We start from the raw sequence: 574,057 nt of genomic DNA on the forward strand, positions 1-574,057 counted from the left end.
TAAAGAGATTTGTAGGATAGGTTAAAGGTGGAGAAATGGAAAGGAAGTGAAGACTAACAATGGGTGAAGTCTTCTTTTGTGCAAGTTTCTAAAATTCTCTCTAAGATAATTTTTTTTCCCTGTGTTCTATATACATGAAAATAAAATCTTAGGAAAAAAAATAAACCTATTTTAAAACTAAGTTTTCTCTTACATATGTCCAGGCTTGTTTTGAGCATGAACCATAGTAATGGTTATGTTACTAATTGACATTTAAATGAATTGCTTTAAGGTTTATGAAATCCTAGTGATTAATTATTTGATTATTGATTATTGATCATTGATCATTATCTCCTTTGTTCCATACAACAATCTTATGAGGTGTCATTATCCCAATTTTACTGTGATTATATGTGCCAGGCACTATGTGGAGCACTTTGCAAATAATATTCTCATTTGGTTATTACAACAACCGTGAAAGGCTATCACACTATTATTATTGCTCCCATTTTACAAATGAGGAAATTGTGGCCTGCAGAAGTTGTGTCACATAGCCTGAATTTGCACTCAGGTCTAGCCTCTGTACCACCAAGTTATCCTTAGATGAGTAAATTGAGACGTAGAGAAGTTAGTTGCTTGTCAGAGCCAAAATTTGAACTCCTACTTTCTGATTCCAAATCAGAATTTGGAGTTTGACTACTCTGTTGAATATCTCTGAAGGAACAAACTGGGAATAAAAGTCAAGATAGTTCAGTGGATCAAGCACTGGTCTGAAGTCACAAAAACGCCTCTTCCTGAGTTCAAATACAGCCTCGGACACTTAAATGTGTGATCCTGAACAAGTCACTTCATCCTGTTTCCTCATCTGGAAAATGGGCTGGAGAAGGAAATGGCCAACCACTTCCATATCTTGGCCAAGAAAGCCCCGAATAAGGTCATGAAGAGTCAGATAAAACTGTAAGAACTGAAGGAAGTTGAGACCTAGATTGTGTTCTTGACTCTGGCTATTAGTAAGTTGTGTGCCTTTGGATATTATTCACTGCTCCCTAGAGATCTGTTTCCTCTTTTGTAGTAAGAGGCAATTAGGTCCATATAATCTCTAAAGTTCTTCTAATTCTAAAGTCTCTGACTTGATTACAGTTGGGTCCTGATTAGTGTGAACAGTGAATGATGAATCCCTAAAAGTGGTTGTTACTCGAATTCATCTTCACATTTGCATTGGACTGCAACCAATGACCACATTTTATATAATTATCATTTAAATAGTGTGACTTTAATGCATCTGACCACTTCACAGAAGTCATTATTTAAAAATGACTAGCTTTCCATTTAATTGGAGATCAGTGACCTTAGAAATTCTGATTAGTTGGGGCACTAATGATGCTAGAGTTTAACAAAGAAGGATATTATGCTTCCTGTATTATGACCAGAGATCATGTCAAAGATGTGATAATTCTATTTTTATTTTAGTGATTAAATAGCTACAAAGGGAGTGTGTGTGTAGGGAAGGTGTTTAGAAGGGTAATTATTCTAGTAAAAAAAAAAAACCTTTCCCCCTTTTTAACTTCTTTTTTGTTTGTTTATTTTGAGGATGATGGGTAAAGTTTTCATTGGTACAGTTAGAGGAGACTTCCTTCCTTAAGGGTTTATCCTGAGATTTGCAAGTACTTTTGAATCCAACTACTTTCTCTGTTCTGTTAAAAAAAAAAAAAAAGGTGATAGACACTGGACCATTGCTGTGAATGAGGATTGGGGGGACAAAAAGAAAAAAAAAGTCTTTTAAAAGGCACTACTTGCATGGCAGCTAGGTGGTGTAGTGGATAGAGCACCAGTCCTGAAATCAGAAGGACCTGAGTTTAAATTTGATCTCAGACCCTTGACACATCCTAGCTGTGTGACCCTGGGCAAGTCACTTAACCCCAATTGCCTCAGCAAACAAACAAATAAATAAAAGAATCAAAAAATGAATAAATGAATGAATGAATAAAAAAATAAAGGCACCACTTGCAGATCTGTGAACATAGAAGAGAACAAGCACTGGAAGTCTGCATATATGATGTTGGAAAAGATCTCTCCCTTTTCCATTTCTTTTTTCAAGCCCCCTCCAAGGAAGCCAGATTGATCTTGGACCAGCAGACATCACTTCATTTGGAGAGGAAAAAATTGTAAGGCATGGAACTCTTAGGCTTACCAGTGTCTTTCTTTGGTGGGGTTCAGTTAGAAAAGAACTTTTATCACCCCTCTCATCATTCTGAGGTGACTTGATTGGCAGAGGGTGGTTTTGGGTGCCATGCCCATGCTCAGGCACTCTTGTGTTCCCTGGTCAAGGACTTTCCAAACTACTTCCAGTGGAGCCCTGTTCAGAATTCCTTACACATTTGAATTGCTTTTGAACCTTTCCTTCCTCACCAACTCTTACTGCTCACATCCGTGTTTTAAAATTATGTTTGTAGCTGCACTCTTATCACATTATATTGATTATATCATATCACAGAATATAAATCTAGATATCTATATAGTTATGTAGCATATATGTCTAAATACGTATAGAGAGCTCTCTTTCTATATACATACATGTATGTGTACACACACATGTCCGTAAGAAGGACAGCAAATTGAATGTAGCTATAGACAGTCAGAAAGCCGGTTACCAGCCCCAGCGTTGCCGAGCGTTTCCTTGTGATATGTTCGTGTTGAAGCTCCAGGGAAATTGCCATGGTTTTGTAGCTTGCTCCCAAAGGGCGATGGTGAGATGTGAAAGAAATTTATTTACCCCCAACATGAAATGGACCTGGGGGGATTTCTAAAGAGTTTCAGAGATCATAGCTTATTTGAAGAGCTCTCTTCTTTCTTGGCTGGGTAGAGCTGGGGGCCTGACTCACAAAAGAGCTAAAAGACCCTGAGGGATAGGATATTTTGAAACAGAGCAACAATATACCCTGTGGTGGGGGGGAGTCCAACGGTAGGTAGTAGTAGCTCAATAAAGAATATTCCTAGCAATAGGTGGCAGCAACAGCCCAGTGGATACATATCTAGCGTCAGCTCTGTGGGGAATCAATATTTACAGCTTTAGGGGCAGTAGGGAACAGCTGCTCTAAGGAAGAGTGGAATAGCAATAAGACAGCACCTGAAGATCAGAAGTAGACTGGGCAGGAACATACCCTCTCCCAAGGGTGTCATAAAAATCTGAGGGAGATTTTGTTTCTTTCGTATAGGGAAGGGATAATTTCTGGTATTACTTTGGGGTTTTTTGGGTCACCTTAAATACTTTACTCTCTTTAAATTCATGGGGTGTGTGTGTGTGTGTGTGTGTGTGTGTGTTCAGATCTGGTACAAAGATTCATAGAGATTTGGAACTGAGGGATTTGAAAAATGTGGACACAAAAATATAATTTAGAAATATCAGAAGCAGTGAAGGGACCCTGGATTCTGTGGGAACCTGTGTGGGGTTTTCCTATGTAAACTAACCTAAGATTTCCAATACTATTTTAGGATTCTTCAAGATCTGGCCCTCTTACTCCCCGCCTCCTCCCTCCTGCACCCCTTACCTTTCTGGTTTTTGACAAAATGGCAGATGACCCTGAGATATTTATCAGCTAGAACATCCTCCAGCTATGACGCTATGGTCCTTTATGTACCTTAAGACTCTGCCCCATTCCATCTCCTCTTTTTTCTTGGCAATCCTAGCAGTTCCCAAGATTCAGCGATAAATCCAAGTCTGCATACAACCCCCATCTCTCTCCTGAATGATGGTAAACAAACATTTCTACCTTAATATGCATTTATTAAACTCTTTCTGTATGTCTTAAGCACCGTGGTAGGTGCTGGGAATGTGAAGACAAGAACAAAAAGTCTGAACCTGGGGAACTGATAGTACTTAGTGCCTCCCTAGAGTTGATGGTTAAAATATAAAATTCTCAGTGTGGAATTTAAAGTCACCTATAAGTGATCTCACGATCTTTCCACTCTTATTTACTGCCCTTCTTCCACCTTTCAATCAAACTGACTTTCTTGCTTCCACATCTCACCTCCACAGTTTTGCATGGGTGGTCCTCCATGTCTGGAACATACTGCTTTCTGACCTCCACATCTTTAGAAACCCTAGCTTCCTTCAAAATACACTATTCAGGTGCTGTTCTTTATACCTTTTCTCCTGTCTCTCTCTGTTCCTGTCTCTGTCTCTCTTCCTTTCTGTCTGTCTGTCTCTCAGTCTCTCTTTGTCTCGCTCTCTCTTTCCCCCTCCCTTTCTTTTTGTATCTCTTTGTCTCTCTGTCTTTCTATCTCTGTTTCTCTGTCTCTGTCTGTTTGTCTGTCTGTTTCTGTTTCTGTTTCTTTGTATGTCTATATCTGCCTTTGTCTGACTGTCGGTCTCTGTCTCTCTCTCACTCTCTCTGGCTCTCTCATACACACATGCACACCAATTACTTTGTATATGTCTCTATTTACCCTTAGGGCCCATGTGGCATCCCACTACTAGAAGTGAAGCTCTGTAAGATCCAGAGCAGCCACATAATAATGTATGAATTGAACAGGAACACATGTATGTCTTGTCTCCTCTGAGTCCCAGTTTTTTCATCTGTAAAATGAAGATGTTGGACTCTGAGGGTCCCTTCCCTAGTTCTCTTCCTTCCCTAAATCGATGACCTTGACATTCTATAAACCTGATTGTGAATTCACTAAGCACAGTGGCTGCGGATGGAGATTTTTTTTGGTCTCTTCCCACAGTTCCTTGCACACTGGCAGATCCAAAGCAGACACTCAAGAAATAGTTATTGATTGAATGAACTAATGAAAATAGGAAGAAATCCAAGGTCTTGTTTATGAAAACAAACAAACAAACAAAACAAGGCACAATCCCATGAGGCTTTTCATGGCTGTGTTTCCTCATTTTATTTTCTGCTTCATTTCCTTGAAGAAAAGGAAAGGAAACAGCCCCGAGAACAAGCCAACTCAATTTGGAGCCTGAGTTCTAGCCTCTGCCAACTTTGTGCTGACAGCAAGACAGCAGTAATGGATACCAGGTTTTGACCTGGACGCATCAGTGATCCATTTTTAAAGTCAGATGAGAGGAGCTCTCGTGCTACCTCTCAACTGCAGGGTCTCATAGACCCCTATCACTGTAAAAAGTGATATCGGGTACCTTGCTGACCCAGGAGACCAGCAGTTTAGCTCACCGTGGCCAAGAGAGTTGGTAACGCCGTGGAGTCTTGAGGAGAATTCAGCTTTGTAAGTGGGGCTCAGCTTGTGATTTCATTGATATAGAGAACTCCCAGATGGAGAGCTGTTTACTAGCCCAGTGCAGATGGGCATCTTGGTGAGCCCTAAAGGTTAATCATAAAGGTCACATGGCCAGTATATGCCCAATATAATATATTATATTTATTATATTATATCATATTACATTACATTATGTTATATTATGTTATATTATATTATATTATATTATATTATATTATATTATATTATATTATATTATATCATAAAGCCCTTGAACCAAATCCCCTAAGCCAGCTCTATAGTACAAATGCATAGAATGCTGAACTTGGAATCAGGAAAATCTGAGGTAAAATCTTATCTCTGAAAATAGTTATGTAACCTAGAGCGAGTCCCTTAAACTCTGTCTCAATGTCCTCATCTGTAAAATGGGGATGATAATAGTATTTATCTCAAGGGTTGCTATAAAGATAAAAGGAGATATTTGTAAGGCATTTTGAAAATCTTAAAGTGCTAGACAAATGCTATTATTGTCATGATTTTTATTATTACCATTAATTATCCATTATACCACACTGCCTTGGAGCCTTGTAAGCTCTGTAAATGTACCACCTGGCAGCTTTACCATCCCAGGAATTCTTAGAGGAACAGCAGCTCTCACTACCTTTAGCAATGCTGAGTGCATTTCTAAAAATGATCTTTTCGGTACCTCCTTGTGTCTCTCCCCCGCCCTGATCTGCATTGCTTGCCTCTTGATTATGGGGACCAAATCTTATTCATTTTTTACAGCCCTCACAGTACAGCCCAAAAGCCTTGCATGGGCAAGCAGTCAATGGATAGTGTATAGAAATCAGTTACCGAATCATAGAATTGGAGGCTTGGAGGCTGGAGGCTGGAGCCTGGAGGCTATTCCAACCCAACCCTGATCAGGAATCTTCTCAATTATATCAACAGTTGATCATCTCAATGTGCTTTGCAGACCTCCCAAAAGGAGAAGACCCCTCATTTTTAGGGCATTTTCCATTATGTTAAGCCAAAGTTAATGCCTTTTCACAATTTCCATCCAATTCTTCTAGACTATATTTGTCTTCGTCTGCTTTTCCCTCCTGAGTTATAACTAGGATGGGGCTAGCAGGGCTTTGTTCAAGGGCAAAAAAAATAGACAACTTAAAAAACAACTTAACCAAAACTCCATCTAGAGGCATACTTCCTCTTCTACTTTGCCCTAGCCATAGCTGCAGTCTCACCCAGGGCTTAAAACCTCTTCCTTCAATCATTTGCAAACTTGTAATATTTAGAGAATGTGCTGCTTCTTTTGTAACAGCTAAATGATCAGTTCTGCCTCATACACTTCTCTACCCTTTTCCCCAGAAGCAGTTTCAATAGCATCAACATTTTCTAGACCTCCACTCCATTCCCCTTTTTCCAATTCTCCCTCCCCCAATTTTTTTGAACTCTGCTTCTGCTATTTTAAATTCCTCCATATCCTTGGTAATTCCATTTAGTACCAACACTACTCATTATGCTTTGAATGATGATAGGTTATTATTCTTAAGTCATCTCAAGAAATAAAAAAAGCCAACCTTTAAGTTTATTGGGTAACAGACTCATTATAGCTTCAGAGAAACACTCTCCAGGGGGAAACTTTATTAACCTCAAAAATTCTCAGAATTCTAAAGAGCTACTTGAAAAACAAGAGGCCAAGTTTTTAGGATGGTTCTCCTCCAAAATGGGGTCAAGAGGATGGAGACATGGGATAATAAGGTCACTTTGCCTTTCCACACCAGCACAACCCAAACCAAGCAATTAATATTGTTTGCAAGCTCTGGTGGTTTCCCTGTTATTGGAAGGAAATGAGAGGATGATATGGTTTATCATGTAATGCAGTCCCAAAGCATTTATTAGCCATTTACTGAATATAAGGATGTACCACAGAATATGCAATGACAAAAGGAAGAGAAGTCGCTGTCCTTTGGGAGCTTAAATCCTGCAGTCCTTCCTGCATCACTGCTTGCCTTTTGGACATTTCCAATGAATGGCTTGTAAGAATCTCAAATCTAACACGTTTCCAAAAGAACACGTTATCTTTCTCCCCAAACACATCTTCCACTTTCTGAACTTCCCTGTTTCTGTGAAGGGGCCACCATACTTATAGTCACCCAAGTTTGTAATGTTCTACTTGGTAACCTAGTGCACGCTGGTATTGTTATTGTTTTGTTTTGTTTTGTTTTGTTTTTTTTTTTTCAAACAGAACTATGATATCAGGGCAGTGATGTTGTGACATGTAAGTGAATTGGATTGAAGTGAGGGAGGGCTGGGCAAGCTCACTTGCCTCACTTTCCCCTCCAGAGCCATCTGGGTCCAGTGGCAAGATATAGATCAGGATGTCAGGGATGGCCCTGGATACAATGGGAGACCTTGGTCTTTTTAAGCTAAGATCTCAGTTTGACTGTGGCAATACCCATTCAGTGATTAAGGCTGGGTAGCGATTGAGGAAAAGAAGCTCCTCTTTCACCTAATCTCCTCCTAACCCCCCCAAAACCCTCTAAATAAATAAAAATGGAAATGGGAGACCTTCGAAATTTCTGGCCAAAGCAGAAATGAGTGCAATTTACATTCAATCTGAGTCAATTGAAACCCAAACAACATTGGACCTGGAGTCAGATCTGAGTTCAAATCCAGCCTCAGACACTAATTGGTTGGGTCACCTGGCAAATCATTTAACTTTAATCTCCCTCAGTTGTCTTGAATTGGAGATAATATCAGCACCTACTTTCCAGAGTTTTCATGAGGACCTATAGAGATATTTTTAAAATGTTTAGCACAAAGCTTGGAACATTAATAGGTACTTAATTAATGCTTGTTCCCTTCCTCTCCCCATTCTTGGAGTCCAGGTTGCAACTACTAAGCTCAGTTTTGCTATGGATGGGGATAGGAGGAGATGTGCTGGGCGGGGGTGGGGGGGGGGGGGGGGGTGAGAAGACCTCTCAGTTTGCAGCAGACCAGAAGCAGATAGGAAGTAGTTGCTAGAGTTTGAATATTGAAGGCATCAAAGAATAAGAGAGAACAACATAGGAAAGAGAAGAATTGTCTGGTATGAACATAGAACAGACAAAAGGAAAAAACTCGATACTTCAGACACTTCCAAGAACATCACCGCATGGAAGAATCTCCTCACTTCTTCATTAGGAAAATAATTATGTGCATACCTCTCCAGCAACAAGGATGGCAACCACCATAGCGTGAGACTGGAAAGAGAGCTATGTTTGGAGTCAGAAAGTCCGGATTCAAACCCTCATTTTGCCACCTTACAAGGCTGACTTTGCATAAGTCAATGAACCTTTATTCTCCTGAGTTTTCCTATCCCCAGAATGAGGGTGTTGGTTTCGGTGACCTCAAAGATGCCATGATGTAGTGGATGGATCTGCAGAGCTTCCCTCAGTCAAAGAAGCTCATGATTAATGGCCAACCTTGCGGTAATGGACCTTTCCAAGCAGAGCTCAGTTCTTCCTCAGGCAACAGATGAGAATCCAGAACTAGATCCAGGTTGAATACTTTTTTGGGTTAATGGAACCTGCCAAGACTTGAATTCTATCGGCATAGTATTAAAAAAGGAACAAAACCTCCTTAATGAGAAGATGTCAGCAAAGAAACTTTAGGGAGAATATAAATAGAAATGTTATGATTAAGCTAGAGCAATACTAGAGTTGTTTATAACAGTCCAGATGCCATGGCCATGAACCATAGGAATAGAGCATTAAGGGAGATGGAACTTGGTTCCATATAAGAACTGATATTATAATATGGTGTCTTTCCATATAATAGGTATGTCATTCATTTATTCAATAAGTATTTATTAAATGTCTTCTACATGTCTGGCACTGGTATAAGATATAGATAGAAACATATCTAGAAAAGTAAATATAATATATTTACAAAGTAAATTCCAGGGTGCGAGTAGAGTCCTTCCAAGGGAGGAGTCATTTAAGTTGCAATTGAAAGAGAGGGGTTTTATAAAGGCGAGAGGAGGAAGGATCTCAGTCTAGACAGAGAGCAAAGCATGGAGACAGAAGATGGAAAGTTGTGGTGGGGAATATAAGCGGGCAAAAGTTGACATTTTAATGGATGAAATCAAACACAATTAATCAATACAAACAATTGGGTTTGCAAGCTTGTCTCATGGATTTTCTTCAGTCCTCCAGAGCCCTGATGAACACATTTCTGCATTTACATCTTTGCTAAGTAACCATAGTGAGACAGGAGGTTAAAGCCACTGATTTAAAGGAAGGTTTGATATTGGTAGACATCTTTACTCTTGCATATAATTTTGACTGCTTATCAAGAATCAGGAATGTAAATTTTTATTTAATAGGCAATGGGGAGCCATGGAAGGTTTTTTTTTTTTTTTTAGTATGGAAGTGACTTCTAACATTTCATAAGATTACTCAAGTAGTAGTTTGGAGAATTAATTGGAGAGATTATAGCCTGGGGGCATGAAAGAGTTATTAAATAGTCAAGGAGACATTTGTGCATAACTTCACCTCTAGAAAAAGAAAATCATTCAAGCTTATGCGACGCAACAAAGGAGCTTTTTGCTATAAATGTCTGTATCGTTATACCTCAAAATATACTTTCCATATTTACAATGGGTTTTCCAAAAAATGTTTATAGAAAAAATATGAGATGTTTGTATTTTTACCTTGGGTTGTTTAGCTTGAAACCAAAATGATTTCCCTGAGCCCTGGATTGTTTGTGAAAACTTTTCCTTTTTTACAATGAAGATGAAGTGAGGGAGTGTATTTTTTTTTCCACTGTGAAGAGCTGGAATTTATCATTTCCACAGCTGGGGCTGCTAAGCTCCTGCAGAAGGAGGGCTACTATCAGCCTACCAAGCTGTTAAGTGTGTTATGAAGCAGGTTTATATGGGATTTTTATTAGTTTTCTCCCCTGGGTAGGAAAGGCATGAAGCTATTGGAGAGAAACGGAATGTTTCATAGAGACAAATTGATGCATTTAAAGTATTTTATGAAATCTCAGCTTATTTGCTTGCCATTAGCTGAGAAATAAATCTCAGAGATCTGTATAAATCTGTTCCAATTGCACACTGCCCCCATCCCTTTACCCAGCATCCCAATCATGAGATGTGCCGTGACTGAGGGCACCTATAACCTTCATAAAAGGTCAAAACTTCAGAGAGACGGATTGCATCCCACAAGACTTCATGGCCTGTGGGAGCCGACACCTGCTGGTGATAAGGAACCCTCACTGTGCCTGTGAGGGGGTATCCCTCACCTGGGGCTGGAGAAATGTGGTCCAAACTGGGATGCAAGAAAGTGTGTAACCAGAGAAGATGCAGGCTGTTCCAGAACCCAGAGGTTTGGTGGAGTGCAAGGTGCTTTAGAAAACTGAGTCCAGAGCAGAGATTTCAAACCAGAGAAGTCCATACTTTATAGGAGATTGGATTTCTGTGGAGGCCCATCTTCATAAAACTACAGCAATCTCACAAGGGTTAGACTTCCACATGGAAACTAGAACTTTATCTTTTTCTTACCTCAACTGGTTTGTTCCTCTTTAAGAAGACTGGTGGATCCCATATCTTATTAGGAATGGACTTAATGAGGCTACCCAGCAGCTCAGAGCCCCCCAACTCATAGAATCCACCAGCCTTGACCTTCTTAGTAGCAAGAAGTACAGGGTGATACCTCCATGCCCACTTTTATGGGCTTTGTCTTGACCAGCACTTTTACTACACAAAGTAACTAGTGAGTAAAACCAAATTATGTGATTCATCCACATGTAACCCTGCAGCCAAAAGGACCAAGTGCGGGCTGTGGGGTCCCAAAGATCTTGTTTTAAAGTCATCACCAGTCCTGATCTGGACACTGGACTTGGATGGCTCTGGAGGGGAAAGTGAGGCAGGTGACCTTGCCCAGCCTTCCCTCCCTGAAATCCAGTTCATCTGCCACGGAGGCATCCTCAACCTGATGTCATGGTCCTATTTGAGAACGAGGGACAGACAACAACAGGTTTAAAGTATGCTCTCTGGTAAAGTCTACCTCGTGACTCTGGGCAAGTGCACAGTGCTGCTGGCAACTATGATCCTAAGTTACTGATCAGCTGTGGATCGGAATTATTTTTTTCCTTATCTTTTTTTATCTGAATTTTTTTCTCTTTTTCTTTTGTTCTGAATTCTATTTTTTCTTTTTTTCCTTTTTGATCTGAAATCTTTTTTTTTTTTTTTAATTAAAGCTTTTTGTTTTTTCAAAACATTTGCATGGACAATTCTTCAACATTAGTGCTTGCAATTCCCTCCCCACTTCCCCCATCCCATCCCCTAGATGGCAAGTAATCCAATATATGTTAAACATGGTAGAAATATATGTTAAATCCAATATAAGAATACATATTTATACAATTATCTTGCTGCACAAGAAAACTGATCTGAATTTTTGAAGAGAGTTTTTTACAGTGGGTGTTCCCTATACCACTTAAACATTAGATCTAGACCAAAAATGCAGGAAAATGACCAGTCACCCTCCCTGTCAGAGATGCTCTCAGGACCCCAAGTAATGTGGGGGAAGGGAAAGGAGGGATGGTTGGTTATCCTCTGAGAGAAAGACAACCTGTAACTAAAAATTCAGAATGTGAAGAACTGCTGTTCTGTCCCTGCTCTCTGCTTTTTGTTTGCTGGTCAAGATGAAGAAATGGTAACAATTGCAGTCCATATGAAAATCATGTGACTTGGCCTGAACCACATGCTGTTGTTGTTTTTGGTGAAGGGAGAGTAAATAACCATGTCTTCCACGGCCATCTGTGTCCCCAGCGGCTTCGTGTTATTAAATACAACAACTTGAACGGAGAGCACGCTTCCCTCCTGGGAGGCTCAGCTCTGTCCTGCCATTCCCACGTCAGAAAATGGCCCCGGAGTCAATTAGGTAAATCTAGGACTTCTGAAGCTGCTCTTCTACCTTTCTCCAATGACCCAGATCTGCTTCTCTTCCATGTAGGATACAAATCAGCCAGTGGAGACACATCTGGAGCGCAGGACCAGCCAAGGTCAATAAGCCTTGGACCCTGGCCACAGTCCTCAGGGAAGGCAGATGAAAGCCTTCAGGAGGGAGCAACTCCAACCCCCCCCCCCCCCCTCCACTCTGGGCTGCTTCTTTTCCTAATACTTGGCCCAAAAAAAATATCCTCTCCTCACATTGGGCCTCTGGGGCCTTTGCTGCTCCCTGTTTTGGACTCTCTGATCTTCTCTTAGAATCTCTTGTGGGAAATAAAAGTCATAGGAGCATAGACGAGGATGGGAGGGACTGTAGAATTCCAGAGGGGGGACATGGCTTGGTCCAGTTCATACGCAGAGGAAAAAGCAGACTGGCTTCCATTGTACCTCAACATTTCCTTGTAAGAGCAGGCATCTATTTAGTGCTTTATTGTTCACAAATATATTAATATTTAAATATTAAATTAAATAATTAGTAAATTAATTCTTATAGATTATGAAATATTAGATATGTTAATATTTAAATATATTATCTCTCTGTTCAGAAAATTATTCAGGAAACTTTAATATATACATAATATATATACATTATATATGGGGAGGAGGGATATATTCCTAAATGAAATTAATGTCTAGTTAAGTATTTGAAGCAGGATTTAAAACTGGGTCTTCTGGCCTCCATGTCTAGATGGCACAATAGATAGAACACTAGGTGTGGAGTTAATAAGAGCTGAGTTCAAATCATGATTCAGACACTTACTAGCTATGTGACATTTTCCTGGTCACCGTGCCAGGAAACTGAATCATTTCCATTAGAATTGTCTTAGGGAGTTTCTGAAGATCCCCTGGCAGGATGAGGTATCAAATGCCGAGGTCCTTTCTGGAACTAAACTTTCTGGAACAGGGTGCAAACAGAATCAAATTGGCTCAGAAGAAATGTGAGATGCACAAAGTTAGAGAAGCCCCCAGATGTTCACAAGGACTGAGTGGATCCGACCTGTAGCTGAGCATTCTGAGCTCGGATTGGTCTGATCGGCCCCAGTCGGACATATTGGAACTCGACATGATGATACCATTTTGGTCCTCTTCAGGAAGAACAACGACCAACCAACCATCTAGTACACACCGCCTCTACCCTGTCGAGACGTCTTAAAAGCCTCAATTCAGGAGGCCTTCTTAGTTCCCCAGACACTGGAGCCTTCTCTTCCAAGATTTATTGTTGTTCGCTTGTTTCAGTCATGTCCGACTGCCCCATTTGGGTTACATGCACCTAATTATTTATATGGGCTTCTTGAGCATAGGGGCCATTTTAATTTTGGTGGGAGGGCCAGTTGTCATTTTTTCTATCCTTAGCACTTAGCACAATGGCTAACAGATACTAAGTGCTCAATAAATTCTAACTGATCAATAGATTGACTGAGGATCAACGCAATGAATGATATCTCTATCTCCAAACAGAGCGGACGTTTGTATACTTTTTTTTTTAAGGTGGAAGAATGCTATGTTAACTCATTTGACTAAGGCAGAGGTATTGCAGAATTATCATCCTCATTTTACAGATGAGGAAACTGAGTCTCAGAACTGATCATCTTTCCCTTTAAAAACATTTTTCTCTCCCGATCTGGTTCCTTTGTTAATTCCATTAACAGCCTCTACCATTCTCTGGTCACTCAGGCTCAAAACCTTGGACTCATGTTTGGAACATCCTTCACCATGACTCCATGTTTCCTTCTAATCACTGCCTCCCAATGACACCTTTGAGAGTGCAAAGGCCCAAACGCATATTCCAGTTTCTTGTCACTTTGGATAAGCCGGTGCCTTAACCCGGCATTCACAGCATTCTGTACTGTGACCTCAGTTTCTCTCTTCAAACATTTCTCTGATTATTCCTCTTCCTACACTTTAAACTCTAGTCAACCTGTATTACTCAAATGAACTTTGCCTCGTCTCATCCCTGATTTTATTCCATCTAAATGAGTTAAAGGCTCTGTTAAAATGCTACTTTCTTCATAAAGTCTTCTGGTTTTTGTTCCAGATAAAAACACCTTTTTTATATTCTGTGTCCCCATAGAATAAGTATTTCTCCTATTGTGTTGGTCTTAGAGCCGAGTTAGTGGGTCACATGTTTCATCTCTCCACTGTTAGATTATTAGTTCTTTGGAGGTAGCAACTGGGTCATGTTCAGAAAATTAATCAGGAAACTTTAATATATACGTAGATATGTATATACATTATATATATATATAATATATATGTATATATACAATATATATGTGTATGTATATATACACTATACATAATATATATACAATATGTATATGTATATATAATATATATACAAAATATATAAACAATATATGTATATGTATCTCTACAAAATAGATACATACATATAAAATTTATTTATTTTTAACATTCATTAATATTCTTTGAATTCTACATTCTCTCTCTCCTTTTTGTCCTTCCCCCATCCATCAAGAAGGCAAGAAATGTGATCTCAATTGTACTTATGAAATAATGTAAAACATATTTCCATATTAGTCATGCTGCACAAGAAAAGACAAAAATTTTGAAAAAAGCGCATTTGATCTGCACGCAGACTCTCCCAGTTCTTTCTCTGGCTTTGGATAACAGTTTTCCATCTTAAGCCCTTTGAAATACTTCTGGTTCGTTGTATTGCAGAGAATAGCCAACTCTTTCCCAGCTGATCATCTTGCATTTTGCTGTTACTATGTATTCTCTTCTCCTGGTTCTTCTCACTTCCCTTTGTGTCAGTTTATGTAAATCTTCCCAGGTTTTTTTGCTCGTATTTCTTATTGTGTAATGGTATTACATCACGATCATATACCATAACTTGGTATTCCCCAATGGATGGGCATCCTCTCAATGTCCAATTCTTTGCTACCATAACGAGAACTGCTTTTGGTCTTTTTGTCCATATCGGTCCTTTTTGGGGTTTTTTTTTTTATCTCTTTTGGAGTCAGACCTAGAAATGACATTTCTGGGTCAAAGGATGTACACAATTTTTCAATAAACATTTATTAAGCACCTACTATGTGCAAGACAGCATGGTATAGTGGGCTAGAGAGCCGGTTTCAGAACTAGGAGTCTCTGAAACTCAATTCTTGCCTTGACACTGGCTTTGTGGCTTGGTCACTTGTAGTGTAGGTTCTAAGAGTACAAATGGTATAGGGGCTGCATTGATAGAAAAAGGTTCCTCCCCAGGGAAATTCTCCATATTGGTCTAGTCACAAGTGGAGTCTCTATTCTTGCCCAATGTATGAAGGGTTGGTTCTAGAGGCTGCAAAGATAGATAAAGTTCTGTAGGCCGGCCCTCAGGGAGCTTCTATCGACTATCAGTATTAAAAACACATATACAAATATAGTGCAGAGAGTGATCTCCAGTCCTCCTGATCTATATGTGGCAGCTGGACCCTGGGGGTTCTAGAAGACAAGGCGAGACTGGTGATATAGAACCATCCTTCTCAGTTGATGTCATGGTCGTCTTCAAGAACGAAAGACAAATGGAGTCCAAAGTAGGTAATTCCAAGTACAAAGAAATGGCTTCAAGAAATTGGAACCCCTTTCATCCGGAGGAAATATGGCACCTGAGCAGGAGAAAAAAATAAACATTTATTAAACACCTACTATGTGTCAGGCACTGAGCTAACTGATTTATAATCATTATTTCATTTGAACTTTCCAGCGGCCCCAGTTGGGGGGAAGGTATCATTCTTCTTATCCTCTTTTTATACTTGTGGAAACTGAGACAGAGATTAAATGATTGGTCCAAGGTCACACAGGTGTCTGAGGCAAGATTTGCACTCGTCTTCCTGATTCCAGGGCCAGCACTCTATCCACTATTGGGCTTAAGATTCAGGGGCAGTGCTTCTTGGAAGGATGAGGTGGGACAGGGATCCTCTTTGACTGTTCCTTCTCTTTCTATACACAAATTTGTTTGTTTACAAAACCTCCACCCCCATAGTAGCTGTCTTTTGGTTTGTAAGCATAAAACAAATAATGCATTCCCCAATAGTAATTAAAATTATAGCCCAGAAAGCAAAACCACAATTGCATTTCATAAAAATGTCAACCCTGAAGACTCTGGCGGGGAGGCGGGCGAGGGCGGGGAAGGCTGTTCGAGGGAGGAGATAGTGCTTTGAATGCACAAAAAATATACTAAAGCCCTTGAAAGCTCTCGAGTGACTGATGTTATTAGTTATTAGACTTGGGAGTGCTTTGGAGATATACAATAAGGCCGTGGCAAAGGAACAGGCAGGTGAGTAAATACCTGTATATGCTCCCAGAGGATTTGCTGCCCTGGTGAGAAGAGAGTCTTAGGACGGTCTTACTCTATTTTGAAGTTACGTGAAATGAGATGGAGCTTCAGCAGTTTTCTTATATAAAGAAGATAAAAGTAGAATAAGGAGCCCTTTCCATCCCATCTCATGTCTCCCTGGTTAGTATACCTGGGTAGATATATGAAAGAATACTGTCTCCATAATCAGAGAACCCGGGTTCAAATATCACTTCTGACACTCTTTGTGTTGACAAGTTGTTTTAATTTTCTGGGCTTCAGTTTACTCATCTGTAACCTTCAAGTTTCAAGCTGTAAAATGAGGGATTTAGACCAGGTTGCTTTGAAGGGCTTCTGGTGCTTATCACTTGGGTAGCATGGAGCAACTCATTGATCATTCCTGAGCCTCAGTTTCCTAATCTGTAAAAGGAGATATTGGCTTAAGTATCCTATGAGATCCATTCAATCATCTTAATCATCCCAGTCCTTTAGAGAGAATCAAGAAATCTTCAGACTGGAAAGCACTTTCATCAGCATGGTATTGGCTCTCTCCTCCCTCGGTTTAACAAAGGTAGCCACAGTTCTTTCTAACTATCAACATCCCTCTTAACAAGATAAGAGAGTGACTTAAAACTGAATTCAAAACAGAGAGGTATTCTCAGAGCTTGAGTTTAACTTGAGGTGGGTTTCCCTTTCAGAATGAGCTCTGTAGGTTGGGAATACAAACAGAAGGTAGGTGGAGGGGCAGCCACCTCCCCAAAGCCCTAAAAATTAGATCATGGAACCCCTGAGATGTGGAAGAAGTGAAGGATTCCAAGAGAAGGAGGTCATGAACTGGAGAGCCTGAGCATGGAGAACAGCCTGTGCTGGAGGAGCAGCAAGGAAGCCAGTTTGGTGAGTCTGTAGAGTGAACCAAGGGGATTGGAGGGGTCCATTAAACTACTTTCAAAAGCAGTTAATATTTAATTCTAGAGGAATTGGACCCGCTGAAGTTTACTAAATAGAGAAAGGGTATGGTCAGGTCTTTGCTTTAGGAAAATCACGTGGGAACCTCCAGAGTTCCTCCCAAGAAACCTATTGAGGTAGGAGATAAGTACAAAGGATACCTGCTGGAGGCTGTCCAGTGTCCAGAGGTTCCAGGCAGGTTTATTTACTGGTCAATGAAAATAAATGGGGATTCTGCAGATCCCTTGGTGAAAGGCAGATATTACTAGGTCCAGTGAAGTGTGCAAAAGTCATGATTTATAGTTAATGTGAAAGAATTCAAAGAGATTCTCTCATAGTCACGAGAGTTTGACAGAATAGTCTTTAAGGGACTCCAGCAATTAGAGGAAGTTTTGAGAGTTTTATACACTGAAAATTTGGGGCTGAGCAAGAAGGTTAACAGCCTACAAGGTTGTAAATTATAAAAAAGGATTAGAAAAGAGCTTTTGATTCCAATAAGGAGAAAGGATGACTTTTAGGGAGGTACCGTCAATCAGGCGAGATGGGGTTTTTTGTAAGGGGACAAATAAGGAGCAACCGATAAGAGCTTTTATGGTTCCACGTTGCTCAGCTGTACATGCTATTGTGAGCAGACCTTTGGCTCTGACCCATTTGCCGAGGGATCTGCAGGATCTATTTATTTTCATTGACCAGTAAATAAACCTGTTTATTCTTTGAGCCACATGAACTTGCAAGGGGGGGTGGGAAGTAAGTGATAACTTCCTAGTTAAGGTGAGATTATGAGTTTAGGGGAGCACAAAGTGCCAGAGAAGTGAATGAATTTGAGGGGAGGGAGCCTTTAACTCAAGGGCAGCTCTAGCTTTTCTCATTCTACCTTTTAGTAGAGTCATTTATCAGGTGTCTATTGCATGCCAGGTTACAGGTCTGTAAGGGCAATATTCACCAGGCCTGAAGAAGCAGCTTTTAATATCATTGAGAGGCGAGGAAGGGATTCAGGGGCAGTTCTTTTCCATTGCAATTCCCAGGAGACTTTGTTCTCTCTCATATTACAAGGGAATTTCTTTTTAAAGCACATGTAATGCATGTTCTACTAGCAAATGGCTGTGCAGGGGCTTTGTGTCAGAATTTGTGCTTGTATTTGAGCCAAGTCTATTAAGGCTCTGCAGAGCCCAGAGCCCTAACCTCTCACCCCTACCCCTCCACACACACAAACTCTGGGCAATGGCTGGAGGCAGGTAGTCCCACGAAGCACCGGAGGCTGCGTCCCAAAGGGGCTGGATGCTTGAGGAAATCTGAACTGACTTTACAGCTTGTTTGATTTCACAGTGTGCTATTCAGCCCTTCCCAAGGAGATGGCAGGATCATCTTTCAAATAAGGTCAGGCTATGAGCATTCTTCTGAGAGGGCGGCTCTTTCCCAAGTGTTCTCAGACAATTTATTCCAATGCCCTTAACCTTTTATTAATACCCTTCTCTTTTGACCCAAAGGATTCAAACCCAAACAAGAGGTTGGATGGGAGAGCCTCAAACGGGCCTTCCAGTACAGATAAGCAGTCTCCACAAAGAATATTCATTAAAGACAGTTAAGTGAACCCTCCTAAGAAGGTGATAGTGGGTCCCATTTCATTGTGCACGGAAAGACCTCTGGATTTGGAGTCAAAAGACTTGGCCCTCTATCTATTTGTTACTGAGGCAAGTCAATTGTTCTTTCGGGGTCACCCGGCTCTAACCGATGGCCATTTGCCCTGCCTAGTCCTCCGACTGGTTCCCTCCACGTACCTCAGAGCTCTAGAAACCCTCAGTTCTGTCTTTTCCTCTTGGATTATTAGCTCCTTCAGTGCAAGAACTTGCCTTGTTGGTTTTGTATTGACAGGACTTAATGTAGTTTCTAGTACCCACTAATCCCTTAATAAAACAGCTTTCTTTTCTCTCTCCCTTCCTCACTCTCCTTTCCTCCTTTCTCTTCCTCTTCTTCTTCTTCCTTCTTTTTCTCCCTCTCTCTTTTCTCTTTTTCTCTCTCCTCTCCCCTCCTTCTCTCCTTTCCTCCCTCTTCCTCTATCTCACATTTATTTATCCATCTGTCTATTTATCTATCAATCCATCCATCCATCCATCTTCATTTGTCTCTCTATCCATCTCCCATCTATCTACCCATTCTCTTTCTATTATATATGACGTGTGTATAAGTATATATCCATGTGTCCGTCCATCTTCATCTGTCTCTCTATCCATCTCCCATCTATCTACCCATTCTCTTTCTGTTTTATATGACATGTGTATGTGTATAAGTATATATATGTGGCCATCCATCTTCACCTGTCTCTATCCATCTCCCATCTTCATCTGTCTCTATTCATCTCCCATCTGTCTACCCATTCTCTTTCTGTTATATATGACGTGTGTATAAGTATATATCTATGTGTCCGTCCATCATCATCTGTCTCTCTATCCATCTTCCATCTATTTACTCATCACCTCTTTATTATGTAGGTGTATGTGGATATGTATATGTATATATGCATGTGTGTGCATATATAAGGACATCTATTTCAATCTACTTTTGCACTTTTGTTGATTGTTTCAGAAATGGAAGCTATGTGCTTTATATGGATTGTACACTGTGTTTTCCTGAATTTTATCCTCTCTTTCCTGTTGTCTTCATGTTTACATTGTAGTTGAGTGTTATTTGGTTAGAACTTCATGTGACCCTCCTTAAGTTCTGTGAATTCTCCATGTTCTATAATTCTTACAATTATTACTATTATATATCTTATATTATTTTATAGAATTATATAATCTATAAAATTATATAATATTATATATTATATGTAAAATGATATTTCCATTAAATTTCTACAAATATGAATATCGTCAGGATGGCCTGGTGGATAGAGACTCAGCCTTAGTGTCAATAAGTCTCGCTTCTCACATGGCTGGCTGTAGGAATTGGGATAAAGTGATTCAATTTCTGTGTCCCAGGCAGCTCTTTGAGACAATGGCTTCTGACTACATTGACGTTCATCTTACAATGCCTTTTTTTTTACACTGGGGATTCAGGGATATCAAGCCAGCAAATGAACTTTTCAGGTGTTTCCTACACTCATAAAGTTAGAGGCCTAAGAAAAGGTGGTCCAGATATTCCCCGGCCATTGGACATATATTTTGCCTGTAAACTTGGAGTCGGAAAGAATTGAGTTTCAATTCTGTCATCTATAGATGATGTGATCCTGACCAAATCACTTAACTGCTCTCTCAGGCTCAGTTTTCTCATCTGTGAAATGAGGGGGTATCTCAGTTCCTTTCCGTTCTAAATCTATGATCTAATTATGAATAATAGTGTTTCCAGGAATTTCTGTAATTTCCTTGGGAGATAGTTAATTAGGAACAGGAGGGATTCTTTTTCTGCCTGAGTTCCCAGAGTAGCAAACCTTGAGCATTCGTTGAAGGGATAGGGCAGGCAAGGACCACCTTACTTTAATGAGTTATTCTGGCAATCTGTGTGTTTAGCACTATTTTTTCTGCTGAGATATCTCTAAATCCATTGCCCTGGAGCAAAGCCCAGACTACTACACCCAAGTTATATAAGCAGCTCTTTGTTTTGAAGAAAGAACCACGCTTCTTGTTTCTGAACCAAACTTCTTACCTGGGTCAAGACTTCCTGGCAGGAAAACTTGTTCCAAGTTGTTCTCCCACTTCAGTTGTGATAAAGCATAGCGAATTATGAAGGTTACGCGTCCCAGATTATCTGGGACATTTCGGATTTTAAGAAATGAAAGCATACTTTTAATGAGGCTTCGGACAATTAATAGCCATCATCGTTATCGTGTCCTCATTTTTCTTACAGCTTTTTATTTTCAAATCATATGCTATAGATTGTTTTCCACATTCCCCCTTGCAAAGTCTTGTGTTTCAAATCTTATGTTTTAATAAACAGGAAATGTCACCATTTTTTTGGATCTCAATCTGAGATTTCTTGGTTTTGGAAACTATCAGTGTTTGTTTTTCTAGTTTAGTTAGAAAAGTAGAATTTATATTTTCCCCTTAAGAAGATGATTTGTGGGGCAGCCTGGTAGTGCAGTGGATAGAGCATCAGTCCTGAAGTCAGGAGGACTTGAGTTCAAATCTGTTCTTAATACTTAATACTTTCTACCTGTGTGGCCCTGGGCAAGTCACTTAACCCCAATTGCCTTAGCGGAAAAAAAAAAGAAAGAAAGAAAGAAAAAAAAAGATGATTTACAAATTTGTTATTATTATTGTCTAGAAGAGATTTCATTTGCATACAGACTGCCCAGTGGGAAGCCTCCCTTTTCTAGGGCTCTAACCACCAGGCAGTGCTGCCAGATTTCTTTTTTCTTCTCTTCAGTGAAGGGGACTCCTGGGACTGATCCAAAGCATGAAGTTATCACCTCAGAGCAGAGGTTTGGAGGAGGTAATGACTTACCTAATGGTTTTGTGCCAAATGTGCCAAATCCAGCACTGAACCCAGACTTTCTAAGCACTCTGCTAGGCTCCCTCACTAATAAATTGTGCCTCTAACTAACTCTGTTATGATTTTCATTTTCACAGATGGGGGTACTGAGGATGGGCAAGAGGTCCTTGGCACAGGGTCACCCTAGCCCTTACTATGTCACATTCATTCTCAACCTTAGGCCTTTGTTCCTATCATCCCTTCCCTCCTGGAATACTGCGTTCTCTCTTGCCGAAGGAAAAAAAAAATTAACTATTCAATTATTTAAAAATGACCTGCCAAAATGATTGCTCATGAAGCTCAGATCCCACAGCCTCTGGGAAGAGGTCGTGATCCCTCCAGATTATGATGGCTTTTGCCGCCTTTGATCTCCTATTGCACCTCTCAGCTAAAGCTCTCATTTAATTCTCAGCACCTATATTTGTAGCCAACTTCAATTCAACGCAGCAAACTTTTGTTAATCACCTTATCCAGTTCAGTCATGAAGCTAGACAGGGGTAGATAAAGGTAGAAAATGAAACCAGCCCTGTCCTCAGGGGGTTATGCTCTATTTAATGGAGAAACAAGCCTAGAAAAGATCAAGAAAGGAGAGTTCTGGGAAGGGTGTGTGTGTGGGGAGGGGATCAAGGCTGGGTAGAAGAGGAGATACCATGAATGAAGTCTGATAATCTGGAGCTGGGGCCATATATTTATTAGAGATCATCTAATTTAATACCTTCATTTTACATGTGAAAATACTCAGACCCAGAAAGGGTAAATATTCCACCCCGAATCCCAGTTAGTGAGAAACAAATCTGGGAGTCGGAGTCAGGACCCGTCTCTTCTTTCCATTCTCCTCTCTTGGTTTGAATCTCAGTTGTACCACATCCTAGCTGGGTGACCCTTGATGTCTGTTTCCCACTGTATGTAAAATGAACATAATACCCTCGCATCGGGTTCTTGTGAGGACCAAATAAAATATTGGAGGTCAGGTGCTCGGTGAGCCACTGAGGATTATGGAAATCAGCTCTCAGCTTGAGAGTGCTGTGAGACATATGCTGACATTAATATAAATATGTCCATCCTTTAAGTGAACATTCCCTCCGCTTGTGAAAGCCATACGCCCCAAATGCCTTCTCATCCTGGGCAGTTTTGGTCTCTTTACTTCCCTAAATTCTCCACATAGAAACTACCCAAGATGCTGGAGACCTTCCTCTGTTAAATACACACGAACATAAGCTAGAAATATAATGTGGGACACATGGATAGGATGAAAAAAAGCATTGGATTTGAAGTCCGAAGATTTCGCTAGCTCCTCGAGCTCTGGGTCCAAAATCGGTTGCCGCATTTATCCTGAGTTTTTGGTTGTTTTGATTCACATGACTGTCATGATCACATGCCTTCTCTTGATTCCACTCTACGTTGGTTCCTAAAGTACGTCCCAGCTTTCTCTGAGTTCCTCATGAGGGTTCTTAGGAGTTCTTTCTCTTTCCATATTGTCCTGTAAATCCTTGTCTATTTACTTACCGTATATCCCCCATTAGAAAGTAAGATCTATGAGAGAAGGACTGTTTTTGTTTGTCTTGGCTTATATCTGTACCCTCAGGATCATAGTAGAGCTTAATTTAATTATATATCATTTAATTAACTAATTATAATGTGGTTTAATTTGAGATTATAAATGTATGGCTATCCCATTGATCCAATACTATACACACATATGTAAATATATCTACACATATATGCATGTATGTATATATACATATATACATATGTATACACACCCATTGACTATACAGATGGGCCCAGAATTGAATAGGAAGAGGAGAAAAGAGCAAGTTGAATTGTTTTCGGGAAATCACAAAGCTCTGTTGCCGGATCTGGGTTTCATATGAAAGCAGAGGTTCATCTTCTCATTGATAACATAGCACCTTGCTGTATATTATGTTCCACAACACCCTTGCTTCTATAGGTGAACATCACACAGAGGCCACTGGGGAAGATGTGGTGAGTGTGAGTAGAGTACAACATACAATCAATGAAGGACTTCACAGAGGGTCAAGAGAAAAGGATGCCATCAAGGAATGAGGAAGAGGAAGAAGAGATGGCTTGGTCATAAGGCAAGAGTTGGGGAAGATCATAAAGGGAGAGCCAGGATGATCTCCCAGCATCCTTGTGATGTTGAGAGAAAGAAGGAAGGATTCTAGCACATTGAGTGGATGAATCATAGTGAAAACGGGAAAACAGACAAGAGTTGTATCAGATCAGCAAGGATGGCTGACCGGCAAACTATTTCCCATTTGATGAGATCACAGAGTCATTTGAGCATTCATTTTTGCAAAAGGCCTTGCTGATTTTCATCACTTTTCTTGGATATTAATATTATTATTATTATTATTAATCCCATTAATTACCTCAATGACCACAATTATGCATCTTTTTTTTGAGACAGAAATTTCATTCATTTATTTACCAAGCATTTTCTATTTAGTGCTATTTACCAGGCACATGGATTACGGTGGAACAACAACAACAAAATGAAGTAGAGTAAATCCTTAAGGAGCTTATGGGGTTATGGTCTGAACCTGTGATTTCAGGGGAGAAGGAGACACCATTCAAGTAAAGAGAATCTCCCTACCAGACCAGGCCAGATTCCTCCTCTGAAACCGAGTCTGAGTTTCTGGTGCCTTCAGAAGTTAAATAACTTGCCAGGATATCAAAGGTAGATTTGGATCCAGCTCTTCAGGCTTCAAGCTTGGCTCTAACGTGTTGATAGCCCTTTAAGGTTTGCTTATATTATCTCATGTTCATCAATAAGTAAAAACAAAGTAATTAGAAGGGGAGGGGATACTGGCAAATGGGCCCATCTGAAAAATGCAGACTTCTGTTTATCGCTGCCACCATCAACTGACCCAGAGTGAAATGAAGGGCCTGAACGCAAGAGGAGAACCTTGACATAAATGTTTAACGAGGATGGGATTGCTTTTCTAGGAAGAAGGTCATCTGGTGTGGCCACGTTGTACATTTTTCATAGGTCCCCAGGTTTGCTGTTACCAACCCGGGATTATGGGATGGCTCTTATCACTGGAGGGAGGCTAAGGCAGGATCTCTCACTGGCGGTCCAAATGGAGGTGGCTGGACCACACTGGGCAGCCGAGAGCCTGCACAGAGGCCGGAAACAACGATAATCTCTGTGTGGCTTTTTTTCTATCATTTATCTAAGTGGCTGCAGGGAGCCAGGTTTGGAGACAGGAAATATACAGAAAGTTGTGGATGATCCTGTAGGACCTGAAGCACGACATTTTGAAGTTCAAAGGCAACTCTAAAAGACCAAACTTGCAAAAATCAGAGCTTAGTTTTTGGATCGATTTTCTAAATTTAAATTGTTCTGCCTAAGATATTTTTTTCAGAAATAAAATGTGCATCTTGTGGGTTAGATAGGAATATTGGCTCTTGGGCTTGGAATCATAAGATCAGAGATTTAGATCCAGAAGGGACTTTCATTTTACAGGGGAGGAAACTGAGGACGACAGAAGTAAAATGACATATTAAGCTTGCACAGTTATTAAAAGCTCCTAGTGAGCTTTAACAATATGTTAAAGGAACTGAGACTTATGCTTTGCAAGATTAGCTATTTTTAAAAAATGGGGGTGGTGGTGGAGGCTGGCATGGGCTTACTGAGTTCTTAGGAAGGGTGATGAATCATAACAGAGATCTTGCCCTGAGGGTAGGGAGCAGAGAAGAGGTGACGGCTGGGGTACGGGGAATTTTAAGTCCAATAGTCAGTCAGTTAGAACTCCTTTGGTGTTTAATATATGTCAGATACTCTGCTAAGCACTAGGTATACAAAAAGGGATTAAGCACTAGGTATACAAAAAAGTGTTCTAAAGCAGTTTTTGTTCTCAAGGAGCTTAAGATCTAATGGGGAAGCAACATGAAGGTATATATGTATAAACTACATGTATAGAACTGGCACACAGTAGGTACTTAGTAAACATTTATGAAATGAGTGAATAAAGAGTAAGCTCAGAGAGAAAAGCTATGATTTAAGACTGGGAAGTGTTCTTGAAAAACTGAGATTTTAGTTGAAACTTGAAGGAAGCCAGGGGAGCCAGGAGGTGGAAATGAGGAGAGGGAGAATTGCAGGCCTGGGGGGACAGCCGGAAAACTGCCAGGAATTAGAAGTTGGGGGTTCATATGCAAGGAAATGAAAGGAGATCTATGTCACTGGATTGTAATAAGGAAGACACAGAGGGTATGAGCAAAGAACTGATGCTGAGGAAGGTCATCCAGGGGGAGGTGAGTTCTATGGGCAGCAGGATCAAGGAACAGGGAACAAGGATCTGAAATGAAAAGTGCAACAGGAGAATCCCATAAAGTTGGCATCCAGGGCCTTGTAATGAAGGCCAAACTACCTTTTCATGTCCTCAAGAGTCACCTCTCCTATCCTATCCACTGTCCCCTGTCCTCACTCCCAATTTAGGAGTTTCTCATGATTTTGTTTAGATTAAAAATTGCTGGGAAGGCAGTGATTCTTTCTGTTCAGTCATATCAGTCATATCTGACTTTCCACGACCCCATTTGGGGTTTTCTTGGCAAAGAAACTGGAGCAGTTTGTCATTTTCTTTTCCAGCTCACATTACAGATGAGGAAACTGAGGACAAGGAGAAAAAGGAGGAGGAGGAAAAGAAGAGAAAGAAAAGTAGGAAAAGGAGGAGGAGCAGGAAAAAAATGGAGAGAAATAAAGAGTGGGAATTTAGATGGTGTTTAGTCGAATATGCTCATTTTACAGATGAGAAAACTTAAGTGACTTCCCTAAGGTCACAGACAGTAAATGGACCATGCAAGAGTTGAACTCAAATTTTTTGAGTCCAAACTCAGCAAACTAAATTCTTTCCACTGCACCATATTTTGGTTACTAACTAGTGGTATAATCCTGGTGCGTCTTCAGATTCCTCATCTCTAAGATGGGGATAATAATAATAATAATAATAATAATAATAATAATATCTATCTAAGAACACTGTTGTGAAGAGCAATTGATGGAGAACTCCCTGGTGAGGAAAGTCCTTTCACCAGTGCAGACTGACAACCGAGCGGCAATTTAGTGTCTTATAGAGTCATCTAGGCAATGCTATCAAACTTCAAAAGAAACCAGTGCCATTAATCCATTTATAAGGATCACTGTGGACCACATATTGACTTGAAATGTCTTCTAAATTTTATTGAATATTTTCCAATTATGTTTAATCTGTCTTGGGCCATATTAGGGAGTATTTCTGCTACCCATAGCTACTGCATGTTAGTTTAGACTGCAGGGGTCCTCAAACTTTTTAAATAGGGGGCCAGTTCACTGTCCCTCAGACTGTTGGAGGGCTGGACTATAGTAAAAACAAAAACTTTGTTTTGTGGGCCTTTAAATAAAGAAACTTCACAGCCCTGGGTGAGGGGAATAAACGTCCTCAGCTGCCACATCTGGCCTGCAGGCCATAGTTTGAGGACCCCTGAGTATTGGGGGTTTTAGTGATCTTTCTAAGATGTGCTAGGAATAGAACTTGACTCCAGACCTTCCTGGTGCTTTTGACGCCTATTGATGGACCTCAGACACGGCCGTGTCTCACCGTACTCATCCAGGCTTGTCATTGTTTCTCTCCTCCCCTCTTCTGTTTCCAGGTCTGAGTACGGGAATCAAAGCAAATTATCTATAGATTCTGAAAAGACTTTATGACTCAGTTACCCTATGGAGCAACTCCCCAGAGCAAAATTCCCTTCACTGGACCCAACTTCCCTCTGTATGTTCTCTCCCCTTAATGAAACATAAGCACTTCATGGCATGAACTATGTCTCATTTGTATTTCTATGTCTAGTTGTTAGGAAAGTGCCTGACACACACTGTTTAACAAAAAATCCTTCTTTTATTCAATAGGCAGAGCTTTTTAAAATTAAAATTAAATTTAAAATTTAAATTAAAATTTTAAACTTAACTTAAACTTTTCTTTTTAGTTCCTAAGTGCTTAATAAATTCTTGCTCACTTTGCTATTTTTTAACAGATGTCTTAAAGTTGTCCTTTGGTGAGCTTAATTTTGTTCTCAAATAACAAGAAAAGTTTCTCCCTTACCTTTTCTCTCACTTCAAAAAGAAGAAAAACAAAACTCAAGTAAAAAACATACATAGCGAAGGAAAACAAATTTCTATATAGGCTGTTTAAAAAACATATGTTATGGAGTTGCTCGCTTTTTCAGGAAAGGAGGAGGGGAGGGAGGGAGGAATAGAATTTGGAACTCAAAACTTTAAAGAAAATGTCAAAAATTGTTTTCACATGTTTTTCCTCCAAAATCTGACCCTGATTGGACAGAAAATAGTTACAAAATCAGGGAAGCTCCTCTTTGCCCTTTGATTGGTTAGAAGGAGATTTCCTTTCATGAGAGTAAAATCTGGCAGGTTAGCCTTCCCACAGTGAATTCAGCTACTGGTTAGGTCTAATAGAAACCAGTTATGAATGAAAATGATCAGGGGAGTTTCTTTTACTTCTAATTGCTGTCTTTGCTCCCTCTTCAAAAATTCATGAGCTTTTTACTTAACCTTAGTGAGGAAAACGGTCAGAGCTTTGGATTGAGTATATCACCAAGCTACACAAGTTTGTTCTGCTTAGAGGGAGAGTGAACTACTTAGAGTGAAAGGTTTTAAGTTCCACTTCTACTGTGAGAAAGATTCCTTTGGCTCTGCAAAGTCAAAAAGATGGGGTTGGAGTGCAGGGAGAAGTCACATCATCTTGTGGTTCCTTGGAAGGGCTGCTCCAGAGGAGCTTTTCTTTCAGTAGCTAATTGTAATAATGACAGAGTTATCTCTTGAAGACCTAAAAAGCCATAAAGATCAACTTTATAACAAGTGGGTGCTTGTGGATTCTCCAAAGACCATCAAGTAGAAGAAATGACCACAATTCCATGCTGCCTAAATTGAACAGAGTTGTCACCTAGTGGCAACTCGCTGGAATAGCATGCACATCATCCCTAGGGTTGGGGGTTATCTTTCAACAAGCATTTATTATAATGCAGTTTCCACTGTATCTCAGGCACTGTTGGGGAGACAGAAAAGAGACAGACTTTCCCCATAGGGAGCTCACATTCCAAAGGGAGAAATTGCATTCAAATAACTATGAACATATTTAACAGCACGTATTTTGTTCCTTTTCCTCTTTCCTTCTCCCCTCCCCCAGGGTTCTCTAGCATCCTTCACTCTGCCATTGGTTTAATCCCCACAAATTGTATTCACCTAATTTTAGGTGTTTCCAACACTCCAATTTAAAAGTTAATCATTTAACAGATTATCTTTTAGAAAGGAATATTTACTTCAAAAGCATAACAAGAGCACAGACAACACCTGGGAGGAATAATCATCTTTACCCTATCTTGTTCTCTGGTGAGGGAGGGGAGGATTAGACTCCTAGTTTGATTCAGTTTTTATACAGCTTCATACCACCAAGTTGTGTGTCCTGAAACTGATTTCTCAGGGAATCCCTTCTGGGGACCATTGCTGGCAGCATCATCTGTCCTGGAACCCTGACTCCAAGGGCACCATGACCCGAGTTCCTGGGTCCAGGGATTCCACCATCTATGCATTAATCTGAAAAGGACAAAATAGACTAAAAGTGGTCTTCAGATTCTCAGGCCAGATGGCTGAAAGTGGGGGTAGGGGCAGGTGACCTTTCCTGCCACATCCAGCTTAATACATGATGCTTCTGCCACAGGTAACCAAGATGCAGATGGAAAGAGAGACCGTCCTAGCCCAGGGTCTTCTAAAGACCCAACTGTGCTGTTTCTGCAGACAATAGAAAGAGTCTGCTGACCTTCCATAAGGTAGAAGAACACAAAATGTCTTCTCGCAGAAGCAAGTCTTTGCTCCCATGTTAGGGGATCTGGGAATAGCTACAAGGTATATACAGGATGGATAGAAGGATATCTCAGAAGGAAGATCCTCGAATTAGAAAGGATGGGGCAACGTTTCTTAGAGAAGGTGAGATTTTAGTTGAGACTTCCAGGAAGTTAAGTATGCTATTTGAAACACTCCCTTTTTATATTCAGAGACAAAGTGGTTTTGCTTACTTGCTAACATTGGCAAACAGAGTTTACTGGAGAGCATAAGTTTATGAATTTGTAGGATTTAGGGCAAAAAGACCATTCTACTTAGTTTAATTCACCCGGATGTATGTGTGAAGGGAGTGGAACCAGTTGTTAAAGTTTTTATGGAAAAACATGCTACAAATCAAAGCTTGATTTATTGGGGTTTTTTTATTGTCTTGAATTAAAAACAGTGATGGAGAAAGGATGCAGGTTTGACTCAAAATGTGTTGAATTTACATTTCCCCCCTGAAAAACTGGTTGATAACATTCCCCAGCATGCCGCTGTGTTCGTGAGGGAGCCAATGGAGGAGTCCTGGTGGAGCTTACGTTTTTTGAGGGCATCAATATCATTAGGGTCACTCAGGTGAGACTGGTTGCTGGTCAACAAAGAACCCCCTCATTCTCCTTCCTCAGGAATATGGGGTCCCATTAAATATCTCCTTTTCCACTTTGAGTATCTTAAGGTTCAACAGATTCACTGTATGTTATTAATACTTAGACTGGGGAGAGGGCAAGGAAACCTTGGCTGGGCTCTCCCCTTCCTAGGGATGTTATCCTCATAGCTAAATATATCAAACGTGGTCAAATCCTTCCTGGAGGAGATGATTCCTATTTCTTTTATTATTAATTTCAATTTAGTTCTTTTTTTAGGTTTAATATCTCCTTTATAGGTCAGCTAGGAGGCACAGTAGATAGAGTGCCAGGCCTAGAGGCAGAAAGACTCGTCTTCCTAAGTTCAAATTCAATCTCAGACATTCATGAGCTTGTGTGACTCTGGGTAAATCACTTAACCTTGTTTGCCTCAGTTTCCTTATCTGACAAATGAGCTTCGGAAAAATGTCAAACCACTCCACTATTTCTGACAAGAAAACTTCAAATGGGGTCAAAGGGACTTGAACATGACTGAAACGACTGAATAGTAAACAAAAAAAATCTTTATTTCCAGATTTATCACTCCTCCCTTTTCTATAGCTTTTTCTTCTTTTAACATTTTTCATCGACTGCTTTCAGAAAAACTTGGGAAGACTTACGTGAACCAATACAAAGTGAAGCAAGCAGAACCAGGAGAACATTGTACATAGTAACAGCAATATCACAAAATGACCACCTGTGAATAACTTAGCTGTTCTCAGCAATGCAATGATCCAAGACAATTCTGAGGGACTTGAGATGAAAATTGCTGTTCACTTTCAGAGAAAAACTAATAGAGTCTAAATGCACATTGAAGCATACTTAAAAAACACCACTTCCCCATTTTTTCTTTTTTTTAATCCATGTTTTCTTTTACAACATGATTAATATGGAAACGACTTTTGCATTATTGCATATCCATAATCTATATTAAAGTGTTTGACTTTTCAGTGAGGGAGAAAAGGAGGGGAGGGAAGAGTGAATTTGAAATTCAAAATTTTTTTAAATGGATGTTAAAAGTTGTTTTTACATATTTTAAAAATATCTCTTTTGGAATTCATGCCTAGGAATGATATTGTTAGGTCAAAGGGTGTGCATGACTTTTATAGTTCTTTGAGTATAGTTTATATCTTTTGATCATTTATTATTTGGGTCACTATTTTTTTTTTAAAAACAAATTTGATTCAATTCTCCATTTGTTTAAGAAATGAGATTTTGTCAAAGAAATTTGCTTCAACAATTCTTTTTACAATTACTATTATTACTTTTTTATTATTATTACTTTTACAATTACTATTACTATTACAAATTATTTTCCCCCATTTATTCTATTTTCTCTTTCCTTTCACCCTTTCTTCAAAAGTGTTTTTTGTACTGACCACTTTCTCCCCAATATGCCCTCTCTTCTTTCACTCTCTCCCTTTCCTGTATTGTTTGCCCCTCCAAATATCCTGCAGGGTAAGATAAATTTCTATACTAATATTAAGTGTGTATGTTATTTCCTCTTTAAGCCAATCCCGATGAAAGGTTCACTCATCTCCCCCCCCACCCCCACCCCCCCGCCTTCACTCCACCTTTTCCTTTCCACTGCAGAAGTTTTTTCTTGCCTCTTTTATGGCAGATAATTTACATCATTCCACTTCTTTTTTTCCCTTTCTCCCAGTACATTCATATTTTACCCCTTAACTTTATTTTTCATAGCAATATGAACTTCATATTCAACTGATACCTGTGCTCTCTCTCTCTCACTCTCTATGTATTTGTGCCTTCTAATTGCCATAATAATGAGAAAATTTTAATGAGTTACAAGTATTATCCTTTAATATAGGAATGTAAACAGATAAACCTTATTAAGTCCCTTATGATATCCCTTTCCTGATTACCTCCTTAGACTTCTCCTGAGTCTTATATTTGAGAATCAAATTTTCTATTCTATTCTGGTCTTTTCATCATGAATACTTGAATATTTGATTGAATTTTCTTGATTGAATTAATTGAATGAATATTTCACTGAATTTTCACCTTTCCCCCCCAAAGAATTATAGTCAATTTTGCTGGGTAGGTGATTCTTGGTTGTAATCCTAGCTCTATTACTTTCTAGAATATCATATTCCAAGCCTTCTGGTCCTTTAATGTAGAAGCTGTTAAATCTTGTGGTATCCTGACTGTTTCCACTGTACTTGAATTGTTTCTTTCTGGATGCTTGCAATATTTTCTCCTTGGCCTGGGAGTCCTGGAATTTGATCATAATATTCCTGAGAGTTTTTGTTTTGGGATCTCTTTCAGGAGGTGATTGGTGTCTTCTTTCAATTTCTATTTTGTCTTCTGATTATAGAATATTAGGACAGCTTTCCTTGATAATTTCTTGAAAGATGATGTCCAGGCTCTTTTTTTAAATCATGACTTTCAGGTAGACCAATAATTTCAAAATTATTTCTTCTGGATCTATTTATCGGGTCAGTTATTTTTCACATTCCCATATTCACAAAAATATAAAAAATATTTTTTTATTCTTTTGATTTTGTTTTCTTGGACCTTGATTTCTCATAAAATCATTTGCTTCTATTTGCTCAATGAGCTTTTGGACCTCCTTTTCCATTTGGCCAAATTTGCTTTTAAGGCCTTCTTATTAGCTTTTTATATTTTCACCACTCTCAATACTTAATTTTTCCTCATTTCTCTTACTTGATTTTCATAATCCCTTTTGAGTTTGCCTAAGATAAATTCTCATTTTTCTATAGGTTTTAGATTTAAGAGCTTTGATTTTGTTATCTTCTTCCAAGTATGTGTTTTGATCTTCTTTGTCACCATAGTAACTTTCTATGGTCAAAATATTTTTCTGTTGTCTACTCATTTTCCTAACCTATTACTCAGCTTTTAACTCTTTGTTAAAGTTGGTCTCTGTTTCTAGGGTGGAAGGGTGCACTTTCCCAAGCTTCAGGGGTTATGTACAGCTGTTTTCAGAGATCCTTCTAGGAACCTGGCTACAAGCCCTCTTTTCTTCCCTGAAATTGCCCCACTCTAGCTGTAAGATCTAGTGTGCTAAAGCAACAGTCTTTTCTTAATGCTAGTAAAGAGACCTCCTGAAATCTGAGACCTTCAGAAGCTGCCATTTCCATCGCTGCCCATGCCCACTCCTGGTATGCTGGTTTCCCAAGGCCCCTTCACCCTACTGACAAACCTTTTTTTTTGATAACTTCCAAGTCATCTTTGGCGTCTATGGGCTGAAAGGTCTGGAAGCCACCAGTGCTGCCACAAATTCAGAGGCCCCTAGGCAAGTTCCTACTTTGTTGATCCTGGGGTTGGGGTTGCATGGGTGCAACCCATGGGACTCCATGTGCTGGACTTTCATCCAGGTGCCACAGACTTTCCTGCTGATTTCTAAGTTGTCTTCAACTGGAAAACTGTTCTACTGTTTTTTGTGTGTATGGACACTCCAAAATCTCTTTAGAATTATCATTCAAAGGAATCTGATGTGGTCTGAGGTAGAGCATGGGGAGTTCCCATCTTCACCCTATCATCTTGGCTCCATCTCCCAGATAATTTTTAAATAGCTGTCATCTCTGTGCTGTAAGTTTTAAGGTTCATACCATCACTGATAAAACGTTGGAAGGGACCTTTGACTCCACTGAGCTCAACCCTCTTTTTTTACAGATGGGGAAACTGAGGCACAGAGATTGTGACATGACCAGGTTCAAACAATTAGTAAATATCTAAGGCATGATTTGAATCCAGATCTTCCAAAGATCTTCCTGCTCTGCTTTATTATTTTCTTTTGTTGTTTACCTCAAGTTATTGTCACAGCATAGGTAGGTCTGTTACCTTCTCTAGGGCATCTATATAGGGTGGAAATTGATGTTCCACACATATTGAAAGAAGACTGTCTTCTCCCAGAACAATGTTCTCATGGTGTTCCTTTAATTGGGTCTGCTTTTCCTTTCAATCTTAAAGAGTTGGGGACAGAACCATCTCCCATCCTGCCCACATCTATACTCAATATCAGACTATTCTTCACATTGTCACTCTTCTTCCAAACAAACAAATCCTTTTTGCTTCAGGTGGGAAAACATCCCTAGTTTATGATTCTCTAATTCATCCAGAACAGTTGTTTACTCTCACAGATAAGTTTTCCTGAGAGCTGGAGAGATTCTCTGTCTGTCTGTCTCTCTGTATGTTTCTCTCTGTTTGTTGTTCTGACTGTCTCTGTCTCTCTGTCTCTGTCTCTGTCTCTTTGTCTGTCTGTCTGTCTCTCTCTCACACACACACACAGATCATTCTTCACTCCTCATTTCCTTTCCCCTCCACAGAGAGGAAAATGCTTCCATTGGGCAAGAGCACATAGACTCAAATTGAGCCTACGTACCTCAAATCCCTCATCTTAATTCTCTAGTTGTCAAATGTTGATTTGGATTCCCATTCTTTCCAATTTTGGGAGGGTCAATGAATAAAGATGAAATGAAAATCTCATAATGAAAAAGGAATACAGAGTACATATAACCTATGACAAGCTTCACTGACTTTTGGACAAGTGTATCTTCCAGATCATATTAAAAACCTATTAAGGTAGAAATTCTGAGAATACACAAAAAATATGATCCACTGCCCTTTAAATTATTATAGATTTTTCAAATGATATGTTAATTTGACCAAATTTACTTTATTAAAACTTCTACCAAGATTCAGAGTAGATCGGTGTGGGTAAGTAATGGGATAGAGGGAATATTTTATCATAAGAAGTCTTTGTCATAAAGTTAGTTATAAAACTCTGTCATGTAGATCAAAGATAATTGAATCCCAGGGTCACTGATGCCGTATATAAAAAGTTGTAGCCAAGATGGCAGCAAGGTTAGCTCCTTGAAATAGATAACCTTGATCAACCTGAAGATTATTAAATTAGAGTTTATTAAAAACAAACGATGTGGCCCAGTACCTCCCAGGTAAGCAGCTGCCACAGATATAGCCATGAAAAGCTTACAGCTATCCTATCATGCTGAGCCCCACAGACATGGATCTAATTACAGCTCTGTGGCCAGGAGAAGGTTATGGGGGAAGGAGGCTCTGAGGGGGGTGGAGGCAGTTAGGAGCAGAAAATCAATTCAAATTACTTTGATGACAGTGACTTAGAGCTTCCCTCCAGCCAGACAGACACACCATTGGTAACCATGCTCGCAGCCAGGACTGGGGCTGTGGGCAGTAAGATCTCCGAAGAGAGCGCAAAGTTACGGAAACAATCTGTGCTTTCTGTAGGGAGCAAAGACAAATCTCCCAAGAGGACCCCGGAAAATGCAACAGACAACCAGCTCAGTACCTCAGACCCCAGCCAGCTCCGGGCCCGGCGCTTGGCTCTACTACGTGAACTGGAAATGAACTGGTATTTGAAAATATGGGACTTGTCATCTGAGCACACTGTCGCCCACACGACTGGAATGCCTCATAGGTAAGATTCTTTTCATCTTTCCTGTTATTCTTCTTGGAAAGGCATTTTAAAGGAAAAAAAAACTTGAAAAGTACAACTCACTCAAATTGGTTGGTTTTCTTTGTTTCCCTATCATGATACCACCCTCTATCCGTTCTAATTTCTTTCTAGATGAGTGACACTTTAGAAAAGGCAAAACTGGGGGTGGGCTGGGGGAGCAGGAACTTGGAGAAACTGACAAATAGCAAAATCCCTCTTGTTTTCCTGCCATTCCTGGGGTGAAGGTGGGAGAAGATGTTCTATAGTTCTGTATCCCATTAAGATTTCACTTTATTAATAGCTGAAGAATTAAAGGCATTATATCTAGGGCAGGAAATGTTTAATTTAAATAAAACAAACAATCCTCTTTCATGTCACCTCCTTTCTTTATTTTGAGACTATAGAGAGGTAGTGGTGGAGGTGATGAGGAGGAAGATGACTTCTAAGGTTCCTCCTGGGTCTAATTCAATGATCCAGTAACAGAATCCATTTGGTTTCCTGTTGCTGATTTTTTGGTTGCATCCTTTTCACATCTGTAGTTCTTGAGTCTGAGCTGAGCAGCCAACTTGTAGAATGGGTGTCCTGTTGCTGATAATGTGGACAAAACATGAACTGTTGGTGTAGCCCTAACCTAGGACTGATTAAATTTCAGAACACATTCAGAAGTCAGGAGAGAAAGTCAAATTTTTTAGATCATAGGTACTGCAGAAAAAAAAATCCCTGCAGTATTCCTTTCAGCTCTTTTCCCAGGCTGGCTTCAAATAATTCAAGATGAGACTGGTTTCACAAATCCCAAGTGCCATTGGGGCAAAGCACATGAACGAAGCTTGGGAAATTCTGTCATTGAGATATATTTAGAAAATGAATTTGATGCTGCTTGACTTAGGAGCATAGAATTCTAAAATGAAGTCTGGAAGGGACTAAAAACATCTTCAGTATACAGAGGAGAAAAGTGAGGTTCACACACATGAAGTGACTTGTTCAAGGTCACACAGAGTCCCATATGGAGAGCTAGAAGGGACATCAGACTATCCAGCTCAATCCCTTCATTTTATACATGTGGAATCTAAGTTTAAGGACATTAAGAGACTTGCAAAAGATTAAACCCAGTACCTTTGTCTCCAGAGTCAGTATATCCCAGGAACATGTAATTGGAACTTGAAGGGTTTTTAGAGGTGATGGTCTGGTGGTCTGTATCCCTCATTTAATTCCCAGGAAATCTTCATAGGAGTATAGATAATGTTATGGAAATAATGACCTAGAAGAGTCATTGTTTTTTAAAATCACTTAGTGTTTTAGGAATTCTTGATTTGCTTGGTGTGTGTACTCCCCTCCTTAAGAATGACGATGGCAAGCCCCTTATGACTTAGGCAGTAGGGTTTAAGAAATATCATGGTCAGAAAAAATTACCACTTTGTGGCCAACTTATTTCTTAAAAGGTTTCAGAAAATTGATTAGAAATGAATCATTCCAATAAAATGAGTAGAACATCCTAACCTCTCTTTCAAAGAAGTAGCATAAGGAGTCCATGATGAAGATTTCCTCATTCAGCTGAAGCTCTATCATCAATTCTCTGTGGCAAAGCTGTCTGACACTTGAGGATGCTTCAGACAGTATTTCCAATACTGAGAAGACTAGATTCAACAAAGTATTTATTGAGCATTTACTTTGACAAGACACTGGGCTAGGAGCTGAGAATATGGAGAAAAGTGAAAAGTGTCATCAAATGGGTTATATTAAAGGTGGGGAGGGGATAAGGAAGGGGGAAGGAAATACTAGACATATATAAGTAGTTACCAAGTATGTGCAAAGAATACAAAGTTTCAGGTGAGGAAGGATACCAACAATGAGGGATCTCGGGAAGGAGCTCTTGAAGAATGTGGTGCTTAAGCTATCTTTTGAATAAAGCTAGGGACTCCATGAAGAGTACCTTCAAGTCATGAGATATATCATCTTAGGCAGAAGCAGGGAGGCAAAGAGAGAGAATTCTCTGCACAGACAACAGTTAGGAAGCTAACTGGGGAGAGAAGGGTGATATATGAATGAAAGTCACATGAAAAGGTGGGAACCAGAATATGAAGGGGTTAAGCTGAAGACTTTTATCATAAAGGTCATAGAGAGCTATCAAATATTTTGGAATGGGAGAAGAGCATCGTCATACCTGTGATTTGGCAGCTATGGAAAAGATGAATTGGAGATGGGAGAGACTGGAAGTAGTGAGATCAATTGGGAAACTATTACAAGATACTAAAGGAAGTTTATTTAGCAACTGAATGAAATCATTATTTAGTTGGAAACTTTAAAAAAAATCATCAAACTGTAGACTTTCACTGTCTCCTTACTAAAGCATTGGTGGAATGGCCTGATCTGGATTTCCTTCATCATTCAAAAAGACATATTTATGAAAATGAATGAGATAAAGCTTTTAGTGATTATGGAGTAGTTTCAAGACTTGTGATGGGCTAGAAGCAAAAATGACAGATAAGCAGAGAGGAAGCGATTCACCTGACTCTGGGGAGCTGACTTGAAGTTGGATGGTGCCATTCAGGGGCAGCTTCAGTGAGACTGCCATTGATGGGAACTGTACATTTAAGCCCCAATTCATAAATCTATTATGAATTAAGTCTCTGGAAAAGAAGTTAAATGGCAAAGGGAACTTCCAGTAATGGCTTCCTTACATAACATTTCCTTTTATTGACTATTGACCAGAGATGTGCCTTTTGGGGAATCCAACATCCACATGGCTAGACAATTGCTGACCCACAGGCCAAAATGTAGCCAATTTCTCTCTACATTTGCCTTTCCTAGCAGGTATCATCCTGAAAAATTGGAATGTTACCTAAGGAAGAAATTTTAAGAAGAAAAAATTTATATGGAGAGAAATTAATTTTAATGCTGTATCCTTTGATTATTAATAACAATTTATAATATTTCCTTCTCTGTAAAAAGACTGGCAAAGAGAGTGGCTCCTCCTTCCCAGCTAAAGAATGGGCATTCCAGTCTGTCCTAAGGCAAATGGGCAGAACTCTGCCCAATGAGAATCCTGATTTCTGTCTAAGGTGTAAACAGGATACAGTTTGGGTGAGGTCACTCCTCAGATGAAAGACTTTCTTTGTTCCCCTTCATTAGAGTTTAGGGCAATGTAGTTCATGAAGGAGAGAACTCAGTTTCTCAGATTACTAAAGGGAGCTTAAAATTCACGACCAGGCCATGTTTTTAGCTAATCTCTTCCATTCCCTTCAATAACATGGTAATTGAGAAGGATGGAGAGTTGTTAGCCTACTTCCCCATTAACTGTCCACAAGTCAGGATTAAATTTCATTTGCAATAAGGAATTCCCCATCAAAAGGAACACTTCTGTTTCCCTTCTTTGTCTTTGGTTATCTAGAGAAACCACTGATTATCGATTTAATGATTATTGACTATCCTAACTAATAAATTGATCAGTAACTCCCAGAAACTTTGTCTTTGAAGATTTTATTTGCAACAATTCATATTTCTGTATATTATATTTCTACTCATGCACCTCTCTGTCTCTATTCCTCTGCCTCCTGTCATCTTTTAAAAAATGTTTGTGTAATGAGAAGTCCAATTAATAGTGACCCAGGATCAATGGGATATATGTGAACATGTGGCTGGATTTTGATTTTTGATTTTTGACTGAACCTGTATTATCACTGGGCTAAGGAGCTCTTGGTGAGGAACTTTCAATGCCAATTCAGAGAGGTTTGGGGGAGAATTCACTCAAGTCTTTGTCTTTTCTCTGACATCTTGGCTCTGCCCCCCCCCCCCATGATAATTCAAATTGGTAACTTCTCTGTAACTTATAGTCTGATTGAGAGAGTTGCCTGGGGAGCAGGGCACTAAGAAATTAAGGGATTTGTTCAGATCTCCCAGCCAGCTCATCTCAAGGTTGAACCTTAAAAACTTCCAGACCTCTAGATCAATTCTCTATAAATTATGCCATCCTGGACATGTACACACACAGACACACACATACATTCATACAAAATACAAATATGGGGGTCTTTCCTTTAACAGCATGCTTCTGGTCAACACCTTGTCATTTCCTGGGTTTCCCCGGCTTTTGGTAAGAATAGTTCAGTAAGGTTAGATATTGGACATTATGGCAGCCTTCAAAGGGCTGTCATATGAAAGAAGGATCAATTTGATACTGCTGGATGCTGAGGGCCAAATTTGGAACCACCAATAAAAGCTCCAGAGACAAATTCTAGATATACACACTCTATCTATCTATTAATTTATCTATCCACACATACACATATCTGTTGCATGTCTCCTTTTTCTTTCTAAAAATTTCTTCCCTTAATAAGAAGGATCAAGTTCTGTAAAATCTAGAATAGTAGTTTTTAGTTCTCAAACTTTTATTCTCAATATCTTTATACTATGAAATATTATTAAGGATATATCCAAAGAGTTTTTTTCTCATGTTGTTATATTAGAAACAAAAACGAATTTTGAATTTGTAGACCTCTGAAAGGGTTTCATAAACTCCCAGGATTCCCTGGGCCACACTTTGAGAATCACTTATCTAGAATGAATGACTTCCAAAGCTCACCATGCTAGTCATCTTTGATTGCAATGATGTTGCCTGTATATTACTTAGTAGGGGAAGAACAGTTCATCTTGTCTACCTTACACTATACTACTTGAACACAGAGTTACTTCCTATTCATTTGGAACTAATTGCATTCATTAGGAAAATCCCTTCATTGCCCAGCTATGTCTTTATGCTGCTCAGAAAATGAGGGAAATTCTCTCTCTCTCTCTCTGTCTCTCTCTCTCTCTGTCTCTCTGTCTCTCTCTGTCTCTCTCTCTCTGTCTGTCTGTGTGTGTGTCTCTCTCTGTCTCTCTGTGTGTGTGTTTCTCTCTCTCTCTCTCTCTGTCTCTGTCTCTCTGTCTGTCTCTGTCTCTGTCTCTGTCTCTGTCTCTCTCTCTCTCTGTCTCTCTGTCTCTCAGCAGATAGGCTGAGCAGTGGGAAATAATCCTGGACTTAGAGTGAGGGTGTTGCTATTGTTTAATCACATCTGACACTTCATGATCCTTTGCCCACAGCACACCAAAACTGTTTATGGAGGTTTCTTGGCAAAGATTTTTATCCCTAGCGGATCATTGATTCACAGGCAAATAGGGGTTAAGTGACTTGCCTAAGATCACATACTTGGGAAGTTCCTGAGGCTGCATTTGAATCCAGCTTTTCCTTATGCTGAGCCCAGAACTCTATTCACTATGTCACCTAGCTGCCTCAAGAGTTAGGATGACCCGAGTTCAAATCCAATAACCTGAGTTCAAATCCAACCTTAATGGATAACCAGTAGAATGAGGTGTCTCAAGACTAGATCATATGAGCCTCAGATATTTATTAACTGTGTGACCTTGTGTGAGTTAATCTCTCTCAGCCTCAATTTCATCATCTGTAAAATGGAGATAATAATATTTAACCCTCAGGGCTGTTGTGAAATATAAGAAAGTTATATTTGTTAAGCCCTTTGCAAATCTTAGAACAATCTATCAAATGCTAGCCATCGTTACTACTATTATTAATAAGCTATTTGAGCCAACTAAAGTAAGACCAAAAGATTGAATTGGATGCTATGTCTATCTGTGACAAGATGGTCCAGTAGATGGTAGAAATATGGTCAGGAACATCTAGCATATAATTAGGAGGAAGGGAATTATAGGGGAGAAAAGAGTGGACAATGTTAAGCTACTGGGATTTGAATTCCTGCTTTTTTATTTAACAACATGCTTTTGGTCAGCACTCTGCTATTTCTTGGACTTCCTAGGTCTACAGGCTTTTGGTAAGAACAACTTGGTAAGATCACATGTAGGGCAATTATGGAAGCCTTCAAAGGACTATCATATATAAGAGGGATCGATCTAGTTCTGCTGGATACTGAGGGCCAAGTTTGTAACCATCAATGGAATCTCTAGAGACGATAGATAGATTTAAATTTAGATACAAAAGACCAAGAGTGGGAGGGGATTGGGAGGTTCCTGGTGGCTGGACAGCTCCATGTAGAGAGCTTAAAGGAATCTGAGATTCAACAAGTCCAAAACATGTGGATGGAAGCTATTAGGGCAAATAAAGCAACTAAATATACACTTTCTGACTCCGTGATTAATCATGTCCCAAGAAGATCATTGACAATAGGAAAAGCCCTCAAATATCCCCAAATGTTCGTTATCATATTTTGTTTTGGTAACAAAGAACTAGAAACAAATGGATCGGGGAATGGCTAAACAGATTGGGGGGGGGGGCATGAATGTAATGGAATATTCCACATCTGGAAGAAAAGACAAGCATGGGGAAGAAGCTTGGAAAGACCTACATACACTGAAGCAGATTCAAACAAACATAGCCTGAGGAGCATTACATACAGTGTTCGTGATGATATAAGCTGGAAAAATAAGCACCACAAAACCATAGAAAAGGTGAAATTTTAAAGGGCAAGCATAGGGTCTAAGCATAAATGGGAAAAAAACACCTCTCTCCACTTATCTGTGGTGGTCTGGTTAAGATGGAGGGGTAAGGTTCAAAGGCAAAGAACATGGCGTCAAATATTCTTATTTTTGATCTATTGATATTTTGCTAAATTTTCTTTTCTTCCCTCTCTTTTTTAAAAAAAGAATTTCTTTGTTATAAGCAATGATTCTCTGGGTGGGGAAGGGGAGTGCTAGGGTAAATCTATGCCATGTAGAAACAGAAGATCTCAATAAAATCCATTTAGAAACATTAAAAATGAGTGCACATTGAATTGAAGCAAATTAGGCAGGCAGAGAGCAGATGGCCACTTGTAGGCTATGCTGCAAAGGAGGATCGGGAGGAGGTCCTGGTTGGACTAGGCGGCCTCTAAGGTCCCATCCAAATATAGGAGGAAATTTCCCTCTCCGAATCGGTTTCATCATCTGTAAATGGTGAGTTGGGCCCAGGTGATTTCTTTGATCCCTTTCAGCTCCAGCATTCTGTGATTTGGTGTGGGTAGGGAGAGAGACACAGAGAGACACACACATACAGGGAAAGACAGAGAGAGACAAAGAGACAGAGATAGAGAGAAACAAAGAGACACAGAGAGACAGAGAGATAGAGAGAAACATACATACATTAGAGAGAGAGAGAGACAGAGGCAGAGATGGAGACTGAGAGACATAGAGAAACAGAGACACAGAGAGAGTCAGAGACAGAGAGAGACACCCACAGAGAGATACAGACAGAGAGATAGCGAGAGACAGGGACAGAGAGATAGTGAGAAAGAGAGACAGAAACAGAAAGAGAAACAGAGAGAGACAAAGACAGGAAGACACAGTGAGACAGAGAAATAGAGAGACAGACAGAGAGAAACAAAGAGACAGAGAGAACCAGAACCAGAGACAGAGAGAGATACAGAGAGACAGAAACAGAGATGGAGAGAGAGACAGAGAGAGAGAGAGAGAGAGAGAGAGAGAGAGAGAGAGAGAGAGGAAGACACAGTGAGACAGAAATAGACACAGAGAAAAATAAAGAGACAGATAGAAACAGAGACAAAGAGAGCCAGAAACAGACAGACAGACAGACACACACACACAGACAGAGACAGAGAGACAGAAACAGAGACAGACAGAGACAGAGAGACACAGAGAAACAATGACAGAGAGAGAGGGAGCAGAGACAGAAAGACAAAAACACAGAGAGACAGAGATAGAGACAGACAGACAGAAAGAGAAACAGAGAGACAGAGAAAGAGAAAAAGAGACAGAAACAGAGAGAGAGACAGAGAGAAAGAGAGAGAAACACAGAGAAAGAGACAGAGAGAGACACAGAGAGAAAGAGACAAAGACAGAGAGAGCAAGCAGAGAGAGAATTGGAAAAAAACAGGAGTGCTCCAGAAACCAAGTGCCCCCTCGGGAAGACTAAATTCAAATCTTTTACAGCAGATTAATTCCAGTTCATCTGCTCTGAGAGATTTGAGGATTATTTCAGGCCATGCTTCCGTAATATCCTGAATTTCTCATTAAGTCTGTTATTAGATGATTGAAAGAAGGTATTAGAAAGAGAGCTGGGTTATTATTGACAGGGCCTTGAAAGCCTGGTTAATTTCTAAGAAATCATACCTGGAAGCTCAATGGCCTGCTTGCTTGCCTGTTTAACATGGAGGACAGGATTCTCATTCAAACTCTTTCTGTCTCTCTGAATCTTGGCTACTCAATGAAACAGTTTGTTTACCTTATTTTTTTCTCCACCTGGGGACCAATTGTTTCACTGTGTGCCTTGCACATAGTAGGCCCTTAGTACCTGTTTATTTAACTGAGATGAGTTCATATCTCATAACCGAGTCCAGAAGTAACTCCAGAGCTCAACTAGTCTAATCTCATTTTACAAAAAAGGAACCTGAGACTTAGGGAGACTAAGAGACCTGCACATTTCCTTTGGTCTTTAGCTATCAAAAATCCTCAGGCTATTATTGTTACCTCTCCTAAAAGCAGGCCACTGTGGGGGAGGCAAAGGAACGTAAAGAAAGGGTATTTTGACTGTATTCTCTCATGGTCATACACCAGAGAATCATGGAACTGGAGTTGAAAGGGACTTTAGGTTCTAACCCAACCCCTTTCTTTTATAGGTTTATATATTGACACCAGGGATTTGCCCAAAATTACCCAAGTACTAAGCACCAAAGTCAGGCTCTCGGACTCCAGAGTCGAGCCCCTCTTTATTCTCTCCCCTTTCTGTTATGTTCAGTCCCAGAAAGCACATTTTAGGACAGAAGGTAACCAGTATGAGGAGGTACCTTCAGACCATGTTATAGGAGACTCAAGTGAAGGATTTGAGAACACTCTTCTTGGAGAGGAGAAAATTCAAGGGGACCAGACCCTGTTTTCAAGGATTTAAAGACATGAACCCCTGGGCCTGGATCCCAAAGAGGTCATAAAGGAGGGAAAGGGACCCACATGTGCAAAAATGTTTGTGGCCCTTTTTGCAGTGGCAAGAAACTGGAAATTGAGTGGATGCTCATCAGGTTGAAGAATGACTGAAAAGTTACGGAATAGTATTGTTCTGCAAGAAACGATCAGGGTGATTTCAGAGAGGTATGGAGAGACTTACATGAACTAATATTGAGTGTGAGTGAAATGAGCAGAATGAGGAGATCACTGTACACAGCAACAACAAGGTTATGTGATGATCAATTGTGATGGACTTAAATCCAAGACAATTCCAATAGATTTGGGATGAAAAATGCCATCTGCCTCCAGAGAGAGAACTATAGAGACTGAATGCAGATTAAAACATAGTATCATCACCTTTTTGTTTGTTAGCTTTTTTCTCATGGTTTTTCTCTTTTGTTCTGATTTTTCTTGCACAACACGACTAATATAGAAATATGTTTTAAATGATTGTAATGTATAACCTCTATCCGATTGCCTGCTGTCTAAAGGAGGGAGAAAAAAAATTGGAATTCAAAAGCTTACCTTTACATGAAATTGGAAAAATAAAATGCTATTGAGATAAAAATAAAGTGAAAGAGGATTTAACTTTATTCTCTCAAAGAAGACAGGTGAGGGATAAGTGGATCACCATGTCTACTTATGAGATACAGCCATTACTGGGGTAGGACACAAGGGCTATAAAAAGAAAAGATGACCTCTCTTGGTATGAACCTACAAAATAGAAGCAGCACATATTTTTCAGAGATAAGACTTGACTGACTCTTCTGCCTCCAAGACCCGCTCCAGAGTATTCTAAAATGCCACTCAATTGTCCCATGGTGCCCTGTTGTTGACTCACGATCGGTCTGTAATCAAAAAAGCTCTCCCAACTCCCATGTCTCTTTTGTCTTTATTTGTGACTTCCCCGATCTTTTCTCTTCTTTTTGATACATTACATCGGTCAGTACTTGTCTTAAATGAATGATGTTGTTGGTAGGAGCATTTCTCCAATCTATCAAGGTCATCAGCCATTTGATTCCTGGCACAATTTGAGAGGATTAGCACTAGCTCATTTGCCCAACTCAGAGTGACCTACAAATTGGATCAAATGGTTCTTTATTCACCGGTCCAGATCAATCAAGATATCGATAGAACTGATCCCAAGGTCAGATTTTGTGCCCCTCTGTCAAAGTTCCGCCATTTTGTTTCCTTGACCTGAATTCATCTTGGCTTGAGAAGGATACAGATTTTGACCAGGACCAAGGAGTCCTCCTCCACCCAGTAAAGGAGTCCTGCCTCTCCTAATGGGTCAGAGAGCAGGCAAGGGCCACTCCCTCACTGGGAGTTGTTGATTCTCCTAGGAAATTAGGAACCCAGATGACCATATCTGACTGGAGCCTGGGGGAGGTGAAGAGAGCTTTGTAAAGGAGCTTGGAGGTGGTTTTAGTCTTTTGGCTTAATTGAAAATTTCTAAGCAGGTAAGAGCTGGGAAGAAGTCAGGATTCCTAACTCTGGGTGGCTCAGGTCAGTGATTTGAACCCAAAACAAAAGGGGAGAGAACCTAATGAAGGAAATTTTTAGGAAAATAAGTCAATGAACTGAGGCATGGATATTAGGCTGGCAGTTTTAACCTTAATTTGAGGGTTGGACCTGAGTCCCAAAACAAAATGGATCTTTTTTTGTTTTTCTCTCTCTCCAAGGACTGAGAAAGTAGATCTGAAGTGAATTAGTCATTAAATATGCAAACATTTCTTAAGTACCCAATACTTCCAGACACTGTGCTTGGGTGTTGGCCATACAAGGTCAAAAATGACTGTCTTGGGTTCAAATCTCAGCTATGCTACTTATTAGCAAGGGGACATTTATCAAATAACTAAACTCTTTGGGCAATGATTTCTTTTTCTGAAAAAAAAAAAGTAAGCAGATGAACTAGATCAGAAGTATCCAACTAAAATAGAAATGGGAACCATTTCATTATACATAAGGATCCCTGCAGGCTGCATTTTGAATTAGAAAACTACATATTAACATTATCTATGTTCTTGTGCATTTTTATTTCTTTTGTTAAGTATTTCTCAATTACAGTAGCTGCCTGCAGTCTCATGTTTGAGGCTTCTGGTCTTGGAAGTACTTTGTGGTTCCAAATTGTGCCGATGAGTTGATGAGCTGCAAGAAAATTTAATTAGGCTTTGCTTTAGGGTGAGTTGAATAGGAAAGAACAGTGACCTCAAGGTCAGCGCTAGATGAGAAGTCAGTGAAAGGGATAGTGTCCAACAGGGACTGATTAATACTTTAGATGCGGGTCAAACTCACAGCATAATGTTGGCCCACAGGCGTCAGTGTCAGGGCTCAGGTGGCAGTGGGAGAAGGCAGACTAAGAAGGACTGGGACTCAGGCTGGGCAAACCAGCTGGCAGCAAATCAGGGGCAGGTTCCAGAGGAGGAGAGTCAGACAGCTGTGTTTTGGAGCCAGAGAATGTCAACGATTGGCAGAAGTAACTGTCTCCCTAGATAGCCCAGAGCTGATAGCAGAAGGGCAGGGGAAGCTGGGAATAAGCAGGGGACGATGGGTACCAGATGGATGCATCAGTGGGCAGTGTCTGGGTGCCCCAGAAGGCTGAAAGGAGGCAACAGGAAACCAGGCAGAGAGGAGAAACTGTTTGTTCCAGAAAGAGCTGGAGAATTGGTCATTGGAACTGTAGCCTGACACTTACCATGGGAACCGGCTCAAAACTGAAATGATCTGGATTCATATGACATTTACTTCCTGAAAGATCCTGGGCAAGTTACTGAATTTTGGGGGCCTTAGTTTCCCTGTGTATGGAATAAAGGGATGGACCACCCAGCCTCTGTGGTCCCTCTCATCTGTAACTCCACATATTATGATCTATGAATATAACTATCTCCTATTTCTCCCCTTAACTCTAGTTGTCTATTGGATATGTCAGATTAGATATCCCAGAGAGATCTCAAATTCATTGACTGAAACTAAAGTCCTTATCTTCTGAGCCCCCCTTGAGTCAGTCCCCCCCCCCCCATTCCTGATCCCTCCCTTTGTTTTTGCCTTGGTTTCCCAGGGTATACTCGGGATTCCCCACCCTTCCCCACTATCCTTGGAACAATAGGTTGAGGTCAAACTTTTCTAGTTTTTTTTTTTTTTTTTAATAACAGCTACATGTGGGATGGAACCAAAAGCCTTGTGGGAATAGGAGATTCCCTCTGTTCCCATCTTTTTGTTTGCATGGTCTGTCACTATCACAAAAGCAAAGTCTGGTATGATTCCCTGTTTCCTTCCTTGGGTCTCTAGACTATCATTCAGAGCGGATCTAGTCCAATCCCTTCTTTTTGCAGGTGAGGAGCCTCTTCTTGGCTGTTAAGTGGATAGTTGGGGTCTACTATGGTTTCAGGAAGTGACAGAAAACTCAAAATTTTTGAATAAATAAAGTCATACTGTTTTATTTCTTTAAAAAACATTGCATGTAAAATTTGCCTCCCCCAGTCTTGGGAGTAAGTCTTTTTATCTTCATTTTATAGACAAAGAAATGAAAGCTCAGCCAAAGTGCCAGTAACCAGAGGTGAGGCATCTGGGCCTGGAGTCAATAAAGCCTCAGTGTCAGATCTTCAGCGGCTCCTCACTGCTGTCTTAGCCTGGCATTTACAGCCCTGCAGCATCTAGAATCAACCTACTTTTCCATACTTATTCCAAGTCACTCCCATTCAAACACTCTGTGCTTTAAAGAAATTGAACTTAAGCACTTATTTAGCACAGTGTCTGGCATCCAGTAGGTGCTTAATAAATGTTTATTGATTGATTATTGCTCTCTCCTTTCTCTGAGTATTTGGTGAATGCTACTTCCCCCTCCCCACCCTCACCCCCATCATGGCCTAGCCTTCGAGGCCCATTCCAGGTGCCACTTGGGAAACTCTTCCTGGTCCTTTCCAGGTAAAAATGATGGCTCTCTCCTTCAACTTCTCCTGGTTCTCTGTAAGAGCTCTTCAATGTACATGACATATTAACACATTTATTGTAGTTATCAAGTACCTTCCTCATCTCTCTATTATCATTATTACTGACTTTTACCAGCAATATCTTCCTCATCATCATCATCACCACTAATTTCTATAAAGTTCTTGAAGGCTTACAAAGTGCTTTCTTTGTGTATTATCTCATTTGATCCCCACAACAACCATGGGGATAAATGTTTTATAATTATTTTAAAAGGAGGAACCTGAGACAGACAGAAGTGACATGTTTTGCTCAAGTTTATGCAACAGTGAGCTCAGATCTTCCTAACTCTGTGCCTTGTGGTCCCAATTAGCTGCAGATTTGGTTATACTCAATTACAGTGAGTCAGGGAACTGTGACATTTTCATTTCCAGCCCCTGGGTGTTTGTACCCAGTGGTTATTTATACTGGATAGAGAGTCATGCTGGGAGTTAGAAAGAACTGGATTCACATTCTACCTCTTGCATATACTCACTGTGAGACCCTACAGAGGTCATTTAGCTCCAGGATGGCAGAGGAAGTACCTGTTTGCTTTGGTAAAAGTTCCTTACAAGGAAATGAAATTGCAGAATGCTTCAATACACTTACTCACCTTCACACACACATCCCACACTCATGTATTCTCTCACTTACAATATGGGGAGAAATATGGAATCGTGAATAGAGAGTCCTGAGTTCAAGAGCTGCCTTTAATCCTTATGAGTACCCAGATCAGTCTCTTAGGTTCAGAGGTGTTGACCCCCACTGGTAGGGGGAGCGTTCTTCATCTTCCCTTTCTCTTGGTCACCCAAAACTTCTTACCTCAAAGTCTTTAAAGAAAAAAGTTCCTCCTTTATGGAGCATTTCACATGTGATTGGAGGACCGCTTCTCCATTGAGATATTAAGGGCATCCTTGATTGGTCGTGGATTGGACCAGATGGTCCCCAAGGTCCCTGCCAACTCTGAGATTCTGTGACACTGGGAAATATTTGTTCATTCACGTGGAATCAAATTGAAAGATGAGGTCTTAAGGTTAATAAGTTTTCTTCCTATCTATCTAATTATAATATATTATAATAATATAATAATATTATTATTAATAACTTAATAAATTAATAGATGGCAATCAGTGGATCAGTCCCTTGCTAGAAATCTAGGATCCCAATTCCCCCTTTGCTCCCTCCCTTTCATTTCCAGTGTATTCTCAGCTTTCCAGGGAGTCCTCATGTTCAAGCTTGAAATGAGTGCAACGCCAGAGTATAATGCTCCAAACATTTACATGCTTCTCATCACGTAGGAAGAACATATTTGTAACACAATCAGGCGATTATTTACTGCTTAAGGACTCATTAATGCATTTTTAGCTCCCTTGGATGTTATCTCAAACTGGTTCATGAATCACTAAAGGAAAATTATCTATTTAGATCTCAAAGGTCCCCTTCCATGGTGAGTGATCTCTCATCCTGGGAATGCTTGCTGAGGTCCCTAGGGAATACTAAAATATCTTCCCAGAGCCATTATTTCACCAGCATCACCATTCCCTCTATCAATGCAGATCACCACCCTACTATACTCTGGCAAGTTTTTGGGGACAAAATATATTCACCTCCCAGTGCCATCTTTTTGGCGATGAGACTCTCTGAACATTAGCCAGATTTACCCTTAGACAACATCTGTAATACCTATTTCCATTGGGTCTTTGCTCAACATCTTTAGTGTCTAGACTTAGGTCTAGACTTAGATAATTTGGGTTCTGTTGGAAACCTGAGGAGGATGTGTATGTACCTCTCCAGGCTGATGTCAAAGGCACTGGAGATTCTCCTCTTTAGCAGAGACTTTGAAAAGATGGTCAAACAATATGGCAGGATCAGGAAGCACCATTCCAAATGGGGAAGTCGCATCAAGCCAAATTAACAAGCATTAATTAAGTGCTGACTTAATAACAGCCAGGTCATCAGCCATTGCTGGGGTACTTCTAGGTTTGCTTAGAAGACAAACTTTTTAAAAAGTTTTTTTTCATTTTTCAAAACATATACATGGACAATTCTTCAATATTAGCTCTTGTAAAACCTTGTGTCCCAATTTTCTCCTCCTTTCCCCATGGCCTCCCCTAGATGGCAAGCAGTCCAATACATGTTAAACATGGTAAGCTGACAAGCTTTTAATAAGCATATATATGAAAAAGAAGAGTAAAAAGAGGAAGAAATAGAAGAAGAAAAGAAAGGACAAAAGCAAGAAGGAGGAGGAAGAGGAAGTAGAAAAGAAAAGAGGAAAAAGAAGAAAAGGAAGAGGAAAAAGAAGCAGAGAAAGAAGAGGAAGAAAAAATGAGGTGATAGGGACAGAGAGAGAGAGAGAGAGAGAGAGAGAGAGAGAGAATGAGAATATGAAGGAAATTTAGCAAAGATAAAAAAAAAAAAAATAGTTCAGTTCCACACATTCTTCTTCTGCCCAAATGTTCCCTGTCCAGACCCCAGGAGTGTTCCCAAGTTTTCACTTGCTGAGACTACTGGAAGAACATGTTCTTAAGTAGGTGGGAAGGGCATTGGATGACTTTTCTGTGCCTTTGTTCTCAATTACAGACAGAGAAATCATTTTGAGGGGCTGTGACATTACAAAAAAGCCAGGATTCTATGTGCAAAAAGTTAGTTATGGGCTTGAGTACTTTGAAAAATGAAGTTCTGACTTATTTGGAGTTTTCCAAAAATAATAGTCTGAAGGAAAAAAGGTCTTTTGTTGAGAAGTGATGACTGAAAACATATTTAATTCACTTCTTACTGGTCGTCCCATGGTCCTCGCTTTGGTAGGGCCAAGTTGGAACCCTGAAACTCCTCCCTGTTCTTGGCTGACGCTCTCCCTCTCCCCTCCCGAGCCTTTCAGGCTTGGCTCATTGTCTTGCCATTACCCTCCTGTCTGCTGTCTGGGTTCCTGGAGCTCAGCTAAACTTTGGGAAGAGAGCAGCCAGGAGGCCAGTGTCACAGACTTGAAAGTGGGTGGCGATGGGGCTCCGGGTGTGGAAAACGATACAGCCCTTCTATCATCGGCTCTGGACCTTCTCTCTGGCTGCGCCCCACGCCAAGAGCTCTCCCTCCTCTGCTCTGACCATTGACTTTGGCTTTCTGGAGGTATCAATAAAGTCCCTCTGAATTCACTTGTCTGCCCTCTGTTAGTTATTTTCTCTTTTCCTGTGTGTAGCTTGTTTGTACATTTGTATGTGATTTCCACCACTGGGGGCAAAGGCTTTTTACCTCTTTTTATATTTCCAGCAATTAGCCAGACACATAGTAGGTGCTTAATCAATGTTTATTGATCCATTGACATTGAAAGATATCAAAATGATGGACATTCTACATGAGTGGAGAACTGTATCCATAAAGTAGCCAAGGGCAAAGGGGGGGGGGGGCAGTCAAGAGTCAATAGACACAAGTACCTACTATGTGTGAGCATTGTGGGAAGTGCTGGGAATATTCAAAGAGGAAAAGACAGCTCCTCCCATTCAGGAGGGGGCATTGGTCCAAGATTCTAACTCTCCTGTTATTCCTGGAACTGGTTCTTGGACTTTCACCATCAGCCTTTCCTCTTTGTTAAGAAAGACCAACTGAGTCTGCTCCACATCCCCCCCCTCCCCCCCCCCACTCTTCCAGCTCACATCTAGCCCCACCCTTCCCATAGGGAAGACAACAGACATTAAATGACCTACAAGGGAGTAGGTTCATATGTTCAAAAACCCAAACTCCATATTGTTGGGCTCAATTCAATTCAGTTTAATCAGTTAAAATAGCATCAATTAAGAGCCTATGTTCAAAGCTTTGGATTTGATTCTGGGGATGGAAAAACAAAAATAAAATGGTCCACTCTCTCAAGAAAATTATACTGTATTAAAAATAATACTAGCTAGAACATGTATGGCACTCTGCAAATACTATTTCATTTTTACTCTCATAAAAGCCTAGCAAATGGGCACCTTTATTGCTCCCATTTTACAGCTGAGTAAAGTAAGGCAAACAGAATTAAATGAATTGCCCAATGTCACATAGCTGGTAAGTATCTGAAGCTAGATTTGAATTCAGGTCTTCCTTGAATTACTGTCCTGAGCCCTCAATACCATGCATTAGCCAACTGTTCTCTTTAGAATTGGTTGAACAATGAAGAGTTTAGAGGGAAAGTGAGATGTTAGCTGGGCATAGAGGGATGGGTAAGATACCAAAATGATGGAAAGTCACTGTATCCCAAAGTAGCCAGAGCCAAAGAGGGGTCAGTAGTTAATTAATATAAGCACCTACTATGGGTCAGGCACTATGGGAAGCACTGGGAATATCCAAAGAGGCAAAAGATAGTTCCTACCATCCAAGAGCTTACATTCTACTGAAGGAGAAAACACATAAACATATGTGGAGGTGAACTAGACCTTGGCAATGGATGGGACATGGGAACTGGCCCAGGATTGGTCAGGAGATTGAAGAGCAGAAGATGATTTTAAGATGTGAACATGGATGGCCAGAAGGATTAAGTGTTTAAGGTCAGGGAAGTGCAGAGATGGGTGGCTTTTATGGGAAAGATAATGAGTTTTCTTTTAGAAAAGCTGAACTTGATATACCTATGAATCATGTAGTTTAAACTGTCTAATGGGTATTTTTAACTGAAGCTTTAGAGGAAAGACTGGACCTGAAAATATTGCTCTTGGTGCCATCTTGTAGAGTTAATATCTGTGAGCTGAAGAAGGCAAAGAAAGAATGAGAGGGAAGGGAAGAGAGCCCAGGACAGATCCCATGAGGTACGCCCCTCCCCCTCAACCCCAGGGACATCAGAAAGCTTGAAAGTGATGAAAATCCAGGAGAGAAGTCTGAGAAGGAGCAGGCAGAGAAGTAGGAGGAGAACAAGGAGAGAGTAATGCCACAGAAACCCAGACACCAGAGGGAAATAGGAAGGGAGGATGGTCAACAGTGTTAAATGCTATTGGGAGGTCTAGAAAGGTAAGAATTGAGAAGAGGGTGTTGAGTTTGGTCATTCCAGTATGATACTGTTATCCAAAGATCAGGGTTCAAGTTCCACAGCTGAGCATTGTTAGCTATGAGTTTTTTGGTCAAATGCTTTTTCTGCATCTATTGAGATAATCACATGGTTTCTGTTAGTTTGCTTATTGATATAGTCAATTATGCTAATAGGTTACCTAATAGTGAATCAGCCCTGTATTCCTGGTAGAAATCCTTCTTGATCATGGTGTCTTATCCAGGGAATCTCTTTGCTACTATCATTGTTAGCTATGTGAGACTGAACAAATTAGCACATTTCTGTGCTAATTTCAAAATGGTGGCACCACATGTATTCTCTAACTCCCGAGGTGGTTGCGATGCCTGGATTAAATAATGCATGTGCTGTACAAGTTTAAAAACAATTCCATAGGTGCCAGTAATTATTATTGTTATTAGAATATTGGAAAAATCTAACAATATAAGATAGGACAGAAAGAAGACAAAAGAAAAATACAAAAACTGCCAGAAAAGTTCGGAAGATGGAAGGATTGGGGCTTCAGAGCTGGGTAGTCAGGGATGACTTAGAAGGATAAGTGAGATATGAACTAGATCTTGAAGGACTGATCAAGAGAAAGCATGAAGTAAATGGCACTGGAAGGGAGGGAAGAGCAATGGGGTGAACAACATGAATGAAAGCAATGAGGTAGAAACTGATATTTACAGAGTTTTAAAGTTGGTTAAAGTTTGCAAAGCACTTTGCATTCAGTGTCCCATTTGGGTCCAATGGTCCAAGGTAGAGATATTATTATCTCCATTTTACAAATGAGGAAACTGAGTCCAAAATCTTCAGTGACTCGCTGAGTGCCGGAGTTAGGATTTGAATCCAGTTCTTTCTAAAAGTTTCATCCTCTAGCCACCAAGCAGAACCAGTCTGATCAGAGTGAGGGATTTAAGCAAGAGGCACTCAATTAACAAGCACTTATTCAGCAATCTTCACATAAAAGGAGTCATGTCAGATGAAGTTAGAAATGGAGGTGGGATGACCAAGTAGGATTTATACCAGGAATGCAGGGTTGCATTCAATATTAGGAAAACTATTAGCATAATTGACTATATCAATAACCAACCTAACAGAAATCATATGAATATCTCAATAGAAACAGAAAAAGCATTTGATAAAATCCAACATCCACTTCTTTTAAAAACACTAGAGAGTAGAGGAATGAATGAACTTTTCCTTAAAAATAATCAGTAGCATCTATTTAAAACCAGCAGTAAGCATCATATATAATGGGGCTAAACTGGAACCATTCCCAATAAAATCAGGGGTGAAACAAGGTTGCCCACTATCACCATTCCTCTTCAGTATTGAAATGTAGATGGGACCAGATCATATAGATGGTCCTTGATGGGAGGAATTGCCTTTGATTTTCCACAACTACCTGCTAGAGATTTGCAGGTATTGGACAAAGTCAGCTTTGCCCCATCCTGCACCCAGACGCTTGTTTTTGAAAAAGTCAGAATGGGAAAGCTCAGTGATTTAGAAAAAGTCCACTGTGAAGTCACAAACACATGATGGGAATAGGAACTTTGGCCCTAAGCCTAGACCAATGTTGTTTTTTACCTAAATAGAAAGACATGAGAAAGAGCGCTGAGCTCTTTCCCCAGGGCCAAGACATAGTTGCTTTTGCTTCAGATCGACTCTGATTAGGTCTGCCAGGGTGTACGTGGGCTGGCCTCTGAAGCCTTGCCCAGGACCCAGAGGGTAAAGCTTGGGGGGGGATGTTCCCACAAGGTCTGCCAGGAGACCTCAGGGATTGGCGGTGGAGGCAGCCCTGGGTGCTGACGAGCACCTAATGGTCACAAGCTGGTCACAAAGAAGCCTGAGAGATAGTGGTCCCCCACAGTCTACAGCAGGTGCCCTCCCTCCGGCTGCAGGTCCAGGAGGATGCATCTCTACAAGCCAGCCTGTGCAGACATTCCCAGCCCCAAGCTGGGGCTGGCAAAATCCGGTGACTCAACTTTGAAGGGGAAGCGGCTTCCGGTGGGGCCCCCGGTGCGACCCCCGGCCTTGTGCCGGCCTGGCAAGGTCAGTGGAGTCTCCGAACGGAAACATCTGGAGAAGTTCTTGAGGGCCCACGGGCTCTCGCTACAGGAGACCGTGCGGGCAGAGACTGGCATGCCTTACAGGTACCTTCCTTAAGATACCAACCTGCTGCCCCAGAAAAAACCTGGGAACACTGTAAAAACTTGAAAAGGATAGGGGATGGAAATAGAGGGCTGCATTTGGGGGGAGAAGAGGTGGGTTCAAATTCTGCTTGCCTACTTGCTACTTGTGTGACCCCAGAGAACTCTGGGGCTCAGTTTTCTCATCTAAAGATACTCTTAAGCCCTATCAGTTCTGTCTAACATCCTATGATCTCCAAAGGGGGAGAGATTATGGGGAATGAGAATAAGCACTTATTAAGCTCCTTCTAAGCTCTTTACAAATACAATCTCATTTGATCCCAAAGTCAGATTTCCTACATTTTTCCAATTGTATGGCATTTTCTTTCTGTTTAGAGACAGAGTCGTATAAAAGGCTATTTAAAAATCATCTGGAGAAGTATCACAAGCTTTGTTTTGTTCTTTGAATTGAAAATAAAATAAATCTTAAAAAATAAACATAAAAAGCAACTGTGATTTTATCCAGGGTTGAGCCAAACTGGGGCCAGCTATGTTTGCACTTTATGTGTCTGCGGATGAGTTTTCAGACTTCTGCCCCTTCCTTAAGGCCACCTTGGATGTGAGAGGCATGTATTTGTGACTTGAGAAAAGTCTCTCCAGCCTCGGTTTCCTCATCTGTAAATTAAGATTGTTGGATTTTGGATTTGAAGTTAGATGTGCCTGCAATTCAGCTCAGAAACTTTGCATTGGGTGAGCGATTTCTGGGCACTCAGTTTCTTCATCCTTAAAATGAGGTGCTCTGACTCCATGACTGCCAGGTCCCCATAGGAGACGAGGTTTGGAAGTTGGAAGAGATTTTTGAGCTGATAGAGTCTAACCTGCTCATTTTACAGAAAAGGAAACTGAGTTCTGAGAGTCAAGGCCCTACCAAGAGGACATGGGTATTCATTCAGCAGCTGAACCAGAACTGAACTCTAAAGTTCTTTCCGGCATTTCACTGGTGTGACTTAAGCAACATCAGAAAGGGAGATTCAGGATTTGCTGGCACTGTAAGAGACCTCTCATGGCTTTGATGTTTTCTTTGAGGTTATCAGTCACATATCTAGGTTAATAGCTAATGGGGCTGCTCAGATATTGGACAAGCCCTCTTTGAAAGGACAGGAGATTTTATCATTGGAGCTCAAGATGAAGGAGAGTTCATTCTCTAACCTTTCAGGGCCATCATTTATCCTGTTAATGATTAAAGAGAGCAAGAACATTCTCTTTCAAGTGGGGCTGGGAGGGGGTCCTTTCCCCATTACCCTGAGCGGAACATTGTGTGCTGTGGTGGACCTGTTGTTCTTTCTAAGAGACTTGGTCCATTAAGACATCCTACAGCAGTCAGGATTACAGATCCAGGCAGGGCTGGCAGAAAAGGGCCTTCCTGATAATGAAATAATCAGTGTGAAGGAAAGAAAAGCCAAATGGACAAAGACTTGACTTTTCCAAATAGCCTTGGTCCTACGGCCCTGAGACTCAGACCCGTCTTTCTACCGTCCGGAGCATGATTATCAAATCTTTAACAAAAAATATCCAAAGATTTTATTTATTGTTTTTTTTTAAATATTTGCAGACCCACTTTGATTTAATCACTGCTGTGCTAATTCATCAGTGGCTAATTACAAAATTGCTAATTGATGAATTCCATTTTACCAGGTTGCTATGGTGCCTCTCAGGATGGAAAAGCATTTTACAAGCCCCTTGTGGATGGTAGAGACCGTTCAAGTTTGGGAAAGGCATTCACCCTTTCTGATCTGAAGGGAAACATTTACCAGATTGTAAGACTGTGGGTCTGCTGGAGCTGGGAGAGACCTTAAGGCCACGGAGACCATCACTCTGCTCCCCTCTCCTTCCCACCTGCATTGAATCCCCCAATTCCCTTTTCTCCAATGAAAATCCCTTTTCTTTTTTTTCTCCTTTATCTTCCTATCAAGTAGTGAATATATCTCATTGATCAGATTAAAAGGCAATGGGTCTTTTCTCCTTTCTCTCTTCCTTCCTCACTTTCTCTCCTTCCCCCACCCCCTTATTCTTTTTCCTTTCTTCCCTTTCCTCTTTCCTTTCCCCCTCCCTCTTTCTCCACATTCATTTTCCCTTAAGTTCAACTGAAGAATACATTGGAAAATACTACATTCATGGGAGGTTAGTTTTCTCTTTGGCCTCAACTTCTCCTAATTGCACAGGGATCCCATAGTTGCCTACTTCTAGTTCCCTGTTCTTACATTCAAAAATAAGGTATCCAACTTCTTTGACTATGGTAATATAGGAAAAAAGAGGTGAGAAGAATTTGGTTTTGGCAGCCCACCCAAAGGTGGGGTTCAAGTCAGTGGGGATATACTCACTCCTCCTCCTCGTTTAATTTCACCTGGAAAGTTGATGAAATTTGTAGGAGAGATAGAATCAATGGATATGGAATGGATGGGAGGTTAGAGGGTTTACTGTCCAGAAAAGCAAAACAGGCAGAAGGTGGTATAATAAGGGTTATTATAATAATACATATATAAATATAATAATATATATATATATATAAGTATATAATATAATAATAATGAGTCAGGAAAGTCTGAGTTCAACTTCAGTGTCAGACACATTTGATCACGAGCAGGTCATTCAATTGCTCTCAGCCTCAGTTTCCTCATCTGTCAAATGAGGCTGATAAGGACACCTACCTCATAGGGTTGTTGTGATGATCAAATGTGATCATGTATAAAGCACCTTTTAAACCCCAAAGCTCTATATAAATGCTATTTTTATGATACTAATTATCGAGACCTTGGCTTCCTGCCACTCATGGATAAAAAATGATCTTCTCTGGAGCCTGTCAGGAAGCTAAGAAGATGTTGCAGAGGATGAGTTTGAATTATTGGAAGTAAAATGGATTTAATTTAAATAATAAGCTTAAATTGATGAGAAGATTTGATTTAATCATCCTTGTCTACAAAAGGTATACTTTTGTTACTGTTCAATGTTATTATAGTCTTGTAAGTAAATTGAGTTATCATTTTTTGATATTTAACAAGGGGTTCACTATGAGGCCTTTGGCAGCAGTGCCAGAAAATTTAATGGGTCTTTGGGCTTAAAATCAAAAAGTCTGAGAAAGTATTCCAGTCTTGTCGTCCTGGTGGGGAAACCCCTGCTCTTTTTTGGGCCTTAGTTTTCTCATCTGTTAAATGGGGAGATTGGACTGGATGACCTCTAGTTACCAGCTCTTGAACTTTTGAATGTCTAGATCCATGATCATTTAATCAAAGATCAATAAGCAGTTAATCCATGGGGAAACACTTGGTATATGAAGGCAAAGATGAAATGGTCCTTGCCTTTAAGGAACTTCCATTTTATAGAAAGAGACATGTATAAAGAAGTACCTTGGATAGAGAACAGATGGGGGATTTCGTCAGTGGAGAAAGTTCCTTCCTCATGAGGTATTCCCCTTTCCAGTGAAGATCTGAATCTTCCCTATGACTTATAGACTCTGCAACTTCTTAATATTGACAGGTTAAATGACTGAATAAAAAAATTATATTATATAACTTGTATTTCCAGGTTATATAGTCAGCCTGTGGCTAAGCTAAGCCACTCCAAAGCCATCTCCATTCACTGTGCTTCCCATAGAAAACACATAGGAAATAGATGCAGCTCAGAAATTGGAGATCTCTCAAACCATCATGACTGCTTCTGAGACATCCATCTCAGAAGAGGTACTTACCTGCCTACGATTAGGAAAGAAGAGACAACGAGGCAGTCCTTCAAACCCCGTCCTGGGCTTGTCAAGGCAGGACATGTATTTTTGGCTACATGGAAGCTAGAGTGAGGGAAGAAATTCAGCCTCCTTTCCCCTACCCAACTTTGAGGAAGTATCTAAAGAGTCTCCTTGATCCCCAACCAGAAAGGAAAAAGGCAGTAAGTAAGGTTCCTTCTTTTTGTAGACCTAGTGAGTCATTGATTTCTTACATTTCATAGTCAATAAGGGGAATCTTCATCATCTCCCAGTATAACCTTCTCAAGTCACAAGGGGCTATATGCATTCCCCTCCCTCCTGAACCACCATGAAGTCATCACCTGGCACCAGGAATGGAAACTTAGAGCATGATCAGTCTCTAAATATGACAGAAGATGAGGGGAAGTTTCATCTCAGACTGAGGACATTCATGCATTCATTACTATCTCATACACTCTAGGGTGAAATATTCAAGTCATAATTACCCAAGGATATTCACAAATATCCAAAGAAGAGAGAAAAATGTTTTTCCTAATTTAAAGATAGGGAAACTGAGGCAAAACAAGAAAAGTTGCTTCCCAGGCTTGGTTCTAGATCTCTCAGTCTAATAGTCCCCTCCCAAGAAGGAGGCAAGCAGCTTGGATAAATGATGAGGCTTCTCCATTCTTAGTGGAAGGGGAAAATTATTCATTAGAAAACATGAGTAATCACCTTTCACACTTTGGAAGGAAGCTCTTGCCCTTGAAAGAAGAAGCAATGGAGTTTGAAAAAAGAGATTATTTCTGTTATGCTTTAAATGAGACACTTGCCTCCGGATGATTCTGAGAGATTGGTACTGTAAAAGTATCATCAACCCTTATTTTTACAAGTGAAAAAGCTGAGATTAAGAAAGGTTAAATCAAGAGGATGCTAAATTCATAGATTATAGTGAGAAGGATTATGTGCCTCCCTCTTCACTTCCTCACCCCCAACATTTCCCCCCAAGCATTTGACTAGAGGCAAAACAGACCTGAATGCAAAGACCCTTCTAGCTCTAACATTCTGTGCCAAGAATATGTCTTTTTATCCCATCATCCCATCACATCTGCATTATTTAAGAATCAAGTGTGAACAAGAGAAAGAAATTACAAAAAGAAAAAATTTCAACAGATTTTTCCAAATTGTATCCTAGAAGAAAATTCTGTATTCTTTCTTTGTATGCTTCTCAACTTCTGTCACTGGCCATCAAACTAGTGAATTCCCTTATTAAAACAGCTGGCATAGAGCTTGGTTTCCCCTAGCTCCCTTTTTGGATCATTTTTCTATCTGAGACTACAGTTACTCATTGCAGTTAAATAAACATTTAGTTATTTATATTGTATTTCATATTTTAAGTAGTATTTCATTTTCCCTCAGTTATATATTATTATATGTTTATTCTAAAATAAATTTCATTGTTGCTTTTTGTTTTTTGTCAATGTCACTTTAAAAATATATATTTTGTTTGTTTTACTAAATATTTCCCACTTATACGAAATATGTTAACATTAATTTAAACATTTTGAGTTCAAAATTCTCTTTTCATCTCACTTCTCCCTCCCATCTTGAGAGAGTTAGAAATATGATATTGTTCATAAGTGCAAAGCTATGTCATCATGGTTACTGGAGAAGTGCTCTTTCCTCCCTCTACACCCTGTATATTGCCATCCTAGAAATGAAGTCTACAACAATTACAAAAATCAGATAAACAAAAACAACCCATATTGTGAATGTAAATGACAATACTCTGAGTTTCCCATCTCTTCACTCAAGGGACTTGCATCTACTGGACATAATTATTCAACTAGATAAGCAAGTAAAAAACAAATGATTGAGAAAGGGCAGCTATAGACCACAGTGGATAGAGCACCAGCCTGAAATCAGTAGGATCTGAGTTCAAATAGGATTTCAGACACTTAATCCTAGTTGTGTGACTTTCTGATTGAGCAGAAAGAATGCAAATGATCAGGAAGAGCAGGAAAGACTTCCCATAGGTGGTAACTCAGGAGCTGGATCTTGAGCAATGCTTGGGACTCTAAGAGTTTAAAGTGATGTCTTGAGTGCATGTCAATCATGGGGGATGTACTGTACAAAGGCAAATTGGGTAGTAGATGAAATGAAAGATTCAGGGAGTTACAAAAGGGCCCTTGGAACTGAAATTTTGAATGTGTGAAAGGGTGTTATATGAAACAAGTCTAAAAAGGTAGGCTAGAGCAAGGTTGTAATGGACTTTAAATGTCAAGTTGAAGATTTTATGTTTTGTTCTAAAGACAATGAGATTGAGAGCCATGGAGATTCTTGAACAGAGGAGCATCATGGCTTTAAGCTGATAATGTTGGCAGCTATGGGGAGAATTGTTGTTTGTCCACACACACACACACACACACACATACACACGTATATGTATACATATATATATAATATGCACATATATATTTGGAAATGATGATGACCTCACCTGAATACAGTATGTCTAAGCTAGTATCACTCTGGAGAGAAATAAAATAAAAAGATAAAAATATCCTTGGTGATTCATAATTGCAAAGCCTGTTTGCCTCTTCCACTCTGAGACCTAACCATGGAGTTTTTCCCAATGAGACCTTGAACCTGATGAGGCAGCTTTGTCTCCCAAAAGGACTCAGTCTAGTGTGAGTGACTAAGGGCACTTTATGCTATGCTAGTATAGAATATATGGTTTCCATGGGGATTTAGTTTTATTTCCAGCTAAGACTAATCAGGGAAAAAATAAAGAACAAGAAAGCTCTAAATAAATACATGTTTGAATGGTTTTAAAAATTGTAAGGAAGTGAAGGACACTTTGATCCTAGAGTCAGTAGTGACAAAGTTTTGATCACTTTTTTTTGTGTGTGTGAAATATAGAACTTTAACTAGGGTGGGGTGAGTGGGCCTTTGCTCCAGTGTGCTTATTTTGCAGTGTGCTTTTCTAATGATAACTAAATGAAGAGGGCGCTTGCATTCTTTTGTGGCATTGTGATGACTTCCTGTCCCGTGTCCCCCATCTGCCCCTGACCTTTCCACCAGCAGCATCCTTACCTGTCCTGTAAGTCCTGGGTTTCTGCCTTTGCATTACAAGGCCAATTGTACCATCTAACCCCCTCAACCGAGGGTATCATTATTGTTACTCATCCTGGATAGAAAAAATTCCAAGTTACATCTCTGACTATGAAAAAGTAGCATTGAGTCCTTCCTAATTATCCAACGGCTTAGCAACAGTAGTACCCAGACAGGTTGTTAATTATATCTGAGAGACTTGAAGTTTATTCATAGAATCAGCAAGAAGTTAGGCGTTATCTAATGAATCCTGCTGCACCGTGCAGGATTTCCTTCCATAGAATGCTTGAGAGAAGCTCAGCTTGCCTTGATTTGAATACTTAGAATCACAGAGAGCTCACTTGCTCTAATTAATCAATTATCCTTCCTTCCATTACTCTAAGAGTTGCCTTACTCTAGCTTTAACGCATTAGCCTTGGCTCTGCCCTCTGGAAATAGCAGAATCTCTCCTTTTCCCTCAAGATAACTTTTTGTCTCTATTAACTGAACCGAAGAGGAAACACCCATGTTATAGAACTTGGAGTTAGAAGCGGACATTCATGTTCCGGCCGTGTGAGTGACCTGGGTGACTCAAGCACTCTCAGGCTCTCATCTGTGGAACAGGACGAGAAATCGAAGTTCTAGCTTACCTCAGATGGTTATTTGGAGGAAAATGTGAGCCATTGCCATCCTGTTTACATTCTCTGCTGTCACAGGAACAGAGAATCATGGATGGCTAAATGGTTTCTTCAAATCAGGGCAGTCCAGAATGACTTAAGAAAGGATGAGGAAGCCTGAGGTGCTTAGAGGTATGGGAAGAAGAAACTGGGTTCCTTGTGGACCAAAACAGCTTTCTGGAATTTGGCAGACTCTTTTAGAAAGATGCAAGTAGAAAGGCAAGAGGAAGCACAGAACTTTAAAGGTAATAGGATTTCCAGAAAACATCTGGCCCGGCCCCTTTATTCTACAAATGAAGAAGAGGAGGTCCAGATGTGATAGTATTTGCTCCTGGTCTGGGGGCTAGTTATTAACAGAGGCAGGACTAAAATTCAAGCCTGTTGCTTTCTAGCTCCATCATTTATAAGTTTGATTTCCCAGAATCACCTTCTGAGCACCAGGACGACCCCACCCTTTTCATGGTTCTGTGTGGACAGTAGCTATTGAGTGATTAAATAGGTGATGAAAAATCGTTGACCTTCAAGTCTCTTTCCGATGCAGCACACCACTTTAGAACTCCCACTCTTGTCCCAATCTAGCTTTTTGAACATTATTTTCTTTTTTTATTATCTTTTTTCTGGTTTTACATATATGTTAATTTTTTAATACACATTTCTTTATGAATCATGTTGGGACAGAAAAATCAGAACAAAAGGGAAAAACCATGAGAGGTCAAAAACAAGAAAAGGGAAAAAAAACATGAATGTGTTGATTTTCATTCAATCTCCAAAGTTCTCTCTCTGGATGCAGATGGCATTTTCTTTCTTTTCTTTCTTTCTTTCTTTCTTTCTTTCTTTCTTTCTTTCTTTCTTTCTTTCTTTCTTTCTTTCTTTCTTTCTTTCTTTCTTTCTTTCTTTCTTCCTTCCTTTCTTCCTTTCTTTTCTTTTCTTTCTTTCTTTTCTTTTCTTTTCTTTTTTTTTTTCTTTGCTGAGGCAATTGGGGTTAATTGATTTGCCCAAGGTCACACAGCTAGGAAGTGTTAAGTGTTTCAAGCCAGATTTGAACTCAGGTCCTCCTGATTTCAGGGCTGGTGCTCTATCCACTGTGTCACCTTGCTGCCCTGATGGCATTTTCTATCCATACTTTATTGGGATTGCAGTGGATCACTGAACCACTAAGAAGAACCAAATCTTTCAAAAAGTTGATCATCACACAATCTTACTGTTACCACATACAATGTATTCCTGGTTCTGCTTGTTTTGCTCTGCATCAGTTCCTATAAATCTATCCAGGTCTTTCTAAAATTAGATAGTTCATCATTTTTATAGAACAATAATGTTCCATTACCTTCATGTACCACAGCTTGTTCAGCCACTCCCCAAATGATGAGCATTTATTCATTTTCCAATTCTTTGCTATCACAAAAAGAGCAGCTACAGACCTTTTTGCACATGTGGGTCCTTTTCCCTCCTTTATGATTTCTCTGGGACACAGACCCAGTAATGGCCCTGAGGGTTGAACAATCCTGTCCAAGAGAAACCTATTTCAGCCAACAGAGTTCACTCTTCATCCTGAATTTCATGAATTCCATTCATAGGAATGGTTTTTTCCCTTTTCCCTTTGTCTAATTCAATAAATACTTATTATGTATCAGATCCTGCTTTAAAGTTTTAAAGCTCCTGCTTTAACAGTCCACATCTACACAAATACGTATGTACAAAATGCAGACAGAGTTTATTCAAAATAATTCTGGCAAGGGCTGGGTGGGCTTAGGGTTAGTGCTTATATGTATCTGGGGGAGGGACATCAGGAAGTGTAAGAGATTGGCTTGGGGTTAAGCCTTGAGAGGTTCCAAGAATCAGAAGCCATGAAGGAAAGTGTCCCAGAGATGGAGCACAGCCTATATAAAGGCACGGTGGTGGGAAATGCGTGAATAGGAAATCAGTCTGGAAAGACTGAGTGGAATCATGCTGTGGGATAGCAAAGAGAGGTTTTGTATTCTCTCCTAGAGGTCACACACACCCCCTGAAGCCTGAATAAATTCAGCCCCCCTCAGAGTCCAGCAAGAATCCTGCTTAAGTGGAAATCTCCTTCAATCACTGAATTACAGCCCTTGTAGTGACTCATCTACACTCCTCAGGCAGTGATTAATTGTGCCTTGTTTGATATTTTCAGTCCTGAAATCTCCCCACTCCAACAATGTATAGGCTCAGAGCTTTAGAAGTTGTCTTGTTCCGTCATTTCAGTCATGTTTAACTCTTTGTAATCCCGTTTGGCATTGTCTTGACAGAACCTGAGTAATTTTCCATTTCCTTTCCAGCTCATTTGACAGGTGAGGACACTGAGGCAAACAGGGTTAAGTGACTTACCTAGGGTCATACAGCTAGTGAGTGTCTGAGGTGAGATTTAAATTCAAGTTCTCCTGACTCCAAGTCTGTTGCTCTATCCACTGTGCCACCTGGCCACCCTCAGAAATCATTTAATCTACCCCAAATCTGACTCCCAAACTCCAGAAATTGTTCCACTACAACAAAGTGGCTCAATGGATAGTGTGCTGGCTCTGGAGCCAGGAAGAGCTGAATTCAAATATGATCTCAGAAACTTTCTGGCTGTGTGATCCTGGACAAGTCATTTTATTTCTACTTATCTTAATTCATTGGAAAAGAAAATAGAAAACCACTCGTATCTTTGACAAGAAAATCCCATGGAAAGTATGGTCTGTGTGTTATAAAGAGTTGGACATGATTGAATAACAACAGATTATTTCATACCTAACTTGTAAGCTCTGTATTGTCCACAACTGCATCTTATTCTCTCATGTAAATCATAATAAAAATATTAGACATGATTGAATAACAACAGATTATCTCATATGTATCTTGTAAACTCTGGATAGTCAGGGACTATATCTTATTCTCTTGTATAAATAATAATAATAACTTACACATAATATAATAACTGAGATGTAATATATGTATAATAATTTATAAACCTCCTTGCAAAGTCCCTTCCAGTTTTAAATCCTATGATCCTATTCTCTCGTAGAGGGTATGGAAAAGTCATGTGTTTTTAAGAAAGAAGAACCTTTGGTAGAGAGAGACTATGTGATAGCAGAGCAGCAGAAGGATGAGGGATGTCACAGTTCCAGGTTATCAACAGCAAACCATCTACCTTCTCAGGGCTTCAGTTCACACACTTAATAGGGGATTTCTTCCCATGCAGCTCAAAAAAAATAGGTCTGGAACACATTTATCCACATGCACATGTGCACCCCCCTCACACACACATTTTGGGGGCTAAACGTTTTCTTGGGTAGTAAAAATCTGGGATGAGAAGGTATCCAAGGAGTCTTCTGGCTCTATCATTGATGAGCCCACAAGTTCCCAGAAACCCCTTCACACGGCATCCAGGGGAGCCCAGTCTTTCTTCATGGAAAATAGTTCTTTAGTGATCTAATGGTGATGAAAAATCTGTGTCCTCAGGAAGGACAGGGCCTCCCAGGGCTATGGGTTATATTTTTCAACTTAAAAAAAAAAAGACTCCAGTGATTTATTTTAAACTTGGCCTAATTTCTGCCAGTCCCCAGCCCCGCGCTGATTGGTTCTGAACCCTCTGGCAGTATTTCTCCTTGCATCAACATAGCTTGAGAAATGTCAATGATACCAAAAAGACTCTGACTCCGAACTAACATGATTGTTGAAAGCTGAATAGGAGGGTGAGGAGCTCAAAGACTCAGACAAACAAGATTATTTAAAATGAACAAAGTTTATTTGTTTTCTATTAAAATAAAATTAAAAAAAACCCCCAAGATCTTGAAATAAACAAATTTTTACAATTGCAGGTCAGTTCCGGTTCCCTTTTGTTTTTAAAGATGTGGTGGCAGGAGGCAGCTGGGTGGTGCAGTGGACAGAGCACCTGCCTTAAAGTCAGGAAGACCTTAGTTCAAATCTGGTCTCAGACATTTAAGACTTCCTGGCTGTGTGACCCTGGGCAAGTCACTTAACCCAGTTGCCTCAGGGGAAAAAACAAAACAAAAGATGTAGTGGGAGGAATTGATGCTAGTTTAGATTGTTAACATTTTTTGTGGGGGGATCCTGGGGAAGCAAGCAGTCTTTTTGGGAGGTTTCTACATTTAGTGTTGACTTAGTATGTAAACAAAATAAACTGAAGTGCATAACACAGATCAACCTGTTTATGTTTTTTTTTTTTGAAGTATCACTGACATTTGGGTAATTCTTTTTTTTTTTCCCCATGAGGCAACTGGGGTTTTCCTAGCAAAGGTACTAGAGTGAGTGGTTTGCCTTTTTCCTTCTCCAGCCCACTTTACAGATAAGGAAACTGAGGTTAACAGGATTGAGTGACTTGCCCAGGGTCACACAGCTAGGGAAGTGTTAAGTGTCTGAGATTAGATTTGAACTCAGGTCCTCCTGACTTCAGGGCTGGTGCATTTGGGTAATTCTTTAGCTCATAAGCTCACACAACAGCTCTGTGAAGTAGGTTATGCTATTATCATTCTCATTTGAAAGATAAGGAAATGGGAGCTTAAGTAAGAAACCATACTGTGTACTGGGTGGTTCTAGGAGTGGGAATTAAGTTTTGCTGAAACCTAAGCTAGGAAACCCGGAGGCAGCTAGTTGGCAGAGTGCATAGAGTCCTGGACTTGGAATCAGAAAGGCCGATTCATGAGTTCAAATCTGGCATCAGACACATACTAGCTGTGTGACTCTAGGCAAGTCACTCAATCCTGTTAGCCTCAGTTTCCTTATCTGTAAAGTGGGCTAGAGAAGGAAACGGCAAACCACTCACTCCAGTGAGACCTTTGCCAGGAAAACCCCAAATGTATTTCTAGAGAGACAGAGTCCAGCCAATTAGAGGTGCCCGTAAGGTAAAAATCTTTCCATCCAAAGCAAAATTCCTGTTTCCATGTCGTGCCTGTTGGTGGCACTAGGATACATAAATTGACAAAGAAAGTCAAGTATTTTAATCCTCAAAATGGTGACAGCAAAAATCTTCATAAATTCATCCAGGAAATACTAATTGGGGCTTTGGAATGACTACAAGGCCTTTAAAGCAGGATAGACACATTTCTTTTGGTTTTGAGAAATTTTAAGTCTTTGCTGACATAACAGTCATGTCTCATCTGCAGTTTTTCTATCTATATTTGTTCTCATCTGTATTTTTCTTTTTGAGTTCTCAAGCCGGCCATTAATAGGCGTTGCTGATGTTTTCATGAAACCAATTCACCCCGAGCCTGGTCCAGATGTTGCACAATTGAGTGGGTTCTGAACCACAGTACAGAGTCTGGGAGGCAAGATGAGCCATTTGTCTGCTCCTGGACATACGTCTGTGCCTGTCTCTTGTGCTCTTATCTCAGACTAATGAACCTAATCTTAGAACTTAGATTTCTTTTATTTTCTTTGTAGAAGAATTTCTTTTTCTACCTTTCTCAAATTTAAAAGGAAACAACCTTTTGAAAGAAATATCTATATTCAAAAAAAAAACTCCTATCAGCTGTGTCTAAATTGATATCTACATCTGGATCTATATACACACACATATATATATACATATATATATATATATATATATATATATATATATATATATACATATATGCACAGGCACACATCTTTCTCTCTCTGCCTGTCTCTGTCTCTGTCTCTCTCTTCTCTCTCTCTCTGTCTCTGTCTCTCTCTTTGTCTCTCTGTCTCTCTCTCTGTGTCTCTCTCTCTGTCTCTCTCTGTCTCTGTCTCTCTCTGTCTCTCTCTCTCTCTCTCTCTCTCTCTCTCTCTCATATAAATTTAGAACTGGAAAGAATTTTGAAAGTGCTATCATCCAGTCCCTTCATTTTACAGAGGAAAAATGTGAAACCCAGAGATCCTAAAAGACTTTTTCAAGATATGATGATATCAAATAGCAGACTGAGTGATTTGACCCAGAGATTATAAATATCAGAGTTAGGAGTCAAGCTTAATCTGACTCCAAATCCTGTTCTTCCCTTGCCTCCAGCTGTTCCACTTGGCCTCCTTGAACCTTTATCACCTATGGCCGGGTGCTTTCAAGTTCATTCTCCTAAAGATGAAAGGATTATAGATTTTTAACCAGAAAGCACCATAGAAGCTTTTAGCTGGTCATGAGACTTAACAGAATCCTCTCTTTAGGTTACTTGAATTTTCATCAAGGAACAAAGGATTGAGTTCTCAATACCCAAAGAAAGCCAATCTTGCCATTTCTAATGGATAATTTCAGTTAGAAGATACTCTCTTTTTGCTGTGAAGACTCTTCTCAGCACTTCTCAACTCAGGGAAGGCATTTTCTCTAAGCATTCTTAGGAGGTTCTGAGCACTGGTGCCAATTCTGTGCAAAAGGAGGTGTCTCTTATGATAAGCAGGTGGAAAAGTGGGATGGGAGGGAAAGACATCTGTTTATCCATAGGTGATGGTTTCAGACTCTCTTTTCTGATCATTGGATCCAAAGTCCTTGTATGTTTTAGACACATCTGCCTGTATCTATATACTAGATTGGGATAAGGTGGATATTAGAAAACACTATTCATTCCTTTGCAGAGGTAGGTGTGTCACATTATATATAATGTATATGTAACATTATATATAATGTTATATTTTCCATTGTATTTAGTTTTGTGTAATTTTTCTTCTTCCTCTTTTTTTCTTCATTAAAAAAAACATAAAGGATGGCTCTCTGGGAGGGGGGACAGGAGAGGGATGCAGAAGCAAATCGGTGCAATATAAAGCAAAATATATCAATGACTATTTTTTAAATTAAAACTTTTTATTTACAAAGCATATGCATGGGTAATTTTTCTGACATTGACCCTTGCAGAACCTTTTGTTTCAAATTTTCCCCTCCCCCCCCCCCCCCCCACAGCTGGCAGATAGTCCAATACATGTTAAATATGTTGAAATACATGTTAGATCCAATATATGTATACATATTTATACAGCTATCTTGCTGCATAAGAAAAATCAGACAAAGAAGGAAGAAAAAGAAAAACTGAGAAAGAAAACAAAATGCAAGCAAATAACAGAGAGAGTGAGAATGCTATGTTGTGGTCCACACTCTGTTCCCATGGTTCTCTCTCTGGGTGTAAATGGCTCTCTTCATCACTGAACAAATGGGACTAGTTTGAATGTTTTCAGTGTTGAAGAGAGCCACATCCATCAGAGTTGATCCTTGTATAGTCTTGTTGCCATGTATAATGACTATTTTAAAAGATTTTTTTTGGTGGAATCCTGATAGATGCATTCAAATATTTGAAGGGTTGTTAAAGGGAAGGGACATCATATTTGTCCTGTTTGTTGCTATTTCTAGTTTTGATTACTATCAGTGGGAAATCTTTGTGTTACGTTGGAAAGAGTAGTGGAGGAAAATACTGTCTTCCTTTTCACTACTCTCCCACTGTGCAGATGTATCGGTTATCTCTAGCAGTAGTAGTGGAGGCCTTTTACTAGAGGTTTACTAGATTACTCTTGTGGTATATGATGTAGAAAGAATTGTTTTTTATATAATAGCTTTTTATTTTTCAAAATACATGCAGAAATAGTTTTCAACATTCACCCTTGTAAAACTTTGGTTCCATATTTTTCTCCCTCCCTCTCCCTTTGTCCCCCTTTCCTATAGCAAGTAATCCAATATAATTTAAACATGTGCTCTTCTTCTAAATCCATTTGCACATTTATCATGCTGCACAAGAAAAATCAGATGAAAAGGGGGAAAAACAAGAGAGAAAAAAGCAAGAAAGAAAAGAACAACAAAAAAAAATGAAAATATTGTGTTGTGATCCACATTCAGTCCCCATAACCCTCTCTATGGATATAGATGCTGCTCTCCATCACAAATAGCCTTAATCACCTCATTGTAAGAACCAATTCTAACACAGCTGATCATCACATAATCTTGCTGTGTACACTGATCTCCTGGTTCTGCTCATTTCACTCAGCATCAGTTCATGTATGTCTTTCCAGGCTTCTCTGAAATCATTCTGCTGATGGTTTCTTCTTGTTCTCTAAGAAATTCTATAACATTCATCTACCATAACTTATTTAGTCACTCTTTAATTGATGGGCATCCACTCAGTTTCCAGTTTCTTGCTACTACAAAGAGGGCTGCCACAAACATTTTTGCACATGAGGCTCCTTTCCCCTTTTTTATGATCTCTTTGGAATACAGGCTCAGTAGAGACACTGCTGGATCAAAGAGTGTGCACAGTTTGACATCCCTTTGGGAAAGGTTGTGGAAAGAATTTTTGATTAGGGATGGTTTGAGTAGGGAGACTTTGAGTTCTTTTTGAACTCCAAGATTTTTAAGATTTAACATGTTTACGATGTGGACCCTTAATTGACAGAAGAGAAAATATCTGAACTTTTGAAGGAATGGCAAGACAATCAAGAGCGACTACTCATTCATTCATAAACTATGACTATAAAAAAGGAGACACTATTTTCTTCCAGTGATAGAGGATCTTGGCATAAGAACTTTAGATTCAAGCAATGTGTCTAAGTGATTTGTAATTCATCATTAATTTTCTATTCATTATATTTCTATTCTATTTCTAATTAACTATCTATCTATACCTATACCACTATAACTACTTCCCATGATTCATTATTCTTTTTTTAAAAGAGTTTCAGTAATTCCTTATCCTCTAGAACACAATCCAAGGCAATGTTAATTAATTAATTAATTAAGTCAACACCCTCTAAAGGGACTTGCTATATGCTGAACCCATTTTCCTAAAAGTGTTGTATGATATATTACCTTTTAAAATGGGATAAATTCCAATAATCTTGAAAGGATTTTTGAGACTACTAGAGGATTCTTTTTTCGAGTGATCAAGGCCATCAAGACTGGAAATTATCATACTGATTATAGAGAAGTTTGTGGATTAAGATTCTTAGATATTCCTTTGCAGAAGTAGGGGATTCACTGTTATGTAATTAATATTGCATTTAATGTCCATGAATTGCTTTCGTTTTGTAGAAATTTTCCTTCTTTTTTAGTAAAGTATTTCTTGTTAGAAAGGATGGTTTGCTGAATGGGGGGACAAAAGACAGAAATGGGGAAATCTGGGTAATAGAAAAACAAAATATAGCAATAAATTTATTTTTAAAATAATTTGGGAGCTGTGGGGGGAGAGGATAGATGCCTTCAAGTATTTGGAAGATTGTCATATGGAAGAGATATTGAATTTGACCAGGAAGGGCTGGACCAGAAGCAATAGGTTGATTATAAGTATAGGTTTGATATAAGGAAAGGTTATTGATGCAGCTGGAGGAAGTGAAATAAAGTTGGATTCTATACCCTGATTAACTGTCAGCCTTATTCAAGCATTAGCACAAAGTCACACAAAATGGAATTTTACGCTTAGAGCAGTTGTTATGGCTCTTCCCTTACCTCAAATCACTTTGTATTTACTTAATTGTACACAAACTATTTTCTTCAGTAGAATGTAAACTCCTTGAAGGCAGGATTGCCATAATTTTGTCTTTCAATCCCCAGCAGACAAGATGTTATAGTAGACCTTTATTAACATCTGTAGAATTGAATTAAATTCAATCCTATAAGCAGCCCAAGCACTGTTCTGAGCTTTCCTCCCTGTTCTCCCCTATTATCACTCTGGAAGCCTTTTTAAGCCTGAGGGATTCTGGTGAATGAATGATCCCCTTTCATTCTCCTACTCTAGGAGGCTTTGCCATCTACCCAGATGTCTAAAATGTATTGGCCTATTTCAGGAAAGCTAAGAAAAACAGCAGCCTTAAATGCTACTTAATAGGATGGATTGATATATTATAATCAAGAACATTCATTAAATCCTCCTACAATGGGCTTTTTATTGGGTCATTAATTTCTTGGCCCCCCTTTTTTCTGCCCCAATAAATAGAATTCAACCAACTTTGAGCTTAGAAAAATTGCATAAGATGTAGCAATTATAAAAATCTCATTTTGTCCTGATTACAATGACATCTCCTGAGCTTACTCTCTGTACCTGTGAATAATTTCATAGAATCAGAGGATATTAGAGTGGGAAGGAGTTTTAGAGATGATGCAGTTTAATGAATGGGGAAACTGAGGCCCATAGAGGAAGGTGTTTTTGTTAAGTTCACAGATCTGATTACTGGTAGTGTGTACATCTATGTTCCCTTGCTCAAAGGACTTCAAGGGTTCCTCATTAACTCCAGGTCAAATATTAATTCCTTTTTTTGATATTTGGGCTTGTCATAGCTTGGGCTTTTGCTTTCTTTCCAATTTTTTTATGCCTTACCCCCTTCCGCACATTTTTTGGTTGTTATTTAGTTGTTTCATCTTCTTGGTAAATATTCTGCAGTTTTTGCCATTCCCTTCTCCAGCTCATTTTACAGATGAGAAAACTAAAGTAAACAAGGTTGAATGGCTGGCTTAGAATCACACAGCTAGTAAATATCTGAAGCTGAATTTGAACTCAGGAAGATGTGCTCCTTATTATTCCAAGTCCAGTGCTTTATCCAATGCAGCATCACCTAGCTGCCCCTTCTTCACAATGTATGAGCCAGCAATTCTAGGCTACTAGTAATTCCTTAAATCCAATGCTAGTTCCCATCTCCTTGCCTTTGCAGTGGATGTCCTCCATGCTAGCAGTTCTCTGTCCTCTCACTTCTGCTTCTCAGTTTCTTTGGCTTCCTTCTACTTAGTTGAAATCCTACTTTCAGCAGAAAATCTTGTTCTCCACTTTCCACTTCTCACTGAGATTATCTTCACATATACTATCTATCTATCTATCTATTTCTACTTCTGTTTTCTCTCTATATCTATCTATCCATCTGTCTGTCTGTCTATCTATCTACCTCTACCTCTGTTTTCTCTCTACATATGTCTATCTATCCATCTATCTGTCTGTCTGTCTATCTATCTCTACCTCTGTTTTCTCTCTACATCTATCTATCTATCCATCTATCTGTCCATCTATCTATCTCTGCCTCTGTTTTCTCTCTACATCTGTCTATCCATCTATCTGTCTGTCTGTCTATCTATCTACTGTCTATTATCTATCTCTAGATATTTACAGCTTGTTTCCTTTATTAAAATGGACACTCTTTGAAAGAAGGATCTACGGTTGGATTGTTTTTGCTTTCCTTTTCATCTAATTGTCTAATTCTATTTAATATAATTCTATCACTTGGTTAAATATTAAACATTTTTCTCATCTGGGTTTTTTGTCCTTTATCTGGACACAGCACTTTGGACTGTGCTTCTATCTTGGAGGTCGGTTGACTACCTCCAAACTATTATACAACCATCCATAGACTCAGCCACTCACGTGAACATACAGACATCCGCTGAGGAAAAGAGCTATTGTAGAGATGCTTCAAAGAGCTGTTAATTCCATGTGCACTTTCTGCCTGGAAATAACACTTGAAGTGTTACATAATTGAAGAAATTATCTCATCCACTCCAAATGCATTCACTCGGCTACATGAAACAGGCTTCTATTCAATGTCTTGCTACCTAATTCTAAGGCAGGGAGAGACTGGTTTTTTGACATAAGTATAGATTTCATGGGTCTAGTTAGGCAACTAGCACGCATCCTCCGAAGGGTATCACCACCGTATCTCATTTGTGTTCCATCCGTAACCTTTTCACTTCTTTTAGCGCCCAGACAATGTTAGATAAATGTCATTATTCCCCAGAGATGCGTTTATAGTAGCCCTCATCTTTATGAACAAATGATTGATCTTGAGCAGTTTGTCCACATCCATTATGGGTGATTGGTATCAGATTCTAAAAATGATGTTGGTCTGGGACTTTCTATTTCCCCCTTTTACATGGACTCTCTGCATTCAGTCCAGAAATACCCTCAATTCTTATTCCTAGGATGCCCCTGTACCAGACATGCTCATTTACCTCCGGCCCCATTTCCTATATGATCTACTTTTACCTCTGACCACTTATTTGGGCTATGCCCACTATTTTCTCTTATCCGAGTTTAGAATGAAGCTTCTTATCTCAAAACATCTTTTATCTTCCACATATATGGATTCCTTCTGGAGCTGAGGCTGAAAGGCACCATAAAAGCTGTAGCTGGAAGAGACTTCAAAGCCCGGCCCATGATTGAAGCCTGAATCTTCTCTACAGGATCTCATTAAGTGGCCATCCAGTTTCTGCATAAAGGCCTCCAGGGAGGAGGAATTCCTGCCTTCCAAAACCAGCCCATCCCATATTTGGCCAAATCTACTGAATTTTTAGGCAGTCCTCATTAGCCTCCTTCTCTTCCTCCTCCACCATCTTTTTCATTAGATCTATCATTTCATTGATGTGGGGAGCCTGGGTATTGGAAATCCTGTACTCAGCAGCCCCTCTGTATTTTATTATCTTAGAGAATTACCTGGGGGGCAATTTCTTCTTTGTGCTAAAACCATTCAGATTTCTTTCTTAGATTTCATGTGATTTTTTTTTTCACATCAAATATTCCCAGACATTCAAAATTGCTTATGAATTAACAAAACATCCAGCCTAACATTAGCTTTGGACACCTCTCTCATTTTGGAGCATTAAGCTCACAAAAATAAGCTTTGAAAAAATCAACCTTTAAAATGTTATCTCCGACCATGAATGGTATCTCAAAAATCTCAGCAGCCTCACTAGAGTAAACAAAGGTTTTAGCCATTTTTCTGGCAATTCCCATGGGGCAAATGGCGTCACTGTCCCTTGAGGAAATGGCGGAATTGACCCTCCCCTTATTCTGCTTGACAACCTGTTAATCTATGTTTTTCCTCTGATTTTTAACTGATCAATCACTTATTACTTACTGAGTGCCTATGATATGGAGGAGGTTGTGTATCTTACAAATGGGAGATCTGTTGCATCTTTCCTTCATCACCCAATACTTTTTCTTGTGTTCAGATGAGGCTCAAGTCAATACCCTGCCCTACCCTTAGTTTTAGAATCATGTCCTCCTTCCCAGTAGTTGTTGGTGAGGAACGTATTATTTATGATGTTGTTTGGATGAGCAGTTGTTCACCAACTAAAACCCAATTTACCATGAACCTTGCTATTAACTCCTTGAAGTCCACCAGCCTTACCCTCAGTCCCGTTGCCATACCCTCTGGACCCATTGGGCATTGCCTTCTGTTATTGTACCCTGAGGACTTTGGGATTTTGTTTAGTCTCTAAAGACCAGCCTGTCTTTCCATTCATCTCTGAAACTCAATCCTCTTATATGTGTTGTCTCTCCTAATTAGAATGTAAGCTCCTTGGTGCATGGACTATGTTGCTTTTAAATCTATATCCTCAGTGTTTGGGTCAGCATGTGGCACATGAGAAGCAATAAATGATTTCCCTTTCCATTACTTTTGAGAAAAAGCCAACAGGGTTTTGTGATCTAGTTTCCTTCAATGGGTGTAGGGAACCAAGATGAAAATGTCAGCTCCACTATTTTGGTTGTTGTGAAATCTGCAAAATGTCCTTCTCTTTGTGCCTCTACTTCCCTCATTTGTGAAATGGAGATAATAAAGCTACGTCTTCCTTCCTCACAGCAGAACTGTGGGAAGAGTCTTTGTAAAATAGCCCTATAAAAATGAGTCATTACCCCACAAGAACTTTTACAACTTATATTTTACTCCTTTTAATATTTATTTTCCACCCTAGTCTTACACCTTTAATGATTCTCAGGGAGGATTGGACACTTTTTTTGAAAAAAAATTTTTTATTAAAGCTTTTTATTTACAAAACATATGACTGGGTAATTTTTCAACATTGACCCTTGCAAAACCTTTTGTTCCAACTTTTTCCCTCCTTGCCCCCACCCTCTCCCCTAGATGGCAGGTACTCCAATACATGTTAAATGTGTTAAAATATATGTTACATCCAATATATGTATACATATTTACACAGTTATCTTGCTGCACAAGAAAAATCAGATCAAGAAGGGAAAAAACTGCAAGCAAATAAAAACAGAGAGAGTGAAGATGCTATGTGGTGGTCCACAGTCAGCTTCCATGGTCCTCTCTCTGGGTATAGATGGCTCTTTTCATCACTGAACATTGGAATGGATTGTACACTTTTAAGAGCTCCACAAAAGTGGGGTAATGCTTTCAGGAAGCAGGAGAATTATGGGTTATCCTAAAAGAAACCTGAAAGGGACCTTAGAGGCCATCAGCTCTAATTTCCTCATATTACAGATGTGGAAACTGAGTCACAGAGAGGTGAAGTGATTTGATTTGATTTGCCCAGGGTCACGTAGCTAGTGTCTGAAGCAGAATTTGGATCCAGATTTTCCTAACTCCAAGTGCAGTGCCCTATCCACTATTCTATGCTGATTTTAAGGGCAGAATAATGAAATAATTTAATAATTGCGTGTGTGTGTGTGTGTGTGTGTATGTGTGTGTGCGCGTGCGCGTGCAGGTGTGTACATCTATAATACAGGGCAAATGGGAAGAGGGAGAGAAGAATCATCTTTACCTGGAGATCACATGAGGGAAGACTTTCAGACTCACCTGTACTGAGTCTTGAAGAACCTTCTTTGGGACATAGTATATCCATGAATAGGTCTCCCATTTCACCCATATCTTTGGACTAACCCTGTGATTTCACTGATATAGGGAAAGGTAGCTCCCTCTCTCCATGCAGATCATTGACTCTTCTGTGTCTTGGAGTCTCAGAGAGTTGCTGAAAGCACCGAGAAATGAGAGAGTGGGCCACGGTCTCACAGGCCTGATGTATCAGAGGTGGGACTCGATCTCAGATCTTCCCAACACAGCACACTTTGTAGAATTGAGTGGATTGGATTAAGTGCCTGCTATGTGTGAGGTACTGACCCGAGTGCTGATGGACTGCCAAGAGTTAGAAGGGAAGAGAAGGTGTGTTGTATGAAAATAACTAGGAAGTAAATCAAGATGACGTGAACCCACTGGGGAGAATCCCAGGCATGAAGAGAGGAACATGAGGAAGGAGAGTCTGGCAGAGGCAGTTCTGTGTAGTGGAAAGGGGCAAAATCTGGATCTTGATGGATTCTCAGCTCTAGACCTAAGATCCTTGTTCTTCTGGATAGTAAGAAAACAAGCATTGGTTAAATGCTTGTTCTGGGCCAGGACAGGGCAAGGCAACAAGGAAAAAAGAAAAAGAAGTTCTGCCCTCAGTAGGCTTATATTCTAAGTAAATAGACCTGGAATTGGACATTGAAGGAAGGGCAACATTTGTAAAATGTACAAAGCTTTCTACCATGTCCCATTCCTAGTGGATTAAACAAGCAATCATGGCCATTTCTATAAAAAAGCTGGCCTTTAAAACCCTTGATACAATGCTATGTTTTCACTCACCCCATTTGAGCTTCTTTTTTCAGAAACAAGATCTACTGTGGATTGTTTGTGGTAAGTTTCTAACCTTAGAAACATCAGTCTAGAACTAGGTTTCTTAACCTATTTTAGGGAAGCCTTGAATTTGGATGAAAATTTCCTTATTTTTATTAACCTCTAACTGAAAATTATCATTTCTTTCCTTTAATTTTTTTTTAATTCTGAGAAGGGATCCATGGGATGCACCAGACTTCCAGAGTGGTCCCATGACATAACAATGTTAAAAACCCGCTACAAGGACATCTTTTGGAATGGTCCCTGTACATTTGATCCCTTACATTCGAGATGTTTAATACATTTTGTGTTTGCTGAGGGCTTTTGCAGAGAAGCATTGAATCCTGACCAACCAACTGTTTGCAAGTGTCTCCTCCCCTCATCCCCTAAGGAATCATAGGGTAGCAAGAGGGAAGAGGACAATTTATGCTCTTCATTTACAGCCAATTCTTATGTTATGCAATTTTCTAGCGCAGGGGGCATTAAAAGACCAAAATGTGCAATTCTGTAATAAAATACACTCCCCTGAAGGTAATATTTCATTTTCACACAATATTGGCTGCAATGAATAAACCACCAGAAAACTTGTCCAATAAATGCTCCTTTTCCTCCTGAGTACACAGGACTGAAGTTTCCTTTCCCCTATGTTCCTCAGAGAACCAAAGCATAATGGGAAAGACAATCACAGTCAGCTAGAGGGTGTCATGGTGGATAGAGCATTGGACCAGGAGTTAGGAAAGCTGATGTTGACTGGCTCAGGCATTTATTATTTGTGTGATCCAGACTAGTTACTTGACCATCCCTTCCTTAATTTTCTCATCTGTAAAATGGAGATAATAAAAGCACTGGTCTCATAGGATCATTTTGATGATCAAATGCGATAACATTTATGTAAAACATTTTGCAAACTTGAGGTGTGATACTAATGATGGTTATTATTATTATCTTTAAAGACACAATACTAAGTACTTAACAAATGCTTGTTGATGGACAACCACCGGGACCTCTTGTATTTATTCCTGTGACTCCCGTTTTATAATCACTACTCTTAAAACTAAGTTCATGAGCGTTCTTCATTTTGGATACTTCCTTCTCCTTTTTTTCCCCACATGTCACAAATCAATCCTTATCTCCACATCCACTCTAAAAAATTCACAAAGTCTCATCATTACCCATAACATCCTCAGGACAGAACATGCTAGTGTGCATCATGTGAGAAGGTTCCCTAATAAGCAATAATTTCACAAACTCTTTTCCAATTTATTTCAACTCTTCCAGGACAGAGTTTTGTGTTCATTGGCAAGATTCCCAGTACATACAATTTTTAAAAAATTCTAGATGTTTTTTCTTTTTAAATTGAGAAGGTTCACTGAGTGAGGGATGGGAAGAACATTTTATACCCATTAGATTTACACACAGACCTAGTAATTTTCATAGTATCTCTATTTATCAAGAGTTGTTATGAAATAACAACTAGAGCCAACATTCTCCAAGTTCTTTGGTGCAGATGGGCCAGTCAGCACAGGAGGACATGTTTTATAAGCAGTGTGCTGTTGTGTGACTCAAATGTGGGAGATTTACCAAGATTGAAGAATGGCCACTGTTTTGTGAGGGTAGCCAGCTAATAATGTCCACCAAGGTTTATAAAATCTTCAGGTCTCTAGTCTAGTGGCCACTGTTTTTGGGGGGTAGCCAGTTAAAGTTGATAGAATCTCCAAATCTCTACTCTAGGAGTTTAGATGTTAAGTATTCAGGGGAAGGAAAGAACCTATGTAGGTAAACTGAGTCAGTTGCCATGGAGCTCAGTTGCAGGACCAGTGGAAGTCACAGAACCATAGGATTTAGAGGTAGAAGGACTCTTAGAATCAATCTACTCTACCTCCCTCACTTTCCAGAACCCTGATATGGTGACTTGCCCAAAGTCACACCAATAGTGAGAAAAAGATATGGACTTCAAACCAAAGTTCTCCAAATCCAGTGCTCCCTTCATTGTATTCAAATACCGCCAGAAATTCTGTTTTTTTTTTGTTTTCAACTTGCAAAGTACCCCTAAAAACCCAAATGTCAAGCTTTAACTTATCTTATTTTTACTAAATTTAATCTTGAGACTGGGAGGGCTGAGCTGTGGTCCCTTATGAAGAGTTCCCTCATCATCAGCAACCTTTGGCACAAGAATCTTCACCCTGAATAGAAAGCCCAAGTTCTAGGGGCTCAGATCCTGGGTATCCTAACTACTAGTTCCTGTTATTAACCGCTTTGTCATCAAGGTGAATCAATCAACCAACCAACCAACCAACAACCATTTATGGGATGCACTGAATTAGCAGAAATTTCCAATGTACTTTTTACCATAGAATCTTAAGGATATGATGATAATGATGATGATGATAGTATTTATAATCATAATAATGATATTTATCATGACAATAACTGATATTTACAATGTGTCAAAGTTCATCCCATTTAAATCTTGCAATAGCCTTGTGAGGTAAGGATTACAAATATTATGATCTCCGTTTTACAGAGGAAGAAGCTGAAGATCAGGGAGATTAAGGGATCTATCCATGGTCACCCAGCTAAGGGAGGGTTTGAACTTAGGTTTTCCTGGCTCCAGGTCCAGCACTGTACTCATAAAATGAGTTCACATTTGTAGTAGCTGGTGTCTGGTATATAAGCTATAAGATGGAGGGAAAGTCTCTTAGTAATGGTGATTTGGAGAAGGCATCACAGAGCAAAGATGAGAGGAAGGAGGGTAAATTAAAGAGAAAATGTTACAAGATCAGTTTTAGAACCAAAAAGGCTCTCATAGACTTCTTAGTCTAACTTCCTGCATCTTATAGATGGGCCAGTAGAGGTGCAGAGGATCTGAGGGACTTCTCTGAGGTCCCACAGATAGCATGTGGCAGACCTCCTATTAGAATCCAGTTCCGTTGACTGAAACTCAGAATTTCCTTTTGCTACCCCAAGAGAATACAGATTTAGAACTGAATCCTTTGGACCTTGAGATTATTCAATCCAACCCCCTAATTGTATAGAAGATGAGGCTGAGATCTAGAGAAGTTGCTAACCGCCTAAGAATAAGTGTCAAAAGCAGGATCTGAACCTAAGGTTTCTGACTTTAAATCCTTCATCCTTTCTCCCAGACCTCTTTGTCTCTCTTTGTAATGAGGCAGAATTCCTGGCAGATTTTATCAGGAAATTTATACAAATCTCAGCCTAATTGGACCTCAAGAACTTAGATAACACCACAAGGAAGAAAAGCAACAAAGCGTGTTTTGGAGGTGAAGAGAAGGAGGTCAGATCTAGTCCATTCCTTTCCAGTTCCCCAGATTCCCAGACAAGTTTGGCTTTCTCTTTTGCCTCTTTCCTTTAGCTTCCTTCTAGCTTTCATTGCTTATTGTCTTGTGGAAATAAAAAAGAATAGAATTTTGGCTCATAGCAAGCCACCTGCAGGAGCTGCAGACAGACCTGGCTGTGTGGTTCAGGTCCTGGAGAAGGATTTCAGTAGGAGGAGCTCTGGAGCTGTTGTTGGGAACCAGGAGGAGAACTCGGCATTAGGACAGAAAGCGTTCTCAGGGATGAAACCTCTTGCAGTGGCAAGTGACCAGCCTTTGCCACCTGCCAAGAAAAAGGATCCTAATGCAGGTAAACTCCTGAAAATAACCAAGATCTCAGCAGGAAAATACAGGCCAAGAAATCTCAGAACAATTTGGGGGCTGGCCCTTTCAGCTTCCTGCAAGCACATTCTCTCTGATATGGACAGCAGATACATTGTACATTGATGGAGACTTCCTTTCTTGGTTTTTCTCTCTCCCTCTTCCCCACCTCTCTTTCTCTCCCTCCCTCCCTCCCTCCCTCTCTCTCTTTCTCTCTCTCTGTCTCTTTCTCTCTCTCTGTCTCTTTCTCTCTCTCTGTCTCTCTCTCTCTCTCTCTCCCTCCTCCCCTCCCTCCCTCCTTCCCCAAAGAACATGGAGATCCTATAGCTAGGGACCCCCGGATTTGGACATAGAGGAAATAAATGATGTAAACATCCACCACAGAGCAGGCAAGAAGGGACCTACACAGGCTTCTTTATTTCTCTTGTGCCTTCTGGCTTTGGCAGATGCTCGAGTTTCCAGTGGACGTTACCAGATGCTTTGTGTCGAAATAATCTTGCAAATCTTGAGTAGTCCTTATTAGTAATGTGGCATTTCACTGGTTGCTGTGGAACTGATAGATTTACTTGTGTATTTCTTATTTATTGAATTGAACTAAATAGAATTCAATGTATAATTAAATAATGTGTAAATTATGATATCAGAGAATTATCCGGTGAATCTGGTTGTTGTGTAAGAGAGAGGGATAGCTTATGGACAACCTATTTACAGGGATATCTTGGAGATATTTTGAATTTGGTTCTAGACAACTACAATAAAACAAATATCAAACTAAAATTGAGTCATATTGGGCATCCAGGTGGTATAGTAGATAGAGTTCTGAGACTAGGGACAGTAAAACCCTTTTCTTTTGTTGCAATAGGACCTCAAACACTTACTAGCTGTATAATTCTGGGAAAGTCACTTAACCTTGTTTGTCCCAGTTCCTCATCTGTAAAATGGGCTTCAGGAGGCAATGACAAATCATCCCAGTGTCTTTGCCAAGAAAACCCCAAATAAGGTCATGAAGAGCTGGGCTGCAACTGAGAAATGACTAAGCAACTGAAATGAATTTTTTGCTCCCCTGGTGCATTTAAAAGTTAAGCTTATATCATACTGTGGTCTATTTAGTAGAACAGTATTATATCTTTTAAAAGTACATCTTTTAATTTAAAATATTTTATTACTAAAAATGCTGACCATCATCTGCGCCTTCGGCCAGCTACAACCTTTTGTACTGATGGAGGGTCTTGCCTTGACATTGATGGCTGCTGACTGATCAGAGTGGTTGATGAAGGCTGTGGTGATGGTGGCCATTTTTTAAAACATGGCAATAAGGAAGTTTGCCACGTCAACCGACTCTTCCTTTTACCTGAAATCTGCCTGATTTCAATATTGTTGTGTCTCAGGGAACAGGAAAGTCCAAGGAGAGGGAGAGAGAGTAGAGCATCAGAACATACAAACATATCTCAATTGAGTTTGTAATTTTATATGGGCATGGTTTGTGGTGCCTGAAAACAATTCCAATGGTAACATCAAAGATCCCTAATCATAGATCATCATGATAGACAGAATGGAAAACTGAAATATTGTGAGAATTATCAAAATGTGACACAGACACATGATGTGAGCACATACTGTTGGAAAAATGGCACCCAGAGACATTCAAGAAACATGTCATAAAAATTCTTTTTTTTTTTAAATGCAGTATCTTCACAGCAAAATGAGATATGTTTGTACTCTATTGGTAGACACCTGATGTCCAAAGAAAGCCATCAGAATTATGGAAGACCATGAACAAATATCACATAGGGTGACAGATGTAAAGGAGTTGAAATCTCCATTGTTGGAAAGGACACACAGCCCAGAATTTGAGAATTAGAATGGACCTTAATTGCAATCTAGTTTAACCCATACCTCTCATGAGGTCCTAGGACTATTGAATTTTGGTTATCAGGCATTCTTCACCTTGTCAGAAAAAACCTGCAATAATAGCTGATGAGAATAATAGACTGATATAATAACACTTTGAGATTTGTAAAGCACCTTACAACTATCAGCTTATTTTATCATCGCAATAATCACAACAATCTTGGGAGTAGTTTGCGGTGTCCCTTGTTACAGATGAGGGATCTGAGGCTGTTTTTCTGTCCTTAGCACTATAGGTTAGGGAGCTGGAAGAGTCAAGAAGTGGTCGTTCTCAATGTACTTTGTTCACTTTTTTGAACAAGATTGCTGGACTGGAAAATGAAGGACATTGTAGATAAAGTTTATCCAGATTTCAGTTTAGTATTTTACACTCTCCCTTGCTAACCTTGTGAAAGAGATGGAGAGATGTGATCTACACAATCAGGTGTATTTGGAAGCAGTAGAATGGTTGGGGATCAGAGTAATTAGGAATAATATGATGTCTTTGTAGAAAAAGTTGTGGAGTGACTCAGAGCTTTTTTGCTTGGCTCCCTGGGGCAGGATCAGGAGCATAATGGAAGTTGCAAAGAGGGAAATTTAGCCTAATAGAAAGAATTTTTTTTTTTTTTTTAACAATTAGAGACATCTGTCTAGAAGTATGATAAATTGTCGGGGTGGGATGGGATATGTATCGAGGGGTGACGGCTTCCTCCTTCTTAGACATTTTCAAGCAAAGTTTGGATGATCAATTACTGGATAAGGCACAGTGAGGATCTTTGTTTACATATGTGTTGGACTAAATGTCTTTAGAGATATTTTCGAACTCTGAGATTCTCTACTTCTATTATTCTATGACTTCCACTTCACTGGGGATGAGGGGAAATAAAGTAGGATGGGAGTGGGAGTAGTGACAGGGAATTATTTATGATAGGAAATAAAATAGTTATAACTGTGAGGTTATTTTTTCCTCTCTGAGAATGATAACATGATAATTTATGGATTGACTTCCCGGTGATAGATCATAATTTAGTTTACATAAAGCTGATGAATTTCAATATATCTGACAGACATCTTGGGGGATAGAATAATAGGATTTACAGCTCTCAGGGACATTAGAGTTTGTTTAGTCCAACTTCTTATTTTATAGATGAAGAAACGGAGACTCTGAGAGTCAAATGCTGAGCTCCTGAAGTAGAAAAAGATTGAAGAAAGGTAGCAAAAGACTTGGATTTTGACCTAGTTAGACAATATAGGTTCAATAGGGAAGAGGTTGCATCTCTTAACAATTCTAAACTTGTGGCTCTTTTCAAGGCAATTCAAGATAATTCCAATAGACTTGGGATAGAAAGCGCCATCTATATCCAGAGAGAAAATTGTAGAGATTGAATGGGTATCAAAGCATAGTTTTTTCACCTTTGTGGCTATTTGTTTGCTTTTTTCTTTGGTATTTTTCCCCCTTTGATCTGATTTTTCTTGCACAGCATGATAAAAAATGGAAATATGTTTAGGAAAATTGCACGTTTAACCTATATTGAATTACTTGTGGTTTTGAGTAAGGAGGGAGAAAAATTTGGAATACAAGGTTTTGCAAAGGTAAATATTAAGAACTAACCTTGCATTAGAACATTGTTTTTTCCCCCTTTATTAAACTCTTTTGTTTTTCAAAACATATATGTGGACAATTCTTCAACATTAGCCCTTGATAAGCTTTGTGTTCCAATCCCCCCTTCTCCCACCACCTCCCCTATACAGTCCAATATATGTTAAACATGGTAGAAATATGTTAAATCCAATATATCCTTGCATATATTTGGAAAAATAGAATGCTATTAACAAAAACAATTGGAAGTTTGTTTCCCTTTTGAGGGACCTCCAAACTCCTGGGATCTATAAGCCTAGAATCTTGAGGAAAGTTGGGCTCACTTGAAAGAGAGAGTTTTGTTAGTTCTTTATAGGGTAATATAGATTACTGTTGGTCTTTTGTGAGTTTGCTGAATTTTTTGTGGAGTTCATGGGCGTAGACAGGTGGAAGCTGGAGTGTTCTGTGAGTAATGGTAATATGCGAGGAGACTGGAAAAATAAGAAGGGGCTAGTTTGGGAAGAGTTTTATGTGGCAGGCAGAGGAGCTAAATGAGAAGCTTTCCTTCTAGTTGAACCAGCCACCAGAGCCAGCTTTGTTCCGGTTCACTGCCCACCTTGGCATTAAATGGCTGGACCACTGACAGCAGTTTCATTTTCTTAGCTCTGATAGTGACATGAAGATATGAAGAGAGGGATAAAGTTCCCATTTTCTTCCCCAGGGCTAGAATTTAGAACTCTTTTAATTCCAGAGAAGATGAACCCCCTCCCATACTCGAACTCTCTCTGAAGCCCTCTAATTGACTGGAGAGCTTCCATCACACACAGCTTGGGAATCTATGAATATAGCAAAGAAGACCTTCTAGTTCCACTAAAGACCCCTTTTTTGCTGTAACTTGTACTGATTTGAGGAGACATAGAGTGCACTAAAATGGAAAAGGGTGGTGATAGTGGGGGGGATGATTTATCGGGCTTTTCAAGTAGAAGCCGACACAAATGGGGTTTGATTGAATAGCTTCATTCTTGCTTCAGATATTTTCATTTAAGAAGGTCCCTGAGGAAAAATGCTTGGTCCCTGGAGGCTGGAGCACTTCCCCAGAGTGGTCCCTCTTAAGAAGCTTCCTTTTATTCTTTTTCCAATATAGCAATGCCTCTATTCACAAATCCTCAGGGAAATAAGCTACTTTATAATCGTGTCGACTGTATTAAAAAATAAAGAGAGTCCTCATAAATCAAAGGAGCCAGGCTCAGAGACAATACTTCTGTGCATAACTATTATTTGTCAGTGGCCAGTTGAAAGTTAAAGAATCAACTCACCAGCCAAGCAAAAAACAGTCAGCCCCAGGCATGATGTGATGAAAGGGAATTTGTCCAGATTCTCTTTTTCTCCCCTATCAGTGACCATTTTGCTTGTACTTTTTATCCTCAAGGTCCTCTGGTTTTCTTCCTTCACCTTCTTTCTGCAGTCAAAATAGGTCACGCTACTTTCTCCATCTTTACTGACTGATCATATGATAATGGCCATCAATTTCCATGACTTTCCTCAACCAATGTTTGTATCCACATGAGTTGGCTTAGAAGAGTTTTTGTTTTCCCATTGTGAGATAAAATCAACAACATGTATTTCTTTTAAGGTGAACCATGGGAAAACTTTTTAAATTTAAAAACATTAAATGGGTAACTTCCAAGTAGAATGGGGGTATCCAGGTCCATTGGCTTCTTCACCACAAAAAGTGAGTTGAAAACCAATATAGATAGACATGGCTGCCAAGATCATATGCCTATATATGAGGAGCTTCTTGTAGACCCTGGGCCTTCTACACAATCACAGGTCTATTTAGTCTCATATTTTCCTTTCTCTTCCCTCTGTCCTGAGATTCCTAAATGTAAAGTTTCCAATTTCCACTGGGAGCAACTATTTTGTGTCATAACCTTTCTTACCTGCTAGATTTGGAGTCAGAAAGATCAGGGTACAGATTCTGCCTCTGACCTTTACTAGCTTTGAGATCCTAGGAAAATTTCAGTTTTTAAGTTTTTCTCCCATCTCAGTTTCCTGGGAATAAGAATACCACTAACATCTCAGAGGATTGTGGGAAACATCAAATGAGACAGATATGTATGTAAAAGCACTATATCAATTTCAGTTATTATTAATGATAATTGCTATTATTTTCATTTTAATTCTCATTCTAGAAATTTAGAGTTTTTCATTTCACTAAGTTCAAAGACTATAAGCATTCGTTATGGCAGCAGCTATTAAATACATCGTTCTTACATTTGTATCGCTCAATACCGGCATTGGCTGGGTGACTGTTATTGTTCTTATTATATGAGATCCCTAAATACATCCCTCTATCTCCTTTTATATCATTTCTACCCCTAGTAATGACATTTATGGCAAATAAGTGTAGTCGGGAAGATCCCGACACTAATGAGGACACGTGTTCAGTCTCTGTGTCAACTTTTGCTCTGTTTTTGCTCTCATTTGATTTTTTTCCTGTCCAGGTCTATGATTTAATTGGTGTGGGAAATTGAGTACAGAAAGCTCTTCCTCTGATGTAGGCTGTCACTTCACACATAAGGCAGAATCATAGGAAGCTGCCCAAAGCGAAGAGAAGTCCAGAGCCAAAAACAGAGGTCCACCAGTTTTTATACCCGGGACTGGGGGTAAATGCGGAGTAACTCACCAGGGTATCTCTGAGGGGAGGAAAGGAACTTTGGAAGAGGCTCCCTTGGGAGATGAGAATACCTTTAATGGCTTAGAGAACTGTATCTGGGATGCAGCAAGAAAACCAGCTTGGCTAAACCTCAGGTGCACATAGGGTAACGATATTCAGTAAGGCTGAGAAAGAAAGTTGGGGTTTGGCCCTGAATAGCTTTATAATCACTGAGTGAGGCAGTGATGTGAGCTGACCTGAGCTTAAGGGAAATCACCCTGCCAGCTTTGTAGTTAGGGATTGGAGTGGGGGAAGACTTCAGGCAGGGAGACTAATTCAGGGGAAGGGAAGGGGATAGATGGTTGCTGCAAGGGGGAGTAGAAGGAGGCATCTTACCGGGAAATGTTGCCATTGTCACCCTGTAAACTTCAGCATCCTGAGGAAAAGCTTTGGTTGCCCCAATTTAGTTTCTGCTGTGGTGTTATAGCCAGTATGTGTCAGGGGCTGAACTGAAACACTTATGATTTCCAGGCAGCCCTCTGTCTATATGACAGCACCTTACCTTTTTTTTTTTTTCTATAGAGTGAAATCATGTCTCCTAAATAAAATTACAGGTAGATGCAGGGAAAAAACCCTGATATAAAGCAATTTGTCATTTGAGGAGTGATGGGGCACATTGCCTGCCAGATAGATAAAAGGGCTCCACTGGACCCTGGAATTCAGTAGCCTTGTATAAATTCAATTGAGATTGATTACTGGGTACCGACCCCTGTCTCTACAGACCCCAAACCCTTCACGCCTCAGAGCTTCCTCAGATTTTTCTAAGTGGAGACTACAACACCGAGGCTAATGTCTGTTGGGATTTAGGATGGTCGCACCCGGTCCTGCTTTTAATCAGAAAAAATGACTTTGTTCAGTGGAGCTAGAGTGTGTGTGATGTGTGTGTGTATATATATATACACATGTATGCACAATGCACAAATACACAGACACAAAACATAGTAAAGCACATCATACAATGCCCTATGTAAAAACACGTATATATATATGTATATGTTATATATGGAACATATGCACGTATGTATATTATATATATGAAATATATGCATGTGTATTTATAGTTATTTTTCTTTTGAATCAGGACAATACTTGCATTTTCTGGTTTCTTGTAATGGAAATGCAAGGTACATAATGCCCTTCTCTGGGCTGTCATTGTGAGCTGAGAAAAACTTCCTCTTCTAGGCATTTAGAGCTTTAATAACTGGTGCCTCTATTGGGCTTTAAGGGAAATGATGTTGAAGGCAGGCTATTTTTTTTCCACCCAGATTGTTTTGTCCCATAGAGGGAAGCCTGAAAAACTGGTCAGCCCTGATAAGACTTGCTTTTGCTGCAATTTGCTTTCTCCCCATCTTTATTCAGGTCCTCTGCCTAATTCGATACCAGAGCTAAACACAAAACTCAGCAAAAGTACCAATAAAGGTAATTGTGGGAAGCTACTGCCTGGGACAAGCTTGAGCCTTCTAAGTGGGTGGTTAGTAGTAAGGGAAGCCCACTTTAAACACTTCTACTCAGTTGCAAATCCCTGAAATCATCCACTTTAAGTATCAAATTCTGTGAGCTTAGACCAAATAGGGGCTTTGTCCTTCCTCCTCCTCCTTCCTTCCTCTACCTCCTGCCCCTGCCCATCCTTAAGGATTACATATTACTGATCTAAGTGCCACTTTTGAAAAATAAATCATTGGTAAATGGGGGGCTGTTCAGAAGAAGCTGACTAGAATGATGAGGACCTGGAGATCGTGCTGAAATAGCGCTAACCCTGGTGGATGGTGTGGATTCAATGGGATTGGGAGTCACTCATTTAGCCATTCCAAGTGTATTTTCCTTCAGGAAGCTCTCACAGGTCTTGTGACGGTCACATAAGAACTTTGGGGAAAATCCAAATCATGGAATGGATATGAATTTATGAAGTAAAAACCTTCTTGACGATAGATTTGCTGTGAAAGATAAGAGAGAATATGGAGAAATTTGGATTTGGGAATGGAAGTAATGGGAAGCCTTAGTATGGTTAGAGTAAGGTTGCTGTCATTATCTGGACATTCAAGCTGAAGTGGAAAGCAAGACATGGACTTTATCGTATTATAGTGACTTAAAAGAATAAATATGGTCCTGAGGAGGTTTGCTTGTCTAGCAGTTCCAAATGGTTTCCTTCTGAATGTGTCCAATCCCTAAGTGAGTCTCTGTGGGATGAAACAGGAACCCATGGAAATCCAACCCTCAATTGGGACTGAGTCTTCAGGACTTTAGGATTCTGTGGGAAAATAGAACCTACTACAGAGAGGAAGAAGAGGAGCATTGATCACTTCTGGGCTATAATGAATCTCTTCTATATTATTTTCATTTTTATAGGTTCTGATGCATCCTCTAAACTTTATTAGGAATGAAATAAAAATTGTTCAGTACCTAACGAATGCATTTTTAAAAAAATTCTTGAGTTGTCACATGGCTATGGATACTTTAACCCACACCTGTGGCTAAAGGAATACAAAATATAGTGAGCATCTGCCACGACAAACTTTGAGTTCAGGTAATATGAGCCAAAAAGAACATATTTGTAAGCTTTTACTTGTATTGAAATAGTTTGTCACTTTAATAAGAAAATACAAAGTCCATATTGTTTTTCCAGATTGTGACTTTTGCCCCTTGACAATGGTCCTTGCAGCATCAAGACACACATGGTGATATGTTTCTCTTTGCAGTGTTTTTTCCTCTCTAAGATGTTTACTGTTCAGGAGTTGCTTTTTCTTCAATAGAAGATTAGATTTTCAAACCCTTGAACTTGGGCTTATATAAGGCCATCCTGAGATTGGTGCTACCCGAGAAATCCTCCATCTCTGATGAGAAAGCTAGAGGCTGGGTTCAAGGATGACAGTAGAAAGAAATTCCCTTTTCAGGACATTATGTGAACACATTTACCTTTGTTATATGTCTTCACTACAAAACAATCATTAATGGTTCCTGGTGTGGGGAGTCATGGTGAGGGAGAGGAAATCGCAGGCAGTCTGAAGTGAAATGACTATTCAAACCAGGGCACATGACAGAATTCTGGGAGATAGTTTAAGAAAAAAAGGCATGAAAGTCGCAGGTGCTTGGAAGATGGCAACCCAGGGCTGGATGAGGAGGCAGAGCCAGTTGTATAGTAGGGGCTTGGCAAAAAGTTGAACAAGTGCCCCTCTCCCAATCCAGGTCATCTCCTGTCTCTAGCCTATCTGTGAATTTCTACATTTTAATTAATTTTCTCAGGCTGTTCAAAAAAGCCCCATTCAGAGAAAAGATGGCACTCTTAGGACATCCATGCTAGAATTAAATGGAACTTGGGCCATCCAAAGAGGTTTTCATAATCCCAGGAATCTCTGAGTGTGATAGAAGATATAGTATTATATCTTCCCCACAAATGAAGAGCCCTCTCATGAGTCAACCTCTAATTAATTAAAAAGATAACTTGGTATTGTGGAAAGTTCACTGGATTTGGAGTCAACTGATAAGCATCCATTAAATGCCTACTATGTGCCATTATGCTACTGTTGTAGCACTGGCAATATAAAAAGGCAAAAACCTTCAAGGATCTCCAAGTGTAAAGAAAGATACAATATATAGAATGAGGTTGAATGTAGGAGTGTGTGTGAAGGTCCCCTTTGGAGATGATGAAGTTCAGAGGAGTCCAGAGGACTGTAGTGGGATGGGAAATGGAGAGATGGCTGTCCTGGGCACCCTCCTTAAATGGAGTATCTGGGGGAACTCCTTACTACCCATCCTCTCCAATTAGAGGGAGGATCCTGTTTCTTACCATTTTTTGTGACTGTGAGTAAGGTGGTAAAGTTCCACAAGACTGATTTTCCTCAGCGACAAAAGGAAATAGTTGGACTAGATAGAGTCCATGTCCTTTTTAATTCTAAGTGTACAATCTTCTATTCTTCTACACGTTGCAACAGAGGACTTTGAATTCACCTGGGCAGTAATTTTTCATCAAACTTAAGTACACGTCGACTATTTCTTCTTCTCAATCTCTCTCTTTTTTCTGGAAGACAACTATATCCATGTAAAGTTAAAAATAATGATGCCTTGAGAGACGAGAGAAAAGCATGTTCATTAAGGGCTCCCTCTGAGTCATTAGCAGCTTTGGCAAAGAATTCCAGTGTCTCAGAACAGGGGAGGGAGATACATTCATCTGTTGTATTTTAAGCATGTTAAGAGAGTATATGTTAATAAGGGGAAAAAGATTTGAGCCGTGTGGAGCAGAGTAGTGAAGCCCATGCTGCGCACAAGGCAGAGAAGTTCACTGTAATGTCAGCTGCCTTTGGCATCTGTGGGCTGGCCCTTGGCACTGGGATAGCAGCATTTGCTAATTAGCCAGCTTACCAAACCATTCATGGTTGACTTCATTGGCTGGATGAACTGAAGTTGTTTTATGATAAATCCCCTATGAAAAAACTAACTGGTTTTAATTAGCAAAAAGTCGGAAATATAGAATATGAATGCAGGTATTTAATTCTTAAGTTAATATCATAATGCATACTATGGATCAAATTAGATAATATTTATAAAATATTTAGTACGATGGCTATCACCTAGTGGGTGCTTATTCCTTTCCTCTTCCCCTATGAGCTGAAAAAGCATCACCTAATTGGAATCCTACCTGATTAATTTTAATTAACCCATTTAATTAATTTAATTAACATAGTAATATATAACATATATTATAACATATATATTCTATAAATATAAATAAATAATATAAATAAAAATAGTAATTTAATTAATTAGCCCATTTAATTAATAAACCTATTTAAAATCATTACTTTCACTGTGGTATGCAAGTTGTCCCTTACCCCACTCCAACCCCTAGAACATACACTTTATAAAAGTAGATAGAATTTTATTTCTGTATTTGCATCCCTAGTACCTAGCATAGCACCTGGTCCATAGATGGCAAAAAAATAAATATTCATTTATCAATTGAATTTTGTCTTTGTGTCTTCAGCTCCTGCATATTGAGTTTACTAGACACTTATTGAATTAATTGTTGAATCAGGGATTGCTATACTGAATTTAAAATTATTGTCCTAAGTAGGTTACACATAATATCAACCTTGTTAGCAAAAATTTCTCCCTTGATAATACATTAATATACTCTGACCTGAAGGAATTCAGAATGAATTAATTTCAAATGGCTGAAATTTTAATAGATGAGATTTTGGAAGAATTTACTGTAAGATCCATTAGCTTGCTAAACCACAAAAGATATGTGAGCTGTTTAAAATTTTATGCCACAAACTCAAGTTAATAATAATTAATAATCTTGTGATAAAACAGGCTAATTTTATTAGATCTGAGGAATGGGAGAATGTTTAAGATGATATTTAGGAAGAAATAAAAGCCTTCCAAGAAGAAAATCCTGTTTAAGCCATTGATGGCTTAGTCTGATCCTATCTCTTTCTTCACTTTGCTTCATTTATTAGTCCTCTTTTTCTCATAGAGTACCCCTTTTTCCTGGTTCCTCTCTACTTGCCTTCAAACACACAAGGGACCCCCTTCCCTCTCTGTATCTTATTAACTGTTCTATCTTTCTCCTTTCTGAAAATCTAAGAGCAGTTGTCTGCACTCACTGCTGCAATGTCCTCATCCTTCACTTAGTCATCTACAATTTCATATCCATCCTCACCATGTCTTTCTCCAAAATCTTGATGGCCTGTTTTCATTTGGGATCAGACTTGTGATGTCAGTAATATGGGAAAATTCCCAGAGAGGAAACATTAATTCGATTGTCCTTGTTCTAAACTTTGCCATCTTAGAAATTTGCTTTGGGGAACTATGCTAATTAAGATGTTAAATCAGGTACCCAGGATCCCCAAAACAAATGAGTCAAAGGCAGGATTTGAACCTTCCTGACTTCTAGATCAGCTCTTTTCCACTAAATTATACTGTCTCTCTTTGGCAATAACTCTTCATTGTCAAATCTAGCAGTATTTTTGAAGTTCTTTTTCTCCCTGACCTTTCTTGAACATCTTACTTATCCATCCATCCATCCATTCATCCATTCATCCAACAAGTGCCTATTTTGTGCCTGGTACTGGAAGCTTTCATTTTGTTGGGGGTGGGGGGAGCAATGTTTCTGCAAATGAAGGAAGGAAGTACTTAAGTGGAGCCTTGAAGGAAGCCTGGATTTCAAGTGACAAAAAGAGTTCAATGTTTTTCTAGGCATGACAAACTGTGTGCAAAGGCATAGATATGGAAGAGGGAGTGTCTTGTATTAGAACACAAGGGAGGTCTGGCTCTTGGTTCTCTTTCTAGCTACCTGGTGGTTCCCTCTTAGTTTCCTTCAATAATTTATTTTTCATTTTCTTTCCCAAAATAACAGAAGCTTGAGCTTTTCTTTAGACTCTGACCTTTGTTAAATCTTCCAACTTATGACTTCAAGCATTACTTCCATGTAGTTTTTCAAAGTCTCTTGGTTTTGGAAGCCGTATATGTAGCAAAATATCCCCCTTGAGGTTTCATTCTTCCTTCCTCACAACTATTAATTATATGAAGCTTGAGGTTCCACCAACTCCTTTAATTCTGAATGTTCAGAATTGAATTCATCTCCCTCTGTTCCAGAAAGGCACCTAGAGCACATAGTAGTTGCTTAATAAATGCTAGTTCTAATAAATCCAAAGACCCCAAATTCAGGGATAAGAGCTCACGACTTGACAAAAACTGCTGGGAAAATTGAAAATTGATGGCAAAAATGAGGAATAGATCAACATATTTTATACCATGTACCAAGATAAGGTCAAAATGGGTATATAAATTGGATATAAAGGGTGATAGCATAAGCAGATTAGAAGAGCAAAGAATAATTTACCTGTCAGATCTATGGAGTGGGGAAAATTTATGATCAACAAGAAATAGAGAACATTATGAAATGCAAAATGGATAGTTTTTATTACATTAAATTAAAAAGATTTTATACAAAGTCAATTTAAACAAGATTAGAAAGAAAGCAGAAAGCTGAAAAAATTTACAGCAAGTGTTTCTGATAAAGGCCTCATTTCTTAAATCCATAAAGAACTGAGTCAAATTTACAAGAATATGAGTCACTCCATTGTAAAATCAAGAGGTTGGAGCTCTAAGGTGCTCTGATAGTGTATGATTCTAAATAGTGATTCTGTTATTCAAAGTCCTCAGTTAAGTGAAACAATCAGAATTGAGTTAGAAGGAGGGCTTATCTCTTTTCTGTGACATAGCACCCATTGTGGATCAATCACATGAATCCAAAGCAATGGGGAAGGAGTGAATGAAGTTGTTTATTTTAGCCCCTACTAGTCTATTTTCTTCACCCAGGCTGGGAAAGGATAACGTCAATTACTCATTGATGTATATTTGGTCTATATTAGGATAAAGAATCAAATTTTAGGTTTTAAACCTGATTTCTAACATATACAAAATCAAGACTTTTGAATCAAGGGGGAAGAAAAGAAGCACATTCATAAAATGAATCACTCACTGATTGGAGATTGTCTTCAGGGCCCAATTATCACTTGATATTTTCAAGCAAATTATTACTTTCTGATTTGTTTGGTAATTAGGGGTGATGATTAATATGTTTCCCTTGCAACATAAATTATTTTTAGATGACTGGTCAATGCCGTGTGTTGTGATGCAGGGGACCAAGGTGGCTATTTCTTCTGGCTGCCATCCAAAGGTGCAGAGGCTTGATGTAACTGACTAAATTCTGAAATAATCATGGTACCCAACTTACTCACTACAGGCCCTAGCTCAGAGAAAAGAGGAGAAATCAAACCTGAGATTAAAAAAACATTCTTAAAGGATCTTTTAGCATTTTTGAGAGCTCTGTGGTGCCTTTGTCCATAAGTGTATGATGTCAGCTAAGGAAAATGCCGAATTCCCTTACTTGTGTTGGGAGACTTGGTCAGCTAAGCCATTATCTGGGTGTGTTCTGAAGTTGTGACATTTTTGTAGATTCTTACAGTTAGAACCATAGAGATTATGTAGTCCAACCCTCTCATTTTATAAACAAGAACAATGAGGCTCAGAAAGGTGAGTTTTTATTCAGGGTCATAGAGTAAGTGAGTACGTGAGTGCTAGAATGAACACTGGAGTCCACAATTTCTTCCATCCTTTTTCTGACTTTTTTCACTCTACTACAATGCTCCCTATTATTAATGAGTGGATCATGGTTCCTAGAGGCCTTTTTTGCTTTCAGCTTTCACAACCTGGTTCTTTCCCTCATATCCTTCATCTGGGATAGTGCTCACTTTGCCCTTTCCTCTGTATTCCATTCTAGGTCAACAGACTTTTTGATCCTGGGCAAAATTCTATCAAATAGACTTTGTCATTTGTAAAAACCCACTTTCTTTTTCAGAAGAGCTGCAAGCCCCAGGCTATAGCATCTTGGAAGACATATGTTCTTCCTGTGCAGGAAGCTGGTTTCCCCACTGAATCTCAGAATCACGGAATTTAAGATCTGGTGCCATTTAGTCCTGTCCAAGAAAGGAATGCTCACTCTAATATGCCCAACCAATGGTTGCATGGTCCCTGCCTAAAGACCTTCAAGGAAAGGGAAGTCACTAATTCTAGACAGCTTTTTCCTTTTAGACAGCTCAAATTGTAGGAGATTTCCTGAGATGAAACCTAAAATTGCTTCCTTGTGACTTCCATGAACAACTCATGATTCTGTCCTCTAGGGCCCAATGGAATCAACATGGTTATCCTTCCATGTGCCAGCTCTCCAAATACCTGAATATTCTCATCTTCAGGTTAAATATGCTTGATTTATCTATCTATTCATCCATCCATCCATCCATCTATCCATTCATTCATTTATCAATAAATCGATTTATTTGCTGAGGCAACTGGAGTTAAGTGACTTGTCCAGAGTCACACAGCTAGAAAGTGTTAAGTGTCTGAGGCCAGATTTGAACTCAGGTCTTCCCGACTTCATGGCTGGTGCTCTATCCACTGCACCACCTAGCTGCCCCTTGATTTATTTTTCCCTCAACAATATTTGATTTTATTTACCGATTACACATAAAGATAGTTTTCAACATTTATTTTTCTAAGACTTTGAGTTCCTCAAATTTCCTCCCTTTCTCCTTTATCTCTCTTCTCCTAAGACAGCAAGCCATCTGAAATAGGTTATATATCTATAATTATCTTAAATATATTTCCATATTTATCATGTTATGAAGAAAAATGAAAACAAAAGGAAAAAATCACAAAAAAAGCAAACAACAAAAAAGGTGAAAATAATATGCCTTGATCCACATTCATTCTCCATAGTTCTTTATCTGGATGTGGATGGCATTTCTATTGGAATTGTTTTAAATCACAACATTATAGAAGAACTAAGTCTATCGTAGTTGACCATCATACAGTCTTGATATTACTGTGTACAATGTTCTCCTAGTTTTGTTCACTTCACTCATATGCTTGATTTCTAAAAACAATCCTCACAAAACATGGGATCAAGGTTTTTTCCCAACTCTGGTTGCCTTTCTTTGGAAACTTTCCAGTTCATTAATGACTGAGAGTTGGATGCAATACTCCAAATGAGATACAACAAGGGCAGATACAGCAGAATTAGCACCATCCCATTCTGGAAGCCACAGCTTTACTAAGGTAGCCCAAGAAGAAGTTCCGAAGCTGCAAGAAGAATTAGACAGCAAAACTCTACTAGTGAGGGATCTCAACCTTGCTCTCTCAGAACTAGATAAATTGAACTGCAAAATAAATAAGAAAGAAGTTAAGGAGGTAAATGGAATTCCAATATAGCCCATGACTGAATTAGCCCCCTGGGGCTGCTATGTCACACTGATAACCCATATTGAGCTTATAGTCAATAGTATCAAAGGCTACAGAGGGATAGGGATGGATGAAGACTAAGAAAAGGTCATTGACATATGTAACCAGGGGCACAAGCCCACTTAGCAAAGACTCCTTATTGACGGGTATTGATCACTTGAGGTAGTAGATCTGTGGGAGGGATAGAGTTGGTAGGAGCTTGGGAAAGGAGTGATTTTTTTTAGGCCTTCTGATTTCCAGCTTTAAAAGGGAGAGAAGACATAAAGTTCTAAGTTCTTTTCAGGGAAAGGTATTAAAAGGAAAGCAAGACTCTGGGAAGAAGTTGACATGTAGAGGAGGAGTTATCTCCATCATGTCCCTGTTCTGTACCAGAAGAAGTTTTCCCTGGGGTGAGATTAGGGAATTTCTCTCTTGGTTGAATTGAGATATCTCTCCCAATAGAAAAGCTTATTCACTCTGTTTATCATCTGATATAGTCTCATGTGTATAATTTCTCTGATTTCCATTTGCTATTGGTTTAGATAAGTGAGTTTATTTGTTATTTACCATGTGTAGTTTTTCTGCAACTGGCATTTGGTAAGAAGGGAGTCAAGTCTCAGATACATAGCTTGGAACACTTCTCTATGAAAGGATATTGATCAGGAGTGAAGTTTGTATCTCAAACTATTTCCTCTAGGCTAATAATCTTTAAGGGGAAGATAAATACTCTGAGTAGAACATAGTGGCCCAGCCTTGTAGTGACAATGTTCTGCTCCCCCTAAGGCACGAGCAGTTTTCCTTGGAAAGGATCGATAGAGAAGACTAGAGATATTTTTTCATGATGTGACCCTTTGAGTTACATCTAGGCAGAACCATGTGTTTATTTTTGGGAAAAAAAAGTTTTGTTGTTGTATTTATTTGTCTTTCTAGTTTAAGACAGATATTTAATGCATTTTGATATTTTCAATGAAATTTCTTTTCCTTTTTTTTCCTCCTGGGTTTTATTAGCAAAGATATGAAAAAATAATTATTTTTCTCTTTTTTAAGTCTTATAATATCACTTTGATAAAGTTATTAACTGCTGGAGTTATGTCAATATTGTTGAGTCTGTAAGGTTCTCTAAGTAATCTGTCATATTATCATCAATCAAATAATAATAATAATATCAACTAGTATTTATTTAATGCCTTAAGGTTTGCAAAGACATCCTATGAATATTATTTTATTTTATCCTCACAACAACTCTGGGAGACAGGTACGATTATTATTTCATTGTATAGATAAGAAAGCAGACAGATAGCATTTGGGGATTTTGCCTAGAGTCACATATATCAAATGAGATAATGTGTACATGGACATCTTAAAGCTCTCTATAAATATCACTTAGTATGAATATATTTTTTATCATGAAGCTTTTGGTAGAGCAGGCTCACTTGGGCATTGAGGAGCATTGCATATTATTATACGATGAGGAATTCTAAAAAGCTTGGAGCTTATGGACTCTTGGGAAGTTGGACAACTTGCACCCATGTATCCCTGAAGGTCTTTTGAGTCAGATAGAGAAAGGAATAAAATTAATTGTTTTGGTGGAGAATGATAATATAGCAAAAAAAAAAAAAAAAAAAAAAAAAAAAGCCAAACACAGAGACATTTGGTAGCCCTAGTTCCCAGAGAGGAAAAAGCTTCATATTCCATTTATAAATCATGGCATCAAAAGTCCAATTCTCAGCCATGATGATTGTGAGTTTATTCTTTTTTTTTTTTTTTTGCTGAAGATGAGCTGGTCCAGTGTAATCACAACTAAGTCTTAACTAGGGCTAAGTGGCTAGGACTTTGCCCCAAGGTGACTAATATAAAAGGTGCTGAAATCACTTTAGGCTTTTTACCAAAATATACATCAGAACTTAGTACCAAATCGTCAAGAAAAAATTATAATTAATAGGCTCATACTTTCTCTCCCCATGAACTCTTATTGCCTACCTGGCTTGGCTATACCTTCTCTCTCATCTGCTCCTGTGTCCCCATCTTAAATCCCCCAAAGGCCTCCCTAGTATCAGACTCAAGGTCTCTTGGTTTTATTTATTATTTGATATTGTTGCTGACCCAGAAGGAAAAAAATGCTCCTTATCCCTTTAATCACAGTCACCTGCTCCCTAAGATGACAGACAAACTCATGTTCTATAATTAGTGTCTAGAAGAGGGCATTGGCTCTTCCTAGCATCTCCCTTTTCAGGGTCTGTATGTTAGTGACACTGAATTAGAAGGATGCAAAGGAACATTCTCAGAGAAAGTACAAAGATGCTCTTGGCTTTCTCCAGAAGTTCAATGGATAGAATGCTGGTCTTGGAAGCAGGAAGACTTGGCTCTTGTTATCTGTGTGACCCTGAGAAACTCATTTAATCTCTACTTGTCTCAGTTTCCTCAGCTATAAAATGGGAATAATAATAATGGTGCCAAATGGATATAAATCCATGTCATGTGGGTCAATTTTGGGTGGCCAAAGGGCAATGAAAAGATGTATGATTTTTACATATGGAATCCATATTATCAGTGATAGCTCGTGCTTGAAAAGCAATCTGCTGAAAAGCAAAGATGTCCATGACTCAAAAAGTAAGAAGGAAAATAGATCTCATCCAGTTGTGGTGCTGGTATCTCTGAACTGTTCAAGGGTCTCCTCTTTGAAGTCCTCCAGGGCTGGGCAAGCCATCTTTGATTAGATTGGGGAAAGAAACTGATAAGGAGCACTCGGGGTGCTCAGTAACTCATGCACAATTTCCTAGGTATGTATAGCTTAGATCCAGGAGGGAATATCCCCTCGCTTCCCTGAAAGCAGCTCATAGAACCATCTATCTATTAAATAAGGATGCCATTGATTGATTTATTCATTCATTCATTGATTCACTCCTTCATTCCTCCAGACTAAGTTTTAAATAAGTTCCCCAAGCTTTCACACTCTTCTCTATTTGCCACACATCTGTCATTTTAAAAAGAACACAAATAAGATGTTATTTAACAGATATTAGAGGCAGCAAAAATTGTCAGATAAAGTGCTGGACTTGGAAGTCAGGAAGATGGCCTCCAAGATCCCTTTGAACTTTAAATCTGTGACTTTCTGATTTTATCACACTAGAGAGTGGCTAAGGTCACACAGTTGGGGTCTGACCTGGATCAAACAGTAGTCTTCCCAACTTTAAGCTCAGCACTCTGTCCATGATGGAATACACACCCTCTGTCCAGAGAGAAAAGATCAGAAAATCAAAGCAAAGGGTACCCAAGCTTTTATTTCCTTGACTCTTAAAACACAGTCCCTGGGGACATAGTAAGTGCTTAATAAATGCTCTTTGCCTGGTTTTGTCTTTTAAAACCACCTTTTCCAAATCTCTGGAGTAAATGCATCCATTCAGGTACAGGGGTTTTATTTTGTTTTGTTTTCCTGGACTCCATGAGTCCAGTTTGAGTAATGGCATTTTATTAAACTAGGTTTTCTTTGTAATCCTATATATTTAATTTTATACATTTAAAATCATTTTTCTAAAAATGTATAAATACAGGCTGTCCAAAGGGTCTATAAAGTTAAAGCTTCCTGCATTAGAATGCATGCTCCTTGAGGGTAGGGAGTATTTTATTTGTGGCTTTGTATTCCCAGTTCCCAATATACTACCATAGTAGGAGCTCATAGAAGGATCCTCATAGTAGGATCAGGACTTCTTTAACTGGATTGTGTGAATTATGTGAGTAAACATGTGTGGAATTGAATTCAATTGAAGATAATATCTCCAGTCATCTTGATCTATATCTTACCACTGGACTCCGATGGCTCTAGAGGGGAAAGTGAGGCAGGTGACCTTGCTCAGCCCTCCCTCACTTCAATTCACTAACATGTCATGACGTCACCTCCCTGATGCCACAGTCTTCTTGGAGAAAACAAGTCATGACCCAACAAAGTCTTCTTTACTTTCCATTTTTAAGACTTTGAATATTCCCCATTCTTTCCTGCAAGAAAAGGAAACAGACTCATCTTTTCTTTCTTTTTTCTTCCAGGAATTTTTGAATTCTTGTATCTGGTTCGTAAATCTTGGCTATTTGTGTTTATTAATGACTTTGTAGAGTTGTTTTGCTGTTACTAATATAGGAAGGAAGAAAGCTGGCATTCAGAGCAAATGATCTTGCTTCCATGGAACAGTCAGTCCTGTTTTTAGCTCTGATTCCTGACTTAGTGATGATACACCATCAAACAGGTTTTCAGAAAGGCTCAAGCATTTTCTAGTTATGTGAAATTTAGAACTCAAGGCCAAGATATGAAAAATGTTATTTCCGGAACCACAAAATAGGACCTTAATAGTTGTTAGAGGTGAGGGTGGGAATAACAAGGGTGATCTTTTATATAGGACTTAGAAGAAAAAATGAGTTTGCCCCTCAGTGGCTAGAAGCAATTTATTATCCCCTGGTAATAATAAGCTCCTTGAACAATCCTGTCACTTGTGATTAATTCCGTGCACAATGATTAGAAAAGCATTTCTACTCTGGGGCAAATCAGGCTCTAGCAAATAGAGTGCCCATGGCTCATCCAAACAATCGACATTCATTTCAGAGCCAATGCCCCAGAGCTTGCCATAGCTGGGTAGACATTCACATTGGACACAAAGCTTAGGATGGCCACAATGGATTAAAAAGTGACTCAGATGAACAAATGCTTTGGAAAACTTTCATAAGGAAACGATTTTAATGACTTCCAAGATCTGAGAATGACAGTGACAAAGTTGTTAAAAAAAAACAACTCAAAATGGTCTCTTTGTCCATTTGAAATATAAATCATCTGTTTATTAATATCTAGAAATGCCCACCGATTTGCAATATAGTAACAAACTATGAGCAAAATCCATCTCATTTTAATATATTTTAGCCCACAAAGTCCAAAGCATCTGGGAATATAGGTTTTTAAAACTGACCCTGTACTCATAATCAATCATTCTGCATGCAATGGTAAAGTGCGTATTAGGTGCCAGGCATTGGGCTAGACACTAGCATCTAATTCCTCACCCTCCCTCAAGTCTCTATTGGTTAATATTTACTTTTCCTGTACCTATATGTGTGTGTGTGTTTTCTCTATTAACACAATACAAGCTCCCTTCAAGAAAAGGCTATATCTGGGGCAGCTAAGTGGTACAGTGGATAGAGCACCAACCCTGAAGTCAGGAGGACCTGAGTTCAAATCTGCCCTCAGACACTTAATATTTCCTAGCTGTGTGCTCTGGATAAGTCACTTAATCCCAATTGCTCAGAAAAAAATAAGACTATATCATGTTTTTCATCTTTGTTTTTCCAGGACTTATCCCAGGGTTCTATGATTTAGAATGAGGAGGACCTCAGAAGCAATCTACTCTGACCTGGTTAACATTTTACAGATGAGGAAACTGAAATCCAGAGAAATTTAAATAATGCCCAAGATCACCTAAGTAGCAATTAGCAGAGGTCAAATTTGAACTCAGGTCCTTTGTCTCTAGTCAGTATTATTACTGTTTACCAGATGAATATCCTCAAAGAATATCAAATAACCTCCTAGAGGGATGTGACTTTGCGTATACTGATTTTGTGCTTAAGACAAGATGTTAGGATTGTGCTTCCTTAGCCTAAAGGAATGCTGTCTTTGGAAGAGAAGTCATCTTTTCATTTGTTTTCTGTATTTTTTTTATCTTTGTAAACTGGAATGGAATTCTGGATCTGCAAATGAATAAAACACAAGGGGTATAGGAAACAGACAAAATGTTTTTGGAAATGGTGAGAAGTTGAGAGAACTCTTTCGATCAGGACTTCTTTAACTGGATTGTGTGAATTTAAGAGAAGAGTAATATTATTCAAAAAGATTGTTTTTCTTTGTAGTACTTTAATTTTGCGCCAATCTTTTATAAAAAACTTGTTCTAAGAAAGGATCCACGGCCTTCACCAGGGGTCCATGATTCAAAAAGGGTGAAACACCCTGCTTTAGACAAAGGTACCTTGAAGAGATCCACATTTCTCCTAAGTTTAAAGGGGAAGAGGTGGATTTCTTTGGAATTTCATTGGTTCAAGAATTACTTGATTTTATATAGCAATTCTGAGAAACAATTTCTGTGAAAATTACCTTCATGCCTTTGGTGTGAAAAATAAAACACATTCAGATCAATGTAGTTTTTTCCAGGGAATTGGTGATCTGAATCAAACCGATTCCCCAAAACATCCATCTTTTTTAAGACAAAGATTTGTAGGTCTCATTCCTGGCTGGGGACTTGACCCACTAAGTTTCTTTCTGATTCATTTTCTACTGACTGTGAACTTATAAAATATCTTGAAAGCCATCTACTGCAATCCTACAGATTTTACAGTTGAAAAATGAAGGCATAGTGAGGTTAATGACTTACCTGAGATCATCTAGTTAGTAATAGAATTGAAATCATGTCTTCTGTTTTCCAGTTGCTGTCTCCACTTTGTCTTTTTCCACACTCCCCGGCCTATTGTAAATTGACTTCCAATCTCCTCATTCAACTGAAATGGCTCTCTCCAGAGTTACCAATGATCTCCTTATTTCCAGATCTGATTAGTTTTTCTCAGTTACCTCCTGCATTTTGACTTTGTTGCTCATTCTGTGCCTGCTATTCTCTCCTTTCTGGCTCTTCTCTCTTGTATGGCACTCCTTCCTCTAGCAGCTATTGCAATATTTTGGGCATGAGGTAATAAGGGCTGGGGACCATGTCAGAGGAGAGAAGAAGCATACTGGAGAGATGCTGTAGGGGTAAAATTGACCTTGGCAATAAACTAGATTTAGTGGAATGAGAAATGGTAAGGAGCCCAGGACAATTCCAAGGTTGTGAGTCTGAGGGGCTGAGAGGATGGTTATCTTCCTCTCGGTTCTTCTGTTCTGGGTCCCGTTTTTGTCTCCCTCTATATTCTGTCTCTTGGTAACTCCAGAAGCTCCAATGAGTTAATATACATAAAGTGCTTTATGAACCTTAAAATGCTATACAAATAAATGTTAAACTTTGTTATAATTCATGGGTTGGACACACTATGGATGCTGACATCTAATTCATTTGGATAACAAGTAACCTCTCATGTCCACAGTTTCCTTATTTTACATTGGTAGTTATAATGTATATATAAAGTGCTTTATAAACCTTAAATGCTATATAAATAAATGTTAATCTTTGTTATAATTCATGGATTGGATACACTATGGATGCTGACATCTACTTCATTTAGATAACAAGTAACCTCTCATGGCCACAGTTTCCTTATCTTTACATGGGTATTTATAATAGTTGCTCTACAGTGAGCTCTCATGGTAGTCCTGAGGAACAACCGTTATAATCCTCCAACTACTATATTGATGTGACCCAGTGTTAGAATAATAAAGGATTCATAGAGTTAGAAAGAACCTCTCAACCTGCTCCTTTTATACATGAGAGATGGTACAGCCTGGAGACATGATGACTCACTCATAATCTCAGGGTCAGGAAGTGGCAGAAATGGGGTACAAAACCCAGATTCTCTCCCTCCACATTTCACACTCTTTCCACATTGGCACAATGCAGAAGCTCAGCATAAAACTAGTGTGATATACAAGCAATTTGGGGTTACTTGGGGATGCTCTTGGGCCATGTGGGACATTGTATATGTGTGGCAGTGGTGGTGGTTAATAATTTTATGTCTTTCCAGAGACCTTTGTAAAACAGGGCTCTAAAGACTAACCAAAAGTGAGAAAATAATTTGAATACGCTTTTGTCCTTTTGCCCTTTGTTGTTATGAATACAGGCTGTACTTTAACGGGCCCATGTGGCCAAAGATATTAAAAGAACTAAATATAGCTGCTATGTATTGCCAAAATACTCTGTAAGTAAATGTTAGAGTTCATTATTTTTTTTCTCACAAAAAATTTTAATATCATGGATAGCAAGTAGAAATGGGGATCCATATAAAAAAGAATCAAAAATGATTCATTTTGAAGAAGCTGCATGGTTGGTATGGCTTTGGGGAGGACTCTTGAATCAGTTAGTCATTCAACAAGCATTTTTTAAGGTTCTAGACACTGTGCTAATTACTACAAGTACAAATTAAATAAATGAGACAATCCCTACTGGAAAGAAGCTTACAGGCCTTCCTTAAAATATCTACAAGATTCCCTCATTTAGGATCAACTAATTGATCAAAAGAATTTACTTAGTTCTTATTATGTGCTAAACATCAGAGGTACAAAGAAAAATACTCCTTTTCCTCAAGGAGATAACATTCTATAAATGGAGAGAACAAGGATTTGATTGTTGTCCGTTGTATTTGAGGATCAAAATGACATCACTATATTGAGATCAAGCTTCATTGTGTCTGGCTGTGGCTGATCAGACCAACTGGAGCTCAAAAGATTCTAGCACAGGTCAGACACAAATAATTCAACAAATAGTTAAGTGTGTAACAAATGTATGACATATAGTAGATATATAACAAATTAAATACAAGTTTTATGGAGGGAGGAGGATGCTGCGGCTGGGGTAGAGGTTAAGAATGGGATTTAGAGAATTTGGCAGAGAGTAGACAGGTCTTTGTCTGGGCTCTCCCCAGCTTCCCTCAGATCAACAGCAGATCAAGCCTTTGAACTGGTTTTGGGGTGACAGAACCCACAAATATTTGGAGTGTAACAAATTTCCAGAAGATATTTTGGAAGAAATTCAGGCTCAATCAGGCAATGGGGACATAGGAGGGGAGGAGGTTGCAGGCCAGTGGAGGCGTGGAGCAGCACAATATAGTGCAGGTATAACCTGTAAACAAAAGGCTATTAAATAAAAAAAAAATTTAAAAAAGAATTTACAGGGATGGCAGTCTGAGTATGAGCATCTGTAGGTTTAGAGAGATGCTCATTTGTGTATTCAGAAAGGTCCTTCTGAACTGCACCATGCTTTGTGGAAAACTGGGTAATCAGATGCTGTTCTGGATCAACAAGAATGTCAGAGGTTAGGAAGGGCCTCCCATACAGAAGTTCAAAGGAGCTCAGCTTAATGTTCTCTTGAGATGCAATGCGGACTCTAAAACCCCTAATGGGAGACTCTTCACCCAATCTTCTGTCTCTATGCACAGGTTAGTCAGGATTCACTTGAACTCACAGTCTTGGCTGTAAAATCATGATGGTATTATTTACACCTCATTTCTATTGTGAAGAAATATTTTAAATAAACTCTAAATCTCTATGTAAAAAACAACAACAACAACACTATAGTGCAGGGAGAACCAGGTCCTCCACATTGGGGGAGACTATTGGGAGGCTTGTAGCCAAAATACAGCAGCATTGGATACTCTGCCCTGGTTCAGAAGCCAGTTAATCAGCAGACTTGCTGTGAGACCTCTAATGCAACTACAGAAGGCAAATAGTGAGCCCCTGAACCCCAGCATAATGTGGGACTTGATCACATCTACCCAGCCTGAAGGAAACCCACAGCACTTGCCCCAGAGGAGCATCAAGTTGCTGTCACCTGTGGGGGAAGCTTGGGGAAATCTTTTCTTTGCTCTATGAGCAGACTTCAATCTTTAAAAATGAGCCAAAAAGCAAAAAGAACTCTGACAATAGATAATTTTATGGAAACAGAGAAGAAGAGGACACTGAAGGCAAAACATCTCCAGATGAAAGCTCAAAGAGTGATATAAACTGGTCTCCATCTCACAAGCTTCTCTTGGAAGAATTAAAAAAAGCATATTGAAAGAAAATTAGAAGAAAAGTGGGGAAAGGAAAAGAGAGTTTTGGAAAAGGAAACTTAGAAGTCATCTGAAGAAAAACACTCTTTAAAGAATAGTTTTGACAAAATGGAAAATGAAATCAATTCCTTGAAAAACAGAATTTCTGAAATGGAAAAAAATCAAATGAACAAAAGAACTTATTTAAAAGTTCAATTACCCAAGTTTAAAAGTACATAAAAAAGCCAACTGAAGAAAATAATTCACTAAACATTAGAATTGAACAAATGGAAGCAAATAATTCAATGAGATATCAAGAATCAAACCAAACCAAAAGTAATAGAAGAAAATGTAAAATACCTCATTGGGGAAACAACTGACCTGGAAAACAGATCCAGGACAAACAATCTAAGAATTATCGGAGTCCCTGAAAATCACAATGATGAAAAGAGCCTACACAACATATTTCAAGCAATTATCGAGGAAAATTGCTCTGATGTTCTAGAACCAGAGAGGAAAATAGATATTAACAGAATCTACCAATCACCTCTTGAAAGAGATCCAAAAATGAAAACTCCAAGAAATATTCTAGCTAAATTCCAGAATTATTAGAGCAAGATGAAAATACCACAACTGGACAGAAAGAAACAATTCAAATATCAAGAAGCCACAATCAGGATTATCCAGGATTTAGCAGTTTCCACTTTAAAGGCTCAAAGGGCCTGGAATATGATAATCTGGAGCACAAAGGAACTTGGACTGCAGCCAAGAATCAACTATCCAGCAAAACTGAGCATTAACTGTCAGAGTAAAAGATGAAATGTTTTCAATATTTCAATGAAATAGGTGAATTTCATTTATTTTTGATGAAAAGATGAGAGCTGAACAGAAAATTTGATCTTCAAATACAGAATTCAAAAGAAGCATGAAAAAGATAAAAAGGGAAGAAAGAAGTATGTTTTTAAAAAGCTAAAATGCTTACATGCTTGTATGGAAAGATGACATGTTTAACTGTTGAGAACTGTATATTTTTAGAGATATACTTAGAAGGTATAGGGTAATTTGACTTTACTGTGATGATATAAAAAAGAAGATACAGGTGGAAAAGGGATTGTACTGGAATAAGAGGGAAGAAGAGGTAAAATAGGATAAATAACATCACATGAAGAGGCAAAAAGACCTATTACAGTTGAGGGAAAGAAGGGGATGCGCATTGTTAATCTCATCAAATTTGGCTCAAAGAGATAAAAAAGTAGAAATACAGAGTAAAGATAAAAGACTGGAGCAGAATCTATTGTGCTTCAGCTGAAGTAAAAAAAAAATCCTGATCTCAGATCAAGTAAAAGCAAAAATAGGTCTAATTAAAAGAGATAAGGAAGGAAACTAAATCTTGCTGAAGGGTACCAAAATAATGAAGTAATATCAATACTAAACATCTCTACATGGTATAGCATCCAAGTTCCCAGAGGAGAAATTAAGAGAAATGTAAAGAAGAAATAGACGCAAAACTATCTTAGTGGGGGAGTTTAAACCTTGCTCTATCAGAACTAAATAAATCAAACCACAAGATATATAAGAAAGAAATTAAGGAGGTAAGTAGAATTTTAGAAAAGTTAGCTAGTCCTTTGGATAGTCCTTTGGAGAAAATTGAATGGTGACAGAAAGGAATATACTTTTTTTCCAGTGGTACATGAAGCCTACATAAAAACTGACCAAGTATTAGTGCATAAAAAAATCTCAAACTCAAATGCAGAAAGGCAGAAATAGCAAATGCATCTTTTTCATATTACGATGAAATAAAAATTATATGTAATAAAGGGACAGGGAAAATAGACCAAATATTAGTTGGAAATTAAATGATCTAATCCTGAAGAATGAGTGGGCGAAATAACAAATCATAGAAACAATCGATAATTTCATCCAAGAAAATGACAAAGTGAGACATGCCAAAATTTGCTAAATTTACTAAATGCAGCCAAAGCAGTTCTTATATTTCTAGATACTTACTTGCATAAAATAGAGGGGGAAAAATCAATGAATTTGGCATGCAACTGAAAAAGAACAAATTACAAAATACCATATTTGATATTTGGCAAATAAAATGAGAGATCAATAAAATTGAAATTAAGAAAACTATTGTTCCAATGGTCTTGTGATAAAGAGAGCCATCTACATCCAGAGAGAGGACTGTGGGAACTGAGGGTGGATCACAACATAGCATTTTCACTTTTTGTTGTTGTTTGTTTGCTTTCCTCATTTTCCCCTTTTTGATCCGATTTTTCTTGTGCAGCATGACAAATGTGGAAATATGTATAGAAGAACTGCATATGCTTAACATATATTGAAGTACATGCTATCTAGGGAAGGGAGTGAGGAAAGGAAGGAAGGGAGAAAAATTTGGAACACAAAGTTTTGCAAGAGTGAATGTTGAAAATTATCTATGCATAATTTTGAAAATAAAAAAAGCTTTAATTAAAAAAGAATAGGATTTAGAATTAGGAGAGATTTTAGAATTCTACAACCTAGGATGCTAGAGATAAAAAGGATCAAAGAAATGTTGCAGACCAAACTACTTGAGGAAACTAAGGCCAATATAATAAAGTGATTTGACCAAGATCATAAGGCAGTAATAAAAGACAGAGCTAGGAATCAACCAGATCCTCTGACTCTAGAAGAGTGAATCACATATTCAACTATGTTCTAATTCATCATAGTGTTATTGTGGCCAGAAATAATGCCTTCAACCTTGACATTTTCATCCTTGCTCAAATGCCTGGACCATTGGTTCATCTTACATCTGGTGTGCAGAAGTAGAGGACTGGCTCCTTAGACTCTGTGGGATCCAATGATCTCTGTTTTGTCTGCCATCTCTGCTACATGATCCACTCCTCATTTTGTCACATAATAGTTGGACTCAGTCATATCTTGCCCTCCTGACTTCTCATATGTAAATCTATCATTTATTCCAGGGCCCCTCTGACATTTCCTGGTTTCTCATGTCTACATAACACCTCCTAAAAAGTTGATCAAACAGTCTAATTTGCTTAAAGGATTAGTCAAACAAATGTTTTTGTTAAATAAATTGGTCAATACGTCAATATGTCAAGGTTGGTTAATGGATATAATTCCCACAAAGACACAATTTTATATAAAAAATAATTATGTAGCACTAAACTCTAGTGTAGTCAGAACTATAATCCTAGTCACTGACTCAGACATATGCTGATGGAGAGGGAGTAAGCTCTGAAACATTCATTCAAGGATGAAACGACTCACCACTCAGTTTCCTACTGATGCTACATGTACTAGGCTGTAAGTACCGGTGACCTGGAAAAAACCATTGGTACCCTGAGGGGGCACAGATGGATTATGCTCACATGGTTTTCCTCCCAGGTAGAGTCCAAGAACATGAGCACAGAGGAAAACACTCCTGACATGATACAGCCACACTACTTTCTTGGTGCAAAGGTTTTTGTGCATCTCAAGGATGCAAGATCTGGAGCAGCCAACTTTTTTTTTAAGGTGACCAGCCCTGTCCATTTTCTCATCCTGTTGGATTACCTGGCTTTCCTTTTCTCCCTTACCTTGGAGCAAAAACCCTATCTGCTTTTCTTCCTTTGACTGTATATTCTGAATGTAATCATAGACTCAGTGAACTTGTCAAGACTTATAAAACCAAAAGGGATCTTTTTTATTTTAGTAAAAAAAGAAATAAAAATACCTCATAATACGAATCTAATATCTATAGTGAGAAAAGCAAGATGAAGTCATGTAGATAGGACATATAGGAAGTAATGCAGTGTATTGAAAGCTTTGTATTTTGCTTCAGGGAGACCTGCATTCAAATACTATGGGGCCATGTATCCCTTGAGTCTCAGTTTCTCCCAGTTGTAAAATGAGTATCATACTAATACTACCAATCGCACAAAATTGTTGAGGGATCAAAAGAGATTTTATATGTGAAGTGCTTTGCAAACCTTAAAACACAGTAGGAATGTCAGTTCTAATTAGCTGTTAATTAATAAGCATTTATTAAGGGCGGACTATGTTCCAGGAACAAGTACTAGGGATACAAGAAAGGACAAAGATAGTCCCTGTCCATAAAGAGCACACAATTTAATGGGAGAATCAAAAAGCAAACAAATATGGACAAATAAACTATAGGTAGGAGAAATAGGTAATTAATAGATAGATGACCCTGGAATTAAAAGGAATTTGGAAAGACTTCTTTTGGAAGTTGAAACTTTATTTGAGGTTTTAAGGAAGCTAGGAAATGGAGATGAGGAGGGAGAACTTTCCAAGGATGGAGTTCAGTCAGAAAAAAATGTCTGGAAGTGAGATGGAGTGTTTTTTTCAAAGAACAGCAAAAATACCAGTATTACTGGATCAAAGTGTGTTTGTGTGTGTGTTTGGGGGGAAAGGTTAGGAAGGGATCTGATGTCAAATAGAGGATTTTTGTAGTTGATCCTGAAGCTGATAGAAAGCAACTGGAATTAACAGAAAACAAGCTGGAAGTATTGCTTCCATACTTCTAACTGGAGCATGGAAATGACATGATCTGACATAGGTTTGAGAAAAATCACTTTGACAGATGAATGGAGGATGGAATGGAAAAGGAAAGGCTTGTCACAGGTAGACCCTCCCCCCTGGTAGTCTATTGTGTGAGGTGATGACAATTATGGGATGAGCTCTCCTTTAAATCTCCTTTAGAAAAATAGTACAAACTATCACAATCTCACTATGTCATTTGGCTAATAAGATGATCTTTCATGGGTTTTTCAAGACTCAGAAAAGATAGTATATGAAAGCACTTATGAAAAAATTACTCATAGGAAGTCTAATGCTAAAGTGCTTATATTCACAGACATCTATCTATAGAATTTCATAGAATAATAGAATTACACAGTTGGAGGAAGTCTTAGAAATTATCCAGTTCAACCATTAAGCTAAGCTTGTATCTTCTAAAATAATCCTAAAAATATCCATCTTTTGACTAGACACCCAATAATGGACAATTTACTATCCTTAAAGAAAGCTCATTCTATTTGGGGACAACTTATGTTATCTGAAATGAAATGAAATAATATTTATAAAATATTTTAACACAATACTTGACAGATAGTATTTAATTCAACAAATATTTATTAAGTGCTTACTATGTACCAGACAATGTACAGTCTTTTCCCACAAGGAAATTGCATTCCAGTGGGGAGAAGACATTTAACAAAAGGAAGCTGAAAAGGCCATGTGTGTTGCTTGGAGTTGAAACCAAACAGGGCAGTTTATGGAAAAATAGGATTATCTGGAAGCTTGTGATCCATCTGTAAAGGAAGGCTCTGGGAGGAATTTAGTGCTCTTACCACTCTCCCCCTACTCCCTGCAATCAGAAAAAAGAACAACTGAAGAATCTGGAAAGACATCCAAATCGAAAACTAAATCAATCAAAATGGTGATGAGAATACAGTAAAAAAATAATAAATAATATAAATATAATATAATTGTCAATTATATTATATATAAATATATAATCATAAATTAATATAAATTAAAAATAAAGTAAGCATTTAATACATGCTTATTTTCTCCCTCCCTCATATGGCCCCAACGAGGGATTCTGTTGTCTAAAGACCAGCTTAATTTAGCATGCAAATACCTCTTACCAGAAGGGTAGCTTCAGAGGATGCATTAGTTTTGAAATATGGTGATTAATTAAATCAGTTGCTGAAAAAACTCTTCAGTTCTATGTGTCTCCCTTCAACTTCTGCAGTGACAGTGATTCGATAGCATAAGAGTCAGAGCAGGCTAAAAATCAGAAAATCTGTTCATCACCTCGAAGCACCAATTTACCCATTGGTGCTCTTGACAAACAATCTTTATCCAGTGATCAATGATGGCCCATGCTTCTGGAGGAACGAAATAATGTTGGTTTTCAAAGTTTTGCCACATATAAAAGTGGAACAGTAGAAGTTTCCCCCCTATGGAAAAAATGGTTCCCAGGATTTTTTCAGAAAGACAAAAGGGGTGCAAGAGCTGGCTTCATCAAGCACCCAAAGGTCATTAGATCCACCATTCTGTGAGGTACTTGGCTCATCTTGGCCAGCACTGCTCATGCTGAGAACAATCTCCCCTTAAATGGAGAAGAGAGATTTATAAGCCAGCTTTCAAGCCCCACTGGTTAAGGCTTGAGAAAAATGTGGGTCATTTTTCAAATGGTTTTGTGTTGAATATCTTTAATTTGAATCACTGGCACATAGTTGTTTGTGCAATCTAAATGTGACAAATGAACAATATGTTTCTAGAGGAGATCTTGCATGAATGCTCAAGCTATGAACCTGCTTCTGACATCAATGAGGCTCTGGGAAAATGTCAGTACTATTTATTATAGTTGTATCACATAAGACCTTGGGTTAGGGGTAGAGAGGAATTCAATTAAGATTACTTAAATTTCAATAGCAATAAGAGGAAAGTAAACATAGACTGTGGTTTACATTTTACAAATCAAAAGATCAAGGAGCAGGAGTTCTAACTAGATATGCTGGTAGCAAAGGCAAGCAGAACCCTGCTAAGCTTGAATCTTCCCAGAATTATGGCGTGCCCAAGGCATGAAGCATGGCATTCAAGATAAACAATATGATGCTATAAAATGGCATATGCTTTTATTTGAATAGGTTTTATTTGCTCAAAATCATTTTAAGTGGTTCTATTTTAAAATTTTTTGATTGGATGCGGGGCAGGAAAATTATTTCTTATTCCAGATACATTTGGAGATATAAAATCCTAAACAGCAATTTGTTTTTCTACATGGCAACCATCTCTTATTAAATGTAGTTTCCTATTACTTCAGGTACCTTCTATTAAATTGGTAAGTAAAATTGCCTGCTGAGTTTAACAGTAAAGAAAAGGTATTTCCCCTCTTATCAGCTCCTTTCTGTCAAATAATCATAATCATAATAATATTATACTCATTTATTTGGTGTTTAAACTTTGCAAAACACCTTGTATAATTGTCCTCTTTAATTCTCAAAACATACCACAAGGTAGATATTATAAATATTATTATTCTTCCCATTTCATAGATGAGGAAGATGAGATTCAGAGAAGTTAAAATAGCTTACAGGAGAGAAGTCTCAAGATCTACTAAGTTTGGGGCAATATTTTTAATAGAACTATGAGGATCCTCATTTGGTTAGCCAATTCCAAATTCCATACCAATGATCACAAACATGTAAACACACACACACACACATACACACACACATACACACTATGCATTACAGTTATTCAATCCAATTCAGCAAATATTTATTAAATGCCTAGTGTAGCATATAGTATTAATATAATAATAGCATATAATAATAATAGTAGCATAATAAATATAATATATACCATGTAATATATAATGATATTATATGATATGACAGGATAGGATATAATATAATATGATATGATATGATATAGATATAGATGTAGATGTAGATATAGATATTATAGCAAGTGTTAGGACACAAAAATATCCCTGCTCTCCAGGAGCTTACATTGTCCTTGGAGGAATCCAACATGTGCTTCACCAGTAAATACAAAGTATATGCATGTAACTTTCTAAAAGAGATTGGTAAAAAAAAAAAAAGGTGGTAACAGTGAGATCCAGGAGGTTTCCAGAGACAGATATGAATTGCATTTGATTCTAAACTCATGATAATTTCTAAGGGATTCAAAAGGTCTAACTAATCAATCAATAAGTCTTTAACGAAAACCTACTATGTCATAGACAAAACATTCCTGCCCTCAGGGAGTTTGAATTTTATGAAAAGCTAAATATCTTTTTGAATCCAACAAGCAAGATGCTCACTAAGACTACTCACACTCATTACCACCCAGGGATTGCAAAATTCAATATTCTCCAGATTTTCTCTTTCTCCATCTGCTGCAAATTGTCACCTCAAGACACAGTTGTGACAATGACTTTTCCCTCAGTCATATTTCTTCTGCAAGATGTCTGGGTTGTTGTGACTGATTGTATGCTGAGAGGCAGTGTGATAAAATGTCAGATTTAGGATCAGAGTGAGCTGGATGGTTCAGTGGGTAGAATTCTGAGTTTGGAGTCAGGAAATACTGAATTTCAGGCCAGTTTCACATACTTACTAAGTGTATGAGCCTGGGAAAATCACTTCACCTATTTTTGCCTCAGTTTACTCAACTGTAAAATGGGGATAATAATAACATCTACCTCACAAGGTTGTTTTGAGGGTCAAAAAAATTATATTTGTTAAAAAAAAAAGCACATAACACAGCACATAATAGATGTTATCTAACTAAATGCTTATTCCTTTCTGGATCTGGATTTAAGTTCCAGTTCTGCTATTTCCTACCTATGTGACATCAGACAAGTCATTTCCCTTTATGGATTGGAAAATTAAAGAGGCTTGGGTAGTTAATCCCTTGCAGTTCAACAAGGCTATTTTATGCCATTGTTTTAGCATCAGGAGTTTAGAGCCTGGTGAATTTGCAGTTTACTTGGAATTCTTGCTGCAATCTCACTTCTGTCTTTGCTGCCTTCTGAATGGACACTTCCTTGCTCTGCTGCTGCTGCAGCAGCAGTTACACAGAAATGCAGTGTTTTCATGCGAGGAATAATAACTGGCCAAAGTCCAGGACCCTGGTGCTGTTTTGCCAGCACCCTCTTCTCCCGAGGCATTGGGAGCTGTCATTTAGCACCACCTGGTCCTCATGAAATGTGCTTCATCAAGACAAAGCTGTTGCTCAAAACGAGCTGTTGCTCAAAGCCTTGTCTTGTTGTTGGAGAAAACTGTTTGTGGATGGAGGCAGTGTGAGATTTATGGGATGCCAGATTTTTTAAAAGTGGAAGGTACCTTAGGGATGGACTAGTCTCATTTCCTCCGCCCTCATTTACAAGCCTCGGCTTGATTTGTTTAAGTCCCACAATTGGTCAGTGACAAATCCTGGACCAGGGGCTGAATTAGGAAGGAGGTGCTGGTGAGCTTCTTGTCTCCTGATGCTCAGTATTTCCATCCCACCCCAGGGCTCTGTGTTGATTCCAACACATCCAACCAACATTTATTAAATATTTACATGTTGCAAGATGCTAAGAATACAATGACAAAAAATTGTACCTTCAATTCCAAAGGACTGATACCAACCTTTTTTGTTTGTTTGTTTTGTTTTTAAAGAATATAACCCTTGATTAATCAACAAACACTCATTTTTTGCTAGGCACTTTGCTCCGGGCTGGGGATACAGATACAGTAAAGATCATTCCCGACTCACTTTGCACCACCAGATGAGACAAGGGCTAATACAGGATTCCCTAAATACTAGTAGAGATACAATAGCACCGAGACTTTTGGGACATCCTGAACAAGTATATAGAGAAGAAATATGAATAAAGAGAAGGTAGTTAAAGGGGGAGAGCTCCAGCAGTTGGAAGGAACTGAAAGGGTTTTTTAGCCTATAATGGGTTCATGAATCCCCAGAAAGCAGGCTGCTGAAACCTGTGCACCCCTTCACAGAATCATATTTTTAAATAACTGAAGGAAATACTGTTTTAGTTAATGAAAGCAAAGATGTAATTACTTCCTTCCCCACCTCCACTCCCATTCAACTTCACAGAGCTCTTGAAATCAGTCCAGGGATTCTAGAGGCCAGGTTAAGAATCTTTAATAACAGCAATATTATATGTTGATCAATTCTGATGGACGTGGCTCTTTTCAACAGTGAGGTGATTCAGAACAGTTCCAATGGTCTTGTGATGGAGAGAGCCATCTGCACCCCAGAGAAAGGATTGTGGGAACTGGATATGGATCACAACATCATATTTTCACTTTTGTGGTTGTTCTTTGCTTCCATTTTGTTTTCTTTCTCATTTTTTTTCTTTGTGATCTGATTTTTCTGGTGCAGCAGGATAATTGTAGAAATATGTATGGGAGAATTACACATGTTTAGCATATATTTGATTATTTACCTTCTAAGGGAGGGGTCAGGGACAGCTTTCCTCAACATCTCGTACTCATTGTAAACTAAAGCATCTTGACACTTTAGTGCCAAACTGTGATTTTTGTATTCATTTTCTGCTATCTGCCCTTGCTACTGCCTTCTGAATAAATGTTGCTAAAATCTACATTAGTTGGAAAGTTCTGTGTGTAGCAAGATTTTAAAAAGATAATTCCTCTTTTTCTCTACATTGATTTAGGTCCAGTCTTTGGAACAAACTAGGTAATTTTTAATGCACAAAAGAAAACAGAAGAAGTCAGAAAGAATCAGAGACAACTCATAAGAAATCTTTAAAAGTTACATGTTGAATTTATCATGTGTTTTAAAAGAAAAACAGACTATACGTAATAGAGATCTAAAGTGTCGTGTACACCCCTCTTTTTTTGGTCATTTTCTAAATATATATGCACACAGACATATATATGGAAATTTCCATTTCACTTGGTGTTTATTAAGTGCAAACTAGTAAAAGATATATTTTATATAACAAAAAATTGGGGTAAGGATATATTGAGATTTTAATTTTAAAGAATCTAGCAAGAATTATTTTCTAGCTAGCAGCGGTGAATGAGTAGGCAGTGGCTATAAAATGATAAGAGTTGTGGTCAACTGAGGTGGCAGCAATTTGAGGAAGGTTAACGTCACAGCGATTGCCAGCACTGATGGTTGTATGATTCTGTTGGGTTTGCCAAGTGTTTGCTATATATCTTGTCATTTAGTTCTTCTAAAGGATCTATGAGTCATGGAGAGCTCCCTATATCAATATAATCCTAATTTTCATTCCTATAAAAGAGATCTATGAGGCATACAATCATTATCATTCCTCATTTACACATGAGGAAATACATACATATATACACATACTTATGCATATATATAATGCATGAATAACTGTCTTTCAATATTGTTGGTTCTTTTTTTTAAAAATCCTATGTATTTTGTTTAAATATTTAAAAACATGACTCTGAAAAACGGTCCATTCTGCCTAACGGATCTATGGCACAAAACCAAAAGAATAAGGACCCCTGCCAAAGTGGTGATGAACTAGGTTCTTACATAAAATTATCTCTTTGAATTTGCTTATCAAGTCACATGTTCAAAAACTACAGTGAATTTTTTTTTCTGAAGACAAAGAACATATCTCCTGAGTTCAGGAAATTATTTTAAAGTAATATAGGAAGGAAAAAAGAGCTAGCTGCAGAAAAAAAAATGTATTGCTCTATTTTTTTTTTCAGATCTCATTTCCACGTGTTCTTTAAACATATATTTCTAGGTAGAGCTCCAAGAGGGAACTCTGCATTTCCATAAGCATGCATTTTGAGATTAGATCGTCTATGAAATTTAGGCCAGCTAGCTACATTTAATCCTGCCTTGGGAGATTTGTCAAGTATAGTAGCTCTAATTATTTCTTGAGTGACTGTCAACATGCCTGTTAGTCAAAGCTGGTTAAAGCTTTACAGCTGGTTTTTTAAATGGGATCTTTGGCAGAAGCTGCAAGGAAGAAGCCTGAGTTCTGAACCTCTCTCATATTCCTCTGACCTCTCCAAGTTCATTTAAAATGTCTTTTCCTCATCTGTGGATTATGGTAAAGCCATTTTATTAGGCCATAATGAGCAGTAGATTTGGAAGGAAGAGTGTTGTATTTTTTGCAATTGTATTCATCTAGTGCAATTCCTGCCAAGAATTTTGGCACTTAGTATGCACTTATTGTATACTTTTTAGCATATTTAAATTGTCAGCCTCTCCTCCAATAAAATATTTAGCTGATATTCTAGCGAATGAAGGTTTAGAAAATTACAGCTCATTTGGTCTTCAAAGGCAATCCTGAGAGATAAGTGATGACCAGTATTACCATTCCCTATTTTGCAGATCTGGGGACTGCTTGAAAAGTGTGCCCTAGCAATGAGTGATCTCTACTCAGTTCTGTTTCTCTGCCACGAGGCTTGATGCTAGCAAATGAGGGTCTGAAGATGGCACTTTCCTTCTGCCTCTTATCTTCAACTCATTTGCTGGGTGAGGAAGAATACTTGCTCAGTGCAGACTTGATCAACTAATGATTGGATTCCTTTATTGATATATTATTTGAGTGATTCAGGTTTTGTAGCTTGGAGAGAAGCACTGGGGTCATCTCTGTCACTGAAAGCAAAGTACAGTTAAAAGCAATGGGAATATGTCTAGTTTACTGTGACTTTTTCTTTGCTGCCTCAAAATCCAAAGTATTCTAGTTGTTTTCCCAGAATTATGCACATGGTTTAGAAACTCTCCCTCATTTGACACGTTTACACATACATGCACATATTATTTGCATATACATACATACATACAAAATCAACTGGAAAATCCAGATAATTGTAGAGGTTCCTTTAATAGGTTCAATTCAACACATATAACACACTAAAGTGACTACTCTACAGTTTAGGCACTGAATTAGGCCCCATGAATACAGAGACAAAAAGAAACTTACCTCCTTTGGGAGGGAGCAAGAAAACTATGTATAGAGGCATTAATCAGAGCTGCAATTTCCCCAAGATAGGGTAAAGAAATTCCTTCTTCCACTGCCCAGCTACCTTTAGTATATAAGAGTCTTAAAGCAGTTTTCAGCTTTAAAAGCTTTAAAGATTTGGGGGACACTATTTATGCAGAATACAAAATAATTTCAGGAAAGGATGAGGACAGATGATAATGGATTGGGAAAAAGGTTTTATTTTATACCAGAGGCTCTGGCTAACTTGCACATACAAGGGAAAAGGGGCTGGCAAGAATAAGTAAAGGATCAAAGCATTCCACTGAGAAAATCCAGCCTGTGCAAAACTGCAGAGCACAGGGATGGGGAAGGGACCAGCAAGGAGGCTCATTGTGAAAGGTCGATTTCTGAAGAGGAAAACTCATGGCCTGTTTCTGCCGTTCTGAATCACGATCGATTTCCAGCATCCATCTGCTCTTAATGTAGGCACACATGCATGATGGGCGGAAGACCCAAAAGACGCGTTTGCTCCCCAACGCCACTTGTTTTACAAGGTTCCCTGTACTTGTAGCAGCCTAACAAGACAGACTCATCAATTAGGTGCTTCCATTTTGTGTTCTGTAGCATAACAAATGTTAAATGACTTAAGGTTCCTTCCCAAGACGTTCTGTAATTAAACTCTAAGATAATGAGAATCAGAACGAATCGGAGGAACAAAGCTAACATGGTGAGGAGCCGCCAGGAAGAGAAACACCTCTTGTAGATAGAGGGAAAAGGCCTCTCCAAACGACAAGGTGATGGTTTTTATGATTATGAAGGCTGGGGGAGTCACATCTGGTACAAAAGCAACAATCTTAATCCAGGATTTAAGCAGTTGGACAGAGGCTGGAAACACATAGAAAATGCCATTAGCTCTGTCTCCCTTTCAATCGGGGATACTGACATGATTCGGTTTATGGAGTTTGTGGCACTTGTCATTTCCTGTGTAATCTTGGGAAATGGCTCTGCCTTTCCTCTGCAGTACTGTGGCTGAGCCAATGGTGTGGGTATTTGCCAATGTATTTATATGGCAGGTTCATCAGCTCCTGTTGATGGAGCTTTTCGATTCTTGGCTAAGACACCTGAGACTTGGTGCCTGATGGTCAATTGAAGCTAGAGATCTCAGGCACTTCCTACCTTTCCACCATTCAATGCTGGGTTTGGGAAGAAGATACGTGGCTGTTGATTGTTGTACTGGGCTAATTAGGAGAGGGACCTGATTCAGCTTACTTTCACCAAAGGTGATTGTCTACCCTTAGGGGGAAGCCCTTCTGTTTGATTTAGTTCAATCTGCATTTGTTGATCTTCTACTAAGTACTTGGCTAGGGATACAAAGACAAATACTGCCCTCAAGGAACTTAGAATCTAATGGGGAAGACAATACACAAAAGAAAATGTGTGAGTTATGAATGGCGTTTTCATTTTTCACAAAATAATCCAATTTCTCCTGTACATTCTTAGTCAAGTTCTGTGACTTGAGTGTACACGAAGGAGATTCACAGAATAATGGTGAAATGAATTAGTGTGGTAAAGCAGTGGATTCAGAGCCAATAGCTTGACTTTGAAAGCTAGATCTGTCATTTACTAGCTTTGTGACTTTGGAGAAGTGACTTTTGTCTTTCTGATCCTGTTTCCTTATCTATAATCTAAAGGGAAAATATTTGATGAGCCCTAATTCTTGTCAATTTGTGTCAGGAAGACCTGAGTTCAAATCTATCTTCAGATATTTACTAACTACATGATCTGAGTCAAGTCACTTAATTTGTTTGCCTCAGTTTCTTTAACTGTAAAATGGAAATAATCACAGTGCCTATCTTCCAGAGTTGTGATGATCAAGCAAACAATATTTGTAAAATACTTAGGCACATGGTAGGCAATATATAAATGCTTATTTCTTTTTCTCCTCTTTGTACGGCTTTACAAAAGTGGTGCCCAGTTCCTGGAGTGCACCACTCCTTCAGATCTCTTTCTTTGATTCCCTTGCTTCCATCAAAACTCTGCTTAAGCAACAGCTTCTACCTGTAGTCTTTCCTGATCTTTTCATGCTGGTGTCTGTCCATTCCTATATTTCCATATGCAAAAATGTTTATTTAGTACAGATATGTTTATGTCTTCCCAACACTGTGCTAGCTCCCAAGGGCAGAGTTTTTTCACTTTTTTCTTGTATCTTCAGTGCCTAGCACAGGACATGGTACCTAGTAAGTGATTGATTAAATTTCATCATTACTAATTATGTCTATTTCATTTTTGTTGAAGATAAGTCATTCTAGCTTTCAACATTTGGTTCATGACTCAGATGTGGCCCCTTGATCCTAGGGTATGGGCCAGCTGAGATTTTTAGCCAACTTTTTTATGGTGCTCATCAATGTCCATAATTTGTATGCTTCTCCACTAGCAGCAAAGGTACAATGGATCTCTTTCTGATAGAAAATCACCCTAAAGAGGAGGGGATCTAGTGCTGAATGTTACTAGGACAGACAGAGACAAAAGAGCTGCAGTTAGGTGGGACCAACCTCTGGAAAAAGATACTCCTAGTCTGATGGCTTGGCTGGAAGAATGGCGAACATCAGTTAAATCTCCTGGGGAACCATCAGCTTTGGGTGTGAAGATCCCAACTGTCTGAGATCTGTGGATTATTTAGGGAAGGTTCATCACTTCTGAATGGCAGGTCATTCAGTTGGGTTCCCTGTCCCTCTCAGCAGCTCTACTCCTGAAGCCAGGGCTAATTCTTGATTTAGAAAGCTTCTTCTGGCTTGAAACTTGACCACCTCAGTCTTCTGTTCACTGAATACTATGCCTCTTACCAGGTGATTATCTCTACTTTAAAGTGTCACAGCTGAACAGGGAGAAAAGAGAGAGAGGGAACCCCTCCCAACCAGGGAAAGAACAGTTTCTTTTCAATGGCTGGGTTCTTTTTCCATCATAGACTCTGTTCTCTACCGCTTGAGCTCATAGTCATCAGACCCGTCTCCTGTTTTGCCTTATTCCTTAGAGAGGAAAGAGTTGCCATTGGTATAACTCATCCTTAGGCCATTGCTAGCTACTCTGTAATGTCAGCAAATTTACCTGGAGAACTTCATGAACTTTGAAATTGTTTACAAAAGGGTAACAAAAATAGACCCTTCTTTGGGCCTCCTTTAAGATTTTCAACATCATTTTTCTCCTTTACTTTCTCATTACACTCAGTCACTGCATCAACTGGATTAATTTTGGGGAGGAAATGAAAGAAACAAGCATTTCTTGAGGGCCTACTATAATACCAGGCACTATGCTAATGTTTTACAGATCTTATCTCATTGATTCTCATAACAGTCTTGGATGGTTATGATCCCTGTTTTACAGCTGAGGTAACTGAGGCAGGCAAAAATTAAATCACTTGCCTAGGGTCACAGTTATTTCTTGACTCCGGGCTCACCCCTCTACCCATTAGACTTCCTAGCTGCTGTAGAAGGTCATTTATGAATCTCAATCAATTCCCCTTATCCCTAGAAAACTTCCCCATGCTACTTATATGGGTATATGTACAAGCATACACTGAAAAGTTTAGGCCATAACTCAAATTTTATATAAGCCAGATCTAGAGGAGAAAAGGTACAATTTACTTTCTGATAAATGTGCTATTTGATCTAAAGATGAGAAAGCTAAAAGGTACTCTAATAATCTTCAAGGAAATGAAAAGTCTAGATGGAGGCTGATGTCCAGCTGTTTTTCTTTTCTTTGAAGAACAGATAAAAGAGGGAACAGGATTAATTTGAATGAATAATTTCTGTAGCATATTTTGACTGGAAGGCACTTTGTCCTTCCATGTAACTCTGCCAAGATGGTTCTTCTGAAAATATCTCAGAGAGAGATGGGTTGGATGGCATTTTAAGGATGGACATTGGGGAAAGGGATAGGGCCATATGCTCCTTCTGAAGGCCTTTGCCAACAATACTGTATGCTGGCCCATCTTCCTGGTGGCCTGTTATTACCAGGACTTGGACACCAGTCAAGTTCCCCCTCTCAAAGGCAATATGGACGGAATACAGTCCATGTACCCCAAGTTACCTTTTTAACTACAAGACAGTAGATGTTCTTCCTTGTGCTATGTTTGCGGAGCTCAGCCATTTCTCATAAAAATCTGTTTGCAGTTTTATTCAGACTTACTCAGTAGACTCTACTTGAACTCGGTGGAAGGGTTTTGAAATATTTGCTATTTAGGCACAAAGATTTGTCATGGGAAATGTGACCTTTCATTTGGTTCTATTTTCTTAACTAATCCTTAAAGCAGATGGAATATGAGTTGCTAAGAGCTCAGGCAGATTGTGACATTGTTCCTATTCCAGTTAGAAAGTTAACCTTGTCTTGGATGATGTGATTCTCCACACCCAGCTTCTCATGGCTCTTCCCTTTCTCTCCTTGTTCTCCATCCCAAATTGACTTTTTAATCTAAATTGCTAAATATCTGAGTTATTTTTCCGTTAGGTTATGATCTCTATGATTCTGAAAGAAAATGAAGATTAATTATCAGGCTTCCTTCATTTATCAGGCTTCCTTCATTTTCACTCTTTTGGTGACATGTGTACCCTTCCTTCCCTCCATTTCTCTTTGCTTAGATTTATGGAAGGTACAACCCATTAGTAGGCGATGCCTTTTAGCTGCATGTCCTATATATCTTAGCAAGGCTATATATAGGTTGCTTCTCATGGTTCCAACAAACCACTTTCATTTTAATTCCTCAATCTAAAATCGCTGACACAGAACCATCCATTATCTATGAGGGTGGCTGTGAGCTAGACCATTATTTACAGTTAGGGACCATTAATGTTATTAGGTAAATGTGACTTGAAAACAGAAGCATCTCAGTATGGTCTATGAGGGATGAAGGGATGACAGTATTTTATAAAAATAAATTTGAGGTAATTAGATAAACTCATGGTGTTGGTTATAGAACCGTTGGAAGCCTTCAATCATTCAAATTTTAAAAGAAAAGACAAAATTTTAGCAGGGTATGTCTAACTCTCTAGAAAAAAGTTTTTGTGTTTGAAATTGAGCAATTGAGTAGTCTCTGTAGCGTGTAGTGATCACACTGGTAAAATTGAGTTGGCTAATGGGTTAAACTAGATTGAGGATAACCAACAAATCTCAAACCTGCCAGTGGGGTAGGGAATGTCTAGTCCAATCATGTGAAGACTCTTCTCCCATAGCCTCAGTGGAATGGGTGGATAAGAACATTTTGTTCCAATGGCTGTGAAACAGGGGCTATGTAGCCCTTAGGGTTTGGCAGGCATGGAAAATGCTGGGGTCACCCACTGTATCTTGGGTGATCACCAGTCATCTTGACTTTTTGTTTTGCCACTTGAGTCTGAAACAGAGAGTGAGTGTGCACTTCTTCCTCATTTAAACTTAACTCACAAGCAAGTCAAGACATTACCCCATAATATCATTCATCCTCTTTGAAAAAGAACCTCAAACAACAGCAGAAACAATGACATAAAGCTTCCCCTCCTTAATCCTTGAAGTCCTAAAACCAGGGTTTTACTTTAGCTTCCTTCTTTATTAATTAAGTGACACTGGACAAGCCGCTTAACCCTGTTAAACAGGATTAAGTCAGCCTGGATGTCTGTAAGATGGAGATGACATTTGCCCCATCTGACAAGGTTGTTGTGAAAATCAAATGGGAAAGTATATTCAGAAAACATTTAGCAAGTGATAAGATAACGATGTGAAAACACAACATAAAAAACAATATGATAACATTTGGAAAGAATTTTAAAAGAAATCTAAACCATTATCGCTTTTCTAACATAGAAACTATAAGAGGAAAATGACTTTTGGGAAATACATTTTCCCAAAGCCCATGCAGAGCACAGTAGGTGAAAATGAAGAACAAATTTAGATTGGGAAGTAGCATTTGTAACATAAAAATGATATCTGAATTTATATTCTGATTGGAGGGTAGCATTTACCTTTCCTATCCTATGGACCTGTTTTTGTTGTCCTTGTTGTTAGGTTTGATTGTTTTATTTCTCTACTGGTTTATAATCTTAGACGGATAAACTACCTTGGAGAAGGAAAGGAGAGAATTCATTTAACCTGAATTCACTGGAATTTTGAACAACTGAAGTTTAGAAAGTGTGCGGTGAATATGTGCTTTTATTCTGATCTCGATATTACCTAGCATGCTATTTTAAGCAAATGCCCCATTTCCTTTGCTTGGATATTGTGCCATTAAGTCAATGTGATTTCATCCATATGGGTATCCCATCCACCCCCTGTGAGTGAGAACATTCAAAAGGATCCTAACCTGGTACCATCGACTTGCTTCATTTTTCTTATAACTATATTCCAATATAATTAGTTTTCTTTGTGATTTTTTGCATTTTATTTTATCTAAAAACATTTTCTTCCTGAGGAGTTGCTAGGTTTTGCCAGATGATTAGAAGGGTTTATGATACAAAAAGGCTTAAAAACCCTCTTCAAACATTTAACACATAAAATTTAGCAGTTGTGTGACCAAAGACTCCATCACTCCCTGGTGAAATGGATATATAAAGTTTCCAGGGTGGCTTAGGCTTATCTGGGACAAGCTACATATAGTGGGGAGAATGTTGGATTAGGGAGATCTGAGTTTGACCTGCTTCTGATATTTTACATTTGTGAAAACATAGAAATAATCGTATTTTTTTGAATTTGTTTCCTTGCCCCCTACAGTGCCTATTATTATTTTTGTGTGTGAGGCAATTGGGGTTAAGTGATTTGCCTTCGGTCACATAATGTTAAGTGTCTGAGGCTGGATTTGAACTCAGATCCTCTTGACTTCAGTGCTAGTATGCTACCCATTGGCCCTTCAGTGCCTATTAATGTGTACATACTTAATAAGCAACACTTGCTTATTTGTTGTCCAAGGGCTAGTCACTTATCCTCTCAGCCTTAGTTTTGTCATCTGTAAAATTATAATATCATTCATCTCATTATGTGTGATCAGGCTCAAATAAGATAATAGGAGTGAAACACTGAAACTCTTACTGCAATAAATAAATGCTATTATTATTATTGTTGCTGCTGCTGCTATTATTTTTTTTAAGCATCATGCCATCACTTGCTTATTTTTTTTCTAACAGTTTGGTCAGATCTGCCAGATTTTTCACTCAAATGGCATTTGGGAACCCAGGGTCCCTCCTCATCAGAATGGATGATAAAATGAAAATGTCTTACCAACGTCAAATTAAAGAAAGCCTTTTTTTGCAACAATTGTATACTTATTTTTATTTTGAATGCAAAATCAATTGGTGATTTTCTAGTAATCTCACCACTCTTGCTGCTGATAGATTTCACTTTCCTATTCTCAACCAACCTAGATTCTTTATTTTTACTATTTTTAAAACAGAAAGCTAGGTTTTTGTCTGTCATGGCTGAAATGTCTTGTCTGGTTATCTCTTGGCAGAAAAGATCTTTAGAATTGTACACTGGAACATCTCCTGTTGGTAGCAGTTCAATCAGATCAGTCAGGATTTTCTTGCTAGCAAAGGTCAGTCTGACAACATTGAATAGAGGGACATGAGGGCTCATCTTGAATGTTATAACTTCCTGTATAAAAGACCAAAGGCATCTTTATTCATAGTAGGAAATTCCCACTGACATCAGTGAAAGATCATTGCTTGCCATAGTCAATCTCTTTTCTGCTTAGCTTTAGTCTGTGAGATGAAAACAGCAGCCAATCCAAATGAAGAACTTACCTTAGCTATTTGAGGACTGTGGCAAAGCTCCAAACAGTAGAATCTGCTAAAGAATCTCTGAGCCCAGGATTTTAAAAAAACTTCCTACTTGGGAGAGATGTAGTGTAAGTCACTGGATTTCTGTTCTCTTCCAACTTTCCCCAGAATACCCTGATTTGGTTGTGCTTTTCAAATATCCTTATGTCTTTGAAAACTGGGGGGCTCATTTTTTCTGGTTCTAATATTATTCCTTCTGTGGAACCCAAGTCTGCCTCAATGTAATTTCGATCCATTGGGAAACTGATCTGCTACCTTGGAATCCAATTCAATAGGTTGGTTTTGCTTCATGACATCCCATCTCAAAGCATTACAAATCAGCAAATCAATCTGTGAAAGAAATTTCACAAGAAGAATATCTAGGTGGAAGATTACAATTAAGTTTGTTTTGAGGGTCAAATGAACAGATTCTTAATCTTTCAATCCTCAGAGAAAACAGTTTTAATGACAAATAATAGCAATGACAACTCATGTTTCTAGGATGCTTTAAGGTTTGTAGTTATTATTCACGATGACCCTTTGATATAAGCTGGATAATAAGCTGCTATTCCCACTATACAAATGAAGAAACTGAGACTCAGAGAGCGATTTATTCATCCAAGGTCATGAAACTGGTGAATTATGGGCTGGGACTTGACTGGAGGTTCAGCATCTTGTCCCATCAACTATTTTGCCACCTCTCAAAGACAGATTCTAGATTCTCAACCCCCAATTACTGGCTGCTTTTCCTATTTGAAACAGTTAGGTCAAGTTTATGGATTTTCTTATAGGATTCCCATTCCAGTTCAAGGGTGTTGCTCTATTTCCCTACACAGACCATAAAAAGTTACTAATTAACATAAAAACAAAATCCCTTGAAAGTCAGAGGATTCGATTACGTAGATGGGCTGTTGAACTAGCTTCCTTGTCTCTAGTCATTCATCTCATTTATGGTTCTTAAAATGCAGGCCTGACCCTGATCCTCCCTTATTCAAGAAGCTTAAATAGCTCCCTATTGCCTCTAGAATCAATACAAAGTCTTTTGTTTAGCATTTAAAGTCTTTAGAAATTTGGCTCCAGCCTAGCCTTCCAGAAGGGCTATACTTTATTCTTTCTCACCCACTCTACGTTTTAGCCAAACTGGCCTGCTTTCAGTCACCCATCCACAACATTTCATTTTCACTTCCTTTGCCTCTGAACAATTCATTCTTCTTGCCCAGAATGTTCTCTTTTCTCATTTGGGCTTCTTGGAACCCCTATCTCCTTTCAAGGCTCAGCTGACTTGCCACTTTGTGGGCGAGATCTTGCCCCAGTCCACCAGCCCCCTTTTGAAATGGTTTTGTATGGATTTTGAATTTATCTTGTGATCACATGGCTTTTCTCAGTAAACTATAAAATCTACAAGGACAGGAACAATCTTATTTGGGTTTTTATATCCCTAGCATCTACAACAGAGCTTGATACATGGTTGATATTTAATAAATGTTTTTCGAATCGAAGAGAATTGGGGTGTAAGTAAGTTAAAGATGCCTTTGAATATAGTAAAAGGTTGCACAGCAAAATGTGGTATACATACATATCTAATATATGTAGATATAGGCATACACTATATCCATATGATTATGTGTTCAAACTCATCTAACTAGGCTAGAAAATATGAATATGCTTTGACTTGGATGGGAACCTACAAATACAAATCCCTGAGATCTTAATGAAGTAGTATATCCAATAAACATGAGATAATTGACTCTTAGCTACATTTTAATTCACAAAGACAGACATTTTCGAGAATTTATAGCAGCAACAAAATGTTGTCTGGAGATTTCTGAGGGTCCCCAAGACCTTTTGAGGAGATCCAACAGGTCAAAACTGTTTTCATAATACCAAGACTTTTAATCTAATGTGGTAAGTATTCAAAGATACGGCACGTATAAAAACTCTTTGGAGTCCTTGACAATTTTTTAAAGTGTTCAGGGCCCCAAAGTCTGAGAAGTGCAGCTGTATAGGATAATGCAAATGTGTGCATGTTGTCCCTTCCCCAAGAGAATGCAAATTGCTTGAGGGTAGGCTTGAATTTATTTTTAGTTTTGTATCCTTGGTGCTTACCATGGTACCAGGTACGTAGTCAACACTTAATAATTTCTGGTTGAATGACTGACCATCTCCTCAGCTATATCTTAAGCCTGAGGTTGGGATGGTAGCATTTGTTTCTCTATTTCCAATGCCTCGCAAAGTTCCTCATACATGCTTACACAAATGCTTATTGATAATGATGACTTTAAAATCTGGCTGCTGAACAAAGCAAACCCATGTGAGATGATCCAAAACACACTACACAGCAGGAACAGCATGGGAAAAACTAGTTCATAATACTCTTTAATACATATCTTGAAAATATAATTAAAGTAAGATATCAAAACAATAAACCTTAGTCACCCAAGGCTGAGGGATTTCTCATCGTGACTTTTCCTTAGCATTTTACATTCTGAAGAAGAGAGAGCTTAAATTGGAAGAGATCTATCAAGTTTCACATTTGGCCATTTTTATTTTTTAAGTAAATGGAAGAAAAAATACCCTAAAGAGATACCTCCAGGTGTCAGGGGACAAAGAAAGATACTTTTTTTTCTTTTTCTTTTCAAAATATATGCATAATTTTCAACATTCACCTTGCAGAACCAAATTTTTTCTCTCTCCTTTCTCCCCACTCCTTCCCTTAGAAACAAGTAATCCAATATATATTAAACATGTGCAATTTTCCTATACGGATTTCCACAATTATCCTGCTGCACAAGAAAAATATGATCACAAAGAAAAAAAATGAGAAAGAAAACAAAATACAAGCAAACAACAACAAAAAGATGAAAATACTATGTTGTGATCCACACTCAGTTCCCACAGGCCTCTCTCTGGGTGCAGATGGCCCTCTCCATCACAAGCCCATGGGAAGTGGCTTGATTCACCTCATTATTAAAGAGAGCCACATCCATCAGAATCGATCATCACATAATCTTGTTGTTGCTGTGTACAACAGTTGCTATCTTGGTTCTATTCATTTTGCTTAGCATCAGTTCTTGCAAATCTCTCTAGACCTAAGAAAGCTACTTCTGATGTATGAATTTTTCTTATTGTTTTACCCTAAATCTTCAATTCTATATAATCTTGTTATAACAAAAATGACAAAATATAAAGAAACAGCAAAGATCAATAATGGCTATTAGTTTTGGAATACTAATTCAATCTGCAGAAAACAATAAGCTCTCTGCATCCCAAACTCCTTTCTGAACTCGTTTTCCCCGTCTTGGCTCAAGGCAAAATTTTAAAACTTCAAGTAACCTGGATTTCATAGATGTGGGAACTTCTTTTGATGATGGAAATCTCTACTCCTTAATATATAGTCTTCATGACCTGCTCTGGCCCAAATATATCTCCCTGTGAAGTTACATTTGGATAGATGGTGCTAGTTCAAACTTAGCTTGATTTCTTCAAACAAGGGACATGCAACCTTACAATATATGTATCCAGAAGCTTCACAGTTTGGTCACACAAACTTTAGGAATACGGGGCCAGATTGAACCATGTGAAGACACTATAATAAGACTTTAATGGAGGGGAAAAGAACCTCAACCAATCAGAGACATCAATAGACACAAAATGTTTAACTTGACTAAAAGTCATTAAACATGTAAACATTTTACATTTATAGCCATTGAAAATGATAGTTGGAGCTCAATCAATCAAATCAACATGAATTTACAAGATACCTGCAGTGTTCTAAGTGTGCTATATACCAAGAATATAAGTATAAAACATATGCATTGATCGGTTGACTTATTTGATGTGATAGCAGAATAGAATTCTGAAGAGAAGGACCTGTATTGTGGATTGAAGTTCCAATTCTTATTAATGACTTGTCCTTAACTTTAGGTGTTGAGCCTGTGTCTAGGAAAAGGAGAAATTTGTATTAAAGATTCTTTCAGAATTTTCTCGTTGGAATGTTCTGTGTCCCCAGACAACCTGATATAGGACAAAGAAAGAGGAAGCAGTTTGGGGAGTGGGAAAAATGTTAGATTTGGAGTTGGGGACGTGGGTTTTAGGACTACCTCTATATTTCTATTAGTTCCGTGAACTTGAATGCATTAGCTTAACCCTAAATGAGTCTAGATGACTTCTAAGGTCTTCTGTGTTTCTGACTATGAGTCTAGAAAGAGGGATTAAAGTGGGAGTGGGGAGGCACAGTGCATTAGGTTCTCCTGATTTTCCTGAAATGATGTCACTAGTTTATGTCTGTGTTTATTTGCGTGGTTTGTTCAGAATGTTTAAGAGCATAAATACTCATCAAGCCCATTAAAATGAATCTTGAAAAAACCTTCATCTCACTCTAACAACTCCTCTTTTGCAAACAAATGTTAGTCTAAGAGAATAGTGCACCATCTGTACATTTGCATGCTATCCTTGACAATTTTTCAGATCAAGATTCCTATCCATTCTGAATTATATTTATGCTGTTTGGGTGTACCATGAAACGTTTCTTGGCTCCTGCTTGCATTGCCTTCCAATTGGATATACAGCATAAAATCCCTAGAGAAATGAGCAAAAGAATATGGTTCTTACTTTCCTTGTGGAGAATTTAATTGACCTAAGGGTCAACAAATAATTGAAAAAGTGTCATTTCTTAGTTCTAGGGATTTAAAAATAAAACCATGAAGTGAATTAGAGATATCTCCTGACAAGATTTTCTTAAAGGCTCCAAACCATAAAGATTTAGTCAATCAAAAGTTTTAGTCATCTTCCTGAATCCTTTATGACTCAGAGGAAGAATAAACTTTCTTCAATACTGAATTTAGAAATTGATTATGGAACAATTTTTACAAGGTTTTCTCAATGTCCTTGTCATGTGGGTGACCAGACACTTGAGATAAGTAAGAATATATAAAGAGAATGACTAATGTTCTAAAAGAATCTAGACATGTTATTGCTGAACCATTGACAGGGAAGAATCATTGGATTCTTGGAAGGGACTACAAGACTGGAGACTTGCAAATATTATATTGATTTTCAAAAGAAAAGAAAAAGCAAGTGAGTAGTTTGTAAGGTAAGGCCAGTTAGATCAGTAAACTTGACTTGGTTCCTTGCAAAATTATGGAATTCATTAATAATGGGATAGTTAGTGAATATTTAGAAAAGGAAGTAGTGATCACAATGGAACATCGTGGCTTTTTCAACAGTGGAACATGACAGACTAATTTTATTACTTGTTTTTGACGGATTACTAATCTGATAGATTATGAAAATGCTATGGTTATAGAGTCATTAGATTTTAGAAAGACATTTGACAACTTTTTATGATAAAGATGCATGCCTAAGTCTCTGGGACTTGTTTTCCTCATCTGTAAAATGAAACTATTGGAGAAGATATTCTATAAGGTGTCTTCCTGATCCAAATAACTTGGCCCAGGTAATAAAGCAAGCATTTATTAAGGATCTATTATGTCCTCAGTAAAGAATAGTCAAGATCCTCTTCAAAAAAGGACAGACAACCCTTTGAACCATTGTTTCATAAGGAGTCACAGCCATGCTTAATTCACTCCTGATTTAATTCACTCCCCAGATTTCTCCACCTATTTTCTTCACTTAAGTAGCCTTCCTCTTCCCCTGTTCCAGTTCCCCTATTAGAATATAAGCTTCTTGATGTAGGGACTATCTTGTTTGCTTGTATTTGTCAACTCAATGCTTATTTAGCACAAAGTACTTGGCACAAAGTAAGTGCTTAATAGGTCTTGGTTTGTTTCTCCCTCCCTCCCTCCCTCCCTCCCTTCCTTCCTTCCTTCCTTCCTTCCTTCCTTCCTTCCTTCCTCCCTCCCTCCCTCCCTTCCTTCCTTCCTTCCTTCCTTCCTTCCTTCCTTCCTTCCTTCCTTCTTTTCTTCCTTTCTTCCTTCCTCCCTCCCTCCCTCCCTTCCTTCCTTCCTTCCTTCTTTCTTTCCTTCCTTCCTTTCTTCCTTCGTTCCCTCCTTCCCTGCTCTTTCTTTTCTTTCTTTCTTTCTTTCTTTGTTGAAAGAGTTGGATCATATTGATGGTTGGAGAAAATAATTGTGATATTTTAATAACTGCCCTGTACACATTATCCTCTCTTTCTATGTAGCGTTTATAGCTACCTCCTCCATTTTTCATTCTTTCTTGGCAATGAACAAAAGGACTTTTTCTGTATTTTCCTTAAGGGAGAATAAATGACTTGTACACAGAAGACACTTAAAAATGATAAATGAACACATTAATGGACTAAGGAAGAGGAGAATCAGAGGTCAGAGGGATAGCCACTTCTGATCAAATTCCAACTTAAAGCCAGATTTTGCTGGGCTGATTTTTAAGTTTTCTTCTAACAGAATCATCTGAGAGAACAAAGACATTTAGGACAAGTATTTGCCATGTTTCTTTTGAAACCCAAGAAAGCTTCAGAACCGAAGGAGAAAAACCCTTCAAATCCTTTTGTGTAACAATTAAATCACACATAGCTGACAGCTGTTTTCACCAGTTTAATTAGCATGTGGCCTGTTAACATGAAGCAACTCAGCATGAAGTTTCTGAATGCCAACCACTCTCTGATTTCTCTATTCCAGAGACTTAGTGACTGTTCCATTTGCCCTGGGCAAGTTGAACAAGTTTGGGAAAAGCAGAAGAGTTCCGAGATTGCTACGGGTGTGTATTCTTGGGGTTTGGGGAGGCATTTGTTTCGTTCAGAGCAGGGTTGAGGAGTGTTTGTTTTTCTGCCAAGGACATTTGAATATTCATAACATCTTTCTCAGGTCATACAAAATTATCAACTTAAAAACTCAACCAATGGGAGGTTGTCGTGCTTAGCTTTCGGTTCATTATCACTTGTGGTTGTCTCTACAGGGCCAGATCAAATGATTTCCTGGATCTTATACAGTAGCTGCTAGATATTCTCCACCCCTAATCTAGAGAATTAGGAGAGATTCTCAATCTCAATGGTATCAATGAATAAATATTCCTCAAATACGTACTGTGTTCCAAGTATTATGCTAAGTGCTATCCATTTATATGCACTGTATGTGTACATATACATGTCTATATATAACATATATCTCTCAAAATCAAAATTAGAATGCAAGAAGTTACAGATATAAGGAGAGAGGGAGTAGCTATTCACTATGTGTGTGTGTATACTTGACAAATCCACTGGTGTTTAATTGTAAATAAAGGGCTTTCAAGATTTAAGCATCTTTCAAATCTCTTTATTTTAAGAGTACTTAACTCTTATCATGCTTTTTCTTGACTTTTTCTTTTTTATAAAGCTACAGTTGCCCACAAAGCTGAGATTGTGTGGTTTTTTTTAAGTAGTTGAGTCTCACCAGAGCTCCCTTGATGGTATTCCATCACTACGCCCACTCCTGCCTTCTTCTTCCAGCAGGAACAGGGGATCTCCACACTTAGCAGCCCTACAGGTCCTGAGTGATTGACTTTCCCTTGAGTCTCCTCAGAAAAATACAGGATAACACTCCACTCTTCTCATGCCCTTTTTAATTTTCTATTATTCTTTTTTTTCCTTCCATTTCTTTCTCCTGTCTGTGTTTACATTCTTTCCAGATACTCAAGTTGAATGAAAAAAATAAAGCTATTCAAAAGCTGTTCCTTCTATTTTTCTTTCCCTCAACATCTGTATTTATGTGTGTGTGTGTATTTGTGAAATGACATTCTCACAGTCTCCTCTTTTTTTTGAATCTGCTATTCTTATTTTCTTACTCTTGAGAATCAAAAATATGGGTTGATTTTTTTTGTCTTAAAGTGTTTACCCAGGAACACTAGAATCCTATCTCAGATACTTAATAGCTATGTAAGCCCGGGCAAGTCACATAAGCTCTTTCTGTCTCAGTTTTCTCATGTATTAGGGGGAAATAATAGTACCTGCCTCACAGCATTGTTGTGAAGATTAAAGAGTAAAGCAATTTGTTAATCTCAACATTAGAAGAGCCTTGAAGATTGAAGTTAAGGCAATCCATATGTGCATTTTTTTTAATCCATAAGGCAAAGAAAATGAAATACTTCAAAATAAAATTATACTAGCTGCTTCTAATTATGTTCAGTGTATTATAATATCGATTTTTAAAAATTCTCCTATCAACTAGAATAATGGGGACCATGGGCTTCCCAAAGCTTCCCCAAAGGGGCCAATGAAACCAAAATGCCCCAAATACTGGGCTCTAGATGAGCCCAGATGAGAAACCTGAAAGCAGATGTAAGCATTGATCCAGGGGGCTTCAGGATCCTGAAGCTAATTAGTGGAAAAGCAAGATTTGAATCTTGAGCTATTAATTCCGAGTTTAAAAGTGATCAGCAGTTGGTTTGACATATCATATTCATGACCCAAATAACTCCTTATTTGGTCAATTCAATCACAGACAAGGGACATGGAAGATCAGTTTGGTCATTAGGTGCTGCCTAAAACCAGCTTGAGTGAATATTTCATTTCTATTGAAAAGCTGTCCTGAATCTCTCCATACCTCCTACCAGAAGGCTTCTCCCTCTCTTCATCCAAGTCCTCCTCATTTTTCAGAGCTCCCTGCAAATCTTACCGCCTTCAAGAAGTCTTTCCCAATAACTACAGCCCACAGCTTTCTCTCTGCTCTGAATTCCTACAACACATTCCCTTCTTTAGTCATTTTGGCTCTTAATCACAAGCAATACCATGTTATCATTTGTCTTTTTGTGGGGGAGAGGAGAGGAGAGGATCTGGATTTGTAAAGTCTTGAATTCATGGATGGGGTCAACAGCGCCTGGCATGGAAAATCTCCCACAGAGATACAGATGGCAGCTCCATTACACCTTAGTTTTAGAGTTTCCGGTAGCACTGAGAAGTTAGCATGCTATAGTCACATGTGCTCACCGACATCTATCAGAGGCAGGATTTGAACCCAAGTCTTCTTGATTCTGAATTCAACCAGGTCTCTCTCACACTACACTGTCTCTCTGTGTCTCCTTTCCTTAACAGCTTGTAAAACTCCTGGAGGACAGGGATCGTCTAATATGAAACACCCAGCATATAATCATTCCATAAGTACCTGTTGAGTTGAAGTACATCAAATTACATTAATTTATTTTCGTTTAGCCAAGTCCAACTCTCTTTAGCCCCATTTGGGCTTTTCTTGGCAAGGAGACTGGAATGAATACTTTACCCTTTCCTTCTTCAGCTATTTTACAGATGAGGAAACTGAGGCAAGCAGGGTTAAGTGACTTGTCCAGGATCACACAGCTAGTGTGGAACTTCAATTGGCACTCTGGTCTTCCTGACTTCGGGTCTGGCATTCCATCCAATGTGCCACCTAGCTGCTCTCTCTCTCTCTCTCTCTCTCTCTCTCTCTCTCTCTCTCTCTCTCTCTCTCTCTAATTTACTTTTCCTTAACTTTAGGACCTGGATGTATTCCATGCACTGTGCCACCTAGCTGCTGTCTATATATAATTTACTTTTCCTTAACTTTAGGAAGTGTATAGAAACATCCCTAGACTTGGAAAAATAACGTGTAAGTAGTTTTGTTCCTTTGCAAAAACATCGAAGAAAGGGAACTGGCCACTGTCCCTCTCCTCCTCCTCCCCCCCCCCCCCCCCCCCAGTACCTGGCACCGTGACCCCGGCCCAGTGCTCATAGCGGTGACTTGCTGACAGCGTTCACTTGGGAACTGTTTTTGTGGTTTCCCAGGGCCGAGGCTGAGGACTCGCCCCGAGGATTCCCGTCGACCTAAGGGCCACCTGCTAAGGGTTAGCTTCCGCTGGCCAGGGCACAGCCAGGTCACCCTATACGGCCGTAGAGATTACCCAGCATCCCAGTAGTTCAGTACAGGAAGGGAGCTCACTCCACGCCACCCCGGCCATTTGAATAGGAGCCTTCGGCAAACAAGGAGTTTACCAGTCCTGACTCCCAGAACCTCCCATAGGAGCTTTTGGAAAACTTCAAAGTGACCGCTTTGCGGATAACGCGCAATGGTGAAACGAACCCCGAGCAAAGCCTGATCCCCCGGGGCGCGGGCCCTGCCTGTGGGTGAAGAATCCGTGCGCTAATTGCGGGCCACGTGCCCGCGGGCGGCAGGTGCCCCTTGAGCGCCCTCCGCCTCCACTTCCCCCCATTTCCCGTCGGTGGCGGGTGGCCGGAGTCTCCCCGCCCAGGATCGCTCCGGGCCGGGAGCTGCGGACAGTGCTTTGGCTCCCCTTCCCCTCACCCACAAAGGCAAAGGCCGGGTTTTCAGGCAGTCAGAAAAAGGCTGCAAAGCCACGCGGGTGGGGGCTGGGCGAGCTCCTCCGCTCTTCCTAGCGGGCGCTCCCAGGCTGGAAATGTGCGAGGCAGGGGCTTGAGCAGCTGCCGCAGCCGTATCGGCCAAGGGGGGCTCGTTCGCACACACACACACACACACACACACACACACACACACACACACTCATTCTCAATCTCTCCCCCCCCCACACACACACACACACACACACACACACACACACACGCACGCACCAATGGCTACGCCTGGGCTCGGGAGACTGGCTCGCCTGTGATTAGACGCGCCGGGTTCAGGGGCTGAGCCAGCCAGAGGCGCGTTCGGGGTCCGCGGGGCGTGCGAGCCATCCTGCGGTACGCGGCGGCTGCCCGCATTGCTTCGGAGCCGGCGAGGCAGCGAGGAGGCGCGCCGGCCCTCGGGCCGCCCAGCTCGCCCGCCACTGCACAGCTTCGAGCTTTCGGAAAGCCTCGGACCCAGCTGTCCAATCCAGCGAGGGCAATTCCCGGCCCTCCCCGCGTCCCAGCCCGGGGTGAACGAGTTCGGGGACGGGCTGTTTCCTTCCGTCCCTCGTCCTGCGCCAAGCCGAGACTCGTGGCGCCCGCACTTTGGGAGGCAGCTGGGAAAAGGGGAGCCCAAGCTGCCATTGAGAGCATCTCGAGAGAGGGAGGGAGGGAGGGAGGGAGGGAGGGAGGGCGAGAAGAAGGAGGGAGGGGAAAGAGGCAAACCTCGAATCGCTCAGCAGCCCGTGGCTGTTTTCTCCGATCCTAAGAAGGTTCCCGTGTGGACCCACACTCGGGCTGGGAACATCGCTTTATCGGGGGAGCGATGCAAGTCTCCATAGCATGTACAGAGCACAATCTGAAGAGTCGCAATGGTGAAGACAGACTTCTGAGCAAACAGAACCCCAGCGCCCCGAATGTAGTCAATGCGGCCCGGGCGAAATTCCGGACGGTCGCTATCATCGCTCGAAGTTTGGGAACGTTCACGCCTCAGCATCATATTTCTCTGAAAGAGTCAACTGCCAAGCAGACTGGCATGAAATATAGGTATGGCCGCAGCATTACTCGGTTCTGCTCTTTGCATGCATAGAATTAACGATGCAAAAGAGAAAGAAATAATACCCTGGTTTCCTTTTTTGAAAAAAAGAAGGGAAAGTGCTGACAGTTTTCTTTCTTTCTTTTTTAAAGACTAGAAGATTTTTAAAAGTAACGTCAGGATTTTTTTTTTTTAAGTGTGGCCTGTTTTTAATGTATTTTAAAGTGTCACAGACACCCAAGGAACCGTATAAATTCGAACACGCAGGAAATAACGGGACTGCTAGGACCCGGTGTTTAAATCAGAGTAGTTTTTCAACGGGAAAATATGTTTGTCCTATTTGGAGCTAGCATGAGGGGAATGAGAGATGCGGTAGTTACTATGACAATTGAACAGGATTTCTACTACCCAAAGTCGTTTCAGAGGTAGTTCTGTGGAGATGCTTATTTTTAGAAAACCTTAGGTAATAAATATTTTGCGTAGCTCTTCCAGAAGTTTTGTTAGGACAGTTTTATAAATCAAAGCAACTGTCCTTTAAAAAAAAAAAAAAAATCTGTACCACTGGGGATAAACCGTAGTGAAAGATGGGCAAAGCGCTAACCATGGTGCTGAAAACGATCAGGTTTCTTGAAGACCTTTAAAAACAAAAACATACACGAAGGCACTAACAAGACTGTTACTTCAGTATTATCCTGATGTTGCTCCTTAACAATAGATGATTTGATCTCCTAAGCATTTTATTACATAATTGTTTAACTTCTGTTCACTTGTTGGGGAGCTACTTTCTTCTTTTGACCCCTTCTGAACAATTTAATCAATATTTACTAAATATTTCCACTCTGTTTCTTTGATAGTGCACTTAAGGTTCTGAAAAAGCATACAGGGAGCAAAAGAAACTAGGAAAAAAACCTCTCTGTTTACTGTTTTCTCGGTACAAATGTATAAGTCGTGTGTTTGACCCTCACTTTTCAATTGAGCAGTCTCTCCTCTTACTAGCCTTGCTTTATGGTGAAAGGGATTTTTGATACAACCAAAATAATGAATGCAAACAGTCATGTCTTCTATGTGGTCTGTGAAAATGGAATCTGAAAACATTGTTATTCAACTTGCCCTTTAAAGAAGTTTCTTTGTGAAGAGTCCTTGAAACCTTAGGGTAAAGCAAACTGATCTTTAGAGGGTATGATTGATTGATTGATTGATTGAAGGCCTTATTTAAGGTCTCAGTTGAAGTTAACATGAATGTAATCTTTTCTAATTGCATATATAGCATGTACTAGACTAGCTCTAGGTAGCGATGTGAATGCCATTAACCATTGTGTCCATAACCTGCTGAAAATTAGACATGTGCCAAATCCCTGTCAATGGCAGTTCTATAAGTTATGTTGCAGTTATAAAACATTGAGATTTGCTGCTGTTGTGGCATAGATCCAGACTCCCTGCTTTATGAATGCAGCAAGGTACGTGTGGGACTGAAAACTGTTGGCACTAGGATGAAATGGCTAGTGAGATTTTCAATACCCTAAGCTTAAGGCAGGTATCTTAAACTTGCCCACGCATCTCCAATTTTATGAACGGGACCAAAGAGGATGATTTTTATTGACAGAAAATATATCTTCCTTCTTGTGAATGTTTCCTGGTTAATTGTGATTCGGTTTGTTGGGATCTGTTATTCTCTGGGGCTTCAATTGAGGTTTTATAAGTTCCATTGTCAATATATGATATTAGATTTGGTAGTAAATCTTTCTGTTTTCCCCACATTATATTATGCTTGCAAATTTGCTTGAAAAGCAATCATCAATTAATGCTAGAAAATTGCAACTCTTCCTTTTTCTGTCAGTTGGTCATCTGACAATTGATCCTTTGAGTCATTCATTGGTTATGTAGGCTCCCTGAAATGCCCTTCAGTATCACTATTATTCTTCCTTAGCAAGTACCATCCATGACCACTAACTCATGAGAGATAAGTTCAAATATATCCAAAAGGTCTACCTGGGATCATAGAACTCTGACTGGAAGGAGTCTCAGAGACCATCTTGTTTAACCCCTTTATTTTATAAGTAGAGGAAACCAAGACTCGGGGGTCACAATGCAGTTCAAAAGTGGCATTTGAACATATATCCTCTAACTCCAGAGCTGGCCCTCTTCCCTTCCACTACATCACATTGAAATTTGTCCTCTTCCTTTCACAAATTCTCCTCAAAAGCCATAGATTTAGGGCTGGAAGAGTGACTCATTTGCCACTAAAAGATCACAAGAGGGAGGTGATTATTTTGCAGTTTTATGAGGGATAGTGGAAAGGACACAGCTCATATTATCAATCACAGTTTGAAGAAGACAGATAAAAGAGAGATAGAATGAGAGAGAGAGAAAGAGACAGAGAGAGACAAAGACAGAGACAGAGAGGCAGACAAGAAGAGAGGGAGAGACAGAGATATAGAGAGACACAGAGACAGAAAAACAGTGTAAGAGAGAAATAAAGAGACAGAGACAGAGAGACAAAGAAAGAGAGTGACAGAAACAGAGAGAAGGGGAAGGGGGAGACAGGGGCACACCTCTGAGTCAAAATCCAGCATTCATTCCTAGCTTCTTCTTCAGTTGATTGGAACCAGATGCATTCTGAGTAATCTAAAAATCAATGATCTGAAGAGATATCTCTCAACACTTCTAGCTGAATAGGATAGGGACTTCCAGTGGGTAACAGAGTTGATGGGGACATGTCGGGGTCTCTGTGGCAGGGACATACATCTAATGCATTCTGTCTCAACTCTAGAAAGGATTTCCTTGTACAAGTTAGTATTCATGCCTGGATGGTAGGGTAAGGTAGAGATCCATATAGACGATGAGAATTTATCATTGCTTTTCTGGTTTCCCAGTCTTTCCACCAAAAATCCCATCCATAATCCTACGTGGAAGTAGTCTTGCCTTAATGCTAAAGCCTGCAGAAAGCATAATTTTCACTTAATAAATAATGTTCTCTACCTCTCTACTTATGGGTAAAGTAATGATTGAGTTGAAATAATTGTCATTATTTAATGACATCTATATCTTCTAAGATTCCTTGTCATCTTAGGTTAGAGAGGCGAAAAAGAGAAAGAAGAATGGTTTTGTAACAATGAGGAAACATGTAATTTCCATGCCTGGATTCAAATGAGTTTTTATTTCAAGGTTTTGTTTCAACTGTTTTGTCTTTAGTTTCAGATGTGTAATAATTATATTTGCATATATCTAACACTTTAAAGTGTGCAAAACACACTTTACAAATATTTCATTTGATGCTCACAGCAATCTTGTGAGGAAGGCATTATTATTTTCCTCATTTTGCAGATGAGGAAAATGAGGCAGTCAAAGGTTGGCATATTTGCTTAGGGTCACAGAACTGGTAGTTGCATGGAGGTTAGATTGGAACTCAAGTATTCCTGCCTTGAAACCCAGTACTCAATCATCAGTGCTACCTGGGTGCTTCCTGCATTGAACTTGGAACAGGGTTAATAGATTATGTGTCCACAGCTGGTTTACACTTCCAGGTTCTGCTTCTGCTTCCCCATCCCTCTGAAATTAAGGATTCATGCAGTATCTTGGTCGCCACCATCATATCTGGAGATGGTCACAATAAATATAATTATGTGGGAAGAACATGTATAATGCCCATCGACCTGTCTAATGCTGGAACTGTACTAAGGATGCTTTTAGGGAAGCTGGTAGCTGGTACAGTGGATAGAGCACTGGACTTGGAGTCAAGAAAACCTGAGTTTGAATCTAGTTTCAGAGATTTATTAATTCCGAGACCCTGAGTAATCATTTAACTTCCGTCTTGAGAAGGGTTGTTGTGAAAATGAAATGAGATAATATTTTTAAAGCACTTAGCACAATGTCTGGCACAGAGTAGGCACTTAATGAATGCTTCTTCCTTTCCTTTCTCCAATGAGCCTGAAAATGGTAAGGTCACATTCGAATACTTTTATGAAAATAGAAAAACTAATTGTTATCCATTTGTGTAATAGTCCTGACAATATTAAATAGGGATAGGGATACAACCTGAAATTTCATTGATATGTGGAACTCAATCTACCACTGCAGTTCATCTTCTTTTCTGAGACCTATAGTGTAAAAGAGATGCTGAGGATACTGAGCTGTGAAGTTCCTAGGGCCATAAAGTCAGTATACACACACACACACACACACACACACACACACACACACACGATAGAAAGGACTAAAACTCAAGTCTTCCTTGATTAAATGAGATATTTGTAAAAAACAAAATAGTGCAGTTATTAGCATATATTAGATACTATATAAATGTTAGTTGTTATTCCTGACTTCAAGGTCAGCTTTTATCTACTTCCATCCACACCAGAATTGTCAAACCCACAAATCCAGCTTGCATGTAGCCAGTAACTCTCCCTGTCTTTGGCCTGAACCAGATTACCAAATTTGGAAATATTTAACAAAATAAATAAAAATACAATGATAAATTTAATGTGTGATTTTGTAGGTCAACACCAGCTTGCATGGATCCTTACATATGATTTAGTGAAACAACTTCCGTTTGATATGAATACCACCCATGATTATTCCTTGAAATATTAAATATAATAGAAGACTTCTATTATAATACAAGACATAAATGTAATAGAAGAATACAGTTCAAATACTACCTTATATACTTATTAGTTTTGTGACTCTGGGCAATTCACTTGATCTCTTTTTAACTCAGTTTTCTCTTCTGTAAAGTAGTGATAATAATAGCACATATCTTTCAGGATTGTTGTGAAAATAAAATATGAGAATATTCCTTAATTTGTAATCTCTAGAAAGTTATATAAATGTTTATTGTTATTATTAATTATTATTATTATATAAAAGTAGAATAGATACTTGATCCAGGAGCATCTCTGTCCAAATTTCATTAAACAAGTTGAAAAGATAATAATAATGGTAATAATAATATATCAATTTTATTGTTAAATTAGAGGGTATCTCAGAAACCATTGAATCCAACCTATATCTGAGCAGATAGCCAGGGAAACATCTGGTACAGTGGCTTAAGAATCCAAGAACTTGCTTAAGAATCCAAGAACTCTTTAGTCCTTACTACTTAAGTGATCTTGGGCAATCAGGTCACTGAATCTCCTTGGTCTCCCCACTTGTAGGATGAAGTTGGATGAGATAAAATTGTTATAGATTCTGAGTTAGAATACTTGGGTTCAATTCTTTCCCAGTAGGAAGAGGGATTTCCCTACCCCATCAGTCCCCACTCTGGTCTATCCTCTGCTCTGCTACCAAAGTGATCTCCTAATGTCTGTCTCTGACCATGGCAACCCCCTATTCAATCAACTTCAGTGTTTCTCTTTTGACTCCAGAATTAAATATCAAATCCTCTACCTGGATTTTAAAACCATTTCTAACCTGACCCCATCCTATCTTTCCAGTTTTCTTATCACTTCCATTGTGATCCTCTTCATCTTCTTCCTCTCATAATTCTTCCCATTTCTTGATACAAAGAATTTTCACTCACTGCCCTCATGCCAGGAATGTTCTCCCTTCTTGTTTCCATTTCCTGACTTCCTTCACATCTCTGGTTAAAATCCCACTTTTTATAAGGAGCCTTTCCAAGTTCCTGTTATTGCTATTGCCTTCCCTGTGAAATGATTGCTAATTTATCCTATATATATCTTGTTTATGGATAGTGGGTTTTATGTTTTCTCTCTTTAGACTGTGTCCTTTTTAAGAGTAACTTAACAAAAACAGCTTACCTGTCTTATTATCCCCAGCACTTAGCACAGATTTGGGGACATAATAGATGCTTAATAAATGCTTTTATTTGCTTTGGGAGTTGATATTGGTGTGTGATATTAGGCAAGTCACTTAAACTTTTTTGGGCCTCAGTTTCCTTATCTATAACCAGATGACTCTTAAGCTTCCCCCACAGCCTTAACTCTGTGAAACAAACTTTTTACAATATTCATTATCAAATAGAATGCAGCTAGAAAGTTCAGCACTTGGGGATTCAATCTGAGAGTTGGAGCTTTCCAAATCTGATTATTAAAGTAGATTGAAGACAGAAGACCTGGAAGTCAAAGAGTATAAGGAACTAGGAGATTAAAGTCATGAAAAGGTGGGGGAGGCTGGAATGGGGAAGAAGACCAGGACTGTACTCATTGGGAAAGAAGTGACAGCAGTAAGGAACTGGACCTGATAGAGAATAGCATTTGCTGAGTGATTGTGGTGGTGGAGAGCCAAGACTACAATTACTCCTGCCCTTCTAGACAGATGGTAGAAGGAGTAGCCAGCTTTAGAGAAGATGCTGAGAGATGTATTATCTTTAGGAATGAGCTAGATTTCAGAAAGTATCAGTGAATGGAGGATTGCAATGGGATGAGATCTCAAGCAATCATAGGAAAATAGATCTAAAGTTAGAAGTAGAATCCATCTAGTTTGAGCTCCTCATTTTAGAGGCAAGGAAACTAGTGCATAGAGAAGTCAAGAGATTTGCTCATACTCATAAATATAGAGTAAGAAACAGAGGCAGAATTCTAACTGTGGTTCTCTGGCTCTTGAACAAGAAAAAAATCTTTCCAATTCACCATATTAGAGAAAAGTTCTTCTAGACCTTAGTGAAAAAGAGGGCCAAAGACCTCTCGGGTTAGGCCAGCATGGAATTTATTGTGAAGTTGGAGGAAGTTGGGTCATTTGGCTAAATCAGCCACCAAATAATCTCCTTCAGGAAACAGACCTGGATATCCTTTGTGGCATGGCTTTCTTTGTCAAGTATCCCATCAAGGAATGGAAAGAAAGGCCGTGTGTCTGTGTCTGTGTGTGTGTGTATGTGTGTGTGTGTGTGTGTGTGTGTGTGTGTGTGTGTGTGAGAGAGAGAGAGAGAGAGAGAGAGAGAGAGAGAGAGATTCTGGGCAGAGCAGGGAAAACGTGGTGGCCTGTAAGCTTATGAGTAGATCTTGGTTAAAAATCCTGAGTGGGAAATGGATCTCAGAGGTATTATTAATTTAACTGTTTTAACAACTTAAATTCCATGAAGGTAGAACCATTTTTAGAGTAAATAAACCCTATACTTGACCTTTACACAATCAAACCCAGTGCTGTCTCTGTGCCATAAAGCTCTCATATTATCTTTAAGATTATTAGTTTCATATGAAAATTCCAATTTCCAGGAAGATTAAAAAACACATATTACTAAAAGAAAATAATGTACATTTAAATCTGAGTGCCAGAAAAACTTATGTTTCTCTCTAATATTTAATTCAGGGAATTTTGTGCATGCTTAAAATAGAATGATTATTTTCTAAGAATTGTGGGTGTTTTTTGGTTTACTGTTAAAAAGTTGTCCCATTTTGTCTAGGGACAGTCAAAGCTCAGAACTGAGACTTTGGGTGTGATTCCATAAAGTCTTGATTATAAAAGGTGTCAGGATAAATGTGTCAGGCTGGTTGTTGGATAGCCTTACCTGATTATTTGGAAATATTAGGTTCTTATAATAGCTTCCCTATCTCTGTGTGTATATGTGTGTGTGTGTGTGTGTGTGTGTGTGTGTGTGTGTGATTAGACAAACTTTATAATGTGCCTAAACAGGCTATATCTGAATATATCTAGCTGGATATCATTTTAAAAATAGAAGTTCTTTACTATATTGATAATATGTATTTTTTAAAATCCTAAAGTGGAAAGGACTAAATATATATACATATATATGTAATACATACATATCTATGTAATATGAAATTTTAAGAAAAATTCTAAAATTAATAGCTTGGCTTTTGGAGGTAATATGAGGAATAGAAAGAATGATGAATTAGGAATCAGAAGATTCAAGATGAGAGGAGTACAGATTTGGAGCTGGAAAGGACCTTTGAGGTTAGTTAAGTCCAACTCTTCATTTTATAGTTGAGAAAAAAGACACCCTGAAAGCTTAATGGTTCCTCCAAAGTTACATGAGTAATAAGAGGCTAAGTCAGAATTTGAATCCAAGTATAATAGATGAGTGAGAACCTCTGAATCATAGTCTCTGCTAGTAATAATAATGTCTCTATGATCTTCTTCAAGCTACTATCGTATTTTAAGGTACTTTATAAATTGTAAAGGACTATGCAATTGTGATTTAGTATTAAATGTAAGAGACTCCCTGTACGTCCAATTTAGTTGAAAGGCAGATTTGGACTGATGCATACGTTTTATGGTTGACGACGTATAAGAGATATGCCTCGAAATCCTTGGGGATTTCTCTGAAGTATGAAATATTATTCTGAATCATCATCTTTGTATTTGATTCCAAAGACCTCTTTGTTTTCACGATGCTTCAGGGTACTACAATGTTTGATTTGTCAGGTCATGAGAAACCTTGGAGATTACGGTATCACATGCCTCCAGCCAGAAAGAACTTAGAGACTCTGGTTCAGCTTTCTCCTTTTACAGATGAGGACACTGAAGCTCAAGCAGGTTATTAAATGACTTGTTCAAAGTCTCAAAGATAGTAAAAGTCAAAGGCAGGATTTAAAGTCAGATCTCCTTCCTTTCACAGGTTCAGTCTATAGGGTATTGTAGAAATAGAAATGTGGTTTCAATTGATGATGATAACTCTGAGACATAGGAACCACCACTTTCCTCATTTTCAAAATGGGTACAAAAAGCTGACAGTACCTACCTCATGGGGTGCTATGAAGATCAACTTAACATATATATATGAATATATATATATATAGTAATATATACACATATGTGTATATGTGTACCACATAAGATATATGTATTATATGTACATGTGTGATATGTACATGTATACACACATATATAATAATTTTAAGGTACTAAGATGTAATGTGTATGCCATTCATTCTTTCTTATTCATTCATTTATTTGTGAGGCAATTGGAATTAAATGACTTTCCCAGGGTCACACAGCTTGTAAGTGTCTGAATCTGGATTTCTCCTGAGGACCTCCTTATTTTAGGGCCAATATTATATCCACTGCATCATATAACTGCCTCTATGTATGACATTTCCTCTTCCTCTTTCTTTTCTTTTTTCTTTCTCTTCCTTTCTCCTTTTCCTTCTTTCCTTTCTCTTGTTGTTGTTACTATTGTTGTTGCTGCTGCTGTTGTTGTACAAATGTTTCACATGATTTAAAGTGCTATAGAAATGCTAGATATTGATTTATTTGTTTTGTTTCTAGAACAAGGGAGACAGAAGCATAGAAAATGCATGTTCTCTTTAAGGGTCTTGTAATCTCATTGGAGGAAATGTCAGACAGTCACAAAAAGATAAATAATACAAGGTAGTATCTGCCAAATGCCAAATGAAATAATTATCAGGATTGGGTCAAGAGAGGATCAAGGTGCAGAAAGGCTTTGTGGGAAATGTAAAACGTGAGCTTGGCTTTGAGGTAGAAAAGGGGGGGTGTCAAAAAAGGGCAGCCATTGCATGCATTAGGTAAGAAAAGGCTCATCCTTGTAATGGTCATCTAGTATCTAGGGAATCAGGAATATAAAGGAATACAGTATCTATGTAGGAAGCTAGTGAAAAATAATATTATAATGATAAGTTTGAGACTAGAAAGTAGAAGGCCCTGAATATTAGACTAAAGACTTTTGAATTTTTATCCTACAGGCACTGAGAAAGCCATTGAATATATTAAAAGGGGATAGGCAGTTGGTGATGTGGAAAATGGGTTCAAAACAATGTTTTTATGAGTCTAATTCGATCTGAGTATGAAACCAACAGCGCAGTTTTGTAAGTGTCCAGAGGTATTCATTGTGCCTTCCCTGTTCTTTCAGGACCAAGCCTCCTCTCACTATGACCAGTTCCAGCTCTAGGGACATTTCACAGGATTCTTTTCAAAGCTCACATCTCATCCACAGTTCTGTGCCTCCCACGAATTTGGAGGCAGATTCTGAATTGAAGCCATTGAAAGAGATGATCGATTGTGTCAGCCCATTATGTAAAATGCACATGTGCCTGTGTGTGTGTGTGTGTGTGTGTGTGTGCAAAAGCAGGCCTCCTCATAATGAGGAAAAGTAGGAGGAAATAGGTGGGCTGGAGAGAAGAAGAACAGAAATGCTAGTTAGGTGGCTCTGTACCAAGCAAAAAAAAATTTTGATGCCCATCCAGATCAGAAAGCAGCTTGGATTATTAAAATGCCAAATTGATTTTTTAAAACGGCAATAATTCACATGCATATGAATCCTCCCTCTCCAGAACTCCCTCTTTCATTGTCTTCATGCCTTCAGACACTCATGAGTGTAATCTCCCCCTGGTATTATGAAGCTAAACGATGAAGCAAGAGAGATAATGGATCCTTCTGAACATTATTTGGTGATTTATTCTTGTATTGGTATTTCATTCATTCTTCTTTATTTATTCATTTCTTTATTTTTTCTTGGTCTTCTTATTGTTCTTGTTCTTATTTCTCCTTTCTTTTTCTTTTTGTTCTTGTTCTTGTTCTCCCCTTCCTTCTCCTTTTCCTCCTCCCTTTTCTCCTTTCCTTTCTCCTTCTTCTCCTCCTCTTCTTCCTCCCTCCCATTCCTCTTTCCTTCCCTCCTTCCTTCCTCCTAACTCTGCGATGCATCAGAGTCACAAGGCTGGCATCTATGTGATAGTGAGAAAATGGTAGGATGGGTGTCTTCCGGAAGTTGGTAGGCAACTGTCTTTCAGTTCCATTGCTTTGGAAGCATGTGATGGAAACCAGCCAAGAGATGCCAGCATGCATTTTTCCTTTGGTTGTAAACATTGGTTTGGTTGCTGTGGGTACAGGCAGTGAGCACTATTCATTCAGTGACCCCTCCTTAGCAAATACCTCTGTACTGTGGATGAGTCAGAGTGGCGGAGGTTGAAGCGGGGAGGAAGTGCTATGTGCTTTTAAATCTTACCCAAAGATTCTATACCATAAAAATGTTGAGAGGGAGGGGAGGGAGAATCCTGCACCAAATTAATCAGAAAAAAAAAACAATCCCCAAATTCCTCTTTCCTTAATATATACCAAGTAATATTATAATAGTTGCTAGCATCAGATATTGTTCATCTGCCTAAACCTGGTTTCCCGATCTTCCATGAGTCTTTTCTGGTCATGATTATTTTCATATAAAAGCTTCTGTAAGAATTCCTTCTTCATTTGCCTAAATGTTAGTTCTTCCCTTTTAGATCATCTTTGGTTTTTCCAGTACAGATCTTGTATATACCTAGATAGCTGCATGCTATCATAAGATTATAAATTTTTATTGGACAAGGGTGTTTTTTCTCCTTTTTTGTACCCCTAGCACTTAATATAGCTCCTGGCACATACTAAGTGCTTAATACTGTTGATATTCAATCATGTCTGCTTCTTCATTGACCCCGTTTGGAGTTTTCTTGGTAAATATATTAGCATGCTTTGAAATTTCTTTCTCCAGCTTATTTTATAGATGAGGAAACTGAGGCAAATAGAGTTAAGTGATATGCTTAGAGTCACACAGCTAGAAAGTGTCTGAGGTCGGATTTGTACTCGGGAAGATGAGTCTCCCTCTCTCCAAGCCCAACACTCTATCGTCTTTACCACCTAGTTATCCTTAAGTGCTTAATGAATGCTGCTTTGTAAAACTTTATATTATTAAATAGCAATTCATGTTTTCCTGTAAAGAATTTCAAATCTATTTAGATAAAAATCTGCTTGTGACAGACCAATGGGATCCTGAGAAGCAGGATTACTCAGAGAGTTATCAAGGAGTTACTTAGGTTAGAAAATGAAGACTGAATACATGGAGGGAGGTAGTATGGAGCAGTAGAAAGAGCCCAGATTTGGTATCAAAAGACTTGGCTTTGAATTCTAGCTTTGCCACTTGCTGCCTGTGTTCCATTAGGTGGGTTACTTAACTTGTCTAGAAGTCAGTTTTCTTATCTGTGAAATGAGAGAGTTGGAATAAATGATATCTGTAATGTCTATCTTTAAAGTTAGGATTTCCTCAATAAGGAAAGTCCAGGAATATATACCAAGAGAGTTCTCAGGCATGGCTCTTTCTTTGCCTGTCCTTATCCATCTATAGCTCTATAAGTTTTTTGCAACTGTTTTGGCGCTGGAGTGTGGGCTTTAGGAAATTTCAAAGAGCTATAGTTTCCATGAATAGGGTATGCATGGTCTCTCTCACTAAATGACCTCAAGGATCATGACTCTGGAGAGACCTAGGGAAAGTAATTTATAACTTAGGCTTGGCTCATGTTTCAGGTATCTCCAAACTGAAAATTGTTCGATATACAGGGTGGATCAGTTATGGGACAGCTATTTATTTCCTTTACTACAAAATAAAAGCCTATAATAACACAAAAGATTCTCTAAAATATGATAAACTAAACAAACTAAACTCTAACTCATATATTAAACTGGGAACTTGATTCTTAATATTAAAATATGGAGTATTTGGTGGGACAGTTAAATAGGCAGTTCATCTTCAGCTTGGCTCTGCTCTGTTCAAAGTCTCTCATAGTCTATGTCTCTTGAAAACAGACAGAGCTTGGGATTGTCTTCTTGTGCTCATTTTCTCTTCTGAGAAGTATGCCAACATGATAACCAATGCAACTGAAGGACCCAGGAACTCCTGAATTTCTTTTTTTTCTTTTTAAAGCTTTTTATTTCCAAAACATATGCTCAGACAAATTTTCAACATTGACCCTTGCCTAGCCTTGTGTTGAAAATTTTCCCCTCCTTCTCCAAACCCCTTCCCCTAGATGACAAGCAATCCAATATATGTTATGCATGTTAAAATATATGTTAAATCCAATATGTAAACATATTTATACAATTCTCTTGCTGCACAAGAAAAATCAGATCAAAAAGGAAAGAAAATGAGTAAGAAAAGAAAATGCAAGCAAACAACAATAAAAAAGTGAGAATGCTATGTTGTGATCCACATTCACTTCCCACAGTGCTCTCTTTGGGTGTAGATGGCTCTCTTCATCACAAGATCATTGGAACTGGCATTCCTTCATCTCATTGTTGGAAAGAGTCACATTCATCAGAATTGATCGTCGTATAATATTGATGATACTGTGTATAATGATCTCCAGGTTCTGCTCATTTTACTCATCATCAGTTCATGGCAGTCTCTCCAGCCTCTCTAAAATCCTCCTGCTGGTCATTTCTTACAGTACAATAATATTCCATAACATTCATATACCACAATTTATTCAGCCATTCTCCAATTGATGGGCATCCTCTCAGTTTCCAGTTTCCTGCCACTACAAAAAGGGCTGCCACAAATAATTTTGCACTTGTGGGTCCCTTTCCCTTCTTTAAGATCTCTTTGGGATATAAGCCCAGTAGAAACACTTCTGGATCAAAGGGTATCCACAGTTTGATAACTTTTTGAGCATAGGAACTCCTAAATTTCTGACAGTCACTCTCTCAAAGTTCATCTCTCATATTCACTATTTGGTCACCTCTGCTCAGAGAAAGAAAACTGAAGCAGAAGTGGTAGCCAGGTTTAGGCTTGCTCAGGCAGTACCATATAGAGCAGTTACTGTGGACAGGAGGGTTGGAGGAAGACCTAGAAACTGAGTTACACATTTAAAAAAAAAACTAAGAGAATGAGAGCAGTTTTCTTTTCAATCCAATGAGTGGGCACTCCTCTTATTTAAAAGAACAATTTCTTTTGGTGTATTTTCCTATCTGTGCTGATGTCGTGTGGACCGAGAGACAAGTAATTCCTTTCAGAATTGCCAAGTCCTTCACACTGAGCCAGCACGAATGATCCACTGGAAATTATCTAAGATTTAGCATATTAAGGGGCTTACTCTCCCTTATACTCTTCTGATCCTAGTTCAATATTTGGTATTCTCAGAAAATCAACTATTTGAAACATTTTCCCAATTCACTAAATTCAGGCAGTTCTCTGGGTACCTGGGAGTCTCAGACACTGTTTTTTCAAATACTGCTCCCAATGGTTTACAGTCTCAAGTTAATGTATGTTAGTTCTAAACTGGCCTATAGAGTCCTAAACCAGCCAGTCAGCACAGTTCTTATCCAAGTCTTAAATAAACAATATTTTGTCATAGTCCAAGCTTACCATAGCTGGTGGATCTGAAAATTATAATCGCTCTCAAATACAGATACAAAATTGTGTGAATTCAACAAACAAGACATTGTATCGAGTTTATCACAAGTTATTGTTTGCATTGTGCTTATACAGGCTGTCCCAAACTAAACAATTACCCCCAAGGTCCCAAATTAAAAACTGTAATGAGCAAAAGAAAGAAAAGAAAAAGGAAAAAACAAACCTCCTCTTAGAGGAAAATTAGCCCCAAATAAACTTGTAATGAATAGAGATTAGAGATGTGGAGTGGAATGAAAGTGGCCCTGTTGTGTTGGAGTGAGTAATCAATTGTCCTACTTTCCTTCCTTTGTATTCCCAGCACTTACCACAGAGCCTGGAACATAGTAAGTACATAATAAATGCTTGTTGATTTGAGGAGGTAAAAATTCCTCTGTTCCCTGTGGCACATAGGACATAGCCTACATTTCCCCAATGGACCCATAGTCAATGCAAAAGGCAATCAATCCCAATGGGGGTCTAATTGACATCTCTGCAGTGGTTCTTGTACCACATTGGGCATGTCAGACAGATAAAGATGGATTCAAAAACAAGCAAACAATCTCAGATGGGCTCTGAACACATATGGGACTCCCCCCCCCCCCAAATAATAATCCCACTAAGGTTAATCTGAATCATCTCCTTAGATCCTGGACAATGTACTCAAATATAACAACAGCTTCTGAACCCAGGGAGTCTGGAACACTGGCCCCCTTCCACTAAGGGGCTCCGGACTCATTCGCAAAGGAGCTGTAATTGAAATGATTCTCTTTAATGCATAATGTCTCTTCCTCTGTCCATTCAGGGGATATTAATTTTCATGTTAGGTCAGCTGGGAATAGGGCTTTTCCACTTCAGTTGTTGAAATTATTAGTGGGACTATGGAACTGGTAAAGAGAAAAAAGCAGCAGAGTTGGAAGAGACCTCTGAGAATATCTGAACTCTTACACTGACATTTTTTTTCCTGAGGCATCAACTGAGATAAGGAGATGTGCATATGGTGCAATGGTAGAAACTGAAACTAGGGATCAGGCTTCTTGACTCTCCCCTTTGGACTATACCACCATTCAATCAGTCAATCAACAAGCATCATGCGCCTCATTTTGAGCTAGATACTTTATTAGGTGATAAGGATACAAAGGCAAAAGGGAAATAGTTTCTGTCCTCAAGGAGCCTACATTCTATTGGGATAATAGCATATATATATACGTGCCACATAGAAAAAATAATTATATATAGATCAAATATAAGGAAATTGAACTTTTAATAGTTTCGGAGGAAGGATATTAGAATATGAAAGAATAAGAAAGGATTTGTGGAGAACAAAAGGCTTGAATTGCATCTTGAAGGAAGTAAGAGATTTTCTGAACTGGTGATGTGGGAAGTACATGGCAGATAAAAGTCAGAGCCTGGAGACGCAGCGTTGGAAAAATAGTAAGAAGGATGGTTTGGTTAGACTCCAAAATGGGGGAAGTAGGCACGTCTATACTTCAGATGCTAGAGGGTCTGCTTGGATTCAGGAAAATTTGAGTGTGAATTTTGCCTCATGGGAAATGTCTCTTCATCTCTCTTCAATTTCTTCATCTATAAAATGGGGACAATAATAGCAGCTATCTCCCAGGGTCATTGTAAGGATGAACTGAGATAATTTATGTAAAATATGTTGCACACCATAAATCACCATATAAGCCTGGGTATTAATATACCCAAACTTGCAACTCATGAAATGTGGATAATTTTGACCTGGATAATTTTTCCTCTTCAAATATGGTATTTGTTCCTCAAGTACCATTAGCTGACTTCCTCGTTGAGAGGAAAGAGCCTCTAGCCTAATTAGTATCTTGTTCTTTCTTTGTACCATACTTTCATTAGTGAGAACATGGAAGAATTCTCTCAATTGTCAGCCTTCTGTTTTGAAGAGCCTCTAACTTTGATGTAAATTAATTTCCAGCTCAAATATATTAAATCAAACCAAATTTTCCAAAGAGTCGTTGTCTTCAAAAAAATGTTTTTTTTTTAAACACACAGGTCATTGCAATTTAACAATGGGATTGTTAAATGCCTAATGCCTACTGAGCTCTCTATCTCTAGAAGACTGATGGAAAGTATATTTTTTTCCAGCCAGAAAATACCAAAGAATCATGAGACACCATTAAGGGTGTCCAGGGATTTTGGAGCATTGGGAGGGCCTCTTTCTTTTTTTTTCTATTGTAGTCTCTTTATCAAGCTAGGAAAAAATGATACTTCTCACCAGCCCCCCTGTTTATAGAAGGCAATAGTTAATTTGACTATGTAAATATTCATTTTTCCCCCATGCAGATCATGGTACATTCACAAAGGTCATTGAATGTTCTTAAAGGGTTAGAACTAAATCCTACTTTTATTTGTATTTTCCCCATTTCCTAGAATTGTACCTTATATTTTGTATTATATTATAAAAGTATAACAATATAAATGCTCAGGATCCTCATCTTAACTCACACTCACACTGATGAATCAGGACTCTTGAAGAAAGACTTCATCTTCTCTTCAGGGTTCTAGGAATACCCCTGAAGTGTCAGGGAGTGATTCACTGATGCTACAGGCTCAAGTCCCCATTCCAATGTATTCTCTCCAATGTTTATCATCACTGATTAGTGCCTCAAGTTTCACTTCACAATTAACCCCAATGAGTTGTTACAAAGAAATGTTTACTTTGAAGATATAGCAAGAACAGCATTTAATGAGGAAGGTCATACTTTCCCAATTATCACTTCAGTCACTGGGGAAAATGGTTTAATATTTAAATCGGTGTCTACAGAGCATTTACCCCACTATATTCACTTCCAAGTGTGGCAGAGCTGATGTATGATTAATCTGTTTCTTAGCTAGTCACTTTTCAGGGTTTTGGTTTCTATTTTTGCTTTTGTTTTTGTTTTGTTATTTGTTTTTGACTTTTTTTTTGTTTTGTTATCTGTTTTTGATTTTCTCCAAATCCCACCATGAAATCTTGATCTCAGACTTTGGGCACTTACCATTCTGAAACATACAAGTTTGCAGTCAGCTCCAATATCATTTCACCTAAAAGCAAAAAAAAAAATAGACACAACATAGAGAAAAGCAGCAGCAGAGCCATATACTCATGGCTCCATAGTGGTCCCAGGGATAGATAAAAGGACGAGGGTTCCTGCCTCACCACTAAAGGCTTAATAAAGTCATTGCAGGCAGGAAAGAGGAGGAAAGGAGGCTGTCTTGGAATGATTAGTGTCTTTTGAGTGCACCCCTGTTCCAGTTCAGCAGCTGGCCAAAGGTCTGTCTTTTCATCACATGTTTAGTGAACCAGGACCAATATCTGTACATGCTCCAAAGGTCTCATAAGGATCGCACCAGTCAGATATTCTAGACATGCTTAGAAAGATTGGAGTCATTGGCCTTTTTCTCCATTTCCAAAATCTTTGTTGAACTGAACATTCACAATTTTCCTGCTTTTTATTAGAGACCAAAAACTTGGTCTTTCAGGCTTGAAGCAATATATTGAAGTAAAATAATGGTCAATCTACTGCCCTTGAACAGGAATGTATTTTTCACAGAAATGTGGAAAAATCCTTATTCCTTGATTTTTGGTTACTCAGATTTGAAACTAAAATCGGTTTTTTTATAAGACCATGGACTTATTGACAATAGGGACCTTAGTAGTTATATAATCCAACTCCTTATTTTAGACAAGAGGAACTGAGACCCAGAAAACCTAAGCATCTTGTATAAAGTAGGAAGTAGCATGTGATATTGTACTAGAAGGAACATTTCAAGGTCATCACACCACCATAGTCCAAAAAGGCCTAGAGCAAGTGATTCTAGATCCTCAGACTCCAGACCTACCTCTGGTTCTATTGCATCATGCTTCCTTCTATTCAGCATGCTTTCATCTACACAGGATGCCTCAATCTACACAGCATCCTTCCTTCCAACATAAGAAATCTGAGCCCCAATCTGCTATACTTTGTAGTTTTGTGGTTGATCAAGTTCTCCAGTTTTTCTAGCCTTAGATTCCTCATTTGAAAAATGGGGAAAATAATGCTTGTAATATCCATTTCACATGATGGACTCAAAGGAAATAATGTCTATGAAGTGTTTTTTAGGGAAAAAAGTACTAAAAATATGAGCCAACATTGTTATTATAGTTAATAACAAAGACAAATTCATTCCACTAAGAAGAGCAGCAACAATATTAAAACATAGAGGACATCTAGTTCATTCTTCCTAAGAAATCTTTGTTCAAGGCCATCTTTTCTATGGCATGTACAGTTTTAAGGTCTCTGTAGTTCAGTAGCCTTCAACTTTTTTCTTTTTCTACACTATTGGTTTAAAAAGTTGAGTATATATCCTTAAATAGGTATGTTAATTTATTTACAAATTAAATTCATGACTTACTAAAGCCTTTCCTGACCCCCTTTAATGCCAGTATCTTCCCTCTATGGATTATTTCCAATTTACTCTGTATATATTTTGTTTGTGTGTTGTTGCTTGTAGATTATCTGTCTCATTAGACCGAGTTTTTTGAGGGCGGGGATTGTGTTTTCTCTCCTTTTTGTATCCTGAACGCTAAGTACAGCGTCTGGCACCTAGTAGGCACTTAAAACATTTTTATTGACCGATATACACAAAAATGAAAATTAGAATGAGTAAGCTAAAGATGAAATAAAATGTTTTTAAATATTCATTTTATTTTATTAAAGATCCCCAAATCATTTTTCTCCACATTGAATATGTTGTCATTAATAATACTTTCCAGGGAAAGATGGAACATTTTAAATAATCTTGGTCTAACACTTTATGATACTGAAATTAGAAGGTTCCAAAGTTCAGTTTATGTCCATCCTTCATCTCAGTGGTTGCAAACAAAATGAAGCACAGTAATTCTTGGGTTAAAATGAAAGAAATATCTTATTGATTGCATTTCCTAAAATCTGATGCTCCTTTCCCCATTCACCTACAAATTATATTAAGTTTTAAATTGGAATTTGGCTAGTAAATTTCTATATTACTAATGCCAATTAGTTGTTCATGCAAACAAGTCTGAAGGTATTATGTTTTGAATTTTTTTTTTTTTTTTACAAATTCTCAACCCACTGAGACTCTTTTTTGGGAGGCTGATTTTTTAAAAAGGTTAGAAAATTCTCTTTCTAATGGCTAAAGTGTGTTAGAGGGGATACATAAATCATTTTGGTCAACAAACAGTTTTCAATGTCCTGCTTGGTTTTTAAAGTTCTTGTGTTGGTTTTTTATTATCTCTCAAGGCAGAATATATATTCAGGATGAAGTTCATAATTAATGAGAGTGGATTGGAATCCATATTTCAGATAATCTCTTTGACAGTTTTGATTTTTTAAGGCTCATTTCTTGTCATATCTGATTAGATTGTCACTTTTTCACCTCATAAATGTGGAACCCAGATTAAGAAATCCTGCCTTCTCTAGTAATATTGATTAGGGTCTGAAATCCTATGGCAGACAAAAGAGCACAGAAAGGCAGATGGGCTCCCAAATACCTGATTTACATGATATAGCTTCTTCATTAGACCATCCCCAGTCCCTGCTCACCCACACCATTGTTCTTTTTTAAAGTTCTGGTGAATACCATGGCTAGGAAATTCTTTCTCTTGGCCAAATGCAAAACTATCTTTTAGAGAAGATTGAAATCCATATTCAAAAAATGATAATGGACTATAAATTGGCCTGGATCAACTCATTGTTGAAAAGAGTCGTTTCCATTACAGTAGACCATCACAAAATCTTGCTGTTGCTGTGTACAATGTGTTCTTGGTTCTACTCACCTCACTTAGCATTAGTTCATGTAAGTCTCTCCAGACCTCTCTAAAATCATTCTCCTGATTGTTTCCATAATATTCACATACCATAACTTGTTCAACCATTCCATTCTCCAACAGATGGGCATCCACTCAGTTTCCAGTTCCTTGCCAGTACAAAAAAAGGGCTGCTACAAACATTTTTGCACATGTGGGTCCTTTTCCCTTTTTATGATCTGTTTGTAAATCCCAAAACTTTATGCTATATCTTGGGTTTCTTCTCTTCTCCTTCGTGATGATGAGGAAAAGCTTGATTTTACTTTCCCTCTAGGCCAAGATTCATTGATAAGACTAAAGATGGTTTTCAAAAAAAATCATACTTTTCATTTGGAGTATTTTAAGGAAGCCCACATAGCTTAGTTGATGACACTTGAGGAAAGATGGAGGGGGAGGTAGGACAACAAAGGAAGGGTATTTAGGCAGCTCTTCATGCTCCTCACCAGGAGCAGGACTAATATCTTGAAATGGGAGTAGTCCACCAACCTCACATATCAGGGTTATGACTTGTACCTCAAAACTAGGATAGCCAACAGCACCCTTTACATTACTCCCAGGCTATTTTCCCATGGTTACACTATATATTCTTCATGTATCATGGCTGCTCAGGTATTACACAGATAGAGGTAAAATCCAAACTATGCTCTTATCCTGAGAGAAAAAGAGAGAACCCAGTAGCTAGGAGACTGCAACTTTCTAGTCAAATTCCAAGCATAAAAGATTATGGTATGGGAATGGGATTCTAAAAGAAATAGGACAGGACAAGGGGGAGACATGGCATGTTAGGGGAAGAAGCCATCTATCTAAAGTATAAACAGTTTACCAGACAAAGCAAGATTAGACATAAAAAGCAGATATTTTTCCAGACTACAATGGTCTCATGATTCTTTGTGGTCTTGAATGGTATTATTATCCTCAGCTTGCCCATTTCCAAAGGAAATCATTGTAGTTCTTCAGCCTCTCCTTAAAGCTTCCACTTTCTGACTCTTCTATGACTTTTATAATTCATCTTTGAACTCCAGAAAAGATGACCACATTTCTTTCAAGTCATGGAATCCACAGATTCTATTCTCCAGAAAGAGTTAAGACTTTGTTAAATAGAATCCTATGATTAATTCCTAGCTCTTCATTGCGCCATTTGCCTATTTTTCTCTTTCACTGCTTATATTCACTTTTTAAAAAATAACAGAATTCTTTTGGATACTTATTAGCCAATTTTAGAAAACATATGCTGGAAATATGTTTTTAAACTTTAATATATTCATTAGAATAATAGAGAATGACCCAGACTGATCATCTGTAACTCTGATGAGATCATCTGTTCCAAAGAAACTTTGCCCATCACCAAAAAAAGCCTTAAATTGGCTGAAGAGAAAAGAGTTTTTGATACCGAGTTTACAATGGTAATAAAATACTCTACTGAAAAGCTAATAGCTTGTGACACAATTTAATTGCCTTTGGTCATTCTTTCCTCCCCCCCTCCAACAGATTTAACAATTAATATGTCTAGAAATAATGCCATCTGACAAACATATTTTTTCCTATTAAAAAAGAGAGATTCTCCTTTTATTTTTTTTAATGTACTACCTTGCCAATTAAAGTCTTCCAGGAAAGTTCCTGGGAAGGAAGCCAGTCAGGGGTCCTCAAACTACAGCCTACGGGCCAGATTCGGCAGCTGAGGACATTTATCCCCCTCACCCAGGGATATGAAGTTTCTTTATTTAAAGGCCCATAAAACAAAGTTTTTATTTTTACTATAGTCTGGCCCTCCAACAGTCTGAGGGACAGTGAACTGGCCCCCTATTTAAAAAGTTTGAGGACCCCCTGCAGTATGGAACTGGGAATACAGAGTTTTTCTTAGTGAGTTTGCACCTACTCAAATATCCCAGAACTGGAAGGAATATCCAACCCAATGCATGTAAGATTAATAATCTTCAAGAGAGCAATCCAGTATTGGGTACTGATTTAACTTTCCTTGAAGACCTTCAGTGAATGGGGGTGAACATGGCATATCCCATTAACTCCAGGAGACAGGACATCCCACTTTGGTATAGCTTTCCTTTTTTAAATTAAATCTTTTGTTTTCAAAACATATGCATGGATAATTTTTCAACATTAACTTTTGCAAAACCTTGGGTTCCAATTTTCTTCCCAATTTCCTTCACTCCTTCCTTTAGATGGCAAGTAATTCAATATATGTTAAACATGGTAGAAATATGTTATATATGCATATATATTTATATAATTATCTTGCCACACAAGAAAAATCAAAACAAACAGGAAAAAATGAGAAAGAAAATAAAATGCATAGCTTTCCTTTTTAAGAACAATTTTTTCCCATTAAAACTGATTTGTCTCTTTGCTACTTCTTCCTATTTTTACTTACTTCTGTCCTTCTCGGTCCAACAGAACAAGCCCCAGCTTTTCACGAACTTGAGAACAGCTCTAATGTCACCCAGCCTTCTCTTCAGCAAATGAAAATAGTCAGGAACCAAAGGTTGTCATCTAGCTTATTAATGTCCTTTTTGAAAATACGGTACCAAGAACTGCAGACACTCTTCCAAATATGGTCTGGGCAGGGCAACATGTTGGGGATTTATCACCTCTCTAACACAGGAAGCTGTCATATCTCTTGAATGGATTTCTGTCTCTTCTCTGGATCATTCTTTATAACCATGAGTGTAGTTTACATTCTCTTCTTTTTTTCTATATTGTTTCATAACCCATATCCTCTGTATTAACTAGTAGTCATTTAACCTTTGTTTGCCTCAGTTTCTTCAACTGTAAAATGGGAATAATAATAGTACCTACCTTAAACTTTTTTTAGGATCTAATGAGTTCATATAAAGTTCTTAGCACAGCTGGCATATGGTAGATAAAATGTAAATGTTAGTATTGTTATTATAGTAGATATATATAGATATATATATATATATATATCACAATGTCTGGAAGATAGTAGGCACTTAATAAATGCTTATTGACTCATTATCTTTTTTAGTTGCTGTATAACACTGTGGATGCCTATAAAGTTTGTAGTTCATTAATCATCTTCCCTCACCTTCCACAAATGATTTTTTTTTCAAATTGCTATCTAAATACTTTTTCCCATCTTGTAATTACGAAGTTAATTTCTTAATTTCACATATAAGACTTTATACTTATACCTACTAAATTTCACTTGATAAGGTTCAGTCCACCTTTCTAGACTGCCAGGATCTTTTAAGTCCTGATTCTGGTGTGTAGTATGTTAGGAATTCCTCTAAGTTTTAGGTCATTTGAAAATTCAATACTCACCCATTTGGATCAATAGAGACCTTAGTTAAAAATAAATAAATAAATAAAGGTTTTATTTTTTTCTCCCCACTGCCACCCCCACCAAAGGTATATATAATTCCACTATTTCATTTCAACTAGTTTTGATACTTTTTGGATGATATTCCTAGGGTAATTTTTTAGAAATGAATCATGTAAATAAATTACATGACTAACAAACACCATTTTATCTTCTTTGGTTATTGAAGGAGATGATTGCTATCTTTACCTTTTATACATCTACATTGTTGTACCTAATAATCCTTATGGATTTTCATTTATCTAAAAGACTGGAACACCTTCAAGGACAATTAGCAGTCGGATTACAGAGGTTTCTTTTTTTTTTTTTTTACTCTCTGAAAACCTGCTCAATCCTTTTAAGTGAAAGGTACATTCAGGGACTATCATACCAGATTGGGGAGGTGGAAGAGTCAAGGAATCTCCAAATATTCAGATGTCCTTCCAAAGTCACTATGCATTTTAGGTACTTAGTCAAATTTTTCATATCCTTACTTGAGTAAGAAGCAGTTATGATCTGTAGTCTTGGGGGTGTAAATTGTCCCAAGAGTTCCAAAATGTTGATATCACATACTAATCAGAAAAGAAAGTATGAACCAAAATACTCTTGGTTGTCACCTAATATCTTCCAGGTACTTCAGTGAGAGATATCTTTTTTATGATGTATAAATGAAGACATTAATTATTTCTATCTTTTTACATTTATTTTTATCTCATAGTCATGTTTTTGGTCAGAACTTCATCTAGTACAAGGAAATATTATATATTTTTCTGTTCCATTTAGAAGAGTCATAAGTCTTTTAACTCTAGTTTCACCAGAAATCTGCTCAGTTTCATCTTTTACTTTTTTGTTTATCTTTCTATTAGACTTATCCAAAACTGATAGAGGGATATTAAAGTTTCTTGTTACTATTGTATTACTATTGATGTCTTCTTAAAGCTCAGATAATATTTCCTTTATAAATTTGGATGCTAAAGCATTAAAAGAATATAAATTTATTTCTGATATTGATATATTATCTATGATTCCTTTCAGTATAATAAAGTTCAATTTTAATTTTTTTTCATTTTTTCTGGGAAGTGATTTATTTGACTTATGGATAGAAGCTAATTAAACTTTTAGCGCCTATGTTATATTTAGATTTCCCCTAAATTTTATTTACAGACTTTTCCTAATTAGAAGAGTCTTCTCCTTAGTAAGAAAAGATGGGAGAAAACATTATTTTTCTTTTTTAATACTATATTTTTCTCCAATTATACATAAAATTATTTTAATATTTTTTTAAAGTTTAAAGTTTTGAATTTCAAATTCTATCCCTCCCTTCCTCTTCTTTCCACTCCCTGAGAAGGCAAATGATTTGGTATAGCTTATATGTGTGCATTCATGCAAGACATTTCTATATTGGTCATTTTGTGGAAGCAAACTCAAACAAAGAAATTGAAAAATGGTGGCATGTTTTGGTCCATATTCAGATTGTTTCTCTGGAAACAGATACATTTTTTTTTTCATCATGAGTCCTTTGGAATTATCTTAGATCATTTTACTGCCAAGAATAGTTAATTCTTTCACAATTGTTCAATATACAATGTTGTTATTACTTTGTACAATGTTCTTCTGGTTCTGCTCATTTTACTCTGTATCACTTGATTTAAGTCTTTACTGGTTTTTTTTTTAAATCATCTGCTTATTTTTTATAGCACAATAATATTCCATTATAACAATATGCTATAACTTTTTCAGCCATTCCCCAATTGATGAGCATCCCTTTAATTTAAAGAGCTGCTATGAATATTTTTATACAGATAGGTTCCCCTCCCATTTTTTAATCTCTTTCCAATACAGATCTGCTAGTGCGATTGCTGGATCAAAGGGTATGCACTGTTTTATAGCCCTTTCATCCCCTTTTATTTTTTTAATATTTGTTCTTGCTTTTTTGGAAAGCATATGATGACTGCTTTTTTGGATTCATTTGATGCATAGCATTTTTTCTAACCCCTCAGTTTTATTTTTATATGTCTTCATTTTAAAAATGTGCTTCTTATAAGCAAACAGACTTTTGTTTCCTTAGCTAATCTGTCACTTTTTCATTTTATTTATTTGTTCTATCCATTCACATTTAGTTATGTTAAGGTTTTATTTTCCTCTGTCTCTAAAATAGTATTTTTCCAACTTATGGTTTCCCCCTCTTCTGCTATCCACACAATATTATATTCCTTGAATTACTTCACTGAATTTTGAAAAAGTTGGCTCTGTTCCCACTGGCTCTCTTTCCCCTTCCACTGATGCTCTCTTTTCATTTGTTATTCTTTACCCTTTAACGTTCTATTTATTAATTCCTTTCTCTCTCCTGTTTTTATCTGGTTATATGTTTCTTTCCACTCAGTCAAACTGATTTCCTCTTCTTTTGTCCTTTAGTTTGTCTTGTTTATTAGTTTTTCATTTTTATTTATTTTTTTTGGTGAAGCAATTGGGATTAAGTGACATGCTCAGGATCATAATATACCTAGAAAATGTTAAGTGTCTGAGGCTGTATTTAAAATCAGGTCCTCCTGACTCCAGAGCTGGTGCTCTATCTACTGTCCCAATTAGCCTCTCTGTTTATAAGTTTTTTAAAGTTTATTTTAATATCTCTTAGAAAGTACTATTCATCTTCACTAATTTTCTAGAATTGCAATACTGTAGGGTGATTTAAACAAACCTCCAAACACAAAAGACAAAAAAGATCTCATATAAACCAAAACATTTGTAACAACACTTTTTGAGTGTGTACCTGGCCGTGAAAAACTGGAATCAAGGTGGATATCCATTACCTAGAGAATAGTTAAGTAGATTTAAGTACATTGAATGTTATTTTGATATAAGAAAGAAAATGAGAAATTCAGAGGCAAATGAGAAAACTTACATGAACTGGATTAGCATGAAACAGAGACAAGAAGACAATGTATATAATGATGACAGTAATATAAATAGAAAAACAATACATAGAACAGAACAAAGTACAAAGCCAAATGTGGACCTGAGAAGAAGTGAGAAAATGGATCTTTTTCTTCTTTTCAGAAAGGCAGGGGATATTGGATGTGGGGTATTGTGTATATGCTATCAGATTTGATAGATGGGCAGCTGGTTTTAAGAAACAATCTTTTTTTACAATGAAAGTCTTACTGGAGAGGGGTAGGGGTAGGGTATATAATATGTTATTGTTATATTAACAAAAGACATCAAAACAACCGAAAGATAATTAGGTGCCTCCAAAAAGTTGTCTTGCAAGTTTCTTTCCCTCCCGTCCCAGGATAGTGCTAAAATGAATGTAATCTACAGACTCAAGGCTTGGGTTCTAATACAATGAATACACAGATAATTCTCAATGTTGTTTTTTATGGGACAGACAGGAGCAAGATGATAAAGGAAGCCAGAAGTCAATGAACTCTCAAGGCCCAGGAGGCTTGTTATGCACAGGGCAGAAGGCTCAGCTGCTTGAGTCAAAAATGAAAAACAATTTTTGCCATGTGTGGCTCCAGTGCAGTGAAATTAATTCCTCATTTAAACAGTTTTACCTGGGGACTTGGCACTCATTCTAAAGCCAGCAATCACCTGTTTCAGTTCAATTTGCCTGTGTCCCTGTGTGTTCAGCACCTGCTAGAGTCTTTATCTTTTACTGTGTTTCCAAGAACTGAGTGGAAATGAGAAGATTTGGGGGAGAATTAATAGAAAACCATTGGGTAGCTAAAAAGCTCAAGCAGTAATTAAACTACCTGTTTAATTGCTTCTGAATTTCATGTCTATAATAAGAATGATATGGAAATGGAATCTGCTCATACTAGCAGAGGGATATGTGCTGAAAGGAGGGGGAGACATGCACACATTATGTGCCATAATGACAGGGCTTTGGGAAATTTCTACAGAACCAAGCTCTTGTGTCCAATTTAACCCATCCAAAGCACCAATTTTAGAAACTCTTTGTTAATCTTAATATATAGATATTATGGAGAAACTCTTCTCCAGCTGAATTATTTCAGTTGTATCACATCTTCAAAAAATAGCATTTCTCATAAATTGATAATATAGAAGCTTTTATATCTCACTTAGAAAGAAGTATATTAGAATTGTTCAATGAAATATTATTTTGGCCTGAATTTGAATATGTGAAAATTTAATACTTTCTCAGCTTGATTTAATCAAAGCACTTCTCTGTACTTTTGTTATTGTAGTTATTTTAGTCATGTTCAACTCTTCGTAACCCCATTTGGGCTTTTCTTGGCAAAGATACTAGAATCATTTGCCATTGGAATGGTTTACTGATGCTCTGAAAAAACCTACCCTTATGACACTTCTACTTACTTTCCTCCCACTAGTACCTTCCTTATAATCAATGAATCAATCAGCACATTTATTAATGACTATAATATGCCAGAGTCTGAGAATATAATTATGAAAGGCAGCTCATACTAGCCCCAAAGATGGCATGTACTGTAGAGAAGAAGTGAAAACAAACTGATACATTGTACACATGTAGAAACATATATCACAGTATGTAACAGTAGCCCACCATTTCTCAACTGAGAGTATGAAGATAGATTTTATCATCATTGCTCTGGAATAGAAATCGACCATTGAATTAATTTTAGTTCTAAGATCTCTTACAATTGTTTTCCTTTTGTTATCATTGTTGTTGAGTATGTTTTCTCAGTTTTGCACATTTTGTTTTGTGTTAGTTCATGTAAATATATTGAAATGTTTTTTTGATTTTCTCATATTTGTCATTTTCACGGAGTAATAATATCCCATCACTTTTACCCATTCCTTAAATAATGGGCAGCCATGTGTTTCTAGGATTTTTTTTTTGGTTCTCTGCTATAAATATTTTAGTTTCCTTAATGAGATGTTGCCCTGCTTAAGTGATTTGTGTAGTAGTGAGATCTATGAGTCAACAAGTACAAAGTTAGCCCCATTTCTAACATAGTTCCAAATTATTTTCCAGGATGGTTGGATAAATTCACATCTCCACTAGAATGGTATTAATGTGCCATGCTTCCCACAACCTGCTCAAGATTATCAACTAAACGCACTTTTGCAAAAAAAAAAAATAGATATCTCAAAATCATAGAATATTAAAATAGGAAGTAACATTAGAGTTTATCTAGTCAAACTATCTTATTTTAAAGGTGAAGGAATGAGGTCTATAGAGGGGAAAGGACTTAGCCCAAATGCCTAGCAGAATACCTAGAATATAGTATGTGCTTCATTAGTGCTTGTTGATTAATTGATTGATTGCCTAAAGTCACACAGCCTGATAGAGATAAAGTCACAATGAGAACAGGATTTTATGACTGCACTATCCCATGATGCTTTTGAGGACACTTGACCAGCCAAAGGATGAAGGATTATAGATTCCATCATTATGGTTTAATGATCACCTTCTTGAATCCTAAAGCATCAAACCAAACTCATTACATAAACTTGTAGGCAACTTTTATATAATAGAGGGGGGAAAGGGGGAGGAGGTAAAATAATGACTGAAGATCAAAATAGAATTCTAAAAAGATTTTCTGTGAATATGGGTGAATTGTAAAGAAGACAGAAGAGGAGTTTAGATTTCAAAATCTAGCTTTAATATAGAGACCTCTGGAAGAGACCTCTGAGGACATCTAGTTCAATCCATGCCTAAATAGAAATAACTTTATGATATCCTTGATCAATAGTTCAATAATAGGTACCGTAAAAGAACTTATTCCACTTCTGGATAGCTCTATTAGGAAAGTTTTCTTTTTTCTTTTGGTTTCCTGTGCATTTCAAAATGGATAACCAAGAAATATCACAAATTCAACAACAGCTCCCTGATTGATTCTTTTCTGAAAGCAATGTAGTCCAATTACCTCTAGTCTTTATCTATTGGATAGGTGTTGCCTCAAACAAATTTAGACCTGAAAAAAGAGTTTAACCAAAGTCTCTTACTGCATTCCGGATCATTACCAACCATCCTGATTTATGTCTTGCCATTGAACTTCCAGGACTTTGGAGGAGAGTGGGACTGAAGACTTTGCACAGCTCTGCCTCTCTTAAATACAATTTACTTGCCAAGTCAAGACATTACCCTTCTGAAATGATTGGTTTCCTTCTAGAATGAATGATGAACAATAGCATATTCAACATATCTAAAACTCATTGTTTTTGTTAGCTTTGTATTTATTCTGTATGTTATACATGTACTCATCTTTGTCATTAGATTTCCTTTTGCATTTCATTTTTTGTATTTGTCTTCCCAGTTCCTAGCAGCATATCTGGAACTTAATAAGTGCTTAACAAAAGCTCACTGAGTGATTAAGGAGGCTAAATCTTCTCTGCAACTCCTACTCTGGGGTTCTTTTCCCCACCTTGGTGACTCCCTCTCCAGAATAACCATTGGGAGTACTTCATCTCACTTTCAACTGAACTCTCACCAGCCTCTTCCTTCTCCTTGCTCACAATATTGTCTCTAAGTGCTTGCTCTTTGTTCTCTCTCTCCTCCCTCCCCCTCTCTAGCTCCTTTTTTCTGTGTTACCTTCCCTCCTTAGAATGTAAATTCCCTTCAGGGTAGAGATTGTTTTACATGCTACTCCCAGCACTTAACACAATTCCTGGCTTTTAAGAAATATTTAATAATTTGTATGTCTTCCCCAATTTCTGTCTTTTGTCTTTGTACTCCCAACACTTAGCATGGTGTCTGCCACACAATAGGTACTTAATTAAAACTTGTGGATTGATTGAAATGATTGTTTAAAACAGTTACTTTATAAATTCAAGATGGTACTTGAAATCATCACCATTGACTAAAGGAAAGAGAAATGGGCCAATTCATGAAACACCTTTATCCTTCACATCTTATCATTGACACTTGTTTGTTTGTTTATCTAAGAAGACATATGTTGATTATAGATTCTCAGGGGCCATAAACAAATGAAAGCATATTTAAACTTCATAAGAATGTTTGGGTTTCTTGGGTCTTGAATTTTAATCAAGAAATCATTGTATTCCTAGGAGAATGCTTTTTGATGACCACATCACTATTTTCTTTAATAATCATCCAACTTTCAGCACAGAAAAGGAAAATACAAGACTATGAAATAGTTCATTAATTTTCTTATTTTGCTGCTCTGTTGGTGATATTAGGTTAGTTTTCAATCTACATCTGCAATATAGTATCTAGTTATTTTAAGACAGAAATAGACTTTGAGATTCTTTGGGATGGGATTTGAAAAATAAGAAAAGGTTAGTTTTCAAAATGTGTAAATACCATCATTTCCTATACAATCTTACTTGCTGTTATTTGTTTTGTAAAAATACAACAATAAAATTATCCAAAGAATGGCAAGTACTTTACAAACATGATTTTATTTGTTCCTGAGACAACTCTCAAAGGATATTCACTAGAACCATCACCCCAAATTTTTAGTAGAGCATCTAGGCCTAGAAACTGTCCAGCCTATTTTTGGAAAATTTAAGCCTGACTTGGAAAGAAGATCTTGGTCTTCTTTGTCAATTCCAATATGAAAGACGCCTACCTTTTTTTTTAGATCCTAGCCTCCTGTGGACTTCACTGCCTTCCAGGATAGATATTTGACTGAAAATATACTTAGTCAAGATTTAGAAAGCTAACATTGGGAAGTCACATTTATGGGTGAGGTTTCATTTTAACTCATTAAAACACATAAAACATGAAAACAAACCAGCTGGTTGTGTTGATTACCGATACAAACCTCAAATAATACAAATCTCAAATGGTACCACAGAAGACTATGTGAGCTTCTTGAAGATTTCATAGGCACCTGAAGAAAGCAGCAGCCATCATTTTTATTTTTGGCAACTGAGGATATTAGAAGTACCCAGTAAGGAGTGCATATGTTTGTTTGCAGGTGCTGATAGATAAATTTACATCTTGCCCAAGGAAGTAATGTCAGTTACAGATTTGGAGGGTAATTTCCTTTTCTATACTCTAAACTCCCCAAGTTTGTGGGTTTTAAAAATAGCAGTTTTTACAGGTAACGTTGTCAGCATCTTAAGGCGGAGGTAAGATTGTAGCATCATGTAGTAGAAAGCCAGTCATAGAGTCAGAGAAACCTGACACTCAAATGCCATCTCTGACATGCTAGCTATGTGACCCTGGACAAGTCATTTAAATTCCCAGTGCCTCAGCCAACCCAAGATTATAGGTTGCAGAATAGCTGCTAATTTACATTGGTGTAAGGAGGTTTCTAATGAGAATTTCTTGCTCCATCTGGGCGATTTTTTAAAAAAGATGAAAGCATGGATTTTGATATATGGAGAAGAGAAAGCAAGTATACATGTATATTTAAGTACTACATCATCTAGAAAGTGCCTTTTTGTGATTTCGGTGGGTGCTAACACCTGGGATTTATCTTCAGAAGATTCCAAAATTTGAGTGATTTTTTTTTTTTACTCTTTCAGGATCAAACTCAGATCTTGTGTTAACCATGTTCTTACCAAGTTTCTCAGGTTCAAAGAGTTTCTTGTTTCCTTTTAGAGCTAAAAATCCCATTTGGATTTTCTGCTTTGGCTGTTACAAAACAATACTGGATTTTCAAACAGAGATGCTGCCTTAAAGTCTGAATTCTGTCCCCTACTTTCTGTATTATTTGGGCAAATCACAAATCCTCTCTAAATCTTGGCTTCCTTATCTTTTAAGAGGATTCTTTATTCAAGCAAGGAATCCACAATCATTTGTTAAAGCTGTGGATTAAATGAGATGACCACTGAGCTTCCTTCTCATTTCCAGGATCCTACATGAATTGTGCTTCGGGTGGCAAGGAGTGGTGGTGGCAGGAGAGAGTCAGCTCTCTACTCTCTTATACTTCATAAGCATTTTAGATAGCCTCAAATATGTGTCTTTAGAGTTCAGTTCCACAAACTATGCCTAAACTAAATTGAAAAGTTTGGTTATTTAGGGACTATAGTTTGTGACATATCACAAAACAATAACTTGTTGGGATTATTGATAAACAAGACATGTATAGTCAAATTAATTAACAAAATAAATATCCCAATATTTTCCAAAGCTCCACACAGAACTAATTTTAAGAACTCAACAAAATGACAATGATTTCCCTCAGCTCTTAGGGTTCTTTATGTTGTTCATTTCTATCTCTTGTCTTAATGTTATTACTAGCATTTCTAGAGCTATATCAAGTAATATCAGGGACTGTGAGCATCCTTGCTTTCTTTACTTCTGTATTCCTTGGGAAAACTCCTAATGTATCTCTATTACATATTATGTTTGCTTTCAGTTTTAGATGGGTACTTTTCATGACATTGAATCACCATTTGATGCATTTCTTTGTTAGGTTTTTGGCACAAAATGGGTATTGTATTTTGCTGGAGGGTTTTTATGCACCTATTGAGATACATTTCTTTATAACTAGTTCTATTTTTTTCAGAGAATGGATTTTAAATCTCTGTTCTGTTGTTTTGGTATTTCATATTTTTGAAGCCATGCTTCAAAAGATATCTCTCAACTGTCCCTTTCTGGGTATTTTATTGTTTAACCTTATAATTGTCTTCTTTCTTTCTTGTGGCATTTTAATTTGTTATTAATGCTATCCTCATTATCTAAATCATTTTATTTTTCTTATGTTTCTGTTGTGTGAGGGTGTTTGCAAAGCAAACAATCTACTCCTATCTATATTTTTGTGAGGGAATGATTTAAGTGTCTTTCTTTTATTGATTGACCAATTTTTTTTTCATTAAGGTTACACTTAGGTTTACAGGATACATCATCTTGGGTTGCATTTTGGTCTCATTTTCCTACAGGATACATTCCATTCCTTTCTGTACTTTTTGAGAGATACAGAATAGTCTTTCATTATTTGAATTTTCTTTCCTCTGTGCTTGAAGGTCTTTTTCCTGATTATCTTTAGAATTTCTTGTTTATTTTTGGAATTGTTAAATTTAACAACTATATGTCTTGGGGCTTCCCTCATGGGGTTATTATTCCTTTTTTCTGAAAAGTTTCTGTTGATCCTTTTGATTGGGACTTTGTGTTCTCTAGTCAATAATAGAGAATTGGGGAATTTTCTTATAATTTCTTGCATTGTGGTATTCAGTTTTGTTTTACTTGTCATATTCTTCTGGCAAATGTATTATTCTTAAGTTCTCCCTACATATCTTCTCTTTGATATCAATATGTTTTATTTGTGAAGAGAACATGTATGCTTTTGACATTATTACTTTCCTCCTACAAGATTGTCCCTTACTACTGCATTGGTGTCCAACCAGTTGTTCCTTTTAACTGATTTTGGAGAGACTCATCACTATGAATTCAAGGTTTTTTCTATTTCCCCCATATAGTCTACATTCATGATTCTTATTTCTTTTTTACTATTTCTGAACATCGGGTTGTATTTCCATGCTCTCTTGGGTATCCACAGGATCCTCTACTGTATCAGATATCAGTTCACTTCTCTTTTTCTTATGATATTTATCCAGAGATAAATGGACTCATTTGACTAAACTGATGGATATATCCCCTTTTATTATTAATATCTTCCATGATGATTCATCTGTTGGTACCCAACAGTAGAGTTTTTTCTTGATTTTTATTCCTCTTGAGATTTTGGTTAATTGAGTCTTTCCCTTATATCCCCTTATCACTCTCTTTTTGACTCCTTTCCCTTTGATGTCAATATCTTTGTGTTTCTAAGGGACTGGACTTCAAAGTTATCTTGGCCTTCTTTCATATTGGGGAATTCATTTTAAATTAGCTTTAGTCCCTGTCCCCAAGTGACTTTGAGGATGGGATGGAAGACAGAACTGGCTGCAATGGATACTGGTTCTTTTTCTGTTGGGCATGGTGAAGCCCCACAGACACAATTCTCTCTCTACCCATTTCTCTCTGTTCTTTAGTTCTATGATGAGTACCGCAGCAGTGTACAGACACTATTTCTTTACTTCCTGGGAAAGGGTGGGGTGGGTTGTACAAGAAGACTTGAACGAAAGGCAGAAAGTGAAATATAGTCTGCTTCAGTCTCTATTTAGACAACACCAATTCTTTCCTGGAGGCAGATAACACTTTTCTTCGTGAGATTTTGGATTGTCTTGGATCATTGTATTGCTGAGAATGTCTGTCATTCACAATTCTTCGATGTACAGTATTGCTGTTATTGTGTATAATATTCTTCTGATTTTGCTCACTTCACTTTGTATCAGTTCATGTAGATCTTTCAAGGTTTTCCTGAAATTAGCCTTCTTTGACATTTCATATAGCACAATAATATTTCATTACAATCATATACCACAACGTGTTCAGTCATTCTCCAATTTCATTTTATCAATTTCCAATTCTTAGGCACCACAAAAAGAACGGCTATAAACATTTGTGCACAAATAGGTCCTTTTCACTTTTTATTTTTGATCTCTTTGGGATAACCTAGCAATTATATTGGTGGATCAAAGGGTATGCACAGTTTTATAGCCCTTTGGATATAGCTCCAAATTTTTCTTCAGAATGGTAGGATCAGTTCACAACTCTACCAACAGTGCATTAATGTTCTTGTTTTCCCACATCTTCATCAACATTTATAATTTTCTGTCACATTAGTCAATTTAATAGATATGAGGTGATATCTCAAAGTTGTTTTGCCTTTCTCAGATCAGTAGCACTTTAGAGTATTTTTTCATATGTCTACAGATAACTTTAATATCTTTGTGTGAAAACTACTTATTCATGTCCTTTGACCATTTATCAAACGGGGTATTACAATTTGCATTCTCCTACACTTGATTCACTTGTTTTCTGCTTTCCTTCTAATTGAGGTTGCATTGGTTTTGTTTGTACAAACACTTTTAAATTTTATATGATCAAAATTATCCATTTTCCATTTCCATTATTTATATCTTATTTTGTTCTAAAATCTTCTTTTATCCATACATTTCACAAGTAAACTCTTTCATGCTCTTAATTTGCTTGTGGAATTACTCTTTTTGTGTAAATCATATCAATTTTTGTTTTTTTGCTGAGGCAATTGGGGGTAAGTGATTTGCCCAGGGTCACAAAGATCACACCCATTTTGATCTTATCTTATTACAGTGATATATGTAGGTTTACACCTCTTTCTACCATCCTGTTTTCTGGCTTTCCTAGTACAATGACATGCTAATGGTGTCATTTGGGAACTTTTTTTTTGTCATTTCCATGTTTGGTCTAGATGGGAAGAAAGAGATGGTATTGGATGGAAGAGAGACTGGAGCTTCCTATAGCAGATAGATATGAGACAAGGACTCAGTTCATGGTGTTGATGATAATAATGAAGAGAACAGACATATTATATGAAAATTGTCATTTCTTCTTTCCTGTTCCTTCTTTCTGTCACCTCAAGCTGATGCATGATTGTCTATGATAGGAAAGAGAGACTAGGATTGTAATTTCCTTGGTGTATGAAACTCTTAACCCTTTAGTGATAAAACTTGACACCCCCTTTGTAACTCCTTGTTGCCCAGGGCCTTGAGAAGAAAAGAGATTTTCCCCACAGCCAGTATTTGTCAGAACATTTATCATGTTCAGGACACGAATCCACATCTTTCTAGTGCTATCCACTATGCCACCTTTCTTCTTAACCTGTTTATGCTTTAGTTAATTCACCTTCATCATGTTGACAGTGTAATGTGGAAGGGGGGTTTTGAACATAAGGGGAGGGTCTGGAGTTCTGTGAAGTTTTTCCTGTTACCCATTCATAAACCATCAACTGCAGAAAGACTCCAAAGCACCCCCTCCCCTTATCCTATATTTTATTTATGCTTCTTCTTCTGTCTCTGTAATTTTAAAAATCTCCCTACGCTTTTCCACCTTTTGAAATGCATTAGTAGCTATGGGAACGTTGATGTGATTAAAATGGGCAGAGCTTAGTGACATCCACAATTGCAGTATAAAATCGGTTTATATTAAGGTTTGAAAAGTATATGCTATTGTTGTGTAACTCTAGGAGGCGGCCAGTTTGTGACAGCTATTAGGACCACATTTCTGTGGCGTGTTATGGCTGAGGGGAGAAATGGGGATTGAACTTTAACACAGAAAAGAGAAACCAGGCCAAATCTTTTATCTGGAAGGAGGCAGGTTCACTGAGGTTTTAAGCACAGCATGAAACATGAAATATAATGTCTTTCTAAAAGCACCTGAAAGGGGAAGACTTTTCAAATGCTAAAATCAGCCCAATTATCTCAAAGCAGTAGAGCTCAGGAGACATCCCTGAAAACGAAAAATACTCCGTCACAATGAAAAAAGTTCTATATTTTTGTACATCCAACCTCGATTGTCTGCGGAAGCATCATTTTGGGCAGAAATTTGTTTTCTGTATTTGAGGTCATTGTGGTCAGAAATTCACAACCACGTGAATGGTTGTGTCTAAGTGATGTGCTTGTTGACTAATTAGGTTCTGTTGAGATAGAGGATGGCCACTGGGCCTGTGATTTCATAGCTATAAGAACTCTCAGGTGAGGAAAAGCCCTTTGTGAATGCAGATTGGCATCTTTTCTGCAACTCATTAATCTTAGAGCAATGTCCAAGCACTGAGAGATTGTGTGACTTAGTCAGGGTCATGTGGTCAGTAAGATAGGACTTGAACGGAGCTCCTTCTGGCTCAGAAAGTCATTATGCCATTTTTTTGAGAGATATAAGCACCTAATATCCATTTGTCAATGGATTTCCATCCTGGACTACTCATGTGAAAGTGCTTAGAAAAGTATTTAGCCTTTTGCAGTCATAAAGCAATGGTATTATGAAGCCAATTGGATATCATAACTGAAGTAATGCCTTCTGGGCCCAGCTAATTCTGGTTTTGGTTTTTTTTTCTTGTTCCTAAAAAGAAAGTAAAAACATAAGGGACCATCACTTCAGGGTTAAGTAAAAATGCACTTGCCTACTCCAATGCTTCTTTTGTCTAATCTCTATTCTTTTCTTTTCTTTTTTTTATTGAAGCTTTTTATTTTTAAAACATATGCAGGCTTCTTAGCTGTGTGATTCTGGACAAGTCACTTAATTCCAATTGCCTCAGTAAAAAACAACAACAACAAAATTTGCAAGGATAATTTTCACTATTGACCCTTGCAAAACCTTGTGTTCCAATTTTTCCCCCTTCTCCCAACCCCCTTCCCTAGGTAATCCAATATATATTAAACATGGTAAAAATATATGTAAATCCAATATATGTATACATATTTATACAATTATCTTGTTGCAGAAGAAAAATCAGATCAAAAAGAAAAAATGAGAAATACAATAAAATGCAAGCAAACAACAATAAAAAGAGTGAAAATATTAGGTTGTGATCCACAGTCAGTTCCCACAGTCTTCTCCTTATCACAAGATCATTGGAACTGGCCTGAATCATCTCATTGTTAAAGAGAGCCATGTCCATCAGAATTGATCATTGTATAATATTAATGTTGTTGTGTACAATGATCTCCTGGTTCTGCTCATTCCATTTAGCATCAGTTCATATAAGTCTCTCCAGGCATCTCAGAAATCATCCTGCCGATCATTTCTTATAGAACAAGAATATTCTAATACATTCATCATGTACCATAACTTATTCAGCCATCGCCCAACTGATGGGCATCCATTCAGTTTCCACTACAAAGAGGGCTGCCACAAACATTTTTACACATGTGGGTCCCTTTCCCTCCTTTAAGATCTCTTCAGGATACAGACCCACTATAAACCCTGCTGGATCAAAGGATCTGCACAGTTTGATAACCCTTTGATCTACTCTTTTCTTTACCTAATCCTAGTTTGAGTCCGAATGCTCTCAGTCAATTCACTGTGAGTTTACTAGTCATTCTTAAAGGTCACCCAAGTTTGTTATGGGACATCAACAGCCAACACAGACCCCTCATTTTAGCACTTTTTAATTTTTGTGTATTTTTAATTAATGGGATGTTAACCACAACTATATGACATGATCTCTATTTTTGATCCCCAGAAATGGGAAACAAGTCATTGGGAGGAGATCTTAGCAGACCACATTCACTTTCCCCCTTCCTTTCTCTTGTGTCTTTGCTATATCCTTCATGGAAGTGACAGATTTCATGCTGGGAGGGGAGAGCTTAGACCATTTGTTCAATTTCTTTAAACTAAATGGTCTTTACCTTTTTTATGTCACAAACCCCTTTGGTGGCAGTCTAATAAATCCTACTAACTTCTCTTTAGAAGCATAATTTTAAATGAACAAAATATATAGAATAAAAAAAGAAACCAATTACATTGAAATAGTTTCTCTCTCTCTCTCTCTCTCTCTCTCTCTCTCTCTCTCTCTCTCTCTCTCTCTCCATATATATGTAATAAACAAGTTCATGGGTCCCTTGTTATGAATCCCTGTTCTAAAAGCTGGAAGAGTCTAGAAGGGCTGAATTATACAAGGCAGTCAAGCCAAGTCAGCAAGCCTTTATTTAGTACCTCCTACATGCCAGACTCTGCTAAGTGCTAGAGAGGTAGAGCAATAAGATGTGTCCTCTTGCAGGTAGGTGAGCCTGTTCCTTCTGGCTCTTTTGCTGTGCTCCTGTGTTCCCTTTCGGAGGTTTGGAATGAGCTGGCCAGTTTTGCTTTGTTCACAGTAGCTGCCCACACTGCCACCACTGTTCTCAGTGTGATCCATTCCGTGGCCTTTGGATTGAGCTGAATTTGGGGGCCTCTTTTTGTGTCTCTCCCACAATAACTTTTTTCAGGTCTGAAAGCTCACAAAAATAACACAATGACATGAAGAATGATAAAATAAAGTACAGAGTCATTCCAATGACTTTCTATCATTTTATTGATATTTTTTAGAGAGACTGTGCTTCATTTAAAGCAATCCTAAGAACTCAAAATCAAAAGTGTCTATTTCCCCCACATGAAAAAATGGACCACTCCAGTATCTTTGCCAATAAAACACTAGGGACAGGATGGTCTACGGGGTCTATGAAAAGTCAAACAATAGCAGAGAAACCAGCTAATCTAAGTTTTCTCATCCCAACTCCACCATTTCTTAATCATATCACCTTAGACAATTCAACTGAATGAATGAAAACACATTTCTAAAATGACAATCACATATATATATATATATATATATATATATATATATATATATATATATATTCATAGTGATTGACTAGTTAGGGAGACTCCTGATGTAAACAAGTAATTTGGCAGTTTGGGAAGTTCAGCTTAGACTGGGGAGACTTCAGCAGGGTTTACTAGGCCTTATTGAGTTAGTAGTATTTGGAAGATTGTTTTCATTCATTAAAGTAAATTAACATTTTAGCTTCAATCTCCTTATCTAAAATGTAAATAAGCTTCTCCCTGGTTTGCTCTGAGGAACAAATTAAATGCTGTAGATAAAAGTATTTCACAAAATGGACATAGAACCAGAAGATTTCAGTTCACACACCAGCTCTTTTACTTGACTGTTGTGACCTTTGGCTAGTTGTTTTGACTCCATTTTCTCATCTGCAAAATGAGGAGATTGGGTCTGATGATGTTTTAAGGTCCTTTCCACATTGAAATCGGTGATCCAATCATCTACAATTTTGTCTGGGGAAGAGCTATCTCCAAAACACTTTTGATACTTTTTAAAATCAGGGTGGTTGCCCTTTTCATCACTGTAGATTGCAACTTCTTTATGACTTACTAGATCTTTGAAAATTTCATGTGCTTAAAATTCATCATCCTGAAGCAAATATGATTATATTCTTCAAACTTTGCTTGCTTGTCTTCAGATAACAAAATGTAATCTGTTACCAGACCTGTACTTGAACCCTTTATTGCATGGATAGGACTTTTTAAAATTTGAATTCTGCTTGTAGGGTCTCTAAAGATCCAGAATCAATTCCATACCATCATGTGGCAATGTATTAAAGATTTAATGCAATTTTACTGGGATGTGATATCCAGTAGACACAAAGGACATTGTAAATGTAAGGGGCTGTTATTATCCATTGAAGTCAAATGCTGACCGTTCTCTCCAACTGTCCTTCCTGACATCATCCCTTTTATTTTTTGGTTTCTAGATAAAATAGAATTTTTCTTTATCTTCTGCTGGAATATTTACAGCCCTTTACAATTGACTCACCTTTTTAAAAAAAATCTCATTTTAAAATATCATTTTCTTTCACCAATTCTGTTCTAGACAAACTGACATGTTAGGCCTTTCTTTTACATGACATTCTGCTGTCCACTAATTTCAGAATAATAATTTTAGACCGGGAAGAGACCTTAGAAATTATCTAACTTCTTCATTTTTACTAAAATGGAAAAGACCTAGATATATTAAATACCTTAAGAAACACAGGTAAGAGATATAATTTGTATTTGACCCTAGTCCTTTTAAAAATTATACATGAAAAGTGTTTTTCTATATTAATCATATTCCAAAAAAGCAAAAAAAAAATAAAGCAAACAAAAAATTATACTTCAATTTGCTCTCAGAGTTCATCAGTTCTTTCTTGAGGTAGATAGCATTTTTTCATCATGAATCCTTTGGAATTGTCTTGGATCATTGTATCGATTAGAGTAGCAAGCCTTTCATATTATATCATTATAAGTATATATATGATAAGTATATGTTATATACTTATATATACATATCATTATCAAAGCATTGCTGGTGATGTGAATAATAATCTCTGAATTTTTCTCAGTTTACTTTAGAAAACTACCTTCCTCATCATTTCTTATAGTACTATAGTATTCCGTCGCAATCATATGCTATATCTTGTTCATCCATTCCTTAGTTGGATTCCCTCAATTTCCAATTCCTTGCCACCTCAAAAAAGAGTTGCTATGAATATTTTTCTTCACATATGTCTTTTTTCTTTTCTTTGATCTCTCTGGTGGTACATACCTTAGAGTGATTTTACTAGATCACAGGGATCAAAGGATATGTAGTTTTATAGCCCTTTGGGAATAGTTCCAGATTGTTCTCCAGAAGGGTTGAACCAGTTCATTACTCCACCAAGAGATCTTTAGTGTACTTCTTTCCCCTCATGCCCTCCAACATTTGTACTTTCTGATAAGCGTGAGGTTGTACCTCACAATTGTTTAAATTTACCTTTATTAATAGTGATTTAGAGAATTTTTTCTATGATTTGATAGCTTGTATTTCTTTCTGAAAACTGCTTGAACATAAACTTTGACCATTTGTCAGTTTGCAAATGGTTCTTATTTTATAAAATTGACTCAGTTCTCTCTCTATATATGAGGCCTTCATCAGAGAAATATGCAGTGTTTTTTTTTATATTGCTTTATTGTCTATGGTACCTTTTAGCAAAATGTAATTTCCCTGATTACCTCTGAAAAGGGGGCTTTAACCTTTGCCATGTTATGAATCCCTTTTGTGATCTGGTGAAGCCTATGGACTTATCAAAAAGTTTTAAAAATGTATAAATATATAAGATTAATAAGGAAATTAATTTTATTGAAATATATTTTTCTGTCTATGTAAAGGTATATATACTTATATATACATATACACAAAGAGTTACAGTACATATATACATACATATTTTATAGATAACACATGTTTATGGACCCCAAGTCAAGAACTTGTTTTAGTTCTTGAGAAGTATGTATAAATTAACTAATTAAAATATAATATCCTTTTTTCCCTATTCTTTCCTAACTTTGCCCAATTTTCAAAGTGTTACTTTGACCCAGTAATATCACTCAGGACTGTATCCCCAAAAGATCATTAAAAAAGTAAAAGGATCTACATGTACATTTTTTTTCCTAGCATCTTTTTGTGGTGGCAAAAGCTTGAAAATTGTGAAGAATGGGGAACAATTATAATAAATAATGTAATGGATACTGTAGTCCTAGAAGCAGTGATGAGCAGGATGATGTTAGAAAAACCTGGACTTACATGGATTGATGTGAAGTGAACTATGATTGCTTATTTTTTCTTAAAAATACAATGATCCAAGATAATCTGTAAGGACCATGATGACAAATGCTATTCATATCCAGAAAAAATAAGTGATGGCGTCTGAATGCAGATTAAAGCATACTGTTTTCCCTTTTTTTGTTTTTTTTTCCCTTTTGTTCTATTTCTTCTTTCACAACACGGCCAATATGGAAAAATGTTTTACATGATTGCTCATGTAGAGCCTGTATGAAATTGCTTACTGTCTTAGGGAAGAGAGAGTGAAGGGAAAAATTTGGAACTCAAAATTTTATTCAAAATAAAGGTTAAAATTTTATTTATATATAACTTGAAAAACTAAAATACTATTAAAATTTTCAAAAGGTTAAAAAAAAGAAAGGGAGGCACAAAGATTTTAAAAGCCCAGTTTCCCAAGGATTACCTCCTTTTGGGCTTGTGACAAAGAGAGCTCCTTTAATGCTTATTGTGAGATTGTTAGTTTTACCAAGACTAAAAACTAATTAGAAGTTGGGAGACAATAGATGGACTTCTAAGGGTGAAATATTTGCTGAGGGAAAAAAGTTGGATGTTTATGGACATAATCTCCATAAAAGGGAAAAGCTGTTTTACTTGATTGGAGAAGTCATTTTAAAATTGTATCGTATCCATCTGAGGAGAAAACACATTTTCCCTGTTTCCTCATGTGTTCCTCTTGCTAAATCACTGTTTCCATTTTATTACATTTAGGGCAATATGTAAAACTGTGGCAGATTTGGGGGGGGCTTCTGTACCTACTCACATTTTCTTCAGCTGAGGAAGTGCCCCCTCTTCTGGGATAAAAGCAAGAATTGCTGCCTCTCCCTACAGCCAGTTCTTCATTGTAGCCCTTACACACCTGGCCTCTTACATCAGTTAATTAGTCAGCCAATTAGCATTTATTAAGAGCCTCCCATGTGCTAATCATTGTGCTAAGTGCTAGGTATAAAAAGGAGCCGGGAAAGCGTTCCTGCTCTCTTTGGATTCTTACTCTAATGGTGGAAACAACTAGATACCAACAAGGTACGTAGAGAATGTATTGGAGATAATAAATGTTAAAAACACCCTAATATTTAGGGAAAATGGGAAAGGCTTCTGGAAAAGGTGAGATTTTAATTGGGGCCTGAAGAAAGTCATGAAAGCTGAGAGGTGGGGAGAGGGAATAAGATGTCTATGGGGAATCAAGGAAGTGATTGACAAGGACACTCTCTGGGTCTCTCTCTGGGTCTGTCTCTCTCTCTCTCTTTCTCTCTCTTCTCTCTCTGTCTTTCTCTGTCTCTCTTTCTATATCTATCTCTGTCTCTGTGTGTCTCTGGGTCTCTCTCTGTCTCTGGGTCTCTCTCTGTCTCTGGGTCTCTCTCTGTCTCTGGGTCTCTCTCTGGGTCTCTCTCTGGGACTCTCTCTGGGACTCTCTCTGGGACTCTCTCTGGGACTCTCTCTGGGACTGTCTCTGGGACTGTCTCTGGGACTGTCTCTGGGACTGTCTCTGGGACTGTCTCTGTCTCTGGGACTGTCTCTGTCTCTGGGACTCTCTCTGTCTCTGGGACTCTCTCTGTCTCTGGGACTCTCTCTGGGACTCTCTCTCTCACCTCTTTGTTGCTATTGCAGTCTTATCCTGACCCCATTTAGGGTTTTCTTAGCAGAGATGCTAGAGTGGTTTGCCTTGCTCTTCTCCAGTTCATTTTACATTTTACAAATATAGAAACTGAGGCAAACTGAGTTAACTGACTTTCTCAGGGTCACACACTTAATGTCTAAGGCTGGATTTAAACTTAAGAAGATGGGTCTCCAGGCCCAGCATTCTATCCACTGTGTTCCCAAGCTGTGTGTACACACGGTACATGCACACATATATCCATATATATGATATAATAATATAACATAACATTATGTTGTAATTAGATAATATGTCAACATACATTTATGATACATAATAATTATATGCATATGCACACACACATATATATACACACACATAGTACATATAAAAGAGTTGGTATTTTAGCTGCAGAGCGAGCACCTGTACTAATAGATTAGGAAAGGTAGTAGTTGTTGTTTTAAGCATAATTATATCCTATAATAAATGACATGGGGGAAGGGTGAAATTCTAAGAAATTAATAATACACGAACATGTGTATATATGACTGATTTGAAGATTTGCAAAGCATTGAACTTCATTGTTCCATCTTGTCCTTGCATTAATCCTTTGCAATAGGTGTTTTTATTTATGTTTTCAGTGACAAAAAAAGGATGAGAAAGAGATTAAAGGGTATGCTCAGGATCACATAGCCAGTAAGGGTTGAAGATGGATTTCTAACCCAACTCTGGTAGTCGTTATCAGGCTTGTGAAAATGATCTCATTCTTTTTTGGGAAAAATTGGAAAACGAATTGTGTGCCTTTATATAACAAACATTTATTGAGTATTCAGGCCCTGGGTGGGCCGGGCCAGGGGAGGGATCTTTGAGATCTGCCTGCCTGGCTGTAACTATTGCAGACTAGTTAAGGGAGGGAAGGTGTATACTCTGAAGCACCATAGCAGGGAGAATGTGAAGGGCTGGCTGTACAGAGAGCAAGTAGCTTGGTATTCCAAGGAGGTCAGTCATGCTCACTTCTGACTACCATCACTTAACAGAGAAAGTGTCATGTGACGCCATCAACCATTGAATCTCTTGGTGAGTGCCAGGTTAACTCTTTGTATAGCAGGACATTTTCAACTTACCATTCTCCGGTAGAAGGCGGATCAAGTTTTGCCTTTGTGATTTTACAGATAAGAAAATTGAGGTCCAAGGAGATGTACCTAAGGTCACATGATTGGGTAGTGATAAGAGTCAAAAATAAAAGTCAAGCCTTCTGATACTAATAGACTGAAAAATTTTTTGATAATATGGGAAGCTAGTTAGTGATGTGAATGGAGCAGTGACTTGGAGTTAGGAAGACTTGAGTTTAAATCTTGCTATGTAACTCATTCAAGGTCACTTAATACTAGCAGTATTCCCATCTGGAAAATGGAGATAATGATAGCACTTATTTCCCAGAACTATTGTGAGGATATAAATGAGAATATTTCTAAAGTATTCTACAAGCCTCAAAGCCCTATATAGGCATTAGCTAAGATGGAGATGGTGGAAGAGGAGGAAGAAGAAACAATAACAAAGTAGGGGTTCTTAACCTAGGTCTGTGAACTTTAAAAAAAAATTATCACTGAATTTCATGATATCTGTTTTCCTTTCCAACCTTATGTATAATATTTATTTATTATTTCTTTCTTTCTTTATTTGTTTTTATTTATATGATTTTGAAAAGGGTTCCAAAGGCTTTACTAGTAGACTGCCAAAGGGTCCTATATCATAAAGGTTAAAAATCTGTTATAGAGACATATTTAGATTTAATTACAGCTCCAAAGCCATATAGAAAAAATATTAACCTGATCTTTTTATCTCCCTTATCAAGGCCAGGAAACTCCTTTTCTTTTCTTTTTTTTTTAATCTTGTGATATAGTTTTCTTTCTTGCTTCTTAAATGTATTGACATTAAGCTTCAAAATAAAGAAAATGTTTTCACTGACCTTTGAGAAGACCATAAAGACCAGTGAATTTTGCTGTTATACCCTCTTGTATAGTTTCTCTCCCATGAGAACATAGGCTTATGAAAAATAATAGCAAAATTTATTAGGGAAAGCAAATGATCTAGAATATCAAGAGAAATGATGAAAAGACATAAGGATAAAGAAATAGCACTTCCAGGACTCAAAGTGTATTATAAAGCAACAGTTTAGGAAATTTCTCTCTTGTTTGATAAAGAATAGAGAAATAAATCCATGGGACAGACTAGATGAGGGAGATTAAAAACAGTAATATTTAATAACCTAATGTTTGATAAAGAAGAAATTATAAATTATCCAGGTGAAAACTCCTTGTTTGATTAAAAATAATTGTTAGGAAAACTGGAAAGCAATCTGGTGGAAATTAGTTTTAGACCAATATCTTGTACCACACTTCACAATAAATTCTAAATTGATATATTACCTTAATATGAAATATCACACTATAAAGAAATTAGGAAGCAGATACTTTTTAAATCTCAGCTATAGATAGGAGATATATTCTTAGTCAAACAAGAGAGGGAGGCAATTATAAAAGATCTAATAGATAACTTTGAGATCTTAAACTTTAAGCTTCTGCACAAACAACATTAATACATCTCGAATAAGAAAGATAGTGGTCAAATGGAGGGAAAATCCTGTATTAAATTTCTCTGGTAAGGGTTTGGTATCCAACACACATACACACACACACACTAAATGCCAAATTTTGTTCTCAATGTCAACTTTAGTATCAATATTATCACTCTCCATTGTTTTCTACCAATCCACTTACCTTCTTAGACTCAAACTGAAGATGAAAACAATGACAAGAATTATAAACAAATAGTGCTAGACAGCTCCCACACTGAGAGCCTTGAAAAATCTGTGTGTGGGGGGGCATTCCTCAATAGATAAATGGTTAAGGCACATAAACATGCAACTCTCAAAATACCTCCAACATATTCACAAATGTAGAAAAAAGTTACAGATGATTAGTAATAAATGAAATGTAAATCAATACAATACTGAGGTTTCATTTCACATTCTGCAAATTAGCAAAAATGACCAAAAAAGGCAACAACCAGGGTTGGAGGAATTGTGGATAAAAGGAATACTACTTACTGTGAGGCTTTGAAGAGATAATGGATAGAAAACACTTGAACTTGGTGGGTTATATAAGTGCTAGCTGATGTTATTTGTTAATGTTGTAATCCTTAACATGCTATAAAAGGAAGCATGTTATCATCCCTTCAAGTACAATATTCAGGAGCTGTTTTGTTTTTGTATGAGTACTTAGCACATTTCCATGTATACAGTAGCTACTCGATAAATGTTTGCTTATTGATAGGAGATAGTTTATAAATACTCTGAAAACAGAGGTTGTTTCATCTGTCTTTGTATTGCAAATACTTAGCAGGGTACCAGGTAGATTGTATGTTGCACAGCGACTGGCATCTAGTAGGTATTTTACAATTATTTTAATTAAGCTGATATAAGAGACACTAAAGAATCTTAATTATAGCAACTTATCACTGAATGAACTTTTAAACTTCTATGGCATTTTTATGTGGTTTTATTTTTCTTTTCACAACAGCCTTGTTTTAAAGATCCTTATTTCTATTTCATAAATGTGGGAACTCAGCTGTGAAGAATGACATCGGTAAGGTGATCATGGGGGTGGGAGCAGAATTCTGGTTTCCCATCTCCCCTGCCTCAATGGCTTTTCCTCCAGTCCTCATCTAAAACCTTACAAAATTGAAATCCTGTGCTACTCCACTAGGAGCTACTGCCAGAAACTTCATGAACACAATTCTACTTAGTCTGGAAGTCTTAGGAATGAGTCTTTTCAGGTGAGCTAGATACTCCCAACTTAAGAAACATAGCTACAGGATGAATTCAGGGATCAACAAAGGAACATTCACATATATATTAACATTAGGGACAGTGACAGTATAATTAGCATTTTGTCAGCACTTTTATTAGTGCCTTGCTATTTTCAAGCATTTATAACTGTTATACAATTTTGCTATGGCTGAAACTTGATTCACTAGTCTTGTCTCATCAAAATTTCTTTAGAAATAAAGATAACTTTTAATTGTAGTTGTGATGAGCAATGAAATATGTGTGTACCATGGGGGAGATTTATATATTTTTTCAATGTATGTGATGATAATTTTGGTGTACTTTTTTTTTTCAATCTGTGTCATCAAGTCTACTACTTTGTAGATAATTTTTTTAAATCATTCTCTACTATCTCACATCAAATACAAAGGAAATATAAAAGGAGAAGGAAACAAAGAAACATAAAAAGGTTATGGAATGTCTCATAGTGATCTTGAATCAATCAAAAAATATGCACTTATTAACCACCTACCATGCAAAGACAAAGAATGTAACAAGTTATTCTCTCAAGTTCACAATCTCGTAAAGAATTCTGAAAAATATGAATCGGAACATTTTTACAATATATCTTGTATGTACTTAATTATTTACATGTTGTAAAATGAAATGTTTCTTAAGTACAGGAACTGTTGGGTTTTGTTTTGTTTTGTTTTTTTCATTTTGTGTTATCCATAGTAGTTTGTGTAGTGCCTGGCATATTATACATAACTTTAAAATGCTTATTGGGTGGTTGTTGAAAATTATCTATGCATATGTTTTGAAAATTAGAAGCTTTAATAAAAATGTTTATGTGGTTAAATGAAAGCCAAATCTTGCTATCGGTGGAATTAACTTCATCATGCTGTATTGTTTTCTATCAGTCTATTCACCATCTTTGACTCAACTAAGAGTGAGAACAATGGTAAAGATTTTAAACAAATAGTGCTGGATAGTGAACACTGAGATCTTGTAGAATCTTCTTAAAATGTTTATTTCCACTAGATTATTGTCCAAATATTAAATAAATTAGGGAGTTGATGTTTGTGGGCACCTGATTATTTATGCATCCAAAGTGAAAGTTTTCCTTCTAGGATTGATCCAGAAGGTCAAAGAGAGCAGAAAAGAGGAGACCTCAAACACTCAGTGCCTCGTGGAAGCATTCTGGGACAATGGCAATGAGGATGGATATTATTCACATCAGCCTTTTTCTTCTACATTTTTGTATGTTTAATTCATGTCCAAGACATTTCTTCTGCATGTCTGTGGATTGGACAGCATATGGCAACTTTGGTTTCCTGTCACATGGCATATTAGCATTTAAGTAATCAACAAATATTCATGGGACACCTGTTTTATGTAAGGTATATTACTCAGAGCCATGTGGAAAATAGAATTTGAAGATGTAGTCATTTCAAAATCTAGTTGCAACATTACTGTTAAATTGGGATCAAAAATCAATTCTTTCCTTTGGCAATGACCAATGATAATTGCTTGTTGCTATTGACACAGTTGCTTGATGAGCTCGATGAATGTTTTCTTGATTGCTGAGACTCTGCATCATTTACTGATGCCATCATGTTTTCTCATTATCACATGCACCAGGAGAAGCAGATTGATGCAATGGAAAGAACTTAACCTTATAAGACCTGGGCTAAAATCTGCTATTCTGCTTGCTAGTGATGATACTATTCATCAACACGATACAATCTCTTTGAAACTCTATTTCCTCATCTTTAAAATGGGTATAAAATACTTGTAGTACCTACCTCACAAGGTTATTGTGAAGAGAATGCTTTGAAATTTTTTTCCAAGGCAATTGGGTTAAGTGACTCACCTGGAATTACACAGTGAGGAAGTGTTGAGTTCAAATATAGCCTCAGACACTTAGTATCCCAAATAGGCTTATGAGGATTTGGAAATGACTGAAAAATGATTTAACAATCCAAATATGACAATGACATTCATAATTCTTGAATTGATTGGAAAGTCTTTTGAAGACATGACGGGGAGCTTAGAACTTTATTATGAAAGGGGGGGGGGAATTAAAGGTTTTAATGACCTGAAATTGAGAAGATAGTCATTTCGATAAAAATGGATTTTTTCTTCATTTCTATCACATGTTTATTAAAATGTGCATGTACTTCCCAATTTGAATGTACTTAGGTAAAGTAAATCAATTATTCAAACAGCAAAGAAGAGATTGTTTTGGGGGGAGGGAGAGACTGTGATAGTTTTGTTTAGTCTTACATAGCCTACCATGGTACTAGGTACCAAAGAAGTACTTTAAAATGCTATATAAAATGTTTTTCTGAGCCCCAAACAATTTACGTGCAGGGGCACTTTGAGAGTGTGTCCTGTGCGTGAGTTGGGGTAGTCTTATGTAGTTTTCAGGAAGACTTTATAAAAGAGCAATCAAGAAGGATGAATCCAGGCAAGGCAGTGCTTTCCGCAATGTCACAGAAATAGCTAACCAAATAGGCTATTAAAAACAGAGGAGGTATTCAGAATCTATTTTAAAGTCAGCTTTATATAATCATCCCAATTTTGATTCCTTACACTCTTCTGAATACCTCTATCCTCTGACAGGACCATTGGTTTCGTGGAAATTCCATCACAGGAAGAGATAGAGGGATGTCCCACCTATTGCTATTAATGACTTCTGTTTTTAAAAATGATCATAGGTGAGACAGTATATTAAGGATAAATTAGTTCCATAGAAACAGGGTTGAATAGAGGAGTAGAATTGAAGTTATACTGACAGGGCATATTTATAATGCTTTCATAATAATCTTAAAATTAGTTTCATTTATTTAATTCAATATTTTTCAATTACATGTGAACAAAACTTAAGTCACTTAAAAAGTTGAGTTCCAGAATTTTTCCCTCTCCCCTGTCCCTACCCCTTCTTTGGGAGGACAAACATGAATTGATGCATTCATCAGTTCCCTTTCTAAAGAGGATAGCAATTTTTTTAAAATCATGAGTCGCTTAGAATTGTCTTGGGTAATTGTCTTGATCGGTGTCTAAGTCTTTCATGCTATTTCATGCAGATGATATATTATTGTTGTGCACCATGTTCTTCTAGTTTTGCTCACTTCACTTTACATTAATTAATATAATTCTTAGAATTTGCAGAAGCCATCATGCTTACCATTTCTTATAACACAATAGCATTCCATTGCAATCATATACCACAACTTTTCAGTTACTCCCCAATTGATGGGCATCCCCTGAAATTCCAATTCTTTGCCACCATAAAAAGCTGTTATAAATATTTTGCACAAATAGGTACTTTTCTCTTTTCTTTTATCGCTTTGGGATGTAGGTTTTACAGAGTCCAAGGGAATGCATAGTTTTATAGTCTTTTGATCATAGTTCCAAATAACTCTCCAGAATGGTCTGATCAGCTTACAACGCCACCAACAGTGCACCGATGCTCCAATTTTCCTACATCCCCTCAACATTTGCCATTTTTCTTTTTTGTTATGGGGACAAATCCATTTTAAATCAAGAAGGTCCAAATGGTTTAGCTCTATGATCATAGAAAATTGATTTTTTCAGTCCCTTTCCCAAGACCTATAATTTTGCCTAGAGCTGATTAAAGAGGAGTATTCCAAGTATTTAGTCAAAGAAGTGTCCACTGATGATTAATATTGCCAAGGATTGCTAAGCTAGCAATTCTGTAATCCCAGTAATTCTGTCCACATAGAAAGATATTATTGACCCAAAGTCAATAGGATGTATATTTTCCAGGAATGGTGATTATAGTACAATGAACCATCCAAACTTTCTCACTTGGCATTCCATGTGACTGATAGCTTGCAATATAACAATAACTAGTGCTTATAAAACTTCTTAAGGTTTATAAAGCTTGTTACTCAAACCGACTTTGTGAGGTAGTCAGTGAAGTAGCACTATCCCATTTTATCCAGGAAAAAGCTAAGTCACAGAAGTGATTTCAGAATTGAAACTCAAACCCAGGTTTCCTGACTCTAAGTCTAAAGCTCTTTTTATTATACTCCAAGGCTCAATATGCTGAGAATCATTTTAGTGTGCCTTTAAACTTCAGATTCAATTTATTTTACTAAGTATTAAGTGCATATTGTATGCAAGGCATTCTAGGTAGTATGGATAGCAGGAAGTGTCCTTTGGACAGGCAGTACTGCAAAATAATATGTTCTTTGAGTGATCTTGATACTGCTCTAGAACCATTGCTAAACTGGTATAAGTTTGACTGTTAATCTCTGCTAGTTATCCCTAGAGGACCAGGATACTAAATCATGAGTACGGTTGCTCTCTGATTGTTATTCTCTACTGGATATGGCTTGATCTTGAATAAGGGAATTCAATCTGATCTCTTGGAGAAGTGGACATATCCAAGGCTCATCCTTCAGAGAGTCATCAATCTGCCTCAAAATGGCATTCATTCATTTTTAAGAATTTTTTATATAACAAAGGTTTCATATGGCCATCGAGTGAGGGGATGGACAACAGAGGCCATCTTCATTTTTTAAAGGAAGAAACTGAGACCCAGGCTAGATTTACCCATGATTACATGAGTAATGGTAGAAGGGAACTTTGAATGGAGTTTGAATGGAGTGGGACTTTCAACCATCTTTGTGTCATGGAACCCTTTGACAGAGATTTTGGAGAAGTCTAGGGACCCCTTCTTAGAATTATGCTTTTAAGTAATCAAAGGAAATGGTAAAATTCAGTTATTTGTGCTCAATTCAAGTTCCAATCCAAGTTCATAGATGCCCTAATGCAGTGGTTCTCAAACTTTTGTTTTCAGTATCTTTGTCCTATTAAAAATTATTGAGGAGCTCTCCAAAGCGTTTTTGTCTATCTGGATTATATTTATAGACATTTACCATATTGGAAATAAAAACTATTTTTGAATCTGTAGACCTTCTAAAAGGGTTTCAGAGATCCCCAGGATTCTCTAGACCATACTTTGAGAACCACTGCCTAACATCTATCTATGTATTCCTTGGAGAATCCTTAGACTATCCTCACCCTGTTAAGATCGCCTACTCTAGAGCCACTGAACTTTCCACTGTAGATTGGAGGGTTTGCCTTTTTCAGGAGATTAATGAAAATCATAGGATGAAACCTTAATGAAATATTTTTATGCTTAAATATTATACTTCTCCATTAAAATGCATGGAATATAGATTAATTTAGGAGGTATGATGTAAAGGTGTTGAAAATAGTCAAATTGCTGCCAAGGACAGAATGAACTCAGATTATTTAACTGAAGGGAAGTATGTCTGACTGTTTCAATTCAAAATAATGCTGACTCTGCAGGATCTGTTTTCTGTTTGATGTACCTAGTAATTCTCCTTGGTATTTTTGATTATTGGATCATATCCCAATATTATTCTAGCCTGACATTTACATATTTACATGAAACTTGAGTAATGACAAAAAGAAGTAATGAAGAAGGTTTTGAATAAATGGCTCCATTTTTGGATAGTTTTTTTAATAGCATATGCAACATTTCTCAGCTTTTAGCAAATTATAGTCATGCATAAGTGAAGGAAAATTAAAAACCAAATGTCATATTTGGAATGCAACAAAAGGTGGAAAACTTGTGCTGCGTTTCTGTGCCCGATACCCAAGTTATTCCTACCCTAATTATATTGACCATTTTGTTACTTTCCTTTCAATAACTGTTTGGGGAATTAAGAGGCAGCCTTGGGCTAGAAATAAAAATTCCTGGCATTATAAAAATATGAAAAGATTGTTTGGGGGATCAATAGGAAGCAAATTCTTCATTCAGTTGAAATAATGTGAACCTAACATGCCATCCCAGCCTACAACTTTCCTGAAAGTGCTGTCCCACTATCTCCCAGTGATGATCTCCATAGCAACCTCACCTTCAGTGACACAGAAGAGACAGCTCTAATTCTGTGCTTTAGAATGACACATATCCCTAGCTGGATCAGTGAATTTGTTGAAAATATTTCTCTAAAGTTATTTTTAATGGATAAAAGATCAGTTCAGGGACTGAGGTCAATCAACAGATTAAACCAACAAGATGAGTGTATGGAAATGATTGTGTTCAATTCAAGTTATTCAGCATGTTCTCCAAGACATTTTGCTTTTTTGGTAGAATATAAGAAGAATTTGTATTTATTAATTATTCTTATTAATAATGCACTCTCATTATGTAATATAGTTTGAAGTCAATGAATCATAAAATTCATTAGCATAAGAGATCTGAGAAGTCTCAGTTGGCTTAATCTCCCATTTTATAGGCGAGAGTGCTAAAGAAGACCAGAAAGGGAAAATAACTTTACTAATTAATGGCAAAACCAGCAGTGGGACTCTCATCTTTAGGCTCCCATTCCTGTTCTTTCTGTACTCTGCCAAACTGCCCTTATTCTAAGATCATACGCAGATCTGTCTTATGAGAGATCTGACTGGTAAGGGAAGATCCATGAGCCCAGGCACTGACATTAATGCTTTCTGCTCATCCTCAAGAAAGTGTCTAGAAAGGTTGTTGTTCTTTAAAATGAAGATAGAAATCGCTGTCATGTCTACCTCACAAGATTCCTTTAAGGTGTGAGGTAATGTATGTAAACTGCTTTGATAACTTAAGGCTTCCTGTACATGTCATTTTTCATTATTTTATCTTAACATGGAAACTTGGAAAGATTAATCCCTTGAGAAGTCGTAGGGATAAGTCATAGGGCATAGGTTATGAGACCATCTAGTCCAAGCCTTTCACTTTGCACAGGTAGGAAACTCAAGTCAAAGGAGATTAAGATACTGGTTCAGTATCCCACAAGTAAGAAGCATCAGGGGATAATTTGAACCCAGATAGTTTTCCTCTTTATCTTGTACCAAATCCCCTCCTTCAGTCATATGACTAAGTAGTGTCAAGCCCGGGACTAGGACTCAGTCCAGATTTCAAATTTTTTCTAAGTGAAATGCCAAAATCTCAAGTTCTAGTTCATGAACTAATCAAGTCAGTCATTAAGCAAAAGTCATCCTAATGAATATTTGCAGAGCTACTTGGTGCAGTGAATGGATGAATGGTAGACTTGGAGTCAAGAAGACCTGAGTTCAAATCCTCCCTTAGATGAATGCTGGCTGTTTGGCTCTGGTGTCACATAATCTCTCTTAGCTTCAATATCCTCATCTGTAAAATGGAGATAGTAATAATACTTATCTCAAGACTCATTATGAGGCTCAAAACTGAAAGGATTTGTAAAAGGCGTTGTCCAATTTAAAGCACTCTATAAATGCTATTATTTTTATTACTGTTGGTTTTATTATGATGATGATGATGATGATTGTTATACTGACCAGGTTGGCCTCTATTCTTATTCCTGTTGTTCCTGTCATTGTCGTTGTCATTGTTCTCTTCCTTTCTTCCTCTTCAACTTCCTCTTCGTCTTCATCCTTCTCTTCCTTCTCCCTTCTTCTCTCCTTCCTTCTCCCTTCTTCTCTCCTTCCTTCTTTCTTTTCTTTCCTTCTTCCTATTCTTCTTCTTCTTCTCTTCCTCCCTCTTCCCAGGACAATTTGTTTTCCATTATCATCATCATCATCACTGTTGTCATTGCCATTGCCATCATGGCTATTTAATGCAAATTTCAAAACAATGAAAAATTGGAAAAAAAGGAAAACAATCTCATTTTAGTTATACATTATATTACCCTCATTTAAACCAATCAGTTTAACACTTCAGAGGATCTGTAAAGCTTTATGACATGAATCTAAATTCAGGAACTAGAAGAATACATTTGAAACCTTGGGAGTTTAACTTTAAAAATTGTGTTTATATTTATGAGTTGTCAGAGGATACCTGTAGTTTAAAATTAATTATTACAAGAACAAAAGAGAACTAAGAAAAGATTTCTCTTGTAAACTTAGGATCTATTTTTTCAAAAAGTATATAATAAAAAACACATGCATGTATTTGTGTTATATACATACACACATATGTGTGTGTGTTTATAACCTAAATCTCTTCTCTTTGATGTGTGTGAGCACAAGCCAGCATCTTAAATTAATCGTTTTAGCTCTTAGTCAACCCATGCTTGCTCCTGGTAAACAACTCTTTCTTTTCCAAATTATTGTTGTTATTTTCCTAAATGCTTATAATTTTTCTGCTTAATGATCTATTTTATAATGTTCAAGGGCTAAAATCAAAGCATTTCTAGGATCCAAGAGTTATTTTTCCCTGCTTTTTGAAAACCGAGATTTTTAACCTTGATCTGTCGGGTTGCCTACAAGTGGTTTCTCGCCCCTTACTTGGTTCTTTTGAAACTTTAATTTTTTTTTTCTGAAGCTTTAAGATCGCTCCTCCCAAGGTGGTTATGGTGGTAGTCAATGACAATGAGCATTCGTTTTAGTAATTTGGATTCCCTGAAGGATAGTAGGCTGGAGGCAAGAAATTAAACAGATCATAGTACTTTAAGACAATACATGAGCACTCTGTGAACTAACTATATTGTAGTAAAAAACTGATTTCTCTTAATTTTTCTTCTGAAAGATCACTGGTGTCAAGAAACCTTGTATTGGTACAGCTGCCTATTGAGAAAAACAATAAAACATTAAAAGGAAGGGGAAAGAAACACACAGACTAGCAAGACCCCCTAAGGCTTGGTGGTTGTTGACTTGAACACTGCACTGGAAACTCTTCATCTCTTATTAGGCTGTACATGCTGGAAGCCGAAGGGGATGGGGTAGGGGTGTAAAGCATAGGGATTGGATTCTGGAATCGGCCTGTGGCTTGGTGCTGCTTTTCTGCAATCATGAAATGTAAATATGTGCTGTGCTTTGGGGAATACCATTTTTGATGTGCCGAGCCTTTTGATGGAGTTACAGAAGTGGAAAAATAAGCCCTGTCCTCTCTACAAGTTTTGAAATTATGCATTTGGTGAAAAACTACATACAAAAAGGGAGGAGGAGAAATTCCTTTGTGGGCTCTGGCTTTTTGAAAGCTTAATTAGAGTTTGTGGGCATTCCTTTATTTGATGTCGCTCTTTTAAATGTAAGTTCCTGAGGTATTCTCTTAGTACATCCACAACGGAGAAGGGTCAGGCAAGCTGCTATTTGATTTTGATTCTTGTTTTTCAGTATCTATTCCCTCTGCTCTAGGCAGATTGCTAGTTATCCTAAGGCTTTGTCAATTACTTTCAACCAAATGGACTCCTTTATTGGCTGCTGCTTTCATTTTCTTAACCCTGTTATTCCTTAGTGTTCAAATACCTCCTGGTTAACCATACCCCTCAACCATACCCCTCCTGCTTTGAATTTACTAATCAAGTCAATAAACATAGCTCCTATGTGCCTAGAACTATGCTACTAAAACATTTTTGTAATTTTATAGTGTTTTTTTCATAATGACTGGAACAGAATCATGGGATCTAAATTAGAATTGAGGGAACCTTCGAGGTCATCTAGTCAGTCTATCCTGCAAAAAAGGAAACTGAGGACCAAAGAATTAAAGGGACTTTTTAACTAGGTCACATAATCTAGTAAAATCTGATCTGCATATGGTGAGCAATCATTATGTGAAAAGTCCTGCCTAGATGACCAGACCACAAAGACCAAATGAAACACTGCCCCTGTTCTCAGAATGTGGTACTTTCTGCTGGGGAAATAAATATAACATGTAAAGAACTAAGTGTAACCATGATCATTTGCAGAAAAAGAGCTCTAACACCTGGAAGGAAGGATTGGGAAAACATTCCCAAAGGAGATGAACTGAACTGAATGTTTTGGAGGGAGCCGGGGTGGTAAGAAATCAAGGGGGAAAGGGGGAATGTGCCAGGTAGAGGGATGGGGCTGTGCAAGAACCCAGAGTAGAGATAAAACACCAAGTTCTGGAAGCAGCAGGAAGCCAATTTGGGCAGAGCAGAGAGTGCATGAGAGACTAACCCTGAAAAAGCAGAATAAAAGCAAACCCAGATTTCAACATCAGGTCTCCTGATACCAAGTCTAGAGTTCTTTCCTCTGGATCAGGATGCCTCTCTATCATTCTAATACCTTTCTTGGTAGTGTTTCTTCCCAACTAAAACTTTTCCACAGAGAATATGATAATATTTCTCTCTGTCATTGATGATCAAGGCTTTTTAGACTAAGTAGAATGTACAGTCCTTAGAAATGCAATCTGGATCTTTCAGACTGAAAAATTAAACTGTTAAGAACACCTGTGAAATGGAGCTACTTTTTCCTTTGGTTAGAGAAAATGATAACATTGTTCACAGTACCCAATTTTCCCTGGAGAGATGGGTTAGATGGCCACTTTTCATGATAGGGCTTTAGAAGAGACTCAATCAGACCACAAAATGCAAGCAACTATTATCCCACTTCTCGGCCTGACACTACAAAATGCTAAGGACCAGAAAGATTTGTCTTTGCCAAAATGGTGGCATTGGCTGGAATTTCTTGGCTGCCCTTTGTCCCTTTCTTGTCATGATTCACTAGCATCATCTTCTGTTATTTTCTTCTCTTCCATCTTATTTTTAGGAGAAAAAATCCTTTGTAAAACTTGGTGGGAAATTTTTTACATCCAAGGGTTCTAATAAAGTCCTCATTTCTAAAATACAATCGAGAAATGACTCAAATTTATAAGAATACAAGCTATTCTCTAATTCACAAATGGCCAAAAGATATGAATAGACATTTTTCAGATGAGGAAATTAAAACCTTTCTAGTCGTATGAAATAATGCTTTAAATTACTATCTATCAGAGAAATACAAATTAAGACGACTCTGAGGGACTACTAGTCACCTCTCAGATTGGCTAAGATGACAGGAAAAGATAATGATAAATGTTGGAGGGGAGATGGGAAAAGTGGGACACCAATACATTGTTGGTGAACTTGTTAACTGCTCCAACCATTCTGGAGAGCAATATGGAACTATGACCAATGGGTTATCAAACTGTGCATACCCTTTGACCCAGCAGTATCTTTCCTGGGTCTGTATCCCAAGGAAATCATAAAAAAGGGAAAAGAATATAAATGTGCAAAAACATTTGTGTCAGCCCCTTTTGTAGTGGCTAGAAACTGGAAACTGAGTGGATACCCATCAGTGGGGAATGGCTGAATAAGTTATGGTACATAATGTTATGGAATATTATTGTTCTGTAAGAAACGACCAGCAGGATGATTTCCAAGAAGCCTAAGAGACTTACATGAACTGATGCTGAGTGAAGTGAGTAGAACCAAGAGAATAGTGTACATGGCATTAACAAGATTATATGATAATCAATTCATATAGAGACAAAAAACATACACAGAGACAGAGGTACAGAAACACACAGAGACAGACACAAATATGCATGCAGAAAGAGACAGAGACGGAATCAGGAAGATAGAGAAACACAGACACAGAGAGAAGGAAGGGAGGGAGGAAGATGGAGGGAGGGAGATGGAGGAAGAAGAGAGAAGGAGAGACAGAGGGGGAGGAATAGAGACAAGGGAGTTTAGGGTAAAATGAGGAAGAAAAAAGGGGGGGAAGGAAGAGGGAAGAGAAGGGGAAAAAGGGCGAGAATAGAGAGCGCAAGTACACATTTATTAAACATTATATACAGTTTATTTTAAAAAGCAAGATGGTCACTTCCCTGAAAGAGAAAAATGGGGAAAGAACACATATCAGGGAACTTGAAGTATAGGTGAATCAAGTTACCCACCTGGCTCTTGATGTAAAGAGGACCTGGAAATGAAGCTCTGGCTTGGAATCAGGAAGGTTCAATTTCCTGAGTCCAAGTCTGGTCTCAGTGCTAGCTGTGTGACCCTAGGCAAGTCACTTAACCCTGTTTGCCTTAGTTTCCTTATCTGTAAAATGAGTTGGAGAAGGAAATGGCAAACCACTCCAACATCTTTGCCCAAAAAACCCCCCAAATGGAGTCATGAAGAGTTGGATAAAACTGAAATGACTGAACAATAAAGTGATACTGATGGTAGTAAAGCTTGCCTTTTGTTCTTCAGTTGGGGTTCTTTCTCCCTATTTCTCCCCAGACTTTTATTTCCAGGTCTTTGAGCTGAAAAGAACTTAAGAAGTCATGAAATTCAACCTTCTTTGTAATCTGATCTTCATTTTCTAGATGTTTTGGCTGATGCCTAAAGAAGTATGACTTGCTCAACATCAACCAAGTACCAAGCAGCAGTACTGCTACTTCTAAATTTAAAATTCTTCCTCCTATCCCTGCTACTTCCTAAAACCTTCAATATTTCTTTAGTGCCCTTGTGTATAATGAAGTACTCCCTCAATCTCAATGGGAGGACCAGCATTGCCAGTTTGGGGGCATCTCCAACACTCTAATTGGGATATAGAAAGGTTCCACTCCAGTAAAGGAAATTCAGTTACAGGATTACCAGTTTGTAGCTTGCAAGGTCTTAAATACCATTTGCTCTAACCTCTCCCTTTAAGATGAGAAAATTGAGTGACAGGGAGGTTGAGTGATTTGGTGAAGCTCACGTGTATATGAATGGGCAGGAACAGGATCTGAATCCAGCTTTTCAAGACTCTTTCCATAATATTGTAGTACATTCTGGATAGTGGAGGATAAGAAGTGTGTAGGCAATCACTATTGGGTCTATATCCCAAAGAGATCACAAAGGAGGGAAAGGGATCCATATGTGCAAAAATGAGACCATTGGATATGGCAACAACAAAATGATGTGACAGTCAGTTCTGATGGACGTGGCCCTTTTCAGCATTGAGGTGATTCAGGCCGGTTCCAATGGACTTGTGATAAGAGAATCAACTGCATCCAGAGAGAGGCCTGTCAGGACGGAATGTGGATCATAACATAGTATTTTCACCTTTTTGGGGTTTTTTATTTGCTTACTTATTTTTTTCTTTCTCATTTTTTCCCTTTTTGATATGATTTTTCTTGTGCAGCATGATAAATATAGAGATATATTTAGAAGAATTGCACGTGTTTAACCTATATTAGATTGCTTCTTGTCTAGGGGAGGAGGAAGGTGAGAAAGGAGGGAGAAAAATTTGAAACACAAGATTTTGCAAGGATGGATGTTGAAAACAATCTTTGTATGTATTTTGAAAAATAAAAAGCTATTATAAAAAAACAAAAAAGAATAAAGATTTAAATAATTATTTTTAAAAATTCCCCTTTTCCTAACAAGTATTCAGAGAGGAAAAAAGAAATGATGATGGATCATGTGTCTTCTGAGTCTTAATATGCCTAAAAAGTATTTATTGCATCCAAAATTGATTATAGCATATCATTTTCACTCAAATTTTTTCAGTTCTTTGAGGGGAAATCTGGGGCAATCGCTTCTCCCTTCCAGAATACATTGCCATTCTCAGACCTAGCCAAGGGCTCTGCCAAGGTACAGATTTCCTTCAAGCTATCAACTCTTGGCATTGTACTGTGGTTTTAGAATAGTGCTACTGATCCCGAAAGGGGAAATCTTCCTAACAATTGGAGTTGTCCAGAAGTAAATGGGCTTCTTTGGGGACTAAGGAGTTCTCCCTTACTATGGAAGTCTTTGAATGGAGTCTGAGGGATGACTGCTTATTAGGACTCCTTTGGAGTTGAAAGGGCCATCAAGTCCAATCCCCTCACTTATAAATGAAGAAACTGAGACATAGTATAGTTTAGTGACTTGTTCAGGGTTATCTATCTAGTTAGTGTCTGAGATGGGATTTTTTTTATTGAAGCCTTTCATTTTCAAAATATATACAAGGATAATTTTTCAACATTGACCCTTGAAAAACCTTGGGTTCAAATTTCCCCCCTTCACTCAGCCTTTCCCTTAGATAGCAAGTAATCCAAGATATGTTAAACATGGTGAAATATATATGTAAATCCAATATAAGCATACATATTTTCAATTATCTTGCTGCACAAGAAAAATCAGATCGAAAAGGAAAAAATGAAAAAGAAAATAAAATTCAAGCAAACAATAATAAATGAAGTGAAAATGCTACGTTGTGATCCACACTCAGTTTCCACAGTCTTCTCTCAGGGTGTAGATGCCTGTCATCATCACAGGATCATTGAAATTCACTGTTGAAAAGAGCCACGTCCACCAGAATTGATCATTGTATAATCTTGCTGTTTCTATGTACAGTGATTTCCTTGTTGTGCTCATTTCATTCATCAGTTCATGTAAGTCTTTCCAGGCCTCTGAAATCATCCTGTTGGTCATTTCTTACAGAACAATAATATTCCATAGCATTCATATACCATAATTTATTCAGCCATTCTCCAATTGATGGGCATCCATTCATTTTCAGTTTCTTGCCTCTACCAAAAGGGCTGTCACAAACATTTTTGCACATGCAGGTCCCCTTTTCTCCTTTAAGATCTCTTTGGGATATAAGCCAAGTAGAAGTACTGCTGGGTCAAATACACAGTTTAATAATCTTTTGAGCACTGTTACAAATTACTCTTCAGAATGGATGGATCCATTCATAGTTCCACCAATAATGTGTCAGTATCCCTGTTTTCCCACATCCCCTACAACATTCATCATTATCTTTTCCTGTCATCTTAGCCAATTTGAGAGTTGTGTAGTGGGACCTCAGAGTTGTCTTAATTTGCATTTTTCTGATCAACAGTGATTTAGAGCACCTTTTCATATGATTAGAAATGGTTTCAATTTCTTCATGAAACAGGATTTGAACCCAAGTTTTCCTGACTAAATAGCACTGACATAATGCCTTAAGATTTGCAAAGCTCTTTAGAAAAAATTCATTTTATCCACACAACAACAAAGTTTAGTCAGGAGTGTGATTATTATTATCTCCATGGAAATTTATGGACCTGAATATGCTGACTTGGTTAAGATTGTCCAGCTAGTGAAGTGTCCAAACCAAGTCTCAGATTCAGCTCTTTTGCATTGAGGTCAGGGTTCTTTATATCATTCTACCAAACCCAGGGCCAAATTCTTAGCCATGAAGAAAGCATAAAATGGGGTTTTAAAGGATCAGAACAAAACCTGTCAAATCATAGATGCTACTGAGCTGTTCTGCTTCCCACAGACATGAAAATAACAGTTTAATATCCATCTTTGGCAGGCAATCTGCATGCTTACATTTAATTGGGAGATGTCACTTTTTGTAAGATGAATTTTTGAGCCTTCTTTCTTGAGGGAAAATGACAGGAGCATTGATTATGACCCAAAGAACTGCAATTATTTCTCTAATTTAATTTCTTCAAGCTACAACAAGATTAAAGGAGCCAACTGTACCACAATAGCAGGTCACTTATTTTTGCAAAGCGTACCAGTGATTGCTCTTTTGCAATAGGTGGAACTGGGCATCAATAATTCATCTCAACAAGCATTTTGTTAAACGCAGGCTGAATTTAATACCAAGCTAGGTGGCAGGAATATAGAGATTCAAAAAAAAAAAATAGAGTGGTGGATTGAGGGCTGTATTTGAAACAACCTGGTTTGGAGTCCTGCCTAATGCAATCTACTTCTTCAATTTGTGCCTCAGTTTCCTCTTCTTAAAATATCTTAAAATGATATTATATGATTAACATCATATTAACCTAACAGATTAAGTTCTTCTTAAAATTGAACTTAATGGCATCTATTATCCCTCTTAGCAATAACTCTAGATCTCTGATCCTACAATCCTAACTTGTGGTCCCTGATCTCAAGGAGAATATAATCTAAAAAGTAAGATCAGTTAATATTTATCTGCACTTGAAGATTTCCAGAGGGATGTGAACTGATTTGCCCAGGATCACATAGGCAGGAAATGTCAGAGGCAAGATCTGACCCAGCTCTTCAGATTTCAGAGGCACTGACCTTCCCATGGGATCATGATAGCTTTAGAAGAATGCCTTAGAATGCTATTCTTAACATTGGGGTTCCGATGAATATTTTGGTGATGGTGGTAGTGTTGGTGGTGTATGTGAACAAAGATGGAATGCTTATCCATTTTAAGGAGGAAGCAAACCTGGGAGGATTCTTGAACATACTTGATGACCAAATTGGAATGAAAATTACCTCAACTGGCAGAAATATTTAGTTGACATTAATGAGATTAAATGGATATGTGTAGATTACTTCAATTGCTTTATACCCACAACAACAAACTTGCACAAATATGAAATTAGAGTGTGTGTTCAGTTGCTTGTTATGTACATTGTGACCCCATTTGGGGTTTTCTTGGAAGAGATACTGGAGTAGCTTGCCATTTTCTTCTCCATCTCATTTTACAAATGAGAAAACTGAGGCAAACAGTTAAATGACTTGAGTAACTGAGCTACTAAGTGTCTGAGGTCAGATTTGAACTCGGGAAGATGTCTTTTTGACTCTAGGCCCAATATGCTACTTACAGCTATCCACGAGATTAGGGAAATGTGGCTAAAAAACAATCCATGCAAAACAAGAAGTCCCTGGGGCTCAATGAGATTGGAAGTTTGTCTCTAGAGTGATGTGGCAACCCATAAAATATATATATGAAAAGAAAGATGAATTTGGAATCAGGGCAACCTGGGTTCAAACCCTTATTCCTTCATTTATTGCCAATATGATTTTAGGCAATCTGATTCACCTCTCAAAGACTCGGTTGCCTTGTCTGTAATATTGGAGGTTGAAATAAAGAGACTCTGAATTCCCTTTCAGCTCTAAATATATCATCCTCCAAAGCTCCAAAGTGAATGCACTTTAAGACTATATGAAGACAATCATAGTGTCCAGAGTCAACTAAGTAGGTGATGGAGTATTTGCTGTTCTAGTCAAACCACGTAGGAGATGCTGTGTCCATTTGTGGGTGTCAGACGTCCAAAGGGCCATTAATAATTCTGAGGAAGGTTTATAGGTTGGTGACAGATATGGAAACTGCTTTGTTCAGGGATCAGTTCCAGGACTTGAGCATTTTTGGCCTGGAGCAGAGAAGACGTCAGGGGGTGACTGATGTCTCCAAATATTTGAGTATTGACTGTGGACATGATGAATTATGGAGATTTGTTTTGCCTGGTAACAGATAGAAGTTACAGAGAAGAGTGTCTCTGTTTAGCCAAAGAGTAAGGAGAAATTTCATAAGGATTAGGGAATTCACAGCAAGCAAAGGAAAGGGAAGAAAAAGAGGTGAGGGGAAAGGCAAAAGTGGAAGGAAGGGGAAAGAGAGCAGGGAAGGGAATAAATATTTATATAATGTCTACTCTGGGTCAGGCATTATACTTTTTACAAATATTATCTCATTTCTTTAGAGATGTTGTAAAAGGGACTGAGGTTTTGGCTATTGGTTGTACTTAAATACCCCTGAAGTCACAATATTGGTGTATGAGTCTATGAAGACTTTTCTTTCTAAATAAAACTAAGAATATTCACCCTGTGCCCGGTGTCTCGAGACCAAACACAATTAATCTTCCTCTGTTACTGGACCCTTTCAAGTGAGTGCAACATATGAGCTCATCCACAAATGAACCCAATTGCTGGAATCAAAGAAAGGAAACTCCAGCTGAGTCCCTTGTTCACTCGTGTGGCTCTAACACCCTGCTATTAATCCCCCTCTGTCAGATACTTACCTGGCAACTCTATCATGTCAACGGAGCAGTCATTCATTCATCCAAGGAGGTAAAAGATCCCTATTTTACATTCAACTTGTCTTCAGTTTCCAAAACATCTTCATAGAAAGTAGTTCATATGATTCCTACTAAGTATCTATTGTATTAGCTCCATTTGACAGAAGAGGAAACAAAAATCTAGAGAAGGACCTTAGTCATGAAGGTAATTAATTTAACCTCAGGTACTTAGTACCTATGTGACACTAGGCAAGTCCTTTAATGACTTCTGTCTCAGTATCCTGACCTGAAAAATGGGGATGATATAGCAAACTACTTCTCAGGGTTGTTGTGAAGGTCAAATAATATAATTTTAAAGCACTTTGCAAACCTTAACCTGCTATATAAATTTGAGCCATTATTATTATTATTAGAAAGCCATTGTGTTTAAGGAGAATTACTTTGGCTGCTCTGTGGACAGAGTCCTGAGGAACATGAACAGTTAGGGATCATGACATGGGTAATGGGACAGCAACAGGGACTAAAAAGGACAGATGGGAGAAACAGGAGACAATAGTGCTATGAAAATCTAGAGTGCGGAGAGTACTCAGAAAGAGAGGAGTGGCCAACAGTGTCAAAGACAATATATAGCAAAGAAGGATTAGGACTGAGAAAATGCTTTCCCAAGAGATAAATAGTAACTTCAATGAGAGTAGTTTCAGCCAAGTGATGACATAAGATGTCAGATTGCAAAGGATTGAAGAGTGAGTGACAGGAGAAGAAATAGAAATTATGAGTATAGAAAGATTTTTCAAGAAGTTTGACTAAGAAAGAGATATAGGATGACAAGTCTCAGGATAGTAGGCTCTAGGAAAGGTTTTTTTAAATGAAGGAGAATACTTAGGCAAGAAGTAAAGAAGGAAGGGATTGAAAGAGAACAAGAAAGGGAAAGGATGGGAAAGGAGAGGAAGAAGAGAAGAAGAGGGAAGAAGGAGGAGAGAGAGGAGGAGCAGGAGAAGGAGGAGAAAGGAAGAAAAGGAGGAAAAAGAAGAAAAAATAATGAGGAGTAGAAGAGGAAGAAAGAAAAGAGGAAGAAGGAAAAGAGAAGGAAAAAGAGGAAGAGAATAAAAAGGAGAACAATAAGAAAAACAGGAAGAAGGAGAAGATGGAGGAGGAGGAGGCAAAAAAGAAGGAAGAGAAGAGGAAGAAAAAGAAGAGGAATAATGATAAGGAGGAGAAGAAAAAGAGGAGGAAGAAAAAGAGAGAAATAAAAATAAAAAGGTGAAGGAGGAGAAGAAGAAGCAGAAGGAAAAAAGGAAAAAATAGGAAGAGGAGGAAAAGGAAGGAGTGGTGGTAGAAGACTTACAATTTCTGGAAAGATAAAAGGGAATGAGTTCAAGTGCATGTATGGAGGGGTTGGTTAAGCAAAGAGAAAGACTACCTCATTTTCAAAAATGGAAAAAAAGTAGAAAGAGGTATTGATTTCAAGGAATTTTAAGATAAAGGTAATTCAGGTTGCATAGCTTCAATTTTCTCAGCAAAGCAAGAGTCAAGGTCCTCAATTGATGGCAGGGGGCATGATGGGAAGTGGAGCACAGTTGATATTGACAGAGATTTAGAATAGCTTCTTTGGGGAATGAGATAAAGAATCAAACTAGGCATTGATCCATACTTAACGCCGTACACCAAGATAAGGTCAAAATGGGTTCATGACCTAGGCATAAAGAATGAAATTATTAATAAATTAGAGGAACATAGGATAGTTTACCTCAGACCTGTGGAAGGGGAAGGTCTTTATGACCAAAGCAGAACTAGAGATCATTACTGATCACAAAATAGAAAATTTCGATTATACCAAACTGAAAAGTTTTTGTACAAACAAAACTAATGCAGACAAGATTAGAAGGGAAGCAATAAACTGGGAAAATATTTTTACAGTCAAAGGTTCTGATAAAGGCCTCATTTCCAAAATATATAGAGAATTAACTCTAATTTATAAAAAATCAAGCCATTCTCCAATTGAAAAATGGTCAAAGGATATGAACAGACAATTCTCAGATGAAGAAATTGAAACTATTTCTAGTCATATGAAAAGATGCTCCAAGTCATTATTAATCAGAGAAATGCAAATTAAGACAACTCTAAGATACCACTACACACCTGTCAGATTGGCTAAGATGACAGGAAAAAATAATGATGATTGTTGGAGGGGATGTGGGAAAACTGGGACATTGATTCATTGTTGGTGGAGTTGTGAACGAATCCAACCATTTTGGAGAGTAGTTTGGAACTATGCTCAAAAAGTTATCAAACTGTGCATACCCTTTGATCCAGCAGTGTTACTACTGGGATTATATCCCAAAGAGATTATAAAGAAGGGAAAGGGACCTGTATGTGCACGAATGTTTGTGGCAGCCCTTTTTGTAGTGGCTAGAAACTGGAAACTGAATGGATGTCCATCAGTTGGAGAATGGCTGAATAAATTGTGGTATATGAAAATTATGGAATATTACTGTTCTGTAAGAAATGACCAACAGGATGATTTCAGAAAGGCCTGGAGAGACTTACACGAACTGATGCTGAGTGAAATGAGCAGGACCAGGAGATCATTATATACTTCAACAACAATACTAGATGATGACCAGTTCTGATGGATCAGGCCATCCTCAGCAACGAGATCAACCAAATCATTTCTAATGGAGCAGTAATGAACTGAACTAGCTATACCCAGAAAAAGAACTCTGGGAGATGACTAAAAACCATTACATTGAATTCCCAATCCCTATATTTATGCACACCTGCATTTTTGATTTCCTTCACAAGCTAATTGTACAATAATTCAGAGTCTGATTCTTTTTGTACAGCAAAATAATGTTTTGGTCATGTATACTTATTGTGTATCTAAGTTATATTTTAATATATTTAACATCTACTGGTCATCCTGCCATTTAGGGGAGGGGGTGGGGGGGGTAAGAGGTGAAAAATTGGAACAAGAGGTTTGGCAATTGTTAATGCTGTAAAGTTACCCATATATATATCCTGTAAATAAAAGGATATAAAAAAAAAAGAATCAATTAGGGAGGGAAAAAAAGACTTTCTCAGTGCTGTTGAGGGTCCTATTAAGATTGGACCACATGCATCACAATAATCAGGGTGTGAGATTTTCTCCAGCTTTTCTCAGAGCTCATTAAAAGAAAGGAGGAGGTAGCTGGTGGGAGTCATCTTAGATAGTTTTGAGCAGTGGCAGGGATTCAAGAACAGAGAACAGTTAGAGTTGAAATGATTATCTATTGAGTTGAGCAGCACTAAGTGCTCACTAGGAATCAAGCACCATGTAGTGTTTCCTTATACATTAACCCCCTTCTCACAGACCGTGGTCCAGTTAAACTGGTCGTCGTCTTGTTACCCACACAGCATTCCATGTTTCCCACCTCCATGCTGATGTCATGAGTGTCCCCTGTATTTAGAATGTGCTCCCACCTAACTCTTATCTCAGAAATTCTTACTTTCCTTTAAGAATCCCTCATGCATTGCTCTCTGGAGGAAGTTGTTCTGATTCTCCCTAGCTCCTCATGCCATCTCTCTCCTATCCCCAAATTGCCTTGGATGTGTGTCTGTGTGATAAAAGTATATATTGTCTCCCTTAATAGAATGTAAACTTGAGAGCGTAACTAGCTTCAGTTCTGCCTTTGTAAATGTACCATCTAGCTCAGAGTCTAGCATTTTGACTCTAAAAAATTTAATATTTTAGTTTAAAGTTAGGAGCTCCAAATTCTGTTCCTTGTTGCCTCTTTCCCCTCCCTTCTTCCCTCCCTAAGATGGTGACCACTCAGATATAATTTATACATGTAGTCCTTTGACTCTTTGAGGTTGTGTTCAACAAGCTCTTTGATTCACTGGTTCTATTAATTACACACCTCCCTAATGCCTTTAGTTTGAATGTTTTCTTCTCTGCTATGATCAAGATTGCTTTTTCGAACTTCTAGTCTTCATATTGCCATGAGAACAAAAACAAGGAAAAACTATTCAGGGACTCTGCAGGCAAAATTTACCACCTGCATCTTCAGCAGGCCCTGTGATTATTTCCACTGATGGGTTGAGTTGGTATCGAGTGGAAACGGGTGTTATGATTTGGGTGCTTGCCCAGGCCCCTAGTGCTATTTCTGTATTGGCTATCTGTTGCCAAGACCACAATTATATCCGCCTAAGTGATAATATTAGGGTAGTTCACTTTCTTGCTTTTGCCCCCTGGGATCCTTTTAGTCTGCTCTGACTTTTCATAACAGGTTCCCCTAATACTCACCATGAAAAGACCATGTAGGCTTTTCAATGTAACAGTGGACTAGAAGGGTCCTCAGAAGCAAAAAAAAAAAAAAAAAAAAGGCAGAGGGGGAGGGACTAGATGACCTGAAAGGTTCTAGGTTCACATGTTCTAGTTTGAAGAAAGTCTCTTTGGCTAGGTGAGCAGCAATGAAGGGGAATCTGCCTCATGACCTCAGGGTGTTGCTGGGAAAAATCACATATAAATAGATTTAGGTCAAGGAAAGGAGAAATAAATGACATCATGTTTTTAGCTCTTGGTCACAACTTGAAAATACATAGCAATCTGTCTATAAAGAAAAATACCATTTTCTAATGCAAAATCATTGTGTTTTGGGGGGATGAAAAGTAGATTTTTTCCTAAACATTAGACTGTCTCAAAGAGGCAAGTTTTATGTGTATTGTTAATTCAGACAAGGCTGAAATCTCATAAACAAAAATGATTTAAGACCTGTTGATCTTGTTAATAAAACGATTAAACTGCCTTCCTTAAGAAACCCAAAATTAAACAAAAATGAAATTAATTGGACACTTAACAAATATTTGTGGAAAACCATAATGATAATGATAAACATTTAAGACAACATGGAATAGTTGAAAAAAATGGAGAGAGGACTTGGGTTTGGATCCTGGATTAGCTGCGTGATCCTGTTCAAGACACTTCTTTCTGAAGATCACGATTTTTATGTTAAAATAAAAGGCTTGGATTTCATAATCTCAGTGATCTCTTCCAAATCTGACCCTATGGCTTTTCATCTCTCTTTTGTCATTCTGGGACTCTGTGGTGCTCTGTTGACAAGAAAAGTGTGGTCATCACTATTTCCATTCCCAAGGAGGCTGGGATTTTTCTCAGTTCTCTTCTGACCTATGGTCTTTTCAAAGAGTTGTAGCCTTAAGGACTTCAGAGGCTATCTAGATTGCCCCGTTTTTACAGTTAAGGAAATAGGGCTTTATTGAAATAAGGCTAAATAACTACTAGATGAGTAGTTAGAAGTATCATAGATGAGATTTGAACCTTACTGGAGATTTCCAGACTCTAGTGCAGAACTTTTCCCATTGCACCTCCCTGTCTTTAGCTATCTAGGACTATTAGGAACTACATTGCTTTGGAACCATAGCCCCCAAGAAATGAAACTTTAAGCCTAGAAAGGAAGGACCTAAAAGAAAATACTATACCAAAATATACATAAAAAGATAAACATTATGAAGAGAAATACAGCATACACACACAGTAGTAAATGATCTTTGTGAACAAAAAGAGAAAAACCTCAGAACATTTGATAAGGGCCAGAAACTTGGAGATATAATAACCAGAGTAGAGAATTTGGTGCTTTCCAAGTCCTTATATTTGCCGACCCATTCAATCATCAAGTATGGCAGAGATTATAACGACAAAAAAGGGACAATTAGTATATGATTTTACAGCACTATGAAATACAGGGTTTCTTAAATTAGGGTCCAGGCACCCTTGAGGTTCCCATGGAGAGACTTCTATGTAGTCTATGAAGTTGGATGGGAAAAACCTATTATTTCAATGTATTAATATACCCATATTCAGTTGGTTTCCTTTGCAACTCTGTTGATTTTTAAGGCATTTCAAGGTCTTATTCATTGAAGAGGTCCATTCATTTTACTGGACTGCCTCCCAAAGGGTCCAGGACCCAAAATGAACCCTGACTAATATCAACTTCTTATTACAATTTAACTGATCTATGATTTCATTGGGGAGGGGAGCATCCAATGAGGAAAGTCCTACCAATGCAGATTGGCTCCTAATCTATGGCTTATAGTCTTAGATGCTTTGGGAACTAATTGACTTGCCCAGAGTCACAGAGTACAAATCAAAAATGGGACTTGGACCCAAGTCATCCTAGCTCCAAAACTGGGTCTTATTCCCCTATGTCTTTCTGCTTGTCTTTGTTTCTTAATCTATTCCTGATTCCTGACTTCTTAGTATAGCCAGCAGCATACAATCAGTTTCAAAATTACTTGAAATTAGCCATTTCCTAATAAAAGAAAGCACTGGTGGTATCCGGCACAGTTGGATTGCCATGGCAAGCTTGGTTTCTATCACAAAGACTATTTTAACAAATGAAATTATTTTTATTATGCATTGCATATATCTGCAAATTTCAAGAGGTGTTTCATTTTGAGTCATTGTCTTTTTTTTTTTTTTTAACAAAATCCACTGAAGTGAATATACAATGGACACCTCCCTTCACTAAGGGGAAAGTCACATATCAATTCCAATTGATTACTTTGTCCCTTAAGTTGCTGAAACTTGAATTTAGGCCAAATAGGTGGGTTGTAAAATTCTTGCTTTTTGCTCCATGAGAGCAAATTACTTGATCTCTGTGTGGCTGTTTTTTTCTTCCTGCAAAACAAGGCTGATAGATTTGGTTTGAGATCCTTGGCTTAGAGACAATAGAAAAAGGAAATGTTGTTTATACCCTATTTTGTGGAATAGAAGCCCTTTGGAAATAGAAATAAAGAATATAATGTAATTGGAAAATCTAGGCCTTCATTTGAGAGACAAAAAGAAAAGCAGTTTAGTGCACCTGGAGCCTGTGAATTGAAACAAATCCAATTTTGTTAGGTCCAATTTTGTGAACCTTCATTTTGTTCTGATTTAGCAAAAAAAGGACTGCGAGCTTAAAATCAAACCAATATCTACCCTGCTTGTGATTTATTATAAACCTCACAGCTCAATGATGATTCTTGAGGGGGAAATCCTACATGTTGTTATCACCAGCAATAATCACAATAATCAGTGTTTTAGGACATAGCTGCATGGACATTAGTGGTTCTGACAGAGACAAAAAAAAGCAAATTTTTAGCTCCAAGGTCCAGGTGAAAGGTAAAATAGCAAAAAGTAATGGCACCTGCAATTCCTGCTACTGGGGAGGCTGAGGTTAGCAAAATTTTCAAATCTTTGGAACTTGAGAGTTCTGACCCCAAAAAGGGCTGCTGAACTGATTCATGTCCATACTAAATTTGGTATATTAATACCCCTATTAAGGGGTGAGATGAGAGGCCCATTTTTTTAAAATTCTCCTCTAATTTTTTTAAATTATCAGTACTATATCCATTTTTTTTCCAATTACATGTGAAGATGATTTTTAACATTCATCTTTGTAAAATTTTGAGTTCCAAAAATTTTTTATCCCCCAAGCAGTCTGATATAGGCTATCCATATGCAATCCTTTTAGACATATTTCCGTATGAATTATCCTGGGAAAGAAAAAACAGAACAAAAGGGAAAACCATAAGCAAGAAATAAAACAAAATAAAAAGGCTAAAGTAGAATGCTTCAATCCATGTTCGGTTTCTATAGTTCTTTCTCTGGGTGTGGATGTCATTTTCCTTCCCAAAGTCTATTGGAATTGTCTTGGATCACTGTATTGCTGAGAAAAGTTAAGTCAGTCATAGTTGATCATCACACAACCTTGTTGCTACTGTGTACAGTGTTTCTCTGGTTCTTCTCATTTCACTCAGCATCAGTTCATGTGAGTCTTTCTGGGCTTTTCTGAAATTAGTCTGTTCATCATTTCTTATAGAACAATAGCATTCCATTGCCTTCATATACCATAACTTTTCAACCATTCCCTAACTGATGGGCATCTAGTCAATTTCTAATTTCTTGCCACCACAGAAAGAAATGGGACAAACATTTTTGCATATGTGCATCCTTTCCCCTCTTTTTATGATCTCTTTGGGGTACAGACCCACTAGTAACAACAATGCTGGATCAAAAGATATGTACAGTTTTATAGCCATTGGCTCATTCTTTTTTAAATGAATGAAGAAACAAATGAACAAAACAAGTAAATAAATAACAAACAAATGAGATGAAAACATCTTTATAAATAGCAAAGGAAAAGAATATAGAAACGGAAAGAGAACTTTACATCCAAGAGTGTAGATAAAAACAATAAGAACTAAGAAAGTAGAAAATGGTCACATTTTGCTTAGTTAGAAACTGATTCCTAGGAGAATCAACTGTAATTCTTTGAATTACAGAGAATGGAAACTAGGCCTTAATGAAGAAGTTGATGATCTTTCATAGACCTTCTTTCTGTACATAAACTTGCCTTGGCTTCTTTGGGGACTCACAAGTTTCCAATTAGCTTTTCTTCTTCATTCTGTTTTGAATTTATCACAGGAGAGAATTTGGCTCATCTCATGCAAAGAAGGGAACTGTAGAACTGAGAAGATTTTCATTTGTTCAGTTTCTTATTATGAATCTTTCACCAACTTGTTGGTATGAGGTCCTAGAAATGGAGCCATGATGGTGCTTTATCACAGATCTAAAAAGATTTCTAAGATCTGCTTTTGAAGAATTTGGAATCTTCCAGCCTCCAAGCCTATTTTAGGGGGGCAATGAACAGAACTAGGAAGGATTTTCCAACACAGATGATTTTAGGAAACGTTTCTCTTTACAACTTTTTTTTTTGCCCTTTTAAGGTATGTTACTTCTCCAAAGTGCATAGCTCTTTGTGCATTTAAATCTTTTTTTAAAAGCACTACAGAGGAATATAGCTAGCACTGTTGTGAAATGATTAATAAATTTAATATTTATGAAAATGGTTATTTAAATGATTATTAAAATGATATTTTATTGAAATAATAAATTTAAATAAATAGACCTTGGTTCTAGGAGATGAGAGTAGGAGGAAATGAACAGAGATAAAATTCCCTTTTCTCAGTCAGGAGGAATCCCAAGGGCGAGATTGCTTTACAGCTGCTACAATCTCTGGACCAGAGCAAAAGATGGGGAGTGGTGAGAGAGGAGGTTTTTAAAAAAGACAGGACCTAGAATGTGATTGTGGATACCTTAAAAGATAAATGTTATGGTAGGCGCATCCCTGAGGCACTCCATTAGACACCTCTTTCCAAAAACACAGACCTTTAATGAGCACTGTTGGGCTAGTCATTCAACTGGTTTTAAACTCACTTATCTATCCTCCTATCCAAACCACAAATCTTTATCATATTTATAAAGGAGCTATCAGTGGAAGGGGCATTGGGCCTGGAATCACTGAGAACTGAACTGAAATCCATTCTTATATACTTATTAGCTATCTGACAAATTATTTAACCTCTGCCTTTCTAATTTTTCTAAACTGCAAAATGAGAATAATAATAGCATCTATCTCCTAGGGTTAAGTGCTTAACAAAGGGTGTGACACATAGTACGTGCTTCATAAAGGCTTATTATCTTTTCCTTGTCTCCCCCCCAAAAAAAATCATAAGAGAATTTTTAAAACAATTGAGAACAGTTGAATTCTAGATTGACCATATCTGCAGTATTACTCTGCTCAATCAATCTAGGTAGCCTGTCAGAAGAGGTACTGAAGGTAGTCTGGAAGGATCTGACTTTTAGTGATCTCTTCTTTTCTCCCTAAAAGTTCACCTAGATTGTACTGGGAATCAAAGACAAGCTCACCAGCCTAAAGTGAAGACAACACCTTTTCTTTTGATAGGATTTTGCCCTTCTCCAGACCTGCGGCACTACTCTCATTCTCTTCAACTGTTCACAGATCCCTGACAGTAGCTCAGCAATTATACCTGTTATTCCAGTGCCTTGGGAAAGAAAGCATTCTAGTGCACCTGGTGACTTGAATTCATTGAGAGCATCTAAGTGCTATATTACCATATATTCAGAAGGAGTGGTGGATGGGAGAGACATTAAAAAAGTAATTAAATTTTCCCTCGTAAAATGAGTTAAAAGGAAAGACAGTGTCATGTAATAACTAAAGAGCTGGCCAAGTAGCCAGAAAGACATAGGTTTGAGGCTTCTCTGACATATACTAACTGTGTGATCCTATCACTAAGCAACTAAATCACTTGTCTTCTCAGTGCTCCAGGAGGGTGGCAAATATGCAACTCATAATAGTCCCAAATGGGGCCCAAACAAGATTAAAATGTAATTGGGAAATGTTTAACAAAATAACTATATAATAAAATATGGATAATTTTAATATGTGATTTTCTAAGTCACTGCAACTCCCGGTGTAGAGTTCAGTGGACCCATTTCTATTTGAGCTTGAAACTACTTCTACTATACTATATATATATATATATATATATATATATATATATATATATATATATATATATACACACACACATACACACACATATATATTACAAATAAAATTGCAGGTCTAGTTCCTCTTCATCTAATTGGAAAGAAATGGACCTGGCCACTCTGTGAAATTCCTCTATCTCCTTCCATAAGTTAGAAGACTCCGTTCAATATATTGGAAACTTTTCTTAAATGGTGAGGATAGGGGTGGAGCTGTCCAGCATTTAACATACAACTTGGCATAAAGAATACAATCAACAAGCAACAATTATATGTGAGGCACTGGATATAAATATAATGACTGAAACTCCTTTGCAGCAAGAAACTTACATTTTAACAGGGAAGATAACAAGGACATATAAATACATGGAAATAAAATATATAGAAATAGGGAGAGGGATTGAAGTAGTTATTTTATAGGTCCAAGAAATTCACAGTGAAGGAACTCTTTAATAATTTGAGCTAAATGGTCGGGTTAAGAACTGAGAAAAGATTAGTCCATTATGAACTAATTGGTAATTTTGCAGAGAGTGATTTCAGTATAGTGATGAAAATGTATGTCAGATTGCAAAGGGTTTAGTAGTAAGGGAGAAGAAAAGAAATGTAGGTAGAAAATATAGATGGATTTTTCTAGGAATATGACTGAAATAGGAAAGTGAGATATAGGATGATGGTTGATATGAAAGTGGGATCTAGCAAAGATCTTTTTAAGGATGATGGAGACTTTGGCATTTGAAGGCATTAGATAGGGAGTTAGAGGTGATGGAAAGGTTGAAAATTCAAAATAGACATGACAAACGGGTGGTATTCTGCCGAATAAGACCAGAGGGTTTCATATCCAAATGGAAGGACATAGAGAAGGAGAAGGGATTGACAAGGAGAAGGGCTACTTCACTATCAGAGACCAGGGTAAAGTGGGGAATAATATCAAGGGGTTTTCAGACAATCTAACTCTGAATAGCCTCAATTTTCTCAGTAAAATAAGAGTCAAGGTCCTCAGCTAAGAGAGGGAGGAGGGGAAGCAGTGGGAAGCTTGCGAAGAGAACAGAAGGTTTGGAAAATCTTTAGTAGAGAGGGAGCTAGGGAATCAATGAGGGAAGAATAGAAATTAGGGTTAAGGTTACTGTTGGGGAGCATGAATTTATAATGCACCTACTCAGCACAGTTGTATGACTTCCTCCGTCTCTGATTAGCAGCTTGTGAGTAGGAGCTGAGGAGATGGATGGTGGGAGTGAACTACTGCTGAGGTCTTAAGCACTTAATAAATGCTTGTTGATTGGTTCCCTCTCACTCTCCATGTGACCAATCCATCTTTTTCTCTTCCATATTTCCTTACGTGTTTCTTCAATATGGTTTCTCCTCCGAAGTTTCTCTTTCGCAATATACTGCCATCTGTCCATACCATTCTGCTCTTTTCCATTGCCCTTTGAGTGATTCTAAATTTCAATTCTTCATAGATTGTAGAATTCCATTATCTATAATCATCTCCAACAGTATTAGTCTCATCCTCCAGTTTGGGGGTTCCTAGTCATTTCTGAAATAGACCCTTTTTTGGCAATCTGGAGAAGCTTATAAACTTCTCAGATTCATGGTATTAAATAATTAAAGAAAATGCTAATTTGTAATAAGTGGCTAGGCAGCTAGGGGGTGAAGTGGAAAGAGTGTCAGGCCTGGAGTCACAAAGAATGATCTTCCTGAGTTCAAATCTGGCATCAGACACTTACTAGCTGTGGGAAACCTTGTAACCTTCTTTGCCTCATTTTTCTTATCTGTAAAAAGAACTGGAAAAGGGAATGGCAAACCATTCCACAGTATCCTTGCCAAGAAAACTCCCAATGGGGTCCTGAAGAGTCAGATGACTGATAAAAAAGAATAACAGGGATATATATGTATGTATATATGTGTGTATATTTATGTGTATATGTGCATATATACATAAAGATATAGATATATACACACTTATTAGAGTTATTCTGTCTGCAGAAGAGATGTTTACTTATTTATGAATTCACATAGTGATGAATGAGCTTCCTTGGTATAAATCAGCTGTCCCTCTGGGATCATTGTCCACAAATTTGAAACTGTAGTATATAACTCAAATGCTTTAAATTGGCATTCTCTTAAGTTCAGTACTTGCACTACATCTTAAGTGAACCCACTATACCAAGCACCAAATGTATAAACAAAAAATGAAAGGGATGATTATTCATATTATGAAAGAATTCTTGATTTCACAAATGTTGAATTCAGAAGTTCCTTTACAGATTGTTGTATGCCAGACAAAAAAAAGTTGGGAGGCAAAAAGACTTAAGGGAAAAGTGTTAAGATCCAATACCTCCTGGAGATCAATGAACAATGAAGAGAAAATAGCTAAGAGTATAACAAAAGCTAATGAGAAAACATGATTTAATTTACTAAGCTTTTGAAAGAAAAAAAAGCATTCATTTTTTATTTTATTTTATTTTCATTTTTATTTTCCCTAGCTACATGTAAAACAACATTTTGGGGGTTTTACAAGTACATTCTTTCTTTCTTTTTTTTTTTTTTTTTACATATTTACATATGAATCATGTTGGGAGAGAAAAATCAGAACAAAAGGGAAAAACCACAAGAATTAAAAACAGAAGGAAAAAAAAAGTGAACATAGCATGTGTTGATTTATATTCAGCCTCAGTAGTTCTCTCTTGGATACAGATGGCATTTTCCATCCAAAGTTTATTGGGATTGTCTTGGATCACTGAAGGGAAGAAGGAAAAGGAAGGAAAAAAAGAAGATAGAATACTTCAGTTTATACTTAGGCAGCATTAGTTCTTTCTCAGGAGGCAGATAGCATTTTTTCACTGAGTCCTTTGGGATTGTCTTGGATCATTGTATTCCTGTTCCGCAGTTGATGCGTATTCTCTCCATTTCTAATTCTTAGGAATCACAGAAGGAGCTAGCAGCTCTTAGTAATCTGGGAATGGCTGAATTAATTGTAGTATATTGTTGTAATAGAATAATATTATAATGTAAGAAATGAATTGGCGGATTTCAGAAAAACCTGGGAAGACTTTCAGGAACTAAGGCTGAGTGAAGTGAACAGAACCAGGAGAACATTGTACATAATAACAACAACATTATGTGATGATCAGCTATGACAGATTTAGCTCTTCTCAGCAATACAATGATCCAAAACAATTCCAGGGACTCAAGATGGAAAATGCTGTCCACATCCAAAGAGAGAACTATAGAAGATAAACATTGAAAACTATATTTACATGCAATTAGGGAAAAAATAAGATACTATTGAGCTTTTTTTTTTTTAAAGAGCTACTATAAATATTTTTGTACAAATAATTTATTTTCTCCCACTTCCTTTTTAAAATCTCTTCAAGATACAGACTTGGTAGTGTTATTACTGGATCAAAGTGTATTTATAGTTTTATAGCCCTTTGGGCATAATTCAAAATTGGTCTCCATAGAAGTATCAGTTCACAACTTCACCAATAATTCATTAGTGTCCTAGTTTCCTCATATCCCCTTCAATATTTATCATTTTTCTAAGCCAATCTGATAAGTGTGAGCTATTATTTTAATTGTTTAATTTGCATTTCTCTAATCAATAGTTATTCAGAATTTTGTATGACTGTAGATGGCTTTTATTTCTTTGTCTTAAAACTGCCTGTTCATATCCTTTGATCATTTATCAAATGGGGAAAACGTTCATTTAATAAAAAAAGATACACTTTTATTCAAATTCTAAGAAAGTTTTAACAGAGGATGCAACACTATCATAATTCACATTTAAATAGTACTTTAAGCTTTACAAAATATCTTTCTTATAATGACTTTGTGAAGTAGATAATCCAAAGGTGAATTTTTTTCTACAAATGAGGAAACTGAGACATTTTCTAAAGGTCACTAATCTAGACAAGGCCTACACTCAGACATCCTGAATTCCAAGACCTTTACTCTTTTGTTGTCCCATATCACGTTTAGATTTAAAGTCACCTAGAGTAGAAATTGGAAGAAAACCTGAATCAAGCTCAATTACAGACCTTTTTGTTTAGATTTTAAAGCACTCTACAGTTTAGTGTCAACTTATTGTGTACCTTACTTTCACATCCTCCAACCAGTCAAACTGGTTTAGTGACTCTTCCCCAATATTCTAGAAACATTAAATATTATACCTGCCTCCTGGAATACATACTCTCCTTCATGGTTTACCTAGCTTTCTTCAATGTTCTGCTGAAGTCCCAGAATTTACAGAAAATGTAAACCTTCTTCTCCTTCCCCTCCAAATTTTAGTATGGTTACCTACAAATTATTTATTTTATGTCTATCTATCATCTACCTCTGTATCCATGTATCCATCTAAACACAGATTTATGTATGCATATATATATATTTTTTCCCTTTGTATACCCTGCCTCCCAATAGAATGGAGGCTTCTTAAAGGTCATACTTATTTAGTTTTTGTCTTTGGGTCCCCTACCTAGCATAGTACCTGGCCCATAATAAATATACAATAAATTTTTTTTTGTTTAACTCATGGTATAGGTTCCACTAAATACTCTGACCTGACATAGACTGAGTTCAGTTAGGAGCTGAGTCCAATAGGGTCATGAACTCCTTTTATTACCTCTACCTGGGCTATTCTAGTAAAATCTGATATACTTAATATATAATTCCTAAGCTAGCCCAAATTAAAATGGTAACTAGCATTTATTAAAGCATTTTACATATATTATCTTTTTTAATACTCACAATAACCTTTTGAAATGAGTATTGCTATTATCCTCATTTTATAGGTGAGGTTTATATAACCTCATTCAGTTTATATGACTTGTTCAAGGTCACATGGCTAATAATTGTCATCAGGAGTCAAACTCAGGTGTCCTTGAAAATCCAAGTAGCATTTCTTACATGGTATCACCTCATGCTTAAATAAGAATAAATGGTTCTTCAGATTCCATACAAACACTCGTGATCTCAAATGCATATTGGGCACAGGACAGTTTTTATTTTTTATCACATAGGACATGCAAAGATGCAAAAAGCTCATAGGAGCCAAAAGAACCACAAACCAACAGATGAGAATGCTCAAATTAATCACCAGCCACCCTGCAGAAGGAGATTAAATTTGGGTTTGCCGATGGTCATTTCAACAAAACCTCTCTTATCTGAAAAATCATACACAATCTCTTCTAGACTTTTGATTCTACTCTATCAGTTACCTACCTTCCTTTATCAAAGGGATACTAACTGAGCAATCCCCTCCTCAACAGGATTGATTTTTTCTGAGTAATATATGGTCTTTCTTGGGTTTCTAAGGAGGGTACTGCCAAGAATTATATGGACCATCATTTTCTTTCTCCAGAGAGTCCACAGCATCAGGAAATCCTCTTTTCTTTCTAAAAGATTCAAGTCCCAAATACCTAAACTTGAAAATTCCCCAAACAACGCTGAGGAAACCTCCCTCCTCTGGCTTCCACAAGAGGTTCTGGGATCACGCTGTCCAAAACTTGACTTCCCCTATACTGGTAACTGGAGTTCAGGATTCAAACTACTCTCTGACTACACGGATGTAAGATCCAAACTACTGTCTCAGACTACATGGATGTAAGTGTCGACCTTGAACACTAGGTTATTTTGCTACAAGTTACCATCAAGTGACCTTGGAATGGGAAGAAACTGCTCATGGCAACAGATGCCCTCCCTAAATATTATTATGAGCTTGCATATACACAGGAGCTTGCACACACACACTATTGCAGATCCACCCTTTTCAAGGCATGAAAGAGAAAGGAAAAGCTAGGGAGACAGAGACAAATGCAAGAAGAATTAGAGACAGAGCAGTAAAATGAAAGAATGAGATAGAAACAGAACTAGCTGATCATTTTTAGGTCACTTTTATAAGTCTTATTAGGAAGCGATGGGTGATGACATCTCTTAAAATAGATCTGTCAACCAGTCATCAGGAGGTAGTTGCTGTCTCTGAAATTCAATATATGAGATATTAATAAACATTTTCAGTTCCATACGGAGGTTCCCTTAATATGATACCTAACAAAGGACCACTGTATATAATGTCAAACAAGCTAAATAGAGAATTCATCAGCTTTATTAGGGAATAAGCTGATTGCTTCCCATTTTACATACAGAATGAATGAAGCTCTCAAACTATTCAAACTGGCACTGTTCCTTTAAGATTTATTGTTCTTAGATCAGTTAACAAGTTTAAATAGATAAAGCAGCCTATAATTATTGTTGTCGTTCATAGCATTCCTATTGTTGTTTTCCCTTTTGATAACAAATGAATTTTTAAAAAAGGTAAAAGTCTGGGCGCTGCATTATTTCCCCAAGATAGGACATAAACGCAGTCATCTAAGGGGTCACACTGACCAAAAAATGGAGAAACACCGTCCAAGAAATAGATATAGAAGAATCTTACATCAGAAAATTGAGTGATTGAGGTTTTAAAAAATAAGCTACAGATTGAGCCCCAGAAAATTCCAGATCATTATACACAGGCATCTGTTCAGTGTCATGGGGCATCACGTCCTGTGTTTAATCCACAATACTTCAGACTTCACCTGACTTCAATTAAAATCTCAATTTGCTCTTGCTGTACTACTCATTTACTATCCAAAAGCTCATTATGCTTAATTTGGTTTTTTTTTTCCTCTTTGAAATTTAGTTCTGATTAGATAAGTAGTGGGAACAAAGGGGTCACGTGTCAGGCTTGCTTCAGCCAGTTTGGAACTGGTAAAGGAGACAGAAGGAGGGTGATGGGCACATGTCCACTTTCCAAAGTCCTTAATTTATCTGGCTAACAAAGAAAACTCTCCTCGCTGTCAGAGATTTGAATGTTACTTAATGTTATGAACACAAGTTTGAGGTCACAAGGACAAAGGTATAATTAGCAATCTTGGTACCAACCATGGGCTAGAGAAGAAGGCCCTGATGTTGACTCTGAGGTAAAGACCTTGGGAGACTGTAAGGTCACTTCTGCAGAAGCTCCGTCCAGTCTGGGGAAAGGCAGGACTCGGAGCTGGTCAGATGAAAAGTATTCTGAGACAAAGCCCCAATAGCTTCACTGTATTTATAGTTCTATGAAAAGTAATTGGCAAAATCAGTGGCAAGAAACTGCATTTGAAAAGGAAAAAAAATGTTAAGGGTCAGTTTAAGAAGCACCTACTATGTGCCCGTTACTATGCCCAGATTCCACTTTAGTTAAGGTTCTATGAAAGCAATTGGGAAAATCACTCATCAGATAATAAACTGTGTTTGAAAGTGAAGGAAAATTGGTCAGTTGGGCCTGCACCTTTTACTAGCTGCACCTTTTCTGCCAGAGAGTTTGGGCTTATACTGTCTTTTTTTTGAGTTACCTTGTGGTTTTTTGATGCCTTTTTGGGTAAGGAGTCCACGATTCTCTGTCCACAGACCCACATGGTCTGTTTTTACTGATGAAAAGAGAGTTATTGTTCAATTTTCAGAGAAACTGATATATATCAGCAAGCTACCTTTTTGAGGAGATCATATATTAAATTCAGTATTCCAGCTGTATTCCACCCTTTCCCATTTAATTGTCATTCCTCTGGGAAACAGCAAAATGTTGATTTTTTTTTTAATTCTTGGTATAGTGGTGTGGGAGTGGGGAGGGCAAGGTGGCCCAAAGATAGTGGTAAAACAGTTCATTGTGCCTCATTTTCTTGCCTTGCCAAGCGAGAATAATGGCATTTTTCTCTCTGTCTAGCAAGGACGTTGTTAGGATAATCCCACCAATTCCATTTTAACCCAGTGTATTTTCCTTGAAGAACAGCACATAAATTCAGACAGCATTCTAAGAGAAAAGTAGAAAGAATATTTACCTTGTTTAATTCTATGATATGAAAGGTATGAAGAAGTCCGGTTAATAGCTGAGAAAAAAACAGACAGAGAAAGACAAAGAAAAAAGAAGAAGAGAAGGGAAGAGAGGAAGAAGAGACAGAAGATACAGACACAGAAAGACAGCAAGAGACAGTCAGAAAGAGAAAGAAAGAAGAGAAGAGAGAGAAAGGAGAGAAGGGGAAAGCAAGAAGAGACAGAGATACAGAGAGAGAGACAGAGAGAGAGACAGACACAGAGAAACAAACAGAGAGAACAAGCTGCTGAACTAAGTCCCTGATTTCCAGGCTCCATCCACTAGGCTTTTGCTGCCTAAGGAAAGAGAAAGACATGGTTTCTTTGTGTCCAGAATTTCAATTTAAAAATCTACTAAAATCCATCACTATTCACTTTAATGACAGAAGAGAAATTGAAAGTATCCTTAATCAGCTGCGGTGGGATAATCCATTCATAATGCATGGTATTGTTACTGCACTACTAAACTTGGTTTGTTGGCACTTGTGTTTTGTTATAAGGACTAATTTGGGTCTTATCTGAATCTTTATCAAGGCAACATCCTGCAGTGCAAAGAGCACTGGCCTTGGTCTCTGAAGACCCAGGCTCAAGTCTCAGGTCCTTAGAAACAGTATGACTTTGGCTACTCACTTGGCTTCAGTGTTCCTCAGTTTCCTCATCTATAAAATCAGGGGTTAACTAGATGGACTCTAAGATCTGTTCCAATTAAAAACCTAGAATCTTCAGGGCCTTAAAAACCTCATCACAATTGTTTTCATAGGACTTGCAGATGTTTACCATTTTAAATTAGAGACCCAGGGATGGACTGTATATCTATTTTCTAAGGACCAGCCTAACTATATTTGGACATGTTTGTCTCCAAGTTGGCTGCAAAATGAGGACTACTTCACTGATGGTACTTTCAAAGACTAAGATTATAGAGGAAAAGTTCTACAAAGGTATCGTTGGATGAGCCCTATTGATCCTTCATCAGAGTAATATTAAATGCATAAAATAAAATGCTTAGGATTAAAAAGGAAACTAATCCAGTTATCAATTAAAAAGATAAGTTCCTGGACTACTGTTTGACAACCCCTGGTATATATGGACTATCCATGTTGTTATTGAATGAATGGAATTGCAGACACTTGACCCATTGATATATTGATATTTTGCCATCATTTAAAAAGTAACAGCTTTGTAGCAAGAATAATTGAAGTCACATGTGCCCATGTGAGTGCCTCTATTACTTCAATGCTCCTTCTACTAATTCTTGATACCACACAACCATTAATTTTTATCTTGTGTGATTTCCCCCTGTGGACATGAGCTCGAGACCCCACTTCCTTTTCATATATTTCAATAAATGAAAGTGACAAATTTCTGTCATATCTTCTATGCTAATTACTATTGACAATGTGCTGCCTCCTATTTACTTCCACTTGAATTTTTCTGCTACCCTTTGGATCACCCACTTTTTTTTTCCTTTAAAAACTGTCAGAGAAATGATCTATAAAACAAACAAAAAAAGAAATCACTTTTGTAGGAATGAATGTGATACAGCACAAAAGAGTTAAATTGGTAAGCTTCAAAGGCAGGATATGAAAACTTTTTGTGCTCACTACCTATGAGAATATGATTATGTTCTTTCTTTCCTCTGAACCTCAGTTTCCCCAGCTGTGAAAGAGAGAGTTGATTTAGATATCTTCCAGTTTTAAAGGGATATCCTGTGATTCTAAGTATTCTTTCCTTTCAAGAACATTAGATTTTTACCAAGGACTGCAAAGAGCTCTGTGCTAGGCAATGGGGAGGATATAAAAGATAGACTAGACACGGGAGCTTTTATTCCAGTAAGGGAATAAGACATGAATAATTATTAGGGACATTATTGCTCAACAAATGCATTAGAGAAGTGCAAACCAAACTGAACAGATTGTGATAATGAGGTGATTCTTCCCATAGGCAGTGGTAGTAATGCTGGTTATGATGGTGGAGGTGATGGATGGCATTTAGATAACACTTTAGGATTTGCAAAGCTCTTTGTATGCCTTATCTCATTTGATCCTTACAACAACCCAGTGAGATAGGTTGCTATTATTATCCCGGCTTACCAATTAGGAAATAGACGAGAGAGATTGAGTGATTTGCCTAGGATCATACACTTAATGAGTTCTGAGGGTAATCATAGAGCTTTTCAAAGTCTATCAATCACAAATGTTAACTCACATGTTCTTGTGAGACCCCTGAATGATTGATAAGCAGAAAGTGTTACTGAAGCCCAGAGGAGCTGTTTCATATCCTAGAACAAGTCAGTCAGAGCTAGATAAGGGAGACTCTCATTTCCAATTCATGATGTACTTGTCCACTTACAGAACATTTAGTCCTGAATATTCACCTACCTTAGATTTTACTTATTGGAAATCTCTGCTTCCAAATTCCACAAAGGTACTTTCTTTATTAAATAAAAATCAAAGAGGAAAGATTGCAATGGATTGCTTTTGGGAAAAAGAACAGAGATCCCAAGACTCTTCCTAATTTGCAAACCCATCAGTAGTCTTACAGCATTACTCCTGACTGAAAATAAGAGAACACCAAAGCGTCACAATGATGGCTCAGTCCAAGGGAAGAAGAGAAGTGTTTTGTTGGGTGGAAATGGACTGCAGTGTGGGTAAATGGGCAAATGATGACATTGAAGGAAGCTTTGTGAAAGAACTTAATAAAGAGCTATATGATTAGAAAGCTGGACTGATAACACAGAAAGAATAAGCAATAATAGAAGGGCTGTGATATTCCCTATAAAGTAAAGGCACAAAACAAGGGCACCTACCCTTTTTGTGAGCTGAATCCCTCGGGCAGACAGTCCAGTGAAGCCTATGGACCCTTCTCAGGATCTTGTTTATAAATGTAAAATAAGATAAATTACATAAACTTACAAAAGAAACTAATACTATATAGTTATTAAAGTATTAAAAAAATAAATTCATTAATACCATATTAAAAACCCTTGATTTAGTAGAAGACCTTTGCAACTTAATTGGACTCTTGTGGGGTATTTATGGGAGAATATAGACAAGAGTTACAACCTAGTTTGAGAAGATGTGGATAGATGGTGATCTGAACCATTGAAAGGAGAGTCCTCCTTAACTGAGATGACAGGAGTCATGGCATCAAACATGTAGACCTGAAATGGGCTTCAGAGGTCAACTAGCCCATTTTACAGATGAGAAAAATGAGGTCCAAAAGCTTGCCCAAAGTCATACATAATAAGAGAAAAGGCTAGAATTTGAATCCAGGGCCCCTAACTCCAAAAATATCAGTGTATTGAAGTATTATGATTTGTAAAGAAAGGGATCTACATGGGAAGAGAGGGCTTATAGCATGAAGTTCTATTTTCAGAATAAATAGATCTAGGAAAACCTGAATTTGAAATTTAAATAAGGCAAGACTTAATGCATGGTCCTGAGCCGATTTCACAGTCAGTTCAATTTGAAGTTATTATGATGGGACATCCTGGCAAGGGTGAGGGTTTAGATACTTTCCTGGATGTGTTTCCTTCCCCACATGCTAGTAATATGCTCCAGGCATCTTTTATCAATTCTTTCTCTGTCTCTCTGTTTCCATTTCTCTCTCTCTTTCCTCTCTTCCCCTTCTCTCTTTTCTCTTTTTCTTTCTCTTCTACTCCCTCTCCCTTTCTCCCTCTCCCTGTCTGTTTTCTCTCTCTGTTCCTTCTTTTTCCTACATTTCTCCTCTATCGCTGCCTCTTTGTATCTCTTCTCTCTAGCTTTTTTTGACTTTGTCTTGCTCTCTGTCTTTCTCTTTCTCCTATATCTACCTATATATGCATATATTGTGTCTGTATGCAGACACAATTTATTTCCTTCACCAAGACCCAGGGGCAGAATTCTCTGCTTCTATCTTCCCAATGCCTGGCACGTAGGAGGTTCCTAACAAAGGCTGGTTGACCGGTACATTGGCTGCTGGCACATATGCTTACTGGACTAGGGCTTTAACCTTCCCTTCGATGTTTTAATGAGTGTCTTTATTACTTCATCTTCCTGGGTCTCAATTTTTTCACTTACAAAATCAGGAACTGCTTCTGAGATCCCTTCCAGTTCTAGAGCTGTGGCCTTGGAGACAGCCTGACAGAATGGAAATATTTCTGAGAGATCTGGGTTCAAAGCTAGTCTTTTATGCTTTTTAGCTTAACTCGGTTTTCTCATCTGAAAGATGAAAATGATAGAACCTAATCTCACTGATTGTTGGGATAATCAACAAAAAAATTTACAAAATGCTTTATCTATTATATATATGTATTATATATTACATATATGTATTATATATATATATATGAACCCAATAGAGAAGGCAGCTGGAAGATAATAATTTCGGCGTCTTCTGCATAGAAATAATGGGAGTATAAAAAAGAGGGAATCAAAGAACCCAGGAGAAAATGGGGGGAGCTTAAGGAATAGCAAAGAGGGTGACAAACAAGGAGCAGGGAGCAAGGTGGGAGGAGAATGAGTGAATGAGCCAGTTAGCAGATCCTGGATTCCCACTCATCCTCCTTCCCCGCAGCTACAAATGCCTCCTCCTGTTTTCTAAATTTAAAAGACAAGCAAACCTGAGGTCTCACTATCTATGGGTTTTCCTTTAAACTACCAAAAGTCAAATGTGTAATTAACTTGGGGATTTATAGTCAGCAACTATGCAAAGTACACATTAACTTTCTAAATTAGTCTCTTTTATCCATTCTCCGAGTTTTGGGAATATCTTCTGCCAGCTTCTAAAGGGGAGAATTAGGAGAAGGCTATTTTTTTCCTGAACTTCTCCCAGGAGCCAAGTCAGAGTAGAGGGACTCCATCAGGAGGAGGTAAGGGGTTTGGCCAACATTGGTGAGAATGAGGAACAGTAATGGAGGCTGAGATTTATGTGGGGGCCCCCAAAGCTAGGAGGATGGGGCAAGCATTTTCCCCCCTCTTGCCTCAGTCCTGTTTTCTCAGGCAACAGCCACAGCGGGGATCCTAGGACTGCCCACTTGGTTGGCAGGGTGCCTTTGGTGTGTTGTGATAGAGTGGGTGTTTTATTTGGGATTGTGAAATCGAATAGATGAGCAAACAAAGCCTCCTAGGGCCAGAGTCATGAAACACACACACACACACACACACACACACACACACACACCCCACATGCAAACGGACATATTTAATTATTACTGGCTATTGATTGGGGAATCTGCTATTAAAACTAGTGTCCAACTGGGTGTAAACATCTTTGCAGATCTGAAGAAAGGCTCAGGCTAGACAGTGAAGAGACTTTTCAGTGTCAGGAAGAAAAGCATAGTCCTGATTTTTAAGTGACCCCAGAACACATGAATTGTTTCTCACGACCCCCCTAGAAATATCCTAGCTTGCTTGTTTATTTTTTTTTGGCTTATGATAATCATGTTTCCTGTAAACAGGTGCTGTGTTGAATTTAAGCTCTCAGGAAATGGTGTGTTTCTGTTGACTTAACTAAAAGTAGCCTTAACAAGTCATTTATAAACTCAATTATTAAGCATCTATTAAGTGCCTCACACATTTCAGACACTAAAAATACAAAAAAGAAAAAAATCTCTGATCTTAACTTAAATTTTAAGCATCAATAAAAAAAACAAATAGAAACAAGAAAGTAAAAGCCTGTTCTATGTTTCCAGAATTCAGAATAGTTAAAAACTATTCTTGTTTTTTCAGTCATAGGTAGCTTTATAACAAATCAATAAGGTTTTCTTTTTTTTCTCTTTTCAGTTTTCATTGAGATTTTATTTTTATGTCATTTGTATTTTCTAGCATAGCTCTTTCCCTCACTCCCAGAAATCTATTCCTTATTACAAAGAAATTTTAAAGGGATGTAAAAAAATCCCAGCTCAGCAAATGTAAGCAATATATTACCCAAGTCTGACAGTAACCACAATAGCACTCATTTGAATCCCCACCTCTCCCCATATTTCCTCCTGGGGCCACGCTCAGTCAGTGTATTTTCACAGCATTCCATTTTGGTTGTGTTATTTTGGCTCTTTCCCTTTCCATAGTTGCAATCGTTGTGATATTACTTCATTGACTCTGTTTGCCTCACTTTGCATCAGTTCATGTAACTCTTCCTGGGCTCCCCTCATCATCATGCTAATTGTTTCTTACAGCTCAGTAAAGTTTGATCAAACCATTCCCCAACCAGTAGAAAATGACTGTTTCTAATTCTTTACAACCCCCAAAGTACTGCTATTTCTCTTTTCTTGAAAATGCAATCTGTGCTTCTGTATTTGACTTTGACCAGGTATGCATCTAGCTATGGGCTCTCTGGGTCAAAGATAATGGGACTTAAAATTTTAAATTATTACAAGTTGTGTTTTATGTTGTGGATCTCTCAAGAATCTAGTGATCTTCTCTTTCACTCAAAAGATCTTAAAACAAAACTTTTTGTTTAAAACAATTGTTTCATCTTAGTATAACAACATTGGAGGACCCAAATTTGAACACAAGCTCTAACATTCACTTCCCCTGGGGCTTTGGACAGGTCACTTCCACCTCAGTTTTCTCCTCTGTGAAATTATGACATTGGATTTAATTATCTATATAATAATCATGTATATATATATATATATATTTGATCTATAAAGATCTATTTAAGGATCTGTGTAATGATCCCTTCCAGCTTTAAATATAGTTGGTGAAGGTAAGGACTTAGTATATTTGAGAAGCACAGTGGTTAGAGGATTGGCTTCACACTTACAAAGATCCAGCTTTAAGTCTATCTTTGACACAAAGTGACTGTGTGACCCTGGAAAAGTCACTTTCTTAATTTTATAGTCTTCCTCACCACTCTCTAAGATTCTAACTTGCAAGGGAGGTGGTTATCTGCATTGCTAGCAGGAGTTTCTTTACGAGGGAGTTGTCAAAAAAAAATCACAGCTCTCTGATGAAATCCCAGGTCTGGATCAAAAAAGATAGAAGAATAATTCTCCCTGGGCTTCTTCTCTCCTCCTACCTCTCATCAATAAATAGAAATTCTCTACCACTCTCCTAACTACTTACAGAACACTATTCAATTCATCGAATTAAATGTGGGGAATTGACCAGTTTTTTTTAATAGTTATAAGCATATTATTGTTACTACCACTAATAAGCACATGTAACACTTTGGGAGTTACAAAGCATTTTCTCTTAACAGTCCTACAAAATGGCAGGAGATCCATTAATAGAGAAAATGACCCTTGAGTCAAAGAGATCTGAGTTCAATCCTGTCTCCGGCACAGACTAGCCATTTGACCTTGGAATTTTGACCTCTTCGTGCCCCAAGTAATTCTTCAAACTATAAATTGCCAAAATCCAAGGTAGAAGTTCCTTCCCCCAACTCCTTTTACTTATTAAATCATGAGTCTGCTCCAATGAGATGCAGGGGATAATGTCAATGTCTTTCCCATTTTATAATATGGATAAAGATGGGACTCTACAAGGCTTTCGGTAATCACCCAACTGGTAATGAAGCTGGGTAGAGAAATCAAAGTCTTGAATCCATGTCCCCTAACAGACAGTAAGACCATTATTGATCCTGCGTGTAACTAATGTTAAATACTATATATCTTTTTTTAAGCGTGATATAAAGACATTCTGGAGCACATAGGGATAGGGAGTGAACCTGTTATTTGACTGATGTAGGAATGTCCCAGATGAGGAACCTCCCTCCCCTAATGCATGTAGGTACCTCTTCATAAAGAATTTATTACACAATGGTTAAATACTCTAGCTATGAGCCCCCAAATGGTAAACAAACATAGGATTGGTGCCATACAAATATACCTCTGAAGGGATCAATTAGCACTGAGTGTCAGTTGGGTTCTCCTTAGGGGGAAGGCAGTTATGAATATATTGCTCAAGGACCAGCTCTTCCTCTAGCTCTGACCATTCATGCATCTTTACTGATTCATCTCTTTTAGTGCTTATCAAAAATGAATACCTCCCGCTGCACTGCAGAACAAAAACACAAATTCTGCCACCGGCTTTCCTTCCAGCTCTCTCTCATGAACTCCTTCCCTTCTGTCATGCTTGTTAACCCTCACTTCTCCACGGAGAGAGGGCCGGAAGGCTTCCTGATCAAGAAACATTTCTCAACTCTCTGTAAGAGGAGACTGAACAAGCCCCTCCATCTTTTGGCTCTGGGCATTTTCTCTGGCTGTCCAGCTTATTTGGGAAGCTCTCCCTCATTTCCACTTACTGACTTCCCTGGCTTTCTTTAAATCACAAGAAGAATCTCATCTTTCACAAGAAGCCGTTCTCAAGGCTTCCTCTTAATTCTAATGCCAGCCATCTTTTAATTATTTCACATTCACCTTGTATGTAGATTGTATGTATTCATGGCTGGCACTTAGTAGGTATTTAATGTTTATTGTCCATTGATTGAACAATCACAGCTGTATATCTTCGTATAGTGGTGTATACACAGATGAGTAAGAGGCTTACCCTGCCTGGCCTTGGCTTACTTATCTTAGCCCTAATTTCCTGTAGACCTGTAAAGAATTTCAACAGGTGGAGTTTCCATGAATATGTAATAATTTACTTCTCATTCAACATCAGAGATGTGAGGAATCAGAAGAGGCAGAACCATGAAAAGAACCGTTACCTCTTATATCATAGGACCTATGTTCCTATTACTTCCTGTATCTATCACATCTCACCTCACACACCTGTCCCATTACCTCTCACACCTACCTCCATCACCTTACACACCTGTCCATCACCTCACACACCTGTCCCATCACCTCACATTTGCATCCATTGCCTCACACACTTGTCCCATCCCCTCACAATCTGCTCTTCACATTACATACCTGTCCATCACCTCACATACCTGCAGCTCCATCACCTCACATACCTGCAGCTCCATCACCTCACATACCTGCAGCTCCATCACCTCACATACCTGCAGCTCCATCACCTCACACACCTCCCTCCATCACCTCACACACTCACATTCACCCCTCATTCTCCAGGCCTGTTTCCTTATCTACAGCAGCCACATCACCACCACTGCCAGGCTTGTACAAAGCTCTTGTAAGTTTTGTGAAGCACTTTCCCAGTGTCATCTCGATTTCTCTGTAACAAAAGGATGGAGTTAGTTGACCTCTGAGTCCTCCTTTGCTTCTCAATGTTGTCCCATACCTTGTTAATTTGGATCGTTTCCTCATCTATAAAATGGGAATAATCACAGAACTTGTACTTCATGGGGTTATTGTAAGGATCAAATGAGATGATGCACAGTAGGGGCTTTTAGACCTGAAAGGACTCTATAAGTGTCATCATAATGATGATTGTGATTTAAAACCAGTATCCAAAGGAACAAATATTTATGGAAAGATTAGGAAAACTCACACAACTTGCAGTCATCTTAGCTAACATTTAAATGGAGTTTCATGCCTTATCGAGCCCTTTCTATGTACTATCACTTTTGATCCTCACGACAACCCTGCAAAGAAAGCACTATGGTTAGCCCATTCTATAGGTAAGGAAACTGGGTCTGAGAGAAATTTGACTGGTTCCCTGGCTAGTAAATGACTGAAGCATGATTCCACTTCAGGCTTTCCTGCTTCCTAAATGCAATTTTTCTTCGTCACCACTTAACTACCTCACACCACAGTGGCTTCAGAGAACCACTAGAACTTCACAGCACAGGATGGAAGGTTAGTTATCATCTCATCCAACTTCCCTATTTTACAGATGAGGAAACTGAGGCACATTTGATAAATGTTTTTTGAACTTAATTGACAATGATAATTTATTTCTTCTGTAGCATCAAAGAAATAATTAACCACTCTATGCACACATTATTATACAAGATTTTCTCCTCAGGAAATCATCAGATTAGATAAAAGCCATATATCACCATCTAATGAACTGATGCAGAATGTGTCATTATAGGATGTTATTTTTAAAAGAAAATCTAAAAAAACTTAGCTGTTCTTTAGAAGCAATGGATTTCTATAGATTTGTCATATTTCCAGTTAAATTGAACAAAGAAAGTTGAAGTTGGCTTTCTATTCTTGTGATGGTGGGAATGGCTGGGGTGGGGGAAGGACAAATTCTCAAGAAATATAGTAGAGCATAGAGCAGAAATCTGGCCGATGTTTTGGGCTCCTGTGGCATAGATACATAAAGAGCACCAGATGTACAATTAAGTATGAAACACACTCAGTTCGAGCATTCCAGATGTCACAGGCTAGAGAAAAAGAAAAGCATTGATTCTGTAGCTTGTTACATTTAATTATATGCTCTACTGCGTAGCATGAACTATTTCCACATATAATTTTCCATCTCGCTCACACATACATACATACACACACAATAGAGACCTCCATTTACAGTATGTCATCTTTTGTTTAGTCTATCCAGCAATTAAAGCACAAATTGAAATTAGGGAGCGCTAAACTCAACCAGACATACAATGACCTAATAGGGCTTTTCCCAGACCTTATAGATATCACTCCCCTAATCAGATTATTCTTCTAAGTACTAAACAGAAGATCAGGATATTGCCTTCTAAAGTCTCCACAGAAAATGCAATGGAAATTAATTTGTATAATTGGCACTCATGTGAATGTCTCTGTGCTATCTATTAATTCAATGATTTTAAAGTGGGAGAGAATAATAAATGGTAGAGTCTCAAAAATTAATTAATTTAGCTTTGGATCACATCTGGAAATTATAAGCCCATTGTCTATTAGATAAATACATTAGATTCTTTGGAATGCTCATTTTGATTCTATAAATGGGTAATAAATTATATATCATATCTAATTTTTTTCCAATTGCAAGACTATCTTTTTTTCCATTGTAATGATTAGGTAGATAACAAGATGAACTTATTAATTTAAAATCTATTTTTCAATGCTTCAATACACTCCTAAATGATAAACAAGTATTTTGGCTGTTTGCGATTTAGAAGATTCTTTATTGTCTAGAAATATCAATGTGAAGGTATCTACCTCTTATACAGAGAAACTCAGAAGCTATATTTGTTATATGTAGAAGAATGATTGATATTAGGAAGTCAAAATCAGCATTAGTAGAGAGTATAAATGGTGAGGAGAGATAACCTATGATTTTAGAGTGTCAAAGAGTATGTTTTCAGGACAACTACATAATAATAAGAGGGAGTAATAACTTAGGTTTAAAAGTGTTTTACACATTTTATCTTGTTTTTTATTCTCTCCACAACTACTTGAGGTAGATAAAGAATATGAGTCTCATCCAAGATCACACAACTAGGGAGTGTCTGAAGCAGGATTTGAATTCAGATCTTCCAGAATCCAAGTTCAATCAATTCTTCACTAAGCGGAAATGGCTTCAGGAGTAAGTGAGGCTTTTAAAACCTAGAATGATCCCCAAGACTAAAGAGACATCCCTTAGAGTTTTCTTGCAAGATGTGGATTTCTAAATATTATTTTAGAGAGTGTCCATGTCAGTAATTAAGTGACTATATTTATGTATTAATTTTTCTATAGTACATTGAGTAGACATTTATAATTTAGCTAATCTCATATAGTTTATCTGACCACTTCCCAGTCAAAGACACTAATATCCCACTAATTAGGGCAAGATCTAGGTCTTTAAAACTTTTATCATAAACTCAATTTTTTTCTTGTTTCTCATTAACTATTTAATCCTTAGAACCACATCATTCATTGATAGACACAACCATGCAACTGCACCTATCAGGCTGAAAGAAAGAAACTGGTGACTTTTGGGGGAAACTATAAGCTTCAAAACTCATCCAGTCTATTTCCCTGCTTTGCATTAATGCAAAAATGTGTGTGACACTCCCAGTGAAACTCTGGGCTTGATTTGTTTAGCCAGATTAACAGTTTGGCGTTCAGTTCACACTAAAGCATAATCCTCAAGGCAATCAGCGAGGTGTGCTGGTGATGAATGAGGTTTGTGGGAACACCAGGGTGAGTATATTTAATTTTAGTTAAGAGCAGTCAATTTGTCATGTCAAGAATTTTTCTTTCATGTTTTCTGGGCACTGAACAAAGTCCTTTAAGGAATACCAAATGATCACCAGCTTGCTACAGTATGAGTTAATCAGGGAAGCAGGTGACAGGGAGAAAGTGATGTTCCAATGTTATCCTAAAGCAGCAACTCAAGTGGGCATTAAAACTTTCAATAGAAAGGGGTGACTTCCAAATGGCCATTAAATGAAAAGAGCCTTTCTGTTGTATGTTAATTAAGGGGGGAAGAATGACGTTGTAAAGGGGGAAGCAAAGTTGAGTATCAAGTGTAATGTATTAGATTCTGTTGAGAGCAGAGACTATATTTTTTCCCTTTTTTTGTATTCACAGCATTTAACATTGTAGCTGGCACATAGTAGGTGCTTAATGTATATTGTCTGAGTGATCTTGGTAAGTCTGTGTATTTCTCTGAAAGAATGTTCCTTGAAAGTAGGAATTGTTTCTCCCCTTTCATTCATTCCCTCCCTTCCCTCTTCTCTTTTCTCATCTCCTCTCTTAATAGGACAAGACTTTTCAGAAAACTTAGGAGGGAAAATTTTCTCCTAACTTTTGTGCCTTTTTCCCATCTCCATATTTATTGAGAAACCAGTGTGTGTGCAGTACCTGGATATAAAGGTTATGGAGGAAAAGGCTTGCTACTTGCTCTCAGGTTGCTTATAGCTAAAATAGACACATTTCTAGTGACATTTCCAGAATATAAGATTGTGAGGGATGATGTATCAGACATACACCTATGCACAATAGGACTTTTTTTTTTGTTTAACACCAGAGAGACAGCTAAGACTTATAAAGTTGGCTGCATGTGTATTTGTATGTGTCTTATGTGTTGTGGGAATGGGGTTGGTTGATTAGATTGTCATAGAGAAAAGAAGGGAATGTCAAAAGAGAGATCATTAGATAATCAAACTTGAGCAGGACAAAAATCTAAAAAGGGAGAAAATTCCAGAGTGATGGACGGAACCAGTAGACTTGGGAATCAGAAGTCATGGTTTCAAACTTTTGTTCTTCCACTTACATCATTTGGCCTTTCTCATCTGTGGTAGGAGGAATTTCTACTAGACAATATCTGAGGAATATCTACAGCTCTAATTCTCATGTTCCTCTGAAGAGGAGAGATGTGAGAAGGAGGAGGTCGGATGTGGCAAGGAAGAGAACCTAAGGAAAGAAGAGTCATGATTCCTGGGAATCCTGGTCATAATAGTGATAAAAACAGTAAATTTAAATGTTGCATCTGTTTCCTTTCTAATGGACCAGAATCATCCAGTGCCGATGGATGTCAACCCCTTGATTTATACAAGGAAACTGAGGTCCAGAGAGATTAAATAATCTACCCCAAACAGCTTAGTTAATTAGCTAGACCTTTGGCTTCCCAACCTGACATGCTCTTCAATGCACCATGCTATTCCGGCAGACAATATTCTCTTTCAAGGTCATTATAAGGAAAAAACGTCTAATTAGAAAACGAACCATAATTCCTGCTAGTCCCAACTCCCTTTAGGTGACAGGAATGACACTGCAGCCTGAAGCTAAGGCTGTGTGCCTGTGTTAGAGTTGGCATTTGGAAATTTTCTCCCAGGTAAGAGGGGGATTCTGGAATTTTTTATGGCTTTTGTTTTAAGATCATTACATCTTGAGAAATCTGATTGACTCATCCCAAACTTAGACAGCAGTGGTTTGTGCACATGCCTTCTTTAAATGATGCTATTGCATCTTGTTGGACTTGGCAGCGATGCAATAATGAGATAATTTAGCTTCTGGAATTAGCATCAAGTTTAACTAGAGACCAGGACCTTTTCCCTGGAGAATTTCAGGGGAACCCTAGAAAATGGCAGAAATCTATATTTGGATTTAACCTAGTGCCAGTGCATGTTATCAGATCATTGGGTTTAAATGAAAACATTAAAGACTATAGTGAGGATGTCGTAAGAATCCCTAGTGGACATTGTTAGGGCTTGAAAAATCAATGAGCTCTGTCTCTGATCAGTTTTTACTCTGTTAAGGTAGAAACCTTAAAACTTTTTTAGTGGGGAAAAAACACTTAATTTAAAAGTAAAAATAAACTTTTTTCTAAATGAAAACAAAGGAGGGAAGAGATGGAAGGAATAGGAGAAAAGGAGTATAATTTGAAAACTGCAGCTGGCAGAATTTGAATCATCTGATAGTTCCTCATTAAAATACTTTTTTCACTACTGATTACAAAATGGAAATGTTTGGAACAATACAACTGTGAAAATATCCTATAATATTTCATTGGATTTCAAGGAAATTATTTCAGTAGATTTATCTATGGTCCTATTGGTGTTGATGTGCCCTCCACCAGGACAGATTTCATCTTATCCATAACTTCTGGTTTGGTATAATTGCTGTCCAGTTTGTCTATAAATTCTCTTTAGAGATCCTGTGGTTTCCTTCTGGTTTATGGACAACCATGCAGCACCAAGGTCCTTCATTCCTTATTTTCTGCAAGATGTATTGCCTAGGTGCTGGCTTTCACACCACCCAGTCCACATAAGTTATCCTTGATGACAAATTCTCTAAGACTTACTTGCATTCTCTACAAAACTTTTCATTGCTCACTGAATCACTGGCAATGAAAGGACATCCCACACATACTCTCACTTATGCGAATCAAAACATGAAAGTTGTTGGTTTTGCAAAAGCCCAGGAAAAGATTTAAAAATAATGAGCTCTGTCTCTGGTCAGATTTTATTCTTTCAAGGTAAAAACACTGAAACTTTGTGACTGAAGTAGATTAATGTTATAGCAATGAGTGGGTTAGGGCACTAGGCAGAATTGGCAAGTGGATAAGGTTCATTTTCAATAATCCAAGTCTCATCTTTCTAGCCTATCTCTTCTATCACTTCACCAGTCAATATTCTCCTATGAAAATTTGACCCCAGTGAGACTGAAATGTTAAATATTATTATTCTATCATTTATGGAGGTCCTGAAAGATTATGTTCCTCTGGAGGGATTTTGAACAATTACTCATCAAATAGGGAGGCAAGGAATATGGGTGGGGGAGGCAATATTCCATTGCTTCTAAAATTATGCCAGTTAGGCAGATTTCTACTGGGCCTATGTATTGAATCTATCAGTAATAAAGTTATAGTGTACAGTGTCTTTTTTTTTACTAATTTTTTTATTTTTTCAGTTAACAAACACATATTTTTGTTAAGCTGTCGCTCCCACTACCATCCCTATTGAGTAATTAAAAATCCTGAAAAATAAAGGCCTCAAAACATAATTGCATGGCAATTATGGTTGGCAAAGCTTTGTCTGAAAATTTCTCTTTTCTTCTTTCCTTTCCTCCTCTCTCTTCTTCCCATCTCATCTCCTTCCTCTCCCCTCTTTTTCCCCATCTCTTTTCTTCTTTCCTTCCCTCATTTTTCTTCCCTTCTCCTCTCTTGTTTGTTGTCAAGAATATTTTGTTTGTTTGATGTCAAACATTGTTCTCATTATGTTAATCAGCATACTAAAGTGTTCCAGAATTCTTTTGCTAATTCTAATATTGTTTTCATTAGAGATATTATTCTCCTTGTTATGCTCTTTCTCTGGAACAATTCATAAAGGTCTCATCAGTTTTCATTACAGTGTCTTCGTGATAGTAACTTACATTTTTAGAACATTCTAAAGTTGCTGAAGCACTTTACTAATAGTAACCTTTTGGGTAGGTAATAGAAGTTTTTAAAATTCCCATCATGTGGAGGAGAAATAGAGCATTTATCAAGTATCTGCTATATACCAGGCATTCTTTAAGCAGTAGGAATACAAAGATTAACAAAAAAATAGAGGAAGGGGGAAATTTGTTATAGGCCTAGGGGACATCTGTGGCAAAAGTCTGGGAGTGAGGAATGGAATGTCCCATACAAAGACAGATAAGCAGCCATATTAGCTAGAATATTGACTGCATGGGAGAAGAAAGGGAAAGGAGCCAAATCTGGAATGATACATTAGCTCTAGATTGGGAAGGGCTTTGAATGCCAAATAGAAAAGTTGATATTTTATCCTAGAGGCAATAGGAAATTCCACACTTCTTCAGTTGAGGAATGACATGATCAGAGCTCTGTTTTTTAAATATTACTCAAAATTTCACTACTTCCAAGATTCCGTACATATGACCCTCTACCTGCACAATTTCCTGTTCTTCCATTTATGTTACTTATTTCTCCCATCTCTGTTTTAAACCTGCATCATAATGCTGTGTCTCTCTGATTTATTCCTCACCTCCTTTTCTTTCCATAGTATTACCCTTTCCTTCAATCACCAGAAGGCTTTGCCTCTTCCATTATTTTGCTGAGCTGATGTGATGTTCATCCCTCTTTTATTCCACTAGTGCTCTCATTGTTCTCTTTTGCCCTTTTTGGTCTCAGAAGAAGAGACCCTCATTTTGAAAGCTAATCAGCCCTATCTAGTGTTACCTTTCTCATCATGACCTTACTCTATCAATTATTTCCCTCCACCAACACCACCCTTCCATGTCAGCCTCTCCTTCGCTAGGGTTTCCCTAAGCCTACATAATTGCTCAGGTCTCCCTTTTCATACATAAAAATTTCTTAACCCTGCCACCCCTCAAGCTCTCAGAATTTAACTCATAATATTGCCAAATAAAAAAAGAAACACTTCCTTGACAGAGGCATTGACTCTCGGCCCTTGCAGTCTGGTTCCCCCATTCCCAGGTCTCTAGGGAAATCCCCTGTCCAAGGTACCAAAATGACCTCAGGATCATTGAATCCCAACACCAATGCCCTGTGTATTTGAGACTCTGAACTACCTTTTCCTTCTGGCTATAGTCTTCTTCCTTGACTTTTGTGACCTCTACTCTCCTGTGATGTTACTCCTACCTCTCTGATGATTCCTTTGCTATTATTTTGATGATTCCATCCTCATATCTCTGATGTGTCAGTTGTAGGTGCTCTTCTCTTTTCTGTTTGCATCTTGATTAGGCTGGGCTCCTTCCCCAAGAAAAAGGGAGGAAATGTAGAGAGAATCGAGGAGAATGGCTAATGTTAGGCTGGGTTCTTTCCCCAAGAAAAAGGGAGGAAATGTAGAGAGAATCAGGGAGAATGACTGATGAAATCATGGTTTCTGATTTCTGATGCTACAGGAATTCTACTAACCCTTTTGTTTATTCTTATCTAACTTCCTTGGATTGCAGTAGTCAGAATTGCCTATGGCCTACTTACTTTACAATGGTGTGTTTAAGAGTTTCTAGCTTCCTTTTATCTCACTGTGCTGAGTCCTTAGCTTTTCTCCTTAGGGCACTTCAGATTAGTTAGTCATTCTGGACAGAACTGAATCCCTGAGAAGATGCTTTATCTTCTAGAACAAAAATAAGACTAGTACCCAAGGGTAAAGGTGAGGGACTCCTATTTTGGTGAATGAATATTCCACTGATGGCTTTATGCTATTAATTAATCCTCTTCATGCTTAACAAATATTTGATGAATTAAATTAAATGATTACCTCTGCCTTAGCTATAGGGACTGGACCTGAGATTGCATCTGTATAGGCATCTCCCAAGTGAGGAAACTCCATCTACAAAGGCAGGCTGGTACCTTCTGTATAACTTAGAGACTTTGAGAGTTGCCTAGAGGATAGAAAAGTTATGATTTGGTCCAGGGTCACGCAGTCAGTGTGTATCGGAGGTATATGTGAACCCAAGTTTTCCTAACTCCGACTACTTCTCCATGCCCCATATTATTCCCTATCATTCCAGTGCTCATTGCAAAGCCCAGCACACAGCAGGTGCTCAATAAATGATTTTTGATTATTGAAGAGAAATGTGCAGGACAAAAGTTTCCTGTTACATTTTCATTGAGTCATAGTCTCACTCTGACATATTTCAGCCACTTTGATCAAACATGTTAAATGGTAATGGATCATTATGTGATTCTTTCCTTTTCTTAGCTGTGTGTGTATTGAAATGTTCGTGTCTATAGGTGTCTGCTGTGTGTCTGGTAGAAAGGAAAATAAAATAATTTAACAAAAGCTAAAGATGACTATCAAATTTATGGGTTTTTCACACTCTTTGAGGACAGAGGATGAGATGCTAGTTCATATGGGAGGAAGCTGAGGCACAGGGAGGGAGGGCCGGGCTGATGATTTACATCAATAGTAAGTAAGAAGTACAGAACCTGATGGCAAATCTTTGTTTTAATGGCAGGGCTCCTTCAAAGATATTGCCAACATAGAAACTAGCACATAAAAGCCCTCAATAAATGTTTCTTGATTGAATGGAAAAAAGTAAAGGAAATACTTAACAGCGTCAGTCTTTCCACACAAATACATGGACTGAATAACAGTACCTAGTATGGATATAATGCTCTCAGGTGTGCAAAGTGCTTTATGCAGAATCATAGACCTAAAGCTGAATGGGAAAATAGTCACCCTCCAATCCAATGTCATTTTTTTTACAGAGGAAGAAAATGCAGTTCAAAGAGTTTAAGTGGTTTGTCTAAAGTCCCATATAGGTAGTAGGAAGGAGAGCAGGACTTTGAACTTTGATCCTCTGATTTATGGGGAAAAAAGATTACTCCGTCACTTCTCTCCAAATTCGGTACACTCCCCACAACACCATTATTCTTCCTCCCTTGAGCCTCATAAAACACTGTGAGGATTGGTGTTATTGTTATCCCCATTTTATAGGTGAAAGAGCTAAATAAGATGCATGGAGGTTAACGTGATTTGCCTGCCGAAGGTCATGTGGCTGATCAGCATCTCTAATGGAATTTGAACTGAGGGCTTCATGATTTCCAGGGGCCATATTCTAGCTACTGTGCTGTACCACCATTCGTTATTTTTTACTATTCCTGGAGGGACAGCACATGTCAATGAATAAATATTTATTGTTGTTTTTCAGTGTTATCTGACTCTTTGTGATCCCATTTGAGTTTTTTGTGGCAAAGATGCTAAATTGTTTGCCATTTCCTTCTCTAGCTCACTTTACAGATGAGGAAACTGAGGAAAATAGAATTAAGTTACTTGCTAAGATTTATATAGACAGTAAGTGTCTGAAGCCAGATTTGTATTCAGCAACATGAATCTTCCTGACTCCAGATCTGGCCTTTTACCCAGTCAGCCACCTAGATGCCTCATTTATTAAGCACCTGTTGTGTACCAGATACTGGGATAAATGCTGAGGGGAAAAAATATGCTGATAATTAGCCAGTATTATTTGTCCCTTTTGTTCATACATGTGTTCCATCAGGTTTTGCTTTTCCTGAAATGCAAAATGCAAAATTTTGATTTGCAATTGCAAAATGCAAGTTTGATTGCATTTTGATGTTAATGCAATAATTAATTAATGTATTAAGGTAATATTAATCAACACTGAATCCTAGAGTTGGAAGGGACCTCTGACCAACTAATTCAAATATTACCTGATCAAGGATGTTTTCTGGCTGGCATTTATATAACACTTTAAGGTTTGGAAAGCATCATTATCTCATTTGGTCCTCATAAACACTTGGGAGGTAGGTGCCATTATCACTCCCAATTTTACAGATAAGGAAACTGAGGCAGACAGAAATTAAGTAACTTGCTTAAGATCATATAACTAGTAAGTGATTGAGATGAGATTTGAACTCAGGTCCCTCTGACTCCCAGTCCAGCACTCTATGCACTCTGGAGCTATCTAGCAAATGGCCATCCAACTATCTCTTAAAGGATGCCAGTAATAATGATGAAGTCATCAGTAGGAAACCTGTAACCTGAGGTGGTTCATTTCCTTTTTTAAAAAAAATGCTCATAACAAAGAAGGTGAAAAAGGAAGTGGTTTGGTCTAGTCTGACATATCTTTAGGTTTAAGCCCCTAAATATGTTTTTTTGATATGTTCTTATAGCTTTGAGAATTTTTCAGTTTTCAAATCTCCTCATCTCAAATATAATCATTATTTCTCAAGGAATCCGAAAAAATGCCCTACAAACATGTCAGACTTTGAAAGCCGAGAATCTTATAACTGCCATTAATGCTGTTTGCAATTTAGAAAGAAATGAGGTGTGAGGAAGCCTGGGGGAATATGGTTTTTCATGCATGATGTGAAAAAACTTTTTTTTCCTTGGGCAGTTGGGACAACCTATTGTAATTTCTCAGTGTAGGACTGGAAAAAAAACATTCCTGGTGTCTTATGCCAGCTACCAAAATGCCAGTGAGTTTTGCTGCATTATGGCACTGAGGACAGAGAGTTAGCATTCAGCGGCTGGCTTTGCCCAGGTGATTCTGATGATGTCATTACCACCAAAGAAGGTTGGGGAGTCTGGTTGTGGAAATGTTCCGGCTTTTTTGGGGGGGAAAGGACAGTGAGAAGATGAAAGAGAAAGGTCTCATGACTGAAGCCTCAAAACCTCAGAGGAAGGGCAGTAAAGCTCACTGCCTTGTGATCCGGTTTGGACCCCATCCCACCAACATTTTCTCCTCATGGCTCCTGAGTCAGCAGTGCGACACAAACTCCCAAGCTAATGCAGGATGATGGCTCCCTTTGCCCATCAGTTGGGAAGGACATAGAGGTCCTAAAGCTTCTAGAAGGGTAAGGCTTCTAGAAATTGAACAGTCCATAATAGGATACTAGGAGATACAATAAAACTGTATGGCGGGTGAATCAGTGAATAAAGTGCTAGTCTGGAAGGTGGGAAGACCTGAGTCTGAACACTGCCCCAGATGGCTACTTAGCTGTGTAACCAGAGGCCAATCGCTTAAACTTTCTTTCTTACATAAAATTGGTATAATAAGGGCACTTGTCTCTCGGGGAGGCTGTGAGGATATGAGATTGCTTGTGTAAAATGCTTTACAACCCTCAAGGCATTGTATAAATTCTGGTCATGGTGGCTACTGCTGCTGCTTTCCCACAATCCTCACCTTCAGAGTTTATAATGCATTTGAGCATTTATTATCCAAGTCTTGCTTCACTATCCTACTTTTCCTTCTGCTCTCCTACTCCGGTAGTTCCTTTTCCAGCCATCCCTTCTTTTAGTAACCTTGGTAGTCCTTTTGCATTATTATATTAGGGAACCACTGGTGCACCCCTTGCCACACATCTCCCTAATGCAAAATCTAAAAATTCCTTAACAGAACTTTGAAGAATAAGCATAACTGGCATTTATATAATGCTTGAAAGTACCTCTCTTCCTATTCCACTCCTCCTCCCCTTCTATTCTTTCTCCCCTCCTCTCCTCTTGTCCTTCTCCCTCTCCCTGTCCTTCTCTATTTTATTTATTTATCTATAAATAAATAGATCTTATTTATCTAAATAGATAAATAGAACTTAAATAGATAAATAGAATCTAAATAGATAAATAGAACTTATTTATCTAAATCCCTTCTTTATTCATCTTCCCATTCTCCTCCACTATTACTATGGAATTAAAGGACCTGACACACGTTTGACATTTTTGTCCAATTCCTTTTCCTTCCCACCAATTTAAGTGCCTTCCCCACTATGTCATGTTGCTTCAGAGATCCACATCCAGGAGATCAAAGGACATAGAGTATATGTAAGGTCATTTGAAAACCTTGAAGTGTCCATGGATAAGAAAGGAAAAAAAGGATGACTTTGCCATTTGCAGTGAGCCTAGCATATCTTGTAGGATCTTGAGAAGGGAGGAGGCCCTAGAAGTTCTCAGAGAAGAGTTTGGGTCAGAGGAATGGAATGGAGGAGGGGAAGGTAATGAAATATATTCCTTGGAGCCTAGAAATTAAAGTTACATTCTAGATCTTAAGCAGAAAATTCAAATTGTGACCAAAGGAAATGACTCAGAAAATGATGATTTAAGAGCTTCAAGGAGAAGGAAATCGGCCTGACTTTGTTCATTGCCTGTTGCTCATCAGAGCTTGCCTGTCAATCCATCAGTAGTTATAACTTCTCCTACCTTGCCACCCCTAATGAAGAGTCTGTATAGCCAAAGAAACTTGTTATACTTGCCCCCAAAGAGGAAAGACATTCATTTATCATAGTGTCTCAGCAAGCTTGAAACTATCTGGTCTTGAGGCAAAAATCCATTCTCTTCAGTCAGTTCCATCTAAGACAGCCTGCCATTTGTCTTATTGGGTTGATTGCTTCTCTCCATGTGATTTTACATTGTAAGGTGCATCAAGCTCCACTGACATCCATAATTACCTCATTGTGATGGTCATTCAGGATAGAGCAAAATCAATCAAACATGTTGCTGGATTGAAGTGCTTATCTAGTCATCACCCAAGCTTGGAAACAGATGTGACCTCAGTTATCCTCCTCTAAAGATAAAAATTATCTAGGAGTTCACAACAAGTAGGCAGCAAAAGTAATAGAGCGAAATCCCTGGATGCTTGCTCCATGGGAAATGAGCTAGAAAATGGTTTCAAATTTGTTTTATGGCAACTAAGCCCTGAGGAAAACTGATTATTTCTTAGGCAAAGAAGTAGAATTTGGATAGTCTCAAAATGGTAAACTTCCCAAATCTAATTTATTATCTTAGAATCAAGTAAAGCTTTCCAAATGAATCAAGTTCTTTCCCAGCACTTACCATAATCACATAGCTTGGTTGGACAGCCATTTTTCAGTCATGTCTGACTCTCCGTTTCACCATTTCTTGGCAAAGATATTGGAGTGTTTTGTCATTTTCTTCTCTGGCTCATTTTTCAGATGAAGAAGTCGAGGCCCACCAAATTAAGTGTTTTGTCTCAGGTCATACGGCAAATAAATCTTTAAGCTTAGATTTGAAATCAGATCTTGATTCCAGGCCTAGCCTGTGTCCACCGAACAATGCTACCTCGCTACCTTTGGCACATAGTAGGAGCTTAAAAATGTTTATTGATTGACTGTTATTGACTTACAAAATTGTCATAGCAATCCTGCATTTAGGCTAGTATCTCTTAATGAGCATCTCTCCCCAAACTCACAAAGCTATTTTTTAATCTCTCTAATTTAGATCGCTTCAATACAAAATAATAATTGTGCATTATGTTATAAAATGTTACTGTGCTGGTAAAGAGCATGAAAGTAACAACTAGGCTTTATTTTACATTCTAATTAATCTTATTTATGTCCCATTGACTATAAATTCCAAGAAAGCATGGATCATAGCTCTACGTAAAGCTGATGTCTACCTGCTAGCATATTGATAGCATAGTGCTCTCTACCCAATGAGCAATTTATAAATATACTTATGATTCAATTACACCAAATGCATAGAATAATAGTTCAGAGGCAGGTAAGTTTCCAGGGCTCACTTAGTCCAACTCTCTATTTTACATGTGGGTAACCAGAAACCCAGGTAGGACAAAGGACCATTGATTTTTGAGGTGAAAGAAACTTTGGAGGTGACACCATCCAATTCTCTCTCTTTTTAATAGATAAGGAAACTGAGGCTGAGGGGGGGGTCATAGTTTGATATGGATCATTCATTAGAAAAAGCAACTCCCAGACCATCTAGTCGAACTTAAATTGAATTCCAGAGGGAGGCAAGTGACTTGTTTAAGGTCACACAGGTAACAAATGATAGTGCATGGATTTGAACCCAGGTCCTTTCTTTCCAAATCTAGTACTTTCCTCCCTAAATGCTACTTTGCCCCCATTTCAATGTCCTGATTTGTTATTTTTAATCTCGAAAGAGCAAGTGTTTAAAATTGAGGATACCCAGGCACTTTAACGAGCTTGCACAGCACTAAATCTCTTAAACCACACACAAGTTTTTCAAGGTGACTGAGCTGCTTAAATTGTCTCCTTTTGTGATTTCTTTCCAACAGAGGAAGTACAAATCCAGAAAGCCATTTTATCTACTAGAGAAACACATGGTCTTGGGATGGGGGGAAAGAAATTTCCAAAGAGTAAATGCATACGAACCCCGAGCTGATATGATCTCCATTGTTGCAGCCAACTTCAAAAGAGGAACGAGAGATAGATAACTCTATTTTTAAGGGAGTGAGGAGGCGGAGAAAGACTCTGGAAGGGATTCAACTCAGGCATTTGGATGAAGAAAACTGGGCTGGGCATCCCAGTTACCCTTCATTTGGCCAGAGGAGGGCATCACAAAGTCAGCCATCTCTAGCCGCTTGCATACATACATGCGTGTATATATACGTGTGCACACTTCATGGCAATTCCAGGTACCATAGCTGAAGAGGGGTCTGTATCATCATAGATCCTTTGGACCCAAATATGGGCCTGAAAGTTGAGAAGTCACAGCTTCTGGGTCTTGCTCTAGTCTTCCCCTGGTTTTCTAGACCCTGTTCCCTGAAACCATATGATCTAGAACCAGAAAGGGTGTGAGAAACCAATCATTCTTTCAATAGGATCATAGATCTGGAGCTGGAATAGACCTCAGACTCCATCAGATCTGAGCTCCTTACAAATGTAGAAACTGAGACCAAGTCTCTCATTTTGCAGATGAAGAAACTGAGACTCAGAGTTTAGTGAATTTTTCTTTTCTCTTTGTAGAAATTTAGTTCTCAAAGCCTCTTCTCTACACAAGTTGCTTCAACCTAGGTACACTCCCTTCTTCACTTCTACACTTCTACTTCTCTTTAGAAAGATGGATCTTAGAACTCTTAGAGCTTATATTGTCCAGAACACACATCCTCATTCAGGCAGTACACTGAATAGTGTGGCGGGGAGGCTCTGCAGCTCTCCCACACTGCCTCACCACCACCTTTCTGCTCTGTACATGTATAATTGTAATATACCTTTGCCTTTTCTTTCTCAAAGGCTGTTGGTAACAGGGCCTGGTGGTATAGAAGGAGAACATGGATCTAAAAGTTCTTCCTCTGCTTTTTAATTCACTATGTGACTTAGGGAAATCACATAGAACTTCAGATCCTCACTTTTCTCATTTGTGAAATGGAAATGGAAATAGTTTGTACTGCATATATTATAAGATTGTGGGGAGGAAAACATTTTGTAAACCTTAATTAAAATATTATAAGTGTGGAAAAATGGAGACTGTTCAATTTGGTGAGTTCCATACTGCATGTAACAGGGTCAGATTCTGGAAGACCCTGAGTGTAGCCATTCCCATTGAGAGGACATGGGGAGTTCAAGATGATTAACTGTTCCTTGTTAGAGCGTCACACCCTTGTCAGAAGAATCTCATATCTTCCCAGATACTTTGTCCTTTCTGGTGTTCCATATTATCCTCCCCTGGTTCTCTATCTGCCTGGTTGCCCACTTCTTCTCAGTTTCCTTTGCTGGTTCATCATCCATGTCCTATCTCCCACAATGTCACGAGCTCCCTTTTTTCTCTGACTCTATTTCTTGATGACCTCACCAGTTTTCATAGTTTTAATTTTCATATCTATTCAGAGATTCACAGATCTATTTATCTAGCCCTGGTTTCTACCTGAGTTTTAGTCTCACTCCACCAATTGCCGACTAGACAAATATTTCAAAGTGGATGTCCCAGTGACATCTTAAATTCAATATTCCTGCTCAGGCTCATTGTCTTTCTTCCAAATCCTCCCCCTTCCAAACATCTCTATTTCTTTTGAAGAACTTGTATGTCTCTCTCAATTCATCAATCTCTCTCACTCTATAGCCAATCAATTGTCAGATTTTTGTATTTTGACCCATACATCTCTCTCATCCAGCCACTTCTCTTTGCTCACAGAGATCTAGGTGACCACCGATTGTAAGTTATCACCTTAATTCAAGCCCTCATCACCATTTAGATTATTACAACTTCCTATTTAGTCTTCTTTGACACCATTTCCAACAGAGCACCGTGGTGGTGATTATTTATGTCAGGCAAATATTTTATTTTGAAAATTACTAAATAAAAATGCCATTGCTGTGGCTCTGCATTTGGCCTTCTAAAAGTCAGTGATGAGAAAAAATGTATGGAGAGAGCTGGATCAGAAAATCAACTGAAACTGTTGGGAAAAAAAACAATTTAAAAGGGGTATATCCCAACTAATGGTCAATCAGGAACAGTCTCTCTGCAAACAAAGGATAGCAATCTGTTGTAATGGAAAGTGTACTGAGCTGGGAGAAAAGGAGACCCAGGATCAAATTTCTTTTCTGCTATTGGATAGCCATGTGACCACAGACCCAGCATTTTCCTCTTCTGTGACTCAGTACAATAGAGGTAATACCTGCAGCACCTATCTCAGAAGGTTGCTGTGAATTTCAAATGAGACAATATGTCTAAAGGGCTTTGCAGGCTTTAAAGCTCAGTGTTAATAGCAATTATTATTATGACTGCATGTCTCCCACATTGAGGACGGGTAAGTGACTTGCATATTCAATTACAAAAATCCTTTCAACCTGTCACCATCACACAAGCTTTGCTTCCTTTTAACATCTGTTAACTTTGTTCATCCCCATCTTCCCTTCCTGGGCTTTGATGAAGATGCTTATTCCTTTGCTGTTTCTTCTGTGTGGAGTTGGAGTCTCTCTTTGCTCGTATGAAATTTTAAAAGATGACAATATCACTTTAGATGAACATTCTCTCCTCTCTGAAGGATATCACTGTCAGCCTTGTAGGACATTCAGTTCCTCTCAACTTTTATTTGTTAAGCATCTTCACAAGTACTAAGTTCTGTGCTAGACTTTGGGAATTCGATGACAAAAACAAAGGTCTTGCCCTTGAGAAGCCTACTTTCTATCAGAAATATTCTTGTAAGGGGTTGAGGAAGCTTCATAATCATTAGCAAACTGCTATGCCATTGGCAGATTCAAAGATGGACTTTAAGAAACAGATGATTCAAAGATTTTAGAAAACGCTAAGATAATCCCAAGATACAGAGGGGCTTCTATTGTGAGGACCAAGTTAGCACCCTGGATGCCTTAGAATCAGCCAGAGTCAGGAGAAGCAAAAGTCCTTGGTCTTTATTCTTGGTCTTTAGGGGTAGGAGTGAAGGGGATGGACATAGGATCTCCACCACCTTCCTTCTCTTCCTCTTCTGCCCAAAGTGACTCTGGCTTGTCTTACTCCACCCCCTAGTCCCTCCTACAATTCTCTGTATACATCAATTATCAAGCCAGCACAGGATAGTGGGAAGGGCCATTTTCCAAGGATATGTAATAAAGTATTGTCCAATAAGTAATTAGCCTTAAGTGCTCGGTTTTCCCAGTGCCTCTACTCAGAGTTTCTGCCCTTTACATTCTATGGTGAATCTATGTTGCAAAATAGACAAGCAGAGATGGCAGGTGATATAGGATCTAAGTGATCAAATAAGATCAAAGAAGATAAATCTTAACATTGTGCCCTGGCATATAATAAGTACTTAATAAATACATGTTCCTCTCCCTCCCTTTACTCCTCTCTTCTTTTTCCAGTTAGCTTGTACTTACTGTATAAATTTCATGCTTCGAGCTCCATCCCACTGGATTAGAATGAACGTTCCCAGAGGGAAATTTGCCTTTTTCTTTTTCTGTTAAAGTACAATGTCTTAATCAGAGTAGACACTTAGTTCAAATATCTATTGAATTAAATGGATTTGTTGAAAAGACTCCATTAGTTCACTATTCTATCAGCATCACCTATAAGTCAAGGTGATCAAGAGTTCATCTGCAAATTTTTCCGAAAGAGGACTATGGGTCCAAACATGTACAAACTTTGTTCCCAAAGTTCAAAAGCATTGTGTGTGCTTATGTGTATATCTATATCCATACTAGTGTTGCCTCCCTCATCAACTCTCCTTCGATATGTAGTGATGACAAAAGAGACGGGAGCTTTTAGGTATATCTAATTGAGCAAAGTACCACATTACTAGTATTGTGAAAAGGTTGCTCCATATACCGGATAAGTTAAAGGCATAGAGGTAAATCATGGGCTGTAGAGTGCTGCTGAAAGCATTATTTCTTGTCCTGGAAATTTACTACTTTTTTTTAGTAGAAATACTGACTCACACTTTTACTACCACTTGATTAATAGTATTTATGTCAGGGATAAGCCAGGGGTCCAGAAGACAGAGAACAGCAATCAGAGCCAAGAAGTTAGGGACCAACAACACACATAAATTAGGAAGGATTCAAAGAAACCAAATTTTATCCTGAGATCAGCGACTTCTGTGACACAAGAAACCTCAGCATATTTAGGGTTTTATTTTTTGCCTTTTTTTCTTCTTGCCTCAATTGTCTCTAATGATAGTACCTGGGATACTGAAATAGACTCTTTGCTTGCAAATATACAAGTTTGTGATATTACAGATAAAGACATAACTAAGGTGCAGCTACTGGTAAACTCTGCCCTGAGGCACCAGAATTTAAAGGGTGCCTAATTGAGCTTATAAAGTATCGATTTCCCAAAAATAATAAATTGAACTATCAAGCAAGTTAAACTACATAAGAGGACCTTGGTTTAGTGATTGGAGAGCTAGCCTCAGGGTCCATTTCTCCCTCTGATACACACTGGTGATGAGGCAGCCTCAACCTCTCAGGATCCCTAAGCAACTCCAAGACTATAAAGTGAAGGATAGTTACCAACCCTCCTTGGTTGAGACTATTTCCTGGGTGGCAAAGTTGCTCAGTGCATAGATCACTGGATTTGTACTTTAAAAAATACTGCTTCAGACATTTAGTAACTAGAACACTTATGGCAAGTCATTTCATCTCTGTCTGCCTCAGTTTCTTCATCTGTAAAATGGGGATAAAAATAATACCTAACCCACAGGGTTTCTATAAGGATAAAATAAGATAATATATGTAAAGTACTTTGTAAACCCCAAGGATCAAAATGGCAGAAATTCAAAAGTAGAAATTGAACCCAGCTCTTCTGACCCTGAGGCCAGTTCTATCCACTGTATAAGAATGCCTATCCTATTTTAACTCATTAGTGTCAGTGACTAGTTTCTATTGATGAAGACCTGCAACTATTGTCAGCTTAAGTTTTGGTACCCTGGACAGAGCTCCAGTTGGCCAACCTTAATTGTGTCCCTAAAATTAAAAAATGCATGCTTATAAAGCTGCATAAGAGAGTTCCTCTGGCTGAGTCCCACTCTTCTCCCCTTAATACTCCCATCTTCTATCCCCTGTTTTCCTTTGTTGTTCTACTGGTTGTTCAGTCTACTAAAGTAGACTGAAAAGTGATCCCCTCCCTTTCTCTAGCTTCCTTTTATTCTTAATGGCATCTCCTAGCTCCAAACCTCATTTACTGCAGTTTCTCAGACAAAGTAAGGATGAGTCTCTAGGGGTCTTCATCTCTATTATTATATCTCTCTCCTTGGAAATTAAGGGGAATGTATCTTGTCTTCTTCTCCTTGGTGCCATCTCAACCTTCCTATTAGCTCCATCCATTCCTTCTCTCTTCTGTCCTCTCTCTAGATTTTATCAATTAGCAGCCCCACTTTCTCTACAAGCTTTCAGACAGACACTTTATTTTTAGGGGAAGGTGGAGATATCTCAGTACCCATTAAATCTCTGGCTCCTACCTGAAAACTAGTCATCCTCCTACATCTCTTAAATAGCCTTTTGTTTTCCTAAATACACTTTAGAATAATAGAAAGTAGTGAAATGCATCCCTTCTTTTGGCACTGAGGGTTGTTGTTTTGTTTGTTTGTGCTATTTCAATATCTCAGCACTATAGAGAGTGCCACTTGCTTTAGAAACCCTAATTCCATAGTTTTAGTCAGGTAGGAGTTTTTTTTGGGGGGGGAGGGAGAGGAGAAGGAATACTTTGACATTCAGGTTTAAATTCCTAGTCCTTGATATTTCCATTCCAAAAAGAATTCATTGAAAAAATGAATGATGAATACCAGGACCATGGTTGAATGAACCCTATCTCAACTTCTTCATCAGTGAAATGAGAATAATAATAGCATCTCCTTCACTTCATAAAGAATTTCAATAAATTGATGGGAAGGAGACTTTGAATCCCCTTTGAGAGAATAAGAATGTCATAATTCTGGCATGAGAGACATGGGTTTACAACCCATGTTTACACCCTTATAGGACTCTTCCTAGTAGTGTGACCATGGGTAGATCTCTTAGGGACCATTGATAATGGAGAGAGGAATGTTTTTCCTTCTTTCTCCAGTATCCTTCTAATCTTAATGGCATTCTCTTAACTAGGAAGGATGAATCTACATTAATTGGGCTAATCTTGCCTTTTGATTCAAGCTTTTTATTTTCAAAACATAAAGCTTAGGTAATTTTCAACATTCCCCTCTGCAAAACCTTGTGTTCCATTTTTTCCTTCCCTTCTTCCCACCCTCTTTCCCTAGATGGCAAGCAATCTAATATGTCAAACATGTGCAATTCTTCTATACATATTTCTACATTTATCATGCTGTGCAAGAAAAATCAGATCAAAAAGGGGGGGAATGAGAAAGAAAATAAAATGTAAGTAAACAACAATAGAAAAAGGTGAAAATCCTATGCTGTGCTCCACACTCAGTCCCCACAGTTCTCTCTGTGGGTTCAGATGGTTTTCTTCATCACAAGACCATTGGAACTGGCTTGAGTCACCTCACTGTGTCAGTCAGATTTGATCACTGTATAATTTTGCTGTTACTGTGTTATCCTGTCTATGCACTTCATTCAGCATCAATTCCTGTAAGTCACCCCAGGCCTTTCTGAAATCATCCTGCTGATCATTTCTTATAGAACAATACTATTATGTTATCTTCATGTACCATAACTTATTTAGCCATTCCCCAACTGATGGTAACCTACTCAGTTTCTAATTTCTTGCCACTACAAAAAGGACTGGCCCAGATATTTTTGCACACATAGGTCCTTTTCCCTTTTTAATGATCTCTTTGGGATAGAGGCCCAGTAGAGACATTGCTGGATCAAAGGGTATGCATAGTTTGATTGCCCTTTGGGCATGGTTCCAAATCGATCTCCAGAACTGTTGGATCAGTTTACAACTCCTCTAACAATGTATTAGTGTCCAGTTTTCCCACATCTCATCTAACATTCATCATTATCTTTTCCTGTCATTTTAGTCAATCTGACAGATTGCTTTAATTTGCATTTCTCTGATCAATAATGATTTAGAGCATTTTTGCATGACTACAAATGGTTTTAATTTCTTCATCTGAAAATTGTCTGTTCATATAATTTGCTAGTCTCACCTTTGTAAAGGAAGGGAACAGTCCTTTTAGGAGGAAGGACTAATAATAATGTGTTACTATCAGCAGTAATACAAGAACAAGAAGAATAACTCTGATATAACACTATGTTTTGTAATGTGACACTTTACCCAAGATATTTCATTTGAGCTTGCAACAACTTTGGGGGAGATAAGTGAAACTTTAATAGAGGAACTCGATCTCTTAGGGTCACATAAGTATCAGAGATTGGGAATTTGTAGGTCTTCTTGATGCCATGTCCAACACTTTATCTGCTGTGCCTGCCCATTCTGGTTGGTCACATTGTAGGCAATTAATAAATGCTTGTGTGGATTTGACATGACTTTGCATGGAAAACATAATAGACATAGTGTCAGAAGTCATGAGACAGAATTCTGGTTTTGTCATTTCTCAGCTGTCTGATTTAGGGCAAGTCATTTCATCCCTCAGTCTCAGTTTCCCCATCTGTGCAATAGTATTGCCATAGTATCAACCTCACAGGGCCAATGAAGACAGTACTCTCTTCCTCATATCAACTTATAAGAAATTAGAAGAATTAAATGAGGGGGTCTGAAATGAAAGGCAGAAAATAGCTTTCATATGCTGAGATAAAATCATACTTCTCATATTTACTATCTGTATCACTTCAGATAAATAACTCCTCTTCCTTGGATTTCCATTTCTTCCACTATAAATTGAGGCCAGTTAGACTAGATGTGCTCAGAAGTCCCCTTTGGTTCTAACTGCCTGATCATTAAGATTGTGTTAGATGAAGACATCACATGGCATGGGGGGCAAGCAAAATCACCAACCCAAAGAGTCAATGGAATAATAAGAACTTACATGAGAAATTATTTAATTTTGCTTTTTTGCTATTTTTTTCTTCAGACATCAGGAATTTCTGGGCCAAATCATCACCAAGAAGTGCTGAGCACTCTGGATTTCGGCCCCGTGCTCCTCCCTATTTTTACAGCTGACTCAATAGTAGTGCTACTTGAAAAGACACATGAAAACATACCTTTTCTTTATGAAAGTTTATGGAACTAAAGGCATTGCTAGGGAAATGCTAGAGTGGTGAGGTAGTAAAATAGCTGGTTCTGTTCTGGGAATGGCAAGATTAATTATGATACTTATTTGTAACTAAGTTCTACTTCCCTAGAACATATTTCAAGAAGAAAATAAAAACCTATTTTCTTCACTATAAACTAAGTGTGGGATGACTAAAAGAGGAAGTGAGATATGTCATAGTATGATTATCCTTGACAAAATTTAGCAGTCCCTTGCATTAGCATGAGATGGGATCTTAGAGGTTATGTAGTCCTATTCCCCCCAACACACACATACACACCTACATGTAAAAACACACATACACACATTTCGCAGATAATCAAATGGTATTCAAGATTGGGGAATAGATTGCTCATCAAGTCAAGTCTTGGAAATAGTTAAATAATAGGTAGCAGTCAAATCTTGTCTCTAAATCCAGAATTCTACCACATTGTCCCTGACCCATTATTTCAGGCCGGTTTCACCCTTACTTTGCTTTATTCTTTCTCCCTTTTTCTCATCATACATGCCTACCTTTTCCCTCCATTTCTATAACTATGATCAAATTAATTTTGTCATTCCTTAAGAATGAGTAACATTCTACTGTCTTCTGACCTCACCATTCTTGTACCTTTGCAAACCCAAATTGCAATCTGTGGTTCCCATTATCCTGTGTGTTATCTTCCTCATCAGAACACAAAAAAATGAGGATATTTCTATCTTCAGCACCTAGGACAGTGCTTAGCACATAGTGTTTGATATTTTAAAGAATTCCTTTACATGCCCAAAGCCCAAACAAGTATGGCCTGGTTTTGAAATAAACTGGGGGCATTTTAATTGTCTTGGACATTGATCTCAGATTTCATAAGTTTGGTGACTAATACTGAGAGAGCAAAGCTAGCAAGTTGACCTTCTTCCTTCTTCCTATTTTGAAGTAGTTATAATTTAGTGGAGTGAGCAGTAGAATTTGGATGAGAAGATTTGGACTTTGATCCCGGGCCCATAACTTACTTTTTGTGTCCTTGGGAAATGACTTCCCCTCTTTAGATTATTATTTTATCTGCAAAATGAGAGAGTTGAACTTTAAAGATTCTTTATAATTTTAATATTCTTTGAATTTATAATATAGGATTAATAATACCCACTCTGGCGAGATGAAACATCATGAGCATTCTAATTATTTTTGATTTACCCTATCTATATCTTATTGGCCCACAGTTGTTTTCATGTTGTTTCCTCCTTTAAAGGTAATTTTTGCCTTTCTTTGTATCCCTCAAACTTAACACAGTACCCAACACACTGTAGATGCTTCATAAATGCTTTTGACTGGCTGACAAAAGAGGACCTGAAAATAGTAACACTCAACACAAATGTAAGGAATTCAATTCTTCTTAACAACAATGTTCTGGTTTCACTTGCCCTGTGACTTTGCCATGCTTTGTATCTTTTCCCCATCTTCTCTGTCCATTTAATTTCTGGTGGTTATCCAAGTCCTACTTCTTTAGAAATTCCACTAATCATTTTAGACTTGATGGTTGAGGCCTTCAAATTCCTGTAGAAATTGCTCTTCCATATCATACTTTGGGTACTTTCCAGATAGCATTGGATTTTCTTTTAAATATAATGTATCTTCCCAAATAGACTGTAAGCTCCATGAGGTCATCTCATGCTCATCTATATCTGTCTGTCTGTCTGTCTGTCTATCTATCTATCTATCTATCCATCTATCTATCCATTCATCCATCTATCTAGTTCTTAACACAGTACTTCCCATAAAAAGCTTCACATATTGAAAATTGACTTATTGTTCCCTTCCCTTTATGTTGAATTAAATGCAGATAAAAGAGAACCAAATAGAGAAGATGAGAAACTTATAATCAAGGAGCTCAAAATGGTCTTTGCAGAATGTAAAGGAGAAAAGGGGGAAATGAACAAAGGCAATTTGGAAAAAATAGGTTAATTCTGTAAACACTAAATCCATACTTAGTATAAGATACTGTCCAAGGTATTGAGGATGATGCAGAAACAAAAAATAAGTTTTTCCCCTCAGAGTTTGAATTCTATATGTATATGTGTAAATAAATACAAAGATACAAACAAGAAAAAAGTGAAATATATATATAAAATATAATTTTAAGGAGAACTCTAAAGATAAGAGAAAAGGGGAGATTGGGAAAGATCTTCTCTAGAAGATGGCACCTGAGTGCTTGAAGGAACCTAGGGATTCAGTCAGGTGGAAGTAAGGATTGGGTGCATTTCAAATCTGGAAGATGACCTTGTGTGACGGTCCATAGACACATATAGACCTTATAAAAGTGTCCTAAGTGGCCTTAGTACCATTTGTGAGGTACTTCATACCTTAAAATCTCACAAAGAGAATTATTGTAATTTGGGGGATTTTGTGATAAGACAAGCAATGGACAGAGTCTCTTTGAACTCTTTCTGGGAGAACTGAATTCTGGTACACACAATCTAATCTTTCCTGGCATGGGAACCAATAAATCAGGAGGTGGGATTCTACAATAAAGATTGCTGTATGAGGAAATTTCTTCTATCAAATAGGAACTCTAGACAAATCCAGTCTCTTTGTATTCTCCAATATAACATTCAGTTGCCATGGAAAGAGAACTAAAGATTGATGTGTAGGAGATGCCCTTAAGATCCTGAGCCCATTAGCATTTCAGATAAAAGCCACCATTCATTTCCCCTTCAGTACATTTCTTTAGCTTCAAAGTCATGAATTTTGCACAGTTTGGAAGGATTTCTTGCTTTTTAGTCCCTTTTTGTTCTAGACAGACTTTTGAGGTATGCTGAGTTATACCTCCCATCTTTGTACAAGAGACTAATCTAATCTGGTTCTCTCATCTTGGAAATAAGGAAACTGAGGCCCATTAGAAGTTCATTGATTTACTCAAGATGATGAAGATAGTAAGTGCAGAGGCAGATTTGAAGTCAATCATCTTATTACAAAGTTGATATAAGCCTACGGGGAAAAGATAGGGAAGGGGAAACCAGGTTGGTTCTCCATTTGTATGCGCGTGTCAAGGCCAAAAGCATATGGACTACAATGCTAACATGTTAAAGGACCCAAGACTCATTTAATCTACAAGCATTTATTAAGCACCTACGATATTTTAGGTACTATACAGAGGGCTACTAAGAGTCTCAAAGGGCTGAAGCTAGAAGTATATCCAGGAACTCAAAAAGTAATAGGAAAACCAAGGAAATAGACCAAAAGGAGAGTGGTTCATGTAGGAAGGACCTAAAAGTGATTACAGATTGCCAAGGGGTAATAATCCATTTTGCATTCTGGATCAATCAGTTAATCGACTAACATTTATTGTCATGTAACATAACAACAAATTAGGCTCCATTATTATAGCACATGGTAAGGATTTTTTAAACTGAAAAGAGGAAAGACTAATTGCATACGGTAGATAGTGAAATTCTCTGTTACTTGAGCACAAACATAGCATAAGATTTAGAACTAAAAAGCACTTTTCTTGAACAACTAAACCCTTTAAGATATTAAATAAGAAACTAAGGCCCATGGAAGGGGTGTGACTTGCTTAAGATCATAAAGTAATGATTATGAGACCTAACATCTAACTTCAAATACTCATTTGATAAATTAATCAAGATACTGGTCTCTGCTATTTTGTATTTGTGTGACTGACAGACATTTCATCCCTCTGTCTCAGCTATCTCATCAGTAAATCAAGAATGGTGGACCAAATGAACTTTAAAGTCCCTCTAGTTTTAAATCTACCATCCTATCCTGATTTCTGAGCTCAATTAGGCTATTTTTTGGCAAGAGATGAATGGTTTGACACGTGATTGATCATCAGCCTTTCTAGCTTAGATTTTCCAGCTTAACCTCTGTGAGTTTTTGTTCCTCTGGTGTAGATTTTGAGAACTCAGGATCACATCTACTTCATAGTGAGGCTCGAGGTCCTTCCTAGAATATGCAGAGCTATCCTTGAAGGACATGCAAATCACCTCATGGATATATATTTCATGTGACTAAGACTGATCTTCAATGTTAGGTAGCTCCTAAAGGCACCAATGGTCCAGCATTATGAGTGGACTGCCTGCGGCCAACGTTGGGGAAAATGTGAACAAGAATTGTGTGGAATAGACAGATTTAGATTGATTCCTATGTGGAGAAGCCCTGCTCCATTTTGTAGTTAGAGTATTCATCTCATTGTTGCTGCTCAAGAAAGCACAGGGAATGAAGTTGCAACATCAAATCTTAACGTTACAGATTTCGAGGTGGAAAGAACCTTTGGGATCATCTTGTCCAGCCTCCTTCATTTAACAGATGAGAAAACTAAATAACAAAGAGATCACAGAGTCATAAAATCATAACCGAGGCGATAGAAGAGTATTTGAAGGACATGTAGTCCAACCTTTGTTTTACAGAACAGAAAAACCCCGGAAGGCTAGGGAAATTACATAATGTGTCCAAGGTCACACATGCTGGTAAGCACCAGAGGCAAGATTTGGATCCAAGCCCAGAGCCAATGTTCTTCCCACTGTACTATAGTGCCCCTAAAATAATCCGGCTGATGTGACCATATTAGGAGTTCCACCCAAGCGATCTGGCTCTAAAATCCAGCTGGCTTTCCATGACGCAAGCTGACATTGGGATTACAGCAAAGAGAAAGGCAAAGTTTGCTTCCACATCTGCCTCAAAATAAAAAGCTGACTTCTGTAGTTCCCTAAGGCCACAGTTACTTATTTATCACCTACAAATTAAATTTAGAAAAAATCCTTCGTGGGCTTATTTAATGTCCCCTAACCTGGAACAGTTGGAAGATTTAGGACAGTACACATAAATAGACCTCTACTTTGAAGAAATTCCATCAGGATGTGTCCAGTGCTGACAGAGGGGCTTTTAAAAGCTAAAGTGGAATGAATGAAAGCACTGTTCCTCTGCCACCTTCACATCACTGCCTTTCATCCACCATAGGAAAGGAACAAGCTGATGGTGGATTCAGATCCAGTGATGCATAATATAGTGGAGGGGGCGGTGGAGGGGAGGAACCTGTTATATTGACATGCAAATCCCATTTCTGAGATAGATCCCATTCAGACTGGGCCCACTCATGAAAGGTGTAGGAGAAAACTGGATGGGAGATAAAGCCCACCTTCTGAAACTGTGAAGAGAGTTGCTAAAAGCTTTATGCACTGAGCTGAGCTAGACATTACACCTGTGACTTCACTAGTATAGGATGCTCCCAGGTGAGGAATTACCCTCTGCTAGTACAAGTTAGCACCTTCTTTGCCACTCAGAGAGCTGCCTACAGCATTGAAAAGTTTGGTGATTTTGCCAGTGTGTCAGAGACAGAATTGGAACCCGAATCTTTTTGGCACCCTCTCAACTACACAATTCTGACACTTTAAATCAAATAGATTAGTAAATTGTGCCATATAAAAATAGGAATTTTGTTTTGGAAGCAGCCTTATAACCATTCAAAGGATATTGACATCTGTCTCTGTACCTTCATATTCAGAAAACCTTGGAAATCTTTCTGTTTCTGTCTTTCTGTCACTCTCTCAACTAGGGTTAGGGAGTCCTTAGAGTTTGGCTAATTTAACCTCATAATTTTCACAGACAGGGAAACTGAGACTCAGAAACATGAAGTGGCTTGCCCAGGCTTGCTCATAATGCTGGACCATTGCTGTCTTTAGGAGCTAAATGGCAGAGCCCAAGTTTGAACATGAGTCCAAGTTCAGTGGTCTGTTCACACAACACCCAACTTAAGCCCATATGCCCTTTTGTTTCCCAAAAGCCAAAAAGAAAAGATAATGACTTCCTGCTGAGATTTATCTCTCTAGCTGAAGGTTTATTTGTAAAGGAAGGGTGTCACATCAAGTTCTCCCAAGGGCCCTTCCAGCTCTGATGTGCTATATTCTGAGTCAAATAGAAATCTTCAGGCATAGCTCTAGCAGTAGTTGGTATTTACAATCTCCCACTAATTACTCTCTCCTCTACCTTAGCTAATAAATTCTTAGACCCAGCTATTCATCTTTCCCCACCCACGTAAACATTAAACAGACTTTAAATCTATATTGACATTTCTGGGCCTAGAATTGATGGTAATAAAGTTGTCCATATTTATTGTTTGTTTGGGACTCAATCACTAAAGATAAATTTTGTTAGTCCATAGGATTGGATTCAGAGCTAGGAGGAAGCTTAGAGGGCAGCTGGTTCTCATTTTACAGCTGAGGAAATTCAAGTTCAGAGAGATTGGGACTTGTCTAGAATCACACAACTAGAAAAAGTGAGAATGGAATCCATGTGTTCTTGACTCTAAATTCAGCACTCTATCCACCAGACTTCACTGCCTCTCACTGAGGATTTAGATTAGCCACTCGGTTACATGGCTAATTAAATCCTAGTCTGATTAAATTGTCCAGAGACAGTTGTCATTCTTTAGAAGCTGAGGAGTCTGTGCCCTGCATGGGAAATACAGGATCTATAGATTCTTATAGAATTCCTTGATTTCCTCATTTGCAAATGAGGATTTATGAACTGATTTAAGAAATAGCAAAACGCTCCTTGCTCATAGAACCAATTCAGTCAATGGCTAATCCTATGGGACAGCTCGATGCTGTCAAAAATGCCAATATAAATTAAGCATATCCCTGTGTTATAGTTCCATAGTTCATGGATGTGGGCACTCTTCCACCTCACTTTGCTTCATCGATGTCGATTTCTACCCTTCAATGACTGAGTATAGTCTTTCTTGAGTGGCTGTGGGCTGGATGGTCACTTTGAGGGGATGAATCCCTTTAACTTCAGCTATTCAATTTCTCTCCTCTATGCCTTTGAACTTGCGATCACTCAGGTTTGAACTACTCTCCTTTTTCATCTGTCTTACAGCTTCAGACCTTCTTTCTTCCCACTTTCTGGAAAATCTCTCTCCTTGTCTATCCCCACCCCCACTGAGAATTTCCTGGCATTACCTCACATTTATTCTGTACATACCTCATGTGTATGAAATATTCATAGTTACTTGCATGTTGCGTTCTCCATTAGAATGTGAGCTGAAGCAGTCAATGAACACTTATTAAGCTCCTACTCTGTACAAGACACTGATGAGTGTTGAAAATACAAGGAAAAGCAATCCTAGATCTTGAGAAGATCAGAGTCTAATAGTTTTGCTTTTCCTTTGTAACCCTACTGCTAACACAGGGCCTGACAGTAATTGTTTTTTTGTTTTGTTTTGTTTTGTTTTGCTAAGGCATTTAGGCTTAAGTGACTTGCCTAGGGTCACACAGCTAGAAGTGTTAAGTGTCTCAGGTCAGATTTTAATTCAGGTCCTCCTGATTTCAGGGGATGGCACTTTATCCACTGCACTACAATTTGCCCCAACACAGTAATTTTTTTTTTTATTTAATAGCCTTTTATTTACAGGATATATGCATGGGTAACTTTACAGCATTAACAATTGCCAAACCTCTTGTTCCAATTTTTCACCTCTTACCCCCCACCCCTCCCTAGATGGCAGGATGACCAGTAGATGTTAAATACATTAAAATATAAATTAGATACACAATAAGTATACATGACCAAAACATTATTTTGCTGTACAAAAAGAATCAGACTTTGAAATATTGTACAATTAGCTTGTGAAGGAAATAAAAAATGCAGGTGGGCATAGATATAGGGATTGGGAATTCAATGTAATGGTTTTTAGTCATCACCCAGAGTTCTTTCTCTGGGCGTAGCTGGTTCAGTTCATTACTGCTCCATTGGAAATGATTTGGTTGATCTCGTTGCTGAGGATGGCCAGGTCCATCAGAACAGGTCATCATATAATATTGTTCCAACACAGTAATTTTTAATCAATGTTTGTCTGGCTAACATGGCTAGGCTCATTATTGAAGACTGACACATACTATTGAAAACTGATAGATGTACAAAATTAAGATGATACTTAATTTAAAATCTATATAACCCAAGAAATCTTTGGATTGATTTCAAAGAGTGCATGAACTTGGATGGGAAAGATTTACATATTTATTTATATTTCTCCCCAATATATTTTTATTTATTTCACAAAAATTTCCCTTTGCCCTTTGAACATGAGTCCAAGTTCAGTGGTCTGTTCATACAATACACAACTTAAGTCCATATGCACTTTTGTTTCCCAAAAACTAAAAAGAAAAAATAATGACTTCTTGTTGAGATTTCTCTCTCTAGCTGAAGGTTCATTTGCAAAGCAAGGGTGTTACACAAGTTCTTCCATCTTTGATGTGCTATATTCCGATTCAAATAGGAATCCTAGGCACAGCTCTTGAAAAGACAAACAATTTGATATCAATTATACATGTGAAGTCATGCACGATGTACTTCCATATTAGCTATGTTATAAAAGAAAACAGACAAAACAGGAGAAAAATAAAGAACAAAAAATAGGCTTCAATCTGTATTCAGAATTTGTCAATTCTCTCTTTGGAGATGGATATTTTCAATCATGGGTCTTTTGGAATTGCCTTGAATCAGTATTTTGATCAAAGTAGCTAAGTATTTCACAGTTGATCCTTACTACAATCTTGCTGTTACTGTGTACGATGTTCTCCTGGTTCTGCTCAATTTACTTTGCCTGAGTTCATATATGTCTCCTCAAATTTTGCTGAAACCATCCCGCTTGTCACTTCTTACAATTCAATAATATTCCATCATAATCATATACCACATCTTAGCCAGTCATTCCCCAATTAATAAAAACGCCTTCAATTTCCAGTGCTTTGCCACTACAAAAGAGCTTTTATAAATCTATTTGTATTAATAAGTCCTTTCCTCTCTACTTTGATCTTTTGGGGATTCAGCGCTAGAAGTGCTATTGCTGGGTCAGAGTATGCACAGTTTTATAGTCTCCATATTGCTTTCCAGAACAATCGGACTACTTCACTATTCTACTAATAGTGCATTAATGTTCCAATTTTTCCCCATCATCATTTGGCATTTGTCATGTTTTATTTCTGTCAACTAATCTGATAGATATGAGGTGATATCTCAGAGCTGTTTAATTTGCATTTCTCTAATCAGTAGTGATTTAGAGGTCTTTTAATGTGACTATTGATGGCTTTGATTTCTTCTTCTGAATACTGTCTGCTCATATCCTTTGATCATTTATCAGGTGGATAATGGTTCTTATTTTTTTATGGATTTGGCTCAGTTCCCTCTATTTTTGAGAAATGAGGCTTTCATCAGAGAAACTTGCTTTCCCTCAGTTTCCTTTTTTCCTTCTAATTATGCATTTTATTTCCCATGATCCTTTCTATCCCTTCTTTGGTTATAAATTCTTCTCATATCTATAGATCTAATAAATACATTTTCCCATGCTCCTCTAATTTATTTACATTATCACCTTATATGACTAAATCATTTATCCATTTTGACTTTATCTTGATATACAGTATCAGATATTAATGCATGGCTCATTTCTGTTAAAGTGCTTTCCAGTTTTTCCAGAAATTTTTATTAGATGGTGAATCTCCAAAACTTGGATCTTTGAGTTTATTAAACACTAGATTATTTTGGTCATTTACTACTGTGCATTGTATGATCTATTCCATTGATTCACCATTCTATTTCTTAGTAAGTACCAGATTGTTAGGATTATTATCACTGTAATACAGTTTGAAATTTGGTACTGCCACAGTTTCTTCACTTTTTTTTCTTTGATTCCTTTACTTTTCTTGACCTTTTGTTCTTCCAGACAAAGTTATTATTTTTTCTAGCTCTACAGAATAATTCATGGGCAGTGTGATTAATGTGAGACTGAATAAGTAAATAAATTTAGGTAGAGTTGTCATTTTTATTACATTGATTCAGCCTAACCATAAACAAAATTTCTTCAGCTGTTTAGGTCTGACTTAATTTGTGTGAATTGCTTTGTAAATATATTCATATATTCCCTGGGTTGGCCTTGATAGATAGACTTTCAATTGTCTGTTGTTATTTTAAATGGAATTTCTCTGCATTAGTAGTATATAGAAATGCTATTGATTGTGTGTGCTTATTTTATGTCCTGAAAATTTGCTAAAATTGTTAATTGCTTCAGTGAGTTTTTAGTTGATTCTCTAGGCTTTTTTAGGTATATTATCATATCATCTCTCAGGGGTCCTCAAACTTTTTAAATAGGGGGCCAGTTCACTGTCCCTCAGACTGTTGGAGGGCTGGACTATAGTAAAAACAAAAACTTTGTTTTGTGGGCCTTTAAATAAAGAAACTTAATAACCCTGGGAGAGGGGGATAATTGTCCTCAGCTGCCCCATCTAGCCCGCGGGCCTTAGTTTGAGAACCCCTGAATAGCATGATAGTTTTATTCCCTCATTGCTTATTCTAATTCTTTCAGTTTCTTTTTCTTGATTTATTGCTGTGACTAGCATTTCTAGTACACCATTGGATAATAGACATCCTTGTTTCACCCTGATTTTATTGAGAAAGCTTCAAGTTTAACCACTATTATAGATAATGCTAGTTAATGATTTTAGATACTACTTTGCATTTTTAAAAAAAGACTCCATTGATTCCTGTGCTTTCTGGTGTTTTGTAATAGGAATGGGTGTTGTATTTTGTGCTTTTTCTGCATCAATAGAAATGATCATAATTTTTGGTCAATTATGCCAATAGTTTTCCATGTATTGAATCTGCCCCACATTCGTGGTATAAATTACACCTAGGAATAGTGTATAGTCTTTGTGCTATATTACCTAAATTTCCTTCTCTCAATTTAGTTTACCCTTCTGAGAGGTCTTCAAGTAGTTCTTTGTTTAGAGTATTCCTTCATAGGTGAAGATTGGACCAGAGGGTGGATGAGTAGATAATCCACCTAAGAATTTCCAAATCCATAGGCAGATTCAGGGAATAAAAAAATGCCTGATCATCTACCCATCTTTCCAAAAGAGCTTCCCCTAGTGAAAATTACAACTTGTTCATGGAACAAAAACCAGAGACATTTTGAGAGAGACAGAAGGTAATTATCAGTTTGGACAGAGCCATCCTTTGGGGACTATGCTACAGGGTGAGACTTGTTAGAGAAACTAAGAGTTGCAGCTGGCAAATCAAACAAGGAAGAGATTGCTCATGTTGTTTTCTCTTCCATGGATGGCTACTCTCTCTCTGTTTGACCACATCCCCCCAAACACAATAGATACAGGGATGTAAGTATATAATACCTCCGAAGTGATCATAGGCTAATAGACCTAGAGAAGGAAAGTATTTTAGAGATCATCTAACCCAACCCTCCATATAACCTGAAAGCAAATAGGGATTAAAAGACTTACTCAGGCTCACTCAACGAGGAAGGGTCTGAGGCAGGATTTGAACACATATCTTCCTGACTCTGTATATGACACTCTATCTACTCTGTCATGTTGAATCCTAGTCAAACCTTGCTGTACCCAGTTGGGTGGTTGGGACCAGCCATGGTAGTGTCTGCCATGTGCACTGAAAACCCCATTTGAATCTCAGGCCTTTTGTGGGGGTCTCTTGAAGTTTGCAACTTTGGGAAGCCCAAAGAGTAAACCAGGGTCAATTTTTGAATTAAGTCAGAATAGACAGTTTCCCTTTTTTTTTTGATCCCAAAATAACATGCTCGCTGACCACTAACTAGACTTGGAACTGCTACCCTCAATCATTCAATCGGAAGTCATGTATTTTGCATTTACTATATACAGGTACTGTGCTAAATTCTAGGGCTACAAAGCCCAAAGCCCAACAGTCCTTAACCTCAAGGAACTTACCTTTTACTATGCAGAAATAACAATGGCACATATAACAATAATATATAAAATATACACATGGTAAACTCAAGGCAGTTTGGGGAAGGAGATTCAAGAAATAACTTTGTACAAAGTTTCAGAATCATAAACTGTTAGAGTTAGAAGGAACCTTGGAGATCATTCGTTCAACATTTTTACAAATAAGGAAATGGAACACAGAGCTAGGAGGCAGCTAGGTGGGCCAATGGACAGAACACTGAGCTTGATAGACCTGAATTTGAATCCTGCCTCAGATAGCTAGAAATTTAATAACTGTGGACAAACTACTTAACCTCTTCATGCTATATCTCTAAAAAAATTATAGATAGATAGATAGTGTTTTATAAGCTATACATAGTGATAGCTTACTAAGGTGTTCATGGAATAAAAACCAGGGACATTTTGAGAGAGACAGAAAGCAATTATCAGTTTGGACAGAGCCGTCCTCTGGGGACTATGCTACAGCGTGAGACTGGTTAGAGAAACTAAGAATTGCAGCTAGCAAAACATAGATATGATATATATATATATATATATATATGCTAGATAGTGCCATAGAGATGCTAATTATGATCAAGAGCTTGGATTTGCCCATTGCTACAGAGACAGCACCATGGCATTTTGGACAGAGATCCAGCTAGTCTCTGAATCATATAGAATTGGGTTCAAGTCTCATCTCTGATACATACTGACTATGTGACTCAACAAATCTCAACCCCTTAGTGCTCAGAACAATTCTAAAGACTCTACTTCATAGATCAGGGGCTGATCTTTATTGGTAGAGGGAATTTCCTTATCCTGAGTTCCTGACATCAGTGTCATTTGCCCTCTGAAGCTGTCCCCTCCATACCCACCGCTAAAGCCAATTGGTTTTATCTCCTTCACAATTTCCCCAGCAGCTACTCCTGGTTTTGTATCCTCTGAAATCTCTCCATATTAACTAGCACTTGGAATTTTTACCTACAAAAATATTGGTGTGTAGTCTGTTTGGGAGTCTTGTCAAGCAGTGATGTTCACATGCTATTTCATATGTTAGTTTGAAGGCTAAATTCCTTACCATCCCAATTAATGAAATCTTTTATTAACAAGATATGGTACAGAGGAAAGGATGCCAGACTTAGAGCTAGGAGGCTTGGCATAAATTCTGCCTGAAATGTTTACTAGTTTTATGACCTTATGCCTGTTTGTGCCTCAGTTTCCTGACCTAAAATGGACTTGATGGACTCTTATGATTCCTCTAGTTCTAAATCTAAGGTTCTCCCTATCCAGAAGCAATTTTCAAGATCACCAAGAACATAGATTTAAAACTGGAAAGAATCTCAGAGGTCTAGTCTAGATGTCCTGTTGATTCATTTTTTTTAGGATACTGAGGCTACAAACATGTTAAGTGAATTTTCTGCTGCCATTATGGTAGTAAGTGCTACAATCTAGGTTTGAACAAAACTCTTCGGATAGCAATTGTGTCATTCTCTTCCCCTGACATCTCTTCAACCAGATTTTTTCCTTCCTTCCTTCCTTCCCCCCTCCCTCCCTCCCTCTTTCCCTCCCTTCCTTTTTTCTTTCTTTTTCTTCCTTCCTTCTTTTTTCTTTCCTTCTTTTTTCTTTCTTTCTTTTCCTTCCTTCCTTCCTTCCTTCCTTCCTTCCTTCCTTCCTTCCTTCCTTCCTTCCTTCCTTCCTTCCTTCCTTCCTTCCTTCCTTCTCTCCTTCCTTCCTTCCTTCCTTCCTTCCTTTCTCTTTTTAAATTACTTATAAATGAATCCTTTTTACTTTATATCTGGCCAAGTTTTATTTCACTCTCATCTTATATGCTCTTGGCTCCTACAGGGAATAAAGTAAACCTCAAACAGTTGCTGCTCTAAGGAAACAGGTTTACAGATTTTAATATGCCAGCCAAAATTTTTTTTTGGCTTGATTTGGTTGCCAACCAATAGACAAAAGCAAAGATGGGAGATTTCCAAGTGCATTTTGCACCCCTGAGCTGGTTGGAGTCCTCCTCTCTCTGGTGATTGGTTGGATCTTGGCTTCCAGACGCCTGCGGTGATGCTGCAGTCTGTCACCAGATGAACTGCTTTTCCTTTTCCAGCTCATGCTTACTCTACAAAATGTCTTTGGAAAGGTTTCTCATAGTTGAGTAGTGGTTTTAACATAGAAGAAAGGGAGAGATGAAATATTGGGAACTTTGTGTCCTTTTTTGAGAATCTGCAATAAAGGGTAGTAAGACTTGAAACACTTTTAGGTTTTGTAACTAAAGAAACTCTCTATCTCTTCCTGAAAATGCATAAAGAAGAACTGATGAAGCTTATCTGAAAAGGGCCAGAAATTGTAGTCATTATTAAATGATGCAAATCAAGTTTGTTTGCAACAACCGCATTGCTTCTCATTAATGCCCTACACTGGAAATTCGGTGTTCCCCGATGGTTAGTACTTGGACTTGGAAAAACATGGGTTCAAACCTGCTTCTCACACTTACCAGATGTGGGACTATGGAGAAGATAGACCAGATGGGTTATGAGCTGTTTAAAGAGGGGAGTTCCCATACCAACTAAAATGATGTCTATTTTAAGTGGCTTTGGATCATGGAACAATGTTATGTCCAAAGGATAAAATTTCAGATAGCTCAATGGGGTGGGTGTGAGCAGGCTGTGCCATATGGCCACTGGTGACTTGCACATGTGAAATGGCATTAAAGACATTCTCAAGGACACAAACGACTAGGAAAGATCATCTTTGTCTGCATTTGTATACACGTATATACATACGTAGATGTGTATATAAATATACACACATAATTTCCCACACATATAGGCAAGCAATCCTTGTGATATTGTTATGCTTTTTTTTTACATCTGAGGGTAGACTGATGGATATAGATATAAAAATATAGATGTATCTATATATATGCATCTATCTACATAGATACAATAAATATACATATGGATATATACATTAACATTTTATACTTATGAACCTATATATCTACTGGATAGAGTAGATATATACTATATCTAGTAGAATATCACTTTTTTGAGGGTAAGGATTATTTTGATTGCTTACTCTAGCTCCCTGCCCTTAACAATCCCCTCATTCATCTGGGACCATAGTTTAGTTCTTAGCCACTTATCAAATTCAGTTGTTTGTCCTAGGTCCTAGTTTGTTGTTTAATTTTTTTTTCAGTCATGTCTGATTCTGTGACATTCTTGGTAAAGATACCAGAGTGGTTTGCCATTTCCTTCTCCAGATCATTTTATAAATTAGGAAACTGAGGTAAACAGGATTAAGTGACTTGCACAGAGTTTTAGCTGCCTTGGTTCTTATCTTGTTTCCCTTATTAAATTGTGAGGTTCATGAGAGTAGAGGCTGGTCTTTATCTTTGTAGAGCAGGAACTTAATCTCCCTCACCCTCTCTCTCTCTCTCTCTCTCTCTCTCTCTCTCTCTCTCTCTCTCTCTTCTCATTTCTCTCCATCTCTTTCTCTCTCTATCTCCTTCCCCTCTCTGTCTTTGTTTCTCTCTGTTCTCGTCTCTGTCTTTGTTTCTCTGTCTGTCTCTATCTCCCTTTCACTTCTCCCCACAGTAATTAATGCATAACATCTCTTTTTCCAATTAAACTCCAATTGCTGTCTCTTGCCTCCTGAATCAGAGCTAAATTCTTCTCTCCATTTTGCATTTGCAGCTCTTTATAACCTGACTCCTTCCTATCTTTCCAATCCTTACTGCGCTCACATTTTCGATCCAATCAATTTGATCCAAGGCTCATTCTTTCACACCCAGACATCTATCTCTTATCTTCCTTTCTTTGTATAGGTTGCTCAGAGTTCCAAATGAAGTCCAACCTCATCTTCTGCTGTTCCACTCTTAGCCAAGGGCATGATTACCAAAGCAGCATCAGTCCAAGACAAGGCTGATGGACCAGCTAGCTTCATGATTTTCATTCACCTGGAAATGTGCTCTCTTCATCCTTTTGAATGAATAGAGCATAGAAAGAAACATTTGTCAAGTAAACTATTTGCCCTGGTACCTTACATGCAGCTTCACAAAAGAGACAATTCCAGAGAAAAACCAGATTTTTCTCAGGGCTCTCTTACCTGGAAGCTTATTTTGTTTTGAAGAATGACAGGTTGTCCTAGAAACAGATGCCTCTTTAAACAAGGTAAAGAAATTAAAATGCAACAGAAAATGACAACAGAAAAAAAAAGAAAAAGGAATTTATGAGAGAGAAAAAAAACTAAGAGATAAAAATCAATGAATCATAGAGGCAAGAAGAGTATTATTTGTACCATGTTAAATTTGGCTTATACTTAAAAATATGCCCAAAACAAAAAGAACCACAAACCATATTGTTCAACTCATAATTTCATGTGAAATCCTCTTTTTACTATTCTTGGTATATGGAAATGCTCATGTTTTTTGATGATCAACATGTTAATTAAAATTTCTTTTTAAAAAGAACTCAGTTAGCCAAGTTAGAGACACCAAAGGCAGGTAGATGGAGCACTGGAAAGAGCTCTGGGTCTGGAAAGAGGAAAACTCCTCTTTCTAAGTTCAAATCTAGCCTCAGACACTTGCTAGCTGTGTAGCCCTGGGCAAGTTATTTAACCTTGTGTTACTCCAGTTTTCTCATCTGTAAGATGGTCTGGAGAAGAAAATGACAAATCATTCCAGTATCTTTACTAAGAAAACCCCAAATGGACTCAAAGAGTTTGATATGACTTAAAAAAAAGACTAAATAACAATAATTAGCCAGACACATTTATTAAGCACCTACTGGATATCAAGCCCTGTCCTAGGCGTTGAGAACACAAAACAAAAATTGAAATAACCTTTGTCTTACAATCCATCAGGAGAGACAAAATGGACACTGTGAAGAATGTCCAAAATGAATACAATGTAGTTGAGAACAGGTGGGCCCTTGCAGTTGGAGACATTAAGAAAGGAAGCTAAATCAGTCAATCCATCTGTCAATAAATATTAAGTGCATACTAGGTGAAGGTGTAACTGAAGGCAAGCCTGGTCTTAAATACAAACAAGTGTGTAATTCCTGATGAGGTAGGATTTGTGGGAAAGCAAGAAGTCTTCTGTTTTCCACTTCCTATGACTTAGGACTGCAGCTAGAGAATGAGGAGGAGAATGTAAAATTCTTGTTAAATTAAAAATTATTTTAAAATAAAATGAAAATGAAAATTTTGCTGCAAGGACTAATATATTTAAGTCATTTGCCCCCAAATTATGGAAGCTGGCATGCATAAGGCATCTCAAAAATCTTAGTTCAATTTAAAATAATCACAACTAATAGCTAATAAGCTATTAAAGCTGAAGTCTACAGTAAGATTTCTATATTCTATATTTCTAGTCTTTTCTCATTTCTAATTATTAGATTTGTCAGTTCTAATTTTGTAAATGGTTTTGTTAAAATAGTTTTTTCCCCCATTTTAATCTCTTCTGCCTCCCTCCCCCCATTGGAAAGCTTGTCAAACCCAGATTTTCATTTTCATTTCTCTTGGAGTATATAGCCTTTAAAAATGAAGATTAATTATCTTGAAACTATGTTCTTCAGCTGTCTTATGTTTGCAAATGATCTTTACTTCTATCCAAAGCATGGAGGATAATAGCACTTTGAGATTTAGAAAGTATTTTCTATATATTCTCTCATTTGATCTTTACAACACCTGATAAAACAAGAATTCTTGGTATTTTATGATGACACCCACTTTCTAGGTGAAGATGCTCCCAGAGAAGAAAAGAATTGTCCAATTGAGTGAGTGAACGAGTTAATATTTTCATGCAGCTCTTGTTTGGAGCCTTCTTCTGAAAAATTACATTTTGCAAACAAGCTGATTTTCTTTCTTTTTGAATTCCTATGGGCCTTTTGCTTTTGTGATTGCGAGTCTCAGAAGGTTTGTCTGTTTTTCTTCTGATGATTGTTACCTTTAAGCTTTTGGAGTTCATTGGCTTCTAAGGAAACCAAGTGGGACACTCAGAAACATAAGAGAAATGAAGTATGAAGATGGCCTTCATCTAGGAGGCCCAAGGTCAAAAAAAGAAAAACAGGGCGATAAACAAAGGGAGAAAGGAGATCCATTTGGATGGAAGAAGTAAAGATCACTTGCAAACATAAGACAACTGAAGAACATAGTTTCAGGATGATTCATCTTCATTTTTAAAGGATATATAATCCAAGAGAAACGAAAATGAAAGTCCGGGTTTGACAAGCTTTCCAATGGGGGAGGGAGGCAGAAGAGATTAAAATGGGGAAGAAAAGCTATGTTATCAAAACCATTTACAAAAATATGAGACATATATAATAACTAGGAATGAGAGAAGACTAGAGAAATAGGTTTGTAATGAACATATATATTTATATATAATTTCTATAGCTGTATAGACAAACAATTTTGTGGTTTATGAATATGTGTGCATATATATGTAGATGTAGATATGTTAAACTTAGTGGAATCTGAAGTTGGTGAAATTCAAAAAAGTTCTATCAACATCCTAATAACAGTTAGTTGTTATTGTTGTTTAGTCATTTTCAATCATGTCTGATTCTTTGTGACCCTATTTGGGGTTTTCTTGATTAAAAAAAATACTGGAGTGGTTTTACCCTTTCCTTCTCTGGCTTATTTTTTAAATGAGGAAACTGAGGCAAACAGGATTAAATGCCTTGCCCAGGGTCACACAGCTAACAATTTTCTGGGTCAGATTTTTCCTAACTCCAAATCCATTTCTCTACTCGAACTTGTCAAGAGCCAGAAGAGACTTATGTTTGAGTCTTAGTTCAGATACCTACTAAAAACCCTTAGAGTTAAAAGTGAGTAAACCAACACTTATTGGAAGGATAGTCTGAAGGAAGGTCATTGTACAGTGCTGAACCCCTAGAACCACTGGTTGCAGCCTCAGCAGGCCCTCAATCTACCTGGAGATGAGGTTGCTGATTTTTAGAGACATGATGAATCCATCCAACAAAAAGCCACCTGAAATGCGTAAGTGGACAACATTCATGGAATAAATAACTGAATGACATGGTGAGGGGATTATTACTTGTCCCAAAGAAGAGAGAGATGGGAAAATACTGTTATACCCTCACAAAATTTCTCTGAAGAATGTGCCTTAATGGGAGGCAAGGGGACAAAAGGTATATGATTTATATTATCTCTAAGAAGACTGCAGGAGCCAACAGATGCTCATTCCTATTAAATAGTGACTTGAACTGAATTCTTAAATTTCTGAGCATCAGTATAGGTCTATTATATAAGTAGTTAATGGAGTTAACCCAATTATAATGAACAATCATCAATAAGCAGAACAAGGAAGACCATGAATAAATGAATCATTGATTGCATACGTAGTTGCATTTCTTTAAACCTTGCTCTAAATTATTTATCACTTTCTTAACAATTTGCAATTAAGTATTCCAATATTGTTTTATTGGTTAGTTGTTTTATCAAAAAGTTATGTTTTATTTTAAAAATGTGTATAAAATGTTGTATAAAACAATTAGTTATTTTATCAAAAAGTTATGTTTATTTAAAAAAAGATAATGTAACCAGATTATGTGCTATATTCCTGTTCTCTGTGTTATGAAGTGTTATCCACACCTGCTAAAAACTAAGTTGGCACTTGTAATCGCAAACCAAGTACCACCATGCACTTCGTAGTAGCTAATTGAAATACTGGAACAGAATGAAAGAGGGAATAAGCAGTCTCTGGAGAGTTGGACCCTTAAATCTAAACCTCCAAAGCGATAGCCAGTATCTCCTATAGTAACAGTCCCAATCCATTCCGATCTAGAAAAAATGTTCCATATTTTAACATTTTTTAGCATATTTTGGATTATTTGCCATCTAGAAGAGAGGATGGGAGTGAAGGAAGGGAAAATTTGGAACACAAGGTTAAGCAAGGGTCAATGTTGAAAAATTATCCATGCATATGTTCTGAAAATAAAAAGCTTTAAAAAGAAAAAAAAAAAAGAAAGAAAAAATGTTCTCTTTTCCAGGAAAAGTCTTAAAAAGGGAAAAGTTATAGATTTGGATCCAGAGTTCCAATATGGTAGACACTGAGGATTGGGACAATGCCCCCCAAAGGAGCCCATTTTGCTTAGAACAAAGTACATAATACAATGATTGTCCTTTTAAAAAAAAAACCCACATTCTGCAATATGGCACTTGGAACATGGAGGAATTAATTCTGTAAGTGCAATGGTGTCTTTGAGCAATACTTTGGTAGAAAAGACAGATGAGTTTCCAATTCTGTACTTTTCCCTTAGTAAAATCTTAGGCTGACTTCTATTTCATGAATCTTTGGAAGCTCCAGTGAGAGGAATGAGTAGTGACTTTATTTCTTTGGTGCAAATGCAAATTATGCATATGTTTTAAAAAATCACTTGGCCAGAGACAATCCTTTCGCTTTTGCATGAATGGTGATAGAATAGTCATTTCATAGCCTTCTAGAGAGGAAGCATCCCTCTTGAGGGCATCTATTTTCAGGCAGTTAATCATTCATCAATAAGCATTTATTAAGTGCCTACTGTATGCCAAGCACTCACTGTGTCTTTTATACTACAAATCATCTGTAATATTTGCCCTCAAGGCGTGAAATTAAGGGTAAAAGGAATCAGCCTGGAGCAAAGATTTTGGTGTCCTGAGCCCTACTCACTGAGAGAAGTTGGCCCCCTTTTCTCTGTGGGACCCAGTTACCTTATCAGTAAAATAAGAGACTGGGATGAGATACCCCATAGTCCCCTTCAGCTATAAATCTCATGATCCTTTGACTTCTATACCCAAACCTTTCCGTACAGGATTGTTGTCTAGTTCTGTGCTCACAGACTGTGGGCATTTAATAAACTTCAAATAATAATAATCAATGAGAGTTGGAGTCACCAGCAGGGGGAAAGACAATGTGACTCATTCAGCACAAAATTCTCCTGTGGCATCTCACGCCAGCCCCTTGCCAGCCATTTCTCATCTAAATGACAAAGCGGTCCCTTTTCAAGGAAATAAATCAAGCCCACAGGTTTGCAATTTTAAATCAGCCAAAACAACAAAGGACTGATCTGGCTTCTCTGCCCTCCTGGGTGGCTGGAGGAGGTAGATGTTCCTTCCCTCTGGGACTGGTATGGGAGCCCGGGTGCGAGGCACGTGGCTGCTGCAACCTAGGAGAAGGGGAAGTCTAGTTGACCCTGCCTCTGGCCTGGCCCTGCTTGGTCCATATGACCCCGTCTCAGCATCTGCAGGCCCAGCCTGGAATAAAGCATGTGGAGATAGCATGAGCAAGCTGGAAGGGAATTTTTCTGCCTCCTTCTTCTGCTCCCACCATCAGACCCTTTTCATAAGAAGCAGGAAAGTTTCCTTCCCTCCTCTGCCTCCTTCTTCCTCCCCCATACAGAGAGATCAGAGAAGGAGAATATTCAGAGCCGGAAAAACTCTGAGTTCTTTTAATTCTGCTCCTTCTTGTACAAGGCTCAGAACTGTCAGAACATGTTCAAGGTCATGTAGGAGTCGAATAGAAAATCTGAGTTTTGGACTGAGGAACTGGATTTGTGTAAATTGTCTCTTAATCTCTATAGTTTAGCCCTTGGAAGCCCCCAATTGTGGGGAGTGAGGGAGCTCTTACTTTGGCCACATCTTTCCTCTGACAAAAGCATCTGGCTCTTCTCCAAACAATAGTGGGAAAGACCACATTGGATTAATATCCATTGTGTCTTCTGTCTGTTCAGGAAATCCTCTCTTGCCCTAAGACTAGACCCTGGTCTCCAAACCTGCAAAATCAGTCATAATTGAATCCAGACAGCACTGACTGAGGCTGTTGCTGGCCTATGTCCCCGGTCCCCTTCACCCTCCCCACTCTTTTAGGAGTCTGAATTCCGTAGGCCATGATGGTACCAGGAGGTGTGGACTCCAATGCCACAGACAGATACTGGGACTATCGGCTTGGATTAATAAATCTGCATCTTTTGTTTGGGAAATACTAATTCCTTCAGGCTTTTTAAAAAATGAATGTTCCCTCCCCCTACTCCAGAGAGCCTTTTTGATCAACATGTGTACAAACTAGAGAGTTTTCTATCCAAGCCATATTTGATTAATCTAATCTGGGCACTCAAAAAGCCAATGTCTGAACACTTTTGCTTAATAGCTAAAAAACACCATTCTTCACTGTTGGATAATTTCACAGTGATTGAATATTCTCTCTTCCAACTTCCCGAATGCAGGCTCTCCCAGGACAAGTACAATCTGTACACATCAGAAACAGGAGAATAATATTTGGTCAAGTCTTGCCATAGAGGGAAGTTTCTGAGCCAGAAGAGCCATGGGGAAGCTTCTCTTGCTCTTCTTTGCAGCATTTCCAGAGATTCTCCCTATCTATTGGGTCCTAATTAATGCTGAAAATGGGAGACTGCCTCTGGAGAGGCTGGGGCTATAGGACATGGAGCTGCCCCCTGGAAATGCTCCCCATGTTTGAGGATTCCTTCCTGCTTCAGAAACAATTAGCAGAGATGAGAAGAGATGTAGAAGATCCCATTTCTTTCGTGATCATTTTTGAAGGCGAATAAACCAAGCATGAAAAGCCTCCCTGAGAGAAGCCCCAACTCCCAGTGACAGAACACAAGGCAGTTCTTGATACATTTGTGAACTATCAGATCAGAAATCTAGAAGTGGATGGGACCCCAGAAACTACTGAGTCCAATTCATTTACAGGTCGGGAAATTGAGGTTTAACTAGGTTAAGTTAAGCCCAAAGGGACACAGGTCACAAACGAACTTGATCTGAACCCAGATCCTCAGATTGCAGAATGAGTGACCTTTTTTCCTTATTTAGTGCCATGTCCTCCCTTCAATGATGTAGTCTGGGAGTTTCCTGTGTAAATAGAGACCCAAGTTGGAACTTGGATTTGATTGATTTTTCCCTACTGTGAGGTCTTCCAGGTGCTGAGTGCAGGAGAGGACAGTGGGTCCCAGGGCTCAGTACTAGAAGGTGAGGCTGTCACTGGGTCTGATCTCATCCAACCCCTTTCCCCAAAGCAGGAAGCTCCTTTAAAGCATTCAGTTATTCAACCAACAACAATTTGTTAGTTAACCAGCATGCACCAGATACCACACATCATGCGATGGATACAGAGTCTTTGGGGAGCTTCCATTCTAGAGAGAGAGAGAGAGATGTAAATATAGACAAAATATTCACAATTAATTCCAAATCTGGGGAGACAGCAAGGTTCAGAATGGCCTCATTGTGCAAGTGATGCTTCAGCTGAGCTTGGAAAAAGCTAAGAATTCTAAGAACTGGAAGTGAAGGGGTGAATTCCAGGCATGGAGAGTCCAATAGGGGCAAAGTCATGGAGGTGGAAGATAGACTATTGCAAGGAAAGAACAGCAAGAACCATTTGGCCGGACCGAAGGGCGAGGGAAGAGGGATCATGTTTGAAAACCCCCTGGAAAGGCAGGTGGAAGTCAGGTGACGAGATGGGGCTTGAATGATCGATAGCCCACTTAGGTGGATGCAGAAGTGGTTGAGTAGCCATAGCCAGAAAAGGCCCAGGAAGATTAAGGGATTTTCCAAATCCACACATGGGAGGAAGAGCAGCATGGGAAAACAAAGGACTTGCCAGGTTCAAGTCTTCCTGTATTATTGGCTGTATTACCCCATGTCTGAGGAAGTCCCTTAATTTCACAATGTTTTGGGCAACCCCCAATTGGGGGGTTCCCTATTTCCCTATCCCTGCATGGATATTCCTCTGCCAATAAAATCACAGAAAGGCACAGTTCTTATCCATGCAGGGAGTAAGCATCCAAGGTAGAATTTGATCCCTGTTCCTTGAATTCTTCTCACTGTTCTCTATGGGCTTTCCACAGGGCTCTCTATTGGTCCTTTCCTGTCCTGTGTTAACCTTTTTATAATGAATTGGCTAAGACAAGGAAAGTCTGTTTGTCACGTTAAGCTAAGAGGGACAATTAATTTGTTAGATGTTAGCTGGCAGAAGCAGGATTTCAAATAAATGACAAGCCAGGCTGGGGCCAGATCCATTGAGATGAAGTCCCGCATTTGGGGTAAAAAGCCCTTAGCTCTCCAAGTAAAGGTTTGTGGAGGTAATTGATATGAAGAAGACTGGGGTTTTAGTTGACCTCAAGCTTAGCATGAATGGCAGAGGGACATGGATTGGACCTTGTGATTTCACTGGATTGGGAACTTCCCGACAGGAACAATCTTCCTTTGCGCTTGCTGGCAGGCATCTTTCCTACAGATTGTAGTCTGTGTGTTGTTTAGAGCACTACATGGCCAGTACAGGTGAAAAGCAGAAAAGGGACCCGGGTCTCTCAAACTTCAAGGCTACTTCTCCATCCCCTAAGTTATGTTGTCTCTCTAGAAGAGCCTCCCCCCAAAAAAACAACCTAAGAGGTTACCAGGAGGTATTAAAAGAAATCTAGAGCCTAGAACTTCTCTGTGATTACTCAAAGGATTGCAGGTATCACCTCCTTCCCCAGTGGTGCAGGAAACAGCCCATAGCACCTAAGTAGATGGCCTTCCACTTGATGGAAGAACCACTCCATTCTGCCAGCACTTAGCACAGTGGGCCTGCTTCATAGGAGACTTGGAGCAGTGCATCTGGAGATGGACATGGCTAATGGGGAAAGTGTCCAGAGAAGGGTAAGCTCCTCCAGATGCTCCCCGGGGGTGGGCTGAAGGATAGTCTGGAGAGGAGTACAATGGGAGGAGAGGAGAGAGAGAGAGTTATCTTCCAGTATTTGAAAGACTGTCGTATGGATGAGAAATTAGGTTCGTTCTGTGGGAACCTCAGAAAGTAGAACCAGGCACGATATGTGGACGTTGTAAAAAGGCAAATTTTGGCTTAATATAAAGAGAAAACTTCCTAACCATTTGTTGCTATTGTGGCTGTTTTTCAGTCATGTTCAACAATCTGTGACCCTCTTGGGGATTTTCTTGGCAAAGATCCTGGAGTGGTTTCTCATTTCCTTCTCCGATTTTTTACAGATGAGGAAACTGAGGCAAATGGGGTTAAGTGACTTGTCCAGAGTCACATAATTAGTAAGTGTCTAAGACTGGATTTGAACTCATGGAGATGAGTCTTCCTGACTGCAATTCTGCCACTCTATCCACAATGTTGCCCAAACATTAGACTTGTACAGATATGGAAGGGGCTATCACAGGAGGCAGTGGGCTTGTATGTTGTAAAAGGAATTGATCAGACATAGATTGAAAGAAATCAAAAGTACTTAACTGTGGACCTTGAACTTTTTTAATATTTTGAAATTTTGAATTCATTATAATTGGTTTCCTTCAATAATTTCATGATTTTATGATTTGAAACATCTCCACCTTGCCTTGTGTGTTTTTTATTTTTATACAGAGATGCTATCTCCCTCCTTATAGCATGAGTTCCTAGAGAACAGAAATTGTCTTTTGTTTTTTTTCTTTGAATCCTCAAGGCTTAGCAAAGTACTGGACACATAGTTAGTTCCTAATAAATGTTCATTAATAATTAAAAATTAATAATGTTTCATCAGACTGCCAAAGGAAGGTGGTCCATGACAAAAAGAGAGTTCTTAAACAGCTGAACTAAGTAGACTCTGAGGTCCCTGCCAATCCTGTGACCCTGTGGTTCCATGATTGCTGTGATAGAGAAGAGACTGGAAGCCATTTTGCCCCTTCATAGCCTGTTTACAATTCTAAAATGTGGTAAATTAATCTGATAGAGAAGAACTGATTCTTCTTTGTTTTTGTTTTATTGTGTGATCAGAGCAATAATATGGGCTGGGAAATATTTAATGGCTGGCTGTCTAGAAAAATTATGAAATGTCAACACTTTTAAATTTAATCTGAATTATTAAGATTTTCTTCATAACTCTCTTACGTCTAGACACTCAACAACCAATAAAATCAAGTCCTGATTTACTGCAGAGTTTGCTGATCTCTGAGATGTAAATGATTACATGGAAAATTTAACAATTGACTCTCACCAGTCTGTGTGAGCAGGCTCTAGTTATTCTTGGGGAGAAATTTGTTCCTAAAGCACAGACCTATGTCATTCCCTTGTTCAGTAAACTCTAATGGCTCCTCGTTAAACCAATAATATCTCCATTTGCCATTTAAATCTCTTCACAAATTGACTTTCAACCTACTTTTCCAGGCTTATTATGTGGTACTCCCCTTCACACTCTCTTCAGTCTAAGAAAACTGGCCTTATAGTTTCTCTTATAGATGATATTTTGGCTCTTCTCTCTCTCTTTGCCTTTGTGCCGAATGTCCTGTATGCTTTAATGCACTCTCTCTTTCCCTTCCCCTTAGAATTTATTCATTCTAATATAATTTATTTTTATATAAATAAAATATAATTTCTTTTTGGTGCTGGTTTCTTTCCTTCCAAATTACTTTGCTGATACTTCTCTGTGCTGATTGGCAAAAGAATGGGTAAAGCAAAAATAAATCTGTAGTGAAATGATTATAAAACAAAGAAAACAACATGGTACCTTGGCAAGAGCCCTGACATAGAATCAGGAGACCTGGAATTAAATTTCAATTTTATTTAATATACGTGTGACTTTGAGCAGTTTACTGGTGGGTTTTCAGGTCTATAAGACAAAGGGGTTTGACTTAATCTGTGATCCTGAAGTGGCTTTGTCACTTGCCAGAGAATCCAGGTAGATTGAACACTAGGCATGAAGTGCCCAGTGCCACAAGCTAACACAGTTTATTTTTTAAGTAAATCTTTTTTATTTTCAAAACATATTAGTGGATAATTTTTCAGCATTGACTCTTGCAAAACCTTGTGCTCCAAATTTTCCCCTCTTCCCCCCGTCCCCTTTCCTAGATGGCAAATAATACAATATATGTTAAATATGTTTAACTATATATAAAATCCAACATATGATATATATTTATACAGTTATCTTGCTGCACAAGAAAAATCAGATCAAAAAGGGAAAAAATGAGAAAGAAAACTAAATGCAAGTAAACAACAAAAAAACAATGAAAATGCTATGTTGGGATCCACACAGTTCCCACGACCTTCTCTCTGCATGTAGATGGTTCTCTTCATCCCAAGATCATTGGAACTGAATGGGCACAATTTAAATCAGATAGTTGACAAGCATTTATCCAGATTGTTTATAGAATCTCAGAGGAAAAAGGACCTCAGAAGGCCCAATCCTTCCCTGAGCAAGAATGCCCTCTACCTGCAATATTCCCAAGCAATGGTTAATGCTTCCTTTGAAGAGCTCCCATGAGGAGAAAGAAACCCACTACCTCCCCAAATTCTCCATTTTGCATTCAAATCTCTTTGAAGATTTCCTTCCTTCCAGCAAATCTAACTTTGTTTTTCTATGACTTCAATTCCTTGATCATAGTTCTACTCTGAGACAAGGTAGAAGGTTAAGTCAACTTGTTGACATTCAACTTGACTTTCAGTTCAGCAAGCATGAGCACTGTTATATTTTCTGCAAGCTCTGATTGATTTTTGATCCTTCTGTGTTTTGTTTGGCAGTTTGATTCTGTCAGGAAAGGCTGAAGGAGTCATTAATGCTCTGGTGCTCACTCAAACTTGGAAAAAGCCCAGGAAATAAATGAACATAACAATTATGTCAAATGCCTGATGTTATTGAAAGCTGTTCGCTGCTAACATCAAGATATTCTTAAAGAATTGTCACCTTCTATTTGTGAGATATTTTTAACATGAAGTCTTTTTCCTCCTGTGTAGAAGTTAAGCCAGTCAGCAAGTAGAACTTTTTGGAATTCATTTCTTAAGTTTCTTTGTTCCAAATATTAGTGCAAGACAATCTCTTTAGTCCCTAGTGTGCCATAGTTGTTTCCCTCCCTCCTCATTTCAACACATACAGTACAAAATCCATATTTCCATTCACCTAGATGATATATTTCTTTCTTCTGGGTATTTAATCAATAAGTTGTTTTTTCTGGCTCCCTGCAGTGAGTAATTTCTGAAGCTTTCAACTTGTTTATGCAAAGGCTGCAATTCCATAGTATTTACCTATTGTGCTTTAGACCTGTCACAAGACGTTTTGGTATAAGGAGTTTCTCATATTGTAATCTCCTCCATGCTGACAACAGCCTGTCATGGATTCTGATTAATTTAGTATATTCTTTATAAAAATGAAGCTGTCCTTATGACAGTTTTCCTTTCATGCTTCTAAGATAATTTAGAGAAATTGATATTATTGATAATTACTTATTGATTATTAATCGTTACATTAATTGTTTTATTAATCTTGATAATGTATTGATTATCAATTATTGATAAAAGATAATAAGATCATTGATAATAAGAGTTCACATTTTTATATGCTTTAGTTTTTACCAGATCAAAGGATTTTAAATTTGGAAGGGACCTTAGGGGACATTTAGCCCAATCAAGACAATCAGTCGATAAGCAATTTATTCTATTTATTTAAAATTATTTTAAATGTATTTACAAATATTTATTTTAAAGTATCATTTATTAAGTCCCAACCATCAGGCTAAATTAGGATATAGAGAGAGGCAAAAAAACAATCCCTGCTCTTAAGGAGTTTACATCTAATGAGAGAGAAAACAAATAAATATATGCGAATTAAGATGTATACAAGATATATAAAAATAATGAACAGAGGGAAGACAGTAAAATTAAGAGGGGTAGAGAAAAGGTTCTTGTAGAAGGTGGGGTTTTAGTTGGGCTTTAGAGAAAGCCAGAAGCATTACAGACATGGGAGATGTGCCCAGAGCTATAAAATGGAGAATCTTGTTCTGGACAGCCAGGAGGCTAGTGTCACTGAATTGGAGACTTGTTGCTCAAGCTTGTCCTTTGTTCTCAAAGAGGACCATGATATCAGGGACATGATGGCATATTGTGCAAGTGAATTGGATTTGAGGGAGGCAGGGCTGTGCAAGGTCACCTGCCTCACTTTCCCCTCCAGAGCCATCTGAGTCCAGTGGAAAGATATAGCTCAAGATGACTGACGAGTAAGATGCAAGAAGACTTGAAAGATAGGGGAGAGAGTAAAATAAATCCCCACTTTTATATCATCAATAAATCAGCATCTAGTCTCTGCCTAAAGACCTTCAATGAGAGGAACCCTACCATCTCTTGAGGAAGTCTGTCCCACACTGGGATACCTCTAACTATTAGCAGTTTTCTTTCTAACATGGAACCTAAATTTACCTCTCACCCATTGGTCTTAGCTGTGCTCTCTGGAACCAAAGTTGTCAAATAGGATCATGCTGGTGGGATAGTGATAATAGTGATGGGTATGATGAGGATGACAGTTATTTTGATGATGGGGATACTGATGATGGCCACGGTCATGGGGTTGATAATAAGTAGCATTTATATAAGGCTCTAAGGTTTGCAAAGCATTTTATAAATATTACTGCATCTGATAATGTTATATAACATGTATGTAATTATATAATAATGGTATAATATTATCTCACTTGATATCTGGAAAGTAGGCACTATTATCCCCATTTTTTCAAAAGTAGGTTAAATGGTTTGCCCAAGGTCACACAACCAGTAAGTGTCTGAGGCTGGATTTGAACTCTGGCTTTTGTGACTGCAATTCTAGTGCTTAATCTGCTGTACCAAAATCTACTGTGAAATCTACCTTTCACATGACAGCTCTTCAAACACCTGAAGACACGTGCCTTCCTTTTTAAGCTGCTTCCCCAATTTCCCCTTTAATTGACTGGTTGAGTCATCTGAAGGGGGCTGCTCCTACTCTTAGGGCTCTAGGAGTAACCCTGAAGGATTGGGTTTCTAATGCTGTTGCTGAGTCACCACTAGAATATTTCTTATTGACAGTCTTAATCCAAACTTAACTTTTTAAAAAATTGTTTTTTAAAATGGTATCCAAAAGAAGGTTTGGTATAAAATGGTCCCCCAAATCTGGGGCATATTCTCCCACAAATAAAAAGCCCAGGAGAGAAATGGGCTTACATTTAGAGATTATGGCGAGAATACATATGGTCAAAGGCTAAATCCATAATTCCTGGTTATTGAGCCTTTACTGAGCACAGATCTGTCATTCTCTGGTTCAGGGGACCATAGCCCTTGAAGCTGCTTCCTTCCTCAGGTGGCTTTTTCTACCTAAGTCTATGACCATGTTTGCTTTTGGATTCACTGTCTGCTACTGATGCCATCTTCTCTGATTGCAAGGTCAGAAAGTCTCTTCTTCTTCCCAAGAGTCATTTCTTCTCATTAGCCTACATGGAATCCTTTGGCTTTAAATCTTCTACCAAGTGGCCTAACTGACTGCTTGGTTTAACAAGTGCTGACATTTCTCTCCCTATTTAAAGCCCCAAGGGTAAACTTGCTTATTTGATTAGCCAATCACAGCATTCTCCTTCTTGACCCTATTAAAGACTTCACACCTGATAAAGGGATAACAGGGTAGATAATTTTGCTTAGACATTTTAAAAAACCTCCCTTGATTAAAAACCTACAATTGATTAATTGATTGCAGTTGAGATATGAGGGCAGCTAGATCATGAAGTGGATAGAATGCTGATTCTGAAGTCAGCAAAACTCAGCGTTCTGAATTCAATTCAGTCCCAGACACTTACTAGTTGGGTGACCTTAAGCGAATCACTTTACAGTGTTTACCTCAGTTTCCCTAGCTGTAAAATGAGTTGGAGAAGGAAATGACAAGCCATTCCAGTATCTTTGCTAAGAAAACTACAAATGGGCATGTGACAGAAATAATTGAACCACAACAAAGATGTGGGACCTCTTTTCCTTACACAGACACCGTTTCCCTTCATCCACCATAAATTTTCTTATCTCTAAGATAAACATCTCCAACTTCTTCAATTGAAGGTCCTGATAGAAAGCCAAGGCCCTTTATCATCCTGGTTGCTCTCCTTCAGATGATCTCCAGCTTTTCAGTGTCCCTTCTCAGCATCACATTTTAGGAAGGACATTGTGTGTCCAGCTAGGACAGAGTACAAAGGAGCTATCACCTCATTCTGCCTGGAAGCAAGAACTCCGCTACTGCAGTGCAAGATTGCACTAGCCTTTTTGCCTGCTACATTACACTACTAAACTCATACTGAGCTTGCGGTACACTGAAACCTCTAGGTTTTTTTTTTTTCAAACAACACTCATTTATCCATACTGCCTTAACCTGTATTTGTGAAGTTGATTTCTGGAAGATCCTTGTGAGATAAAGAGTCCATTTTATTCTCATTTCTTCAGAAGAGGGAACTTGGGATTTACAGAAAAAATGAAGGGAGTCCTCTAGTCCACAAAGCTAGTAAGCATTGGAACCCAGATTGTTAGTTTCCTGACTCTTGGCTTGTAACTCTTGCCACTACAACATGCTGCCTAGAATAGAGAATGAGAACTGATTTTTTCATAATGCTTTATCCATAGTATCTCCATTGATCCTTACAAGAATTATATGAGAGATATGCTGTGTATTATTATTAGTAGTAGTAGTAGTAGTATAATTACCATTATCATTATTTACAAAAGGGGAAATATTTCTCCCTAGTGCTGCTCAGCATTGGAATATGAGCTCCATAAAGGAAGGAGCTGTTCTTGCCTCTCTTTGTATCTCTAGTACTTAGTCCAATAAGTGCTTACTAACTGCTGATTAAATAATTGACTAGCAAGGTATGAAGTCAGATTTGAACCCAGTTTTTCTTAACTCCAAGAGTTATACACGATACCTCAAATCTTGCTTTCTGATGAACATTCCCAAGAATGTTTCACATAGGAGGTTCAATTGCTTCACTCTTTATGTTATCAATGCCAACAGAGAGTATGTAAGTGGTGAGTGGGATGGGGCATTCGTGTGTGTAGACAGGTTAGAAAGTCAAGAAACTGGCAGAGTTACTTTAAATCTGAGTATCCCATTTAGAATGTACCCTGAGAGCCCTGTCCAAATAGAAAGTCATCTGAGGTCGTCCAAATTCAACCAAGTTGTCAACACTTTTAAAGCAAAGCTATTAGCAATGCTGAGGCTGACTTCACCTAAAAACGTTAAACAAACCCATGAATCCTTGAGAAGGTATTTGTGGCACACTCATGCCTTTAAACCTTGTTTGGTAATTGAAAGAAAGAGAGAGGAAGAGAAATTTCCCTCCTTGACAAATGTTTGCTTCTCCATTGTGGGGGAAGCCAGGAATAATCATCGTCATACTTTAGGCTGACCCTTTCTATATGGACAAGACCAATTTATCTATTTCACATGGTGTCTCAGCCTCAGATGGGCAGGTTGCTGCATGTCATGTCTAATAAATTCTAAAAATGAAATGAATCTATCTAGTGATGTTATGTCTTGTTCATTTATTTCTAAAAAATAAACTTTACAACTCAATTTAAAGCAAGGCAGAAATAGGAATGATAACCCTGAAAATGTATTTCTTCCACTAAGACCCCACAAGCATTTCTCATTTATTTACCTCAGTCTGTTTTGCATCTGAATCGCAAGGGAAAGGACAGACTTAGTAAGACAAGAGAATTGACTACAGCATCCCTGAAGTTATAAAAAGAAAAATGGAAGAACTTTGAATGAATATACTTGAATTAAAGTCCTATCTCTTATTATACTCATTCAAGCAGGATCTGGATTCAAATCCCATTTTTAATGCTTTGTTATCTTTGTGGCCTTGAACAAAGTCCTCTCTGGGACTTGGTTCCCCTTATCACTGAATTGTCTAAGTTGGATTTGATGCCCTTTGATGTTCTTTACAACTTGAAAAGGAGCCTGCTATGAAACGAAGATCCCAGTATGAGGGATTTTACTTTATAGTCTCTTCATCCAAGAAATCAAGATGATAAATATATGTATTGTCTGTGCTTCACTAGATTGAAAAAATATTTGGGAAATGTAAGTTTTCTCTATGGTTCAATAGTTATTGCTTCTCCAAGTCATGTTGTGAATAGCTGAAATCTTAAATCTTTAGTTCCATAATTTAATCTAAAGTAAATTATTTCTTTTCAAAAATAAGATCTAGAAGCAAAAGAACATTTTGTTGTGGTTCAGTCACTTAGTTGTACCCAACTCTTTGTGCTCCCTTGGACCATAGCATGCTAATATTGTCTATGGGGTTTTCTTGGCAAAGATGCTGGAGTGGTTTGCCATTTCCTTCTCTAATGGATTAAAGTAAACAGAGACTAATAGAATTGCTGGGAGACCCACCCCTAGTAAATGTTTAAGGCTAGATTTGAATTCTGCTCTTTCTGATTTTAGACTCAGCATTCTAACTACTGTGCCACCTAGCAGCCTCCAAGGCAGAGATTAAGTGATTTTCCCAAGGTGACATGGCTAGTAAGTGTCTGAGGCCAGATTTGAATTCAGGTCTTTTTCATTCTAAGCCCAGCGTTCTATAAACTGAGCCGTCTGCTGCCCAAGAGAAGATTTAGAGATCATTTGTCAACCTTCTCATTTTACAGATGAGAAAAATGAGATTTTATGAAATTCATTGACTTGCCTAAAGTCACACAGCTACTGATCGACAGAAGCAGGGCTCCACCGAGGATTTCTAACTCAAAATCCAGCCCAGAATACCCTGCTGCCTCCTATTTACCGTTGATTTATTTGGGCCTGCGTATCTTTTCTTTCCCTCGAGCTCTATCCTGATGATTCATCATGGCATGGAGTTGACCTTGTGTTCCTATCCACTATGCCAGCAAAATGCTGCCTCTGCCAGGCCCTCCCAAGTAAAGTTTCAAAGATGGTCCCAGTGATTGGCTGATTGTCATCCAAAGGCAAAGCTGGTTGTGTCTAGAGAGACTCATCACAGGAGTATTGGCCACTAATTTTGGGCCAAGGCAACTCATAAAGACTAACTGCTTAGGCAGACAGAGGTGGAGATCTGTGTTAGGGAAGAAAACACCACCCTAATGAAATCACAAATCCATTAATTGATCAGCCAATAAGCATTTACTCAGCAGTATCTCGTTATATTATTAAGTTTCATTATAATAATAAGCATGAAGAGTCCTGGGGACAAAAACAAAAAGAATCTCTGCTCCCATAGAATTTACTTTCTGGTAAAGGATACAACAAATACCTATAGAAGAATTATACTGCTTCATGTCCAGAAAGAACCGATGTCTTATAAAATAAGAACGCTTTTCAGGAACAAATCATAATTCACAAAATTTTAAAAAACATTGAGTGGGGAAAGACAGACAATTAATAGGAACAGAAAATACATACAAGAGCCTTCCCCCAGGAAATAAGCAGCACCATTACTCCAAACATACATGTAGACTTTCCTTTTGTTTTTTTCTTTTTGATTAGGGTCCCAGTGAGGAAACCCTCTGTACTAATGCAGATCGGCACCAGCTCTACAACTTATAGTATGATTGACTCAAAAGCCAAGTTTGAACCTTTATCATGCTGATTCCAAAGCCAGCTTTCTTTTTTTCCCAAACCACTGACTCACTGTGAATGTTTCATAAGCCAGCCCAACCTCATACCTACAGATGAAATTCATCTGGCTTCTATTTTCATAATTGTCTCTCTTCTCTTCAATCACTTTAGTTCAAATTAGCTTCATCTTCATGGGGACAGGCAATATAGTGGCATAATCAAACACATATGGTAGAATTATCAAGCATTTGGAATGGCTACTGGCTGCTAATCTGGTAGTATTTACTAGAATATATTTTTGTGTTCATTTAAAAATATTATTTTGAGAAGTAGTAACTATCACTGCATCTCAAGGATAAATGAATGTATTTTGACTACCGAAAAGCATGCTGGGTAATCAGATTAAAATATTTGATCCATTTGTCCAGTAAGTCTTGACATCCTCCTTTCAGTGGTTACTTTCTTTGAGTAATGTTACTCCTGGGATGGGGGCAGGAAGGAGAACACTCCCTGCTGCAGTCACTTCTCTCTAGTCTAGGAAGTAGCCACTGGAATCATCCATCTAAGTTTTGCTATTTGGTCACCTGAGCTTAAAGAAAAAGAAAGCAGAAGTGACAGCCAAAGCCTTGGGATCCAGGTTTGGGTAATCTAGAATAGTTTATATTTTCTACCATATGGGCAGACAGCCTCATAGTTAGATGGACATCGAAGGGAAGCCCTCCTCATGCTAGAGGAGGGAGAAAGAGAAAAGGGGAGAGACAGAGACAGGATACTGAGAAATAGAGACAGAGAGATAGAGAGCTGTCCAAATTCTGAACTTCATGTTTTAAAGAGAAGAACATAGCAAGAGGAAAAATTGTCTCTCCTTTGAAAGTCTATTCAGGAAGCATTCTAGTGGCTCAGTGGTCAATCTTCTTTGACCCAACTCCCACAACGGATGAAAGGGGAAGCAAAGGCACTTGTAATGAATATTGGCCATATTTTCTCTGTAATTTTTGTAATGCATCAGCATTTGGGGGAATCTATGATCTCATTAGTATGAGAACTCTGTCACTGGGGAACTTTGCAGCCCTCCAATGGCCAATAGGCCAAATAGGCAAATTTAGATTTGAACCAAGGCAAGATTTCTTAACTGTTAGAAGTGTGCCAAGTTCCAATAAGGTGTCTCAGTAGGCAGTGGCTTCTCCATTTGTTAAAGAGAGTTCCAAAGGGATTTCTGGTCCATTATTTGTTGGGATCTATAGTCTTTCAAATTCCTCCTATCTCTAAGATTCTGTGATTCTTATCCTAAAACAACAATGATGACATGACATTTTATAGTACCTTGAGACTAAGAGTGTTTTGCAAACATCACTTAATTTGATTTTCACAATAAGCCTATGATAGAGATATTTTATAGCTAAGCAGATCTTGGGTAACACCAAGTGACATTATCAGGAGAAAGCCTGAATTTTAAAGTCTAAGCTACTCCCTGAAGCAAGCAGGGAGGAACACTGATTATCTTGTCCTTTTCATCTTAATTAGGCCTTTAAAATTCTTTAAATTGATTTTTACTACAATCCTATCCTTGGTTGAGAGCCACAGTTGAATTCTTAGCCAAATTCTTTGCATTGACAAAACCATCATAACCTCCACAGTCGGAAGGTCAAGTTACGATACCAACCCCCAAGGTTTTTTGTCCCCTACTCAAAAACCTATCTGTACCCCCTTTCCTTGCTAAAACCCCATATGGAATTTTGCCCATTGTTAGCAACAAAATAAAATTTTTGTCTCTTGATTTGGAGATGGTCCAATCCTACAAATTACTTTGTGACACCTCAAGACATCGTACCCTCTCTATTTGGATTTTCTTTAGTATATGACATTTGTGACCATACCTTCTTATCTTACATTTCAGAATTCAGATACAAAAGATACAGAACTATTTTGGGGGCTTAGAATGAGTAGCTTAGATTTTAAAATTCAGGCTTTCTCCTGATAATGTCACTTGCTGTTAACCAAGATATGCTTAGCTATAAAAAATTTGGGGCCTTTCTCCACCCTCATTACCAAGACTTTAAATCTAGATCTTATTCCACTTTGCCATTGTAGCTGCTATTTCTTTCTTAACACTAATATTGTTCCTTTGTGCTGGGACTCAGATTGTTTCCCTCCTCTCACATTCACCTTGACTCTGCAGGTATAGAGGCAATGAAGTGACTCATTACTTACATCACTTTTACTTACTCATGTTTTCCATAGCTATTTTCCTTTATGAATCAAGTCCGCCTCCAGTGCACATTTTTCCCCTTTTTTTCCTAATAAGATGAGCTTCTATTGCATTCATGAGATCTTCGGTGGATGAGCCTTCTGCCTAGTATTTGAGTCATGGTGGACGTATACTTGAAATACCCATCCTTCAGACTCACCTTCATTGTGTTGATCTGGTCATATCACTCAGTATGTTCTCATCTGTTTATTGTGTAAGTTTGCATGACTTTTCTGGGCACTCAAGGCCCTCTACAATCTAGCTTCTCTGCCTGAGCCCACATTCTTGGGTCACCCAAACTGTACTGTGAAGCATTATTAGATCCTGCGTTTTTCCATATTATTATGTCATGCATTTAAAGATTGTAAAATGCTCTATACATATTTCATCTGATCCTCACAAAAGCCTTTAAGTAAATACGAGTTTTTACTGTTCCCAGTGAGGGTACTGGAAATAAGAGAAATTAGGTGACTGGATAAAGTCATATATCTACTTTGGACCTTCCTGATTCTAAGTTTTTATACCATACTTCCCACCTATATACCTGCTGTATGTGAAAAAAGGGAGGAGCTTATCATTCCAGTTCTCACTTTCCCCTTTCCTGTATCTGTATTCTCAAGGTCATTTTCCTAATCTGCAGCAAATTCCCTTCCTGAATTATCTCTCCTTGATGAAATCTCCCTTCTCTAAAATGCCCAGCTTGGGTCTTCCTCCTTCAAGAAGTTCACCTGATTCTTCATCCTCACCCTTTATCTTTCTAGGATATCTTTCTTCTATCTTTCCTCCCTCAAATTTTTCACAGCATCATGTCTAGTTTGACTTCTCTCTTGAACTTATCATATTTGGCCTTTGTGTTACTTGCTCATGCCTCTTAACTCCTGTTACATAGCAAGACTTTGAAAGGAAATTTACTCCATCTTTCCAACTCCAGACTCTGGAACAGTGTTTCCTACTAGTGATTGCTTAATATGTGTTGAATTAAATTGTGCAGTTTGCAAGAGAATCTGAGTCAGTGGAGAGAGAGGAAATGAGAAAAAGAAGGCAGCTGTGGTTTCCATATCCTATTAAATTAAAAACAGGAAATTCAGAAATAATGATGAAAGATGAGTTATCTTTTGTCAGCTCACTGCAGTTCATATAAAAATCATCCTTTCTTCTTTCATGCTTACAGAACACTTTCTATCTTAGACTAATTTTTCATTTCTATTTCTCATTATAGCCATTGATATCTATGTTTTATCCTCCTATAGGGGTAGCACAGAATAGTATATCCTGTCTTACAGCCCAGAGCAGTGGAATCATTTCGTCATCAGTCCTTTGTAATCGAGATTAATCACTATTTAAATTGAGTTCTAATATCTTTCAATATTGTTTTCACTGACATAGTAGTTATTGAATATATTATTTTCCTGATTCTACTTTCTTTCATCTGTACCAATTCACACAAACTTCTCAAAGACCTTGTTTCTTATGATGCAATAATATTTCATTACAGTCATATATCACACGTTGTTGTACCTTTCCCTGATTGATATCCCCTTTGGTTCCTTTTTTGCTGTTATAAGAGTGCTATTACAACTATTGCTCATTTATGAAACCTTTATGCCCAGTAGTGATCGCTGGGACAAAAAGCATCAAAAGCATCAATAGTTGAAAATTTTTACCACAAAATACCAATTATTTCCTATTAAATTGAGTCCATTTTGCTACTCTACTAAGGGGGGTATGAATGTTCTTTTCTTCCCTCAGGCCCTGAGACACTGGATCTTTCCATCTTTCATCATGTTTACCGATATCCCATTCATCTTGGCCTCCCGCAGCACTTAGTGCAGTGCCCAGCACCTAGTCGTTAATCAATGTTTGTTGAATTAAATTGACTTGCCATCACTAAACCATAGTGTTTAATGAGCAGACACATGTTAGACATGTGTTCACAGTCACTAGATGCCTCTTTAACTGCCTGAAAAATAGTGATTAAGTATTTCTAAATAGTCAGTAAATAAATCTATAAAAACAGGCCTCTCCATAAATCCCTAGTAAGATGTCATAGAAAACATTTAGCTTTTGTGTTTCTCTATAGAGGAATAAAGAGTGAGAGAGGCAAAGTCTTATTGAATGAATTCCATGATAAAAAAAAAGGATTCGGAATATCAGAATTACGCTCATGTCTCAGGGAATGACAAGTAGAAAGAGTGCTCTGCTGATCTGGTAACAACAAGGGATATACACAAATAAGCCTGTTCTGTAATTGCTTTTCTGGCCCCAGACCAAGTTATTCCTCAGAGCCCAAGAACCCAATTGTGCAGAATTGGTGTTTGTGTGGTACCAACAGAAAGGATAACCTGAACTCAGCTCATGGGAGCAGAGACTGTCGAACTGAAAGGGGTCTTAGGGAGCATCAAGTTCAAATACCTCCATTTTACAGATGGGGAAATCAAAAGCCAGAAAAACAGTGTCCTGTTTAAGGAGAGATCTGGACATTGTCATTTTAGAAATAAGAAAGGCTATGGTGAAGCTAAAATGTGCAAAAAATAGAATGGAAAAAAGTCTTTTCCCTCTCTATAAAATTACTGCAAAATTACAAAGAACAAAATCCCACAGATCTGGTGTAAAAAGAGATGAAATTTGTATAAAGCACTTCACATATACCCTCCCCCTTGATCTGAGGACAGTACAAAAGAACTGGGGTTCAAATCTTGGCTCTTCTACTTATGACCTGTGTGATCCTGGTCAAGTCATCCTGTTTCTCTGTTTCATCCTAAAGTGAAAGGTTTGGATGAGCCTCACAATAAGTATGTGGATACTTATTGACTATGCCCATTTTACAGATCAGGAAACTGCAGATTAAAGATTATTTGCTAACCTGGTATGAGATGCAGGACTTGAATTTAGGAGTAAACAGATTTCATGTTCAAAGTTCTCTCCACAGTTTCCTACTGCCTGTCAAAAATATTCTGAAAGATCAAAGAGGAGGGAGCAGATGTGAAATGTAGGGATTTCAAAAACAATTGTCTATCCTCCCTTCTCCCAGAGATAAGAAAAAAAAAACACTGAATAATAAATCAGTGAGTAATCATCCACACTGAAAAGCACTGCCAATCACTGTCTCACCCTCACAACTGGGGGGCTTTGTTCAGTTGTTTTGACCCTGAGATGCCTGGCAACCACTGTGGGATGTTATTCTTCAAAACCCTACGGAGAAAACATACTTGCATAGTCTGTGGCTGCCTAAATTTATGAAAAGAGCCATCTACACGGTAGCTCCATCACAGTGTACCCTGAAGTTAGCCCTGAAATTAAGAGCATTCAATAATCAAACCTTTGCATGACTGCCAAAAAGACTCCTTGTTAATTTGCTTTCATTTGGCTCCTGGGAAAAATGTCTTTGGTTGTTGCATCAGAGAAGAAGAAAATGATCTTTAGGATTGAGAGCTGGAAAGGGTCCTAGTGATGATCAAGTTCAATGCATTCATTTTTACAAATAGAGAAACCGAGACCCGGAGAGGCTAGGTGAAATTTCAAAGAAATCCTATTAGGCCAAAAAGTCTATTACAGAGGAGTAGGGACTTATTTAAAAGTATAAGAGAACATTACCAAAAATCCAGCAGTAGGCTATGACAACAATATTTCAGATGGTTAATCTTTATTGCTGACCTATAAATACTTTTAAAGAAGGAAAGTGGTTTTTTAGTAGTAAATTTATTTATTTTTTTATATACATTGCTTTATGAATCATGTTGGAGAGAAAAAAAATCAGAGCAAAAGGGAAAAACCATGGGAGAGGAAAACCAGAAAAAAGAAGTGTTGATTTACATTCAGTCCCCTTAGATCTTTTTCTGGATACAGATGGCATCTTCTGTCCAAAGTCTATTGGGATTGTTTTGGATACTGAACTACGGAGAAGAACCAAGCCTTTCATAGTATATCATTGCACATTCTTGCTATTATTATGTTCAGTGTATTCCTGGTTCTGCTTGTTTTGCTCAGCATCAGTTCGTGTATATCTCTCCTGGTTTTTCTATAATCAACTTGTTCATCATTTTTTATAGGACAATAATATTCCATTATCTTCACGTACCACAGTTCAACCATTCCCCAGTTGATGATTATCTGTTCATTTTCCAATTCTTTGTTACCACAAAAAGAACTGCTACAAATAATTTTGCATGTGTGGGTCCTTTTCCTTAGAAGAAGGTTTTTAAAGACATCTCACTTTCCCAAAAGGCCATCCCTTTCAGACCTGCTATAGTATATTGTATGATGAATACTCGATTTTTATTAAAAAACACTCAATATTGATTTAAAAAACTGATTTTTATCAATGTAAAACAGTGATGAAGAAGGAATATCCATTCTTCATGTACCTTAGGAGATGAATGTGGCTATGTAACTCAAGAAGTACATTGGCTCCCAATCCTACACACTAGAGACTATGATGATTAGTGCCATTTCCATGTTGGTTGATCTCAATAATACAGGGCAATCTTTTAATTTCCTTCTACCAAAAATATAAGAACTCAGATGATAAGAAGAATCCTGCATTCTCTCAATTCATTTCAACAAGCTTGTATTTTTTGTGTATACATGTTTTGTTTTCCCCAGTAGAACATAAGCTCCTTGTGGGAAGGGAACATTTCCTAAAATAATAGATAAATAGAACTGAAGAGCCCATTTAGTCCATCCTCCCTTGTTTTAAAGATAAGAAAACTGGGACCCTGAAAGTTTAATTTGCTGAAAGTTTACTTAGCAAATTAGTAAATGGCAGAGCCAAGATTCAAATTCAATCCTTCTGACTCCACATTCAGTGCCCTTGACATCCATTGTGCCATCTTTCAGTTTTTTCCTTTATATCTTCTGTATTTACTCCAATAACTGCTAACTACCAATACTTTGTGTATGGGCAGGAAGCAGGGGGGGCATACCAGAACCTGTCATTTTCTGGGTATAGGAACCCCATCCTCACTCCCTCCCCCACTGAAAATACTCAACCATTCTTCTGTTGATGGTCATGAGTCACCTAAGGGCACTGAGAATGCTTGTTGCTCCTCCTCATTTAAGGAGCTAACTTTCTGGCCTTTTTGTATAATTTCTGTGCCTTCTCCTTTCATAATTATTTCCTACAATAACTCAAGACGGGAGCTTGGATATTTTCCTGCTGTGGACATTTTCCCATTTTCAGGCTCTGGCTGTGAGCAGTGATTGCAGGAGGTGACCACTTTTCCTCCATTTGTTTGGGCTGGATTTACTTCTTTTTTTTCTTTTCTTTTGAAGAGCATCCTAGGAAAAAATTCAGGTCCTCACTCACAGTCACAGTGTATGATGAATCTGGATTCTAGAAAATTCCTTCCTGCTTGTAATCTTGCAGAACCCAACTGAAGTCGTTCAACAAGTCAGTACCAGAGCCACATATAGCAGCAGTCTTAATTTCCAGACTCTCTCTGACAATTAGCCCACACTCCCTCCTCAACTAAGGATGTGGTGTACAAAGGCACCAGCCACCAGAAGTAATCTGCTTTGTTTAGGAAACAGCAACAAATCCTTTCTCCAAAATGGACCAAATTAAGTTTCAGAACTTTTAAAATCTCTCTTGAAGTGGGGGGCGATGGAGAGAGAAAGGGGAGAGAGAGGAAGGGAGAGAAGGAGAGAGAGAGGAAGGGAGAGAGAGGGAGGAAGAGAGAGAAGGGAAGAAAGAGAGAGAGAGAAGGAAGGAGAGAAGAGAGAAAAAAGGAGAGGGAGGAGGAGGGAAAGAGGGGAGAGACAGAGACACACATGCAGAGAAAGAGATACAGAGACCGACTGAGACAGACAGAAACAGAGACTACAGGGCAGGGTCACATTTTAAAAAGAGTAAAAGGCAAGTTTTCACCTAATGATTCTTTTTTAAGTAAAGCATTTGCAATGAAAAATTGTAGTTTACCTTTAAAACATAACAGTTATGGATGGAACCTGTTAAGGAAAAATTACCAAAGTGCCCCCATAATTCCCAGAGGCAAAAATTGAACCTTTCCACTGCAAACTTTATAGATCTATATATGGAAATGGTATATTTGTACTTTAGTCTAAAGGATGTTTATTTCAGCTCACTAAAAGAAAACAAATTAGGGCTATTTCTGAAATTCGTACAAATACTGTTTCCAAATTTATATATCCTGTCTCACCAATATTTTTATGTGAACTTCCTTAGAGCGGTTAGTATATTCCTCAGCATGGTAAGCATTAAAGAAATCATGATTTCTTTTGTTCCTTCTCAATACTATTTGCTGATTCATCATCCATGTCTTGTTCCTTATGAGGCAAGATGTCAAAGATGCTGTCTTGGGCACTCTCTTCTGCTCTCTGCCGATTTCACTACATTCTTGATGATCTAATTGGCTCCAGAGGTTCAAGCAGAAGATACTTCCAAAATCCAGTCCCATTTCCCCACTGAACTCTTGGGTTACATGACCAACTACATGTTGGAAATTTCCAAATTACCCATAAAAACGTCTAACTTATCATGTCTAAAACAGAACCCTGCATGTTCTTCCTCTTCCCCCCTTTTCCTAATTTCTGTTGAAGGTAACACTACCCTTCCAGGTACTCTAGCTCCCAAACTGAATCAAATTTTATTATTTTCTATATTTCATCTCTGCCCTCTCCTGCCCCTGTAACCAAACTGGTTGACAGCTCTTACCTCTATATTATTTGTGTCTGCTCCCTTCCCTCAACTGACATGCAGTACGCTAGTAGAGGTGATCATCACTTCAGATCTGGATTTTTACAGTAGCTTCTCAAGTGGTCTCCTTGACTCCAATCTCTACTCTACAACTCATCTCCTATACATTGCCCAAAAAAATTTCCCCTAAAATAGAGATCTTAAATTATTTTTCTGCTAAAAACTTTTCAGCAGTTTCAAGTGACCTCCAATAACATGTAAACTCTTCCTGTTGGTATTTCAGCTGAAACAATCTCAGTATCAGTCTACCTTTTCATCCTTTCATATTCTTATTCTTCATATATTCTATAGTCCAGCTCAACTAGCCTAGTGCTATTCCTCAAACTCAACCTTGCTTTTTCTAACCTTGACTCCTTAGCAAGAGCTATCTTTTATGTCTGAAATGTATTCTCACCTCAGCTCTTTTTTCTTAGACTCTTTAGCTTCCTTTAAGTGTTAGTTTAGCTCTAACTTCTTCAGGATCCCTCCTCCCAACTTTGGTTTTCTGTTTATATGCTGTATCTCCAAGTAGATAGTGCTCTGGGCCTCAAGTCAAGAAGAATGATCTTTTTGAGTTCAAATCTGTCTTGTGTGACCCTGGATGACTCACTTAACTTTGGTTGCTTCAGTTTCCTCATCTGAAAAATGAGGTGGAGAAGGAAATGGCAGACCACTCCAGTATCTTCTCCAAGAAGACCCCAATGGGGTCACAAAGAATCAGAGATGACTAAATGACTGAATAATCCTCCAATTGAACACAAGCGCGTTGTTTTTCCAGTTCCCTGCCATAGCAAGTACCAATAAATGATTGTTGAATTGGATTTATCTGATTCCATTCGATTGACTTATCCATTCCTAGCCCTTGTCATACCATCAGTAATTCCAGAGTACTTTTCTTGCCTTTTACAGAATGTAGAACTTCATGAGGTTTTAAGATGCATTTTATTCAACTGGTTATAAAAGGAACACTGGGATTTCCTTATCAGAACAAAAGTAATATAACCTCTCTTCTCCTCGGCCACCTTTGGCAATACTTATTGCAAAGCACAGCTATAAAGGAAGACAAACTTCTTGTGATGATCTTGGCTAGCAATTGGTACAGTACCATGGTGAGCCATGTTTTCCAGGCCCAGCTAGTTAGCAGAGATGATCTGGAAATAAGCAAGGATTGAGAACTATCACAGGCTACTGTCGACTACTTTATTAAGTGTTTTCTCGAGAGCCTTGAGTAAAGTCTTTCACTGAATAGCCTAGGGATTTCCCTAGCTGCTAATGCCCCCTTCCCTCAGTTTTGGATTTATCTATTTATGTGCATGTTATTTTCCTCAGGATGGGCAGTTCTGTTGAATTTTCTCTTTGTATCTCTAGCAGAGTTCTTGGCACATAATAGGAACTTAATTTTAAAAAAAAGCTGATTGACTGAAGAAATTATTTGTTGTCCTCCTCATTGTTGTTGTTATAGTTGGTTTCCTGTGGTTTGTAATCAGAACATTTGTAGACAAAGCTTTCAAGCAGAGTCTTTGCTCTCTGTGGGCTTTTCTATTCCCTCCTTTACCACTCCTCCATCTTCCCTTCTAGATCTTCTTCCACATTACACTGATAATCTCTCTCTTGGGTTTTCTTTTTTCCCTCTATTCTTTGCTACTCAGGGGCCTCAATTGCCTTACCTATGCTATTACCAACTGCCCTTTGGGTGTCCTGAATTGGATGTCCCATGTTGTTGCTGAGTCATTTCAATGATGCTTAATTCTTTTTCATTTCCTTTGGGGATTTCTTGGCAAAAATGCTGGAATGGTTTGCCATTTCCTTCTCCTGCTCATTTTATACTTGAGGAAACTGAGGCAAGAGAGATTGAAAGAGAAAGTGAAAGACACACATATACAGAAAGAGAGACAAAGACAGAAAGACAAAGATAGAGACAGAGAGGGATTTCTTAGAAAAGTAGGGTTAAGGGACTTAAGTCATACACACAGAGTTGAGGTGAGAATACATTTCAGACATGGAAGATAGCTCTAGCTGAGGTTATAAAAAGCAAAGTTTCAGTTAAGTTCTGAGGCCAGATTTGAACTCACAAAGATAAGTCTTCTTGATTCCAAGCCCAGTGCTTTATCTACTGCAACACCCAGCAGCCCTTTAGATGTTCACAGGAATATCCACAGGATGTTCATCTCAAACTGAACATGTCTAAACAGATCTCCTTATTTTTCCCCTAAACCTGCCTTTCCAACAAAAGGTCAAGAATTTCAAGGAAAGTAATGAAAAAAAGTTGCCAATGAAGGTGGGCTACCTGTGCCAGACTTAAAACTATATTACAAAGCAATGGTCAACAAAACCATTTGGTATAGACTAAGAAATATAGAGGTTGATCAGTGGAATAGGTTAGGTTCACAGGACAAAATAGTCAATGACTATAGTAATCTAATGTTTGACAAACCCAAAGACCCAGCTTTGGAGATAAGAACTCACTATTTGACAAAAACTGCTGGGAAAACTGGAAACTAGTATAGCAGAAACTAGGCACTGACCCATACCTAACACCATGTACCAAGATAAGGTCGAAATGGGTTCATGATTTAAACATAAAGAATGATATTATAAGCAAATTAGAAGAACAAAGGATATTTTACCTCTCAGACCTGTGGAGAAGAATTTGTGGCTAAAGAAGAACCAGAATTCATTACTGAACACAAAATAGATAATTTTGATTATATTAAGTTAAAAAGTTTTTGTACAAACAAAACTAATGCAGACAATATTAGAAGGGAAGCAGTAAACTAGGAAAACATTTTTATATTCAAAGGTTCTGATAAAGGCCTCATTTCTAAAATATATGGAAAATTGACTCAAATGTATGAGAATTCAAGACATTCTCCAAATGATAAATGGTCAAAGGATATAAACAGAAAATTTTCAGTTGAAGAAATTGAAACTATTTCTAGTCATATGAAAAGATGCTCTAAATCACTGCTGATCAGAGAAATGCACATTAAGATAGCTCTGAGCTCCACTACATACCTCTCAGATTGGCTAAGATGACAGGAAAAAATAATGATAAATGTTGGAAAGGATGTGGGAAAACTGGGACACTGATACATTGTTGATGGATTTGTGAACAGATCCAGCTATTCTGGAGAGCAATTTGGAACTATGCCCAAAGGGCTATCAAACTGTGCATACCCTTTGATCCAACATTTGATCCAGGCTCTACTGGGCCTATATTCCAAAGAGATCTTAAAGGTGGAAAAGGGACCAACATGTACAAAAATATTTGTGGCAGCCTTCTTTGTAGTGGCTCAAAACTGGAAACTGAGTGGATACCCATCAGTTGGAGAATGACTAAATAAGTTCTGGTCTGTGAATGTTATGGAATATTATTATTCTATAAGAAAGGACCAGCAGGATAATTTCAGAAAGGCCTGGAGAGACTTTCACAAACTGATGCTAAGTGAAGTGAGCAGAACCAGGAGATCATTATATACGGCAACAAGAAGATTATATAATGATCAATTCTGATGGACACAGCTCTATTCAACAATGAGATGATTCAGGCCAGTTCCAATGGTTTTGTGATGAAGAGTCATTTATACTCAGAAAGAGGATTGTAGAGAACTGAGTGGGGAATCACAGCATAGCATTTTCACTGATTTTCACTGTTGTTGTTTGCTTGCGTTTTATTTTCTAATTTTTTCCCTTTTATGATTTGATTTTTCCTGTGCAGCAAGATTAATTGCATAAACATGTATGCATAAATTAGATTTAACATACATTTTTATCATGTTTAACATATTGGATTAATTGCCTTCGATGGGAAGGGAGTAGGAGGAAGGGAGGAAAATTGAAACACAAGTTTTTGCAATGTTGAAAAATTATCCAGGCATATATTTTGAAAATAAACAGTTTTTTAAAAAGAAATTCACTAGAAAAGAAATAAATAAGCTTACTCTTCCAACTAATTTTTTCAGTATTATCCAGAGTACCACCATCTTTTTATTTCTCCAGACTCACAACTTCAGTGTCATTATCGATCTTTCAATTCCCACTCACCCACATGTCTACTCTGTTGACCAATCTTGGGTTTTATTTTGTCAGTGCTTCTCACATAAATCACCTTCTTCCATCCTCACAGCCACCACTTTTGTTCAGGTCCCCTGATCTACTGCAATAGTGCTTTCCTATTTATTTCAATCCATTCTTCACTCACTTGACAAAGCAATTTTAAAATTTATACAAATTATTCCATGCCTCTTAGAAACCATCTATTTTGTCATTTCATATTGGTTAATAATATTCCATCACATTTTTGTCACGTTATATTCAGCCAGTATCCAACTACTGGACATCCTCACAATTTCCACTTGTTTATTCCCATAACAAAGAGCTGCTATAAATACTTTTGCACATATAGGATAGTCTCCTCTTTCTTTGATTTCTTTTGAGTATAGATCTAGAGTAGTAGAGCTGAGTCAAATGTCAGGATAAATTCTCTTCCCACTGTAGTTTTATAGGCAAGAAGTTAGTAACACTTAGCATGTAATTTCAAATTGTGTTCCAGAATGGTTGTAGCTATCCACAGCTTTACCATCATTGCATCAATGAGCCTACTTTCCCACAGCCCCACCAACATTGTCTTTATCAATGTGATGAATGAATGAAAAAATAGTTATTTTCATGCTTTCTAAAGAGAATGTGAACTTCTTGAGAGAAAGGACTATATTGTTGCCTTTTTTAAAAGTTGCTTAATTTTCCCAATTCTTAGCACAGTATATAACATTTAAGCATTTAATAAATGCTTGTTAATAAATTTAATAACATTTAATAAATGTTAAATAAAAGATTATTTAATAAATAATAAATAAATAAATAAATAAATGAAAGTCTAAGATTTCCCTGAATGTTTTGCCTAGGTACACAGAGAGGGAAGGACATGAGCAACTTTAAATCAGTGTCTGCTTCAGGAATATGGGGGATATTCCTGAATCCGTGGCTCACATTCTGTGGGAGGCATTTATGGAAGTTTTGGTGTAGAATCTGCAGGGAAGAATATTGGTCATAGAGTGAGAAAACCAAGGTTTGAATCCTGTCTCCTCTGTTAATATTTATATGACCTTAGACACAAATTCTTCATCTCGCTAATACTTAGTGTGCTACAAAATGAGGGGTTCACAATCCAATCTATCCATACGTATTTATTAAGTAGCCTTGTACTGGGTCATCAGAACACACAGCCAAAAATGAAACTATCTCTATCTTCAAAGAGCTTTCATAGGAGGAAACATATAATGAAAATTTGTATATTCATACATGTATGGATGTGTGTGTATGTGATTAATCAAAGTAATTTCAGGGAGTTCATGGTCCTCATCGAGGGTGCCTGGTGGTCAGTGCTTAATTGGCTGGCTAACTGAAGATAAATTCTATCCCCACTGTAGTTTTATGGGCAAGAAGAAAAATGAAAACTACTAGCATCAGGTTTTCACAATCCCTGTGGGAGAAAGCAACAGATGAAGCTGCTCTATTCCAGCTATGCAGCAAAAAGCCAGGAAAATACTGCATCTTTATATTCATTCTTCTTTGAAGTCACCATAACCATCTCCAACAAAAATGGAATCTTTAGGACCTTTAAATATTATTGCCTGCCCTTTCACCATAGTTTTGCTTTTCCCAAATGATTTCCTCCTACTTATTCCTTTTCCTCTGACCATCCCATCAAAGCATCCATTCCCTCAGCGTGGTAAATCTCAGTCCTTAGGGGAAAGTCAATTCTAAATAAACAAATCCCCACTAACGTCAGAATGAGTGAAATCAGTCTGCTGAAGGGGATTTGTAAATCAAAAGGAAGACTTCATTAACCCAAATATCACCAAGTAAAATTAATAATTTCTGGCAGTACATGGGGTTTTTGTGGGGGAGGGGAGAGAGTGGAAGGTTGGAAGATCCCTTCTTTCTTAAAACAATTTCATAAAGAACTCCATAGATTATTACATCTATGAGCAACATTTATCTGGATCATGTATAGTGCTCCTTTGGTCAATAAGTCAATAACAACCAGCATTTGTTGAACTCTCAATATGTTTAGAGCCTGATGCTAATATCTATGGGAAAAACCATTGTATTCACCAAACTTTTGCAGATAGAATTTTTTTTCCTCTGACTAAAATCTTGTAACCCCAAAGAAATGCCATTCTTCTTGGGAGGAATATTATTTGAATTTTAGCCATTTATACTATAGAGTAAATTAGTTGATCATAGTGTAGATTGTGATGAGAAAGAAAGGGACAGCATGAGGATGCCGAGTGCCTCTCACTGAGGTAGACAAGACTTTCAAGAAGAGAGAGAAAAGGATGGAGAAAAGGAAGGTGGAAGCCAGAGATGTCACTCGGCTACTTTACAATTATAACTAACTCTGAGACTGATTCTACTTGTATATATAATCCATTTAGTTGCTTAGAGTCTGCTACAAATAACACCTGGACCATGGATTGATCCCCAAATAAACCAATGCTTTTTTTTAAGAGATAGTGTTATACTGAAAAGAGTGTTTTTATCTGGGGTTTGAATTTTCCACAGATACCTATAATTCTATGACCAAGGGCAAGCCACCTAAATTACCCAAGCCTCAGTATTACCCTCAGTAAAATGGGGGTGATACTCATAGGACCTATCTCAAGAATGAGATTCAAGAAGGAATATTTAATACATATCTTCCCTATGTATATATATATATATATATTATATATATGTATATATACACATACTATATATATTTAGAAATGTATACAGAAATGTGATTTTACAAATTATATAAAATTATAAGACTCAAGCAAGTTTATAAGGGAAGCTATGAAATCTTCAGAATAAAATATGTAAGATGGATAAATATGTATATATACATATATTATATCTTTATGTATAATTCTATGTCATATATATTTAAAATATATTTCATATGCCTCCTGGGGTAATTTCCGGACTGTTTCCACAGACCAATATAGTAGAAAGAAGGTTAAGAAGACATGATTTCTCTTAGTATGTGATAAAGGGCAAGTCACTTGCCATCTCCCAGCTAAAGATTGCTCATCTTTAAGAAAAGGGAGTGGACCAGCTATATTCTGAGGTCTCTTCAGCTCTGAATGTAGATAGGATGCTGTGACATTGACTTAAATGAAGATGGAGCACAATTATCCCCCATGCTCTATATTATGGTCTAGAGGGATTGGATTGAAATATGAGCTGCTACTCTGGCTTTTTCCCCCCCTCTCTAAAGTATTCTAATTTTTAAAATCTTTCCTCATGTCTCTCTTCTTCGATCTGCTTTAATCTTTCTGGTTCCTGCCTCCAGTATCTTTCCCCCTTCACTTAAGTGACCTCACATGGATCTGGGCTGTGCTGGGGCCATCATTTACCAGCTCCTAGAGTCCCAGCTCTCTGTCATCAAGCCCTATCAAGTATGTCAAAGAACATGATGTCACAGGTTCTAGTGAAACTCAAATGTGGGTTGTAAATCTCTGCCTGCCTTGTTTTCTCTTCATGCTGTTTCTGGCTCAGGGCTGACAGAATGAGACCTGAACATGAGTGACAGGTCACTAGCTCTCTCCCCAGTCATCCACTCAATCAGAGGAAAGGCTGCAGAAAGCTCCCAGCAAGGAAGGGAGGAGGCTGCAAAGCTGGGGGCTGGAGGAAGATGGGCCTGTTTCTTACAGTCCCAGACAGAGTTCTTCTCTTCCTGTCATGTTCGAATGACTGAGTTTCAGCCTACCTGCCGGATTTCTCCTCATTCTTGCATTTCTGGTCGTTTCTGCGGAGGAGTCTCTGATGACTTCAGGGCACAGAGACTGACCAGATCATGATGGAGCCCAGTTGAGCCACGGTCTGCAGTTTATAAAGATCACGGGATGGGCAGCTTCATCTACTCCTTTGCTGAAACAGGAGCAAATCCTAGACAACATATGTCTCCATAGTATTTTCCATGTTGAAAACTCCAAATGCCAATTTATTAATGGTACAGATGTTAAGTCAACCAGATGATTCAAGTATTCAGTTAACCATTCAGCTGTTTGGCAAACATGATGCCTTTTTAATTGCACTGGGTTTTTTTTGCTGATGGAGAAAACACTTGAGAGTTTCAAGGGCACCTGATTTTGTGGGCAGGTACTGCCCACTACTGGTACTGTCCCTCTGAACCTATCTCCCATTGAGCCTATAAATATCTTCTACATACATAAGTTGCAGATGGTCTCCCTAATTAGAATGAACTAATTAAGGATGGAGACCATGTTTTTGCCTTTCTTTGTATCCCCAACACTTATCACAGTGTCTGGCAAGAATAAACACTTCTGACTGTCTGACTGGAAGCTTCTGTGGACCCAGAAGACAGTCCTTCAATGCCCCTGTCCAATGGTCACCAAAGTGGATGCAGAGATATGAGCCAAGCATTGAACTTGTGTCCAAAACAACTGCACCCATCCATCACCCATTATAACCCAATACTCATCTACTCTTTCATCTGTGCAAGCTCCCAGTTTTCTACTTTTTAAGTCAAGCATCAGTTCCTCAAGACAGAGATAACCCAATGCCAGTTGTGGCACTGATGATGGTGCCATTGGGAAAATAACCCTCCCCCCTCACATACCCACTTCCACCAGTATTGCTTTAACTATTGTTATTCATTCATTCATTGTATCTGACTTATGTGGACTTCATCCATGGGATGTTCTTGGCAAGATACTGGGGTTGTTTGCCATTTCCTTTGCCAGCATGTCCTCATTTTACAGAGGAGGAACCAAGACAAATAAGGATTAAGTGATTTGCCCAAAGTCACATGACTAGTTTGTGTCTGAGGTCAGTGACCTGGAGTCAGGTCCAGTGCTCTGTCCACTGCACTATCTAGCCACCCCTAGTATACCTGCCATAAAAAATTGGACAGAGGCACATAATTTTAAAAGTTTGTATACTATTGTCTTAGATGATCCTTATGAGTTGAGTAAGTATCCAGCTATTTCCTGGTGATTCTTTCCAAACTTAGCTAGGTTGTTCCTTTACTAGGCTTCCATTCAAAGCCTTTCCCAATTGAGTAGGACCTGCCAGAGTTGAAGGTCAATTGGTCTACTCTTGAGAATGCGAGGATCACCTCAGTGTCAGAGAAAGACATCAGTGGAAGATGGAGATATTAAGGCAAGAAGATTGGTAACAGGGTTATCTGAAGTCTACCCAAATGGGGTTGCCATTGAGCAATTCCTAATTTCTCTATTGAGCCCTGCCATCATTGGAAATTTGGGGAATCGTTCATTAAGCCAACCGCATTTCACAAAATGCCACTGGTAGCATTAACCAACTGAAATTAATTGCTTTAATTTTCTCAGATGCATTAATTCATAAAGGTATAGAGTTATTTCATAGAATTTCATCATATCCATGTTGTATCTCAGTAGTAATTAGCTTAAAATGCCAGAAGCCAATTTTTTAAGTTATTTGATTTAGTGTTTTTTCATGTGAGCCCGGGGAGACAAAAGCTTTGATTCAATTTGTAACAGAATGTTAAGTGAGTTTTAATCTTAGCATCTTAAAAATACACATTTCTAATGTGTATTTTCATAATTGTATAAGTTTGAGAGTTTTGGGTACCCTCAATATGTCTGTATTAACTATCTTTTCTTTTGTACTATAAAAACATAAGGTTAGGTAAATTTCTACCAGCCTTTATCCTAGAATGACTGGAACAAAAGTAAAATTTCCTAACTGGGCAACACAAATAGACTTAGCCTGTCCAATATAGTGAAGCATATTGACCTTTGGTGAAATAACATGATAGGGGTGTAAAGGGCTGAAACTCTGAGTTGATGCACTGGGGTCGAACAACCGAGCACTTAAGGCTAATTACCAATTGGACAATACTCTATTAGCATATGCTTGGAAAATGGCCCTTCCCACTATTCTGTGCTGGTTCAATCTTTTGGTCTATACAGAGAATTGTGGGAAGGATTAGGGGATGGAGTAAGACAAGCCAGAGTCACTTTTGGCGGTAGATGAGGAGAAAGGAGGTGGCGAAGATCCTACATCCATCCAATTCACTTCTATCCCTAAAGATCAAGAATAAAGATTAAGGACTTTTGCTTATCCTGACTCTGACTAATTCTAAGGTATCCAGGGGGCCAACTTGATCTTTACATAGGGTCAATTGATTTCATAAGAACAATATTATGAATGATGTCACTGGGTAGGAGGTGAGAGCTGATCTGAGCAGAAGAGGAGGTACCTGGGGGATAGGGACAAACGTGACCTGAGATCAGAGGCACAGGCAGAGAGACTTGGCCAAGTTGAATGGAGTGGTCCTTATACCAGGGATTCTTCACTTATTTTTGTATCCTGGCTCTTTTTGGCAGTCTGCTGAAGACAATTCTCAGGAAAAAATGTTCCTAATTATGTAAGATAAAATATATAGGATTACAAAGAAAAGAAATTCTACCAAAACATACTTATCAAAACTATATTTTTAATATTTTAAAAATATATTATTTAAAAATACAAGTTGAAGGGCCCAGGTTAAAGAGATGGCTCTAGGAGAATATAAATTCCTTTAGCGGAGATAATGTTTAGGTTTTGTCTTTATGGCCCTATTGCCTAGTCCAGTACCTGTCCAACAATAGGCGGGTTTACTGTTGCAATCGTTGTCGATTTGCTAGAATTGAATTCATGGTGGGACACAGAAGAGGCAGAAAGAGATGGAAAAGCATGGATGATCTGCAATCCGTTCCCCTGCAGAACCCACATAGAGAAGATTAGGGATGCACCCAAGTGTTTAGATGGGGAGGGAAAGGAACCAGTCTCAGAGAGAAGTGCCTTTCCCAAAGTAATGTAGCTAACAGTCAGCAGGACTGTGACTCCCAGTCAGGTTCAGTGCTCTTCCCCCTTGAACTCCAGTGACCTGAAATCAATCTGCCAGTCTGTTTATTCCTGTAGGCCAGAAGAGTGGAGAGAGAAGCAGCTGTCTTGTAGGATGACAGTCGGTCCTGTGAGCATTCCCGCACTCATCCCCGGGTCACCATCAGCTTGCTGTTGACTTGACGCTCTGAAGAGCAAGAGCAACTTCACCCACAGCCAACAAAATTAGAAAGTTATGGAGCATGAAACTCCCACATCCAATACTTGCGGGTTTTTGTTTAGTCTTTGAAAACTGCACAGCTCATTACAGGGAAGACTAATAACGACTCTCACTGCAAAGCTATTCTCAGAGGCAGGAGAACTTGACTTGATCTCTGGGCAACTAGAGACCTCTCTGATAGGGAGGGAAAAACAGAAAACCTTCAGTGTCCTCCATCTTGGGGCACAACACAGCAAAAATTCATGAGCGCCATGTTTGGGGAAACAACCACCACCATCATTCCTTTCTTTGCCCCTAGACTGACCTACAAAGCTGAGCAGGAGCAAAACCAAGAAGTAAACAGAACTTCTCTTTATCATCTATATTTTTTTTCTTCAGTCTTTCCCTCTCTCCCAATGGATCACTAAATCAAAGATCCTTAAAACAATCAATTGCAATCCCCTCATTTTACCGATGAGGAAACTGAGGCACATAAAGATTAAAGGATATGCCAAGATCACAGTAAATTCCTGAGGCAGTTTTTGGACCCAAGTTATCCTCATTCCCAGTCCCCAAACAATTTTGATGAAAGCCTTCTCATATAAATTGTTGTTTCTACTCACTTCGTGTTGCATCAATTCATAGAAGTCTTTCTAGTTTCTAGGAAAGTAATTCCTACAAAATATGATTCCCCTCATTTGGCCATTCCTTCAAAAACTTTCTCACATTAGTGACTGCTCTGGGGGATAGACAAATTGACTGAAAGTCAGAGAGACCCAAGTTTAAGCTGATGCATATTGATTGAGTGACCCTAGGTAAGTCACTCTTCCATGTCCTAGAAAACTCTCTAGGATAATAAGTTGCAGAGAATCAATCAATTTAAGAAGCATTCCTCAAATTCTAGGAAAAAGTCACTGGAGATACAAAGCCAAAAGCAAAAACATTCATCACATCTTTTGTCTCATTTTCCTTCCTCCCTCCTAAAGCCACTCTCAGAAAATGAATTGAAAAATCATTATGTAAGATAAAAGTAACCACTCAATGGTTTTAACGTGATCTCTCCCAGAAACACTGGCAATTTTTTTTATCAAGATCCTGTGATTTCACTGGTAGAGGGAGCCACTGGGTAAGAGGACCCTCCTCTGCTGGTGGAGATGGAGAAATCTGAAGAAAGGCATAGTCTCAGAGAATTGGGGTATTGAGAAGTTAAAGATTTTCTCAGGGTCACATAGTCAATAGGCATCAAGACTTGAATCCAGATCTTCTTGATTTCTCTTTTTATTTTGTTTTTCAATAGTATTTATTTTTGAAAGATTCATTTTGAAAGAATTTGAGTTCCAAATGTTTTGCCTCCCTCTATTACCTACTCCCTCCCCAAGACATCAAACAATCTGATATAGATTATACATAAATAATAATTTTAAATCTATTTCCATATTAGTCTTGTTGTGTAAGAAAATCAGAACAAAAAGGAAAAATCACAAGAGAGAGAAAAGCAAACAAACAAGGCGAAATAGTATGCTTTGATCCACATTCAGTCTCCATACTTCTCTCCTTGGATATGAATGGCCTTTTCCATCCTAAGTCTATCGGAATCATCTTGGATCACTGTATTGCTGAGACTACCTAACTCTACCATTGTTGCTTGATTTCTCTTTCTATCTACTATCTATGGATTCTCAAACTCTTTGATATTAGGACCCCTTTATACTTTTTTATACATTTTTGGAAGATTCCAAAGAACTTTTGTTTATACGGGTTATATCTACTAGTGGGCTGGAGCCAGTTAAAATGGCTGAGTTGATTGTTAAATTTTCATTGTGACCATTCACATTTCAGAAATCAGCAGTTACAAACCTGGACTCGATTTATTGTTTAGTTGTTCTCCAGACACAAGAATGTGATTGAAAAAATACCAACATCCAGATTAAGCATAATAATGTCACTTTTTTCTGAAGATCTAGTTTTAAAAGCTTTACCAGCACACTCATGTGTATGCTATCATGTACATACATTATCTGCATCAGCATAGATTGATCTGTACTTGATATATTAGAAATTTTTAAAATCTCAGTATTACTTTAAAATAGATTTTAGTTTTGTGGATTCCCTGAAAGAGTTTTGGGAAACTCTCACTTTCATTCAGTTGTACATGTTATCCCCTTATTCTGGAATAGACTTTACTTCTATCTTAGCCCATTGAAATTCTTGATTGTCCTCAAGGTGCTCCATGGTTACCACCTTCTTCCTTCTAACACAACTATAACTCAGACCTCCCTCCCCAAATTTCTCATGGCACTACCATTGCCCTCTATGTTTGTCTTTTATTCTGATTTATGCTGTGGTTAGTTACAGATGCATCTTATTCATTCTACTTCATTGTTAGGTCCATCTAAGCAGGGACTGTCTTGTTTGTCATCCTCGTATCTTCAGGACCTAGGATAGTGCCCCCCACACAGTAAGTGGTTAATAGGTGCTTGTTGAAAAAATGAAAAATTAATCCATAGCATTATATTTGCACATTGATCGTATAGCAAATAAAAATAGACTTATTTTGCAACTGGCCATTTTGCTTCCCTAGTGGAAAAAACCATAGATGAACTTAGAACCTGTTCTATTTTCTTTCTGATTCTCTTCCTTAGAAATGCATACATTTTAATGAAGAAATGAAAATGAGCTGCTATTTGTAGGTTTATATTATTTATGTGGTTCTGTAAATCATTTATGTGCCTGGTGGTTTCCAAATGACTCATTACACACTATACTAACAGTGATGAATGGCACTCTGGTAAGAAAACTTTATCACCATTTGTCGTCACCTTCATGGTTGTCAAAACCCACATGTCTAACAGAGCCATCAAATCTAGCTAGCTGGCAAATGATTACTAAACTTAAAGGAAAATGAAATGAGCTTCTCTTCTGCAAAATGCAAATACCCAGAATTTGACTCAAAATCTTCTGGTGTGATGGAATCCAAGGAGAATAGTATACAATTATGAAAAGAAAGCTGGGTTTATAATCAGGAAAAATGGCTTCAGATCCACTCTCTGGCTTGCCACATGTGTGATGATCCTGGCTTCAGGGAGAAAAGGTTGGACTAGATGGTCTCTGAGGTTATTTATAGAGATAACCAACTGAAAACTATTCACTCACATATTTAACAGGTATATGTACAAAGCACTTTTTTAAGCATTCAGGAGCAAAGATTAAGAAAAGGGAACTATCCCAGCCCTCAGGAGCTTATATTAGTAGATTAGAGAGATACTTCCCTAAAAGATAAACAACTATGTTATCCACAGAGATTTTTAAAAATCAAGTCAAATTGTACTGTGTCTGATTACCTTGAGATTATTGTTGCTAAGTCATTTTGCAGTCAGTGTTTGATTCTTCATGCTCCCATTTGGAGTTTAATTGGAAGATAACAAAGTGGTTTGCCATTTCCATCTTCATTTTACAGATGAGGAAACTGATTCAGACAGGGTTAAGTGACTTGCCCAGGATCACAAAGCTGGTGTTTGAGGCTAGATTTGGACTCAGGAAGATGAATCTTTTTTTTTATTCCAAGCCCAGTGTTTTATCTACTGTGCCACTTCCCACCCAACTCGTATAAAACTAGAGCAAGAATATATTATACAAGCTTTAAATTTGCTCTTTAAAAAAGAATTTCTACTACTACTACTACTTTTAAACTCTTAAATTCATTACTGATACTCTTTACATCATTATCACTTTCCAAAAACTCTTCCTCACAACAGAGCACAGCTGAGCAAATCAAATCAAATTTGAGCTTTTTTGGACACTATACCTTCAAGGACATTTTGGCAGTTGTTTAAAAAGAGAACCAGACAAGCTACCTAGATAGTAAGAGAACCTAAAATCAGAACCTGAACCATGGCCAGCTCACAGAAGCCCTAGCTACGAGCTACACTCATCAGAGTTCTGACATTGTGCAGTGTTGCAAACTTTATTCCATCTCTCATCTAGTTCTGTTCATTTCTCTCTGCATCGATTCATATGAGTCTTCCTAACTTTCTCTGAATTCATCATTTTCAAAGCTGCCTTTTCAGTGTTAACCTTTCCTCTATGGACTATCTCTTTTACCACCATGTGTTTCTTTGGAAGGATAAAGTCTAGTTTGGGGTTCATTTTTGTAGGAAGGGAGCTCTCCACCTTGAAAATGCTCTCCAAAGTTGACATTTCTGAGCCATGTGGGTAATCTACACAGCCAGAAACAGCCAATTTAAATCCTAATAGACCAGATTGAGCTCTCCGTTAAAGCATCTGTGATTTCTGTAGGAATATCTATAAACAGCAGGGTTATATTGGCTCCTGTGGCTAACCGTTTTAAATATAACTTTGGTGATGTCTTTACATCCAGAATCACCTTTGAACTTGTAGTGTGTGTGTGTGTGTGTGTGTGTGTGTGTGTGTGTGTGTGTGTGTGTGTCTCCATCAACCTAGACAAGAAACTTAAACAATCACAGCTAGAGAACTTGAAAAAGCAAAGGGCAGGAAGTCCTTCACTCTTGAACAAGTTCAGCTTTGTAAGCCACAGTCCATACCCAGAAGGCTATAGTTTCTTCTGAACCTTGACCTTAGAAGGAACCGTGGCCTCTAGAAACTCGCCAACAAGACAGATTTTATCAGCACTCCTTCATCACGCCTGTCATTCTAAGATGATTTTTTTGGCACAGCCTGACTTTAACTAGTGGGGAGCAAGGGCAGGGATTTCTTCCAGTTTGTAGCTGAAGTACAAGAATAGATTCTAAAAATGAATCCCCGTGCCTTCAAGGACAGAGTGCTGGTGGATTAGGATGAACTGTGCAGGATATTGCTCCCTTTTCAAATGGAAAGAATTCGATACAACTGGTGACTTTGTGGACATATATGCATTTATGTTTGATTTAATTAGTCCATATTTTGAGCAACTTTTTTTTCCAACAGAGGAAATAAATAGCTGTCCTATACCTGATATCTACTTTCAATGTTGAGTACTTTTTCCTAAAAAAAAAAAAAACTGTTAATCAGAAATAAATAGCTGTCCTATACCTACTATTTACTTTGAATGTTGAGTACTTTTTCCTAAAAGAAACTCTATTAATCACTTTTAGGGAAACTTCTAAGAAGTTTCTAGAGAAGAACCTTTCAAAAAATAAAAAAGAGAGAAGAACCTTTCTTAAGCTTTTATATAAGAGATCTTCCCAGAAACTGTGAGATAAAGGTGACAAGAGCAAGAATGAAAAAAAGAAAAAGAAAAGAAAAAAACTACAGGCATACCTTTAAAATATTGTGGGTTCCTTCTAGACTTTCATAATAAAATGAATATCACAGTTAAGTGAGATACACAATTTTTTTTTTGGTTTCTTAGTGGATATAAAAGTAGTTATGTTTATACTCTACTGCAGTCTGTTAAATGTGCACAATATTATGTCTAAAAAAAACTATGTACATACCTTCATTTAAAAATACTTTATTGCTAAAAACAAAAACAAAAAACCTAAAACTTGCTAATCACCACCTGAATCTTCAGCTCATTGCAATCTTTTTATAATGGTCTTGCTTCAGTGTTGATGGATGCAGACCGATCAGGATGGTAGTTGCTGAAGGCTAGGATGGCTGTGGCCGTTTCTTAAAATAAGACAATAATGAAGTTTGATGCCTTGATTCATTCTGTCTTTCACTGGAACACTTAGAAGCCATTATAGGGTAATTAATTGGCTTAATTTCAATATTGTTGTGTCTCAAGAGAATTCAGGGGTCCTTAGACAGGGAGAGAGACTGGAACAACAAGCCGGAGAGCAGTCAGAAGTCAAACAATATTTATGGATTAAGTTTGCTGTCTTATATGGATGCCCTTGATGATGTCCCCAGACTATGACAGTGATAACATCAAAGACCACTGATCACGGTAGCAGACATAATAATGATGAAAAAGTTGAAAATACTGCAAGAGTTAACAAACTGACACAGAAATACAATGTGAGTTTTCCCACATGCTCTTGGGAAAAAATGTTGAGATAGACTTTGGCGTGGGGTTGTCAAAAAACTTCCATTTGTAAGAAACAAACACAATATCTGTGACATGCAATAAAAGGAGATATGCCTGTATTCCCCTCTCTTTGGGTTCAGGTTCCCCTAAAGCTGAACCTAATCCATTTGAACTCAGTGGGAGAAATTTTTAGTAATATTAATAATAATAGCTAGTATTATTTTCTCATTAATGCAATTAGAATGTCTAGTCTTGCTCTCTCTAGAACTGGTTCATTTCTCCCCTAAGTGTGAAGTGTATAACACTGTATAGTCTGAGACTTATCCAGTCACACTCAGTGAAAGAGCCTAATCTGAAATTCTGGCAATGGTAACTCAATTGTAAACATCATGGTTAGGAGAACTACTGGCTGCCTCTCACTTATAATGTGCTTTGTAATTCCAGCTGTTTTACCCATGGCCAGTAGCTTTCCCCTTTTGCCTAAAGGGGAATTTGATTTTATGGAACCATGTAGCCAGCCTGCATGGATAACCCTGGGGGGGAGGGAAGGGGGGGGAACTATACTTTTGCCTTGATTGGTCCCATGTGACATCCACTGTGGGAAGGAAGCAGAGAAAAAGAACTGCTTATGGCATCAGAGGATCTGGGTTCAAATCCCACACCCAGCACTTCTTACACTCATTTCAGTTCTTGGCCTCAGGTTCCTCCTGTGTAGATTGACAGGGTTTAGCTATAGGTTTGATTTAAAGTGGGGAGGGAATCCTGGTATAGGGATCCGAGGAGAACCCCCAAAATGTTGGGGTTCCAGATCAGCATCATGAGGTTTATCAAAAGAATTTGCAGGCTCAGACCCATCTCCAGTTTATTATAACTGTAACTCTAATCAAAGTGGGCTAAATTCCAAAAGAAATTAGCAAAGAGCCAAGAACAGGAAGGTAAAGTTATAGGGAAAGTAAAAGAAACCAAGTGCTTCATTTCACTGATTATGGCTTAGAGGTAGGGCCGAAGAGTAGTCTGGTTCTGACTTTGTGTGCAGGTGTAATACCCATAGGTCTCTGGGCAGAGCTGGAGGGCATGGTGAGCACCTAATTTGATTCTGCTCCTGTGTTAACTTTAAGTTCCTCTTTATTCTTGCTCATTAGTCTCAAAAGCCCCATCACTACTGATCGACACACCTTTATCTGACAGCCAGCAATCTTTGGTTTAGCCTCCTGTCCATCGAAAGTAAATTAAGGCAAGATAGCCTAAAGGAAGAAATACATCCTTCCTAAGGCCAGGTAGCCTTGGGGTTATTCCTAAGGACTGCACCACATCATTGGGACCATGGATTCCTGATTCCTCTCATTTGAACAGATGAGGAAACTGAGGGAAGGGTATAGGGGGATTTGAAGTAAGCTTCCCTGACTCCAAAAGCAGTGATTCTTCCACCTTACCAAGAGATTTCTTATGTATGTCCTTTTTTTTTTTCACCTTCTGTTCTGCATCTCCCTCCTGTGGTTTCCACCCAGTTTCTCTGGGTCAATAGGTTTCAGGCACACAATGGAAGTTCTCCCTGCTGGGGACTCCCAGGTGTGTAAGCTGCTGCTGACAGAGCTGTTTCTTACACAAGCTGTTGTTAAAGAGACATCACTTTTTTACTACTGAACACTTTCATTTTTATTTTTTTTAACCTAAGAGAACACAGTGAACATATTTACAGGGTAGTTTATTCACAGCTATTCTTCAAAGCTAGTCAGGGAGTGCGATTGGATTTGAAACACTTTGTATTTTCAGACATATTTTTCTCCTTTTGTCTTCTAGGTGAGACAAATAGTATTTCCCCTATTTTAATAGATGAAGGAACTGAGGACAGAGATGGGGGGAAGATTTGAGATGGGAGTTTAAATCCAGGATCTCTTCTAATCCCATTAAAATATGAATTCCTTGAGGGTAGGGTCTATCTTGATTGCCTTGGTATCCCCTGAACCTCTTCACAATGGTACCTGGAGCAGAGAAGACACCATTAAAAGCTGTACACACTTATCTCATGCTGACTGTTAAAGCATAAGCTTCCTGAGGGCAACTCTCAGTGAGGTCTTACCTTTCTGCTTTGTAATGCCTCTGTAGATACACAACACCCAAGGATTACTTACAGGATTAAATTTTATTATTTTTATTCATGTTTATTCTTTAGTTTTCTTTTTTCTTTCTTGTCTGCTCCCTACACACAAAGTAGAATGTAATCTCCTTGAGGGCAGAGAATATTTCACTTTTTGTCTTTATTTTATGACCTAGCACATAACAGACACTTAATAATTACTTACTGATTGATTCTAAAAAGTAAACTCGATCCACTCTTCTCTAAGAGATTTATTTTTTGTTTTGAAATGTAGGTTTGCTATAAAAACAACTTTTTTGAGCTTTGACATGAGGGAGAATCTCTGTGTGGGTTCACCATGAGATAGAAATAGGTTCTGATCTGTCAGTGAGAGAGATTTTTCTTTCCTTTTGAAAGTGGGTTTTCATGTCTTCAAGAGAGTTTGTGGAGGAGAGAAATGTCCTGAGTGCCCACATGCTTTCCCCCTCTGACTCTTATCTCAGCAGCAGTTCTGAAGAATATTCATATTTAAAGCTTGATGATAATATTCATGGTTTTCAGCTTTCTAGATAGAAAAAAAAGTGTATATCATTTCCATTTTGGTATTCTTAACATAATTTCCTTTTTCTTATTCTAGGAATCTTGGGAAATCAGGACTCAGAGTTTCCTGCTTGGGCCTTGGTAAGTAAATTCTCTGGGAATAAGAAGGGAGATTAGTATTAGACGGGATTAAATGTTGTTCTGACTCTTCAGGATCCCTATTGGAGTTTTCTTGCTGAAGATTCGGAAGTGGTTTGCCATTTCCTTTTCTGGCTCATTTTACAGATGAGGAAACTGAGGCAAACAGCCTTAAATAAATTACCCAGAGTTACACAGCCAAATATGGTCTGAAGCTATATTTGAACTCAGGAAGATAAGTTTGCCTGAGTCCATGACCAACATTCTATCCAGTATCACTTAACTGCCTCCTTGAATGTAAAGTGGGTACGAGTTAATCTTGATCTCACCTCCCCATTATGTCCCCTTTCCACCTGTCTCACTTTTCCGTATCTTCTCTCTCTAAAATCAGGAACCCCAAAATCTAATTAGCAAATTCATTCATGGTAATGGATAAAGAAGTAAAGGAATTATTCTTCCTGATCAGGTTTGAATTTTGAAAGAAGGCTGGGTAGAAAAGGTAATGTTTAATAGCATAATGATGAGCCTGTAATGATAGAATTTGGGCTGGGGTCATAGTTTGGGCCAGGTAGTCTTCCAAGGATGTTTCCAATCACTTAGGTGTGTTTGTCAATAAGGCCAGACCTGAAGTCAGGAGCACACCAGTCCTATTCAAATTCTGAGAACCACTAGGGACCTAGAATCCTTAGGATATTATGTGACTTAGAGATAAGCAAAATAAATAAATCTCTAGCCCAGAGGAAACAAGAGGAAACTTCCTTGCTCTGCTTTTCAGACATCAAATCAAGATTCTCAACTCCTCTACATTCTTCCAAAGTAGCTTCTAACTGAATAGATTTTTTTCACCTGTGATGCTGGGACAAGTCCAAGATAGCCTGATATTTGCATTATTTATAATCCTTCTCAAGAGTTAACCTATCAATCATTGAATGATTCTCTTTATTCTGAGCAGGTCTTAGACTACCCTGCATAGTCCCTACAACACATTTATGGTAGGGTTCTCCATATTTCATAACCAAGTCCATGCATATTACTTATTATCACATATGTATTCGTTATCGAAAAACACCTGAAATTTTTACCAATATAAAATATGCAAAATGGAATCTCTGTGAGTCGTGTAGATTGTTAGTCACTATGGTAACAAATACAGTGGTTTCTCTCAATGGGAAAAGAATTGGTACAAGAAGACTATAGAAGAATCAGCCTCATAATGCTAAGAAAACCAGCCACTTTCCCACAATTGACTGTAAATATCAGAAATTCATTCTCCACTGGAATGTCATATGCAAATTATGCCTCCATTGACAGCCCAAAGCTGACATGTTGAAGGTCTTTTCACTGCAGATTGAACTCAAATTCTGGTGTGAGTTTTCAGATGGTCAAAACCTAAGGCGGGCGGAAATCTGTAACATTGCAAATGGCACCCGGAGGAAAATATGTCTGTCCACCCACCTTTCTGGCTGCATTTTGAGCAAAAAGACAAAGATGGACAGTTTGGAATTCATTTATTTCTTTAACTTGTCTTCTGAGTTGCCTTTGTAAGCCAGAAAAAAAAAGTTGCCAGGAGACTTCTTTGGAGCCCTGGTTTCAAATCTTACATCTAATACCTTTGGGCTGTGACTTTGAATAAATCATTTAATCTCTCATTTTTCTAAACAACTCTTTAAAATTAGAAGGTGCCAACCTATATTGGTTGAGGGACTGTCCTTCACCGAGAGCTCCCAATACCAAAGGTCTAAGTCCCTCCCTCTCTCTGAACTCTTCAGGAAAACAGAACACAGGAAACTGAGCCAACAAGTGTTGGCCAATGGTACCATACAATTTTTACTATACCTGCTTTTGAAGGGTTTTCTCTCAGACCTTCAGGTTTTTGAGGGTCATAATAGCACAGATAATCATAGGGATGTTTCCCTCACATTCTCAAACAAACAAAAAGGTCATTTTGCTGACGTCAGAAAACGGGAGAACAGGTGTAGAGATTGCAAAAAATGAACTGTCAGATATTTATAAGAAGTGATGGAGAATGCACAATAGACAATATGCTGGGTCATCTGATTATTTCCTGCTGAGAGCTTATCAAATGTAGCATTAAATGTGATTTTGTTGCACAAAATGCGATTCTCTTTGGCAGCTAGCCAAAGACAGAGTGCTATCTCTTGCCAACTTTTCATCTAGCCAGGCAGAAAGTTCCTTCTTAGGGCTGAGAAACAAGAAATCAAAGACTAAAACTAGTTGAGTTTGGGACCTCATCTAACAAGAAATGGACAGAAATTAGGAAGCCTAGATGAGACCCTTTATTTTCCAAAGGAGGAAATTGAGGCTTAAAATTGGGAAATGATTTATTTAAGGACATATGGGTAATAAATAGAAAAGAACCTTGATTGCAATCCATATCTCCAGACTCCATTTTCTACCGCTTTTAGTTACCCTCTCAAAGTGTGTGTTTTCACTAGACAGCATCCTTTAAAGCATTCATTTCATACTGCATCCTTGAAGAAAAGAACTAATAAGACAAAATATTGAAAACCTTTGAGGATTTATGTTGAGACTCTGACATAATGGGGGGAAATGGCCCAGGAAAACTAATCGATGTCAGCATAACACTGAGCCAACAATTATTGAGTGAGTGTCTATGGGATTGTACAAAGCATTGGAGGTTCCATAGAATCAACTAAACATTAGATACATCAGAGCAAAACCTTGCCAGATAATTTCTGATTCTTTTTTTTTCTCAATAGTATTTTATTTTTTCAGATACATGTAAAGATAGTTTTCTATGCTTACCTTTACAAAACCTTGCGTTCCAATTTTTTGTTCCTCTCTCCTTCCCTCCCCTCTCCCCAAAACAGCAATCAATCTTGAATCATGTGATCCTAAGAAGGAAAAGATTTTTCCTCTGGGGCAAGAATAGGTGTTGGCTTTGGATGGGAAAGGATTCCCAAAAAGTGACCTGGCTGCAGAAGTTTTAGGTACAAGGGATTAATTTGAACCGGTTTCATGGTGCCATATTTAAATTCAATTTTACCAGCACTTATTAATGGAATATCAAGTGTAAGGATCTGGAGATACAAAAGGCAACAATAAGGCAGAAATTACACTCTCCTGGAAGGAAATAATATAGATTAATAATAATAATAATAATAGCAATAACAATAGCTAGCATTTACATAGTACTTGAAGGTTGACAAAGTGCTTTCTGAATATTATCTCATTTATTTAAAAGAGTTCCAGCAAGTAGATGCCATTATTTTCTCCATTTTACAGATAAGAAAAAAATAAGGCAAACATAAGTTAAGAGACTTGTTCAGGATCATACAGCCAAATTTTAATTGATTTTCTTGACTCTAGGTCTAGCGATCTACCTACTATAATATCTGACCACTTAAATAGATACTAAAGACAAAATATATAGAAGTAATAGATGCAACTTTTTAATGAGAGCCTTAAGAACTAAGGAGTATCAGGAAATTTCTTGTGTATGTAATGGCAAGTAAGATTTAAAAGGAGCTCTGGACTCTAAAAAGCAGAAATGAGGGGGATAGCAAAGATATGGAGGCATTATATGGCCTATTCCATAGAAGATATTCTACATACTATTCTGTAGAAGGTATTGTATGCACTATTATCAGGAATAGTAAGGAGACCAGTTTGGATGGAAGGAAGATTATTGAGAAATCAGTTTTGAAAAATAAGTTGAAGGAAGATTGCAAGGGACTTTAAGTGATGAAAATAAAAACAAACAAACAAAAAAAGATTTTTCAGTATTTTATCTTAGAAGTCATAGGAAGTCACTGAAGATTTTTGAGCAGAGCCTGATGGTGTAATAGGACTTTTAAACCATTCATTTGGTAGTTGTGTGGCATATGAAGAGAAGATAGACTGTAGAAAGGAGATGAATGAGAAAGCTGTCGCAATATTGTCCGTGGAAGAAGGGACTGTTGTCTGAGTGAGGCTGGTGTCTGTGTATATGGAGAGAAAAGGGAGGATGAAGGAGATGAAGGAGAGAATCAATGACACTTGGTCATTGACTGAATATATTGAATGAGTAAGAGTGAAGAATTGAACATTCAAAGTGTGTGAATCTTGGGAAGCATAAGGATGGTGATGTCCTTGATGCAAATGAAAAAGTTAGAAAAGTGGGTTGGTTTCTAAGAAGGGGACAGATCATGACTCCGCCTATCAATGTTGAATTAGAGATGTCCCTGGCATAATTAGGTGGAGGTGATTAGCAGGTACCTCAGTCTCAGTTTCCCTGACTTTCTTCAATGTTCAGTTTAAGTCCTACCTTCTCCCAGAGATCATTCCTTGTCAGTCCCCTATGTTGATATTGCCTTCCCCTCAGCTTCTTAAATTATAGTTCACAACCCCATGTGGGATCTTGTAACTGAATGTGGGGTCACAAAATTATGATTTATTATCAGTAAATGTTTGATTTGTATACCTATTTTATATACCTATATACCCAGGGTCATGGAAAATTTTCTCAGGTGCAAAGGGGTCATGAGTGAGAAAAGTTTAAGAAACCCTGCTCTATATATCTTAGTTTTTATCTATTTCACACATTACCTCATGAGCATGTCAAGTTCTTTGACATATTTTTGCTTTCTACAGCTATATTTTTGCTTTCTTTATGTTCTAAATGCTTAGTACAATGTCTACCACATAGTAAGCATTTAATCAATGTTTATTGACTTGACTTTAGATGGTTCTTGAGCTCTAAAGAAATATGAGAGCTACAGATGTAGAACTGCGAGTCATCTGTGTACAAAAGATGTAAACCATGGGGCCAGATGAGAGAGAAGATGAGAAAGAGAGAGATAGAGACAGAGGGACAAAAGAACAGAGAGACAGAGACAGATAGAAACAAACAGAAAAACACAGAGAGAAGACAGAGACAGAAAGATACAGAGAGAGAGAAAGACAGAGAGAGAGAGAGACAGAGACAGAGACAAACAGGAAAAGAGATACACAGAGAGAGACAAAGAGAAGACAGACAGAAAGAAGAAAGACAGAGAGAGAGAGACAGAGACAGAGACAAACAGGAAAAGACACACAGAGAGAGACAAAGAGAAGACAGACAGAAAGAAGAAAGACAGACAGAGAGACAAAGAGACAGAGAGAAACAGGACAGAAATACACACAGAAATGCAGAGATTATATATGTATATATGTATGTGTATGTATGTAGAGACAGAGAGACAGAGATACAGACACAAAGCAACAGAGACAGAAATAAACAGAGACACAAAGACATAGAAGACAGACAGAGAGAAAGAGAGACAGAAAAAAAGGCAGAGAGGGAGACAAAGAGACAGAGAGAAACAAGACAGAGAAATACACACAGAAAGACAGATTATATATGTATATATGTGTGTGTGTGTGTGTGTGTGTGTGTGTGTATAGATTCAGAGATAGAAAGAGACATAGACACAAAGCAACAGAGACACAAAGACAGAGAGAAGACAGAGACACCCAGAGAGACACAGTCACAGGGAGACACAAGAGAGACAAAGAATAGAGAGATAGCGATTAAGAGAGAGAGAGAGAGAAGAGAGGCAGGAGAGATCCTGAGGAAGTATTCCGATAATCATCCTCTTGGGTGTCATTGCTTTTGCTCAACCTTATCACACAAATCTTTGATCATCTCATAGAGATCAAGTTAGACTTGTAATTTAAAAAAAAAAACAAACTTAAATTTGAGAACCACCCCCAAACACTTTCTGGGCAGGTCATGTAATCTCCTAAGCCTCAGTTTCAGTAACAGTAATAGCACAAACTCCATGGGACTGTCAAGAGGAACAAATGAGATATGGTCTATAAAACCTTGAGTATTATATGAATCATAGGATCATGGACTTGATCCTGAAAGGACCAGAGGGGTCCCAAGATCACACAGACAGTTAATCCCTGAGGTGAGCTGTGAACCCTGGTCTTCTGATTCCAAAGCCAACGAATGATCTTTCTTTGTTTTTTTTGGAAGCAATTGGGTTTAAGTGACTTGCCCAGAGTCTCACAGCTGGTAAATATCCAAGGTAGATTTGCACTCAGGCCCTCCCAACTCCAGGGCTGCTGTTGTATCTATGCAGCTCCCACCAATGATCTTTCCACTATAAGTGGAAAGTGCTGGACTTAAAGTCAGAAAGACTTAAGTCTTATATCTACTGACTATTCAGCTGTAGACCAATGACTTAACTTCTCTAAACCTCAGTTTTCTTATCTATAAAATGGATATGATAATACCTATAACATCTGTCTGATAGTGCTATTCTGAGGAGTCACTGGGATAATGTTTGTAATTATTTTACAGACTTAAAATCACTATATAAATGTACTGTGGTTAGAATTATTTCATCATATTTTCTGAGGTTCAAATAGCAAATGTCTTGGAACAAATTGCTATCCAATCATAACTTTTAGGTATTTAAAATCCTACAGACTATTGTACTGGTAGATAAAATAAACTGAATTTTGCTAAATCTCTATATTTTAAGAGCTTTTCATCCCATAGACCTTGTATTTTGAGTACTTGGTGACATCTGTTATAAAGTGTTCTCAATACCATCATTGTTATTACAGTAACATCTTGACTTACAGTGAAAATGCCTATGCATTTCAAGGTCAAGCAAACTGATGCAATCCTGCTTCTTCTCATTTTTCTGTAGACATGATGAAGTTGCACTTAAAGTTCTGCATAAAGCATTAAACATTTAAGGGACAGTATTTATTTTTATGACACTTTTGGTGATTTCCATCCTTGATATTATGGAGTGTGAAGATAGCGTCCTTATTATTCATGATTAGCAAAGCAAAAAGCATTTATTGAGCACCTAGGAGATAATTGAAGGGATAATTTTTTTCAAAAGCATGGTTTCTTTCCACAAAGATTCAGCTATAATATTTTTCTTTTTTCATTGTTTTATTTTTTATTATATCTGTATATTAACTTTTTTCCAAAAATATTTTAAAAGATGTAATAAAAATTATGTGCACAATTTTTCTCCTTGCAAGTAAACTACATTCACCCTTAAATATATGAACACTTGAATACATAAAAAGCAAACATCTTTAAAGAAAAAAACAAGTTTCAAAAACACACATTTTCTCTCTATATATGTGCATGTATCTATACATACATGCACACACATTTCTATGCACAAACACACACACATACATATATATATATATATATATATATCTTAAAAGTTAACCATTTATTTCAGCACTAGTTAAATATTTCACTTGGTCATAGTTCTCCCCATCCACTCTTGGATACTTTCTCCAAATGCTCCAAATTTCAACATTGTGTATTAAGTTTTTAAATACACATTTCTTCATGATTCGTATTGGGAGAGAGAAATCAGAACAAAAGGGAGAACCATGAGAGAAAACAAACAGGAAAAAATCAATAACTATAACATTTTTCAGCATAATATTAATTGATCAAGAGTGGATTGTCTTAAGTCCATCCAGTATATCCACAAGTCTTGATGTTTTGGTAATATTGAGAGAACCAAGCACCCTAAAACAAATTCACTTTTCCTAGGTAGGTTTTAGTCTAGAGACATGTCATGGGGTACTTTGAAATGAGATTGTCAAGAAGCTAAATGAAGAAAGTATGCATTTTCCTTCTGTTTCTAATCCTCCTACCAATATTAAATATTAATTAATACTAGTTACTAATTAAGTCCTTCAAAGTACTATGATTTCCTCAATGAGTGCTTTCACTATTCATGAAGATTACAGCATCTCTTAATAGGCAGTTTCATAGAATCTTGGTTGGACTGGGTCGTGGAAAAGCTTGTTTTATTCCATAAGTTAAAAATATTTTTTTAATTTAAAATTAAAAAGAATCTCAGTTGGAAGGGACCTCAGAAACCATTTTATCCAAACTATACTTAACAGGAGTCCCCTCATAAGTTACTGTAATTAAAAATTATTTTTACCTAATGGCCAACTTCTGGAATAGTCTTTGGACAACAGACATATACAGTTGCTTGCCAGTTGTGTATTCAAGACTTTTCAGTTTGTGTTTTCTTGTCTAATCCCCCAAAATATGGATCATCTCTACATCTCAATAAGGCACCAGAATGTAGGTTTAGTGGAGAAATGTTGCATATTGTTGTGAATGTATATCTGGAGACAGATAGATAGATAGATAGATAGATATAGAGATAGATGGATAGATATCCATTTAATTATAAGGTAGTAGTGTTAGTCACTCACTTGATCCTATTTAATAGGAAGGCTCAAGGTTTAGGAGTCCCATGTTCAGTCTGAAAGTCACAATGATTCAGTCTGCTAACTGAATACCAAATGACTAGGCAACTCTATTTCCCCTTCTCACTTTACATATAACTATATGGCCATATCAATTCATTAGTCAAAAAGGGTGTGGTTAATGAGTATTTTTCTAATTAGAAAAGGCCTGAGCCCCTACTTCTGACATATTTTTGCTAGATTTTCTATATTATATCATCAGGAGACTTTGGGGAAAATCATTCTCCACAGAAGCCTCATCTTTTATTCTTGACATAAGAATAATAAATATAATATACTATATAACTATGTGTTTACAGGTCTCCTGAACTTCAGATACTTTTCTGACAGTATATAGTTCATAGGATTTCTAGAAAATGTATATATCAATTTTCCTAGACCCCCATGGCCTCTGCTTTTGTAATCAGGCGATGTGTACAGACAATACAACACAATCCACAACTGATCTATCACACAGATATCAATTGTTGATGTTATTAAGAGAAAGATCAAGAACTCTAGACCAGAGACTTGATTATTCTTTGCTTCATGGGACATGAACTTGAGATCCAAAGCAAAATGAAGTCCTGACATCGTTTTTGATTACATTTCCAGTCCTGGCAGGAACTTCCCATTGCTCACCTAAGCAAACCACTCCCCATGTAACTACTCTTCACTTGTGGAGCAGGGATAGAACACTGAGGGAGTCTTAGCAAGGAGACACTGTCCCCTTTTTATCCTAGAGTCTCTCTGACCTTGAAACCTCTGTTTTCAGTAGATGGGAGGCAAATAAGAGTCCATTTTGAAACCCACTGACCTTGATCCTGGCATCTCCTTCTTGCTGCCACTTATAACTTCTATTTACCATTCTTTTTTTCTGCTTATCCATATGGCAGCCAAAAGTAGGCCAGGAGACAGTGAGAAGAAATACTCTGCTACTTACATCCAGAAGTTATAGATGAGGTACTATCTACAGAGAAGGTGACAGTTTTCATAGCACTGTAATCATTTTTGGAGAGGAGGAATCATGTAGGGAATGGAAATAAGTTGTAACCTCTGAATTCATTGGTAGGAAAACTCTCTATGTGGAACCTCCCTCCCTCCCTGATTCATATCAGCAATTAATCTAGACTTAACCCCCTAGAGAGAAGCTTGGGGCACTGAGAACCCAAGCAATTGTCCAGGACTTTTCCCCAATATTTGTCAGAGGTAGCATTTGAGTCCATGCCTCCAAAACTCCTAAATCAACACTCTACTTTGTCATTCTGTCTCTGATTTATACATGTACTATATCTATATCTATCTCTCTATCTATATCTATATCTATAGATATAGATAGATATAAAGGGATGAAAGAAGTGAATTCAAATCCTGCATCTAACACGATCATAAGTAATCTATTCACACTGAGCATCCAGCAAGTCCTTAAACCTCCCTACTAAGTTACAGATGTTGTGTTAGTAGTAGAATTAGTAGATTTGCCAACCGTCAAAATTCTAGACATTTGTCTTTTTGTTCTAACATGTATATATGGACATATACATTTTATGTACATAATGTACAAATATATTATATTTATATTTACATATAAAATGGCAAACTGCTCCCTGTCTGACTGTTTTACAATACAAAGATATGAGAAGTCACTATAATAAGAAAGATTTGTGCATTTTGTAGGATCTGGAATCATAGATTTAGAACCAGGAGAAAGCTTAAAGGTCACAGAAGCTGACCCCCCTCATTTTGCAGATGAGAAAAGTAAGGTTTAAAGAGAGAGGTTGACTTGTCCAATGTCACACACGTATTAAGATGCAGAAGTTTTAAACCTGGGTCCTCTGGCTTTAAATCAAATGCTTCTTCTTTGTAACATCCCATTACCTTTTAATCACACTTTATATCTTATAATGAGCTGAGATAGAGAGTTGAAAGAATAATCTTCCTATTAAGAAGTATTGTCAGTCAGACTTCATGTAGGAAAAAAAATAGCAGAGAAAAGCTTCCTGGAGTGTGTGTGTGTGTGTGTGTGTGTGTGTGTGTGTGTGTTTGGTCCAAGCACAAGCTTCATTTCTTTCTCTTCTTAATGGGTGCAGCTGCAAGGAACAAGGGGCCCTCATTTATTCATCTAGGATTCAAAGAAGGAACAAGTAGATGCAGAGGCACCACTGACCCAGGCTTCCATGGGAGACAAAACGTCCTCCACAGGCACAGATGTGGGATTTTAACAGAGCAAATAATTACCCTGGGGTCATGTTTTTTTCTAATACTTTGCAAATGTAATCTGGCTCACCATACTTCAGAGAGAAAAGGGGAGAAACATTTCTCACTATCCCTTTTATAGATAAGGAAACGGACTGACAAAGAAATGAGAAGTCTACCCTGAGGGTCAGACAGAGAGAGGATGGATACCATCCCAGCTTCCTGCTGGCAGTCCGGTGGTTTAATTAGCAGATAGTCTTCCTTGTCAGGCACAGCGGACTTCCTTGCCCATAGGCCTTGGCTGTTTTTCTGGAATCATGCAGGAGTTATAGGTCTGAAATGCTAGAGCCTTCCCTCTGACATCCTCCCATTGCTCCTGTCTCTATCTTGCTAATACATAGTTGTGTATTGTCTTCTTCATTAAACTATGAGATCATTCAGAGAAGGGTCCATTTTTGCCTTTATTTTTATCTCTACTGCTTAGCACTAACTCTACTTTAATTTTTTTTATAACTTCTTAACTTGAAAGTTTGAGGTTGGGGATACAGGTTAAGACCTAGGATGGGGTACAGAACCAGAGTTTTAGATTTGGAAGGGATCTTGAAAAGCATCTAATCCAATTTGTACCTTACCTAGAATCCCATCTCTAACACCCTCTTCTCCCCCGCCCCAGATCCAGCATCCAGACTTTGCCTTAAGAACTCTGGTGGTAGGGAGGGAGGAGAAGACCCTTTAAAGGCACTGTCTCTCAGCACAGTCCTATGCTCTGGCTCCATCTTCTCATTGGCAACTCTCTTCCGTACCCACCATTTTGGAAAGGACTCCAGTCATGTTTCATAACATCCGTATCTCTATTATTTATTGCTAATTGTACCGTGAATGGGTTCTCTTCCTTCTCTCATTTTTCCTTTTTCCAACAGCCTTATAGAGGGGCTTTTGTATATTGGATTTTTATACAGGCTATCCATATAGGTGTTCCATCTATCTATACAGAGGTTCCTTGACATACATTAGAGTCCTTTAGGCAGAGTCTGGATGCTCAATTTGTGGGATTGCAAATAGAATTTTTGATATAGTACAGATTGGATTCGATAACACCCTTAGAAGTACTGTCTTTCCCATTAAAATGTAGCCTTCTTGGGGACAACTTATCTCCAGCATTTAGGAAAGTGTCACATACTAAATGTTTTATCTCTTTTCTTATTTATTCCATTTCTAAATACTCTTGATTGTTAGAATTATTTTTCCTTACATTGACACAAAATCATTTTTTCCTCCCCCTTTATCTCTCCACCATATTGATTCTGGCCCTGGCCTTTGGGATTAAACTGAACTGTGCTTGGTGATGCAGTGGATAGAGCTGGGCCTGGAGTCAGGAAGATATGAAGTTAAATCTGGTCTCTGATACTTACCTGCTGGGTGACCCTGGACAAGCCATTTACTCTCATCAATCTCAATTTCTTCTACAATAAAATGGGATGATCATAGCATCTACCTCCTAGAGTTGTTATAAGTTTCAAATGAAATAATAATTTCAAATGAAATAATAAAGTATCTGGCACCTAGTAAGCATTTAATAAATGCTTTTTTTCCTTCTCCCTTGTTTTACATGATTGTCTTTCATATACAGAGAAGCTACAGAACATTCATGCAGGGAATAAGGAGGGCTCTCAGGATAGTGAAGGGTCTCGTGATTATGACTTATATCGATTGGTTAAAACAATTGGATCTTCAGGCTGAAGAAAGGAAAGCTTGTTCTGGGATGATTTCAGTCATACTGTGAAAGAAAACAGATTTAAAAAATCAAGAAAAATAGTCAACTCATAGTATGTTTTGATCTTTAGCTAGAGTTCATCCGTTCTTCCTCTGGAGAATGGATATCCACCTCCTGTGGAAGTTCTAGCATTTTTTTTATCATTAATCCTTCAGAATTGTCTTGGATTTTGTATTTCCAAGAATAGCTAAGTCATTCACAGTTGAACAATATTGTTCTTACTAAGCACAATGTTCTTCTGGTTCTGTTCATTTCACTTTGCATTGGTTTGTGTGTTTCCATATTTTTCTGAAAACATCCTGCTCATCATTTCTTACAGCATAAATACTATTTCATCACAATCTAATGCCGCACCGTGTTCAGCCATTCTCCAATTGCTGGGCACTGTTCTGCTAAGATCTACATGAAAGGTATCTCCAAAATCCTGCTGATGCAACAGTCTAATAGTTCTGCCAAAAAAGGAAACGAGGCTAGTTTGACATGGTTTTTTTAGAGGCCATGCTAACTTAGTCTCCTCAGTACTTCTTTTTCCAGATGCTCACTAACCATGGCTTTCATAACTGATCCTAGATTTTTGCCTGGAACCAAAATTAAGCTCACAAAGCTTATGGCCTTCTTCTCTTCTTCTCTTATTTTAACACTGAATTATCAGTCCTTCTCTAATTTTGCAGTGCTTCTCACATTTGTTATTATTTGTCAGTATTTTGGTTATTATTTTCAATGGTTGCTTCAATTCAATATCCAAGGACATAATTAATTTCTTATATATATATATATATATATATATATATATATATATATATGTCCTGTTTATGGTAGTTAGCAACTCCCCATTTTCCATTTGTGCTTTGTTCTTCCCAGTACTGAGATAATTTGGGAAGACAGAGAAAACTGAACAAAAGGCAAGTTGAGTAACTCTTGCCTTTTCTTCATCATCCATTATTATCATCCCACCCAACCCAAGCAACAATCCTCCCCTTTTTGGAGTCTTATCTTTTCCTGTATAGAATTTTTTTTTAATCCTTATTTGTTGTCCTTGGTTTTCCCTGAGCTTCACCTCATTCTGGCACTCCTGACACTGTTCTTTTAGAATTGTGCCAACCTTTTCAAATACACAACCTGTTATTTGTACTTGCTTCTATCTTCTTAGATTTTTTTTTAATTAAGCTGGTTCATTAGTTTCTTTTCTACATCCAAATAAATCTGCTTAGACAGCTCCCCTAATCCCTTTTTTCTCTTTGGGTCTTCAGAATTTCATTCTTGAGAGTTTCCCATCCTTTCTGCACTCGCTTTCTCTGAATAGTTTTAGAACATGGATCTTTCCTTTATTTTGTTTTAAACTCTTTAGAGTATCTTCTCCAATTGTTGTTATTCAGTCCTTTAGTCATGTCCAAGTCTGCCTGACCCCATGGATCATACTGTCTATAAGGTTTTCTTGTCAAAGATACTGTAGGAGTTTTCTATTTTCTTTTCCAGTGGATTAAGATAAACAGAAATAAATGACTTTCCCAGAGTCACACAGTTAGTGTCTGAGGCCATATTTGAATATCAGTTCTTCCTACTATCTATCTACTGAGACATCTAGCTGCCTCTTCTTTTCTCAATTACACATTCTAAAAATGGAATGGTCATTTCCCTTCAAGATTCTCATCATTTCTATCTGGCCAAGCAGTGCTTCCCTATTAATGAGAATCAGATCCAGACCAGGAGTTTCTCTTGTCAGTTCCTTTGCTTTTTAAAGCATGAAATTTTTATCAAGGCAAACTGAAGAATGAAGGAAATGATTAGCTCCTCTGCTTTTAGAAGAGAAAACTCCAGAAATTATTCAGAAAACCATCATCATTATATCACATCTCCATGCCAAACTTATTATGTCCTTCCCAAATCCCTTGACAAAGAAACAATCTTTCCATTAAGCTGGTCTATGGTATATTTCAATAAAAAATATCACTTTGATTCCTGTCCTCTTTTCGTAAAGTTGTGGTAAAGATCATAGGAGATAATATGTTCTAAGTGAATATTGTTTTGTTGATTCTGTTTTTTCTGCCTTTGTTACTCCTCATCCTGATTCCAAGATCTCCTCTCATGACTATATCATATTAATAATGCTTGTGAAGCAGCTGAATGATACAATGGAAAGAGTACTGGATCTGGACTCAGCAAGATTTGAGCTTATATCCAGTCTCAGACATGTAGTAGCTGTCACTTAATTCTGTCTGCTGAAGTTTCCCCATCAGTAAAATGAGGATACTAACAGTCCCTATCTCTCAGAGTTGTCATGCAGATCAAATAAGATAATATTTGTAAAGTGCTTTGCAAAACTTAAAAGACTATATGTATTGCTATTTGTTATTATTAATATACAATAATGTGTAAATTACTTGAAATGAAGAAAAATAATTAACTTTATTTACATACTATGAACCACAACTTTTTAAATCTCTAAAGCACTTCTAATGTTCAACATGCTCTCCTTTTCTTGTAATCCCTCATTCATAGTCATAGAATCATTAGAATATTAGAAATGGAAGCTATCTTAGAAATAACTTTGGCCAATCTCTTTAGTTTGCAGATAAGGAAACTGAGGTAGACAAGTTAAGAGGAATACCCAGGATACATAGCTAGCTAATGGAAGAGCCAGAATTCATGTCTACTGACTCCTCACCTAGGGATCCTCAAAATCACCTCTTTCTGATAGCAGAAATCCAAAGGAACCTCAAAAGAGACTATAATTAAATGCATGCCCAGAATGAAAAAAATCTTCTTCAGCTACCTGTTGTTGATGATCCCCAGTTTATCCTCTGTATAGCCTAGTAATTTATTTGCTTTCTCCCCAGTGAGACTGACTCCTTGAGAGGGAGGACTATTTTTTGATTTTCTTTGTATTCCTGAGGATTTGGCATAGTGCCTGGCATACAATGGGTGCTTAATAAATGCTTGTTGTCTGACTGACCCCTTCTCTTGGTATCAGTACCTAAGGAAAAGATCTTAACTTCACTGGCAGTTTATGATGCTGCTATATAATTTATGCTATTGATTCTAAGACTTTTCTCAAAAAGCTTTCATAGGAAGTTTCCCATTGCCTTCTGCCATATTGTTAGAATCTCAAAGTATTAAGAGTGAAAATTAGAGTTGGAGGTGATTTCCTCTGAGGCTTTTTCCTCTCCTCTCAGCTGCCAAGGTGATGTTTATGGGTTCTCCCAGGGTAGCACTTCAGAGTCAAGACTTACAGCTCCATAATATCTTTTACAATTCAATGTAGTTGCCATGGATTGTGCCATGTTGTGTCGGTAACCCACAGTCTAAATCTACAGTCTGGTACCCTGGAAAAAGCTGATAAAATGGCACCCAGTTCTTAACAGAAAGGTGATGGGTTCGAGATGCAGAAAAAGACACATGCATTTTTGACACAGCCAATGTGGGAATGTTTTTTTTGATCCTGCACATTTATTACAAAGTTTTTGCTTTTCTCATTTATTTTTTTCCATGAGGGTTGGGAATAGATTGTAGGAAAAGGAGATTAGTAAATGTGTCTGCTCCGAGCTCAGAAGACCCTTGAAAAAAATGGAGAATCTGACCATAGGCACAGATCAGAGCTAAATTTCCTGATCTTTGAGATTCACAGGAGAAATATGAAGAAAAAAGTATTTTGGCTTCTTTACAACTCGCCTTTCCATGTCTGTAGTTTCCACTAATAGGAACCTGACAGTTTTTTCCTTAAAGTGTGTTTGGATGTTTTGGAATCCTTTTGGAGTTGCACAGTGCCCTGGTTCAGTATAACTTAGCTTTGACAGCCTCAGGTATGCTCAGTGATGAGCACAGAAAACAACTACCATAGATAGGGTAACCACGTACTTTTGATTCTTTTTTTTTCAATATATGACCTCCTGTCAAGCTTCTCCACAATTAAAGATGACCAATGGGGCATGGAGATCTTTTCCAGGCAGAATCCTGGCTCCATCCTAATATCTGGGAGGTACATATATGCCACAAGGAAGCTTGAAAGCAGGAAGCAAAAATATTGTCAACAATCATTTTAACATCTGATGACTAATTAAAGTGAAAAAATAAAAAGAACATGCTCAACATGTAATTATAGAAACTGGCTGATGTGATAATGAATGGTAGACCTTGGGGACTAAATTGAAGCTGACATGCTAACCATAGGATTATTCTTAAAGCAAAGAAAGGAGGAGAAAAGCAAATGGAGATGAACTAACTTCATTCTGTTCCACTGTAAGATTCATATTTCATCTGAATCATTGTTATTATTTAATATTTTTTCCCATCACAACTCTAAGATTGTGGAAGCAGAGTATAAGCTCTGGCTGGTTTTGCCATGCCTGAAAGAAACCAAATACAATTCTGCTGTCTAAGGGCTAATCTAGCCAGCTATGGAGAGGTTCATACCCATTAGGTTGATCATTATTGATTAATTTTTTTAGCCATGACCATCTATCAAGCAAATAAAAATTTTAAAAGGGCTTCAGCTTCTACGGTGAAGGTCCTATGTGACAATAAATGAGAGAAGGGTTATTAATAAGTGAAAAGTATTCATTTAGTGCTTAATAAGTGCCCAAGAATTGTGCTAAGCACTAAGGGATAAAAATGCAAAAGCAAGACAGACCATGACTCTTGTAGTTTGTTTTAATAGAAGAAACCAACAAATAAGGGAATAGTCATCAGGAAAAGCTGTTCTCCTCTGGGAAGTTAAATAGTACTGGCAAGGAATAAAGTAGCATATCCTGTCCAAAAGCAAGAATGATATTGATTTGATTACTATTCCCAGAAAGAGGGTATAAAGTAGGGGAGGAGATAGCAAAGAAGAAGTCCATGGTAAAAATAGAGGTACATTTTAAAATCCATTATATTGCGGGCCATATGCATTTGTACTGGCTGACTCATTCTTCAGGACAGCATCCCTCCAGAGTGGTGGTTCCAAAGAGAAATGGAAGAAATTACCAATAGCCTAATTGCAGAAAATTTGTTGATTTGGAGAGAACCTCAACAGGACAGATGGCAAGGAAGTACATGGAGTAGCAAATCTTCTGGGAAATGAAGCATGAGCTGTGACCCAGGTCCGGTTAGATATAGAAAATACTAAGACTCAAACAATCAAACACTCTTTACATATTCATTTTAGTATTCATACTCTTAAAAAAATCATTGACCAATGACCAGTAAAGGGGCATCCTTACGGAAAGAACTTATTGAGGTACAACAATATTAATATTCTTGAACCAAAGCCAGAAGACAAAAGGAAGCCAGATCCATAAAGAAGAATGGGTCATGGATTCTCCTAGTTGAGGTTAACAAACAAGTTGATTTCTTTATGTGCTGAAAAGCAGCAAGAAAAAATAATTTCACAGAATACTTGGTTTTTTCATAGGGCTCATGAATAAACAAGCAAAAATTACCATGACGATCATTGCAGCTTAGATCAATGTCTGTTCCAGAGCATGAAGGAAATTCTCTGAAAATTTTTGACAAGATTTTCCAAATCAAGTCGATATTACTTTAATATTCAGTGACTCCAATGTGAAGCTAAGTGCAGAGAAGAGGGATGAAAAGTATTATGAGAAAACTGGCTCAAGTCAAATCAATAAATTTGTTTTAAGCATCCACTGTGTGCCAGATACTGTGTTAAATGCTGAGCATACAAAGAAAGGCAAAACAGCCTCTGATCGCAAGGATCTCAGTGGAGGACTAATGGAGGAGCCAACATTAAAGCAGTGATGTGCAAAGAAGATAGAGACGAGATAAACTGGAAGAGAGGAAGGAGAGAGGGAAAGCACTGGCATTAAGGGAGACTAAGAAAAGGGAAATTTTCTTGTAGAAAGGGAAATTTTAACTGACTTCAGGGAACCCAGGAGGAAGCAATGAGGAGGGAGAGTATTCAAGGCCAGAGGGCAGTCAGTGAAAGTGTGAGGAATTAAGAGACAGAGTGTCTTGTGAGAGGAGTGTGGAGGAGGCCAATTTCAGGAATTGCAGAGCATGGAGACATCTAAGGTAAAAGGTATATGAAAACTGGAAACAGAGGGAGAAGTCAGGGTAGGAAAGTGTTTGAATGTCAAAGTATTTTATATTTAATTTGTATTAATTATTAGCTTTTAATTATCAATTAATTAATCATATTTAATTCCAGAAGTGAAAAGGAACCATTAGCATTTTTTGAGGAGGTGGGAGAAAGTGACTTGGTCACACTTGTGCTTAAGGAAGATCAATTAAGTAACTGAGTGCAGAATGGATTGGAGTAGGGAGAACTTTTAGGTAGGGAGACCAACTAAAAGACTATTTTAAAATTCTTGGCATGAGGTGGTAGGAGCTTGCATCAAGGCAGGAGAAGTCTAGGAGAGAAGGGGGAATAGAAGAGACATGTTATGAAAGCAAAATGTTAGGGTTTTGGCAGCTGATTAGATAGGGAAGGGTAAGAGAAGGAAAAGTGAAATATGCTGGTCAGGTCAGGAGCCTGGATGATTGAGAGGATGGTGGTTCCCTATGCAATAAGAGGAAAGACAGAAAGAGAAGTATATAGGTGTGAAAGAGAAGTTCACTTTTAGATATATTGAGTTTTAGATGTCTATAAGACATCCAGTTTGGGATGCCCAGTAGCATTGTAGTTGATGATGCAAATCTGGAGGTGAGAAGAGAGGTAAGGGATGGATAAATAAATTTGAGGGTTATCAGAATATAGCTAATATTGAATCAGTAAATGATGATGTGACCACTAACTGAAATGGTATAAAGGGAGAGCATGAAAGGGCACAGGATAGAGCTATGGTGATCCCCATGATTAATGGATATGACCTGAAGATCCAAAAAATTTTTTTAATTTTTTTAAAAAGGGACAGCTAGGTGATGCAGTGGATAGAGCACCAGCCCTGAAGTTAGGAGGACCTGAATTCAAATCTGACCTCAGACACTTAACACTTCATAGCTTTGTGACCCTAGGCAAGTCACTTAACCCCAATTACCTCAGCAAAAAAAAAAAATGAAGACGGGATAGTCATATGAACAGAAGGAGAGCCAAAAGAGATCAGAGTCTTAGAAGCTTCACACCTATTTATCATCAATGCTTTCCTTCAGGAGAGTTGGAAAATGTTGGACCTCCTGAGATCAAACAACACCTCCCAGAATGGAATTATTTATTTTTACAGGAAATAAATGGAGTAATTCCATAACCTATTTTCTCTTTCTATATGTAGAAATACCTATGTCTACAAACTAGACAATGAGTGAATCAGTTCAAAGGTTAAAAGCAGCATGAAATGGGAGGAAGACTTAAGATGAGAAAACCAATTTCAATAACTTCAAGTTGACCTATTGAAATAAACCATTGATGCTAATGGAATAAGATAAAAACATTGTCCTGGGTTATCTCCTTTTCTTACAAAATTAAACCAGGATAAAACATCACTGTAATACACAGATCAAAGGAGTCCAGAAGCGTCATTCACCGGCAAGCACCTCATCTTCTTGCCAAGCCAAGTGGTTTGGTACTGAGGAGCAATACAAATGTAAAACGTTAATTTATTTATAAAACACAATGGAGAAGTTTGCCAATGGATTATAAGCAGCATCACCTCATCAAATATTAAAATGAATGAAAGTGAAAATAAATCTATAGAAAGTTTCACATGGGACTATACTGAGCTCCATAATCCAGAGAGTGTTCTGAGCTAGGTAAAACACGCAGACATCTAACATGGAAGCAAAATGTATAATTATATTCAAATCTCAAAGATAATTTAATTATGTTTTCAGTCCAGTGGAACCATTGGGTTTGCACATCTATGAATGTGAAGAACTTAAAGTTGATCATGGAAACAAAGAGGTAACAGAGCAAGGAAATTATTGCTGAAAGTGATATAATCTTTAAGTTGTTAGAGGCTTATTGTGGAAGCTGTCTTAAGGGGAGCTATCAAAAGGATGGGCAAAATCAAGGAGGTTATTATAACCTATAGACCCCTAATGTGGCACCAAGGGTCCCTTTAAATGGGGACCTCTAACCAGATTCATTCTATGGGTGTAGATGCAATACTCATGGAAAACCATTGCTTATGAGCCCTTACTAATGTGTTTATTTTTACTTAGTCAACCAGAAAGAACTGACACTAAACAGAATAACACGGCAAATTAAATGACAAGAAAAGATTTCCAATGCACAGAGGAACTTTTACCAACTACCCATCGGAGAAACACGGTCATGCTGAGAACATGCGTGATCAGATAACATGTGAAGGGGTACATGTACAGGGAACACATGTTTCCATAGAACATGTAGGAAGAGATGCCCTTACAAGGACTTACAAGGGTCTAGGAACTCATTAGCCAGGGAAATTTACACCTCTTGTCTTGCAAAGCTGGTTGACTCTTTGGATAATGTCATCATGCTGTTTTCTGTTGGCCATCCTACCTTTGCTTCCTAATTGAGTATACTTCTCACATCCCTGCTCCTCCCTGGGTACTAGATCTTGAACTGTCTTTACCACTTTTTATTTGTACTGCTCATGGGGGTATTCTTTGCTACTATTTTCCTTACCAGTTCAGGCTCTGGATCATTGCTACTTTAAGCCACCATATGTTAGGGTGTATAATCTAATAACTCTTTCTCTTTCAATGAAGTACTATAATTCTCTTCATCTAAACAGTCTAGACCAGGATACAACAAACAACCAAGAATCCATCAAAAGCCACAGGGCTTTCAGGCTAACAATAAGTCTGTCAATCAAGTCTCTATTGTTCTCTTGAAAAATGTTTATCTACAACCAACAATTTGACTTGAGATTATAAAGTTCCTGTGTTGAACGGAAAAGGTATTGGACTTGGAGTCAGGAAGATCTAAATTTAAATCCCACCTTACACTCTCATGTGCTGAATTAACTTAGTCATTAATTTTTTAATTCATTTTGCTCATTTATAAAAATTATATGGTTAAGGGCAGCTAGGTGGTGCAGTGGATAGAGCACCAGCCCTGAAGTCAGGAGGACCTGAGTTTGAATGTGACCTCAGACACTTAACGCTTCTTAGCTGTGTGACCCTGGGCAAGTCACTTAACCCCAATTGCCTCAATAAAAAAAAAAAAAAAAAAAAGGTTGGATTCATTTATGCTCTAAGGTTCCTTTTATCTCCAAACCTATAATTCCCTGAAATCTTTCAAACCATTTCATCCCTTCAAACTCTTTCAGTAACTGCATGGAACTGGTGCCATGAGATCTTCCCCTTAGTCCCCATAATCCTCTTGGTTAGCACAAAAATTAACTTGGGGGCAAGAACAAAAGAACTAAGTAAAGATGATAGTCCATCAACCTCCACGTTATATTCTTTCTTCTTTGTTTTCTATCTTTATTACACACTTCTGGCTTCCAATAAAGTCTCCCAAGTTTGCTCTAGCTTGCCACTAGCAACACACTTCAATCCTTGGTGCCTTTTTTCTAGTCTATAAAATCTTTATGAGAATGATCTAAGAGCATATTGAGAATATCCTTGAGGAAAGAAGAAAAGAAATGCTTTTGAAAACTATTTTCTGCAGAGGATGATAGCTTGAGGATTTCCAAATTGACTGGTATATACAAATAATTCAAGGGCCTGCTTATGGTATTACCGGTTTGTTGATTACAGACCATCACTTGATTTTTTTTTCTTAATAGTATTTCATTTTTCCAAATACATGTAAAAATAGCTTTCAACATCCATTTTTGTAAGACTTTGTGTTCCAGATTTTTCTTTCTCCCTTACTTCCCCTCCTTCCCAAGACAACAAGCAATCTGGCATAGGTTAAGTTTGTGCGATCCTTTTAAACATTTTTCCATATTTGTCATGTTGTGCAAGAAAAATCAGGCCAAAAGAGAAAAAATCACAAGAAAGAAAAAACAAACAAAAAGGTGAAAATAACTATGCTTTGATCCACATTCAGTCTCAATAGTTCTCTCTGTGGATATAGATGGCACTTTGGGAATTGCCTTGAATCATCTATTATTGAGAAGAGCCAAGTCCATCACAATTGATCATTACAATCTTCTTGTTAACTGTGTACAATGTTCTCCTGGTTTTTGCTCACTGCACTCAGGCTTATTTATGTCAGTCTCTAAACTTTTCTGAAATCAGCCTGCTCATCATTTATTATAGAATAATAATACTCCATTGCATTCATATACCGTAACCTTATTCAGCCATTCCTCAATTGATGGGCATCCCCTCAATTTCCAGTTCTTTGTTACTACAGAAAGAGCTATTAAGAGCATTGTTTGCACAAGTGGGTTCTTTTCCCTCTTCAAGACTTAATTTTTATTGAACAGAATGCGTCCTTAAGGACTCTCTCCCAACAAGGAGATGCTCATTCATACCTTAAAGTCTCAAAAGACCATTTGATAAATGTAATTACTAACAATATTCTTTCTGATTCATTATTCATGTCAAGTGTAAACATAAAATGGAGGAAAGTACGTGTGACAAAAGTGTTTACTGCTTTGAGCAAGGGTGGCCCGTGCAAGGTCAAAATGGAAGAGAGATCCCTTCTGGGTGCTCTTGTGTGATATTGGGGTGATTTTCTTGAGCCTCAGGCCTTGCATCATATGGTCAGGACAGGGGATATCAGATGGGTATCCTGGATGTTGCACTGATACCCATGGAATATTAAAAGACCTAGAGGAAAGCCTCCATCTTGTCAGAAAAGTCCTCAATAGAGACAATATATGAGGAAACCCCCAGACAAACATCTCTCAGCATGAGAAAGCATGGACAAATTAGGATCGGTGTGTATGGAGTAAGTAAACCTGTGGAGATCCCAGGGCCATGGGCTGGAAGGATAGCATGCATTCCCATCTCTCCTCCATAGGTCCTGCCTTACACAAATAACAACTTGACATGGCACCATTATCTCTTGCCATAGTGCTTATAAATAGAGCTCCGTGACAAAAAGGAGTTTGGAGATGAATTTTATTTAATCCTTGGCTGATGTCTTCCCTCTTCTCCGGTGACATGGAGTCAGGATTCATGAATTCTAATTGTCATTGACTCTTGGTCCTCCTTTATGTCCCATCTCCAATCAGATGAAGTCTTGTCCATTCTACATGGACAATACTTTTCATACTCAGAATTTCCTGTCTGTCCCAAGACCACTATCCCATTAAAGACCCCTATCACTGATCACCTGCACTGTTCTGAGGGCAATAGTTACTTTTGGGGAGCAGCTAGGTTGGCGCCATAGTATATAGATACCATACTTGGAGTCAGGAAGACTCATTTCCCCAAGTTCAAATCCAATATCTGAGACTCGCTAGCTGTGTGAGGCTGTGCAAGTCACTTCACTGTATTTGCCTCAGTTTCCTCATCTGTAAAATGAACGGAGAAGGAAATGGCAAATGACTCCAGTATCTTTGCCAAGAAATGGGGTCACAAAGGATCAGACATGACTGAAGCAACCAAATAATAATCAATTTCCCCGCTTCTAAGGTCCCATTGTCCATATAGTTGCCATTTTTTGAAGTTACAGATTCTTTTTGGAAGAAAAAAAAGAGACTGTACATTAAATTTTGATTTTCTATGATGCAAAGTTTGCTTTTTTTTTAAGTATACAAAACTATGAAGCTACTATTCCTAAGCTACAAACCTGAATATGTGACTTCCTGGTTCTAAAATTCAGTGAGGCTCTCTTGTCTTTGGGACAAAATGTTAATTTGTTGGCTTGTCATTTATACCCTCCTCTTCACCTTTTCTTTGTTCCAGCCAAAATGGCCTGTTAGCTGTACTCCCAATCTGACATTGATTCTCCTGTCAGCATGCCTTTGTACAAGTCCTTCATGCTTCAAATGCACAACTTCTCTGTCCCTCAGACCTCTTAGTTCACTTCAAGGTTTTAGAGATTGGCTAGATGATGATCTGAGCTCTAAGCCCCAGTCTGTTCCTTAAATTACAAATTGATAAACACTTAGAGAAGACATATTATGACCAATTAAATTATTCTATACAATATGTCACAGCAATGATTAGTCAATTTTATAAGACAGGCCACTTTCCTATTCAAGTTCTTATGTGGAGAAAATCAATTACATTATCCTGACCATTATATTCTAGACTTTCTCTAGGACCTTCAACTATCTCCACTCATCTTTCTCAGAAAGGGGAGATAGAGGGAGAGCATCAAAATTATTTTTTATCCTTGATAAATACTGTGACAAAACAAGTTGCATATAATTATAATGATAAATAGCTGACATTTATATAGTGTTTACTATGTGTCAGGCACTGTGCCAAGTGCTTTAAAAATATTTTGATTCTCATAACATCTCTGAGGAATTCCCATTTTATTATTACCATTTTACACTTGAGGCAGACAGAAAAGTGACTTGCCCAGGATCACCCAGCTACTAAGTGTATGAGACTATTAGATTTTTAGCTCAGATCTTCCTGACTAAAGAGCTCTATCTATTGACCGTCTTAGCTGCCAAGTAACAGAGATTAAATCAATTGCTCTGAGTCCCCTGGGGAAGACAAAGCCATCTTGGTGAAATGTACAGAAATGTAAAAGAAATCTAAACTGAAAAAACAAAGTGGATAAAAATATGACTTGGTTGTCCAAATTGTAATGTGCAACTGGATACATATGCCATAAGTTAGTCTCTAAGTACAAAAAGATTGAACAGGTACTGCAGGTAGACAGGAATTGGCCCAAGAATTGAATAAGAAGAGATTTGTCTAGGTTATATTCAGGAAATTATGTTTTCAATGACCCCAAACTACTTCCTTTCCTAAAAGTCTCATCCTTTTGTCATAAATATTCTCCTGTTGAGTCTGTGTGGATGTAAACCATAGAACAACATGATGGTAGAAGAATGGAAATTATGAGTAACCCAAAAGGTAAGAGAAATCTGCAGCATTGAATTTAGCAGAATGTGGCACGTTATTGATGTGCAAAGGACTCGAGAAGTGGCTCAAGAGATGTCATTGAGGAAGCATGACCAGGACACAAAATGCTTGGCTATGTAGAAAAAACAAGAAACCAGGTGAATGGTCCCAAATAGTAGTACGCTGACAGCTCCAAGATATTAAAAGAAACAGAGCATAGGCTTGTTGGTTGATCCTCTATATATTGAAAACACTTGGATGAAAAATCCCCAGGATTAAAAAGAATGGAAGGATTTCAATCTATATAAGTTGGGGGCTGTTTGCAGCAGTGAAATCACAGATTTGTCAAACTGTCATGTTTGGAAACCCAATTTTCATGGTCAATCTATACTAAAATGATAACTTAATAGAACCAAGATGAGAATATTCATATAACCACAATAACATTATACAAAAACAATATGGAAAGATACATCTGATTAATCCTGGTCTTGGACAATACATGATGAGCTGTACCTCTATCCTCTGTAGAAAGGTTGAAAGTATTGCCCTTAGACACATCTGCTCTTGACCCTGAGTTTCAGGAAACTCTGGGTTTTGGATAACTCACTCATCATAGCCACAAAAAAATTTAAATGAAAAATTTTAACTCAAGACAAAACAAAATAATTATGAATATCCAGGATAACCAAAGAAATATTACCTTATTTATATGGGATATCGGAATGTCAGAAGATATTTAACTTGAGTCAGCCAATGGTTTGGGGTCATATGATGGGAAGATGGTATAGTCACTTTCAACTAAGATGGCTGTGTGGAACAAGCCCAGTTCTGCACCATTGAGTCTCCACTCCCAGCTCATCAGGACAAGCTGTTAGGGTTTACCTGAATTCATTTAATTCACTTCTCCTCTGAAGTTACCTCCATAAGAGCAAGGGGTTGGGAAACAGAAGAGAGGAAATCTTTGTGTGACTCCAGAACTCTCTTTAGAATCACTTTCTGTCCCAGCATGCTTGGAATTCATAAAGATTTTTGCTTGGTGGGAGGAAATGGCTCCATGCAAAACATATTATATCTTCCCTCCAAGAGCAGATTGAGGCAAGTAGAAGTCATTCATCAATGTCAAGTTCCTGCACCAAGTGCTCCTTTCTCTTATGCTCTTAATGAATGGGATGGAGACGAAGTATACAGTAGAGACACAATTATAACAGCAGCAGCACTAGCACTTACACAGCAATTTAAGGTTTACAAAGTAATGTCCATGTCATTTTATATAATCTTCACGAGAGGATTTCCTCTTTTCTGTTTAGGAAGTGACATACAGGTATCCAAGTCTCATATTCTTTTGGCTCAGTGAGCTTCAGCTGGGTCAGAGATCCCAGAACCCTAATTTATAGGCTATGTTTGGGGTTATGAAGTATTTTTTGAAGAGGATTATTCCCACAAGGCTTGATGATTGGCAAGGAGCTGATCATGATTGGTCAGCCCCAGTGTCAGCGTCATTTCTGCCATCACTCTCACCAGATTGCTTTTTCTGTCACCTCCATGGTTGTCATTTTGGACTAGAAGCAAAGACAATGACATTTTTCCAGGTCTTCCTGATGATGAAGTTCTGGTATCCAGTCTGATCACAAGAAAAAGTTAATTTTATCCTGATTTTATAGATGAGCAAATTGAAAATGAGAAAGGTGAATGGGTCAGGGTCACATCACTCAGGGCAGGATTCAAACTTAGCTTTTCCTACCTCCATTCTTCACTCTCCTGTACCATCTAGGCTAGACATTCAATGACCAACTTGGAAACTTCGGAAGTAGTCCATTTGGATTGGGAAACACACTTTTTCCTTCTCTGTTGCTTAAAGCTAAAAGTAATGGGTGATATCAGCAAAAAAAAAAGTAGGTTTCAGATTAATGTAAGGAGCTGTTGAGAAGTTACTATGCAGTAGATAGACCGCCAGGTATGGAGTCAGAAAGACCTAAATTCAAATCTATCCTCAGGTACTAACTAGCTATGGGAGTTTAGGCAATTAACCTGCATTTACTTCTGTTTACTCATCTGTAAAATGGGAACATTAATAGCACCTATCTCATAGTATTGTTATGAAGATCAAATGAGATATTTGTAAAATGCTTAGCCTAGTGATTAGCAAATAGTAAGTACTATATAAATACTTATTCTCTTTCTTAACGGCTGTTCCCTGGCAGTGTGGGTGACCAGGCACAAATAAATGAACTTCTAGAGCAGCTAGATGGCACAGTGGATAGAGCATCAGATCTGGAGTCGGGAGGAACCTGAGTTCAAATCTGTCCTCAAGATACTTAACACTTACTAGATGTGTGACCCTGGGCAAGCTATTTAACCCCAATTACCCCATATATACACACTCAAAAAAATCACAACTTCTCAGGGCCTAGAACCAGCCGACATTCAAACTGTTTTGGCAATGTACTCCATCAGTAAACAATTTTATTTATTTGAAAATTACATGTATATCCCAGTGTACTCATGTAAATTATGAAATACATACAAAAAGAGACATTAAAAGGGGCTAAAGCTGAAATAAACTATTTTAAATATTTTATTTGTTAATGGTATTTGTTTTGCTTTCACCAAAATAATATATTTTCATAGCAATAGTTTAACTAAATATAATTAATTATTTACAAGAGTATGTCCTAGAAAATAGCGTGGACTTATAAATAATCATTTTAGTAATTAATTATTCAGTTATTTTGATTTATGCAGCTAGCCAAGAATGTGAATTTTTAAGCAACTTTATTGGATTATATGCAAGATGGCCATCAGTATTAGGGCAAAAGGCAAGGAATATTTTTATATTAATCAAAAGTCTTTAGTGTACAGAGCTCAAATGTAAGACAATTGCCTCTATTGATGCAAGTTTGCCTCTTCTCTATATTTTAGAAATGTCAAAGCTTTCCTAGAACACTAAGATTTATTCTTGTCCAGGGGCTAACAGCCCAGTTGAGTCAGAAGCAAGATTTGAAACCTAGGTTCTAAGGCTTGCTCTTTAGTAATTAGACCACACTATCTTATATATATATATATATATATATATAGAGAGAGAGAGAGAGAGAGAGAGAGAGAGAGAGAGAGAGAGAGATTGATTCTTTTTATATGGTTTCTCTGCTGGAGTTATTTCATTCCATACTTTATTCAAAAATGTGCATTGCTACTATTAAATTTTATTTGCAAAACTCGCTTTAAACGATTGCAGTTATCCAGGCAACAATGGGAGCTGTCCTCCCAACTCAATGTGCTTTTCCCTGCCTCTGTTTAAGGCTAGGATGCACTCTCTCATCTCAAACCTGTCAAAAATTGTCTTTTTCCTCAACAATCAGCTTGTGGGAGCCACCTCTTCCCTGATCATCTCTAACCTAAAGTTTTTGTATATTTTTGTTTCTTGATCGGATCAAAGGCTAATCTGCAACATACTTAATTGTATATATGTCCTAACTTATAAATTCCATGATAGGGACTGTCTCTTTATTTTGTAGTGTCAGTCTGTAATCAATAAACATGCTTTAAAACTGTGCTATAAGTACTGGATATCCTCATAGGAAAATGAGATAATCTCTGTCCTCAAGGACCTCACAATTTATTAGGGGAAGACCACATGTTCAAAAATGAATAAATATAGGATCTGTACAAAATTAATATGCAGAAGTGGGGGTGGGAGGACATAACAGCTGGAAGAATCAGGAAAGGTCTTTTGAATGAGAAAGCAGTAGAGATGAAGCTTCAATTCAATAACCATTTATTACATATACAATGTGCCAGGTTTGAAGGATATGAAGGGCTTAAGAGGTGAAGATAAGGAAGGTGTAAATTTCTGATGTGGGGACAGCCTATGCAGAGATTCAGAGGAAGAGAGGGAATGTCATATATGGGGACCAATAAGTATAGCTTGAACATTTAATGCATGTGGAAAGTTATGCTCAATTAGCCTGGAAAGACAGGCTGGAATCCAATTGTGAAGGGCATTAAATAATAAAGGACTTTGTAGTTGAGAGCAGTAGAGAGTCCCTGTAACTTGTTGAGGAGAAGAATGATGACGTGGTCAGGTATTGAGGGTCTGCAGATAGTTTAGCATGAGGTGAATGGAGCTATTTCCTGGGATATCTGATGAATAGGATTGCAAAAAGCCAGGAGGATACATTCTTTAACCATCTAACCATCAGCGTTTAAGAATGCTGCTCAGAATTGGAAAACATAAGTAGATTAAAACCATAATACAAATTTAAACAGTCATTTCAGCTCTGGGCAGTTCAGTGTTTTAAATTGCAACTCTTCTTATGAAAAGGTGACTATTCTAAGTGAATTATTCTAATATTTTCATTGATGAAGCAATTGATTTTACCAGGGCCCAAGTATTTTCTAATGCTTTTAGAAATAAGATTGTTTGTACAGACGAAGGTCCTGCAAAAATATTTTCCCAGGACCCCAAGCCCCCTAAGATACTAGGTGGCAAATTATGGTTTTAGAATTTTGGGTTTTTTTAATAATTATAACTTTTTATTGACAGAGCCCATGCCTGGGTAATTTTTTTTTACAACATTATCCCTTGCACTCACTTCTGTTCTGACTTTTCCCCTCCCTCCCTCAACCCCGTCCCCTAGATGGCGAGCAGTCCTATGACATGTTAAATATGTCGCAGTATATCCTAGATACAATATGTCTGTGCAGAACCGAACAGTTCTCTTGTTGCTCAGGGAGAATTAGATTCAGAAGGTAAAAATAACCCAGGAAGAAAAACAAAAATGCAAACATTTTACATTCATTTCCTAGTGTTCTTTCTTTGGGTGTAGCTGCTTCTGTCCATCCTTGATCAATTGAAACTGAGTTAGATCTTCTCTTTATTGAAGAAATCCACTTCCATCAGAGAACATCCTCATACAGTATCGTTGTTGAGGTATATAATGATCTCCTGGTTCTGCTCATTTCACTCAGCTTCAGTTCATGTAAGTCTCTCCAAGCCTCTCTGTATTCATACTGCTGGTCATTTCTTACAGAACAATAATATTCCATAACATTCATATACCACAGTTTACCCAACCATTCTCCAATTCATGGGCATCCATTCAGTTTCCAGTTTCTAGCCACTACAAACAGGGCTGCCACCAACATTTTGGCACATACAGTTTTAGAATTTTTCACAGGATGTCAGAGATGATTCTGTAATGACTCATTTTGCATAGTTGTTTTTTATTATCAAAAGAGTGGGAACATGCCATCAATTGGGGGAAAATAAAAAGTGGACAATAAAATTATAGGATAAGAATATAATGGAATAATATTGCACTGGAAGAAATTATGAAACAGATAATTTCAGAAAAACCTGGGAAGACTTATATGAACTGATGAGAGTGAATTAGGTAGAAACCAAAAGAACAACTTATATAATGACAGCAACATTATAGAGACAACTTTAAAAGACTTCATAAACTCTAACCAACGTAACAACCAATCATGATTCCAGAAGACTAATGATGGAACAAGTACCCACCTCCTGACAGAAAGCATTGGAGCCAAGGTGTAGAAATAGCATACATTTTTCTACATGATCAACGCATGAAATTTTTTTCTTAACAATACAAATTACAAAGGTGATTAAATCAATATTTGTTTTCCCTAATAGATGGGGAGAAAGAGAAAATAAATGTTTATTAATTAAAAATATTTTTAATAAAAGGATGAGACATAGACAAGTTACCATTAAGGATACCATTAAGGATACCATTAAGATAAAGCAGGATGGCTGTTTCAAACAAAAAAATTCTTTAGATGCAAAAATTAAATAATAGTTTAATTCTAATGTTAATGCCAGAAGCATCTACATCTTCTTGAAAAAATGACACTGTTGCTTTATCAAAGAACTCATTTTCAAAATCTATATTCATGAAAAAGGCAATAGTTTTTACTTATTTGTAAGTTTCAAGTACTAGAAGTGAACCGTGAGACATAATACAGGAATTATTTGCATTTTGTTCTTGCATTTTAATATTCATGCCTCAGCAACAGTAGCCTGCCTATGGAAAATCAGAAGTTAATTTTAGCTAATAAAAAATAGATAGAATTAGGCCGATGATCTAGTAACCTATATTGAACTGTGCTTCAGGGAAAGCCTGCAATTTCCATAATACATGAATCATGCTATATGGCACCAGTGGGAGAGATTTCTTTCTGACCCCATCTGGTTGATGTATCCAACTCGCATCCTACAGAATGAGAATTGATGACCCTTGTAATTCTGTCCCAGCAAACATGACTTCTCACCCTTTGTCTGGTTTTCTTTTCAATATATGTATATTTTAGTGAAGCAATTTCATACAGTCTCTTTCTGCAATATTTTTTTTGAGGAAAGGTTAATAGTATTACTAAAAGGAAGAGCAAAGAGCCAATGAATGAAGGGGGAAAATGGTCTTGAAATAATGGTCTATTAGCCTTGCTTTAATCATTGACAGCCCTGAGGAACTTTATTGCCACTACATCTAGTCCAAGAATACTTTCAATTTATGAACAAAGCACATAGAAATTCAAAATTAGCTTCTAATGGGCAAAGATTGTAGCCTCATTCTGTCTCTGTATCCCCAGTACCATTAACCTATCTCATCTTCATTTATACCCAAATTTCTTTTTTCATTTGTCTGTGTTGTTATTGCTGCTTCTGGTCCCAATTGTCAAATCCAATGCATATTTGGTACTGTCTTCATTCTCACTGGCCTCCCACAAGAATTAGACATGGTTGATCAGTCCAGCCTAGGTTATGAAAATACAAAGACTAAATGAGAAATAGTTCCTGCCCTCCTGGAGCTTCCATTCAACTGTTGGTGAATAAATAAAACTTGACTATCTGCTATCAAAGCGGCTCCAAAGATGGTTCCTTCTTCTCCTCCTCTTCCTACCATATGTACCATATGTACAATATTCACTTTCTTGCTTCAAAGAACTCTGGAAATCCCACCTACCTCCCAACCCAGTTCCTGGGAACAGAGACAGATGACAAAAAGCTTCCCCAGCTTCTATTCTCTGAATAGTTAATGGATCCACAGAGACTCACAATAGGTAAAGAAATTATTCAACTAATTATGAAACTGAATTTCTTCTCCCAGGTAGTATGGGGAGTGCAGAACAATGGAATAACAACTAGAAAGCAGATGTTTTCCCAAAAAAATCACCTCATCTCATTTCTCTTTCCTATAGAGAGACTACTATTTATGATCAACACAGAGCTAATAATTTTTTAAGATTTGAAAATTATGATCTTTAGAATGTATTCCTCAGAAATGATACTAAATATTCCCAGGGCTACATGATATAGTTCAAATGAGCATAGTTTAACTCGGAATCAGAAGACTGGGTATTAGAATAGGTTCAATTAGTCAATATACATCTATTAAGGACCTACTGTGTGCCAGACTGTGCTAAGTCCTGGAATTCAGGTTAGAAATAGATTTGGGTTCTCAACTTTCAGCATCAGGGTGTTATTAATGATTTTGTTTTTATTTAATAATAATATTTTTTCTTAATAACAAGAAGCTGCTATTGGTAATCTTATGCTTGCTCTAGCACTAACAGGTTGCACTAAATTCTAGAGGATGCTGGAGGAAATTATAAGCTCATATGATTCTTAGAGAGTTGGCAACCTTGATCCCCAGGTTTATCTAGCTATTCTGGGACAGGGTTGTTAATTTGGAATCAGTGAGGTTGATATATACACACATATAGACACATACAAAACATACATGTATACATACATTTTTGTATCTGTGGGTTTTCTTGCTCCTTGCCATGTGGATCAATTAACTACTCAGGGAATAGAAGCTGGGGAAGCTTTTTGTCATCTGTTTGTTCCCAGAGACTGGGTTGAGAGGTAGGTGGGATTTCCAGAGTTCTTTGAAGCAAGAAAGTGAATATTATATGTAATGTATATATGGTAGGAAGAGGAGTAGAAGAAGGAACCATCTTTGTAACCCTATGTTATTTTATTTTACATATCCTAACACATTCATCTGTTTTAGAAAAGAGGTCCATAGATGTCATCAAACTTTTAAAGTCATCCATGACACACACACACAAAAAAAAAAAAAGAATTAAGAATCCCTACTCTAGAAGACATGGTCTTTGTTGGTTCCTCCTCATTCAGCACCCACCCTTCCCTTTGCCCTATGCCTGTTTTGAGTCTCTCACTGGCTTCCTTTAAATCCCAACTAGAATTTCAACTTCCCTATGAAACTTTTCCTAATCCCCTTTCATTCTTATGCCTTCCCTGTGTTGATTATTTCCTATTCATCACCTTTTCTCTAGCTTGTTCATGGATAGCATTTGCATGATTCCCCTTCCATTACGTTGTGAGCTCCACAATGGCAAGAACAGTCTTGCTTTTCTTTATATCGCCAACATTTAGCATGGTGCCTGGCACATACTAGACATTTAATAAATGCTTGACTATCAGTTCTTTCTCTGGATATAGAGAGCATCTTCTTCATATATCCTTGTAGTAAATTTGCATATTTATTGACGGACTGATTATTGCCTCATAGCATGGAAGACTTGGAACAGGAGAAAATTCACTACTTAACACTGTAATTTGTATAGGGTGTCTATATCTACCTATCCATCTATTTGTCTGTGTACATTCTATTCCTTTACTAGACCATAAGCTCCTTAAACAGAGAAAACTTAGCTCAGTGTTTTGCGCATAACAGATATTTAATAAATTTTCATTTGTACATATTATATTATTGTAGTCCTGGGTCCTTGGGCAAATAAAACACCTTTGAGTCTCATTCTTCAACTTTCATTTGGGGATAAAGATACAGAATTGTAGAGAGGATCAAGAGAGATGATGAATTTATAACTCTTGGTAACAATAAAGTATGGACATGATAGGCTATAATAAGTTTTTATAATACATATGAATTATTATCACATTTATTATTCTTAGGTAGGCAAAACCTACTGTCCTTAAATAAGACATTTATGTTCTAACTGAGTCTTTATTATTCCATCTGGTAAGTAGGAAGTCCATCACCAGAAGAACACTGAGACCTGTGGGTCATTTTGTTGGGGGCAAAACCTCCGTGGAAGAGAATGGCTTTGATTTTCCATCAATCTTTTTTTTGGTGGCAATTTTCACTCCATTTCAAAGAATTGTGCTTTCTAATCTCAGTCATGGTTCTTGATCTCAAATTGGACCACAAGACCTCAGGGCCCACTACACTCAAATCCTGTAGAAGTATCTCTCCTAGTATAAGCCCTTAGAGAAAGAGAGGGAAGGCAGTGAATTGGACTCTCAAGCCCCAAATATGTATTTGATGCTATGGGGGTGGAAAATTTTTCATGAAAATATAAAGGTTTGGATGGAAATGAGTCTATTTTTTAGTCTTTAGGCATTAGTAAAGAGGTGATAAGGCCAGGATGGAGGAAAATATAACACTGTGTGATTATAATAAGACAGAGAAGAAGAACCAAAGATGCTCTAGGATGTTAGTTAAAAATGAAGAATATGAGGGAATTAGAGAAACTTGGGGAAACTTATGTGATCTGATTCAAGAGTGAAATAGGTAGACCCAGAGAACAGCATACACAACGATGATAATAAGGTAAAATAAAACAACACCAAAAGACTCTGGAGCTCTGACCTACAGTTAGCAAACCTGACTTCATAAGTCTGGTAAGAAACTTTGCCGCCCATATCTTGGTAGGGAAGTAATAGGATATGGATGCAAAAAGTGGCGCACATGTATAGATCTAGCCAATATATTGATTTGTTTTGCTTGAATATTCTTGTTTGTTTTTACAAGTGAGAGCTCTTATGATGAAATCATTGGAAAGTGACAATGAGGGGAAAATAAAATATTTTTTTATTTTAGAAGGAAGTTATTGTTATATACCAATTTTCACACAGGAGAGACAAACATTTAGGAAAATATTCCTTAGTATATCACTGACCCCTGATTAAAGTTCTATGGCCCAAAAATTCTATTAGTATGAGACATAACTAGGATGGATTTTGTCCAGTGCTGAAGCTTTAGAGGATACTGAAAGCAATTATCTTGGGCTAGACTTCCAGTGGTGTGCTAGTAAAAACAGCTGACTCTATGTGAGGTAAGGGTGGGGGAATATATACTATTAGGCACTATTAACATTTTCTCCATCACTTTTTTTTAATCTAGACAATAAACAAAATAACAAATAAAGTCCTAATTTATAATATATGCTTATTTCCAATTGTCTACCATTATTCTGATCCAGTGGTCTCCAAAATAGCCCTGCTTCCTCTCCCTTATGAAAAATGTTATGCTCTCAAGTGGATTTCTTTCCTCACTCCAAAGTATAATCCAACTTCACCTCCACTGCCTATCCCAAATGCAGACATTGTTTGTGCCAATTTAGTTCTTAGTAATAATTCAGGATTTCCCCTTGCATCATAATTAAGTTTGCAATATAATATGAAGTTTTATTTCAACGTTTCTTAGGAGCTAAGATGTATAAAAAACTTGGGTTTCTTTCATGTAAAGTTTTTCAACAATTGGGTCTAACTTTGTTTTCTTATTTGTGATTTTTTTTGAAAACTAGGCTAGAGAGAAAAAGGATTTGAATGCTTCATCAAGAATGAGAGATGTGTTTGTCTTTAAAAAATAAAGCAAAAGGAAAAAGGTACCCTTTGAATAATGGAAACACTAGATCATGATCAAACATCACATTTATACTGTAACTCTGTGATTCTTCCTTCAAGTCTTTGGTCATTTATAGAGCACAGAGCATTAACAGTAGATAAATGATGCCCATTAGAAACAAAGAGCTAAAATAAGTTAGGTTTCTTATATCTAAACACTCAAAAGTTTAGGGAGTAATAAGAGTTCAAATTTGTAAATATTTTCTTTTTTTCCTCTTTTTAATTGTCCCTTTATTCATTTTTCTATTTCTTTCCTTTGAATAAACTTTTACCAAATGCCTGCCACATGTGAGGAAGTTGTAGATGTGGGACATACAAAGAAAAAAATGAAACAGCTCTGACTATTAGAGTTTTTATTTTCTAGAGGAAGGATGAAAGTGATATGGAATAATGGGAGGAGCATAGTTGAGAGGCAGAGGACATGACTGCAAACTCCTGCTCTGCTATTTTCAATCTTTGAGTCTGGCTTCAGTGACACACTTTGAACCTCAATATTCTCCTCTATACAAAGAGTGCTTTAGATTAGATGACCTCTAAGATCCTTTCCAATTTCAAATCTAGATTAGGGCTCTAGATTTGGAAACCTCTACAGACATGCACATAAATGAATAGAGTGGTTTAGCGGAGGGGAAGAGGAAAGGATTAATGACTGAGAAATCAGGAAAGATCTCACATGAGAAATGGTGTTTGAGATAAGTTTTAAAAGAAGCTTGAGAGTCTAAAGAGGGATAGATGGGAAGAAGAAAAGGCATCCCAAGATATGGGATCAGCCTTGGAGGCAGGAGGTGTCAGGACATATATGTGGAACAGCACGTGGACCCATTAAACTGAAATGTGCGATATGTGTGTGTGTTGGGAGTCATGTGAAATCAATCTGAAAAGACTGGCAGACATTTTGTAGCCCTCCTTTGAATGGTCTGTGGGATATAGTTAAAGCAGTAAACAACATTATTCCCATGAGTCCTGACAGGATTTCAAAGAACTGTTCCAAGATATTCTGTCATTTTTTTTCTTACAAGATGATCTTGTCTTTTCTTTCTTTCTTTCTTTCTTTGCTAAGAATAAACAAATCCTTTACTTAAAACTGGAAAAGAATCTATTTCCTCCTCAATGTATCCTTCACCTCTCTCCCATCTTATAGCATGCTTATAATGTGTTGTCTCACACAAACACAGAGATACATACACATGAAAACTCATATTTATTTATAAACATCATTATACCAAATGCCTTCTAAGTAGCACATTCCTGATCTATAAAGAAAAGATGGCTATTTTAAATCCTTCCAAAGTATCAAGATTTGACACAAATTTTTCAGGACTTAAGGAAAATAATAGAGAGGTGACTTTGACTATCAAGTCTCTAAGTGATATTCCTGCAAAAAAGTTGATTCTCCCCTTTCCTCTCCTCCTCCTCCTCTTCTCCTAACCTTTCCCTACCTCTCTCCTTTCCTCTTCTCTTTCTCCCCCTTTTCCTTCTTCTTATCCTCCACCTTTCCATCCTCTACCTCTTCTTTCTCCTCCTCCATCTCATCTTCATTTTCATTCTCAGTGATTTTTACAGGATTTCATCAGAGGACAAGACTCAAAAGTAATTATTGGAAGGATTTCAGCCTTTTCACTTTGGGGGCCCTTCTTACAAGAAGGTAACTTCTCTAAATTGATAAACCCAATGATAGGAGAGGAAGACCCCCAGTGGGTGTTAAGTGGACCCATTAGACTTCTGGGCTCATTTCCCCCAATGTTGAGATTCTAGGCTTCTTGCAGGAGTTTTTCACAAGAACAGAAAGGCAGGCATACTGACGAAGTATAGTGCTTCTAAGCTCATAGGTGACTTTCTCATAAGAATTAGAGTAATTTTGAACACAGACAGGTCACTTGGCTTCCTCTTGTCAGCAAGATGCCAAAGAATTTTTCTCATGAAGATTAAATAAAACTGTCCCAAAGAACAAACATGGGACCTGTCATCATTTCAGAAGATGAAAATGGCTCAAGTTGTTTGAGGAACTGTAGTTGATAATGAGTATCCTAGGAAGGAAGTGGTTTTTTCACCTCTCTCAGGGGTCCTCAGACTAGGGCCTGCGGGCCAGATGCAGCAGCTGAGGACGTTTATCCCCCTCCCCCAGGGCTATGAAGTTTCTTTATTTAAAGGCCCACAAAACAAAGTTTTTGTTTTTACTATAATCCGGCCCTCCAACAGTCTGAGGGACAGTGAACTGGTCCCCTATTTGAAAAGTTTGAGGACCCCTGAAGAGTATTATGTCAAACTTACTGTGAGTTGATTGTGCCTCAGACATTTAGTAACTATATGACCCATGGCAATTCCTTCAACATCTCTGAATCTCACCTTCCTCATTTGTAAAATGGGATAATAACAGGATAATATATAATATAATAATGGGAATAATAAGATATAATTTTTTTAATTCTAGTAGCTATTGTCATCATTCTTATTATTGATGTGAAATATTATTTTTAACATGAAATGTGAAATATTGATATGCAATAAACTGCTGACTTGGAGTCAGGAAGACCTGAGTTCAAATCCAGCTTCAGATATTCCCTAGCTGTGTGACCCGAGGCCTTTTTCTTTTAATCCCTGTTTTCTTCAGTTTGCTAAACTATAAACTGGGGATCATAACATCAATCTCTCAAGGCTGTTGTGAAGATCAAATGAGATATTTGTATAACACTTAGCACTGGCCTGGAAAGTAGTAAAAATTATATAAATGATAGTAACAGCAGCTAAAGCAATAGTAGTAACAGAAGTAACAGCAGCAGTAGCAGTAATAATAATAGCAACAATAGTAGTAGTTGCAGCAGCAACAATAGTAGCAGCAGAAGCAACAATAGTAGCAGTAGCAGCAACACCAACAGTAATAGTTTAGTAGCAGCAACAATAGCAGTAGCAGTGATAACAGTAGCAGTAATAGCAGTAGCAACAGCAACAGTAGCAGTAATAGCAGCAGCTATTAGGAATAGCAGCAGTAGGAGTAATAGCAACAGTAATAGCAATAGCAACAGCAGCAGCAGTAGTAGCTAATGGTACTAGTAGTAGTAGTGGAAGTAGTAGTAATGGTGGTAATAATAGTAGTAGTAGTTGCTGCTTCTATTCTCCTAAGGAAAGTTCATGAAGTTTAAGCCACGTATGCTATTTACCATGGAGATAATATTGACATCTCTACTTAAAAGACTGTGCCCCTGTTTCTCCAAAAGAGAGCTCAGTTAAGTTACAAATTACCACCAGCAACAGCAGTATCATAGCTAACATTTCTTTATAGTACTTTAAAGTGTATAAAGCATTATGTGCATATTTTCTCATCTGATCCCCCAACAACCCTGAAAAGAAAGTGTTATTATATAAATTTTATAGGCAAGGAAACTGAGACAAATGGAGGTTAAGTGACTTGACCAAGATAACATTGCAGGTAAATGGATGAGATTGATTGGATCTTCCTGACTCCAAGTCCTGTGCTCTATCCCCTGCTCCACATGGGCACCCTACCGCTTACATCCTTTCTTTGCCTTACTCACAAAAGGCCAGGACAGAGAAGTTGATACATCTTCTGTAGAAACACAACCACTCAGAGTTGGAAGAGATCTCAATGATTATCCCCTCCAAAGCAGCATAGCCCAAAAAGAATCCTTCCTATAGACAATATCCCTATAAAGCAGGCATTTTTCTTGAAGACCTCCATTGGAAAGCACCCACTTCTTTCCAGACAATTCATTCTACTTTGGGATTATTCAAATTATTAACAACTTTTTTTTTCTTGGCATCTAGTCTAAATCTATGTCTCTGCAACCTCAAACACAATCCCTAGTTCTGCTCTTGGGGCCAAGCTGAACAACCCCTCCTTGGAATCCCTTAGAAGCTTTTCAGTGTTTGAAAACAGCTCTTGTCTCCCTTTTCTTATCCAGGTTAACATAAAACTCCCTCTTGATAGTATAGGAAAGAACATTTCTACAGAAAATTATACCTTTTTGGTGTCATTGGGCACCTGAAGAAGACGAGTTCTTGAGGCAGAAAATTTTGTTTTAATTCCTGTCTCCCATACTCACTACCCACAAGGCATTGGACACTTTCTTGAGATTCAAGCTTCATCATATGTAAAATAAGAAGCCTGACTAATTGAGGTTCTGTTGAACCTTAGACCTCTGATCCTGATCTTCCAACTTCTATTACTATAAATCCTTATTCTGAAAATATATTTCAAGACATCAAGGGGTTCAAGATCTCCTTGATGAAGGCAGTCTACTCAAAGGGCAGATCACAAGTCTTCTAAGCATTCTCAGCCTGTTCCATTCTTGTCTGTGTCTTTCTCTAAGAGATCTCCCCAACAAGCTGGACATCTTCCTATAGTTTTTTTTACACATTTCACAAGTACTGAGGCAATCATCTGTTATCTGTCACTCTCACTATATGATTAGATCACTTTTGTTTTTAGAACATACATCTCTTGAGTGATACTTTTTTATACCAATCTTTGCACACAAGTCATTGCTGTAATAGGTTGTGACTTATGTCTACCATGTATCTCTTTCTTGTCTTTTGGTTCACCCACAGTTTTGATTCTTGAGAGACTTGTATTCTGTGATTAACAACTATGTGACATCACCAAGAAAATATTGGTTTTAAAAATCGGGTTTTGTTTCAGGAAAAAACATGAAGCTTCTAAAAGCACTGATTAATATTTCAAATGCAAGTCAACGTGATGTTTTCCTATTCTTTTAAACTAGAATTAGTTCACCATCCATTTGTAAAATTCCTTTGAGATATAAACAGTGAATGACCAGCTCAGTTCTAAACAGTGGGCATTTTTCATCCATTTGGTTTTTCCTGAGTGGATTGTTGATCTGATTTCTATGGAGCGGCTTGAAAGTTAAACATTTTAGGCCTTCAATTAAGCCTGATGTAGCACAAACTTGAGACTTATGACCATTCCAGTTTTCCTCCTCTAGTTTTTTTCTAGCTTATCAATAACCATCCTGTTACCCAAAACCGAATCTAATCCTTCCTCCTTGATCTAATTTGGGCAGAGTATATCAAGACTATCACAACCTTCTTCCTATATATTGTGTCTCTCAATGTCAAGTAAGATCAGATTGGGTCTTTTGGTTACCATGCCCAACAGTTGGCTCATTTTGAGATTGTGCTTCATTAACACCCTTTTCTAGACAAACTGGAATTGCCTCCACCCATCTTCAAATTTTGAAGTTGAACACAAGCACTCAGGAGAGTGTTTTCAAAAGGATCTACAATAATTCATTTTCTCAAGTTAAAATTTTCATTCTTACATGTAAAATGGGAGTATTTTCATGCCTTCACTCTTCCTCAAAGGAACAAAGGGAAAACCAATTATATCTTTGTCTCACTAGTCCATGGCTCTTCTTTGAATGTTATGCATTGTTATTTAAAGCTATTGTCAAGAACACAGTGTCAGAACATATGTGAAGCTGTCGCCAGGTTATTGCACAGAAAGGTGATTAAGGTGACTGATAAAAAGGCTTAGTTGTGATTTCATTTCTTTAACTCTGGCCAGATGCTCATTAGCAACATCCTGGAGGCCAAAAAAGAATTCCCAGTCCCAGCAGCTTGATTCCAAAAATAAGGGACAGGCTTTTAATGGGAATACTGGCAGATGCAAAAAAGATTGGAGAATAATTTTCTGCATTATGTTAAAATGATTGGAGGATGGTTGGGGAGTGAGGAGGAATGAGACTAAAAGTCAAGAATAGTGTTGATTCTTTGGCACCAGACTTTGCTTTATTGAGGAAATAGGGAGGTGGTGGCTGGTGGGTACAACTTCACTTAATATATTTTTGATGTATAAGTATAGAAAACCATATCTCAGGTCCCTAGAAGGCATCCCAAAGCCCCCTTTCTTCTGTAACCATTCCCTCAAGAGGAAGACATGACCATTTCATTACTTTTGATCACTAGAGAAATCGAAAGAGAATCTGTAGTTTCTATATATGCCCTGTTGCAACAGAATGACCTGAGACCTTTCTCAGAGCCACTCTGGAATAGATGTTCCCATAACTTTTCCCCAGGCTTCAGGTTTTTTCATCAATCTAAAAAGATGGCTTAATTGAGTGATTCCTACTATTCCTTTCAGCTTCTAAAACTTATATAAAAACAAAAGATTGAGAGTTCCTCTGGAAGTCAGAGGAGAAAATGGTCTCATTTTGAAAATTTTTCTAGAGCTGGATTTACGAAAGTTGTTTTCCATGAAGCCAGTATTTCCATGTTCATAAAAAGGCATGAAGACTGGCAGAGGATAGTGGGTAGGGAGAACAATATGGTAGGAAAGAATGTACTAACAGAATGAATTGTGCCATAAAATTGAGACTCTGGGAGACCCCAAATCTAAATGCATACTTGGCTCACAATTTTCACAGAATCAATGAACTTCAGTTAAAAGGGACCTCAAAGTTTACTTAGTCCAACCTAAGAATTCCCTTGTCAACACCCTGGAGAAATGATTATCCGTTGTCTGCTTTAAAGATTTTCATCATGAGGGAGCCCACTCTTTCTGGAGACAAAAGTATTCCACTGATTGTTAGATCAAGCTTCCCTTGACCTCTTTGTTACTTCTTATCATTTTTACCAGACCTGCTTTCTTTGGCCAAACAAAATATGTCTCATCCCTGTTCCATATGAAGGCCTTTTAAGTACTTAGGATAACAATCTTGTCTCCCCTAAGTCTTCTCTTCTCCAGCCTCAAACTCCCAGTTCTTTCAACAACTCTTCATGGGCATGAGCTCAAAGCTTTGACAAATCTAGTTATTCTCCTTTGAGTATCATTGGGTATCAATGATCTTCCTAAAATGTGTTGCCTAGAACTGAACATAAAACAGAAAACTGGATATGGATATGTGGAATGCCCAGGACAAAGTATGGCAGGACCATGACTTCCTCATTCCTGGAATTCTCTTAATTGTGCCCAAGATGACCTCGTTGGATGACATGTCACCATGTTAGCCTGCTGTTCATTAAAATCCTAGACTTCTCTATGATCACAGAGCAAGAAAGTATTTGAACTCCAGTCCCAGTGTTCCAACTACTGCACCACCTATCTAGTATTCTAAATGCTGTTCTCCCTATATAGTTTAAAACTCCATTTTCTTTTCTGTGACTTTGCACAAGTGACCCCCATGATCTCATCTCCTTTTAAAATTCTTAGCTTTCTTTAAGTTTAGTTCAAGTACTTTCTCCTCCAGTTCTTCTCTTGGTTCCCTAGATGCTTTAGCTTTGGATTAGAAATGAATTTGTATAAATTATAAAAGGAAAAAAGGAAGGAAGGAAGGAAGGAAGGAAGGAAGGAAGGAAGGAAGGAAGGAAGGAAGGAAGGAAGGGAAAGAGGAAGTTAATAAAGAAGGAAAGGAGGGAGAAAGGAAGAAGTAATCAAGGGATAGGAGAAAGGAAAATTATCAAAAGAGGATCAAATAAGTTAATGAATATAAAGCATTTTGTAAACTGTGCTATATATATACATATCAGCCATTGTTATTATTCTCTTTATGACTGAAATCAGTTTTAAGCAGTTATTGAGCTTGTCTGTCAAGACAAGATACCTGTGGCACCATAAGAATCAAGCACTATTCATAGACTTCCCTATAATTGTTCAGATATCCTTTTAACTGAACAATTATGAGCAAATCTATGTTTCCTATGGAGACTGTAGTGACAAACTCTGCAAACCTGACAGTTTGCTTTATGAAATAAATATTACATCGAAACATCCCAAGTATTCTTTGTTCAGGGGCTGAATGGTCTCTGAATGGTAAACACCCAATTATGGCCAGCTCCTTGAGTGAGTAGACAAGGCTTACTGTAAATCCCTCACCTGGTAACCAGGTAACAAAGAATAAAAGATAATTGCCCCAGGCTCCCTATTTTCTTCCCTTCTTTTCCCATCTCAGTTCCCCTGCATCATGTTTGAAGACTCACTAATATGAAGACAAAAAAACAATGATACATGTGCTCACTGGGTGATCAAGAAAGCCCAGTCTGTCATTTGGACCTTTTGGAAGCACAGTAACCTTTCCTATTGCAAGCATACTGTGCTAAAAAAAAAATTAATGATAATAATAATGCCTTTAGAAATAACAAGTATCAGACAAAAACTGAATCCTCTAAAACAACACTGCCATAATTTGATTTTTTGGCAGTGAAATAAATGTAAGCAACCTTGGGGATCATAGAAGTTTCTTCTCACTAGAAATTAAATAAGAATTTTTAAAATGATCACAAAGGAGCTTAGCAAAAACTGTTACCTAATATTTGGCCAGCTGCTGTTTATCCCTTCCTGTAACTTGAAACTTTCTAATTATAAAGATGAACCTTTTTTTTTTTCATTTTAGTTGGTTAATCCATGTGCCCTTTCAAACCCAAGTTAAATCTACTCTTCCATCCCCCTCAACTAGGCAACTAGAGGAAAAGATCCCCCCACACATACACTTCTAAGGAGGAAGGAAGAGAAATGTTTGGCCAAGACTTGGCCATTACCAACTAACTTCTGGAAGTAATCCTGGGGACTTGAAGATGTGAAATGCTTGTTACTGAGAGTCTTTGAGGGACTTCCGGCCAGGGAGAACTCAGCATGGTGCCATGAAAAGAGTGATAAATTTGTCATTTAAGAATCTAAAGTCAAATCTCAACTCCTACACTTACTGCCTGTGTGATCTTGGACAAATCCCTTCCCTCTTCAGATTTGAGTTCTCTCATCTGTAAAACGAAGAGTTTGGATTAATGTGTTATCGAAGTCTTTAGCTTGAACTTCCAGCTCAGTAAGACTAAGCATCCTTGACTAAAATGGGGCATTTGGCCAAGTGTTTAAAATACATTTTATGATTTTAAAGGCATTGTTCAGAAACCATCTTGGTATTTGTGTCGATTGCTTTAAGGCAACAGAAATAAAGAGATTAGGCAGACAGACATTGTTAGACACATGGTAATTCCTCCCGTGGGGTTTTTCCTTTTTATTCAGCATTTTTGGTCCCTAAAACCCCTGAAGAACAGAATGGTACATAACCACATGCTCTTAATCCTAGGATTTGGATTAGAATTGGAAATCCCAAAATATAATTAATTTGGAAGCATTCTGAAATGCAAAATTACAAACCTCTCTACAAGATCTCTTTATCAAGCATTTGCAAGCAGTGTCCATCTGCTGAGCAGCAGAACCTGTGTCATCCTCAGGGGTCTCATTCTGAGCATCTTTTCCTAAGTGATTTATAGAGAGTGGAATTTAGAATGTTTGAACATCAGCAGTAAGGCCAGGTACCCTGAGAGCCTCTGCAGGTTCCTTAAGTTCTAGGGATGGAACCATGGACTCCTGGACTAGTAAGAGAGATTTTGAGTGGCTCCAGGTCTTGTCTTTTTAATTGGGATTTTTAGCAATTTAGTCTGAGCTCTCACAGGGCTGTGAGTTAAATCACCAAAAAAAGACATCATTCTATGCTCTCACCTTTTCTTTTGGCCTTTCTAATGATCTTCTAGTGCTCTTCTATAAGCTCAGGACTTCAAGCAGTCTTTTTTTCTACCTTGGATAGCTTCTATGGGGCTTCCCAGTGTGATGGAATGAATGGGTAGAAAGCTGGATTGGAGACTCTGATACTTATTAATTTTGTGTCCCTGGGCAGATCAATTAAGCTCTCGGTGGCAGCTGGGCTGCCTCAGTAGGAGTTTTCTCCTCTGGGATTTCCCTAAAACAATGAAATCACAGATCCAGTCTTTCCCTATTCACTCTGAGGTACTTTCTGCAGCACCCTAATCCTTAAACTCATTTCTGAGAGCAGAGCATTTCAGAAAAACTCTTACATGCTTTGCTAGTGACTGAATTTTAACCTCCCAAACTCTAGCCTGGCCACTGTTCCGTCTTTCAGGATGGATATTCCAATTTAGTAGGAGCACCACCTATTGGAGAGAGCCCACTCTGACTTCTTCCTCTAAGGGAAGCATTCAAAGAAGGGGAAAAGGAGAAAACAAGAAGCGGTTACAGATAGATTGGACATCAGGGGATAAAATGAGTCCATTAACCTCATCCTCTCTTTCAGAATTATTAGCTGCTTCAGTAATTCAGCAGGACAGGAGGGAGCACTGCAGCCAAGTTAGTCTGTAGCCATCTCCTCATCTCCTCTCACCACAGACCCATCAGCCAGTTACAATATCGGCAATAAATTATTTGAAAAAAGTAATCTTTTCCCATTACACTCAGCTCAGGATTAAGGAAATCATCATAAATAACATGCAATTTTATGTTCTTTTTCCAGGAACATGGGTCACTTTTGGAGGTCAAATTTCAGATGAGGTAAGTCACTTTTGCTTTCCATAAAAAAAAAAAAAGGTTAATCTGAAAATAATGTTGATCACAGAGCTCTGGAAGACATCTAGTTCCAGAATGCTAGACTATTGAACAGTGGGATATTTCTGTAAGACAAAATTGCTAAATATGATTCATATGTAATGTGGCTTACATGATATGAATGCTTTCTCTTGCTTTGTTTTGTAAATTGTCGTGAATTTATGAAGCTTCTGTGGTTTTGTCACCATGGCAGTAATCCTATGTGGGAAATCCCTCCCTCACCGCAGATCACAACTCTATGATAAGCCCTCAGAGTTACTTGAGACATGTAGAGATTAAGGTAACAGGGTTACACAATTAGCATTAGAGGTAGAATGGGAAAGCAAATCTTCAAGACTTCAAGCACTGAGCTGTCAGCATTAAATTTTTTTTTTCAAAAATGGGCAATCAATAATATTTTTACACTGGGGAAAATAAAAATGGAACAAGTTACTCTAGGCTGAGCATAGGTCTGGGAATGTGATAGTAAAAGTTTAACAACTAACTGGGGAAGGGGAAGTGTACACACAAAGTTTAATCTGCGTTGTTAACATTTTACCCATCACTTAATTAATCCCAGACATCAATAAAACAATAGATCAAACCATGATTTATAACATTTGACAATTTCTGAGGCGTAAATGCAAGAAAAATTTAACAACCAGCTCCTTTGGGCCAATTAAGTCTGGCTCTAGCATACCCCTGGATGTATCTGACCTTAAGTAAACATGAGCTATGAAAGTCTGGATTTAAAATTTAAAAATAAATTAATGAGAAAGAAAGTATTGGTTTTTCTTTTTACTTCAGAATAGAATTCTCTCCTTTACTGATGGAATTTGCCATAGTTGTCCTTAAAAAGTCAACTCCTCTTCCCAAGAACTCAAAAGAGCTCAGACCAGCACTGAACTCCAGTGCCCAATGGTCAGTGGAGCATTGGTTACGGTGTCAGAAGTGCTGTCCTTCAGGGAAGCTGCTGGCACACACCTCCCCCCAGCATCTGTATCTTTTTTCTCTGTGTCTGGATGGAAAGCCAGTCTCCATGGCCTTCAGAAACAAGAGAGGGAATGAGGAGGCTGGGCTTGGTGTCCTCCATGGTTATTTCCAGCTCCAAATCCATAGTTCTTCAACCTAAAGGACCCCAATAGACTCCACTAAAGAAGATACAGTCCATTAGCTTTGCAGTTAGGTAACTTGGATTTGATGCCCAGTTCTGTCCCTCTCTCCTTGTGTAGAATTGGCCAAGTCAGTGGATCTCTCATTTTTCTCATCAATAAAAGAAAAAGATTGAACTAGGTGATCTCCAAACACCCTTCCAATATGAAACCGGAGATCGTTTTCTCTAAGGGAGCACAGATGTGTAAATGAAAGCAAAGGAGTCAATTTTCTCAGCACTGACATGATTGATGGGAAATCTTCACTGTGAGTGAAGCGCTGATCTCAGGCAGCATGTAAGTCCCTTTGTCCAGGGCCAGTCAGAAGTGGAATGGAGTTTATAAGGTGAACACTGACAGCTTAGTTTTGGTTCATTCAGGTTTAGGATAGAAAAGCCAATGACAGTCTAATTCCAAACAAGTCGGGGGGAAAAGATCCAAAGTTAATGCTTTCTCATATTTAGCAAATATGTTTGGAACAGTGTGATTCTTAGGGAAGAGACAATGAAAATATGTTCCTTTTGGAGTACAGGATCATACTGTAACCTCATTTTCTTTCCAATTGCCCGGTGCGTTTCCCTCTTGAAGCTGTTCCTCAGAAAATAAAGGAATATATACTTACACACAAACACACACCCCTTTTGTCTCTATATCCCCATGACCTAGCACCAATCTAATACAGTCTTACACATAATAGATAAATAACAAATGTTGTTCACTTGGCACCTAGTCTAACATCCCCACCAAGAGGACATTTATCTTTTCCTGAAGACTTTCAGAGAAAAAGAACAGGGCAATGTGGTTCACTTTGTATAGATCTAACTTTTATATCCTTCAAGGATCTAATAATTGATATGGCCTTATTTGATCATCCTTTGAAGCATGAAACAGGGATACCTATATTGACCTAACCTGTTGAACGCTCTCATGCAAGAGATCCAGTGTAGAATCCAAGTGGATTACTTATCAATATCTAGATACTCTTGTTTATGGATGTCATTGTGTTGGTAATATCACGCCCTAGAGAATCATTTTGTTTTTCTTTTTTCAGTTGGGGATTTTATTGGCAAAGTTTGCAGACCAAGCAGAAATTGGGAACAGGATGGGTTGGCTGACAAGTAGTGAAATAATGGAGTAAATATACTACTAGGCTCAATAGTGTCTCCCAAGGGAGTAAGTAGTGGTTCTTTGGTATTCCTCCACTGTCTCTCCTAATACCAGCAAATGTTTAACAACAAGTTTTCCATAAACTCAATATCCTTAGATATTTCTATGTCTATTTTATAGATTAAAAGGGAAGGTGTTCAAGAACCCATAGGTGCCAAATGGTAGAGATTATATTAGAACCCAAATCTATCACACTCTTTCAAGTTTATCCTATGGCCTCTATGCTTTAGGAGCCGCAGATAGTAATCATGAATTAGAGCGTAAAGGGACCTTAAAAATTACCTAGTCCTTTCCATCCTTCCCCAGGCTCCATTTTATAGATAAAATATAGGATAGGTTAAGAGCTTGCCTGGAGGAGTTATGGTCCAGGATACGTCAATGTGATTCTCAAAATATAATCAATAAGGGACCTGTTCTATTTAGAAAAGTAGTGTAAGAAAAAAATTCAATCCTATTTTGTATTTCCACTTACTTGTTGGCAAATATTCTGGGGGAAATACCTTAAATATTCATGCCAGTCTAGACAGTTATTTTCCTAAAAATTCTTGTATGCTTTTTTCTTTGAAAGTTGATCACACTTTTCATTAGGGAGATTTTTTTTCCAAGTCCCCTAAAAGAATATTTTTTTTCCTAGAAAGGCTGACAAAACAACATAAAGCACTATTACCCAAATAATGGGAAAAGGCTAGTTGAACAAGTTATGCCATCTGGAGTTTTTGACTGTTGACTTTTATAAAGTTACAAGTAAATAATTAAAATGATATTATGAGGAATTAATTATGTGAATGTTACTCTTATTAAGAAAACAATGAAAACTTGGAAATATGTTTGCAATTTTTCCCATTAAATTATCAAATAAATCCACAATCCAAAACCATAGATGTAGAACTGGATGGGATGTTAATTATCAATTAGTCTAATGATATCTATTTACAGATGAAGAAATTGAAGTTTTAAAGATGACACTATATTTACAAGGTTACACAAGTGAGAAGTAACCAAGGCAGGATTTTAATCCTGATGATCTTTCTACAGTACCACCAGGTTAGAGAGTTTAGACTCTCAGAGTTGAGTGGGATCCCAGAGGCCAAATAATCCAATGATCCCCTATTTAGGAATCCCCTCAATTTGGTCATTTCTTAAAGGCCTCCAGGGAGTAATAGCATCCTATGGCAGCTCATTCTACTCTAGAATAGTTCTAATTTTTTGGATGTTTTTCTTGATCTAGAACCTAAATTTACCTTGATGCAACTTCTACCCTTTGACAGGCTTTCTGGGGCCAAGCAGACCAAATCAAATTCCTCTTTCGCATGACAATACTTCATATATTCGAAGACTATTATGTCCTTAAATTTTCTCTTCTCCAAACTAAGAATCTCCAGTTCCTTCAATGGATTAGATCTGGTCTCCAGAACCCTCACCCTTTTGTCTGGCCTTCTCTATATGTTGTCTACCTTGTTGATGTTCTTCCTAAAATAAGGCATGCAGGATTGAAAACAGGAATTTATATGGTTGAACAAAGGAAGAATATAGCACTTCCATCACCATCTTTAGGGCAGTTAGGTAGTGTAGTGGATAGAATTTTAAGTCTGGAGTCAGAAAAACTCATCTTTGTGAGTTCAAGACATTTGTCTTCAGACATTTACCAGTTGTATGACCTGGGCAAGCCACTTCACTCTGTTTGCCTCAATTTCCTCATCTGTAAAATGAGCTGGAGAAGGAAATGGCAAATCACTCCCATATCTTTTTTTCAGTTTTGCTGGTTTAATAAGAATTTACCCATTAAAAATCACATACAAGATCACATATACTATTGTTGTGAAGCAGTAAACAACCTTTTAAAATAGAATACAATTTCTTAATATCATGTTTCATCATTTTCAGCCCATCTGACTCTTTGTGACACAATCCGAAGTTTTCTTGGCAAAAATACTGGAATGATTTGCCATTTCCTTCTCTAGCTCATTTTTATAGAAGAGGAAACTGAGGAAAACAGAATTAAATGACTTACTCAGAATCACACAAGTGTATTTGGAATCATATTTGAATTCAGGAATATGTCATTCCCATATCTTTGCCAAGAAAACCCTAAATGGGAGCAAGAACAGTCAAGTACTACTGAAACAACTGAATATCAAAAGTCACCATTTTTGCTCTGGGATTACTATGCCTTTCTCACAACAGCCTAAGATCATACTGGTCTTTCTCACACTATGTATTTATTACTATTGACTCTTATTGACCTTGCAGTCAACTAATATCCCAACACTGTTTTTATAGACATGTCTACCTAGAAATATCTTCCCATTCTATATTTATGAAAATGATTTTTTGAATCCAAGGATGATATTTATATTTATCTCCATTACACTTTATCTTAATAGATTTATCCCAATCTTTTAGTCCATTGAGATATTTTTGAATCTTGACTTTGTATGTGATTCTGTGACTTAGTAAATAAGATTTAAAAGAACCATCCTGTCTGAGAGATTTACTTTGTTGGGAATGTTCTCTACATAACCTATAATTACAAGCATAGCAATAATTAGCTATGGAATATTACTGAGTTCATTGTTAGTTAACAGTATTGGTCCCTCTGATGCCATATTTCATTCTGATAAAATTATTTGGAATTATATGGAAATATGAGAGAGAGATTCATTGTATTATATATATTAATAACTTTTGGGGTGATAGTGATTATCCCAACTGTAATCAAGCATTTATTAAATGTCTACTTTGTTTCCATGGCAATGTCTGGGGACACTGGCAAAATTAAATCAGTTCTTGCCTTCAAGAAGTTAATATTCTACTGGGAAAATTATTTTGCTTCTCTGGGCAAGAAGACTCATAAATGAACTCAGCAGTGAGATTTCAAAGTCCTGAAACTATGATTCAGTGACTGGTTAGGAGATTTCTGGGCTGGAAAGCACAGCTGGCTTCTCTGACTAACTCTGTGTCTTCCCCAAGGTTGCTGAAAGACTAATGACGATTGCCTATGAGAGTGGAGTCAACCTCTTTGACACAGCGGAGGTGTATGCTGCTGGCAAGTACGCACCGGTTTGCATTTGGGGGAGGGGATACATTGAAGGTGTTGTTTGGGGGTGGATTGCCTCTTTGAAGGGCATATGGTATGAAAGGATCCTCTGAAAAGGAACACATAAAATGGTTTTGTTCCCACTTCCCTTCCCACCTTCCCAGGTGACTTGGCCATGTACTAGCTACTTTCCCCTATAATCTTTGTCCCCTTTCCTTGCTCCTGCTTCACAAACTTGTTACTGTGACACTACCCTCACAACAGCCGTTGTATAGAAAATGGAAAAAGGATGCAGACAATCTGTTCTATACCTTCCTTCTCACACTTATTAACAAAACTGGATTGTTACACTATAGAACACGATGTGTGTGTGTGTATGTGTGTGTGTGTGTGTGTGTGTGTGTGTGTGTGTACATACATATAGATAGGAGGGGACGCAGGTTAAGTATTGAGCCTAATGAAATGAAAGGTGATGATCACATAATATTGGCTTTGGTTAGGCTCTCTGACCTCAGGGGCAGTCTTGTACAACATTAATCAAACAAAAAATCCGCTCCATCATTTAGTGAATTAACAAATTTGTTTTAGATGTAAGAATAATGGGTTAAGGGTTGGGGATATAAAAGAAGTGACATTCAACAAATGTCACCCAGCCTTTACTGGAAGACCTACACTGAAGGAGAATCTACCATCTCCTGAAGAAGTCCACTCCACTTTGAGATGGCTCTAATTGGGAGAAGGCCATCTTTTGGGTTCTTGCTGTTTAAAAAAATTATAGGTACCTTTTATTTTTGTGCTCTCACAGATTTCTTATAATGTCTCATTCACAATCAAAATGTTTTTTAAGCTCAAGTCTTGACAACTTTTCCTCAATACCTCTAGTTTCTCTGAGGACTTAAAGGAGAAACCTAGGCCATCTTCTGTTTAAGTGCTTAAATAGTTGAAGACATTTTTCATGTGTTTTTTTTTTAACCTCCTCCCTCTAGTCTTTTCTTCTCTAGACTAAACATTCCCAGTTCCTTCATCTAATTGGCTAGGACACATTTTAGAAGCTCTTTCTCTTCTGGTTTGCTATATTCTAACTTATTAGCGTCTTTATAAAATGTGGTGCCCCAAACTGAAGATCATGCTTCAAATGTGATTTGACCTAGACTAGGCCCAATGGGGCCATCATCTCCACAGGGTTGCAGCTATGATTCTTTTACCACAGCCTAAGACTACCTTAATTTCTGAGCCTGTCATATCATTCAAGTGATTCAGATTCAGTTTGTTTTTCACTGAAATGCCCAGTTCTTTTTCAGTGACTCATAAAGGTTCACCATCTTGGACTTGTGAAATTGGTTTTTTTTTAACCCAAATGTGTGAACAAATGGCCGATGACATCTTCCCAGAATACCACCGGCATTCTGGACTGGTCCCACCAAATTTTGGGACCCAATACGTATGTTTTAATACCAGGTTGAGCTACACAGATACTGGGTCCTAATTCAGTGAAATGACAACCTTTAGAGCTAAGGGGATCATTCCCTCCATCCATTTCACTCCAGAGCAGATTTCAGGCTATTAAAGAAATGGATAACCATCCAGCTATTTTAACAGCCTCTGAAAATGTCTACCTCTATAGTGGGTGGTAATTGACTTTGATTCTAATTCCCCACTTTCCAGAAGAGAGCACAATCAAACTATATCACTTGTTAGCTGAGATTCATCAATGCCTGGCTTATGTGCATTCTATCTCATTTGGCATTTCATTCTGTGGGGAGAAGGACTTTTTTTTAAGGGTCATTAAGAAGGCTGAGAATTAGTGCCTCTGATTTTCTCTGTTTCCAAGGATAAAATAATAATTATGATAACTGATTTCTTTTCAGGCTCCTCTTAGCCTAGCTCCTATATTCTATTGAGGGTGATATTAGTAGAAAATCTTTCATATACTGTCCTCCTTTCTTTGAGTTCTATTAAATTCTGTACAAAAACGGGGGCAAAGAGGCACAGCATTAATTGTAGTGCCATAGAGTTGGAAGGAACCATAATATGTCATCTAGGCCAACCTCTCACCCACTGTAGCCACTTTTTATGGCAGTTGTTTGGACAGCCTTCTCATTCCATTCTCCCAGATATATGAAAATGCTGGTTTTGGTTTATGCTTGTACAGTTTAGAGTTTTTAATTGGGGAAAAAATCCATGGCAACTGGTCATCCAGCTTCTTCTTATATATTCCCAGTGATAAGGTATTTATTGCTTCACAAGGAGCCTGCTTCATGGATAGGAAGCTCTAATTGTTTCAGGTAGTTGTTTATATTGTGAAAAAATCTGGATCCATGACTTCTACCCATAAAGCTTAGTTCTACCCTTTGGGATTAAGGGAAAAAATTAATTCCTCTTCTACATGTTGTTCATTGAAAAGATCTATCACATCCTCCCCAAATTCCCACTGTCTTTTCTGCTTCACAGTAAACATCCTCTATTCCTTCTACCAGTCCTCATGTGAGATGGTTTTGAGTACCCTCTACATTCTGAATTCCCTTGGCTGAACACACTCCAGTTTTTTCTCTGACTCATAGAATGAGGTCCCCAAAACTGAACAAAATATCTCAAATATAGTGTCCCTATTATACAGCATCACAGAACTATGGCTCCTAAGTCTAGACATATGTTTGTATTAATACTGATAAAGATTGTAAGAACTTTTTGATTACCTTACTCATCATTAATTCATATTAAGCTTTCACCCTATAAAAGATCTTGAATCTTTTTCACATGACATGCTTACATAGAATAGACAGTGTCCAAGATGGTACAGTGGTCGTCAGTGTTAAATATTGCAATGAAGTTAATAAAGATGAAGACAAAAAGAACTACCAGATTTTGCAATTGAGAGATAATTACTAGACACATTGGCAACCAATAAGCATTTATTAAGTTCTTTTTATTTGAGAAGTTTTTGTTAATATGCTTTAAGGATACCAAGAAAAACAGCCGCTGCCTTCGGACAGCTTGCATTATTGGTAGAATTGTGAATTGGTACTATTAAATAATAGTAGAAGCAAATTGGAATTATGCAGATAAAATCACTTTTAAATACCCATACTTGTGGACCTAATGATTTCATTGTTAGACATATATCTCAAGAAGGCCACTGAGAAAAAGAGAGAGACAGAGGAGGGGAAGAGAGGGGAGGGGGGGAAAGGAAGAGGGGAGGAGAAAGAAAAGGGGAAGAGGGGAGAGGGAGGGAGACAGAGAGACAGAGAGAGACCGAGAGGATATGGCAGGGAAAGAGGAAGGGAGGGAGGGAGGGAGAGAATAAAGGAGAAAGATTCCTATATATACTAAAATGTTGGTAGCAGGACTTTCTGTGGCATCGTAGAATTGGAAACAAAATAGATGCCCACTGATTAGGGAGTGGTTAAACATACCATGGCACAAGGAGGGAATGGAATATTTCTGTGCTATAAGAAATGATGAACATGATGAAAACAAAGAAACATAGAAAGAGTTATGTGAACTGATGCAAAGCAATTTAAGCAGACCAAGAAAAGCAATAAATATATGATGAAAAGAATGGCAATCATCAAATAATGAAAACTGAATGCAAAGTTGGAGGGAGAGGAAGGATTCCCCAGGTGTGAAATACTGCATAGGATGTCATCATATTTTTAATGTGAGCTTCAGTTTTGCAGAATTTTCCCAAACATATTAGTAAAAATCTATTGTAATGTAAAAATCATTGGTAATATGGGGAAGAGCAGTTTCAGTTGAATGTTGAAATTGAAAGTCAGATTATAAATGGTTTATGAGAGAATAAGAAGCAGCAATTATAGTATAAATACTGAATAAAGACACTTTTTAAAGGAGTATGGCAAAGAAAGAAATTCCAGTGGGAATCTGCCTCTGTCAAACTCAGACCTGTTAATGACCTTAATTTTAAAACTTCAAGGTCTCCCACTGCATCCAGGATCTTGCCACTAGACCCAGATGGCTCTGGAATAGAGAGTGAGGCTGGTGACTGAACAGTCCATTCCAGTTCACTTGCATATCATGGTAGCACCTCCCTAATGGCATCACCCATGATCCTCTTTGAAAATGAAGAAAAAACAATAATCTCTGTGAGTAACTGCAGGAACTGCCCCACTGGGAAAAGATACAAGGAGGAACTGAAGGGCCCAGTTAGGGTGAAGAAGAGAGTTAGAAGAAATAAAGCAAGAGGAGAGTGAAATGATAGGAGGTTGTGATCAGATAAAGGAATTTTAAGGGGTTTTTGCATGAAAAAGGACCACTTGTGATTAATAGAAAGGGTGTGCTCATCTCTGTCGGTGAATGAGGCTGGGAGGTTGGAGTGCTTTAGGAAACATTAACATATATGTTGAAATCCTCTTGTATTAGGGTAAGAGTTAGGGTCAAAATTATGAGCCAGACACTAAAATCCTGAACTCACTGAGAAATAATAACAATAACTCTGCAGGGCTTTTAAGTTTTGTAGAGCACTTCACATACGATCTAATTTGAGAAAGAAGGGAGAAAGTCCTAGGGTGATTAGTAGATAATTATCACTTAGGATCTGAGTTGAGTGATAACATTGGACAGAAGAAATTGCTGGGTGTTGGTATTACAGGGAGAATATAGAAGCGCAGTGGAGGAGAGTCTTATTGTCACCCCAGCTCTGGGTCCAGTGAATGGGACATATGGTATATGTTTGGGGAAGAGTTTGGGGGCTAGCTAGGAAAGAAGGTACTATTAGTATGAAAAAGGAAAACCAAGGAAAGGAAGTCAGGTCTCATTGAGAGCCAGAAGACCAAAGGAATATGTAAGGAATGGGAATACACTGACATTTTTTGGTTAATTCTAGAGCAGGAGCCCCAGAGAGCACAATGGACAGGATGACAGATGTGGAATAAGACTAGATGTTGGAGTAATTAAGTTGTAGTAGAAAAGAATGAGAGATTAGGTATCAAGAGCTGGGTCACTCTTGAGCAATCAGAAACATAGAATGGGGACAGAGATTGCTAACCATTGGGGAATGAGTCCAGGCATCCTGTCAGGCAATAAAATAAGTTCCACCAAAGAAGGCAGATGGGTGAAATGGCTCTTAAATATATCTATCGTCCCTGGAAGTACCTGTTCTTTCTCAGTTTTCTATCCAAATTATTTTGCCCATTTTTTCTTTTCTCATCATCATTTGGAACGATCTGCAACATTCTAAGGGGGGAAATGGGGAGGATGAGGAACCAAAGTCACAATGAGGAAACAATCTGTGATTGCAATTTGACTTTTCCAAGGATGACATTTTCAGAAAAGTCCAATGGCCATTCACTGGGCTTCTTAGAGACAGAGAGAGCAGGCTCCCTCCCTCCAGGAAGTCAGCAGTTGGCAGGCACCCGGGACTGTTCCATAGCCGAGTTCTGCAGGCACCAGCAGAAACAGCGGAAATTGTGAACACAAGCAGAGTAGAGTCTATTTTAAGAGCTTTGTGACTGAACATTCAAACAAGGAATAGGCTTTAAAAAATAGACTCGTGCCTTTCCAGGATGTGATACTAAAGCATTCTCTCTTTCCATCCTTCCCTCTAGGGCTGAAGTGATCCTTGGAAGTATCATCAAGAGGAAGGGATGGAGGTATGGCTCATGATCAGGACTACCTCAGCAAAACAGCATGGGGTGCCTGGGAGGGAAGGGGGCTGCACTTGGACAAGTCAAAGAACAGGATTTTAAGGAAAAGAAATGATTCTGTAGGTTAAATGGCAGGGGATAGGAGCCTGGGAGTGTTCCAAGAAATAACAAAAAAAATCACTAAATATGACAAATTGCTAGAGGATCTGGTTCCGGGTAAGGGAAGATAAAAGCTCACCTATCAAAGGCCAGGGTCCAGGGATCAGAGTCTGAGTTTCTGAGAAATCAGGATGAGGAGGATGACCAAGGTACAAAATGTCCCTCACCTTTCCTGGACCTGTTTCCTACTTAGCTTCTGAGGAACTTTCCAGCTCTAGAGGATTATATGAAAGAGACTTTTCCTGGCTTCTGGACTCCTCTTCCCTCATTAGATGAGAAGAACTAGTAGGCAAGATGCAGATGAATGAAAATTAATTATAAACTATAGACTTTCTCTGTTTATTTTTCTAATCTCCCCGCATACAATGAAATGAGAAAGACAAAGCCTTTGAGATGAATCCTGTGCCTGTTTTTTTGTCCACATTTTGATCTCCTTCTTCTTTTGTTCCAAGGGCATGGAGGAAATTAGAGTGATAGGAGCTGGTATTTATGGAAGATACTAGGATAGCTGAACTGTAGGGACTACAAAACTTACAAAGCACTTTACATACATTTTCTGATCTGACCCTTCCAAAATCCATATGAAGTGGCTGAAAGTATCTCCATTTTACAGGGGAAGAAAATTGAGTCTTGGAGAAGTCAAAAACTTTGCCTCTGGCCACATAGCTACTCAGTGTCAGGGATAGCATTTGAATTCAATTTCCCAAATGTATTCCTGAACTAAGAAACACAGATTCTGAAGAAGTCCCAGATCATCTAGTCCAACATCCATTTTTACAGATGAGGAAACTGAAGATCAGAAAGATTCATTGATTTCCTAATATCACACAGGCAGTTGCTGGTAGAGCTTAGATTTGAACATGAGATTTCTGGTTCCCAAGTCGATATGCTTTCCTCTCTACACTTTGAGAGCTCATGGTGTTTCCAAGTAGACTCTTCTATGTAAATATGCTTTGGTCATAACAGCCCTTGTTTTGCCCAGGGGACAAAATCAGGCTAAAAGCAGGAAAATCCATCATTATCTATCGTCCTTGTATTCACTGACAGCCAAGTGAAGAAGAGTACCCATAGTCCTCGTTGAGAACAATTTGGCAGAGTACACTATGGGGGCACCTTCATTACATGCTTTGTATTAACTTTTAAGTTCAGTTTTTTCAAGTGTTTAACTCAAGAAGATGGTCTTGACCTATCCTTCCCTTCAGCCCTGTTTATTTTTGTTCCCTCTGGGATATTCTTAGGCAGTGAGGGGAGATGTGCTGCTGAAGAGCCATCTGTGGTACATTTATCTTGTCCATTTTAGCATGATCACATCTCTCTCATCCTTTGGAACTGCTCAATGAGAAAAGGATTCTGCTTTCCCCATGTTTCCTCTGCTTAGATGGGTCAGTAGCATGCACCGAGTACGGCAGCCTTGTACCATGTAGGGGCACCTGATGAATGGACCATCCATAATAATCACACAGGGATTCAGATGGGCAGATACCATGATTCTGTGAAGAGATATTGTTAGATCTTGGGGATAAAAGGGAAGCTTGTACATTCCCCATGCACCAGGGATATTTCTAGGTGAAAAAAAAATTCACAGGATCATGGCTCTAGAGATAGAATGGAACTTGTATTATATTCCTCAACACCTTCACTTTACAAGTTGAAGAAATTAAGGTTCAGTCCATTTGTAACTTGTTTATGATCAGAAAGGTTGTCAAAGTCAGAGGAGATTTGAACCCAGGTCCTCTGACTCCAGAATCAATATTTTTCCATTATACCCAGCAGATGTACTTGTTACATGTCTATTGTTGCCCCAGCAGAGTGAACAGAATTAGATCAAATGCATCAACCCATTGTAAAAAAAAAAAAAAGGCTCTATTTTGCTTTCCTTGTTTGCCATTGACAGCCAAACAAAATATTATATTGCCATTCTTCATATAGAGGATTTTGTAGTGTAGAGGATGAAGAGAGGGTCTTGAAATCAAAAAGATTTGGCTTAAATTTCCATTTTTGTCTCTTATAACCTGTGTGATCTTGGATAAATCACAATTTTTGGTGCCCTAAGCAACTTTGCAGACCTATAAGTTTCAGAGAAGCTACTCACCCATACCAGTAGAGGAAGTTTCTTTGTCTAGAAATTCCTTCAATAAAATAAATCCAGTCCCTACCCCCCATCATCATCATCAATAGTAAAGACACTTATTTTAACCCTACTCTGTGTAATTATCTGTCTATATATGCTCATTTCTAAAATCTGGGCGGTGTGAAACAAACATATCTGTATTCATATATAATGCATACGACATAGGAATCTTGCAAATGAATGCCAAAACAATCAGCTAGTCACAAACTGTTCTCCCCAGTTTATATATGCCCCACGAGACTGGTGATAAAATAAATAGCTTTTCTTTCCCTAGGAGTTATTACCCCATAATAACACAAGGAGAGGGTGCTATTTCTGATTGCTGTCTCTTCTTGTTATTTTGAAATCTATAGCATAGCATGTAGCCCTCAATCCAAACCTCCAAAATAAAACACAGATATTACAAATGAGCAGACAGTAGCTTTTTGGATGCTCAAAGTAACTCATTTTAATAAAACACAGAGACTTTTTCGTGGTGACTCTGAATAACCATGATCACTATAGTGATTACATTTGATACCTTGTTGGAGTTGATAAAAGGCAGAGAAATGTTTCTAAAGTCTCCTGCTATAAAGTGGAAGATTTGTATTTCATATGATCAGTTGTTGCTCTAATAAGCCCCAGAAAGATAAGATATAAGTCTGAGAAGTGCATCTACCATGAAATCTAGAAACTGAGACCCATATGAGGAAAAGCATTTCACTAAAGGGATCCAGATTGGATCCAGATAACAGACTTATAGATGTAAAGGTGGAAGGGACAGGCCTTGGAGGCCATTTGGTTGTGTTCCTCTCATTTTACACATAATAAAGAAACTGAGATCTGGAAAGCTGCAGTGCCATGATCATAGTGATCCAGAGTAGGTAGCAATAAAGCTTATTTACCCATATGTCCTTCTATAGCCTTTCCTCTGCACAGCCACCTCGTTTGAGGGACCAATGCTGTCTGTGTGGTTTTTTTTAACCAGAAAGGGCTTTGTAGGGGTTTTACTGCCCCAGTGCTCAGCAATCAGCAAGAACCTCTTGTTCCATAGATGGAGTCATGGATACGACTAATTCAAAGGCTCTTGAATGGTTTTAAGACTTTGAAATCATGATTAGGGATTTTCTTTTTCCTGGATGAATCAAACTGAATTATGGATCTCAAGAAAGCAAATCAGTCTCTCAGGCAAGTCTCTTGTGGACAACATGTTCTCTATGAACTTCAAGAGATGCTTATCTTGCTGGGAATGCACATCACTAGGGAGAAGCTGCCAAGGTGAGGTGGTTTGTAATTTTTCCAGGTCTTATGTTACCAAGAGTCAGATGTGAGAAATTAGAACTAAAGATTAGGCAACTTTTACTAAAAGCAAGTTGTCCCTTGTTAAAATACTTAAAGAACCTTTCAGTCAGTAAATATCATTACTGTTATTGCAACTTGTATTTAATGCTTGCTTAGTGAAATTCTGCTGATGAAATGTTAACCAGTTTAGAAGGTATGCTGGTCACTGGCCCTGAGTTCATAGTGGGCCCCAGACACTTGACATTTACCAGTCATTTAACCCTATTTGTCTTGCAAAAAGAACAAAAACAAAACAAACAAACAAAAAACAAAAAAAAGTATGCTTGCTAATCTTTGAGCTGTGCTAGGGGAATTGGCCATGGAAAAGGAGTATATGTCATTATCTCCTAACCCTTTTCTGGGAGATGGGGATGGCTTGGTGTCCATAGTAAATGCTTCTAATGAGGTTCAGTGGAGGGAGCACTAGCCTTCAAGTCAAGAAGACTCGAGTTCAAATGCAGCTTTAGACACTTAATAGCTGAGTAACTGTGGGCAAGTCATTTGACTCAGGCTACCTCTGTTTCCTGATCTGTAAAACTGGAATAATAACAGCACCTGTCTCCCAGGATTGCTGTGAAGATTCAATGAGGTATCTGTAAAGTGCTTTGTAAATTTAAAGTTCTCTATAAATGCTAGCTATTATTATTAGGTGGTTAATAAATTAGCTAAACTATTTGTCAGAGGAATAACCAATTTGTGTTTCCAAAGGATGCCTTTGCCAGCTCGTTCCTACCCACCATCACCTCCTAACCTTCTCTACCATTCTCATCCATGCTCAGCCCCAAGGTACCATCACATCCTGTCCCGATCTAGCTTTCCTATGGCATCCTTCCATCAGAGTTCAATCCCTCCTCTTTACCTTGCTCTTTGTGGCTAAACTCCAACTATGTCAGATGAACATTTTAAGCCAATTCTTCAAATATGAACCACTGAGTTCTTCCTGAAAGTGTAATAATACTGTTATTGCATGGGCTTTACCTTAGCACTGATCTGGCTTTTTCTTGGTTTTATTTTTTAACGTACAGGAGATCCAGTCTGGTCATCACAACCAAACTCTACTGGGGTGGAAAGTAAGTAGATTATATGTGACCCTCAACCCAATAGAACTCTTCCGTAGCAGTGCATTTAGAAAACAAATGTCATCCGCTTATTGAAATCCATGGGAATAATCTTTTTCTCACCTAATGGTAATATGTGAAAAATGAATGTTTAACAAAGTAATCTGCCTCACGTTAGACTTGGGCAAATGAATCAGGAGAAGTGGAAGGTGACATACCGGCTTTGTGGGATGCTTGGGAAGCCAAGGAGATTTCCAAGCAGTTATTTTCACCTATAGTCTTGATCGTGATTCAAGTTTTTGCAAGAGCAAATAAGCTCAAATTTTCAGAGGAGGAAAGTCCCTCCAACCTGCCAAAATGCACAGCAGTTTTATTGCAAAGTGAGAAAGATCTGGCTTGCCCTGGGTTTGTGCTGTGATCCCTCCTCCCTGCGGTGAGCTTGGAGAACTACAATCGAAAGAACTATCTCAATGGAGACAAAAATGGGGTCTCTAGGTTACTTGTGGTCAAGACAAATGAAAGAGAATCCCTCCCTTTGTGGGGGACATGCCCAACTTCATAGGGTGAATTGACTTCTCCTGATCCTTCCTTTCATTTCGAGTTGTAGTTATATGATCTGAAATTTTAGAAAAATGCATAACCCCTTAAGCTCTACCATCTACCGGTATTTGATTGGTCTGTACTATTCTCATGAAATGGGGGAAACCAAAGGGTCTAGAAGGCCTTTCTTGACTCCCTGTGATTGATAAATTGCTAAAAATCCAGGGGAAAGAGTCTTGTCTTGACTATTCCACGAGGAGAGAAGATATATATTCTCCTTGCTTCCGTGTAGCTACTCACAATGAATATGAAGTTGGGGAGATAGAATTTAGATTTCTACTCTAATGCAGTCTGAATATAAATAAAGCAGCACCACATATGAATAATGTAGATTTATAGCATCTGCCTTGTTCTATTTTCTGAGCCTATTGTTTTGGTTTTTGCTATGGACCCAAAGCCTGGCTTATATTTTAGGAACTGCACAGAGAAACAACAGCCTGCAAGAATGATTGCTTAGTTGAGTAATATAGTATTATCTAGTTTACATAAGAAATAAGGGCTGGATGGTTTATTGTTGTCTTTTACAATAGAGGCTGTCCAAAGGAAATTGGTGCAGCAGACACATTTCATCCACAATTTAAATTTATGGGCTAGTAGACTCGCTTCTGCCTACAGTATTAGGCAGGAGAAAACCCTGTTTAAGAGCCATGATGTTACTGGGGCCCTGAATTATGGCAGGCCAGTCACCTTAAAGTGTTCAAAAGAAAATATAATTCTGAATAATCTTAATGGTTAAATGGTGACTCCCAAATGTAAACAGCGGGAAGTTGGAGGGAGCCCCAGAATGTAGGGTGAGCTCCCAGAATCGGAGGCAGACAGCAGTAAACTGAGCTGTGGCTGAAAGGCAAGGCTTCCCTCTGGAGCTAGTGTGGCAGAATGGTGGCTTCAGAACCTAAAGGGCCTGCATTCAAATTCTGGCCTTGCCACTTATGATCTTGAGAATCCTGGTTAAGCCAATTCCCGTCAATGAGAATCATTTTCCTCCTCTACAAAAATTCTTCATAAAACTTGGTGAGATACAAATGTGAATTATTTTTATGAGGATAAATCAAAAGGCTCTTGCCATTTGGGAAGTCATAGATCTCTTGGTAACCTGGAGAAGCTTATGGAGGGGATCCCTTCTTAGAATAATGTTCTTTAAAACTAAAATAAATACATAAGATTGCAAAGGAAATCAATTTTATTAAAATACACATATCAAATTATTTTTAAAAAACCTGTTCACAGACCTCAGATGCACTTTAACATCTCTTCTGCCTCTGAAATCTATGATGCTGGGTTTCCTTTCATAGAGGAGTGAATTGCATCAATATCTTGGGGTTCAATAAAATAGGGATCAACAAATGATTCTTGAGAGAGCTCACTAAGTTTTTTTAAACTTGAAATTCTCTGCAATTAAATTTTACTTCAGTTTCTATGAAAAATAATAATGATTTTATGATAATAATTAACATATTATCACATGTAATTATAATAATAATGATGTTAACAGCTCACATTTACATAGCAGTTTACCATGTCCAAAATGTTTTCCTTATAATAACATTGTGATGTACATTTTACATAAGAGGAAACTGAGTCACAGAGGTTAAGTGAGCTACTCAGGCTCAAACAGCTAGTGGGTTTCAGAGGTAGGACTCAGTGAAATATGGTTTTTCCACCTTAAGAACAAACTTCTTCAGAAAAAATCAACAAATCAATTAACATATGCCTTCTCATTTGGCTAATGACCTCAGAAATGATGGCTTTTGCTTCCGATGTTGCCCAGCACGATTGTGTTGTGAATACCTGATCTATACTTCTTACTGAAGTGAATTTGAGAAACAAATGTTTGCCTACCATCCTTCCAGTACAAATCATCTTCAAGCTTACCCAGCATTCCCAAATGTCAGTCTGCTCTGCCAAGTAAATTACCTGGCCAACAACTCGGTATCTCCCTCCTCCCATCCTCCACCCCAAGTCTCCCCAGTTGCTGACAGACATCACCAAGGAAACTTCAGTCACTGTGTGTAATAGAGTTATATTTGACATTGTACCTTTGAAGAAATGATGTCGTTTGATTAAAATCATTAGTGCCCATCTTCCTACTCTGCCCCCAAAGAAAAGAACCTGGGCAGAGTTGAAGTGCTAGAAAACCCTATGTGGGTGCTAGGGATGTCCCTGAGTTTTAGGGGAAGAGCAGCATGGTTGGAGATAAGTGGCAATGTCCCTGTGACCATCCGTGCTTGATTTATCTCACCGGGACATCAATGAAAGGGGACTCAGTTCACCGAGAGCCAGCCACCTCACGGGTCTCTGCCCACCCAGCGCTCAGTATTTGCCGAGAACAGGGTATAAAATTAGCAGGTCTGCCTAAGTGAGAACATTTTTCTTCAGTGCTCCTAGAACAGGAAAAAAGCCCTATCCAACAGCCACCCCCACTCAGTCCTTTGCCTCTTTTATCTTGGCAGAGCCGAAACGGAAAGAGGATTGTCACGAAAGCACATCATTGAAGGTGAGTACTCTTTCTTCTCTTCCACAGTATTTTGTGAATTAATGATTCAGGAAAGGAAAAATCTTGACCGCTGAAGCCCCAAACAGCCTGACAGCCACATGGCCACATAAAAGAGCCATGGTTGTTCCAATTTCTGTAAATGTCACCAAGAGAGAAAAGATGGAGTTAGCGAAAAGAGTCTTATGGAGGCACAGAATGGTGAAAATGGCGTTCCGAGGCAGCCACTTCAAGTGGCCTTCCACAAGCTCCCCTTTCTGATCATTAACCAAGTCCACAGTATAGAGCCATAGTTAAAGGGACCTTGCAACTCGTCATCTACTACAAGGTCCTCATTTTCTTGAGGAAGAAATTGAGACCTGTTGACTTGTAGGGTGACGTTCCAGGTCACGCAGATGACCTGCTGGCAGAGTTGGGGTGGAGCTTGGCTGATGCAAATTCCATCAGCCTCCTTTCCTTGGGACCCCAACCATCCCACCCACCACATGGTCGTCCCTGTGCTCAACACAGCCTGGAAGACAATCCTGGGAATGGAAGAAGCTATTTCCCATTTGGAAGTTGGTGGAAGGCTCTTGTATAGAGCTTAAAAAGAAATCTTTCATAAAGAGGGCAGTAATGAGCATTTATAAAGTTCTTTAAAGCCTCAATTCCATCCTCACAACAACCCTGTAAGATCTTTATGGAGAGAGGAGGGAGGGAGGAGAAAGAGAAGTCCTTAAGGGGAGGATTTGAGCTAATTAACTGTGATTTGTTTAAGAAAGTCCCTTCACTCCTTAATTCCAGAGCAGAATTTCTGGCTAGACCCTTGTATTTCTTAGAAGTGAGAAATATTTTTTTCAAATTTTCTATAAGATAGAATTCTATTAATATAATTATAATATTGCATAAATATAACATATTTATATTATATTATATATATATATTTGCTCAAATATATATTATATTATATATTATAATAATTATAATTATGGAATTATGGAGAAAAGTTTTCTAGATTTTTTTTTTCATTAAGTTGATGGTCATCCTTCCATCTACCTCTCAATTTTCCCTTTGTTTCCTTTTGTAATCTCCTCATCGAGGTGCTGCTTCTCTAGTTCTAATTCATGGTTTATTTTTACTTGTTCATTTATTCAGTTTAATTCAACAAATCTTTATCCAGAGCTTGCTATATGAAGGGCATAGAGCCAGCACCTGGTGATACTGAGAAAAACAAGCAAAAAATTGTGGAAAAAAACCCAGTCCTCAGGGAGTTTATAATATGTGCATAAATATGAAGATATGTGTAAGATATGAAGTCAGTTCAAGAGGAGAGATAGTGGTTTGTCACATCTCCCAGGTTTTATTTACTAGACTCTAAAGCTTTCTGCCCACTTCTCTCCTCCTACCTAGGAGAATGTCTACCCACTAGGCACTTGTTAGATCTTTTATTTTAGTGTCATTTCTTGTTCTTTCCTTAAGGAATGAACTTATATGAATTTAATTCAACAGGTATTTATTAAGTATTTACTGTCAGATCTCCACATTTCCAAAGAGCATGATGAAGTATATTTCACCTACATGAAAATATTGTAATAGAGATAAGAATTAGAATTATTATAATATAAATATATTATATTTATGCAATATTATAATTATATTAATTAATGTAATTGTGTTATAATAACAATATGATACAACACTTTAAGGTTTATAAAACACATTATAAAGATTATATAATTTGATTATTTTGACAATTCTAGAAGAAGGTAGGTGTTGTTATCCCCATTTTACAAAGAGGAAACTAAGGCAGTTAGAGGTTAAGTGACTTTCCCAGGATGACACAACTTGGAAATATCTGAGGCTGGATTTGAACCCAAGGTCCAGTGCTCTGATCATTTTGCTCATTAGGTTATTTTATTTTTATCATCATCATTGATTTGGACCATGCCTGAGTTCTCTATTCAGGGAAGTCCTTGTGAGTTGATTCCTTCTATCCACAGTTGCCTCTATGGAGCTCACAGAGTTGATTGGGGACACGAGGCAGTTACAGAGCTTGTTTAGTATAGATTGAAAGCAAGATTTGAACTCAGTCTTCTTATCTCCTATGTTGACTCCAGCCATAGCATCATGATGCTTTTCTATTGTTATTGTTATTAACTGTGACTTTAATTGATTACTTCTTTGTTATTGTTTTACAAGAAGTATATGTATATATACTACCATATATACTACTATATGGTATATATACTACCATATATACCATATATACTACTATATGTATATATACTACTTACCAGATACAAGTTAAAGGGACCTTGAGTTCTTGTCACTGAAGTTATCCAATTTCTAACAGCAACCTTTGGGGTCATATCTAAGCATAGGAAATTTCACTGCCAAAATAAATCTTCTTGCTGCCGGAGCAAAGGGACATATTTTGGCTGTGAAGGGATTCTCAGGGTCAGAGTTCTAGTAAATGCCCTTATGTTCTTGGCTCGTACAAAGTACAATCAGGCAATAATGTCTTCCTCAGACCACAGTGGCCAACTTGGCATTGTAAAGTATTAACATCTAGCTATCTCACTGCTACTGTGTCTACCCCGACTATGACAGCTGACCTATAGTTATTCTTAGACAATGTAGAAAAGAGCGAAATCTAAAGGAACAGAAGAACAGAAGTTAATTACTATCACCACCCTCTAAAGAGGGAAATCAGGATTTTTTAAAATGATATTAAAATAGAAACTGGCAAGAAAGGCAAAGGACAAAATTGAACAAAAAGAAATTGAGAAGGACTGATCCTATGTACTAAGAGATAAAACAGAGAATTGAATTCCCATTACTTTAATCTTCTCTAACATTTGTGCATAATTTCAGAATCTTTTTTTTGTAAAGTCAATTTTATGGAGACTTCATAAAGCTTGATAGCAATGCCCAAAATTTGCCTCCCTCAACTGAATTTGATAGTTTTTTCCTGAGGAGTTAATCTCTCCAGAAGAACAAATCAATTTAGTCCAAATGAGCGCTGTCCCAGATATGAACATTAACTCAAGACAGAAAACTTTTGAGATTTAAGGACTGGGTTTAAAAAAAGATTTTATAGTCTACAGTTTCATCCAAGGATGAGAGATAGAAAGATCCCACTTTTCAGAATATTTATGGCCAGACTATCATGAGAAAATCTTAGGGATGCTGAAGGAAGATATAAATACTAGATCTTTGGAAAATATAGAGAAACTTCTAGCTCAGTAAGCAAATTTTTCTTCAGCCTTTGCACCTGGATTGCCAATGACCAGAGGCACCATTTTGGTGGATGCTATTTAAAAGCAAAGATACTTAATGAAATCTTTATTTTCTAAGAGAGACAGAGAGAGAGAGAGAGAGAGAGAGAGAGAGAGAGAGAGAGAGAGAGAGAGAAGAAAGAAAGAAAGAAAGAAAGAAAGAAAGAAAGAAAGAAAGAAAGAAAGAAAGAAAGAAAGAAAGAAAGAAAGAACGAACTCAGCTAGGGCTTCTGGTGATTGACTAGCATCACTGACAATAGGCAAAGTCTAACATTTCACATGCTGATCTTCACAGACAGAACTCGAATTTCTCCAGCCCCTATGTGAATTTGACCTTTGCCTTGGACCTTCATGAGACTCAGTCTCCCACAGCATTTTCTTCACTGGCTTGTTTATTGAGCACTGCCTCCTGGGGATTCCATCTGTTTTGTTTTTCTCCCCTATCTTATTCTCCATATGTATATACTCAACCCAGCTTCCTTTGCTTTCATTTTTGATGTTCTGAACTTATCCAATGAAGAGGAATGAGAATTTCTGGAGGATAGGATAGATAGATAGCCTTTGAGATAGAAGCCAAATTTACATATATCTGGGGAGGAAGGGAAAGGATTGACCTTAGCCAAGCAATGTAGTTTATGAAGTAAAAAGTAAGCTTTATTTATATATAAATGGACTTTGAAAATCTTTCATTAAAGGCTTCCCACACAATGAATACAAAGTCTTTGTCTTTGTTCCAAATGGGTGCAACATTCTTTAAGATTTCTAGGATTGAAAAAACAGAATATTCACATAAGTGGAGAATCAGAGCTCAAGGGGGACCCTGGAAGCCAATCAAGCCCATCCTCCTCGTCTTACAGATGAGGAAACTGAGTCTCATAGGCAGTGTTATCCAGGGTGGCAAGTATTTAAGTCAGACTCCAAAAACAGGTCTTCCTAACTGAAGATTGGATGTTTTCTTTACTATTCTAGTGGTTCCAATTTAATGGTTCAGAGATGGTCCAAGAAGTTCTCACTAAATATTCTTTATAATCATAAAGAATACTAGGAATAATAAATTACTTAGGTGAAGATCACAAAACATTACTGTTGTTATTAAAATTTAAGTGAGTTTCCCAAGTTTACAAAGCTAGTCAGTGTCTGAAACTGGATTAGATCTCAGGTTTTCCTGACTCCTAGATTTTTATCCATTGTATCGGCTTGATATCCGAGGAGCTCAGAAAAGGCCTCTTGTTAAAGGTAATATCTGAACCTGAGCTTTGAAGGAAGCCAAAGATTCTAAGATCTAATATGGAGCTGGATTTATTGTTTCAGAAACACTCACAGAAGTTATTTTTTGCTCCACCCTGTGAAAGCCCAGGCAGGGATAACCTTGGGATTTTGGTGTGTCCCTGACAATGAACATACTGTCCTTGCTTTTGGGGGGAAAGGGGGCATTTGCAGAAGAAATTCAATAAAAGGCTTTTTAAAAAAGGATTAACATTGTAAATATTCTAGATCCAAGCCAAGACATCCAAATTCAAACCTAAAAGCTGGAAACCTGATATACATATATAAACGATATAAAAGAAGCTTCCCCTGCCAAAGGGATCATTTGAAGGTTCCTTTAAGTAACCCGGGACCCACAGTGCTTTGAGATTATAATTTGACCACCCCAAATCTTTTAATCTGCAACTTCTGGGACATATATTTTGCACTTTCATCTGGATTTCTAACAGCAACCTTTGGGAGTCATATCTAAACAAACATTAACAACTTTATGGGTTTATATTCATATAGTAGAGGGGAAGTACTATATTGAAAAAACCTAGAAAGTGATACCACCAAACAATGAAGATTATTTAAAGAAAATAAATTCTTTTCAGGATAAACTTTGTCTAGAAAGGTTCTACAGCACAGATTTTCTGGTAAATTCAAGGAAAACACATTGATTTTCTTTTGAGAAATGTTTTAGGAATGTCCAGATCCCCATTGGGATGATTGAAGATACACTAGGCTGAGAATATTATAGAAACAGAGGGGGAAATTTCTAGTTTGGGGGTAAAGGCAGGTAGGAGAATTCAGAATATAAGAGGTTGCTTGTCTCCTGCTAACTCTAGATCCTTAGCTTTTCCAAGAATGTGACTTTAGCTAAATTAGCTAAGTGAGTCTGCTCTTCATCTCTAACTATCCATTGACATCTCAGTGATCAAAATATTTCCCAAAACATACATGGATCCTTCACTATCCTATCAAGAAGAAGAAAAAAAGGTGGTTGACTTAGAAGCCAGCTAAAGAGCCAAATCCAACCAATCAAATTTAAATTTATAAGAGCTTCATTTAACACACAATCAATTTTATATATATATATATATATAATCAAAAACAAATTTAAAATATTGAGTCCTCCCATATAATTAAATAAGCTGATAAGAAAATACTGTTTCTCAGGAAAATGAGGTAAAATATCTCTTTCTTTTGGGTGCATTCAATCATACTCCACATAACATTTCAGGAAAATGATAGTTTTAGAAAAGAATTAATTAATTCCTCTGACTATTCACAGCAAGTGGCCAAGTAATTAGAACTAGAAAATGGCTATAAGGCCCTGAGGTCTTATTCTGATTTCTCTCACTATTTTCCTATGTTTTCAAATTGTTTATTAAAAAAAAAAAACTCTGAATGTATTTGTTGTTTTCCTAAAGCATGAGGAGAATAAAAAATGATAGAATATCTGAGGGTTCTACAAACCATGAGAGTTGTGCATTAGTATTCTAGCTCAAGAACTCAATTCATTTCCTCATAAATTGTAATGTTCCCATTTGTCTATTCTTGGATTTAATTTTTATTCAAATTTCTGCATATTTTCCTATATATTTCCGATACTGTGTGATCCTTGGGCAAGTGATTTAGCCTTGTTTAATCTCAATCAACTCCCCAGAATTTATTTTCTTTTTTCCCCCAATAATATTTTATTTTTCAAAATGCAGGCAAAGCTGGTTTTCAACTTTCACCTTTGCAAAGTCTTGTGTTTCAAATTTTCTCGCTCTCCCCTCTCCAAGAGAGTAAGCAATCTGATATAGATTAAACATGTGCAACAGAATTTATTTTCTAAGTAATAATATGCACTCTATAGTTGATGAATAGAGTTTCCTACTTGAACACTCACAGATCCTTCCCATGTTTACATAATCCCATGTATCTCTGAGCTACTGGGAAATGATTTTGTTCTGCAATAAAAATAACACTGAATTGGAGTCCCAGGACCTGTCAGTTACTACCAGGACCCCTAGGAGATTTTTATCTCTCAGGATTTCAGGGTCTTCATCAGAAAAATGAGGGAGAATGGCTAATTGGATGCTGAGTTTCCTTCTCGTTCTAACTGGTGATGTTTTTTAACTCTCTGAGCCCTAGAGACAGAACTAAAAGGAATCACTGAGATCATTTCCTCCAGGTTCTTGATCTTTTTATGTCATGGGCCCCAGTGATATTCTGGTGATGCCTATAGAACCCTTTTCAGTGGATAAAATTTAAAACAGAATCAATTAATCAATAAACATTTATTAAGTCCCTACTATGTGTCAAGCATGCTGCCAAGTGCTAGAAACCAAATATATTGAAATAGTTACTAAAATAATCAAAAACAAACTCACTAGCATCAGATTAAGACATTCTAGTCCTACTCTGTTATTTTCTACCTAAGGAAAATGAGACCCAGAGAGATTAAGCTTAAGGTAAAGATACATTTTTATCTTTTAAGTACAAAAGAGAAACTGTCTTTCTTCTTAAATCTGACTCTGGACATGACTCCCCACTGAAACAGTATTTAACTCCCCAAACATTTTTTGATTTCAGGTTCAAGTGTGTTTGGTAATCCAGTTATTAATATAACTGAGAAAGATGGAAAATCTATAAAAGATGTACTGAGGAGCACCTTGGTATATTTTTTTGATGTGGCAAAATATCCAGCTAGTGTCCTGTCATTTATTAGAATGTAAGCTCCTTGAGCTTAAGGTCTGTTTTTCCCTTTCTTTGTAGCCCCAACATTTACCAATGCTTGGTACAGTAAGTGCTTAATAAATGCTCATTGATGTTGACTTGTTCAGTATTGAGCTAGGCGTTTCTAATGTCACAGATCTTATGTGTGTGTGTTTCTGTTGGTTCTTCCAGGACTGAAGGGGTCCCTGCAGAGACTGCAGCTAGAATATGTGGATGTTGTTTTTGCCAATCGACCTGACAGTAACACACCCATGGAAGGTCAGTACTCCCTGGTTTAAAAGTGGTCGAGCCTGCTTGATACCCGAACCAATTCAGGAGGAGTCAAGTGAATGTGAAATCATCACTGCCCTCAAAATCTTATAGATCCTCAGTTTTTACCTTTAGGCCAAGGGTATGTTTATACTATAGATTTTTTAGACAGTTCATAAAAAGCTTATGGATCTCTTGTTAATGTTTATTATCTGCATTCATAATTGAAGAAAATGCTAATTTTCATTTAGAGGCTAATAAAACTAAAGATTTTTTTTCCTATCTACATTTCTAGACTTCTTAAAATCTATCCATGGAATCTTTAGGGGTTGGTGGACCACAGTTTAGGAGGCACTGCTTCTGATTAAACATTGCAGTTTTCTTAAAAAAGAAAAAAAAAAGGGGGGGGGGGAATGGGAGAAAATGAGTTTGCTCTGTTCACTATAATGTGTTCACTTTCCCAGATGTATCCTCCTGTTTGTAATTCCACTAAACAAAGAGTTAAATTAATTACCAATGGACTTTTTACCTGACCATTTTTATGTCAGATTTGGTTCTTCCTGCTACTTAACTTCCCTAGGTCCGCCGATATTTCTGTCTCTAGCAATGGAAGCTAGGAGGATTTACTTCAAGCAAAAATCCAACAGGAGATTATTGCTGAGGCCCTGTAATACTCTTCAGCAAAATTAAATCCAGGAATTTCAGCTGAATGGGGAAGAAGGAGGAAGGAGGGGGAAGGGACATCACAAGGATAGTGTGTCACATGTGGTTGGACCAACATGACAGGCAGTCTATGGATGCCCCAGCTCCTTACTCTAATAACCCCTTTCCTGAGGGGAAAGGCTTGCTGATGAGAGAGCCCTAAGCCAAAACTCAGTTACCAACTGCTCATGGTCAGTTTAGCTGATGGTCTTTAAGAGCTACCATATTTAAAAAAAAAAAAAAAAAAAGAGCTACCATATTATTTCTTTTCCCCTCTATGGCTGCTTCAAACAATGGTAAACATTTGAAAAAAAATTCAATTTATTTTAATTTACCAAGCATTCCTAAGTTTGAGGACAAGGACAGAGAAAAAACCCAGTGGTTGTAATAATGTCCTTTCCAACCCTGGATTTATGATTCTACCCTCAGTGACTGCCATAGTGCCTGATATGTAGTAGATATTTACTAATTTAATAAGTGTGTGTTTGATTGAATTGAAACTCATAAAGTGCATGTGAAGGGTTTAAGGGTTTAATGGAGGTGGGAGGGCACAGCTGATTTTTGGGTCTGGAGCCTTCTAGTGAAACATCCCATTTAGCATGCAAAAAAATCCATTCCTGCCTGAGATTTTGCTGGTTGTCTGAATTTTGGATGGTAGGAGTTTGCTGCATGAGTGCCTGAATGTCAAAAGAATAACATTATTTTGAAAGGGGGCAATCCTTCCTCTTTAAGACTAGTTATTTGTTAGAACAAATCAGAAAGTATTAACAAGCTTAATAAGATCAATATGATACCATTCTCTATGACATATAAAATCATAGCACCGAAGAGAAATTCACAAAACTTTCCGAGTAAGAGGTAGCTTTGATGGGCGACTTGGCTGAAATCGCATTGTCATTTTATGTCATGATTCAATCCCTAACGGGGTGAGTCCAGTGCCAGCAAGCCAATGGATCTGTATTTAAGCTCCCTGTAACACCAATCCCCATCTCAGGCTCTACTGAGGATGTAACATGAGTAAGAGCCAGTTACTATCCTGAAGAATCTGTGCTATAAGTAAGGCCTTAAGACAAATGTGTAAGGAATTGAAGCAGTAAATAAGACCATTTAAAGAAAAGGTCTAAAGTCTTATAGAAGAAGGAAAGGAAATGCACAATCAGGGAAGTCATCTTGCAGGAGGTGACATTTAAATTCAACCTTGACAGTTTGGGTGGGTGGACAGCTCTGAACATAATGTGTAGTATTTATTATATAGGCTTTCTTGAATGTAAAAGAGGATTCAAAATATAAAGCAATAAATTTCCATTTCAAAATTCCATTGGCAGATATACAGTCTTGAGATTCCCTTAAACAGGGAAATCATTACTTATTGAGCTTTGGCAATAGAGAAAAGCCCTCACTTAGGGACCAAAATCTAATGTTAAATAGAAGTTATTGCAGACATAGTCTCCACCAAGTGAGTCCTGCATCTCACAGGAGCTACAGAGCATCAATAAAAGCATTCATGCTTTTGCACTGGATGTGCAAGGCACTAATGGGCTCTGTATACTTGGTCACCTTCCAAAGGGAAAATCACAAAGCCACAAATACTTCCTACGTGAACCTAATGCCACTGAACCCGGCAAGATTACCACGGACATCTTGGAACATCATTATTGTTCTAAGTTCATGGTGCTCTCTAAGGAGTGGTGGGGATTCACCAAGAGTTGATCAAGTCCAAGAATATGGCATGCTGAGAAACCAGGAGTCACCTTCTTGCTCAGGAGTAGGTGGTAGAATATCACCCATTTTAAGGGAAGTCCAGTCCCACCGACATGGTGGCTGATGGCAAATATGGCATTTTGTGGCTGATGGCATAGAGATTAGCCAGGCTCATCCATGAATAATTTCTCCCGCTGGATGTGTTCCAGTCTGAGTCCCTGAGAGAACAATACTTGTGTCTTTTGCTTCTAGGAATTAATGACTCTACTGAGTCTTAAGGCTTATGTTAGTTGCTTGTTAGATCCAAAAAATTCCAGAATTCGGAACTAGTTTCTGAAAATACGTTCTCCTATTTAGTTTCTTCTACCAGATGTGTAGTGATAACTCTGTTCTCACTTGCCTAGGGCAAGGTCAGTTATAGGGATCTTCTTAATTTTCTGGGGGTACTCAAGAGAATTAAGGGTAAAACTCCAATGCTATTGGCTCAAACTTCCATTCTAGTGGAATTATAAGTCTCCAAATTCTGCTTTACAATGAACATCAATTAGCTTTTACCAAAAGATCTTTATTTCGAAGATATTTCGAAGAACAGAATCACATGTATTCCTTCCTCACCCCCAACTCCTGGGGGAAACACTGTATCCCCAGGCCCTTGTTTCAGTAGAACTTGGACTCAGATAACTGAGTTTGAATATAGAATTGGTCCAGCAGCTTTGGTACCAAAGCTGGATGAGTTCTTGTCTTAGCAACCCATGGGATGAGCTCAGATGGTCCCTCCATCTCAAGACATGGAAATCCAGCTGAAAAAGCCGGCATTGACTCAAGTATAGGATCACAGGTTGTTTGCTTACCTGAGCTTTCAAAACTCTCAAGGTAATAACCGTCTCCCTCACCGAGACTATAAAAGCAAACACTGTGACAAAAAGCTTTGTATTTCCACCCTGTTGACCCTAAACAGGGAAGGCTTGATGCTCCCTCCCTTATCTCTGCCAGGTAGAAAAAAGGCAAATTAGGGGAAGGGATCAATTCCAGCTGACTAATGCCTTTTAAATGTATCCCAGTTCCAACTCTGCAATTGCTGCCAATCAAAGACACTCCTCCTCACCACATGGTTAGTGGACCAGAACCAGTTACTGAAACTGCACCTGCTCCAAAGTCCAATGGGGATTGCAGCAACCCAACACTCTAAACAAGCTCATAGGAAGTAGGTTACTTAGTAAGGAGCTCCAGTTGTATATTCAATAAGTGAAAAGTACTCATGAGATAGGGCAGCTCAGTGGATAGAGTACCAGGTCTGAAGTCAAGAGGACTCATCTTCCTGAGTTCAAATCTGGCCTCAGACACTTACTGGCTATGCGACCCTAGGCAACTCACTTAACTCTTTTCGCTCAGTTTCTTCATCTATAAAAGGAGCTGGACACGGCAATAAAAAAACTACTCCAGAATCTTTGCCGAGAAAATACTAAATAAGACTTGGACACAATTTAAAAATGACTAAATGACAACAACTCATGAAATGTGGGTGGTTCAGAGAGGTAAGGAAGCAAGTATTCTGAAATATGGAGCTAATTTTTGTCTTTTAAAATAGTAGAGGTAGTCGCTATATTCTGACTAAATACTGAAAAATCTACAAAGTTTAGTTTTCTTTTTTCAAAATTAGAATGCAAGCTAATTGAAGACAGGTTCCATTTCATTTTTGCTTTTTTTGTGTCTAGTGTTTAGGATAGTGCCTTAGTACATAATGATTGAATTGAATTTTTATTTACTGTAAAGCATTTTAAATAACATGGATACTGGTGTTTTATATAAAATGCAAAGTAAATTGCTTTAAGCAAACATTTTCAGAAGTAAATTTTTGTTAGATACGTTGCTCGTCACATAATTTAGCTGGAAGACTATACTCAGTGGAATGTTCTTTTACCACTCTGGCAATATGGTGTCTCTAGTTTTTTTCCATCCTTGTAATTTCCTTTTTTTTTTTTCTTTTATTGTTTTTTTTTTCCACTTGTGTCCAACTCTCTTCAGCCTTGTTTGGAACTTTTTAATATACTCAATTACTTGAAGGATCTATGATTTCATTATTCATCAGCATGAGAAACCCTCCAAGTGAGTACTCCCCGCTTTGAGATTGATATCCACAGATACAACTTAGTAGGTAAGTCTCAGGGAGTTGAGTCTCCTGCGTAAAGGTTAAAGGACCACCTAGAAAGGGTCATTCAGCTAATAAGTAGCCAAGATGAGTTTTGAATCCAGATTTTGCTTACTCTAAGAACATAATTACTCTAGCCATTACTGTGCTTCCAAACTTTTTCTTTTTAATTACACACCCCTATCAATTAAAAAAGAAAAACCAATCATGAGCCCTCAAGATGTATGACCTCTTGGAGTTTGCTATAGGAAGGGAATAATAAGGTCAGTCTTTGACATTAGGAAAATCACTTTGGCAGCTGTGTGGAAGATGAATGGAGAAAGGGCAGGCTGGAAGACTTAAGGGGATCAGTCAGGAGGCTTTTGCAGTTGTTTCTGTGAAAAGGAATGAAGGCCTGAACTAGGGTTGTGACCTTGTTAGCAGCGAATGGGGATGGGGGGATGCAGATCAAAGACAGATGAAAAGAGAACTTGTACCAACCTGCAGCTCAGAAGAAAGGACTGTGAGAAGAGCTTGAACAGCAGAGTGTGTCGGAGATGGAGGGAAAGTGTCGTAGTTGGGTAGAGGCAAGTCCTGTGATGGGCTAAGATGGGATGCTACCCATTAGCCCACCCTCTTTATTGGTTGGTTGTACACTCCTTGGAGTGACGCCATGCCCGTTAGGTCTCTCTTCCCACCCTGGAGAGACCCCCCACTACGTCATTCTGCCCCCGCTTTTAAGTACAAACCAACAGGAAGGCAAGACTGCTCAAAAGATTAACCCTGCGCCAAAGCCAGCGGGATGGAGAGGAGGGAGGATGCTTCATTTATACCATCTAGTCCTAGGGAGCACAGCCAGAATCTTTAGGCCAAGGGGATGTGGTCTTGACAGCCCGTGGTAGTATTTACTTTTTCCCTGGCCTTCTTGTTTAGTTTTTTTGGTTGTTCACCCAGTAGTAAGTCGCTTTTCTCTTACAGCATCTGCTGGGCCATCTGTCTATGTTACATTCTCTGGCATCTATAGAATATTTTATGATTCCCTAGAAAAATCAACTCAAACCCTAGTTATCTCCTTCTCTTCCTCCTTCTCCACCTTCTCCTTCTCTTCTGTTTTCCTATTCATTTTCCTTCTCTTTCTTCTCTTCCTCTCTTCCGTATCTCTTTTTCCTCTTTCCTTTGTCTCCTCTTTTTCCTTCTTCTTCTTCTTCTTCTCCTTCTTCTTCTTCTTCTTCTTCTCCTTCTTCTCGTTCTTCTTCTTCTTCTCGTTCTTCTCTTTCTCCTTCTCCTCCTCCCTCTCTTCCTCCTCCTACTCCTCCTTCTTCTTCTCTTCTTCTTCCTCCTTCTCCTCCTCCTTCATCTTCTTTTGTCTTCTCCTCCTCCTGTTCCTTCTCCACTTTTTCTTTTTCCTCCTTCTCCCCTTTCTCTATTTTCTCCTCCTTTTTCTTTTTTCTTCTCCTTCTTTCTTCTTTGTCCTTCTCCTCCTCCTCTTTCTAGACCCCTTTCTCCACCTCCTCCTTCTCCTCTTCTTTCTCTCTCTCTTTTTCCTCCTTCTCTTCCTCCACCTTTTCCTTCACCTTCTCCTCCTTTTCCCTTCTTCTCCCTCTCCTCTTTTTTCCTTCTTGCAACAAAACAGTGGGGGCTGGATGATCATGTGATAGATCTAAAAATTAGGTAGAAAGGTTGGAGGCAGGAAGGATTGGAGGTCTCTCCCAAATCCAGGTTCATCTCTCTTTTAAACTACCCCCACACTACCTGGTCACATCTTTTTGTGTGTTTGTTTACAGCATTATTGTAATGTTAATCCTTCCAGTTTATCAATCATTCTATGACTCCAGAATAAAACTCTTCAAACTCTATATAGGGTCCTTCAAAGATAATTTCTAAGCGAATGCACCATATGCAGCTTTTCAGGTCAAGGTCAGAAGAGGATTTACCCTTTAGCCCATGCACTTAGGAATATCTCTATTCATTATTGGAGACTGATTTTAAGTGTGTCCATGCTATTTTTTACCTAGAACTCCTTTCCAAAATTAATAATATTTCTATAATCTCCTACTAATTATAGTCCAGACAATCTTATGGATCACGCTGGCCACCACTGCCATATTCTCTTATCCTCTGAAATTGAAAGGTGACAAATTCTAGGGTAGTTATTCAAGGATCTTCTAAAGCTTCCATTAATCTTATCAACTCCAGAAGCTTTCGTGATTCATGTTCCTGAATTTCCTCTCACATTAAGGACTGGATGTTTCCTGACACATGAAACATGCTTCAGATATTCACAAAGTGCCCAAAGAGCTACCTTCACTCCCATGCTTCATGTTCCCATTCAAATAATTCATCTAGAGGCAGTTAATAGCAAAGGTGAAAATAAGCCCCATCTTATTAAGGAGGAGGTCATGTACGATCAGAGTCTTAATGGTTTTTATGGACACAATGTGGGATTGGGGGTCCTCAAGCATCCATTCCTCTGCAGCATAGCCCAGTGGAACAAATACTGCTCTTACAGTTAGAGGACCAGGCTTTGAATCTCAGCTTTGCTAATGATTATTTTGTAAAGTTGACTAGATCACTCAAATACTTTCAAACTTTGTTAGCTCATTTGAAAAAAATGAAAGAATTGAAATGGATGGGCTCTAAAGTCTCTTCAAGTGCTAAAAGTTGAAAACTCTTCCACTCTTTTGGCTTCCCTAAGACATAGAATGGATCTATTATTTCACTGGCATGAGCATTCCCTCCATTGATACCTAACAAATTCCCTCCATAGCTTCTCATTCTGCTCATTTTTATCCCAACAGTATCATCCTGCCCCATCCGAGTCATACATTTCCATAAATCTTCCACTAGGATGAGGCAGGCTAAAGGTCTTCTTCAGGTTCTTTGACGATTTCATGGCTACCAGTGTAGGGAACGGATCATCTCCTCATGGCTTCTTCTACTTGCAACATGACCGATGTACCACTTTTGCACTCATTCAGCCTTCACGATAACTTTTAGGATCTTTCTTTGCTGCAAGCGTATTCATGCCCCAGGATGTGTTTTTTCTACTGACCTTTGGGTTACCTGTATTTTTCTTCTTATGAGATTATAGTGTTCTATGATTTATCGTCATGTAGTCTGTCATTTAGGAGATTGTTGTAATTGAAGAAAATGATTTTATAGCAGTGAATAGTTTGGGATCACTGAAACTATTGTACAGTTTCCTAGATATGACTCAGATCAACCCCTTAGTCCTACTTCTATTCAATTCTAAGTTGGCTAATTGTTTATCTACAGCCTTTCTCTATGTACCTGTACCAGCAAATATATACACATATATATAATATTTACATTATGTTATATATTATATTATTATGTATTATCTCATACATATATATTTACATAGATAGATTATAGATTACATATAGAGGGATAGAGATAGAGATAGATATATTCACAGCACACATATACACATAGGCACACACATGATACTTTGGATAGATATTACATATAAACATGTATGTAGAGAAAGACTAGCTTAATGGTTATCCATCCAGCTGCATATCATCCAGATAATACACAGATTCTTTATCTATTTTGTTTTTTCAGACTGGATACTTAGTATATAGAGCACAATGCACTTGAAATAGGAGGAAATGAATAGCATTTCTGTCTCAGATATACTAACTGTATGATTTTGAAGAGTCACTTAACCTCTCTCAGTCTCAGTTTCCTGATCTGTAAAATAAGGATTATAATAGAACTTACCTCTCAGAAATGAATAGCATTTCTGTCTCAGATATACTAACTGTATGATCTTGAAGTCACTTAACCTCTATCAGCCTCAGTTTCCTGATCTGTAAAATGAGGATTATAGTAGAACTTACCTCTCAGGGTTGTCATAAGGATCAAATCAGATGATATCTCAGCTGCCACATAAATATTATCTCTTAATATAATTGCTATTAGTATTTCACTGAGAAGACTTTGTAATGTTCCAAACTTAATGCAATTAAAACAATGCTATATGAGAACAGAAACATAGCTTCGCCAACAATAGGGAATTCTTTTACTTTGACTCTAGGTGAGACATCTTACCCGCTACTGTTGACCATTTGGGGCTTTTGTTGCTGTGCTTTACTCCACGTTCTTGACCTCACTGAGTAGATCACTGAACAGAGTTATCTTCCAAGGGGCATCTGCCATAGAATCATGTGATACAAATACATACTTCAAAAATAACTTGAGTAGAACCATCGAGGCTGTATCTTGTCCCTTACTTGATCGCAAACATCTATGTTAGTAATTAGCAAAGAAGAATCTTTGATTTTGACTTCTCTATCAGCTGAACTTATTTTCCAAGGTAGAAACCAAAAACCTGAGATGATAATTATCCTAACTGAAAAAATCACAAAACAAACTGAGGAGGCAGAATACAGGTAGGGCGTCCTTGTGTGACATATTAAGCATTTCAGTCAGGTCTTCAGAGACCAAGATTTCATGAGCCAACCCTAAGATAAGCTCTCCAGTCATTCAGATCTGGACCCACCTCTTTTATTTCTGATCATCTTTCCTAGAGGGATGAAGAATTGCAAGACAGTCTTTCCCTTGAATTCTTGAAATTCTATTGCTTATTAAGATTTTGGGAAATCTAATTTCATTTTTTACTTGAAAATTGACTTGGGTTTCCTCTGTAATGCTTCTCCTTGTTTTCTGACATCCATGAATAGCTGTTCTCTACTCTCTAACTGGCCTCGTTCTGATTCCCTTTCATGTTTCTGATCTAATTTAATTCACGTCAAGATAATTTAAAGAGGAACCTGGAATTGGCCAGCTGTCCCCAAGCTCCACAAACTATCCCTTTTCTCATCTGCCATGAGCATAACTACCTGATGTTAGCTCCTTCTCCAGAAGTGGGATAGATAAATAAATGGGCTGAGTTGAATAGGGCAGGTGATTTGTAATAGTTGCTATTGCCCCAGAGTATTCTATGAGATTAAAATTATCTGAAGCTTTTCATTTATGACCCCAGCGTTGTGGCTCCCCAGGGCTCCTCATGTCTATCAGATCCATTTAGCCTCTTGGCTTAGGAGGCTGTGACAGCTGAGTTTTAAAGAAATTAATTTGGAGAAAATGATTCTTATCTCTAAGGACAAATCCTAAAGTCTACTAAGCTCACGGCAAAAAAAAAAAATCCACATGCAAATATCCCTAAATTAATTCCTTGTCTCCTAGTTTAAATGTGACAGAAATCTGGACCAGCCAACATCTGCTGCTTTGACTCAGCTGATTGTGATTCTGCTCCTCTCCACAATCCATTCACTGCTAACTTAAATTGCCTTAATGATGAATCTCATCTTTTCCCAAGAAAGAATACTAGTAGGAATGGACACTGGAGACTCTTCCAAAATTTTCTTCAACTCTTTACCACTTCATTTCCTCCCTATGTCTCTCCTTTCTCCCCCATAGGGCATGTTTCTATGTATTTAAACACACAAAGGTTCTGTGATTGTGCGAACGTGGGGGACTCCAGGTGTGGGAAATCTCTTTATCAATAGAGAATATACCTCAGCTTGTGCGTCTTTTGGAAGATAAGTACAATGGAATGGTCTAAGTCTCGGAGAGGTCACAAGTTTCACAAGTAGGAATTAAGTTCATCTTCTTGACTCTAATGACCGTACTATACTGCATCTGTGTTAGTATATATTGTTATATATGTAGCAGCATGGAAAAGGGGAAAAATAGTTATTCTTAGAAACTGGAAGACCTGGGTTCCAGTTCTGTTTCTGATTCAGACTAGGTATGACCCTGTGAACCTGAATAGATCATTTACTTTCTCAGCCCCCAAGAAACTCTTTACATGACAAAACATGTGTAAATCTACATTTGTGAAGGGAGTTCCCTGTCCCAGTGAAAATACAAATCTGAATCCCAAAACAATTATATTTCTCTGGGCACACATTATATATATATATATATATATATATATATATATATATATATATATTTCTCAGACAACACATTATAGTAAATAGAATGTTGGACTTGGTGACAAGAACACCAAAGTTCAAATTTTGACCCTTGTTATATGTGTGATTCTGGGTAAGTCACCTGTGCAAAGATGGATTCTGAGATCTCTTCTACCTCAAAATTATGATCATGTGATCCAGTCGACCTCCACTAAAATCCCCCCTTGGCTTTAAACTCCTTCATACTGTGGAAGTGACCCAGAGTTTTTAAAAAATCATGCCAGTGACCTAAGATCTGGAAGAGCCCGTCTGGCTGTAGAGAACTGACCAAGGTGCCTGGGGATCAGCTGCATGGCAGTTGTGTGAGGACCTGCCCATCAGCAGCCACAGAGTGATGGGTGTTTAAGCCTCATCTTGGAGAGCAAATGTCTACTACTAACCACCCACCATGTTACCGAAGGCACTGGAACGCTCTAAGATCAAAGCTCATAGACAGGTCAGGATCTCTGTTTGTGGATGGAGCCGCCTTACGAGGAAGAGTTTTCACACTGATTACATCACAGAGTATTAAATCACACACACACAGTGTTTTGTAATGGGAAAGTACGAGACTGGGAGGAAGGAAGACTGGAGTTTGAATTCTGTATTAGACTAAATATGTGATCCTGAACAAATAGTTTACTTCCCAGCTTCAGTTTTTTCATCTGCAAAATGGGTCTAAAATATATTATCTCCTTCATAGGTTGATTACATGAAATAATATATGTAAAAAGTACTGTGTATACCTTAATATAAGATATATTTAATCTAATATATAAATGTTAATATAATAGTATCTGACATTTATATATAGTATAATATATAAATGCTAATATAACAGTATCTGACATTTATATATAATATTATATATAAATGTTAATAGAACAATATCTGACATTTATGTTGTTATTGTTCAGTCATGTCTGACTTTTCTCATCCCATTCTTGGCAGAGATACTGCAGTGGTTGACCATTTTCTTCTCCAGTACATTTAAGAGATGAGGAAACTGAGGCAGAGTGAAGTGACTTGCTTAGGGTGTGACCTAGTAAATTCCACTAGTAAAGTCTGAGGCCAGATTGGAACTGAGGTTGTCCTGACTCCAGGTCCCACTCTCTATCCTCTGACCATGGAGCTACTTCCTGTTAGAAATGGTGATGACGATGATATTGAGGAGGAGGAGGAGAATGTGACTTGCCCATGGTCACACAACTAGAAAATTGTCAAAGAAAGGAGTCAACCCCAATCTTTCTGATTTCAAGTGTGTCACTACAAGCATGGTACCTCACCAAATTGAAGGGAATTAAATAACCCAATAGCTTTAAGTTTCATAATTTATCTATTTATACCATAAATCCCCTCAGTGCTGTTCCTTCTTCTTTCTTTTGCCTCTTCACATCTTTATAATATCAGAAAACTCGAAAGGGCATGGAAACCCAAGCCCCATCATTACCAAAAAACCAAAGTGGAAACAAGAAGCAGAAAGACTCCATTGGGCTCCTTCTGCCTGTCATCCCTCTTCTTCCATTGTTTTCTCTCAACACAGTGACTGCTCATGCTCAGCATGAAAAAAAAAAAGGTGCTTTAAAAATTTTAAGTTGTCTTTCATGAAGCGATCAAGCTTGGCTTCAGGTTTAAAATTTAGGGTTCAATCTAGCTCAAGTTGGAATAAGGGCTTGGGAGCACCACAGCTGTCACGGGGAAAGCGAGATCTGATTAGTATTCGCAGGCTGTGGTTCTGACTCATGTGAACTTTCATGGATGCTGTCATCTCCCGGAACGATCTGGAGACTCTGTGACAAGATGAATTTGGCTTTCTAAGGGGCTGATGTGACCTCGGAGGAATTGTAGTGCACACAGGCACGGCACCTCCTCAGCAATATGTCATGGGCGGCTGAGAGAGTGACATGACCCAGAAGCAAAGATTCCAGGCATGGGAGAGAGTGCAGTAGAGCATACAGGGAAGCCTGGCCGTGGCCAGCACTGGGCCTTCACTGTGGGCTATTGACAGAAGGATGAGAGGAAAGGTTCACTTCAACTGTCAAATTCTCTCTACTTCTTGCCTCTTCAATATTCCTTGTCACTAACAATGAAGAAATTGGGAGGATTGGGTTCAAGTCAAGAAGTCCCTATTCTTCCAAATGAAATGAAATGAGAGTATATCTTATATATTCATATCTAAGTCAGAATTTTCATATTGAGAATATTATATACACACGTCCAAGTCAGAACTTTCATATTGAGAGTTTTATATACACACGTCAGAATCTTCATATTGAGGGTATATCTTATATACATACATCTAAATCAGAATTTTCATATTGGGAATATTATATACACACGTCCAAGTCAGAATTTTTATATACATCATATATAGTGTATGTATATATATTTATGTGTATACATATATATATTTCTATATGTTTAGATGATAGGTATGTAGATAGATAACTTTGCTAACCATCTGATGATTAACATCAAGCATCAGATAATGATGATAGTGATGATAATAACTAACATTTATACCGAGCTTTCAGGTTTACAAAACACTTAATTACTTTGTCTTATTTGCTCCTCACATCCACCTTGTGAGATGGATTCTATTATTATTCCCATTCTACAGATAAGGAAACTGAGGCTGAGAGAAATGAAGTGCCTTGCCCAGGGTCATCCAGTGTCTGAGACAGGATTAGAACTAAAGTTGAACTATATCTAGCCACTGAGCCATCTGACTGGATATATGCTTCCCAAAGTCCTGGCATATAAAAATACCCAACTCTACTATATCACAAGTGGTACCAAGTTAGCAATACTCTCTCAATTGCAAATCTAATGACCTTTTCTTAATCCTGCCTCTTAACTGCTGCCTTTGGCCATTGGGTATCTTTAATTCTCTCTTCTCTCAAGGTTTTTATGGCTCTGCTCTCTCCAGTTGTGCTCCTACTTCTCTGACTATTCAGGCTCCTTTTCTGAATCATTATCCAAGCCACACCTGCTACCTAGGAAGGGGATTATCTTCTAGCTCTCTGTCCTAGACCCTCTTCTCTTTTTCCTCTCTGCAAATTCATTTGGATGCAAGTTCTCATGGATGCACCCATCACCTCTATAAAGATGATTTTCAGATTATTTATCTCCTGACCTTTAGTCTCAAATGAACAACTGTCTGTTGGACATACTGAACTATATGTCTTATAGACATCTTAAGCTTGACATGTCCAAAATAGATCTCATAATTTCCCCTCCTCCCAAACCTGCTCTTCTTTTAAAGAGTTTAATAGCTGAAAGCTTTGGGATGTTTAAACTTTAATAACTAAAAAATACACTCAGGATTTTGGAACCTCCTGTATCCTGTACAGGACCTCCCCTATTAATGTTGAAGATACTACCATCCTCCCAGACATCTAATCATTCAACCTCAGTCATCGAGTCCTTACTCCCTCATCCCCCTTATCCAATCAATTGTCAAGTCATGTAATTTCTACTTTTGCGCCATCTCTCCTTTGTAACCCTTTTCACTGGCACTGCATAGTATCTGGTACATAAGAGGTGCTACATAAATGCACTTTTCCTAAAGGTGCTGTAGTACCTATCTTATTATTGGTGGTGTTATTATCATTTCCATTTTATAGGTTAGAGAAAAGGCTCAGAGAGATTCTGGAAATAGCTTCTCTTTGGTTCTATAGAAACAATCAGTAGCACCTGAATTGGTATCTTGGATGTCAATCATGTGAATATTCCTTTCAAGACACAGTTCATAACCAATCCAATCTTTCTCGTCCAAAGGACTTCCAGCCCACATGATCGATAAGCTATTCCTTCCAAGAGGAATCAACCTTATGTTTCAGGACCTTGCTCTGGATTTCCTGACACTTTGTAGCATAAGGAGTTATGGTGTTATGGATAATGTCATAAAAAGGATGCTATCCAGTCCTTGTCCCTTGTTCTTGCTGCAGGAATGGACCTTTTCCCCCTCTGTTGTATGACTGTGTGATAGTCTCTTGTAGGCCACTTCTGCCATCCATTTCTTCACTGATAATGTTGTACTCTACTCGCATCTCCCCAAAGTCTCTCCATTGTCTCCAAGATGACATGAAACTTTAATCCTCGAGAGAGTTAAATTAATTGCTGCTGAAATTAGGAGTTTATTATTTGATAACTGAACTGGTAGAATAAAGAGAAAGGGTCATGACACTGACCCTGGAGTCAAAAGCCCTGGGTTTAAATGTCATCTTATACTTATATAACTTTGGGATGGTCACTTCTTCTCAATTCTCCTGTTTTTAGGTCTGTTTCATCATGTACAAAATGAGAAAGTTGGACTAGCAGGCTTCTAGCTCCAATCTGTGATTGAACGGTACTAAGTGGAAGAGTTGCTGAGTCCTTTGACATTAAGAAGTCCATATAGTTTGAAGTTTAAAATGGTTGTATAAAATGGGTCTTAGTGGAGAGATCTTGGAAAGATTCCATAGGAAGAATAAGACAGAAAATGATTCAGTGAAAGTTGTAGAGCAATTATCAATGGGATGTATGGCAACTCAGCATAAGCCGTGAGAGGAGAAGGGCTGTACACAGAAGCCTGAGTCCTTGTACTTCCCCTCTATCCAGGGTATAAGAGATTACAAATGGCTGAGTGTGGTTTTTAGCTACTAAAATTTAAACATCCAAAAGCTTTAAGCTATTAAATGATTAAAGACATTGATAAGCTGGAAAACGTCCAGAGAAAAATTAACAAAGATGTTGAAAGGCATCTGATTCATATCATAGAGGAATCAATTGAGGGAACCGCTTCTGTGTGATGTAGAAAAGGGATTATGCTTGTTCTATTTAGCTCCAAAGAGCAGAACCAAGAGTAATAGGTAGAAATCTCACAAAAATTGAGACTAGATATCAAGAGGATTATCTCCAAGTGGAAGGAGCTGTCCCTGGTCATGCAGAAATCTCTCTCTTAAATGGTCTTCAATAGGAGGATCAGGTATATTGTAACAGGGATTGCTTTTTGTGTCTAATATAGAAGAAATGATGGCTAAGGGTCCTCCCATCTCTAAAAAATCTGATTCTGAGCCATAATTCACAGGCATAGAATATCACTAAAAGGATATTGGGAAAGTTTTTGTTTGGGGGAGAAATTAAGTTGATTAAACATACTGAGCAATTTCTCACCGGCAATCTTAGTCTACTCTTTTCCTCCCATTCAATTTTAGACCTTCTGCCATTCGTTGCCCATCTCTAGTTTTTGTCCAAGGTATGTGAGCCAATCAATAAACATTTAAGTGCCTATTATATGCCAGGCACTATGTTAAGTGCTGGACCATCTCTATGAACTACTTATCCAACTAGACGTCATAATCTGGACAATAGGGGTTATCTATCCCTTTGGTCCTTTTGGATGGCTAGCCTTGGCTGTTTTGAGAAATTATTGATCACATTGAAAAGGTTTCAGTGTGATCTTCTGGGGCCTGTAGCATCCCACTAAAAGGAACATCTATAGAACTTGGCTCTAGCAGATCTCTTTTCCTTTGGGATTCTATTTCTGCCCATCCTCTGTCTCAGGTTTCTGAACCCCCTCAGTGGCAAGTTGCAGTATCATAAAGAGTAAGATGGATCTTCTTCTCTCCTCAAATGGAACTAAGATGTCATGATGGCTCTATGCATTTTCCCCCCAATAATATTTTATTTTTCCAAATACATATAAAGATAGTTTTTAACCTTTACATTTGCAAAACCTTATATTCTGAATTTTTCTCCCTCCTTTACCGCCCCCCCTTTGCAAGACAGCAAGTAATTCAATTTAGGTTAAACACCTGTCATTCATCTAAACATATTTCCATATTCATCATGCTGTGCAAGAAAAATAAGATCAAAAGGGAAAAAAACACAAGAAAGGAAAAAAGCAAGAAAACAACAAAAATAACAAAAAGGTAAAAAAATACTATGCTTTGATGGTGACTCTATTCTTGATACTGAACTAATTGCCCATCTCATGTGGGCATGGAAATGGATTTGCTGTAGAAAATCTCATTAGGCCTATTTCTTTCTCACCCTTATGCCTTGTACCAAGGGACTTGATCCCTATATTAGTTCAAAAGAAGATATTGATGGGCCCACAGCCAGAAAAGCTGATGACCTAAGCAGTCCCCCATCGATGAGTAATATAATGGAGGAAGGAGTTGTCCTCTGGGTTTACAAAGTCTCCCTGAATGTTCAATCATTATGATGATGATGAAAGTACAGAACTGGTAACTGAAACTTCAGCTTCATTTACTAAGTACTCACTGTATACATTTCACTGTGCTTAGGGGAAGGGAGGATTGTAGAAGCAGACACAACACAATCATCGTTCTTAAGTTTGTAATGTAATGATGGCAGGGTGGTAGAATTAATTAATAATAATAACAATAATAGCAGCCAGCATTTATATTGTCTGGTACTATGCTAAGTGATTTACAATTGATTCTAACAACCTTGGGAGGTAGGTACTATTATTATTTCCATTTTATAGATGAGGAAACTGAGACAAATAGAGGTTAAGTGATTTATTTACCCAGACTCCCACAGGTAGTATCAACTGAATTTGAGCTCAGGCCTATTTAGCTGCAAGCCCAGAGCTCTATCCATTGCACTAATAAGCTACATAAATAACTCTCTGAGGCTTGGCCAGGCCCTAAATATCAAAAGGATTAAATCTGCCACATGGAGTGCATGGGGGCAAGAATAAGAAATAAGTCTGGAGAAATAGCTTGGAGCCAGAAATGCTTTGGAGCAATTGTCGACTGGAATTTTTGAAAAGTCCTAAATATTTCCCATTTTGATTTTACTTATTTTCCAGTCAAACTGGTCCAATATTCTCGATATCTGAAAGTCCCTGTGTTCAAACCTTTAGTGCTTAGATTTTGAAGATAGTCCGATTTAGCATTAAATCTTGCCAAAAGAAACCCTATTAAATTGGGCTTAGAGCAGAAGGTCCCTAGAGATGGAAGAAATACATAAAAAGGCACTGCCTAATAATTTGAGTTGGTTTTCTTCTCTGCAATTTCCTATTTTTTAAGTGGATCAAGATTCTAACTGCCTGTCTGCTCACTAAGGCTGCAGGTCTTACTTTACTCAATAATCACTTTGTGATCAGTATGGATGATAGGTGCTACCTCCTGGTATTTGGGTGAACACAAAGTCTTTTTGTTTTTCTCTTTTTGGGGGATCGTGGCTGATCTAAGTTATCGCTGATGTCAGAACGCTCCCCACCAAAGCAAACTCTACCCTATGATCCTTTCTCATTTGGTATAATTCTCTCCCACATTTTTCTTCTTTTCAAATTGATATCTTTTGCCTTTTTAAATCATCACAATCATTTGTATCTAATGTCATACTGTGAATTCTCCTAACAGCAACAATAACAAGAAAAAGTTAAGCAAAACTGATTGGAAAATAGATCTAGTATATGTTCTTATTACTACTCACTAGGTAATTTCAGGAGCTTCCCTTTTAGGTCTTCCTACCTCCATTCCTTTCCTTTCCCCAAACTATTCACTATATCAATTTGAATAAATCTTTCTTATTTATACATCTATGTCACTCTTCTGCTAAAATACAAAAACAAAACAAGACTAAACAACGTCAAGGGCTCTCTATTGAGGCAGCTGGGTAGTACAGTAAATCTCTAGAGCATTAGACCAGGAGTCAGGGAAATAAAATCAAATCTGGCTTTAGACACTTACTAGCTTTTGGATCCTGGGCAAATACTGATTCCGCAACAGAAAATGGAGATGTTAACCCCTATCAGGGTTATTGTAAGGATCAAGTGACATCATATTTATAAAGTATTTAGCAAAGTAGGCACTTTATAAATGCTTATTACCTTTTGCCCCTCCCTATGACCTGCTAATTAAAGTCTGGAATAATGCTGTCTATGTTTATGGCTTGTCATAAACTTAGCATCCTCTGCCTCGATAGCTTTCTGTTAGTACGTCTCTTCCCACTCTATACTTCCAACAAATTGGATGTTTCATCCACAGAATCATTGGGAAAGAGCCTATACAGAATGGTCCCAATCCACACCTAAAAGGAATCCCTATTTGAAGACCTCTGCAAAAAGAAAGTCTCTCAAGGGACCTGATTTCAGACACCTCACACCATTACAGAGTGTTTTTCCTTACATTAGACTTAGATTTTCTTCTTTTATTCATTGCTCCTCTTTCTGCCTTCTGAGGCCAGACAAAAATGTGCCATCTCTCTTCCAGCTGCCAGCCCTTCAGATCCCTGTCTGTCTCACCTGGAACACTCCAGCCTCGGTGCCTTTGCTGGTGCATGCCAACTCCTGTATCCAGAACAGGCCCTCACGTAGCACCTCTTCTCTTCTTGAATTCCTATCCACTCTTTAAGACCCAATTCAAATGCTACTTCTCGAGAAAATCTTCCATAATCTCCTCAGTATTAAATAACCTTCCTTGTCAGAACACACATAGCATTTCCTTTTGTAACTCCTTAAGGTACACATCATAATATTGTATATTTTATTTTTCACTCTTAATATTGCACATCCCTTAACTGACTGTACATTTTTTGACAAAAGGGGCAAGCCTTTTCTCAACTTTGTATATCATCCAGTATCCAGGACAGTTGTCATTGGCAAAGGGGGACGTTAATAAATAGTGGATATGTGGTGTGGTATAATACAGTAGAGTGTCAGTAAAACATATGCTTTCCCCCCTGCCCATTGCCAACCCAAATCTTCCCCAGGAAGAATCAGAGCATTAAAAAAATGAGTAAGTGCTCCAGAATGTCAGCCTATATTTTATAATTTTTTTATCTATTTTACTCAGTCTGATATGAGACCTAAATTTATGTGCCTATGTGCATGCCATGGATACTCTATGCAAAAGTTGTGGTCTTCCTGTTAAAAGTGTGTCTCTCTAAGGAATGGTCTGCCCTTTGCTCTGTAAAGTACCTGCAAGAGCTAATAGTTTTTAATTAAGTTTCATGACATTATATATGCATATTTTTTCATTACTGACTTAGAGGCCCTCAAATTAACTTACTTTGCCATCATAAAAATAAGATGCTCATTGTGCTTTTATAGGAGCTAAAGAACTTTGCAGACAGAAACTCATTATTCCTTTAAAGGTCTCAGGGCTCTAACTGGGAGGGATCACTATATGGCTTAAAATTCTATTATGTTTCCTTGTAAATATTGAGAAATGGGCACAAAGATGAGGTCATTTATTAACATTAAATGAATGATTTTTCTCATTTGCAAACTGCTAAAAATTGTGCTGTGATTGTTGTCCAAACAGAGACTAATTTTCATAGGAAGATAGATTCTTGATCTTAAAATTAAGCATAATAATTCCTGCGTTAAATTTCGATTACTTGTATTATGGAGAATAATAAGTAAGAATCTTTGTCGTAATTACAGACACAATATCAGTCTGTGAAACAGTGAGAAAACTTGGTTGCCATGGGAGAAGGAGCAGGAAAAGGATGTGAGCTAAAGAAGGAAAGAGGAAAAGAGGGACTTGTGAATAGGGTCACAGATTGGAGTTTGAAAGGGGAAATGTGGGAAAATCTAAAAAGAAGTCGAAGTGTGGTATTCAGAGGATAGTAGGTGACATCTTTTACTGTTACTTCTGAGCTTCACTGGAGTTTTTCATTTCTTAGATGTTGTTCTCATCCACCATATGCTTCTTGGTTGTCTTCTGGTTGTTATTCATTTTTATTCATTTGTTAGCTGTTATGTTCTGTGTCTTGAGACCATATAGCAATGCTTACAAAATATTGTTATAAACAAGATCAGTTTTTGCTTTCATGAAAAACGTGGGATCTGTAAAGACCTTTACAATCCTTAGAGACAATTCACTCCACCTTCCTCTTCCCGCTCAATTCTGGATCCAGCTGATTGATTAGTATCCCCAATCTACATGCTGATAGACAAGTTTACAGGTTGTTCAGCCATATGCATGCCATAATATGAGTATAGATACTCTTCATCCACTTGGTCTTTTTTGTGTAAATGGTCAGACCAATCTCCTTTGAGTGAGTCCAAATCTCTTCTCAGAAGTTCTCTAATGCCTCCGGGCTTAACAAAAACAACATAATGTCATCTAAAAATAGGAGCATATGGAACATCTCATTCAGTTACATGAAACTTCTACTCATCGTTGATTCTGTGTTAGGTTTTTTCCCCATAACAAGAATAAATGTATTTGACTAGAACACATCTCATTTTCCACCTCACTTGATGTTTGTGATCAGAGGGTCCTTAAATAGAATAATTTGTAATATCTTTCAAGAAATCCTGAATGATTTTGATGTAAAGATTGGAGTCACCTTGTTGCAAAAGAGCCATCTGGGTTAGGTTTAGTCATCCTCCCAAAATGAATGAGATAATATTTATAAGGAAGTATTTAGCACAGTATTAGCACATGGGAGTTACTATATAAATGCTCATACCCTTTCTCTTCACTTTTTGGAAAGCAACAAACAAGAACAATGATATTTTATATTCTCTGCATCTTAGATTTAATTGCAAAATGTTTTTTTTTAAAGGACTGTCGAATGCAGCTTTTGAAACTTTGAACATTCCTTCCTCATCAAATATGTCTTGTTTATGCAAAGATGACCCTTGTAAGATTTCATATAAATTGCAGAGAAAGGATATAAACCAGTAATTACAGATGTTCTCCCAGTTTTCTTTTGGGGGGCATTAATAAAGTCAAAGATTTTTTCTCCATCTTTGCTATCTTTCCTTCTTTCAGATACTTTGGCTCTTGTTATTTTAATGCCCTCACAATTGTGTCACATCGAGCACAGATGGGGGAGCACAAATCCCCTCTTTTTACACTTGGTTCATTTCAGCTTTTTTCCTGTCTTGGTTTCCTTTAGCACCCTTTTTACCTCAATTATAAGTATATCTGAGTTGTTATAGGTTAATCATGGTGGTTCTGCCATTCATCATCGATGGAAAGAAAGTTTGATCCAATGATTATTTAAAAAAAACCTTTTCCATTTTATTCTGTGTTCCCCTTTTCATTTTCATCCTTAAATGCCTCTTGGATAATTTTCCTTAGTTGGATATTTTGCTATATTTTCTTTAAACTGATTTCTTTCTCCACCAAGCTTCTCTATAGTTTATGAAATGATACTGCTCCTAATCATGCATTGTGCCTCTTCCCAAGAATCTAAAAAGGAACTTATGTTCATATACAGTGTTGTTGCCTTTGGAAGTTGTGATGTTGTAAATAAGTATCCAAAGCTTGGCAAATCTGAAAGTACGATGAAAATGTGAGATCCTATTATTAAAAAGGTTTAAAGATAAAGAGAGGGTTTAAACAGACATCTCAGGAGGATACAACCAAAAAGGGGCGAAGGACATGAAGGCCTTAAGGAGAAGAGAAAACAAAACTTAAAGACTGAGAAGATATTTAATAGGGAAAGAATTAGGGAGGGAAAGTAGTCAAATAAGGTAAAAGCAAGTGAGAGGAGGGCAAGGAAGCTGGGTGGGATGCAAGGTGCTAATGAACTGAGAAACAAAACAACAGCTGTGGAATGGAGCCACCTCCCCCAAAGCAATTCTTTATGTTGATTCTCCTACACAGAGATTAGAAATCAAAAAGACAGCTGAGGTTCTCATGTTGGCAAGTATGAAGATCAAGTATTATTTTGGAGTGACTTGTACTGGAGTGTGCTGGGTCCAAAGGTCTTGTACTTGTGTACAAAATCCAATAGTCTTTTTCCCTAAGAGGAAAGATGCATGGCCATCAGGAAAATGGAGGGCTGGCTCCAATATAAAAATGAAAGGGGGGAAAAAAGATACAAAAGTCAGGTGACAATCCCAATCTATGTTAGGAGAAGATAGAGTAGAATCATATCCCAGAAGGAAGGAAGGAAGGAAGGGAAGGAAGGAAGGAAGGAAGGAAGGGAGGGAGGGAGGAAGGGAGGGAAGAAGGAGGAGGGGAAGGAAGGAGGGAGGGAGGGAGAGAGAGAGAGAAGGAGGAAGGGAAGGAGGGAGGGAGGGAGGGAAGGAAGGAGGGAAGGAAAGAGGGAGAGAGGGAAGGAAGGAAGGAAGGAAGGAAGGAAGGAAGGAAGGAAGGAAGGAAGGAAGGAAGGAAGGAAGGAGGAAGGGAGGAAGGAAGGAGGGAGGGAAGGAGGGAGGAAGGAAGGGAGGAAGGGAGGGAAGGGAGGGAGGAAAGGAAGGAGGGAGGAAAGGAAGCAAGCACTGAATCCTTGGGAAAAACAGATGAAAAGCCTCTTCCTCACTAGGAGAAAGCTAGATATTCTGGAGAAGAAGCAGTTGTTTGTCCTCCAAAGAGAGGATTTGTCTTCTTCCACATGCCCTTACTAGATGGTTTCTCTTTGGAGACAACAGTAGAGAGGTCTCCTGTCTCCTTGGAATGTGTCTAAGACATGACAGATCTGTCCAAGACTGTAAAGACAAATGATTGCCACCCACTTCTGGTGATTCACATGTGCACAGATGATATTGCTAGAAAAAGCTTATAAACTTACTAAAGTCTTGGATAAGAAACTGAAGTGCACAGGGGCACAAGTGGTGATTCTAGTGCAGTTCTTTATCAAAGGAAGACAATGGATTTGTAAGAGAGACAGGTTTGGGAATTAGTTGGTTTAAAAAATAGTCTCCAAAAATAGGATTTGGATTTCTGGATCACAGGGTAAAGTACCGAACTTATAAAGTCCTGACCAAGGAGAACCAGGCTAATAACAAAGGTTAGAAAGAATAGAGTCTTACAAATCTAATCAAAGGAGTTTTAAAAACTGAAAAGGCAGGGGAAGGAAACTGGTTATTTATGTGCACTAAGCTAGATACCATAGGGGCAGTTAGGTGATTTACTGGAGAAAGAGCTGGGCCTGGAGCCAGAAAATTTCTCTTAGAGAATTCAAATCTAGCCTCAGACATTTACTAGCTGTTAGACCCTGGGCAAATCACTTCACACTGTTTACCTCAGTTTCCTCATCTGTAAATTGAGCTAAAGAGAGAAATGGCAAACCATCTCAGTATCTTTACCAAGAAAACTCCAAATGGGGTCACAAAGAGTTGGCCACCACTTAAAAATACTCTCAGATACAACAGTAAATAGTGATAACATAGAAGAAATACCTAGAATTTCAAAAGCACCAAAAACTTAAAAAGAACAAGTTAAAAAATAATGGTGTCAGAAGTCTATATACAAATGAACACTGCATGAAAAATTTGCAAGATGAACTTTAATGAAAGCAAAGAGACCAATTTGGCTAGAACACATCAGTAAGCTTTGGTGGACTGAGTTCCAGAACTGATTCATTGCTCAGAGACCTTATTCAGAGAAAACAAAGGAAATTAAAAGGGAAGAAGGGAGTAAGGAGTAGTTCATATTAAAAAGATACAACATATGAGGGAATAAAGGAACCAGAGGAGAAAGCATAATGGAGAGTATTTTGGTGAAGGTCAGTGAAGATAGAATGAAAAGAGATTAAATGAAATAATATATGTACAGTGTTTTGAAAACCTTAAATTGTTAGGTGAATATTAGCTCTTATTATTAGAAATAGAAATGAACAGGTACTAAACAAATAAAGTGTACTACAGAGCACATAGAAATAAAGAAGAAATAGATGAAGAGATCAGGAGACAGCCTGGCAAACTAGCCTGGCATGGGGGTAATGAGAAACTTCAATTATCCAGACATCCACTGGAGCTCTCCCTGCCAAAATACACTAGTTAATTATTTCTTGATTTGCCATGACAATTCCTTCTAAAGGTAGAGAACCAGTAAAGATAAATTCTATTGTAGATTTGATTCACATCCAAAAGGATGAGCTCTTTTCTGGATTGGAAGCCATGGAAAGCTTGGATAGAAGTAACCATTCCATCTTTGAATCTAGCTAACAAAGTAGAGGAGCACCAGGAATAGCCTGACATGCTTTCTGGAGCTGACAGTTTATCTCAAAGGGCTGAGAGAAAAGATTGGTAGGATTCCATGAATTAAGATTCCAAATGGAATATCAGAGCTGGAAGAGAAAACTAAAAAAAACCCTTAAGGTAGAAAGAAAAACAATTATGATGAGTTGGAAAGGGAAGATTCCCACCATCCACCCACCCAAGGAAACCAGTATAGATGCATAGAGAAGTCTTTTTAAAAGAAGCATTGACTATGGGAAGCAAGAACAGGTAGTAGGAATGAATACAAAATGTCAAAGGTAGCCTATAATGTCAAAGGTACAATGCTCAGAATGATGTCAGAAAATCCAGGGACAATAAAAAGGGGAGTTTAGGACATGGAAAAGAAGAGGAAAGAGGATGGTATATTTATGGTATAACACAAAAAAAAATAGAGCTGGCCAACTCCAGGATTTCTTTTGTTAGTTTGTTTTTTTCCTCTCAAAATGGTGGTCTTTGGATTGGAAAAAAAAACAGAACAAAAGTGGCTAATGGAGCTATGATAACTAAGAGGTGTAAAGCTGCCATCCATGAGGCAAAGTTATTTCACCAAAATGAACTATACTTTACATTAATGAAACTATAATAGAGAATATAACTGAGCCATTGTCGGTGACCTTTGAAAGTTGATGAAGAACTAGAGAAACAGCATCAGAAAATGCAAATACCCCATTGTTCAGATATGGAGAGAATGTGGCCTCTGCAAATGACAGGTCAGTGAGATCAGCTGTAATTTCTGGCAAAATTTGTTAGTATATTGTGAATTAATCAATTACCCAATATTTATTAGCGGCCTACTATGTGCCAGACATTGTGTCAAGCTCTGGGGTTACAAAATAGTTCCTGCTTACAAGAAGCTGATAATTTAATAGATTGTTAAAAAAAAAAAAAAAAAAAGATGTTGGGTGAATCTTTAGAAAAGGAAACTAATCACAAAAAACCAACATGGTTTGAGTAAGAACAGGTCCTGCCAGAGTAAATTCTCCCTTCACTTCCTCCTCCCTTCCCAGCCCCATTTTTAACAGGTATAACAAACTGCTAGATCAAGCAACTTCTTTATCATTGTCCATGATTTTAGTAAAGTGTTTAAAAAAAGATGGATATGTTCTTTTGAGAATGACCAGGATGTGAGCAGACAATATAATATAATATGGTTTAATAGATTGCAAAATGGTGGAATGGAAGGATCCAAAGAGTCATCATTAATAGAAGGTCTCCAGGATTCCCCAGGGATCTGTCCTTGGTCCTGTTTTGTTTAACATTGTTATAGATAGTTTGATTAAAGATGTAGGTCCCATCCTAATCAAATATTCAAATGATGAAAAAAACTGGGAAGAATCAAAATGATCTTAACTGACTAAAAGGTTTGACTACATATAATTGGAGAAAGGGAATACCTTATAAGTAGGCTTAAAATAAAACCTCAATGTGTTAGTACAAGCTGGGTGAAGTATGAAGGCACGGCCAGGAAATCTGAACCGAATCTCAGTATTTCAGTGGACTACAAGCTTCGTAGAAGTCAACAATGTGACAGGGCAGCTAGGAAAGTTTGAACTAAAACAAAAAATTGTTCTTCACTGATGAGTCCTGGGGTTCAGCACAAGTAAATCAATAGTCCCGCTGTATGTGGCCTGAGTTGTGTTCTGTTCTGAGTAGCAAATTTTAGGAAGAATATTGAAATAGAAAAGGTTCAGAGGAGAGTGATCAGGAAGATGAAGGACCTCAATATTATGCAATATCTGCATTGGAAAAGATGCACTAAATACATATTTTAAAGGAGTCAGGATAATTAGCCTGGAGAAGAGAAAACCTAGACAGGCTGAAAATGGAGAGGAGGGAATCCAGGGAGAGAGGGACTGTCTACAAATGTTGGAAGGACTATCCCATGGATTATGCACAACCAGGAGTAAATTAGAGAAAGTTTTAAAGACTCAGGTTTAGGCTTAATAAGAAAAAACTTTCCAACAATGGCAGGTATCCACATTGGGAGATAATGGGTGGCACTTCTCTAGAGATATAAAAGTACACATAGAGACTCTGTAAGATGGGTGCCCCACAGCCTTCAATGCTAATAAATACAATTAATAAGATTCTGTGCACCCTGCTACTTTTATCAGGGAAGGATGCCTCTTTGAGTTAGAGAATCAATTAATCTATCAAAGACATAGACATCCACACTTCCTAGACTCCACTCTACAACCAATCAAGTAAAGGTGAAAATTCAGTCCAGATTGAATGAGAGCAATGATATCATCCAGGAAATGTGTTCTTGTTGGTTGAAGACAGTCATTCTGATTCAGTCTTCCTCAGCATCTTGACCAGAGGGTGACCTCATAAACTCTGACAGGTCAGAATCCATGGCTTTCCCTTCACTGGAAGTATAGCAGTGGCTGAAGGCCAGATCAAGGGCAGGCAATGAGGAAAAGCAGCTTCTCAGATGGATAAGCTCACCAGTCTTCCGAGACCAGCTGAGAATTATTATCCTATTACAAAAATCTCCACTGTCGTTCTTTTTAAAAATTCTTGGGTGCTTTAAACACATGGTAATTTCATTGGGACTCCCTAAAGGGAAAACATAATTTCCATTGCCTAGGAGCCATAGGTTACCCTTTGACTGCATGTGATTTCTAAAGCTGAATTCACTCTCCCCAGGGACCTTGTGTGTCCAAAGGGAGTGTGTGGCAAACACTTTTAGGAAGAATGTTTTTGTGACATGCTATAGGATGTCCTATAGCATCTTAGTAAATACACTTTTCTTTTTTTTTAATTTTACTGTTTTTTTTTTATTTCGCTGAAATATTTTCAAATTCGCCCTTTTATTTTCAAAGCACATGCATGGATAATTTTTCAACATTCACCCTTGCAAACAAACCTTGTGTTCCAAATTTTCCCCTCCTTCTCCCCACCCCCTCCTCTAGATGGCAAATAATCCAATATATGTTAAACATATTAAAAACATATATGTTAAATTCAATATATGTATACATAGTAAATAACCTTTTCTAAAAGCCAGTTCAATCTGGCTGGTGGAAGTTAGAAGCACTTTACATGGGGTTCACGGGCTAGAGTCATTTTTCAAAACCACCAAATGTGATACTTGAGTGACCTTGAAAGAAGTTGTCGGTCAAATTATTGAGTCCCATCCTGCCAAGTAAAAGCTGTGGAAAAGAGCCTCAGAAGGAGAGGTTTCTATAACTTGTTGGGGACATTGTTGTGGGATCTTTCTTTTCAAGTACGGAGATTCATTCCAAATTTGAGGTTCTGTGATTTTTTTTAATTTTGTGATTCTGAGGTTTTGTGGGGTTTTTCTCTCTGCTATTCTCTGATTCTCTGATTTAGGGATTCTATGATTCTGTGCCCCCCTTTTGAGAAATTTCTCTCCTACTCATTGAATTTCAGGTGATAATGATTGCCTATAAAGCAGTCCTGGCTCTTCTAAAGGCAAAAAGTGTCTCCCCTGGTAAACAGGGAGCCAAAGAGTCTGGAGCTTGAAGGGACCTCTGCCACATCCTATTCATGCATTGTTTTGATTGGGTTTTGAGTAAAACACCAAGTAATTCCCAATTAGGTCAAATGTAACGGTACCTCCCTCGTGGCCCACTGGTGAGGTAGGCTGGGTGGTGACAAGACAATAGCCTACATTCAGCTCTCAGGGGGACCACAACCTTCCCTTCTCTGCTCTTCAATTTCCTCCCATGTAAAATGAGAGGGGTGGCCTGGAACCATACTGTCAAATTCTAATAGAGGTGGATTGACTTAGAAAACTTCAAGATAACATCTGTCTTCTGCTGCATTTTGACTTATTTTGTTCAATATTTCCCAATTACTCTTTAATTTAGTTCGGGAAACACTTGGGATTGTTGCGGCCTTTTGTGGCAGTCTGATACCTCTAGGATAATGGGCTCTTAGAGCCTTTCGAGCTCAAAATCTAAGAGCAAACTACTCTCATTTTGTGGAGGAAGAAATCAAGAGCCAGAGGATTTAATTAATTTTTTCAGAGTCACTATGGCAGTGTATTCTAAAGCTACAATTCAGATATATGGCCCCCGATTTCAAAATTCAAGGTTCTTTCCACTCCACTGAAGCCCCAACCTCCTTCCCAAGCATAAACCAACAAATCAATGGAACAGTCTTGGCTCAGTCCGCCTGGTCGGGGACATCTGGTGACTCACCACCTGTGCTCTCTCCCCACTGGTGCATTGCGGGATTTCTTGAGCTCCTAATAACATGAAAGTTTTCAGAGACTTTCTTGGGAACAATGGGAAATTACCATGACTAACTCAGAGTCATACCAGACTTGTCAGATGTGAGACTTGATCCCTTAATCCCTCTCTTTGTTTAGGATAATTAATTATATTTTAGGGGTGACTAGGTGGATAAAGCATTGGGCCTGGAATCAGACCCTTCTTCCTGAGTCCAAAACCAGCCTCATTTCCTCCTGTTTACCTCAGTTTTCTCATTTGTAAAATGAGCTGGAGAAGGAAATGGCAAACTGCAGTGTCTCTGCCAAGAAAAGCCCAAACTTATACACTGCTCTCAAGGCTTCCTGTGGGACTTGGAGAAATTCAAGCCTTCTCTGGGACTCAGAGAAAATGAAAGCTTTGGATTGAATAACTTCCAGGGTCCTTTCTAGCTTAAATTTTGAAATCCTATGAAACTAGACTCCTGTCTCCTCTGGGGAATAGCAGGTGAAGAGAAATGATTGCCAAGTAGCCCATTGGAAGAATAAAGTGAAAATTATTATTTTTCCTGTCTTCATGAAAACAGAATTGGAAGGAGCCATGGGAAAAGGAGGAAGACCTTCTATCTTTAATAAATATTCAAAGGCTCTTCCAAGGCCATCCATACCAGGGGACCTTCCTGTGGTCTGAGCTACCTCTCAATCTCCCTGAAGACCCATAAAATAAAGATAATAGTAAAAAAAAAAAAAAAGCCAGTCGAGCCTTATGAGGTTTATGATATACATTATCAAGCAAGCAAGAAATATAGCAACACGTATTAGCATCTACTTTCTGACAAGAGTGGGAGATGAAAAAAAAAATCAAATATTCTCTTTCATCAAGAAGCTAACATTATATTGAGGGATAAAATCTGTACACATTTAAGTCATATATATATATATATAAATTTATGTACATAGATACAGACATTATAAATAATTAGTATATGTCTTGCCCTCCAAATTCATAAGCTATTTAAGAAGTAAATGCAAAGTACTTGTAGATAAAAGGCACACACAACCAAAGGCAAGGGGGTCCTTACAAGCCAATGGTAGTGTTGCTACCCTTATTCCCATTATACAGATGAGAAAGCTGAGGTTAGGAAAGATTTCATGATTTGATCAAATCAGATAAATGTTTGTAAACTTTAAAACACCACATAAACACTAATAGTTGTTGTTTTGTTGTTGCTGTTATTGCTATTGCCAAAGGGTCGTACAACTAATAAGTGTCTGATTCAAACTCATCTTCCTGATTCTAGGTCCAGGACTCTCTCCATTTGGGCACACTACCTCTTTCACGTGATCCCTTTGTAATTTGTTCAGAGGCTTAAAGGATTTAGGACAGATGGAAGTTTTAAAATCTAGTGGAGATTAGTTTCTCAAAAAACAAAAACAAGCATTGAAGAGAATAATTAATATCCTTTAAACTTTGGGATTTGACGATTTAAAGATCCCCCAGAACTTAGAGGGCCCTTAAATGATCATGGTCCAACTCCCTCCTCTTACAGATGGGGAAACAAAGGCCCATCTTCTCTTCAAATTTTTGGGAAACCCCTCTATATTCTCATCTCTATAATCTGAATGCAGTATGTTCTTTTTCTTCTTTTAAGACAAAGGAAAGGACGAAATAAATAAAACTTTTAGGACCTTTTCAATCCTGCAGTTCTAGAATCTGAATCTAATTTTTAAGTGATATTGAGTGGGAGCTAGGAAAGTGATTTTTTTTTCTTTTTGCAATGCTACCCTCTTGTGGTCTCAATGATTAAAGCATATAGAAAATCCTTGACATGTACCATGGCAAAATAATACCAGGAAATCTGCTATGAGATGTTCAAAGGAGACCCTATTCACAGGATTGAAAGGGACTCCAGCTGTCTCCTAGTCCAACCCACACCAGGAAAGTAATCCCCACTCTGTTAATAGCTAATGTTATTAGAGACCTTTAAGGTTTAGAAAACACTTTATATAGTATCTCTTTTGATCTTCACAACATCAAGAGCTAAAGGGTCCTCAGAGGCCATTTAGTCTACCTCACTCACTTTACAAATATGGAAACTGAGGCTCGGGATAGGTAAGTATAGATCACACAGGTAGTTAAGGCTCAAAGGCAGTATCTGAGTCCAAATCTCCAATGTTTTTTCTACTGTCCCTGCTTTTGACCTCCTGGCTCATTGTCTAGCATTCACTTCCTGTGTTTCATTCCTGTTATAAAAAGCTTCTCCCTATAGGAATTCATCTCCGATGATATATGAACAATCATTAGGAAAAGAGACTTTTAAATGTGATGCTTCCATTGTTGTGTAGCATCTCAGAAAGAAAAAGGCTACTAAGAAAGGATGACACGGTATGGGGCAAAGTGGTGACTCTGACATCAAGAGTCATGAGTTCAATGTATACTTGTTTTGTATTTAATTTATACTTTAACATATTTAACATGTATTGGTCAACCTGCCATCTGGGGGAAGGAGGGGAAAAAATGGAACAAAAAGTTTCACAATTGTCAATGCTATAAAATTACCCATGCATATAACTTCTAAATAAAAAGCTATTTTTTAAAAAAAAATAATAAAAAAACAAAAAAACAAAAAAAAAGAGTCATGAGTTCAAATCCTGACTGATCATGGACAGTACCTCAATAAATCTCAGTTTCCTTTCTATACAATGAGACTCAAATGCTGCCTTTGACATTTATAATCCATGTAATCTTGGGTAATTTGCTGGACTTGCTTGGTCTCAGTTCGTCATCTGTAAGATGAAGGAAGCGTTAGACTAGATGAGCCTTCAAGGTCCCTTCGATCTCTGGACCTAAGATCCTATGGACTTGTTTATGGTTACACAGTCAGAGGCAAAATTTGAATCCCAGTCCTCTTGACTCCATCTAAATTGTCTCTTACCATATACCTAGTTGGTGTGTAACCAGTTAGATTTCCTTCACTAACCATCTATTTAGAACCTCAGTGTCTGCTGATTGATTGAATTTCCAGTCCTTGACAGTCCCCGAGTGCCCTGACATCATGGGAGCGTGATGTTTGTTTGACCTACTTTAAGACAAAATTCCAGCCCGGTTTGTGACTTGTAACCAAATTAGAAATGAGATTCCCCAAGGCCTCCAGGCCAGCAGGAGCCCATCCCATATGGCCGCTTGTCTGTGCTGAGCTCAGCAAAAGAATTTTAGGAAGTGAGTTCATTTTCCTACTTGGGAAGCATGGAATCAGCAGGCCCCGGCAAACCTAGACCACGTCCATCCGACAATTCCCAGTGAAATCAATTACTAGGAAGTTTTAGAGCAAAGCTTAGTTGGAGAAAACCAGAGTAGCACCTGACATGCCCTGCAGAGCGGGATGGAGACGGGAGCTTGTTCCACTCCACTGTCTACCATTTAGAAAAATCTCATTGAGTCCCAGTCACTGAATAGCCAGCATATTCAATAGTCACAGTATGGCTAAACACTTCCTGGCTGGGTGATCCTGGGCAAGTCACCCAATTGCCTCAGGGAAAAAAAAAAGAGTGTAGAATGAAATTGTTAAACATATGTGGGATCACAGAATCAATGGATTTCAGAGCTAGAAGGGACCCCACGAACAGAGATAGGTAGAGAGCTCTGGATCTGGAGTCAGGAGACCTAATTTTGAGTCTTGCCTCTGCTATATCCAACTGGATAACTTTGACCAAATTGCCCCAGGTCTGGAGGTGAGTCCCTGTTCCAACCTTTACTCTGGGATGTGACTGTAGACTGTGAAATAACTTATGGGATCAACTGGAATGAACAGGACATGAAAATACCATGCAATAGCAAGTTTCTGAGATTTGAAGATTTAAGGACCTTTCAAATGGATCCTTTCTCCAGAAACTGGCACGCTGAATTTCCATAAGGTTGAATTTTATAGCACTCGTGAGACTCTACTTGGCCAAGTCCAGGTCCAGTTTGTTTTTGAATCAACTCCAGAATGAAACAGAGGTACCTTTTCTAGCAAGATGGCCCAACTAGTTTTCATGTCGTATAACTTTCTTCAGAAAGAAAGAAAGCATATTACTTGAAATCCAAATGCAAGCCTTTTATCTGTACAAAAGTAGCTGATTTTGAAAAATTATGGCATTCTAAATCGGTACTTAGGTGATATTTTTGTAATGAAAACTATCATTACAGTGCTAGAGCTCCCAATGTAAATCTAATTGCATTATATTAAAGAGTACTGTATCGATTTGCCAAATTTTGTAATTTAACACAAACATAACCTGCCTTGATTCTGCATTTGCAGAAGTGTAGATGATTTAAAAGATGCTGAATCGTGGGCATATAATATTCACTTTGAAATCTGAAGAGGAGTCAAAATAAAAAATAAAGTTATTACCTGGATTTAAGAGCACTGAAAAATTTCAACTAACAACCATTTGCATCTTTTAAACACTTCACACAATGCTTAACTATACAGAAATTGCCCCGTGACTGAATCATGCGTCAATAATTGCTGAATAGTGATCCTAAATTCTTTCCTCCCTAGAATGCCTGGTACTAATTTCATTTTCTCCTTTTTAATGATATAGCCAGGGATTGTGGAAGGTTTTTGCCTAAACTATGTACACGTGTGTTGAGTAATCTTCACTAAACTTGCATCAAGGAGGAGGAGATGAAAAGGGAATTTGTAATTCTTACTGAAGAAGGCTCTCGGCCTCCAGGAGGAAAAGATCTTACATCCAAGTCTTCTATTGTATAGATCAGTGGTTCTCAAAGTATGGTCTAGAGAATCCTAGGGATCTCTGAAACCCTTTAAGAGGGTCTACAAATTCAAAAGTAGTTTTTATTTCCAATATGATAAATGTCTATAAATATAACCCAGATAAACAAAAACGATTTGGAGAGATCCTCAATAAGTTTTAATAGGATAAAGATACTGAAAACAAAAGTTTGAGAACCATTGGTATAGATGAAGAGCTCAAGGTCTGGAGAGAAAATGGGTATTGAGTGGCAAAGCCAGAATTGGGACCCAGGCCCTTTGACCACAAGGCTGAAGCTTCTTTGTAGATCGTCTCTTCATCGCCAGAGTCACCAGTAGAATAAAGTTGTTTAGCATATATGGGATCACAAAAGCAAGGGATTTGAGAGATGAAAGGGATCTCAAGAAACAGAGATAAGGAGAGAACTCTGGATTTGGAGTCAGAAGACCTAATTCTGCCTCTTGACTCTGGATAACTGATAAATTGTTCTATGCCCCAAGTCTGGAGGCGAGTTCCTGCTCCAAACTTTACTCTGGCGTGTGACTATGGACTGTGACGTAATCTCTCTGGAGGGCAGTTTTCATCTGTGTAAAAATGGACAAATAATATCCACACTAGTGTAAAGAAAGTATATTATAACTCTATAAAATCACGCATTCAATTCAATTCAGTTCAACAACATGTATTGGGCCACAATCTGTGTGCCATTGGTAAGAGTTGGGGATATAAAAGCAAAAAATGAAACAATTCCTATTCTTTAGAAGTTTCCTTTCTACTGGGGAGAACTAATTTACCATACATGGGTAAGTACATTCAGAATAAATAGTCATTTTAGATGAGAGCAACAGCAGGGGCCCCAGAGGGCTCCAGGACTTGTCTCCTTCCTGCTGGAGGTGCTTTGAAAGTTAAGCAGAGTTCGTTGACATATAAATGAGATGTAGTATTAGCACCATCATCTAGTCTTGGCAAATGTGAGCTTCTGTTTCTTCGTCTTCCATCTCTAAATACTCTCCTCCTGTGTACCTCCCAATAATTGCTTTATATTAGATTGTCTTCAAGCCATCAATCAATGTTATTTTATTAAACTTTTTTATTATTCCAGGATCTCCGATTTAGAGCAGGAAGTGATCTCAGAGACTACAGTTTTATTACATTAGTGGGGATGAAAGAAAAAGCAGCTTTGGTAACTCTGACACTTTGTTTGGGAAGAATTAGATCACATGGTGTGTACATGTGTTTGATCTTTTGCAGAAATTGTCCGAGCGATGACCCATGTGATAAACCAAGGAATGGCCATGTACTGGGGTACCTCCAGGTGGAGTGCTATGGAGATTATGGTAATTTGACTTCTTCTTTGAAAGCGCATCAAGTTTCTTTTTTAAAAATCTATTATTCTATACAAATCATCTACTGAAATCTAAATGATTTGTGTCTTCTATCTATGTGGAAACCCTCCTAGTGTGGGAATTCCCTCTGCCATCGCAGGAAACTCCATTCTATCTGACATAGTAAGTGGATGGGTCATTGCCTGAAGCACATAGAGGTTCAAAGACTGATTCACTTTAATTAACCAATGAGCGTCAAAGGACTTGGGTCTTTCTGAAACCAAGACCAGCGTTCTGTCCATTTTTATACATTGCCATCAAAATCAAGTTTAAAAGGTGAAAATGGCAACACCTCAAGCAGTTCATTCCTTCATGATTCAGCACCAGGGGAAGGTTCTTTTCTTTTCTTAAAGCTAATCTTATTACAGAGAACAAAATATAAAAGAGATCCCAGCATATGGGAAGCCTCGTCAGTCTGTCATGGCCAAATGCTGATAACAAGAACCATACCCAAGGATGATTGATCTTTGTTACTAGAAAGTTAATGGGAATATCAGGGTTCACCAGGTTTATGTTATGGGGTTATATGAGTTTTTTAAAAATAAGCATAAATGGTATGAAATAACAATGTTACTTAAGAATATCATTGTATGGGAGAGAAAAAACGGTCATTTTTAGCCAGTGATGTGTTTGTTATCCCTGAAAGAAAGAACTGTGTTTGGGGCAAGGAGATGGCGCAGTGGAAAGAGCACCAGCCCTGGCATCAGGAGGATCAAATCCAGCCTCAGATACTTAAAGACTCGCCAGCTATGTGACTTAACCCCAATTGTGTCGCCGAAAAAAGGATGAATCTTACAATTTTAGGAGAAGTCTTAAGTGTTGTCTATCTGATCTCGATTACTGTGACAACACATCTAGGGTCTTTGTTCAATCAAACAGGGAATATAGACTTGACAGGAGATCCACCTTGCTCATGATTTGGAGAATGGAAATGGCTTTTTCTGACCAGATCTAAAAAGATCCCTTGCCCTAAGTATAGAATATATGGTGCTGCTGCTACAGTATTTTTTTTTCAAAAGTTTGTTCATCCAGAAGCTCCATCAAACTCTTTCTTTCTCTCTATGTCTCTGTCTCTCTGACTCTGACTGTCTCTGTCTCTCTAAAGTTTCTGTCTCCATCTCTGTGTCTCTTTCTATTTCTGTGTCTCTTTCTATCTCTCTTTCCTGTGTGTATCTCTGTCTATCTCTCTGTCGTTCTGTCTCTCTGTAGCTCTCAGTTCTCTCTCTTTCTGTCTCTCTTTCTTTCTCTTTCCTATGTGTATCTCTGTCTTTCTGTCTCTCTGTATTTGTTTCTGTCACTCTCAGTTTGTTCTGTTTCTGACTCTCTGTCTCTTTCTGTCTCTGTCTCTCTTTCTCTCTGTCTCTCTCTCTCTCACACACACTCATATGTATTCACCTACATGCCCAATGTACCTATTCATACATACACATTGTGATTTTCTTAATGTCAGATACTCCATGTGGGGACATTCCCTCCACTAATAACAGAGATAGCCTTCTCTTCTGTAGCTCACAGTCCTACGGAATTTCCTGGGAAATGAGAGGCTCAGGGACCTCCCCAGGATCCAAGCCCAGATGAGTCAGAGGTGTAGCTAGCCCCAGTCTGTGTGACTCAAAGGCAGGGCCTCTGTACTTGGCCCCCTCGTGCAGGGTTCATCATCATCTAAGTCAGTGAGCATGCTGGAGGAGAGGTCCAGTTGTGGGAAGCAAATGAGAAGTTCTATTGAATGTTTCTCAGACTCCATTATAACTTAGATGGAGTCCTGGAGACTCTAAATTTCTGAATCCTTTTATACAAGAATTACCCCCAAAGGTTTTCTTTTTTTTTGAGGCAATTGGGGTTAAGTGACTTGCCCAGGGTCACACAGCTAGTAAGTGTTAAGTGTCTGAGGTCAAATTTGAACCCAAGACCTCCTGACTTCAGGGATAGTGCTCCACCACTGCACCAGCAAGCTGCCCCTAAGGCTTTTTTCTGTTCAATTCATGTGCCTTTTCCTTGCTTATGGCCTGGCATGCCGGGTCCAGCTAAAACACACATTGGAAAGAATCCTGGAGCTAACGCCAGAGTCCAGCTTCTGCTATTTATGACATGTTTCAATGACCTCAGTCAAGTTTTTTCACCTCCATGGATCTGTCACTTCTCTGTAGAATGAGGACTTTAGACTAGGTGCCTTTAAGATCCAACGCTAAGCTATAGTCCTTCTTCCCTCAGCATGATGTCTTCTTCCAGCCAGATGTTTAACGTTAACACTCCTATCCTGGGCAAATACCCTTGAAGTTTGGGGCCAATTATTGGCAAGTTTAAATTTCCATATAAATAGATATTAAACAAAATCTCACAAATTCTCAGAAATACACATAGAGGCTTAAATTAACATCATTCATATTAATGGCAATTTGATCTATCAATATTTCTGCTATTATTGACAATATTATTCGCTATTTAATTTAACTTTAACATTGTTGGCTATTAATACTGGCTATTTAGTCTATTTAGTCTATCAATATTATTGGTTATTTAATCTATCACTAATATTATTGCTATTTGATCCATCATTATTATTAGCTATTGTTAGATATTGATATAATTGGATATTTAACCTATCATTAATATTATTGGCTATTTCATCTGTTACTAACATTATTGGATATTAATATTGGCTACTTAATCTATCACTATTATTGTTTATCTAATCTATCACTAATATTATTGGATATTTGATCCATCGTTATTATTAGTTATCACTTATTGATATTATTGAATATTTAACCTATTATTAATATTATTGGCTATTTAATCCATCAATTTAACAAACACAAAAATGTATCTAAATAGTTCCACAATACACTTGAGTAAGAAAATTAATTCATGGCTACAGTTACCTCTAACCATGGTCTGCAAGCATGATCCTCCCATCCAGCTTTGTCAGTATGGCGCTCAAAACCTCTTCTCAAGCATTCTCTTCACATGTTTCATCTCAAGATAAAATTCAAACTCATTTCTCTCAAGAAAAGTCACTTTGTTCTCTCTGAAAGATGTCATTCAATGAAATCTCTCAAATAAAGAATTTCCCTTTGTTAATCCTTTCTGTCCTGAAACAATCTCTCTCCGTTATGAAAATAATATCCAGAGATGAAGGTTAAAAATGACTCTATTCCCTCTACTCTCTCTTCATCGTCTCTGTGGGAAGGAGTATTAAATACACTCTTATCCTGTAATCTTAACTATGGATAGATCAAGTACAAGCACATATCTCAGACAAGGTTGGACCCAATTAGACCCAAAGATGACTGGAAGGTAAAACAACTGAACTAGGTGGTGTTTATTATGTCAAGATCATGGTTGAAGATGAGGTTGTGTCCTCTTCCAGTACCATTAATTTTTTTTTTTAATTTGCCACATTGTCCTTTTATTATGGATTATGGGAGCCTCCCTTGACTCTCCATCCATATGCAGTTACTACATTTGTCAAGGAGACCCCCTTCTTTGGATTTTCCTAAACTGAACTTTAGACTTTCAGAAGTATGGTACATGACAAAAGGACTGACTCAAATCCTGCCTTCCGATCCTTGCTCCCTGAGTAACACGGAGAAAGTCACTTGAAATGTCTTTCCCTCCCCTAACCCTCAGTTTCTTAAAACACAAGATAAGGAAGTTGGACAAAAAAATACAGGCATCAATAAAATTTTATAAGTCCAAATACCCGAGGTTAAATACCCCCTAAAGTAATTCAATCTCTTCATTTCACCTGAAGCCCAAAGGAGTCAAATCCCTTGTCCATCATCAGGCAGTCTATCCTGCTTTAACATGAAAATAGGTTACAATTCTCGTTTCTTCTTTTTCTTCTTCTTTTTTTTCACAGGAAGCCTATTCTGTAGCAAGACAGTTTAACATGATTCCACCAGTATGTGAACAAGCCGAGTATCATCTTTTCCAAAGAGAGAAGGTGGAAGTACAATTACCGGAACTATATCACAAGATAGGTAATGTATAGAATGGAGTTTATTCATTCTCTCTCAGCCAAGAGAAAGTCTATAGTGTGGATACTCTATGTACATAAAAGAGGATTGCAAAAATACTTTCGTAATTATTCTTCATTAAGAATGCAGGTCACAAAATCCACCTGAGTCAAGGAGTTTCACAGGGATAAAGTAAGGCAAAATCTTGTCCCAAACAAGACATTTGTGTTGAAAGTAATCATCTTATTAATAACTCTGAACACAATTCCTTGCATGCAGGAGATATTTCATAAATGTTTCCCAAATTAGTGAGTGAACTCACTCTAAGTTATCAGACAACAGGCTAAAGTTTGTGTTTATTATAAATTAGAACATGATTGGATCCAACATCCAACTTATATAGATAGATATCTATCTATATCTATATAAGTTTTTACATGAGTTGAAGATTTTTTCACAGGGCCCAAAAAACCATGAATTTTTATATTTTTATATTAGAAAAACTGGAAGAAGCCATATCTGTAGATTTGGTACCTTACTATTTCCTCCTTAACAGTCTCTAGGTTTCATTCATATCCCTCAGTTCCTTCAACACTAATGTCAAAGACAACTCATACATGGACACTTCCATGATCCTTCCAGCTTCTGGGAGTTCCTTGCAAAATTAGTATGAGTTTCTTTTGTATTTAAAATTGTGCCTGATATCTTCCTCAATAGGATATAAGTTTCCTGAGGACAGGGATTTTCATTTTTGCCTTTGTTTTCCTGTATACAATAAAGTATCTGACACATACGAATTATTCAACAAATGCTAATTGATTGATTAATTGAGAGAGTTTCACAAATGATCAACTGAGTAGAAGATAGAAATTTTCCTAAGCACGAACTCTCCCACAAAACAATATTAGCTCCTAATAGAATATAAGCTTGATGGCCTTTTTTTTTAACTTGAGTTTTCCAGCCCCTAGAACAGCGCCTGGCACATAGTAGGTCTTCCTAAATACTTGCTAATTCATTGATTGCAATCAATAAAAATGGGAAAATGTAACCATTTTTGCATTTGAGAATCATATAAGATTCAATGAGCCAACAGATTCAAGCTAATAGATTTTTAAGCATTTTGTAAAAAGTGTACAAAATCTCTATAAAGAGATAAATTCATCTCAAGAACCTTATTCTCTATGTTAAAATCCATAGCTGTTGTTTGTTCTCAAAGAAGACCAGGACATCAATGAGGTGATTCCATGACTTGCAAGTGAATTAGATTAAAGTGAAGGAGGGCTGTGCAAGGTCACTTGCCTCACTTTCCTCTCCAGAGCTATCTGGGTCCAGTGGTCAGACACAGATCAGGACGACTGGAGATGGCCCTGGATGCCATGAGGAACCTTGGGCTTTTTAAGCTTCAACAGATATCAGTTTGACCAAGGCAACAGCCCATTTTGTGATTAAGGTTAAGTAGCAATTGAGATAAAGAATCTCCTCTTTTACCTAGATTTTACCCAGAAAATCTAAATAAATAATTATGGGAGAAAGTATTAGAAGTTGGAGGGAACATCAAAGGGCTTTATGTAGGAGGTGGTCTTTGATCTAAGTCTGGTCATTTTAATGAAAATTATCTGTTTGTGTTAGAGAGATTTGCCATAATGAAAATTAAATATCATATAAGGTTTTTGCTTTAAAAATATCCCATTTAAAGGTCCACACTTTTATTTATGTAAGCTCCATTTGCATTTATTTTTCCTCTAGGGGTTGGAGCAATGACCTGGTCTCCCCTCGCCTGTGGGATCATCTCAGGAAAATATGGCAACGGTGTGCCTGAAAGCTCCAGAGCATCCCTCAAGGTATTTCCTATGACTTTTATGAAGGAAACTTCTCTTTCAGTGGCCTAAGGGGAGGAAGAATCAAATGGTAGCTGACATTAGCTTTGCAGGTAGACAAGTGACATGCTAGCTTCTAAAACTGCTGGACATTTGTTCTCTTCTCTCATATCCCAGAATTCATCACTTTTCTGGTGATAGGTAAGGAGGGAAGTTTCTAGAGAAGCTTCCTCCAGCCCTGTGGACTATTTCTATGATAATTACCCCAACTCAGAGCTCAAGTTACAACAGAAACCTAGTCCTTAAGTCCAAGTGGGCCTTAAAGAACACTTGATCCATCCCTATTCAAAACGTAGACTATACCAACCATATCCCCAACACAAAAGCCATTTAGACTCCTACAGTGTTGTGATATTCAAGGCAATTTTTTGAAAGCAGTAATTATTTGCATTATAATTGTTTTAGTTTTTCTACATTTTGTGCAAGTAGGATAATCTCAATTAAGTATAGATTTGGTATTTTTTTTTAGCAATAGGAAAAAGAACCAGGTCACATTATGTCAAAGAAGAATTCTAGTGGGCTAGACAGAAATGTTTTTGATGACCACTGTATGCTTGTAGACCTTGCACCCATAACCTGTTCCTCAGTAACAGATTTTATCATGGTCCTTTGGAACTATGGTTAGCTACTGCTTTAAGATTAGAGTTCTTAATATCTTTCAGAATTGGTGTCCTTATAGTGTGCTGTTATTATATATATATATATATATATATATATATAGTTTTGATGGCTAAGCTCACATCACTTTGTATCAATTGATATCCTCCAAGATTCTCCAAAATCTTCTCTTTTGTCATTTCTTACTCATTATATTTATTTACTACCATGTGTGGAATCATTCTCTGATTGATCGGCATTCCTATTTAGGTTCTAGTTCTTTGTTTTATTTTGTTTTTCCTTTTAATCTTCTTTCACGATCAGGAAGTTTACTTTGCTTCCAACTATTTTCTCCCTAATATTAGCCTCCCTTTAAGTCCTACCCATAACCCTACAATTGTTTCTCTGTTGAGTTTGATGTATTTCCACATTAGGATCACAGTGACATCTTTTTATACTTATAATATGAAAAGCATGTAAGTTTTTGTTCAACTCTGTGACCCTATTTGGGTTTTCTTGGGAAAGATACTGGAGTGGTTTGTCATTTCCTCTCCTGGCAGACAATTTTCTTGACAAAACAGGCATTTCTGGAAAAATTCTAAGATATCTTATGACTTGTAAACACCCAGCAAAGAAAGCTGAGGCCCCAAAGATACAGTAAAAAGAACACGTTAACCCAGATTAACATGACTTCCTTTTTCAGGAAAGTTACTCAACTGGTACATCCAAAGGATGCTTTAGATAAGGGTTTTCTACCTGGCGACTTTGAACTCAGTTACAAATGTTCTAATAACATCTGATATAGAAAGGAAGGAAGGAAGGAAGGAAGGAAGGAAGGAAGGAAGGAAGGAAGGAAGGAAGGAAGGAAGGAAGGAAGGAAGGAAGGGAGGGAGGGAAGGAAGAAAGGAAGGAAGGAAGGAAGGAAGGAAGGGAGGGAGGGAAGGAAGAAAGGAAGGAGGGAAGGAAGGAAGGAAGGAAGGAGGGAAGGAAGGAAGGAAGGAAGGAAGGAGGGAGGGAGGGAAGGAGGGAAGGAAGGAAGGAAGGAAGGATGATGGATGGAGATAATTGGTCTCCTTTATAGTTATATGAATTTCATTTCATGAATTTAAAAAGATTATTCTCTGAGAAGCCATCCTTAGGTTTTACCAAACTATCAAGGAAATTCAACATCAAGAATACTGTTTTAGAGTTTATCTAGATTTTTGGAGAAGCATTTGAGCAAATCATTCAGGCTATTTTTGTGGAAAAGATCAAGATATATGGTCTTGGAAACAGTAAAATTAGATATATGTGACACTGTAGAATTAGCTTATCACAAATATTAGCAATAATAATTTGGGAAGATTTTTCTGAGGGTGAAGCAGTACTTGGTTCTGCTCCATTTAGTGGCTTTATCCATGACTTGCATGAACTATCGTGTTCAATTTGCTAGATGATATGCTAGAAGGGAAAGGTAGCTGGTAGGTATCAGAAATAGAATTTGAGTCAATGCTGAAAAATTACCCATGCATATATCTTGTAAATAAAAAGCTATAATAAAAAAAGAAATAGAATTTGAAAAGATCTTAGTGGGCCAAACATGGGACTAAATTGAATAAGATGTAATTTTAAAATTAGAAATATAAAGACTTGCACTTAGATTCAAAAATTTCAAAAGGGAAACATGGCTAAAAAGTAATTTACTTGAATAAGGCCTAAAGTTTTTAGTGGAGAACAAGTTCAATATTCATCAGCAGTGTAGAAGCCAAAGGAAGGGAAAAATCATTCATTAAGCACCTACTATAGGTAGCTAGCTAGAATGTAAAGCGGATAGCGTACTGGACTTGCAGTCAGGAAGACTCATCTTCCTGATATATTGTCTGTATGATCTTAGGCAAGTCATTTAACCTATGAGTTAAGCACATCTTGTGAATTATGGTGATGATCTGGGACCTTCCTTTTTCTTCATTTTAATTGTTCAAAAAGTATTTTCTTGCCTTGAAACAATATGTAATGGCATGAAGAATCACGGTATTCATTTAAAATGTGGCCAAAAACCAAGGAATATCTTTAAAATATGGTTAACCAAAGCACATCTTAATGAGAAGCCTGAACCTAAAACTGACTCTCCGATATAGATTGTGTGACCCTGGGCAAGTAATTTAACTCTATAAAAACTCTATAAAAAGAACTTGAAGAGAAGAAGAAATCCCCTATACCAATGAAATCCTAAGTCAAGTCTCTGCTCCCTATCCCTGAATAAACTAAGAACAAGTTAGGAATTTAAATGAAAAGCACAAGAATCAGTGTCCTTGAGAGCAAAAAGAGCCAACAGTACCTTCAATTCTGTCTTTAAAATATCCTTGGGAGATAAGGAGGGGCAAAGGTTATTAGAGATAGAGAAACTGAGTCATAGAGGGGTAAACAACAGATCAAGGTAGAGACGTTCAGGAGTGAAGATGAAATGAGAACTTTTGTCTCCTGGTTCCCATGACAGACCCACTTTTGTGGGGGCAGGGAGTGAGGTTAAAGGATAGTCACTGTTTGGGGTGATTTGTGGACCTCAAACCCTGACAGAAATAAATTGTTCAGCAGTTGGAAAGACCCTGGCCACTGCTACCACAATATCACACACACACACACACACATCTTTGTTGGCTGAGTCCAAAAGCCCCTTGAGAATCACTTTCCATGATCCTTTTATAAAGTAGACTTAATGACCACTGAAGCTTCCTCGGCAATAAACACAAGTGAAACTTCTTAGCTAAAAACACGCAGATGATCCGAAAACAGGTTTGTGGAGGGCCCTTCAGTGCACCAGGGAAATGTCTAGGCTACATAGATGATTGACTCGAGTGTTCAGCACACAGCCACAGCTCGGGACCGACAACTCAATCAGGAACATGAGGCAAAATTAAAACATGAAGCCCCTCTGAGAGGGAAGGGGAAAGTGAGGAGGGATAAAAATTAGACAGCAGTCACTCAAATAAATGGAGTGGAGGCCGGCCAACAAACCACTGTGGCCAATTGCACCAATGGAGTCACCAGGCTCACTCTCCTCCCAGAATCATCTGGGTCCAGCGGCCAGATATAGTCAGGATGACTACAGATAGAGGAGTCTAACCTGTGAACCCCAAGGTATCTTGAAAGGTTTCAGCAATCAAAAAAATTACATTACGTTGGTCAAAGTACTCACAGGTAAAGGTTGATAGCCTATGGAGAGAGAGGGAGAGAGACAGACAGAGAGAGATAGGGAAAAAGAGAGACAGACAGACCGAGAGAGACAGAAAGGGACAGAGACAGAATGTCATCCATAAATAAGGGCATCTGAAAGATCTCGCCATCAGTCATAATAATAATAATATATTATATATAATATGTTTTGAAGGGAGAATTGACAGAACTTGGCAACTGATTGGATATGGGGAGTCGAGGAGGTCGTGAGGTGAGGAGGATGGTGGTATTCTTGATAGGGGAGAAGGGACAATTGGAGGTAAAGGGAAGACAATGCGTTCCATTTTGGACATGTTGAGTTTAAGGTATTTCTCTAGAGAACAGGAACTTAGGATACCTAGAGGATCCTGGAGGAGAGGAGAGGAATTAGGAGTGCAAAAGTCTATTTCAGAAAAATCTGCACAAAATGATAATAAAATCATAAAAGAGACTTGGTTAGAAGGAAGCCTTTAAGGAAGCATCTTGGTCTGTCAATCAAGTGCCTTTTCCATCCCTCTCCACCAATTGTGTGACCTATTATAGAATAAATATCCTATGGAGAAATCTTCTTGTTCCCTTCTCAAGTCTTCAAGGATGCTCTCCAGAGGCTTGTACGTTATTCTCACCGGCATGTGCCAGGGGGCATATGACTCTGCAGTTATGGCAATTTACCCAGCCCTTGTCATGACCTTAAACATTTCTCTGAAACAAAGACTTCTATTTTTGGTCAACAACATTCTTCTGAGGATGTCGGGTGTGAGTCACGGCCTCCCACCGAAGAATGCGAGTCGAGAGTCACCCAAAGGGCACTGAAGAGGCAAGAACGTGCTGAAAAGCAGGGCCCATGAAGAATGGCACCACCCGCCTGAACACTTACCCAGTGTGTATCCACCCCTCCTCAGCCTCTAGCTCTGAAACCAGTAATCTACTCCCCAGTCTCTTAGGTTGCCATTCTCAAACGCAGATAGCGTCTCGTAACTGACTTTGGGGGGTCATTAAGTTGTGATTTATTATCAACCAATGTTTGATTTGTACGTCCATTGTATATATATTATTATTATATTATTATGTTATATATTATATATCTATATATAATGTGCAGGGTCACATTCAAATTTCTCAGGCAAAAAGGGATGCTGAGTGGAAAACCTTTAAGAAGCCCTGATCATCTGTGAGACTATTCCTGAAAAGGGAAAGGTCACACTATGACGTCAATCACCATTTCCTCTGGCTTCCTTAGACACCATTCTCTAATACATTCTGTCTTCCCCTACCAGCATATGAACTCTTTAAGGACAAAAATTGTCTTATTTATTTATAATGGAGGCTCTAGCACTTACTATGTGGTCTGGTTCATGGTGAGAAACAGTAGATGCTTTTCTATCCATCCATCTATTCATTCATTCATTGATGGTTCAATGAATGAATGAGCTCGAGAAATATCTGATATGTCCCAATGGTGTCCCTATAATGTTAAAAGAACTAAAACAAAGTACACAAGTATAGAGAGACTGATATGTATCACGTATCAGTGAACTCATGGCTCTATCAGTGTGGCCAAGTGTACCTTGGAATGAAATTCAGATCCTTTCTTCTAACATTTCTGGGTTTCTGCCTTTGATGATTTGCCTTTATGTCCCATTTGGAGATCTGGGTCTCTGGAAAATGTCAGCAGGAAGTTTCCACCTAATTTGGACCAATACTGGATTTCATATTGAGGACAAAAATGAGCCATAGGGAACACACTCCTGCAGCCAGTAGCGTTTCTGGGAAGGCTGGAGATCCAGTCTTCGCCACTGATGGTTGCACCCCCTGAAATTACTGGCATCAAATGTAACCCCTGAAGAGCTTTAGGGCTTGGCTGGCAAATTATGATTATAAATAATTGTATAATTATTATTCTAACTGGGGGGAGGGGGAATAGGTCTTTCCCATAGACTCTGCTCAAAACCCTGCTGACTGTCTCAGATGAGAGCCTGCCCATAAGCCTTTGAGATTGGAAAAGGTGACAGAACTGGCAATCTTTCTCTTCCTGAAAATATTCCCTATCAGCAAAATTTACCCCTGGGCTCCGTGCACACGTACATGTGCACAGTCTCACGCAGACCAAACCACAGCGTAGCTACGCTGTTCCTTTGCGACTGTCCTTGGGGAGGTTTTATGTGATTATGAAAAACATTATGAAAAGCTGTAATCCATTAAAATAGTGTGGGTGGAGTGTCTGGGATCTGGCCACAGCTGAACATCGCATCCGTTTATTTCCTCGGGGAAAGGAAAGGTCAGTGGTAGCTATAACTTGGTGAATGCTTTCTCCAGAGGCTGGAGTCACTTGGGCCTTGTACAGGGGGATGGGTGCTAACATTTTCACCAAAAGGGGAAAGAGTTACATATTCTAACTCTTCTTCTAGCTTAGCTAGAGCTAGTTCTCACCCTGGGTGAAAGACGCCGTCATTACCTGTCTTAGTCAAAGGGAACCCTTGGGAAAGAAAGTAAGAGAACATAAAAAGCTTCTACCTGAAAGGACTGCAAACTTAGAACTGGAAAGACCCTTAGAGATCCTCGGGTTTGATCCCCCAATTTGGCAGATAAGGAAACTGAAGGTTAACTGAGTCATTAACCCGGTGCACGCTGGGCCTAACGCTCAAGGAAGCACCAGGATTGTAGTCTCCGTCTGGGACTTCAAAGCCGGTGCACTCCTGGGGCTGCTCCTCAAAGGGACCCTGCTTTGGTAAGGGAGAGCAGAACGCAGTATCCAGTCCCTTCTCATGCCTTAACGAGTATTTTCTCCTCCTGATAACTTGGGATAAGGTGGAATTAATTTGTTACAACTTTGGGAAGATAAGACTGCATACATTTTTATTTACGACATCTTAACAATTAGATTTTGTTCATATGTATTCATTCTTCTACTCTATAGAGCTAAGCATGTCAAAAACCTCAAAATAATCTGGCTTGAGCTTTAAGATAAGGAAAATTCTCTAAAATCAGCAGGTTGAAAATGGTTTTAATGATCATTTTGAGATTTGGGGATCACAGTCAGTTAGGAGACAGGCCTTCCTCCTTGTTACAAAGCACAGGACTTAGTCCAGTCTCAGATTCCCTCCCATTAGATTGTCAATTCTGCCAAATGTGGCTTTGAGTTCACGTTTGGTTAGTGTTTTAGCCTCCTCTGCCTCCTTTTCCACCTTCACTCTGGAAGCAGAGGAGGTTCTCAGGATAAGGGAATCATGTCTTCTCGTGTGATGACCAAAGAATTCATCTCCTTGTGGCCAACTCCATAAAGAAGCTCTCTGTATTTACCTAGAATGCCTTGGGAGAGCAAGTTCAGCCTGTTGCTGGAATGACACTCAAAGCTTTTCTAATCTATACTATCCATCAACCACCCAGAGTCATCCCCATGAGCCAGTGAGCCATCATAGCCACCTAATCTTTGTTTCGTTTTCCTATAAAGTGATCTTGGTTCTGACTCTCTGCTAAACTCCTTTGGAACTTTAGCCCACAATCAAGCAGCATAATTTCTTCTTGCTTCTGCTTCTTTGCTAGATTCCCTTGGAACTTTAACCCACTTTAATTGGTGTCACAATTAATTCCTTGATTCTGACTCTTTACTAAAGTCCCTTAAAATCAGCTGCTGTCAATCAGTGAGATAAATCTCTGTTCCTTAACTTGGAGACTGAGTGTATGAATTCTTTCACCAAACCCACGAGACAACAATCTGATCAATCGTTCACACCAGATATTTAGATGATATTAACTTTTACTCTTTTTTGCCCCCAGTGCTATCAGTGGCTGAAGGAAAAAATTATAAGTGAAGAAGGAAGAAAACAGCAAACCAAACTAAAGGACCTTTCTCCGATTGCAGAACGCCTGGGTTGCACCCTACCTCAGCTAGCAGTGGGTAAGAGCCAGTAGTCTGGGAGAAGGCAGGCTTTGCCAGGCTTTTTCCTTTTCCTGTACATCTTTTTTAATCCCTTATTTATTGAGCTGTTTGTTGTGAGACTGACTGCAGACACCAAATAATATTCTTTCAAGTGAATTTCCAGAAATCCAAAGCATTTTTTCCTTTCCCAGATGTTTCCTTCCTTATTCCTTATTCATTCATTCAACATGGTCTCATTAAGTATCAAGTAGCCTAAGCCTCTGGGGAGAGAAAAAAAAATTATTTCCTACCTCAAGGAGCTTACATTAAGCAATAATACACATGATACACATGATCAGGTACACGCACAGATGTATCACTAGAAAAGAAATGGTAAAATCTTGGGTGACAACTGGCCTTTCTGGTCCAATCCATCCCTTCTCATGTATTCTCACTCTCGTTTAAAGAGGGCCCAATTGAAAAATGACATTACAAAGAATAAACTAGTCAATTGTATGAAGCACACAAAAAAGAGAGAAATCTGTCCCAAAGGGGATACAATTGTGAGGGCACTGATGGACTATTATTTGAGTTATTTGGATATGAAGATACCAAAAGTATGGGGGGAATTCTTAGTAATGCCCACTGGAAGTAGCCAAAATAAAACACTAACCTATATACATCCCCTCTAATTTGACAATATCTTATGAGAGTTATCTATAAGAAAGAACTCTGGGAGATGACTAAAAACCATTACATTGAATTCCCAATCCCTATATTTATGCCCACATGCATTTTTGATTTCCTTCACAACTAATTGTACAATATTTCAGAGTCTGATTCTTTTAGTACAGCAAAATAATGGTTTGGTCATGTATACTTATTGTGTATCTAATTTATATTTTAATGTACTTAACATCTACTGGTCATCCTGCCATCTGGGGGAGGGGGTGGGGAGTAAGAGGTGAAAAATTGGAACAAGAAGTTTGGCAATTGTTAATGCTGTAAAGTTACCCATGCATATATTCTGTAAATAAAAGGCTATTAAATAAAAAAAAGAGAGTTATCTATAGGTAAATACAGCATTGATGTAAGAAACAAGTAAACTTTTGAAAGCCAGATTCAGCAATGGATAACATCTTTTGTCATTCACATGAAAGATGTAGAGAACATTGTAACTTGTAGATCCCATTGTATTAATCATTGATTACCAAATAATATATATATATATGTATATATATTATTAGGTAAAACAAAACACCAAGCTCTTCACTTCAAGATATTCAAGACACTTCCCAACTACACATCAAGATTATTCAGGATTCCTTATAATAAATCAAATAACCCTGTTTAATAACCCTTTGGTAATAAATAATGGCAAGGAATATAACAGGGAGATGCATGTTAGCCAAAGGATTCACCACTGAGATGGAGAAAACACATCTCTGAGTTTAGGCTGAATGATGAGAAGGATGGAGTCCTTCTGATGCTCTCCTTTCCACAAGACATTGTATTGATTGCATCAAGCGTTAAGATGTTGATGAAACTCCTGGAAGAGATTTGGACTATATCAAAAGAGTTTGGTCCTATCCATCTACACAAGAAAAATCAAGTGGACGAAAAATGTTAGTTGTACAGATTTCACTATGCTTCTGGGCAGATACCCTATAGATCTTGTCCAACTGTATGTATATATACGGAATAGATATAGAGTTGTCAATGGAATAGATACAGAATTGTCAAGTAGACAACATGGACATAAAAGTCCAACTCTTCAATATGAACACTTTACTAGAATCAATATATGGCAGAAAGATCTGAAAAACTATATAAGTATCATATAGAGGACAATGGAAAAGTACAGGGTGGATGTGAGTAAACTTCACTATATAACTGATAAGGAACTCTGAAGAAGAAGAGCTATGAAAGTCATTATCAAAGAATTCTGGGATGGGAAGAAAAAATAGCCCAACCACATGGCAAGGGCCAAGGATGATAAGTGAACAACCAGAGTATTTCCCAGAGCATTTTTGTAATGTTAGGAGAAACTGGAAAAGGTATCCAGAATGTTGGATGGACTCTTCTATGGCAAACTTATGGGATAATTTGGTAAAGGATCCTGAAAGTTAGACAGGCACATGTAGTTCACACTACATATTCCAGAACTGGTGAGACCATTTTTAACATTTGGAGACAGAGAAAAGACTTTCAGTTTACCCATCTGTAAAATCAAAAGATTGGTTTTTGTCTCAGTTGTCTCCTAGTTCTAACATTCTACATTCTGTGGTATGCTGTTATTGCTTTATAATAATTTTCTTTATTATTGTGACTTAGCAATAAACAAACATACCAACATACAAAGAACAAAAGTTTATACAAGAAACTAGGAACTTGTTATCTGTAGTTTCTTTTTGCATAAAGAAAGAAACTATATTTAAGACGTTCTTCTCTTCAGTTCTGGAATAGCATATTATAGTGTGCTTATCTATTGGGGCTCTTTAGCACACTCAAAAAAGATGATGAATAAAGTTCAGGAGAGAGAAGTTGAGAAAGGATTTTTCTAATATCTCTCTAGATAGCTGACTGATCTTTTCTGCAGTGTTTGGAGAATTTAATTGTCCTTATTAATACCAAAATCTTAGATCATCTTAATGCCTTCATTAAAAAATGGAGAATATCGATAATTACCAACCTACATTCCTATTCTTCTATTCACATAAAGTTTCTGTGGCAAGTTCTCGATCTGGTAGAGTCAGTAAAGGGAAGGTGGAAAAACATCCACTTAAGCCAGTCATTGAGTTGACTGTGACCTAGGATCCTTTAAGTTGAATTTCAAAGTATGGGAAAGCTTTTTATGCCAAGAGAAGGGAGGTATCTATTGATATTGACTTAGACATTACCCTATAGTTTTTATGGATAAATGCACTCTTCATATCCATAACCTTCTCTTTTTATAACACTTCTGTTCTCTACCTCCTCCCCAGAAGCATAGAGCAAACATACAGTTTTTCATCCTTCCAATTTCTTTTCATCCTTCATAAACAAGTTTCCATCACAAGTCTATGAAGGCATTAAGAGGAATATTAACTGGGTCATATTGCCTTTGACCCAGAGATAAACCACAACTTCAGAAGGAAATGAGCCATTTAAGTAAACATCCGTGTCCCCGGAACCCTGCTACCTACAGCTGGTTTCTGGGAGCCGTGAGATGTGACAAGCACCTTCTGGGGCTGTTTACTTGACAGTCTGCATCCTCGCTGACTTCTGTGGTGACATTCCATTAATAATTATTCCAAATTGTCTGCAGGTGCAGTTACCCACAGATTTAGGTAAATCTGCAGAACAGATCCATCCATTGGCAGAACAACAAAGAAGGAGTCCGCTCTCCCACTGCAGGGCAGATTAAATGGTTTTTTGGAATCAGTGTTCTCTAAGAGAACAGGCGTTCTTAATTTGGGGTCCAACATAGAATTCTAAAGGTCCACGAACCTGGAAGTGGGGAAAATATTTATCTTTATTTTTACCAACTTCAAATCATAATTTAGCATTTTCCCCAGTATGATTAAAATGTAAACCTCTGAGAAGAGTTCTAAGTATTCCCAGTCTATAAAAGTGGTTAATGATACAAAAGAACCTCTGCTCTAGAACATCCATGAAAATAGAGAGAAATCAAAGGAATTTACAGATAGAAGGGACCTGAGACTATTTGGCTGAACCCCTTCTTTCTACAGATGAGGCAAATGGGATTCACAGACGGGAAAGGAGTTTTCTAGGGAGTGACCTCATACACATCCGAGCAAAGATTTAAACTCGGGTTATTTCCCATCAGCTACTCTGTCCCATCTCCACCAACATTCTGCTGTCCATAGAATAAGCTCAGCATCATCAAGGAGTTCTCATCTCATCATCAAGGAGATTTCTTATTCTTTGATACTCAGCATTTTCTCAGTACCCTCAGTTGCCTCTCCCCTCTGACTAAAGGACTCCTATAATCTCCCTTTCGGGAAGGCTCAGAATATTCCAGCCAGTTCTTCATTTCCAGCTTCTCTGCTTAGTTTCCACTTCATAAACATCATACCATCACTCCCCTACCCCTGACTTTTGATATTCTCCCTCCCTCCTTTCCAATTGCCTTTTGTAAATTGTCTTCCTCAATTAGAGTGTAAGCTCCTTCAGAACAGGAACTACCTTTCTTTTCTGATTTGTATTCCTAGCATTTTAGCATGATGTCTGGCACATAGTAGGCACTTAGTAAATGTTTATTGTCTTTTGATGAAGTCTTCTGATTTTAAGTTCAATGTTCCTTCTATTCCACCATAGAACTTGTCATTACTCTGTACCTAGACCTGTAGCTTTATTCATTCAGTCAATAAACATTTACTAAGCATTTACTATATGACCATGGTTGTGCCAAGTTATGGATATACATAGTTAAAAGAAAAATAATTCCTGCCTTAAAGAATTTCTATTCTCTTGGGAAAAACATACACACATAAAAATAAACACAAAATTTATAACAATATAGTTATTCTATCTTCAGAAGTGAGAGACACTAGAAATGGCATTTGAACTAAAGAAGATTTACTGCTAGGAGGCAGGGAATGGATGCTGAAACGGCAGGAGGAGGAGAGAGGAGAGGAGAATGGTCAGACAACTCGAATAAAACTCTAAAAGGAGCAAAGTGATGAAAAAAATTAAAAACTCAGAGAAGAGAGAATAACCAGGAGAAGGTGATGAACAGGGTCAAAAGCCACAGAGAGGATCACAGGGTGAAGTCTAATAAAAGCTTCTTCAAATTTAACAGGAAAGAAATAGAATCACTGCAATGTGTGATATTAAGTCATTTATCTGAGGTATCTGTAAAATGAAGGTTACAATAGCTGTAAGATCCATTTCTTCCAGAAGAGAGTGTGTAAAATATGAGGTAAACCTTCAAGTTTGAAAGAAATGTCAACTATTACTATCATCATCATCATATTTATCAAAGGGTCCCTATTAAAATGTAACATCTCTTAGGAATGGTGACTCCTCAGTGAGATTAGCTGCCAGCTAAAACCAGCAGAAATAGAAAACAAATGAGTGTCCAAGGGGAATGAATTTACGAAAAGGGAGATGAATTGCACCATGACTGGAAAAAATCCCTTGGGATAAAAATTAACCTATCTACCTGCAGGGTTTCCGTTTGTAAATAAATGTATTATAACAATATATTTATATATTATATATATATTATATATTTATATAATTATAACAGCACTTATATGGTACTTTGCTGCTTGACAATTACATTACATAGGTTATTCCTCTGACAATTTTCAGAAGTTCTTGGAAGGCATGATTGGTTCTTCTTTTTTCTACAGCATGGTGCCTGCGGAATGAGGGAGTAAGCTCTGTTCTCCTGGGGTGTTCCAATCCTGAGCAACTTATAGAAAACCTCGGTGCCATACAGGTAAGTTGACCCATTGCCAATGAGCTCCATCGAGAACAATTTCTTGTAATGTGGAGTTCCTTTGAGGCTCTCCTCAGATGGTGACTTCATTTTCCTCATCCTGGGACCTCAGAAAATCATGAACTTTGCATTGCCAGGAAGCCTCAAACTTCAAGAATGAGTTAGTTCTAACAATAATAATATTAAGCATCAATCTTAGCAATAAACAATTCTGGCCCACTTGCCAATGACTCATCAGTAAGTCTGGTAGACTCTGACTCCATCAAGTAAGTTGGAGAGGATCCTGGACATAGCAATATTATCACAATTTAAAATATATTACTTTCTGTTGTTTACTGAACTGCTCAGTTGAAAATGAATGAATGAGAATAATAATGATATCTATTAAGCTTTTACTATTGTGTTAGTTAATGGGGATATAAAGATAATTAAGATGTAACTTATACCAAGATAAGATCTAAAGGAGTTCATGATTTACACATAAAGGTTGATACTATAAGCAAATTAGAAGAGCAATTATCTACCAGATCTTTGGAGAAGGGAGGAATTTTATGACTAAATGTGAAATATAGAGAACATTATGAAATGCAAAATGGATAATTTTGTTTACATTAAATTAAAAAGGCTTTGCACAAACAAAACCAATACATCTAAGATTAGAAGGGAAGTGAAGTGAAAATCTGGGAAGCAATTTTTACAGCCAGTGTTTCTGAAAAAAAGGTCTAATTTCTAAAATATATAGAGAACTGAGTCAAATTTATAGCAATACAGTCATTCCCCAATTAATAAATGATCAAAGGAGTTTTCAGATTATTAAATTAAAGCCATCTATAGTCATCTGAAAAAAATGCTTTATATCATTCTTGATTAGAAAAATGCGAATTAAAATGCCTCTGAGATATTACCTCACATCTCTCAGATTGGCTAAGATGACAAAAAAAGATAATGATAAATGTTGGAAGGGATATGGGAAAACTGGGACACTAATGCATTGTTGGTGGAGTTGTGAAATGATCCATCTATTATGGAGAGCAATTTGGAACTATGCCCAAAGGGCTATAAAACTATAAAACTGTGCATAACCTTTGACCCAGCAGTGCCATTACTGGGTCTGTATCCCAAGGAAATCATAAAGGAGGGAAAAGAACCCACATCTGCAAAAATGTTTGTAGTGGCTCCTTTTGTGGTAACAAAGAATTGGAAAATGAGTAGATGCCCATCAACTGGAAAATGGGTAAATAAGTTGTGGTACATGAAGGTAATGGGATACTATTGTTTTACAAAAAAAATTATGAACAAGCTGAACTTAGAAAGGCCTGGAAAGATTTACACAAATTGATTCTGAGTGAAACTAGCAGAACCAGAAATACATTCTACACAATAACAGCAAGATTGTGTGATGATCAACTATGAAAAACTTGGTTCTTCTCAGTGGTTCATTGATCCAAAGCAATCCCAATAGAGTTTGGACAGAAAATTGCCATCTACATCCAGAAAAAAAAAGAACTAAAGAGACTGAATGGAAATCAACATATGCTAGGTTCACTTCTTTTTTCTGTTTTTTTTTTCCCTCTCTCATAATTTTTCCCTTTTGCTCTGATTTTTCTCTCAGAACATGATTCACAACGCAATGTAAAAATTAAAACTTTCAAATTATCTTTCCTTCTTCACTCCACCCTCACTTCATCTTAGGATCATAGCCTTCAAACTGGAAGGGAGCTTATTGACCGTTAGGTTCAATTCCCTTGTTTTATTAATGAGGAAATTGAAGTTCAGAGTGCTTGCGACTTCCCCAGTCGCATAACTACTAAGCTTCTAGAAGAAGATCTGAAAATTATCTTGATTCTAAGTCTAGTGCCCCATCCATTATTCCATTATGTCTGCCCATCTATATCTAACATTATTTTACTATTAGTCCAAAGATGGACTGTCCATCTGCTTCCTGAGGATTATCCTAGATATGTCAGAGACTTCCTACCAAAATAACTGCTGGATGATGAGTCTAGGTGACTAAGCAGCTGTTATTAAGTGATGGAGGAGGTATACTCCATATTAAGGGAACAGTATCCATAGCAACACAATGATAGCTTCCTGGATTATAAAATATTTTTATTACACAAAGAAATCTTCGAAAAATTAACAATAATGCATCCTAATTATATTTTGGAGATTCAGGTTTTTTCCCTGTGACAAATTCAAGAGAGAGATTATATAGCTTGAGGGTCTCGAGTTTTATAAATGCAGCCCACCTGATTCTGCATCTGCAGACTTTGCAAAGATGAAGACTTTGAGTTGGAAGTCTGTGATTTGATGGTTTCCACTTAACAGCAACAATTTTTTAGGTTGCACAATGAAAATCAAATTTTTCAACAAATCAATGAAAAACCAAATATTTATAAAACATCCACTCTGTAGCTAATGGGGAACTGGTGTGAGGGGAGTTGGGATTTGAAGTTTATTTCTAATTCAAAGGTGAAAAGAGTCCCATTACAATAAATCCTTCTATAAAGAATGGTTTTAAGTAAAGATGCATCTTGTTTCTCCTCACCCTATTATGCCTGTTCCAAACAATTAAGAAATCTCCATCCAACCTTTCTCAACCTGGCCACTCAAGCAAAAATACAACTCACTAAAAAGATTACAAGAGCCAGATAAAGTAGGGAAGGCTGAATTGGAATGTATATGATGAATCTCTTTATCTCTTTTTAAAAATTTACTTAGGCTTTTTAAAAATAATTTTTATTGAATTATTTTCTTTCTTATATCACCATAGTTACCCCAAGTATCTCTCCTCCTTGCCATATGACAAATAGTACTTTTTTTAATTGTAACTTTTTATTGATAGAACATATGCCTGGGTAATTTTTTACAACATTATCCCTTGCACTCACTTCTGTTCCAACTTTTCCCTTCCCTCCCTCTACCCCCTCCCCTAGATGGCAAGCAGTCTTATACATATTATACATATTATACATATATGTGTGCAGAACTGAACAGTTCTCTTGTTGCACAGGAAGAATTGGATTCAGAAAGTAAAAAGTAACCTGGGAAGAAAAACAAAAATGCAAACAGTTTACACTCATTTCCCAGTGTTCTTTCTTTGGGTGTAGCTGCTTCTGTCCATCATTAATCAACTGGAACTAAATTAGATCTTCTCTGTGTCAAAGAAATCCACTTCCATCAGAATACATCCTTATACAGTATCATTATTGAAGTATATAATGATCTCCTGGTTCTGCTCCTTTCACTTAGCATCAGATGTTCATGTAAGTCTCTCCAAGCCTCTCTGCATTCATCCTGCTGGTCATATCTTACAGAACAATAATATTCCATAACATTCATATACCACAATTTACTCAGTCATTCTCTAGTTGATGGGCATCTATTCATTTTCCAGTTTCTAGCCACTACAAAGAGGGCTGCCACAAACATTCTGGCATATACAGGACCCTTTCCCTTCTTTAGTATTTTTTGGGGGTATAAGCCCAGTAGAAACACTGCTGGATCAAAGGGTATGCACAGTCTGATAGCTTTTTGAGCATAGTTCCAAACTGCTCTCCAGAATGGCTGGATGTATTCACAATTCCACCAACAATGTGTCCCACTTTTCCCACATCCCCTCCAACATTCAGCATTATCTTTTCCTGTCATCTTAGCCAATCTGACAGGTGTGTAGTGGTATCTCAGAGTTGTCTTAATTTGCATTTCTCTATTCAATAGTGATTTGGAACACTCTTTCATATGAGTGGAAATAGTTTCAATTTCATCATCTGAAAATTGTCTGTTCATATCCTTTGACCACTTATCAATTGGAGAATGGCTTGATTTCTTATAAATTAGAGTCAATTTTCTATATATTTTGGAAATGAGGCCTTTATTAGAATCTTTAACTGTAAAAATGTTTTCCCAGTTTGTTGCTTCCCTTCTAATTTTGTTTGCATTAGTTTTGTTTGTACAAAGGCTTTTTAATTTGATGTAATCAAAATTTTCTATTTTGTGATCAATAATGATCTCTAGTTCTTCTTTGGTCACAAATTCCTTCCTCCTCCACAAGTCTGAGAGGTAAACTATCCTATGTTCCTCTAATTTATTTATGATCTCGTTCTTTATGCCTAAATCATGGACCCATTTTGATCTTATCTTGGTATATGGTGTTGTGTGGGTCCATGCCTAATTTCTGCCATACTAATTTCCAGTTTTCCCAGCAGTTTTTGTCAAATAATGAATTCTTATCCCAAAAGTTGGGATCTTTGGGTTTGTCAAACACTAGATTGCTATAGTTATTGACTATTTTGTCTTGTGAACCTAACCTATTCCACTGATCAACTAATCTATTTCTTAGCCAATACCAAATGGTTTTGGTGACTGCTGCTTTATAATATAGTTTTAGATCAGGTACAGCTAGGCCACCTTCATTTGATTTTTTTTTTTCATTAATTCCCTTGAAATTCTCGACCTTTTGTTCTTCCATATGAATTTTGTTGTTATTTTTTCTAGGTCATTAAAATAGTTTCTTGGGAGTCTGATTGGTATAGCACTAAATAAATAGATTAGGGAGTATTGTCATCTTTATTATATTCACTTGGCCTATCCAAGAACACTTAATATTTTTCCAATTATTTAAATCTGACTTTATTTGTGTGGAAAGTGTTTTGTAATTTTGCTCATATAATTCCTGACTTTCCTTTGGTAGATAGATTCCCAAATATTTTATGCTATTGACAGTTATTTTGAATGGAATTTCTCTTTGTATCTCTTGCTGTTGGATTTTGTTGGTGATGTATAAAAATACTGAGGATATATGGGATTTATTTTGTATCCTGAAACTTTGCTAAAGTTATGAATTATTTCTAATAGTTTTTTCTGGATGTCATCTGCAAAGAGTAATAATTTGGTTTCCTCATTACCTACTCTGATTCCTTTAATCTCTTTCTCGACTCTTATTGCCAAGACTAGCGTTTCTAATACAATATTGAATAATAATGGTGATAGAGGGCAACCTTGTTTCACTCCTGATCGTACTGGGAAAGGTTCCAGTTTTTCCCCATTACATATGATGATTACTGACGGTTTTAAATATATGCTCCTGACTATTTTAAGGAAAAGTCCATTTATTCCTATATTCTTAAGTGTTTTTATTAGGAATGGATGTTGGACTTTATCAAATGCTTTTTCTGCATCTATTGAGATGATCATATGGTTTTTGTTAATTTGGTTATTGATATAGTCAATTATGCTAATAATAGTTTCCTAACAGCCCCACATTCCTGGTATAAAACCTACTTGGTCATAGTGTATTATTCTGGGGATGATTTTCTGTAATCTTTTTGCTAATATTTTATTTAATATTTTAGCATCAATATTCATTAGGGAGACTGGTCTATAATTTTCTTTTTCTGTTTTCAACCTACCTGGTTTAGGTATCAGTACCATGTCTGTGTCATAAAAAGAATTTGGTAGGACTCCTTCAATCCCTATTTTTTCAAATAGTTTATATGACATTGTCATTAATTGTTCTTTAAATGTTTGATAGAATTCACATGTAAACCCATCTGGTCCTGGGGATTTTTTCTTAGGGAGTTGGTTAATAGCTTGTTCTATTTCTTTTTCTAAAATAGGACTGTTTAATCTGTTAATCTGGGCAAGCTATATTTTTGAAGGTATTCTTTCATTTCATGTATCAAATTTATTGGCATAAAGTTGGGCAAAGTAACTCCTAATTATTGCTCTAATTTCCTCTTCATTAGTGGCAAGTTCTCCCTTTTCATTGTTAAGACTACCAATTTGATTTTCCTCTTTCCTTTTTTTAATCAGATTTACTAAGGGTTTGTCTATTTTGTTGATTTTTTCATAGAACCAATTCTTAGTTTTATTAATTAATTCAATCGTTTTTTTACTTTCAATTTTATTGCTCTCTCCTTTTATTTTTAGAATTTCAAGTTTAGTGTTTGACTGAGGGGTTTTAATTTGTTCCTTTTCTAGGATTTTTTGTTACAAGCCCAATTCGTTGACCTTCTTTTTCTTTATTTTATGCAAGTAGGCCTCTAGAGATATGAAATTTCCCCTTATTACCACTTTGGCTGCATCCCACACATTTTGGTATGATGTCTCATTATTGTCATTTCCTTGGGTGAAGTTATTATGTCTGTGATTTGCTGTTTCATCCAATCATTCTTTAATATGAGATTCAAATAGTACTTTTTAGAGAGGAAAAAAATAAGCTCAATTGGTTGATATATATATATATATATATATATATATATATATATATATATATTTTTTTTTTAAGGAAGTAAGAAAATATCTGCAGTATGTTAAACCTGTGGACCTACCAACTTCACAAATACATAATTGGGGATTTCTTCTCATATTTATGTCCTGTTGTTTGATCATTATAATCTTCTAACATTTACTTTGATTTTTTGGTGTGTCGTCATTCTTTCAAATTACATTATTGTAGTACTGTGTAGATTGTTTTCTTGGTTCTGCTGTTCACTCCATATCAATTCATATAGATCTTTCCATGCTGCTCTGTATTCATCACACACATCATTTCTTCCATCACAGTCATATTCCATTACATTCACATACCACAGTTTATTTAGCCATGAATCAAAAGGCATCTATTTTATTTCCAATTCTTAGCTATCACAAAAAGTGCTACTATAAATATTTTGGAGTATATGGGGACCCTATGATTTCCTTGTAGAATAAGCGCCGTGGAGTCTCTGGTTCAAGGATATGGACATCATAGTTACTTCACCCTTATAATTACAAATTGTTTCCCAAGTAGTTTACCATTTCATAGTTTCACCAACAATGAACTGATATGCCTATCTTCCACAACCCTTCCACCATTGACTACTCCCATATTTGGCAGCATTTGCCAATTGGCTGGATGTGGACTAAAACCTCAGGATTGTTTTGATTTGCATTTCTGGTATTATTAGTGATTTGGAACATTTTCATATTATTAGGATTACTTTGCAGTGCTTCTTTTGAGAATTGCTTGTTTCATCTCCTTTGACCATTTATCTCTTAGAAATATTCTCCTTACCTTCTTGGAGTCGAGCATTTTTTGATTCACCATGCCCAATTTTCATGGGTTTAATTTTATAACCTAGAAATTTTCCAGTAACACAATCATTTTAACAGTGACTGTGCTACAGGATTCATTACAAAAAGAGTTTATTAGCAAACTGCTTTTGTGATTCCCACCCAGATCTCAGTCCAAGAATTTTGATTCTTTTGAGAGAAGGGTTATTAAGGAGATAAGAATATAATGGTGATGATGATGATGATGATGATGGGGAAAAGGAGGAAAAGATGGAGCAGGAGATAAAGAAGAAGGAAGAGAAGGAGGAGTAGTAAAAAGAACAGGAGGAAGAAAAGGAAAAGGAGGAAGCACTTGTGTCTTAGTAGCAACTACAATCTCATGGCCAGTAGACCTCATCATCCTTAATTCTTCCTAATTAATACTTTCACAAATGATAGTCATTACTTAAATGAACTATAATTAGACTTTTGATGCATTTGAATATATTTCAGTAATCTATAGTATTCAATATCATGATAAGATTCTCCAGACAAGGACAGATTTAATCAGTAATTGATTTCCAGGCATAAACATGTCATCAAATATATTTGTGACTCTCTATCGATCTCCATATACTTTGCTATGATTGATAGATAATCTCTCTGCAAACCCAGATTGCAGCCCCTTGACATCCTACTCAACTGTCTTTTTGAATTCTTAGAAGCCCCCAAATTTTAGCACCCACTGGCCAACCTAATTTATTTCTCAAACTCATATATAATCTATAAATTGTCCTGTATTTTTCATATATTTTTTCTCCATTAGAATGGAAACTCCATGAAGATAAGAGCCAGTTTTTGTTGGTGCTGGTCTTGTTTTGGGAGTTTTGCTTTGTATTCCCAGGGCTTAGCACAATGCTTGGAACAGTCAATACTTAATAAATGCTTCTTAATTGATTATTTCCATCTTGGTAGATCCTGACATTGGCTCTGGGAATTGTGGGTCATCTTACTATGAAGAAGCATTATAGGATGTTAGGAGACAGAGCGAAGTGTTTAATACCAAGAATGGAAGACAAATATACTCAGTTCTGACTATTCCATTCAATTAAATACTACAGGAAATCATAAAGTTTGTTTATGTGACAGACACTGCACTTGTCAGTGGTTAGACTTAAAATTTGGAAGATGAGTTCAAATTTTGCCTCGATGACTCGTGTGAACCTAAAGGGGGAGGGGAGGGGTCTCTGCATCTATTTGCCTCAGTTTCCTCATGTGTAAAATGGGGATAATAATAATTATTTGCTCCTGCAAGAAGCAAATCAGAGAGATCACATCAAAGGCTATAGCTGTGATTGCCATCATCATTATTATTATTACACAAAGATTAAAGTAGCCTAGTTTCTGCCCTCAAGGAGCTTCCTTTTGGCTCGGGAAGTATCCAAAGCTGGTTTTCCTTTTCTCTCCACTTCAGGTCCTCCCAAAGATGACATCACACGTGGTGAACGAGATCGATAACATACTTCGAAACAAGCCGTACAGTAAAAAGGACTATCGCTCCTAATCGCTGCATGAGGTGATGGAAGTGCATGGTTAAAATAAGGGCCTAGACCCAGTTCAGAACTGTTCCAATATCCAGTCATCCAAGTCACTTAGCAGCCCGCTGCTCAACCTCTAGCGTTCCTGGAATCTCCGCGGCGTCCGCTGTCGCTACCACCGTGCACCAATGTCGGAAAGCACACGCAAAAACTCGCCACCAACAATAGCGATTCTATTTTCTTATCTAGGACTGAAGCCGCCGCCCCGATCCTTGCGTTTTTGCTCTGTGTACCTCATGCTTGTGCAATGAAAAGTAGATGGAAAACAAAAAGATTTATAACCTTCAGGTATTTGGTAACGTAAAGAAGGCTGTACAGATATATTTTTTCAAATGAACAAAATCCATAGATGTGTTTGTGAGAAGCAAAAAATGTCTTAGCTACAAAGTCTGGATGAGGCTTAGGAAATAAGATTAATTCAGGTCTTTTTTTCTTTTTTCTCTGGAAAATCAAGAGTTTTCTTTCCCTTGGTCATGAGCAAAGCTATTTGTCTTTATTATAGATGGGAATCTCAAAAGCAAACACAGAAACACCTTCCCTTGAGGCAGATGCAATTTGTGCATAACACAGTCTTAGAAGGTCCCTGGGGAGCACAGAGAGATTAAGTGACTTCTGGGTCCTATAATTAGTATCTCATGCAGGACTTGCATCCAAGTCACCAAGGGCAGCCTCTCACTTGTCTTTGTTACCTTTACTTTTAAATATCAGCTGTAGTTGTTTGGACCACCATTGACTGTCTTCTATACTTCTGTCAGTGTTCCTATTCAGATATAAGTAATTATGTTCACTTACAGATTAAATGAATAGTTGATAAGAGAATGAATCATATCATAGTTAACCAGAGATGTGATTGATGGCATTATGCAAGAGAGGTAAATGTATGCTTCTAAGGAATCTTAGTTCTGAATAAATCACAAATCAATGTATCTGCAAAGTCTTCATTTTGTCCATTTTGTTAAAAGCTGTTCCATACATTTGACTGCTTGTAGGTATACCTTCTGAAAGTTTCACTATTTGAGCTTTTAAGATATACATGTGCTCAGTTGCAATTTTATGCTATAAAATGCCCAGAAAAAGCAAATGTTTAGTACTAAAAATGACTTCTGGGGTTTTACTATCAATCTAATGTTTAGTATTTGGGGGAAGATGTCAACATGAAGCAGGTCATGTATTTCACGGAGGTGCTGGGTCACCTAGGCAATGGATTTTGGTCAATATGGAGTCCCTCACTGACCCATTAAGAAACAGGTGAAAACTTCCTGATGGCTCTGTAACCCCAATAGGTGCATTAAGCCATTGTATGCATGAGATACAGCATGGGCTAAAAGCAAACGGTTTGGCTGGGCACTAGTCGACCTTGAATTTGAGTTGTGGTGAATCCTGTTGCTGAATCATCTATTTTATTCTTCTATAGTATCGCATCTGCCACTTGTAGCCACTTAACAGAGATGCTGTGAGCTCCCGCCTATCCCTCAGAGGGAAGGAAATCTGTGTTTTGGCTGGTGGCCCATTAATGATCAGACCACCAGAAAATACAAAATTTCAATCCTTATTTTTTCAGCGACAGGACCATGTTCCTTTTACATGAAATACTTTGAACCCAAAGAATGTAGAATTAGTATAGACTTGTATTAACGATCATTCACAGAGATGAGTGGTTCAATGCTAAATCTTAAAGGGTGAACATGGAGCACCAACAATTTTTCCTTGATAACCATCAACTTGTAACTATTCCATGGAGAAAACGTTGTTCCCCATTACCACCCTCATCAGTATCATAATAGTATCAAATTCATGATAAAAATACCTTTAAAATTCATTTTGTATTTCACCTGACGGTCTACATGTGTATAAGTGAGCTGTGGTACCTCGTATCAGGAATTGCAATCTACTTGCTAATCATTTGCTTGGAGATAATAAAAGTATTTTGTGCATCTAATCTCTACCAGAAAGCTCGTTATTCAATATTTTGCAAAGTATAATTTATATATGGTCACATAGAAGGAAACATTGAATGGGAAGTTATTGCCGTCAAGTACAGATGGAAAGATTGGTAATGAATAGGAAAAGGGGAAGCGTACGATGATACTAGATCATTAAACTTCTCAAACTGTGGTTTTCTAAGTCCATATGAGGTCACAATTGAATGTGGAGGTGAGAAAATGATGCTTTATTATCAGGAAGTGTTTGGTTTGTGTACCTATTTTATATATCTGGGGTCACATAAAAATGTTTTGGGCAAAAAGGGGTTGAGTGTGAACCACTATAATTAAATCAGTCAAAAAACCGTCTGAATTTTGAACCCAGAGATAGGAATTCAGATCTTGATGAGACCTCATGACTTGGAGGGTGCTATATGCCATTGTGGAGAGACCACTGAGGTTAGGTCAAAAAGAATTGGGTTTAAATTCTGCCTCGGACACTTTTTAGATATGTAACCCTATACAAATCATTTAATTCCTCATGCCTCTTGCCCTTTAAAATAAAGGGGTTAAACTCAAACTTCTTAAAATGAAGGGGTTAAACTTTCTAACTTTCTAAAGTCTGTTTCAGCTCTAACTCTATGATCCAATGTTATTCTAACTAAGGCCATAATTGGGTTTTGTCTCAATATGTCAAATTTTAAGGGTACTGATAGCTCTTAAGAGTCCTTCTACAACATGGAAATAACAAAACTCAGCAGCTGGCTAATAGTAATAATAATGTTTAGATGAAATACAAAGCTTGTATAAAAGGAACTGAAATGAGCACTCACTTCCTTTGTGCAGTAGCCTTATACCATGATCTCTTTCTCCACTTTCCTGACTCTTGAAACAGCTCTTTCTCAAATTAGAAACTTTGGTCCAAATCTCTCAAAGAATCAAAGACGTGGGATTCTTGCTGCTTTGACCAGCTTGGTGTTTGAGGGGCTCATTCCAAGCCCAAGAAGCATTAGTTATAGTTCTGTCTCTGCTTCCTAAAATGAGGGCAAGAGTTTCCTAAAGAGAAAGAAAATCTTAGGGAATTTCCTAATCAAAGGAGTTTGGGGAGCTTTTGAATAACATAAAGTCTCCATTTGCTCGTAGGTCTTCAAACAGATGTAATGTTGTTACTTCAGACAGCCATATGTACTGCCTCTCCCACTGCATCCTTCCCCTCCAAAAAACCCTAGACATTAATTGAAGGTTTGTGTCATTGACCCCTTTGGAAGCCCGGTAAAGCCTATGAATTCTGTCTCAGAATAATGGTTTTTGCTAACTACGGTCATAATTGAAGGAAATGTGAAATTTCAGCTGGAGGCTAGGGAAAGTAAAGACAGAATCTTTTACTCCTCTAAATTCCCAGCTCTCCTGAACTCTAGGTTTGGGGACCCTAGAGAACAAATCTCCACTCTCATTGCACAGGTTTTCTATGACACGGTTAAGAAAGAGCTCCAATAACCTTTTCTTTTTTTAAAGGATGGAATCCATGCAGAGAACACTTTGTTCTTGGAAGCAAAATTAGCAGTGGGACCTCAAACTCACAGCCAAGATGGCAAGTAAAGCGGGGCGCAATGCATCCCGGTACATTTCATAACTCCTCACCTCCCTTCGACAGAGTGCCAAGAAGTGTTCCAAGGCTGGATCAGTGTCAATCCCCTCACTAAGTCATTAAGGGGAAACAGCAGGGCCTGGCACTCACAGTGCCAAAGGAGATGGGCCAGGCGGGCAGAGCCAGCAGATGCGGGCTGGTGCTGGTGACACTTGTGTCTGAAATGGAGCTTGCTCATTTTCACGTGTGACTCTCATGATCCCAAGTGGTGTTGATCTGCTCCTTCAAAAACTGGAAATTCAATTGTGGGCTCAAAATTCGGATAGAGAATTAATTATAAAAATAAAAATCACCTCTAAGCCTGGATCCAGGGAGTTTCCTCCATGGCAACGATGGGTTGTGCACCTACTTCCCCAAGGTGTTGGAAGGATCAGCTATCCGAGAGCACCGGAGAAATGAGAGCTATTGCTGGATGACAGCGGGGAGGAAGGAGAACCTGGAGCCTTGGAGGCAAGAAGGAAGGCCCCTGCTGAGCAAAAGGTAGTGACTCCTTACCTTGCTATGGCTGCAGCCCTCAAGGCTTCTGGCCACAGCTCCCATACAATGCACAGCCCAGTGAAAACAGTGATTTTGTTTGGAGGAAGGGGAGGAGTGTGTATACAGTGATGCTCAAGCTGGGTCTATAGTAAGATCTGATTAACGTTCCCTCCCCTTTTTTGAAAAGCCAGAATCCAAGGGAAATAAACTTTTATTTGGACCAATATGGTGCCGCTGGTTTACAGTGGGAGGGGGAAGATGATGAAATCTGTAAAATGGGCAGGAGATAAAATCTAAAATAATTTCACTTCATGATTTGTTAGGCACTTTATTGACATGATTCCCCTGGATCCTCATGACCACCTTTGGAGGCAGATGCTACCAGCCCCATTTTACAGATTCTGAGTACAGAGAGGAGGGGAAGAGCTAATGTGAGTCTGAGGCAGGACCTGAAGTCAGGTCTCTAACCCTAACCACTCCCCTCCTTCAAGAACAGATGGGTAAGAACTAGTACAAAACAGCAATGTAATGAGCCCTTGAAAAAACAGGCTGACGCCATTCTTAGGAAAGGTATCCAAGTAAACACTGGGACGTGTTATTGGAAAACAGTATTCCTGGGGGGTAAAACAACAAACCAAAGCCCAACTGTGGGGAAAGACTAGCTTCCAACAGAAATTACCGTCGTGCACGGCCCAAACTCACCCATCACCACTCCTTAGTTAATCATTCCCATGGCCCATTCAACTTGCTCCAAGGTGACTTTTTCGTTTTTAGTCAAGGGGCTGCCATCTAGTGGCAACTTTCAAAATTACTTGGGCCCAATTAGGGTAGACCTGATCGGATCATTGAATTGATATTAATATAAATACTGAGCCCACATTAAGTCAGTGATTCACATTCTTCCCTAGCAGATCAGGACAGCTTAAACACAAGCAGCATCTGTATACTGTACACGGTTTAGATTTTTTCCTGTCACTCTTGGCTCAAGCTCTCATTCTGTTTCCATTGTGATCCGAGGCCCTCTAATAAAATGACAGCTGGAACCGAGGGCGCACAGTCAGCCTCCCCATACTCACCTAGCCCAAACCCATTGCGCCAAATAATGGTCGGGAAATCCAGTGAGGACCTCCACCGCCCGCTTCTACCTCAGAACTGAAGAAAAAACCAGCCCAAAGCCCCAGGAGAAGGAAACGGAGCCCTCGGGCAAGGTCAGCAGACCAGGCGGGCAAAGTCCATGGCTGAATGGCGCAACTGGAGACAGGCCCCAAAATGGGACGAACAGGGCGCAATGATGGAGCTCCAGCATGTCTGCAATCCCCCAGGCAACCTTGGAGTTCTGTCCCAAGATGCCACAGAGAAAACCAGGACCACCAATCCACACAGCTCCCGAGAGGTGAAGACCAGAAAGTGAGGGAATGACCACAGAGGGCCGAGGCCCACCCAGGAGAAACAGAGAAGACAGAGCCTGGGCCTGGTACAGAGGCCGGGCCAAGAACTAGCATAGTTCTGGAAGTTGATCAGGAATGCCGATTAAAGCGACAGTGCGAGGACCTGGGTGAGCCATGTTACCCAGCTACAGGTAAACCCAAGGAGATAAGAATTACTGAAGAGACAGAAATGCCCAAGAATCCAACCTAGCAGTGCCACAAACCTGAATTTATTAAAGGGAAAATGGGCTTTCCACAAGGACTCCATGAATAATCAGAAGAAATGGAGCAAGAAATTTGGGTTTTCTTGTTGTTTTAAATGACAATTATCCCTTGCACTCACTTCTGTTCCGATTTTTCCCCTCCCTCCCTCCACCCTCTCCCCAAGATGGCAAGCAGTCCTATCCATGTTAAATAGATTACAGTAGATCTTGGATACAATGTATGTGTGCAAAACCGAACAGTTTTCTTATTGCTCAGGGAGAATTGGATTTAGAAGGTATAAATAACCTGGGAGGAAGAACAAAAATGCAAGCAGTTTACATTCATTTCCTAGTGTTCTTTCTTTGAGTGTAGCTGCTTCTGTCCATCCTTGATCAATTGAAACTAAGTTAGATCTTGTCTTTGTTGAAGAAATCCACTTCCATCAGAATACATCCCCATACAGTATCATTGTTGAGGTATATAATGATTTCCTGGTTCTGCTCATTTTGCTCAGCATCAGTTCATGTAGGTCTCACCAATCCTCTCTGTATTCATCCTGTTGGTCATTTCTTACAGAACAATAATATTCCATAACATTCATATACCATAATTTACTCAACCATTCTCCAATTGATGGGATGGGCATCCATTCATTTTCCAGCTTCTGGCCACTACAAACAGGGCTGCCCCAAACATTTTGGCACATTTTTTAGTATCTCTTTGGGGTATAAGCCCAGTAGAAACACTGCTGGATCAAAGGGTATGCAGAATTTGATAACTTTTTGGACATAGTTCCAGATTGCTCTCCAGAATGGCTGGATATATTCACAATTCCACCAAGCATGTATCAGTGTCCCTGTTTTCCCACATCCCCTCCAACATTCTGCATTATCTTTCCCTTTCATTCTAGCCAATCTGACAGGTGTATAGTGGTATCTCAGAGTTGTCTTAATTTGCATTTCTCTGATCAATAGTGATTTGGAACACTTTCATATTAGTTGTAATCGTTTTAATTTCATCATCTGAAAATTGTCTGGACAACCTGTATTCAGAACAGATCAAACAAAAATCAATGACTCTGGGATAGTAAGAAACATTAAGAAAACAGAAAAATGGAAACTATCTGATATGTACACACAGTGTGATCTGGAAAAAGTGGTCAAAGATAGGCAATTTAATCATCATTGGCTTCCCTGAAAACCATGTTAAAACCCGTGTTTTTAACATGTCAAGGAATCACAAATTAAAACTACCCCTATTTACTAGAACCCAAGGGTAAAGTGAATATGGAATGAACACATCACCTTCTGAAACCCTAAAAGGAAGTCCCAGAAATGTCATGGGCAATATCCAGCCACATTAAAAACTCTGCAACTATCCTGAAAAACGCTGAGATACTAATCACGCTCAGGGACATATAAGCTTTACAGCATTGTATATTTTTACAGCACTTACTGGCAGCTCACCCTATAAATAAGAGGTTAAAATACAATACTCCAAATGGCTAATGACATGGGCTTTCAACCAAGAACTCATTCTAGAAAGCCGCATCTAATCCTCTAGGGACGAAAACAGATATTTAGTGGAATTGAAGACTTTCAAGTGTTTCCAATGAAAAATTCAGAGGTGAGAAGGCTGAAATGTAGACACTAAAATCAGTGGACAAGTAAAAAACTAAAATCTCTTTCAGCAAGGGGTGTATGATGTTGCAGTATGTATGTATGTATGCTGTCTGGATGTGTATGATGATATAGTGCTAATTTAAGGGAAAAGGAACAAGTATCCCTTTAGAACTTCATTTTGTCAAAGGAAATTGAAAGAATTAAATAAGAAAAACAGGGAGAACTTGAGTAGGTCTTGCTTCTATTCTGAGGGCTTTCGATAGGGAAAGAGAATGGGAGAAGGGGACGGAACTCGGATTTCTCAGACAGACTTTATGAGAATATACACACACAGGAAGGGCTGGGAAGCAGGCACCTCGTGAGCTTCATTCACACTCCTGGCAGAAGCAAAGGAGGGCTGAAAACCCTTAACACTCAGTTTGTCAGAGAAATGCATCATATGCAACAGAGAAACGTGTGCAGATAGGAAAAGGAGGAGTCAAGGATGATATTGGGGAGGAAACAGTTACAAGCAAAACAAACTCCCTGATCCTGAAGGGGAAATTAAAAGAAAATACCTGGAACATATGCTCCTCAATGGGGGAATAGTTGAACAAATGAATAGGAAAATATATAAAAAAAAATATATATATATATATATATATAAATTTATGTAAGTATACAAATACAAGTTGTCCCCAAAGGCCTAGTGCAATTTTAAGCACTGAGAACTTTAAACTTAAAAAGCTTAGAATTTTTAAAAGTTTAAACTTTGAAACTGTGTGACGGAATATTCTTGCATTGTAAGAAATGATATTGGAAGGCTGAACTGACAAAGAATGAGGGGAATGGAAACAGAACAATCTGGAATAGTTCTTAAAGATGATTAGGAATGCTGATTCAAGAAACAGTGCTTGGGTATGTCCCCTGAGGACCTGGGTGAGCCCCAGCTCCCGAGAAGAGGTGATGGGCTGATGCAAGACGCAGAATGATACATTTCTGAACATGAAAGGGTCAATTTTAAAAACTTTTTAAAAGAAAATTCATAGAATGGAAAAGGGCCTACGTACCTTAGTTGCCCCACCAGTGAATTCTGTGCTTTTTTTTTCTGTAACTTTACTGAGAATTAATGATTAACAGCCAAGGAGGAGGGCACCAGGAAATCCAAAAAACCCTCAAGGCGTCTTCTTTTCAGAAGAGAAATTTCAGTGACTGACAGACAAATCAGCTTCTAACAATGATGGTCAGAAAAGCTCTTAAAAAATTATAATCTAGTTCAAACTTTTCAAATAAGGAAACAAAACTTCTAAAAAGGTTAAATGAAGGGCACAATTTTAGCAGAGCAAGCTTTGTACCTAAGTCCCGACTCCAAATCCACAATTCTTTCTATACCAGTACTGACTAGCTGTCAATATATAAGAAGTTTAGCTTTTTCTTTTTCAAATTCCCAGTTTACAAGGAGTATTTCAGATGCACAAGCTATGTTGCTCTGATGTACTCACACTTCAAGCTTTGAAGAATTGCCAGATGTGGTGAGTGAAAGCTAACCAGAACATGAAACCATCCACATCGGTGACTGTGTTGTCCTGTTACCGGCCAGCGGGTCAGACTGACACAGCTCCCATTGGAAATGTGCTGGAAGGTCCAGAAAGCCACAAGAACCCTATTCCAGACTACTTTCAGAATTCTCTAATGAGGATCACAGGCTTCTTTTGGACTTTCAAAGGCCAGTGGAATTCCGTGGAGAAATGTGTTCGTGTTTGTCCCCAGGGATGTCAACGAAATTTCAAGTCCAGAAAGCTGAACCAACAGGGTTGACACGGTCACGCTGACCGAGTTTCTGACCACATGGGCCTAACATGTAGCCATCACAAAAAAGCTAGGGATTTAATAGTATATCCTTACGTACCTGGCAGGACAATTCTGTGTTGGTAAGCATCCCCTTTAAACAACAAATTTTTGAAATTATAACTTTAATAAAGTTCTCCCTATGGAAAAATTCTAGCATCCAAGCTTCCTTTTAAATGAAGTATTTCAAATTCTAAATTTGGGACAGTTTTGGGGCTCTCGTATAAAAGTACAAATAAGGATGCTGACGAAAATAAGGAAAAAAAAAACTTCATTTTGGTATTTGCCGTTTAAAATATATATATATAATTTCCTACTGGGAACACAGAGAACTAGTTTATTAATTTCTTGCCTTTATAAAAACAACAGACCTGCTCAGGTTACTGTGACCTCTGACAGGTCAAGGAAACAAGTTATTTTCTGCTCAAATGTGATTATAGCACATTACAAAGTACTCTTTGCTATTTAACAAATGTTCTGGGACACTGAGTTTTGTGACCAATTTATTTTATTTTAACAATCTGTCAAAAGGAGCCCAAAAAGCAAAGGTTATTTTACATTTTCTTTTTTTTAAAAAAAACACAGACAAAACCTGTTAAATTTGACTATAAAAAACAGTTCTTGTGTGTCTGTCTCCCTCCCCAAGCTCCTCCGTGTCTTCTGCCTCCCACAGTCACCCCTACAAAGAAGGATCTGTTTCTTCATCTACTTGGAGCCAGTAGACAGCAGGGCAATCAGGCCTGATGAGGCACTTATGGATAAGATGTAGTTCCTGAAAAGGATGAACTGTCAAGGAAAAAGACAAACCTCTCAAATCATACCAAAGCCTAAAGGAGCTTCTCCACAGAGAGCATTTAATCACTATCATCTGCGCCTGGCACAAGAGAAACAAAAGTTCCCAAGACAGAAGTTTACCTGAAACAAGAAAGACCAGCAGAAACCTGCCTCTGCCTTAAAAAGAGTCTAGAACACAGGCATGGTGGCTGATTCACAGAAGTGCATCTTAAGAAACAAACAGCTCATTAAGCACCACAGCAAGTGTGAAGGGAAGAGACAACTGATCTTCTCCATGAATAACACACGCTGGCAGGTCTGAGGGTGGTCCCCAGGCCCCCAGGCTATCAGACAGCCCCCCAGGCTATCATTTAGACAGCCATGGCACCCCTAGCCCTTGGATTCTGAGCCCTTTGGGCATTCCCACAAGGCTGTGGCTGGCTGGGCCCACCTAGGACAGTCTAACCTAAATTTGTGAGGAGTCTCCCCTTTACTAAATCGGTAAGTACAAGACAAGACACTTCTCCTGCCCAATGGCTCCAATACATGAAACAAAAAGGGTCTCAAAATCATGTCACACATGCCTGTGGATTTGGGACTCCCCGGACTACCTTTGGTTCTGATTCCTTATCATTCGGAACTCTGGAGCTGGGGGGAAGGGAGCTTCATCTAATCTAGCCCCACTATCTCTCCCTAAGGAAGACCTCTGATAAGGAGTTTTCCCTCTCGGGGCCCTTCCCCCAGCCGACTCTCCCCAAGCTCAAAGGATACACTGTCGGGTTAAAGTTCTTCAGGATGAAGAAAGAAGCGACAATGACCAAGACCAGGAACAGGGTGTTGTTGTAGAAGATGGAAAAGGTCGTAGCTTCGTAATCGGCCACTTCATTCTTCTTCCACAGGATTCTGCAGACACAACAGACGGCAACATCATGGCTCCGAGCAGAGATGCCGGGGCTTTGGGGGTGGGGAGTCCAGACGGGACAGGACCCAAGGGACTAGGGGATGGGGCAGAGAGGCGCTGTCTACACTGGCCAGATGCCTGGCCCTGCTCTGGCTTTACATCCCGGGGCACAGAGAGCCACAGGAGGAGGACAGGCCCCTCAGCCTGTTGTACTCCTGAGTGACAGAGCTGACAGGCTGGAGGCCTGTGTGAGCAAAGCGACCAGGCCTTATGGCTGGGGGCTGGGCCAATCAGGGGAAACAATGGTGAGAGGATGGGCCTCTGGGGTCGGAGGAGCAGCTTGTGCAAAGGTCTGGAGGCTGGGGAGAGAAGCCCAAGTGTGAAGAGAGAGGGGGGCAGCCGGCAGGAGAGGATCACAACTCCTCTCCACCTGTGCTGGGTGGGTGGGGCAGTCCCTGAGTTAGGGGCCAAGGGAACCCTCCCCAGACCATCTGGCGTCTCAGACAGTCGCTTTGTCATCCCTCTTCTGCTTCTGCCGCTCACACTTTTGGCAGCGTGCTGTTCTTAGCATTAAGAGCTGAACCAGAAGTTGGCAGGAAAAGGGGAGGGAGAGGGCCGTGTGATCTGCTCTGAGTCCCCCCACCCTTTTGTTACAAGTTCTAAAATCTGAAAACATCCCTTTTCATGTGCCCCAAAGACCCTTTATATGTTTGTTAAGTTCACAAACTCAACCTTTCGTCCTTCTCTTTCCGAGACATCTTTCGGTTGTCGGCCTCAGACAGTTTCCGCGTCACTTCTTTGGAAACGGCATCCTCTCTCTTCTGGGCTACCCTGTGGGGGAAACACGCACACTTGCACAAGCTCTGGATGAGAGCCCCCTCCCAGAAACAAGCTGTCCTCGGCCAACCCTGGCAGCAGCAGGAAACTACGTCAGAAAAAAAGAGCTGGGCCTCGAGCCCCACATGTGTCTTCTAAAAACACAATCTGCGCTAGGCCCAAAGCAGGCCAGGTGACCGGAGGGCCACGATGCTTCCCAGAGCCATGAAAACGATTTGGTTTGGGTTATTTCAAGGGCAGAAGATGTGCCAAGGTTTAGACAGTCAACATGTCTATAATGCAAAGCCATAAGCACAGCCTCCAATCAATACCAATTCATTTACTATTTTTACCTAAAATGGCAAATGGACACCTCAAATTCTACTCATTTGGCTAGTAATAACAACAGGCCCAACAAATCCACTGCCTTGCCACTAATTAAAGGGCAACCTGCACACTTCCAGATACATGTAGTAATCCTTTCTATAACCTACCACACAAAGGGGAGATAGCATAACCTCACTGGTCTGAGTGACCCATTGGGAACGGACCCCACATGGCGATCTCAAGAAGGCGGAGGGGCACAGAGCTGAGGGGCACTGCAGGTGCCATGGGGTCAGAGGGAAAGGAGACTAGTCACAGACGCCAGTCACACCTTACAAATAGCTACTCACACAAAATGTGATTTGAAACAAGGGGACAAGATACTGTAGGGATAAATAAGAGAGGATGCTAGCCTCAAATCAACAGTCAGTCATCAGGGCAAAGAAAACAAAAGCCTGATGACTCGGATGAATAAAGCTGCTAACAAAAGGCAGAAACAAAATTCAAAGTGACTTCGAAACAACTTGATGAATTAAAAAATCAGTCAAAATAGAAGTCAAGTCATTCCATCAATGTGCAAGGTCTACACTGGAGTTTGGATACAAAGGCACAGTATGGCGTCCACTGGAAGACCCAAAGTCATGTGACCACAAGGAAGATGGACTTGGCGAAAAGGAAAAAATAAGGGAGGAAAAGGAGTGGAGGACAGGAAGGTGTGAGGCACCAGGAGAAATGGAGAGGTGACCCAAAACTGAATACAATTCATGGTAGAAAACACCAGAATTCACCTTCTAGGTCTATGAGAATGATCTGTCCTCTAAGTTTTGCATAAAGTCAGAATTATACATCCAAAAAAAGATTTGGAAAAATAAAGTTCACAGAGATTTAAAGTACAAAAAGTGAAAGGAACTGGGCAGTTTAAGCTGGGCAGCCAGGGAGCAACATAGTGCACAGAGTGCTGGGCCTGAACCCAGGAAGACATCTCTCTCAGATACTTCCTAAATGTGGGACTGTGGTCAAGTCCGTTTCACCTCAATTTCTCATCTGTCAAGTGAGCTGGAGAAGGAAATGACAAAAACTTCAGTATCCTGGCCAAGAAGACCCCGAAGCCACATAGATTTGCACAAGACTGAAATGACCCAACAACAAAGGAAATTAAAGTTATAGATTACTGTCTTTAAGTAAATAATACTGAGAAGTTTAAATTTTAGGAGGGAAGAAAAGAGGCAAAAAGGGAAGGAAGGAAAGAAGGAGGAGGGAGGAAAAGGAAAGGAAAAAAAAAAGGGGGGAACAGGGGAAGGAAGGGAGAAAAAGAATCAGGTAAAAGGGGAGAAAAAGAATCAGGTAAAAGGGAGATTCACTTGAGAAGTATCCTATGAACCATTAGGGTCCATAGGTATTGAGAGAGACTACAAAACCCCTAACCTTGGGGAATCTTCAATAATCTTCAGGCAACCATCTGTCCAAAAGATTCACACATTCAGCTTACTGAGGGCAAGGAAATTAGCTTGGGGGATTCATGAACTCCACGGTTCTGTAACAAACCAAAACTAACCCAGGAGGCCACCTCACAATCGTTACGGTCCTCTGCACCAGAGGTGGTTCTAAAATGCTTAGCACGGTGCCTGGCACTGGAAGCACAGGCTTGCTGACTTGCTGACCTGACCAAAATGGACATTCAATCCCAAACTGGATTAAGGCGGTCACCACTGCAAGTGCTGGGGACCTTCTGACTTCATCAACAAGCTGCTGCTGGGCACCTAGAGAACCCAAAGCACTGGACACTGGGGGACTCCAATAAGCCGACTGCTGCTCTCAGGACGTACAGCACACAGAGGCAATGAAGCCCAGGACTGGGACTCCCCCAACACAAAGCCTCCCAGAAGGCTTGTCTACGTGACCCGCCTCCAGTCAAGCCTTTCTGGAGCTAAGTTTCCTGCCAAGTCTCAGAGAAACACTTGACACAAACTGACACGAAGACAGGAAGTGTGGATGGCAGGAATTAGCAAGCCACCAAGGAGAGGATGGAACGAAGATGGGTACAGCAGAGTCAGCTGACCAATGCCCTGGGTGTGAGCAAACAGAGGGAGATGCTAGGAGACCAATGGCAAGCCAGAAAATGATTCCCACAGCCTGATGGAGGATACATTGGGTCAGACCCAGGGTTGAAGGAATGAAGGTCTGTTCACATACTAGCAGTGGTGACACAAAAGGAAAGGGAGGGCAAGGCCCAGAGAGAAGCAGCCGCCAGATCTCCCAGGATCTGTGGCTAAAGGAGCGGGGACAAGTCCATTAGATTCATCAATTCACCAGCCTGGGTTGGCAGAGACCTTGGAACCCGAGCTGTCCGACCTCCTCCTTATTTCAGAGATCAGGAAATAGAGGGTGAGGGACCACCCTGATGTTCTATGACAATTGCCTGGGAGAGCCGATGAGAACCCAGCAAACAAGAGAGCCTTAAGGAGAGCTAACTTTGTTTTTAACCCCCCCCCCAAAAAAAAAAAAGTCCACTGAGACCACTGTTTTAAGAGAAATAATAATTCCTTTCATTTTTCCTAAGTGAAAATGTTAGAAGAGTCAATAAACAAAGGCAGCAATTCTTTCCCATTCTGCCATTTCTCTTATGAGAATGTCTTTTACACAGAAAAAATACAATAATTATGTCAGAAAGTAGGTATTTTATCTCTTGGGGGAGGGCCCCTCTGAAAGTGCTCATGGTTTCTGGAGGGCCTGGTCTTTCTGAAAAGTCTTACACTGTAAGAAAGAGTATTGTGAGACTCTAACCCAGCCGTGGAATGATCCCCAGAGTGGTATTTAGACGTCTCACAATCTTGGGTCAGATTTTCAACAATACCTACAACTAATTCAAAATGAGTATGCCGACAGAAATGAAAGACTGCTGGGGGAAAACATCCTAAGAAGCTTTTCATGGTTAAAAAGAATCTACTTTAATAGATTTTTTTTTTTTTTAAATTACTCACTTGTGTTTAAGAACAAACTTGACGTTCTTGTACGCAAAAGCTACCAAGTAGGTGCTGACCAGGGTCATGACGCTGTAGAGAACTGCAGACTGCACCAGGTCCATGTGCCATATCCTCCAGTAGAGCCCTGCAAAGCACAAAGCCCGCTGTGACTGCCTGTGACTCGCTCTCCAGACACAGACCACGGAGGCATCGAGCTGCCTTAACACAAAAAATACGGATGCTATGAACTTACCAAAAACATCACCTGTAAGTTTTTAAATTTTCTTTTACACTTAATTTGGAGAACTTTGAAAAATAATTTTTTATTTTTACATGGCGGTACATTCAGCACCATGCATTGTGCGAGTGTTTCTGGATGATGTTTTCTCAGTCATCTGGCCTGGTGCCTCCATCTATGACCATTACCTCGGTCCCCGGGCTTATCCCCATGGGAGACTTTTTCTTATGGGATGGGGTCTAAAGTGGAGGATTTTAAGGACAGCAGTAGAGATTAAAAACTCGATCCAGTCAGTCACAGAACAGCATCTGATGAAAGTTTTTACTTGGTCCTAAATAGCACAAGATAGTGATCATGAGGCTTGAGCCCCAGTCACCAGAGAGCTGATGGGTGGACAAGACACCAGGCCGCTCGCTCCCCGCCTCCCTGTGAGACTCTGCCGAGATGAGTGATATTCCCAACCGCCCGGCAGGGCTGGGACCACCAGCCTCAGCCATCACGGCCTCTCTGGACCCAGGATGAATCATTCCAGTAAGACATCTAAAGCTTCTGGGAACGTGATCCAAAGTCCCAACATCAAAGTGGGGGCAGAAGGCTCCTCCGGGCCAGTGCTCTTCAACAACTGGGCCAAGGAATAAGCACGGAGCCCCTACTGCATGTGTCCTGGGTGAGGAGCAAGCATTGAGCCCCTACTGCATGTGTCCTGGGAGAGGTGCAAACATTGAGCTCCTACTGCATGTGCCTGGATGAGGAACAAACATTGAGCCCCTACTGCATGTGTCCTGGGAGAGGTGCAAGCATTGAGCTCCTACTGCATGTGCCTGGATGAGGAACAAACATTGAGCCCCTACTGCATGTGTCCTGGGAGAGGTGCAAGCATTGAGCCCCTACTGCATGTGTCCTGGGAGAGGTGCAAGCATTGAGCTCCTACTGCATGTGTCCTGGGAGAGGTGCAAACATTGAGCCCCTACTGCATGTGTCCTGGGAGAGGTGCAAACATTGAGCCCCTACTGCATGTGCCTGGATGAGGAACCCTCTGGGCCTGGGCCTCCGTTTCTTCGCCATAAATGGGAGACGCTGCTTGCAGGCAGGATCTCTGCCTCTGCCTGGATCTCTAGGCTGGCACATAGTAGGTACAAGTTAAATCAGCCTCTTCCCACCCCCCAGCCCCACCTGCTGCTCTCCTCCCCCCCCCAGCCCAGCTCCGGACGTCCGCAGCCCCCAAAGGCTCCGTCTGGCGGAGCGCGGGCCAGGGAGACACAGCCACGCCCCCGTTCCTCTTCGCGGGGCCGTTTCTAACCGGGCCTCCCTCGGCTCCCCGCCAGCCCCCGGGGCCCGCGCCAGCGCGGCCGAAGCCCTGGGGTCCCAGGGTGGGACACGCGGGCGGCCGGTGCCGAGCGGCCCGAGTCCCGGGAGGGGGCCCCCTGCCGGAGCGCCTGGTGCGCGCACGCCCCCCCCCCCCCCCCCCCCCCCCCCCCCCCCCCCCCCCCCCCCCCCCCCGGGCCGCCCGCCGCCGTCGGGGGGCCCACTCACAGATGGGGATGGCGGAGACGATGAAGGCGTTCCCGAAGAAGAGCGCCGACGACTTGGCCGAGAGGTTGCGGCTGAAGTCCTGGAGGAGCAGGTCCTCCTCGGACTGCTGCTTGAGGCCGCCCTTGGGAGCCATGTCCGGGAAGGCGGACACAGAGGAGTCAGTCACAAAGCGGGCCCGCTCGGATGCGCCGCAGCCCCGGCGAGCGCGAGGCGGGGAGAGGAAGGCGCGCGCCACGCCCCTCGCGGCCGCCGTACCCCGGAGCGACCCGTCAGCGCAGATCGGGGCGGGACGGCCGCCGCCCCCCGGAGCGAGCTCTGCGCGGTGATTGGCAGGCGAGGATGCCCGTCTTCGCGCCGTGACGTGTGAGCGCGACGAGGACGTTCAGTTCCGGGTCTGCTGCCGCGGAGCGGCGACGTGGCGGCGAGCGGTTGTGACGCAGGGGGAGGAAGGAGGTGCTTGCGGCTTTTTTTTTTAAGTCCTCAAACTTTATTGACAAAAAGTGACACAGACACCGACATGGAAATTCTCCGAAGGAGGGGGTGAAGAGGAGTGAAAACTGAAGTAAGACCAGAGGGAGGAGTCCTTCCTTGGTTCTTTTGTTCTGCCCTCGCATGCAAGCATTCATTCATTCATTCATTCACTCAGCCTGTATCCCTTCTTCCCCATTAGCCTCTATTTAACTATTTAGTTAATAAACTGCTTATAATATATATTATATACATATAATATATATTATTATATATAATACATAAAACAAACTTATTAACATTATTTTTATGATATGTATTTACATATATTTTAATTTTGTACGCATATAATTATATCTTGACATTGCCTTGTATCCATTTCCATCTGTTTATTAATATTACTTTTATGTTATATATTTGTTTTAATATTTAGTAATATATAATTACATATGTACATAATATATATTAAATATAACTTTTAACCATTTGTATATTTGCATTTATCGACGTGTTTATGCTGTGTATAAACATGTAAATATATTTGCAATATTTTTCCATCTACGGTGAGTTGCATTGTGGGTAGAGAGCTGGGCTTGGCGTCAAGAAGACCCGAATTCACATTTAACCTCAGATACTTTTTATGGCCCTGGGTACAGCACACTTAAGCCCCTCTGCCTCAGTTTCCTCATCTCATTCAATTCGTTCAGTCAACATTTATTAAGCACTTGCTGTATACCAGGCACTGCAATGAAATGCTGGTGATACATTTCCTTTCCCAGTCTTCATCATGGAGGGGATGATGAACGATGTGGACGTCATTCCCTTCCAGTCAGTTTAATAACTTCAATATTAAAATTCCATTCGGGGTAGGCAAGGGTTAGTGAACTCTGACTCCCGGCATTAATTAGCCCCTGCCCCCCCCCCCCCCCCAAGAAAGCATGAACAAGCATTTGTTTTCATGGCCGTGTTCATAATTTTGACGGTCATTTTGCCGCTGGGCTTCATTGTGCAATCTTGGCAGAGTCCTCTCTTCCCTGCTGGTCAGTTTCCTTAGCCCCCTACGAAAAGCTGGTAAATGTTTAGCAACGTCCCTCTGGAAAGTCCCCCACCCTTGTAAGTTTCACTGACATGATTAGCTTTGTCTCCATCACTTCCTTAAGTCTCGGTAATCAACAAAACAATAATCAGAGTCCTGATGTGTGTCCTTGGTGACTGCTGAGATGTCAATGCTCACACTGAAAATTAATCTAAGCTCTCTAAGCTGGTACGAACTCCAGCGGAAAGCCCTCCCCAATCTGCCCCCCCCCCTTACCTCTCCAGTCTTATGTATTTTTAAGTTATGCCTTTTCTTTTTGGATTACATTATAATTCTTCCCCACTGCCAGCTAGCCCATTGAGTCTTCCCTCGTACAAAAGACTTTAAAAAGAAAGAAAAATATCAGTTCAACAGAAGGAACATATTCTCTGTGTCTGATAGTACATGTTCTTTCTGTGCCTGCACTGAAGGGAATATGGTAGGTTTTCTCACCTCCTCTCCAGAAACTGGCTTAGTCATTTTAGTTACAAAATATTCTATTTCATTTTGTTGGGTGTTTTTTTTTTTTCTGTTTATACTTTTGTTGTCATAGTGTTTTGTTTTCCTAATTTTGCTTACTTAACTGTTTCATTTTCCATATCTTCCTTCCTTGATGTCATGATCCTTTCCCAGAATAAAAGACAAGTAACCTGTGAATAGCTGCCCTATTGGGTGGGGATCCAACTGGCCAATTCCAATTGGGAAACAGTTCCTCCCTTCCTCCTGCCCTCCCTCCTTCTTTCTCTCCTTGCCTTCCTCCTTTCCTTCCTTCCTTCTTTTTTTCCTTCCTTTCTTCCTTTTTTCTTTGCTTCCTTCCCTTCTTTATTCTTTCCTTCTTCCTTTCTTTCCTTCTTCCTTTCCTCCCTTCCTTCCTTCTTTCTTTCCTTTCTTTTCTCTCTTCCACTCATTTGTGTGCCCCCGATTGTTGTCATTCCTCAACTGATGGGCACTTATTTTATTTCCAGGTCTACTATACCAAATGCTGCAGTGAATATTTTAATATTTAATACCTTCCAATGTGATCTTTGGGTCTATATATATTTATTTCAACTTACACCATCTCTCACTTACTTATTTCAAGTAAATTTGCTTATCTATTGTTCCTCTAAATAGCTTTACATCCTCTACTTCCCTGCTTGGGAGGATCTGGCCCCATGTACAGAATGTACTCTCTCCTTGCATATATCCTATAGTTTCTCTAGTTTCATTCAAAACCCAGCTCAGAGGCTTTAGATGCAATGATGATTTCTAAATATCTCAGTTGTTAATCATCTTTCTCTTTCATTCTTAAAATTCTTAACACTCCCATGTGAACTGTCCTCCCAGAGATCCCTTGCTTCCTTAGGATACAGGATTAATGCCATGAATCATTGCGCATTAGCCCCTACTAGTGAGGTTCCTCTGAATCATAAGACAGTAGATATAATCAGGTCTTAGCAAAGAAAGGCATTTTTAAAGATGGCACAGTGAAAAACAGTAGGTAGGCAATCACCCCCATATAAGCATGAGATAAATCCCCCCACAAATGCTCAGTGTCTGAGAAAAGTAAGAACAAATTTATAGATGATAGTAATGAGACAGACACAGGAGAAACTCACCTGGCCGAGTGGGGCCTGAAAGCAGCTTTTCTCATCATCCAGTCTTTATGCAACCCCTTTAATTACAGCATCTCTGCTTGAAGAATTACTGTGTTAAGAAACCAGGGTCTCTTGCTTTCCAAAGCTTTCAATTGCCAGGGATAATTCTTCCTTGGATCCATGGTCAGCTCTTTTTTCTGCTGCCAAGGGTTCCTTTCCTCAAAGCTTTTTTTGGCCTCAAGTGCCTGCCTCTAAGGATATTTATCTGGAATATATAACTCTGCTCTCTCTACTGTGCCTCAAACTCTCTTGAATTGATTAACTCTTAAACTGCTAATGAGGTATCTCCCTCTGGGCCAGTTGCTACTAGACATCATGAATGACAGAAAGGGGGAAAGAGAGAAATGTCCTCCTAACTTTTTCAGGGGTATCTTCCAGAATCTCTATACCTTCAAAATTACAAGTTATTTTTTAGGTTTACTAAAAATCCTCCAAAGTTCAATTTTTTTCCCCGGTGAGATTGTATCTTTAATTAATTTCAATTACATCTCATAAAAGGATCACTAGGAGGCGTTAACACCATATTAATACATAAATATTTCATTTTCTTTATAATTACATTAAATGCACTTGGGGAGGTGGGCTAGGAAATATCCTTTTGCACAAGACTTTGTATACCTTTTATATATTTAATTTATTTAAATATATGGTGTATCTCCCTTCTTCCTCTCCCCCGTTTAATTTAAGATCCTTGAGGTCAGAGTTTATACCTGTTTTTGTTGTTGCATCCCCAGTGACTAATACACTGCCTTCCAGCTAGAAAACTTGATAAATGCTTGTTGAATTAAGTTCAATAGACTTTCTTAAACTGTAAAATGAAAGGTTGGACAAAGTGATATATAAATTCCCTTCAAGCTCCAAATATCCCAAGACCCCAAAGATTTGAAAATATATGTACATTTTAATTTAGGATTAATAAATTCATCTTTACAAGAATATAATCAAACAAAAGCATATAGGAAGTTTTTCTGGTATATTCTCTGACTTTAAAGCTTACATTTTATGAGAAAAAATATTTTTCTAGTTCAATATTAAAACATAGTAAAAAAAAAATTTAGTGACAACCCCAATACACATAGGTTGCAGGAAAAAAAAGTTTGTTTATAAGCCTAAGGGTACTAATAAAATGATTTTGGAAACTGAAACCTATCTAGGGAAATATATTATACTAATAATCATTGAGAGGGGTTTTAATATTTTAAGTTCCCCAATTCCCCCAGTTTCTCATAAATGCAAGAGTTATCACCCATGCAGGATAGAGGCAGTATTGCAAGGCACAATAAATTAAGATTTTTCTGGTTGTATATTTCAGCCATATTTCATAACAGCTTTATGCAAACTAAAGCAGCTCCTGGCTTCAAATGGAATGTGGGAGATAAGTGAACTCCCCATTCTGATACAGTTTAGCCTTTTAGGTTTCTTCCAGAAGGCCTTACTGGCCAACCTTGAGCCCAACATTTCCAGAAAGATGACATTGGCCACATTGGAGGAGGAGTTTAGTGAAACTAAAAACAAACAAAATAGGAAGACTATGAACAGCATGGTTGTAATAGCGCCCTAGAGAAATGAGTGACCAAATATGGATGAAAACTGGGGATTAGCATGCTTTGTATTCCCCTTCAGAAGGTCCAAGGCCAGGATCTGTGACAGCGAATAGGATGGGAACAAGAATTTCAGGGCCCACATTACAGATGACACTTCTGGTAGCCTTTTAACCTATCACGGGCAGGAGTAATCTGTAGCAAGTTAGCAGTCCACTCAGCACAATTTTTAAACAATGTGGAAATTTAAGTCCTTAGGGAGAGCCCAGACCTATCATGGCTGATATGCTTGGAGATCCCAGTCGCTCTTAGATACAAAATTACACAAATCTGGCAAAGAGCTTTTTATAATATTTATCATCTTCCAAACTTGCTTCTTAAAGCTTCGGGGCACATTCCCATCTGTCTCTAGTTTCTTAAGGCTCATGAACAGTTTACTTCCTAATCCCAGTAGGCCACTGGGTCCTTCTCCCTGTCCTATGGATAGCACTTGAAATATATGACCTACGGTATCACTAGAAGTTCTGGGGCTACAGAGTGAAAAGTTCCTAAATCATGACATCCAGTCACATAAGGATCTTCTTTATCTAAGTTGCCCTTCCCTCACGTGCACCATGAGCTTATTTACAAAGTCATTCCCAACCAATCCTGCCAACAAATGCTCTGAATAAGACCCGATTCTTGTCTCAAAAGCTTTAGGATTAAAATGAAATAAGACACTCAGAAGGTAGCAAAATATTAACTTCCCACATCCAGCCTTGTGGTATCTCTTTCCAGAGGTGTTTGATGGCTTCCTTCAATGACTATTTCCCACTCTGGTTCTAATACATCAGGGTACTTTTCTTTGAGGATATCTTGAAGAATGCTATCCAGGCTCTTTTTTTTCTTTCTTTTTTTTGGGGGGGGTGGGGTCATGGTCTTCAGGCAGACCAATGAGTTTTAAATTGTCTCTCCTGGATTTATTTTCCAGGTTGGCTGTTTTTCTAATGAGATAGTTTACATTTTATTTCTTTTTTTACTTTACAAAGGTATATCCTTGTTGACTGTCCTTATGGTAGCACCAAAAGGATACACCATTGATTCAATTGGGCACAACTTTCCCATTTCCACACCTGCCACAGGGGCAGTTTGGTCAGAAGCATGGGTCAAGGTTGACTTTTAATGCGTTGCCTTTTGTTTCTGGATAATCTGGGATGTTATGTTAATGATTTAAGCCTTAGTTCCCACCCCACCCCCCAGTTCCTTTCTGAAGGAAAAACTAGCATAGCCTATAGGCAGATGTGTGGATGTCCTTTCTACCACACTGACCCTTGTTGTGAATTAGAATGTGGTCCTCCCATTTGCGATATCTCCTTTGAGAAGTGTTTGATAAAATGAAGGGCAATAAAAGGTTAAAATAAAGCTATTTATGTAGTGGAGTAGACATTGTAGAGTCCTTGGCTTTTGAAACAAGCTTTAGATTCAAATTCTTGCTCACACAGCATGTTTTGGAAACCACTTCAACATTTCTGTCTTGGTAAAATATATAGAGTATTGGACTCCGAAGTGGAAAGACCTTGATTCAAAATCTTGCTTCATATACTCACTAGCTTTGTCACCTATCAGTGTAGATGCTCAGATGTGGGCTTTGATGAGCCCTAAGGTCATTTCTGGCTGTAAATTTATGATTTTATAAATCGTTCTCTGTAAAGTCAGTAAAACTTACGGGATTGTGGCGAAAATGAGATGACTTACATGTAAGCTTCTTTGCCCACATTTCTCTCTCAAAACAACATAAGCCCCTTAAAGGCAGGGATTTGTTTTTCTTTAAATCTCCAGCATCTGATATATGGTATGTTGTTGGACTAGTGCTGGCTTGCCAATAGTTGATAGACATTTATTGATTACCCAGCGAAGCTAGGTGACATAGTAATTAGAGTGCTGGACCCTGAATCAGGACCTAGTTCAAATCTGACCTCAGGCATTTATTAGCTGTGCAGTTCTGGACAAGTCACTTAATTTTGTTTGCTTCATTTTACTCCTTTGGAAGGTGAGTCAGAGAAGAAAATGACAAACCATTTCAGTATCTCTGCCAAGAAAACCCTAAATGAGGTCACAAGAGTAGAACGTGACTAATCAACTAAATAATAACAACAAACAACAGTGTTAATCATTGAAGAAATAAATTTAAAAATATATATAGTCCTTTCCCTCAAAAAAGTTTATCAGTTGAAACAAATTGATAAAAAAAAAAAAAAAAGAAAAGAAAAGAGAAAAAACAAAAAATAGTTGTTAAACATAGACTAAATCATTTCATTAGCAATGAAAATTTCTGGTACTTGTTTTATTCAAGTTTGTGTAAAATACGATGAAAATGGGGCAAAAGGAGACTCTGGGCAGTGTGAGTATGAAGGGATCTGCCCTTGCTTCATCAGTCTATGGGGCTCCAGTTAAATAAAAGGGTTTCTGCCCCAAACCTTGACTATCAAGAGGCAGTTTCACAATAGAGAGTGTTGGCCCTACATTCAGGGAATCTGGCTTCAAGTGCTGGCTCTGATTTCATTCCTGTGTAATTTTGAGCAGTTCCTTCATTCATGGAAGCCTCAGTTTCCTTATCTATAAACTAAGGTTAATAATACCTAAAGTGCCATCCTCAGAGGGTTGTTGGGAGGCTCCCCTGAGGTAACCATGAAAGCACTTTGCAGACAGACACATACATAGTTATCATTATAATTTTTTTTTGGAAACTGTGAATATGGGTAGTCATCTTTTAAAAGTCTTCCTTTGTGCTCCTGCCTGCTCCCAGTTAGTGCTGAGGTGGTTGTTTATCTTCCCGGCTCTGAGGATTCTGGCCTGAGGCAGGCTCTTGGGTGGGTAGGAAGCCCTTGTGTGGCCAAGCCTGTTGACCTTGCTTAGTCCCAGTCCCAACTCTGACCATCTGCATACATAAGCAAAGTGCCAAAAAGAACATGGCGACTACATAAACCAGTCTGGTCGGAGGTCTGAGGAAGGAAAGGTAACTGTGGCTTCAGAGGCTGGCGGGGTCTGGGGGGAGGGAACGCTGGAGCTGGGACCTTAATGACTTCAGCAGGTAGAGATGGAGGGGCGAGGGAGAGGGCAGGATGGAAGGATATCCCTGGCACAGGGAGACCTGTCTAGGATCAAATGGGACATTTGGGGAGCTGAAGAGGAGGAGAGTACCTTGGCTAACAAACTCTCATCTAGTCACAAAAGACTAGGGATTGAATATAACATTTGTATCTCCTTGTTTCCAGGTCTCCCTCCCTCCTCACTTCCCTCCCTGTGTAATCCACAGCAGACAGTTTTTAAATTTTGCCAAGGGCACACAGTTTCCTAGTCTGGACCCTGCCAATGAGATTACAAAGTCCTTTAGGAGCAGACAAGTCTTGCTTATGTCTATGTTTCCCCCCTCTGGGCTGCCCCACCCAGTGTCCAGGTTACTGAAAACTTGGAAGTATTATTTTGCACTCAGATTGTGTTAAATAACTGTTGCTGGTATCATTCAACATTTATTAAGTGCCTACTATATACCAAATATAAACTGCATATTGCAACATGCTGTAGAGCCCCGAGATCCAGCACTTGGCTGGTAGAAAAATAAGTCGTTTGGAGAGGGAGGATTCCCAAGCTTGCCTAAGAGCCAAACCATTCTTCCTGGGGGCCTACGACGGGTGCCTCCTTTTCCCAGTACTGAGGAGCTTGGGAACATTCCTGAGAATTCTTCCTGGAGGGAAACAAAGGTCCCTCCTCATCTGCCCGGGTGTTCTTTGGCAACCTCCAGGATTTCTAGAAGTGGTGACGGAGGCCGGACCACACAGGAGGAGAATCCAAAGAAGGATGTGGGCAGGAAGGCTCCATTCTTTTCTTACAGACGGCACATTCCTTGGCACATAGAGAAGAAGAGGAAAAAATTATAACCAGATTCATTGCTCAGAAATTGAAAGTCCCTTGAAATCAAGAAACATCTTGATGTTTTTGATTTAGGCAGATTTTGTATGAATATATGGACTACATAACACTTTGCATGGTGCCAGGTATGTAGTAGGTATTTAATAAATGTTGGTTGATTGATTGGTGAACGTGCTGTTTACCTTGAGAGTCCTCCTGTGTACTCACAAGAAAGGTTGAAATTTTATCAATCTGCAATAATATGTCCTTTGCCTGTAAATAAAATGTCAACTTAGCTTTAGGTGCTCTGCCCAAAGGAATGTAAACTTTGATTTCTTGGGGGTTGTGGGCTAGATTTCCTTATTAAGGACCAAGTCTTAAACCCAAATCACTTTGACTCTACTGGTTTGGCCAACCATAGGTCCCAGCCCAACCTTAATTTGGTCATTGTTTCTGATTGCAGAACCCTGAGGGTCTTCCCCTCCTGGGTAGATATATAGATGATAGATAGATAGATCGATAGGCAGACAGAAAGACAAATAGATAGATAGACAAACAGACAGCTAGATAGATAGACAGACAGACAGACAGCTAGATAGATAAACAGACAGACAGATAGACAGATAGATAGACAGACAGATAGATAGATAGACTGACAAACAGACAGACAGTAGCTAGTTAGATAGATAGACAGACAGACAGACAGATAGATAAATAGACAGACAGGCAGGGAGGCAGACAGACAGGCAGGCAGGCAGATAGACAGACAGATAGGTAGGTAGATAGGTAGGCAGGTAGATGGATGGATGGATAGAGATAGAGATATATTCACACATACATATATGCATATATACATACATACATATATGTATATATTTGTGTATGTTTTGACTAAGTAAAAGAGGCCTCTCTTTGCTCATTTTTTTACCCAGCCTTAATCATTGAATGGGTATTGCTTCAGTCAAACTGAGACCTGGGAAAGATCTTAGCTTAAAAAGTCCAAGGTCTCCCACTGCATTCAGGGCCATCTCCATTGGACCCAGATGGCTCCAGAGGAGAAAATGAAGCTGATGACTTTGCACAACCTTCTCTTAAATCCAATTCACTTGCAAGTCATGTCATCCATTCCCTGAAGTCATGATCTTCTTCAAGAATGAAGGACAAAACAATAGCATTTGGATAATAATTTACACTTGAAGACATTTAATGAACATTTGCTATGATTACTGAATAATATTTAACCTAAACCTTTCTTTTTTCTATTCCCTCAAGATATGATTGTTGGCAGATTTGCCATGGGAGTGAATTCTAGCTACAAAGCTAGTCGAATGAACTCAACAGTTGAGTTTAGATAGGGCACGAAAATATTTTGACCACACTGTGACCTTGGGAGATATTAGCCTGATGCTCTTCACCAAGAAGGGTCAGTTCTTGTTCATGCACCAGGTTATATGTTCCATCCCACCAAGAAAAAGGGCTCTGGGAAGATCACCCCCTCTCTAGAGGTTTCCAGAGCATAGGTGACCTGTGTCTCCCTGGATGACCTTCTCCCTGGATGCTTCCTTCTAAGGCGTATGGTTAGTTGTGGACATAATAAGCCAGGAATTACTCTTGATTCCCTCTTTTTACTTCCCCCAAACCCTGTTTCCTCCTTGAAACTGCTATATTTTACTGAACCATCACCATATTACCTTGCCAGAACAAGGTTTACTCCTCTGTCATGGAAAAGAGAGATACTGATAGAGAAATCAGTAATATATAGCAGAAGGACAGCCGGGTAGTACCATAGTACATGGAGCACTAAATCTAATGCCAGGAAGATTTCAGTTCAAATCTCATCTCAGACACTACTAGCTGTGCGACCCTGGGCAAGTCACTTAACCCTATTTGCCTCGGTTTTCCTTTCTGTAAAATGAGCTGGCAAAGGAAATGGCAAACCAATCCAGTATCTTTGTCAAGACAATCCCCTAGGGGGTCATAAAAAGTCAGACACTACTCTATGATGGAACAACATATAATGAAACATCTGGGCCAAGGTTTCATACTTTACAGCTTCTCCTTGATGCAGGCTGTCATTAAATAGTATGGACTAGGGACCTTTGGGAAAGATTCAGCCCCATTTAGCCTCCCGGGGTGTAAGTTGCAGTGTGCTGGAGCCATCTGACAAGAGCCATTGTTAAACATTTCAGTGTAAAAATACCTCAGAACTGACAAAGGCAGCAGATTAAGACTTGCCATGTTGTTTTGTGGACTGCCTAGACTGAAGATGTCTACATTGCAGACTGCATTTAAAAGTAAGTCCTCATTTCTGGACAGCTGGTTGTTTATCACTGCACGCCCACGGTAGCCCCATACACAGGGATACCCAAGTGAGACGCAATTTGTGCATCCTGTGAGACCCTTCTATAGATAGATTCAGCGTTCTGCCACGTGGCTTCTCAGAGAGAAGGGTACTGAGTGATCCCATTCTTTCTTACCACATGAGGTAGATAAAGGTACCTTGGACCAGAGATGACAGGCTGGATGATTGGCATGGATCTCCAGTGGTTTTTCACAATAATTACTTGTTCTTAGGGCAGGGAAAAGGTGTCGGAGATAGGTCTCATCTGAGGGAATCTACCTTCACTTGCCCTTCTTTTCTCTCACTCTGAGTTCCCTTTTCTGAGGGCTGAGGAGTCCCTCACTCCCTTCCTTTTCCTTTGGTACATTCACCACCCCCTTCCTGCCACCTTTGGCTGTATAGCTGAGAACATTCAAGGCACAGAGCTGTGGTTGAATACATATTCAGTAAATGAAAAGGGTACCTGGAGTAATGCTGCCAGAGCTACACTCCTCCACACTTGGCTTTTTCTCCTGCTTTTTATAATCTACAAAGGAACAGGATGACATTTAATTAATTTGTTGGTTAGGCAGTTTGGGGATAAAGTATATATTTTAGTCACCATGTGGCTACCCTGAGGCATGAGCCCATTGGCTATGTTGGAAGGTAATCAGTCCATGGGCTTCCAGTGGCTGCCTTACCACTGCTGCTCGCCCTGGGCGAGCTGGGCACTGTCCTGTAAGCTCTTTTTCAATATATAAATGCTTATCCCTTCCTTCATCTGTAAAGCAGAGATAATGATGGTATCTATCGCTTTCTCGGAGGGTTAGAGAGATAAAAAGAGATGACCGTGACAAAGTGCTTTGAAAACCTTAAAGCATGATACACATTTTGATATTATTATTGTAGTCCTTGTTAATTTTATTATGACAGATGTTATGACAGTTAGTGTCAGAGGTGAAGTTCAAATCCATATCTTTGGCCACTCTCAGTTTCTCCGTGCTGCTTTGCCCAGGCCTTGAGTAAAAGAACTACTTTGGCAATAAAGTAAATAAAGGGGAGGAAAGTTGAGAACTTTTTTGTTTTGCCTTTGCATGAAAAGTAAGGGTACAAAAACCATTCTACCAACCCCCCGAGACAAAATTTGGAACCCCCAAATGCTGTTTCTCTAAATGTTCCCATAGCTCAATGACACCTTTTAAAAACTAATTTGGCCCTGCCTCTCGAGTCTGTTTCCAAGCATCTTCCTCATTCACATTTTGCCTTAGCGTGAAACACCAGGTAACAGCATCTATTTCTGCTCATCTGCATCATGCTTTACACGTGTTGGGTTGTGTGTCTATCCAACGCTTTACCTTTGGAATGAGACTTTTTTTGAAAATCAGATCTGGAGAGAGCCCAAGATGACAGTCACAGATGGTGGCAGAAGGTTTCGCTTAAGGCTTCTCATGGCAGCTAAGCTCTGAAGGCCCCACCATGGAAGTGAGCACACTGTGAACAGCTGCCGTCTATGAGATGCTTGGCTAAATGCAACAAGTAGCAGATCTGTGGAGAAAGACTCAGACAAGTAGAGAATCAGTGTTTGTCTCTCAGACGCAAGGAAAGGGGACACGGACTCTTTGGACTCAAAATCAGGTACTTAAATGCATAAAACAGAATGAATGGGATTATCAAGGAAATCAATCATACTGAAATATAGTTAATTAAATATATATATCTGTATTCTATATATGCATTTCCACAATATATACAATTATGTATATGTTATATACATAATTATATATTATGTTTATATATTATATGTATATTTATGTATTTATACATTACATATGTGCTTATACATTAATATGTGGGTTTATTTATTATATGTGTGTTTATATATTATGTATGTCTATTCATTTATATATATATAGCATTGTAGTATTACTACTATGTAATATACATATACATATATATTGTATGTTTGAGAATTCCTGCCCTTGAGCTAAGGTGTGACAGCAGAGAGGGAATTAGAAAGATCTTGTTAAAACTGCATCAACACTTAACAATCATTAATATCAGCAATGATGATTGTCAAACTGTTACCCAAAAAAACCTGCATTGGAACAGAACATCAAGGGCAATAAATATTTATGGTCTCAGGAGTACTTCAACTTCTTTGGCTAAAGGTTCACAGAAATCTGAACAACTGATGATTTAGTGGGACTTTATTTGCTTCGTACCTGTGATACAAGCCAAGAGCAAAGGCAAAGTTTTTTGCAACACGATCAATTTGGGAATTGACCCTCAAGTTAGATGTTTGATCCTGGACAAAGCTGTGGCAAAAGATATCAGTAGTAAGACCACCTTCCCTCTCATAGAAATCTAGTTTGGGTTCAAAGGCCTGGAAGAATGTAAAGAGAGAACTAGCAACAAAAGAAACTAGGTTTGGGGGAGGTTCATTATCTAACTAATTGAATACATTTTCCATTGATAGTGCCTATCTGAGATCTAGGCCCCATGACCTAATGATAATTAAGTGGGTAGATTAACTCAGTAGGCTGGTCAACCAAGTGCATGTAATAACAGGAGATCCCTCTCCTACTAAAGAAGTTCTCCAAACTTTCTTGCTCATGATCCCCTATAAATAATTTATTTTTGAGCATGCACCTCCTCTAGGTGTACATTTCCTAATAAAGTATCTACCTGTGCAAATGGACTAATAATGGTATCTGTTCAAAAGACAGGAGGCATAATGGAGAGAAAGGTAGCCTAAGGCCGGAAAGATCTGGGTTTCTCTAATCTGTGGCACATGTAGGTATATGATCCTAAATGCTCTTGACAAGACTTTCCAGTACTGAAGGAAACTCCCAAAGACACTAAGTGTCAGAGCTGCACTGCTAAAGAGAATTTTCTTGCTGGGAGTTCCCTATACCCATGAAATCTTAGATTCGAACTTATATTTTAAAAATGGAAATGTAAAAAGGCTGCACTTGGGCCTGGAATCAGCAAAGTCGCTGGAGTTTACTGAGTAAGGGGAGTGACATGGTCAGATTATGAAAATTACCCCAGCCAGATGCATGAAATATGAATTGGAATGGGGAGAGACTTTTGGCCGGAAGGCCGACCAACTATGAGGTTATGTACCTGCCCTAGGTGGGTAGGGAGTAGGGAGGAGAGGTCAGGTGTAGGGATGCTGACCTTAAAACCAATCAGATTTGCAGCTGATTGGAAATGGAGACATGGGGGGATGGTATATCAGCTGACCATGTGGCTCCGCTAACGCAGAGCTTGTGAGTGGAAAGATGGTGGTGCCCTTGAGACCAAGAGGGAAATTTAGGATTTGATAGGGCTTAGGGGGAGGAAAGATCTTCTTCTGTCTTTCTCACTGTGAAGAGGCAGGAGGCAGAGCTCTTTCTCTCCTCTCATTGCTGCCAAGGTCAAAATAGAAGACACTTGCTTGGGAGATCTAGAGGGCAGAATTTTCTCCAAGTCACCCACAAAGATGCCGGGGCTAGCAGTTAGCATAGGTGATAATCGCCTTAGGACCAGAATTGGGTTCAGGAACCAGGAGGCTGCTAGCATTGGAAAGTGACAGAGTAGGGTCATCATGAGGAGTCAGAGTAGGTAGGATTTGTGGAGACAGTCCCATGATTGGGGGCAGGTTGTACCTGGTATCCCAGCCTCCATTATGGAGCTACTAGAGAGCAGCTTAATTTGACAGAAGAGTAAATTACTTGAAATTGAGTTATTTAAAATAACGACAAAAGTCTTCATTGAAAACAGATGATGGACGATCTTAAATAGAAGAATCAAGAGTTTATTTGGTTTGACAATCTGGGGAAGGCATTTGAGTTAGAGAGATCCACATTGGGAATAAAAATTGAATATTTGCTTGAAGAATGAATGGGGAAAGGACGACTGGAAATAAGAAATTAATGTTTGAACTGATCAAGAAGAGGTTGAACTGATTTTGAACTGGAAGGAATCTTCAAGGTCATCCAGTGCCTCCTCCTTAATTGCCAAGTGAGGAAAATGTGACCCAGAGAGATTAAGTGATTTGTTCAAAGTCCCAAGGAAGCTGGGATTCAAACTAACGAGTGAGATTCTAAATTAATCTCTTTCCAAGGAACCACATGATGTCTCCACTACGTGAATGGTTGGGATGGAGAAATGAGAGAAGGAACAGTTACTGGTGAGAAAATGAAGAGTTCTTGATAAGCTGTGGGACGAGGGGAATGAAAACTGAAGATGAAGAAACAATCAAAGTTGACTCCAGCCTGAGGAACTTGGGTCCCTCAAACTCAGGGGCAAATGATGAAAGGTATTGTAGAAAACCATTTGTTCTATAAATAAAAGACTTAAGTGTCATTTGCAAAGATTAAACATGGAAGAATTGAAGTAAAAGAAAAGGAAGGTGAGCAGAGAGGGAAGCTTCTGTGAATGGAGCGGAGACAAAAATGACTATGTCATGACCACAAAATGCTCCTACAAAATAGAGTTTTTAAAGAACAAAACAAGTCTCCATCCAGAACCAGTTGTCCCGCAACAGACCAAAGCTAAGAAATATTCCAGGCCCTTGGAAGAATCTTACAGCTGTTATAGGCAGGTTCTCTGCCTGGCAAATTTCCTCATTAGCTCTCAGCAGAGTATTTACCGGGAAAAGTGAGGTGATTGTATCCCTTGGATTTTGTTTTGTTTTCTCTTTCAGGAAGAAATCTGCCGAGAGGCAGCTTGGGTGTGGCTAAGAGTTTGGGAAGCCTTGTAGCCTGGAGTCAAAGAACCTCTGTGTCCTTATTAACTAACCTGACTCAGTTTCCTTATTTGTTAAATGTTTCACAATTTCATCTACTTTCTCAAGGTTTTTGTGAAACTCAAAAAAGATTTTTTTTTTTTAGTAAAACTACTCAGAAGAGAGACTTTTAAAAATAGATAATAAACTTCCTTTATAAAAATTCAGATATTTAGACTCTCATTAAGGGTGAATTTCCCCAATGAGATTTCCTGTGATCTTGCTATGAGTCACACTATTTGGTTTAGACCTCAAATTAACTCAGTTTCCTCAACTGTAAAATAGGAATAATAGTAGCACCTACCTCATAGGTCTGTTGTGAGCATCAAATGAGATAATATTTATAAAGTGCTTAGCACACTGTCTGACACATAATAGACACCATATAAGTGCTAGTTATATATTGTTGTTTAGATATTAAGTTTCTGTTTATTCCATTAAAAGGATAAGAAAATTCTTCAACTTTCCAATTCTATCGTACAAATATATGAAATCTTAATTTTAAATTTCATTATCATTTCTAGATATTTTTAGACACTGTCGATAATGGAGAAGAAGATGAGATTTGTAGGTCTAGATAATTTCCAATTTCTTGGTCAGGCCTGTGATTTCATCAGCAGGAAACTTGTCTGTAATTAATAGTTTTACAAAGTTGCCCCAAGCACTAAATGAAGTGACTTGTCCAGGTCTGAACAACCAGTATGTGCCAAAGCAGGCACTGAGCCCAGGTGCTATTGCCTCTGAGGCCGGCCTGCCATCCACTCTGGCGCTCGTTCCTCCGGGAGGTGGAACAAACAACCCATATATAGAAATGCTGTTGATGTTTGCCTTGTACTTGGAAATGCCTGGATCGATGACCTTCTACAAGTCTGGGTTTATGAAAAGGGGAAAAAATCCCATTTCAAATGTAATACATCCCATTACAGAATATCAGGAGCTTCTGTAAGGTGCTTAAAGAACGATTTGATATAGAGAAATTGGATTTCTCTTCCACCTTCAGAGCCCAATTTTTAGAGAAGGGAATCTCCTGACACATTCAGAGGCTGAGTGATCTCATCCATGTGGCCACTCCCTCCAGTCAGTCGGGTAACCCTCCCTCTAATTCGGAGAGATTACTCTCCAGGCTTTCCCCCAAAGCCTGCACGGAGACTCTGCCCATTGCTGGAGTCCTCCCTCCATGACTTGTTTTTCTTTCTGTTTTTAACCATTACTTGGTTCCCAAGGCTGGTAAATCTTGTTATGTCCCACGCTCAGGAGAACTTCCCTTTCCTGGATGAAATGTTTATATCTTTTCTTAAACTTAAGATCTTCGAAAGAATTGGAAGGGATCTTAAAGATCAAGTCCAGCACCCTTAGTTAACAGAAGAAGAAACTGAGGCGCCTCAAGGGAAACTGATTTGTCCAGGGGTGTTTAAGTTATAAACAACAGAACCATTATTTAAACTTAGGTCCTCTGAACTCCTGCTGGGTGGAGCCAAAGTACACAGAGAGCCAGGTCTGGAGTCAGAAAGACTCTTCCTCCTGAGTTCAAATCTGGCTCCTTACTTCCTAGCTGTGTATCCACCCCCCACTCCACCAGGCAAGTTATTTAACCCTGTTTGCCTCAGTTTCCTCATCTGTAAAATGAGCTTGAAAAGGAAATGGCAAAACCACTGTATTCTCTTTGCCAAAAAAAAAAAAAAAATGCTAAAGGGGATCTCAAGAATTAGACACACCCAGAAACCCAAATATAGACTGAATAAAGATACACCTCTGACTCCAAATCTAGTATTCTTTCTGGCCGGGGTAGAGGCAGCTTCAACAGGTTCCAAGAACTGATTCTTGAATCTTCAGTGTGAACATCTGTACAACACCCCCCTCAAGGAGCCGGTGGTTAAATATTAACCAGCAAACCACACTGTGGTATGTGACCCCCCTATCGTATTGAGGGGAGTGCACAAATGAGCTCCCTCCAAACCTGGTGCACCCATAACTCTGCAGACTACTTCTTGACCTTGCTTTCATGTGTGGCCAATGACCATGATGTAAAAACAGAAGTCATAATAAAATAGATTCTAAAAATTAAAAATGAAAATGAAAGGTTAAAGCTATTTTTAAAAATATATATATTTTCTCTGGCCGAATAACACGTTGTAAGCCCTCCGTGTGATTTTGAGATGTAGAATCCCAAACCTTCCCTATTATGATTTAAAAACAAATTAAATTCTAAAAACAAAGAAATTATTTCTAGGTAGATTTAAGTAACCAAATATAGAGATCTTCATAAAGCTGAGCTGTGAATTTGGTTCATAGGCTACATGTGGTTATTATTTTTTCATTAATGAAGCACTGAAAAGGGAGCAGGCATTTAATGTTTGTTGATTGAAGGATTGAGGAAGATGTGAAAAGAACAATATGTATTATAAAGAGGGTCTGATTTCAAATCCTGTCTTGAGGATGTCTGTGTCAAGTCTCTTCCCCCTCTGGGCTTCAGTTTATTATTCTGTTATTTCCCTCTCTGGATGTAGGGCTCCATTTCCTACTTTTTAAAACAAAGAAAATGGACTAAATGTTCTCTGAGGTTTCTTCCAGCTCTAGATAAATGATGTTCTGATTGATTGGGTATGTTCCCTGGCTTCTGGCACAAAATGGTCACAGTGTACATTTCTTTCATTCCTCTCTTACAGAGATCCCAAAGTGCTTCACTCATTATATTGCTTTCTTCACTACCGACCTTTCTCTCAGCTTCTTGGCTGAAAGACCCAGGGTCCCTAGTGAAGGATGAAAATAACCATCCTGGAGACCTCCAGGGGATACAGGAGATCCAGGGCTCACCTGGAGTCGGGAACATCGATCCTGAGCTATTATTTGTAGTTCAACCCTGAGCAAGTCATTTTACTACTATCTGCCTCGGTTTCCTAAATGTAAAATGGGGATGATGATAACATCTACCTCTTGGGATTGTAGTGAGGATCAAAGGAGACAATATTTATAAAGTTCTCTAACCTTAAAGTGTTATGATTATTAATAATCATTATGGAAGGAGATAACAAATGTCATTCAAAATAGAAAGACATACTCTCTATTCTAGAAAACAACATATGGCACTATCCAGCTCTCCCCCCTCTTATTCCCCACCTTTTTCTCACCAATAGAGAAGTTCCTTGAGGACAAGAGCTAGTTCTTTTTATTACTATATCCTTAGCATTTTGGCTGACAAATAATAGGTGCTTAATGAATGCTTATTGATTAATGGAATATTTATTGTTGAGTAATGTTTCAGTGATGTCCAATTCTTCATAACTTCATCGGGGATTTTCTTGACAGAAATATTAGGGTGATTTGCCCTTTCTTTTCATTTTACAGATGAAGAAACTGAGGCAAATAGCCTTAAATAACTTGCCTAGCAATGATCACACAGATAGTAAGTATCTGAGGCTGGTCCAACTCTTCATAACTTTATGAGGGACTTTCTTGGTAGAAATACTGGAGAGATTTGCCCTTGCTTTCTCTTTTTTATTTTACAGATGAGGAAACTGAGGCAAGCAGGGTTAAATGACATATCCAAGATCATTTGAGGCTTGATTTGAACTCAGGAGGATGAATCCTCTTGTCTCCAGGTTTAATGTTCTATCCACTATGGTACCACCTATATAAAGTCCTTTAAAGTTAGACTTTTGTCACTTTTGAACTCTGTATGCCCATCTTTCCTGGCACATACCCACAGAAGGTATATAATAGGTCTTTCTTTTTAAAACTGAATTATAGAGGCAACGGTGAGATAATAATGGACAGAGAGCAGTCCTCTCAGCTCAAAGAACTCCTGAGTTTGACATACTCTGAACTCAGGAGCCTGGGAAAGTCGCTTAACCCTTTAGTGTCCCAAGCAACATTTGAAGATCTCCAGTTATAAAAAGCGTGCTTACACTCTATCCATGGAATTCCCTACAACAGAAAAAAAAATCACCAGTCCAGTCCCTATCTCCATACCTCCCTGCTATACATAGCCCTTCCCCATCTTTCAGAGTAGTTTTTTTTTTAATTTATTTTTTTATTTAATAGCCTTTTATTTACAGGTTATATGTATGGGTAACTTTACAGCATTAACAATTGCCAAATCTCTTGTTCCAATTTTTCACCTCTTACCCCCCCACCCCCTCCCCCAGATGGCAGGATGACCAGTAGATGTTAAATATATTAAAATATAAATTAGATACACAATAAGTATACATGACCAAACTGTTATTTTGCTGTACAAAAAGAATCAGACTCTTTCAGAGTAGGTTTAAACAAAAACTGAATGACTCGCTTTAGCATTTACCCGATTACATAATGGGTATCAGACAGCCCAAGACAAATCTGGTTTAATACATTAGGAAACTGGATAGAAACCAGCCACTCCTTACTCAAGTCCGGGTCTGCTTTAGATGAGGAAGATTTCTCAAGGGTTTCACAGAATGAACGCACAGCAGTCTAGTGTTTAAGATGCCCAGTGATGGCAACTGGCACTGGGGCTTCTCTCTTGGTAACTGGTTGTACAAAAGTGAGAAGATGTGAATATATATACCCTCTTCTCCTTGAAAGTCTCTTTTCTCTCTGTTTTCATAATAGATTTCCTGATTCTCTGAGCTGTCCAATCAGTCCTTCTCTATCTAGGTCCAGTGCACCAACCATGGACGTCTGCCAAAGCTCTGTCTTACATCCTCTTCTCTTTTCCTTCTAAAATATTTCTCGTGGTGAGCTCATCAACTCTATGGATTCATTTACCATCTTTATACAAATGATTCTCAGATCTATTTATTCAGCCCTATTATCTCTCTTGACCTTCACTCTTGCATCTCCAGCTACTCACTGGGATTTCCAACTGAATATCCCATAAACATCTTAAATAAAGCATGTCTAAAAGCACATTTTCTTTCTCCCCAAAATATCAAGAACAATCCCCCAGGTGGAAAACTAGTCAAAAAGGTCCAAAACCAACCCAAAGAATGCTCTAGTTCACTAAAAAGAAAAATGCAAAGTGAAACAACTCTGATTTTGTCCAAAGCCATCAGATTGGCAAAGCTGATGAATGAAAAATGTAAATGTTGGAGGGATTATGGGAAGACACTCTTGGTGGAACTGGAAATTGATTCAATCTTTCTGGAAAACAACTTGTAATTATACTAGAAAATTCACTAAACTGCTCATACCCTTTGATTTAGTGATATCATTACTGGACATAAATCCCAAGGTGGCCAAAGACTGGGAGAAAGGTCCAATATATGGCAAAATATAACATTCCTTCTTGTAACAGGAAAAAAATGGAAACAAAGGTATTTGGCAATTGGGGAATGGCTAAATCAATGATGGTTTGTGAAGGTGATGAAATATTATTGAGTCCTAAGTAGCAATAAACAAATATAATTCAGATAAACTTAGCAAAACTATTAACTAACATAGATTGAAGCCAACAGAAAATAGCAATTGACCCAATAATGTTAAGGAAAAAAACACTCAAACACATTAAAACTCCTCTCAATAAAACATGGAATTATGTTACTCAGAGTCATAATATTGAAACATAGCTTTCCTTCTCTGCAGGAAGATGGTGGTATCTTGTCAGATATGGCCAATGTTTTGCTTAGTTTTTCTTAGCTATATTTATTTGTTTCAGAGGCAGGCTAGAGTGAGGGAAAGGGTAAATACTGGGGATAGAAATCAATGTTTGTTTTTCTTTTAAGCAAAAAAGGTGGGGTTTTTTGGGCAGGTGAAGGGAGGAAACATACTAGTGGGTTGATACAACAGTTTAAAGAGGATGTGTGTTGCAGAGTACATTCAGGCAGCCTTCCTCAACTCCTCTTAACTCCATGGCATTCCCTCTTTATTTCTCATTTATCCTGTATATAGCTTTGTGTGCTTGTTGTCTCCCCCACTAGATTGTAAGCTCTTTGAAGGCAGGGCTTATCTTTTTCCTGTTTTTGTACCCTCGATGTTTAGCACTGTACCTAGCACATAGGTAATTTAATAAGTCTTTATTGGCTTAAATTGAATGCTGGTGAATCAAGGAATGGTCTGGTAAAGTGGAAGATCATTTGATCTTTGGAGTTGGAGAGTTTCGATTCAAATCCTGCCTAGGACTGGTTAGCTCAAACTTAGTAATTTTAGCCTCTTGAAGCCTTAGTCTCTTCATTTGTCTTCATTTGTAAAATGAGCTTGTCTCCAAGGTACTATCCAGCTCTAGATCTGCGATAAATAAAGAAAAGTCAGCTTGAGTCAGGTGGTGAAGAATTTAAATGATTAAGCTATGGAGTTAGTATTTTATCCTAGAGATAAATCTAACTTCAAACATTGGCCACAAGTGGGATCATGAGGAATCAGACAGGACTGAAAAGTGGTTGAACAAAACTGGTCCTGAAAACAGAGATGAAGAATTGTATCCCTTTCTTTTCATTAGAGAGATGGGAGGGTCTGAGGAAAGGAGAGACTATGGCAGAGGAGAGTTGCTGTCATCATCAGAAGTAGTTGATATTGATGATGGCTTAATTGATTTTGTTTACATGATTTTTTTAGCTACTAGGCAAAGGGGTGGGGTAAGAAGGAAAGAGTATATAGGTAAAAAACTAATATTAAAAAAACAAAAGGCATCCGTGAAAGGTTTTTTTTTTTAATAATCTCTTCATTAAAACAATAGGACTTAAACCTGACAAAGTGACCACAGAGTCTTAGAGTAACTTTAACTTTTAAAATATGTCTCCTCAGCATAAATGTGGGACTTTTTTTTCCTTATCCCTCCCTGTCACAAGCCCCAAGCCAGAGCTTGAAGGTAAAACCTTGTCTCAGCAGGGTCTCCATCCACTGGGCCAGCTTTGGGAGCCCCAGACACACCCCTCACTGCCCATCTCAGCCTCTTCTTCCCATCTGGCCCATCCATCTAACATCTGGCCAATCACAGGGAAGGGTTTATCTTGCTGTATCAACCTCTCCATTCTCACAAGTTCCCTTTCTTTTCTCTACAAAAAACAAAAAAGAACCAAGTATTCTGCTAGTGCTAAGGCCTCCAAAAGGCCTTTCTGGTTTCTCCAAACATAAGCTGGTAGGAATTACTGGTCTGCTTGGCTGGGGTAAGGGGCCTTGGAGTCTCAGCCAAAATGGCGCCGTATGCAAAAAGACTTTTCCAGTCCTCCTTGATCTTAGGTTCTTCCCTCGGATGGCTCTCTCATTTATCCTGGTATCTTGTTGATTCATGGTTCTTCGAATGTTACTTCCCTGCTCCCCTCCTCCATCTGACTGTAAGTCCTTGGGAGGCAGGTACTGAGTCTGCTTTTCTTTGGGTTCCTAGTTCTTAACACAGTGCCTGGCACACAGTAGGTGTTTCACGAATTCTCATGACCCACAAACCTTTCTCTAGGAAAAGCTACCGTTTTATTTCTGGTTTTTTGCACATAACACCCATTTGGCTATTCCACAGCATCAGCTTTCCAGAATGCACAGAATGCTCTTTCTCTGAAGCGCAAGGTCTCTTGATAAGTTCCCTTGCAGGCCCTGGCCTGGTGTCCAGGCCTAGGATCCTGCTGGTTCATTCGGGAGTTTCCTTCAGCCTCTTCTGCCTCTTCTCCCTGGAGAGCCCACCCACCCCCAGAACCTTCTCAACATGGAACTTCCTTTGGAGGGCTCACTTCCTGCTCCCACGGGTAAGTTCCCCCTGAGGCTCTCAGAACAGGAACTTCCATTCTTTTTGCTTGATTTGTAGCCCCAGTCCTTAGCCCAGTGTCTGGTAGGTAGTAAATACTTAATCCTTCCTTCCTCCCTCCTTCCCTCCCTTCCTTCTTTTTTCTTCCTCCCTCTCTCTCTTCCTCCCTTCCTTCCTGACTTGTTTGCTTACCTTCCTTCCTTTTTTCTTTTTATTCTCTCTCTCTTTCTTCCTTCCTTCCTTCCAACTTCCTTGCTTCCTTCCTTCCTTTTTTATTTTTCTTTCTTTCTTTTTTTATTCTTCTTTTTCCCTCCCTCCCTCTCTCCATCCCTCCTTCATTCTTCCCTCCTTCCATCCCGTCTTGGGGCTTGTATTCTCTCTAGTGATAGCTTCCTTCATTATCTAGACAGAGTATTTGGAAGACGTATGCTGAGCAGAGATTTAGGGCGGTTCTAGGCCAGAAGGTGCTCTGAACAGTCTCCAGCTTGATCTTCCTCTCCTTCTGGCTATGGCTCTCTTCCCTCCCGACACCTGAAGGCCTCAGCCAAGTCAAGCAGCACTGCTGTGTTCCTGGCTATGGCTCCAGTCTCGGGTCATAAGCAGCTTTTTATCTTCTTACTTATCTGCCATCTGATTTTCCATTAACAGGGATATCCTTTAGTTATTTATTTTTAAAATTATGATATTAAATTAAAATAATTTTATTTGAAAACGTTTCTTTTTTTTTCAACTAACAAGCCTCTATTTTCTCTCCTCGCCCCATCCCCGACCTATCTGTAGAGGAGATAAGGTGGAGGGTGTGCTGTTTGCTGTACCCCGCCGCCATGGGTCCCCTTTCCATGCCATGGGCTCCCGAGGCTGCCTGGCAGACATCTCTTTCTGTCTGGGATACATCTCTTTTCAAAACCAAACCTCTGGCAAGCTTATTCATTAAATGGCCCCATTGTTCGGAGATTCAGGCACACTCATAGTTCCTCGCAAGAAAGGCCAGTAAAGGTTTCCCTATTATTAACTAAATATATAATTTACTGACTCATCAGCAGAATTACACTGTGCTATATTTATAGCCTCTTTACATAATAGTAGATATAAGACCAATGCTAGAACATATACTCATTTATCTTAGTCTCTTGTTTGGAACGGATAAATGGGTCGCACATCGATCTGGGGCTGCTTGGGTGGGTGAGTGGGTGGTCTCTTTGTGGTTTCTTCTGCTCCCAGTGTGGAGTGTTGTCTGAAAAGTTTTTCTTCTGAATCCCTCCATAACCCCAGGATCATCCTATATATATTCCAAATGCTGGGTTTATCATGGCCCCAAATAGGCCTTGTAAAGAAATATGGTTCCCAAAGCCATTAGTCATTAAATAAACATTTATTAAGGACCTACTATGTATCTGGCACTGTGCTAAACACCTGGCTTACAAAAATAGGCAATAGGCAATCCCTGCCCTTAAGGAGCTTTTACGGGAGAGACAACGCACAAACAACAAGTTATAGGCAGAATAAACTGGAGATGATTGGCACAAGATAGGAATAAGGTAAGTGGACAGAGCAGTGGGCCTGGAGTCAGGAACTCTTTTTCCTCAGTTCAAATCTGGCCTCAGACACTTACTAGCTGTGTGACCCTGGGTAAGTCACTTAACCTTGTTTGCCTCAGTTTCCTATTGTGTAAAATGAGCTGGAGAAGGAAATAGCAAGCCATTCCAGCGTCTCTGCCAAGAAAATCCAAATGTTGAGTTAGACACTAAAGAAACAAGTATATAACAATAATTATATTAAATATATATATATACATACATGTGGGTATATGTGTACATACTTTCACATATACATACATATATACAAACAAGAGTCGGAGAATAAAGACAATATTATATTGTTCTGGGTCTTGGAAGTCTTCAGATGGCAGCTGTCAGAATCTTGACTGAGCAACAAATATGGTGCCGGGGTTACTAAATGATGGTGGTAGAGCAAGATCCTGAAGTGTGTGCCATGGGTAAGAATGAAAATGCAACAACCAGAGCTAGAAAGGGTGGCCAGGGAGGTTGTGTCATCAGGAGGGAACCTGTTCTCAGTGAGTTCAAGAAGATGGAAAGAGTAAGAAAATGAAAGTATGCTTCTTGCTTATGGAGCAGGCCCTCCACAGCACACAGTGAATAGATCAAAGTGGCTCATTGCTGGCTCACTGGGTTAAAGAAAATAGGAATAAGGGCTAGGAAATGTTGAACAATCAGCCTTCAAAAATGTGTTTATGACACATTTAATAATTTAATTTGAATTATTAACGTTTTTATCACTTTTATCACTAAGTCTAGATCACCAATAAAATAATAAATCAAGCCCTGATTTGTAGAGTTTACTGAAATATAAGACTTCAGGAGAACAGTTTGGGCTGTTTACACTTGGTGCCCTGAAAGAAGGTCAGCGGGAGATGGGGAATGGGCTTTGAGCGATGCCTGCCGGGGGAGTTCAGAATCACTGGCATGGGGACTGTTTGAAGAGGCGGTTGTTGTTCAGTCATTCAGGAGTATCTAAGTCTTTGTGACCGGTGGATTTCTTGGCGGAGATACTGGAGTGGATTTGCCACTTCCTTTTCCAGTAAATTAAGGAAAATAGGCTTAAGTGACTTGTTCAGGGTAAACAGCTAGTAAGTATCTGAGGCTGTATTTGAACTCAGATCTTTCTGACTCCCCACCCACTTCTCTATCCACCAAACCATCCAGCTGCCCTTTGATGGGGTGAGTAAGAGTGTGGTAGTCATTGAAGAATGAATTCAAATAGGTTTAACCTTCTCCAAAGGGGTGTAGCATCATGGTGGAGTTACCCCAACATATCAGACAGCTGTGTATAGCTGGAAATCAAGGGTGGGGGATAGCTGTTAAGGGGGCACAAGATAACTGTTGTGGGTTTGGAAGAGGCAGGATGGGGTTCCTGGAGTCAGACGGCTGCCAAAGAAGGCCGGGACACTCCCCTTCTAAGAAAACAGCACTTTTGAGTCAAGATCCATTGAGACTGAAACCTGAAAACCTGGAACATCATTGTTTGCAGTTTGGATGCCAAGCAACTCTGGGCAGAGAGCTATTTGGGCTCCAGTTCCATTGCCTGAGGTATGAGGAAAGGCCTCTACTCAGACTGCACCTTCCTTTTTCATGATTCAGAGCTGCAAGGCCTAGAGCTGTTTAACTAGCAATGGATAACTTTCTAGTTCTTATTTCCCCCGTTCTCTCAACTCTGGTAAGACCTTTCCTTCTGATATTGATTGTTCTGTTTCATTTGGGGGAACCCAATGGGCTCTCCAATCTTAAGGAGTCTTGGAAGACTCTTTAAAATTTTTGGCCTAGAGGCAAACAAATGGGTATCATTTTTATTTTTATCTATCAAGGCAAATGAAGAGGAAAAGAGCAAAGCTGGCCCAGCATTTCGCTCTTTTGTTTTCTTTATAATTCATAATCAATGTGGCCATTTTTCTGGAAATGTCTTATACCTACCTACATTCACACAGGATTTGTCTGTCCGGCCCCCACTGACACTCACATCGATACCTAGGACCAGACTCTACAAACAACAGGCCCAGATTGCTGCAACTGCTCTGTATGAACACATTGTTGGGGAGACCCAAGGCCTTCACTGGAATTAATTCCCTCCTGTCCCCACTTCTGATGTAAAGTGTTCCTTCTGCCTTAATACCCTATGGGAAGGGATTATTAGATTAAAAAGAACTCAGAAAAATTTGAGTTCAAATCCTACAACAGAAATTCTCTAGTGGTGTGACATTGGGCTAGTTAATTAACCTCTGACTGTCCCAGTTTCCTCATCTGTAAAATGGGGCTAATAATAGCAACTCTCTCCCAGGATTATTAAGATGTTCAAATCCAGTAACATGTGCTTTGCAAACCTTAAATCACTATATAAATTCTAGTTATTAGTATTATTTATGGATCTGGCAAAATTAAGTCATGCCTTTGTGGAGCTGTTCAATTTAAGCTTTAGAATATTAATAGTGTCATCTGACATTTATGTGGCACTCTGAAGTTTGCAAAGTACTTTATGCATATTTTAAGAGGCTCACAGGCTCCAAAGTTACAGCTGTGAAATATTTGAGGGACAATTTGAATTGGGAAGTAAGTCCTATTATTACCCATCATTGTAGAGAGGAGGAAACTGAGGCAGACAAAAATATGTTCACACATAATAATAGGGGAGTAAGTCCTATTATTATCCATCACTTTAGAGATGAGGAAACTGAGGCAGACAAACATGTGTAACACACATAATAATTGATATTTGTAGAGCATTTTAAGGTTTTTGTGATACTTTACCTCCTATCCCATTGGACCTCACAAGAACCCTGGGAAGTAGGTGATATTATTTTCTATTTTACAGGCAAGGAAACTGAAGCAGACAAAGGCAAAGGACTGGCTTGAAAGTTACAGTTATATATTTAACATGTATTAATTAGTCTACCTGCCATCTAGGGGAGGAGAGGGGGGGAAGGAGGGGAAAAATTGGAACAAAAGGTTTGGCAATTGTCAATGCTGAAAAATTACCCATGCATATAACTTGTAAATAAAAGGCTATTAAAAAAATTAAAAAAGAAAGTTACAGTTATTAAATATCTGAGAAAGAAGTTTCATGTAAAAATCCCCTCAGAGTCTTTGTTTTCTCTTCTTTAAAATGGCAAAAATCAGACCAACAGCACCTAGTTCACACAGCTACTGGCTATTTACACAGACAATTCCCCATGAGCTTCCTTGCCCTCCTGCTTTTTATTGTCTTGTGTTTATTTGCCTACATTTACATAGAGGCACCCAGCTGGTAGAATGAATAGTAATTCTTGTACTCAGAAAGACCTGAATTCAAATTCAAGTTGCAGTACATGCAATTCTCTGCACCCATAGTTCACCTTCCCTGCAAGGAGAAGAGAAAGGTTGCAACAGATTCCCTATGGATTTCCTTTTCCCTGGGTATACCATTGCTCTTAATATTCCTTAGACATGATCAGAAGATAAAGAGAGGGAAGAGAGCTGTGTGTGTGTGTGTGTGTGTGTGTGTGTGTGTGCTTCTGACTGAAGAGAAGGACTGAAAAGAAGAAGGATATGGTTTAAGTTAAAGTCCATACGGGTATCTGTGATTGCCTCTGCTGAACCCGAGTGAGATGAATGACATGGGGGGCTGAGAGTTCTCCACACTGGCCACTTGGGGGCACTATGAGTTCAAGACAGCTTGGTTGTCTGGAATGAGTCAAGGTAAGGGGAAAGCAGACATTGTCAGAGATGGGGAAAGGAGACAGGAGCATATTCACTGGATGTTGGCTCGTGTGTCGTCAATCAGCTAAACATATGCTCATTTTTTTAGGGTAGACATGTATACAGTAGATCTGTGAACATTTACTATATCGACTTTGAAGGTTGTTTTAATCCAAAACATTAAAAAAAAAATTTGAAATGGGAGAGAAAGGGAGAGAATGTTGTTCTCTTAATATAGAACCGAGGAAAGGAGTGAGATTTGTGGAGATTTCTGCTTCCAGGCTTGGAGCTGAAAGACCTAACCCATTTTCCAGAGGAGGAAAGTCAGTCCTGGGAAGGAAAAGTGGTTTTCACCCAGGTTACCTAAGCACTAAGTGGCAGCAAGAGGGATTTTACACCAGGTTCTATGACTCTAAGCCCAATATTCCTGTTGCTGTGCCAAGGGGACTTGCAAAGCGAGCTCTAGGTAAGCCCTAGGAGCCCTCAGAATTCTAACATCCAACAATGTCTTCAGGTCTGGAGTCTTTTCATAATCCCCATCCATATCCCAGTTGTAAATGTCCCAGAGTGGCTTAGCTGTGGGGCCGAGAGAGGTGGTTCTCGTACTGTCAGTCCTGATTCATGGGGCTGACAGCAGGCAATCTGCCAGGGCAACCCTGAAAGCAAAGAGCAGACAGGATTTCTTCAGTGTCTCTGTGGCAACCAAAGGCAGCAGCAGGGCAGCCCGGAGTCTTCTTCGGTGGCTTCCAAGGTAATCTTTCTGACTGGATGGGTCTGCAATGTTCTGTTGCATGAAAGAATAAGCAGTGCAGTGCATCTCTGTTCCAGGACATTAAATGCTCTGATGAGTCATTAGCAGACCTTGCATATTTCACTTTCCCAGAAAGTGTCAACTGTGGTATCACTTCCAACTCTCTTGGGGATTTACAAGTTTCCTGGTGGCTGGAAATCAGATCAGAGACCATCACCCAGAATTCTCTTTAAAATATACAAACCACTTCTCTGAAAGAGACAGAGGCAAGACCACAGATCCGTGATCACAGGACAGTAGCTCATATTTCTCCTGCTTAAAGGTTTGCAAAGCACTTCACAGATTGTTCACGACCTTCACAATAACCTGGGTGGGCAGGGCTGTTATCATGTGAGTTTCAGATGGGGAAACTGAGGTAAGTGACTCAAGGTCTTGCTCAGGGTCCCATGAATCAGGATTTGGACACAATTCTTCCTGACTAAGCTCAGTGCTCTCTCCACAATACCACCAGTTTTAAGTCTGCACTTTAACTTCAACCACAGATTTAACTTAGAGGTCATTTAGTCCAGTCATTTCATTTTACAGAGAAGGTAACTGAGGTGAAATTATTTGTCCAAGGTCACTCAGTTAATAAGTTGCTGAAAGCCAGAACTTAAAACAGAAACTGTCTCAACCTTTCTCTCCTTCCATTGCACCATGCCTTGTGCCTCAACAAGCTCCAAAAAACCATTCAACAAAGATGTGAGTGTCAATCAACTGGTTAACCAACAAACATTTATCAGACATGTTTTATGTGCCAGGAAATGTACAAGGAGGGTAATGAAACAGTCCCTGATCTCAGGGAGCTTACTGTCTTTCAAGGAGAGATAACATATAAACATATATAGGAATATATCATCAAATGCCTCTTGTGTGCTTGGGCCCAAGGGAGGAGTGAAATCTATCTAACACATTGACCCTGCCCTGGGAGAAGGAGCCTAGAATCTAATAGTTATATTGGAACATGTGCAATCCATCTTTATGCTCAATCATTCTGAGCCCTTCTACTCTAAGCTAGCATAGTTGTGGCACATATGTATATATAGACACATATGTACATACACACATGTCCATGCCCATAAATTTGTGTATATATATGGGTGTGGATGTTCAATCATGTCCAACAATCCCATTTAGAGTTTTCTTGCCAAATCTATAGGAATGTTATTTCCTTCTCTAGTTCATTTTACAGAGGAGGAAACTGAGGCAAACAAGATTAAGTGACTTGCCCAGTCACCCATCTCTCTGAGATCAGATTTTAATTCAGGGAGATGAATCTTCCTGATTCCAGGTCTCGAATTCTATCCACTTTGATGTCTAGCTGCCCCTTTGTGTGTGTATATGAGGTATAGGTATATATGCATATGTATTTGTACATACTTGTATATGTACATGCATATATATATATATATGTTTGTATGTATGTGTATATATATATATATATATATATATATATATATATATATTTCTTAAACCTTTCTTGCCCCTTTTAGTTTCCAGAAGGTTGGACTCAGGTTTCTTTTCCCATTTTCTTTTGCCAACTAAACTGTTACATATTATGTTCTATGAATTTTTATATCTGAGTAGTTCAAGATGAACAAGGCTGGAATAAATTGTTCCCTAGAGCTGAAGAACATCCACTTTTCTTTCTGAGTGGAATTTTCCAATAATGTAGGATCATAGGATTTTGAGCTGGGAAGCCGTCTAGGAGATCCCCTAATCCATCCTTCTGTCGTTGAAATGGAAAAATAAAAAGCCATAACTGGGGCTCAGAGGTCCCTGCTGGTATGAACCTATCACTTCAATGATGAGAGCAAGAGGTAAACATGACTTAGATTTGCTCTGCAGTGGTGTCTCTGTGTTCAGTACAAGGAAGCTCTGTTCTGTACTGGAGACATCACACAAAGATCTCCAGATCTGAGGTCTGCTGGGGTTTTCACTTGATCCTTCTGCTCTTTATAATGTTATCAGTCAGCCAGAGCTTCAACTAAGCAGCCTCTAATCAGGGGGCAAGAAGTTAGGGAATACAGATCCACTGACTCTCTTTCTGCATCTGAAACAATGAGGCTGGTTATTAAGAACAATTAATGAATTCAGGGGGTGGAGGCAAGATGGTGGAGTGAAGCTGGGAAGCTGCTTGATCTCTCCCAGTTTCCCTCAAAAACCACATGAAACCAAACCTCTGAGCAGTCAGAGGGAATGAAACCACTCTCCAGCTCAAGATAGATTGGGAAAATTTCTAGAAAGGTCAGACTTAACTGGGGTGCAAAGAGCATTCAGTCCAGCTCAGACAGATTCTGGGAAAGTCAGTGAGGGTCTTAATCACAGCAAATCAGCAACCGAGACCCTCAGTCCTGGCTCAGGAGAGGAGCAGATCAGTGGGGCAGCCTCTAGTCCCAGATCAGAAGGCAAACTCTGGGAAACCGAGCTGTTTCCTGAACAGAACAGGCAAAGCTACCCCTGCAAGCACAAGGGGACCCCTGTGCTCAAAGTGAAGCCTCAGAGCTACACAGGAAGCTTGGGACAGTGCTCCCAGCAGCAGAGCTTGACCATAAAAGTTTTAAAAAAAGAGGAAATACCAAAAGAAAAGGAAAGGAAATGATCAAAAAACAGAAAAGAATCTTGACCATAGAAAGCTGCTATGGTGACAGGGAAGACAAAAACACCAACAGATGAGGAGAAAATGTCCACAGAGGAAATCTCAAAGAGTGTTATTAATTGGTCTCAAGTCCAAAGAGGCTTCTTGGAAGTGCTCATAAAAGACTTTAAAAGGCAAATAAGAGAGGTAGAAAAAAAATGAGAAAAGAAATGAAAGATATGCAAGAGAAAGTCAGCAGCTTGGAAAAGGAAGAAAATACCACCTTTAAAAGTAGAATTAACGAATTGGAAAAAGAGTACAAAAGGTAACTGAAGAAAATCACACGTTAAAAACTGGAACGGGGCAGATGGAAACTAATGAGATTATGAGACATGAAAAATCAGTCAAACAAACAAACAAAAAAGAAAAAAATAGAAGAAATTGCTAAATATCTCATTAGAAAAGCAGCTGATTTGGAAAATAGACCCAGAAGAGACAGTTTAAAAATTATTGGTCTAACTGAAGGTCATTACCCAAAAAAAAAGCCTGATTAACATTCTTCAAGAGATCATCAAGGAAAACTACCCTCATATTTTAGAAACAGAGGGGGGAATGTTCATTGAAAAAAATCCATCAATCACCTTCAAAAAGAGATCCCACAAGGAAAACACCAAGGAACATTGCTGTAAAACTCCAAAACTATAATCTCAAGGAAAAAATACTGCAAGCTGCCAGACAGAAACAATTCAAATATCAAGGAGTAACAGTCAATATTGCCCATACAATTATCTTCAATAAAGGATTGGAAGACCTGGAATACCATGTTTCAGGAAGCAAAGGACCTGGGGTTACAACCAAAATTACCCAGTGAGACTGGGCATCATCTTTCAGAGGAGGCAATGGATCTTCAATGAAGTTAGAGACTTTCAGTCATTTCTATTGAAAAAAACGAGAACTAAATAGACCATTTAATCTCTAAGAACAATTAGTAAAGAGGAGCAATTTATAAATATTAATGTCTTCCACCCTATGGGCCTCATCTCCCGTGAACTCCTCTTAGACAGAAGTAGAGCTACCTTCCTCTGGCCAAACACCTCTAATTTTCCCTCCCTCAAATATATTGATTTTTAAAAGTTGATTCAAGGGGCAACTATACAGCTCAGTACCTAGAGAACTAACCCTGAGGTCAGGAAAACCTGAATTCAAATCCAGCCTCAAACACTTTGTACAGTACCAGCTGTGTGACCCTAGGCAAATTACTTAACCCCAATTGTCTTGCTAAAAAAAAAAAAAAAAAAAAAAAAAAAAAGTTGATTCAAATTACATACTGTGTAATTGCAAAGTACATTTCCCTCTATTTCACACAGAGGATTAGATGAGATCAGAGTTTGTTTACCTGGGATACATCAATCTGGTTTTTAAATATTTTAATAACTATATTTCAACATAATTAGTTTCTTTTATAATTGTATATATTTTAGTTTGTGCATTTAAAAATACAGTTCTGAGGAGAACATAGGATCCACTGTGCTTCTAAGGGAGTCCATCATCACCACCACCCACATACATCCTGAATACAAAGTAGTTGCTGGTATGAATCCATGTAGGAGCCTTCCTACTGAGACACAGGTCCACACTCTGTAAAATAAGGTGAATTAGTGGCAGGGGGATAAGTGTTTAATAACCAGTTTTCAAAAAAATTACCCACAGCACACTCTGAAGTTTAATTTGAATTATTACCATTTTCTCCAACACTTTCATAAATCTAGAAAGCAATAATAGGATCAACCAAGCCCTGATTTGTCACCTTTGCTAATTTCCAAGGTGTAAATGCTAATATTGAAATTTTAACAGTAGGCTCTCATGAGCCAGTTTGAGCTGCCCATGGAGCACACCTATGGAATAGCATAATGTATTAGGAATCTCCCTGCATTGGAGTCAAAGAAGTGATTGAAAACTCTCCTTCTCTCTGAAGGAGGATTAGAGACTAGATAACTTCTAAAGTAATTCCTGTTCATCAACCCAGTCTAGAAGCCTGTTAATAATAATAATTTTAAAATCCTCCTAGGATAGCCAGAGGAAAGAGGGCTAGAATGGGAATGGGAAGACCTGCATTCATATCTTCTCCCAGGTCCTACAGCTTGTTAGGGGGTCACTAGCTATGTGAGCTTGGTTAGGTCTCTCTCTGGAGCCATAACATGAGAAGGTTGTCCCTTCTAGCCTTTTTTGATAACTGTTATGAATTCTGACAAAAATAGAAAACATTTGTTAAGCACCTACTATGTGCTCGGGAGATGAATAGTCCTCAAGAAGCTCACAGTCCAAAGGGGACTAGGCACAGACAATAAGCAAACATCTACGTCCCAGTAAGCTTTAGCCAGCACATGGGCCCAGCATCTGGGTTGTGTACCATTAGCAGTTTGTAGCTCGGGTACAAAGTTCACTTCCTTTTCTGGCTGCTAAAGTCAATCTCATGATTCCAGGAGGGTGAAAGAGGAGGAGAGAGCTCAACTAAAAAGGATTTTCAATCTGGAGAACTAAAAGTCTTTTGGGCCACACCCACTCCATCATACCCTTTTGCTAGTGAGGGTGATGACTTTGATTTATAGCCTTGCTTCTCAATATGGAAAATCCCAAGAGGCAGAAACTGGAATATCCTGCTGACTTCATTATGTGAGCCAGCCACAGGTCACCTTCTCTGACAATTGGAAGAGGAAAATTAGAATGTGCCATTTCCTCGAAGAACAGTCTGTCTCTCCAGTAATGGTCTGCCAATTTTCACTGACATTCTTGGGGAGTAGGGGATTGATGAATAAATGAATGGTTGAACAAAAACTTATTTCTTAAGTTTATTATGTGCCAGATATGTGATGTGCTGGTGATACAAATATAAATTCTCCCTTTCCTCAAAAAAAATTTCCTTTCAAAAAGGGGAAAATAAGGTCGACTGAACAGTAGTATTTGTGTGAATTTGAACAGCTCTGTTTCTTGATAGCCAGGGATGATTGCTTTGTCATGTAGACTTGACTGGAGTTGGAGGCATAGAATTCCAAATCTGTTCCTCACTGTCATGTGACTGTCAATCAAATTCTCTTCTGCAAAGTCAGGGAGTCTTGTTCTGGGATGTCCTAGGGAAGGTGAATTGATCTATAGAAGGGTCAACAGGCAAACTCTTTCCAGATACCCTCGGTCCCATAGTAGCAAGTGGCAGTTAAGATTTGAACTCAGACTCTCTAGATATGGAAGCTAGTGGCCTTTCTAGGATAATGTAGCAATGTAGCAGTCCAACTTTGGGGATAGTCACACTTTCTCAGTTGCTTTAATCTTCCCAGCAGCCCTCACCAGACCTCCACCCCCTCACCACCTACTGCACAATTTTGTCAGCAGGTGCAGGAACTCCTCTTTCCAACTTTCCAATTCAATATGGCATACTGTGGCCTTGCAGTGTATCCTCTATGTACTCAATTCCCCTTTGAGTGTAGGTTTAGGAACAACAATGAATTTTTGCTGATGACATCACACATGTTTTTTTCAACCCGACAACATCATTTAGTGTCACTTGCAGGAGGGTGCTTATAAGTTTGCTTTTGCTTGGGGTGAGCTGCCAGGAAGTTCAATCCTACGGATTAGCTCATTTTAGGTGCTACTCTGTCTGCTTCTTTTAAATGCTCTCTGTAATTTACATATCACATTGATCTATCTATCTGTCTACCTGTCTGTCTGTTTATCTAACTATATAACTTATGCTGATATTCCTTGTTTGGCCTGTTTTCCATGTATTCTAAATTTCTTGAAGTCAAGGGTCGTCTCATTTTAGTCTTTTATCCTAGGAAATAAGTTCAGTACTTAGCACATAGTAGGTACTTCATAAAATCTTGTTGAATTGAATGCAGTGTCATTGTAGTAATGATTAAACCCCTTATTCTTCTGGAATCAGTTAGGACAGATAATTGAATCAATGAGAGAACCCATGGACCAAAAGGATTTGGAGAATTGTCAACTCAGTACAGCCTCCATATCACACCAGAGCAAAGGTCTCCATGGGCTTCCATATGTCTCCCCAATCTGTTCTCAATACAGTCTTTTCCCCAGTCTCTCTAACCCCCCCTTCTAGGCTGGACTCTAATTGTGCTTCCATATTAACCTTGCCGGCAGAATGTTTAAAAGAGAAATCTTTGGAACCCATGTTTTTTTATTTAATGCTGATCCCATTTCCCCACAATTTGTGGATGGGACAGAAATGGTTCTTGTGATTTGCATTACATGTTAAGTTCGCTAATGGTGGGGACTGTTTTTTATCTCTTTATCTCCAGAGCTTAGCACAATGCTGGCCCATGATATGTGGGTAAGAAATGTTTATTGATTGATTATGATGTCAAATATGGGGGCTCAAGAATAAAATTAAGATCCCATTATGATCAGTTGGCTCCCAAACATATCCAGGTACATTTCCCATCGGCTCTTTCATTACCTGCAATAATCTCATCCATTTCCAGGTTGACTATTTCAGAGGATCAGAGATTTTGCTCTAGAAGGAATGACAGGAATCATCTAGTACAACTCCTTGATTTTAATTTGGGAGTACATTAATTTTTTCTTTGCTTATATTTAACTTCCTTTTTAAATTATGAACTTAACAATTATCACCAAACACAAATATTTCAATATACAAAGAGAGGATTGTATATGAACCAGATCATTTCTGGGGCACAGTTTTGTTTTTCAAATGCTAAGTCTAAAGAGGTAGTGACAAAATTGCCCTGTTAGAATTTTTTGTTTTCTTCTGTGTATTTTTGAATGGTCTTTTCTTCCTTACTCACTCATTTTACAGATGAAAAGACTGATGACCAGAGAGCTAAAAAGATTCTTCAAAGTCCCTCCTCAAAGAAACAGAGGCAATGAATTTAGGCCAACTCTGATGGAAAAATTCCCATCCTACAGAGAACTCCAAGATTTGCTATAATGATTCCTAATCAAGTATCCAAAGAGGTTTCTCTTTCCAGCTGAGCAGCTGTTTGATTAGTCCTATGTGATGTCAGTAGAAGTTTGAGTTGTTTACTGAATATGAGCTGGCTGAGCATCTGTTCAATACAAGGCTTATCCCTTTCCCTGAACTGTCCAGCTTTTTGACAGAAGGCTTTCATGGGAAAATAAATTTTAAAAATCCCCACCACCCGTTGTCTATGCTGAAATGATGTAATTACTTCTTCAGAATCTGTAGCAAGAACAGAAATTATTGAGTTAGCCCTGCCCCCAATCCCTGCCAAGGGAAGAAAAGAGATCGTCACAGAAAGAAGTGTTATTTGGGCATAATTAACCTTTACCTACCATAGGTGTTCCTGATGAGCTGGTGGGTACATGTGTTTCATAAGGTTGTTATTCTACTAAGTCCTGATGGTCTCTTCTTATTGCAACACGAAACATAGGGTGGGGATTCCATTGTTTATTGATTCATTTATTCATTTACATCTATTTATGCCTAATAACTCATTCCTCCTGTAGTAGGTTCTATCCTGCTGCCTCATCTGTGGCAGGGAGGTGACAGTGAATACCCAAGGCTATTGTCAGTGGGTAGAAACTTTGCCATCTAAGAACCCTGGAAAGGAGTTAGTTCCTATGTTCTAGGAACATGCTAAGTCTGGAGCAGCTCACCACCAGAGGATTATCCTTAGGTGTTGAATTTCTTCATACATTGCAACTCATGAAGATGATTGCCTAAGTATAAGAGATCTCCTTCCCAAGGCCAACCCCTCCTGGGAAGATTTTTTTTATCCTGTTTCATTATGTTTTTTTTTTTACCCTCTTCTCTGCTGCCTTAAAATAGTCCTCTGTCATTCCCATTCTTTTTTTGTTTGTTTGTTTGATGTTTCTCCCTTTTTTATTAAAGCTTTTTATTTTTCAGAACATATGCATGGACAATTCTTCAACATTAGCTCTTGCAAAATCCTGTGTTCCAATTCTCCCCTTTCCCCCAATTCCTCCCCTGGATGGCAAGTAGTCCAATATATGATAAACGTGGTAGAAATATATGTTAAATCCACTATATGTATATTCATTTATACAATTATTGTGTCACTCCCATTCTTTAAAAAAAAAAAAAATCCCTACTGGCTCTGTCCTTTCCCACTACTTTCCATTCTCTCTCTCTCTCTCCTCCCTCTCATGGCTGATTTCTTTGAAAAAGCAATCCACCCCCAATACCTCCACATCACATGTGAGGACTAAGGGAGAATCGACCAGACTTAACAGTGGATTGGATGTGGAAGGTAGAGTGAGGTCCTCAAGAGAAATAGTAAGCTTGGAGAGGGGATGGTTTTGGAGGCAGGGGAATGTAACAGTTTCCATTTTGGATTTTTCAAATTTGAAAGTCTCTGAGGCAGCAGACAAGTGGTAGTACGAGACCGGAGATCAAGAGAAATTTGTGTCTGGATTGATAAACTTTATTCTGAAGCCTCACTGAAAAAAAATTCCAGGGGTCAGTCAATTAGCGACCCATTGTAGAAGGGGAGAGGACATATGGCAAAATCAGAAGCTTTTGTTGTTCTGCATGTAAGAGTAAGTGTAATGTTGGAAAAACTGAGGCAGGAGAGAGATTAGAGAGTTTTCAATAGTTTATTAATTGGAAAGTATAATTGACTGGACAGGACTCTCGTCTCAAATTATCCAGTCAGATAAAGATATACTAGGATCAAGGAAACCATGTTGGTCCCAGGGCTGGAATCCAGCAATGAATAGGAGTTGCCCCATTCCTTAAATACTCTAGAAACAAAGAACTAGAGGATGGGGGGGGGGGTTCTGTCAGGTTGGGGGGAGACCATAACTCCTAAAAGCCCAGAGACAGGATGTCTGAATACCCAGAGATAAAGATATCAGTGAGGTATCTTGGAATATTTTAGAAGGATATTGTAAATTCTTGAGGACAGGGGAGGGTCAGGAGTTCTGCTCTTTTGTTTATCTTGCTATTAATTTATAACCTTAAAGTAAATGGTTCCCAATCTTAATGGACCAGAGTGAGTTTTTACGACTAAGGGGATTTGACAGAACAGTTAAGGAAACTGAGACAAAGGAAACTAGTTCAGGGAAACCAAGTCAGAACAGTTAAAGAGAACTGAAGCATAACATAAGTAACTCATGGGGAGTGACCATTTTCACTTTTATCTCTGAAGTCCCAGGACTTAGCTCATAGTAGGCCTTTAGTCGATGTTTTCTTGGTTCAATGGATTCATCATTCTTTGTCATATGGAGGCGACATTGCCCATATGGCCTGCCAGTCTAGGTGGTCCTGCTGCCCCCTTAGGTTCTCTGGTGTCTGAATTCCTCATCGTTCATTGGAACCTCTGCACGAAGCTTTCCCAATGGCCTTCATTCGTAGTCACCTTTTACCTCAAATCCCATATAGCATTTTGTCTTGCATATGCTGAACGTGGTTAGTTTGTGGTATTGTGACATCTCCCGCAAGTTACTCTGCTTTTGGACTTTTCTGAACCTGTCTCCATCATATTTTTCTTTCCAAGAAAATTTATTATTGAGACATCTCATTATGCTAACAGATTGAATCTGCCTAGTACTCGTATTTCATCATTTAGCCTTTGCTTCTCTAATTGGATCCTCTAACTAGAAGGTAGAGCCATGATTTCCAGGGCCTCTATTTTAAAAGGACGCTTAGCACAGGCTTTTCTCCATCTCCAACGCTACTCCTCCATCGTTGCCTTGAATTAAGTACTCTATCCCATCCCACTTTTCAACTTCTTGTATATTATCTTCCTCCCCAAAGATTGTAAACTCCTTGAGGGCATGAGCTGTTATTTTAAAACTTGTACTTGTATCTTCAGCACTTTGCACAATGCCTTGCAGATAGTAGGAGATTAATCCATATTTATTTATTTTTCTACAAGATAGGTTTGGCTAGGTTAGGGAGTGCTCTAGCTCTATGATGTTACCATGCATTTTAAGAAATGGTTTTGTTCATACTCTTTAAAATTAGGCTACGTACTAATAATCTCCCCACAGAGTTGTCTCTTCTAAGCATAGAAAACAAATTCAAGGCAAACCAACATATCACCCAGGATGACACATAGCAGTTTTCAACATTCGGTTCTGTAAAGCTCTGTGTTCTAAAATTTTCTCCCTCCTTCTCCCCTCCCTAAGATAGCAAGGTTAAATATGTGTACTTTAAACATATGTCCTTATTTGTCATGTTATGAAGATCAAAAGAGAAAAAAACAATGAAAAGGAAAAAAAAAACAAGCAAACAACAACAACAGAAAAGTGCAAATAATATGCTTTTATCCAAATTCAGTCTCCATAGTGTTCTCTCTGGATACAGATACACAGTCTATCAGAATTATCTTGAATCACTGTGTTTTTGACAAGAACTACAGCTATCACAGTTGATCATCACATAATCTTGTTATTGCTGTCTACAATGATCTCTTGCTTCTGCTCCCTTCACTCAGCATCAGTTCATGTAAATGCAGGCATTTAGAACTCATCCTTTTCTTTATTTCATATAGAACAATAATATTCCATCACATTTATATACCAGAATTTATTCAACCATTCCCCCACTGATGGGCATTCACTCTTGCCAGCTCCTTGCTACCACAAAAAGAGCTGCTCCGATTATTTTTGCCCATGTGGGTCCTTTCTCCTCTTTTATGATCTCTTTGGGATACAGACCTATTAATAAATATTTATTGATTGGTTTCTGCGCATTCTGAGTTTCCCTCTTTCTGTTCTGAAAACTCAGTCTCCGTACTTCCTACTCCCCCAGGACCTATCCATCACCATGACTAAGACCAGGTCTTTGTTCTTTATTGTAATGGAGTCATCAGCAGAACAGGAGCTCTATCCTCTGTGTCACTGGGCTGCCTAATGCAATGATTCATTTTGATTCTCCAGATCCAGAGATGAAGTGTTTGCTGCTTCTCAGTAAGGGAGGCTACAGGTGCAGAATGCTGCTATGTGTCATCCTGGGTGATATGTTGGTTTGCCTTGAATTTGTTTTCTATGCTTAGAAGAGACAACTCTGTGGGGAGATTATTAGTACGTAGCCTAATTTTAAAGAGTATGAACAAAACCATTTCTTAAAATGCATGGTAACATCATAGAGCTAGAGCACTCCCTAACCTAGCCAAACCTATCCGTCGCACACCTGGGCCAGGTAGGAGTAAACTGGGTGCAGCGAGGCTGCTGTGCCCCTGCCTAGGGGGCAGGGTGGACCTGGGCAGGGCAGGCATGGCAAAACAAACGTTTTTCTCCAGCTTTGCATTAGCCTGTTGGGAACTGTCTGGTACAGGCTATACTGAGCCAAATCTTCAACCCCAAATCCCAGAAATTCACAGAAACTCCAACTGGATGTCAACAGACCGGATCTTTATTGCATCAAGGGCTGCATGTAGGGCAAGATTTGCCTTCTGTCCTAGGGAAAATGTCATCTCCAACCCTGGGTGAAAATTCAAATTAAAGCCCATTTGTTCATCCTTGTACCTGAAAGCACACTGTGTTTTGTACAAGGATTACTATACGAAGACTGTACACCATGACTAAGTGCTCTTTTTAATATTCTTGTACAAGATTCATGCCAACTGTCCCTGGAAGATAAAAAAGGCAGATGGAAACAACAAGCAACTGCTTCAAAAATGGATGACAAGGCTGTTATCCTTGGAAATAGGTCAGAATCAGAGATGTACATCATCTTGAAACAATAAGAAGAAATCTTAGGCAACGTTTATGCCTTAAAGCTTAGGCAACAAGACTCTTGATTCCATTCCTGGAATTTTTAAAATGTGAGTTGACTGCATTTAGGGATTACTTCTAAGCACCTTTCTTCAAGGCTTAGCTCACCTCTAATAGAAAGCCTTTTTTAATCGCCTATTTCTTATGCCTTCTTAGAATGTAAACTCTTTGAGGACAAAGACCATTTCCCAGCGCCTAACACATAGGAGATGCTTAATTAATGCATATTAGTTGATTGTGTGCTCCCTTTTCCAATATCCAGAATCCTAGAGGTGGAGGGAACTGAAAGGTTATTTTTCATTTTACAGATGTGGAAACTGAGGCACAAAGCGATTAAGTGATTTTCTCAGGGTCTCCTAGATTGTGTCTGATGTGAGATTAGAAGTCAGGTCTTCTTTGCTTCAAAGGGAGTGCTTCATCCCTAGGCATTACCGATCTTATACTTAGGTACATATTTATAACTTCACGTTATATATCTCTAGTTGGATTCTAACTATCTAAGATGGTAGGAAACCCAATTGAGGAAACTCTACAATGTAGAGAAGTCTCTAGAGATGCTGAGAGATAGAGGTGTAGTGACTTGTTCAGAGTGATCACTTGAATCCAAGACTTCCTGATTCCAAGGTAAGTTTGCAGACACTCAGGTTCTCTGACTCTAAATCTAGTATTCTTTCCAAAACAGCATACTCTCCAGAAAATAAGGGTCTCCCACTAACTCTTTACACCAAATAGAGATTTATTTGCATAAGAAAACTTTCCCCTTTAAGCGCAAATATAGGTAACACAATTGAAGGCCATCAACCATTCTCTTCATAGAATGGATTGTTTGGAATAGATTGCTTTCCTTCTCTCAGCAGTTTTATTCTATTTTGGTAATAATGTTATCTCCGATGATATTTCCCATTATTTTTGAATCTATTCTTCTTTGAATTATTTTTAAAAATCAATTTCTGATTGCCTTTAAAAACATGTTATTTCTGTCTTAGAGACTGCTGCAAATATTTGGTCAAATCCAGATATTTTAATCACCTTCTTTCTTTTTTCTTAATTAACATTGCAACTCCTACAAATAGCTCATTGGGTATTGAGATGATGGAATCCAAATGTGCTCCCATTATTTTTAGCAATGAAACTGCCATCTACATGCCAACTGTCTTTGGTATATCTGGATCAACTAGATTTAATGCCAAGACCTCCTTAGGTTTTTGTTTTGTTTTTTTACTCAATTGCTTCTCTATGTTTTGTAAGAAGATACAGTTCCCTAATGTTCCATCAGTGTCTTCCATAGTATCTTACAAATAAGCCTTTACCTTAAACACTATTGCCTTTGACTGCCATGTTTTTCCACTTTTCTAGGAGATCAAATGTTGGCTGAATCACAAGGCATATGGATTCTTTTGACTTCCTTATTGTGACACCTTCTTTGTCTCAATAAAATAACTTGAAGAAATGATATTAGTGCCAATGTTTGTACTTTTCTTCATTTCCCAATTTTTGAAGTCAACTGCTCATTTAAATAGGTCAGCCTAGAGCTACTGCAATTACATGAAATATCTTCTCATCTTGGTCCTTTCTTTTAATTTAATGCTGATTTGTATTTTTGATGACATGATCTCCCACAGCTGATTCTGAAATAACTTCTATATTAATAATTAGTCAGTTTTTGCCTATCAATTTAAAGTCAGTTTCCATTTCTTAAAACGTTATTTGCTCTATACCATGCTTTCTGACTTTTCAGATTTGTGAGATTTTGCAAGTCTTTGGCTTCTTTGATTCCATGCTCCTTGGCCATATTTTTGAACAGTTTTCATTGGATTTCCTCATGCCCACCTTCAAATAGAAGTTACTGAATTTCCAAGTAAATGTTGCCTTAATTTGGAAACTCTTTTCCCCTTCATACATTTTTTTCTCCATCTTCCCCTATTAACAGACATGTGCTTAAGTGGAAAATTTCTCAATGGTCGTCATTTTGTTTATGCTCATCATGGGCTCTGTGTTTCAGATGAGAGATAGCTTTTCCAAAAGCACAAGACAGACGAGAGAATATGAAGAATAGGAAGTTGGTTAGTTTGTCTGGGGAGATCGAGTATGTGAAACGGAATTATATGGGTCATAAGTTTGGAAAAGTAGGCTGGAGATAAATCTTCACAGTCTCAGTCTGGGAGACTAAATGGCTCACAGAATAGGAGATCCTGCCTTGGCCATTGTTGGTTGTTTATCAAAAGCATGTGACTTGATGGAACAAAATAGTGCCTTAATGGCTGGTCTCAGTTATAATTTGTTAAGATCTGACAAAATTTCATAGACATAACTGCTCAGTGATGATTCATCACCTCTAGTGAGGTGATAACCAGGAGACAGAGCCATGGAGGATGTCCCGCCCAGAGACTAAAGAGGGATTTCAACAGAGAAGTTTGTGGATGTCAGTAGATCCCAGAGGAGGAAGAAAGACCTAACTTTCCTGCTTACTGCTCTATGTCAATTCACCATTCTAGATCTGTTTCCTCTTTTTATTGAAATGGATAAAACCATATTAAATTATACATTTAGAAAGTCAATAAACTTTGGACTTTTTAACCACTTCATAGTGATGAGGTATGGATCAGGATAGGAATATGGGTTGGTCTTCTAGTTCTCCAGAACAGCAAGTGAGGGCGGGTTACACAAAAGGCTGTGATAAGAAAAGGCACTTTATTAAAGAGAGAGACACTAAGACATTCACTTGGTGGGCAATGTCAAAGAATTGCAAAGAGACATTTATCTTCCTTACTTTTATACAGAAACAAAACAATTTGAGTTTTGCATCTGAAAGGAACATACTTGAGATAAGGTGTGGGAAGAGAGTCTTTCCTTAGGAATGTAGATTTTGCAACCAAGGTGCATAATGTGTGGGAAGAAAATCTTTCTCTGGGAATGTAGGTTTTGCATCCAAAAGGTGCATAATGTGTGAGAAGAGAGTCTTTCCCTGGGAATGTAGATGCTCTTCTGGGTGAGGCTGTATTGTCCTCATCAATAGAGTGACCTTCCTTTAAGACAAGGTTCAAGCACTATCTTTTAATGAAAGCTTTTCCTTTCCCCAACCACTGATATCATCTCTCACAAACAACTTTGTCTTCCAGCTATTTTGTATGTATTTGTAGTTATTTTTTTATTGATAAGGTATATGTTTATAGATGTGCTTGCAGTCCCCTCCATTAGAGGGCAAGCTTCTTGTGAGAGGGATTATTTCATTCTTTTTCCTACTGTACTCAGAGTGCCCGGCATATAGTGAATGACTAATAAGTCTTTATTGATGGACTGGTTGACCCAGAATCAGCCCTAGACATATACCTGAAGAAGGTCAAAGATAAAGGGAAAAGTCACACACACACACACGCATATATACGTATGTATGTATGCAATACCTATATATATATATATATACACACATGCTTACATATATTTATCCATATATACTATCTATATTTATTGTTATTGTTTAGTTATATTTCTGTTGTGTCTGATTCTAAGACAGTGGAGAGGTTTGCCATTTCCTTCTCCAATTCATTTAACAAATGAGGAAACTGAGGCAATCATGAAAAACTGACTTGCACACAGCTAGTAAGTGTCTAAGGTCACTTCATGAAGATGACATTTCCTGACTCTAGGCTCAGCACTCTATCCACTGGGCCCCCTGACTGCCCTGATTACATGTACAATAAAACTCTTTTTTGTCCTGGAAAAGAACTAGTAGGGAAATGGATGTCCGTCAACCAAGGAACGGCTGAACGAAAGCTTATTGCCCAAATTTTGGATGGGCAACCTAATGGTTTAATCTCTCCATCCTTCTGTCTCAGTGCTGCAGCCAGACCAGGAGTGCTGTCCAGAACTGAAGAGGAGGAGCACATCCGGTTGGAATTCCATTTGGGAAATTGCATCCTGGAACAAGACACCATGTTTGGAACATCACCATCCCATTCCTCCTCCCACCCACTCAGGAGATGGCGTGTCTAGGGAACACAGAACACTATGAACTGAGAACAGCACAGTGGCGCTCAACAGCATAGTCCAGGTGAAACAGGTTAGAATGAAGTTTAACCCAGCCCAGGGCCACTAGCAATCTAAATGAAACTTTAATTAGGTTTGGCTGATCCACTGGGGATTAAAATACTGGGAACTGAGCTATAGCAGAACACTGAGCACCCCATTCCAACTAGCCCCGTGGGCCTTGGGCCTCATTAAAACAACCTCCAATTAGGCAGAGAACACAGGTTTGGCACAGGGAGCCAGCAACACTGGAAACCTGTGACTGAACAAAAGGCCTTCCCGAACCTTATATTTCTATGGTATTAATACCATAATTTATGTAATTCTATGGGTCTTCTGCCAGAATATGGCCAGGGAGTGAGAGAACAGGGCTGAGGATGAGGAGAACCAGAGGCTATTTAATTAGGACCAAGGCCTTCTCTGACCATCAATGCCATCTTTGACTCAGCCTTTGGTCCTCCAACATAAAACTGCCTCTTAAGGGAATTTAAACAGGCGCCATGCTGATAAGAAAACTTGAAATAACATAAGTCAGCAAAGCCCTCTTTCTATAAGGGGACTCCTCTCCTCCTTTTGGCAGTCATAGAATCAGAGATTTATTTCAAAATTTAGTTGTGGAGGAAGCTAGATGGCACAGTGGATAGAGCACCAGCCCTGGATTCAGGAGGACCTGAGTTCAAATCTGGTCTCAGACACTTTGACACGTCCTGTCTGTGTGACCCTGGACAAGTCACTTAACCCTAATTGCCTCAGCAAAAAAAAAAAAAAAAAAAGAAAGAAAGAAAAAAGAAAAGTTTAGTTGTGAAATTTGGGAGCCTATGAACTATTCAGACTCATTTCAGAAGGTCCATGAATTTGAATGAGGGTGGGAAGGAGAGAAGAGAAACTATATATTTATTTTCATTAAGTTCCAGTTGAAATTCTTAAACCAAAAATCTTCTGAGGTCTATAAGTTTTGTCAGACTGCCAAAGGGGTCCATGTTACCCACCAAAAAAGTTAATGACCGGATCTAGAGCTGGAATAGACTTCAAAGGCTGCCTAGTCCAGCCCCATGTTTTATAGCTGAGGTCCAAAAAGATTAATTGATTTGCCCAAGGCCAAAAAAGGAGGAAGTGGCTGAGCCAGAATTTGAACCCAGAGCTTGGGATTCCAAGTTTAGAATCTAAATCTGTGTTATTTCCACTGCATCATCCATGTATGCTACGCTAAAGTATAGTGGAAAATGTGGCTCATTTCTATTCTACAATGTTTTTGTTAGGGCAGCTAGATGACATAGTAGAGTGCTGAGTCTGGAGTCAGGAAGACCTGAGTTCAAATTCAGCCTAGACACTAGCTGTGTGATCCTGGACAAGTCACTTCACCCTGTTTGCCTCAGTTTCCTCATCTGTAAAATGAGCTGGAGATGGAAATGTCAAACTATCCGAGTGTCTTTGCCAAGGAAACCCCAAATGAGCTCATGAAGAATCAGACACTCTTAAACAATAATGCCTTAAGATTTATGTAGAAATAACAGAGAAATTGGTTCTACTATTATTACACATATCTCATACGTTAGAAAACTGAAGCTCAGAGATCAGATAATAATATCTAGCATTTCTATAGCCCTTTAAGGTTTACAGAACATTTTACTAATATCCCCTCATTTGATCCTCCCAACAACCCTGGGAGTGCCAGGGTCATACCTATTTTACAGATGAGGAAACTAAGGCTGAGAGAGGTCGCCCTGAATCACACAGCTACAAAGTGCCTGAAGCCAGATTAAAACTAGTCTTCCTGACTCCAGGTCTAGCTCTCTACCCACCATGACATTCAGCTGCCTAGAGGAACTTCCAGGTGTAAACTCTTTTATAAGACTAGGTTTTTGGAAAGATTCCTTTTTAAAATCTGCTCCCAAGACCAGCTGAAGGTGTGAGGGGGAGCAGCAGACCTCCCAGATACACTGAAGGAGATGCCAAGGCCAGAAGGCAAAAGAGAGCTTTGGGGCCCAGAAAAGGAAGCCACATTTCTCAGTGAGACTTTGTATGGGCAACAGAGTCTTTTCCCAGGCTCTGACCAGGGGATCCCTGGGGGTAGAACCCAAGATGACTAAGCTAGAGAAGGGAGTGGAAAAGGAAAGTCCTGCTGATTAGCCAGTGGGCCCAGATCCCTAAGTCAAGGTTGAGTCTGAGGGACTATAAAGGCCAGCTCTGGACACTGACTTCTAAGGCAGGAGGACTCAAGGAAATTCATGTCAAGGCCCATCTGAGAAGAATTTTAAGGAGGAGGGAAGGAATAAGGACAAGAGACAAAGATGCTATGGTTTATAGGAAAGCAGAACTAACTAGGAAACTCTCTTCTGTGAATTGTTCACCTTCTCATTTGTCACTGTTGAAATAGTCTTAATTTTTCAATCATGCCTCAAGATAAATTGCTTGAGACACCAAGTGAATAAGTGGACCTAGCATATGGACAGTATCTTGTTCCATGCCATTGAGAAGAGAAATGCAAACAGAAACAATTCCGTGGCTTCAGCTTCCACACGGTGAGTTGACAAGACAATGAGAAATGGCCAGATAAAGAAGCATGTCCAAGCATTGTGGGTAGAGTGGGGAACTGGTTTAGCCATTCTAGAAAAGAATTTGGAATCACGTAAGGAAAAATGATTAAGCTATGTCTTTTGGCCTAAAGATACCACTGTTGGACATATAGCCCAAAGAAGTCAAACAGAAAAAGAAAGGTCTCAGATTGCTTTATTACAAAGCAATAATTTTCGTGGTAACCAAAAACAAAACCAAAAACAAAAAATAAAGTGGCCGGTCATTTATTGGTGATGGATCGATTGACTGGATGACTGGACAAATTGTGGTGTCCTGATAGACTGGAATTTCATTCTCTGTAACAATGAATATGAGGAATTCAGAGCAGTATCAGAAGACCCCTACGAATCAATCTAAAGCAAAGAAAACAGAGTCAGGAGAACAATATATACAATGGCTGCAATAATGGGAATGAAAACCCTGCTGAAATGCATCTGAACTCAAATTAAAACAAATGTTGGATTTGGGTGTCCAGCCAATGGGAGATGATAGATCGCTCTTCCCGCCTCATGGTAAAGAGAGAGGGTTCTATAAATGCAGAAGACAAAAATGAAAGTGGCTGAACTCAGATCGTGCCCAATGGGGCTGGTTTTACTTAAATCTTTTCCTTTTTTATAAGAAATGACTCTATGGGAAAGAGGAAGAATTATAATGGGAAAAGACTTTTTAAATGATTATTCTAAAAATAAAAGATATCAATAAAATTTCAAAAGAGAAAAAAGAAATACCTAAGAAGTCTTTGTGTTGCTCTGACTTATATCCTGACGTCCAATGTTTAAATGTAAATATTTAACAAAACACAGAAGAATCAGTCTGATAAAAATGACCCTTTTTTTTCAGTGATGTGGCAAGATACTCCCCTTAGAATTTGACTATTTACAATTGCTGTAGTTCTTTGGTTTAGTTATAAAGTCTTCCTGATTCCAGGCCTGTGCGCTAACTACTGTATAATCTAGCAATACAGACCACCCTTCTAAACCTCTGGCATGTACCAGTTCAATTTTATTTTCTGCATTCATTTCTCAGGATGGAGAATTTCATTTGCTTTTATATCTGAAAGTTAAATATCCTGTTATAAAATAACTCCTTGGTTTCCTTGCCTCTGTCTAAACAACTCTTCTTCTTCTACCTATTTTAAAAATATATTTCCCACTGAATGGATGCCCATCAGTTGGAGAATGGCTGAATAAATTGTGGTATATGAATATTATGGAATATTTTTGTTCTGTAAGAAATGACCAACAGGACGATTTCAGAGAGGCCTGGAGAGACTTACACGAACTGATGCTGAGTGAAACGAGCAGGACCAGGAGATCATTATATACTTCAACAACAGTACTGTATGATGACCAATTCTGATGCACCTGGCCTTTTTCAGCAATGAGATCAACCAAATCATTTCCAATGGAGCAGTAATGAACTGAACCAGCTACGCCCAGAGAAAGAACTCAGGGAGATGACTAAAAACCATTACACTGAATTCCCAATCCCTATATTTTTGCCCACCTGCATTTTGGATTTCCTTCACAGGCTAATTGTACAATATTTCAGATTCTGATTCTTTTTGTACAGCAAAATAACGTTTTGGTCATGTATACTTATTGTGTATCTAATTTATATTTTAATATATTTAACATCTACTGGTCATCCTGCCATCTGGGGTGGGGGGAAGGATGGGGAAAAATTGGAACAAGAGGTTTGGCAATTGTCAATGCTGTAAAGTTACCCATACATATAACCTGTAAATAAAAGGCTATTAAATATATATATATATATATATATATATATATATATATATGTATATATATGTATATTTCCCAATGTAGTCACCTAGGTGGTGATCCTTCCTGAAGTGGTCTTTGTTCTCCACATCCCCCTGTCAATGGGAAACCCAGCACTGAATTCATGCTAACCTCTGAGTCCCACTATCACTCATTAGAATGGAAGGAGGGCTTCTATGACCCATAGAAAAATCATCAGCTTTCCTGTAAAGACCTCACATGACATACAAAGAGATGAACCCATATTTTTACAATTCTTCATATACTTTCCATGCATTGTAGAGTTGCATGGAATAAGATGCAATTAAGAATTGTAACATCATTCTATTTATATCAATCATAGGGGAAGAAAACAAGTATTTATTAAGTACTATGTCAGTCACAGTTAAGTGCTCTCCTATCTTCACAACACCCTTGGAGGTAGGTCCTTTTATAATCTTTGTTTTATAGTAGAAGAAACTAGGCAGACAAAAGTTAAATGACTTGCCCAGAGCCAAGCAGTTAGGAAGACTCTCGGGCCATATTTGAACTTAGATCTTCCTGGCTCTAGGCCCAGCACTCTATCCACTGAGGCACTATCCAGCAGCATATTTTTAGTACTATGGTATGATGTCCAGTTCTCCAAGATCACTCCCAACTAGACCCCAGTAGCCAACTTGAATTCAGATGCATCTCTTAGGATCAGAACAAATCAGTTCCACTTTGGGGAATGGGAAGGCTGGGCACAGAATAAAAACTAGCATTCAAACTAGCATTCTTTCTTGCATCTTATTCTCTGTTCTATGGTGGGAAAAAAAATAGAAAGAAATAGAAAGAAAATCAAAAACTGTTTTCCTAGAGGAAAGTCAGCGTAGCTCAAAGAAGAAGAGAAGCTATAAATGAGGAAAATATTTGAGGAGAATATTTTTGAAATCTGGTGTTCGAGATAGAGAATTGATAGAAATATAGAAAAATCAAGCGCTGTTTCCCAGTATATAAGAATCAAAAAGTTATCATTAGAAATGAAATGGTTAATTACAATATCAATAAATGTGCCAAATCACTAATAATCAACCAGCTCTCAGGTTTCATCTTACACTCAAGCAATTGGCAAAAATAATTGTAAAAAATAAGAAACAGCTGCTGTTGGAGATATAATGGAAAGACAGACAGTTGACAGAATTATGAATTGGTACAATTATTCTAGGAAAAAGCCAGAGCTGTAGACTAAATATCATTAAACTCTTCATATTCTTTGACCTTGCAAACTCGTTGAAGCTTCAGTGTCCTGAGGTAAAGAATATATAGGTAACAAAATATTTGTAGCCATAACCTTTGCAGTAGCAAAAACCTGGAAACAAATAACTGCCCATCGATTGGGAAATAACCAAAGAACTTGTGAAATTGGAATGGAATGGAATATTATTTCATCATAAAAAACAATAGTGCCCCAGATTTTTCATCTGTAGGGGGTTAAATTTAATGATTTCCTTTAACCTTTAAATCTATAATCCTCTAATCCTACAACTGAGGAATTTAGACAAATAATGGAACACTTGTATGGTAAGTGTGGAAAGAATACTAGACTGGAGGGACAAGAAAACCTGGTTTGAAATGCTGCCTCTGAAGCATATCATCTGAATGACCCTGGACCAGTCACAACCTTCCTGAGCCTCAGTTCCCTCATTGGTAAAATGGGAAATAAAGGTGGGCTAGATGGCTTCTGAGGTCCTTTCAGTTCAAAATCTGATGTCAGATTCATTAAATGATGGAGAGCCAAGAATATAAAGCGGAGAGAACATAGACACTGTCTACAATAATATAAGTGAAAACAATTCTAAAAAGCAACTGAACTAGCAGCTAGGTTATGGAGTGGACAGAGCAGTGGACCTGGAATAAGAAAGCTCTAAGTTCAAATCTAGCATCAGATACTTACTAGCGATGTGATCAAAGGCTAGACAATTAAGGACCATCTCCCTCAGCTTTGAAATTGTAAAATAGCAATGGTAATAATAACAGCTACTTTTCAGGGTTGTTGAAAGGATTCTGGTTTAATTGCTTGGTAAATAAACCTTAAGGTGCCAGATAAATGCTGAGAATGACTGCAGTGAATCATCATGTTTCCTGAGAAATCAGAGGGTGAGATATCCCTCTCTTCTCTTATTAGAGACTCCAGGTATGGAATGATGCATCCTCTGTGACATGTGGCTGCTTTGTCATTTGAATTTGCTTTTGTCATTTGGTCTTTTGGGTGATGATTTAGCAAGGGGTGGGGCTGGACATATGTTGGGAAATGATTGAGATTTTTAAAAAGACACATTTAAACATGAAAGGAAACAGGAATAGAAACTAGAAACTGCTTGTCTCTTTCTACATTGAGTATCAGGATGTTTCCATACCATCGCTGGCATAAATTCATTGATAAACATTTATTAAACACCATTTTGTAGTTTTAATATGTGCCAGGACAGGAGACGTGTGTAATAGGGTCTCAAAACAAGTCCTCTGGTCTCTTCTGACCAGGGCACAAGCCCAGGTGACAGGAGAGAAACTGCTGAGTGCTCCTTTTCCCTTAAGTGGCCAGTGCACAGTCTTAGACTTCCACTAGGGGAGCGAGGGAGAAGGAAGACATGGCAAAGCCTGTTCTTCCACTTCGTGACACATACTTTGATTACATTCTCCAAAACTGATTTTTTGGGGGCATTATAAAGACAACTGTTTATTTTCTAGCTGTTGTTATTGAGTCGTTTGAGTTGTAGCCCCATTTGGGGTTTTCTTGACAGAGATACTGGAGTGGTTGCTCTTTCACAGAAAAGGAACTGAGGCAAACAGGGTAGGTGACTTGTGCAGGGTCATATAACTATGAAGTATCTGAGACAGGAGTTTAACTCAGCAAGATTCATCTTCCTGATTCTGAGCCCAGTGCTCTGTCTACTATGTTATCTAGCTGTAGATAAGTTTAGGATTCAGTGCAGAATTCAAATGCATAAGAAATGTGGTGAGTGAGCCAAGGACTAACTGTGAGGTAAGAAAGACTGGGGTACAAGTTCTAGCTCTGACATATGGACTGGGTGAGCCTGGGTGAATCATTTAACTTTTCCATGCCTTGGGCTGTTGTCTGAGTCCATCGTTTGCAAAACAGATTCCTATCTGAGCTGCAAGAGGAAGTTCCCTACAAAGTGTTCCCTCTATCCATGAAACAATATAGGTCCAAGCATAACAGGACGATAATAACAGTTACCCTTTAGAGAGCTTTTTAAAGGGTTGTGAAATGGCTTACATCTATTCTTTCATTTAATCCTTATAACAACCCTGGGAGGTAGTACTAATCTCAGCTCCATTTTTTAGATGAGGAAACTGAGATTGAGAAAAGTTAAGAGAGGTAATAGGTGTGGTCAAAGAATGGCATTTCATCTGTTTTATATTCAGAGAATTCGTTGTTTCATGTCATTTTCATTCATCCGTTTATACAAAATTTCATATTGGAAATGTTCACTTTGAAGAAGACTTAGCAGGAGATGGGAGGGCTGTTTCTAAGGTTTTGAAGAGCTCTCAAATGGCAGAGAGGTTCTATCATTTGACCATGGGGAGAAGAACTGGGAGTCATGGTTGGATGTTGCAAAGGGGAAAATTTGGTCTCAAGATATAGCCAAGCTTTGGAACAATGAACACCATTCACAAGAGGAATGGGTGGCTTCTGGGTTTACAGGCTGCCTCTCACTGGAGGTCTCCATGCAGAAGCTGGTTGATGACTTTGGGGGATGTGATGGAGAGGATAGTGCTTTTGATATGGGTTGAACTAAATAGCCTCTGAGGTTCCCTCCAGTTCTGTGATTGGTTAATCAAGAGAATTAGGGGGCAGAGCCAAAATGGAAGAGAGGATACACATTTCTTTCTGACCTTCTCCCATGATCCTCAGACTAATTAGCAAATCCAGCCTCTGAATTAATTCTGGACTGGAAGAATCCACAAATATTGGGAGTGCAACAAATTACCAGCAGAAAAGTTTCAATCGGGCATGGAGAAAGATGGGCCAAGAGCAAGCAGGCTGAGCACAGAGGGCAGTGCAGGCAGCATAGACCAAGTGCAGGCAGCATGGACCAAGTGCAGGCAGCATGGACCAGGAGTGGTGCCCAGAGAATCTACAGGGAGGAATTTACAGCAGTGTTGGCTACTCTAGTTGCAAGCCAGTAGATCAGCAGAGAAGTTATAAAACATCCGACACTAACACAAGGTAAATAGAGAACCCCGAAATGCCAGAATTTCACAGGACCTGGCGACGCCCACACAGCACCAGAAGTCAGTAAGCGCAGCCACTGCCACTTGTAGAGGAAGCTTGGACAACCTCCCTTGTCCTAAAAATAGATCTCAACATTTTAAAAAATGAATAGAAAAGCAAAAAGAACTCTGGCCATAGATAGTTTTTATGGTGAAAGAGAAAAACCGATTTCAAACCCTGAGGAGACTAAAAGCAGATCACCTCCAGATGAAGCCCCAAAGGGTGATATAAATTAGGTCCCATCACATAAGGCTCTCCTAGAATAAATTATAAAAGATCTTAAAAGGGAACTGGAAGAAAAATGGGGAAAGGAAATGAGAACTTTACAAGACAGTTTGGAAAAGAAAACACAGAAATTATCTGAAGAAAATTCATTACATAATAGACTTAGTGAAATGGAAGCATATAACTCCTTAAAAATAAAGTTGACAAAATGGAAAAAGAAAACAACTCCCTGAAAAACAGAATTTGTGAAATGGAAAAAGAAAATCCACAGAACAAAACAATCCATTTAAAAATTCTATTAGACAAATACAAAAAGAATTTTTAAAAAGTAAATGAAGAAAATAATTCACTAAAAATCAGAACTGAACAAATGGAAATGAATACCTCAATGAGACACCAAGAATCAGTCAAGCAAAACCAAAAAAAAAAAAAAAAAAAGAAAAAAATAGAAGAAAATGTAAGATACCTACTTGGGAAAGCAACTGACCTAGAAAACAGATCTAGGAGAGACAATTTAAGGATTATTGGACTTCCTGAAAACCATGATAAAAAAAGAGCCTAGACATTATTTTTCAGGAAATCATCAAAGAGAACTGCCCTGATGTCACAGAATCAGAAGGTAAAATAGCCATTGAAAGAATTAAACAAACACCTCCTGAAAGAGACTCCAAAAATAAAACTCCAAGGAATATCATGGCTAAATTTCAGGACTATCAGACAAAGATAAAAATATCGCAAGCAGACAGGAAAAAAATAATTCAAATACTGAGGAGCCACAATAAAGATTACCCAGGATTTAGAAGCTTCCACCTTAAAGGATCAAAGGTCCTGGAATCTGATATTCTGAAAGGCAAAAGTCAGCCAAGAATAAACTACCCTGCTAAACTGAGCATTTTCTTTCAGTGAAGAAAATGGACATTCAGTGAAATAGGTGAATTCCATTTATTTCTGATGAAAAGACCAGAGATGAACAAAAAAATTGACTTCCAAATATACAACTCAAGGGAAGCATAAAAGGTAATAAAAAAAGAACTTTTGAGGACTGTATCTTTGTTATGGATATATCTAGATAGATAGATAGTGCATGTATAATTTGATTTTACTGTTATAATATAAAAAAGAAACTAGAACTGGAAAGGGGATTATAACATAAAAAGGGGAAAGTGGAGGTAAAATGAGGGAAAATTACATCTCACAAAGAAGCAGAGAAAACCTATTATAATTGAGGGAAAGAATGAGAGGGATGAACATTGTGTGAATCTCAGTCTCATTAGATTTGGCTCAAAAAGAAAATATTAGCTATATTTGGTTACACAGAGAAACTTCTGGCACCTTATAGGAAAGTAGGAGGGAAAAGGGGAAAAGGGAAAGGGGTAGGCTAATGGAAGGGAAAACAGAAACAGTAGAGTAAAGGTATAAGAAAAGATGAGGGGCTCTAAAGAGGGAGGGCTGCTTGAGGCAAGTGGTGCTCATAAGTAATATACTGGAGGGGTTCAGAAAGGAGAAAAGGAAAGAGAAAACTATAATTTGGGATAAATAAAATGGCAGGAATACAGAATTAGTAGGTTTAACTGTAAATGTGAATGGGATAAATTCTCCCATAAAGTGGAAGCGGATAATAGCCTGGATTAAAAGCCAGAACCCTTCTATATGTTGTTTACAAGAAACACATTTTAACATACAGAGAAAAGGTAAAAGGATGGAGCAGAATCTATTATGCTTCAGGTGCAGTAAAAAAATTAGATACAGAAAGGTAAAAGCCTGAACCTATCTTTCCACTAGCCAAATATCAATTAAGATTGTTGAAAGTCCATAGAAGTTTCCTGACCTTTTTTTGAGCTGGGCTACTCATGTCATATTTCCATGAGCTGATCTATTCCAGAAAGATAGTGTGACTCATTCAAAAGTAGTGATACTTGTACTCAAGATGTATCTGAAAACAGAGAATGAGGGGAGAGATGGAAGAGCTTCCAAGAAGTCCATACACTTCCAGTGATTTTTATGACTTTGTAGTTTCCAGCTCTTTATCCAACAAAACTTGACCATTGTGTGTATTTGGTTTAGCAACATCTCTTTTAAATGTTCTGAAATTGTTGTGGGGCAACATTTTGTCCAGGAAAATGCAGACGATGCTTTTATTTTTGCTGTTGCTCTACTCACAGGGCAGGCAGCTCATTTGTTGATTCTCAAGAATATTTTGAATTGGCTCTTTATAATGAGAGGATTTGTCATCTGTTCATTTATGAAGAATAAGAAACAAAGCTGAAGTTCTCTAATGTATACTTTATTGTACCTTCCTAAGTATTGAGTGGGTGATCTATTTTTACAACCCGTACCAAAATACCATATTAGCAAAATATCAAATACCATTCCTATGATTTCCTTCCAAGGTCTCCATTTTTCAATAAGTCCAGATTTCTTAAGCATGAACTTTCTATCACTTTTGGTAGCCATCCCCAGAACCTGTATCTCTGCTAAGAATCCTCCATTTTAGTAAGCAAATCCACTTGACTCAGCAATTTGGTAAATGCTTCTCCTCAACATCTTGTGCTTTGAGTTTGTATGTTTATCATCTGTGGGAACCCATTTGTTCCCATTCTTCAATCTTAGCTGCTTTACTGCCTTATCCAATGGTTAAATACTATCAATTGCATTGATAATGCTGAGTAAAATAAGTCTACTATCAGCTTTTACTAATATTCTATGAAGCTCTGCCAGAGGGGTAGCACAGTGCACAGAGCACTGGATATGTTGTTAAGAAGATCTGAATTCAAATCCAATTTTTGATGCTCACTAGTTGTGTGACTCCCAGCAAGTCACCTAAACTCTGTTTGTCTCAGTTTCCTGATCTATAAAATGGAGATAATTATAGTACTTCCCTCCACGGTTGTTGTGAAGATCCAATATTTACAAACCTTATTTTATAAATGCAAACTATTGTTATTAATATTCATCCAGAAAATATTTAAATTTTCAACCCATTTGTTGCACAGTCTGAGAAAATCTGCCAATCCCCTGCTTTCTGTTTGAGAAGGAAATAGTTCATTTGGGATGATTGGTTCTGTGCTTTGTTCATATTCTAAGACTTTTTGTTTGAAGACTTTCTGACTCCATGGTCATCCATTTTACCACTCCAAAGACATAGTGAAAGATTGGCTTTTTGATGGCATTAAGTGTCCTGGATGCATTTGTGCTGTTGAATGTTGACTTCCCGAAGTCTACAAGTCTCTTGATGTGTATCTTTCCTTGTTTCTTGTGAAAATTGAGATTGTCAAGATCATCTTCTTTGACCATTGGACCTCCTTGAGAGAGAATCAGGAGCACTTAGCAGCTTGATGGCCACAGAAGATGGGGATGGGGTGGGGAAGGAGTGTGAGATCTGGGAGCTTGGGGGAAAAACAGACTAACATCCCCTCTCTTCCATCTTGAGGTTAGTTCATTAACATATCCAAATCATTTCAAATTTGTCAATAAAACTAAAGTAAACAAATCCATGGCATCTCCAAATTATCAACTCCATTTGGTATCCTGTTAGGCTTACTGTGGATATTTGGATTTGTCTGAGATCCACATATCTTAGGACCAAAAGGCCCTGATACTTCCCCTGATTCAACACAAATGAGTAAAATGTGATTTTTTGGTCAAAATGTGATGTCATTTGTAAATCATGTCCCTTTGATCTTTGGGACAATTTGTACGTGACTTCCAGGGTGCCCTTTGCAATCCTATTTCCTGCTATTGCTACACTGTACAAGCTACTTACAAACTTACTCTGATGACTAGAAGCTGGGACATGGGGTGTGAGGGGAGGACCCTGGGGAAAAGGGGGGGCAGAACAAGTTACAGTTTTCACATAGATACAAGTGGAAGAGTGAAACTTTCTGCCCTTTGCTTCTAACAGCAGGAGCAAGGCTTCCTACTGGCAGACTAGGAGGGGACTTCTGGTATGAGATGTCACAGGAAGGAAACTGAAAAGGGAGTTCATGGATACGCTCTTTCTGGTAGCAATGGTGTTGTTGTAGTTACCCAAGTAAGCGAGAGAAGGAGAAGGAGCAGGGAGAAGTGGTTATCAAGATGGACTGTATGGAATGGGGAAGCATGGGGGAGGGACCAGGAGGCTCTCCAGATAGAATGGGCCAACTAGGCCTGGGAGGTTTTGCTTCCTCACCTCCCTCTCAGGACAGTCTATGATCACCCCAATGGCCCTATGGGAATCTCAGGAAGCTGATTCAAATGGTCCTCACCCTACCCCAGGTCTTGTTATTCAAAGTGAGACAGTCAGTGCCCAGTAGGAGAAAGACAGAATGGACTAGAGATATTCCAAGTCTCTGCCTCTGACGCTTACTAGTTGTGTGACTTTGGGGCCCAATCACTCACTTCTCTCACTTTTCTAATCTGAAAAATGAGAATCCAAATTCTGCAGTATCTGCCTCTGGGGGTTCTTGTGAGACTCAGGGATATAAGGGATCTAAGTGCTATGGCATCTTAAAGACCAGTGGAGATGGCAGCCCTGTTTATTTAAGCACAGATGCTGCTCTTTAAGCCTTCAGAAGCCCTCTTCATGGCACGTAGTAGTTGAGAAGATAACAAGTTGTAGAAAAATCCTGCTTTCTAGACAACTGTGAGAAAGGGGAAGGATACTACCTTGGCAGTTAAAGCTTGTTTGTTCCTTTGGAGGTCATTAATAGCTCGTATTTGCCTTGGAGCTACAGTTCACAGACTTGGCCCCTTTTGGCTGCTCCACCTACAATCCTGTCCAAAGCTCAGAGGCCAGACAAAATGACCTCTTAAAATTCTGTATTTACAAGTATATCTCTGTCAGTCTGGGGATTCCAGAGCGAGTGGATGACAATCTGAAATCTGCCCCAACTGACACTCGGATGTGGCCACGGGCTTTGGCCGAAGGAGGGCCTGGACCTGCCAGCTGTGATGGTTGAGAAATCCTACCTGCCACTGGCAAGAAACAGATAGTTCTGCCAGCGCACACAGTAGGAGATGTGCTGTTCTCACACTAATCTGGGATCTTGGACAGAGTGTATCCCTGGCGCCTGGGCATTGATTCATTTTCTTTTTAAAAACAAAGGTCAAACTTACTCTCACAGATTTTATGATGGATGATCACAGTCACCTGCCCCAGCTTCTCCTGGGTGACAGTGTTCTTGGAAGTCAGTCATTTGCTCGGACTAACAAAGCACCTTTGTTTGACAAAATTTCGAGTGCTGGCCCCATCACCATCTCTCCTCTGGTTCCAGATCCTTTCCCCCCTTTCCAAAATCTCATTTTTCTCATCGGTGAAACAGGGATGGGCAGAGTTGCCCACTATCATTCAAAGACAGCTAAAGGGCAGAGTGGACAGATACTGGACTTGGAGTCAGGAAAATGTGAGCTCTGCCTCAGTCACTGACTAGTGTGTGAACCGGGCAAATCATTTGATCTCCATGTGCCTCGATTTCTTCATCTACTAAGTGAGAGAGTTGAGATTATAAGAGCCCTTATCCCTACTTCCTCATTTATAGAATGAGGGAGGGAGATCATGGGAGTCCCTTCCCATGATCATTAGGAAATGAAATAATGGAGGGGTAACATCCTAGTCTTATTGCTAGAAAGGACCATGGGATCATCTAGACCAAGTCTTCCCCCCAATTTTACAGCAAAGTGTTTTGTCGAAGGTCCCACTGAAGGGAGGTAACTGAACCTGGACTTAATCTTTGATTTTCTGAATCCAAACTGAGGTGTCTTTCCACCCTGCTGATTCCTGTCTTTAAATCTGGATCTCGTCTCAGAGGGGCGAATGAAGGAATCAAAAAGCTGCTGGTGAGGCCCTGCAATCAGAGCTTGGAAAACGCCTCCTCCTGAGATGTTCTCATCCCACTGGGCCAAGCTAGGCTGAGTCACGCTCTCTCCTGCTCTAGAGAGATGCCTGCCAAACCCTCCTGTGGCTCGCTCAGGCCGGTCTCTTCCCTCACCAGGCCTGGAGACAGCCTGACCACACTGTTCTCCCAACTCCCTTTTCTAATACAATGAGTTATCCTATCAGTTCTTCTAATTTCCTAATGAGAAGCCACCAGTGAAGAGCACTCTGACATTTAGCAAGTATTTTCCTCCCAACATCCCTGAGAGAGAGAAGGGCTATTAGCCCTGCCATTTTGCAGACACAGAGATTGAGTCATCTGCCCACAATCACACAGTTTATAAGTGTCTGAGGTGAGATTATAACTGAGAGCTCTCCTGGCCAATTCTCATGCTTGCTTTATTCTTTCTTCCTCCCTTCCTCTCTCCTTCTCCCCCGCCCTCTCTCTGTCTGTCTGTCTCTGTTTCTCTCTCTCTCTGCCCCTCACTGTCTGTCTCCCTCCTTATCCCCCCCCCATTCTCTGTCTCTCTCCTCTTCTCTTCCCCTCTCTCTTTTTCACTCTCTCTCCCTCTCCTTCCCTTCCCCACCTCACTGTTTCTTTTTCTCTGTCTGTCTGCCTGTATTTCTCCTAAATCTTATTCTCTCCCACTCCACTGACTCTTTCCTGTCTATTTTCAAGCAGAAACAGGTCTCTCCTATCTTGAAAACTCCTTCCACGGCCTCTGTTGCCCTTTTAAATTAGCATCTTCTTCCTTCCCTTCATGACACTATCAAACTTCTCAAATGCCTCCACTTTCCCCTTCTTCTCTTCTCAGTCAGCTGAGTTAGATTGAATACTTACTAGTTTACTAAAAAATGGGTCACTAATATTCTCTTACTCAACAACCCTTTACCAGTCCTCATTAATCTTGACTTTTCTGCAAAGTTGACGTAGCTGATCATCCCTTTCTTTTTGAAATGTTCTCCTTCCTTGGCTCCCATGATACCACAGTGGCCTGGTTTTCTCCCTACCTCATTTCTTGCATTCTAAATGGAGATGTTCATAGAAGTTCAGTATGATTATTTGTCTGTTGTCTATACATTTTCCCTTGGGGACACCATCGCCCACAAATTCAACTATGTTTTCCATGCAAATGTTCCCAGATTTCTTTCTCCTGCCTTGACTTCTCTCTCAAGCTCCAGACCAACATTTCCATGCTTCTGCAAAAATTTTCACTTGCGTTTCCTGTCGCTCCCTCACATTCAATCTATCTGAAACCTAACTCATCATCTTCCTCTAGAGACTGGCTTCTTCTTCTGAATTAGTGGTTGTTTATGATAAAGCCATGTCCCCAGTACCCAGGCTTAAATATTCTTCCGATTCCTGCATCCACTCCAGATGACCTTCTCATCAATCTCATTTATCTTCTGATTTTTCTAGTTCTAGTAATGGCAGAGTTGCCATTAACAACACAACCTATCAATATATACAACCTGTACATATAATACAACTGATCCACACCCACGGATCCCTAATTACTCTTATTCATATACTTGATATTCAGTTATTTTTCATTTGCATTCAACTCTTCATGTCCCCTGTTGGAGTTTCCCTGACAAAATACCGGAATCGTTTATTTCCTTCTCCAGATGATTTTTCAGATGAGAAAATGAAGAAAAATAGGGTTAAGTGACTTGTCCAGGGTCCCATAGCTAATAAGTGTCTGAGGCCAAATTTGAACTCAAGAAGATGAATCTTCCCAATTCTGGACCCAGCCTTCAATCCACTGCGCCACCTAGACGCCGGTTCTTGTCATAGCCTCACATAAATTCAATTAAAAGAGTTCACCCAACGTCCTGGGGGTGTTCCTCTCATTCTCCTGAGATTGTGTGTATTCCAAGGGATTGGGGGCAGGGATTTCTCTCTCCCTTGATCATCAGCTCCCCTTTCTTTCTGCTCATATATTTCTCTAATGATACCCTTTATGCTGTCTTCTCATAACAATATTTGGTCAGTTGTTTATTAAATTTCCTTGGAGCACCGGAGAATCCATAAGGAGCTTAGGGATTCTCTGATTTAAGGAAATTGGTCATCACTGAAGTAGCTTAACATGCTCTGAGCTTTGTGGAAGCTGTGTCCTGAAAGAGCTTGGCCCTTTATCAGCAGTAAGGGCTGTAGAAAAGATACTGCCAGACAGAAGAGCTGGGAGTATCAGAAAGGAAGAGATAGTAGAGAAGTGCTTTTGCCCAGCATACAATAGGATATACATTCTGAGTCATGTGTTGACCCTGGAATATGGGCTTTCTTACTCCTAGTCCTACCTGCTATGTTTCAGAATATACCCATTCTTCCTCACTGACACTGTGTCTTGATGTTTTAGGGCTGTTATATTTTCATTAAATAATAATAATAACAGTATTATAGTACTTGATATGTACAAGGCACCATTACTTGGATTACCTAAAGATGTTATATTTGGATTAAATAATAAGTTAGATTGTACTTGTTATGTGCAAGGTACTGTGCTAAGAGCTTTAAAATTATTATCTCATTTGATCCTCACCAACCCTGGGAGGTAGGGGCTATTATTATCCCCATTTTACAGATAAGGAAACTGAGATAAAGAGAAATTAAGTGACTTTTCCTGGCTCATGAAACTATTAAGTGTAAGAAACTGGATTTGATTTCAGGTCTTCCTGACTCCAGGCCCACTTTTGCTATCTAGTTCATTAAGTATTCTTGATTAAGATGATATTATGTTAGTAGGAAGCTCATTAGTGGAAGATCAGAAGTTATAGTGGTAGAGAAAGAGAGGGAGGGGAGAGGAACAAGACAGAAAGGAAGGGGAAGGAGGAGGGGGGAAAAGAATAAATGGGAGAGGATGACATCAACATCCTGTTCAGGCTACCTATGGATCTTATTAAGGAGGCTTGACGCAATCAGCATAATAGCATCTCTAAAGAGAAAATCATGAAGGATCTCATTTTCAATAAGTGATTCCCCATCCAGTCACATACTTTGGAACACTTAGAAGCCATTTTTTGCTGCTTCCCTTTCTGTTGGCTCCTATATTCAAGCATTAATTAATCTCTGTTGTGATGTCCTACACCTGGATTTAGTCTTCCCATCTCACCACTGGAATTCTAGATTAGGCCCTTATCATTTCTATTCTACACATTGTAACAGTCTCCAAAATAATGTTCCTTGTCTCATCTTGCCTCCCTCTACGCTATGGTGAACATTGTCGCCAAATTAATCTTTGTACAATTCAACCCTGAAAATGTTACATCCTTACTCAAAAATAAAAACAAAAAGACCAAAAGACAATTGCCAGAAAACCTTGATCAAAATAGCCTCTATCAGTAGCTCCTGATTGCCCTGGGAACAAAGTTGAGACTTCTTAGCACGGTATTCAATCTTTAATAATCTGACTCCAATTCAGCTGTTTCTTTTTCTGTACTATTTTCGGCATCAGACTTATTTTCTAGCCAAGTTTCTACCATTCTCTGAACATATCTCATTTCCCACCTCTGTACTCTTGCTTATGCCATTCCTTGTGCTTAGAATATCTTCTTCCTACCTCACCATTTCTATTTGTCAAAACCCTACCCATCCTTCAAATTTCTATTAGAAATCCTTCCTCCAAGAAGTCTTCCCTGATGCCCTTAACCAGAAGTGAGTTTAATTCCATTTATTACTTAAAATAAAACTCATCTTTTTTCCCATCATACCCCCTTCCATAGACATAGCTAGCCAACCTCTAAATTCTTACTGTGTTCTAGGCACTGTGCTAAATCCTGGGGATAGAAATGTCAGAAAAAAAGAAAGACTTCCTGTCCTTAGAGAGCTTATACTCTAATGGAACTGAAAGGAGCTGAAAAAAAGAGAGGGTGAAGGGAAGAACCTACTTGAGAATGTGGTATCAGATCTAGAGGAAAATCTAGGAGGGTAAGAAAAGATGGCAGCCATGTCCTCTTCAAAATGGAGGCCCAAAGTGAGAAGGGGGCAGCGTGGAGGACAGATATTATCCATTTCTGTAGAAAGCACCACTATCCTTTCAGTCACCCAGAGCCACAAGGTCAGAGATATCTTTGACTCTTTGCTCTCTCATTTCCATATCTAGTCAGATGCTGATTCCTGTTGATTCCACCTCCCCAGTACATCTTACCTCTCTCTCTTTTCACCTCTCACATGGTCACCGCCCTAGTTCATCCCCTTATCGCCTCTTCCTTGGAATACTGTGATTGTAATCTCCGAATACTTCATACTTTTTGTTGTAATTACTGAAAGAATAGCTTTTAGGACACATAGATGCTTCATCTTGGAGTTGGAAACTGGTTGAATGATGGCTGGATGATGCTATACTCTTGTCTACTCTCATTGCCCATTTGGAAAAAGCTGGACATCTGTTGAGAGTACTAGAATCAATTATTATTTTAGTTTTATTTCTTTCAAGTAAGATTTATTGACATCTTTTGTACCTCTATTATTTCAGGTTATTCCCCAAGCTTTCTCCAATTGGAGTCCTCCCTTTTAACAAAGGAAAACAATTGGACAGTGATCATGTACCCTGTGAATGATATAGTCCCCATCTCTTAGCAAAGAAAAAGAATGTATATTATCTATTCTCTGGGGCCATGGTGATTGTTTTTGTTTATAAATATTTCATTAAAACATTTTGTTCTTACCTTATACCCATTTTTCGATATGTACTCCTCTACCTCCCTTTGGCAGAACAGAATCCTCTTTGTAATTAAGAAAACTTGTCAAGTAAAACCAAATAGGTGCCGGTATAATCTTGCTTTTAGAGTTCCTTCTCTTTATGCTAGGTGAAGGAAATATGGCTCCTCACTTTTTTCCCAGAACCATTATTGTTTTTTCAATGACTTAGATTTCATGATCATTCATTTACATTGTGTAAACATTGTTTATATTGTCCTTTTAGTTCTGTTAATAACTTTGCACCATTTCATACAAATTTCCCCATGATTCTCTGAATCTTTGTTTAATTTTTTTTAAATGCTAGAGGTAAAAAACATCAATTGACACAGAACTTTATTATAATTTTGTTTTGAAATATAAAATTCCATCCTACTATCTCTATTTTCTTTTATTATTGTTATTTAGTTGTTTTCAGTCATGCCCAACTCTTCATGACCCCATTTGGGGTTTTCTTGGCAAAGATACTTGAGTAGTTTGCCATTTCCTTTTTTATCTCATTTTACACATGAAAAACTAAAGCAAACAGGGTTAAGCTTGCCCAAGGTCAAACAGCAAGTTAAGTGTCTGAGGCTGGATTTGAACTCCCACAGAAGAGTTTTTTTGACTCTGTGCCTAACATTGCACCACCTAGCTACCTGCTATTTTCTTTGCTTTAGGGATAAAAAGAAGTGTGTCACGTCATTTGATAGAGTTTGGTCTTTAAAGATATTCTTAAATTCTGTTTCTTCTTTAATGCCCAATAACATGCCTATATCTCTGATGCTTTAACTATTTCCCAAATGTTGGAAATCCACATTGTCTCCATATCTTTACGACTACAGAAAATGCTGCTCTGAATGCACAAGATAATTTCTGTCTTTTGAATCATCTTATTTTTAAAAGTTGGTGCAAACACCAAGGCATAATCTTTACATGAAATTTTGTTATATAGACTTTGTTTAGCATTTACAATGTGCTGAAGACTATATCAAGTACTTGATATGCAAAAATAAAAGGGATTCACAAGCAAATTGTATGATCTTGAAGGGAAGACATGTGGGAATGATTTTAGCATCATAGACCACGTAGCAAAAGTAATAAATTAAAAAAAAACAATACTAAACACCAGAATGTAAAAAAATTTTAAAAACTGCCCCCATATTCTATATATAAATAAAGAATATAGGAAGCTAAGCAGAAAATGGAAGAATCTACTAGTTGTCTCCAGGAAAAAATCCAACTATAACAATTCTATACTCCAAGAGTGGTTTAATTGAACAATTATGACAAACATAAAATTTTGCAAGTGACTAAGAAAAAGACCTTCAAATGTAGAAAAAAGGAAATTTGAGCTATAAAGGCTTTTGTTTCACTCACAAAACACAAAACAAAGCAAAATAAAAACACAGAAGGTATTGGAATAGTATTCTTCCAAAAAGCAGAGACAAAAGTGAAATATTCCTTGTTCTTATGAATCTTACATTCTAATAGAGACCCATGATCTTACTCCCCATAAACTATTCTCCAAAGCCCTGCTTTTAATAAATGAAAGATGATCAAAAGTTATCCCTTAGGAATTGGTCTTATGATTCTTTTTCAATTCAAATAAAGTCAATAAGATTTATTAAGTACTTATTAGATGTCAGACACTGTGCTGAGCTCTGGAAATACAAACACAAGGAGAAAGAAAAGAAGAAAGACATAAGACAAAGCTGAAAGTCGAGGGGAATGGTGATGGAAGGACCAATATGTGGACATTGTAGAAAAAAAATCTGTGAGAAGTGAGACTGCAGACTAGAGAGAAAATGACCTTGGCGTCCTCCTTAAGATGGAAGTTCTGAGGGGAACCAGACAATCAGAAGGTGGAGGATACATTTTCACAGACAGGGCAATGGGCTTGGAGTCAGAAAAGATTGGACTTGAATCCTCTTGCAGGCCCTTATTAGCTGTGAGACCCTCAAAAGCCATTTAATCTCTCTGAGATTCAACTTCCTCATCTGTAAAATTGGACTCAGCGGCCTCTAAGATTCCTTTTAATTCTAAATCTATTATCCTATAACGAATTGAAGTTATAAGGAAGCCAACTTTGGCTCAACATAAGGAGAAACTATTTTAGCAATTAGAGTGATATTTGGATCTCCATAACTGAAAGGCAATAGAACAGACTGGTGACCACCTATTGAGGTGAGGGGTGGCAGGGGATGCTATATAAATAGGCTTCATGTTTCCCTTTCAGATTGGATTTTGAGGGATTGGCATCTTTCCCAACTTGAGGATTGTGTGATTATGATTCCTGGGGCTCCACTCTACCCTTCTAAAGTATTGCTAAAGGAAGTAGAGTTGGGAGGCCCCCCCGCCCCGAGTACACAGATCAGTACCTGATTCCCAGGGGGAACACCCTATAAATTAAACAGATTGAAGAAAAGAGAGAGAAATATTTCCGGTTCTTATCTCTTGCTGGATATGAGCTGCAAGCCTGCAAACTCACACCCTGCCTCTATCCCAGTTGTGTCTGCTTCAGGTGCCAAGCTCACCATCACTGCTGGGGCTGAGGAACCATGTCTCCCTCCTTCTTCCCTCCTCTTTTCTTTGATTCTTAGAGGTGTAGCAGCTTATGTGATGCTAGGGAAAGGACATTAAAGGTTTGAGATCATAGATGAAGAGTTGAGAGGGATTTTAGATGACTTCTAATTTAACGTCTCCATTTTTTTGGCTTCTTCTTGTTTTTAATATTCTTTTTTTCCTCCAAATTTTGAGTTTCAAATTCTCACCCTCACTCCCACTCCTCCTCTATCCATTGAGAAGGTCAGCAATATGGCATCAATTATATATATGAAGTTAGGCGAAACATTGTTCCAAACTTTAGTCATGTTGGAAAGGAAGGAAAGAAGGAAGGAAGGAAGGAAGGAAGGAAGGAAGGAAGGAAGGAAGGAAGGAAGGAAGGAAGGAAGGAGGAGGAAGGGAGGGAAGAAAAAGAAAAAAGGAAGGAAGAAAAAGAAAAAAAGAAAGTGAAAAGTTTGCTTTAACCTTCACTCAGAGTTCTTTTTTTTGTTCTGGAAGTGATTGGTATTATTCATCATGAGTCTCTAGAAATCTTTAGTCTTAGATCATTGTATTGCTGAGAAGAGCTGTCATTTTCAGTTCTTCATCAAATAATATTGCGTTATTTGGTACAACATTCTCCTGGTTCTGCTCACTTCACTTTTATCAGTTCATGTAAATCTCCTCAGGTTTTGCTGAAACCATCCTTCTCATCATTTCTTTTTTTCCCTAGTAAATTTATTTATTTTTAATACCATTATTTTATGAATCATGTTGGGAGAGGAAAATCAGAGCAAAAGAGAAAAACCATGGAAAAGATAAAAAAAAACAGAAAAAAGGAGTGAACATAGCAAAATACCTGTTCATCATTTCTATCACCACTGTAATATTCGATTGTAATAATATAACATTACAATATAATATATTATATATACATACAATATAATAACCACAACCTGTTCAGCTATTCCTCAATTGATGAACAACCTCTCAGTTTCCACTTCTTTGCCACCACAAAGAGAGCTACTCTAACTATTTTTGTACATATGAGCGCTTTTCCCTTTTCTTTGATCTCTGTGGGATACAGACCTAGCAGTGCTATTGCTGGGTCAAAGAGTATACCCATCAACTCCTCTGTTAGAGACCATGCAAGGTTATGGGACTTAGCCAAGGTCAGGCAGCCATAAAACATCAGAGAGGGGATTTAAACCCAGGACTTCTGACGCCAAAATCAGGGCACTTTCCATTGGAAGGTCTCCTCGATGCAACAGGTGTAGGTGAAAGGCTCTGCCATTCACTAGTTGTGCAACTTTGAAAAAGCTACTTTACCTCCCAAGGGAGCTGAGGTAGTTATGGGAAATAAATGTGCTGGACTTGGAATTAGGAAAGTGGGTACAAATCTGCCCTTAGCAACTTTGATCTTGAGCAACTCACTTAGCCATCTCAGCTTTAGTCTCCTTATTTATACAATGGGATCATACGTGTACCTATGTCCCTTAATCTTTCTGAGCCTGTTTCCTCAACTGTCAAATAAAGGGGCTTCCCTTCCAGGTCCGCATGTAAAGGAAACAATGGCACAATTCGCGTTGTACCCTGTTAAGACTATACCCAGCCAAGCTACCAACACTTGTACTGGGATATTTTGACTACACACCTGACAGCATGGTGCAGGTTACATCGCTACCTCTGTTACCAGAGCTGAAAAGGTCACTGGCTTTCCTGGCTTTAAGCAAGGGTGCAGAGAGGAGAAACCCTCCCATCTGTCTAAGATTTTATTCTCCATAATGTGGACGACTTGAATCTGGAAATTAAGTGTGAGTAAGCCCATTTCAAGGACCCCTCTAGGATTCCTTTGGGGCTGGGTACTGTATGATAGGCCATAATATTGGTAGAAATGGGGACTAAAGGACCAGACCTGGTTTTAGGAAGAGATGAATTCAAATCCTCCCTCAGAGACTTTAGAGTGGTGAGACTATTAATGAAAAGATTATCCTACAAGAAAAGGGAAAGTGAGGGGATGTCCATCAGTCGGGGTATGTTGAGTTTGATGGAATACTGTTGCACTATTAGAAATGATGAGCAGGATGATCTCAGAAAAACCTGGAAATACTTAAATAGGCTGATGCAAAGTAAAATGTACTGCGTGCAAAGTAACAGCGATACTGCAAGATGAGCAGCTGTAAGTCTCAGTAATGCAATGATCTAGGACAACTTTAAAGGATTTATGTTGAGGAATAGGATACATTCCCAGAGAAAGAACTGGTGTTATCTGAATACAGATTAAAGCATACTTTTTTTACTTTTTTTTAATTAAAGCTTTTCTATTTTCAAAATATATACATGGATAATTTTCAACATTCACTCTTGCAAAATCTTGTGTTGCAAATTTTTCTTCCTCCCTTCCCCACCCCTTCCCCTAGACTGCAAGTAATTCAATATATGTTAAAACATGTTCAGTTCTTCTATACATATTTCCAAAAATATCAGAAGCACAATTTTTAAAAAATTATTTTTCTTGAAGGTTTTTTAAAGTCTTTTTTTAACATGACTATAATGAAAATGCTTTCATGACTACACATCTATAACCTCTATTGAACTGCTAGATTTCTCAGTGAGGATGGGGTCTGTGAAGGGGTGAAGGATGAGAATTTGGGGCTCAAAGTTTCAAAAACAAATATTAAAATGATATTTCTACTGGGGGAAAATTAAATTCTAAATAAATAAGGGGAAATGGTTGCTGTAAAACAGCTTTTAAAGATATGTCTCCTCAGTTGGACATGGTATGTATCCTTAAGAACTGAAACCAAAGTAAAAGTATTGTTAGTAAATCCAACATTTATATTTATTGCAAACTTATGTAAACTAATTTACATTGGGGAAGTATGGGGCAGAAAAAAGATCAATACTGAATGGAAGTATAGTTCCCGTGGACTTTGGAAGCAGCACACCCAGCTGCTCCTCCTCCTTGAGAGCACATTTGGGGCCTGAACAAATTTAGTTGGGAAAATACACGGCCCAGACATGGTTAATATTAATATTGCAATAGGATCATCCATATTCTAGATATATCTCCTAAATTGGACATGATATGTATCCTTAAGAATCGAAATCAAAGGAAAATTGTTAGCAAGTCCAACATGTATATTTTATTGCAAAATTCAATAAACTAATTTACATTGGGGAAGTATGGGGCAGAAATAAGACCAGGGCTGAATGGAAGGATAGTTCCCATGGACTTTGGAAGCAGCACACCCAGCTTGAGAGCCATATGACCAGATTCTCCTCCTTGAGGGCACATTTGGGGCCTGAACAAATTTTAAAGACATATAGGTGGGAAAATATACGGCCCAGACATGGTTAATGGTAATATTGCAATAGGACCATTCATATTCTCACTGTGCCAGTCCTCAAAGGGATTTTAATTGAATACAAATGACATTTTCCCAGCATGTCGTTCTAATCTTTGGGGCATCTACGTGGCACAGGGGGTAGAGACAAATCTGACATTTACTAACTGTGATCCTGGGCATGTCACTTAATTCTATTTGCCTCAGTTTCCTCATCTCTAAAATGAGCTGGAGAAAGAGATGGCAAACTCTCCAGTATCTTTGCCAACTAAACACCAAAAGGGATGGCGAAGAGTCAGATACAACAGAATAACTACCACAACACAAATTATTTGGCAAAGTGACAGAGTGTGGGACAAAATTTACATTGCCTTTGGATTGCAATATAGACTTTGACTCAGTTCCACATTTATGGCTTATTGACATGTAGGCGGGGCTGGTCCTTAAGGGATGAGTGTTATTCTCTGTGCTTTTGGTAACATGTGGAAGGTGGGAGAGCCTTCTCCAAGTCTGAGTGTTTGGAGAGCTGCTGTTCGGCAGGAAGGACTAACGGCTCCCCGGCATCCGATGGGAAAGCACCAGTGTGAGATCCACAGCAGAGAATGGCTGCCACGGCCTTACCTCCCTGCAGCAGAACCGTGTGCCGAACCCGGGGTGCCTGTTTCTTTTCTTTATTTTCTCATCTTGGGAGAAGGAGTTGACCAGAGATAGCACAGAGCAGGTTATGACCTGGTGGGCCATCAAGGACACCTTTAGTAACGGGAGTCACTCAGTGACAGAGATCACTGGAGCCGCCAGCAGTAATTGAGCCAGACAAGGAGCAAGCCCCGAGGAGCTTGATCCATCTCAGTAGCATTACCCAGGAGGGGAGACCACCTTGCCCTGTCAGGATCTGGTCTGACTGAAGAAGTCAGCCACTTATCCATCAGTAGTGAACATAACGGGGCTTTGCAGAGGGGACGGGGCTCCCAGAGCAAGCCCCGAGCCACTCAGGCCCCTGCTTTTGGGCTCTAAGCATGGGATCGTTGTCACTTCCACACACAGGACCAGCATATAGGAAATACTTAAATAAATGAATATTATTTATAATACTCATGGCTCAGGCTCTGGAGGATTAGAAAGTGGTTGGGTGACAGCCTCCCATTTCTAAATCCATGATCCTATGATTGCCAGAATTCTTTTTTGTTCTAAAATTCTATGATTCCAGCTAAGTGATTCCGTGGATAGAGTATTCAATCTGGAGTCATGGAGATCTGAATTCAAATTCAGCCTCCAATACTTACTAGCTGTGTGACTTTAAGCAAATTCTTTAACTTCTGCCTGCCTCAGTTTCCTCATCAGTAAAATGGAGATAATAATAGCACCTACCTCCCTGTCTGTTTTGAAGATCAAATGAGATATTTGTAATGGGCTTTGCATACCTTACAGAATTATATAGCTAGTTATTATTTATCATTCTAGTTCTCTTCTTTCCATTTGCCAAAAATATGAACATAATTTTACCTCTTCAAACATTTTATGTTCATTTAAAGGATATGGCAATAGCATAATAACTAAACTGTATTATCTACAGTTCCAATTGCAGATTTCATGAATCACTTCTCCTTGCTTTGATGGCCACAAAGTCAATGATTACATCATCAAAAGCCATGTATTTTAAAGAGATTCATTCAGGAGAAAATGACCTTGGATCTGGCAACTACTCGCGCCACAATGGATGTTCAATAGCGTTTAATTATTGTCAGTAAGCTAAAGTTCTTTTCGCAGATGCAAGAGTAAAAAAAAAAAAGTTTTAAAGTGTATAAAGGTTTTAAAGTGTACCCAATGCATGGGTAGTGACCCTAAGAACAGAGTTCTTGATCGGAGAATCAGGAATGAGATTTGCTCATTGTCCTGGATGTCAGAAATGTGAACAGGGATTCTGGGAGCTTTCCCTTTCCCTTCAAACCCAGTACTAAAGCATCAAGTCTCTTGTTATACTTCCCAGCTAAATTGTATGTGGTTCCTTTTAAACTAATGCATTCTCTATGTGTGGGGATAGACTTAGAAAGGAATTAAACTCCAGGGACATTTTTTTTTGCAAAACTTCACTTCTCTAACACACCTCTCAGCTTTGAGGAAATCCAAAGGTTTTGCCCTCTGAATCAAAACCACCTTTGGAAGACCTAATGGTTATATGAAGGTGTTTCTGCTGCTAGGCTATATGGGCCTCCCTCTGGGCATGAAATCTATCTTGTAGGGTGCTCTTCTTTCTTCTCTGTCCTCTCTGTCTCTCTGTGTCTGTCTGTCTATTTTAGTGATAGAGAGGACTTCAGCATCCACTTAGTCCAGTAGCAGATCTGCTGGGGTTCATGTAATTGAGGTGTCAAAGTACTCTGGAGTGAAACCTGAACCAGATTAAAAAAACAATTGAAAAAATAGTTCACACAATAAATATACAATAAAATATAGGTGATATTAATATGTAGCTCTCCAAGTTGCTGTGAAGCTACAAGGATCCTTATTTGGGGTTTAATGACCTTGTTTCTAATTGAGTTTGCACCACTGACACATAGTGCTTGAAGTTCTCAAGGGTTTTTGCATCAAAGGACCCAGTTCAAGTCTTGACTTTGACACAATCTCTGCGACCTTGGCAAGATCCACTAACATCTGAACCTTAGTTTTTGCAATTATAAAATATGGGATTGGCCTGAAGGTCCTTCAAGGACCCCTTTCCAACATTCCCATCACTCCCCACCCCAAAGACATCTATTCTGCTTTGGGGCAGCTGGGATTGTTGAGATTTCTTTTCAAATAATTAAAAAGAATCTGATTGTTAAGAAGCCTTTGCTGATATCTGGGCCCCTTGGGGCTTCTTTGCAGTATTCATCAGTCCAGCTTGAGTCTTCCCTCTGAATCCATTGAAAACAAATGTGATCCCTCTTCCATGTGCCATCCCCTCCAAGTAACTGTCCAACTTTATTCCCTCTTATGTCTTCTCTTCCTCAGCCTAAAATTCCCCAGTTCCTGCAACGGATTCTGGAGAACGTGGGTTCCAGGCCCTTCGCCATCCTGGTGACCCTCCCTTGTCATTCTCCATTATATAAATGTCTTCTTTGACCTGCGACTCCCAGAACACAGCCCGATAATACAAATGTGGTCTGGCAGGGCAGAGTTCCAAGACTATCATTTTCTTCTTCCTGAAAGCAATTACTCTCTTAATGGAGCCCACTGTCAAATTAGATTAAGTTTTCAGTCTACCCAAACCCCCATATCTCTTTCTAATGAACGTCTATCTGCCAAACACCCCCTCAGTTGTTCAGTCATTTTCAGTTGTGTCCAATTCTTTATGACCCCATTTGGTGGTGTTTTTTTTATTTTTTTTATTTTACAAAGATACTGGAGTGATTGGCCATTTCCTTTTTCAGCTCCTTTTACAGATGAGAAAACTGAGGCAAATTGAGTTAAGGGATTTTCTCATGGTCACACATCTAGTTAAATGTCTGAGGCCAAATTTGAATTCAGGAAAATGAATCTTCCCGACTCCAGGCCTGGTGCTCCATCCTGTGCCCCATCTTCACATTTATCCCTATAAGACTGTATTTTAGTCCAATATCATCTTTCAGCCTGTTGAGATCTTTTTGCATCCCAACTCTATTCTCCACCCGTTAACTATCATGTCTGGCTTTGAGTCATCTGATCTTTGGCTCTGAGAGCTCCATCTTTATTCACATCATTAGTAAATAAGTTCAACAGCATAGGGCCAGATACAGACCTCTGCCAGTTGGACTTCACACTGCTAATGATTGGACTCTTCAAGCCCAGTTATCTGAGAGGCTCTGAATTTATCGAATGGTATTGTTAGCCAGTCTCTATCTTCTCCATTTTTTCCATAAGAATATCTATCACAAGATGTTTTGCTGAAATCTAAGTAAACTATAGTATTCTCCTAATCTTGCAGTTTAATAAAACCGTCAAAGGCAGGAGGAGGAGGATCCTTTAGTATGGCCTTTCTTGCCAGGTTTTGTGATCATTGCTTCCTTCTGTGGATATTCACAAACTGTCTTTTTAATAATCCATTCTGTTCTTTCCACAGCAATTTAAGCCAAGCAGATTGCTTTATTTTTTCTTTCTTTGAAAATTCAGAGGGGCAACTAGGTGGTGCAGTAGATAGAGCACCAGTCCTGAAGTCAGGAGGACCTGAGTTCAAATGTGATCTCAGACACTTAACACTTCCTAGCTGTGTGACTCTGGGCAAGTCACTTAATCCCAATTGCCTCAGCAAAAAAAAAAAAAAAAAAAAAAAAAAAAAAAAAAAAAAAAAAAAAAAAAAAAAAAGAAAGGAAGGAAAGGAAGAAAGAGAGAAAGAGAGAGGAAAGAAAGAAAGAAAGAGGGAGGGAGGGAAGAAGGAAGGAAGGAAGGGAGGGAGGGAGGGAGGACGAGAGAGAGAGAGAGAGAGAGAGAAAGAAAGAAAAAGGAAGGAAGGAAGGAAGGAAGGAAGGAAGAAAAAAAAGAAAAACAAAGAAAAGAAAAGAAAAGTCAGGACATTAACCTTCTCTAGTCTTGGGATGCGTCAGTCTTCCTCAACAATTTTTCAAGTACTGGTGAAAGTTGACTCAGAGATCAATTAACTTTGATTAAGCACCCTGTTCCAGGCACTGCTTATCTCACAGGAGAGACTAAAAGAGACAAAAGATAATCCCTGACCTCAGGGAGTTTGCAATCTAAATGGCAAAGTAATATGCAAATAAATATATACATACAAGAGCAGTAGGAATTAATTTGCAGAGAGAAGGCACTGGAATGAAGAGGGGTGACAAGCCTTCTTGTGGAAGGTAGAGTTTTTGTTGGGATTTATAGGAAGTCAGGGAGGGAAATCACGAATTAGAAAGGAGGAGAGAGAGCATTCCAGTTCTGGGGGACAGTCAGAAAAATGACCATTGCCAAGAGACGGCGTATGGTACTTGTGGAACATCCAGGGGGCCAGTGTTGTTGGATCAAAGGGGGAATAAGATGTAAGAAGACTGGAAAGTCAGGGGAGGGCAGGTTCAAAGGGGTTTGAATGTCAAATCAAGCCTTTTGTATTTGTTCCTGGAGTTTATTGAATGGGGGGGAAGGGGAGAGTAGGATGGCTGTTATAATTGTTGTTCATTCCTGATTCTTCATGACCTCATGGACCATGCTGTCCATGGGCCCTTTTTTTTTGGCAAAGATACTGGAGTGGTTTGCCACTTCCTTCTCCAGTGGATGAAGTCAAACAGAAATGAACTGACTTGTTCAGGGTCTCACAGCCAGTATATGAGGCTGGATTTGAAGTCAGTTTTCCTGGCTCTAGGCCCAGCACTCTCCCTGAGCCTCCTAGCTGCCTCATGACATGGTCACACCTGTACTTTAGGAAAATCACTTCAGTGGCTGAATGCACCTTAGATTAGACTGGGAGAGATTCAGAAGCAGCAATTGCAATAGTTAAGGAGTGAGGTAAAGAGGGCCCACACCAGAGCAGGGGTCATAGGAGATAGAAGTTGGAAGGAGGAGTGTTCTGTTCCTGGGATAACCAAGAAGCCAGTTGTCACCTGATTAAAGGGGACACATTGGAAGGAAGGTATAAAAAGACTTGAAAAGCTGTAGAAGGCTGGTGATGAAGGGCTGCGAATGCCAATAGAGTATTTTGAATTTATTCCTGGAATAGGGAAGCACCGGAGTTTATTGAGCAGCAGATAAGATGGTCACATGAGATTGACCGTCTTGGCCACACATTGAATCTGAGGGTGGGTGGGGATGATAAGAGACAGTGAGGAGCTGAGGAAGAATCCAAGATTGGGAACCTGAGGGACTGGGAAGGTGGTGCTTCCCTCTCCAGTAATGGGAAAGGTAAGAGGGGGAGAAAATTTAGAAGGAAAGAGAATGAATTCTGTTTTTGATATATTGAGATTTGGATGCTTATCCAGATGTTGCCTGAGATGGTTGGGGATCAACAGAGGTGGGGGCAAGATGGATAGATTTGAGAATCATCATCGAAGAAATGGTAATTAAATCCATGGCATTTCATGAAATCCACTGAAGAAGTATAAAGGGAGAAAAGAAGAGGACCAGGGATCCAGGAGGATCCTTCAAAGGGGACCACAGAGGAACACAGTCAGATTGGGTAGGAGGAAAACTAGGAAAGAGAGGGAAAGTGTCCCAAAACCTTAGAGAGAAGAGAGAGTATCAAGAAAGAGACGGTGATTAATAAATAGTGTAAAAAGCTGCAGAATCACATCAAATAGTCCTTTTAGTACAAAAGGATGGCGTTTATTCCAGGTAGGTAGCTCACTAAAGTAACTAATGATTTCAACCAGCAGCTACCAGTTCTCTTGGTTCTGTCCTTTTTATTCCAAAGTAAAATAAAGGAATTGAGAAACTCTACCATATGTCATCAATGTCCCATCTTCACTAACCTTAATCCTGATCCCTTCTTGGAATCTCATCTTTTCCCCAATAGAATTGTAGTAGGGGGAAATAAATCAAGAAGTCTTCGATTAATTGATTTTTTTCCCAGCCCAGTTGATGAATAAGATTATATGATGATCAATTCTGATGGATGTGGCTCTTCTCAATAATGAGATGATTCAGACTAGTTCCCATAATCTTGTGATGATGAGAACCATCACAGCCAGACTGTGGAACTGAGTGTGGATCACAACATGGCATTTTCCTTCTTTCTGTTGTTGTTTGCTTGAATTTTATTTTCCTTCTCACTTTTTTTCCCTTTTTGATCTGATTCTTCTTGTGCAGCAAGATAATTATATAAATACATATGCCTATATTGGATTTACATATATATTTTACAATGTTTAATGTATATTGGATTACTTGTCATCTAGGAGAGGGAGGAAGGAGGAGAAATTGGAACACAATGGTCAATGGTGAAAAATTATCCTTGCCTATGTTTTGAAAGTAAAAAGCTTCAATAAAAAAGCAGGATATTCTTTCTTTTTCTCAATTGTATTTTATTTTTTTCAGTTACATGTAAAGATAGTTTTCAACATTCATTTGTAAAATTTTAAGTTCCAAATTTTTTTCTCCCTCTTGTCCCTATCTCCTCCCTCCCCAAGACAGCAAGCAGTCTGCTATAGGTTATGCATGGATGATCATTTTTAGACATAGTTCCATATTTATCATATCCGTCCATATCATAAAGAAAAATCAGAACAAAAGGGAAAAACCACCACAAAGAAAAAGCCAACCAAAAAGGCGAAAATAAATAGTATGCTTTGATATATATTCAGTCTGCATAGTTCTCTCTCTGGAATTGTCTTGTTTCACTATATTTCTGAGAAGAGTCAAGTCTGTCACAGTTGCTCATCACATAGTATTGCTGTTACTCTGTACAATGTTCACCTTGTTGTGCTCACTTCATTTATCATCAATTTATGCAAGTCTCTCCGGGCTTTCCTGAAATCAGCCTCTCATCATTTCATATAGAACAATGATACTCCATTACATTCATATACCATCACTTATTCAGTAATTCCCCCACTGCTGGGCATCCATTCAGTTCCTAGTTTCTGGCCACTACAAAAAGGGCTGCCACAAACATGTTTGCACACGTGGGTCCCTTTCCCCCTTTTATGATCTCTCTTTTTTTTTTTTTTTTAAATTTAATAGCCTTTTATTTACAGGTTATATGTATGGGTAACTTTACAGCATTAAAAACTGCCAAACCTCTTGTTCCAATTTTTCCCCTCCTTCCCCCCACCCCCTTCCCTAGATGGCAGGATGACCAGTAGATGTTAAATATATTAAAATATAAATTAGATACACAATAAGTATACATGACCAAACCGTTATTTTGCTGTACAAAAAGAATCAGACTCTGAAATATTGTACAATTAGTTGTGAAGGAAATCAAAAATGCATGTGGGCATAAATATAGGGATTGGGAATTCAATGTAATGGTTCTTAGTCATCTCCCAGAGTTCTTTCACTGGGCGTAGCTGGTTCAGTTCATTACTGCTCCATTGGAAATGATTTGGTTGATCTCATTGCTGAGGATGGCCAGGTCCATCAGAACTGGTCATATGATCTCTTTTAGAGACAGATCCATTAAAGGCACTGCTAGATCAAAGGACATACAGTTTTACAGTCACAGTAGCAGATTGCTCTCCAGAATGACTGGATCAGTTCACAACTCTGCCAACGGTACATTAGTGGCCCAGTTTTCCCACATCCCCTCTAACGTTTATCATTTTCTTTTCCCATCACCTTAGTCAATGTGATAGAGCTGAGGCGTTATCTCAGTTCTTTTAATTTGCATTTTCTATTCAATAGTGATTTAAAGCATTTTTTTCATATGACTATAAATGATTTTAATTTCTTTAGCTGAAAATTGCAGGACATACTTTCTAGGCAGTCATTTGAGCCAGAAGATGTCTTAGAGGAGTCTGAGCTCTGGCAATTAAGAGAGCTGGGTAATAAGACTCACATTTGAAGAATGAACTAAGTTCCTTTACTCTTGAGGAAAAGGATGAGATTTCTTTGTCCTGCTCATGCATCCTCACCAGCTATGGCATCGTGCCCTGAAGCTCCATGTCCAGTGGGAGATTCTGGGACTGGCAGGGAGTAGTGTCACTGACCTTTTGTAGACTAAGTAAAAAGATCATAGATTCAGAGCTGAAAAATACCTCAGAGGGCCCCTAGTCTGACCTTTCCATTTTATGGATGAGGAAACTGAGGCAGATGCTCAATGTCACACTGGGCCCCAGATCTCTGAGTTGTCTACTTTCCGTCAAATGAATGCCTCCTGTTCATTTCACAGCTACCACAATGGCTTCCTTCCAGCAGAATTTGATGCCCAGCAGGGATAGAGAATTCATGGGGGAAAGCACAGGGATACACCCAGAAGAGAAAGCAAGCTGGATTTTATGTATCAAAGATAAGAATGGTCTCAACCATCCATGTTCCTTAAGTGTGTGCCTCTTTGTGAGTGTAATTTATATATGTGCTTCCTATTCGCTCATGTTTCCATCTAAATTTGTGGGATAGTGATACTGAGGTATGGGGGGAGGAGGATGGTTGGGAGCAATTGTTCTAAGTAGCTCATCTGAGTTTACTAAGCTAACTCAGTTAACTTTGAGATAGAGTGTTGGGCTTGGAATCACAAAAACTTGAGTTCGGATATTTCCTAGTTATATGACCTTGAGCAGGTCACTTATACTTCCTCAATTTCCTCATTTGTAAGATGAGATTAATAGTAATACATAATTCCTGATGCATCTTGAGGATGGAATGAAATATTACTTGTAAAGCATTTTGCCAACCTTTGAGCACTCTGTCAAGGTTATCATCATCATCACCATTGCTCATTGTGTCACCTTAGTGACTGTTACCTGCTAAGCGTACCAGTGAGGGCTCATGAGCTATAGTTTTAGGAGTATAGTTCCACAGAATACCTTGAATCAGGAGTAACTACCACTCGGAGAAGGTCAAGTTAGGGAGTATTCCAGGGGGAGAGCAATACTATCCTAGAATTAAAACACACCACTCCAATGGAAGTCCCCTATCTCTACAACTTCATGTTTCTATACCTCATTCACAGCCTATTTCCCCAAAACCTCTCCTATTTCCTCTTTTTGTAACTGAGATCTAATATACTTTAATGATTTCTCTCTATTGTTTTTCACCCAATCTCCTCTACTATACTTCCCCTCCTTATACTATACTTCCCTCCCTTATTCCTGGATGTCCTTTCTTCTTAATACATACTTGGTTTTTGTTTGTTTGTTTGTTTTTTGTTTTTTTAATGTAGGTTTTTTTAAAAATTAGAGATGCTCACCAAGAGTCACATTTCTGCCATGGATTTCATTCCATCAAGTCTTGGAGAATTTACTAGGTCAAATGTGCTTCCTTGCATGAGGACCTCACTTCTGGCTCCCTAACTGTATAAGCTTTCTGCCTTTGGATATAGAAATGGGAGGCCATGGATTTTTACTATTGGCTCCTTGGTTGTATTGTGTATTCTGTGAAAATAATAATAATAAAAGCTCTTATTTACAGAGTTTTTATTATGTGCTCGGTAATGTGCTAAGTACTATACAGTTATTTTCTCATTTGATTTTCACAAGCCTGGACAGTAGGTACTATTATTATTATTCCCATTTTACCAATGAGAAAACTGAGGCAAACAGACTTTTAAGTGACTTTCCCAGGATGACACAACTAGAAAGTATCTAAAACTGAATTTGAACTCAGGGCTTCTTGATATATAGACCTGGTATTCTATCCACTGGGCCATCTAAACTGAAAATGTACAATGAAGTGACATGGATTGGTACAGAACATATCATCAATGCCAGAACAAAGGGATTCATTTACTGGGATTATAGAATTGGAGCTTAAAGAGGCCTTAAAATTATTTAATCTGACCCCCTTTTACCGAGTAGGACCCTTGGGCCCAGGGAGCTTAAATAATTTCCACAAGGGCACACAGGATAAATTGAAGGGTATTCTTCAAAGGAAAGCACGGACAATAATCGACTCATCTGCCTTTGTCCTTAAATTATAATAAAATGCCATGTTCTTGTCTCTGCGTTGCTCAGTATCAAATAAATGGATGATACGAAGGAATGAGAATTTGTTAGGAATTTACAGCTACTGTGCCGATCTCATAGTATATAAATATAAATTGAGATAGCCCTGCCCTCAAAGGGCTTTCACTCTAGTGGGGAGATAGCGTTTCTAGGGAATTGGTGGCCAGAGGGGTCTGGCTCGGGAAGTCAGAGAAATCAACAATAAATGGAACTTCAGGGAAGTAGATTAACTCATCCTTTCCAGTTGCAGTGCTTGTATTTATTTTATTTATTCCATTCACTCCAGAAATGAAAGGGGAGAGAAAAAAAGGTACATGGCAGTCAGATGGATGGAAGGCAAGGTCCGCGGCCTGGAGAAGATAACAGCAAGCAGGGCAGAGAGATGGGGAAACAGATGATGGACTACCAGTGGTCCCATATCCCTTCACTATAGAGCATCTCCTAAGCACTGAGTGGGTTTTGTAGGTACCAAATCCACTCCTTAATATTATCATATTCTTTTATATCGTGGATGCCATTGACTTGGGAATCTCAGATCTGACAAAATTTCTCTCATTCTTTTCTTTCATCACTTATCCAAGAATAAGAGAAGCTCCTTCCTCCGGAGTCACCTCTGGTCATTCCGACCATAATAATAATAATAATAATAATAATAATAATAATAATAATAATTCAGTTATTGCAGTATCAGAGCAGAATATAGCCAAGCAGCTCTTCAGTGTCCCTTAGTCATGACTTTGCAGTGCAAATGGACTTTGGCTTTTTTGTGGGAGGGAGGGATGAGGGGGAGATGATAATCTTCTCGTCTATACTTAACCATTTGATATGACAGTCTAAATGCCTCTCCCTCTGCCTGGTTCTTTTTTCTTCCTCTAAATTTGGCACCAGCCACTGATATTTCAAACTTAGCACGAACAGCAAGTTACACGACAGAAAAAAGGGGTGATGTTTTTATTCTTTCCTCTCTTTTACAAATGACTCAGTGAAACAAAGTTGGGTTAAATCAGTCCCCCCCAGATTTAGTACCTCCCCCTGTTTGCTCCAAGAGAAGTTGTGGACAGAAATTCATTCATCAAATGACCAGAAATAAATCTTTTGGCATTCTACCACCCCCGTTGTACTGTCAGCCACGGGGGGTGGACAAGCAGTGGTACAGAAAAACAGTTGGATGGTTATTTAAAAGTGTATTTACCTTCCCCGACACCCCTTCCTGGGAAAAGTATGAATTTAATTCAGCAGACATTAGTCACCTATTGTGTGCCAGGTACTCTTTTGGGCACTGGAGAAACAAAGTAAAACTAGAACACGAGTTAAGCAGTTTTGCCCATGACATAGAGCTTATCGTGTTTAAGGCAGGCTTCGAACTCAAGCCCACCTGACTCATTTAGCACTCTCTCCATCTAGCTGCTTAGAATATTTCACACTAATACCCGTGTGGTTGTTATTATTTAGTCATTTCAGTCATGTCTGGCTCTTCATGACCCCTTCTAGGGTTTTCTTGGCAGATATATCAGAGTGGTTTTGCTATTTTCTTCTCTAGCTCAGGTTATAGATAGGGAAACTGAGGTAAACAGAATTGAGTGACTTGCCCAGGGTCACCCAGCTAATAAGTGTCGGAGGTCAGATTTGAACTCAAGGAGATGAATCTTCCTGATTCCAAGCTCAGTGCTCTATCCACTGCACCACCCACCTGTCCTACCATGAAATAAATTTCCATTTGTCATGGAGAGCATAATTAACTGTCATTAAAAATATGTTTCCAAAATATTATTTTAAAAGCCTCTTTTTTAAAAACTTCCCACCTATTGGGCCTTTGGGGCCTGCTGACATTTGGCATTCAAAGCCCTTCACCCACTGTCCCTTCTCCCCTCCTTCCCCATCCAGTGACACTGACTGCCTCGCTATTTCCTAGCACTGAGCATTTCCACCACCTGTCCCCCATGCATGTACCCTCCTCATTTCTGCTTCCCGCCTTCTTCAGCTTCCTTCAGCTCCCAACTAAAACCTCACCTCTGCCAGAAGCCTTTTTTGATTCCCCCTCCATAATTCTTGCACCTTCCCTCTGAGATGATTTCCAGTTGATCCTGTCTAGAGCTTGTTATGTAGTTGTTAGCGTGTAGTCTTCCCCATTAGATTGTAAGCTCCTTGAGGGCAGGGCCTGCCTTTTGCCTTCCTTGGTATCTCTAGTTCCCCATATACAGAAGGCGCTTAATAAATATCTGTGGACTGATTGACTGCAGATGTTGCAGAACTCATCTTGCTCTCAGTCTGGCATTTGCTTTATTTTTACTAAGTCATTATCAATTCTACCGGCTTATTCTCTAACTTTTATATTTATGAATTACATCTTACCCAAAGGATTCTGGACTACAAGTTCTCTGAGGATGCAGGCTGAGCCCCCATACCTCTCTTATGTCACCCCCTATGCCTAATGCAATTATAATAAGGCACAAGAAACAGCAGTGTATTTCTGTTGGGTTGGATTCGTTATCTATCAGAGTTCGATTGTTTTTAATCTCTGGATATGAGACAAATAGGACGCGCCTTTCCTCTCAGTTGAGCTTAGAAGCCAAATACTCCTCCTGAGGACATGACGACGCACTATTCCACGGAAGATCTGAAATCATCATTTGGCTTAATGTGTCCCACTTGCTTCCTCCTCAGCAGATAGACTCAGCAGGCGGCACCGTGGCAATTAGTTTCTAAGGCTGCGAAGTCTTTGGATGAGAACTCAGATTCTATATAAATATATACATAAAATATAAAATTATCATTTTATTTGCATCTCCAAGAGGAACCTGTGGGCTGTCTTTCCATTTAACTACAACTTCCTTTGGTCTTCTGGTTTTGTTTGTAATGAGAATGTCGAGATGGAGATGATTCACTTCTCTCAGGAACAGAACTGGCCACCGTTTGCTTACACCACAAGGTGATACACTGGGTACAGGACTGACTTGGAAGCAGGAAGACCTGATTTTGAATCTTATCTCAGACACCTACTGGCTGGGGGACTCTGGGCAAGTAACTTAGTTCTTTTCTGCCTCCGTTTCTTCTTGCTTAAAAGGGGGATAATAACAGCACCTACTTTACTAGATTATTATGAGGTCCAATAATGTAATGTTTGTAAAACTATTAGCACAGTATCTGGCACATAGTAGGCACTTAGTAAATGCTTGTTCCTTTGTTGTGAAGATAAAATGACAATATCTATATAAAGCACTTTACCAGCCTTAAAGCACTAAATAATACTAGCAAATAGTGTGAGAAATAATGTATACCTGTGGCTGGATTGATCATACAATCCCCCTCCCATTTAAAGTCACCGGTCCTTTGGCACTTTTCCTTGCTCAGAAGGTGAAACTGTGAGAAATCCCAAGGTGCCAAAAGCAAGATTCTTAGGAGGCCTCCAGAATGGGAGCAGGGATTCTGCGCTCTCCCATGAGCCTCGTCTGATGGAGGCTGGCAGATGCTAACTGGCTTTCCTTACAGAAACCCACATAGGAGGAACATAATGGTGTGGCTGACTGAAACTAAAACTCACTGTTGGGCTGCCTATGTAACAGATGATCTCCTGGGATAACTTTGAATCAAGCAGACAAAAGTTCAGAGCCTTGCTCCTTGTGCTCCCCTCGCTCATCTCATCTCCTTGAGGGTGTAGGTTTTCTGAGACTAAATACCCTCAGCAATGGCATTTGGGAAGGGGGTGGCTCCCCTTGGACGCTGCCATGAATGCCTCCCCTTCACCAATGGCCCAGAGACCCAAACGTATACGATGTATAGGGTTCTGGACTTGGACTCAGGAATAGTCAAGTCAATAAGCATCTATTAAGCATCTACCATGTGCCAGGCACTGTCCTGAGAATTCCAAAAAGGATAGAAGAAAGTTCTTGCCCTCACAATCTAATGGGAGAGATAACCTGATAACAGCTTTGTACAAATATAATATCTATTGGATGAATTGAGATAATCAATAGCAGGAGGGTGCTATAATTAAGGAAATCAGGGAAGTTAGGAGATGAAGAGGAAGAGGAAGCGAATTCTAGGCCTGAGGGACGGCCAAAAAAATTCCCAGAGATGGAGTGTCCTATGCTAGGAAAAGCCAGAGATATTGCATTGTAGAATACTCAGGAGGTGGAGCATAGGAAGAGAAGATTAAGGTATAATAAGAATGGAAAGGTAGGAGAAGGCCTATGGTTCTGAAAGACTTTAATTCCAAACAGAGCATATTCTAGTTGATCCTGAAGTTGATGGGAAAATACTAGAATTTACTGAAAAGAGTCCCTTGGGGGAGAGAGAAGTGGCATGGTCAGACCTGAGTTTTAGGAAGAGAAACCTGACTGCACAATGAAGGATACGTTGGGGGAGATTTAACGACTAGAGAATAACCAGAAAGTTGGTACAATAGTCAAACCACAAATCAGTGTGAACATGGCTGTTGTTGGGGATCCCCCACACTCACAGGACCAGTTGTTAATCATTTCCCAGCAACATCCCTGTATATGTCTCAACAGCAATGGAGGAGTTAGGAAGAAATAAATGGTTTTGGGGGAAAGATGATACATTTGGCTTTGGCTAAGTTGAGTTTGAGAGGTTTCTGGAGCATCCAACTTGAGATTTCTAGGAAGCAGTTGCAAATGTGAGTCTGGAGGTTAGGAGAGATGTGAACATGTAGATCTAAGAATCATCAACATAGAGATGATAATTGAATCCTTGGGGGCTAACTAAAGAAAATAATAGAGAGAGAAGAAAAGAGGGCCCAGAAGAGAGGCCTGAGGAACCTCAAGAGGCAGTGGGTGGGACCTGAATAAAGATCCAGCAAATGGGACTGAAAAGGTCCAAGCAGATGAGGAAGGGGAGAATTGGGAACCGTGGTATCATGAAAATCTAGAGAAGAGAGTATCAAAAAGAGAGGGATTAACTCTGGCAAAGACTGCTAAGAGATTACAAAACCCCATGGATTTAGCAAAAAAGAAATCACTGATAACTTTCAAGAGAGCAATATGGATTGAATGATGAAGTAGACAGCAGACCCTAGAGAATTGCTCACCCTTCATTTTCAGAGGACCAATGACTTTCACAGGGAGAAAGTCCTCTTCACTTGCTCATGGATTGGATTTAAGGGAGGCAGAATTGCCCAAGTCCTCAGTTTCCCTCTCTCTTCCAGAGTCATTAAGGGCCAGGAGCAGGACAAAAGTCAGGATGACTGGGATGGGATGTCGTGGATGCTCTGCGAGCTCCATAGCTCCTGCTTCAGCTTTGGAACGACTCGCTCTCATTCACCCATTCCTGGGAATCGTCTTCATATGGTTGGGATAGACACCCCCGCCCTAACTCACCAACAGGTCTGGGGCCTTGTCAGTCACCTTCAAGCTGGCTTAGTCCATCTGCCAAAACCACTTCTCAGGGTGCTAGTCTACCCTAAACTCCCCCTACACCCCAGCACAGTGCCTGGACAGAGCAGATGTCACATAGATGTGAGCTCCTTAAGGATAGAGATTGTCTCTTTTTGTAGCCCCAGCATTTAGCACAAAATGGAGGTACAAATGGCTTCCTCAAGGAGGTAAACCATAGAAGGGAGGAGGGACATGAGATTAGAGCTAGAGGGTGTGGACAGAGGATCAAGAGAGGGTTTTGAGGATGGGGAAGACAGGGGCCTGTTTGTAGGCAGCAGGGAAGCAGCCAATATGCAGGGAGAATTTAAAGATAAATAAGAGAGAGGGGATGGATGCTGGAGGGAAATGAAACTGCATGTAGAGAGATTGGTCTTGGCAAGAAGGGCCATCTCCACTTCTGAGAAAGGCTGAAGGAAAAGGTAATGAAAGAAAGCACCTGTGATGTGAGATGAGAAGGAAGGGAGAAGAAACGGGGTCATGGAAAATCTTAATTTTGTAGTGAAATCCAAGGCCAAACCAGATAAATATTATTAGTGAGAAATGATGGATACCACCCATTGGGAGCAGCCATCAAAGCCCATCACATTCAATTGCCAGACATCTGAGCTTTCTTAAATGACCCAGGAGGGACAAAGCTAGGCATCAGTAGGTAAATGAGAACATTTAAATGGCATTTGTACATCTACAAACTTACGTTCTGACCTATAGTGTGTGAGGAGGGAGGACAGCAGGAAGCACCAGTCAGAGCTGGATTCAAATCCTGCCTTTGTCACTTAATGTCTATATGGCTTTTTGTTATTATTATTCAGTCATTTTCAGTTATACCTGATGGTTTTCTTGGCAAAAATACTGGAATAGTTTGATATTTCCTTCTCCAGTTTACTTGACAGATGAGTAAACTGAGGCAAATGGGTTATGAAACTTGCCTTGAGTCACACAGCGAGTAAGTGTCTGCAGTCAGATTTGAATTCAGGTGTTCATAATGTCAGTCCTGGTGCTGTATCCACCACATCCCCTAGATTTCCTCTGTTTTTTTTTTTTAAATTATTTTTTTATTAAAGCTTTTTTATTTACAAAACACACATATGGGTAATTTTTCAACACTGACCCTTGCAAAGCCTTCCCATCCAAATTTCCCCCTCCTTCCCCCCACCCCCTCCCCTAGATGGCAGGTAGTGGATCTCAGTTTTTTGAGGGCTAGATGGATTAGATGACCTCTAAGAAATCAACAATTCCATGGTTTTGAGTGACAAGAAAAATGCAATAGGAGTGAGCAATGTATAGAGAGACCTAGAATCTGGCAGACCTGAATTCAAATCTGCCCTCAGATACTTCCTAACTGTGTGACTCTGGGGAAGTCACTCAATCCAGTCTACCTCAGTTTCCTCATCTGTAAAATGAGCTGGAGAGGGGAAATGGCCGACCACTCCAGTGTCTCTGCCAAGAAAACCCCCAAAAGGGTCAGGAAGAGTTGGATTTGAGTGAAATGTAAACAACAACAATGGGAACGGGATGCCTGGGTAGGAGATGGGTTTCCCTGGTAGGTTTCCAAGAAGAGGAAGGATGCACAGTTCTTGAGGAGGCTGGGATTGGGCCAGGGGGCCACTGAGGCTTCAGCCCCCTCTGAGAGCACCCCACCCATTCCTGGGGTGATTTCTTTTCTGAAAGTGATTTTCAAGTCCACGAGAATTTGTTTTTGTTTTTTCTGCTTTTACACATTGCCTCCCTGAGGTCGCAGGTCACGCTTTAATGCAAAGAAAACTGAAACTGGATAAGAAAACTATGTGGCCAAAGTCATGTGCCAAGTCCATGACCAGGAAGTGCCTCCGCCCAACCCACTTCTGACTTGGTGCTCCCTGCTTCTTCTCGGGTAATGTATCCTTCAAGATGACTCTTAATTCCAAATGGGGAAGCATGGGCTTGTATTCAAACTCTGACTCCTCCTTAATTCCTCTTATGCTTTACATATAATCAAAGCTTGCTAAATGGTAGTAGAATGAATACACGAATTAATCCAGGTTTTAGATTAATTCCCAACAGCAGACTGAGAGTTAGAAGTTTATAAGAGTAATGTTCTAAGTATGAAAGACAATTGGGATCCCAAAGCATATTCATAAATTCATAATTAAATAATTCATAAAATGAACAGTTAATAAATAGTGTGTGTGTGTGTGTGTGTGTGTGTGTGTGTGTGTGTGTGTGTAAACACACGATCACACAATCTGAGAGTCTAATGGAAACAGCCATCATTAGTCCAACCTGTGCATAAAAAGGAACTCCCACTTTAAGTATCACTCTGGTCACCTAGTAGCCCTTAAAGGTCTTCCAGGAAGTTGCCCCTTCCCCTTTGGGACAGCCCTGAGAAACAGGCAGAGGATGGAGAACGTTGTTAGGGGGGTTGAGGATCCTTTGACTCTGAAATTCTGTGGTTCTGTGATTCTCTGAACTGTTTGAAGAAAAGCTAGTAAATTCCTGAGTCTTCTTTTCCAGGGGTTAAATATTTGCAGCTCCTTAAACTCCAGTGGTGTGTGGGTAAATGTTTAATAACAGTAAGGAAGGGAGAGAGGCAGGGGAAGGGAGGGAGGGAAGGAGGAAGAGAGGAAGGGAGGAAGAGAAGGAGGGAGGAAGGAAGGAAGGAAGGAAGGAAGGAAGGAAGGAAGGAAGGAAGGAAGGAAGGAAGGAAAAAGGAAGTAAGGAAGGAAGGAAAAAGGAAGGAAGGAAGGAAAATGAAAGAATGGAAAGAAGGAAGGAAGAAAGGAAAGAAGGAAGGAGGGAAGGAGGGAAGGAAACAGGGAAGGAAGGGAGGGAGGGAAGGAGGAAAGGCATAAGGAAAGAAGAAAAAAAGGAAAAGAAATTTAAGCTGTGTTATTAGCATTCTCTCCACCACTTTCTTATATCTAGACAATCCATAAAACAATAAATCAAGCCTTGATTTGTAGCAATTTGTAGCAGTTTGCCCATTTCTGAGGCACAAATGTTCCCCCTGAAAATTAAACAATGTGCCTTCTCCAGGAATTTTGAACTGTCTCCAACAGACCCTTACTTCAACCCATGATCCCATGATACTTGCTCAAGGCCCTTTCTCATCCTCTTTGTCCTGCCCGGGACAGTCTCTCTCTTATCAGTGTCCTAGAACTGTGGCCTCTGGGACAAGATACAATTTTCCAAGCAAGGTTGGTCATCTTCCCAGAGTACATTTAAAACGGGTCATTTGAAACACTGAAAACATTTTCTCATAGAAATGATGGGTGAGGGGGTCAGCCAGTATTTACTATGTGCTACTATGTGCCTGGCACTGCCCTGAGTTCTGGGGCCACAAGGGAAAGGGAAAAGAACAGTCCCTCTTCTCCACGAGTTCACCGTTGAATGGAGGAGGCAACGTGCAACAACTATGTACAAATAAGAGATAAATGGGCAGACAGGAGATGACCTCAGAGGGAGAGCCTAGCATTAGGGAGAAGGGGGAAGGGCTTCTCGTGGGACGTGGGACTGTAGCTGATACTTGAAGGGAGCCAGGAGGGAGAAATAAGGAGGAGGAGGAGAGTTCAGGGATGGGGAATAATGAGCGAATGTGATGGAGAATGAGACGGAGCTCCATGATGGAGAACTAGGGTCATTGCGTAACAGATACAGGACTGAGTCTATAGGACTAGAAAGCCAGAGGGGAAGGGGTCGTGAAAGGCTTTAAAAGCTGGAGCATTTTTACATTTGATCCTGGAGGGAACAGGAAGCCACTGGAGTTGACTGTGTGGATGACGGGTGGGAGTGGGAAGCAGTGATGTGATCAGTCTTTTGCTTTAAGAGCATTTTGACAGCTGAGTGGAATATGGCCGAGTAGGAGGGAGAAAAAGAGAGCAAGCGGCCCCTGTGGTGATGGCCCTGGGCTTGGGATGTGGAGGATGCCCACCAGGAGGGGGCAAGTGGCCCAGGAGGGAGGGAAGGTGTCCTGGAGAGCTATTCCAAGAGTAGAAAGGCCAGTCTTAGTGACAGATGGAATATGGAGGTAGGAGGTGATGGGGAGGGGACAAGGATGGCACGGGTCAAGCCTGGGGCAGGGAAAGAGGACCCAGAGGTGAGTTATAAAGGGGAAATGCTCCCAGATTCTGAGATGAGAGCAGGATGGGAACTCGAGGGGAAGAGCTACTGAAGGATGGGAGGAAATAGCGAGCAGGGAGGGAGGTGGAAGAGTGTCCTGAAGCACCAGTTGAATGGTGCTTGCCAGGGGATTTTCCCTCTCCTTTCCCTTCTTTACCACCACCAGAAGGGTGAGGAGGGGTGATTTTAGGAACTGACACCTCAGAAAATCATAGAATCTCAGATTTGGAAGAGAATATCTAAGCTAACCCAGACCAATCAAGACTCTCCACTAGGCTGAACATCCCCCTTTGTGTGAAGAGCTCCTGGATGGGAGATCTCCCTGTCTCCCCAGGGACAGCTCTGCTCTTTGGGAAGTGTGCAAGTCTGATGTCAACTCTCCATTTGCCTCTTCTCAGCTTCCATCCAAGACTCCTCACTCTGCCCAAGCCCAAGCCCAACATGCCTTCTTCCTTGGGACAGCCCTTCAATACTCAGGGAGCCCCCTGATCTGTCCCCAACCCCCTTCCACAGAGCTTCATACAACATTTTGCTGATTACCTTCTGCTCATTCAAGGATTCTTAAGCCTTTGGGGAGCCTATGGAAGCCTATGGACCCTTTCTCACAACCATGTTAGCCATGCAAAGGATTTCAAAGGAAGGCAAAGGGTTGTGGAAAATAAAGGCTTTGTATGTATGTGTATGTGTATGTGGGTATATATACATACTACATATACATATATACATATACACACATATATGTGTATGTATGTATGTATATATTTTTATATATATTTCTGCTCCACAGTCACAGATTCCCTGAAATCTATCCATGGGCCTTTCCCCAGGTGGGGTAGTCCAGTACTAAATGCCCCCCCCAACCAGTACTAAACTGATTCACCCCTAAATGGTGCTGTCTGAAATCCTGATGTCACTTGATTAGGGAGAAGTAGAGGGGACCCAGCCTTTCTTTACTGCTATTCATTTATCCTACTCTATCCCTCTTAGAAATAGTTTTACTGTTTCAACAGGCTGGCACTTTTCTGAAATAATGCTTTGCCCATTTATCCTCCTTTTTAAGAAGGAAGGGACGTAGCTAAGTGGCACAGTGGGTGCCACCAGGCCTGGATTCAGTGAGATCTGAATTCAAATGCAGCTTCGGATAAGGGTGGCCCTGGGTGAGTCACTTTACCCTGCCTCGGTTTCCTCATGTGTAAAATGAGCTGGAGAAGGAAATCCCAAAGGGAGGGTCACAAAGAGTTGGAGACAACTGAACAAAAGCAACAACAGACAAGTAACAAGGAGACAAATTACTCTGCAGAGAAATGGGATTCTATGTCCAAGGACCATCGGACCCTTCTCCAAGGGCACAGAATTACAAGATCCAAGATTTGGGGTAGAAGAGAATTTAGACGCCCTCTGTTCCAACCTCCTAGAACCAAAGGGGAGGAAATGAAAGGACTTGGCTAAAGTTACCGGCTCGTAAGCGTCAGAATCACAACTTGAACCCAGGCCCACTAGCTCCAAACCCACACAGAGGCATGTGTTACAGTAAATGAGAGTGGAGAAGTGCTGGGTGGGTGGATCACAGCTTTACTCTGTAATCCCTATGATGTCAGCACCCAAGCCTCCTCTCACTGCTCGCCTCTACAAAGCAGAGAGAATGCTGATTTGTAAAGTTCTTTAAGGCCTGATGATGTGGGAGAGTCTGTGGGAGTCTCTATCGGGATCCATTCTGGGAAACGTCAAGGACCGAAAAAGCCCAAGCTATGAAGCATGTGTCTAGAAAGATAAAATTGTCGCCACCTAAACTGCTTCTCCCTGCCCACACAGAAGCTCTAAAAATGTAGGAGATTCAGCACCTGTTCCCAAAATTATGAATCGAGCAGGCTGGGGTTCCGTTGTTAACTTTCTCAATAGCCACATCACCGGTTCCTTTCTCATAGGACTTATATAACGCGACTTCCTCGAATATATTATCTCTATCAGTGGAAACACTGACTTAACTGATGTACTCTGAATTAGCAGCTTCCCCCAGAAGGAAGAGGAGCAAAACATTTTCAGGTTCAGGGAAAGGAAATATCACCATGGCCTAGGAAGTGGAGGTATCAGAGTTCCCTCCACCCCAGCCATGTTATTCCCTGATTGGATTTCAACTGCACTGACTGTGTTGAGATTGGTTCCTAACCCATTGGGAGATTTGCCAAGTTCTGGGCAAAGCAATCGAGGAAGGACGTCGATAAATAAACATGAGCAGAGCAAGATGAACAGATTGGTTGAAAGGACTGGTCCCTGAAAATCACTTAAAATAGTTAGGGATGTGTAGATCGAAGAAGAAAAGAATTACATAATAGCTTTCTGCGATTATTTGAAGGGCTAGCAAGGGGATCCGGGGTTGGCTTTGTTCTGTTTGGCCCCAGAAGGCAGAACTAGGAGCCATGAGTGGCTGGGATATAGAGACACAGCTAAACTTGATGCTAAAGGTGAAGAGTCTACCAGGAGAGAACTTCACCAGAAGCTGGATGATCACTTCTTGAAGATGCTTTAGAGGAGGATTTTTTTCCTTCATTGGGGCCTAGATACTCCCCAAAAGCTACAAATAGATTTAGAGAATATGGATTTGAAGGAGGAAAAAAGGGATGCTGTTTTTGCTAACCTTGAATTAAATTGAACATTGCCTTCCATTATGAATATAGGCAACAATTATTATTCTGAAAAGGTCCGGTGGACTTCACCAGACTGTCCGAGGAGGCCATTGTAAACCAAAGGGTCAAATTCCTGCTTCAACTGTGTTAGCAGCAATGAGAAATTAAAAAGAGTGGAGCTAGAGAACCAAGAGGCTCTTTCCAATGTGGAGATCCCATCGGGCTGGAAGCTACGGAGGGGCTGAGACCATAGAATTTTTGTTTCAGCCTCTCTTGCTGGTCCAGCCCATCTGTTCTCTGTCTACCTTGCCCTCACGTCCTCACTTTTCATACGTTTCCTGGTCCTTCATGTCTTCCTGGCCTATTCGCCATCTGCCTTAGCTCAGGAACCAGGTCTCATCTGGCCTGGATTCGGTTCCATTGTTTGCCCTGACATCTGAGCTCTGTGTTCTCCCTTCTGCTTACCTGCTTAGCTGGTGACTCACCGCTTCAGCCTGGCCTTTGATCCACAAGTGCATCTGGACCGCTAAATCCCCACCTGCCTCTTGACTCCCCACCTGGCCTGGATACCTGGTTCATCCTTTCAAACCCTGGCTACCTGCCCCCGTCCTTCCCTCCTGCCTCTGACATTCAGGTGCCCAATGCTGACACTATGCCGAGGACACTTCTTAGATTTCTTAACCTAAGTGCCTGGAACAAATAGAGAAGTCAATGGTGGGGAAGTCACATTCACAGGAAAGATCAGAAAGGCTGCACATTCAGAGCTCATCTACTCCAAAACCCTTCATTTTACAAATGAAGAAACTGAGGCACAGAGAGATCAGGTGACTTTCCCTAAGTCCCTCAAGGAGGAAGCATCAAAGGTAGGATTTGAACTTAGGTCCACTGAATAAGTCAGTACTTCATAATACTGTGTTGTCTTTGTTAAATATACATGGACTTTGAAATGCTACAATTCTGCAAGTGTGGAATTCTACTAGAAGCTCATCATGTGAACAGCCCATCACTGGCAGAATGTCTAAATAAAAACATGTGTGAGCCATGTGTACACTAATGCACAGAAGTGAGCTCAAAGCTGGAGATAAACAGCTAAGAATCAGTCTCATGGAAAGAGGAAGGAAGGAAGGAAGGAAAGAAGGAAGGAAGGAAGGGAGGGAGGGAAGGAGGGAGGGAGGGGAAGAAGGAAGAAAAGAAAGAAGGAGGAAGGGAGGGAAGGAAGGAGGGAAGGAAGGAAAAGAGGGAGGGAGGGAGGAAAGAAAAAAAGAAAGAAAGAAAGAAAAGGAAAGAGAAAAAGAAAAAGAACGAGAAAGAAAGGAAAAAGGAGAGAGGGAGGGAAGGAAAGAGGACCTTACAACAAAAAGCGTAGTCAAACCAGACCAATCTCTTCATTGGCCATGTCTCCTTCCTTCAGCATCTAGAGCTTCCCCTCTTCTTCGAGAGCTCAGCAGTGTTCTTTAACATTAGTCCTCCACCATCCACCAAGAGTGGATGATCAGAATTCTTAGATTTTTAAAAGTTGTCTCTACAATCTGGTTACCATATAAATTGTTTTCTGGTTATTTTCCTCTCCCTCTATATCAGTTCCATGTCTCCCAGGTTGCTCTGAATTTGTTCTTTTTATGTTTTCTTAGAACCCAATAGTATTCCATTATATTCATATTCCATGGACTTTCTCCCAATCAATGGACACCCCTGCAACTGACAGTTCTTTGTCACCACAACATGTACTAGCATCTTTTCCTCATTCTTTGCTCTCTTTGGGGATATAAGTAGTATATTTATGAGTCAAAAGGTAAATATAGTTTAGTAACTTTGTAGGAATAATTCCAAATTACTCTCCAGAAAAATGGGTGAATTTACAGTTTTACCAACAATGCAATAGTGTGCCCATTTTCTCACATCAAGGGCAGCTAGGTAGTGCAGTGCCTAGAGCACTGGATTTAGAATCAGACTGACTTTGCTTCCTGAGTTCAAATCCAGTCTCAGACACTTACTAGCTGTGTAACCCTGGATATGTCCCTTATCCCTGTTTACCTCAGTTTCCTTATCTGTAAAATTAACTGAATATCTTTGTCTAAAATATCCCAAATGGAATCACAAAGTTGGATACAACTTGACTTCCTCACAGCCTCTCCAACATTTGTTTATTTTGCCGGTTAATTGGGTCAGGAGCTAAGATAGTCATTTAACCTCTTAATGTTTTTAGGCAACTCTCTAAGATTATACCTTGTGGGAAAGGTCTTGGGGAGCCTTGATGGAGCCATGTTGGGAGGAGTCTCCTCATTCGGGAATCACCAATCCCAGAAATCTGGTCCCTATTCCCATCCTAGAGTATTAAACTTGGAGCCAGTAATGCTTCTGAGTAAGTTTCTTACTCAGTTGCTCCCTCAGTTGACTCCCTACTTACTCTTCAGTAGGTTCACATCAGCACATTTGGAGTCTGGACCCAGATTCCAGTCTGTGTGAATGTGCTAGGTCCTTTCCCCGGGGATTCCCCTGTCTATACAAAGGATAAGTGCTGGCCTGAGAGTCCCTTTGTCTCACTATTCACATTTCCCAACTGTTTTTTTTTTTTTTATTTTTTTATTTCAAATTACCATCAGGAGAGTTTCCTTTTCTACTAATCATTCTGTTGTAAGAGTGTGTGATGAGTCACAACTATACAGCCTTCCTCAAAGAGCTTCTCTTTCTTTTTTCCACTCTAGAAACTTGTTTCTATAGTGACTTTGCAAACTTTAAACCAGGGAATATCTTGGCTTCCACGCAAATACATAAGCCGCCTAAAAACATGAATCACTTTGAGCTTTGACTGGCCCTTCAGGAATGGAAAATGAAAAGGAGGGTGCAAGGTAGGAATGGTGATTATGGCCACTGAGCTTACCCAGCAGATCAAGGGGCTGGTGTTTTCATCTTAGTTTCAATTGGCTTTCTGCCAAGAGCACAAATGTATACCTGTGTTACATGTTAAAATACAAAGCTCTTTATCCCTTGAATTCTATAGATATGAAGCAAATGTGTTTTGTGAAACACAGGCCTTTCCATATGTGATATATAAAAGGTCCAAGAGACATAGTTACAGGATAAGTAATCATTTTCTTCATATCTAAAGAGAGGAGACCTAGAGAAGATCAGGAAGCTTTTCTCTCTAAACATAGAAGATCTACAAATGCAATTGCTTATTTCAACCCAATATTTCTCTTGAATCGAGAGGGTGTCAGATTTCACTTTTTCATGACATTGGGTGTGAAACATGAATTTTCAATTAGGCCCTGTCTTCACAATGAACTTCTTTCTCTCCTCAAGGAAGGCATGGGAAGTAAATGGGATGTTCAAGGACAGACCGTAGACTGAAACAACTTTATAGGCTGTCTAGTAGAAGCCACTCCTTATAAATTAAGGGCAATTAAATGACTTATCTAGAATCACACAAAGTAAAAGTATCAGAAGTGGGACTTGAAAAGCATCCCCCTTACCACTCCCCCACTCAACTGTCTTTGCAGGAATTCCCCAATAAATCCATCCATCCATATTTCTACTTTTGAGACTCTAATCAAGGAAATGTACATATGTGTAGGAAATGGGAAGCTCACCTATGACTTTAATTTCCAATCTCAATTAGCCACACCTGTCCCCCAGGTGATTTTGGGGGTACCATTGCCACAGCTCAGCAGATGGAAACAAGGTCATTGTATTCCCATCCACACTGAGGAGGGAATGGGGTTAGGGTAAATAGTGGCAGATGGAAGAGCCACGGGATGAACAAAGAAGCACTGGGGTCAGGCATACCAGAGACCTTATTCATTTTAGAGAGGAAGAGGAGGGGGAGAAGGGAGGGAAGGAAGTGAGGCAGTCCCCCAATGCCTGAAACTCACTTCTTCCCCACTTAAACATCTCTTGAAATCGCTGATTGCCTTCAAGACTCAGCTCAAGGACTGTCTTGCCCATGAAGCTTTTCCTCATCCCCCAGCTGCTAGGATCTTCCCTAGAACCAAGCAGCCTCAAAATCTTTCTCATCTCGCACAGCCCTTGACAAATAGTTGATGTTTAATGAATATCTATTGAATTGAATTGGACTGAATTGAGTCTGATGGTGTGTTGACCAAAGTCCATCTCTGTTACTGACAGATTTGCCTTGGAGTCAGTAGTTCTGCTATTCCCGTGTAGATCCTGGAGAATGGTGGCTAAATTTGCTCTGCTGTTGGTCCTTCGTTCTTGAAGAGGGCCATGACAACGGGAAGGTTGGCAATAGCATGATATCAAAGTGAATTGGATTTCAGGGAGGGAGGGCTGTGCAAGGTCACCTGCCTCACTTTCCCTCCAGAACCATCTGGTTCCAGTGGCCAATAGAGATCAGGATGAGTGGGCTAAGTTTACATTATGGAAAAAAAGCAAGGCAAAAACTCTTTAACATAGAAGCTGGTCTGTTATTATCTACATTTTACAGTTGAAGAAACTGAGGTCAGCAGGTTAAATAACTTGCCCAGGATCACATAATTAGAGGGAATCTGTGGCTGTATCTGAATGAACTCAGATTTACCTGACTCTAAGTCCAGAGCTTTATAATTTCACCTCATCATATCATGTTCCAACATTCCCCACTTAGCGTGGTCCACATAGTCATCAAGAGGGGGATCTTAATTTCAAGTCTCCCCTAAGACAGCTATATGCCAAAGAAGATCATAGGATTGTAGATCTAATTATCTAAGGGGCATCTATTCAAACCCAGATGAGGAAAATGAAACAAGGTGAAATCCAGAGATTGAGTTTTCCAAGGTGATAAATATATAAGACGTAGACTGAAATACAGAGCTGTTGTTTTTTCTTTTTTTCTTTAAGTTGATTTAAAATTTTTCAGTGTAATACAATCCATTTCTTCTTTCATCCACACTTCCCCCCCCCCCCACCTCTCTCCAAGTGAGAAAGAAAAAAAAAAACTAAACTAAACCTTTATAACAAATGTAAATACTCTAAATATCACACTGAGCATAGTCAAACAAACCAAAAAATGTCAGGACCTACACCTTGAATCTCTCACCTTTGTCTCAGGAAGTAGTTAGTTTAGTTAGTCACGAGTCCCTGGAATCATGGTCATTGCGTTGGTCAGTCTTATTTTAAGTCTTTCAAAGCTGCTTATCTTGTTGTTGTTGTTTATCCTTCACTTCAAAGAAGACCAGTGATAAGAGGGGAGGGTGTCTTGACTTTGTGCACGAACTGGATTTAAGTGAAGGAGAGTTGCACAAAGTCTTCAGCCTCATTCTCTCTTCAGAATCATCAAAGTCCAGTGGGAAGTCAAAAATCCGGATGATTGGTGGATGACCTTGGCCCCTCTGACACGATCAAAGTATTCCACGGTCCCCACTTCAGCCCCTTCATGGCTATTGGAATAAATTGTTCTCATCTGCCCATTCTCCTGGAGGGAGGGAGTCTTCATGTGCTTGAGATGGACACACCCCCCCCCCCCCCCCTCCACCCCAATGCACTGACGGGTTTGAGACCTGTAAGTTACCCTCAACCTGCCAAGGCAGTTTTACCGGGTGTGGCTGCTGCAGCACATGTTACAGCTTCTTGGAATGACAGGTGAGAATTGGGTGACATTTAAACACCAAAAGTGGAGGAGCAGCCCCGAAAAGGGCTTGTCTTAACGTTGTTTGTGTAGAATCAAAAATCCTTCTCCAGATTCTGCTCACCGATCTAAGTTTCGATTCATAGAAGATTGCTCTGATTTTTTCCTGATGAAGTCTCCATCATCATTTCTTGCAGCCAAATCATAATCAATCACATCCAGAGCATACTTTCTTCATCTAAACCTATTTACAGAAATTGCTTCGGTTTCCATTTCTTTGCTGAAACTCTTTTGAAGAAAAGTTATCATGTAGGGAGAAATGATATGATTTGACAACTGATTTTACATGGAAGGTGAGAGGCAATGAGGAGGAAAGGTTAAGGCTTAGGTTGAGAGCTTGAGGTGAGTTCTTGGGATCATGGGATTTCATTTTTATACCTGAAGGGATCTTAGAAATCATCTAGTTCAGCTCCCTTAATTTACAAATGATAAAACTGAGATTTAGAAAAGTGGAGACTTAAAAAAAAAAGGCTGCATGGTCAGTAAATGGCAAAGCTGGCATTTGTGTCTAAACCTTATAGGTTTCTTTCAGATGATATGTAAAGGGGCTTTGTGTGTGAGAGAGGGGGGAGGGAGAGGAAGGAAGGAGAGAGAGAGAGAGAGAGAGAGAGACAGAGACAGAGTCAGAGAAAGACAAAAAGAGACATGAGAAAAACAGAGAAAGAAACAGGAATATTGGAGTGGAAGTAAGGATATACTATGACATAGATTTATTTTCCACCAATCTGTTCTTCTGGATTCCATGATTTCCAAGAAAATAATAATAATAATAATAATAATTTTGCAAGTTGAAATCAAGTCTAAGCTCCTAAATGCCTCTAATCTCTGGGGCCTCTCCTCCCCTCTGTTTGGAGAGGATCCTATGGGAGACCTCCCAGATCCTCCACTATTTAAGGAAGGCACACTGAGAGATTGCCTCATCACTTCCTACCTTTTCTTGATATCCAAAGACTCTGCCTTCTGCAAGATGAATTCAGCCCTATAATTCACACCTCCTCAGATCATCTCCCACTTATTATTCAGAAAAGAAGCATTTCATTTTCTGTGAATATGTTGTCTTTCTCCATTAGACTGCAAGCTCCTTGAGGGCTGAAATTATCATATGTTTTCTTTATATCCTAAGCACTTGGCATAGTGACTGACAAGCAGTGGGCACTTAATAAATGTGTATGGACTCTGACTCTGGAACAGAGGAAAGAGCAGAGACAGACTGTAGGAGTCATTAAAATACCAGGAAAAAAAAAAAAAAATCATGGTCTCTGAAGACGTCTCACTCAGATTCAAATCCTGCCTCAGAGGTTTGGCTAGGTCATTTCATTTCCTCTTGCCCTGTTTATTCAACAGTAGAATAAACCCCTAAGGTTGGCTTTGTTTCTCTGGTGATTATCCTTCCTCCTACTCCTTTCCGGCTCCTTTTTCCATTGCCCTCCTCTCAGTCAGACAAGGATCTTCTGTGTAAATTTTCCTGAATAGTTGCATTGAGATTTGTTGTATTGAGATTTTAGATTTCAAGCTCTTTGAGGGCAGTGACCCTTTAATGTTTTGTCTTTCTTTCCAGCACCTAGCAGAATGCCTGGAACACAGTTGGCACTTAATAATTTAAAAAAAAAAAAAAAAAACAAACAGTGACTGACTAAGAATGAGAGGATTTATGCTGGAAGGATAGTTTGCAACTTGAGAAAGGCTCAGGGGTCAGAGGGAAACTCGAGTCACATGGAGAATTTGCATTTCTCCCGTTTCTGACATTTCCTCCCAAAATGGGCTAGGAGTCACTGGGATGCCTGCTGACTGTCGCCCACCTCTTTGGCAAATGTGTCCTGCAAGGTCCCTGAAGACACGCGGGAAAGCATTTTGCCATCCACCACATTGAAAAACATGTCCAGGGACTGATTTTCAAAATCCAGTCCCTTTCTTATTTTGCTCTTAGCCCCCAAAGTGTGCATGGTTTGCTCTTTTAGCTCTGCCTCTGAAGGCAGCAACATTTCAGCAATTGGGCCAGGGCCAGGGGGTGACCCATTAATAATTGCACCTAGACTGGAAATGTCAATGATAGACTCCATGTCTTTGGAAAACAAAAATAATGGCGTTGCCTAGGTAACCATGATTTGACTTCTCTCTCTCCCTTTGGGGATAAAGCATAAAATACCCATGGATGCTCTTCTTGGTTGAAATGATAATTTTCTTTCCATGTGACTCTATGTAAAACAGTATTGCTTAACCTTTACATGGGGGAGGGGGAATCACAGCTTTAGAACTAGAAGACATCTCTGAGGTCAACCACTGTAGTGCTCTTGATAGATGAAGAAACTGAGTCCCAGAGAAGTGAATTGATCTGAAGCTAAGAGACAAGACGATAGAGCAGAAAGGGGGCTGACTCAGAAGGCCAAGGGCTGGGGTTTCAATCCCTCCTGAGATTCTTTCTGCCCCTCTGATCCCGGGCAATTCCCCTAATCTCCTTGGGCCTTGGTTTGTTCATTTATCCAATGAAGGGGTGGGCTCTGAGGCTCTTGCCAGGTCAAGATTGATTACCCGAAAGGTGGAGTTCAAATCCATCAATCTCTCCCCATGTAAGGCTACCATCTGGGTAATGGAGTTCTGCCTCCAGTCTGCACAGAGTTCCATAGAGAAGCCTCTGCTTTCACATCTCAGAATTGTTATCATGATTTCCCCATAGGAATTTGGGGGATTTAACTCTTGTGAATGACGGTGAAATCCGAAAGCAGCATAGCATGTTGACATTTTTCCCTTGGCAGAGTAAACTCTTAAATAGAGGTTTGGAATCCCTTGGACTTAATTCTGTTTGGTCCCAAATGGTAGGACCGGGAGCAATTTCGGAGTGTCTAGTTTTAGACTTACTGTCGCAAAGAACCTCTGAATAATGAGCTATTCAGAAGTGGGATAAGCTCCATTGGGATGTTTCTTCCCTTCCCCCCTTCCTGAAGGTCTGAAAGGAAAGGTCCATGACCACTTGTCAGCAATATTACAGTGGGAAAATTATTTTATGTGGTGTTTGGTCTGGAAAGCTACTGGAGTCCATTATTCAAATTCTGAATTCTCTGATTGAGTGAAATCCTTCCATCCTTCTCTTCAACATCCTAGTTCAAGCTCTCATTTTTCCTCATCTGGACTATTGCAAGAGCCTCCCCATTTTCCTCCTTGCCTCAAGCCTTACTCCAATATATCTTCTAGATGGTTTCCAAAGAAATCGTACTGAAATCCATGTGTGACTATGTCATTCTAGAGCTCACTAGTACTATCAGGATCAATTATGAACTCTTCCTTTTGGTATTTAAACCCCTTCACAACTTGTTCCCATTTTAATTTCATTAAATGCCATTCTCCTTTACCCACCCTGCAATCCAATCCAACTGGCCTTATTACTGTCCCTCAAACACCACGCTCCATTTTAGCTTTCTTCAAAGACTGATCCTCTTGCTACAAGAAACCCTTCCTGGTTCCTTCCTTTCTAGGGCTACTTTTAGCTACTCTTAACTACTACACTGCAAAGCTTTAGCTTTGGCTCACTCCCAGTATCCATTGTCTCTGCTCCTACACAAGGATTGCTGAATGAAGAGGGAGAAAATCACAGAAGGGAGCTGACTGGGATCACTACAAATCGATTTAACTTTATCACTATAAGGTGCTCCCTAATTCACCCAGCTAGGGCACCATAGTGTGTGTAGCCAGTTAGCTTAGGAGGCCCCGGACCTGCTGGGTAATTGCCTCAGTTTCCTCATCTGTAAAATGAGCTGGAGAAGGAAATGGTAAACCATTTCAGAATCTTTGCTGAGAAAACCCCAAACACAACCGAACAATTTACTCACCATCCCAATCCTTTTCCAAACCTGTTTCTATCTCCTCAAATCTCCCATGCTGCCCCAACGCCCCCCCCCCCATTCCTCTCAGCTGAGAACTCTGTGTCTCTGGCCCTTGGCACAATGTCAGGCGACACTTACCCAGCCCCACTCCTACCCCCACTAGAATGGAAGGTCTCTGAAGACATATGATTTTTGGATTTCTTTGAATCCCAAGGCCCCTGCATTGAATGATGTCCCATAGTTTCCATTAGGTCTTCTAGGTCTGTGTTGCTTTTCCAAATCTACCTCTCCAGCCTCCATCTCTCCATTGACTCCAATCTCCCATTTCCAGCTGCCTTTCATATCACACTGGATGTCCCCCCTACCTTCCCTATTAATAGAGAGGGCCCCCATTCTCCCCCTCGGTCAGGCTCTCATCCTCGGAGTTCTCCTGGACTCCCCACTGCCTTTTATCTCCTCTCCCCACATGCAAGCTATTGCTTACCTGCCGATTCCATCCCTGCATCCCTTCTCTCCTCTACCACTGTCCCCACTGGGTGCAGGCCCTCCTCACCTCAGCCCTGGACTACTGAGACAGCCTATGATGACTCTGCTTCTCTAAATTGTCTCCCACCCCAACCCATTCTCCATTAAGACACCAAAGTGATTTTCCCACAACTCAGGTCCAATCATGTCCCCACCTTACCCAGTAAGAAGCTAGTACAAAACGCTGCTTGCCATTCAAAGCCCTTCCCCACTCAGGCTCTCCTACCTTTCCCATATCCTTACACCTCAGTCCAATGACAATGACCCCTGGCTGTTCCATAAACAAGACCTGAAATCTCTTGGGGGGGGTTTCCTGGCTGTCCCCCATTCCCTAAATGCTCTCCTTCCTACTGTCCAACTACTGACCTTTCTGGCTTCCTTTGAATCCCAATTAAAATTCCCATTTCTACAGAAAACCTTCCCTGATCCCCCTTAATGGCTTCTCTTGTTGTTTACTATTTATGCTATATACAGTTTGACAGATATATGTAATGTACATGTGTAATGTACATAATATATAACATGTTGATCTGCATAATTATGTGCATTATATACGTATGTGTATATTATATCACATATAATATATATACAAATGAATAATATAGAATACATTTATTATATGTGGGGTATATACATTATTATCATACATTATATGTACATTTGACATGCAGTATATACAATACATGCAACGTGCACAACATACTACATGTGATACATTATGCTATGCATTGTATATATAATATATACATTATATATGTATATTATGGCTATTGTAGGTGTGTGTGTATATATACACACACACATTGTTGTCAACCCCCCATGAGACTGTAAGCTCTTTGTCACTTTGTATGTCCAAAGTTTTAACCCCCTGCTTGGCACCTATAGGTGCTCCACAAGTCTATTTCCTGATTAATTCAGTGCTTGAAACTGTTACCCAGCATGTAACAAACGACTCATCGCTAAACGCTTTTGCGCGCCGATTGTGGCCCATTGTGTGTCGAGTGTGGGTCGTTTCGTGTCCTTGGGCCTCGATTTCCTTCTCCGTAACAGGGGGGCTTTCCCGACCGGTCCGGATGCCCCGGTTTCCTCAGGGGTGCGGCAGGGAGCCGGCCGGAGAGGTCTGACCTTCTCGGCTCAGAAACAAAGGGGCCGCTTTCCTTTCTGGGAGGCTGACTTCATTTCACATAAACGTGACTGCCTTCAGGTTTCCTTACTCGGTCTCCTCGCTCTCACTTCCCC

General features: G+C 38.6%; 2 protein-coding genes across 2 annotated transcripts; one reads left to right on the plus strand and one right to left on the minus strand.

Annotated features, from left to right (window-relative positions):
* Positions 1 to 139,266: 139,266 nt before the first annotated feature.
* Positions 139,267 to 454,461, plus strand: KCNAB1 (potassium voltage-gated channel subfamily A member regulatory beta subunit 1). Its single transcript, XM_003766209.2, has 14 exons — positions 139,267 to 139,613; positions 317,836 to 317,879; positions 363,928 to 363,965; positions 369,287 to 369,366; positions 374,918 to 374,962; positions 379,592 to 379,636; positions 382,675 to 382,718; positions 390,119 to 390,205; positions 424,828 to 424,913; positions 428,824 to 428,944; positions 430,667 to 430,761; positions 438,364 to 438,484; positions 443,806 to 443,894; positions 452,404 to 454,461. The coding sequence occupies exons 1-14, from the start codon at positions 139,393 to 139,395 to the stop codon at positions 452,491 to 452,493; spliced, it is 1,206 nt and encodes a 401-aa protein (XP_003766257.1). The 5' UTR covers positions 139,267 to 139,392; the 3' UTR covers positions 452,494 to 454,461.
* A 7,682-nt stretch (positions 454,462 to 462,143) lies between these two features.
* SSR3 (signal sequence receptor subunit 3) lies at positions 462,144 to 469,449 on the minus strand. Its single transcript, XM_031957558.1, has 5 exons — positions 469,204 to 469,449; positions 467,451 to 467,577; positions 464,062 to 464,160; positions 463,200 to 463,331; positions 462,144 to 462,426 (listed from the first exon to the last, which is right to left on the minus strand). The coding sequence occupies exons 1-5, from the start codon at positions 469,334 to 469,336 to the stop codon at positions 462,360 to 462,362; spliced, it is 558 nt and encodes a 185-aa protein (XP_031813418.1). The 5' UTR covers positions 469,337 to 469,449; the 3' UTR covers positions 462,144 to 462,359.
* Between the last annotated feature and the right edge of the window lie 104,608 nt (positions 469,450 to 574,057).

This window comes from Sarcophilus harrisii, chromosome 3, assembly GCF_902635505.1.
Source record: "Sarcophilus harrisii chromosome 3, mSarHar1.11, whole genome shotgun sequence".
Lineage (NCBI taxonomy): Eukaryota > Metazoa > Chordata > Mammalia > Dasyuromorphia > Dasyuridae > Sarcophilus > Sarcophilus harrisii.

Bases quoted from the DNA above. Each gene is read 5' to 3' on its own strand.
- KCNAB1 (XM_003766209.2), top strand. From the start codon at position 139,393: ATGCAAGTCTCCATAGCATGTACAGAGCACAATCTGAAGAGTCGCAAT. The intron at 139,614-317,835 runs GTATGGCCGCAG...TTCTTATTCTAG, and splicing joins CAGACTGGCATGAAATATAG to GAATCTTGGGAAATCAGGAC. The intron at 379,637-382,674 runs GTAAGTAGATTA...TTATCTTGGCAG, and splicing joins AAACTCTACTGGGGTGGAAA to AGCCGAAACGGAAAGAGGAT.
- SSR3 (XM_031957558.1), bottom strand. From the start codon at position 469,336: ATGGCTCCCAAGGGCGGCCTCAAGCAGCAGTCCGAGGAGGACCTGCTC. The intron at 464,161-467,450 runs GTGAGTAATTTA...TTTCCCCCACAG, and splicing joins AAGTTTGTTCTTAAACACAA to GGTAGCCCAGAAGAGAGAGG. The intron at 463,332-464,061 runs GTTGAGTTTGTG...TTGTGTCTGCAG, and splicing joins CGGAAAGAGAAGGACGAAAG to AATCCTGTGGAAGAAGAATG.